At 40.8% G+C, this 576,716-nt stretch overlaps 4 protein-coding genes, 1 long non-coding RNA gene and 1 pseudogene across 17 annotated transcripts; 1 reads left to right on the top strand and 5 right to left on the bottom strand.

Moving 5' to 3' along the window:
• Positions 1-360: 360 nt before the first annotated feature.
• On the bottom strand, positions 361-46,152 carry srms (src-related kinase lacking C-terminal regulatory tyrosine and N-terminal myristylation sites). 2 transcript variants are annotated; one of them, XM_016993477.2, is made up of 9 exons: positions 44,381-46,152; positions 27,428-27,549; positions 21,748-21,914; positions 19,105-19,161; positions 16,518-16,659; positions 15,009-15,164; positions 7,565-7,746; positions 5,552-5,708; positions 361-925 (listed from the first exon to the last, which is right to left on the bottom strand). In XM_016993477.2, the coding sequence occupies exons 1-9, from the start codon at positions 44,737-44,739 to the stop codon at positions 732-734; spliced, it is 1,536 nt and encodes a 511-aa protein (XP_016848966.2). In that variant the 5' UTR covers positions 44,740-46,152; the 3' UTR covers positions 361-731. The 2 variants fall into 2 exon arrangements, with proteins under 2 accessions (XP_016848966.2, XP_003220759.2); XM_003220711.4 differs by lacking the exon at positions 19,105-19,161.
• A 5,370-nt stretch (positions 46,153-51,522) lies between these two features.
• LOC100555993 (peroxidasin homolog) lies at positions 51,523-126,741 on the bottom strand. The gene is made up of 23 exons (XM_008110203.3): positions 126,510-126,741; positions 111,856-111,927; positions 104,263-104,334; positions 101,509-101,580; positions 94,212-94,283; positions 92,509-92,580; positions 91,089-91,258; positions 89,969-90,086; positions 88,594-88,763; positions 84,315-84,587; positions 83,145-83,261; positions 79,741-79,899; positions 79,362-79,474; positions 69,582-69,738; positions 68,421-68,529; positions 67,077-67,234; positions 64,024-65,527; positions 62,084-62,218; positions 60,869-61,077; positions 59,219-59,333; positions 57,937-58,030; positions 55,634-55,745; positions 51,523-54,321 (listed from the first exon to the last, which is right to left on the bottom strand). The coding sequence occupies exons 1-22, from the start codon at positions 126,671-126,673 to the stop codon at positions 55,647-55,649; spliced, it is 4,224 nt and encodes a 1,407-aa protein (XP_008108410.1). The 5' UTR covers positions 126,674-126,741; the 3' UTR covers positions 51,523-54,321; positions 55,634-55,646.
• LOC134299065 (U5 spliceosomal RNA) lies at positions 108,729-108,827 on the top strand (annotated as a pseudogene).
• Positions 126,742-142,157: 15,416 nt separating the features above from the next.
• pcmtd2 (protein-L-isoaspartate (D-aspartate) O-methyltransferase domain containing 2) lies at positions 142,158-166,259 on the bottom strand. Its single transcript, XM_003220712.3, has 6 exons — positions 166,130-166,259; positions 152,338-152,687; positions 149,375-149,477; positions 147,494-147,665; positions 146,258-146,381; positions 142,158-145,607 (listed from the first exon to the last, which is right to left on the bottom strand). Exons 2-6 carry the CDS (start codon positions 152,642-152,644, stop codon positions 145,228-145,230), a joined length of 1,086 nt encoding a protein of 361 aa, XP_003220760.1. The 5' UTR covers positions 152,645-152,687; positions 166,130-166,259; the 3' UTR covers positions 142,158-145,227.
• A 15,864-nt stretch (positions 166,260-182,123) lies between these two features.
• Positions 182,124-350,333, bottom strand: myt1 (myelin transcription factor 1). 10 transcript variants are annotated; one of them, XM_008110205.3, is made up of 24 exons: positions 350,217-350,332; positions 270,851-270,951; positions 260,298-260,352; positions 255,217-255,247; positions 251,827-251,889; positions 250,364-250,614; positions 245,752-246,573; positions 244,357-244,491; positions 241,078-241,168; positions 239,123-239,236; positions 236,271-236,485; positions 231,989-232,113; positions 230,227-230,496; positions 228,975-229,129; positions 225,777-225,821; positions 220,000-220,062; positions 219,766-219,834; positions 213,661-213,723; positions 208,787-208,870; positions 196,851-197,072; positions 192,362-192,453; positions 189,995-190,098; positions 188,981-189,124; positions 182,124-187,197 (listed from the first exon to the last, which is right to left on the bottom strand). In XM_008110205.3, the coding sequence occupies exons 1-24, from the start codon at positions 350,239-350,241 to the stop codon at positions 187,057-187,059; spliced, it is 3,480 nt and encodes a 1,159-aa protein (XP_008108412.2). In that variant the 5' UTR covers positions 350,242-350,332; the 3' UTR covers positions 182,124-187,056. The 10 variants fall into 10 exon arrangements, with proteins under 10 accessions (XP_008108412.2, XP_008108411.2, XP_062835133.1 ...); XM_008110204.3 differs by having other exon boundaries at positions 231,989-232,194; positions 350,217-350,331; XM_062979063.1 differs by lacking the exon at positions 350,217-350,332 and adding an exon at positions 329,690-330,461 and having other exon boundaries at positions 231,989-232,194.
• A 180,034-nt stretch (positions 350,334-530,367) lies between these two features.
• Positions 530,368-550,869, bottom strand: LOC103278792 (uncharacterized). 3 transcript variants are annotated; one of them, XR_010005658.1, is made up of 8 exons: positions 550,660-550,869; positions 550,359-550,496; positions 546,014-546,202; positions 545,742-545,801; positions 544,032-544,370; positions 541,686-541,761; positions 539,194-539,271; positions 530,368-533,155 (listed from the first exon to the last, which is right to left on the bottom strand). It is a non-coding gene; the product is annotated as an uncharacterized LOC103278792 (long non-coding RNA). The 3 variants fall into 3 exon arrangements; XR_010005657.1 differs by having other exon boundaries at positions 550,348-550,496; positions 550,660-550,868; XR_506334.3 differs by lacking the exon at positions 539,194-539,271 and having other exon boundaries at positions 550,348-550,496.
• Between the last annotated feature and the right edge of the window lie 25,847 nt (positions 550,870-576,716).

Genomic DNA, 576,716 nt, shown 5'->3' on the forward strand with positions numbered 1-576,716 from the left:
CAAAAATAAATGTAAAGGGGAGAAGAGGGATTATAAACCTTTCCTTCCCAGTTGGCTCAGGCAAAAGGAAACTGCTGTAGCCTCTCATCACTTGTCTATACAGATACTTTTTGTAATCTGAACCATTGGTTGGCCACATATGCCCTAACTTTCACATGTGAAACATTGGAGAGAATGTAATTTGCTCTCCTTTTGCAACAGACCAAATGTGCTGTCTGAGGCAGTTGCCTCACTCTGCAAAACAGCAAAACTGTCTCTGATAACCCCAATTATTACCTGTCTCACAAAACTGCTAATGAGACAAAACATCATTCCTTGTACGTTGCAACACACAGAGAATAACATCACCTCCAAGGTCGGTTTATTTTGTACGTGTTTTTATTGAATAATTAAATCCTACTGGCGCCCACAGCAAGGGAAGCAGTCCACAGCTGTCCAAAGAGGAGGAAACTGCTTTTTCTGTTTCTCGTCACAATAACATCTTGGCCGCAGGCAGCATCAATAGTGGATTATCTTCTGGGAAACGCAGCCAGCAAAGCCAAAACGGGACTCATCGCAAGGCAGAAGGAAAGAGTAAGGTCTTCTTCACCCATTCCAGCTTCAAAAGCACAAAGGTTCTTGGAGGCCAAGGCTCACTCGAGCTGGTTATTCCAGGCAATGAGTTGCCTATTCCTAGCAGCTAATCCCAGAGAGGAGATAAAACTCACAGTCTGTGTATGCAGTCTCCCCATTCAAGAAAACGGGTGATGTCCCCATTTGTAAATAGAGAAGAGGGACTCCCTCAAGGTGAGAAAGCTGGGCCTGTCTTCCGGGTGGCTCTTCCAGCACTCCAGCATCACGCTGTAAATCTCCGGAGAGCAGCTGTTCGGACGAGGAAGGCGGTAACCCCGCGTAATCTGCTGGATGGTTTCTTGGTTGGTCATCCCTGGAAAAGAAACAGATAAGCAATCAATTTAATGGGGGGAAAGCTCTCCAAATGGAATGTATGAATACAACAGACCCTTGGCATCTGCTGGGGTTTGGTTCCAGGGCCTCTCATAAATACCGAAACTCTTGGATGCTCAAGTCCTGTGTCATGCAGTGGCACAGTGAAATGGTGCACCTTGTATAAAACGACAAAACTGAGATTTATTTTTAGAATTTTTGTCTTCTATGTGAATATTTTTAAACTACTGGATAAACACAGATGTCTATTCTAAACAATGTAATGAGCTATACAAAACACAATAATGGTTCAAAACAGGGGTCCCCAAACTAAGGCCCGGGGGCTGGATATGGTCCATCGAAGCCATTTATCCGGCCCCCATGGCACAAGGGCAGAAGAGAGTTGGGCTAAATGACCCAAGGGGTCTCTTCTTCTCTTACAACCATTATCATTATCATTATTATTAACATTGAGGCTGATTGGCCATCTGTCAGGGATGCTTTGCTTGTGCTTTTGGTGCACAAAGGCAGAAAGGGGTTGGACTAAATGGCCCAAGGGGTCGTCTTCCAACCCTCTTTATTATTATTATTATTATTATTATTATTATTATTATTATTATTATTATTATTAACATTGAGGCTGGGTGGCCATCTGTCAGGGGTGCTTTGTTTGTGCTTTCAGTGCACAAAGGCAGAAGGGGATTGGACTCAACGGCCCAAAGGGTCTTTCCAACCCTCTTTTTTATTATTGTTGTTGTTGTTATTATTAATTATTAATTATTATTATTATTATTATTGCTTGGTAGCCAACTATAGTTCGGCCCTCCAACGGTCCGAAGGATCGTGAACTGGCCCCCTGTTTAAAAAGTTTGGGGACCCCTGGTTCAAAACATAAGTAGTACACAATATGTATATTAGAGCATCATATACATATTACATTCACAAAATCAATGCTCAGTTCTATCGTATATTGCACCACAAAATCCACAACAGCATACTGATACTGCAAACATAATACCTGAAGCAGAGGCATCAATAAAGAAATTATAAAACATTTGCCGCTTACCAGAAGAAAGGTTACCGAAACTGGGATAAAACCCGGAAACCAGTTGTAAACGGCTATATTACCACCTACTCCAGTCAATAACCAGCTACTCAGGATCTACATCAGCATTGATTCTGTCTCCTTGGCTTTACTATTGATTCTAAACCTGTGGAGTCCTGAGGAATCCTTCCAGAACTGCAGACTCTGAATCGGTTTGCCTTTAAGCCAATCAAATCCTTTTAGGACTGCAGAGACTTATATCATCTTGTTTGATTTATAATACTGAGTTAGATATTTTTGTGTTGTATACCATAGGACTGAGCATTGATTTTGTAAGTGTAATATGTATATGATGCTCTAATATACATATTGTGTACTACTTATGTGTAATACAAACCATTATTGTGTTTTGTATAGCTCATTACATTGAATATTTTTAAACCCTGGATGACTGAATCTTTGGAGATGGAGGGATTATATAGCTCCAATGAATATAGAGTTCCATTAAACCAGTGGTTCCCAACTTTTTTTGACCAGAGATCACTTGACCAGGGACCACTTTGACCGGGGACCACTTTGACCAGGGACTACAACAACATCAACAACAATAACAACAACAACAATAACAATAACTTTATTTTTGTATCCTGCCTCCATCTCCCCGCAGGGACTCGGGGCGGCTAAAATGGGGCCAAGCCCAGATAATCACAATAAAACAAAATAAAATGCATGCATAAACACAACATCATTAAACAAATAATATTAAGACAGAGCAAAACATATGTGTACACAATAGCATAATAATGAGATAAAAGGCCACCATTTACAAGCAGAACTAAGATTAACCTAAAAACAAACAAACTGGGCCAAAAGTGCAAGGAGTGTACATTGTAAACCTGAAGGGTGAGAAAGCGTGCAGTATTTAATGGAAGGATTGGAGGTGGGAAAAGCAGTGAAATTACTGATCTGTTACCCTCCTGATGGGAAGCTTCTCTCATGTCTCCACAAGCTAGAGCTGATAGATGGGAGCTCACCCCATCCCTTGGATTCAAACTGGCAACCTTCAGGCTAGCAACCCAACCTTCAGGTCAGCATTCCAGTTGGCACAAGGGTTTAACCATTGTGCCACAGTGGATCTATGTAACATAAAATATCAGTTTTTGGTCAATTTTAGATTTGGTTAGGTTATTTGGGGTGCCGATTCAGAAAATTGCTTTGGATAGACCAAATCAGCTCTAGTTTCTGATACAGAGCATATGCCATCGAGTAGTTGTCATCTGCTCGCCCACAGAAAATCATATTTAATAATCCAATTTTTCCTTCTCTCACACACACTCCTCCAACAGCAGCATGCACTCCCGGTGCATGCGTAGTTGCAATTTTCCCCGCATGTCTTGCAGACCTTTTTTTAGGTCTCGCAGCCCACGGGTTGGGAACAACTGCATTAAACTCATGGATACAGAGGGCCAACTCTGTAATTCCACTGAATACAGTTCAACTCAGATTTTTCCAATCTATTAGCAGAAATATGAAAAAAGATCATGGTTTCATGACACACTATACACATTATTATATGAATCCTCACAACTAGATATGTTAACAAAAGGAATCTCTTAAGAGACGATTTCAAAGCTAGAGGAAATGATGTTTGCTTGGCAGACTTATGAATGTCACAAACAAATCCAGACTGTCTCTTATTCCAAATGCTTGGGACCAAAAGTGTTCTGGATTTTGGAATACTATAAACTTAAATGTGCTGCTGGATTCCTTCCTCTCTTCCCCTTTTCCCCCTTTTTATGCTTTAGCAGATTAACACAACAACTCCTGTGAAAAACATTATTTTCCTTAGTTACGATTGTTTTCCGAACCTCAAGGAGTGTCAAATTCAATTGAGAGGCATTTTCAACATTTGTCACTTCCTGCAAAGGGCGTGCATGACTCACATTCCTTTTCAAAAGTGCAAATTCTGTGCAGATGTTCAGTTTTGGAAAATGTCTATTTAGGAAAGCATTTGTAGATAGTCATTGGAAAAATGGACCTGAGCATTTTTGGCCACTTGACATATAATGGCACATAGTTTCCACAGTTGAAAACGGTCTTTGGATCTGAGAGGGGAAAAAATCCCACTTTTAGGGCTTTCCTCTCTTGGTAGTAAAAAATGCTGTAAAACTCTAATAAATCATGAATAATTATTGGGATTTTTAAAATTGCACAACGGCCCTTTGTTCCAGGAAATATCCAAGCATCAATATTATACCACTATTTTCCCCACCTCCACAGAACAGATGGATTTTTTTGTACTTGTATGAAAGGGGAAATTTAGATTGAGACACTGGTATTTGGGGTTGGGGAGATCAAACATCCCCAAACTGTGCCATTTGGAAGAGCAAATCAACATTCCCCTGCATTTGTGTATGTTTTGGGCATTCATACAAAATCCCACTTCTAAGGCATTCCTCTCCGAATAGTTTGGACAAAATACCATTTCAGGGTCCAAAGTACTGGAGGCAATAATAGTTGTAAATATTAGATTGAACCAATGGAGAAAAACAAGCAGAAAGTCAGGTAGACCAAATTGTCTTTCCCCACCTTGTCTAGCTAAGCAACTTTAATAGGCTGCAATTCTTAGTTTTTGGATTCTACTCCAAAATAAGTTGGATGTTCTTGGGGTTATTTGTGGGTAAAATCCGTCTCTGTTCATTAAAAAAGAGAAAGTTCTAGAAAATAAAACAATTGTGAAAGTGTCACTGTGAGTTTTCCGGGCTGTATGGCCATGTGCCAGAAGCATTCTCTCCTGACCTTTCACCCACATCTATGTCAGGCATCCTCAGAGGTTGCGAGGTCTGCTGGAAAGTAGGCAAGCGAGGTTTATATATCTGTTGAATGTCCACGGTAAGAGAAAGAACTCTTGTCTGTTTGAGGCAAGTGTGAATGTTGCAATTAGCCACCTTGATTAGCATTGAATGGCATTGCAGCTTCAAAGCCTGGCTGCTTCCTGCCCTGGGGGGATCCTTTGTTGGGTGATTCTGGCCATGAAAGCCTTCGACAATACAGTTGTAAATGTGGCTCTTAACTTAGGATGACCTATATCTCAGTATCTGATCCCAGATTATTTACTTTGAACTGGATTATATGAGTCTACGCTGCCAGATAATCTGGGATAAGAAGATAATCTGGGATCAGATCCTGGGATATAGAGCAGTGTAGATCTTTCAACTCTCCAGAGAATGACATCTAAAGTCATATCAAAATCCATAATATTGACCTGCCCTCAACCTATACATGAGGTCAAGTTATACTCAAGTATGTACAGTACATCCCCAAAGGATACTTGTTAACCTAGGACCGGGCTGTGGCGCAGGCTGGAAAGCAAGCCAGCTGCAACAAATCAACAAATCACTCTGACCAAGAGGTCATGAGTTCGAGGTCAGCCCGGTGCCTGCGTCTTGTCGCTGTCTCTGTTCTATGTCATGGCATTGAATGTTTGCCTTTATGTGGGCAATGTGATCCACCCTGAGTCCCCTTCGGGGTGAGAAGGGCGGAATATAAATGCTGTAAATAAATAAATAAATAATACCGTACCTTCGTAGGGACACTGCCCATATGTGAAAACCTCATAGAGAAGAATCCCATAAGACCAGACATCTGATTTGGGGGAATAGGTCTGGTAGATGGCTGCTTCGGGTGCTGTCCATTTCACGGGAATCATCGTGTTGCTGCTGGTGGAGTAAATATCATCCTGGAATGAAACATGAATTTGGCTTTAAGCAAAAGGCATTTAGCTACTTCCATCTTATTTTCCAAGTGGCTTACAACTGTGGTTGATGAATCATTTAGGGCAGATCTTCACAACCTGTGGCTTTCCAGCTGTTTTGGACTTTCAATTCCCAGAACTCCAGTCCATTGGACAAGTTGGCTAATACTTCTAGGAATTGGAGTCCCAAATACCTGGAAGACCACAGGTTGAACGGACCTGATTTAGGAATTTGTTCAGATGTCCTTTGATGTTCTTTGGGCAATACAATACAACTCATATCTGTGGGAGATATGTTTCCAGACTTTGCATAGATGGATATGCAAAAAATGTGGATAATAGCAATCCCAATTGAAATTAAGGACTTCTGGACCAGGAATATGGTACAACCATGCTAGATGACCTAGATGACGTATTTTGTCTGACATGGATAAATGATGGTGTGGGAATAATAATAATAATAATAATAATAATAATAATAATAATAATAATATTTGCCAACTGCAATGGGATGGTGCACATCATCCGAAAATACATCATACAGTCCTAGACACTTGGGAAGTGTTCGACTTGTGATTTTGTTATACGAAATCCAGCATATCTATATTGTTTGCTATGTCATACAACAACAACAACAACAACAACAATAATAATAATAATAATAATAGCAACAACTTTATTTTTATATCCCGCCACCATCTCCCTGTGGGGACTCGAGGTGGCTTACATGGGGTCAAGCCTGACAACACAATTAAAATAGAGTAAACAAAAACATGACGCACAATTCACAGCATAAAATAGAAAATAAAAAATAAAAACATGGGAAAAGTACAACAATACATATTTCACATGGGAAAAGCACTGAGCAGAATACAAAATTATTGGGGGAACAGGTACCATTATGGACTATAGTTCTGTGGCATGGCACATGCTTTGAATAGAGATGTTCCCAGCTTCATTTCGCTAGCATTTCATGCTAAACGATCAAGCAGCATGAAACCTGCTTGTTAAGCTAGACTGTGGGTCCTTTCACACTACAAAGTTATAACACTATGATTCCACTTTAACTGTCATGGCTGAATTTTGTGGGATCCCAGGAGACATTAGAGCTCTCTGGTAGAGAAACCTAAATGTTCCTCTTTAAACTGTATATCCTGTGATTTTATAGGCTGGAATCATAGCAGTTAAAGTGGAATCATAGCACTATAATTGTGTAGCATAAAGAGGCTCCAGGAGGAGAGAAAGTGAAAGCTTGGAGTTTAATGTGGCTCTAAGGCTGTTTTCATGGCTCTTGGTCTCCATATACTCTCTAAATTGCCCATTTCATTGAGCTTCTTTTGGAAGAAGACTTCAAATATTTTTGCTCATTTATGCAAGGTTTACCTGTTTTATTTTACATCCACACATTGGATTTTTTTGGGGAAAACATGTTGAATTAATCCTCTTTTTTGGTGGTATGGGAACTCATCTTTCTTTTTCCCTGTTATTTCTGCTTCTGCTATCAAATTTTTGGTTAAAGAAGTAACTCCCAGCAACACATCTAATTTGTTGAGTGAAATATACCTGTGCAGCACTGGTTCCCAACCTGTGCTCCAGGTGTTTTGGACTTCAACTCCCAGAAATCCCAGCTGTTAGGAGTTGTTGGAGCTGAAGTCCAAAACACCTGGAGACCCAAAGGCTGGGAACCACTGCTGTACAGGATAGAAAAGGAACAGGCTAAGGATTATTTCACATATACATGAAAAAGATTGTATTCTATGACTTCTGCAAAAAGAGATTTAGATGGTAAGGAAAGAGAGATGAGTAGATTAGACATGGCTCAGAAGCATCCCTAAACAAACCTTTAGGAGCCTGGCGAGGCCGAAATCAGCTATTTTACAGGCAAGGTCATCTCCCACCAGGATGTTTCTGGCAGCTAAATCTCGATGGACAACGTGCTGCTCCTCCAGGTAGGTCATCCCATCAGCCACTTGGCAAGAAATGCTGAGCAGGTGATGGGTTGTCAGTTCCTTCCCTGCAACAGCTGGGAAAAAACAGAAGGGAAATAGAGAAAGATTCAGTTAGTCTAGAAAATCTCCAAGCTTCTCCAAGCTGACACATTTTCACTGTGGTGCCGGGGCCTTTTGAGTGGTCCACATTGATCCCAAGGACTATAGTGGGGATGTTTTATACTACATGATTATAGATTCCACTTGAATGGTCATGCCTGGTACATCCTATGGCTTCCTGAGATTTGTAGTTTGTGAAGGCACTTGAGGGCCAATATGGATATTCGATTACAACTCTGGAGATCAGGATTTGAATTCATGCTTTGCCTCTGAATGAAAGTGTCCAAGAAAACGGCAGGATAGATTGGCTTTAGGGTTGTTGTAAGTGAGCCCCGGTGGTGAAGTGCGTTAAAGCGCTGAGCTACTGAACTTGCAGACCGAAAGGTCCCAGGTTCAAATCGTGGGAGCGGCTTGAGTGCCCAGCTCCTGCCAACCTAGCAGTTCGAAAACATGCAAATGTGAGTAGATCAATAGGTACCGCTCCGGCGGGAAGGTAACGGCGCTCCATGCAGTCATGCCGGCCACATGACCTTGGAGGTGTCTACGGACAACGCCAGCTCTTCGGCTTAGAAATTGAGATGAGCACCAACCCCCAGAGTCAGACATGACTGGACTTAACGTCAGGAGAAACCTTTACCTTTTACTGTTGTAAGTCAGAAACACCCGTAAGGATACACCTCTTTAGAAAAGTGGCCAAGAAAACCTGCTTTAAGGTTGCCATAAGTCAGTTTTTTTTTTGTTTAAAGACAGATTTGAGAAACTGCAAGTTGCTTCTGATGTGAGAGAACTGGCTGTCTGCAAGGACATTGCCCAGGGGATGCCCAGATGTTTTGATGTTTTACCATCCTTGTGGGAGGCTTCACATGTCTCCACATGGAGCTGGAGCTGACAGAGGGAGCTCATCATTGGATTCGAACTGGCAACCTTCAGGTCAGCAACCCAACCTTCAAGTCAGCAGTCTGCCGGCACAAGGATTTAACCCACTGCCCCACCAGGGGCTCCATAAGTCAGAAATAACTAAAAAGTACACCTCTGAACAAAAAATGATCAAGAAAACCTCATGATAGATTTGCCTCAAAGTTGCCAGAAGTTGGAAATGACTGGAAGGCACACATCACCTTTGTCTTCAGCTTATTTCAATTGTTGCAAAATGAGTTGAAAGTTCAAAAGTGTTTTAGCAAGACCTGCGTATGGGAGGGGGACAGGATCTTGCCCTTCCTTGCATATTCACACAAAAGCAAACTGCTGCATCTTCTCCTAGCTGATTAAGATCTTCCTCATTAACAACTTTTGTCATCTTGGCCACCCACTGATGCTGTGAGGCCACCCATGCCCTGCTTTTCAACTGGGAGATACTGGGGAGCATGCTAACATTGTCATTCAACACAAGGGTATAACTTCTTCCCATTGTGTAAATTCTTACCACACAACTCTCATGTAGGGTCTTGACCTTGACAGAGAATTTACATAGCTCTGACTTCTCCTTTTCCTTTGTTTGGACTAAAACCTCTTCTGTGCCAAATCTATTGTCATTATAAGTTAGTTACTTCTTATACTGCTGAGAATATGATACGTCATCTCTACGTGCAAGTGTGTGCGTGAGCTTATATATGCATTGCATATTCATATGTGTGCATTGAAAATGAATTTTAACAGGGAGAAAGGTATAGTAATTTACTTAGGCATTAGAAATGAAATGCACAGATATAGGATGGGTGAAGCTTGTCTTGAAAACAGTACATCTGAAAGGGATATAGGAGACCACAAGCTGCATATGTGCCAACGGTGTGATGCGGCAGCTGAAAAAGCCAATGTGATTGTAAGCTTCATTAACAGGAGTATAATGCCTAGTTCAAGGGAAGTCCCTCTCTATTAGTGTCTATTAGATAATCTGTATTCAGATATCATCTGGAATAACACTGTGTCCAGTTCTGTGTCCAGTTCTGGGCAACATGATTCAAGAAGGATATTGATAAGCTAGAATGTGGTGATGCAGTGGGTTAAACCTTTGTGCCAGCTGGACTGCTGACCTGAAGGCTGGGTTGCTGATCTGAAGGTTGCCGGTTTGAATCTGTGAGATGGGGGTGAGCTCCCATCTGTTAGCTCTAGCTTTCAGGGACATGAGAGAAGCCTCCCAGGAGGATGGTAACACATCCGGGCATCCTTTGGGCAATGTCTTTGTAGACAGCTAATTCTCTCACACCAGAAGCGACTTGCAGCATGTTCTCAAGTCGCTTCTGACACGATTTAAAAAGTTGGAACATGTTCAGAGAAAGGCGAATCAAAGAATCAAAGGTCTGGAAGCCAAGCCCTACTAGGAACAGATTAGGGAGTTGGTTAACTTTAGCTTGGAAAAAGAGAAGTTGAGAGGGGACATGATAGCCATGTTTCAATACAGTGGAGTCTCACTTATCCAACATAAACAGGCCAGCAGAACGTTGGATAGGCGAAAACGTTGGATAATAAGGAGGGATTAAGGAAAAACGTATTAAACATCAAATTACAGTATGATTTTACAAATTAAGCACCAAAACATTATGCTTTACGACAAATCGACAGAAAAAGCAGTTCAATACACGGTAACATTATGTGGCAATCTACTGTATTTACAAATTTAGCACCAAAACATCGCAATGTATTCAAAACATTGGCTAGAAAAACATTGGCTACTAAGAAATTGACTACAAATAAAGATAGAATTGCATAAAATGAAGGTACAGTAACAACATTGTCGGAAGTTAAATCCGTAAAAAGTTCAGTCCCTGCTGCCTAGAAAAAGAGCTGTGGATCTGGACGGGAGGCAAATTGCGTTGGATAATCCAGAACGTTGGATAAGCAAAGGTTGGATAAGTGAGACTCTACTGTATTTGAAAAGATGCCACATTGAAGAGGGGGCAAGTTTGCTTTCTGCTGCTCTGGAGCCTAGGACACAGAACAATGGATTCAATTTGCAGAGAAAGAGATTCCACCTGAATATTAGGAAGCACCTCCTGAAAATATTATCTGTTGGACGGTGGAATAGGAAGTCTTAGAGTTGGCTCTTGGGGTTTCTTCCAACTTTCTATGATTCTATGTCAGGGGTCCTCAAACTTTTAAAGTGGAGGGCCGGTTCATGGTCCCTCAGATTATTGCGGGGCCGAATTATCATTTGAAAAAAAAACAAAAAACGAACAAATTCCTATGCACACTGCACATCTTATTTGTAGTGCAAAAAACCCCCCAACAACAATTATTTATGTATTTATTTACTACATTTATACCCCACCCTCTCTCAGAGCGGCTTACAAGTTGTATGCACATACAATATATTATATTATATTATCAGCATAGCACAATATTAGCATTATATATTACTACTAGCTGTGCCCGGCCACGCGTTGCTGTGGCAAAGTGGTGGTGGTATTGGTTAAAAATTGTTGTGTAATTTTTATTTGACGTTATTTGCAATTTTTTATTAATTTTATTGTAAGTTATATTTTTTATTTATTATATTTTATTATTTTCTTGTATTATTTTTAGTTATTTTCTGTTATTATAGTATTTTATTGTATTAATTTTAAGTGTTTTTTATTATTATTATTTTTGGGTTGCTAGGAGACCAAGTTGGAGGAGCTTAGCCTTCTAACTGGCAGCAGTTGGATAAAAGCAATTATTCTTCTCTCTCTAATTAGGACTTTATTTTTCTTTTCTTTTTGTTGTATCAACCTAGAGGCGTGGTTGATGGGTTGTGTTGTCAAATTTTGAGGTTGGGGGGCCTGTAGTTTTGTTGTTTTGTGGGTTGCCATGATGCCATCACTCTTTTATATATATAGATATTGTACTATACCACTATACTGTAATATTTTTAGTAATAATATATAATTAATATTATTATATTGTATTATTATTATTATATTGTATTACATTATAATATTAGTATCAATATTATATGTATACACAATATATTATATTATTACCATCACACAATATTAGTAAATGAAAGAACAATTACAATATTTAAAACTAAAAACAATTTTAACCAACATAAACCTATCAGGATTTCAATGGGAAGTGTGGGCCTGCTTTTGACCAATGAGATAGTCAAGTAGGATTGTTGTTGTTGTGTGCCTTCAAGTCATTTCAGACTTTGGGCAAGCCCAAGTCTAAAACTGAGGGCGGGGGCCAGGTAAATGGCCTTGGAGGGCCGCATCCGGACCCTGGGCCTTAGTTTGGGGACCCCTGTTCTATGTAGATATGTACATGAGTTTTCTCATGAAGAAGATAGAAGGCTACGTTCTATTTTAAAAACAAAGCAATAATCCCGACCTCCCTGTTCTGGATGACATAATGCCATAAGGAAACTCATTATCCGACAAAAGTAATGTTTAGCAGTCATTTGCCAAGACGTCTAGCTGCTCTCTCATCAGTGTGGCTCCAGACCTGTTCTCCCTGGGAGTTGTCCCTTCTTCGGTGGCCAAATGCACCCCAAAAGCAGGTCAGGTTGCTTGCCACGGGGCACCTCTCACGAAAGGATGCCCTACTTGGAACCTGGAAGCTGTCTGACTGCTTGCCTTGGATGAATATTTCTCAAGTAGACATGAAACCTGGAAGAATTCAATGTGTTTGCCACCCCGACTACTGAAATGAGAATTGTCCCTGGAATGAGAGTCAGGGAATTTTGAGGTTCAAGTACACATTTTCTGAGAGAACCCACGAGTTGCTCATGTTGCAGAACAAGTTTAGGGAGCCATGCTGGATGCTTTCGTAGGTATGCCTTAGGAAACAAAGGAAGGTATAGGCAAGTGCATTCCTGAGCACAAGCCAGCCAACCAGGTGTCTTAAGTGCCTGAGCACTTCATGCCAAGAGAAATCAGGAAGTCCTCCTACGCAGATGTATGTGTTCACAATGCCTCCATTGATTGCCCAGGAACAGGGTGTGTGATTGTGTGCTTCAAAGCACAGTGACCCATAAAGTGTGCATGTCTATTTTGCACTTTCTTTGTCATTCTTATACACCTTCAAGTTGACTTTGAGATATGGCAGGGGTGGGCTATATGAACATCTGAGTTATTTATTGGGGGGATGTGGCATTGCATATACAATAGAGTCTCACTTATCCAACCTAAATGGGCTGGCAGAATGTTGGATAAGCGAATATGTTGGATAATAAGGAGAGATTAAGGAGAAGCCTATTAAACATCAATTTAGGTTATGATTTTACAAATTAAGCACCCAAACATCATGTTATACAACAAATTTGATAGAAAAAGTAGTTCAATAGGCAGGAATGCTACATAGTAATTACTGTATTTACGAATTTAGCACCAAAATATCACGATGTATTGAAAACATTGACTACAAAAATGCGTTGGATAATCCAGAATGTTGGATAAGCGAGTGTTGGATAAGTGAGACTCTACTGTACATTAGTTTATTGATGTATAGCTCCATATCTGTGGGCTACATATCCACAAATTCAAGCAACTGCAACCTGAAAATACAAGTAGCAAACAAATGAGATGTGTGGCTTGAGGCCCCTTCCACACAGCTATATAAAATCCACATTGAACTGGATTATATGGCAGTGTGGACTTAGATAACCCAGTTCAAAGCAAATATTGTGGATTCTCTATCTTGATATTCTGGGTTATATAGGTAAAGGTAAAGGTTTCTCCTAACGTTAAGTCCAGTTGTGTCCAACTCTGGGGGTTGGTGCTCATCTCAATTTCTAAGCCGAAGAGCCGGCGTTGTCCGTAGACACCTCCAAGGTCATGTAGCCGGCATGACTGCATGGAGCGCCGTTACCTTCCCGCTGGAGCGGTACCTATTGATCTACTCACATTTGCATGTTTTCAAACTGCTAGGTTGGCAGAAGCTGGAGCTAACAGCGGGTGCTCAGTCCGCTCCCCGGATTCGAACCTGCAATCTTTCGGTCTGCAAGTTCAGCAGCTCAGCGCTTTAACACACTGCACCACCGGGGGCTGTATGGAACGGCCTTGAGATGGGAATTTATGAATGATTAAGTCTTGAACAAGGCCAGACATATTTTCAGCCTCTCTCCAATGTGTTGTTCAATGCTTGATCATTCCTGGATTTTGGTGTCAATGGGAATGATTTTGGTGTCAATGGGAATGATTTTGGTGTCAATGGGGAGTCCTGGAACCAGTCCACTGTGGGTATGGAGGACTGACTGTATTGATACAAACTACTGAATATATTTTCAAAATTATTATTGTAGGCATGATCTCAAGGCCAGATTTTAGCAACTCTGGAGGACTGTAAAATATCATCATTGTGGCTGTAATCTTGAGGGAATCGAAAGCATAATACAACACTTCTGTTGGGCCATTGGGGGTGTATTATGTTTTTTCTCTCTTTTGCAATGAAGAGTTCCTTAATCATCCCATACATAGGCAGTCTTTAAATATGTTTTTTAAAACAGTGAGACCACTTTTTGGTTGAAATGTTTTGAGCAGGATGTCAGGATCTTTGAAGGGTTAGTGCAGGTCCCCAGGATGATTCTGGATGGCTCTATAGGGGAATTGTCAGCTATATGACTCCTATCAAGCCTATAGTATCCCTATCCTCTTTCCTCTAATTTTGTTGTCATAGTGTGATAATCCAAATGGAAATTAAACAGGGATGACTTAATATATTTTACTGCCTGAGTCACAGCAGCAAATGGCACCCTCATGTATCCAAGTTAAGCAACAAAAGCCAGCCGAGTTACTTTGGAACAAACGTGAAAACAGCCAGCCAAGTTACTCTTCCCTTCTTACCCAACTGACAATCACAATAACAACAAAATAAATAAATACCAAATAACACTCCAAGGTTGTTGCTCCCTGAGATGATTTCCTTAGCCTAATTAGGCCAGCCCTATATTTGAATATTTAAGTGACTCTTTATTTGTGGGCAAAGATCTATAGAGAATGATAAATCTCCAAATTACAAATCCTAGTATTTTTTTAAGATGTTGTCATATCAGTTAAAGTGGTTTCAACGTGCTATTATCATTCAGTACAAAAACTGGGATCATCCATGCTATGGCATTTCCATTTTTTTGGTAAAGTTGTGCAAGCTGGACAGTGAAGAATACCGATAGGAAGAAAATATCAGTATAGATCCAGATTCAAACCTTTCAGTGAATGGAATTTAAAATAATATGTTGGCTCTTAGAGGAGAGGAATTTGTGGACCAAGAACCATACCATCAGGCATGGGAACTACAAAAAGAAAGAGGCTGAGGTGATACTAACAGTTGAGGTAGCTGTGTAAGTTGCCCTTCCTCATCAGCTCGGTAACGATGTAGACCGGTTCGCCCACGGAGCAGATCGCGAGGAGTTTGATGAGCCTCGTGTGCTTTAGGCTTTTCAAGTTCTGGATCTCTTTGGCAAAGTCATCTCTCATGTCCGCTGTCATGAAGAAGAAAAAAGAAAGAGACCCCAAACACAGGGTTAAAAGGGTTTTCAAAAATCAATCCATTCCAGAAGTAGTTATTTCGTTCTTTAGCAATTTATGTGCTCTATGAGTCTCTGCATTAGAGGATAAATGGACATAAGTTGGGTATTATGGCTTCAAACTACAGGAAAGGGGATTCCACCTGAACATCAGGAAGAACTTCCTCACTGTGAGAGCTGTTCGACAGTGGAACTCTCTCCCCGGGGCCGTGGTGGAGGCTCCTTCCTTGGAGGCTTTTAAGCAGAGGCTGGATGGCCATCTGTCGGGGGTGCTTTGAATGCGATTTCCTGCTTCTTAGCAGGGGGTTGGACTAGATGGCCCATGTGGTCTCTTCCAACTCTACTATTCTATGATTCTATTATTCTATTAGGAATGGAACTACCATAAGATCCCTGTAACCCGTATCTGCAGAAATGGTCTATTTGCTAGGTCTTCCAGGTGATTTCATGAAGTTCTCATAGAACTGCATTGGAAGACCCAGCAGTGGAATTCCAGGTGATTTCATGAAGTTCTCATAGAACTGCATTGGAAGACCTAGCAATGCAATTCCAGGTAATTTCATGAAGTTCTCATAGAACTGCATTGGAAGACCTAGCAATGCAATTCCAGGTGATTTCATGAAGTTCTCATAGAACTGCATTGGAAGACCTGGTAATGCAATTCCAGGTAATTTCATGAAGTTCTCATAGAACTGCATTGAAATACCTTGCAATGCAATTCCAGGCGATTTCATGAAGTTATCACACAAATGCATTAGAAGACCTAGCAATGCAATTCCAGGTGATTTCATGAAGTTCTCATAGAACTGCACTGGGAGACCTAGCAAAGCAATTCCAGGTGATTTCATGAAGTTCTCATAGAACTGCATTGGACCTAGCAATGAAATTATTAGGTCCTCCAACACAACTGTATGGTATACTAGGGCTGAAAGTAACGCATTTCAATGGCATTTGGTCATATCTGTGGTTCCACATAACTGGGGTCTGTCTGGAAGCTAATCCCTTGCAGCTATGGGGATCTTATTGTGTGCAAAGAACAGTTGTAGAGCATCTCATCCTTCCTGGGCACCCCAGTTCAGACCTCCAAATGGCAGTCTTTGAACAAAATATAGAACCAATTTGTATTTGCTAAATCCAAGTCTCTAACCATTACGTCACATTGGCCTGATTCAACGAGACCCTTCTCACTTAACTTGAAGAGCACAATTTGGGTGGAGGATTTGAGTCACCTGTTAAGAAATAGGAAAGCCAGAGGCTGAATGGGAAAAGAATGTCACCAAAGAACAACCGATGGTGCTCCCCACCAACCTTGCTTCATGATTTTGATGGCCACTGGCACTGTGTTCTTCCACATTCCTTCCCACACCTCTCCAAAGCATCCTTCTCCCATCTTCCGCCAGAGCTGGAATTCAGAACGAGGCCGCTCCCATTGGTCTGTCTCTGGAGTCCGCTGTAAAAAGACAGACACACATACTATAAAAGTCACAAGGCAGACCTGAACAAGGAGACGGACAGGTAGATCAATCTGTCAGCAGGAATACACCTGTCGATATGACACCAGAAGTGAAACTAGAATAGGGCACACCTTTCAGGAGTTCAAGGTGAAAACAGGGAGATGTAGGGCCAAGCAAGTCCAGAGTGTGGTCAAAATGGCAAAAGTTATCAGTTGGGAAGAACACACACGCTAGAATAAAAGGTAAAGGTAAAAGTTTCCCCTGATGTTAAGTCCACTGGGGGTTGGTGCTCATCTCCAGTTCTAAGCCGAAGAGCCGGCGTTGTCCGTAGACACCTCCAAGGTCATGTGGCCGGCATGACTGCATGGAACGCCATTACCTTCCCGCCGAAGTGGTACCTATTGATCTACTCACGTTGGCATGTTTTCGAACTGCTAGGTTGGCAGGAGCTGGGGCTAACAGCGGGCGCTCATTCCGCTCCCGGGATTTGAACCTGGGACCTTTCGGTCTGCCAGTTCAGCAGCTCAGTGCTTTAACACACTTCGCCACCGGGGCATCCACATGCTAGAATAGGCTGCAAGTATTTGTTTTTGCATGAGTTTACTAAGAAGGATGGCATTGTGCTTCCTAAAAAAAAAAAATTAAAGCCACTTTTTTCTCCTGACACCAATGGATTTCTCTTCCTGCTCCCACCACTGTGGCACATCCACACAACAAAGTGCTCTAGGCCAGTGTAGTGGATTGTTATAACATAACATTGCAACTGAATTCCAATTGGTATTCAGTTGACATTCGTAATGTGGCCATCGGAAAACATCCCCCACCTATTCTAAGGGTTCAGCTACAGAATTAGTGCAGTATGACAGCACTGTTAGTCTTGGCTCAAAATTATGGAATCCTGGGATATGTAGTTTGGTGAAGCACCAGCACTCTTAGGTAGAGAAGGCTAAAGAACTTATACAACCGCAACTCCCATGATTCCATTGCATTGAGCCATGGCAGTGAAAATGCAATAACTATGTAGTGTAGATGCACCTTTAGCCATAAGACTAGCACAGTGTACTCTAGGCAGTCCATATGGGACCCACAAGTCTATCGTGGATGATGGCAAGGAGGGAACAGGAAGAGGAGGATTAATTGGGACCAAACTAGGATGGTTGGAGTTTTATATTCCAAGGTCCCATTCCTATTGACCTTGGAATATAATAGGTGGAATAAAACTGGAGGGGATGGTGGAGGAAGGCAATAATTTTTCTTTTGAACTGTTTGACATTATAGTTCACAGCTATTCAAATTGGTGGGCCATAGACTGATGTGGATTTGTGAATCTTTGGTCTACGGCAAGGTTCCAGGTGGAAAAGTCATTTGAAGCCAATGGGCACAGATATGGCACTAGACCCTAGCACATTAGAGGGTGAAAAACTGCACATTTCTCACATCAGATTTCTTGAGAAATAAAAATTCTGGAAGGGATAATGAAGGCTAAATCTTCTTCACTTCACTTCACTTTATTTCTTAATTAGTCGTTCTCCACCAGAGTGCTCCGAGTGACTTACAATTTAAAATATCATTCCACAATATAAAAACATTCAACATAAAAACATTCAACAGTGACTAAATCTTGTTCAAAAGAGAGTAAAAACACTGAATCAATTACTAAACGGTAAGCTAAAGTATGTGCTTTTTGCATTACTAGTAGTCCGATTTGTATTTATATGCAAACCTCATAGAATCATAGAATTGGAAGAGACCTTATGGGCCATCCAGTCCAACCCCCTGCCAAGAAGCAGGAAAATAACATTCAAAGCACCCTCGACAGATGGCCATCCATCCTCTGCTTAAAAGCCTCCAAAGAAGGAGCCTCCACCACACTCTGGGGCAAAGAGTTCCACTGCTGAACAGCTCTCTCAAAGTTAGGAAGTTCTTGCTAATGTTCAGGTGGAATCTCCTTTCCTGTGGTTTGGTGCCGTTGGTCTGTGTCCTAGTCTCCAGGGCAGCAGAAAACAAGCTCGGTCCCTTCGCCCTCTGACTTCTTCTCACATACATGGCCATCATAGCTCCTCTCAGCTTTCTCTTCTGCAGACTAAACATGCCCAGTTCTTTAATCCGCTCCTCATAGGGCTTGTTCTCCAGACCCTTGATCCTTTTAGTCACCCTCCTTTGGACAAATTCCAGCTTGTCAACATCTCCCTTCAATTGCGGTGCCCAGAACTGGACACAGTGTGATTCCAGGTGTGGTCTGACCAAGGCAGAATAGAAGGATAGCATGACTTCCCTGGATCTAGATTCTATACTCCTATTTATGCTGGTCAAAATCCCATTGGCTTTTTTTGCCACCATATCATATTGTTGGCTCATGTTTAACTTGTTGTCCACGAGGACTCCAAGTTCTTTTTCATATGTACTACTGCAGTCGAATCAGCATTACATTCTGGACTTACCAGCATTACATTACCAGCATTACATTCTGGACTTTTTGGATTACAATTCTGAAATCTCTGGAAGGGGTATTCCAAAAGCAAAGAAAAGGTATTTTTACAAACTGGTAAGTGCATGCATAAGCATTTTTAATAAAAACAATTTGTAGTGAAAAAAATTTCACGCCCATTCTCACCAATTAGGGTGTACCTAACCTATGTTTAAAGTTGCATCTATATTGTAGAGTTAATGCACTTTGACACTGCCCTAACTTCCATGGCTCAATCCTATGGAATCATGTGAGCTGTTGTTTTACAAGGTCTAGGCTTCACCAAATTACAGCTCCTAGGATTCCATAACATTGAGCCATGGAAGTTAGGGTAGTGTTAAAGTGCCTTAATCTATATATATAAAAGGGTAATGAAATTTCGGCCTAGGACAAAACAACAAAACTACACATCCCAGAAACACTAAACTTGGCAGCACAACCCCTCATCCATTCCTCTACGTTCATACAACAAAAAGAAAAGAAAAATAAAGTCCTAATTAGAGGGAGAGGAATAATTGTTTTTATCCAATTGCTGCCAGTTAGAAGGCTAAGCTCCGCCAACTTGGTCTCCTAGCAACCCACTCAGCCCAGGGGACAGGCAGAGTTAGGCCTCACTTAGGCCTCTTCCACACTGCCTATAAAATACAAATTATCTGATTTTAACTGGTTTATATGACAGTGTAGACACAAGGCCCTTCCACACAACTACATAACCCATTTATAATGGACTTAATGTCAGGGGAAAACCTTTACCCTTTACCTTAACTACCACCAATTCCTCAATACTTTATTTCTCATTCCACCATACTTCGCCACAGCAATGCGTGGCCGGGCACAGCTAGTGCTTCTATATAGATGTACCCTTATACATAAGTTAGACATGTAACAATCTATGATTTCTTATTTTTGCATAGGAATACACTGCAGTCTTCAAATGGTTTTTAATTCTAAGAGGTTGCTTACAATTGTCAACATGATCAGGAATTTGAACTGCAACTGAGGAACGAGCTTTAGCTCTTGTTGTTGTTTTTCCTAGCTGGATCAGAACCAAATGCAGAAAGAAAGAAAAATATTTTGTCTTGTTTGAGCAGGGGTAATTGGGTGGGTGAAAATAAACAAGAGAGATAAACAGGTTTCTAGGTGAGGCTTGGCCAGGGACCAGAAAAGGATGACAGTGTTCACAGCTGGCTGGGTGGAGCCCCATCTCCAGCAGGGAGACTGTGTGGGTGAATGGGAACGAAAGCAGGGTGTCGGTGTTCTTTTTTTAGCCATTCCCAATAAGGCTCAGATAATTTTAATTTTAAGGTGGAGATAGGAGTGATGTGGTCCTTCCAATGTTGTTGGACTACAACTTTCATCACATTTCTTTGCTACCATGATGGACATTGCAATACAACATCTGAAGGGTTGCACAATTGCAAACCTAGTGATGGGGAGGAACAAGGAAGACATTACTTTTGTTGGGTTGCTGTGAATTTTCTGGGTTGTATGGCCATGTTCCAGAAGCATTCTCTCCTGATGTTTCACCCACATCTATGGCAGGCATCCTCAGAGGTTGTGAAGTCTGTTGGAAACGGGGAAGGTAGGGTTTATATATCTGTGGAATAATGTCCAGGGTGGGAGAAAGAACTCTTGTCTGTTTGGAGGCAAGTGTGAATGTTGCAATTGGCCAGCTTGATTAGCATTGAATAGCACAGCAGCTTCAAAGCTTAGCTGCTTCCTACTTTTGTTGTTTGTTTGTTTTGGAGAGGGGGCAGACTAATATTCTGTTCAGGCTGACTAAGACACTATGTAAGTTGTGGTCCAATTAAATAACCTTTCCATCATTTGGAAATGGAAAACACTTTTTCCTGCTGGATCATAGGTAAAGGTAAAGGTTTCCCCTGACATTAAGTCCAGTCATGTCTGACTCTGAGGATTGGTGCTCATCTCCATTTCTAAGCCAAAGAGCCAGTGTTGTCCGTAGACACCTCCAAGGTCATGTGGCCGGCATGACTGCATGGAGCACTGGGTCATAGTTTTGTTGAAATTAGAAATTCGGTGTGTTTCTCTTTTCCTTTGTTTTTGTCCATGTTAAAATTGCATATCTTCCAACATGTCATAGATGAAAACTGAGATACGTACATCCAGTCAAAACCACATTATGCCTAAAAGTTATTAAAGAGGAGGAATAGACAAGTTAGGAGAGCAGTTTACTTAAGCCTGAGCAAGCTTAAGCAAAACTTCTCCCCTCTCCTTCCTGTTGAGTTTTGTGTACAAACTACTTTTGTATTTTGCTCTGTTTGAAACAAATGAACCAAGCTGAGGACAAAGAGGGGAAATGGGAGGAGGATTGAGGAACTAGGACATTTTAAAAGCAGCTGAAAGAGTGGGACAGCATAAGATTTATCAGGACTGTCCCCACAAAACCAGGGCAGTATGAAAATGAATTAAAATCTTTGAAATGTGTGAGTACGGCGGGGGGAGAAACAGGGGCCCAAAGACCCTTTTCAGCTATACCTTCTCAAATATGGCTTCAAAGCTTCAAGATTCATAGGACATTGTGCATTTTGAGTGGTTCTTGATTTTAAAATCTGGACCACAAAATGCCCAAGGGTCACAGATTTCAAATACTAACCTTTTGGGTGCAGGGCTGAAGCAGAGGGCTCTGTATGACCTTCCAGTTGACTGTGTAATAGGAAAGGAGCTGTGCCAGAGTGGGAAACGTGTGCCCCTTTTCTAAGTAAAATCCTCCTCCGGGGTCCTTGTAGATCCTGAAGTGCCGCACTTTGGAATGATTCCGAACTGAAACCAAAGGACAGGAGAGAATAACAAAATATCTGTCAACACCCATGCTCCATCCTCATGTATCCTAGCTCTTTTACTTTTTTAAAATTGTGTCAGAAGCAACTTGAGAACATACTGCAAGTTGCTTCTGGTGTGAGAGAATTGGCTGTCTACAGAGATGTTGCCAGGGGATGCCCAGATGTGTTACCATCCCACTGGGAAGCTTTTCTCATGTCCCCGCAAGCTAGAGCTGACAGACGGGAGCTCACCCCATCTCACAGATTCAAACCACCAACCTTCAGATCAGCAACCCGACCTTCAGGTGAGCAGTTCAGCCGGCACAAAGGTTTAACTCATTGCGCCACCACGGCTCCAGTTCCTTTACTAAGAAGCTATTTTTTTAAACGCGCATCCATATGGTTCACATCTGTGATAGAATGAAACTCCATTTTTGTGGCTCATTTCCAGGTGGGAGATAAGGGCTTGAATTCCCAAGTTTGACAAAATGTATTCAATCTATGCGTTTTCTAGGTCCTCCAGCATGACTCTATAGGTGGGAAATCCTTTATTTCAATAGGGTTGTCTGGGAGCAAACCTTCCATGGATACGGGGCTCATATTGGGCAACAGGACTCATGTTCTATTCTGCTCTGCATTCATCCTTTGTCTCAAAGCAAGTGGACTAGGGGTGCGTCTGCACTGTAGAATTAATGCAATTTGACATGACTTTAATGGCTCAATGTTATGGACTCATGGGAGTTGTAGGTCTTTAGCTTTCTCTGTCAAATAGTGCTGGTACCACACCAAACTGCAACTCCAGGTTTCCATTGCTTTGAGCCATAGCGGTTAAAGTGGTGACAAAGTGCATTAATCCTACAGTGTAATTTCACTCTGGGTGAAATATTTCATCTCCCAAAATCGGTCAGAAGGAATAATCTCGGCATTTCATTTTGACTTGAGAGGAGCTCCTTTAGCTAAGACTTTTGTATTGATTCCTAAATAGGAAAATACATTCTCATTCTCTCTCTCTCTCTCTCTCTCTCTCTCTCTCTCTCTCTCTCTCTCTCTCTCTCTCTCTCTCTCTCTCTCTCTCTCTGCATGTGTGCGAATGACAGTTTGGTCATTCACACACAAATGATAGCAAGTGTGGCTGGCACTGAATGGCATCACCAGAGACCATTCCTAATCTCAGGTTTGGGGTTGGAAACATCAAGGCTTGGGACAGTTGTGTCCTGGCAACCCTAATTTTCAACAAATGTGGAAAGGGATGATTTTTTTCATGGTGGGAACCATGAAAAACAATGCCAATAATGTCATGTATCACTTGCAAGTCTTCTGATCCATACCAGTGTTAGTGAAACTCTACAGAAGAGATTCCAGTTTATCTTGTACCAGAAGAAAGAAATCTGGTATCCTACAGGGTTTGAGTTTTTCAGAAAGGTTCCATCAAGTTCCATCTCAATTCTCAGGCCAACTCTAGGCATTTTGTGAACCAAAGCAGACATGTTGCCCTACCTATCTCCAATTCCATTTCCTCCATGTTCATGGTTTAATCTTACAGTGGCAATAGGTCACAATTTCTCACTATATACCAGAATTTAAGGGTAACTTAGGGGACACTGGGGAGTCCAGGAGACACTACTGGATGATAAGCCAGTCCTTGCTGGGAATTTATGAGGAACAAGGGACCATTGTTTTTGCTTTTATGTGCCTTCATGTTGACTTCAACTCATATTGACCCAACTCAACCCTATCCTAGAGTTTTCGAAATGTATTCAGAGGAGACCTTCCATCATCTTCCTCTAAAGGTGAGAAAATATGACTTGCCCAAGGTCCCTCAGTGAGTTTCCATTGATTCAAAACCTGTCCTTCTGGGTCCTTGTCCAACACTCAAACTTTCTTGGCTTCTCAAATGACCATGGGGCTCTGGAAAGCAATAGGATTGATCCAACTGTTAAGTAGAGTAAGGTGGATGCCACAGGCAGGAGATGGAACTGCTCTTTACCTTTCCCTGGGAAGTTCAACCAATAAAAAAACGTGACATGTGTCACGTTTTTTAAAGCAGTGGTTGATGCTGTTCCATGCACTCCCCATGATTGCCTTGGAAGAAGAAACCACAAACCCTGAAGGGCATATATGCCTGAGGAACCAGCATGGTATAGTAGTTTGAACATTAGATTATGACTCTGGAGACTAGAGTCTGAGTCCCCATTGAGCTATGAAACTCATGGGATGACTTTGGGCAAATCACACTCTCCCAACTTCAGAGAGCGCCTTTTCTGAACAAAACTTACCAAAAGAAAGTTTGCCTTAGGATGGCTGTAGGTCAAAAATGACTTGAAGGAACACAACAAGATATGTCTGAAGAATACGCAACCTATCACATAACCAGGTATGACTTGCTCACATGAAAAAACCTGAAGGATCTATCCCCAAAGATGGGCTTTGACACAAGTGTGCATGAGCAAGACATTGGAGGTGGGGGGGGGGGGGGGAGTAGAAGTTCCTTGTTTGTTCAGTTACTGAGATTGCCATCGACATGAGTCAATAGTGTGGAGTCAATTGATGTGAGTCAATAGTAGGCAATTTGCTGGAGATCCAGTCGTGATCATGGGGTGGCCAAACGACTATGTCTGGTCTAAGGGCTGAAGGTTGCCAGCCACTGCTGATGGTGCCTAATTATCGCTTAGCTCCAGGCTGGTTCATCCCTTGCTCCATATGAGCAGTGTGGGAAGGATACCAGTGTTTATTGCAATATTGAGCATAATTACATGTGAGAGAGGGAATGAATGCGTAGCCTAGTAATGAACATTTATATCGTGTAAGATATCATTGACTAAAAACCCGCTGGAATGAGCTCATCACACAATCTGGAGGTGGATTTTCACATGGCCTCGTAATTCAAGATGACTTGTCTTTAGGATGGTTCTAAGCTGATGGCATGCCAAACCAACAAAGAGAAGGAGAAAAAAAAGTGCAGAGAAAGTATATCCATTTTGTGTCACTGTTTGCTCTAGCAGAAGTGAACATCTTTAGTCTTTTATGGTCTGTGCCAGATTGGTCTGAAAATTATTCACCTAAAGGTGGTTTGGGCAAAATGAGACTCCTATGTTAGTTTTGGGCCCCATAGGGATAAAAAACAATTGGGTGGGAGGGAATCTATGTTTGTTTCTTGCCTTGAAATACCCAATTTCAGATGTGCAATGCCTATACATGACATCCTTTACCCCTCCAGACCAATTTAGAGCCAAGACCAACCTTTTAAGAAACAGAAAACGTAAGTAAATACAGTAGAGTCTCACTTATCCAACACTCACTTATCCTGGATTATCCAACGCATTTTTGTTGTCAATGTTTTCAATACATCATGATATTTTGGTGCTAAATTCATAAATACAGTAATTACTACATAGCATTACTGCATATTGAACTACCTTTTCTGTCAGATTTGTTGTATAACATGTTTTGGTGCTTAATTTGTAAAATCATAACCTAATTTGATGTTTAATAGGCTTCTCAATCTCTCCTTATTATCCAACATATTCGCTTATCCAACGTACGGCCGGCCCGTTTATGTTGGATAAGTGAGACTCTACTGTACAGCTCTACTATGCCTAGATCCAAAAGCAGATGAAAGGCCCTTCATCTATCCCAACTGCCATTGCCCTGTCCTTGGAGGAAAAGAAAAAGAAGCAGGCACAGCTCCACCATGCTTAAGCCAGGAGACAGAAAAGATATTCCCCAAAGTGAGCTAATAGTCCTCGTGTTGATGGCTAGCAATTAGAAGAAGACGGGTCTAACACTAGGCTACCATTAAGGAGCTGTACTGTCTATTAAAATATTTTTAGATGCTGTCATCAGAATTTAAAATTAAATTAAATTCATTTTAAAAATTCCTATACTTTTCAACATGTACTTTGTAATTTTTAGAGATATTGAACCCTTGGTTCTTGCAGATTTATGTTCTTAATTTGAAATAGAATACTGCACACACACAAAAATCACTTCTAACACCTTTGTCCCATATTTGAGATAGTCATAAAGAAGGACTATTTTTCTGATCTTCTGCAAAACCAACATCTGCTCTGATACGCCATATACTTCTAGAGTGATTTCAAAACACTTGTTATCTCTCCTTTCTAATGCAAAAAAAGAAGATAGATACCACTGTTAAATCATATCGATTTGTCTCTATTCAAGAAGGAAAGCCCATATTTTCTAGCACTTGGCCATGGCAGAAAGTTTTCTCTAATCTGTATATTTTTTATTTTTTAGGTGAATTGGTAAAGGGGAGTAAATTAACATGCTCTTCTCTAGATAAATACAACCTATAGTAGGTGGAGTTTTAACTCACGTCGAAGCAAAGGACAGTTAAATCATGCTGCTCATTGTATTATTACAGAGAATACTTTTGGTTCAAAAATATTTTTTCTGTTAAAAATCCTAATGGAAATATTATGAGAATCTTTGCAGTTCCAGATTTATTCTGCACAAAATTTGTATATCACTAATTTGCATAAAAACATACTTTTATGAATAAAAAAATATTTCTGCACAGAATTTGCATATCATTGATTTGCATAGAAAACATACTTTTCTGTGCGAAAAAATAATATTTCTGTACAGAAGTATTTTTGTAAATAAATTTGCTGTTTCTTGCACAGAAAATTCCAATTTTTGAGCAAAACAACCACATTCAAATTGTGTGCAGAATAAACCCTGAATTATGAATAGTTTTTGATGACTTCTTGAAGCCAGAAGAAAATGGCAAAAATTATACATTGCTTTCTTTGAAAACAAAATCAGTAACTACAAGTGTATTAAACATTAGGCTTGTGCAATTCAGCGGGAGGGCAATCCATTTTGGTATTCAAATTTAGATGATTGGCTGCTACGTGGCCCTGTTATGGACCAAAAAACCTGATGGCTGAGCCCTTACTATTGCAGCCATCCAAACAAGCTGGATTGGCCGAAGGGAACAAACCAAACCAAATCTGTGCACAAGACTATTAACATTTCCTGTTTTCATCTGTAGAATGACAAATTCTGTGTCTATGGTTCTATAAAAGTAACAATTCTATAGTAAGTAACCTGAATAGTATGCATAGTAGAGCACATGGGCACATAGATAGTCCCTGGTGATTTACGTTCTTTTTATTTCTAGAAGCATTTATGTCTATATGCACATGAAGAAGTAAACCTAAGCCTATGAACACTTATATGCCACAAAATCTATTTTCATATCGATCCAGACTGACGCAGCCATGACTTTGGATTCATTTGAGGATCAAAGATCTTCCAAGAAGGAGAATCCATCACACTTTGAGGCAGTTTATTCCACTATCAAACTGTTCCTATACCAAAGATGTTCTTCCAAATATTTAGGTGGCAAAGCTGACTTGAAAGTTCTGGAAATTGTAATCCATAAAGATAGGAGTTTGAAGAAGAATTCTGACACAGAACTATGTCTCCCATATTTCTCTGGTATCTTAAGCTTGCTTGAAATCACAATCCAGGCAATATGGATGTTACCTGAGAGGGAATGTTCCCCTTTGTTGCTCTCGCTGTCCCGAATGAGGAAGGAGCCATGACGATTAGGAGGAGAGAGAAGAAGGAGGCTGGCTTTGTTCCGACTGATGCCACTTAGGTACCAACTGAAAGGAAAGTGGCAGATGTGAAATAAGTCCTCAGGATAGGGTAAACATTTTGCATATCTTCAGAAATGGGACAACTTCAGTTTTTGGGTAAAATATCCATGGAGGATCCTGCTCCCCAAAACTGGATCCATTTAAAAACATTTCAAATCATAGGTAACCTGCCACTGACATTTTACAGGTGAAAAATGCCCAAGCGATAGTTGAGTGTGGTCGTTACTGAGAAAGAACTCATAAGCTGGGAAATTTTGCAGCAGTTTGATTTTGCCCAAGTTTACTGGGAAGGGCTGATGTATCATGAATCAACTCCTTCTCCATTTTGAACTCATCTTGAACTGAAATAAGTGGCGGACAAAGAGGGAGCATGAGAGAGGATGCATCTACTCTGTAGAAATAATGCAGTTTGACACCAGTTTAACTGCCATGGTTCAATGCTATAGAATCCTAGGAATAGTAGTTTGGTAAAGTACCAGCGCTCTTTGGCAGAGAAGGTTCAAGATCTTGTAAAACTATCACTCCCGTGATTCCATGTCATTGAGTTGTGGCAGTTAAAGTGGTGTCAAACTGCATTAATTCTACAGTGTAGATGCATTGAGAGAAACGGGGACATTTTAAAAGCAAGTTGAAAAGATGAGAGGAAATCCAAAAGGATTTTAATGTACCTACTGGTATTTTAAAGTGTAGTAGCTATTTTCAACTGAGGCACCTACCTTGGAACTCTTCCAATTTGGCAGGAACATTCTCACTTAATTCTCTGTTGTACCGCCTTTTTAGCTGCTTTTAAAATGCTCTGGTTTATCTTTCTCTACCACACACTTTTGTCCTTTATCTTCATCTTACTTCAGTGACTGCAAACTGAGTGCAAAGTGCAAAAATAACTTGTTTTCATTGAACTCGGCTGGAAGGTAGTAGAATGGAGGAGGCAAAAACCATGCCCTTCCCAGTAGACCCAGGCAAAAGCAAACTGCTGCAGCCTCTTTTAACTTATATGTCCTTCCTGAACAGTAACAACTTTTGCTTTCTTGATTGTATTATGATGCCGCTTGGACACAAAGTGTTACTCTTTTGGGTTGCTGTGAGTTTTCTGGGCTGTATGGCCATGTTCCAAAAGCATTTACTCCTGATGTTTCTATGGCAGGCATCCTCAGAGGTTTCATCTCTTAAATGCTGTATATAAAAGTATAATTTTATGTTTATATGTGGTTTATTAGATGTTTTAATACAACATAAAGTGGTTCTTATTACTTTCTTGGGAGAAAGGCAGGAAACAAATAAAATCATAAATTTTATACACAAGCCCACAAATATTGTTTGATGCCAGGAAATGGGGAGCAGCCTCTTTGTGTGATTTTCCGCCTCAAGAGTAAAAATAGGGAGACTCATTCAAAATAATATGCAGCTTGATTGGTGTACGTGCCTGTATCTATCTGTTGCTTTACTTTAGGCACAAAAGCACCTTGATTTGGCCTTGATCTTTAATATGACTCGACAATGGTGGTTTTACTAGCATAATTCTACTGTTAATTTGGGAGCTTGTAAGAAAAAATAATAATGTCGTTGTGTGCCTTCGAGTCATTTCCAAGTTATAGTGACTCTAAGGCAATCCTGTCATGGGGTTTTCTTGGCAAGAGTTCTGCAAAATTTACCTTTCTCTGAGGCTGAGATATTCTGACTTGCCTGAGGTCACCCAGTGGGTTTTCTGTAGGGACCTACTAGGTGACCTCAAGTGTCCTCTGCTGAATATTATGCAATGCCCAAGGTCACCCAGTGAGTTTCAGTGGCTGAATGAGGATTCGAACCCTGGTCTCCAGAGTCATAGTCCAACACTCTATTCATTCCATAGATTGGAAATTGGAGATGGCGCCTGTGTTTTTAATGGTTGTGGAGAAGTTGGCATTTCAACATTTATTGCTTGTGACTTGGATGAGTGACAAGCAATACCTGCGGAAATCCCTCTTTTACACGCCAATTAAAAGAACAAGAGCCATATCGACTTTTCAATCTGACAAGCCGGGTTTCTAGGATCTAAGAGAGAGCCAGGCAGTGGTTTGATGGGGCCAAGTCTTTCAGAGCTGAGGCGCCAGGTTTAACTATGGCTCCACCTTACAAACCCCCAGGCCTCCCTTTCTGCTCTGATTTCGCCTGCAATCTGCATAGTGATTCGGAGCATCAGAGGACAAGGATTCTCCCAGTAAACAAGTCTGGAATGCAAAGTATTTACTTTTCTTGTCAATGACTTCTGAATGAGAAATGTTCTCATTCTCAACTGGCCTGCTCAGGTTGGGCAAAGTCAGGGCTTTGGCTTCTTTGATTGCAGGAGCATCTACACCCGGGGTCCTCAAACTTTTGAAGCAGAGGGCCGGTCCACAATCCTTCAGACTTTTGTGGGGTCAAATTATCATTTGAAAAAAAAATACAAATTCCTATGCATACTGCACATGTCTTATTTGTAGTGAAACAACAACAATAACAACGAAAGAACAATACAATATTTAAAAATGAAAACAATTTTAACCAACATAAACCTATCAGGATTTCAATGGAAAGTGTGGGCCTGCTACTGGCCAATGAAATAGTCAAGTTAATTAGGATTGTTGTTGTTGTGTGACTTCAAGTAATTTCAGACTTTGGCCGAGCCTAAGTCTAAAATTAATTATTTATTTACTGCATTTATTTACTACATTTATATCCCACCCTTCTCACACTGAAGGGGACTCAGAGCAGCTATATGTACATACAATATATTATATTATTAGCATAGCACAATATTAGCATTATATAATTCTATATTGAACTATATCACTATACTATTATATGTTATGTAATATATAACATTTAATTAATATTATTATATGGTATTATTATTAGTATTATATTGTATAACATAATATTATTATCAATATTATATGTATATACAATATATTATATTATTAAAACTAATACAAAAATATTATATTATAAAACTGAGGGCGGGGGCCAGGTAAATGACCTTGGAGGGCCGCATCTGGCCCCCAGGCCTTAGTTTGGGGACCCCTGATCTACACTGTAGAATTAATGCAGTTTGACACCACTTTGACTACCATGGCCCAATGCAATGGAATCACAGGAGGTTGCTTTGCAAAGTCTTTTGCCTTCCCTATCAAAGAGAACGGATGCCTCACCAAACTACAGAGCCCATGATTCCATACCACTAAGCAATGGCAATTAAAGCGGTACCAAAACACATTCATACTACAGTGCAGATGCACCACACCCTGAATCTATCCACTTAGATTGGGATCTTCCTCTTTACCTATTGTCCTCCACTTTAACAAGTATTATTATTATTATTATTATTATTATTATTATTAAATGGGTCATTACTTCTTATGATATGGTCGTAGGGAGAGAATGGATGAAAAGTATGGCGATATGGAGGGAGAAATGTGGTTCCGTGTGATAGATTAACAAGGAGAGCATGAAATGACTAATATTCCCTAAAAACATACAGACTGCACTCAATGCATATACAGTAGAGTCTTGCTTATCCAACATAAATGGGCCGGCGGAATGTTGGATAAGCGAAAATGTTGGATAATAAGGAGGGATTAAGGAAAAGCCTATTAAACATCAAATTACATTATGATTTTACAAATTAGGCAACAAAGCATCATGTTTTACAACAAACGACAGAAAAAGCAGTTCGATACACGGTAACGTTACTGTATTTACAAATTTAGCACCAAAACATCGCAATGTATTGAAAACATTGACTACAAAAACACTCACTACTAAAAGGCAGGCTGCGTTGGATAGTACAGAATGTTGGATAAGTTAGACTCTATATATCTTTACACATAAATGTTTGGAGTTTTTTAATACCGTCTCAAAAGGAATGGACCACTAAATGAACACAACTGGAGAAAAGTGACTAAGAATTATTTCTTCCCAATGTGCTGCTATAGGAGTGGATTTTGCATGGCAATCCTGTTCTACTGCTAAATGTATGTAAATATTCTGGTTGTTAAGATTGCGATTTTTCCCTCTGCCATCTGTCTTTAACAGCATGTTAATCTGTAAACATTAACAGGCGATGATGCTTCTTTTCCTGCCTCACATACTGATTCCAAATGTCAATATGCTGCTGAAAGGCAGAGGAGCCTATTTTTACTATGACCAACTGGCAAACTTACCTACTTATTTAACATTTTCTTCAAATTTAGCTCCTTGTAGGTACAGTAGAGTCTCACTTATCCAACACTCGCTTATCCAACGTTCTGGATTATCCAACGCATTTTTGTAGTCGATGTTTTCAATAAATCATGATATTTTGGTGCTAAATTCATAAATATAGTAATTACTACATAGCATTATTATAAACCATTATTCCTTTGATTCCAGAGCATTGAGCCATGGCAGTTAAAGTTGTGTCGAACTGCATTAATTCTGAAGTGTAGATGCTTCCGAGAAAATGAGGTCCTTAACATACAAAACACACAGAATTCAGCAATACAGCTTTGTTCTCATACAGATGTATATGTTTTCTGGCTATATCCCTACAAGACACCATTACTAATGGACCACAATTCGATTAAGTAACTTTAGGTGCTCAACATAATATTTCAGAACTGACTGCTCTTTTTTAGCCACTGAAATATCCTAAAGGCACTCAATTCTGTCTTTGAAATGAAGCAGGGTCGGCTATTTCGTACTTTAATGGGAAACTGCTTATAATGAACAGCAGGTGCTGTCGGCTACAACTCAAAGGAAGGAACTAGAAGCACCTCTGTCTATTCCTTGCCTAAGAAAACCCTATGAAATTTGCGGGATTGTCATAAGTCACCAATTGACTTGAAGGCAGGAACAAATTCACCCCCCCTCCTTTTAAACAGTAATATGTATTCAAGGTTGAATATCCCTTTTCCAGAAATCCGAACTCCAAAATTGCTCACACAGGTGGCTGATATAGCAACACCATCGCTTTCTGATTATTCAATGTATGCAAACTTTGTTCTATACACAGAATTATTGAAAAATATTCAGTAAATTACCGAGATAAGAAATCTAAGGCTGGATCACACTGGCCTATATCCCAGGATCTGATCCCAGATTATCTGCTTTAAACTGCATTTATTTATTTACAGTATTTATATAATACAATGATCAGTCTTTCTCACCCTGAAGGGGACTCAGGACGGATCATAGAACATACATATATGGCTAAAATTCAATGCCATTTATACACTGACAAGACAGACAATTATACATAGATAGAGGTAGTAAAGGTAAAGATTTCCCCTGACGTTAAGTCCAGTCGTGACCAACTCTGGGGGTTGGAGCTCATCTCCATTTCTAAGTCATAGAGCCGGCATTGTCCATAGACACCTCCAAGGTCATGTGGCCGGCATGACTACATGGAGCACCGTTACCTTCCCGCCGGAGCGGTACCTATTGATCTACTCACATTTGCATGTTTTTGAACTGCTAGGTTGGCAGAAGCTGGGGCTAACAGCGGGCACTCATTCCGCTCCCGGGATTTGAACCTGGGACCTTTCGGTTTGCAAGTTCAGCAGCTCAGCGCTTTAACACACTTCACCACCGGGGTTCCCATAGATAGAGGTATATATAGGCATTTCTCATCTTCGGCATCTTAGAGGCCTTTTTCTAGCATTTCCTTATGGGTGCCTAAATACTTCCCTGCATTTAAGTGGTACCTATTTATCTATTTTGCTTTCAATCTGTTAGGTAGACAGAAACTGGGCTAAAGGTCAGGAGCTTAATCTGACCCGGGCTTCGAACTGTCAATCTTCGACTGACAAAATTTACTGCAGCTGGTAGTGTAACCTGCTGTGCTAAAGCCCAATGAATCTACATTGCCAGATAATCTGGGATAAAGGGATAATCTGGGATCAGATCCTGGGATATAAGGCCTTAGCCTGCTGTACCTCATGTGCTGATTCAGCCCCAGGGATTTTGCAATTACTTGAAGCTATGAATTAGTGTCAGGCCGATGGGAATTATAACCCTTGAAGTCGAGGTGAGCTGTCCCAAATTTCTGTGAATTCCCTATTTTCTACATTTGAAAAGTGTTCAAAATGATAAGAAATAACACCTTGAAAGAGCCAATTTCACAAAGCAACAACAAAGAGAGTTTGGGGAAAATGAGGTAACTGCTTTGCTGTCTCCTTTTACTAATGCAGCATTGGTTGATTGTTGAGAATATAAGATTCCTAAGAGGCATAGCTTTGTTTGTTAGCTGGGGTCACCCATCTTTTGTTTTTGGAGCACCTAATTTTGCAATTGTTTTAAATAAAGGTTTTGTTGCCCTTTAAGGACTCTATTCCACATAGGGGTGGGAGAATATCAATATAATATCAATATCAATATTACCATGGTGTTATGCCCCATAGCGTTATAAAGAACATCCTTCTGTTTCTCACTCCTCTTCACATGTTGTCTTTTCTTGCCAGTTTTACCAAAATTATCCGTATTCAGATTTATCCCACGAGCTAGTGTAGTCGCCACCGACTCCATTATTAAAAGAAAAAACCTTGGGGAAAAAAAGCTAATGGCATACTTGGCTTTCCTCTCTAATCCTGCTACTCTAGAGTAGACCCAAGCAGCTGATCTTAAATATGATTAAAAATTACTATGCCAGGCTCATGAAACAGGATTTGGGGAGAGAAATATCGCTTGGTAGCAGATTGCCCATAGGAACACCCCTTACTCAATGTCACTGAAGCCATTGAACCCAGGTAAATTTGACAGCTCCCATATCATGTGTCTTTGGGTGTTTTCTCCTGATATCCTGGGCCGGGCTGTGGCGCAGCTGGTTAGTAGCCAGCTGCAATATGAGTAAATCACTACTGACCAAGAGATCATGAGTTCAAAGCCAGCCCGGGTCAGATTGAGTGCCCAACCATTAAATAGCCTAGCTCATTGTTGTCCTAAGCCACCTGAAAGAAAGTTGCATCTGTCGAGTAGGAAATTTAGGTACCGCTTTATGCGGGGAGGCTAAGTTAACTAATTTACGACACCATAAAAATGTCCAGCAGCATGCGGAAGAATGAGGGAGTACTCCATCAAGGACTCGGTGTTACAAGTGGACAGTGAAGCGGCAGCTCCCCCTGTGGCCAGAATCGAGCATACCCTCATGAAGCCAGAAGCTGGAAAATGTTAAATTGCCTCTGTGTCTCTGTCTGTATGTTGTATGTCTAATGGCATTGAATGTTTGCTATATATATATAAATTGTGATCCGCCCTGAGTCCTCTTTGGGGTGAGAAGGGCAGAATATAAATACTGTAAATAAATAAATAAATAAGTAATTCCTGAATCCAGAAGACCATTTCTGACTGTTTTCTCCCTCCTCCCTTTTTTTTGGACTATTCCAGACATTTACCCAATGAAGCATGATGGACACTGACAGGAAGTTCCCCTGCATCATGGGAAGAGCTCCATCACAAATCGTTCCCTCAATGGATTCTAAAATATCTGGGTAATTGCACAACGATCGTGCTAATACATTCTATTTTAATTCTTATATATTTTTAGGTTTAAAATGGTTTTCCATTTGGTTTTACTGTAAGCTACTTTGAGTCTTGTTTGTAGAGAGAGAAAGTAAGGTATAAATACACATCATCATCATGTACTCAAGAGGAGGTGCTCCATCTTCAAGTCTACATAACCCTTGCCTCCCCTGCATGCAGAGATGATTCAGATGTGTGTTCACATACACATGCGCTCACCCCTGTTTCTGTGTCTGGTTTCGTCCTTGTTGCCTTTTGCTCCTAATGCTTCCTGGCAGTGCAACTGTACTGACGACGGAGCAAGAACTGCAGCAGCAGAGTGCAAAGCAGGGAAAGAGCAAGGCAGCTCCCGAGCTGGCCAAGTCCTGCCATCCATCTGGAATAAGTAATCCCCTTATTGCATGCACGGGCAAACTTTGGCCCTCTGGGTGTTTTGGACTTCAACTCCCACAACTGTGCGTGTTGAAGTCCAAAACACCTGGAGGGCCAAAGTTTGCCCATGCCCAGAGGCGGTCCAACCATAAGGCGAACTAGGCATTTGCCTGTGGCGCCATCGTCCCGGGGGCACCATCGTCCTGGGAGGAGGGCACCACTCTCCACCTCCTTCTCTTTCGGGCCTTCCGGCCAGCGCAGACCCACCTTCGCACCACGCAAGCCCACCTTTGGGGCCTTCAGAGATTGTGGGGTCTGTAGGAACTTGGAAGCTAGGTATGTGGGGTTTATATATCTGTAGAAGGTCCAGGGTGGGAGAAAGAACTTTTCTTTGAAGCAGGTGTGAATGTTGTAATTAATCACCTTGATTAGCATTTAATGGCCCTGTGGCTTCAAGGCCTGGCTTCTTCTTGCCTGGGAGAATCTTTCTTTGGGAGGATTTAGCTATCCCTGATTGTTTACTGTCTGGATTTCTTCTGTTTTCAGAGTGTTGTTCTTTATTTATTGTCCTGATTTTAGAGGTTTTTTTTTAATACTGAGGGCTATCTGGGTTATCTAAGTCCACACTGCCCTATATTCCTGTTCAATGTTTAGTGCTAAATTTGCAAATATAGTAATTCCTACATAACATTACCATGTATTGAACTGCTTTTTCTATTGATTTGTTGTAAAACATGATGTTTTGGTGCTTAATTTTTAAAATCATAATGTAATTTGATGTTTTATAGGCTTTTCCTTTATACTTCCTTATTATCCAACATTTTCGCTTATCCAACGCTTTTATTTTTCAGTGATTGGTTTGGGGGGGCGACAAAATTCTGTTCGCCTACACTTGAAAAATACCTAGGGCCGGCTCTGCCCATGCCTGCCTTAGCGGCATTGTGGATAGTGCTGCCTTCCTTCAGATCTTTCTCTGCAACTGAGAACTTATTTAACGGAGAACTGAGAACTTAAATAACTCTCCCATCCACCATGGGGAGCCCCCAATGGTGCAGTGGATTAAACCACTGAGCTGCTGAATTTTCTGACTGAAAGGTCGGTGGTTCGAATCCGGTGAGTGGGGTGAGCTCCCACTATTAGCCCCAGCTTCTGCCAACCTAGCAGTTCGGAAACATGCAAATGTGAGTAGATCAATAGATACCACTCCGGTGGGAAGGTAATGGCGCTCCATGCAGTCATGCCGACCACATGACTTTGGAGGTGTCTACGGACAATGCCAGCTCTTTGGCTTAGAAATGGAGATAAGCACCAATCCCCAGAGTCGGACACGACTAGACATCAGGGGAAAGGCTTCACCTTTACTATCCACCATGATTGGTGTCAACTCTTTGATGGAGTCACCTGGGGCAACCCACACTGACCACATCAGCTAGTGATAACACTATTTAGGATTCTGAGCCAAAGTGCTCTACTGCCTTACCAAACTACAAAGCTTATGATTCGATAGGAGCATCTGAAAAAGTGTGATGGCTGCTTGCCAAAGCAGCAATGGCCTTTCTGGAGTAAAGCAGTATAAATGCCCCTATCCTGCTAATTTGCACTCTCTGCTTAACATGTCAGTAAGAATTAACTCTGTGAATGGTATGCAATGTTGAACCCAGAATTACAGTTTGATAAAATGTATGACTTGAATTCTGGTTCATAATGCCTGCCTTTGCTTTGCAGGGTGGCTTAAGATGGGAGAGCTTTGTTTGAATTTTGGACTATTGAGGCATGTGCCCAGACAAACCAGGATTATAAATCAGGTTTAAACCAGTGTTTGTTGTTGGCTGGTGGATCCTGCATTCTTACTTAACCATAATCCTGGGTTCTTTCTTGATTGTTTACTTACTGGTGTAACAGAGAAGGTAAACAGACAACACAAACCATGAAGCATTTACATAGTTGCTTATGAAGTCCTACTTTGGGGCTTGAAATGCTGTGCCGTGATGAAAAGGCAACCTCAGTCCATGCATTTACAAAACAGTTTCTCATCTAGCAGGTTCGGGAAGTCACCCAAAGGCCTAGATTTGAACTGGTCACAAAAGCAATGGCTCATAGTCTATTCAAACTATGAGCCATTGAAACTGGCACGTCACAACCACATCACCCACAAGCCTTTACTCTTGTGGCTCTGGGTGGGTTTTGATTCAATACGGAAATGTGGCTGTTTAGCATATGTTTTTTTGTTTGCTGTACATAAGATGTATTTATTTCCTCTTCACTGTCGTTGTACCCTACAATTAGCAAGAGAGAAGGAATTTAAATGCCACTGTAGATGGAATTTATTAGGTCTGAAATTCATATTGTGAAGACAATTCCTACCTCATACATTCTTCACGTTGTTCATGGGAACATATTTACTAAATTCCCATGTTTCCAAAACACATGTGGGTTTCTAAACCTCTCACTTGAAATATGGAGTGTTAAAGATTTAAAAAAATAGATTTTAAATTCTAAATTTGGATATAGTTGATTGTTTCAGTCTGCGGTTGTAGGTTTTTGTATGTATTTATGTAGAAGAATCAAGTGTCTTTTACACATTAATGTAGATCATTTGGGTCCAAACTTAATTTGGGGAGGGATAGTTTAGGATTTCAAACTAGATCTTACATGAATTGAAAGGGGAAGGGAATAAATTATGATTGAATTTTCCTGTGGAAATCCTAATTTTGGGATCTCTGTTTCAAACATGAGAATGTTATACGTTTAGGATTTGTAAAAAGCAAGTTTGCAGTAGTTAAGTACTGTAAAATCAGTGAATAAACATTTTGCAGAGCGTCCACGACCTTTTCTATTTCCATTGTTCTTCCATACGTCTCCTGTTCCCATTGCTCTGGAAGGTAGTGCTACAGTAGAGTCTCACTTATCCAACGTTCTGGATTATCCAACACATTTTTGTAGTCAATGTTTTCAATACATCATGATATTTTGGTGTTAAATTCATAAATACAGTAATTACTACATATCATTAATGCATATTAAACTACTTTTTCTGTCAAATTTGTTGTATAACATGATGTTTGGGTGCTTAATTTGTAAAATCACAACCTAATTTGATGTTTAAAAGGCTTTTCCTTAATGCCTCCTTATTATCCAACATATTCGCTTATCCAATGTTCTGCCGGCCCGTTTATGTTGGATAAGTGAGACTCTACTGTATTTTTATTTTCAAAGCAATGGAGTAAAGATTTCTGTGGGGTACACAGTATGGTCACATAGCTTGAGTATCCTTTATCTGGTACTGAATTTTGTATTTATAATCACAATACCATTTCCAAGATATCTCATGGCCTATATGCAAATATTCCAAAATCTGAAAAAAAAATCCAGAATTGAAAACAGCTTCTCTTATCCAGAATTCCGAAATAAAAAATATTCCAAAATCCAAAATTGCCCACATGGGTGGCTGAGACAACAACTTCATGCAATAACTTCATGCAATGTACATAAAATATACATGAAATAGAAATGACTTGTATATTTAGACTTGAGTTCCACCTCCAGATTATCTCATTCTGTACATATGGTGTAAGCCAATACTGGTATTGCAAAATCCAGGCGGGGAAACCAAAATCCGAAGTACTTCTGATTCCAATCATTTCGGATGAGGGATGCCCAACCTGTACAATTTGAAAATAGAAATGACTGTGGACCATTTCACTTTCCTTCCTTCCATTCTACATTGAATACTGGCAGGAAAGGGATGTCCATACCTTCAGAAAAAGATTAGCGTTTGCATAAAAGGAATCTCTTTGCCCTTCACTTGACCTAGCCATGAGGCCCTGGGCAAGGTATCTGCCTGTGCTTTGAGCAACTTCCACTTTGTTAATCAGAACAGGGCACACATTGACTTTACACTTAACATATTTATACAGAATTGATTCGGGACCTTATTCCCTTCGGTTTTAAAACAGTTCTAAGCCACTGAGGCAAAGAAAAGTGACAGAGCCCATCCTTCGATGCAGAGGAAATCGTGTCTGTGCCTGTCAGGATTCAATAGTCAAACATCACAAACAACCCAAAAAAGGAAGAAGGGAGAAGATGGTTTGAGATTGTCTTCTGGACTCAGGTACCAGGATGTTCCGTTTCAAATGTACAAAAACACATGGGATAAAAGCTGTCAGAAAGCAGCAAATTCATATGACATGTCATAAATAATGAATAACAGAATATAGAGATTTGCAACACTACAGGACTAAAAGCCACGATTACATGATGCTACCCACTCACATGGGATAAGGTCCTCGGTTGCAAGGGAAATTCATAGTATACTCAACAGTGTGCTTTAATTGATTATTACTTCTCATGTAACTGATGCCCTCACTGTGGAAGAACATGCAGGTCAAGATTAGAGCTCCACAGTCACCTACGTATCCATAGCGAAGATGGAGGACCATCATCCTCGAACTACAAGGCATCGCCTAACAAAACAACATGTATCAATTGCCAAGATACCACACTTGGAAGGCCATCACACTTGGGGATCACCTAAGTAAGTAAATTTGCATGCACCATGTTTCTGTCTTAGCATACAGTAACCTCACTGATAAGTGCACACATGAGATGTAAGAATTCCAGTGTTATGGAAGTTGTAGTTTTTTCATTAGTTTTTTTCTGCCCCAAAGTGCTGGTGTTTGCCAAACTACATCACCCAGGATTCCGTTTCATTGAGCGATAGCAGTTAAATTGCATCAATTCTATAGTATAATGTACAGTAGAGTCTCACTTATCCAACATAAATGGGCCGGCAGAAGGTTGGATAAGCGGATATGTTGGATAATAAGGAGGGATTAAGGAAAAGCCTATTAAACATCAAAGTAGGTTATGATTTTACAAATTAAGCACCAAAACATCATGTTATACAACCAATTGGACAGAAAAAGTAGTTCAGTACGCAGTAATGTATTTACGAATTTAGCACCAAAATATCACGATGTATTGAAAACATTGACTACAAAAATGTGTTGGATAATCCAGAACGTTGGATAAGCGAGTGTTGGATAAGTGAGACTCTACTGTACCTACAATATATATTTTTCAGGTTGTCAGCCTTGAAAACATTAGAAATTGTTCTTGCATATTTTATTATTGTATCTTTAACAGCAATGTCTGAAATGAAGAAGATAATTGACTGGTACTTAAGATTCATTTTTGATCAATGTTTGTGTAAAATAGATTGAAAACTGTAATATTTAGGAGGTGGGCAAAATTTTCTGATTGGGTCGAAGCTGACATGAAAATATTCAAGAAGATAACCCAACTATAAGTATACCATGCTAAGTCAAAATTTGGTTCATAAAGACATTTTCCACAGCAAAACAAACAAACAATAGAATTGCAAAATAATTACAGAAGTAGTGGACTTTCATCTTAATGTGTGCATGGTTTTTTAACTGTATGCATTTTTATTTCCGTTTTCTTTTTTGTACACCCCTTTGATTCAAAGTCTGGGAGAATTTACTTCCCTCCTCCCGTGCAGCTGGCCATGGGGAGAATTTTGTCACCTCCGCCGAGAGAGAGGCAGAGCTACTTTCTGGGGGCAGGAGCTACGTGAGTGGCATCCGCCGCTCAAGATCACTCTGGACCTTGAAGCTGACCCGCCCTCCCATCCATTAACAGTATAATTAATTGGTCGCCTTCGGTGCCTGGTAGGAATCCCCCCCTCTATGTTCTTGGAGTTTTTCCGCCTACCCTATACTGTTCCGCCTACCCTATACTGTAGAGTGGTACCTATTGAGCTACTCCCATTTGCATGTTTTCGAACTGCTAGGTTGGCAGAAGCTGGAGCTAACAGCAGGAGCTCACCCCGATCCCCGGATTAGAACTGCCGACCTTTCAGTCAGCAAGTTCAGGAGCTCAGCGGTTTAATCCACTGCACCATTGGGGGCTCCTAAAGTTCCATTAGGTAACATTAATAAAAGTTGGTCATAGTTTAACCCAGGGGTCCCCAAACTAAGGCCCGGGGGCCACATGCGGCCCATCGAAGCCATTTATCCGGCCCCCGATGCGGCGGCAATGGCTCCCTCCTCTTCCATTGAGGAAGGCGCATGCGGCGCAAGGGAGCAGGGAAAGGCATGCATCTTTCCCACCTCCTCCCTCGCCTGGTGCGCGCCTTCCAAAGCTTTGCTTGTTTAGAATGGTATTTTAATTATTATTTAATTAATAATTAATTATTCAGGGGTGCTTTGCTAGTGCTTTTGGTTATGGTTATGATGATGCTTATTATTATCATCATCATCATTATTAACATTGAGGCTGGGTAGCCATCTGTCAGGGGTGCTTTGCTTGTGCTTTTGGTGCACAAAGACAGAAGGGGGTTGGAATAAATGGCCCAAGGGGACTCTTCCAACCCTCTTTATTATTGCTGTTGTTGTTGACACAAAGACACAGTATGACACAGCAAACAAGATATATATGCAGGATTTTGTATCACAAAATCACAAGTTGAACACTTCCCAAGTGTTTAGGACTGTGTGATGGATGATGATGATGATGATGATGATGATGATGATGATGATGAACAACATTGAGGCTGGGTGGCCATCTGTCAGGGGTGCTTTGCTTGTGCTTTTGGTGCACAAAGGCAGAAGAGGGTTGGACTAAATGACCCAAGGGGTCTCTTCCAACCCTCTTTATTATTATTATTATTATTATTATTATTATTATTATTATTATTATTATTATTATTATTATTATCATTGAGGCTGTATTTGTTCCTGTTTGTTTTTGTTTTTTACTTCAAAATAAGAGATGTACAGTGTGCATAGGAATTTGTTTATTGTCTTTATAGTCTTTTTTTCAACTATAGTCCGGCCCTCCAAGGGTCTGAGGGACGGTGAACTGGCCCCCAGTTTAAAAAGTTTGGGGACCCCTGGTTTAACCCATACTTGTTGTAGGGTCTCTTTATTTTGGAGGTTGGCTGGCAAGGGTGCAATATAAATAAAATGATTGATGGAGCATCCAAAACCTTACTAAATTTATCATTTTGGTCGCATTAGATAGCTTGCCAAGTCTGGCACTTCTACGATCAAGCATGTGACGCAAGCAAAACAGATTAAATCATAGGATAGGTGTCTTGCAATGTGTGTCCCTTAGGCTTTCTGACACCCTCAGAAAAATAAATGGGAAGGGAGAGGAAGTTAAAAGATTATGCCTAAGATCCGAAGATTCTGGAGCTATTTCTTAGGATAAAAAGGCTTCCAAATAATGCACAGAGTAACACTACTAACTAGCTATTTCTTGGGATAAAGAAGCTTCCAAAAATGCACATAGTAACTTCCTCTAATTTATGGGACATCAAAGTATTTTTTGACAGTACTTAGACATTACTAAGTAAGTAATTTTTGACATTAGCTCAATCAAATCCCATCTTCAGCTCAGACCTATTTGGAGATGAAGCAACTCTAAACATGTCACAAAAGGTCAAGGGACAAAGCTTGCCCTCTTTTATAGATTAAAAAGAAAGAGTCAAGACTGAAAACTGTTAATAGCTTTACCCACATTGCAGAATTACAGCAGTTTTACACCACTTTAACTGTCATGGTTCAATGGTATACAAATTTGGGATTGGAAGTTTGGTGAGACATTTAGCCGCCTTCTTCAGAGGGCTCTGGTGCCAAATGACAAATGACAAAGCTCATAGCATTGTATTATGGCAGATAAAGTGGTATCAAGATGTTATAATTTTTCATCCTGGCTACATCCAGTGAAAGGTGATCCACAACTGATCAGTACAGCTTTCACTTGACATATTCCCACCATTTGGTTTTATTGGGCTACTTATAATAATGATGTTTGTTCCTGGATGCCTCCATGCCAACATATGAAGACAATCAGGCCATCAGTAATAAAGGAATGTAGCCTCTCCCCTTTTCCTGGCATGGCCCCTTTACTTATAAATCAAATCTGGTATATTAATCTCTGCAATACTGTCTGAATTATTAATTATTTAAATCAGTAATTGCTAATAAATTGCTTGGTGCACTTCACAATGCTCTTCGGAAAATGTTATGCAAGTCCCAATAAAACGTCCTTTTGGAAGCTTTCGCTCTCAGCCCTTCCCCTTGAAGTCTTGCACAGAATAGAGGTATTTTAGAAGTACAGTAGAGTCTCACTTATCCAACATAAATGGGCCGGCAGAATGTTGGAGAAGCAAAAATGTTGGATAATAAGGAGGGATTAAGGAAAAGCCTACTAAACGTCAAATTACATTATGATTTTACAAATTAAGCACCAAAACCATCATGTTTTACAAGAAATCGACAGAAAAAGCAGTTCAATACTCCGTAACGTTATGTAGTAATTACTGTATTTATGAATTTAGCACCAAAACATCGCAATATATTGAAAACATTGACTATAAAAACATTGGCACAGTGCGTTAAAGCACTGAGCTGCTGAACTTGCGGACCAAAAGGTCCCAGGTTCAAATCCCGGGAGCGGAATGAGTGCCCGCTGTTAGCCTCAGCTCCTGCCAACCTAGCAGTTCGAAAACATGTAAATGTGAGTAGATCAATAGGTACTGCTCTGGCGGGAAGATAACGGCGCTCCATGCAGTCATGCTGGCCACATGACTTTGGAGGTGTCTACGGACAACGCCGGCTCTTTGGCTTAGAAATGGAGATGAGCACCAACCCCCAGAGTCGGTCACGACTGGACTTAAAGTCAGGGGAAAACCTTTACCTACTAAAGATAGAATTGCATAAAATAAACTTACAGTAGCAACATTGTCGGAAATCAAATCCATAAAAAGTTCAGTCCTTGCTGCCTAGAGAAACAGCTGTGGAGGCAAACTGTGCTGGATAATCCAGAACTTTGGACAAGCAAATGTTGGCTAAGTGAGACTCTGCTGTATAGTTCGGAATACCAGGTATCTAATGATCCTTTCCAAGTAAAAGATTCAGATACTTACGGCTGTTGGGCAGCACTTTCCCGGCAGATCTTGCTGATATAATTTGCCGGGACATAGCCCACGAGTGGATCTCCAGAAAGCCGCCGGGCCAAGACATATCCTCCTTCTTCTTTGAGGACACAAAGCTTCTCTCCTCGGTTGACACTCAGCTCCTCTGTGCTTCTGGCGGTGAAGTCGTAGAGGACGTCAAAGAGGGAGAAAGGCGGCTCTGCAGGGTCGGGGTCCAGAGTGGGGTGCAGGGATTCTTCCGGGATGGGCTCCCAAAAATCCAAGGAGTGGTTATTGGGAGAGGCATTGGGCAAACATTTGTTCCAGAAGGTATGGAGGAAAGTCAAGTGTTTCCGGATGAATTGGTCCATCCCTTTTTATATGGAGAGGGGGAGAAAGAGAGAATGTATCAAAGAGGATTCAGCTGTGTTATTCCATAGGTCTTCTTGAAGAAAAGATGAACAATGGTGGAGTTTTCATTGCCGGGTTCCTCATCAGCTATATATCCAAGCGCTGGTGTCTTCTCCAAACCAACAGAAGTGGAATGAGATGCTACTCACAGTCCCAGGATCTGTGCTGATAGTTGTCTACTGGCAACTCCCAAGTTTCCAAAAGTGAGACTGGACAATCAGGTGCAACTAGTTTGCTGCAGGCTAAACTCACAAGTACAGGCCTGCCAACATATCCGCCACAGCTGGGGTTGGCTTAATTATCAGATTTGTTCGTGTTCGGAGCTGCGCCCAAATTAGCAGTCATTTCCACTCTGTTGCTTGCAGCGTGTGTGAATTCACTACGCTTTGGAAGGGTGCCAGTTGCCTCATTTGCAGTCCACTTAACATGCATGCTAAAAACAGAATCTGGGAAGCAATGGTTGGGTTCTGCTTAAAAGAATAACATTCCCCATCTGATCATCTGAGAAATTTGATTTGGCCACATTGTGGTGGTTTTTAAAAATTATTTTTATTCATAAATAGAGAAAGAAAATAAAAATATAGAAAATAGAAACAATAGAAGACAATACAATACAAAACTATAACAAACAACACAACTACAGTAGAGTCTCGCTTATCCAACATAAACAGGCTGGCAGAATGTTGGATAAGTGACTATGTTGGATAAGGAGAGATCAAGGAAACGCCTATTAAACATTAAATTAGGTTATGATTTTACAAATTAAGCACCAAAACATCATGTTATACAACAAATTTGACAGAAAAAGTAGTTCAATACACAGTAATGCTATTTTGTAATTACTGTATTTACGAATTTAGCACCAAAATATCACGATGTATTGAAAATATTGACTACAAAAATGCGTTTGATAATCCAGAACATTGGATAAGTGAGTGTTGGATAAGTGAGATTCTACTGTATATCTAAGACAATCACCCTAACATAAAACAAATCTATGCTAATAAACACATCCTAGACGCACAACTACTAGAACTATTATCTGAATCTCACATCTATTTCCTGTTGATTTTTATTTCTTGTTGTCCTTTTCCCTTTAGATGACACTATACATTCATACTTCGACTTTGATAACACTCCCTTAAACCATAAATCCAATAATTGAAGCTTGTCCCCATCTATGCTGTAAAAAAATGATAAATAAGCCTGAGTCTTTCTTAAAGTGATATTTTCTCAAACTGAACCTTTTTTAAAAAAACTTATCTATGTTGCTTTTATCTCATTTTTGTCAGTTCCAAATTTGCATAGTTTTTCAGATTATATAACTTCCCTCATCCAACAATCTTGGAAATATGATCCAGCCAAAGTGGATCATTGTGGTATTTTCACAAATTGCTTCTTTTTAAAAATTTCATCTATGTGGCTTTTGTCTGGTGTCTGTTAGTTGAACATCTGCATACCTTTTCAGAGTCAGGTATAAAACACAGGATGCTGCAAGATTACAAGTAAAGTACACACAGACATATACAGTCATCCTTCCACATTTGCTGTGGTTAAAGGCATAGAACCCCATGAAAGTGAAAATTGTGAATAAAGAAATAGTGGCATATATTACCCAAGCAATTTCTAGATCTTCCTGTATGACTCTGTTGTTAACTTTTGCTGGAAGTCAACCATATACAGTAGAGTCTCACTTATCCAACATTAGTTTATGCAACGTTCTGGATTATCCAACGCATTTTTGTAGTCAATGTTTTCAATACATCGTGATATTTTGGTGCTAAATTCGTAAATACAGTAATTACTACATAGCATTACTGCATTTTGAACTACCCTTTTCTGTCCAATTGGTTGTATAACATGACGTTTTGGTGCTTAATTTGTAAAATCATAACCTAATTTGATGTTTAATAGACTTTTCCTTGATCCCTCCTTATTATCCAACATATTCGCTTATCCAACGTTCTGCCGGCCCGTTTATGTTGGATAAGTGAGACTCTACTATAACTGCATCGGAGGACCTAGAGGTGTTCCCTTTAAAAATATTTAGTCCCTATAGCATGATCCAAAGACTTAGAGAATCCTAGAGAGAACATTTAAAATCAAAATGGCAAATAATCAAATTTGCAAAAGTCAAAATCGCAAATGTGGAGGGATGACGGTGTAAAGAAGTATGATGTTTTAATTTATGGATGACATGTTTATTTGATTTTGTTTAAACAGTCAGGTTTGGCTAAGTTTAAAATGGTAAGTATTAGAGTTGATAATATGTAGGGGAAGGTAGCCATCTTAGCATTCTAAGGCAGGTTACCCTAGCAACGGGGGCGGAGCTAACCGCTGTTTGAAGGAAAAAGGAGGGAACGTTTTAAAACCCAGTCAGTCAGTGAGAGTCTGTAATGGTGAAATTACAGTGAGGACTGATTCTCAAGTGGAGGATCAGGGTGGCTCAAATGAGGGAATTTGAGTCAATTCTAAAATAAGGTGACTTATTTTAGGGAGTCTGTGATTTCCAGTCACAGGGAAAGGACTGGTTCCTAGTTTAAGGAGACCAGGGAAGTTTAAATCTCAGTCTGTGATTTCTAGTCACAGGGAACAGACTGGTTTCAGATAAGGAAACCAGGGAGGCAGACCTCTAGTAGGCCAGACTAAGCAAGTTAGGTGACTTGTTTAGGGTTATTTATAGAGGCTGTGGATTAGGGGAAGTTAATCCCAGTGGATCCAAGAGGATCAGGTTCTAGTTAGTTTTGGAGAAAGAAGTATTTTGAAAGTTGTAACACCTCACAACTATTTGTAACCGTTAATCTAAGTGCCTTTAAGAAGTTATTGAAACCACTAAGCTCTGTACATGCAATAAACTTGTTTTGATTTTTAAATCCATCTAAGTCTCTGTCATAATCATATCCTGAGCTAAGCAACATCACCATCTGAAGTAAATAAAGAAAGCTTAAAAAAGAATAAGTGCCATCTGCCTGACATCTCCTCCATTGGTGGCAGCGAAGATAATTAAATATATAATAATATAATTAACATCATCGTCAAGACATCTTTATAATTGGTGGTAACTGTGTGTGGTGGGATCAAAAGGATTCCATCCCTGTCACAGTTCTTTACAGACGGTATTATACAAATTCCAGAAATTCCCATGTTTGCATACTTTGAGCACAATCACACAGCACCATGCTGAATACTCCAAAACTTATGATGCAGTGCTATCACATTAAAAGATGCACAATACAGTAAAGTCTCACTTATCCAACATAAACGGGCCGGCAGAATGTTGGATAACCGAATATGTTGGATAATAAGGAGAGATTAAGAAAAAGCCTATTAAACATTAAAATAGGTTATGATTTTACAAATTAAGCACCAAAACATCATGTTATACAACAAATTTGACAGAAAAAGTAGTTCAATACGCAGTAATATTATGTTGTAATTACTGTATTTACAAATTTAGCACCAAAATATCATGATATATTGAAAACATTGACTACAAAAATGCGTTGGATAATCCAGAACGTTGGATAAGCGAGGCTTGGATAAGTGAGACTCTACTGTATGTATTGTGGAGACCAGGTTATTTGTGCTTAGATCATACTTCCAAATAGAACCACCCAGCCTTGCATGCTTTCTATGTGCTAGCAAATTTTGTTGCACAGGAGCATTTAAACAAGCACTGTAATTAATTACCTGATTTTTGGGGGATAAGAGTAGTGGAAGAGTACTGGAAGTGATTGCAGACTATTGCAAGTGAATGAAGCGGCTGACTTTTATATAATGTAAAGATATTATTCTTGGATGCAGAGAAGTAGTTAAAGAAATATACAAGCTTCCTCTGCAATTGGATGCTTCACTTTCTGACGCCTTGCTGTTTTAACGCTTGCAAATTACAGGCAAGTTCCATTAATTTGATGAGAGTTTTGCTCGTTTATCAGTTCATATTGCTTATGAGGCTCGCTTGCACACACAATAAAATATACTGTACTATGTTATTTTCAGCAGCCCAATTAGATTTGCAAACTAAAAATACTTGAGTTTCACTTTTCAACCAGTTTCACTCAGACCTGTCAGATAAGTTGGAACTTTCTTCATTGTAAGATGTATGTAGAAATTGCCATTCCGCTCTTTAAAATGTACATTAGTGGATTTTTAGTGGCCTATTTCTGCCTGTACTGTTATAAAAAGTTCCATGGCAGTGCCATTTTATGTATGTTTACTCAGAAGTCTATCACACTGTTTAATGATATTTTCTCCCTGTGAAGTGTGAAGAATTGCAAAGTAGTAGAACTGTCTTCTTAACTAATAGGGCTCTAGTCTCAGGACATCTAAGTTCTTCCATGTCCTGCCACATTTATGCTGTCAGAGTGAGAGTAGAATGGCATTTCCTTTCTTCCTCCTACCACCATGTTTTTGTTTTAAATGTACCAATTTCTAGTAAGCTTCAAAGCTGATGTAGATTGAGATATGCATACCAACATGTCCAGTGCTCTCCCAACATGTTCTTCTCTCTCCAATGGTGGGCTACAAGTCCATGTTAGGTATTACATTATCTGACATACATTAGTTAATGTAAATATGGTGTGCAATGCTTGTATTGGAGCAGAGGCATTGCTATATCTATTGTAGAAACAGAACCAGCAATATGCTAATTGCACAATGATGAGTATCCAGATGGGCAAGCATGACATGTGGGGCTTCAGGACATGTTGTGCAATTAGTTCCCACATTGCATAATAGGATATCTTGCTCTGCGGTGTGTCACCGCAGTTCACTAATGTGATTGAATATCATGTCTGTGACAGTGACGTAATTCTATCATTAGACAGTTCACATCATTGCCCCAGATTCAAAATCTCCACCTTTATTTACATTATCATGCATGGAAAATGTATAGATGTATTTGGTATTTATATTATACTTATATTAACGGCGCTCCATGCAGTCATGCCGGCCACATGACCTTGGAGGTGTCTATGGACAATGCCTGCTCTTCGGCTTAGAAATGGAGATGAGCACCAACCCCCAGAGTCGGTCATGACTGGACTTAACGTCAGGGGAAATCCTTTACCTACCTATTAAGATGGCATGGTAGTGGGTTGAGGATTGGACTATGACGCTGGAGATGAGTGTTTGAATCAATGGGAACTTACTTGGTGACCTTGGGCAAGTCATATTCTCTTAGCCTTAGAGGAAGGCAAATCTTGCCAAAGAAAACCCCATAAGAGGCTCTTCATAAGTTGGAAATGACTCGAAGGCACACTGCAATAAATACTAAGCAGAGCACAGTGGGTTTAGTGCAATTTGAGATAGAAAAAGGAATCATAGAATCATAAAATTGGAAGAGACCTCATGGGACGTCCATTCCAACCCCCTCCCAAGAAGCAGGAAAATCGCATTCAAAGCACCCCCGACAGATGGCCATCTAGCCTCTGCTTAAAAGCCTCCAAAGAAAGATCCTCCACCACACCGCAGAGAGTTTCACTGCTGAACAGCTCTCACAGTTAGGAAGTACTTCCTAGTGTTGAGATGGAATCTCCTTTCCTGTAGTTTGAAGCTGTTGTTCTGCGTCCTAGTCTCCAGGGCAGCAGAAAACAAGCTTGCTCCCTCCTCCCTATGACTTCCCCTCACATATTTAACATGGCCCTTATCATGTCTTCTCTCAGCCTTGGCTTCTGCAGGCTAAACATGTTTGGCTCTTTAAGCCACTCCTCATCAGGCTTGTTCTCCAGACCCTTGATCATGTTAGTCGCCTTCCTCTGGACACATTCCAGCTTGTCAATGTCTCCCTTCAATTGTGGTGCCCAAAACTGGACACAGTGTGATTCCAGGTGTGGTCTGACCAAGGCAGAATAGAGGAGCAGCATGACTTCCCTGGATCTAGACAATATATTCCTACTGATGCAGGCCAAAATCCCATTGCTTTTTTTTTTTTTTTTTGCTGTTGAATGACATTGTTGGCTCATGTTCACCTTCTTCCCCATGAGGACTCCAAGATCTTTTACAAACGTCAAGCCAGATGTCCCCCATTCTGTATCTTTGCACTTCATTTTTTAATGCCTAAGTCAGTGGTTCTAAACCTGTGGATACCCAGGTGTTTTGGCCTACAACTCCCAGAAATCCCAGCCAGTTTACCACCATCTCTTTAATCCAGTGGTTCTCAATCTTTGGGCCTCCAGGTGTTTTGGATTACAAACATTTGGTAGTTCAGCCTTCATTGCAATTTTAGCTAGTAATAGAATCATGGAAGAAGATTTGATCAGACATTGATATGGCTCATGCAGGCATGAAACACGAGGATCAACTGATATGTTGCAAATTCTGGCGCTAAATTCTTCATAAGACAACTGTAGCGATTGCAAGGTGTTAGGTAAAGTCTCACTTATCCAACATAAACGGGCCGGCAGAATGTTGGATAAGTGAATATGTTGGATAATAAGGAGGGATTAAGGAAAAGCCTATTAAACATCAAATTAGGTTATGATTTTACCAATTAAGCACCAAAACATCATGTTATATAGCAAATTTGACAGAAACAGTAGTTCAATACGCAGTAATGCTATGTAGTAATTACTGTATTTACGAATTTAGTACCAAAATATCACAATGTATTGAAAACATTGACTACAAAAATGCGTTGGATAAGCTAGAACGTTGGATAAGCGAGTGTCGGATAAGTGAGATTCTACTGTATTAAACTGAAGGATTTGCAAATGCACCAAAGGCGCAAACACAGACACATCACATGATTTTTTTAAAAATGTTTTATTTCTAACAATATTGAAACTAAGAAATTGATTTTTTTTTGTCAGCTGCCAGCATCCCTCCCTTTCTTTTAAGGTATTTGAACACAATTTCCGACAGAAATGGCGTCAATGACGAGCTGTAGAAATGAGTCCCAAAAGTTACATTACAGGCTCTTGAGCAAAACCCTATACTAAACAAAAATCCCAATGTGCGTAACAACAAATAATTATGTGCAAACAGAGTAGAACAGGGTGGGAATTGTGAATCCCATAGGTTATATGTGGTCCATGTGTGGAAATCCTATTGGCACCCCCCATTTTTTTGGTCCTGGTCATATATCCTCTCAAACTCTGTATTGACAAAGTGTGTGGAAAGAGACTTCTCCCTTTTTCTTTATTCTTATTTCTTCTGCAGTGGCTGTGGGTCAGTTCTTGTATTCAAAATCGGGCCCTGTTCCATAATGCTCCTCTGCAAAGTGAATTAACACCTTCCTTCCTTCACCTTCAGTACCTGTTGTCCCTTTCAGCAAGGCAGAAATGTAACTGATAAACATCCTCATCTACTCATTAATTAAGTGCTATATCGTACAAAGGGGAGCTTTAATTAACATGTTCTCTCCTTTTTAATTTCCAAATCACGTTATTTTGCTCAGTGTGGAACAGGAAGCTACTAATTATAGACACAGGGTCTCTTAAGCCTCAGTAATATCATGCTGGGTCATGTTTTTCAGTCTGCACTGCTATTTACGTTATTTTCCTTGCTTCCACATATAATCTCACCACAAATCAAGTCTGAAAAATAAAACAGGACAGCAAGGATGGGAATGTCATGGGTTTGCTACAATATGGCCTATGTTCTCCATAAAAAGTGGAATTTCTGCTACTGGCTAGTTTGCAAGCAACTGAAGAATCAGTTGACAACATTGCCTAAAATTGGCAAAATGCCCACTTTATCCATTAGTAGAACCAAGTGTTGTTGGTGAACAAAAGAAAAACCACCTTTCTCTTCCATTACAGGAAAAGGTACACGGGAAGAATGTGTATGTTGGGTAGGAAAGGAAAAATGGATAATTAATTAGCAAATGTAAGAAAATTAGCACCTACATTTCAAATTCCCTTATATCAAGAATCAAAGGCAATGGCACACAAGAATTATTTGGATCATAATAAACTGGCATGAGATACAACATAGCACCATTATTCCTAATTTCTTTTAAAAGCACCTCAAAATAAAAAGAGCACCATAAATGACACCCAAATAGTGGGGGTAAGAAATACAGAGGATTGCCAAATATAGACTGACATAATTAAGTCTGGTTCAAGGACAGCAAGGCATGGCCTGCCCTTGAAGTAATATCTATGCTATAGAAACAATAACCATTTGTTATAGTTATGAGCTTCCCCACAACATTCATAAAAACTAATTTTGAAGTTATGTTTGAGAACCACAGCTCCTTGCAGAACTATCATTCTCAGGGTTCCTTTTTGCAAACCACTATTCAGTAGTTCTCAACCTGTGGGTCCCCAGGTGTTTTGACCTACAACTCCCAGAAATCCCAGCCAGTTTACCAGCTGTTAGGATTTTTGAGAGTTGAAGGCCAAAACATCTGGGGACCCACAGCTTGAGAACCACTGCACTACAGCTTCAAGATTTCAGTCCGTTTCTGTAAGTCACATTGGATGTGTTACTATAGGAGCTTCCTATCCTTGCACTTTGGCTATGACTGCAATATGGAAGAAGCTAACCTTCTCCAATGGGAGAAAGGAAACCTCTGTCTTTAAATGCTTTCCCCTTTGGCTTTCTAATCAATTTGCATGCAAGTAGGCCAAGGCAAGGGAAACTAGTTGGACCTAAACATTGGTCCAAACTTGATTTGTGTTTCCAAGAACAGCCTGTGACGGTGTTCCTTAACAGGAATCTTGCTCATTATCCAGTGGTTCATTGCAACAGGTATTGTGTTTTCCATGTATCATGTTCTTAAAAGTGGCCTAGAATCATAGCGGTGGAAAATATCTACTGTGGAAAGAACAGAAGCAACTTGGAAAGCACAGCTTCAAGGAGAAGATAAGGTCACCATCAGCTCAAGGTAGCAACAAATGGGTCCACCCAGCCAGGTGTTTGTTTCAAGTTTCCTGTAGCTTTAGAACGATGACTGGTGAAGCGCAGTGGCCTAAGGGAAAGTACAGTCAATCTTCATTTCTGGCTTTGTTTTCCAAGACAGGCATTTGCACACTAGGTATGGCAGGGGCTGGTTCCAACAGATGTGCCCTCCTTCTTATATGCCACAGCCAAAGGCTCTTGGCCTGCAGACTTGTACATTTTTGCTGATTTGGAAGTTTGCTGAGATGCAGCTGGGTTTGCTTGGATCTCAGGTGGGTGTTTGGCTTTCAGAGATGATGGTACTGTTCAACAGGGTCTGCTGAGTTGCCAAGTTTGCTTGCAAAAGGCGGTGATGATGAAGGAAGCCTTCTAGAAGTATGACAGGCTTATTCTGAAGTAGTGGCTACTGTTCTGAAACCAGTGCTGTGGGTAGACTGGCCTCTTTTTCAGGGAAGATCATGGGTGGGAAATAAATCACTATGCAAAGCAGGACAGTGTAGGGTGCAGAGTAAACCATTCGTAGAAGTCTGAGACATTTGTGGAGGGTTCGTAGAAATGCAGTCGCCTACAAAAGGCATACCCAGGATTCAGTGGAGCCTGGATGGTGATGCTTGTTGCTTCTGGCTTCCCTTGGAGTGAAACAGGCTTTGCTTGGTAGGAAACATCAAATGCAGCCTGCTGGCGATTGCCTGAAATAGCTTGATGAGAATGAAACAGAGAACAGGCACATTATAAAATGAAAAAAGAGCTTCTCAGATCAGACCAGTTTGTGCAGAATTGTCTAGCAAGGTCCCAATTATAGCCACCATGGAGAAAATTAATAAAACTGGGCATAGTGTAGCTGTAGCAAAGCCCATAAACAAAAAAAAAAAAGCCACAGTAGAGAAAGCAAAGGTCATGCTGGAAGCCTAAATTCCAGTCCTACCTGTCTCTAGGTTTCAGTTAAATTTATGGAGTAGGGAAAGAACGTCCAGTGTATTAAATTAGGTTACGTGCCTTCAGCTCAACTCTGGCTTGTGGTTGACCCTATCATGGGATTTTCTGTACAAGATTTATTTAGAGGAGGTTTGCAATTGCCTTCCTTTGATGCTGAGATTGTGTGGCTTGCCCAAGATTACCCAGTGGGCTTCCCTATCTGAGTGAGGATTTGAACTCTGGTCTTCCAGGCTCCTTTCTGCAACACTCAGAATACTACAATTCCTCAGCTCCTTACACACTATAAATTACTAAGCCTTGAACTGCCTTGTAGGCCTCATGCTACATGTTAGGTATCAAACTCCAAGCCAGGTCTCAATATATAAATCAAGCTTCATACTATAAATGTTGTTGTCAAGTTGACTTGAAGAAGGAAGTTCGGAGGAGGTTTGTCATTGTCTTCTATTACCTGCCCAAGGCAACATTATAGGTTTCCATAAGTAAGTAGAGATTTGAACACAGTCCTTCCCGAATCCAACTCCAGTATCAAACCACAACCCTACACTAGTTCATTCACTAATATACTCATTTAATTTGGATTTTAATGTATTTGTCCATTATTTTATTTTGTGTATTGTTGAAATGTTTTAATTTTATGTTAAATATGTTGTTGTTGTTCGGGCTTGTCCCTGTTGTGAGCCGCCCTGAGTCCCTTCGGGGAGATGGGGCAGGATATAAAAATAAAGTTTATTATTATTATTATTTAATTTGTTTCTGGGTCATTGTTGGCTATGCTTGTCATAGGTAAGGTTACTGCATTGTATAGTTGAGCCTCATCCCCTCAACATTTTGACACCAGATACCATTACTTCCAATTTTTATCTTCAATGCACCTAAATAATTCTTTTCTCTTTTTGAAAATACAAACTTTTTGTATTTTGAAGTGCTGATAACAGGGTGACTTGGAGGTCTCTCATTCATTGGGTCACCATACGTAGAACAATTAACAATTGACAATAACCCTTGAATGTACAGCCTGCTGTAAGGAATGCTCCAAAACCATGTACGATCTTTCAGTGCGGATTGTCCCCATACCATGCAGAATGGGTCATCTTTTGCTCCACTTTTCTCCGTTCTTCTGCTGATCACCATACTTGGCTGCAGTCCTTCTCTGTTGCTTTCTCATTTCTCTTTCCAAGCCACTGACCTGGCAGCAAAGGGAACAAGAGGGTCATTCATGGATGGACACTGCACCTGAGGACAAGATACAACTGAGGTTTCATCTAGAAAAAGAACCTGACATCCTATTAGAGTTAGGTTCAAGTTAGAATTATGGAATCTTAAGAGCTGGAAAGCACCTCAGGGACATCGAGTTCAATCTCCTCATGAAGGAGTACAAGACTAAAGCTCCCAAGATGGAGAACATTCAATTTCCACCTGCACGTCATTGCTTAATTGATTAGAGGGTAGACTTATCTACCAACCTCAAGTAATCATGATCAACTGCAACCTTTCATGTGCTCACCCCCTGCCAACATGGCCACTTACTAGCCTGTGGACAGTAGGAACAACTGAAAAGTATCTAGCTATAGTCCTACAGGTAGAAGTACAGAAATGATGTCTTCCTCCAAGCCCCGTGGAAGAACCCTTTGATACATTGGAGGATGTGTGTTCAATAATAAGAACCTAGTCAGATGCTTCTCTGTTGCCTCCCATTCTCCACTGGCCAGTTGATAGTCATATTGGAGGTCCTGCAGCAGGTAAAAGCGGGTTGGGGTGAGAATTGTAGTGCACATCCATGTGGTAGATGTTTCCCTGATGTTGGCTTTCAGCCAGAGACTTACAAGAAGGATGATGTTTTAAGAAGGTAAGCTTTCTGGAACAAAGTAGATGTGATGGTGAGAATGGGATGAAATTTTTACAGTAGAAGGACCTTTCTGGAGAGAAGAGCTGAATCTTCCCAATGATTGCCTCATGGTCATGGACACTGTGTATTGCATATTAGTGATTTTGGTGTCCAGTGGGGTCCCTTTTGGTCCAAGCATTAAATGGTCTATCCATAGTTACCAAGTCTCTCCTTTTGGCACTCTGGATAGCTCATTTATATCCTGATAAATCCTGAAGTGGGTGCACCACCCCACATCTATCAAGATCTACCAACTTCCACTGCACATATTTCCCTTTGGGTACCACTTTTAATAATTGTGCTGGTAAAGCTGTACCAGAAGCTCCAACTTTATTTTCTTTCTGCTAATGTTTGCAGTCATAGGGCAGGCCGCCTGTCCATCATCATTAAGTTTGGTTCCGCCCCTTGTTCAGGGCTCTGGGAGGGAAGGAGCCATTTTTAAGTCAGTCTCACTTAAGGAAGCTAAGCTATAGGACGTAGACCAGCTCGTCCCATAGAAAAGCTTCATATCTCAAGAACATCCGGGGATATAGAACATCCGGGGATATAGAACATCTGAGGAATCAGAAACAGAAATTCCAGGGGAAAGGTCCCAAAGGTTCTGGCTAAGAGCTCACAGCCTCTCAGCCTCACAGCTCCTGAGGGAAACAGCCCTAAAGTTTCCAAAGAAACCTCGGAGAGGGAACAGCACCACAGATCCATGGAACCCCAGCTGAAACATCTGCAAGCCTTGGTTGGTAGGTCCACTCGATACCCAGACGCATTTGGAATTGGTAGTGGGTCCCACATCAGCTAGGCCCATATAATAGACAGCCTGGGAGAGGCTATAAGAGGGTTTTCTCCTTATAGAGAAAGCACAGTTATCCAAAGCCAATTGCCTGTCCCCTTGGGACAAGAATGAAAAGGCCAACAGTTTATTAAGGAAACCTTGAAGTGTTATTTGACTCCTTGAAGATTTATTATTTATTCAATAATAAAGACTTTGTTATCTCATTAAAGACTCAAAGGACTATCCTTTTCAGGAAAATCCTCAAGAGCCTCTCTTTGAGGCGCCCTGGCTTCCAGCTGGGCATAAAGTATATGTCCTACACAAAGACAATAGCTACAGGCCCAGCGCGTGACAGAACACGAAGAGACATCAGGACTTCCTACTTCCACCTTCCACCTTCCTCTCTGTCACTGCATTTCTGGTCTTGTTACTTATGGTTTCCCCCGCAATTTGCAATACTTAATTTCTCTACATACAGCTTATAAGTTGTTTTTGAACTGCTTAGGTAAACAGTGAGCTGGGCTTAATGGTCGGGTGCTCACCCCAACCAGGCTTTGAACTGGCCACCTTTCGGTTGGTAGATCTTATTACTGCTGACAGAACAATAATAATAAAGTGTAGATTAGATTTAGACTCAGGGCATAAAGATCTTGCAAACTTGAGCTTAGAAAATGCTACACTCTGATCTCAGATCCTTCCCTCCCTCCCAGACAGAAAATCTACCTGCTTCCGAAGAGAAGATATGATTTTTCCTAGTTCCTTCACCAAATCCTCAACATCCTCTTCTGGGGGGTGATTCTGAGATAGTACTTCCATCCTGAAATTTTTAAAAAGGGAATCATTTGAGCAGTCTTTTGTGCATATGGTTTATCTGCTGGAAAACAAGACCAAGGAGTGCAGTCGCTGTGTAGAAATATGGATTGCATTTGAATTTTAAACATTTATCAAAAGATGATCCAAATATCTTTTCCCCCAGAGAATGTAGGCATGTATTATTTGTTTTGTTCGGTGGCCCAAAACACATATAAAATAAAAAATGCAGCATGAATATTTACCTACTTTTCAAATGATCTACATGCAGTTTTACAGATGCAGAGTTAGTAAAGTAAATGAAACCCTTGCTTATTTCATTTTTATGTGTGAGAAGAAGAAACTCACAAGGTTTTCTTGTTCTCACCTATAAGATGGCCGGGCACTTTCTTTCAAGGCTGGGCATTTTCTTTCAGTGTTGAAGAGAATTTTTGGATTTTTACAAATTGGAAACACTGGGTGGAGCTATTTGCATGGAGAGAGCAAGCCAACTGGCGGGAGAGCAAGCCAACTGCAATTAACTGCAATGAATCACTCTGACCAGGAGGTCATGAGTTTGAGGCCGCTCGGAGCATATGTTTGTTTGTCTTTGTTCTATGTTAAAAGGCATTGAATGTTTGCCAATATGTGTAATGTGATCCGCCCTGAGTCCCCTTCGGGGTGAGAAGGGCAAAATATAAATGCTGTAAATAAATAAATAAATAAACAAATCTCCATCAACCAGGCAGCTCTTCTTTTCACTCCTTTGATGACTGAGTACTTTGCATCACAAAGGATTGATTGGCTTTGCACAAAAACTTTCCAGAAATGTATGAACCATAAGGAGGAAAACCCCATGTTCCTTATCAAAGGAGGATGCCCATGTGAATAGCCACTTCTTCTAATCGAAAATGAAGTCCCTTTCTCACCACACAATTATAGGACTTTGATCCCACTTCCACTGCCGTGGCAGCACCCTATGAAAGATTAAGATTTGCAGTTTGCTGAAAATCCTCTGTCAAAGACTTCTAGTTCCCCACAAACTACATATTCGGAGATTCCACAGAATGGAGCCCTAGAAATCAGATTAAGAATGAAGTCTTATATTGTGTAATGTGAAAGAATTGAGAGATTTGGAGAATATTCTTTACATCTCTAGTGTAACAGCATTTTTTTATTTAGTGGAAAGAAAATGAGATTGATTTAGAGATGGTACCTTGGATCACCAGGCTTGGAGTTGGAAGGGTTTTCTTCTGGATAGCTGAAGCCGGACGATCGCTTGTTTCGGAAATGCTGCGAGAGAGCCCTGAATTGCCCCCTTGTCCTGCAGTCTGGGAAGAAGGGAGAAGAAAGCATAGTGTTGGGAGAAGAATCTCTCAAACATATATTTTAATTGTTATCATATTAGCTCTCCATTTGGCTACAAAATCCAGGATTCCATAAGATGGACCTATTAGAGTCAAAGTGAGATTGAACAGGTATAATTGTGCAGTGGTGGATACGCAGTACATTGTGCTCCACAGCTTTCACATAGAAAATATAAATTTACTGTTTTCTGAGTGACATGGTCTTTGAATGCAGCTGACCTTTCATCACATCTCAAGGTCAGGGATCCCTTATCCAAAATGCTTGGGACAAGACGTGTGTTTCGTATTTTTATCCTGGGTTTTGTTATACCTGTATTAGCATATACATGCGTAACAACTAGATATCTTGGATTGCTGCTTCATACTTATAACCTGAAGAGCATTGTATACACAATATTTTAATCATTTGTGCATGAAACAAAATTTGACCACTGACCTATCAGAAAGCAAAGGGGTCACTATTTCTGATTCCCAGGTTTTTTGGATTTTGGAGTGTAATTGATTTTGGAATTCTGGATAAAGAGGGCCCTGTATTTAAAAGCCAATGGAATTTTGCTACATTATAAAAAGCCACATCAGGTCTGGGGGACAGAGTGGTTATGATTTTAGGAACAAATGGTTTTAGTTACTGGAAACTATCGTCTAGTTGTTATCTTGTTGCTTTCCATTTGCAGAAGACAAGCTTTCTCCCATTCTTTCAAATATTTAAACATGGCTACCATGTCCCCTTTTCACCTTCTCTTCTCAAGGCTAAACATGCCCAGCTCCTAAGCTGCTCCTTATAGGGCACATTTCTCAGATCTTTTGCCATTTTGGTCACCTGATTCTGCTTATTGAATTGGAAACCTAAAACATTTCTAGATTCTTATGTTTTGAGTATGCTACTGAGTACACACGCCCAATATGGAATACATTGCACAATGTTAAGACAGTGGATGTGGTTCTTAATGAGACATGCCACTTATCACAGGATGACTATGCCCTACACCACTGGATAAATTATACTGATTAGTCAGTATTGCATCACTTGATATCTGCCAGGAAGTAGCAGCCAGCAATGAAAGGACCAAAGCATTGACATCTCTGAGCCATCCTCTGTTCAGATATCAGCCAGCATGCCAATGCCTTAAATCAAGAAACAGCTTTTAAAACATCTACAGAGATAATTGCAGGAACACCACAGCAAGCAAGAGTTCAAAAGTGGCAGAGTAAAACCTGGAACCTCAATCCATGGCTGATAACAAATGAGAAACTACCTCCTGGGCACACAGAAGACTGGGCAACTTGGAAGGCGCTGAACAGACTGCGCTCTGGCACCACGAGATACAGAGCCAATCTTAGGAAATGGGGCTATGAAGTGGAGTCCATGACATGCAAATGTGGAGAAGAGCAAACCACAGACCACTTACTACAATGCAGTCTGAGTCTTGCCACATGCACAGTGGAGGACCTTCTCACAGCAACACCAGAGGCAATCCAATCCTCATCACTGCCATTACCTTCACAGCAGTCCTGCCACATGCGTAGATCCACTTCTGGTATATCATCACAGCTCACCATGCCCTGTGGATAGGAGGCAACCCGGAACACATCCTTTGGAAGCTGCTGGATGTGGTCGCTGTTGTCACAGATGATGCGGGCCACGGATGTCTGCCTTATCTGAGTAAGTTGGGCCGGGGTGAACATGCCTGGATTCTCATACCAAAACCTGAAATTTGCAAGCAAGTACATGAGCAGCTGGCCAATGAGCAGCAAACAAGAGATGAAAGGCCTCTGAGATTGCCCAACAGCTGACTTTTGCTTGACAGTGTGTAAGACATGAAAAAATATAATGTTCAGCCAATAAAACAAGGACCTAAGACGCTATGTGTTAAGGCCAAGATAAAACCAGAAGCAAAGGATAAAAAGAAACACTATAGCAAGTAAACTCAAAAGAAAAAGCAAGAGTAGAAAGATCTAAAAGCACTCAAAGCAGGTTAAAAATCCCTTGAAGAATAAACAAAATCTTAATCAGGTGCCACAATAACCTGGGGAAGGAACTCTAGAGATGGGTTGCCCCTATTGAGAAGCCTTCATTTCAGCCTCAAGACATTAGGTTTTGGATACAGGACAATCTGCCCCAAAATACTGTGTTTTAGCACTGCAAATGACCCCCATGTATCCAGGCACCATAGGGAGATGTCCAACCTTCCGTGTCTTCTCAGACCTTCCCAACTTTCCTTATAAATGATTTTTATTAATGCTTTTCTAATATACGACAGTAAAATAATCTAAAGGAAAGAAGGGGGAAGGATAGTCAGAAGGATAGGTAGGAAAGGGTTTTTGTTTAGGAGGAGAAGGGAAGGGGGTTTGGATAGTGGGATTAGGGGATTATGGGAGTTGGTTAGGGTAGTTTCAGGGAAGGTAAAGGAAGGAAAAGGGATCTGGCTAAATGCCAGGGAAAGTGACTAAAATCGGGGGGGGGGGGGGGGAGACGACTTCCATTCTTCCTTCTTCCAATTTTCCCTCTTCTTTCTCTAGTTGTAGTTTTCTTTCAAGTATTCTTCAAAAGCTGCCCAGTCCGTTTCTTTCATAGTGTTACCAGTATTTTTCTTGATTAAAAATGTTAATTTGTCCATGTTATTTATCACCTTAACCTAAGGAACACCTTTTTTGAATGGAAGAAGAGAGAGCTTTGGAAAGCTTTGATTATGTGAGCCAAAATCCGGAGTTACCTGTCTCCATCTCGGAGTCTTCTAAACTGGGTCACTAGCAAACACATGAGAGTTGGCCCAACTCTGGTCCCAGGAACAAGGTCTTCCACCATAAGTGCAGGAAAGAGGTCAATGTTTTTTGTAATTCCATATAAACTGCAAGGAAAAGGAAAACGAGATCAGCCAGTGGAATGGGATTTGCTGTGTTTCATCTATCAAGGGGCACTGTCTGATTTGTGGTTTTAAACTCTGCAAGGAATAGTGATTCTATGGTGACGCCTGATGGTTTTGAGAATTCAGAAGCTCCAGTTTGCAAGAGTCTTTACAGCTGTCTCAGAGCTGAAATAATAGACCCATGGATTCAATTTGATGCAAGGAGTAACACTCCATACAAATTGGAGGGTTTAACTATCTCTTCCTCAAATCCCACCCTGCATTTTATTCCTAATGTAAATCCTCTAAATGCTATAGAAATGTTAAAAACAATGTTCCCATTGTCCTGAAAATCTACAAGCCTTCTTTCACTTCCTGATTTATCTTCCCAATAAATCCTGATAAAGTCCTACACAAATTTATTTGAAGGGATTCCTAATTACTTCGTGAACAAGATGGGGAATTAGGTCTTCTAGAAATTTGGGAGACCAGTTTCCAGAAGTCTCAGCCAGTATGGTTAATGGTAAAAGATGATAGGAAGGCCCAGCACCTTATATGCACTCCATTTAATAGAGGAAGGGGAATACAGATCCAGAAAGCCACCACTTGTTTAATGGGTTAGGAACTGGACCCCCATCAGAAAACGGGGTTGGTTGAAAAGTGAAACCCAGGGATCATTTACTTTGCAAGCAAAGACTTAACATCAGATGGCATAAAGTTGCCTGTTTTGATTTAAACTAAATAAATGATATGTGCAGAGTTCCTAGAAACTCTTCCACCAGAATTACTGCTCTGATTAGAATTGGTGGTCTTCCACAAATGATTTTAAAATGTCTCCCATTTTGGCACTTTCCGTGAGAAAAAAGCAAATATTTACAGTGAGCTTTCAGAATGGGCATTTAAAGTACAGTAGAGTCTTGCTTATCCAACCTTCACTCATCCAACATTCTGTATTATCCAATGCAGCCTGCTTTCACAGGACTGAACTTTTTATGGATTTAACTTCTGACAATGTTGTTACGGTAAGCTCATTTTATGCAATTCTATCTTTTATTTGTAGTCAATTTTTTAGTAGTCAATGTTTTTGTAGTCAATGTTTTCAATACACTGTGATGTTTTGGTACTAAATTTGTAAATATAGTAATTACTATATAACATTACAGTGTATTGAACTGCTTTTGCTGTCAGTTTGTTGTAAAACATGACGTTTTGGTGCTTAATTTGTAAAATCATAAAGTAATTTGATGTTTAATAAGCTTTTCCTTAATCCCTGCTCATTATCCAACATTTTTGCTTATCCAACATTCTGCCGGCCCGTTTATGTTGCATAAGTGAGACTCTACTGTAATCCTCAAAAGTATTTAGTGTATTTAAATGTGGTGGTCCCTCAAATAGTAAAAGATATCCATTTGTCATGGCACATCATGCTCTCATGTCTGTATATGGCAAATGAGTTCAAGAAATAGTTCGGCTGAAAATAGGGAAGCGGAATTTAAAAAATCAGCAAGTGCTGTATGTGTCAGATTGAAAAATGCAAAAATGCAAAACTGGGAGATGGAATGGAATGGTTGGAGATCTAAATGGTGGCATTTTGTATTGCAACATTTTATTTCAATTCCGATTTACAAGCCCAGCTGCTGGTAACAGAAGTAAATAGGTTCATGAAGGTGTGTGTGGGGGGACTACTATGTTGGAGAGGTGGTGAATCCATCCCTGGCTTAAATCCAGACATTTGAGATAATATCAAAGATGCTGAGTCTACTTTGGAAATAAAGCTTGGAATCCAAGCTTTGACAAGGCTCCCCTACCTCCTGAGCTTTTCCCTGATCTCCAGGTTCTTAATCTCATTCTTGAGGTCATCGAACTCCTGCGCAGACGTGAGGTTGCAGAATACTCGGAAATCGTTGTAAGGCGGGATGCCATGATCACGTCCCCGCTGGATGTTGATGGCCGCCAAGTCCAGTGAGACAGAGTGGGCCATGGAGAAGAGCTTCTCTGTCAGCTCCATGTTCAAGAGTTCAGACGGTACCCGCATTTTCCCAGGGACCCCAAAGAGCCCCCGGAGAAGAGGGTCAATGCCCCCCTCTTGTATGATCCTGAAAGGTGAGAAGAAGGCTTTATGGAGTGGGACATGTCCTTGTCGGATGGGCTGGAATGTTTCATTGAGCCGGTAGAGAAGAGGATTGATGAGGGTGTGGCCGAAACGGAAAGCGGCAGTAGCAAAGGCATTCAGGATGCCCGGGTTGGTGTTGGGTTCATAGCCTCTATACTCTCCTAAGATCTTCATGCCAGCTTCCCCAAGTATCTTGGGTAGCCAATGGGAGTAGGTGATGTGCTGCATCTGGGCCCCCACAAATTTGCGTGCTTCGTGGTAGACGGTGTCCCCATCCCAGTGTGGATTCAGAACCAGGAGCTTTCTGGCCACACGGTTGTGCTCACGAAACCACAGCGTGTGCATGGAGGTCAGGGCCAGCTGCTCGTTGGCCCGGTGGTCACCTGCTAGGAAGCATGGCACAGGGCTCTCGCTCTCATCCCGCATGCATTCAGTTGGGGGGCCCACCGCAAAGGGAAGGAGGGGTTTACCAGAACTTGGAACCACTTGGCCTTCCTTCAGGAGACCCTTCTGGTTGCTGAGGTCCCTGAGTTCCAATGACTCGTGTTCTGTGCTGCCGTAGACATTGGAGGCATCGATGAAGGAGGTGAGGTGGTTGATTTGCTCTCGGGCATAGACGGAGTTCATCAGCAGGGAGGTCATCCCACTGCCACACACAGGGCTGGAACGGACAAAGAACATGCAGCGCCCGTTCCTCACCCGTGGGTCGTTCTCTGGGATCATGATGGAGAAGCAAGGAGGGTCATTGGTGCACACCTGGCTGCAAGACTCTCCATCGGAGAACCGGGCCATGCTGATGGCGGCCACAGTCTGGTCAAGGTCATGGTCCAGGAACTGGCCCCACTGCATCAGCATGTGAGTGAACTGGTCGTCGGGTGTAATGATCTCCGTCCCGATCATAGCAGTGGAGACCAAGCGAGGCAGAGGAAGGGGGAGCTCTCCGGACTCTTCCACCAAAGAGAAGCCTCTGGGAAGGTTGAAGCCGTTCTGGTAGGCTGGCTTGAGCAGACGCTGGAACGCCGTGAGGGACGCCCCCCACATGGGGTGCTGGAGGTTATTACATGAGCCGTCGTGGGTCCGGTACTTCTTGTGAAAGCAGATATTGGAGCAGTTGGGTGTGCGGCGATGGGCGGAACAGCCGGACAGGTTGGCAATCATGTTGAGGTAGTGAGGGGAGACCAGATCGTTGTAGCGGTAACCTGCAAGATGACTCCCCAAGTATTATTACTGGTGTATTAGAGTCAAAATAAACATTCAATATGTAATTCAATATATTCAATGTACAATCATCTCCCTTCCACTCCCCAGATGTCATACTTCAGTGAAATTATTAACTGCTGATGTTTTATGGGTTTCATAGTTGCCTATAACATATTAGTGTTTAATGTGTTGTCAAAGGCTTTCATGGCCGGGATCACAGGGTTGTTGTATGTCTTTCGGGCTGTATGGCCATGTTCTAGAAGTATTCTCTCCTGATGTTTCGCCCACATCTATGGCAGGCATCCTTACAGGACACAACCTCTGAGGATGCCTGCCATAGATGTGGGCGAAATGTCGGGAGAGAATAATTCTAGAATATGGCCATACAGCCCGGAAAACATACAACAACCCTATATTAGTGTTTGTCTTAAAAGCTCAATGTTGAGGCAAAAAATTGACATTTCAAAAGATTTTTAGACATACAGTAGAGCATCGCTTATTCAACCTTCGCTTAGCCAACTTTCTGGATTATCCAACGCAGCCTGCCTTTCAGTAGTCAATATTTTTGTAGTCAATGTTTTCAATACATTGCAATATTTTGGTGCTAAATTCGTAAATACAGTAATTGCTACATAACGTTACCATGTACTGAACTGCTTTTTCTGTTGATTTGTTTTAAAACATGGTGTTCTTGGTGCTTAACATAATTTGACGTTTAATAGGCTTTTCCTTAACCCCTCCTTATTATCCAACATTTTCGCTTATCCAACATTCTGCTGGCCTGTTTATGTTGGATAAGTGAGACACTACTGTATTTCTACTTAATATGTAACTAGGTAATATATTAAAATACTTCATACTCTATTGCAAACTAGCAATCAAAGACTAGTACCAGGATGACAAGAACTATGGGATCATTTCTGGAGTCCTCAGACACTTTTTAGTTACTTTGAGGAAGAACAGAAGTGGGTGTGAGTAATATCTTTTTAAGACAAAACAAATGAGTACATTGAGTCTGACTGACATATCTACAATCAGGGTATGTAATCCACTACTTTGTTTAACTCACAGTTTCTTCCTTCCTTAGTCTCTTGTGTTTTATGGGTTTCATTATGTGCCCAGAACACGTAATGAATTCTAAAGGAAATACATCTATATTTATAATCAATATCACAAATAGACACATACATTCTGTTTGAATATTTTCTTCAGATAAATTTGCAGAAGCAGAAAAGACAAATCTAATACCAAAGTATTTCTCACTCGAATATTTTGTCAGATAGACTTTGCTCACTTTACTTCTCCAGAAAAAGGTGGCAAGCTTATTTATGAAATTTATTAGTTACATCAATATCCTACTTTTCCTCGAATGTCAAAGTACTGCAGATAACCTCTCCACTTTGGGCAAGAATTCTATTAAGTAGGAGTGAGTAATCTAAATTAGCCCTATGCATTTTCTGTCTCGGTGGGAATTAGAACCTGGATCTCTCGTCCAGTACCCAACAGTAGATCTCAAAATGCGACTAGCTCTGTGCTGTTGTTTTATACCTGTTCCATTCATGTCCACTACCAACCCCTGCTGCACATGCTCCTGAATCAGCTGCAAGGTCCTCTCAAAGATCTCTCCGGCCCGAGCTGTTTCGATCGTGTATGGGTCCCGTGGATAACGGAAAAGGGCCAGCAATTCATTAGGAGTTTTGGGCCGCCTGTTTGGAAAAGGTAAAAAGTGAGGTTTCCAATGGTGTCAAAGTTTTCCAAATCTTACTACAGCAGGCTCTCTGCTTTTGCAGGAGTTAGGAACGCAGGAGCTCATGAAAGTGGAAAATCTCTGATTATTCAGAGGATGGAGTTAGTCTAATGGTTTGAAGTTACAGGACAGTTTTTGACTGAATACTAGAAGGAACCGCTTGACAGTGAGAGTGATTTATCAATGAGACCAATTGCCTAGAGAGGTGGTGGGTTTCCTTTTCTAGATGCCTTCAAAAACAGTCTTGATAGCTGCCTCCTAAGGATACTGTATCTGCGGTTCCTGCATTGAATTCGGGGCTGGACTAGATTGACCCAATTCTAGGATTCAATCATTCTGTGATATGATTCTATGAATGGGTCTTAATTCTATGAAAAATCAAGCTTGGAATCTCACTAGAAACAAAGATACCATATATACTCAAGTATAAGTCGACCCGAATATAAGCCGAGGCACCTAATTTTACCACAAAAGCTGGGAAAACTTTTTGACTCGAGTTTAAGATGAGGGTGGGAAATGCAGCAGGTACGGGTCAATTTCAAAAATAAAAATAGATATTAATAAAACTGCATTATTTGAGGCATCAGTAGGTTAAATGTTTCTGAATATTTATATAAAACTGTAATTTAAGATAATAATAAGAATTTAATAAGATAAGACTGTCCAACTCTGAATACCTATATACTCAAGTATAAGCCGACCTTAATAGAAGCCGGCCAGGACCCTCACTCGAGTATAAGCCGAGGGGAGCTTTTTCAACCCTAAAAAAGGGCTGAAAAACTAGGCTTATACTCAAGTATATACACGTCATAATGGGCCTGCCAAATTAGCAGGTCTAGTATTTATGGTTTTGATTATTTGTGGATCCAGAGACATTGATGCTTTAAGTCACTATCTACTCCTTATTGAAGTCTGCTGCTTTGCAAGATATGTGTGTAAAATGGACGTTAGCAGGAAAAAAGGAAGGCTGTCTTACAGGTGTACAGGCTCAGTCAAGGAAGCCATGGCCCTCAGTTTGCAAAACCTCAGTGGGGCCATTGGTACACACGTCATAAAAAGGCAAGTCTTACAAGAGACTTGGATGTCTCTCGTTCATCGAGTTGCCATAAGTTGAAGTCATTACCATCAACAACAAGCAAACTTACTTGCTGAACAGTTCAGTGCGCGTAGAATTGATTGCGTGGTCCACGCTGCTGATGGCTTCCTGGATCGAGGTGGCTACAAATGTATCACCACTTCTGCCAATATTTGTGGCTTTATTTTATCCATTGAGGGGGAAAACAACAGACAGAAAGAACAACAAATTAGAATTAATGGCTCTGATTTCACTTTCATCCACTTTGAAACAGCATATAGACAAAGCCTGGTTTTATCTTTATACACTAATAATACGTATTTAGATGTCCTGAGCATATACATTTCATTGGCTCAAAATGAAAGAATTTTAAGAATTAAACGTTGTTTGTTTTGACCTCTGAATTGTTATCCTGTGCACCATACTGTAACTTCTATGGGATAGTGATTTGATCTAGAAGGTGGGAAAGCTTAAGGAAAAGACTGTACTTTTGCAAGTGTTTGGGGCGCAGGGCTCACAATAAAAACACAACAGGCTTTCATGGCCGGGATCACAGGGTTGTTGTATGTTTTCCGGGTTGTATGGCCATGTTCCAGATGTCTTCTCTCCTGACGTTTCGCCCACATCTATGGCAGGCATCCTCAGCGGTTGTGGGGCCCGGAAAACTCACAGAAAACTTCCACAGATCAATAAACCCCATTTGTCTAGTTTCCAACATACCTCACAACTTCTGAGGATGCCTGCCATAGATGTGGGCGAAACGTCAGGAGAGAAGACTTCTGGAACATGGCCATACAGCCCAAAAAAACATACAACAACACAACAGGTTTTTACCTGAAATAACACTTCTCTAGGAATCTAGGTTCTCCAACATAACCTTATGGTTAACTTTCATTTTGGATGTTTGTTTAGCTTCCCGAAAGACCCAAAGATCAAAAAACTACTAGTTTCTTGCTTCCCGATTAAGAACATTGGTACAGCACAATGATGGCTGTTTCCACACTGCAGAATTGCAGCAGTTTGACATCACATTAACAGTCATGGCTCAATGCTATGGAATCCTGGAGTTTGTAGCTTGGTGAGATGTTTACTCTTCTACATCAACAACAAAATGCAAATCCCAGGATTCTAGTGACGGCAGTTAAAGTGACATCAAACTGCAACAATCCTGCAGTGTGAATGGTCTTTGCATCAAAGCTACAAAACAAATGGCAAAGGAGAATTTTCTTACCAATGACTGTCAGCTGCATGGTGCTGGAAGTGAACCCAAAGGTATTCCTGGCTACACATTCATATTTCCCTTGATCAGCTGTTCCCAGGTCTCTGACAGACAGGGTCCCTTCTTGGCTGATGTGAAATTTCCCACTTTCTGTGATCTGAATGCCTTCCTGTTAGATTAAGAAAATCTGTTTCAGTTTGGACATACTCTTTTCTGCTTGCATATAGAGGCCTCATCTGCATATGTACCAAGATGAGATGTTGCATACACTCCAGTTTTTAACAGATGAAAATTGGGACATGTGTGGTCAGGTAACCACATTGTAGAACTAATCTTGTTTGACACCATTTTACCTGTGATGGCTCAATGTTATGAAATCCTGGGGTTTGTAATTTGGTGAGGCAACACTCTTTGGCAGAGAAAGCTAAAGTCCTTATCAAACTTCAGCTCCCATGATTTCATAGAATTGAGTCATGGCAGTTAAAGTTACATTAATTCTGCAAATTAGAGAAGATAGATGCATTTCTGAAAACTGGCTGTTTTTGCATTTCATGCATGTGACCACCAGATGGCAGTAATAACACTGCAGAATTCAGGAAGCAAACAAGGGAAAGTCTATTAAGACTATATATAGAATATATTAGCTGATCCGCAGGATGGTTTATTTAATATTTCTTCATGCATATTCTTAATAGGTATGTAATTTCATTCTGTTTATTTCTTCTTGCATGCAAGAAGAAACCATTCCAAAAAAAAATCTCCATGCTGCATAGGATTACAAGGAATTCTGTGGACTTTTTTGTGCATTTTTCAATGATGTATTTCACTTTGACACTTTTGAAATATTACACAAAAACTGTGCGACTGATACGATTCCATAGTACTGAGTGATGGCAGCTAATGTGGTGTCAAACTGCATTAATTCTACAGTGCAGATGCATCCTTAGGTGTGTAACTATAATTTATTTCTCTGTTGCTGACACATGCCATTTCTTTAAGACTTTCCCTTCCTATATATATATATATATATATATATATATATATATATATATATATATGAATGAATGAATGAATGAATTTAAAGCAACTATTTTCTATACAAAGCCAGGCTCAAGAGGTGATCTTAAAGACTGTGATGGAAGACAAGTGGAAGAGGCAACTTTTATTTAGAATTTATAGGGGCCCCAAACCCTTAAGTTTTGTATAGATGAGGTGGGTAAAGTGTATCCTTTTCTGCATCCCCTTCAATGCTTATGGGCCACTGAAGCCCTAGACCTTCTAATTGAAACAAACAAACAAACATTAAAAGCACAGTCAAACTACTATAAAATCACAGTGACTTGACTCTTTGGCCCTATGTAAATCGCCAGATCATTTCACAGATGAGGGCTGTGGGATGACTCTGACACCTTCCAACTGTCCCACTTTGGCAGCAACACTCCCAATTAATCCTCTGTTATCCCACTTTTTCCATTGTTTTTAAACTGTCCAGGTTTCTCTCTTTTCCTTCCACATTTGTCCTCAGCTTACTGTTGCACCCCTAGGCTGCGTAGGCACCTCAAAACCACACTGGAGCCCCAGAATATAAGCAAACAAGCTGTTTATTGAAGGTTTTAAGTAAGCACAAACAAATAAAGTTCAGAGTCAATAAAATGGGTTTAAATCCACAAGAGGAGTGTACTTAAAAATCCTAAAGCAAGAGTCTAGGAACGTCACTCAAAGAACATACTCCAAACCAGATATCTAACTCAGTCCCACGAAAAGCATCAAGAATAGTCCAAACAAGATTCAATTCCAAGACATGAAACAAACTGGAACCACAGGAAACAAGACTAGAATGCAGGACCAAACTCCCAAGTAATTCAAGGTAATAGAAATCCAAACTGCAAAGTTACTGGAACATTCAACTGGATAATAATAATAATAATAATAATAATAATAATAATAATAATAATAATAATAATAATAATAATAATAATAATAATAATTTTATTCTTATACCCCGCCCCATCTCCCCGAAGGGACTCGGGGCAGCTTACATGGGGCCAAGCCCGAACAGAACAATATAAAAACAAAACAATAAAACCAATCAATCAGACTGTGATGACTCATGGGCCTTGTAGTCCTGCTCATGACATTGTAATGCCTGATGAAGAAGAAAACTTGGGTTTTTTACCTTCCCAGTCAGAACTGGAATCTTCTCAGCCAGATCTTTCCCAGGCGGATTTGGGAACCTTGCACCTGCAAGAAAGTTGTGTCCCAGAAGTATGTCAAACAAACCCTGAGCCTACATCTCCCGTGTTCTCTCGCCATGAGTTTTGTAAACAACAGAGGAGTTTAGAAGCAGCTTCGCGCAGGAGTGCGAGGATAGCAGCTAAGAATGTGCCCAATTAAGTCTGCTTTTCGTGAGAATCTTTAAGGAGTCAGACATCTGGTCTCAGAGTTTAGCTTTCGTTTCTGGTTCCCAGAGAACTGCTCCGGCGGGAAAGTTAGACTCTATATAGGTGTTTTACCCGCGTAGTAACTTCGCGGAGTCAATTCGTCAGCCTCCGGAGCGAGTTGTGTTTGGACAGCGCGCTCCGATTCAAGCCTCGTTCCTGCTCAAGCTTGCCTTGTTTCCAGCCTTCGCTCCTGAATTCCAGCCTTTGTTTACCTACGGATCTTGCCTTGTTCCCAGGACTAACCCTTGCCTTGTTTCACGGATTTTACCAAGTTATTCCACGGACCTTGTTCTTGTTCCTCGTTACCTTGTTCCACGTTTCAAGCCTTGTTCAAGTATCAAGTTATTTCCTAGCCTTGCTCAAGTTCATGGACTAAAAGACCTTGTCATCTCCCCTCACTTTGCCTGGCAAAGTGAGTGTTTCGGTTATTGGATTACAACTTTGGACCTTAATATTTCATATTGGACATTGTTTCTTTGGACTAATTTTGACCTTTTCCGAAAGGTCTGCTTCTGGACTAACTTTTACATTTGCTTTTACTAACTTTATATATTTTCTTAATAAAGATATTAGATAGAATCTGGCCTCTGCGTATGGTTATTGGTGCTCTGTAGCCTGGGTCGTGACAGTTTGACTCCGCCACCCTAAGCACCAATTAACCTCGGCCAGAATGTCTACCGGAACCGTACCTGGGCCGAGCGGCCAGCCGATTACCTACACCATTGACAAGGATGAGGTGGACCGAATCCGTGATAAGCTCAATGCACAGGATGGGGAAATAAAGGGTTTGAAGGAACGCGGAATCCGTCTTCCGGCCATGGCGTTGCCAACCAAGTTTACTGGAGAAGCTTCTAAGGTTCATGTTTTCCGTCGCCAATGCCAAGCTTATCTAGAGGCCCGTGATGCCGAGTTTCCCCAGGAAGACATCAAGGTGGCGTGGATTTACAGTCTCCTAGACGGGCCAGCGGCTAACTGGGCGACGGCTCTGTTCGACCAAGCCTCCCCACATCTAAGGTCAGCGCAACATTTCTTGGACCACCTTAAGGCGACCTGGGGAATCGAGGACAATTTGGAGGCCGCCGGGCACAAACTCCGCCGCCTCTTCCAAGGAGACAGACCCATGTCTCAGTACATAGCCGAGTTCCGAGTGCTGGCCCACAACACCGGCTGGAACGATGTTGCCCTCAGAGGACAATTTCGGGAGGGTCTCAACATTGAAATGCTGGAGGAAATCTCCAAGGTGGATCCTCCCCAAACGCTGGAAGCACTCATCGATCAATGTTTACGGGCTGAAGTCATGATTGCCAACAGAAAACAGTGGGTCCGAGGTCAGAGCGGTAGAGCTGGGGCAAAATCCCCCGCTCCCGCCAGCGTTCAGCCGCGTCCAGTGTGGAGACCCCCACCACCATCTCCATACCCCAGAGGGAGCGAGGAGGTGCCGATGCAGTTGGGCAATGTGCGTCCCAGATTAGATGCCGCCGAGAAGGCCCGCCGCCAACGCCTAAATCTCTGCTGGTATTGCGGGAATGGGGGCCACTTCGCCAGAGAGTGCCCAGCCAAAGGGAAGCCCGCCGCCCGTCTTGCGGCGGCGTCCTCCACGGAGACGAAGACGTCTGAGGCGGCTGGCACACAGCCGGCGGGGGAAGCCAACGACCGGGCGTAGAAAGGCTCGCCAACCCGGTCAAGAAACCCGTTCAAGAGCCGCCAACCGGGGTCCTGTTCCTTCTAGTGGTCACCTTATGGTCAGCAAAAAAGGGACCCGTCATGATCCACGCCATGATAGACTCAGGAGCTACCAACAATTTCATTGATAGAGAGTATGCCGACTCTCTGGGATTACAATATCATGACTTCAAGAATGCCCGTGTGGTGCAAGCCATTGATGGCCGCCCTCTCAAGACGGGCCCCGTAAGCCAGTGGTCGGAACCCACCAGGATGTGGATAAGGGAACATATGGAAGAGATTTCCTTCTTTGTTACCGAGGTTCCCCATTTCCCTGTGATTTTGGGGATTCCATGGCTGACACTTCACGACCCAAGCATCTCCTGGTCCAACAGAGAACTGCAGTTTGCTTCAAAGTACTGCCAAAATCATTGCCTCGTAGCCAAGGTCTGCCATGCCACAGACACCGAGCCCATTATCACCTTGCCAAAGAAGTACTCCGAGTATTGGGATGTATTCAATGAAAAAGAAGCCGAAAGGTTACCCCCACATAGACCTTATGACTGTGCCATTGACTTGGTGGAGGGGGCCCCGATCCCGCGAGGGCATCTCTACTCCCTGACTGAACCAGAGCAAGAAGCTCTCAGGGAATTCATAGAGACAAACCTTCGCAAGGGATTCATCAGACCCTCTCAATCCCCAGCCGCCTCCCCAGTGATGTTTGTGAAGAAGAAGTCAGGGGAATTACGCTTGGTGGTGGACTACAGAGCATTGAATAATATCACCAAGCGGAACAGCTATCCCCTGCCCTTAATCTCGGATCTACTAGACCGACTTCGAGGAGCCAAGGTTTACACCAAGCTGGATCTTCGGGGAGCTTACAACTTAGTTCGCATCAGAGAAGGGGACGAGTGGAAGACCGCCTTCCAGACTAAATTCGGATTATTCGAGTCCCGAGTTATGAATTATGGGTTATGCGGAGCTCCCGCAACGTTCCAGCATTTTGTCAATGACATTTTCCAGGACTATCTAGATAGGTTCTTGATAATCTACCTGGACGATTTTTTGGTGTTTTCTAGATCACAATCAGAACATGAGAACCACGTCAAAATGGTGTTACAACGATTGCGGGATCATGGGCTTTATGCCAAGCTGGAAAAATGCGCTTTTGATCTACAAGAGGTAGATTTCCTTGGATACCGTATCTCGCCTCTAGGGCTCTCCATGGATCCAGCCAAGGTTTCAGCAGTATTGGAATGGCGGGCGCCAACTAACAAGAAGGAGGTGCAGCGATTCTTGGGGTTCGCGAACTATTACCGTAAGTTCATTCCAGATTTTGCCCGCTGGTCTGACCCAATCACTAGCTGCATCCGTGGAAAACAGCCCTTCCGCTGGACTGATCAAGCAGAGAAAGGGTTCCAGCAACTAAAGAAATTATTCACATCCCAGCCAATCCTTCAACATCCAGATCCTGAAACCCTTTTTGTGGTGCAAGCGGACGCCTCTGATGTGGCAATTGGGGCTGTGCTCCTACAACCGGTGGGAGATCACCTTCATCCTTGTGCTTATTATTCTCGTCAACTAACCGCACCAGAGAGGAACTATACCATTTGGGAAAAAGAACTATTAGCCATAAAGGCAGCTTTTGAAACTTGGAGACATTGGCTAGAAGGGGCCAAATTTCCCATTGAAGTCCACACTGATCATCGGAATCTAGAACATCTAAGAACTGCCCGCAAGCTAAATCAAAGGCAGCAACGTTGGGCTTTATTCTTTGAACGTTTCAACTTCCAGATTCATTATGTGACCCCAGCCCAAACCAAGCAAGCAGACGCCCTGTCACGTAAACCGGAATACGCTGCAGGACGCAAGGAGACTTTTGAATCCCAACTACTACAACCCGAGAACTTTGCCACGCTCACAGTGGGGAACACCAAATCCACTCCCATTGATTCAACTCCCCCTAATCCAGGGCCCATCTGTGCTCAAGAAATCAGGGCTAGTCAGCAAGCAGATGCCTGGGCGCAGGACCAACTTCGTCAAGGTCTGCACTTTCCCTTTTCGCTTAAAGATGGACTGCTTTGCTATAGAAATCATGTTTATATCCCACCCGGACCGGGCAGGGAAAAAGTACTTCGTCTGTGTCATGACTGCAAACCAGCAGGGCATTTCGGACTATTTAAAACCATGCATTTGATCCTAAGAGATTTCTGGTGGCCCAAGATCCGCAAGGATGTGGAAAAATATGTCAACACCTGCCCAGTATGCCAGCGCTCCAAGATAAGAAGGGAGAAGCCCTCAGGGCTTCTACACCCCCTTCCTAACCCATCTCGCCCATGGGAAATAATTTCTGCGGATTTTATCACTGACTTACCACCTTCCTGTGGATTCACCACGATCCTAGTGGTGGTGGACCTTTTCACCAAGTTAGCCCATTTCATTCCCTGTGAAGGTCTTCCCACGGCCCAAGAGACTGCAGATTTATTCCTCCAACATGTTTTCAGACTACATGGATTGCCCAAGAGTTTGGTCACAGACCGTGGATCCCAATTCACCTCTCGTTTCTGGAAGGCACTACAAAAACTATTGGGCATAGACTCTCGTTTATCTTCAGCTCATCACCCCCAAACGGATGGGCAAACGGAGCGCACCAATGCCACTTTGGAACAGTACCTTCGCTGTTATGTAAACTACCAACAGGACAATTGGGCTTCTCTGTTACCACTGTCGGAATTTGCCTACAACAATGGAGTCCAGGCTTCTACAAAAGAAACGCCGTTCTTTGCAAACTACGGCTTCCATCCACGTTTCTTTCCCCCTGTCATTGAAACTTCAGAAGTTCCCGCAGCAGAAGATTGGCTGCAGGAACTCACAGCGGTGCAACAACTTTTGCTCCAGCAACTGGAACAAGCCAAGGAGGACTATAAACGTCACGCGGACAAACATCGCCAGCCGGGCCCCGAAATCAAGGTAGGAGATCGGGTTTTTCTGTCCACTCGCTTTTTGCCCTCCCACCGCCCTTGCCGGAAGTTAGATGCCCGTTTCATTGGCCCCTATCCAGTGGTGGCGCAATTAAACCCCGTGACTTTCAAACTCCAACTTCCACGTTCAATGCGCATTCACCCAGTGTTTCACCGCTCCCTGCTCCTTCCGGCGGATGGTGTGCGGCCAGATGTAGACCGGCCGGCCCCCGTCCCTATTTTGGTGGATGGGGAGGACGAGTTCGAGGTTCAGGACATTTTAGATTCTCGCTTTCACCGCCGCCGCCTGCAATATCTCATTGACTGGGTGGGTTTTGGCCCTGAGGAACGCTCTTGGGAAGACGCCTCCACAGTCCATGCTCCTGATCTAACCCGTCGCTTTCATCAAACCTATCCCGCCAAGCCACGACCTCGCGCCTCGGGGAGAGAGTCCCAGTTTGGGAGGGGCCTTGAGGAGGGGGATAGTGTGATGACTCATGGGCCTTGTAGTCCTGCTCATGACATTGTAATGCCTGATGAAGAAGAAAACTTGGGTTTTTTACCTTCCCAGTCAGAACTGGAATCTTCTCAGCCAGATCTTTCCCAGGCGGATTTGGGAACCTTGCACCTGCAAGAAAGTTGTGTCCCAGAAGTATGTCAAACAAACCCTGAGCCTACATCTCCCGTGTTCTCTCGCCATGAGTTTTGTAAACAACAGAGGAGTTTAGAAGCAGCTTCGCGCAGGAGTGCGAGGATAGCAGCTAAGAATGTGCCCAATTAAGTCTGCTTTTCGTGAGAATCTTTAAGGAGTCAGACATCTGGTCTCAGAGTTTAGCTTTCGTTTCTGGTTCCCAGAGAACTGCTCCGGCGGGAAAGTTAGACTCTATATAGGTGTTTTACCCGCGTAGTAACTTCGCGGAGTCAATTCGTCAGCCTCCGGAGCGAGTTGTGTTTGGACAGCGCGCTCCGATTCAAGCCTCGTTCCTGCTCAAGCTTGCCTTGTTTCCAGCCTTCGCTCCTGAATTCCAGCCTTTGTTTACCTACGGATCTTGCCTTGTTCCCAGGACTAACCCTTGCCTTGTTTCACGGATTTTACCAAGTTATTCCACGGACCTTGTTCTTGTTCCTCGTTACCTTGTTCCACGTTTCAAGCCTTGTTCAAGTATCAAGTTATTTCCTAGCCTTGCTCAAGTTCATGGACTAAAAGACCTTGTCATCTCCCCTCACTTTGCCTGGCAAAGTGAGTGTTTCGGTTATTGGATTACAACTTTGGACCTTAATATTTCATATTGGACATTGTTTCTTTGGACTAATTTTGACCTTTTCCGAAAGGTCTGCTTCTGGACTAACTTTTACATTTGCTTTTACTAACTTTATATATTTTCTTAATAAAGATATTAGATAGAATCTGGCCTCTGCGTATGGTTATTGGTGCTCTGTAGCCTGGGTCGTGACACAGACAATAAAAGCAAGTCATAAAAAACCACATACAAGATAAAGAGTTAAAATCATGGCTTGGATTCAAAGGATCTAGGCCAAAGTGCTAAAAGTGCAAATATATCATGTCATCAGGGAAGGGTGGCCACTCAGCTATGATGGCTATAAAGTGCCATTATAAAGGCAAAACAAGGCTGGAACTTGAAGCAAAATCCACAGCTGCAAGAATATACAGGAACACAGAGCAAAGATCTTTCTCTCTTGAATTGCAATGTTGCCACCTCTGCTATAGCAGAGAAAAACCAGGCATTTAAGGAAAAACCAAGGTCTTTCTTTCATGAGAAAACTCTTTCTCTCATGAGAAAACTATTCATTAGAGCGCTTCAAAAGCAGTAGTTGCTGCTATAGCAGAGAAGAACCAGGCATTTAAGGAAAAACCAAGGTCTTTCTTTCATGAGAAAACTCTTTCTCTCATGAGAAAACTATTCATTAGAGCGCTTCAAAAGCAGTAGTTGCTGCTATAGCAGAGAAGAACCAGGCATTTAAGGAAAAACCAAGGTCTTTCTTTCATGAGAAAACTCTCTCATGAGAAAACTATTCATTAGAGCGCTTCAAAAGCAGTAGATGCTGCTATAGCAGAGAAGAACCAGACATTTAAGGGAAAACCAAGGTCTTTCTTTCATGAGAAAACTTTCTCTCATGAGAAAACTATTCATTAGAGCGCTTCAAAAGCAGTTGTTTACTTCTCTGTAAACATTCTCGTTCCCTCCTTCAGTGAGTTATTGCCTGATCCTATCAAACTCATTATCCTCTTCTAAACTAGAATGTCCATCTGGCACCTGGTGAACTGGCCTTGACTGTGGAGAAGAATGTGGTTCAAAATGCCTGCTTGCAAGCATTCTGTCTCTGGTCCCAGAATCTATTGGAACAGACTCTGGCTGCATGTCAGGTCCAAACCCAGAGTCCTCTGACAAAGCAGGTGCAGGGACGATGACTGGCTGAATGGGCCCAATCTCAGGCTCAGGCTAAGCTACAACACTTACTTCCATTGTTGCAAACCAAGTTTTAACTACAAAACTCTATGAGGAAAGAGGACAGGGGCAGAATCTTGCCTTCCCAGGATACTCAGACACAAGCAAACTGCTGCAGCTTTTCTATTTCTCGTCATTAATAACATTTGCCACTTTGACCACAAGCTGGTGTTGCTTAGCCACTTCTACCCTGGTTTCCATCTGTGAAATGTTAGAAGGTATTCAACCAGAAGTTAGGTAGTAAATGTTCATACTTCATACCTTGGCCCATGTGATGATGGGCTGTGGATCTCCCTGGGCAGCACATGGGATCTCAATGTCTTGCCCAGTCTCTGCTGCCATATCTTGTGGAGGATGGAGAAACACCGGAATCACTGTTTAGGATTGAACAAGAAATAGAGTGGGACATGGACATGCTGGAGACAACGAAGGCTGGGAGAAGGTTTCAAGAGACAAGAGATCCAAGGGAATGATGGAACAATCTAAGTCAGGCATGTTCAAACTTTGGCCCTCCAGGTGTTTTGGACTTCAACTCCCACAAGTCCTAACAGCCGGTAGGCTGTTAGGACTTGTGGGAGTTGAAGTCCAAAACACCTGGAGGGTCGAAGTTTGACCATGCTTGATCTATATTCATACGTACCTCGCGGAGTCACCCAGAGCTGGACTGGGACGCTTTGGACACCGATTGCGCTGATGGCATGGCACTCGTACTGGCCTTGGTTGTGAAGGGCAACCCGGACTATCCTTAAGGTACCCGTGGCAAGGATGCTGTGTCTCCGATCACTTGGCAATGGGCCACCTAAACAAAAAAAGGTAGCAAGTTAATGGGGTAGCATTCAAATAGTGTTTTTGGCTTCTTGAGGATTTTGTGATGAGATTCCAGAGGGACGAGGCACCTCTTCTTTGAAGGAAAATTTGGCCACATCCTGGGAGTTGGTGAGACACAAGCACTCTTTAAAGGAGAAGGCTGAAAACTTTGAAAAAGTCAAACTCCCATGACTCCAGAATATTAAGCCATGGAGCTTATGGCTTCTTATGGTCATATCAAGCTGCAGCAGAACTTTCCAAACTGAGTATTGCAACACATTATTGTGTTGGATGCAGTGTGTAGGTATGTTGTGCAAACATAACAAGAAATGACAAAAATCTTGAAAATGTATGTTATATTTTTGCAAATCTCTATATATAAAAGGGTAATGAAATTTCGGCCTAGGACAAAACAACAAAGCTACACATCCCAGAAACACTAAACTTGGCAGCACAACCCCTCATCCATACCTCTACGTTCATACAACAAACAGCTCCAGCTACTCCAGAAAACGGCCAGGCTTTGAGACTGCAAAGCTATTCACTGCTACTCCACCTGGCCAACAAAGGATTCTCATAAGCCACAGCAACGCGTGGCCGGGCAAAGCTAGTTTTATACACACACAAATGAAAGGTTTTCATGAGCTATGTTGTGTCCCCATACATTTCATTATTATATTTTATGTACATGTCTGCATCTCTTATAAGAGGTTGGTTTAACCTTTGGTTTGCTAGGAAAACTTAATTACTGTGTCACAAAATGATGCATGTCGAAAAAAAATGTGTCAACAATGTGAAATGTTTGGTAATCTGAACTACAGGGATGCTCTTATAAAAAGTAATACATTTCGGCTGAAACACTACAAAAATATTTATTGTGTTACCAGCTATGGTTTGTGCCCTCCACAACTCACTAATGATACCATTGGCTTGAAGCTCTTCTTGCCAATAACTGGGCCATTCCAGAAAAAGGAGAGGAAACAAAGCCTAAGAGCCAGGATTGCATATTGATTTATTGGACTAGGATAGTGGGAGGCTAGGGTCTGAATCCCAGTTCAGCGATGGGAACTTACTGGGTGTCTTTGTGCAAATCACTCTCTCAGCTTCATAGGAAAGCAATTGCAATTCCCCTCTGAATAAATAAATCTTGCCTAGAAATCCCTGTCACTCAGGGAGGTCTGTTCAGGGCTTCAAAAGACTAGTAGGAACATTGGTTTGGCAGGAAAGTATTCCAAGGGTAAATTGGGGTAAGAATAAGACTCCAGGAAAACAATGGAAAGCCTAAGTCCTGCATAAGGCTTCTTGTACAAACACCACTGTGCCACAAAGAGATGATTAAACCCTTAATCCTGTATTCATTCAGGTGTGAACAAGCAAGCTTTCCATGGTGGTGTCAAAGCCAAGAAACTGAAACAGGAGGATGTCAAGTATTGCAAAGCCTTTCTGGGTGTCAGTGATTCCTTAGCCGGCTTTGAGAGTTTGGGATTTTCAGAACTTTGTTGCACCATTCCTTTAACCCCAATTCAGATCTTCTGTAGGCTTAAATCCAAATGCTAATCCCTCCAAAGCAGTCCAGGAAAAAGAAAATAAAGAAAATAAACACTAATTAAGTTTCAAGAGCCACTTCGGTATTTACAGTCTGAGGCGTCTGAGTTACCCTTCTTGCATTATTAATCCAGAAGAAAAAAATCTGTATGTTGTCAAGTGCCTTCAAGTCATTTTCAACTTATCACATGGTTTTCTGGGGCTGAGAGAGTGTGACATGTCCAAGATTATCCAGCCAAGTAGGGATTTGAAGCTTGCTCTTCACAGTCATAGCCCAACACATGAAATTTCCTTTTTTCTTCTGCAGGAGGGCAAGGCATTCTGAATGATGGCTAAAATCTCAACGAAACAATGTTATTGATCCATAGTGGGAGCAGCTGTAAAGGACATTTTGGACAACAATCCTGTGTCCCCCAAATCAACTTTTCTGAGCTCTGAACAGCTGTAATGAGAGAACAGTTATAGTCACACTATAAATATGAAAATGTATTTGGCCAGATGTACAGTAGAGTCTCACTTATCCAAGCTAAACGGGCCGACAGAAGCTTGGATAAGCGAATATCTTGGATAATAAGGAGAGATTAAGGAAAAGCCTATTAAAATCAAATTAGGTTATGGTTTTACAAATTAAGCACCAAAACATCATGTTTTACAACAAATTTGACAGAAAAAGCAGTTCAATATGCAGTAATGTTATGTTGTAATTACTGTATTTACGAATTTAGCACCAAAATATCACGATATATTGAAAACATTGACTACAAAAATGGCTTGGATAATCCAGAAACTTGGATAAATGAGGCTTGGATAAGTGAGACTCTACTGTACCAGGTAAAAGTAAAGGTAAAGGTTTTCTAACTGTACAAGTAAAAACCAAAATGCATAAAGAAACAGAGATGTCTTATTGCAACTCTCTCCATGATGTGTCTGAGGCATGCTATACTATAGCTTCTTTGATCATGTATTTATCAATTCTTGGTTATTTATTTGTGTTTTCACTCCTGTGGGATCAACGTAGTGGTCCTTGCTTCCACGTTATCCTCAACAATCCCCTTGTCCTAATCCCAGCAGCAGCACAAAGTGGTTTGTTCAAATAATCAGCAAACAGCAGCCTAACCCATTTTCCACTGTCCCTCAAGGTTCAGATAAAACAAGTTGCCAGAAAGTAGATGTATGAGCTGAACCAAAGAGTATGAGCTGAACACAGTCCATTTGGTGTGATCCAGAAGGGTAAAAATAGTAGGTCTGAGGTCAAACAGACCAAGACATGAATAGAGCAGATCAGATCAGTTGTCTGCAACAGGAATGTTTCATGCAACTTCTGAATTTACGTCCAAGTTCAACTTCTCAGTTGCTTTTTTATTAATGAGCAATTCTCATAAAGGCAAGGAGACCTCCCAAGCACCTCTTGGAAGGAGGACCGAAGTTTGCCCATGCCTGTTATATACAGTATGATTCCCATATCGACAGAGGATGGATACCATTCTGGATACCTGAAACCACAGATAATAGCGAATCCTGCATTTTGGATATACGTGAGCTGTATGTCTGGCATCAGAAGCACACCACACCATCGCACTGGAGGACTGAAGGCCCACAAACACTTCCAGGAGAGAATATATTTTGCGTGTGGGGAAGTGAAATTGTGGGCACCAAATTTATGGACAGAAGAAGCTAATACACTCAAAATACCTGCTCTTGTCCAGGCAATTACGGGCAGAGGATGACCTTCAGCAGAACATGGGAAGTCCACGCTTTGACCTTCTGTGACAGTCTGATCTGTAGGCATGACCAAAAACTTTGGAGTATCTGAGGATGGAAAGAAACAAGATGGAGAAGAATGGAAGATAAATCAGACTGATCGAAAATGGCAAATTTCATTTCTCTAGACACCATTCTTATTAGGATATGTCAAAATAGTAGCACTTCATTTCAACATAACCCAAACCCATCCTTTTCCAGATGGTAACACTTTGGAGCAAACAGGATTAAATTCTTCCCTGTTACAATCATCTTTAGCTGTATTGCGCTGATCTTTATCACTCTGCTCCTGTTTTAATTTTTAAAAAATGGCTTTGGTAGTTTGCATATCTGAAAAGCAGCATGTATTTTTTTTTTAAAAAAATACACCAATCAAAGTAATTTATGCCACAACTGAGTTGCACATTCAACCCATATTGAACTGAGGATGCAGAAGTGAAATATTTTGATGTACAGCTATTTGAGAGAAGGAAAGTACTGACAGAGCCTACCCTCACTGGAAAGGACCGTTATTCTGCAATTATAGGACTTTTGGAATATGCTCTTTTAAAGCAGCAGGCATGCCTATTTAGGTCTCCAAAATCAATAGAAAGCAAAGACATTTTGGCACCCATGGTGTATAGAAATATGAATGTTTATTAACCACATTGCCTTCCTAAACCTCCCTCCCCTCCCTGTTGGCTAGAGAGGCCCATGTGGATTATATATGCTTTCCCAGGAAATCCCACATAATAAATAAAGATTTCTGTTATGAGAGATTTCACATTTTTGCAATACAGTAAGTAACACTGAACAGATGGCAGGGACGTCTAAGTATGTTTTGGGTTTGCAAGAATCTTCCTATTTATGAAGCTTCTATTCTGAACTGCCCACCCTTCCCTTTGAGTATTACTGAGTTAGCCGAGTGCAAACTACTCTTGCTCTTTGAACTCAGCTTGCAGAAATTGAAGCATGGTGAGGATGAAGGGTGAAAGCAGAAAGAGGGGAGAGAAACAGGTCATTTTTAAAACAGCTGAAAAAGAAGGCCTGCAAAGGATTAATTGGGGTTGTCCGTGTCAAATAGGAACAAGTTGGAGATTATGTTAAAACACATTGAGTCACCTTGCACTATAACGTTTGCTGTGGCCTGGATGGAGCCTTCGCTGTTACTGGCATTGCAGCTGTATTGCCCCTGGTCAGAGAAGGTGACGTTTTGGATGTAGAGGCCTCCGGAGCCGGTGATGGTGAAGCGCGAATCCTGCGGCAAAGGAGACCCCGAGCTCAGCACCCAAATAACACGAGGAGGAGGGTTCCCAGAGACACCGCATTCTAGGGTCACACTTCCTCCAACCAGGACCTCTGTATTCTGAGGCTGGATCACAAAGCTTGGCTTGGCTGGAAGCAAAAACAACCACACTTAGAGTACATCTCCACTATACAGGTGTAGCAATTTGATTCCATTTTAACTGTCATGGCTGCTAACTATAGAATTGTATGTAATGACAGGATTAGAGTGACATTAAAGTGATAAGATGTCTAAGGAATCCCAGGATTCAAGTTTGGGGAAGTACCTACTTAGAATTTTTAGGAACATTATCTATAACCCTGTCCCCAAAACTTCCAGGCCTCTCACCAAACTACAAATTCCAGTATTCTATAGGCACATTGTCTGTTATGGTTGAGCCTTCTGGCTCCGGTACTGGGAGACGGGGTCGTAAGACTCCTCGAGAGTCAGACTCTTTTGAGAAGCGTGAAAGGAAACGGCTCCGGGACTTATTTGCAGAACCAACAGATGAAGACTCATTTGAGGGTTTTACTGAGGGAATGGAGGAAGAGATGGTTAGCTCAGAGGAGGATGACATGGAGTGGACTCGTGTGAGGGAGGATTTGGGTGTCACCGGCAATGATAGCATGGGAGGCGATTGGCGGGTTGCAGGATCAGACCCATGGACGGGCTGGAGGGATGGAGCGGGATCCGCAGCTGGGGATGCTGTGGGGTGTAGTCAAAGGTGTTTTAGCTCTGATGAGGATGATGATGATGAGGCACCTGGACTTAGGATAGCAGCTGACAGCGATGAGGAGTTATGAACTGGGATAAAATGGGGTTTAGGATCAATGGCTAATTGCGTTGGGCAAGGTAATCTGGACGAACGCTTGGGCTCTTGTTTGGGAACTTCCTGAAGACGGGTGTGATTCGTTGCTGGATACGTAAGTTACCAAGGACACTGGGCAGAGATGGCGGGAGGAACTGTGTGGGGTTTTTCTGTGCAACTTGTGTTTAATCTTGATAGCTTGGACCTCCGTCGTCTTTTTGACGGACATTATTTACCTACTCTGGATTGACGCTGGACTGACTGACTGACTACGACCTTGGACTATCCCTTCTGTGGCTATCGGTGGAACTCGTGAAACTCTAGACACCCGCACTTGGCTTTCGACCTCGGACCGGACTGGGACCCCGCTGACCGCCGTGATCCTGATTGATGTGCCTGGACCCGGATTTCGCTCGTTGCACGGAGGAGTAACAGCCTGAGTTACTCATCTGTAGCTTTTTGGTAGCAGAGAGGAATCTGCTGCCAGCTTTTGATGTACATTTTGACCTTTGTTTACCAACTTTTGTTTGTTTAAACTGCCAGGCTGAAGTAAGCACTTTTGAGTTAATCCGGATTAAACTCCTGTTTAATCCGGTTTATTCCTTCGAACCGTTTTAGTTCAAACAGAGCTGTTTTTGTTACTTTTCACACTGAAGACAAGTGTTTGCCTAGTCCTTTGTTTTCTATGGGCATTTTGTGTTATGTAACTTTAATAAACTGTGTTGTACTCTATTTGGCGGCGTTCTGTCTATGACATTGTCACTATAATCTAGAGCAGGGGTCCTCAAACTTTTAAAGCCAAGGGCCGGTCCACAATCCTTCAGACTGTGGAGGGGCCGAATTATCATTTGGAAAAAAAAACGAACAAATTCTTATGCACACTGCACATGTCTTATTTGTAGTGCAAAACAACAACAACTATGAAAGAGCAATACAATAAAATATTTTAAAATAAAAACAATTGTAACCCAACATAAACCTATCAGGATTTCAATGGGAAGTGTGGGCCTGCTTCTGGCCAATGAGATAGTCAAGTTAATTAGGATTGTTGTTGTTGTTGTTGTTGTTGTGTGCCTTCAAGTCATTTCAGACTTTGGGCGAGCCTGTCTAAAATTATTTATTTATTCATTTACTACATTTATTTATTACATTTATATCCCGCCCTTCTCACCCTGAAGGGGACTCAGAGCAGCTGTATGTACATACAATATATTATATTAGTAGCATAGCAAAATATTAGCATTATATATTACTATATTGAACTATACCACTATACTGTAATATTATATGTAAATAATATTATATCGTATAACATTATAATATTATTATCAATATTATATGTATATACAATATATTATATTATTTAAAATGATATAAAATATTATATTATAAAACTGAGGGCGGGGGCCAGGTAAATGACCTTGGAGGGCTGCATTAGTTTGGGGACCCCTGATCTAGAGGCTGTTGTGTACCGTATATACTCGAGTATAAGCCGACCCAAATATAAGCTGAGGCACCTAATTTTACCACAAAAAACTGGGGTAACTTATTGACTCGAGTATAAGCCGAGGGTGGGAAATGCAGCAGCTACGAGTAAATTTCAAAATAAAAATAGATGCCAATAAAATTTCATTAATCGAGGCATCAGTAGGTTAAATGTTTTTGAATATTTACCATATTTCAAAGAAAAACAATAAACTAGCTGTATAAGTGGAAAAGTAGGGGCAACAAAAACAATATGGTATCAACAATAACCTAATAATAATAATAATAATAATAATAATAATAATAATAATAAACTTCATTTGGATCCCATCCTATCTCCCCATGGAGACTCAGGCTAGCTTCCAACATAGTAACAGGCAAACATTCGATGCTTATATAAACAATGCAGAGCTAGATATAGATCTATAATTATAGATACTAATTTCACATATGTATTTCCCCCTGAAACATTTGCAAATCCCCTGTGTGTGTGTGTGCATGCGCATATTTCCCCTACAATATTTGCAAACCCAATACACACACATCTATCTAGACATGTCTATACCCTGTTTCCCCGAAAATAAGACATCCCCGAAAAATAAGACCTAGTAGAAGTTTTGCTGAATTGCTAAATATAAGACCACCCCCGAAAGCAAAGTTTTTGTTTGGAAGCATGCCCAGCGCCTGCCAAACAGACCACCAGAGCATACCGGATTGGTAAATGTACATACCAGTTGTACATGGAAATATTGGTAGTAACAAGAAATTCTTGATAGGATTCACAGTTTGTCTGGTTATGCTGGTTTGTGATGACAACTACTGTACAGTATATAATAAATGTTCATTTTTTTTCCTTCAACAATAAATATGAATTGTTCTTCATGGAAAAATAAGACATCCCCTGAAAATAAGACCTAGCACATCTTTGGGAGCAAAAATTAATATAAGACACTGTCTTATTTTCGGGGAAACACGGTATATATTTGTATGTTCATTTCCCCCCTGTAATATTTGCAAGCCCTATATATAGGTAGGTAAGAATATATTCAAATCTATCCAGACATCTCTCTTTATATACATATTTGCAGAGACTAGCAAACATATGAGGATAAATTCATATATAAAATTAATGTATATAGATAGATACACATATAAAGGTACATAGAGATGGCAAAAGCTTGCAAGGGGTTAATGCCTATATATCTGTAGGAGAGTTTAACAAATATTTCAGGGGAAAATGCTTTCATAAGATTAATGAATATATATTTCTTCTTCCTGACTTGCAAGGGTGTCTTTCTCTTTTCAAAACATTCCCTTGATTAAGAGCAAGGGAGGCTTTGCAAAAGTAAACACACTGATAAGGGAGAAGAGAGAAATAGATCACATATTGCAAGCAACAGCCTGCAGGCTATGTTGCTGGCCTTGACCTGATTATAAGCTGGGGGAGACTTTTTCAGCTCATAAATCAGGGCTGAAAAACTCGGCTTGTCTTCGAGTATATACGGTATTTTCAAGCCATTTCTGAGTTATGGTAACCCTATTATTGGGTTTTCTATGACTGTCCAAAGGCTACTCAATTGTGTTTCCATGGCTGAGCAGAGAAATTGAACCCTGAGCTACAGTTATCCTCCACTGTTCAAATCACTCTATTACACTGGGTCAGTTAAAGCAGAATCAAACTATTGTTAATCCTAAATTAAAGTAGAATGAAGCTATTATAATATGCACCCTCTTACTGAAAAAAAAGGGGATTGAATTATCCAGACTCAGAGACACATTAGCAAAGCCTTAACTTTCAGGGGACTTTCAGGATCAACACATACATGGGTTTCCATAATAGCGTAGGACAACTTCCTGAGTCTTGGCTTCGCCTGCAATATTCTTGGCCATGCACTGATAGATGCCTTTGTCTGACTCCCTGGTGTCTTGGATCATTAAGGTTCCATCCTGTAGCAGGTTCAGCCGTCCGTCCTCCCTCATGTCAATTTCATTGCTGAGAAACAGGAAAAAAGAAGCAGTAAATCAGGAGCGGGAATCATATAAACCTACAGGTTATGGTAAGCTGCAATTCCCAGCACTCTGAGCTAGAGTGGCTGGGAGCTACAGTATGCCTCCTGTCTCCTACACTCACACATAGGCACTCACTTGGTCCTTAAAATCATTAAGGTCCCTTCTATCATTTAAGATGAGTAGACAGCTTGTAAGAAGAGTAATAATAATAATAATAACTTTATTTTTGTATGCCGCCTCCATCTCCCCAACGGGGACTCGGAGCAGCTCACATGGGGACAAGCCCAATCATTAACATCATAAATCAACAGTAAAACAACAAGCATAATAATAAAACAATTTAAACAGGCCATAATTTAAATAAACGTTATTAAAACACAAAATATTAACAGCAAAATATGAGTCAACAATGTGATGCGGCAGTCAAAAAAGCCAATGTAATTCTAGGCTGCATAAATTATTTATTTGTTTATTTCTAGTATTTATATTCCACCTTTCTCACCCCAAAGGGGACTCAGGGCAGATTATAATGCACATATACATAGCAAATGTTCAATGCCATTATCAGACATATGATATATACAGAAAACAAACAGAGACTATTTAACATTTTCCAGCTTCCGGCTTCATGAGGGTATGCTCGATTCTGGCCACAGGGGGAGCTGCCACTTCATCATCCAAGTACTGTGACACCGAGTTCTTTTGATGGTAGTACTTCCTCATGATCTTCGCACACTGTCGGCAGTTTTATGGTGTCATTAATTAAGTTAAATTAGCCTCCCCACATTAAGCAGTAGCTAGAAGTTTCTACTTGCAAGCACATCTGCTTTCGGGCTGCTTAAGTCAACAGCAAGCTAAGCTATTAACGGTCGGGAACTTTAACCCTCGACCACGGTCAGTGGTCATTTATTGCTCCTGGCTACTAACCAGCTGCACCACAACTCAGCCCAGTAGGAGTGTATTGTTCAGAACAAGAGAAATATTAGTACCATTATATTCTGCATTGCTCAGACTTCACCTGCAATGACACTGTGTCCAGTTCTGGGCACTACGATTCAAGAAAGATATTCACAAGTTGAAGCAGGTCCAGTGACCATATCAAAATCCACAATTTTGTCCCCCAAACCTGCCCTCGGCTTAATCATGTGATTGATATGTACATGAGTATATATGATATTCGAGACTTACTTGTTGTGGAGCCAGATGATCTTGGGTTTTGGGTTACCTTCTGCCCGGCAGATGAAATAGACGGTGTTGCCCAGTGTGACATCCACATTCTGAGGCTCCGTTGTGATGCGAGGGCTCTCTGAAACATGCCATAAATAATGTTTCACTTAAGAGCAGAAGGCGCTCTTAGGACCTGTAAGATCATCTGCCTTGATATTCTGGGTTACATGACTGTGTGGAAAGCCTTTAAGGCAGCTGAAAAAGTGGGATTAAACAGAACTGTCCTTGCTCAATCAGTTAGAGGGTATGGCATACCTATGCAGGTGTGTTCATTATAAAGCTGCATCTTGAAATTGCAAACTAGACCTTGCTAAATCTTAGTAAAGGTAAGTTCCCAAAGGGAGCTGAATCACAACACATATTTGTATTTTGGCCACCAAATGTTCACAATGCTAAGGGAAGGTCTTTTTTTGGATGACCACTCCCAGAATTCCCAGCCAGCGTAACCACTGGCACTGAGCTGAAGAGTCAAAGTCTAGGAAGTTCTCAGTTGCAATTTTCCAATTTCTGATTATTCAGAAAAACTAAATCGGAAAGGAGTGGTGTGGGAGTCAGACTTAGGGCTCTTCCACATAGCCATATAACCCAGAATATCAAGTCAGATAATCCACAATATATGCTTTGAACTGGGTTATATGAGTCTACACTGCCATATAATCCAGTTCAATGTGGATTTTATACAGCTGTGTGGAAGGGGCTTATGATGTTCCAGTTTGTTTCTTTTCCTCCCATTTCCCCCTTTGTCCTCAACTTACTTCCATTGCTACAAACGAGTTGAAAGTGCAAAAGATGTTTGTGTTTAAATGCTGGCAGCAAGTGGAACAGGAAAGATAAAGCCTTGCCCTTCCCAGTTGGTGCAGACAAAAGAAAATTGTTGTAGTTTTTCCTAGCTTGTGTGTCCTTCCTTAGTAATAACATTTGCCACCTAGGCCACCCTGTGATTGGTGGCCACAAGCATCCTGGTTTTCATCTGTGAAATGTTGGAAGTTTGGAGTTGCTTTGCAACTGCAATGTGACAACCACACAGGATATCATAAAATTACAACATTTTGTTTTAGGGTCTTATTGTCAGGTGGCTTACCACAGTGAAATTCTTGTGTGGTCAAGCTGACAATGGAACGACCTTGCAGCTCCTTTGGGTTCTCACAGGTGACAGCAGTCTGGGCATTGCCCTGGATGGCGTATTTATTCAGCAGCTCCGCCAGCCACATCAGGTCACAGTCGCACAGCAGCGCATTGGAATCCAGTCGCCTTATAAAGTGAATAAAGGAGATATGTTATGTTTGCTTCAACGCTCCCAGATAGAGATGTAGAAACAGTAAGAAAACAGTACATGTGAAAGAGCTAGAATCATAGAATAATAGAGTTGGAAGAGACACCAGTCTAACCCCCTGCCTAGAAGCAGGAAAATCGCATCCAAAGCACCCCCAACAGATGGCCATCCAGCTTCTGCTTAAAAGCCTCCAAAGAAGGAGCCTCCACCACACTCCGGGGCAGAGAGTTCCACTGCTAAAAAGCCAACGTGATACTAAGTTACATCAACAGAAATCTTGTGTCTAGATAGAAGGAAGTAATAGTCCCACTCTATTCTGCTCATCTGGAATACAGTGTCCAGGTCTTAGCATCATAATTCAAGAAGGATATTAGTAAGTAGAGCAGTAAACTAGATTAGTAAGTCCAGAGATGGGCACCTAAAATGATCAAATGCCTGGAAACCATGAGTCCTTATAAAGAACAGCTTAGGGAGCAGGGTATGTTTACTTTGGAGAGAAGTCCAAGAGGTGACATGACGGTCACTTGTCTGGATCAGTTGCTGCTTCGGAATAGAGTATGGCCCCATATCCACAGGAGGTACACTGTGTGGCTATGTGAAATTTTGGATAATAGCGAAACCTATTGATTCAAAAATACCATAAAGACACACTAGAGATCTAAGAAAGTGCTTAGGAAGGACATATTTAGTTGGATGTAAATAAATGAAAACCATGAATGCAGTCCTGTGGATATGGGAGTGATACTGTATTCACTAATAATTGGCCCTTTAGAAACCAGAAAGAGGAATCCTAGTTCTGTTGATCATGATCCAGGAGATCTATAGAGGCAGGAAATTGAAACGGGGACATCCCGCCACTGCTTGGGAAAGTTACCTTTTTGTACGACAACTCCCACAATTTTCCAAACAGAATGGTTAGTGCAAAGATCAGGCATAATGAAATATAATATTGAAAAGGGCATGCTTTACCGCTTCTTCAGCTAAAAACTGGAGGGTACTAGAGCCCCTCCTCTCCCAAGAAGGAAGAAATCTGCACGGGTGGCTGAAGCCTACTGATGTGGTTGCCATAGAAGAAAAGGCCTGCCACATGTGGGGTCTCAAGGCTATCAAAGCACCACAGGTACAGCTAAGCACTTGCTGCAACTGGATCTGCTTTTGCCGTCATTCCGGACAGTTGATGGAGGATGCAATAATTAGCCGTTCTTTGCAACAGCTGCTTTCCACTTACAGACGTTTCAGAGATTCCAGTCGGGCGATGGCTCCTGGCTGGATCCTGGAAATCCGATTGTTGTGCAAGAAGCTGCATTGGGGATAATGAAGGATGCCAGAGCATTACTTAGAATTTGTTAAGGTCATCTTCCAAGAAACACACAAAAAAGAAGCCATATTTAAAGGTGAAGCTTTAAAACTGTAATGAAGTCTGTGAGCCATATGTGGTTCCTATCTCCATCTAAATCCTGATTTAATCATTTCTTGTGGGGCTGAGATTGCACACCAAAGATACAGTTGCTTATTTGGAATTTCCTATAGTCTTGTGATCCAGTTTCCCAAGGCTATTGAAAAAGTTAGTAGCAAAACAGAGTGACAGAGGTCTAATCTACTACAAATAACATCTCACAATACCTTGATTACTAGCAAAACAGACCTCAGTCACTAAAATAGGTGGAGGGGAGTACTCATAATCACAACAATAGCACTACAATCTTAAACCTGAATACTGATCTGTAAATCTGGTTAATGCATTCACAACTGCTCAACAGGATGCCAAACCATTGTTAATTTGTGTATTAGTAGTCTTTAAATGAAATTTGTGTCTGGCATGTATTGCATACAGGTTGCATCATCCAGAGTATGCTATAGTCTGTAAAGAGTTGATGACTGAGAAGCTGTGTTGACCTTGATGTGTGGCTGGAATCTTGGGAGTATCCAGACTCAAGTGTGTTTGTACATTACTGATTGCAATGTACAATCGTCAGTTGAGATCTTGTTCTGTTCTGAGTTTGTGTCTGCCTAGAGTGAAAGCCAAGCCTGTGTTCATCTGCATGTCTGTTTGTCTTGTAAAGTAAAGCTTTGTATATATTTTTTAACATCGTTTCTGACGTCTCTTCATTCTGCGCTCCATTGACAACATACAACTGCTGCTACGGTGCAAATTACTCTGACAATCATGAGGTTTTTTTTCTGGCCTAAAACAAGAGTAAAGGGACTGTAGTAACATTTAAATGCTAAATTGTGCAGGGTGCAATTATTTTCCAAAATGTGTAAATGTAAGTGAGAATTAGAGGAGTTGCATGCCGACTCTCAGGCTTCATCTGGCTAATGTTTGCAGATTTGTATATTTTAAATTATGTGGTCATACTTTTAATTGTAAGCCATTTTGAGTCTCCTTTTGAAGAGATAAAGCGAGATATAAATAAACATAATAATAATAATATCTCAAACACAGTCTACTTTTTATTTTCCAAGCAGACAGCATCCCACCCTTATTCTCCCAAGGCTCCCAGTAGGCACTAATTTGAGTGTAATCATATTTTGGGCCACTGCAACTCCCAGCAGCCAGTGTATCCAATGGTGCAGAATGCTGGGAACTATGACACAATCACACTGAGAGGCTGAATGCTTCCCATCACTGTCCCTAGAAGATAGATTGCACCCAAATGTTGTCAAGTGGATCCATTATGGGATTTTAAAGAGAAAATGAGAAGACACGGCACTTCAATGAAAAACAGTAGGCACTGGAATGGTTCAGTGCAATGAAACTGCCTACTCACAAACTTTGCAACATTTTGATGCTGTGCTTGTGACTTGGAAGTCTCTCCACCAGCTGATCCTTGCTCTACTCTCCCAATGAGACCTCCCTGTTAGGACTCTAAAGCAAAGCATACAGGCCAATGGTAGACAATCCCTTGACAGCCATCAGTCAGGACTTACAGTCGTTCCAGCTTGGGCAGGTCACTAAAAGTATCTGGATCCAAGGCGTCAAGGTTGTTAAAATGCAGATAACTGAAAGAGAAAATGACACATATGAGCACATGCTTAGATTTCTCGACCATATGTTGGTACATCTTAATGTACCACAGGAAAACATCATACCAATTTCTAAAATCTGATTTCCATTTGTCTAAAGCAAGGCAAGATGGATTGCATTTATGCAGCAAATCAAATCCCAGATACTTGGGGGTGCAATTTTTAATTTTGGGAAAGCTTTGTTTTCCGGAGGAAGGTTTCTGTGGGCAGTGGTGGTTGGTTCTCATGTCACTGGTGCAGTGAATCAATTTCAGGGACAGCCTTTTCTTAACATGGAGGTATCTCAGGTTTTGGATAGCTTTCAAGGAGCTATCCAAGGTTCTGAACCTGTTGAGAAATAGGTTTCGGCATATTCTAGAGCTGGAGCAGAATCTGAATTCATCAGGTGCCTCTGGTAAAGGGTATTGTGAGGTTGGCCAAGGTCTAGAAGAGGACAAAAATAGCCCTCTATAGAGGAGAACTTTGGTGTGTGGCTCATTTATTTTATTCATTTTTAACCCATTGTTTCCCACTAATGGCACTCAAGGCAAATAACATACTAACACCTTTCTTCCCATCTGTCCTTGTACCACTCACTCACTTCTGGTAGAGACAGGACAGAATTATTTATCATTTCAGGAGGGTATCTGTTATAGTTTTAAACGAGTCATTCACAGTATGCATGATCAATAGTTATATCTAGATCAGAGACTGAAGCTGAAATCTGTCAACGAGTTCCTCTGATAACTGGTGATTTCATTTATCATATACAGTAGAGTCTCACTTATCCAAGATAAATGGGCCAGCAGAACACTGGATAAGAGAAAAGTTTGGATAGTAAGGAGGTATTAAGAAAAAAGTCTATTAAACATAAAATTACATTATGATTTTACAAATTAAGCACCAAAACATCATGTTTCACAAGAAATTGACAGAAAAAGGCAGTTCAATACACAGTAATGTTATGTAGTAATTATTGTATTTACGAATTTAGCACCAAAATATTGCAACATTTACTACAAAAACAATGACTACTAAAAGGCAGACTGCCTTGGATGATACAGAACCTTGGATGAGTGAAGCTTGGATAAGTGAGACTCTACTGTAATATTAATTCGAGCTTGTTCTTGCTACTGTACAACCTCAAAGTAAACTTTCTGTGGTGTAAGAGTGAAATACACCTTTAGTTAGACAAGTTAAACATCCCTTATTCAGAACACCAAAATACTCCAAACTTGTCCACGAGGGTGGCTGAGATAATGAGACCCTTGCTTTCTGATGGTTCATTGTCCTCAAATTTTGTTTCGTGCATAAGATTATTACAAATTTTGTGCATAAAATTAGCTTTAGGCTGTGTGTATATGGAACATTAATTAATTTAATGTTTAGGCTTGGGTCCCATCTCCCAAACATCTCATTAGATATGGCTATGGAAATATAGGTACTACAAGATCTGGAAAAAAAATCCAAAATCCAAAATGTTTCTGGTCCCAAGTATATTAGATAAGGGAGAGTCAACTTATAACTCTTAAACAGATTGTATCTCAACGATCAGGAATTCAGAAAGATTTAGCATTGGATGGTGTGTGAAAAGTCCACTTTGTTAGCTGCAAAACTGACAGGAATTCAATAGGAAAGCTATTCCCCCAATAGAGCATCTCATATAGAGGAAGATAAATTGATTGAATTATTCACTGCCAGTGTCTTGCTAAAATAAAGAAGAATATACAGTAGAGTCCCACTTATCCAACATTCATTTATCCAATGTTCTGGATTATCCAACACAGTCTGCCTTTTAGTAGTCAATGTTTTCAATACAGTGTGACATTTTGGTACTAAATTCGTAAATACAGGAATTACTATGTAGCGTTATTGCATATTGAACTACTTTTTCTGTCAAATTTGTTTGACAGATGTTTTTGTGCTTAATTTGTAAAATCATAACCTAATTTGATGTTTAATAGGCTTTCCCTTAATCCCTCCTTTTTATCCAATATATTCGCTTATCCAACGTTCTGCCGGCCCATTTATGTTGGATAAGTGAGACTCTACTGTAATGTGTTTTTAAAACTTGCAGTAAAGGTTTTAAAAATACATTCTAGGACTCTTATGCCACTTCTTTACATCAGATTCTCTTGGAGGCTTATAATTTCTTTTGTTTCTTCTCTTTTCCCATCTTACTGCCCCCATTTGTGACCACCACCCAAATAACATCTGCTATGTAATTTCTTCAGCCAGGAAAATAACAGAAGAGCATCAGTTTCAGTCTCAATAGATCTGTTGAATTGCAACTCCGAGTGAAAAATGCCTGCCTGGGAATTATTATTTATGACTCCCAAAGAGATCAGAATCCGGACTCATAGTGGAGTGCAACTGAGAATGACAATTGCATTCATAAAAACATATGGAGCTGGTGGCTAACATGAGCTATTGTAAAACTAGGCAAATACAGCATTACAAATGGGACCAGCTGAAATCTGAATCAACAGGTGTTTTTTGCCTAGAAATTCATAACTTGGGCCTGGGAAAAGTCTGGCCTTCAAGGCAGATTTCCTCATTTGGTTTACATATGCTCCCCAGACACAGCAGGTTGTTATCTGTATATATGATGAGGCATGGCAGATTCATCGTGACCAAATGCAGTGCCCGTGCAATAAGTGCTGACTTTAAGGCATAAAAAGTGAGCTATATAAAATGGCCCATGCTTCTGTGGGAAAATGAAGGGAACGAGGGGTGGGATGGAGAAAGAAGTTAAAGGAATAAAATAATGTATGTGCAACCCCAGCATGGCACATCTTCACATCTGATGCTATATATCAATCTGCTTGGAATGTAAATCTGTTTTAGCACCAAAAGCAGATGGATCATGGAAACACACACAGCTTTTTTATGAACAGTAATTTAAAGTAACTCCTAGCCACTATGGCCAAGAGATACCAGGAATTGTTGTCAAAAAAGTAATGCATATCCTATAGCTGTCCTTACTTGGCTGGGACAGTCCTGACTTAATCCTTTGACATCTCACTTTTAAGGCTCTTTTTAAAATGACCCAGTTTCTCTCTCTTCCTCTCACTTGTTCTCAAATTACTACAATTGCAAACTGAGGTCAAGTGCAAAGGCAATTCAGCTGGAGGAAAGGAAGCAGAATCTTGTTCTTTAGGCAAAAGCAAACTGCGGCAGCCCTTCCTACCTTGGCTAGCTTTCCTCATTAATAACTTTTGCCACGTTAACCACATTTTCAGGTTGCTTGATCACATATGCCCCACTGTTCATTTGTGAAACACTAGAGATTATGGGGATGTTTCCAAGGCCTGCTTTATTTCCTTTTGATGCCAAATCTATTAAAGCAGGAGGAACGAACTAAATAAAACTAAAACCAGAGCTATAAGCCCAAATGCACACAACAATTCCTAACATCCTTCACCATTCCTGCTGCTGGGCATTGAAGTTTGGTACATTCCTGGAATGGCATCAAGAGGGCATTGTATCCCCAAACAAGACTTCATTCCTCCCATATTTTTTTCCTTTTGGTCTGGAAATTTCTACCATTTCAGGCAGTGAGAACTGAAAATTCTGCACATCTAGAATCTATTTACTTCATTTGCATTCCTTTGGTGACTTTCTTACCCCTTTCCTTTGCATGGTTATGTGACATTTCTAAATGCCAAATGGAAGTTTTGGGTTACTGCCATGCTAGAAATTTGGGGAATTAAGAAAGAAATCATGGGTAGGGCAGTGCTCTTACTGGGACAGCAATATTTTCAATTTCCTTTTCCATAGCTCCTTGAGTCTCCTTGTGGAGAAAAAAATGTGGAGTATAAATAGTAGTAGTAGTAGTAGTAGTAGTAGTAGTAGTAGTAATAATAATAATAATTGTGCGGTTTTCTGGCATTATATATTTCTGCCGCTTCTGTGACTGTTCATTTGTATTTTGATTCCATAGCCCACTTGTCGATGGATGTCCAGAATCAGCAGCATCCACCGCGGTCCTTTTTATCCTGGGCGACGACCGAGCCAGTATAGACTTCGTTTTGGTTTGATTCTCCATAATGCTAATGGGTTAGGTGCTCTTAGTTCTGCTCCTCAGCTGAGGCTTCTCTGGCTTGGTTGGACCTGCCAGTAGTTACACTACCGCCAGCACAGCCCTCAGTCATCATTGGAGTAGTTAAGCCTCCCCCCCCACCTGCTTTGATTGAAGTCAAAAATCAGAAACTCCTCAAAGCACAGCAGACAAAAAACCAGTACAAGAAAACCGCACTACAAACTAGAGCTGACAACTGGCACAACAAAACATTGCATGGAAAGTTCCTTGACAAAATTGAAGAAAAAGCTAATAAGGAGAAGACCTGGCTATGGCTCACGAATGGGACCCTGAAGAAGGAGACAGAAGGCCTGATCCTTGCAGCCCAGGAGCAAGCCATCAGAACAAATGCAATTAAGGCCAAGATTGAAAAATCAGCTGATGACCCAAAATGCAGACTCTGCAAGGAAACCAACAAAACCATTGATCATATCCTCAGCTGCTGTAAGAAAATCACACAGACTACAAACAGAGGCACAACTATGTGGCCCAAATGATTCATTGGTACTTATGCCTCAAGTACCAGCAGCAAAGAACTGGTGGGATCACAAACCTGCAAAAGTATTGGAAAATGAGCATGCAAAGATAACTGTGGGACTTCCGAATCCAGACTGACAAAGTTCTGGAACACAACACACCAGACATCACAGTTGTGGAAAAGAAAAAGGGTTGTATCATTGATGTTGCCATCCCAGGTGACAGTCGCATTGACGAAAAACAACAGGAAAAACTCAACCGCTATCAGGACCTCAAGATTGAACTTCAAAGACTCTGGCAGAAACCAGTGCAGGTGGTCCAGGAGGTGATTGGCATACTGGGTGCTGTGCAAAAAGATCTCAGCCAGCATTTGGAAACAATAGGCATTGACAAAATTATGATCTGCCAACTGCAAAAGGCCACCCTGCTGGGATCTGCACGCATCATCCGAAAATACATCACACAGTCCTAGACACTTGGGAAGTGTTCGACTTGTGATTTTGTGATGCGAAATCCAGCATATCTATCTTGTTTGCTGTGTCATACAATAAAATAATAATAATAGCGGTTCAGTAATTGGGGATTGCTATCATTGTGATATGGGTACAGCCAGGAGTGTTCAAACTACAGTAAAGGAGAATCCACCTATACATTGGGGAAAGCTTCCAGACAGTGATAGCTGTTTGACAGCAGCATATTCAGCCTGGGAGTCTGGTGGAGTCTCCTTTTCTGGAGGTTTTTAAACAGAGGCTGGATGGCAATCTGTCAGGAGGGCTTTGGTTGTGTCTTCCTGTGTGGCAGGATGGGATTGGGCTGAATGGCCCTTGGGGTTCTTCCAACTCAAACTCTTTAAATATTGGCATGCTTAGAAACCTTGTTCTGCATTGTTTAAACCAAATAACACCTCGGGTGTCTTATTCCTTGGCCTCTGGCATTTATTTCCAAAAACATAGCACTCGAAATGAAGGGGGGGGGGGTTGTGGAATTGTTGGGCCATTCCTTCCTCATACATCACCAGCAAAGCCACTGATTATGTACGCTCGCAAGCGATTAGATCTTGGCTACAGTGCTGAATGAGCTCATTTCTGAAGAAGCGCATACTTTCCTAAATCGCCGGGACCAGAAAGGAACTCTTTATTTTGTCTAGGAGCATGGCTCTCGCGCCCTTTATGGTAGCAATTGTGTCACCTCAATGGACTTTCCACAATGCAGAAAACACGACTCTCTGTTTAGCTGTTGCTTCATCCTGCACCGAAAAGGTCAGAAACACTGAAAAACAAAGCCCAGAAACAGCTCGAACATCACTTCCACTTTTTGGCTTCTAGAAATTGGGAAGGAGCCTCAAGCTGGTCACTATCACCTCCATGCTGAGGAAACACTGCAAAAACCACTTATGTATACCAATAGTAACCCCCATTCTCAGAGGAATTTGGTTTGCATCTGGCATCATAGCAGAGACCAACTACAACCTAGAGAAGACACAGGCAAACTAAGGCCTAGGGGCCGGATGCGGCTCACTGGACACTTACTTCAGGCCCTCCTTTTCCCCTGTTCTCTTGGCATAAGGACGTGGTGGCCCACCACATCCTTATGTAGAAAGGACAGGGGAGGAAAGCATGCAGCAACTGAGAGCCCTCTGAATGGCTCTCAGCTACCGAATGTCTTGCTCTCCTCCCAGCATAAGGACAGTGTAAACAACCCCATCCTTATGCTAGGAGGATGGTCCAAGAAGACAAATAGCGATTGAAAGCCCTCCAGAGTGCTCTCAGATGTTACATGTCTCAGCTGTTCTCTTGGCAAAATGCTGAGAGGACAGCCGGAAGGTTGGCAGAGGAAGATCAGGGCAGTCAACACATGTCTCGTTTTCCTCCCGGCATAAGGATGGGGCAAGCAGCTCCATCCTTATGTCAGGAGGACAACATGGGAATGCCCCGGTGTCCTGTTTTGTCTTTCAATATCAGCCTTAAAACAATGTGGCAAGTAAATGAAATTTACTTTACTTCAGGAAAGCATAAAGAATAGCACACTCAGTGATATAATGCAAAAGAAAGCAAAGTCTTAGGACAAACGCAGTTCTTAAGTCTCTAATCAATTTCCAAATCAAGTAGCAGTCTTACTTCAGACAAAGAAACAGCAATAAATCCTTAGGAGTAGTTTCCCAGATGCAGACTCGAAGCAGGCACAAGAGGAGCGAAGGCTTAGGCTTTAGAGTCAATTTGTTACCACCAAAAGCTGACTGCACCTGCTTCTGATTTATAGCCCTGAATTCCCCCACAGATGCTAGGGCGGTTCCCAATTACTCAGCTGCCTTTCTGGCAGCTATTCTAGCTGAACAAGGCCTCTGCTCTGTTTCCTTTCGCCTCTCCTGAAAAGTGGGTACTTGCAAAGTCTCCTCCTCAGATTCCAACTGCCCCTTTGACTCATGAACACTTCCCTGCTCCCCTTCCTCTTCTGAAGAAGAGGAATCCCTAACACCTGGGCCCTCCCCCCTCCCATGCCCATTCCACCCAGTGTGTGCCCAGCTGCCCTACTGGCCCGCCCAGCCCTCTCAGCTGAACCCACAATCCTGCCCCAAAGCAAAAAAGCTTGCCCATGCCTGACCTAGAGGCTAAAATGTTGCCTGTCTTTCTGTGCTTTTCCCAACACAAAATTCGGCCAACTTACAGCTGTTCCAGGGAACTGAGTCCCTTGAAGGCATTTTGCTGGATGCTTTGTATTTCATTCTTGTAAAGGTAGCTATGAAAAGAGGGAGAAAGGAACAGATTATTATTATTTTTTTAAAAATGATGTCCGGTGGGTTTATATATAAGATAATGACATAAGGGAAACATCTTGTAAAATGGAAATACCAATCACAAGAAATCCACCTGTCTCTCCAGTGTTAACTGCTATCCAGTTTTTTTAATATCCTCATTGCTTTACTAATGCCAGAATATCCAGGTTTAACCAATTATGTCTACAGCACGGTTCACAATGAGAAATCTACTGCTATACTACTACTATTACATGATACCGGATGCAAGAACTGGGCTAAGTGCCCACACACTTTTTTTCTTACTCTAGTTTCTTCTAACCATCTTTAGAAAATAAGGATTGACATATGGTCATTAATTAATACATCTTTTTCCACAAATTTAAGGGTCGAAGAGAGGCTCTTCCTAACTGGACCTTTCTCTGTCTCTGACTGGCCCTAGCAGTTTTACAGACAAGCCTATATCCCTTCACCCCATAGCAGAGGTCAGTTGGCTCTAGCAAGATTTGAAATTGCAAAGATGTAATTTTAACCCTGTATGCAGACCGAAAGGTCCCAGGTTCAAATCCCAGGAGCGGAGTGAGCGCCCACTGTTGCTCCAGCTTCTGCCAACCTAGCAGTTCGAAAACATGCCAATGTGAGTAGATCAATAGGTACCGCTCCGGTGGGAAGGTAACTGCACTCCATGCAGTCATGCCGGCCACATGACCTTGGAGGTGTCTACGGACAACGCCGGCTTTTTGGCTTAGAAATGGAGATGAGCACCAACCCCCAGAGTCAGACATGACTGGACTTAACGTCAGGGGAAACCTTTACCTTTTTTATAATTTGCTTTTGTTTTCCACAATAGATATATTTTTCACCAAGGAACTGCGGTGCCGCAATAGGTTAAAATCTTGTGCTGGCTGAACTGCTGACCTGAAGGTTGGTTTGCTGCCCTGAAGGTTGTTGGTTTGAATCCACAAGATGGGGTGAGCTCCCATCTGTCAGCTGTAGCTTGCAGTGACATGAGAGTAGCCTCACAGATAACACATCCAGACGTCCCCTGGGTAATGTCTCTGTAGACAGCCAATTCTCTCACACCAGAAGCGACTTGCAGTATGTTCTCAAGTCGCTTCTGATATGATAAAAAAAAATCTTTCCTACCAACGTTTTCCTCTATATAGTCAGTCCTACACATTAATGGGTTTGACTTTTTCTGGATTTGATTACTTGGGGTTTGATATATAAAATTCATTTGCAGGTATTCCATTTTCACTTCAATGAATGTGGAGAGCTGACTCAGTGTAAAAGCAACAGATCCCTCTTGACCTTGAAAGCTAGCCAGGGTCAGCTCTGGTTATGATTTGGATGGGAGACCACTGACGAATCCTAAGTGCTGTAGGTTATATTTCAGAAGAAAGAACTGGCAACATCATCTGTGAGGATTCTTTGCCTCATCATGAAATCCCTGGAGTCATCATAAGTCCTTAGATGAAATGATGGCATATGCATATGTATTTGTATACAGTAGAGTCTCGCTTATCCAACCTTCGACTATCCAACATTCTGTATTATCCAACACAGTCTGCCTTTTAGGAGTCAGTGTTTTTGTAGTCAATGTTTTCAATACATTGCAATGCTTTGGTGCTAAATTTGTAAATACAGTAATTACTACATAATGTTACCATGTATTGAACTGCTTTTTCTGTTGATTTGTTGTAAAACATGATGTTTTTGTGCCTAATTTGTAAAATCATAACGTAATTTGACGTTTAATAGGCTTTTCCTTAATCCTTTCTTATTATCCAATATTTTTGCTTATCCAACGTTCTGCTGGCCCGTTTATGTTGGATAAGCGAGACTCTACTGTATATACAGTAGAGTCTCACTTATCCAAGCTTCACTTATCCAAGGTTCTGTATTATCCAAGGCAGTCTGCCTTTTAGTAGTCATTGTTTTTGTAGTAAATGTTGCAATGTTTTGGTGCCAAATTCGTAAATACAGTAATTACTACATAACATTACTGTGTATTGAACTGCTTTTTCTGTCAATTTCTTGTAAAACATGATGTTTTGGTGTTTAATTTGTAAAATCATAATGTAATTTTATGTTTAATAGACTTTTTTTTATTAATCCCTCCTTATTATCCAAGATTTTTGCTCATCCAAGGTTCTGCCAGCCCGTTTATCTTGGATAAGTGAGACTCTACTGTGTATATATATATATTTCAGGGGAAAAAAATCACAAACTACAGAAATACTTTTAAATATGTGTGATTTGATATTGTATTCCAGCAACATGGTTGTAAGCTTTTATTAAGTGATAACATATTAAATACAGTAGAGTCTCACTTATCCAACTCTCGCTTATCCAACATTCTGGATTATCCAACGCATTTTTGTAGTCAATGTTTTCAATACATCATGATATTTTGGTGCTAAATTAGTAAATACAGTAATTACTTCATAGCATTACTGCGCTTTGAACTACTTTTTCTGTCAAATTTGTTGTATAACATGATGTTTTGGTGCTTAATTTTTAAAACCATAACCTAATTTGATGTTTAATAGGCTTTTCCTTAATGCCTCCTTATTATCCAACATATTTGCTTATCCAACATTCTGCCGGCCGGTTTATTTTGGATCAGTGAGACTCTACTGTATCAAGAGAAAAAAGTTACTCACAGGTATTTCAGGTTCTCAAGTTCTTCAAACGACCCTCGGGCAATGTGCTTTATTTGGTTGTTGTTCAAAAGTCTGTTGGGGGAAAAAGAGAAAATAAAGGAAATAAATAGATAGAGACGACGGAGGATGAATCAGGATTGTCCCTGTCAAGCTGGGACAATTGGAAGAGATGCAATGAAAGAGGGGAGCGAATTCAAACTAGACAGGGGAGTGGAGACTTCAACTCTCTCCCAGCATAGTAGCAGATTGAAAAGGATTAGACAAGATGGTCTTTGGGATCCCTGCAGTGTTGTCATTATTCCCATGCCCTGTTTTGAAACAAGACTTCTTGTAATGACTTTGTCCTTAGAAAAATGGCAAACCCACAGACATTTGGAAGACATATCTCCCTGTTGTCTCATCTAGTTGGGTCCTTAGCCTAATCCGTGTGTTTAGCTTCTTTCCAAAAGCAGGCCATCTGCTCCAGAAATGTTATTTGGAAAGTATTTTCCTTTCTAGGGGTGGAGCACAACCATGGCTGAAAGATCAAAAAGCTCAGTTCAGAGGGAATCATCACAACACTGCTTCCCAAAAACGAATTGTGTGTCCCCAATGAAATTGCCCTTCAGCCCCCATTTTTTCTAGCATTGCCAAGAGGGAGACATCAAAAAAGTTTTACAACCAGAATTCTTCTATTCGCCATATTAACCTTTAGACATTACATGCTTTTGTAATGTCTAAATAATTTTTAGAATTGTTTAACCTGAGTTAATGGGAAGCCTCCCAGAAACCTTCCAGTTCAGGACAAGATATAATAAATAAAGGAATAATAAAATCTTGTGTGGAGTTGCTAAACCACCGTAGGTTCAACCCTCAACGAGGTGACTTCGAAAATGATTGAGAACATCGTGGTCCGGTTCAAAACAAGCAAGGGTTTTTATTTGCCAAGGGTTTAAAAATAATGCCAAAAGATTAGCAAGGAATCCACTGCCTGAAGGCTTTTTCTCAAGAGCTGTGGGACTGGAAGGGAATATTATGACAACGAACATGAAAACAGGGCTGAAATCTTGCTGGATCTGTCCTGACCATTCCTGCACCATTTGCCTTCATTTGGATCCTTGACAGGAATGTACCTATGGGAGACGGGTTAAATAAGGTAATTGCTCCCCAGATAAGAACGTTGCTCTTCCTCATGAAATGTTCCTTCAATCCCCCAGTTTCTAGCATTATAGTAGATTAGGATTTCAGCACTAAAATTACTAAAGCCAATGACAAGAGGCTGGCGAGATGATCGAAGAATAAGACAAGCTGGCCAGTTCTAGGCATCACAATTCAAGAAGAATACTGACAAGCTATCCAAAATTGTCAAAGGTCTGAACACTATGAATCCTTATGAGAAACAGCTTGGAGAAGAGATGGCTGAATGGGCACATGATGATCATGTTTAAATATTTGAAAGGAAGTCATCTCGGAGATGGCGTAATCTTGTTTTCTGTTGCTTCAGAGACACAATGGATTCAAACTACAGGAAAACTACATAAATATTAGGAAGAACTTTCTGACAGTTTTCTTGCCTGGAAGACATGGGGTAAAATGGGGTCTTTATCATAGAATCATCTATATATATAAAAGAGTGATGGCATCAGGGCAGCGGACAAAACAACAAAACTACAGGCCCCCCAACCTTGAAATTTGACAACACAACCCATCATCCATGGCTCTAGGTTGATACAACAAAAAGAAAAGAAAAACAAAGTCCTAATTAGAGGGAGAGGAATAATTGTTTTTATCCAATTGCTGCCAGTTACAAAGCTAAGTTCCACCCACTTGGTTTCCTAGCAACCCACTCAGCCCAGGGGACAGGCACAAGGGTTTGGAGAGTCCCCTAAGGGCCATCCAGCCCAGGAGGACACAATCCAAGCATTCACATCACATGGACAACATATAAATACTATACAATACTACACAGGGACATAGACCCCCTCTACCCTCACCACTTTCACAGTACACAAACAACCAAATGCATACTCAACATAAGGACAACCATACAACAGACATTCAATACCACCACTACCTCAACAAGTTCTCACCAACACCACCAGACAACGCCACAGCAACGCGTGGCCGGGCATAGCTAGTAAAATATAGAGTTGTAAGAGACCACATGGGCCATCTAGTCCAACCCCCTGCCATGCAGGAAAAGCACAATCAAATCACCCCTGACATAATTTTATCACTATTGATTCTATTATTCTAATCATGTACCATGCAGGAATACACAACTAAAGCACTTTAAAAATGCCCATCCACCTGTTTAAAGGCCTCTCAAAGATGGAGAGCAACCAACTTGCCAAGATAGAATCATAGAATCATAGAGCTGGAAGAGACATCATGGGCCATCCAGTCCAACCCTCTGCCAAGAAGCAGGAAAGCACATTCAAAGCACTTCCGACAGATGGTCCTCCAGCCTCTCTTTAAAAGCCTCCAAAGAAGGAGCCTCTACCACACTCCAGGGCAGAGAGTTCCACTGCTGAACAGCTCTCACAGTTAGGAAGTTCTTCCTAATGTTCAGGTGGAATCTCCTTTCCTGTAGTTTAAAGCCATTGTTCCGCATCCTAGTCTCCAAGGCAGCAGAAAACAAGCTTGCTTCCTCCTCCCTATGACTTCCCCTCACATATTTATACATGGCTATCGTGTCTCCTCTCAGCCTTCTCTTCTGCAGGCTAAACATGCCCAGTTCTTTAAGCCGCTCCTCATGGGGCTTTTTCTCCAGGCCCTTAATCATTTTAGTTGCCCTCCTTTGGACACATTCCAGCTTGTCAACATCTCCCTTAAATTGCGGTGCCCAGAATTGGACACAGTGTGATTCCAGGTGTGGTTTAACCAAGGCAGAATAGAGGGGGAGAATGACTTCCCTGGATCTAGACACTAGACTCCTATTGATGCAGGCCAGAATCCCATTGGCTTTTTAAGCTGCCGCATCACATTGTTGAATCATGTTTAACTTGTTGTCCACGAGGACTCCAAGATCTTTTTCACACGTACTCTAGGTACTTTATGCCTAGGAGATATTGGGGGCGGGATGATGTCTTTGCCAATGCTTCCTTCTTTGATAAAATAAAATGTGTCCAAGGGCATTTCAGTGCCAAAGTGGGGATTCAATCAAACTCTTGTATTCAAGAGTCCTAATCCAACATTCAGATCACTACACTGAGTTGGCAATGGTATTTAATCAATCAAGGAAATTGGTACAGTTGGAAGAGCACATAGTTTGCTTGCAGGAGGTCCTGCAGGTCCAACCACTAGCCTAGACAGAGAGCTGGTCCAATTAGTGCTGACAAAACTGGGCTGGATGGGTCAGTGGCCCAACCCAATATAAAACTGTTTCCCATATTATGAAGCATGCTTAGGATCACAGCCTGAACCACACTCATTCCTTCCACTGCAGAGATGTGCAGTGAACCTCCAAGGGGAAGACATAGGATGGACTGCCATGACAACTATAAACATAGCAGATCAATGACGTTGAAAAGGGCCAGTCGGGACCTAACATTGTCTGCAATTAGACACTGGCGAGAAGCAATTACCCGCCTATTCCCACACAGAGAGTTTAACAGCCAGTGAAAATTGCAAACCCACCATTGTCATCAACATTTTCATGATGGGATTGTGCAGGCAGAGACAGCGATAACATTCTTGGCTGAACTCAGCAAATGTCCTTGGCACAACCTCCATTCACCCAATCTTTTCTGTTTGCCTGAGGTTTTCTTTAATTATTCTAATCTGACATTTTAAATCTCTGTTCTAATTGCTGTGCTGTTTAGATTGGTTTTACAACTGCTTCTGCCTTACACCTTATTAAAATATGTGTTTGTTGTGTTTGTTCATTTTTCTGAGAAGGGAAATAAACAAAATGTAGCAACTCTGTCAAAGACTTGGGAATGTTTGGTGCAGCTCTGACATGCCAGATAGTTTGGATGACCACTCGGCTCCCTCCAACTCTCTCTCTATTGATCCCCTACCACCTTACTATTTCAACCACTTTTAAAATGACCTGGTTCCCCTCTCTTCATCCTACTTTCCTCTTTTCTACTCAGCTTACTTCAACTGCTGCAAAAATAATTGCAATTAAGAGTAGAGAAATATATATTATATTTATTTCAATAATATTACAATGAAGAGTGGAGAAATACATATTATTCCAGATGAGGTCTGACCACAGCAGAATAGCATGGACTTAATACTTTTCTCCTTATCTAAACTCTATACCCCTATTGATGCAGCCTAAAATCTGAGCAGGGCTTTACCTGCAAAAGGAGAAGGTCCTTTGGGATAAAGTTTAAGGTCTGGTTTAGAAACAAAGTTTGGAAAAAAGTTGAGATATCTTTTTGTCGCCGATTGCTAGAGAGTGTTTGTGCTAAAAGTTGCGGCACCATAACTTGCACAATAGTTGCTGCTGTCTGGGTTCATTTAATAACTTAAAAAGTATACTCTGGTTTTTCTTCAGATCGTATAAATCTTTCCGTGGAGAGGAACATATAGGCGTTTTTATTCAATTTTTTTTGAGGCTGTACTTTGGTAGGGTTGATTTATTACGGTGAAAATTTATTATTAATAAAGATGTTGAATAGAACCGGGCCCAGGATGGAACCCTGCAGCATTCCACTCACCACTTCTTTCCAGGATGAAGAAGATGCATTGGTGAGCACTCATTGGTTAAGCGAATGAACCCAAAGGGTTCACCAATGTTTCCCCTTCATCCTGGAAAGAAGTGACAAGTGGAGTGCCGCAGGATGAAGGGTTAGAAGGCATGATCATCTAGTTTGCAGATGACACCAAACTGGAAGGGATAGCTAACATTCCAGAAGACAGGAGCAGAATTCAAAACGATCTTAACAAATTAGTGAGATGGGCTGAAACTAACAAAATGAAGTTAAACAGGGACAAATGCAAGATACTCCACTTAGGCAGAAAAAATGAAATGCAAAGATACAGAATGGGGGACGCCTGGCTCGACAGCAGTACATGTGAAAATGATCTTGTAGTCCTCGTGGGAAACAAGTTAAACATGAACCAACAATGTGATGCGGCGGCAAAGAAAGCCAACGGGAGTGTCTAAACCCAGTCATGCTCCCCCTCTACTCTGCCTTGGTCAGACCACACTTGGTATCACACTATGTCTAATTCTGGGCACCGCAATTGAAGGGAGATGTTGACAAGCTAGAAAGCGTCCAGAGGAGGGCAACTAAAAGGATAAAAGGTCTGGAGAACAAGCCCAATGAGGAGAGGCTTAAAGAACTGGGCATGTTTAGCCTGCAGAAGAGAAGGCTGAGAGGAGACATGATGAGGGCCATGTATAAATATGTGAGGGGAAGTCATAGGGAGGAGGGAGCAAGCTTGTTTTCTGCTGCTCTCGAGACTAGGACGCAGACCAATGGCTTTAGACTACAGGAAAAGAGATTCCAGCTGAACATCAGGAAGAACTTCCTCACTGTGAGGGCTGTTCAGCAGTGGAACTCCCTGGCCTGGAGTGTCTTTAGAGGCTTTTAAGCAGAGGCTGGATGGCCATCTGTCGGGAGTGCTTTGAATGTGGTTTTTCTGCTTCTTGGCAAGGGGTTGGGCTGGATGGCCCATGAGGTCTCTTCTAACTCTATGATTCTATGATTTTATGAAAAGTAGATCGGCTGCATATGGAGAAGAACACTTTGCAGTTAAGGTGAGTTGACATTGAGTTCGTTGCCACAATTCAATCAGATCTATGCAATTCTGAGAGTTATAGTTTTGCGAGATCTCTAGGCTTGCTTTGATTTTGTTTTGCTGCATGACAGAATGAGGGTGGACTAGATGGCCCTGGGTTCTCTCCAAACTCTGTGAATTGCTCCCTATCTCTCAATGACAGGCATGGGCAAACTTGGGCCTTCCAGGTGTTTTGGACTTCATCTCCCACAATTCCTAACAGCTGGTAGGGCCCAAGCTCGCTCAATAATATCAATTAAATCTCCCTTCTCCCAACAAGTGTTTACCCATCTACTACTGTCCCTTATCCTGAAAAGACCCCAGAATACCAAGTATTAATAGGATCCAACCCATTCTGGAGCCAAGCACATGAGCTTTTAAAAGCTGGGATCCAAATAAAATGCAGATCCGGCCAAAAACAACGGAGCAGGTGATATCGCTTGTGCAGCTAGAGCCAAAAAAACAAATAAAGCTGGCGTGACGAGCATCCAGCAGACTATTTCTGAATCTCCTCGCTGTCCAGGAGCCAAGAGAGTGAGACCATCCTTAGCGGAGTTATTTCTGCCATGTTTGTGGATCACGCAGTGCCCTTTATCCCAAGTAGGTAGGCTGTCAGGAATTGTGGGAGTTGAAGTCCAAAACACCTGGAGGGCCAAAGTTTTCCCAGAGCTGTTTTATTTTAATTGCTTAGGGCCAAAAGTATTTTGGATTTCAGATTTTGGAATACATGTATTTGCATATGAGATATCCTGGAGATGGGACCCACGTCTAAACATGAAATTCACTTATGTTTCATTATCTACCTTATGTACATAACCTGAAGGTAATTTTGTACACAATATTTTTAAATTAATGTTGTGCACAAACCATGTGCATATACTGAACTATCAGGAAGCAAAGTAGTCACTATCTCATCCACCCATTTGGACAATTTTGGATTTTTTTTATTGCAGAATTTTGGATAAGTGATGCTCAACTTGATTTGCATTTACCACATTTTAGGTAAGGCTCTGCATAAAATAAAAGAGCTCAAGAAGTAATTAAGAACAACAAAGGGGTCTTAAATAGCGATCAGTCGGATTCCTGAGTGGATTTTAATCCAATCTGGGAACTGAGGGAAAAATACGACTTATTTTGTATTATTATTTGGACATTTTTTGAAAACCCATCTTTTTATTTATTAATTTAATTTATATAAATAAATAAATAATTATTGAGATACCAGAATGGATTTTAATCCAATTTGGGAACTGATGAAAAAATATGACCTATGTTTTAATTATTATTTGGACATTTTTTTGAAAACCTATTTTTTTATTAATTTAATTTAATTTGATTTGATTTATATAAATAAATAATTATTTGGATTTTTTTTTTTGAAAACCCATCTTTCTAGCGGTCATCATATTCTCAAGGACATCCAGTTATAGTCTTTTGTAGTTTTCATGGGTGCATCTACACTGAAGAATTAATTCAGTTTGACACCACTTTAACTGTCATGGCTCAATGCTATGGAATCCTGGGAGTTGCAGTTTCACAAAAGTCTTTAGGCTTCTCTGTCCAAGAGTCCTGGTGCCTTACCAAACTACAACTCCCACAATACCATAGGCTCGAGCCATGGCAGTTAAACCAGTGCCAAACTGCATTAATTATGTAGTGGAGAGCACCTTGAGATGGCAAATCATCTCATGCTTTCAGTCCAAACTATCCAAAGGGTTGGGACAGCTATATCATTTAGGGGAATGGTAAACAAAACTCTGGCAAAAAATCACCATTCCCAGACTACAGCTCCCACTGGAAGAGGCTGTGGCAGTTTAAGATGCTACCAAACTGGTATAATTGTGCAGTGTGGAACCACCATGCAGAGCACAGACTTACAATGTGTTGAGGTTCTTTAGATTGCGGAAGGATCCAGGCTGGATTTCTCTGATGTGGTTGAAACGCAGGTCCCTGCAAGAGAGAAATAATTCCGTCTGTCAAAGATAGGCGGTTCCATTATTCTATTGGAAGTCCATATAGTAAAGTATATCATCTCCATCATCATATTTACTCTTGCCCTTCTCTCCCCATTCCCGAACTGGGACAACTACAAAGCAGTTGAAAACACACAAAATTAACATTACACGGACCAAAGAGTGCATCTACATGGTCAAATTTATTTATTTAAAGTATTTGTATTCCACCCTTCTCACCGTGAAGGAGAATCACAATGTACACATACATGACAAACATTAAATGCCATTAGACATAGAGACGGAGACACAGAGGAAATTTAACATTTTTTCCAGCTTCCAGGCTTCATGAGGGTATGCTCAATTAATTATTAAATTAATGCAGTTTGACACCACTTTAACTGCTAAGGCTCAATGTTATGGAATTCCAGGATTTGTAGATTTACAAAGGTCTTTAGCCTTCTCTGCCTCACCAAATTACAACTCTCGGGATTCCATTAAAGAGATGTCAAAGTGCATAATTTCCATAGAGTAAATGCACTTTAAAGTTTATATACAATGAACTATCAGAAAAGGTAAAGGCCACTATCTCAGCCAACAAACTTTGGAGTATTTGGAGATTTCAATGTTTATTTGTTTATTTATTATTTATTTATTTACAGTATTTATATTCCGCCCTTCTCACCCCGAAGGGGACTCAGGGCGGATTAGAATGAACACATATATGGCAAACATTCAATGCCAACAGACAAACAACATATATAGACAGACACAGAGGCATTTAACATTTTTCCAGCTTCACGATTCCGGCCACAGGGGGAGCTGTTGCTTCACTGTCCACTAGTGGCTGTACTTCCTCATTCCTTTCCTCGTGTTTTGCTTGCAGTTTTTTATGGTGTTGTAAATTAGTTAAATTAGCCTCCCCGCATAAAGCGTACCTAAATCTCCCTACTTGACAGATGCAACTGTCTTTCGGGGCTTAACCCGACTCGGGCTTTGAACTCATGACCTTTTAGTCAGTAGTGATTTATTGTAGCTGGTTACTAGCCAGCTGCGCCACAGCCTGGCCCTACATTACAGGTTATTTAACCTGTAATGCATGGGAATGCAGCCTAGGATTACATTGCCATTGTTCAAACATTATCCCAATTCTGCCTCTTCTGGAATTTTGGGCTTTATAGTTTTAAGGGCCAAGAGCTCCAATACACCTCCCAAAACCACAAATCGTAGTATTGCACATGATGTTACCATGGCACCTAAGGTGCACCTACACCATAAAAATTAACACAGTTTGACTCCAATTTAATTGCCATGACTTATTGCTACTATGATCCTAGGATGTATAGTTTGGTGAGCCACCAATCATATGTGTTGTCGAAGGCTTTCATGGCTGGAATCACTGGGTTGCTAGGTGATTTTTCTGGGCTGTATGATGTTTCTCCTGACCCACAGGCATCCTCAGAGGTTGTGAGGTCTTTTGGAAACTGGGCAAGTGGGGTTTATATATCTGTGGAAGGTCTGAAATGGGAGAAAGAACTCTTGTCCGCCTGGGGCAAATGTGAAAGTTGCAATTGGCCAGCTTGGTTAGCATTGAATATCCCTGCAGCTTCAAAGCCTGGCTGTCAGTAAATAATGGACAGAAAACGGGAATTACAGGAAGGAAACAATCAGAGTCAGCTAACACCTCCCAACAAAGGATCCCCCAGGCAGGAAGCAGCCAGGCTTTGAAGATATAAGGCTATCCAATGCTAATCAAGGTGGCCAATAGCAACAATCACATTTGTCTGCCTCCAACAAACAAGAGCTCTTTCTCCCACCCTGGACATTATATAAACCCCACCTGCATAGTTTCCAACAGACCTCACAACCTCTGAGGATGCCTGCCATAGATGTGGGTGAAATGTCAGGAGAGAATGCTTCTGGAATATGGCCAGACAGCCGGGAAAACTCACAGCAACTCAATTCAAAATAGTTTGTAGCATCCACAAAAATGAAGTTTCTGGAGTACAACAACTATTTTCAAAGTACAGTAGAGTCTCACTTATCCAAGCCTCGCTTATCCAAGCCTCTGGATAATCCAAGCCATTTTTGTAGTCAATGCTTTCAATATATCGTGATATTTTGGTGCTGAATTCGTAAATACAGTAATCACAACATAACATTACTGCGTATTGAACTACTTTTTCTGTCAAATTTGTTGTATAACATGAAGTTTTGGTGCTTAATTTGTAAAATCCTAACCTATTTTGATGTTTAATAGGCTTTTCCTTAATCCCTCCTTATTATCCAAGATATTCGCTTATCCAAGCTTCTGCTGGCCCGTTTAGCTTGGATAAGTGAGACTCTACTGTAATTGCTGCACAATTAAATAGGAAACAATACTTTCAAACCAGGAACAGATTTTTTTTTCAAATTTTGTTACATAGTGTCATCATCATCATCATCATCGTCATCATCATCATCTTGCTTTTTTTCTCTGAAAAGAGACTCAAAGCGGCTTACAATGTTTAAACAACAAAAATACAACGGTACAATTTAAAACCAAAAACATATGAATATGGAAAGATAATTCAAATAGTGCTACCGTAAAAATAAATTCGTAAAACCATGAAATCATTAAAAATCTATTAAAATGCATTAACACCAATCAGCACCCTGTCTCAGTTTTAAAAGCGTTCTTCTTCAAAAGTCTGCATAAGAAACCTGGCAATGGACCAGAGGAGTTCATGTCCCTCTGTGCCAGTAAATGTCTTGCAAAACCCTCATTTGTAATTATATTTTTCAACTAAGGATTCGAATCCTGAGTCATCGTTCAACTCTTAGGTCTCTATACCACACTGGTTGCTTTACCTGGTATTCATTTGTCGTTGTGTTTTAACAAGTTGGCGTATTTCATGGTTTTTTTTTATCCTTTTCAAAACTATTTACTGCTTTAATCTGGAATAGTTTTACACCGCTTTTAGTGTTTTATTTGCACGCTGCCGTGAGAATCCCAAATAAAAGGCAGGATATAAAGAAAAACATTGAATTGTTTCCAGTAATAGCCAGTTCTTTAAATATATATATATGTATATTTATGTTCCAAAATGGATTTAACAACAGTTTTGATTGCTGAGAAATTTTACATTCAGGATTATCCCAGGATATGAGATTTCAAGAACAGAATCTGAGATTTTGGGTGCATCTACACTGTAAAATAAATGCAGTTTGATGCCACTTTAACTATCATGGTTCAATGCTATAGAAAGCTGGGATTTGTAGTTTGATGAGGCACCAGTTCTCCTTGGCAAAAAAAGGTTTGTGGAACTACAACTCCCAACATAGAGCCTTAGCAGTTAAAGTGGCACCAAAGTGCATTAATTCTGCAGTGTAGATGTACCCTATATCTGTGAAATAGTAAACAAACTTACAATGCATCAATCAGCAAAGGTCTAAATATCCTCAAGGCACCTGATCCTGTTTGATCTTGGCTGCTAAGCAGGGTCATCCCTGGCTAGTACTTGGATGGGAGACCCACAATGAATACCAGAATCTGTAAAATGTATTTCAGAGGAATAGGAGTGGCAAAACCAACTCTGATCATTCCTTGCCAAAGAAAACCTTATAAAATTCATGGGGTCGCCCTAAGTTGACAGGCGGCTTGGAGACACATGAACACAACCCGAATACAAACCCTTCCTAAGTAATGCTAATTTCCCTCCCTGCCTCCCATTCAGTATTTATTTATATCTGGTTTGTTTAACGCTCAGGTTGAACGGCAGGGGAAAGACCTGATTTTAATTTAAAAGATAGTTAAGAGCCAAAGAAATAAAGCCAACAAAGGGTGGGTGGGATAGATTTAATAGGATGGCCCAGTGCCATCTTCCAAGTTCTCTCTGAATCACAGTCATGAATGGAGGACTTCAGATTCAAACTTTCATTTATGCACCACAAAGTCATAAAGAAGGACAAATGAAGGTTGTTAAAATGGAAAGGGCTTTTCTATACCATTTGAATGGAAGATGATTGGCCTGGGGAACTGTGCCATTTACCTTTCCGTAAAATGGGAATGATTTTACAGAATCATTCCAACCTCCATACAACAAAGATACATCTACATTGTAGAATTAATGCTGTTTGACATCACTTAAACTGACATGGCTCAATACTATGGTCTCATGGGATTTGTAGTTTTGTAAGCTCTTTAGCCTTCCCTGTCAAAGAGTGCTGCTGCTAAACTACAATTCCTATTATTCCATAGCATTGAGTGCAATGGGTTAAACCCTTGTGCCGGCTGGACTGCTGACCTAAAGGTTGGGTCGATGATTTGAAGGTTGCCGATTCGAATCTGCGAGACAGGGTGAGCTTCTGTCTCTCAGCTCTAGCTTGCAGGGACATGAAAGAAGACTCCCAGCAGGATGGTAACACATCCGGGCGTCCCCTGGGCAACGTCTCTGTAGATGGCCAATTCTCTCACACCAGAAAAGACTTGCAGTTATGTTCTCAAGTCGCTTCTGACACAATAAAGAAATAGCATTGAGTTATGACAGTTAAAAGTGGTGTCAGACTGCACTAATTCTACAGTGCCAGATGAACTGAACTAGGGTTGCCAGATGAACTGAGAGACAGAGTTCCTATCATTTTAATGCAGAAAAGCAAATTTCTTCAGGTGGTGGCCATCACACACCTGTCAGTCATATGTGAAGCATACCTATCTACCTTATGTGAGATGAAATAGAGTGGTCACAACCAAAACAAGTATATAATGCATTGTAAACAAAATGTAAATTATGATAGGATTTCACCCACTCCACTCTCCCAGGATGAGGATCTGGTATCATCCAATGAAACTGAATTGCAATAGATAGGCATGAAATAAATTAAAGGACTCCTCCATATGAGGCATAATTGAACAGTGGAATTAATTGCCACAAGATGCAGTGATGGCCATCAATTTGGACAGTTTTTAAAGGGGATTAGACACTTTTTGGAGACTAAAACTGCCAGTCACAGCTGTTTTTAAAATAACGACAGTCAAAATTCATAATATTCAGAACTGACAATCAGAAAACAGATAGTAGTTAGGGCAGGACCAAGATCAGGGCCTCCCCAGATGATCTTAATCTTCAAGATGGTTCATAAGGGAAGAGATGCTGGAACTGTTTAGGGCTTTATAGGCTAAAGCCAGTGAAGGAACCATAAGCCAGAAAATAGTAAACTTTTGCCTATGTAGCTTTGCCTCTGCATATACCCCTCCCTTCCTGTGAGCTGGGCTTTTCTCCAGGAAGTTCTAAAGACTTCCTGGGGCCGGGCTGTGGCGCAGGCTGTTGAGCAGCCTGCTGCAATAAATCACTCTGACCATGAGGTCATGAGTTTGAGGCCAGCCCGTGGCGGGGTGAGCATCCGTCAATTAAAAATAAAAAATAGCCCCTGCTCGTTGCTGACCTAGCAACCCGAAAGATAGTTGCATCTATCAAGTAGTAAATAAGGTACCACTTATACAAGTGGGGAGGCAAGTTTAACTAATTTACGACTTGGAATAAGGAAGTGCCGTCAGAGTGGATGATGAAGCAGCTGCTCCCCCCTGTGCCCAGAATCGAACATCCCCTCAGGAGAAGGTTAAATTGCCTCTGTGTCTGTCTGTCTCTGTTTGATGTGTCTATGGGCATTGAATGTTTGCCCTATGTGTGTAAAATGTGATCCGCCCTGAGTCCCCTTCGGGGTGAGAAGGGCGGAATATAAATACTGCAAATAATAAATAAATAAATAAATAAATAAATAAAGAGAGAACAAAGCTCAGAGTAAACAAGTTAGGTCATTGGCATCACTTATGCCAAGTAGGTGTGGAAGGTGAGGAAGACCCTCAGCCATTGGTCAATTTTAGATAAGCCAAAGGTATATATTCTTTGTTTGCTATGCACATCTTGCGGCAGCCATTTGCATGTACAAACCTTTTGGGGTGTACGGCTGTTCTGCCTTCTCACAGCTATGGTGAAAATAAACTTTGCTTTTTGCATCTCTCACGAGACTGAGTTTTCTGCCTTATTTCCCTCCTGAGCCAGGACCCTTTGAAGGTAATTGTCTTACACCAGCACTTTGAATTGTGCTCGGTAGCAGACTGGCAGCCAGTGGAGCTGATGCAACAAGGGAGTTGTGTGCTCCCTGTACGCTGCTCCAGTGATCAGCCTGGCTGACACCCGTTGGACCAACTGAAGCTTCCAAACAGTCTTCAAAGGCAACCCCTTTGCAGTAATCTATACGGGATGTAACAAGAGCATGGACCACCATGGCCAAGTCAGACTTCCCAAGGTACAGGTGTAACTGGCGCACAAGTTTTAATTGTGAGAAAGCTCCCTTGGCCACTGCCGAGACCTGGGGTTCTAGGCTCAGTGATGAATCCAGGATCGTTCCCAAGCTGCGAACCTGCATCTTCAGGGGGAGTGTAACCCCATCCAACACAGGCGGTAACCCCATGCCCTGTTCAGCCTCTCGACTGACCAGGAGGACCTTTCTCTTGTCTGGATTCAGTTTCAATTTGTTTGCCCTCATCCAGACCGACACAGCTGCCAAGCACCAGTTCAAACAATAATAACAAAGCAAAATCAATATAAACAGAACAAATTAAGTTGACAACGAGAAACATCCTCTGGTCTGATCCAGCAGGGATCTTCTTAAATCCTCAAAGACCTTTTGTTTGGGTTGACATTTTTATTGTCTCCAACCTCTGCGTTCATTTGCTGCTCCTTCTTCCAGTTTTCTCCTGGGGAGAGATAATGGTCTCTTTGGGAATTTGTTAGGCTTACCAAGTGATTATATGACATACTTGCCCTGGAGGACACTAGCAGAATCCTTGAGGGTATAACTTTCTAGGAAACTGTAGGTCCAGTATGGTATACTGAAAGCAGAGATGAAGTTATTCAATGTGTTGTCAAAGGCTTTCATGGCCGGGATCACAGGGTTGTTGTATGTTTTCCAGGCTGTATGGGCCATGTTCCAGAAGTATTCTCGTCTGATGTTTCACCCACATCTATGGCAGGCATCCTCAGAGGTTGTGAGGTAAGGAGAAACCTTCCTTGCTTAGTTTCTCCATACCTCACAACCTCTGAGGATGCCTGCCATAGATGTGGGCGATACAGCCCGGAAAACATACAACAACCCTGAAGTTATTCAATTTGTTCAGCTCTGCAGTTTCATGTAAATGCGGTCTGGCTGAGATCGTATCTCCATGGATATGTGTATCTTAATATAGTATGTTTGTAGCAAACACCACAGTCATTTGGTGGAAGGGAATGAATAAAATACTATCTTCATCCCCTTCCACATCTAATATGAGAGAGAAGAAACCGCACAACACAAAAATCGGATCTATCAGTTGCTGCCCAGATCTTGCGGGTGGTTTCCTTTTATCCTTCCTTCTTCCCATGTAGCTTAACACTGAACCTTTAAAAACCCCAAACGTTATATTGTGGAACAAATAGCCAAAACGACCAATTTGGTCCAAGAAGTCACTGAAACAAATAGTCCACAGCTGGAGTCTTTTCTTGAAGTCCATTGGCTCCCTCTTACCAGTTCACATCTGGACTCAGGGGAAGCAGGACAGAGCCAAGATATAATTGCTGTCATCCATCACATAGTATTCTTCAGAGCTGACTTGTCTGTTTGTTTGCCCTCTGCGTCTTCTGTGTTTGGGGGTAAAGTATCACGAGCCAGTGTGCAATTTTGTTGATGAGGATAAATGGGCCATTGGCAATGAGAGTTAGTAGCCTTGGTGTCAGTGAGGAACTGAATCTGCCTGGATTTTATATGTTTCCAGTTATAAAGAGCAGAAATGGAGAAGTTGAGCATACCTTCCAGCATTTCGTGGATGAAAACTGGGATGTGTGTGGCCAAGCAACATCAGAGTGTAGTCAAGATGGCAAAAGTTACTACTATTACTACTACTATTAAGGAAGAGGAGGGAGAGGAAGAAGAATAAACAAGCTAGGAGAAGATACAACAGTTTGCTTTGGTCTAAACCTACTGGGAAGAGCTCTCTTCTCCACTGAGGGCCCTTCCAGACAACACTAAATCATGGGTTTTAAACAGGGGCAAAAAATTCCAGGACTTCAGAAGAGGTCCACATACAGACCTGTTAGTCATGGGATTTCTGCCTCCGTTGTCCAGACTTGCTGCTTTGTTCTGAGATTTAGAGGTTCCCAAGATGGTTGTTGCGGGACTTCCAATGGAAACCTCGGCAGCTTTTTTAAAACAGCCCTGGGATACGGATATGCGGACCTCTGCAAAAGTTCCGTTCTTTGTCTTGCCCAGAAAAACAGGGCCCTCCAGACGTTTCATGAAGTATATGCCACATAAACAAACCTAATGGGATAGGACCACTTTTGCCCAAGTCACAATGAAACGAACACAACTTTCAAGCCAGGAACAGAACGTTGTCATTATTGACACTTTTTAGAGCCTGGCTGCCTGGCCATGTGTCCAGACAGATTTGATTGTGTACTTGTGGCATGAAACAATAGGATTCTGTTCCTGGGTTATACATGGCTGCTTCTATTATCCACCTGCATGGCCTTGACTCTCAGTATTTACATTTTTCTTCAGCACATCCATGTCCCAACATCCAGTAGTAGGTTTTTTCCATTTACGAAACTGTACCCATGTTGTCAGCATACACCCAATGAGGAACCAAAATGTATAACTTGGCAACACCATCCTGTTGTTCCCTGGCACAAGTACAGCATGAAATCTGTCTGTACAGATGGCCATACAACAAAGTCTGACTAATTACAGTAATGATGACATTCTGTTCCTGGTTTGAAAGAGTCTGTTCCTGTTTCATTGTGTACTACTTAATGTGAAAGTACTTGTTGCACTCCAGGAACTTTTTTCTGTCACAAACTTCATTAAACAAGTGAAGGATGAAGTTCCTCTTCCCAGGACAAAGTTTTTGCCTTCTACTCAAGTGTCACCTTCTTTTTAGGAACACACATCTAAAACCCAGGAACAAACCCAGATAAAACGTTCTGTGATTTCCAATTGCAGGGACATATACATGCGAAGATCTGGATATTCAGCTAAATACCGCGATATTCCAGCACCTGGAAATCTTGCAATTTTTGCCTTTTGTAGCAATTGCTTCTGGATTTACAGGGAATAGCATCTGCCCACACTCCTGATTGCTGCGGGAGCTCCTGGGATAAAGGTACTGTCTGGCCGGTCCGTGAGCCAATTGAATGAAAACTGCTTTGACTTTGAACTCAGTTTGCAGCAAGTCCAACTTCCAACAAAGGGGGAAAGTGAGGGAAGGGGAAGAAACCAGGACATTTTAAATGTGACTGAAAAAGCGGGATGGCATTTGATTAATTGGAAGTGTGTGTGCCAAGCCAGGGCAGTTGGAGACGATGCATTGTGTCTGCATTGTATTTTTAAGTCACTGAAAATCCCAGGATCTCAGCTGGATGGAACTAAAAACTGCATGGAATGTAAAACACTGTCGCAGCATTTGTGCCATGCACATGTGGAAGACCGTTTGGTGGACTGAAACGTGCGTTCTCCAGCTGTTTCTGTAACTTGGTTTTGGCAAAGGTCTGACGCCGCCAGACGCCATGGGAGAGGCTTGCCCCTTTGGCTTCCTCCCTACTATACTGTGGGCTTTTTGTTCATTTCCCTGGAAACAAGCACACCTATTTTCCTTCTGTCGGACGCTGGTTGGAGGTAGAAATGTGCTTCTCCCCCCAACTTCCCACTTTGGTTCTTTCATCGTCCGCTTTCACGGTTTTCTCTCTCGGCTCCAGACTGCCAAGGCAACTTCCTTCCCTTCTGTTTTTCTTAGATTCTCCATTGCAAACAGGCATAAACTACCTTCACTTCAGACTGTACCTCCTTTTGCTTCTCTTGGGTGAAATCACAGCCAAGATGGTGTGGATGGTTTAACATTTTGGAGATCGAATTATTATTGTTGTTGTTGTTTGTTTATACCTCAAAGTGAGCCCCCGGTAGCACAGTGTGTTAAAGCGCTGAGCTGCTGAACTTGCGGACCGAAAGGTCTCAGGTTCAAATCTGGGGAGCGGAGTGAGTGCTCACTGTTAGCCCCAGCTTCTGCCAACCTAGCACTTCGAAAACATGCAAATGTGAGTAGATCAATAGGTAGTGCTCCGGTGGGAAGGTAACTGTGCTCCATGCAGTCATGCCGGCCACATGACCTTGGAGGTGTCTATGGACAATGCCGGCTCTTCGGCTTAGAAATGGAGATGAGCACAAACCCCCAGAGTCATACAGGACTGGACTCAACGTCAGGGGAAACCTTTACTTTTACCTATACCTCAAAGTAGGCAGGCATATTTATGTTTCTCTTACAGGTTGGCAATCAGAATGGTTCCCTTTTTACCCCACTCTTCTGCCCAGTCGACCATACAAAACACAGAGGAAACTAGCTGCGCAAACTCCTTTGCAAAGCTCCTTTGTTTCCTTTTGCAAACAGAAATGGTTCTGATTGAACATATAATTTATATAAACACAAAATTGCTAATATCATTCTACACTATCCTCCTCTCTATGCAAAAAAAAACACACACACACACACACACAGAGGCACAAAGAAAGACAGGAAAAGCTCTGGATGTTCTGAATGATCACCTGTTTTGGCCTCCCACTTTGAATCCCAACTGCCAAGTAGAAAAGCGGTTGTTGCCAGCTCATCTCTGACCATAAGCACTTGGAAAGAAACAGAGGAACTGAGGAAGTGAATCTCATAGGAGCACAGAGCTGGAAGATGCCTTGAAGGAACATCTAAGGTGCCTCTACACTAGACATGGATAAACTTCAGCCCTCCAAGTGTTTTGGACTTTGTGCTGTCGAAGGCTTTCATGGCCGGGATCACAGGGTTGTTGTATGTTTTCCAGGCTGTATGGCCATGTTTTAGAAGTATTATCTCCTGAAGTTCAACAGGGACAAATGCAAGATACTTCACTTTGGCAGAAAAAATGGAAATCAAAGATACAGAATGGGGGATGCCTGGCTTGACAGCAGTGTGTGCGAAAAAGACCTTGGAGTCCTTGTGGACAACAAGTTAAACATGAGCCAACAATGTGATGCGGCAGCTAAAAAAGCCAACGGGATTCTGGCCTGCATCAATAGGGGAATAGCGTCTAGATCCAGGGAAGTCCTGCTCCCCCTCTACTCTGCCTTGGTCAGACCACACCTGGAATACTGTGTCCAATTCTGGGCACCACAGTTGAAGGGAGATGTTGACAAGCTGGAATGTGTCCAGAGGAGGGCGACTAAAATGATTAAGGGTCTGGAGAACAAGCCCTATGAGGAGCGGCTTAAAGAACTAGCCATTTTTAGCCTGCAAAAGAGAAGGCTGAGAGGAGACATGATAGCCATGTACAAATATGTGAGGGGAAGTCATAGGGAGGAGGGAGCAAGCTTGTTTTCTGCTGCCCTGGAGACTAGGACACGGAACAATGGCTTCAAACTACAGGAAAGGAGATTCCACCTGAACATCAGGAAGAACTTCCTCACAGTGAGGGCTGTTCGACAGCGGAACTCTCTCCCCCGGACTGTGGTGGAGGCTCCTTCTTTGGAGGCTTTTAAGCAGAGGCTGGATGGCCATCTGTCAGGGGTGCTTTGAATGCGATTTCCTGCTTCTTAGCAGGGGGTTGGACTGGATGGCCCATGAGGTCTCTTCCAACTCTACTATTCTATGATTCTATGATTCTATGATTCTATGATGTTTCGCCCACATCTATGGCAGGCATCCTCAGAGGTTGTGAGGTATGGAGAACCTTCCTTGCTGAGTTTCTCCATACTTCACAACCTCTGAGGATGCCTGCCATAGAAGTGGGTGAAACATGAGGAGAGAATACTTCTAGAACATGGCCATACAGCCTGGAAAACATACAACAACCCTGTTTTGGACTTCAACTCCTACAATTCCTAACAGCCAGTAGGCTGTTAGGAATTGTGGGAGTTGAAGTCCAAAACACCTGGAGGGCCAAAGTTTGCCCATGCCTGCTCTACACAACAGAATTAATGCAGATTGACACCACTAACGGGAATATTTTGATTGTGTTGGACAGGATGGCTCCTGTGATCCCTTCCAACACTATGACTTTAATTGCCATGGCTCAATACTGTGGAACCCTGGGATTTGTAGTTTGGTGAGGTACTAGCACTCTTTGGCAGAGAAGGCTAAAGACATTGCAAAACTACAGCTCCCATATTTCCATAAAATTAAGCCATGACAGTTCAAGTTGTGTCAAACTGCATTAATTCTACCGTTAAGATGAATCCCTAATGCAACCTCTTTCCATGCAGGAATGCACATCTCTTGAGAGATGCCTGGTTAAAAATCTCCAGTGAAGGACAGTCCATCATCCTCTATTGCTTGTGTATTCTTCTTTCAAACAGCTCTTATGGCCAAGAATTTCTCACTAAAATTTAGGAGAAATCCTCTTGTCTTGTAATTTGAATCTATTCGTTTGTGTTCTATTTTCTGGAGCAGGAGAAAACAAACCCACACCATCTTCAACATCACATCCCTTGATATATTTACAGATGACTATCATGTCACCTCTTCTCTTTTCTGATACCCAGAAAACATACCCAGATCCCTTAGGACTTGGTTTTCAAACCTTTTACCATCTTGGTTGCCCTCATCTGGATACATTCTTGAATTTTCGTGCCCAAGTGAGGTCTTGCCAAAGTTCAACAGAGCGTACTATTATTTTCTCGTTCCAGGTCACATTTATAGATTTTTCAGAAGACTTGGCAACCATCTCACATTTTCTTCTTACTTGGCCCAAGTTTTGATATGAAATCTTTTCTTCATTGTTACATATTGACCACCATACAATCTCAAGGCAGGTGACTCTATAAAAGCTTACTATGAAAATGATTTTCCCCCAAAGAAATTCCCCATAATTTTTAATTACCATCAAGTGAACCTCAACTTACACCAAACCTATGAATGAGAGACCCCAAGATAAACTGCTCTGCTCAGGTCTTGGAAATGCAGACCATGGTTTTCTTGACTACCTTTAATACTGTCTTTCTTTTTTCTTACTGATTTGTACTTTACAAAGCATTATTGCTTTTTCTAGAGAGTCATGCCTTCTTATGATATGTCCAAGTATGTCACTACAGGTTGAGTATTGCATATCTAAAATATATGGGGACAGAAATGTTTTGGATTTCAGATTTTGGAATACCCACATTTGCATACACATGCATAATGAGATTTCTTAGGGATAGGACCCAAGTCTGAATACAAAATGTTTCACGTACACCTTAATATATATACTGAAATTAATTATATGCACAAATATTTGAAATAAGTTTGTGCACAAAACAAAAGTTGTATACATTGAACTATCAAAGAGCAAAGGTTCCACTATCTCAGCCACAATTGTGGAGAATTTGGGGATTTTAAGTATTTCAGATTTTTTTCCCCGAAGTCTGGAGCGACTTGAAAACTGCAAGTCGTTTTTGGTATGAGAGAATTGGTTGTCTGCAAGGACGTTGCCCAGGGGACACCCAGAAATTTTATCATTCTGTGGGAGGCTTCTCTCATGTCCCTGCATGGGAAGCTGGAGCTGACAGACAGGAGCTCACCCCGCTCCTCAGATTTGAACCACCAACCTTTCAGTCAGCAATCCCGCTGCCTGCTCCTATTGTGCCACTGGAACTTCTATTTCAGAATTTTAGATAAGGGATGCTCAACATGTATTTAAAAGGTAAATCAGAATTTTGAATACATTTGTAGTGATGACAGCTCTGCAAGGTTTTATTACCATTTTGTCATTGTTGTCATCATTTCTGTCCTACAGATAAAGGGACTAAAGCTGAGAAACAGACATTTCTAGGCAAAGCTTGAACCCAGGCTTTCTGGATTCAAAGCCTGGCTTTCTCGCTACATAGGCTAATTTGCAGTGGTCCACACTGTTTATTCATTTTGCTTTAGCAAATAGACTTTTGGGAAGCCAGGTTTTGGATGGAGCAACTGTGTGGTTAAAGCGATGGACATGCACAGGTTCAGATCCTATGTCTTTTGTGAATTCTTGGGAGACTCGAGAGTCATAGTTATTTGCACATTGGACAAGGATTCTCCAGGATACTTGGTTTGAATCCTGGTTGGCCTTGGAAACCCAAGTCATATTTACTCATCCTCAGAGAGAGCCAATGGGAAATTTCTAAATAAATCTTGCCAAGAAAACCCTAATATAGGTTTGCCTTAGAATCATCGTAAATCCGAAATGACCTGAAGGTACACAACAACAAACAAGTTTTATGATTTTCAGACTTTGGAATGAATAAACCAGCTGCTTGACAGACCTATAACACAATCTCCACCTACTTCTAAATCTTATTATACCCGACCCTCCTTCCACAGCTATCCAGTTGTGCTTTAATACCTGCAGCTTTAATTTTCTATCCACCAGTGCATCCAAAGAAGTAGACTGAAATCCATAAAAGCTCATGCTGAAATCACTCTTAAAGGTTTTGCTAGATCCCTCCTCCTGTTCTGTTTTCGGTTTTTTATGTTGCAACAGGCTTACACACAGATATTTCTTGGCAGAAATCCCAACGAAAGCTGCTACTTACAGGACATTGGTCTGTGGTGGGACCTCAGGAATGGTTTCCAGCCTCAGATGCATGCATCTTACTGTGGTCCTGAAACACAAGCAGCGGCTGGGACAAGAGGCGGCCAAGGCAGGTAAGAGGAGCAGAAGGCAGATGCTTGGAAGGCCTGTGTCTTGTCCCAGCATGGTGTTTGCAGGAATGTGAAGTCCCCCAGATTCGGAGCTGCAAAGAGGCAGACAAAAATTCCCCAGCCTGGAGGGCTGGCGAGGAGGAGGAGGAGGAGGAGGAGGAGGAGGAGGAGGAGGAGGAGGAGGAGGAGGAGGAGGAGGAGGACACACACAGACATGTGTTTCCAATTAAGTTAAGGCAGTTTGACAGGCCAACTCCCACCCTCCCGGCTTACGATGCACATACTAAGTCCGTCCGAGAATCACACTGCGACCCTGGTTGGGCTCAGTTATACGCAGCAGATTTTTTGGAAAGTTAATTCTGTCCTTGGCTCCCTGCCTGATTGGGAAAGGGGGGTGCTTCTTTCTCCCTTGATGGCAAAGGGGAGGATTTGAAAACCCCAGAGGATGGCAAAATCTGCCTGGAGACCCAAGGACTGTTTGGGGAGAGGGTGGATGATGGGACAGCAAAGCCAAAGTTGCCCATGGCATGTACATGCCTTCAAGCCATAGAATCCTAGAGTTGGAAGAGTTGTACACACATCTAGTCCAACCCCTTGCCAGGCAGGAACACACAATCAAAACACTCCTGACAGATGGTCACCCAGCCCCTGCTTAAAAATCTCCAGACTGTTCCAGGCTCCCAGGCAGCAGCATATTGCACTGCCAAAAAGGTCTTTCTGACATGAAGATCTCTTAATGTTTAGGTGTAACTTTTTTCCTTGTAATCTGAATCCATCATTCCATATCCTACCCTCTTTCCCCGAAAGTAAGACATCCCCTGGTGATGGCGCAGTGTGTTAAAGCACTGAGGTGCTGAACTTGCAGACTGAAAGGTCCCAGGTTCAAATCCCAGGAGCGGAGTGAGCGCCTGCTGTTGCTCCAGCTTCTGCCAACCTAGCAGTTCGAACACATGCAAATGTGAGTAGATAAATAGGTAATGCTCCGGCGGGAAGGTAACGGCGCTGCATGCAGTCATGCCAGCCACATGACCTTGGAGGTGTCTATGGACAACGCCGGCTCTTCGGCTTAGAAATGGAGATGAGCACCAACCCCCAGAGTCGGACACGACTGGACTTAACATCAGGAAAACTTTTACCTTTACCTTTTTAAGACATCCCCTGAAAATAAGACCTAGTAGAGGTTTTGCTGAATTGTTAAATATAAGGCCTCCCCCGAAAGTAAGGCCTAGCAAAGTTTTTGTTTGGAAGCATGCCCACCGAACAGAACACCAGAACCTGCAGGATCAGTAAATGTACATAACATAGATTGTTGTACATGGAAATAATGGCAGTAACAATAAATTCTTGATAGGATTCACAGTTTGTCTGGTTATGCTGGTTTGTGATGGCAACTACTGTACTGTATATAATAAATGTTCTCTCTCCCCCCCCCCCCCAACAATACATGTGAATTCTTCTTCATGGAAAAATAAGACATCACCTGAAAATAAGACCTAGTGCATCTTTGGGAGCAAAAATTAATATAAGACACTGTCTCATTTTCGGGGAAACACGGTAGTTCCCAAACAGCACAAAACAAGCTGTCCTCCTCCTCAATGCTGATTTATGGCAACCTCATGAATTTTATAGGATATTCTTTGAAAGTGTTATTTGTCATTTTCTTCCTCTGACGTATGTATAGCTCATAACACCTGGTATCCATTGGTTGCCTCCCATCCATAAACTAACCAGAGCTGATCTTGCTTAGCTTCCAAGATCAGACAGGAACTGATGCCTTTAGGGTACTCTAGTATAGACATGCATTGCCTTTCTCCTTGTCTATAGTCTAACACTTCTGTCAGACCTTTGTCAGACTACTGTTAAAACCTGTCAAACCAATTTACCTGTCTGGAATAAGTAGATGGAGCAATGTATAACCATATGTAGATTTGAACCTCCTCCTGGAGACCCCAGTGGAGTAGTGGGTTAAAGCCTTGTGACTTGAAGGTTTGGTTGCTGACCCGAAAGCTGCCAGGTTTGAATCCCACCTGGGGAGAGCGCGGATGAGCTCCCTCTATCAGCTCCATGCGGGGACATGAGAGAAGCCTCCCACAAGGATGGTAAAACATCAAAACATCCGGGCGTCCCCTTGGCAATGTCCTTGCAGACAGCCAATTCTCTCACTCCAGAAGCAACTTGCAGTTTCTCAAGTCGCTCCTGACAAAAAAAAAAAACCCAAACAAACAAACAAACAAACAAAAAAAACAGTCCTCCTGTGTGATGTAGTGGTGATCTTGGAAGGGTCAAACTTATGCAGAAAAAGGCAAAGGCTCTCTGTAAAAATGTTGCTGGAAAAACTCCATGCCTTTGGATTCATATAAGTTGAAAATACTTGAAGACACACATTAACAAATAAATTTATATTCCATTCCCAACCTGCTTTATGGTGATGTAATATCCTAACTAGAACTGGCATAGTATCGTGGCTTGAGTGTTACACATAGTACTACCGTGTTTCTCCGAAAATAAGACAGTGTCTTATATTAATTTTTGCTCCCAAAGATGCTCTAGGTCTTATTTTCAGGGGATGTCTTATATTTCCATGAAGAAGAATTCACATTTATTGTTGAACGAAAAAAATGAACATTTATTATATACTGTACAGTAGTTGTCATCATAAACGAGCATAACCAGACAAACTGTGAATCCTATCAAGAATTTCTTGTTACTACCAATATTTCCATGTACAACACTTTATGGTACGTACATTTACTGATCCTGCATGCTCTGGTATATGTTCAGCGGGTATGCTTCCAAACAAAAACTTTGCTAGGTCTTACTTTCGGGAGAGGCCTTATATTTAGCAATTCAGCAAAACCTCTATTAGGTCTTATTTTCTGGGGATGTCTTATTTTAGGGGAAACAGGGTAAGAGACCAGAGGTTATATTTCTCTGCAGCCGAAGAAGCCCACTGTGTGACCTTGGAGAAGTCATGCTTCCTCAGTTTTAGGATGCATCTACACCAGTGGTTCCCAACTTTTTTTTTTAACCAGGGACCATCTTAGAGTGCTAGAACAGGTTACCATAGCAACAGGGGCGGAGCCAACCGCCGCCTGGAAAGGAGAAGGGGGAATATTTTAAAACCCAGCAGTTGGTGATTTCCTAGTCACAGAGAAGGATCTGATTCTTGTGTGGAGAATCAGGCTGGCTTAAATAGAGAGATTTGAGTCAGATTTAGGTTAGACCAGACTAGGCAAGTTAGGTGATTTGTCTAGGGTCTTTTATAGAGCCTGTGGATTAGGGAGAATTAATCCCAGGGGATCCAGTAGGATCAGGGTTTAGTGTAACTTAAAGGAAGAAGTATTTTGAAAGTTTAACCGCCTCATAACCGTTTGTAACCATTAAGCGAAATGCCTTTAATAAGTTATCTGAAACCATCAAGCTCTGTACCTGCAATAAACTTGTTTTGATTTTATTCTAATCAAGCCTCTGTCATACTCTCATATTAAATTAAGTAACATCAACACCTGAAGTGGAACAAATAGAGAAAGCTTATAAGAACCAGTACCATCTGCCTGACGTCTCCATTGGTGGCAGCGAAGAAGATAATCAAACAAATCATTAATTAACACCATCTCTCACAAAACATCTTTATTCATTGGTGGTATCTGTGTGTGTGTGTGTGTGTGTGTGTGTGCGTGTGTGGGATCAAAAGGGTTCCATCTCTGACACACATTCCTGTCAGACACCTCACCTCTGTACAATATTGGTGGCAAAGCTGGTGGGATTCTAAAAAGGGATTCCATCCTCTGCCACATCAAGTCCCTACAAGGTCTTTTCCAACTCTATGATTCTATGACCAGGGACCACGTTAACCAAGGATCAATTTGACCCAAGGACCACTCTTCAACATTAGTACCAAAAGGTTTATGAAAAGGGTTTTTGGTCAACTTTAGATTCAGTTTGGTTATTTGGGGTTCTGATTCAGAAAATTGCATTGGATAGACCACATCAGCTTCAGTTTCTGATACAGAACATATGCCATCCATTAGTCGCCATCTAACCACCCACAAAAACCCATATTTAATAGTCTAGAGCTGATGTGATCTATCCAATGTAATCTTCTGAATCAGCACCCCAAATAACCCCAGGAACAGGCCTAAAAATAAATACACCAAGGTGCCCCTGCTTCCAGGAGTCACATGGAACGGCTCCGCTCAGGGGGAGGGAGGAGGAGGAGGAGAAGCAGCAGTCAGGAGGCTTGTTGTCATGCTTTTCATTGGTTGTCAGCCTCTCCCCTCCTGACATAGGTTATCTCGGAGGTCACTCATTTGGTGTTTGTTGTTGTGTCATGGCAATTAAAGTGCTGCCAAAGGGCATTCATTCTACACTGTAAATGCACCCTTAGCCCCATTTAAACCAACAATTCCATGCTGGCTCCTTTTGGAGGAGATCAGAAATCCACTGTATCCTTCCTTAAACAAAGTTGAGTATGTGATGAGTCTTTCTCTTGGCTTTTTCGTCCAATTGCTCTCCCCTATTTCCTTTCTCCATTCTCCTCAGAATGCAGTGACCCAAACCAGACAAATTATTCCTGCGAAGGCCCAACCGATGCCAAGTAGAGCAGCAGCCGTCATGAGTTTTGGGGATTATTCACACTTGGGCAAACATTGGGCATTAATGAACATTAATTGTTGGAGCATAAAGGAACCTCACTGGGCTCATGGCAAAGGCTGGGCATATTTCTCAGGAATATTTTACAGTCTGGTTCTGGTTGGGCATCTCTTATCTAGGAATGCTTGGGACCAGAAGTGTTTGAGGTTTGGGATTTGGGAACACTTACCTATCCATCATGACAAAGCTTGGAGATGGGACCCATTTCTAGGATCAATTTTTATTTATGTTTTATACACACCTTGTATGCAGAGCCGGAAATTACTTCTATATACAACATTTTTAATAGTTTTGTGTGTGAAACAACATTTTTGGGCACTGAACCATCAGAAGCAAAAGTGTCACTATCTCAACCATGCAGACAATTTCAGGATTTAGATAATTTCAGATTTCATAATTCCAAAAAAGGGATGCTCAACCTGAATAGCAACTGACTGTTATTCATATAGTATCGCCAATATACCCTTTATGTTTTAAACAAGCCAAAAGAAAGCTCTGGGGAAATTAGGGGCATACATATACTGTAGAAATAATGCAGTTTGGTATCATTTTAACTGTCACGTCTCAATGTGAGTGAATCATGGGGGTTGTAGTGTTATAAGGACTTTAGCCTTCTCTGGCAAAGAGTTCTGGTGCCTCACCAAACTACAAATTCCAGGATTCTACAGCATTCAGCCATGGCAGTTAAACTGGTATCAAACTGTATTAATTCTACAATGCAGCTGCATAAGAATATGCCATAAGATAATCAGTTGAAGGCAATTCGGCACAGACATAGTTGCCTACTTTTGAACTGGATGGGGATCAATATTTCTTTTGTCAATAGCAAAATTCTTAATGATTCTTAATCTTAATTTTAAATGCTCTATCGCAGTGATTCCTAAAACCTGACCTTGCAGCTGTTTTGGACTTCAGCTCCTAAAAGTCCCAGCTATTTTGTCCAACAGTCAGGAAATCTGGGAGCGAAAGTCCAAAACATCTGGAAGACCAAGGTTTTGGAGACACTGCTCTATGATATATAGTGGCTTGGTTGGACCTCTCCTGGGATAATGTGTATTCTGCTCACCAAAGGTCAAGAAGGATGTTGACAAGGTGGAACATGTCCAGAGACAGGCGACCAAAATGGTTAAAGATCTGGAAACTAAACCTTATTGGGAATTTCTTGAAGAGCTGGATATGTTTAGCTTGGAGAAGAGGAGATAGAGCAGTAATCTGAAGGGATGTTATGTAGAAGATTGAATGTTTTTGGCTGCCGCACAGATTAGAGCATGATTCAAATCTCCAAAGGGACATTCCACCAAAGCACAATGAAGGACATGCTGACAGTCAAGGCTGTTTGACAGTGGAATGGATTGTGTTGGGTTGTAGTGGTGGCTGAACTCTTCTTCTTTGGAAGTCTTTAAACAGAAGTTGGGGGTCAACTTTGGGGAATATTTTAATTGTGTATTCCTGAATGGCAAGCAGTTGGCCCTTTCAGTTCCTTCAAATTTTACTATTCTCTGATTCCATGTCTTTTGAACCTGAACCTGAACCTGATCAATGGGTTGAACTTAAAGGAAGACAATTTGTAGGTTGGTTCAACAATTTTAAAAAGAGATTCAAAAAGTTTTGTTTTTTGAGGGTACTACAACCCGTAAAATTCCAGAGCCAGCATGTCCATGACACTTCTAAGCTTTCAGCAAAGGTGTGGAGTGCATCCACACTGTTAAATAATGCAGCTTTAACTGCTATTGTTCAATATTATGGAATATTGCTCAATGTCATGAAATACAGGGCTGTAGTTTTGCAAGGTCTTTAGCCTTTTCTGCCAAAGAGTGTTAGTGTTTCACCAACAACACCTTCCATGACTCATCACAATTAAAGCCATCACAATTAAAGTGATGTTAAACTGCATTCATTCCACAGTGCACATGAACCTTAAGAAGGTCCCAAACTTCATCATTTTGGGGATTATTTTTAGAACCTGATCCATATTTTTCCATCCCCATTTCATAGAATCATAGAATAGTAGAGTTGGAAGAGACCTCATGGGCCATCCAGTCCAACCCCCTGCCAAGAGGCAGGAAATCACATTCAAAGCACCCCCGACAGATGGCCATCCAGCCTCTGCTTAAAAGCCTCCAAGGAAGGAGCCTCCACCACAGCCCCGGGGAGAGAGTTCCACTGTCGAACAGCTCTCACAGTGAGGAAGTTCTTCCTGATGTTCAGGTGGAATCTCCTTTCCTGTAGTTTGAAGCCATTGTTCCGTGTCCTAGTCTGCAGGGCAGCAGAAAACAAGCTTGCTCCCTCCTCCCTATGGCTTCCCTTCACGTATTTGTACATAGCTATCATGTCTCCTCTCAGCCTTCTCTTCTGCAGGCTAAACATGCCCAGCTCTTTAAGCCGCTCCTCATAGGGCTTGTTCTCCAGACCCTTAATCATTTTAGTCGCCCTCCTCTGGACGCTTTCCAGCTTGTCAACATCTCCCTTCAACTGTGGTGCCCAGAATTGGACACAGTATTCCAGGTGTGGTCTGACCAAGGCAGAATAGAGGGGGAGCAGGACTTCCCTGGATCTAGACGCTATTCCCCTATTGATGCAGGCCAGAATCCCGTTGGCTTTTTTAGCTGCTGCATCACATTGTTGGCTCATGTTTAACTTGTTGTCCACGAGGACTCCAAGGTCTTTTTCGCACACACTGCTGTCAAGCCAGGCGTCCCCCATTCTGTATCTTTGATTTCCATTTTTTCTGCCGAAATGAAGTATCTTGCATTTGTCCCTGTTGAACTTCATTTTGTTAGTTTCGGCCCATCTCTCTAGTCTGTCAAGATCGTTTTGAATTCTGCTCCTGTCTTCTGGAGTGTTAGCTATCCCTCCCAGTTTTGTGTCATCTGCAAACTTGATGATCGTGCCTTCTAACCCTTCGTCTAAGTCGTTAATAAAGATGTTGAACAGAACCGGGCCCAGGACGGAGCCCTGCGGCACTCCACTTGTCACTTCTTTCCATGATGAAGATGACGCATTAGTGAGCACCCTTTGGGTTCGTTCGCTTAGCCAATTGCAGATCTACCTAACCGTAGTTTTGTCTAGCCCACATTTTACTAGTTTATTTGCCAGAAGGTCGTGGGGGACTTTGTCGAAGGCCTTACTGAAATCCAGGTAGGCTACATCCACAGCATTCCCTGTATCGACCCAACTCGTAACTCTATCGAAAAAAGAGATCATAGATGAAATTGCAAAATGCCTGAACTGCCAGAGAAGCCCCCCAAAAGGCTGAAATGAACCAATAAATAAATAAATCTCCAATCCTCTGGAATGCTTTTCAGTGCTCCTTTAGCCACATGATGTAGCCAGGGAGGCTAATTTGGAACAGATCTGGAGAAAATGATTTAAGCCTCTGACAGATGGCCGCATAATTAGTTTGGTTTTCCCCGGATTCATTATATAAAACAGACTAATGTTTGGATCTGTTTGCATTTTGAAAGTGAGCAACATTACAATACTTAGTAGGGGTCTGGTTTTGGTTGAAAGTCAAATACATCATTGAAAATTAGCTGCAATCTCCTGAGGTCAGAAAGGTTTATGTCCCTTTGGTTTCCCGAAAGCAGAAGGGAGTCCCACAGCTAGAGAAAAAATACGAAACGGGGTTCAATAATATTTCCACTGGATGAATCAGCTGATGGATTTGTTCATGTTCAAGAACTGACTCATCACGCTCTTTGGGATTATGGAAGGGATCTTTCCCGGCCAACGCTACAGAAACTAAACACTAGGAAGTGTGTGGTGGTGTGTGGTTTGGCTCACTCACTTGAGTGATACAGCACAGTTGCATACTCTGACATTTCACATTTCACGGGTGAAAGCCAGGACACAACATCCGAATGCGGTCAAGATGTATGTATGTATGTATGTACGTGTGTGTGTGTGTGTGTGTGTGTGTGTGTGTGTGTGTGTGTGTGTATGTATGTATATATATATATATATATATATATATATATATATATATATATATATATATATATCGCCTTTCTCAACCTTGGAGGGGACTCAAAGCAGCCTTACAACAGGCAGCAATTTGATATATATATCAAATAAACAATTACAATTAAAACCAATAATTAAAACATGAATAATTAAAACCTCAATTAAAACCTCAATTAAAATCACACCATCCAAAATATAATGACGGGCCATCCCATATGTCAACACATTGTTTCATAGTTACATACTGCACTGTTCCAATTGCTTGTCAAAAACTTGGTCCCAAAGCCATGTCTCGAGTTTTTTCCTGAAGGTCAGGAGAGAAGAGGCTGATCTGATCTCACTGGGGAGGGAGATCCATAGTCGAGGGGCCAGCATTGAGAAGGCCCTGTCTCTTGTCCCCACAAATCGTGCTTGCGAAGGAGGTGGGACAGAGAGCAGGGCCTCCCCAGACAATCTTAATCTCCAAGGTGGTTCATAAAGGGAAATACATTTGGACAGGTAAGCTGGGCCAGAAATGTTTAGGGTTTTATAGGCTAAAGCACTGGTTCTCAACCTGGAGTCCCCAGATGTTTTTGGCCTACAACTCCGAGAAATCCCAGCCAGTTTACCAGCTGTTGAAGGGCAAAAGTTGAAGGGCAAAAGAATCTGGGGACCCCATGTTGAGAACCACTGGGCTAAAGCCAGCACTTTGAATTGATGGCAAAGTTATGAATGAGGGAAGTATATTTGAACTAGGAGAGGCTGCAGCAATTTGCTTTTGCCTGAGGCTACTGCTGCTGCTCAATCACATAGTCGTTTCCAACTCTTCGTGCCCTCATGGACCAGTCCACGCCAGAGCTCCCTGTCGGCCGTCGCCTCCCCAGTTCCTTCAAGGTCAAGCCAGTCACTTCAAGGATACCATCCATCCATCTTGCTCTTGGTCGGCCCCTCTTCCTTTTTCCTTCCATTTCCCCCAGCATCGTGATCTTTTCCAAGCTTTCCTGTCTCCTCATGATGTGGCCAAAATACTTCATCTTTGCCTCTAGTATCCTTCCCTCCAGTGAGCAGCCGGGCATTATTTCCTGGAGGATGGACTGGTTGGATCTTCTTGCGGTCCAAGGCACTCTCAGGATTTCCCTCCAGCACCAGAGTTCAAAAGCATCTCTATCTTCCTTCACTCAGCCTTCCTTATTGTCCAGCTCTCGCATCCATAGGTTACTATGGGGAATACCATTGCTATAACTATAGGGACCTTCATTGCCAGTGTGATGTCTCTGCTCTTCACTATTTTATCAAGGTTGGCCATTGCTCTCCTCCCAAGGAGTAAAAGTCTTCTGATTTCCTGGCTGCAGTCTGCATCTGCAGTGATCTTTGCACTTAGAAATATAAAGTCTGTCACTGCCTCCACATTTTCTCCTTCTATTTTCCAGTTTTCAATAGGTGTAGTTGCCATGATCTTGGTTTTCTTGATGTTTAACTGCAACCCAGCTTTTGCACTTTCTTCTTCCACCTTGGTGATAAGGCTCTTCAGCTCTTCCTCACTTTCGGCTATCAGAGTGGTATCATCTGCATATCTAAGGTTGTTAATGTTCCTTCCAGCAATTTTAACTCCAGCTTTGGATTCATCAAGCCCCGCATGTCGCATGATGTGTTCTGTGTACAAGTTAAATAGGGAGGGTGAAAGTATACAGCCCTGCTGCACTCCTTTCCCAATCTTGAACCAGTCTGTTGTTCTGTGATCTGTTCTGACTGTGGCCACTTGGTCTTTATACAGATTTCTCAGGAGACAGACAAGGTGACTTGGTATCCCCATACCACCAAGAACATGCCATAGTTTATTATGATCCACACAGTCGAAGGCTTTAGAATAGTCAATAATGCAGAAGTAGATGTTTTTCTGAAACTCCCTGGCTTCCTCCATTATCCATCCTGAGGCTACAGGGAAGGCCAATATTCCATCTCTCTTGCCCTTTCCCCTCTACTGAGTTAATTGATAATTAATGCAGTTTGAAACCACTTTCACCGCTACAGCTCAAGTCTATGGAATTGTGGGAGTTGTTGTTTGGTGAGACATCAGCACTGTTTGCCAGAGCAGGCTAGAGACCCTGTAAAACCACAATCACACATTTACATTATGTTATCAAGAAACTCACTCTCCTCATAATTAAATACAAATGGACAGATGAATTAAAAATGAATTTATTTTATTTTTTTAGTTTTAATCAACTTTACAATATCAAAATACCACTTTTTCTCAATTCCATAAAAGTCCAGCCAGCTATATCTCCCTTGTTTATAAAATCCACCTTTATGAAATTGTATAAATTTTATCAAGTGAAATCGATTTTTGAATCAATCCTGGAACTGCAAACATGTAAAACTATCTCATCCCTTGGGACAGAAAATGGGCTAAAGCTGGCTAATATATGCTAGTCCAATTGTGTTTTAGTCTAGTTGTGTTTTAATTTGGCCTTTGGAATAGTGAAACACACTGGCCTTTGGGTTGTTGTATGTCTTTCGGGCTGTGTGGCCATGTTCCAGAAGTATTCTCTCCTGATGTTTCACCCACATCTATGGCAGGCATCCTCAGAGGTTGTGAGGCATGGATAAACTAGGCAAGGAATACCCCCCCCCCCCCCAATAGTATTAGCAGATAGCTGAAATTACTCAACAATAGGAGTTAAAGTGGTATCAATCTGCATTACCTTGACATTGCAGATGCACCCTAAGAGCAACCTCAATTTACACTCTGAACACAGTTTGCAGCAATTGCTGTAAACTGAGGATGAAAATGCATTATTTGTCCCATTGTAGTGTGTTTTCCAACTACAGTTGTGTTTGTGCCAGTTTGGGGCATGGCGAAAGAGAATGAATGCAGTTTGACACTACTTTAGCTGCTGTGACTCAATGCTATGGAATCTTGGAAATTGTCATTTTACAAAAACAATGTCAGAATGCTTTTCTGTGAAGTTTTAGGGCCTATAGTGCAACTCTATGATCAGCCTATGCAAGAAGTTGACCATGGAGCTGTGCTGGAGGACTTAACAATTCTTAGGGAAACTATATTAATTAAATCAGTGAATAATGAATCCTACAATGGGGTTAGCTGCAGACTCTGCTTACCTTCTGTATTATATGTATTATTATTCTATTGCAGAAAAAAGCAATCCAGAGACCTGCATCACTAACCATTTTTATTTTGCTCATTGCTCTTTATTTTGTTAGATTGCAGTCTACGTTGTAAGAACATAAAACTATTTTTCTGCTGACCATTTTTGGACTTCAACTTACATGCTAGTGGGGGATTCTAGGAAGTGGAGTCCAAAGAAGTGCATTTATCTTGGTTCCTTATTGCTCTCAATTATCCAATGTTTCACAAATGAAAACTGGGACACGTATGTCCAAGAAGCATTAGAATGTGGTCAAGGGAACAAACAGTATTAGAGGAAGAACAGGCAAGCCAAGAGAGGCTGCATGTCCTGTTTTGTCTTTCAAGAACAGCCTTAAAACAGTGTGGTAAGTAAATGAAAACTGCTTTACTTCAGCAAAACATAAAGAACAGTCCACTCAGTGGTATAATGGAAAGGAAGGCAAGGAAGTCTTAGGGCAAACACAGTTCTTAAGTCTCTGATAAATTCCCAAATCAAGTAGCAGTCTTACTTCAGACAAAGAAACAGTAATAAATCCTTAGAAGCACTTTCCCAGATGCAGACTTGAAGCAGGCATAAGGGGAGTGAAGGCTTAGGCATTAGAGTCAGTTTGTTACCAGCAAAAACTGACTGCACCTGCCTCTGATTTATAGCCCTGAATTCCCCCACAGCTTCTAGGGTGGTTCCCAATTACTCGGCTGCATTTCTAGCAGCTATTCTAGCTGAATGATGTCTCTGCTTCCTTTCACCTTTCCTGAAATGTAGGTACTTGCAAAATCTCCACCTCAGATTCCGACAGCCCCTCTGATTCAGGAACACTTTCCTACTCCCCTTCCTCTTCTGAAGAAGAGGAATCCCTAACTCTGCAGCAGTTTGCTTTTGCCCAAATCTTTTGGGAAGGGCAAGTTTATGCTTTCGCCCTTCTACTAAGATACTTGAGTATGAATTAATTTTTCACTCAGGACTCATGTTTACAGCTGTGAAAGCAAGCTGATCACCAAGGGGAAGAAGAGAGAAAATAGGACATTTTAAAAGAAGCTGAAAAAGTGAGACAAAGGAGGGTTAATCAGGACTGTCATATGTTATCCTCCCCTTTGGGGGCAGAAGTATATGAAAGGGGGGATTTGGAAGGGGGAATCAGAAATGTAGTTTCAGAGGGAACAAGGGCAGGAGCCTTTTCTCTGAGAAGGATAGAGAATAGAGATCACTCACATTGATCCCTTGATCCTGTTTAAAAGGAAAAGCTACATGTGCAGTGGTGATTTCCCCCCTTCTCTTCTGCCTGTCACTGTAGATCTTGGAGTGCATAGTTCCATGTTCCAATTCTCAAACAATCTGCTGTTTGTTTTGCTTGGCCCTGATTCAAAACCCAAGGACAAGCTTTGCTGGAAGTCATCCCTTTTTTTTTGAGAATTCCTATTAAAGTTGGGGAAAGGGCACCTTCTAGTGGTTGAAAGAGAGCTTACAACTTTCTTGTAATTTACTCTGAAAAGCATCAAGTCCTGGGAACTGAAATGGTGGCATTTAAGTACAGTAGAGTCTCACTTATCCAAGCCTCACTTATCCAAGCCTCTGGATTATCCAAGCCATTTTTGTAGTCAATGTTTTCAATATATCGTGATATTTTGGTGCTAAATACGTAAATACAGTAATGACAACATAACATTACTGCGTATTGAACTACTTTTTCTATCAAATTTGTTGTATAACATGAAGTTTTGGTGCTTAATTTGTAAAATCATAACCTAATTTGATGTTTAATAGGCTTTTCCTTAATCCCTCCTTATTATCCAAGATATTCGCTTATCCAAGCTTCTGCCTGCCCGTTTAGCTTGGATAAGTGAGACTCTATTGTACTTGCAATGTCTTTTTAAAGGCCCTCTCCAGATTCAGAAAAAACAATGTTTCTTCATAAGACAGGAGGGGAAATGTCAGACGTAATGGCTTCTGTGTGATCAAAAGCACACTGCTCATAGATGGCTTTGCTGAAAGTATAGAGAGGATTTGAATTTCTAGGTTTGAAAAAAAGATTTTTATTATGTCAAAAAAGTGCATTGTGAGATCTGCTGTTATTTAAAAGGTCTGTTGCTATTCCTGGAGACTACATTGCTGAAAAAGAGCAATTCAAATAGGTATGGAGAAACATCTCTTTGGGGAGGTTCTACCCCAATTTTACAGCCATCCTGGTGGGCACTGCATATCAAAAAAGAAATCTCTTTACTTATAATTTGAACCCATTAGTGTATGTTGCAATCCCTGGAGCAAAAGAAAGAAAGCTCAGTCCGTCTTTTATATAACCTTCCTTCAGATATTTACAGATGGTGCCTGGAAATCACCATCACCATGAAGGCATAACCTAGAGTTGGATTTATGGTCCTTACTTATACATAATTGTGGAACAACAGTAGGCCCTCCACTTTCATGGACATTAAAGGCACAGGACCACTGCAAAATTGGAAGAAATGAGACCAAAAAACACATTCATTTATCTTTTACCAGAGATAACGCCTCTCTAGGACATCACATCAGAGTCACACTGGAAGACCTAGTATTTCTTAGAGGAATCATATCAGTCAAATCCATAAAAGTTAAAACTGCAAACGAGAGGGTTGGTTGTATCACCATGAAGTGCTTCAAGCCTATTTTACTAGACAGCAGCTACTGCAAGCAATGGAGGTCTGTTCTCCAATCAACTGGGGTACCATACTGGTATATTGATTGGGATGCATTTTTCTTCCACCAGTGATATTTGTTGTGAATTAGAATCATATTTTAGATTGTCATGCTGGGGATATATGGAAACATCAGAATCCCGTTTGACAGGAAAATCAACCTTTATCACTCACTGGGGCAGCTGCCCAGTGAAGCAGGATGGAGCAGGGCTATTACACCAAAACACTTGATATACGTAAGTAGCTGAATTAGGATCCCGCCTGGTTATCATATCACCTCTCCACCTTCCCACCTCCAAGTTAAACATATCCAGTTCCCTAAGCAATTCCTCACAGTACAATTCCTACCTTGGCACATCTTAGTTGTCCTCCTCCAGATATATCCTTAGTAAACTGTGGTGCCCCAAACTGGACATAGTAGTGAGCCATCCGTATCCACAGATTCAACTATTCATGGCTTTAAAATATATTGCTAACATACCCAAAGCAAACCTCGATTTTGCCATTTTATATAAGGGACACTATTTTACTACACCATTGTACATGACACTTGAACATTCACGGATTTTGGCAGTCATGGGAGAGGTTCCTGGAACCAAACTCCAACAGACACCATGTGTCTTTATGATGGTGATAGAATCATAGAATAGAATTGGAAGAGACCACATGGGCCATCTAGTCCAACCCCCTGCCATACAGGAAAAACACAGATTCTTCCTCTCCTACTCCCTTTATTGGTATCTCTTTCCCCCAGTTTGAATCCATTAATACAACAACACATTTTTCTATGTCAATGTATGTAATGGGAGTTGAGCATCCATGGATTTTAGCATCCACAGAAGGTCATGGAATCAGACCACATCTTCTTCACTAAAGAAGAATAGAAAAGTACTATCTGAACACTGTTAATTCTGTTGATGAAACCCAGAATCGCACTGAATGTTAGGGCCACAGCATTTTCTTCTCTCCTACCCATTTCAGGTCAGTTCTTATTAATAGAAGCGCTGCCACTATCAGCTGTCTGGATTACTAAATCTAACACAATGATAATCACAGCATTAAGAAAACATTTCCTCTACAAAATGCAAAAGCAATATTGACACACACTAAAAACGAGACCATATTTATTGACACAGACCTTTATTTGATAAAATTTGCATTTTAAAATCACTTGCTCCCAACAATTCTCCATGCCTCAGAAAGTACGTTTTCTTCTTCCCGATCTTCATTTCTACAGCTATTTACACCTTGAGCTACAACACAAAAGCATGACCTATGTAGGAAAATGTCTTTCTGCCTGTGTACACCTCGACAAGCTATGAAATAACAACATGAAGCTGAAATGCAAATATATGAAGTTTCTAACAGTAGACAATTGGCTGTTGGGGAGAAATAAAATGTTAGCATCTTTTACCGAAAATGATGTTGGCAGCTACAAGTTAGGTTTACTAAGAACATCAACTGATTGGATTAAAGAGTGTGTAAATGCTGGTGTGTAGGAATACCACACTGACAAATCTCCTTCTGTTACAATGCTACAACCTACATTATTTCACAATTATGCTGCATTTGAACTCTCACACACATTTGCTACCTTTGTGTGTTTTGGTAATATGACAATGGGAAAGCTCATAATTGCTTGAAATGTAAATTTCAACCAAAACAAGGGGAAAGCTCTGTGAGATGCTGTTTTTGGAAAAAAGAAGAGTTCTGCAAAAACCATTTCGAGTATCTTTTTCATAATACCTTTGGGGAGCCAAGTTAACCATAAATACACAATGGGTCAACTTTCTGGCTCAGGATGTTTACATGTGATGTGTCTTCAAGTCCCTGTTGACTTATAACATGTATATGTTTTCTTAGACAACTCAGAAATTGTTTGGCCAGTTCCTTCCTCTGAAATATACCTTACATAACCTGGTATTCAATGGTGGCCTCTCATCCAAGTAGTAACTAGAACTGATCCTGTTTAGGTTCCAAGCTTAGGTGGATGGGTAGCATTACATAGGCTTAGACAACCAAACTGCATCATTTAATAGAATTAATAAAGACAGCTGTATGTGTCACTTTCAGCATTTACTTCACTGAATAGTATGTTTTTAACAGGGTCATGTTCTACAAATTACTTTCTGTTGCCTTAAAAGTGGGGGCAGGAATCATGCAAGCCCTCCAAACATTGGACTGAAATTTACAGTAGTCCCCACACTGGCTATGCTGATTAAGGTTGCTGAGAATTGCAATTCAACAATATCTGGACCTGCTTGATTCTCTGTCTGAAATGGGACATCAAACATGCAACAACTGGGCTGCGTAAGGACCACAAAAGTGAATTATATCAAACTTCTGGTAGACTGTAGTACATCACTGCTGTAATTAATCACAGCTTAGGCTCACCATTTTCACACTACTGAGATGGATTTGAAAGACTCTTGAAATATGATCTAATCCTACATAGAACAATCCTACCTTGTCTCTGAAACTTAAGGAAGACCACTGCAAACCAACATGCATTTCAAGTTTGAATCAAAACAGGCAACTCTAAAGGAATCTGAAAATGGTCTGGAATTTTTTTTAACCTTTTAGGGAATATTTGGTATTTTTCCGCTGGGAAGAAAACCCCAGAATTTCCACAAAATGCACCCCTGCCCCAAATTCCCAAGTTACAGCAAAAATAAAACAAAAACCCTAACAACTTTAGGCAAAGGATTCAATTTGATATCCCGTAGATCAGTGAAACAGGCCGCACTAACATATATCTGTGTCATTAAAGGGAAGTCAACAATAAGAAGAGTTGGGGGCAAGGGTCTTTGCTTGAGTTATAAAGCCCAATTAGAGAAGTTTCTTGCCCTTTTCATGCAGCAGAAGTTTCTACTTGCCGAAGGACAAGACAATGCACCCAGCTTTTTTTTTTTTTACATTTATGAACTGGATGTACCCTATATATACTCATGTGTAAAGCTAGAAACTTTAGTCGAAATTATCTCCAAAAGCCTGGGCTGACTTATCCACAGGTAATTGAAAGCACCGTGGCTTAATTCTTATCAAAAAAGAACCATCCCCTTCTCTGAGAAGAATGGCAAAAGGTAAAAGCTTAGTCCACCCTGGAATAACCTAAAAGATGCACTGACTCCTCTACTCTATCACTGCAAATCCTCTGGCCTTTTCAAATGCCTTGGTAGGAAAATGGTTCTGGCTAGCCCCTAAAGTGATGCTGGAGCTTCCCCTTCTACATGGAATAATCCTTCCTTGATTTATCCACAGGTCCTATGACAATCCATAATTTTGACCCCAAACCTGCCCTTGCCTTATATATGAGATCGGTGGACTTGTACATGAGTATATAATAATAATAATAAAACAGAACTACATAGCAAAAGAATCATATGCTCCTGCCTGTAATTGAAACTGACTATTTACTCACTCTGTATACTTTGTCTGGCAGCCAAAAGTATACAGGATTGTTTCGTGGCTTTTAAAAATAGATGCCTGCATTTCCTTCTCCTACTATTCTTTTCTTTACCATTTCACATTCTTGGAGGAAATGTTACCAACTCCAAAACAGGAAAACTTTCTGCAGTGCAACACCCTGCATTTTGGTTTCTTTCTGCTGGAAACTCCCCAACTCGGATCAAAGAGTGTTTTTGGGAGACCCCCCTGATTCTCTGGAGAAAACAGTATCCTTCTTTTTAAAGAAGAACCTTTTTTTTATAAAACAAAAAAGAAAGAACTTTAACTGGGCATTCAACACAAAAAGTGATCCTATGCCCGTTTGTTGATTCTGTGCTTTTCTGTGGGATTCTACTTACCTTGCTGCTTTTCACTTTTGGGGAAAGTGTCACTTGGCAAAAAGAAAAGGGGAAGGGAATCCACAGATACCTCCGCAAAGCAATTTTTTCTATTTGTACTGACTGAAGCCCTCATTTTCATAAGGTTTTCCTGTCAGCCTGTCCCAACCCCATCCCTCCCCACCAAGGAAGTTCTGCTGCAGGGCAAAACTGGAGCACACAAACCAAGGGAAGGAATCTGAAAGAATGCTATCACGTTTTAAGTACACGGGCAACCACCTTCCCGGACGAGCTCACCACTACCACCACGACGCGTGGCCACATCAACAGGCAAGCAATTGGCATACAGCGGTCAAGCCCTACTGGGTGTTTTTTTTATTGTCCTGCCTACCTCTCTTGCTTTAGGCCTTATTTTTCTCTGTAATACAGCAGGTAATATTTCAGAGGGTCGGGCAGAGGCAGACTTAAGATCTTCTCCCTCAGCAAGTTGACAGGAGGCTCAGGTTTTAGTTCAGGGATGGCTTTCTCCACCTCTTCCCTGCCCTCCTCCTCCAACTCCTCACAATTATTATCGTCAGAGGGGTTTGAGATCCGGCTGGCAAAGACCTCCTTGTCCAAGAAGACGATTGTTTCCATGCGCCGGCGCCGGACGCGACGCCTCTTAAACCGGGGAGGATTCCGTAGGCCGTTCCCATTTCGGCCTGCCATTTCCTGGTGCAGCAGCTTTTTGATGGTGCTGCGGATGGCAATGCGGGCCAGGTCTTGCAAGCTGCGAACCATCACCGGGGCTGAAAAGGTGAAATCAGACATTAGAGCAAGAGTACAGTTGACAAAGGCAGGGAAAAACACATGCTTACTGACCTCTTAATAAATGGATGACAGCTACTCTAAGGACTTTGTCTACACTGGCCTTTAATCCAAAGTGAACCAGAAGTCACTCTTGAATATCTAAACAACATCTGGTAATGTTTAGTCCTGATTGCAGGGCTCTGTTAAACTGGTTTAACTCTATGTTATGTGAAGTTTGTGAACGCTCCGCATTGCAGGATGGACATGGAGTGTGCGGCTGCATCCGGAGCAGTCCAGAGTATTGTTATTCTGTAAGGACCTGGATTTTGTGATATGTGTACATAAGCCCTTGGAGAGAACAATATCTTGTCAGGGTGTCTGACAGGAAAAAGGAGGCCTGCACTTCAGGCAAGTGCAAAGAGTTAATTTCTAAGCTACCTTCCATTTCAAGGCAGCAACATCCACTGTGTAATCAAGGCTTTGTGGCAGACACAACTGAGGTGCTGTCACTGCAGGCAAACTAGCCCTGCAGATGAGAGTAAAAAATGTCTGGGTATGAGGAATGCCTTATTATGGTTCCCATGGATCGTCTCAATGATTACAACAATGAAGTAAACAGAGCAGAGATCTACAGAAGTGGCAAACTTACGCAAGTGAACAAGTTTTGTCTTTCCTGAATCCGCATGGTTGGGCTGAATTAGAGGAGCAAATGAAACAGCCAAGATCTTCTTCGTCTCCCAGGCTGATGGGCCAGTTCGAGTTATCTTAGTCAACTGTGTTCAAGGAACAAAAACAGAACATAAAGTGTTGCATGCCACGGAGGACAGCAGGAATAAGATGATCTACTTTTAGCTTTAATAGGTCAGCCCCTTCCTTTTCTACCACACTTTGGAAATGCAATGGTAACATTAACCTGAGCTCTAACTAAATCTGGAAACAAAAGATCTATTGGTGGGTAGGGCTTGTTCTTGAATGTTGCTGCAAAGCAGCATAAAAGGGAGGGAACAAAGCCTGCAGGTCAGATGCAGTAAAAGGCCAACTCTGCAGAAAATGAAGAGTGCAGACAAAGCCTAAACAAAAAAAAATCAAGAAGGGGGTATCCAATATAGAAATAACCCAATTTTGTAATGACCTTGAGATGCTTGAGACATCTATAATAGGGATAATAAGGCAGGAAAAAAGTACACACTAGGGGAAAAACAGCCTAGTCTATTGTGGTACAAGATTGTATAACACAGAGAATATAATCTGAGCAAGCAAGAGGAGAGAAACCAACTAGCAGGGTATAGCTTATGAATGCTTATGTGCTATTTGAACTTGTTTATTCCAAAATACTTTTTCTGGTAAGAAGTCACACCTATCCACTAAAATAAAAGTTAAAAAATTAAGTACTGTCTGTCCATCCACACTGACCACTTATCAGTTTCAAAGTGGTATTGAAAAAAGTGGTTTTGCTGTGCGGACGATTACATAGGAAAACCTAGAACCAGTTTGGGGCTCAGAATTTTATTACACAAATCACAGAGCACCAACGCACATTAAGTGTTTTCTTTTGGTTTTGTAGGCATTTGTTCTCCAGAGCTACCTTCAAATTACATTACATGGTCAGAGCAGATGAGGCCTAAGACACCATTTTCCATTGAATTTAATTACCTTCCATTTCAGTATATGCAATAGACTATCTTCATTTACAAACCCATTTATACAGTGGATGAACACAGACGTTGCCAATGAAAGTTCTTACACAGGAGATCTGTTGGCCAAGATATCACAGCACTTTTCTTATTTTGTAGTCACAACTGTTTCAACTGTTTATGGAGTTGGCAGAGAACCACAAGAATCAAAGTAAATTTACAAGCAAAGGACCCCCATCCAACCAACTAACCTTCTCCTCCAAAGGCATGACAAGAATCCCACCAACTTTCAACAAATTCTTCATGTAATCTTCATGCTCCTTCTGGACCCCAGCCCCGCAATACACACGGTCATATTGAGAGCAGTCTGGGGAGATCTCTAAGCAGTTTCCCGTGACGAAGGAAGGCTCACAGAATTCAAACCTCAGGGAAAAGAAACAAGGCTGCTTCTGAATAAAACTTCTACATGGCACAAATGTTCAACAGGCTGAGCATTCCCCAAAACAAAAAGGTTATTAAAACACTACACTGTTATAGCGTTATTTCCCACTTTAACTGCCATGGCAACATCCTATGGAATCCTGTGATTTGGAGTTTAAGGAGGAGCATTTAGGATTCTTAAGAAAAAAGCACTTGGATCACACTAAACTACAGACTTCAAAATTTCACATAAGCATGCATCTGCACTATAGAATTAATGCAGTTTGACAAATTAACTGCTTGGAGAGTAGATACATGCACTGTTGCCACAGAAGTTTAAGTGAAATATAGTGGCGTGACACTGTAGTTTCCTTTTCCATTGCACAATTCCAGAGTTATGATTCCACCTTAATTGCTATGGCAACATTCTACAGAATTCTTGGATTTGTAGTTTCAGTGAGGGAATTTAGAGGCTGCGGTGGTGCAGCAGGTTAAACTACTAAGCTGCAGAACTTGCTGACTGGAAGGTCAGCAGTTTGAATCCGCGGGACGGGGCAAGCTCCTACTGTTAGCCTCAGCTTCTGCCAACCTAGCAGTTCAAAAACATGCAAATGTGAGTAGATCAATAGGTACCACTTCGGCAGGAAGGTAACGCCGCTCCATCCAATTATGCCGGCCACATGACCTAGGAGACATCTATGCAATGCCGGCTCTTTGGCTTAGAAATGGAGATGAGCACCCAGAGTCACACTCAACTAGATTTAAGGTTGAGGGGAAGCTTTTACTTTTAATTAGAATCATAGAGGTGGAAGATAACACAAGAGTAATCTAATGCACCTTCTGCCTCTTAGGAAGACACATCTGATGCACTCATTAAATATGCCTATCCAACCTCTATTTAATAAACTCCAAAAATGGAGAGTCCATGACCCTCTGAGGCAGTTCTTTCTGTTGACAAATAGTTCTTATAGTCAATAAGCTCTTTCAAAGGTTTAGACGGAATCTGTCTTTCTTTTATAATTTGATTCCATTGGTTGTGTTCTAGAACCTTTATCAGATGAGGTTGATAAAGTGCAATTATAGCAAACTAAAAGCACCTTTAGTTGGGGGTTATTTCACAATATTGTGTTCATCCTGTAAGTACATTGTGCTTGAATTAGGACTGGATTTTTTCACTGATGAGAAAACTGCATGGATGAATGCAATATCACTGTTGTTCTGCTACTGTCTCTTGTGAAATAGGAGGAGCAAAAAAACGTTAATCCCATTTTTCACATGGCATTCCTTTCATACATTTAAAGGTGGCTACCATGTCATCTTTCAGTTTTTTGTTCAAGTCAAACAGATCCAGTTCTCTAAGTTGTTCCTCATAAGGCTAGGTTTTCAGACTTGAATCATCTTGGCCACCCTTCTTTAGAAAAATTCCAGCTTGTCAATAATTCTCACTAACAAATTCAAGGGTCACCAAACTCCAAATCCCACAATTCCAAAATATGATCCAAGGACAATTCTGGCACTGTAATTGTGCAGAATGAAAGATTCCTAGTCAACAGCGTAACAGCTGAAGAAAATGTATTTGTCTTTCAACTTTCTAGCAGCTAACACCACACATGTAAAACATTTTATGCCACAATTAATAATGACCACCCAAAATGAGAAACCAGTCTTGGAAGTTTGCAGTAATGCAAATAAACCTTGTCTCCCGAGCTTACTTGTCAAAGCTGTCACTTGTTCTGATGAAGAAGTCCAGTTTCTGCTTTGCGTATTCTATAACATCCGAGTGAAGCTCCACACCATGATTAATGCCGAAAGGTCCTGGAGAGTCAAATATGCAAAGGTAATGTTTCAAAGGTAACTAGATAAAGAACGAGTGCAAAAGGTTCATCCCAGCTGGAGAGAGGATCTGAGAAAAGTCATTGCATTTGGTTGCTTCAATGCCCCCATTAAAATGGAGACACCAGGTGGTTCTTTCCAGAGAGATTTACCTAATTGCACAACCACACTAAATGTGAAATAGAACAGGAAGAGGGTGAGATCCATTCTAACAAGGACTCTGGGGAAGGTGTTCCACCTAAAAATAACAAGCAAGGAAGTGAGAAGATTCTACCTAGAGGGAAATTAGGACTCAAGTGTAAGACAGTGGGCCTAACAGATGGCTAATAAGTACAGATATGTGAAAATGCTTTCCCACCATGCTAACAGATGCTGCCAGTGGAGTGAAGATGGTACTCCTTATGATTAATGGATTCAGTGATGGGCATGGATGGCCCAGTCAAGCAAAAAGGTTTGCAAATCTATACACCCTGGGAACTGCTCCAGAAATGTCATGTGAATCCAAAAGTGCTGGCAGCATTGGCACTGTTTTAGATACCTCCGTGCTATTTAACAGTTGAATGCACGGCCACATTTCAATTATGCACAAACAGGAAAATGAATAAGAGCCAACGTACAATAGTGGTGACAATAGTCTTAGGTTGGGGAGACTCAGCTTGAAATTCCTGTTTATTAAAAATGCTTGAAAACCTTTAGTCAGTGTATCTTGATTTCTCTCTCACACACACACGAGTGCTATCATCATGATAGTGGGAGAAGCATCCATAGTCCTAGTGTCTTGGAGAAAGTGTAGGCTAAAATTGAAGTACAGTAGAGTCTCACTTATCCAACATAAACGGGCTGGCAGAACGTTGGATAAGCAAATATGTTGGATAATAAGGAAAGATTAAGGAAAAGCTTATTAAACATCAAATTAGGTTATGATTTTACAAATTAAGCACCAAAACATCATGTTATACAACAAATTTGACAGAAAAAGTAGTTCAATACACAGTAATGCTATGTAATAATTACTGTATTTACGAATTTAGCACCAAAATATCACGATGTATTGAAAACATTGACTACAAAAATGCGTTGGATAATCCAGAACGTTGGATAAGTGAGACTCTACTGTATATATGTAAAACCTTCTATTTAAGTAAAGGGCTGTAAGTCAAGAAGCTTTAAAAAAAGTCTATTGAAGGTTGTTTGGATTGTTGCAATATGCTCTATGTGGGCTTTCCTTTGAAAAATGCTTGGACACTTCAGTTGAGCTAAATAGGGCAGCAGCCAAATTGTTAACTGAGGATGAAAACAGGGAGCATACAACACCATTGGTTGCTGGGTTGTTTCTGATTTCTGATTCCATTCTTGTTGGGAGCGGGAAGAGTTCTGGCTTTGATCTAAAAGTATTTGTATGTAGCTTTTAAAACACATTTAGCGATTGGTGGGATGAAAGACAGGGCCTTCTCAGTGACTGCCCCTCGGCTATGGAACTCCTTCCCTGGTGAGATTAGATTGGTCCCCTCCCTCCTGTCCTTTAGAAAGATGATAAAGACCTGGCTGTGGGACCAAGCCTTTGAGGCAGTGAAAAGAGGCAATAATAAGAAACCTACTCTGCTGACCCGAACCAGGATGGTGTCCTGAACTGGTTTAAACAGCTGATTTTAAAGTAGATATAACTAATTTTAATATTTAATGTTTTAATGTTTAATGTTTGTGTGTATTTAAATTATTTTATGTCCCGGCATGGAATGCTTGCTGTATATATGTCGTGCTCCGCACTGAGTCCCCTTCTGAGTGAGAAGGGTGAAATATAAATATTTATACTTTTGTTCTGATTTTTGTATTGTTTTTAATATGTTGCCAGTTGACTTGAGTCCCATGATCAAGAGACAGGATATAGATGGATAAATTAATAATACTAGTAATTGAAGACTTAATTGCTGATTAAGAAACAATTAATCTTCCACATTCACTGGAGTTAGTGGCATAGGAGCCCCATGTAAGTGAAAACCCACAAATAAAAAACCCCCATTATTTCTGTTTTGCCTGCCAGCATGATTCCATGGTGAACTTCCATCAGAAATTGACCACAGAATCGTACTGGAGAACCAATACATTCCTAAAGAGGTTCTCTCAAAGAATATCTAGGTCTTCTGACGTGGCTCTATGGCCAATCTCTGGTGAAAATTGGCAATGGAGCTGCACTGGAGGAACTAGACATTTCCTGAGATAATGTTTTAATCGATTCATGAATAATCTAACTGGCAAAAGCAAACCCACAAATGTACCAATAATTTATTATATTACTTTTTCTGGTTTCTAGTTAATCGGTTTAAAGTGTGCTGTGAATTTTTCTTTAGGCTGAAAGGAATCATAATCATGATTACTATTCATTCTCTTCCCACTCCCAATAAGAATGGAATCAGAAAGCAGGTTGTGTTCCTGCTGGAGTATTTTTTGGTTTAAACTCTCAAATGAGTCTCAGCCTCTGAAACTACATAATGGTATTGTTATTACAGTTATGGAAAATTGATACTAGGAGAAGTTGTTTTGTTATTACAGTTATAGAAATCTGATGCTTGGAGAAGTTGTTTTCTCAAGCTTTGTCCCAGACACGTAAGCACCCACCATCCATAGAAAGTTGCATTTATTTCAAACCATATGGCTTTTCCATATACACATGCATATTCTTTGATTTGTAGGGTACTGATCACAGTATAGTGTCATGGCTGTGGTGTTTCATAAACTATGAGTAGCCCAGCATAGGCCCAATGTATTATCAACACAGGGAAGTGTATATTTTGCAACCTTTTGATATGCATAGCTAATTTAGCTGATAAGAAGGCTCCCTTACCCAAGATAAGCCCAACCATGGAACTCAGGTAGCCAGTGCCACTTCCCAGGTTCAAGAAAGAAAGCCCCGGCTGCAAATCCAGAGCTTCCATGACTTCCGAGTAGATGCAGGGAGCAGAGAGGTGAATGTTCCCATGCTTCCAAGCCAAGTCTTTGTAAGCGTTGTCCTTGAACTCTTCGAGGTAATAGTCTGCTCGATCCACAGCCCGGAAGGCCTGCTCTACCAGCTCTGTCCGGATGTATTGAGCCTCTTTCAGATTGTCAATTAACTCATCATTGTCCTCTCCGGCGCTCACGGCACCTCCCATGTTTCACACAGATTCTGAAATTAAGTCTGGATAGCTGGAGAAGCTGGGAAAGAGGAAGGAAAAAGAAATTAATCTATATTAAGAGTTCAGAAGACATTCGTTGAATGTATGGCACATTCTATATACAAGAAAAGATGGGGATGAAAATAATTCTCTATCTACAGAGATTGCCAGTCACATTTCATATGTATATTCATTAGGACAATGTAACAACCCTTGAAATAACACACCAATGATCCCTCCTGACAAACATGTTGTATTGCATTGTCAGCTGCTCTCTTCAGATGCTGCTATACATGGAAACACGGATTCCAGTTGAAAGTTATACATTGTATTTTCTGCCATACGCAAAAGCCTGTCCAACTTTGGCTAGCATTCAACGCAAAAAAGCAGCACTTGCTTTGAAACTTTGAAAATATCCCCTTGAACAGGAAGAAAGGAAAATCTGAGGCTCAACAGTCAATAGAGAACAAACCACCTGGTTTCTTGAGGTTCCTCATGTTGTAACTAATGGCTTGCCTTCAGATTACTTTTTGTCTATCACCATTCCCAACCTATTTGTTCTTCTTGTAAGTGCCAATGGGTATCAAAAAGGAGTCTTTTAAGAGACATATATTCTGAATTTGGAAATTAGGAATTTCTAAGCAAGACTTTACAGCCAAGAAAATAAATGATTCTATTTCTGCTAACTGAAGAGAAAAATCAATTCAAACTGGAGAAGAGGAAAAATGATTTTGTTTTCATCTGTATCTTTTGTGTTCTCTTCTGTACTATACCAGCAGAGTTTGATAGATGGAAAACTGTGATTCGAAGCCCCTTAACAAGTGAGATAGTCTCCCACATAAGTCTGCCTTGGCATTTCAGGAGACATTCTTTGAGATAATCAGCATCCAAAATGACTTGACAGACACGTAGGAAGATGCAAGACAGATAGCGATAGTGAAAAAAAATGTGCCAGACTTTGAAGATGTGTATGGATGCACAATTTACAGATATTTATAATTTTTAAATATTATATACAGGCAGCCCTCAAGTCAAAAACCTCTTACTTACAAACAAGTTACAGTTACAAACAGGGGCAAGAAAACAGGAAATGAGAGAAATCTACCTCTCGGAAAAACAACATTAAAATATATCACCATTAAATGCAGTTACAATGAATTAGGCACATAAAAACATATAAAACATCATAAAAACATAAACTCAATAACGATCAGTAACCAGAAGGGAAGGGAAATTCACTCTTGCGAGAGTTATCCTGGGGAAAAGGTGTCTCCACTGAAGCTTTATCTCCAATCCACAACAGCCATTTTTTCAAAATCCAATGGTCACAGGGATAGAAAGGGAGTGAACTCTTCTGAACAGGGCTACAGAGAGCAGAACAGGGGTGTTAACCCTTCCCTATGCTATCAAAGCTAAAGAATGTATATATTTGGCTGGAGTTACATTTTAAAAAGTACCTGTTTTGACAAACCAATTCAACTTAAGAACAAACCTATAGAACCTATCTTGTTCATAGCTTGGGGACTGACCATAGTTCTTAAGTAGTAAGCCAAAACTGACATATGTTTGAAGAAAAAAAAACTTCTCCCATAAGCCCACGGTGTGCTAAAAGAGATCCCTGAATTCCAGTTTTAAAAACAATTGAAAATTCCAGCATTTGATAAGAAAAACAATGGGAAGGTGAGGGTAAATGGAATTTAAGCCTGGCTCTGATATGAAATCTAACATATTGCTATGAAGTTAATATACAGGGAGAGATTATTGCAGTTTTTTGTCTTCAAGTTTTTGTGTGTGTCAGGAGCGACTTGAGAAACTGCAAGTCTCTTCTGATTTGAGAGAATTGGCCGTCTGCAAGGATGTTGCCCAGGGGACGGCCGGATGTTTTGATGTTTTTACCATGCTTGTTGGAGGCTTCTCTTATGTCCCCACATGGGGCTGGAGCTGATAGAGGGAGCTCATCTGCACTCTCCCCGGATGGGATTCGAACCTGGCAGCCTTCAGGTCAGCAACCCAACCTTCAAGTCACAAGGCTTTAACCCACTACGCCACCGGGGACTCCATGTCTTCAAGTCATTTCCAACTAAGGCAAACCTATCAGTGGGGTTTTTTTTGCCAGATTTATTCAGAAGGGGGTTGCCTTTGCCTTCCTCTGAAGCTGAGAGAGTGTGACATGCTCAAAGTCATCCCATGGGCTTCATGGCTGAGCAGAGGTTTGAACCCTTGTCTCCAGGTGTTTCTTCAGTAGTTCAACTCAGAAATCACTACACTGCGACCTCACTGAAACAACTGCTACACAAATATAACACACAACAGTCTTTAAACAAGACCGTTTCTTTTAGAAAAGTCAACTTCAGAGGTCAAGGATTTAGCAATGCCAAAAAGCTATCGGGCTCCTCTGCTAACATCACACATAGGAAGAACACAGAGTGATTAAAAAAATACAGCTTTGCTCTTCTGGCAAAAAGTGCAGAAACAGCAAATTCTGTGTTTGTGCCTGGTTTAGAATGTTCTGCTTCAGCTTCATTGTTGGATACATTCAGCACAAACAAGATCCCACCTTTCCACAGAAAAACCAGATGGTATTGCAAACTCTGAACAAGGGATACATAACTAGCATAAATCTTGAATCATTAGGTTGATACAGTATGTTAGAACTTAACTTGTGATCTTCCTGGCTGTGGTGGTTGATACTACAAAAACCAAATTTCGAACAAAGGCCTGCACTGAATTTTATGTGGCTTAACACGTATATGAAAAATTGCTTTCTTAATTTGCCTAACCTGAAATGAATTTGCACAGGCTTTTTAAATTTGCTTAACCTGAAACTGAATCTAAAAGGAAGAAATGTTTGAGTAACAAGGACAGATAAAAGACATGTAAGGGACTCTACTCCAAGGATAGTTGCCAAGTGCCCCATATCATCATTATCATCTTCCCCCTCTCCTGTTCCTTTCCTCCTTCTTCTCCAAAAATGGGCTAGTTGACAATTATTTCTTATGGCAACTTCATGAATTTCATAGGATTTTCTTAGGGAACGCATATCAGAGGTGGCTTTGTCAATTTCTTCCTCTGAAATAGCTTCTTGGATTTGTTGGTGGTTTCTAACCAATGCTAACCAGGTCTAATCTTACTTAGTTTCCAAGATCAGAAGGCATGTGGTGCCTTTAGGTATTTAGGCCTTGTAGCTAAAAGGAAAATTACCTAGAAAAAACTAGGTTGTTTTTAGGGTTACAGGAACATAAGGAAGAGGGCAACAAATGCACAGCTTGCAGCCTTCCTCTTTCTTTCAGGCGCGACAATCAATCAGTTTGAGCTTTCAGTTTCTGTCAAATAAACACATGGTTAAGGGGACAGTTTGGCCTATGAGTTCTCCTTCAGATCAATCATCTGATCACACTAGTAGTTGATAAATCGGGCCTAATAACAGATTCCTGTAGAGTAAAAAGGACATAAAATAACCCTTCTCTTGCCAGATTAGTCCTCAAGCCCAGCATCTCATGATGTCCAGCCAGATGTGACACTATGACACCCACATGGAGATAACTGGTACTGCATAGCCCATGAGCTCACAAACTTTGAAGATATTAAGAGTTGGCAAAGAATGCCACCCTTAAAACCTACTTTTTCCACAAAGTCTTGGGTTTCTGTATGTGCTAGAATGGATAGCACTTTGAAATCATTCTTGTCATGGTTACATCAATGGAATTTTGGTATCTGTAATTTAAGGAGGTACTCTGAATTCATTAAGTTACAAATCCCAGGATTTCATAGAAGGAATCTCTGGCAATAGAGATGGTTATCCACATTTCACAATAGTGTAGTTGTGCATCCTTTATCTAAAAATCTGAAATGCTCCAAAGTTGTCCATAGGTGTGTGGCTTTCTGGTGGCTCAATGTGCACAAATGTTGTTTCATGCACAATATTATTAAACATTAAAAATGCTGTGCATAACATTTCCCCTTCATGATATGAATGTATGGTGAAAATGAAATTTTGTGATTAGGCTTGGGCCCCATCTCCAAGAGATCTCATTATCAGTATATGAAAATATTCCAAAATCCAAAACACTTCTGCCTTCAAGCATTTCAGATAAGAGAAACTCAACCAGAACAACAGTCTGTTTAGTCTTAATCTCTAAAAGTTTAAAAACATTTTGCTCATGTTAATCTCTTATTTTTCTCTCTGCTTTACAACCTCCCTGTTGTCAGATGATGTTTTAAATTGTTATGTTTTGCTTAACTGAGGAGTGAATATGCAACATGAAGAATCAGTTTCCACACACAAAAAAGCTATGGGCACTTTGAGTTCCTATATCAGGAAAAAGGCAGGATGAAAGTAAAGTAAGTAAGTAAATAATAAATAAAAACAGACAAGCTAAGAGTCTTGAATGTGATTTAAAGCATGAAATCATGACCAGCAATCTTCTTTTCTCGGCCCTTTCATGGGGCTTAAGGCTTATTTTAAGCACACACGCTCAGGAACCCCACTGCTTCATTTTTAAGGGTTTGTTTCCTACTCTTTACAAGCTGCTGCCCAGAGTGCAAAGTCAGAGAGATTCTCCATGCAAGACAGCTGCCCTCTGACCTGGCTGCAGTCCAGTGACAGGACTATTAGCACGCCTTTACTACGTTCGCTGTTGTGCCACAACAAGAGATAATGGGTCGGCGGCCAATTCAGGGCACACTTACAACAAACAGAGCCTCCTGTCTCCAGCACATACAACACAACGGAGCTGTGTCTCACAATGACAATGAATAGCCTTACCACAGCACAAACCAGGACTCACTTTGAAGCCAAGAACTGCACAGGCACCCTTTCGAAATGCACTGACAACCACGCAAAGAAGTATGCTCTCCTTTTCTTCCTTTCTTTACCTCTGGCCTTAATAATTATAATCTTTGGCAACTTTCCATGCCCCATTTGGATCAACAGTAAAAAAATATTAACTGTATGGACTTGAGATCTCTAAACCTTTCCTTATTTCACCCTGGCACATGAGAATGAATAATTTCAAATGTTTTCTCTATGCTGGATGAGATCATTTGCGCTTTGGATTATACTGTTGTTTATTAATGCCTAGAACAAAGGCCATTTGCATACAAACATGTGAGTACAATACGAAAGTGCAACAATATAAAGCAATATAAAAGTACTGTATAAAACACACATGTCAAATGCAAGGCCCATAGGCTGAATCCAACCCGTCATATCATTTTATATGGCCGGCGAAGCTTTCAATACCAAGACAACATAGTTACATCTATACAGTCTTACAATTACCCATGGCCCTTTGAAGGCAACTATAAAGCTGGTGTGAACCTTGGTGAAAATGAGTTTAGCATTCCAGATATAAAACAATTTTCATACAGATCCTGCCTATTAAAATTCGATACAATGTAACACATTAAATACAAACAACTAAAATTCGATACAATGTAACACATTAAATACAAACAACTTATAGTAGAAGTTGATCACAGAGTTGTACTGGAGGACTTGGGACACATCTGCCCTGACTATTTAGCACAGTTTCAAACTGCTGTTGAAGAAAACGATTTTGCTGTGCAGAAGATGATATAGGAAATCCTGGGACCAGTTTGAGGCCTGGATGGTGATTACACAAACCACACAGCACTGATGTGCATTAAGGGCTTTCTTTTGCATGCTTTTACAGGCATTCGCTATCTAGCCACAGCAGTTTGAAACTAGCTTTTAAACTAGATTAAATATTCAGTGTAGATGTGGCTTTTGAAATTGCTAAAGAGAGCATATTTGTTAATCAAGTCTGTGAATAATACAATCCACAAAAGTTAAATTTGCAAATGTAAAAGGCTAGCTGTACTACTCAAAGTGATGGTCTATGAGTTAGTGCTGGTCCTTGAGCCACCTGCTGCTAATTTTGGGAGCATTTACAAGGCAGAAAAGAAAACTGACCTAAAGTGCATAAATACAACCCCTGACACATATTTGATAGCTTGAGAAGCACTCCACTACAACTTTGGAGAAGGAAAGAAGTGAAACAAGTCTTCTTATAACAGAAGATTATTGAACAAATGTTGGGTAAGAAAGGGGTCCCATATCTGCAGCATCAGATGATGTAATTTCAGTTTGTGTGTAGCATTAGATGATAAACGGGTGCACCTACAGTGCAGAATGAATGCAGTTTGAGACAACTTTAACTGCCATGGGACAATGCTATGGAATCTTAGGATTTGTAGTTTGGTGAGGCATGAGTATTCTTTGTTAAAGTAGGATAAAAACCTTGTAAAATTACAGCTCTCAGGATTCCATAGTATTGAGCCATGGCAGTTAAAAGGGAGTCACAGTGCATTAATTCTACAGTACCAGAGGCGGTTCAACCACCAGGCCAACTAGGCAGTTGCCTGTGGCGCCATCTTGTTGGGGGCGCCATCAAGGCAACTCCTGTCTCCTGCAGCCTGCCTCCGCAAAGTATTGAACTGCTTTTTCTCTTGATTTGTTGTAAAACATGATGTTTTAGTACTTAATTTGTAAAATCTTAATGTAATTTGATGTTTAATAGACTTTTCCTTAATCCCTCCTTATTATCAAACATTTTTGCTTATCCAACACTTTTATTTTTCAGCGATTGGTTTGGGGGGAGGGGGCGCCAAAATTCTGTTCGCCTACACTTGAAAAATACCTAGGGCCGGCTCTGTACAGTACAGATGAATCCCTCAAGACACAACTGTCAGCAAAAAATATCTCATTATTGCACACAGAAAGGATACATATTGGGTGACTGCACTACCACAAGGTTGGGAGAGAAAAGGTGAGGCTTTGCCCCCACTGCCCAGGAAATGGGACTGACAGTAGAAAATGTGGGTATTAGAAGAGCCCATGATCACAAGAGAGGGCTTACCAAGGGAAGGGGATTTTGCCTGATGCTTGGCATCTATTGGTGACTGGAGAGGAGAGACAGAAAGAGATGAAATGGAGATTCTCTTCAAGTAAACTTGGGGGATCTCACTATCCTGGGTGAAAGAAGCCAACACTACAAACTTCCACCTCTTAATCTGTGATGTGCCCATGTGCCTTCAAATCACACACTGACTTATGGTGACCCCATTAATTTTAAAGGGTTTTCTTAGCCAAATGATAATCAGAGGTACCTTTTCCAGCTCCTTCCTCTGAAATATAGCCTACAGGACTTGGGATTCACAGGTGGTCTCCCATTCAACACTAACCATGGCTGACTATGCTTAGCTTCCCAGATCAGACAGAATCCAGTCAGTGCCTTGAGAAAGCCTAATAAAAGCTATAGAGGGGAAACTGATAACTGATCTCATGCTCACAAGGTTTGAGAAAGAGACTGGGAAAGCATTGAGGATTATTGGAAGTTGGGAATTCCTAATATATATATGAAAAGAAGTGAGGTTTTATACTCAACATGAAGAAGTTGGGATAGAAGGAGAGAAATTATGGGGCACTGTTATTGTTCTATTTATTTCTATCCCATCTTCTTCTCCGTTGCAACAAATTAAAATATATTGGGAAATATTCAGAAGATATAGAAGTTAAAATGAGATTAAGCCATTAAAACATTAAAACAAGATTAAAACATACATAATTAAATGCGTCCTTGCACACACGCACATACACATTGACTTTATTATTAAAAAAGGGGTGGAATGAGCTTGCCAAGTGGAGCTGAATAGGGAAGTGTTTGGCTTTATGCAAATAATCCTGGAAAATGACGTGGTTGAGGAAGAGAAAAGAAGAAAAAAATACAGGCATTTTATTCATAAGCAGAGGGGAAAGAGAAGCTGGCTCATTCCTATTGTATTCATGAAGACAACTGAAGCTGAAAAAATAGTAAAAATACATTATTAGGATTAGTCTGGAGTGGCAAAATAATGTATGGATTCTAATGTCACTGAGATCTGATACAAAGAAGGGGCTGAATAAGCTTGGAGAAGAAGTGAGATAGGAATGTGGGTGATGCGAGAATGAGATTTTATGACCATTATACATGCAGGATTGGATTGTGAAAAATTTAGTTTGTTGTGGAAACAAGGATTGATGAGAAAGCTTCAGCTGAAACCCATTTTCTCCATGATAAAGCTTTTAGGAAGAAATCCTTCCAAGGGGCAGATTTCTCTAACTTCCTGTTGTCTCTTAACTATAGAATAATAGAGTTGGAAGAGACCTCGTGGGACATCCAGTCCAACCCCCTGCCAAGAAGCACGAAAATCACATTCAAAGCATCCCCAACAGATGGCCATCCAGCCTCTGTTTAAAAGCCTCCACCACAGTCTAGGGCAGAGAGTTCCACAGCTGAACAGCTCTCACAGTTAGGAAGTTCTTCCTAATGTTCAGGTAGAATCTTCTTTCCTTCAGTTTGAAGCCGTTATTCTGTGTCCTAGTCTCCCAGGCAGAAGAAAACAAGCCTGTTCCCTCCTCCCTATGACTTCCCCTCGCATATTTATATATGGCTATCATGTTTCCTCTCAGCCTTCTCTTCTGCAGGCTAAACATGCCCAGTCTTTAAGCCGCTCCTCATAGGGTTTGTTCTCCAGACCATTGATCCTTTTAGTTGCCCTCCTTTGGACACATTCCAGTTTGTCAACATCTCCCTTCAATTGTGGTGCTCAGAATTGGACACAGTGTGATTCCAAGTGTGGTCTGACCAAGGCAGAATAGAGGGGTAGCATGGCATTTCTGGATCTAGACACTAACTCCTATTTATGCAGGCCAAAATCCCATTGACTTTTTTTAGCTGCCTCATGACATTGATGGCTCATGTTCACCTTCCTGTCCACAAGGACTCCAAGATCTTTTTCACACGTACTACTATCGAGCCAGGCGTCCCCCATTCTGTATCTTTGCATTTCATTTTTTATGCGCTGTTTCTAACTCAGATGTTTGTAACTCGGGGACTGCCTGTACTGGGAGAAAAGGAATGAAGAAAAGCATTGCAAAGAAGATTTGAAGTCCTATAAGCAGGGGAAGATTTACTTATCACATTTCTACCTCTTACAGTGAAAACAGTTAAACATGAAACAATTCAGCAAAACAAAGAAAAGCTTCTAAAAGAAAATAACATATGGGTGATAGTGAAAATAAGACTAATATCCCCTCTCCACTCTTTAGTTCATCTTCAATAACTAAAGAAGATGGAAGTGTAAATGTTTTGATCATTTTATATTTTTTTATTTTGGTAACCACTTCAATGACTATATACAGATATCAATGCATAAATATTAGAAACATAGACTAAATACCTGTCTAATCTTGGAAATTAAGCAGAGGGAGGCCTGGCTACTACTTAGATGGGATATCAACAAGGAATGCCAAGTGCTGTATTTCAGAGGCAAAATCACCAGTGATTATTCATTTTTTATTTTAAAAAATCCCTATGATATTTATGGAGTAGCCATAGGTTGACAAGCAATTGAAGGCATACACACACAGAGAGATAAACATACACACACCTGCTCTAGTTAAACAGAAAGATATGAACTCTCTCACACACAACTAATTAAACATACCGATATGAACACACACATACACATTCTCTGTATTTAAATACACAGATAAGAACACACAAACTCAATTTAAACACAAATATGGAAACACCCATTACTTAAAACATTGATATGAAAACTCAGACATACACAAACCACAGATATCAATGCACTTGCATACACTTAAACACTGATAGGAAAACATACACCCACTCTCTACCTAAACACACAGATACAACACACACTTAATTTAAACATACACACTCAAATACACTGATAAGAACACACAAAAACTACTCTAACACAGAGTCAAACACACAGATATCAATACACTCACACACAAACACCTCTATTTGCCAGTTATCAATCAGTCTGGTTGCCACAGTCTTGGTTTTATCGATGTTTAACTGCAACCCAGCTTTTGCACTTTCTTCTTTCATCTTGGTTATAAGGCTCCTCAGCTCCTCACTTTCAGCCATCTAAGTGGTATCATCTGCGTATCTAAGGTTGTTAATGTTTCTCCCACTAATTTTAACTCCAGCCTTGGTGTTAAATATAAATAAATATAATAATAACAATAATATGAAGACACAAGCTCTACTTTGTTTTATCTATTTGTCTTCTACTGTATTTTAATACTCCTGCATTTGATTCTATTTTTATGAACTAGGTTTTAATTTAAACACTGTATGATAATTGTGAGATATAATAATAATAATAATAATAATAATAATAATAATACAACGGCATTATTATATGGCTCCGAGATCATATAATCCAGATTATCACATCAGAAAATCCACTTTATTTATTTATATGGAGACTCAAAGCGGCTCACAATTACAAATATTACAATACACCATTCTGCCCACCATTCTAGTGAAGGCTTTCATACAGGGACTATTTTCTCATAGATTTTATGTATTTCCTTACACCTTTTATCTTCCCACTGGTGTGGAATTTGCATGACCCTGCCCACTGCCTCTTCCATAACCCCTTCCTATTCTTTTCTATGGCACACAGCAAACAGAGGAATTGATCAGCGACTGAACATACTAGAGAGGTTTGGGGAGAATTCACCATGATTAATAAGAGTTGTAGGGACTGGGATGTATAGTTCACCTGCAATTAAAGAGCACTCTGAACCCCACCAATGATGGACCTGGAACTAACTTGGCATGCCCAATATGCCCAAATTTGAATTTGGGTTTTCAGGGGAATTGGCCTGGACATTTTGGAATTTTAGGTACTGGGATTTATAGTTCACCTGCAATCAATGAACACTCTGAACTCCACCAAAGATGGAATTGGACCAAACTTGGTACACAGAGCTCCCATAACCAGCAAAAGGTACTAGAGGTTTTTGGGGGAAATTCACTTTGATTTGGGAGAGTTGTAGTTCACCTACATCCAGAGAGCACTGTGAACCCAAACACCAATGGATCTGGACCAAACTTGGCACACATACTTGATATGCTCAAATTTGATTACTGGGTTTTTTTTTGGGGGGGGGGGGACTGACCTTCCTTTCTGGGAGTTGTAGTCCACCCACAACCAGGGAAACGGTGACTTCCACCGATGATGGACCTGGACCAAATTTGACACACAGAACCCACATGACTGACTCAACCTACTGGAAGGGTTTAAGGGGGCAGACTCACCATAGTGGGAGTTGCAGTTTACCCTCCAGCCAGAAAGCACACTGAACCCCACCAACGATGCATCCAGAGCAAGCTTGTCCATCATAGCAAGTTTTAAGTACTGATGGAGTTGCTCAGGGTTAACCTCGCACGATGTGAATTGTAGTTTACCCACAACCTTATGCATTTTGTACAATTAAAAATGACTTTTTCAAATAACCCGGGCAATGCCGGGTAGCCAAGCTACATAATGAATAAACACATATGTGAAAACGTATGTTCTATTGTATTCTACCTGTCTTCTATTGCTTATCTAAAGGTTTATTTATTTATATCCCACTTTATCTCTCTTTACGGAGGCCCAAAGCGGCTGACAATTAAAAATATTACAATACAACATAAAATTTACTAATATAAAATAAAGCAGTATTATCATCATATATTATTATATATTATCAGCAGAATTATATTTAATATGTTAGCATTATTATATTACAAATATTTTTATATATTATTATATTGCATTATTAGTGTACAGTGTTCCCTCCCTTTTTGCGGATTTGCTGTTTTGCAATTTTTCAATAAACTCTAAAAGGATATTATAAATCATTAAAAAATTCAATTTACAGCCTAAGGAAGGGAGGAAGGAGAAGCCGAAGGGAGAGAAAAGGAGAGAAAGCTCAAGCGGCAATGAGAGAAGGAGGCGATCTATCAACACACGACTTAAAATAGTGTATAACTACTAAAATAATGTATAAATATATAGTGTCCCTACTTCGTGGATTTCCACTTATTGCGGGTGGTACTGGAACCCCCACAATATGTGAGGGAACACTGTATATATTATAAGCACAGCACAATATTAGTATTACATATTATATTGTGCTCTACTATTATACAGCAATATAATTGGTCATATAAATATATAATATATAATATATTATATATTATCATATTGTACTGTATTAGTGGAGCCCCCGATGGCGCAGCAAATTAAACTGCTGAGCTGGTGAACTTGCTGACCAAAAGGTTGGCAGTTCGGATCCAGGGAGTGGGGTGAGTTCCCACTCTTAGCTCCAGCTTCTGCAACTTAGCAGTTCGAAAACAAGCAAATATGAGTAGATCAATAGGTACCGCTTCGGTGGGAAGGTAATGGCGCTCCATGCAGTCATGCCAGCCACATGACATTGGAGGTGTCTACAGAAAAAGCCGGCTCTTCAGCTTTGAAATGGAGATGAGCACCAACCCCCAGAGTCGGACACGACTAGGCTTAATGTCAGGGGAAAACCTTTACCTACCTTTAAAAGTGGTGCTTTTATTAATCTACTATTACAACCTCACTGTTTTTAAATTCTATGTTTTTAATAAGTGTGTTTTTATTCTTTTTGGTTAATGTGCAAATACTACAATTGGTGCATATTATTGTTTATTGATGTATTGTATATTGTTATTGTTTTGTATTTGATATTTCTGTGAGCCGCCCCGAGTCCCCTCCGGGGGAGATGTTGGCGGGATACAAATAAATTTTATTATTATTATTATTATTATTATTATTATTATTATTTACTGTATTATTATACCACAATAACTGTAACATTATAATAATATTATATTATAACAATACCTACCTCACAACCTCTGAGGATGCCTGCCATAGATGTGGAACACGGCCATACATCCCAGAAAACTCACAACAACCCTATTATATTATAATTATATTATCTGCATTGAACTGGATTATATGGGGCCCCGTTGACACTGAACTGGATTATATGGCAGTGTGGACTCAAGGTAAACCAGTTCAAAGCAGATACTGTGGATTATGTACCTTGGCATTCTGGGTTATATGGCTGTGTGAAAGGGCCTTGAGTCTACACTGCCATACAATCCAGTTCAAATAAGACAATCTGGATTTGATAGGCAGTGTAGAAGAGGCCTAAGGGCCCTTTCACACAGCCCTATATCCCTTAATATCAAGGCAGAAAACCCCACATTATCTGCTTTGAACTGGAATATATGGCAGTGTGGACTCAGATAACCCAGCTCAAAGCAGATATTGTGGGATGTCCTGCCTTGATGTTCTGGGTTATATAGATGTGTGGAAGGGCCCAAAGTGAGAACTGCCTATGCGCCCCCCCACGCCATTTTGGCCAAGAAGGTTGCTATGACACGGAATAGGTGGGGCCTAAAGGGGGCGGGGCCTGCTCTTTTGACAGACAGCCAGGGAAAGAACGGCTGTTCCTCATCCTCCCTCCCCTTCCCCCCGCTTTCTAATGGGAAGTCTATGTGTCCCTGTGTGTGCAAGGAGGGAGGGAAGCTCCTCCAAAAAGAACAGCCCCGACGGCGGGCTCTTTACCTGCTCTTCTCCACGCGTCGGGCTCCCCGTCAGTTGTAAACACAGTCGCCCCCCTCAGGGCAAGTGCCTACTGCGCCTGCGCGGCGCAGGGCGGAGAGTAAAGGGAAAAGAGGGGAGCGTACCATTCGGGCCAAAAGGGAAGGGGGAAAATGAATAATAGATATCGGCCAATCAGGGGAGGAGTGTACCATCTCTAGGAAAGGGGGGGAGCAAAAGGAAAGTTATTGTGTTTTGACCCCACTTTTGCTGGTGCCACGCCAAACTACAATTCCCAGGATTCCTAGGATTGAGCCAAAGCAGTTAAAGTGGCATAGTATCATGCTGCATTGATTCTACACAGTGCATGTGCATCCTTATTTATTATTATTGCTGCACTACCTTTTCTACCATACCATTTGGAATATAAAAATATAATTTGGAAGGTATATTAATGATTACATAATGGCATAATATTGACTCCAGAATTATATATATATATATACAGTAGAGTCTCACTTATCCAACGTTCTGGATTATCCAACGCATTTTTGTAGTCAATGTTTTCAATGCATTGTGATATTTTGGTGCTAAATTTGTAAATACAGTAATTACTACATAGCATTAATGTGTAATGAACTACCTTTTCTGTCAAATTTGTTGTATAATGTGATGTTTTGGTGCTTAATTTGTAAAATCATAACCTAATTTGATGTTTAATAGGCATTTTCTTAATCTCTCCTTATTATCCAACATATTCGCTTATCCAACGTTCTGCTGGCCCGTTTATGTTGGATATGTGAGACTCTACTGTATATATATATATATATATATATATATATATACCATATATATATTTACATATATACAGTAGAGTCTCACTTATCCAAGCTAAACGGGCTGGCAGAACATTGGATAAGTGAATATCTTGGATAATATGGAGGGATTAAAGAAAAGCCTATTAAATATCAAATTAGGTTATAATTTTACAAATTAAGCACCAAAATATGTTATAGAACAAATTTGACAGAAAAAGTAGTTCAATACGCAGTAATGTTATGTAGTAATTACTGTATTTACGAATTTAGCACCAAAATATCATGATATATTGAAAACATTGACTACAAAAATGCGTTGGATAATTCAGAACCTTGGATAAGCAAGTCTTGGATAAGGGAAACTCTACTGTATTTAGAAGAAACATAATTCTAACATTCCACTTCAGTATTGTTTGCGGTATAGAACATGAAGGTGTTGGTTAAAATGGTAAAAAATAATAATTAAAAAAGGGAAATTTTGAGTATCTGGGATTATCTGGGATTCCTAAATATTCCAAAATCCAAAAACATTGACAGGGCCAGCAAACACCTCCCAACAAAGGATCCAATCAGGCAGGAAGCAGCCAGGTTTTGAAGCTGCAAGGCTATTCTATTCTAATCAAGATGGCCAATTGCAACATTCACACTTGCAAAAAACAGACAAGAGTTCTTTCTCCTAGTCTGGATTTTCCACAGATATATAAACCGCACTTTCCTCGTTTCCAACAGATCTCACAACCTCTGGGGATGCCTGCCTTAGATGTGGACAAAATGTCAGGAAATAATGCTTTTGGAACATGCCCATACGGCCCAGAAAACTCACAGCAACCCAATGATTCCAGAAACAAACTTTGTTTCAAGCACATAATTATTTTTTTAGAAAAATATAAAATTACCTTCAGGCTATAAGGGACATATAAACATAAATTATTTTTATGTTTAGACTACCATGTCCAAGGTGTCTGTTTATGTATGTATATTCAAATACAGGCACACCAAAAACTGAAATAAAATAACATACTTTTGATTCCAAGCATTTTGGATCAGCTCTTGGCCTAGTCCCACCTTTGTGTTTTTAATTTGTTCATCATTGCCAATTTGTCAATTTTCGCTATTCAAAAAACGTCTGCAATCCAGTCTTCTATCGTCAGAAGGTGTGACGTCTTCCAATGTTGTGCATATAGCATCCATGCTGCAATTATCATGCAGTGTAGGACTTTTAAATCTGTATTTATCATTTTCATATATATGAAATCCATTGTTCTCCTTCTCTAATTTATAAAAAAAATTCTTCCATTGAAACTGATAATGAGGTTTTGAGACATAATTTATTTTTCTCCTTATTCCATATCCTTAGTATGACTCGTCTTATAACGTGATAATGAAAGTCTACATGTACTTTTGCTTTTTGATACCATACATAGACGAGACATCCAAAACATAGATCATGGTCTTCTAATTTTAACAATCTCTCATTTCCTCAGGTTATCCAATATTTCATCCAAACTAATGTACATTCTTCAAAATACAATCTTAGGTCTGGTCTTCTGCAAATGATTTTAATGCGTTTTAAAGTGATAATATTAGTGTCTGTTCTGGTTGTGTGACTTCAAGTCATTTCCACCTTATGTTGGCTCTAAGGGTTTTCTTTGGCAAAAATTGCCCTCTGCCATACTCTGAGGCTGAGAGAGTGTGACTTGCCCTATGCCACGATTTGAAATCTGGTATCCAGAATCATACTTCAACCAGTCAAGAAGCCACAATGTTTTGTTGTTTGAGCAGGAACACTACACTGTCTGGGCCACACAGTGTCACTATTGCACAGGCTTTCAGCTCAAAGCACTCATATATGAAATACCCTAGTTTTCTTGGAGTGATAGGTAGAAATAGTTCAGCCTTTCTCTGAGGGTGTACCTACCTACACTGTAAAATAAATGCAGCTTGATACCACTTTAATTGCCATGGCTCAAGGCTCCTTTCCAGCTCTATGATTTCATAATTGTATTGCAACAGCTATACAACAGACTCCCAGTTATCCAGAACTCAAGTAATTAGACCTCTCAAAACAACTGGCAAAATTGAAGAAACTATCTATCAACAACAACTCTTTATTGATTAGTCAGTTTTGACCATATCAAAACATGTAAAACATACAAAATGTACACCCTTACCCATACATACAGTAAAATCATGTAAAACAGTAAAACCATGTATAAACAAGGCATCCTGGCCTACTAGCCTACCAACCCACTCCTTGGTAGTTGTGCAAGTACAGAATAAAAAGATTAAAATTAAGATTAATTATTCTCTTAAGGTAAGGTTTAAGCGGGGACAAGGATAAGTAAAACTAGTGGCTTGTCCATAGTAAAATTTTAAATTTGGAAAACTATCTATCTATCTACATATCTATCCCTGATGTCACAGTTGGTTAAACTGCTGAACTGCTGAACTTGCTGACCAAAAGCTAAGCGATTTGAATCCGGGGAGGGGGTGAGCGCCTGCTGTTAGCCCCAGCTTCTGCCAACCTAGTAGTTTGAAAACATGCAAATGTGAGTAGATCAATAGGTACAGCTGTAGCAGGAAGGTAATGGTGCTCCATGCAGTCTTGCTGGCCACATGACCTTGGTGGTGTCTACGAATAATGACAGCTCTTCGGCTTAGAAATGGAGATGAGCATCACCCCCCAGAGTCGGACACGACCGGACTTAACGTCAGGGGAAAACCTTTACCTATCTATATATACATGAATCAAATTATGTGTTATTTGTTGAATGCTTTCATGGGCGGAATCACTGGGTTGCTGTGAGTTTTCCAGACTGTATGGCCATGTTCCAGAAGCATTCTCTCTTAAAGTTTCACCCACATCTATGGCAGGCATCCTCAAAGGCTGTGAGGTTTGTTGGAAACTAAGCAAGTGGAAGGTCCAGGATGGAAGAAAGAACTCTTGTCTGTTGGAGGAAAGTGTGACTTAATCACCTTGATTAGCATTGAAAAGCCTTGCAGCTTCAAAGCCTGGCTGATTCCTGCCTGGGGAATCAGCCAGGCAAGAATCTTCACTATTTGGAGCCATGGAGAAAAATAATTCAACAAGTTCCTGGACCACCTCAACAGCATCCACCCAAACATGCAATTCACCATGGAAAAAGAAAATGAAGGAAAACTGCCATTTCTAAATGTCCTGGTCATTTGCAAACCCAATCAACAATTGGGCCACACAGTTTACAGAAAACCTACACACACGGATAGATAGATATCTACATAAAAACTCCAACCATTACCCAAGTCAAAAAAGGAGCACAATCAAAGCCCGGGAAGACTGTGCAAAAATAATCTGTGAACCCACCTCCTCCAAGATGAACTGAACCACCTCAACTGGGCTCTACAGGCCAATGGATACTCCACCATGGACATTAGAAGAGAGTAAAGACAATATCCACCCAGAGGAAAAGTGTTCTGCCCATACACCAAGGGAACCACTGACCGCAGAGGGAAGCTGATGAAGAAACACAAACTATCTACAAACCCACTAAGAAAATCCAACAAATGTTACATTCAGCAAAAGATAAGAGGGATCCTCTCGCCTCTGCAGGAGTCTACCGTATACCATGCAGCTGTGGACAAGTCTACATAAGGACCACCAAACGCAGCAATGCCCAAACATGAATCAAGGAACATGAAAGGCACTGCAGATTAATTCAACCATAGCAGAGCACTTGATGAACCAACCTGGACACAGAATATTATTTGAAAACACAGAAAAGCTGGACCACTCTCACAACTATCATATCAGACTACACAGAGAAGCTATTGAAATCCACAAGCATGTGGACAATTTCAGCAGAAAGGAGGAAAGCACAAAAATGATCAACATTTGGCTACCAGTATTTTAAAAACTCTAAAATCAGAACAGTAAATAAAGAACAACATTCTGAAAACAGGGGAATTCTAGACATGAATCAATCAGGGCCAGCTAACACCTCCCAATAAAGGATTCCCCCAGGCAGGAATTAGCCAGACTTTGAAGCTGCAAGGCTTTTCAATGCTAATTAAGCTGGCCAATCGCAACATTCACATATGCCTCAAACAGACAGGAGTTCTTTCTCCAACCCTGGACCTCCCACAGATATATAAACCTCTAGAATGCTTCCAGAACATGGCCATACAGCCTGGAAAACTCACAGCAACCCTGTGTATGTTTGTTTGTTTGCACCATAAAGGCTCCTACATGGCTTGATGCATCTGGGCCAAATTTGACACACATATTCGTCATTAACCAACTTAAAAATAAATGAGGGGTTAATGCATTTTGGGGTAGGCCCCAAAAAGTATACAATAAATGGCAGTAGAATGCAACACAGATATGTATGTATGCAGTGCTCAGATGTAACCACAAGGGGAAGTAAATAGATTTAGACTGTGATTTCCAGGAATCATGGAATCATGTGGATTGTACTCTTAAAGATCTTTAACCTTCTCTGTCAAAGAGTGCTGATTCCCCACCAAACTACAAATTCCAGGATTCTATAAGCATCGAGCCATGAAAAATAATGTGGTGTCGAACTGCATTCATTCTACAATGTAGATGCAACCCACGTTTTCACCTGGGGCATTTTGAGGTCACTCTATTTCCAATTAAACTTCCAAGGGGCCATGCAGTTGTTTCAATTACAATTGTGTGTGTGCGCGCATTCATGCATATCCAAACATCTCTGTCCTTGTGGTATAGTCCCTGGAGGACTGTATCACATGCTCTTTCCCAGACATTTGAGCTCAGAGAAAAATTTGTTTAATGACTCTGATGTTCAGTTGGCAGCTGTTTCCATATGTAACTATTGGTTTTAAAATCCCATTCGTCGATGCTTGTCTCGGCAATAACAGGTTAATGATGATTAGAGAGTATATGGGATGATACTTAGGACACGATCCATCTTTTGTGTCTTTGGAGGAGAAATAGTTTGTCTTTGAAGATGTTTCCTCCCAAAAGGAGATTGGAACAGAACTAAAGAGCTCTCCAAAGCAGACGTGATGCCTCCTTATACTGATTCAATTCCCTTCCGTACGATAAAGGAAGCCGGTTCCAAGTTGAGAGCGTTGTGCAAGAATAGCTCCCACGGCTGCCATCTGAAACACAACATCAGCGTTCAATTATTCAGCTCATTCAGCCAATTTGTTAAGAAAGGACAAGTTACATTGATCACCCCTGGGGCCATAGTAGCATACCACAAAATATATCAACGCAATGCAATTTAAAAAAATATATGTTGGAAATAAGTATGCAGATAGGGATGAACCGCAGTGTCTGAAGATAGATATGGTTCGTGAGGTGGAATGAAATATTTCTTTTAATACTTCTTTCTTTATATATTGTTTATACTTATGGTTTCCCCCCATTCTTTACTGCGTGGGTGCCATTTGTTGTGTGCAGAATTTCTGCTTCCTGGCTTAGGAGAAGAATTTGGATTACCATCTCCCAGGAAGGCATTTACTTGTGCATTTTTTATGACAGTGGGTTAGACTAGATTGCCTCTTTGGTCCCTTCCGACTTTAAAATTCCTTGATTCTATTAAACTAGATACTCCTCCCTAAACTGCAAATCCCAATGTCTAAATATCAGTAGGGATGCCAAAGGCTTTCATGGACGGAATGACTGGGTTGCTGTGAGTTTTTGGGGCTGTATGGCTATGTTCCAATAGCATTCTTTCCTGAAGTTTCGCCTGCATCCATGGCCGGCATCTTCGGAGGTCTGTTGGAAGTGAGGCAAGTGAAGTGTATATATATCTGGAATGTCTAGGATGAGAGAAAGAACCCTTGCCTGTATGAAGTAATTAGCAAGCTTGATTAGCACTGAGTAGCCTTGCAGTTGCAAAGTCAATCAGTGAGAGGTAGCCTGGCTGTTGTTTGCCTGGAGGCAGCCTTTGTTTGGGAGGTGTTAACTGGCACTTGATTGTTTGCTGTCTGGTATTCCCCTGCTTCTGAGTGGTGCTCTTTATACCGTCTTGATTTTGGTGTTTTATTTTAATACTGGTAGCCAGATGTTCATTTTCATGGTTTCCTCCTTTCTGCTGAAATTGTCCACATGTTTGTGGATGTCAATGGCTTCTCTGTGTAGTCTGACATGATGGTTGTCAGAGTGGTCCAGTGTTCTCATATAATATTCTGTGTCCTACTATATCTGACTTCTCTAGTCTTTCGTGTTCTTTGATTCGTGTCTCGGCATTGCTGCATTTGGTGGTTCCCTGGACATTCCAGTTATATATATACACTCCACTGGCCTCATTTCCAACAGACCTCTGAAGATGCCGGTCAGAGATGATGATGATGATGATGATGATGGTGATGATGATTAATTTCTATCCCGCTTTCTCTCGTGGGTGGGATTCAAAATGGTGTACAACGTATAAATTTCAAACAAATACATCCAACCGCAATACATAATCAGATTATGATGTCAAACCGCATTGGTTATGCAGTGTAAATGTACCCCTAATCTCTGGACCAGCAGAAAAACAAGCTTGCTTCGTCTTGGGTTGCTGTGAGTTTTTCGGGCTGTATGGGCATTTCCTGTAGCATTCTCTCCTGACGTTTCACCTGCATCTATGGCAGACATCCTCAGAGGTTGTGAGGTCTGTTGGAAACTAGGCAAATGGGGTTTATCTCTGGAAGGTTCAGGGTGGGAGAAAGAACTCTTGTCTTTGGAGTCAGGTGTGACTGTTGTAATTAATCACTTTGATTAGCATTTAATGGCCCTGTGGTTTACAAGGCTGGCTTCTTCCTGCCTGGGAGAAATCTTTTGTTCGGAGGTGTTAGCTGTCCCTGATTGTTTCATGTCTGCAATTCCTCTGTTTTCAGAGTGTTGTTCTTTATTTACTGTCCTGATTCTAGAGTTTTTAATACTGGTAGCCAGATTGTGTTCATATTCATGGTTTCCTCCTTTTTGTTGAAATTGCCCACATGCTTGTGGATTTCAATGGCTTCTCTGTGTAGTCTGATGTGGTAGTTGTTAGAGTGGTCCAACAGTTCCGTGTTCTCAAATAATATGCTGTGTCCAGGTTGGTTCATCAAGTGCTCTGCTATGGCTGACTTCTCTAGTAGAAATAATCTGCAGTGTTCTTTCTCCCACCCTGGATCTTCCACAGATATATAAACCTCCCTTGCCTAGTTTCCAAGAAACCTCACAACCTCTGTGGTAAGGATACCTGCCATAGATGTGGGTGAAACGTCAGGAGAGAATGCTTCTGGAACATAGCCATACAGCCTGGAAAACACACAGCAACCCATTCTTATAAGTGTTTTCAATCCAATTGAAATGCCCACCTCTCTGCCAATTTGCTACAAGTATTTAAGCAAAATAAGTGCCCCCTTCTAAGCCTTGGATCTCTTCTAAAAACAACAGCAAAGAAAGAAGAAATAATAATAAAAAACTCCATAGTCATAAATGTGTTCGGCTTTTTTATTGATGCCAGTAAAAACCACACACAACCCCCTGCAGCCTTCTTTTCATCAGAAGCTTCCACTGAAGAGCACTAAAGAGAGTCTCTCCCAGGAATCACCATTATTCAGTGAATTGCTCCACACTGGCACGAGGTGGGGTTCACTGAAAGGATAAGGACATTTAAAAATCATAACGAGCAAACGGTGTAAAGCTTCTCGAACAAAAGGCTCTGTTGTTTTGTATTTATGCCCTGCTTTCTGGAGAGAGGAGTGTTTTTAAAAACCCGTCCTTGTCCTTGTAGTATTTTGATTCCGCAGACCCAGAGACAAATATTTTTTAAACTCTGTAGAGTCTCAAAAGCTGTTTTGTTTTTCCCCAAAGCAGTTGAGAACTCAGGGCAGTTTAGATGGAAAAATATTCTGTTGTTGTGAAGGGCCGTGGGCAGCTTGACATTCGTTACACAAACTGCCATCTTCCTCCTGTTGCTTTTGATGGAGATGCGTAGCTTTGGGGTGAAGGAGTAAAGGGACCTTATTACACAGAGGTGGTGATCTGGCACACAAACAAGATCATGACATTGGTAATGTTGTACGGTACCAGTGGCCAGACCACCACTTCCCCACAATGAAGTAGTCAGAGGCTATTGATGGGTATTTATTTATCGTGTCAGAAGCGAAATGAGATTACAAGTTGTAATGTATTTGAGAACACAAACAAAGTTTAAAAACTTGGCATTATACTCAATGTCCTTTGACCAATAGCTGGCCACTTGGAGTGCCTCTGGTGTTACTATAAAAGCTCCTCCATTGTGCATGTGGCAGGGCTCAGACTGCATTGTAGTAAGTGGTCTGTGGTTTGCTCTTCTCCACACTCGCATGTCATGGACTCCACTTTGTGGCCCCATTTCTTAAGATTGACTCTACATCTTGTAGTGCCAGAGCACAGTCTGTTCAGCACCCAGTCTTCTGTGTGCCCAGGAGGGAGTCTCTCATCCAGTGTAAGCCACTGATTGAGGTTCTGGTTTTAGCCTGCCACTTTTGGACTCTCGCTTGCTTAGGTGTTCCTACAAGTATCTCTGTAGATCTTAGAAAACTATTTCTTGATTTAAGGTGTTGGCGGGCTGTCTGATATCCGAACAGAGGATAGCCCAGAGATGTCAATGCCTTGGTCCTTTCATTGCTAGCTGCTACTTCCCGGCGGATTCAGGTGATGCAATGCCGGCTAAACAGTATAATTTCTCCAGTGGTGTGGGGTGTAGACATCCTGTGAGAATAAGGCATGTCTCATTAAGAGCCACATCCGCTGTTTTAGCATGGTGGGATTTCTTCCATTCTGGACATGCGTATTCAGCAGCAGAGTAGCAAAGCGCAAGGGCAGATGTCTTCACTGTGTCTGGTTGTAATGCCCAGGTTGTGCCAGTCAGCTTTTGTACAATGTTATTTCTAGCACCCACTTTTTGCTTGATAGTCAAACAGTGCTTCAAACAATTAGTCAGAGCACGGTCCAGGGTAACTCCCAAGTATTTTGGTGTGCTGCAATGCTCCAGTGGGATTCCTTCCCAGGTAATCCTCAGAACCATCCTTTAGATGGATTAGTGATCAGATGGTTTTCCCTGTAATAGGCAGTAAGAGCACCTACAGCTTCAGAGAGCTTCTGTTCAACCATTTCAAAGCTCCTTACTTGGGCGGTGATAGCACGATCGTCAGCATAGATGAAACTCTCTGTCCCTTTTGGTCATTTGTGTAAATGTTAAACAAAGATGGAGCAAGCATGCTCCCCTGAGGCAGGCCGTTCTTCTGTTTCGCAACCAGAAATGACTTGCAAAATATTGATGAGTAAAGTCCATCAATAATCCCTGATCACGTCACAGTCCCAGGACTTTCCTTGTGAAATAGGTCCTATGGCTTCTGTAGTGGCATACACTCGTGTATTTTTAATTTTTTACGGCAAAGCACTTTGCAATTGCTGAGTTACACTGCCCACCCAGAAGTATGGCTTTGCACTTTCAAAGCATTGCAATTGCTCTACAACAGTGGTTGTACAAGTTATTTCTATTGCACATTGTAGGAACACTGTGGGATAGTGACTCACGTCGTAATGATAGGTTGGATGCTGAGAAATCTTTTGGAAAAGGGCAGAGCATTAATATTTCCATAAATAAACATGAAATGATGAGTTAGACATCCGGGATGAGCAAGTGCCATTAGATAAAGTGTAGCACTCATTGAAAAGTGGCTGTGACCACAAGCCTCTAGTTCAGAGCTTTCCAAACTGTGTGTCACAACCTGTCAAGTTCCTTCTACACTGCCATATAAAATCCAGATTATCTGCTTTGAATTGGATTATATGGCAGTGTAGACTCATATAATACAGTTCAAAGCAGATAATGTGGATTATCAATTTTGATAACCTGGATTATATGGTAGTGTAGAAGGGGCCTCAGTGTGTCCGCCACAGTATGTTGCCCGAACATAAGAAGAAATGACAACAATTGTGGAAATTTATGTTATTATCTTTCCAATCTTATATTTTAAAAAATATAAATAAAAGGCTTTCATGAGATACGTTGTGGCCCCTTACAGTTCATTATTACAAAGTTTGTGTGTATGTGTCTGTATCTATTAGGCCCTTTCCACACAGCTGTATAAAATCCACATTGAACTGGATTATATGGCAGTGTGGACTCAGATAATCCATTCAAAGCAGATATTGTGGACTATCTACCTTGATATTCTGGGTGATATTGCTGTATGGAAGAGTCCTTATAAAGGGTTGGTTTAACCTCCAGTTTGCTAGGAAAACTGAATTACTGTGTTGTGAAATGATGCATGTCTAAAGAGTGTGCCACCAACATGAAATGATTGCAAAGTTCTCTTCTAGTCTGTGTCATGGATATTGGACTATTGGATTATGACCTGTTAGGATCACAACCTAATGGGGATTATGACCCGTTAGGATTATAACCTATTGGGTAGCACTTTTCAACATGTTCCTTTAGTACGGGTAATGGAAGATCACTGGGCACATAAATATCTTGTTTCTATTCGATGCTGTCAGCAGACAAAGATTCAAGTAGACTTCTTTAAAATAATGTGTTCGTTTTACTCATAACTTCATGTATTTAAATATACAGATACATTTCTTGTCAGGCTAAACTTTAAAATGTTTAGGTGTGTATCTTTAATTTATAGTCTTTAACAGTCTCTTCAAAACTATATTGCTCTGTACAACACTTTCATAACAGTCTACTTCCAAGGGACTCACGCCTCAACTGTCTTCTAACACCTAACTCTAGCTTTTGTACTCAGACCCAAGCCTCAACTGTCTTTTGATACCTAACACTAGCTTCTGTACACAGACTCCAGCCTCAACTGTCATTCCTCAGCTGTCATCCTTTTAAAAAGCATTCTAAACAGTCACAAGATCTGCAGACCCTCCCACTGCTTCAAGTACCTAGAGCTAAGAAAACTGCAAACCAAAGAAGACATATACTTCAGGAAATAAACCAACACATTATAAAACAGACAAAACATCAAATAGAGGAGGCTTGAGAAGGATGCTGTCTCCAACAATGGACAACTCCTTGTCTGTCTGAACACAAGTCCTTTGTCTAAAGAAAGAAAAGTTATTTAAGCTAAGGAAAAACAGCCAAACACCTGGCAAGAAACGTGCTGATCTGACATATAGGCCCCATCTACACTGCCATATAATCCAGTTTCAACTGCATTATAATGGTCAGTGTAGACTCATATAATTCAGGTTGAACAACATTGAATAGGATTATATGAGTCTACACTACTGTGATGTCTCAGGGACCCTCGAGTCATGACCCCGCAGTCATTATGGATCAGACTGAAGAGGATATGGTGTTTGTGCCAACTCAGCAAGATTCTGCTCCCTTCCAGATGTCCCCTGTTGACAGTTTTAGCCCACAGTTAATTACAAAAGCCCTTGAAACAGAGCCTGGTTCCCCGGAGAGTGCTCCTTTTGATAGGAGATTGTTTTTGGAAACATTCTGCTCTGAGAAGCAGAATAGGAGGAAAAGCGCAAGATTAGCGGAGAGAGCAAACGCTAATTAAACCGATTTCCTCGAGAGTTTCCAGGGAGGTTTGCATCTGGCAAGTTGTTGTCTTCAGTCTGTTTCCCTTGGGAAAAAGTGTTCAGGCACCTGGTTTGAGAGGAGATTTGAAGTCCCTTAAAAGTTCTGCGTGCAGGCTGGCCATTGCGGTGTCAGTGTGTCAGTTGGGAATCCAACATCGTCTCTAGTTTCTGCGGCGCGCTACTCTCGAGTAGACCGGGCATTGCATCTCGTCTCCCTGTCAAGTCTGGACTGCGATTCAGTTCCACCACGACCAACTTTGCCTTGCCTTGTTATCCTAGCCTCGGACATTGAACCTGGGACTCTTGAAAGACCTTGCTCATTTCCCCACTCAAACTGCTTGGAAGTTTGAGTGTGTCTCGGTAATTGGATTTAAAACTTTGAACTCTAATACTGGACATCTAACTACATATTATTGGACTATATTTGACCTTTCCTAAAAGGACTATTGCTGGACTATATACTCTGCTTATTTTTGCTTGACTCTTTTATTTCTTTAATAAAGATATTAGATTGTTTATTGGCCTCCGTGTCTGGTTCCCAGTGCTCTCGCAGCTTAGAGTCCTCACAACTACCATATAATCCAGTTCAATGCCGTAAATCTGCATTCTGAAATTGGATTATATAGCAATATTGATGGGACCGTAGAAAACCACACACATATGTTTAGGATGTAGGACAATAGCCTGTTATATGCATGTAAGATAGAGGGCAAGAACTTGACAAAAGTATTACAAAATCCTACAACAACAACAACAACAACAACAACAACAACAACGATTTGGTAAGACTCATTGGCCTCATGTGACTCCTCTTTGCAAAAATAAAATAAAGTTCTTTTTTTGTCCTTGCTAAACTATTTCTTTTTTGGCTTGGTAGATTGGGGCAGCTTTAGGATATCAAGGATTCAGATGACAGTAATGCCCAAGAGTTCAGCGAACTTGGTTTAGTTGGAACATTTCCTTATATTTATTTTTCTTTTTAAAAATCACATAAACCCCAGAAATATATTAGGACTATAAACTGTGGCTCATGCCATGCTAGTAACATGCCCTGACATTAGTCTACCTTATGTTTGTATATTGCAGAAATTGTTATAGTCTTCCACCTACACAATTTCATTTTCTCCTGCATTTGGGGACCACAATAGGGTATCCATTCCTCCAATTGAAAAGGTCCTGACTTTCAGAGTGGGCCAGGTGCTTGAAATGGATCCATACCTACTTCCCTCTTGTTTCCATCATGGTCGGTTCACATACATGCATGCAATCTATATATTTTCCTCTCCTCAAAAAACAAATAGGTGGTATTAACCCTTCCTTCCCTGCACAGGTTGCGGGAAAAATTGTTCTTGAATTTTTAATGGCAGATGACTTATGTTTTCAATTTCAATTGAGTATGGTTTATGAATCCAACTCAGTATTTTTTTGAGCCAAAATATAAAGGGAAGTATTTCTGAAACTGAAAAAAGATGGTCATTAAGCAAAAACAGCATTTATAAGGCTTGCTAAATAAGGCAGGCTGACTCTTCTTTTTAAAATGGAGTACAGCTGAAACATTTGCTGCATGTTGTTGCTAACAGATTCATGTCAATTTCTGAAGCAGCCACTAGGTGGCAAGGTACACAAAAGGACCGCAAATGGGGTTTTGTGACCCACAGTTTAAGAAGTTTTGCTTCAGAGAACCCTAATGGATGTCTGTAGATGATATTACTGCTCTGTTTCTGGTTATGGGAATGTAGCTTTGCTATCCCCTTTCACTTCCCAGGAGTCACTGATGGCCATAGCAGACCCTGCCGTGGCTAAACAATGAGTCCAGGGTGGAGATTTTGAGTGCAACGATGGAGCATCGTTCCACCTAAAGAACTATTGTACAGACAGCTGGTTTTTAAATCCCAGTTCTTCCTCTGGTCGATTTAGTTTAACAGTTATTGAATATATAGGACGGCAGAAGTTCCTACCTTGATGGCACAAGTTGGGCCAAAGGAAAACCTTCAGTCTTGGGTACATCTACACTGCAAAATTAATGCATGTCAACACCACTTTAACTGCCATGGGAGGTGTTGTTTCATTTCTCCATGTCAAGGAGCCTGTTGCCCATGAATACCTTCCCGATCTGATTTCTCCGCATGTTTTTCAGGGTGCCTTTTACCTCCCTGCCAAAGTGGTACCTGTGTTGCTGTGAGTTTTCCGGGCTGTACTTATTTATCTACTCACATTGTTTTTTTTGAACTGCTAGGTAAGCAGAAGCTGGGGTTGACTGTGAGTGCTCACCCCAACCCGCAGCTTGAACTGCCACCTTCTCGTCAGCAAGATCTTCTGTAACTGGTGGTTTAATCCGCTATGCTAGATGTATATGAGGCATAAATGAACTTCACATTTAGACTTGGGTCCCATCTCCAAGATATCTATCTCATCATCTATTCCAGTGGTTCTCAACCTTCCTAATGCTGTGACCCCTTAATACAGTTCCTCATGTTGTGGTGACCTCCAACCATAAAATTATTTTCATTGCTACTTCATAACTGTAATTTTGCTACTGTTATGAATTGTAATGTAAATATCTGATATGCAGGATGTATCTTCATTCACTGGACCAAATTTGGATAAATACCTGATAATGCTCAAATGTGAATATTTATGGGGTTGAGAGGGAGATTTATTTTTGTCATTTGGGAGTTGTAGTTGCTGGGATTTATAGTTCATCTACAATCAAAGAGCATTCTTAACTACACCAATGATGAAATGGAACCAAACATGGCACACATAACTTCCACGACCAACAGAAAATACTGGAAGAGTTTGGTGGGCATTGACTTTGAGTTTGGGAGTTGTAGTTCACCTACATCCAGAAAGCACAGTGGACTAAAACAATGATGAATCTGGACCAAACTTTGCGCAAATACTCAATATGCCCAAATGTGAACACTGGTGGAGTTTTGGGGAAAATAGATCTTGACATTTGGAAGTTGTAGTTGCTGGGACTTATAGTTCACCTACAACCAAAGAGCCCCTTGAACCCCACCAATGATAGAATTGGGCCAAACTTCCCACACAGAGCCCCCATGCCCAACAGAAAATACTGGAGACATTTGGGAGGAATTGACATTGATTTAGGGGAGATGTAGTTCACCTACCTCTGGGAAGCACTGTGAATTAATATGTTTTCTGATGGTATTTGGCGACTCTGCCGACACTCCCTTGGGACCCCCCCCAGGGGTCCCGATCCTCAGATTGAGAAATGCTGATCTACATGGAAATATTTTTTAAATCCGGAAAAAACCTCCATAATATTTTTAATTCCACGTATTTTAGGTAAGGGACACTCACCCCATATTGTAGAAGAACACATAGCCAAAGGTACTCTCTTTTTTCCAATGTGATTCTTTATTATTTAAATATGAACAGTATTCCTTCACATAAACAATTACTCAGTCATCACATAACTGACACACAAACATGACAAAATAAATATACAACAAGAGCACAGATCATTTTTATGTTTAATTTAAATATTAAATAAATAATAAATTACAGGTTTTCTTTTTTTTAACCATTATCAGTGCCTGAAACAATAAGAACGCCGAGAAAACAAAAGAAACAAACAAAGAAAAGGAACCAATCTCTCTCTCTCTCTCTCTCTCTCTCTCTCTCTCTCTCTCTCTCTCTCTTCTCCCTTTCTGCATTTTGCCCCCACCCGAAACAAAAGCAAACAAAAAACATTATTTTTTTTTCATTTAAAAAAGCACTTCAGTTATAAAATATCTTTAAAAAAATTCCCATTGGTAAAAGAATAAATAACAAAAATATATAAAAAATAACTTGGTTGCATCAAAACTACACGCGTGAGTTAGATTTTTTATTTCCTTTCTTTCCTTCTTTAGAGGGATTATTAATGCTTTATTGATCAAAAATTTCCTATTACTTTTGGGATTTTTTTTGTCTCCTTTCCTATCTCATGATGTGATGTGTCCAGTTTTTAAACAGAAATATAAATTTAATAAATAAAACAAGATTCAATAAATAGGTAAAGAAACCGAAACGTAAGGTGTGGCGAATATAAATTACATACATTTTCCCCCAATTAGGGTGTGCACGCACAGAAAGAGGACTCACTGTGTTTCCCCCACAAAATTCTTTCCAGTGCTTTTAAATAGGTTGTGAACCTGAACCAAATGCTTATTGGCTTTCCATGTTGATCTACTTGGATTTTTTTGGTCATTTGATCTGTGTTTGAATAGGAAAAAGAAAAGGCACCCCATTTGTTGAAAGTTGGAAAACTGCTTTGGGGAATTAAATTTGTGTCGGTACAGATTCTGGGTCTATTTTGCCAAAGGGAAGAGACTGCTTTCCCCTTAGCTTGATTGATCCTGGGGAAAAGACTGTGCGGACAGAGAAAAAACACAGTGAGTGCATTTCTATAGCGGTTCCACCACGCAAAAGTATGTGCATTTGAATGCACCCTCAAATAATTTACAGGATAATTCAGCTAACTACTCCCCCCCACGACCCTTCTTTTTCTTTTAAGGAAGTGCAATTTCTCTACTCTTAAATACTAACTGATCTGCAATTATCACCAAGTTGGACTCTATTTACACATTGAAAGCATTTCATTTTTAAATACTTCGTTTCAATCTTTTCTCCCCCTTCCTTTGCTTTCTTCTTTGCACTTTCCACAGGTTGTATCTATCTGCCAAGCCAAAGAGCCCATCATTTTCATCATTTTGGGCACACAAACCTGTTTACTCCAATGAGTAGTGCTGTGGTTTTTATATCTACCACAGAACTAGGCATTTGAGTAAAGTCACCCATGTGCTTCATTTGCCCCCTCACTTGCTCCTTACTTGTTGGGCCCTTTCCATTGACTTCCAAAACCTTTCCTCCCATTTATAGCCTAAGTATATGCAGGATTAGGCTTTTAAGGCATTTTTTTTCACATGGAGGCTCTCTATGGTTGTTGCTTCAGGCAAGGTTTTCACATGAATATAAAACTCCCATTGGCCAGAAAATTCATTCTACATTTCTCACTCCTCTCTTCTGGCTGTAAAAATGAGGAAACAGAACAAGAGAGGATCAAAAGTTGACACATTTTAAAACAAAGCCTCAGGATGAAACCCTTCTGAGAAACCCAACATTTCAACTTCAAATACAATCTCAGTGTGCAATCTTCCTTTCCTTAGACCAAGGTTTCTTAACTTTCCACTGTAAGCCCCTTGTATTGCCCCAAAAGACATTTGTGATGATGGAGAAACCCAGTGAGAAAAATCTAGTCATTCACAAACATGAGCCAATACTGTGATGAAGTGGCTGAAAAAGCCAATGGAATTCTAGGCTGTATCAATGGGAGCGTAGTTTCTAGATCAAGAAAAGCCACTCTAATCAGCTTTGGTCAGACATCACCTTGGATTTTGTGTCCAGCTCTGGGCAAAACAGTTCATGAAAGATATTGCCAAGGCAGAACATATCCAAAGGAGTGGAAATCCCTATGAAGAATGGCTTAGGACCTGGGGTATCTCCAGCTTGGAGAAGAGAAGTTGAAAGGTGATGTGATAGCCATCTTTAAAATCTGAAGGGATGCCATGGAGAAGATGGAGCAAACTTGTTCTCTACTTCTCCAGAGACTAGACCATGAACCAATGGGTTCAAATTACAAGAAAAGAGATCCTACCTAAACTTTAGGAAGAATACCTTGCTTGTAAGAACTGTTTGGGAATGGAAGAGACTGTCTCGGAGGGTGATGGACTCTCATATTTTTCAACCAAAGTTGGATAACCGTCTTTTGGGAGTGCTTTAGTTGTGTGTTTGGCAGTGGGTTGGATTCAATGGCCCTTTCAGTCATTTCTAACTCTGCCATTTTTATGTGAAGAGCAACATCTTGAAGGGTATAAGTGGCACATTCAGTGCACAAAGTTGCGCACAAGGGGCTCTTGGGCGCTTGTTCCCACAGAATCAACAAGTTTTATTAATTTTCAGTGAAACCAAGGCTCCATGTTGTGTTTACAGGGCAAAACCTGACCTGACCAACTATCCTAACCTGGCTAGAAAAAACATTTACACATTTTCTTTTATTTTCATGGAAGGAAGTCCCATTGAGTTAAGTGGGCCATATCCCCATGTGAAATGAGCATCAGGTTGCAACCTCAGAATTTGTCAGGGGGGTTAGTTTGTAAACCAAATTATTGCCATAAGAAATGACCTTTCAGCACCAAAAATATATATTTTAAGAACCCTTGCAGAATATTTAATACTTTTTCCACTTGAATTTTATCAAACACTTCTTCCGGCTCTAAGATTTGCTGGAATAACAGGTGTGAAGGAGGTATGAACATGTGGAAAGCGGAAGGGAGAGACACGAGGTCTCTTTTCTGATACTTCATGGCTATATTTTCATACTTTTCTCTCTCTTGATCATCACTGTAGTAAAGACATCCCATGCCAGGATACTGCGAATCAGCTCCATTCATAGTGTAGAATTAAAGTGCTATAATTCCACTTTAACTGTCATGTTGCCATCCTATGCAATCCTGGGGGTTTGGTAGGGAGGAGCATTTAGTCAGGGTAATCCACAGGCTCATCAAAGTATAAATTCCAAGATTCCATAGGATTTTGCCATAGAAGTTAAAATGGAATAATAGCACTATACAGGCAGTCACCAAGTTACAAATATCCGACTTACAAATGACTCCCGAAAGAGCTATCATAGGGGAAAGGTGTCTCCACTGAAGCTTTAGCACCAATCCTTGTTTCCACAACAAGTCAAATTTTCTCAAAATCCAATTATCACAGAGACAGAAAGTGAGGTGAAATCTTCAGAATTGGGACACAGGCAGCAAAACAAACACCGCAGGGGTGTTAACCCTTCCCCTTGCAATCCAAAGGTTAAAAAAAGGTTGGTGTTACATTTAAAAAACATACCTGTTCCAACTTCCAATTTCAACTTAAGAACAAACTTACAGACCCTATCTTGCTCGTAACCTGGGGACTGCCTGTAAATCTGTAGCGTTAATGGGCCTTAGGTTTTACTACAAGGAGCAATCCAAAGTCCTGAACCCATGCCCAAAATAGGTCCAGTGCCTGGGGTACCTCTTGTAAAGTTCAAACTATCACTCACATTGGATTCACCACCCATTTGAGATGGGTGCCTCCAGCCATCACTGCCACCAACCATTTCCCTTAGCTCAGTGTTAAACCTATGTCCTGCATTTAGCCTCAGCATGGTAGTGACAAGCTTCAAAATAGTTGATTTTCTTTAAGTTTAGAGGTGGTTTCCTAGAACAATTTGATGACCCAGAGGCAGAATCAATATTTATATCATCCTCCTGCCCCTCTAACCTCCTTTTACACATCCAGCAAATGTGTTTGTGGGTAAAGGTGGTGCTGAAGAAATTCATTTTAAAGAGACATTCACTTCACTGTGGTTCTTTTAAGTGCACAGCGGACTACATATACTGAAGGGTTAACAAAACATACATACAAACAACCGAAACTAAAAGCAAGTGGTTCTTTGGAAGATCTATACCCAACTGTTCCTTTTGTAGAATGATGATCACTCAGTTTTGTGAAACATTAACGAAAACGTAGAAAAGAAAGCTGAGAACCCAAAACCATGTACGTATCAGCCAAAGGTCCATAGCGAAGAGCAAATGACCCTTCCTAGACACCTTTTTGTTCCTAATCACACTTTAAACGTGTCTCGCGCAATAACGCCTTGCCAGGCTTTGCGGCTACTCAACGATGACCACAACGACAAACAGAACCAGAACGGTCAGCAAAAGGACTTTCCAAAACTCATGTACACTGGACCATGACACACTTAGAATTCTTCCATACAAAATGTTCCAATGTTGGTCTGTTCATTAATAGCTATTATCAATTTTTTTCAAAGACGGACAAAGGAATACTGTAGTTGCAAACTCCAAAAAAGCTTCCCTGAGAACCTTTTGTAATTATTTTTTTCCATTGCGCTTTCCACTGGAGATCCAGAGCTGCTCTTTTGGAAAATAAAAAATAATGCTACTCTATAATACTTGTAAGAGTTTTTATGTCCAGTACGTGTCAGAATCCTTGGTGGGGTAAGAATCCCAGTCCAGGCCGGGATGGACACATAGTCTGCAGCTCCAGCTTCACACGAACAATACAAGTCGCATAATGCATGTGTTATCTGAGGACATGACCAGAGGCAACATAGCGTTGTAGAGTCTGTTGTGATACAGATGAAAGCTTTGAATGCGCTAAACCTTGGACTAATTCAACCATGGAGCCTTTCGGCTTGTGAAGATCCTTGATCCTCATATGCATCCAAGACCCACTTTGAACACCTATCTTGTAGAACGGGACAAAAAGTTGTAAGAAAGCCCCTTCCATCTGCCAAAGGGATGCCACCAAGTAAACAAAAACATATTGAGTTCGTTCTTCTTGTGAATGGCCTCTTGGTTACGGTTTGGTCCTTTGATTCATTCATTCGACAAGTTTTGTCACTTGTAAACCTGAAAATGCAGGGTGAAGGTCCTCTATATTCTTCCAGTAATTTGAATTTCTATTTCTTTTACCATCCCCCTTTTTTTCTTCTGGTTTTCTTCCCACTTTTTTAAATCTCCCTGGACTTAGACCTGAATTCCTTTAATGGCCTGTTTAATACTTTCCAGCAGGTCCTTGTTCTCGGGATTCTGGTAGCATTCTTGGTTTGTGTACATGTCAGTAAGGGTGTTGACGTATGCATCAAAGTTCTGCTCACTGATTGGCTCCTGGGTGCAAAAGAAAACATGGGAAAAGAAGAAAACAATAAGCAAAACAACTCACGTGATTCCTAAACGGACTCAGAGACACAAATAGAAATGCACCCAATTCAGGGCTCAGTTCAGATTAGACCTATTGCGCATACTCATGTATAAGTCGGAATTCAGAGTTTGAGTCCCCATTTGGCCATGGAAACGCACTTGGTGCCTTTGGGCAAGTCATACTCTCTCAGCCTCAGAGAAAGATCATGAATCTTAATGTGTCTGAACAAATCTTGCCTAGAAAATTGCCGGAAATGACTTGAAGGCATGCATCAAGAACAACATATGCTCAAGTGAAGTAGATTGATTGCCAGATTTACCTTGATCTCAAGCATTTAAAAATATTTTCAAACAGTCTAGTTCTGCTCTAATGTTTCATGTTTAAGAGGTCTTAGTTATTAATTAATATGTTGTAAGTCTGAAATATTGTGGTGGTTCCTTCCAAAGGCAATTTCTAAGGTTAAATCAACTTTATTTTAAATTGACTGCCCATGTGAATTTGAAGCCACCAAGAGCTGGAATGCATCTTTGATTTATTTTCTTCTGAATTCTCTGATACATTAAGAAATATTCATATACAGCACTTGGACACATAAACAAATGCAAGAGATATTTTTAGCGTCAATAATTATAACATTATTATTGTGTTGCTTACTAGGACATAAGTTTCACTGAAGTGAATGAGACCTAGTTCAAAGCAAATGTATTTTGGAACAAGGCATTTTTTGGATCAAGCTGCTAGTTTCTATGCTCCATTATTGTCTGTCTGGCTGTGTTGTTGCACAATACAAGCTTAATGTGTTTAACTGGTGATAATGTGCCATAGAACTCAATTAACTTCTCAACAACAGAAAGGAGGTAATTAATATCTCCTTTCAGCTGTTCTATTTCAGTGCAGCAGTCTCGCCACCCCTAATTCCACAGCAATACTGTGGCTGCATGCTGGGCCCTGCTAGACCTTGTTATGTTAAATATAATATACTCTCTTCATGGTTGAGATTGTTCAGCTGACAGCTTTTCGGAACAAAACAGAAGCTCCGTGAGTTATAATCGGATCTGAAATATCTTTTTGATGCTAAAATCCAATCCTGTCCTATCTGCACTCATGCTGTCTTAACTTTAAAAAGGCCACATGGATTCTTGATAAAGGCCCTTTTATTATTTTCTCACCTACTTAGGCTATGAGGTGTGATGCACCAACAAAAAAAACGCAAAAGAGATTAGTGCGCAATGATAGCAAAGGGAGAGTCATAACATAGTTTCCAGAAATCTGGTAGAAGGCTTAGGTGCCACTCAATAGGTAGAATTCTGATTTTTCTTTTACTTGTAGATCAGGGGTAAGGGGAAACTGGCTGGCATGTGGTCTCACTGAGCCATGGCAATCAAAATGGTGTCAAGCTGCATTAATTTTGCAATGTAGATGCACCCAAGGTATCCAAAATATTCATACGTTTTACATGCAAAACAAAAAATTATGATCATGAAACTGTAATTGAATGAGAATGGTGCCAAGTGAGCAAGAAACACCTCAAGACCAAAACAGATTTTTACATACCTAACTTACATAGATATTTTTCCTCTCTACTGAAAATTATAAAATTTTATAAAAAGTAGACAGAATTGATGGCTTTATGCTATTTCTCCTCCTCTTCTATGTAATATGCAAAGTCTTCCCTCCCCCAAAATGCTTTCTGAAATAGGTTCTTTGTCACACGGATAAAGACTAAGCTCATGTAATAGTGCTGCTCACCATGTGTGGAAGGCGGATATTGGCAAGACTTTGGATAAGAGTCTGGCTCAGCCCTGAGAGCTCAAGGAAGAGGGCTTCATTCTGCTCCTCAATGATCTTGTTCTCCTCCTCAATGTTCTTGAGGTTCTTCTCCATGCTTGAGATCTGCAGGAAGGAACAGTGTGGCTTAGAATGGAAATGATCTGAATGTGCCAAAGTTTTAAGTACAAGGTGATGATCCTACCTTGAACCACTATTTTACAAGTCTCCTTGTTCCATAGTTGGGTACAACCAATGGTGGTATAAATACACATACATGACCTCTTTGCCTAATTATGTCTACTTTTGGTTGCTGCAGAGGATGGCATTCCTTTCCTCCCTCTAAACTGAGCAAAACTCCCCACTCACAGCCATTTGTACTTGAAGGAGAGCCAAGAGGGGGTAAATGAGAGGAATATCAGGCTATGCCTTCATAGCCAAATAAAAAAAATAGTTATATAATAACAATAATAATAACTTTATATCATCTATTGAGAACTCCAGAATTGCCCAGAAGAATTCAGAAAACAATATCATTTCTTCATGTTTGGTTACAGGGACACAGTCAGATGCTTCTGTTATTGTCCCTGGTCTTCTCCAGTCATGAATGGTTGTGGGTGGGAAACTTTATGTGTTCTGTAGTTGGTCTGAAAGTGGTAATAAATGGCTTAATGTGGTATAATTCCATATGGAGAATCCTTCTGATATGCTGAACCATGCAGGATTGTAGCCAAAGGTATACAAACACTTTCTCATAGACACACAGAGTCACACTCTTCTCAATATACAGCTGTCACCAAGATATTTAATATATCTCCTTTCACTATTATAGGTATAGGTTGATGCCAGAAGACCCTGGAGGGTATATTACACTCTGTCCAACAAATAAAGAAGATCTTAAAAAACTATGGGGTGATTCCATTGATCTCCATTGGTCTAATTTTGGCACATGAGCATAGGGTGACTATGGAGGCACATAGATATGAATGCACATACCTGTGACTGCAGCTTCACCATCGCTGCTTCCATCTCAGTGTTGGATTCATTCAGCTCACTAATTTCTTTGTTTAACTGCTTAATTTCTTCATCATTTTCTAGAACTGCAAGAATTAAAGGCAGAAACTCAATGGAAACATCGACTTTTCCCCCACAATAGGGAAATAGGGCATGCAAGGACAAAATAGTCAAATATTTACATTGCTGTTGTATAGTCATGGTTGAGAAATGATGGGTCTTCCACACTGAAATATTCTATAAATCACATATGACCAGAAAGCAGGGGATATTTTTAAAATTACTATAGTGGTAGTACATTAGTACATTTCTAGTTTTTCAAAGCTATGTTAGCTATATATGCAAGAATTGCATTGTCTAAATATTTTAAATGACGTATTGCGAACTTAAACAGGCTTTGTGTGTTCAGGGTTATGGGAGATTGTCAATGGGCAAGAAATATTGGACATCAGAGCATTCTTAAAGCACACAAATTAAGAAAGGCTAATTTAATTTGAGAACCATCATGGCGTAGTGGCTTGAGCATTGGTCTAGTAATCTGAAGCCCAGGGTTTGGATCCCTGCTCAGCCATGGAAATCCATTGGATGACTTTAGGCAAGTCACACCTTCTTGACCTCAGAGGAAAGCAAAAGAAAACTTGCCAAGAAAATTCTGTGATAGGTTTATTTAAGGTCCCTATAAATTGGAAGTGACTTGATGGCATACAATAACAAAAAAAATTCCAATTGGATTGTCTAGTAATACAATTCATGATGTGGGAATGCACAGATTGTTCGATCCTGCTGTTGGTATGTGTAATTCACATTGACCTGTGGGGTCCCGCAAGGGTCTATCCTATCCCCCATGCTATTTAACATCTACATGAAACCGCTGGGAGAGGTCATCCGGAGTTTTGGAGGGTGTTGCCATCTCTACGCAGATGACACGCAAATCCACTACTCGTTTCCATCTAACTCCAAGGAAGCCCCCCGGATGCTGAACCAGTGCCTGGCCGCTGTGGCGGACTGGATGAGGAGGAACAAGCTGAGGATCAATCCTGACAAGACAGAGGCCCTCCTGGTCAGTCGCTCGTCTGATCGGGGTATCGGGTGGCAACCTGTGCTGGACGGGGTTGCACTCCCCTTGAAATCACAGGTCCGCAGTTTGGGGGTCCTCCTGGATTCAGCGTTGATGCTTGAGGCTCAGGTGTCGGCGGTGGCCGGGAGGGCTTTCGCACAACTCAAACTTGTGCGCCAACTGCGACCATACCTCGTGAAGTCTGACTTGACCACGGTGGTCCATGCCCTAGTTACCTCTAGACTGGACTACTGTAATGCGCTCTACGTGGGGCTTCCCTTGAAGACGGCTCGGAAATTACAACTGGTCCAACGCTCGGCTGCCAGATTAATAACGGGGGCGAGTTACAGGGAGAGATCTACTCCCCTGTTTAAGGAGTTCCACTGGCTACCATTCATTTTCCGATCCCAGTTCAAGGTGCAGACCATCATATATAAAGCCCTAAACGGTTTGGGACCCACCTACCTTCGTGACCGTATCTCCTACCATAAACCTGCCCGATCTCTCCGTTCATCAGGGGAGGCCCTCCTGTCGCCACTGCCTGTATCCCAGACCCGCCTTGTGGGAACAAGAGAGAGGGCCTTTTCTGCTGTGGCCCCCCATTTGTGGAACTCATTGCCCATTGAAATCAGGCAAGCCCCCACTCTTTTAGCCTTTAGGAAAGATTTAAAAACATGGCTCTTCCGGTGTGCTTTCGGAGAGTAACTGTTACACACTTTTTTGTTACTCCCCCCATCATCTATCCTCTAGACTGTTTGCTATCTTATGTCTCTGTTCCCCGTGGTTTTATTCTTATCTTTTTCTCACCCCAAGTTTTAACTGAGTGTTCATGCGGCCCGCCCTGTTATATTGCTTTTTTTGATTTTGTGTTGTACTGTACATGATTATTTATTGTATTGTTGTAATTGTATTATGATATGTTGTTTTTATATTTTGCTATATTGTATTGTCCTGGGCATGGCCCCATGTAAGCCGCCCCAAGTCCCCGTTGGGGAGATGGTGGTGGGGTATAAATAAAGTTTTTTTATTATTATTATTATTATTATTATTATTATTATTATTATTAATTCCCTGTCTCCCACACCAGCTTCCCTGAACTCTTTGAAAATGGCTGATAGGTTCCTGTGGAATGCGGTGAACAATTGGGATAGAGAAGGATCCTCTCAAATTTAGAAAAACGATCTCCTGACCTTTGGAAGTGAGATCCCAAATCCAACCGGGATGTAAATTTATTAAATTATTTTGCACAGAGATTGCACAACATAGCCCGGTGATAAATGACATTCACTTACCATCGCTGGTCTTGAATTTAGTGTTGAGAATTTCATCCCCTGAGATTTTCCCTTTTTTCCCAGCAAAAGTAGCTCTTGGACACCCTGAAAGGCTAAAGGACCAACAGAATAGGATTTGGTCAGGAATCCATTTGAACCAAAAAATAAAACCTGAACCAAAATTACATGCCACTTTTTTTTAGTAACTATGTACAGCCATTCCTTGCAATATGAGATTCAACATTGCTTGAAAAAAAAAGTCAGTCCATGCATTGACTTTGTCCTCATTGGCCTCACTCACTTGCCCTCTTTAATTTCTCAGGTTCTGTCTACACTGGCCCTGGATTGACTATGATGCAAACTCTGGAGCATCTCCAAGGTGAAAAATTGCAATCTTGATGGAAGTTGTCATGCATCATAAAGACTCCTAGCATCAATTTTGGAATGAGTACTTAAAAAAAACATATGTAGACTTGGCCTCAATGTCATTATTGTGTAGCTGAGACTGAATTGCTGTTTAAGTCCACAGGACTTTAGTTCTGATCCTGATATCAGGAGATGTTGAATTCGATGCGATCTTGCAACGTTCTTTACAGGATCTTTGATAGAACAAGAGTGGATTAATGATTATTTCCAAGTAGCAGTGGTCATATGAAAGAAGAATATAGATTGGATTGGAGGTGAATTATGTTTTTCTATTATGTGTTTTTTGTCTGTATGTGTTAATGTACTTTTCTGGAAGGAGTCCTGCATTGCTGCAGCAATGTGTTCTGATCCAGAAACTGAAACCAGCAAATCTTGAAAAAGAAATGTTCTTGAAAGTTGTCCCACTTTTTTTGACTTGAATGTTTGCATAAGTTTTGAAAACCAAGTGAAAAGTGTGTTTTCCTTTTCCAGAAGAAGAATAAAAAGCCACTATTTCTCTAATTTCTGTTTTTTTTATTATTGTTTCCTCAATTCTTTCTAAGAGGGAGAAAATGACAAAAAGATAACATCTATTTTATGATCATTGTAAAATCGTTTCCCTGAGGCAGCTTTTTCACTGGATTCTCTAAGCAGTATTTTTTTTATACATCCATCAGGAATTTGCCATCATTCAGACAAGCTTGTGTTTGAATAGTTCAAAAACAGAAATGACACTCATCTGAAAGAAAGAAATTCCCTTGCAGGTTGCCCCATAAAAGATTCAGCTATAAAATGCAGATTTTAATCAAAGTGCATATTTTATGTCCCATAAACCTGAAGTGATCTGAATCCTGAAAATTGCTATATGGGAAGATAGCCTGTTCTACTGTTCAGATAACTTGTCCAACCTCCCAATAGTGTAGCTAGTGGGGGCGAGGAAATTATGAACCTTGCCCTCCCTATATGAATTCTGTCCTCCAAAATGAAACATTCTTCCTTTACGTTTCTAGCATTCCAGAGAGAGAGAACTGAAAATCATTGACATTAGAGCACTTGTATTTATTATTTTTCCATTTCCTTTATAACTTTGCTTGTTGTTGTTATTATTGTTTGCCTTCAAGTTATTTCCAACTGGTGATCTAAAAAAGGCAAATATATCAAGCATTTTCTTATAACTCCAGCATAGATTAACTTTAGGTTCACAAGTTGGGCATGATTTGAAGGCACACAACAATACCAACATATCCATGAAGTGTTGATGCACATTTGGTCCCTAGCACAATACATTCCAAATAAGATGGTTGTATGCACTCCATACAATCATGCTGGCCACATGGCTTTGGAGGTGTCTACAGACAATGCTGGCTCTTTGGCTTAGAAATGGAGATGAACACCAACCTCCAGAGTTGGACATGACTGGTCTTAAACCTTTACCTTTACCCTATACTCGTTGTATATGCTGGCAGTATTCTGTACAATCAGGCTCTGTATTTGCATGTTTCCAGAGACTAGGAATATAAACTACATTGGCCAAAGCAAATGGTCCACAACACACTCTATGGGATACAAGGGCAAACCATCATGTATTGTCTGTGACAACCAGAAAATCTTCTCAATCTTCACCATCCATGATTTGATTAAGAGCAAACACAGATATTGCCCTCTCACCAGTTCCTATAATGCTGAGACTGAATGTGGCTCTTAGAACATTTTGCCTAAATTGGAAAACAGAGTGAATTTTCAGCATCCAGAAATTAGAAGCCAATGATCTTTCTCTGTCCTTGGAGTCACACCAGCTGTGTTTACACTTTTGAAGGAAGCAGCTAATTAACTCACTCTCCATATCATTAAAACATCCATAATAAGAAGGAGCTTAGTTTAGGCGATTTAGAAGGGATTCGGGCCATAATCTTGCTGGATTCCTATGCCAGAGCAACTCAGAGGTAGCAGCCAGGGGCTTTGCTGGAATCTTGTATCTTGTACCTCTTGGGTCCTCTCCAGATTTCCAAATCCTCTTTTCTCTGAGTGGTTTGCTTAGCAGTGCAATGAAGCCGTATATGTTGACTTATACTTGCATTGGAAACATACTACTGAATAGCACTGGAGAACCTAAACAAGCACATATTTTTGAAGGGTGGGGATAAGTGAAGCTGTGGATATTGAATCTGTGGGTAAAGGGGTTGTACTATAGAGGCTGGACAGCTCCTTGCTGGGGATTCTTTAGTTGAGAATCCTGCTGTGAGCAATGTGTTGAATTTTATGGCCCTTGAACAATTCTGTGATTCTAATTTTTCTTCAAATCCAGCTCTGTAATTGGTTTCCTTAGAAATGAAATGGCATTGGGGGCTGTGCGGTGGTGGTTGGAGTCTGGAGGGATAGGTATGTTGTTATTGTGATGAGTGCTGGAGAAAGCATTTAATTTTGTTGTGCAATGTACAATATAATTATTTTATTCTATTTTCACACTGTGGAATTTGAGATCATGTGTTCTATTTACTGCTTCCTACACAGTGAGAAGAAGTGAATTGTCAAACAAGGAGGTATTGCTAACACCCTGTTAGTGACATTCATGCATATATCCCTTTTCAGATGTGCAGGAAGAGAGCTTTTCTCTTGCATTTATATTGCATCCCAAAAACTTTACTCCAGATGCTGGCGGGAACAACTGCTGTTCATTCTTACTAGTAGAGAGAAAAAGGAAGGGAAAGGCAATTCAGATCTTCCTCCTGTGGGATGCAAAAGGAGCTGTACTCCATCTGTGATCATACACTTGTTTCTTTTCCCTATCCTGCTGCTGCTACTCAGTCATTTAGTCGTCTCTGACTCTTCGTGACCTCATGAACCAGTCCACGCCAGAGTTCCCTGTCGGCCGTCACCGCCCCCAGTTCCTTCAAGGTCAACCCAGTCACTTCAAGGATACTGTCCATCCATCTTGCCCTTGGTCGGCCTCTCTTCCTTTTTCCTTCCATTTTCGCCAGCATCGTGATCTTTTCCAAGTTTTCCTGTCTCCTCATGATGTGGCCAAAATACTTCAGCTTTGCCTCTAATATCCTTCCCTCCAGTGAGCAGCCATTGGGCATTATTTCCTGGAGGATGGACTGGTTGGATCTTCTTGTGGTCCAAGGCACTCTCAGGATTTTCCTCCAGCACCAGAGTTCAAAAGCGTCTATCCTCCTTCGCTCAGCCTTCCTTATGGTCCAGCTCTCACATCCATAGGTTACTACGGGGAATACCTTTGCTTTGACTATGCGGACCTTCGTTGCCAGTGTGATGTCTCTGCTCTTCAATATTTTGTCAAGGTTGGCCATTGCTCTCCTCCCAAGAAGTAAACGTCTTCTGATTTCCTGGCTGCAGTCTGCATCTGCAGTGATCTTTGCACCTAGAAATATAAAGTCTGTCCCTGCCTCCACGTTTTCTCCTTCTATTTGCCAGTTATCAATAGGTGTAGTTGCCATGATCTTGGTTTTCTTGATGTTTAACTGCAACCCAGCTTTTGCACTTTCTTCTTTCACCTTGGTGATAAGGCTCCTCAGCTCCTCCTCGCTTTCAGCCATCAGAGTGGTATCATCTGCATAGCTAAGGTTGTTAATGTTTTTTCCAGCAACTTTAACTCCGACCTTGGATTCCTCAAGCCCCGCACATCGCATGATGTATTCTCCGTACAAGTTGAATAGGGAGGGTGAAAGTATGCAGCCCTGCCGCACTCCTTTCCCAATCTTGATCCAGTCTGTTGTTCCGTGATCTGTTCTTACTGTAGCTACTTGGTCTTTATACAGATTTCTCAGGAGACAGACAAGGTGACTTGGTATCCCCATACCAGCTGAGCCTATCTATTACTTAATGGTCTGAAATATTTTCCCCATACCAACAGGAAGTTGCAACAGCCCTTCTTGTGGCTGAGTAACTGCCAGAAAATAGGAAAACTGTGTCAATAGTGCAATGGCTAGCATTTGCAATATGAAAAAGCAACTTTTCCAGATGTGCCATAGGTACAGTATAATCAGGAAGAAATATAGAATCTGATAAGTTTGTTAGACTGTCAAGAAGGCTTTCAACAGCAATCTCACTGCTGTGTTTTGCATAAGACTGTATGCACAATGCTTACCTTCTGTGGGTGAGGAAACTTCCATTTGCATGACCTGAGCCATCACAACCTGGGGTTGGACAGGTTGGGCCCTCATTCTTGAGCGACTTCCACGAAAAGGAGGAGCCATTGAGAGACCCTTCTTTCTGTCTCCGGGCTGCGAGGGGGCACCCCGAGGCACTGCGATGGGAGGCATATTTACCACTGATGTGTCCGAGCCCAACACAGCCAGGAACAGGGCACCTAGCAGGTAGAAATACAAAGAGACGTAAGGATGGAAAGTCTGAACAAAAGGTCCCAACCTTCCAAAACGACACAGCGGATTAATGATGAAACAAGTGATCACAGAAAGTGATAGTATGTGTGGGACAGTCCTAGTAACATGGGGCCATTTCCTCTTCCTTCTATTACTTCAACTATTTGGTTTCAAAAATTTGCATCTCTGCCACAAGTCATAGAATCATAGAGTTGGAAGAGACAACAAGGGTCATCCAGTTCAACCTTCTGCCATGCAGGAAAACACAATCAAAGCACTCCTGACAGATGGCCATCCAGCCTCTGCTTAAAAACCTCAAGAGGAGGAGACATCACTGAATGCAGCATATTCCACAGCTGACCAGCTCTTGTCATCAAGAAGTTTAGGTGGATTTTTCCCCTTCAATTTGAACCCATTGCCCCTCTTAGTCAAATCAAATCAAATCAACTGCATTTGATCACAGGAATAACTGAATCTTAGAGTTAAAAGCACCATCTAGTTTACACTCTTGGAAGAATACACAACAACCCTGAAAGATGTCAATTCGACCTCCAATGAAAGATCTCCAAAAAAGAGAGAGACTGGGTTTATCTTTTGTTACCTCTTTCATTTCTCCTTTCTTTTGAGGTTTCCATAAAATATTACACATTTCTTACACTGGAGGAGTCGGGTAATGTAACTTAAGCAATACCCTCCCTCTGGAAATCCAATAGGTGACAATGTGTTATTCTGATACTTGATCAAACAGGACTTTTTATTAACATCTTCAAGCTCTAATTGATTTTATCCTACTTGCACATCTGCTGCGGTTGGCATTATTTAAATTGGTTTTCTAATAGTTTATTTGAGGATACTTTACATTTAAAATAAAGACTGAGTCCCTCTGGGGAGAGAGGGTGATCTAGAAATAAAGTTTTATTCTTATTATTATTATCTTCTCCTTATTCTATTGCTCTGGGCTGTCAGGGAATATAAGGGGCAGGGCTTCTAACCCCTTTATGGTTGTGTAGAAGGAGGGATTTCAGCTGGCATTGCTTGTACAGTGAGCAACACTTCCTCAAATCCTCTCTTCTCCACAACCATTAAAGGGACAGAAACCGTCCCTTATTTCACTTGTGTGGATTGGAACGGCATGCAAGCTAGGGGATTTGACAAACCCTTTCTAGGACTGCTAAGTCAGGACTACTCCAGAGTCAAAACCTGGGTGTAAATCATGGTTATCAAGAGGAGACTACAATAATGACATCAAGCAGGGTATGTGAATTATCAACCACAATAGAGGAAAAAATTACCCTGTATCCACATAACTGATATACGTGGTTCCACTTATCTACAGTTTCAGTTGCTCATGTATGTTCCGCTGTATAAGCTACACTCTTTTCTTGGTACTTCCATAGTTTGTCCTATTAAAAGCAATGGGATCATGATTATCTGAAGTTTCACATATCTGTGCAAAGTCTGGGAATGTATCCCCATAGATATGGGGGCTGTACAGTACATACAATTCAAATAAAAAACATCAAAGCTGAGTGAGAGCTAACACACACTGTTGTGGCTCAGCCATCATGGCCCAGGTTACATCAAGAGTTGGAGTCAGAAACAGATGAGGAGGCGGAATTCGAAGACATTCCTGTTCAGAATTCAGGCCCCATGGCCTTGAAGGTGCCGGATACTCTAATTGGCAAACATTCTGAATTCTCTCCAGCGTTAACCACACCAGATGATACAGACTTGGGGGAGAATGGAAGTTTTAATCAGAGAGATTTTGTTACCCAAGATAGAAGTAGAAAACAAGGACTGAGAAGAAGTCAAAGACTCGCTCTCAAACTAGATAATGATTAGTTTTCCCATGAGAACTTTCATGGGCCCTGTACTCCCTAATTCTTACAGACTTGGGATTCTGTTAAAAGTACTCTGCACTGTATTTTCATTGCGGTGTCAACTTTGCCTTTCCTCGGAAGAGTTTCCAGTTTACAGCTCCTTGCCTTGTCTTCTGAATCTGAGCCGAGTTTCCAGTTTCAGGAGAGCCGTGCTGAGCCGCTATTCCCGAGTAGACCTTGCCTTGTTACCGCGACTTCCTTGTTCCTGGATCGAGATTGACTCCGCTTTGTTTACCATGCTTCTTTGACTTCGCTATGGGACTTTTCCAGCGGATTTGCAGTGCTTTGTTTTCCGCTATTGTTTCATGGACAAACTTTGATATCTAAGAGAAGCTATCGAGCTTCACTTGTGGATTACAAATTGGACATTGATAAACTCTTTCTGAATTGCATTAGAAAGTCTTACTTTGACTTTCTACCTTAAATGTGCATAGACCTATATATTTACTCTGCTTCAATAAACAGCTTGTGTGTTATATTGGTTCCTGCCTGGTTTTCGAGTGCTCGCGCTGCCTTGGGGTACAACACACACACACACACACACACATATATGCACAAAATTTTCAAGTCAGCACTCTTGCACTGAGATTCCTCCCACTTCCTCTGAGAACTGGAGAAGAGGCCCACAATTTGAGATCTGGCAACCCTAACACTTTTGCATAGAGGCTAAGACCTCAGCAGTTGTTTATCTTTTTCCTGCCATTGTTTGCAATAGTGTAAACAGTTATGTCAATTATAGACATATCTAAAAGTTTGTTAGTGCTCAAAGCTGTAAAACAAACAAACAAACAAACAAAAGAGTCAATGGGAAACCACAGAGCCAACTGTTAAAGCGAGGCGGCAATTAAGAATGTCAAAAGATGGCTGTCAAAACAAGTGCCGGTCTGTGCTTGACATTCACAGCCTACATTTCATTGTTATCATCATTATTTTATTATCCTTCCATTAAAAAAATCCCCAACAACAACAACAGAGGAGTTGACAGTCAGGGCTGCACCACGATTATTTCATCCCCCTTTGGAGGTAATTTGAAAAAACGCTGATCCTGTTTTTAATCATCTGCAAATGCGGCACAATTCACTTATTGTACCGCTGCCAGCAGGATGCACACTAAATTCATAACGGCGTCACTGTTTATATGATCGCAAGCAAATTATTGAAACCTCAGGAGAAAAAGCGAACGAGAGGGAAAGAGAGATTGGGGAGAGAGGAAAGGGGGGCTGGAAAGACAACGATTAGCATGCGGCGTTTATGGCCTGGCCGTTACATATTTTACGCTGTTAATTTAACTTTCATTACACTTTTATTGTAAAAAATAAACCAGAGCCTTATTGTAGCAAACAGCTGGCTTGGGATGTGGGGTGTGCATGTGTGAACATATTTTTAAAATTTATTATTGCTGTTTAATTGATGCCGTAGGAATGGTTGGCCCACTGAATACCTACCACCCTGAATTGTCTCCCCCCCCCCCCCCTCGAAGAAAGAAGAGAAAGGAACCAAGGGGATATGATGAAGTGTCAATCTCTTCTTGGAGCACTACTACCTACTTAGGGGCAGGACTCATGCCCTTCCATGTACGCCACGTGGTAAATGGTGTGAAGAAAGAGCAATAAGGCACTGGGGAGGGTATTAGTTTCTTCTCAGTGACAGCGCTCGGATCTCGGACCGCAGCCAAGTCGCTGTCTGCCACACAGATGGAGACATGGAATTACTATTGAGCCTCTTTAATGCAAACCTGCAGGGACCTCCGAGTGAGAGGAATACCTTGTTAGAGAAGACAAAACGCCGCTTTCCAAAGACTAGAAGAGTTTGGCCACGGGGAATTGAAAGCTCGTCTCACTTTATCATTTCTCTGGGTGCATCACTGCTGTAGAATTGATGCAGTTAGACACCACTTTAACTGTTATGGCTCAATCTATGACATCATAGAGTTGGAAGAGATTACAAGGGCCATCCAATACAACCTCCCTCTGCCATACAAGAACACCCAACCAAAGCCTTCCTGACATATGGCCATCCAACCTTTATGTTAAGAGCCTCCAGTGGCCTAGGGGATAAAAGCCTTGTGACTTGAATGTTGGGTTGCTGACCTGAAGGCTGCCAGGTTCGAATCCCACCTGGGGAGAGCGCGGATGAGCTCCCTCTATCAGCTCCAGCTCCATCCGGGGACATGAGAGAAGCCTCCCACAAGGATGGTAAAACATCAAAACATCCGGGCGTCCCCTGGGCAACATCCTTGCAGACGGCCAGTTCTCTCACTCCAGAAGCAACTCCAGTTGCTCCTGACATGAAAAAAAAACCCCTCTATGTTGTCGAAGGCTTTCATGGCCAGGATCACAGGGTTGTTGTGTGTTTTCTGGGCTGTATGGCCATGTTCCAGAAGTATTCTCTCCCGACGTTCGGCCCACATCTATGGCAGGCATCCTTGGAGGTTGGTGAAATGTCAGGAGTGAATACTTCTGGAACATGGCCATACAGCCAGGAAAAAAATACAACAACCGCATCCAATCTCTGCTTAAAAACTTCAAGGGAAAGAGATTCCGCCAGACTCGCAAGCAACATGGTCAAGCAGCTCTTACCATCAGGAAGATCTTCATAATGTTTTCCTGAAATTTGAATCTATTGCTCTGTATCTTATTCTCTAGATTCATACCCCCATAACTATGAGGGATGACTTCTAGTCCACATGGACTAAAACAGTGGCAGGAAATATCACTACACTAGGTTTCTCCCAAGAACAATGACTAAGCATGGGATGGGACCAAGCCAAGGATCTCATCAAGCAACGAATCCTGGTCATAGAGCGCCAATTGGATGTAGCCTTTATCATTAGTGAAGCTAATAGATACCTCACCACCTCCATGGCTTATCTAACAGACCTAGAGGTGCCTAAACACCGAAGGGCTTTTACTCTGGAAAGATGCCATGCCCTCTCATCGGCTGTATTGGAGGGGAGGTACTGGAAGACCCCCTTCAAAGAGAGATTATGCCCCTGTGAGTCCGGACACATAGAAAGAACTGAGCACATGCTCCTTCAATGCACATTCTACAGAGACCTTAGAACTAATCTCATTACACTGTGGCTACTTTTAGTCTACCCACCCATGAAGATGACAGAAACTGTGTCTGGTTGTCGGTTGATATTATTATTTATTGTTACAATATTGCTGTTTTAATTCTATTTTTATATTGTGAATTGCTTTTAATGTATTTTTATTTTTATTGTGTTGTCGGGCCTTGCCCTATGTAAGCCACTCCGAGTCCCCTTGGGGAGATGGTGGCGGGATATAAAAATAAAGTTATTATTATTATTATTATTATTAGGCCCCTGGTGGCAAAGTGTGTTAAAGCACTGAGCTGCTGAACTTGTGGACCAAAAGGTGCCAGGTTCAAATCCCGGGAGCAGAATGAGCACCCGCTGTTAGCCCCAGCTCCTGCCAATCTAGCACTTCAATAACATGCCAATGTGAGTAGATCAATAGGTACCGCTCCGGCAGGAAGGTAACGGCGCTCCATGCAGTCATGCCAGCCACATGACCTTGGAGGTGTCTACAGACAACCCTGGCTCTTCGGCTTAGAAATGGAGATGAGCTCCAACCCCCAGAGTCAGACACGACTGGACTTAACGTCAGGGGAAAACCTTATCCTAATAATAATAATAATAATAATAATAATAATAATTATTATTGTTATTATTATTATTGACGAAAAACAACAGGAAAAACTCAGCCGCTATCAGGACCTCAAGATTGAACTGCAAAGACTCTGGCAGAAACCAGTGCAGGTGGTCCCGGTGGTGATGGGCACACTGGGTGCCGTGCCAAAAGATCAGTCGGCATTTGGAAACAACAGACATTGACAAAATCACAATCTGCCAACTGCAAAAGGCCACCCTGCTGGGATCTGCACGCATCATCCGAAAATACATCACACAGTCCTAGACACTTGGGAAGTGTTCGACTTGTGATTTTGTGATACGAAATCCAGCATGTCTATCTTGTTTGCTGTGTCATACAATAAAATAATAATAATAAAATATCCAGGGCGTAGTGAAAAATATTACTCCACACTGCTGCTCTCGGACTCTAGCACTACAATAACTTACAGTGTTGCTAAGTTTTGTGCTGCAGCAATTAAAATTAGACGGAGGGTGATCGACCCCGCAAGGCAACACCCCGACGGGAATGTAGCTAGAGCAACTAGTTACAGCTGAAATGCCACTAGACTTGTAATGCACCCCTTCTGTCCCCTTTAGTGCCTCTCCCTAGTGCTTTGACCCCTCCTATCAGACCCCTCCCCTTGGTTCCATACCTGCTACATTAAATTGTAATTTCAAACTGTTTTCTAATCTGTTCTTTTATAACTGCTTAATAGGGAACTGCGTTTCTCCATCCCAGGGCGTTTCTGCCCCACTTTGTGCTGGTCATGGATCGTAATAAATAAAGATTGATAGAGAAGACTATCATGGAGTATAGTGCCGGTGCCTCACCAAATAACTCTCATTGGTTCAGAGAGCATCCTATTTCTTTCAAGTCTGTTGCCTACAGAAGGGGCACCGATAACATGTTTTCCGTTTTATTTATGCATTGCTATACAAATACAAAGGGTGCTTGGAACCCATTGGGATTTGGTTGCAGGGTCCTCAGACCAGTATGGAGTGTTGCTATGTGTGGACGAGCCTTCTGAGCTTTTTATTTAGGCACACTTGTAGGATTTACAACTTGCACTCCTTTTTGGCTCAATCCTTTTACCTGTTAGTTTGTGTTTGGACCCACCTGCTGAGAGAACAGCACTCTTCTAAATCAAGAATTGGCAAGCTTAAGTAACATGTGGACATGTTTACAGGCGGCATCGATCCTGCTATAATTCTCCAGAAACCAAACAGAGGGGAAGTCAATGCCGTCCTGTTAGTTGCCCTGATGGGCTATAAACTGCACAACGCAGCACTTAACTTTGTCAGTGTGATCCATTTCCATTCTCTTTTTTCTCTCTCTTCTCACAATATCTTTGGACCGTAGAATGGCCTTATGGATTATGCATGGTTCCACCTGCCTGTGTGATTTAGAATACAATGCTCAAAAAAAGTGAAGTTTTTTTTTTTCTTCCCTTCGGCAGTTTGGAAAATTGGGGTTGCTCAATCTTTAATAAACTCTGCTTACTCCTGCTAATTGTGACATGGCTCATTGAATGCAAATGCTCTCCTTCCTGGGGATGGAAGGCAGAACAGATGGCTCCCAACGTCATCTGGTTCTTACAAAGACCTTTGGATCACTTACAGCATCACGGTTTGCAGCGGATGCTTAAGTGCACAGAATCCTTGCCATGCTGTTCCCTTTGCTCCTGAACTAAAACAGGAAAATCCAAGGGCAGTAAGAAAACAAGGTAGGAGGAAGGATCTGAGCTGGAAGAACCTTCACAGTATGTGGTACAGATGAAAAAACTTATTAATGAGGAAGAACATATAAGTGAAGGGAGGCTGCAGCGGTTTGCCTTTGCCCCTCTTTCTCTCCACTCAGATAATTGAGTGCTTTTAATTTGACTCTTGTATTGTTTTTACTTGTTTTAAATATGTTGTTAGCTGCCTTGAATCCCATTATCAGGGTAAGGAGGGATGATGATGATGATACTACTACTACTACTACTACTACTACTACTACTACTACTAATAATAATAATAATATAGTTTTTTTGTGTCAGGAGCAACTGGAGTTGCTTCTTGAGTGAGAGAATTGGCCATCTGCAAGGACGTTGCCTAGGGGACGCCGGGATGTTTTGATGTTTTACCATCCTTGTGGGCGGCTTCTCTCATGTCCCTGCATGGAGCTGGAGCTGATAGAGGGAGCTCATCCACGCTCTCTCCGGGTGGGATTCGAACCTGGCAGCCTTCAGGTCAGCAACCCAACCTTCAAGTCACAAGGCTTTTATCCCCTAAGCCACCGGAGGCTCCTAATGATATAGTAATAATAGGGAAGAGGAGGTGGTGAAACCAAGATAGCAAAAATTATGAAGAACACACAAGCTGAGATCACAGCCTGTGTTGGATGGGGTCACATTCCCCTTAAGGCACAGGTCTGCAGTCTGGGGGTCCTGGAGTCATTGCAGTGGTCAAGAGCACTTCCGCACAGTTAAAATTTGTGTGCCAACTGCACCCGTAGCTTGAGATGGCAGACTTGGCCATGGTAGTCCATGTCCTAGTCACATCCTCTGCTCTCTATGTGGGGCTGCCTTTGAAGATAGATCAGAAGCTTCAACTGGTACAGAGACTTGCAGCCAGATTACTAACTGGAGTGTCGTACAGGGAGCGTACAACTCCTATGTTACAGCAGCTCCACTGGCTGCTGGTCGGCATCCAGGCTAAATACTAGTTATTAGTGCTGGTTATTACCTATAAAGTGCTGGTTATTATCTATAAATCTAATAACCAGCTAAGTACTTGAATAACCGCATCTCAGTGTACAAACCAGCTCGAGTGCTGCGGTCTGTGGAGGAGACCCTTCTCTCGGTCGCACATTCATCTCTAGTGCGTCCGGTGGGAACGAGTGAGAGGGCCTTCTCTGTGATCGCTCCCTGGCTCTGGAACTCCTTCCCTACAGAATTAAAAATATCCCCCTCTCTCCTCTCCTTTAAAAAGCTTTTAAAAACACATTATGCACTTCAGCGTATGGACAGCCTGCCTTGTTGTTGAACACCTATCTCTGTTAATCTGCTGTATACCATCTTAACCCAATTATTTTAGTTGGATTTTAAGAGTTTTTAATTGATTTAATATGTTAAATGCATTAAATGTATTATGCCATATTTATTTAAGCTGTTTTTGGATTTGTTTTACATTTCACTGGTATTGAATGTTTGCCATTGTGTTTTATATTGTTGTGAGCCACCCAGAGTCCCCTTGAGGAGATAGGGTGGGCTATAAATAAGGATTATTATTATTAAAATAAAAATAGCCTCTGCTCATTGTTGATCTAAGCAACCGAAAGATAGTTGCATTTATCAAGTAGGAATTTAGGTACCGCTTTGTGGGGAGACAAATTTAACTAATTTACGACACCATAAGAAATTGTCCAGCTACTGTTTGGAATGAGGAAGTATCCATCAAGATGCCACAGTGGATGATGAAGCAGCTGCTCCCCGTGGCCAGAATCGAACATCTCCTCAGGAGAAGGTTAAATTGCCTCTGCGTCTGTCTCTGTCTCGGTTCTATGTGTATATAGGCATTGAATGTTTGCCCTATATGTATATAATGTGATCCACCCTGAGTCCCCTTTGGGGTGAGAAGGGAGGAATATAAATACTGTAAATAAATACTGTAAATAAATATTATTATTAGGAGAGGCTGCAGTGTTTTGCTTTTGCCAGAGCCTATTGGGAAAGGCATGTTTGTTCTTTCACCCTTTTGAATTAACAGAATGCCAACTAATATTGTACTTTCAACTCAGTTTGCAGAAAATGATAAAACAGGAATGTGGCAGAAAAAAAGAGGGAAACATATATTTTTAAAACAGTTGGAAAAAAGTGGGATGTCAGATGATTAACTGATACTTCCTTTGCCAAATTGGAATAGTTGGGGGGGGGGGGTATGCCTTCACAGTTAGTGTTTTCTTTGTTTGCATTGATTTGGTTTATCTACAACAAATGGGATCCAGAATTTCTTAGAATAAAACAGCACTAACATAATTAAAAAGCAACTGGGTAAAGCACACGGCATTTAAAACACAATTTAGAAACATGCCAACAAAAGAAAATACAGTCTTCATCCAGTTAAAAGCCTATTCCTGAGTGAGTTGAGTTGCCAAACGCCTGCATGAATATAAAGGTCTCTGTTTGCTGACACACAAACAAAGAGACGGGAAATTCTACCCTCCCACTCATTCAACATTAGTCTTATAAAAGGGTAAATGAACCAAGAGCAGGGAGGGTTTCCTGGAAACAGGAGAAGTGTTGTTGTTGGTATTTGCTCTCAAGTTGTCTTCAACTTATGGTAACCCTAGAAACAAGAACTTTCCAAAATTATTCCTAGTCATCAATGGCCCGGCTCTGATCTTGTAAACACAGGGCAGCCATGACTTTCTTGACAAAAACAATCCACCTGTAGGACTGCAATCTCTCTTTCTCCCCTAATGCCCTCTACAGTATCTTACTATATCTTCCAATTGTTCCAATTGGGCAGGGACAGGCCAGATTACCATATATACTCGAGTATAAGCCGACCCGAATATAAGCCGAGGCACCTAATTTTACCACAAAAAACTGGGAAAACATTGACTCCACTATGAGCCGAGGGTGGTAAATTTCAGAAATAAAAATAGATACCAATAAAATCACATTAATTGAGGCATCAGTAGATTAAATGTTTTTGAATATTTACAAAAAGCTCAAATTTAAGATAAGACTGTCCAACTCTGATCCAATCATTCTTCCCATCTTCTTCAATGTAAATGTGCTTATGTATCCTTTTAATAATAATAGAGTAAAATAATACATGTAATAATAATAATAAATACGGGAAAATAATACAAGTAGCAATAAATAGAGTAAAATAAAAATGCAATAATAAAAATAATAAGATCAGAGTGAAATAATAAATGTATTATTAATAATAAAAATAGAGTAAAATAAATGTAATAGTAGCAACAATAATAGAGAAAAATAATACATGTAGTAATACCAATAATAATAGAGAAAAATAATAAATTTACCATATATTCTCGAGTATAAGCTGACCCAAATATAAGCCAACCAGGACCCTCACCCGAGTATAAGTCGAGGGGGGGCTTTTTCAGTCTTAAAAAAAGGCTGAAAAACTAGGTTTATACTCGAGTATATACAGTAATTCTGTTTTCTCATCATTTGGAACAAAAATATAGCACTCTATCAATGTTTCCATTACATAACACAATTAACACAGTATGTATTATATTTACAAGCCTGGAGAGAGAATGACAGTCTATGAAATGGCAGGAATTCTATCAGGCTGAACAATATACTTGGATTCCCATCATTTCACAGACGCTCGGTCTCTCTCCAATTGCATGTCTTTCTCCAGCGTCATAAAGACAGTACATATACTATACTACTCGTGTTGCGAATTGTGTAAGGAGACTGAGGATCTGAGAAATAGTAAGAATCCAAGCATAATGCATAGCTATACCTCCTGCCATTTCACAAATCCTCAGTCTTCCACATTGTGTCTTTCCAACTTCACATCCTTCTCCAGTATATATCATTTTACATGATACGACTTGATCATTCATGGATTTCAGTATACATGTGGAGTCATGGAACCACTCCCCTATGGATACAAATGGATAACTGCATTTGGCTGTTGCCTCATGGTACCATGATTGTTGCTAGCATCAGTTGGATGACAGTTCTGAGACTGATGTTCTAGTACAATGTATATTTTGTTCTGCTGCTCTGGAGACCAAGACTTGGAGCAGTGGATTCAAATGACAAAAATGAGAGAGAGATTATATCTAAACATTGGGAAAAACATCCTGATAGTAAAAGCTGTTCAAAAGAAAAATATGCTTCCTGGGCATCCGGCGGAGTCTCCTTCTCTGAAGGTTTTTAAGTGGATGGATGGTCATCTTTTGAGGGTGCTTTGATTGTGTATTTTTACATGGCAGGGGGCTGGACAGGAAGGCAATGGAGGTATTTTCGAACTCTATGATTCTTTGACAGTTTTAGTCCATTGTGTTCTAAGAGTTTTGTGTAAGTACATTAAGTTGTATGCATTGTTTCTTCATATCTACGTTTTGTGTAAGGCATTCAGAATAGGATAATTTAAGAGACCTGCTCAGAAAAATTCTGCTACTTACTTCATCAGCTCTGGATCCTCTTTGTCATCCTTTGTGGGGGTAATCTTGATTCCACTTTTCTTGGCACGAGGGCAGCCTGATAGACTATTTTTTTTCAAAAGAGAAGAAGAAAGAGCATCATATTTGCAGCTTGTCCAGCAGCACATATGTTGGCACCAAGCCTCAGTCACCACCCTGCCCCCTTGATTTTGATTAATGGCTTGTCTTATCTAATGAACACACAATAGGAATAAGCAAGCTGCCTGCCCCAAAGGCACATATTCAGAATTAGATTAGGAGTGCAGGATAAGCTAAATTTTTGGGGAGTGAAATGAAGAACGAGGGAACGGAAAATATAAAGTTCTGGATTTTGTGCAAGGAATTTTCCACAGTCTATAACAACAGAATCAAATGTGAATGGCAGCCACCAACAGTTATAGGCAACACCGTGATGCATAGAAATCTAAGGTTGACAATAAAGTTTGAATATTTTTTAAAATCTGGAAGTCCAAAATTTGGGATATTCAAAAATCCAGAATGTATTTGTTATTTTCCTTGTTTAATGAGTATGTTTTAAAATTGATTTTTTGCTTTTCATGAGCCTGTGATGAAACTCTTATTTCAACATTGTTACTATTTTAAATACATTTTAAGGTTCTGAACTTGAAAAAACAAAACAAAACCACAATCACCATGCACAGTTCTTTCTCAAGTTCATTTTTAATTTCAGTGTTCTCAGTCCACATCTTACAACATGGAAACGTCAAGGCAAGTTGTGAAAGAACTACATGATGGAGCACATCTCAGATCATTTTGGGGTTTGGGATGCCAAATTCATCCCAAAAAATTCATATTTTGAATTGCATTGTTCTCTCTAGGTCCTCCAGTGTCCAGTGGAAGTTGGAGGACCTAGAGATTTCTAGAGAGAATCTTTTAACCAAATTTCACAAAGGTCAAAGCCAGAAATGTGGAGGGTCGATTGTGTTTTGGTTTCCAGAATTCCTGACAATCTGTACTAGAAAACAACTGTGGTCTCAGTGATGATACATGCTTTGAGAAGATCTCTAAACAAGCTGACAAACCATCTGAGTGAAATCACCATAGGACCACAATAGCACTATTCCAAAAATAAATAAATAAAATGCACTACTTGATAAAGACCATATTGTCTGATGACACCTAACTGAGGTTTTGATTCAGATAGAATTTGAATCACCATTCAAAAGCTCTTCGGTAACATGTGACAGATTGGGAAACTGAGATTAATTAGTGGTAGAGATATACCACTGAAGAGTGTGGGTTATTTAGCCACTGACCATCACAGTTGGAGAAACTGGACACAGTATATCTACACTGAAGCATTAATGCAGATCGACACCACTTTATCTGCCATGGTTCAATGCCATTGTATCATTGGAGTTGTCATGTGACAAGGTCTTTAGCCTTCTCTGCCAAACAGAGCTTGTGCCTCATCAAACCACAATACCTTAATATTGAGTTAAAGTGGGGCCAAACTGCATTAATTCTATAGTATAGACGCACCTTAAGGAAGCAGTGATTGTAAATGTGATATCCAAGGAATCCTGGAACTCTTACTTTTTGTGACATAAAAAGAAGGCCTGTGCCTTGTTAAAGCCCATGGATGAGCAGATAATCGAACCTTTGCATATTTCTCTATTGCATAGAACCACCACCTTTCTGCAAATCCCTCCCTCACCTCAACTGAACAACCAGCAAAAAGGAACAATTTCTGCCTTTGATTCCTCCTGTATGTGCTTTGATCTTGATAATTCTGTTTCCCACACCTCACAAGGGGGGACATGGTGGTGAAAATTAAGAAGAAAAAGAAAGGAAGCTGTTCACTTTGAAGGGGAAATACTTTGCAATTAATAGTGCCTAGATAAGAAGGCATTTGCTAGCAGGCAGCAGCTGTTAATGGAACTGCTCAAATGGGAGACTGTGAGGTCCCCATTAATGTTCACGAAAGATAATAGAAGTCATAAATAGGCAATGTTATTAACAGGAATTATGTGTCAGCTAAAATCTGATCCCTTTGTCTTTTATTTTGCTGAAGAAAGAGCTTCTAATCTGATTCTGGGAAATGTTTTTCTTTAAAAAAATCAGATTAGAGAGATGAAAGCAAGGCTCACTTGTTTCTAACTTTGGAACACTCTGGAAATATGTCCATTGTGTTTGAGGAAATAGAAATGTCTGTGGGATTGGAATGATGATTTATAAAATACGCATACTGTATATGCATCTCTTTTAATACATAGCAAACATTCTGTAAAAGATCCAAGGAAGACAATGTGGGAGAAATAGACACAAAAATAATATGTTAACATGGACATGGGCAAACTTCGGCCTTCCAGGTGTTTTGGACTTCAACTCCCACAATTCCTAACAGCCTACCAGCTGTTAGGAATTGTAGGAGTTGAAGTCCAAAACATCTGGAGGGCCGAAGTTTGCCCATGCCTGTGTTAACAGGTTTGTTTTGTAGGTTCTTCTGGCTAAGTCAATCATAGAGCAGGTAATGTTATTTCTGAATTATAACATTACATACGGATAAAGCTGATTCTGGATCTGTACAGATTTCTTAAATCAGTGCTTCTTCATCTATCTGATATAGAGGACCAGCAAGCTTTCCCCACTATGTGTCTTGGAACAATTTCTCCCCATAGAGATGCTCAATGTATTGTTGAAGGCTTTCATGGCTGCAATCACTGGGTTGCTGTGAGTTTTCCAGGCTGTATGGCCATGTTACAGAAGCATTCTCTCTTGACGTTTCACGCACATCTATGGCAGGTGTCCTCAGAGACCACACAACCTCTGAGGATGCCTGCCATACATGTGGAAAACGTCAGGAGAGAATGCTTCTGGAACATGGCCATACTGCCCAGAAAACTCACAACAACCCAGTTTTCCCACTATATTTATGTCCATTGGCTAAAACTGTTTCTTTCCTAGACATTTTCAGTAGGGTAGCAGCCAATGGCTCATAGGCTAGCACTGGCTGGCAGGGCATGACTTCAAATATTACCATAGGTAATTGTTGTTATTTGCCATCAAATGGAGTTGGACTCATGGTGATCCTATGAATGGGAGACTTTCTATTATTCACAGTTCTACTTGGACCTTGAAAACTGACTTCTCCAATGGAGTAAATTCATCAGTAATGCAGTCTTCCTCTTTTCCTGTTGCGTTCTACTTTTTTTGGGCATTGTTGCCTTTTCCAATGAGTCACATCATCTTGTGATATGCCCAAAGCATGAAAGCCTCAGTTTTGTTACTTTGGCTTCTAAGAAGATCTAGGCAATTGCTTATCACTAAGTACATATCTCCAGCATTGCCCAAAAAAGGTAGTTTCATAGAAGAGACTGTGATATATTCTGGGCAAAAGCTAATAAATAAATAATAATTTGGATGAAAATGTCCCCAACCAGCTGGTGATGGCTGGGCTGCTTGAGTACTTTCGCCCCAATTACTCTTCCCATAATCTTATCTTGATGCCCAAGTTTTTGGGATGGGTCTCTGAAATGGAAAGGCGTATAGACACACAACTTTGTGTGCACAGATGTTTCCCTGGTAGCTAGAACTCTGCAATCACAGTTAGACCATGGAGGGTGCCTGTGGGGATGGAGATCAACTGACATGGCATTTTACCTCTGCATATATTTATACTTAAATCATGGTTTGGGGAGTAGTGTGATAGAAATTGCACAAACTTTGAGGTGCGGCTAGCAGTCATTGTGTAAAGTGTAGTGGTGACCAATGCCTTCCAAATCAGTGGAATAGTAAATCTGGGTTTTAAATGACTCATCTGAGGTCTAACCTTTAAAGGACCTATCCAAGGTGCTGAATGTGTTTGAAGAACAGACATTTTGCTAAGCAGCATTCTTTTAATAGCCCTTTAATGTATTTTCTGCTCCAACTGCAGTTGTATCTTTTGTATGTGTTTCAGCATGTCTTACACCTTACATATTCCTCCCAGACTGGTGATGCCCTGCCTCATTAAAAAGGTCTGTCATTCTAGTTTTGCACAGAATAGGTCACCTTCCTGGACAACATGTGCATGCAAAGGCTATCCCTCGCATAAAAAAACCACCATGTGACAGAAGGTGCAAGATGACATAAGCTCCATTAAACTCAATGGGGCTTGCTCCTGAGTAAACATTTATGAGATTGGAATAGTTCAGAGGAAGGAACTGATAAAACCACTTCTAAGGATTCAGTGCATTATAGAATTCCGTGAAATTCATGGGGTTACCATAAGTCAACACTTTACTTGAGTGCACACATAGAAATAGACACGCCACAAAATGTTTGAAAATGCCATGAGTTATTGGGAAATAAGCGTCTTTCCACCTTCCTTTCACCCATTTTCTGCACTATTTCCTTTTGTGGAAAGCTCTTGACTTGGGAGTTTTGCATACATATGTGGCAACATCACACACATGTTTGCATATGAAAAGGATCGCAATATTTTAAGAAATATTTGGTCATTTTTATCCTGTGGATACTTTTGAAAGTGCATTTTCTCTTCTTGTATCAAGTCACCTTTCCTGTTTTTGCTCTGTGTTCTGTGACTGCTCTTTCGTTGCCTCACAATTGTAAAGTTATCGGAAGGACACTCCATTACTTCATTTTTACTGCTGACGCCTTTACTTTTTTGCCTCACTCTTTGCCTGATTATTATTCATTTGGAATGCTTTTCCAGACCTTGAATCCCCCTATTGTTGCCTACAACAAGGGATGAAAAAGCCTACTGGAAATGCCATCTACTGCCTTTTCCCATTTCCCTACATTAGCACCATCCAAAGCACCATCAACACATCTTGCAATTCTGGATGATCCCCCAGTCTTCACTAATATGTCCATTCACTCATCCAACATACCTCCTATGTGATGCATAATTTCCTGTTATATGACCGGAGCCATCACAGCCGGGAGTTGGGCACCTGGGTGATGACAAAAGAAGGAAAAGTAGTAAGGATTGCAGGCCAAAATCTTTCTTAATATTTGGATAATCTTATTTAGGACAAAAGTCAATACAGCTACACTTTGGTTTCCACAACCAGGTAAATGTAAATTAGCAAATGATTTCACAGACAATTGTTACACCATAGATATTTGCTAGCCAGTTTTCTGTCCTTTGTGTAATATCCTTAATAATTTCTCACTGAAGATGTTGCAGACTTAATTTGGATTTTGAAATATCATTTTGGATATCCAGCTGATAAAAAAAAACACCCACCAAAGCAAATGTGGATAACATTCCTGTTTCCATCACCAGCGAATGAAGATGAAAAGTGAGGCACAAGCAAAGACTGCAAATGGCTGGAATGAAAAATTCAACAGTTTTGCCGCATTCACTGTTACTGTTGCAGACTTGAATGTGCGTAAACAACCCTTATTCAGCTGTATTTAAAAAGTCTTGGATGAGAAGACTCTGTTCAAAGAAAACCATCAAAGAATTTGACATTGGTGATTGAATGCTTCACTCAACTGCTTCCCTCTTTAGATGCCCTCTTGTTCCAGAGGTTACATTTTTGGAAAGTAAAATTAATCTTTCATGCTAAACTACTTTGTATTTTCCCATTTTTCCTGTGTGACTTTAACATACATTTCCAGTAATACTTCGGATTTGTTGCTTCCTTTTGCTCTTAGAGATGTTATTATTTCATGTGTGCTTTCTTTTATTTTCAATGAATGTTGATGCTGATGCAGAAGGTAAAATCTACCCTGAAGAAGCTACATTGTCACTTTTCCCATGGATAATAATACATTCTTGATTGATTGAAGCATGGCTTTTATGATCTGTGGCTAGGTCTCAAAGGCCAAGTCACCATAAATACTGGGAAAGTGTTTTGCATGATCATCTACTCTAGGACAATGCAACATCTAAACTCACTTCTGAGCTTGATTTGACATTGATGCATCCTGCCAGACCTTTACCACTGAGCTTGATCATGATACACCAATACCACATTGGACCACTGACACAAAAGCCACTTGCCCACATTAGTTACATATATTGATAAAATCCAAGATTCATTCAGAAGTATACTCCATTTTCTGTGGCTTTTCACTATGTCTTACTACTAGTGGGCTGGCAGGTTTTTCTAGGCTGGTCCTGATACGAGTTAGCAAAAGATATTTCACAGCATCCCAATGCTTCACAAAAATGCAGCATGAAGCCCTTGTCCACAGGTTTAATATCCATGGTCTCACTTACCCAAGCTGCAAAAATTATTCCCTTCAGAACTGTTTGTGAGGCTCTCTAGATCCTCCAGTCTAATTCCATTGCACACTTCCAGCCCAAGTATAGTTTTTTTTTAAAGGGTTTGAAATTATTCATAATTTCAGGAACCCATGGGTTCTTGGAATGTACCCTCATGGATACAAGGGTCATACCGTACATGCCCAGACAGAAAACACATTGAAGGAAAGTCAGTTTTGAGGAGAAAGCAAAACACCAAACTTTATCAATTTTCCATGGATAAGTGGTTTTTTTTAACAGGGGCATGTAGCTTATGAACTATTTAAGAGTAACAGAGGTGAGACCCACAGAACTAGTTTCTTCAAATGTGTAATAAAAATACTTCATCAAGTGTTTATTTATTTTACACATCAAGATTGTTATAGAATTTTATCGACTGTCTTGTAGATAAGTGTGATTTACCCTAGCTAGATATGAGAGGGTAATAATACTGTGGTCACAATCAACAACAACAAAACAACCAATATTAGCAATGTCAAAGGCATGGTGTTAGTAAAAATGGGAAGAATATTTTTAAAAAATCAAAAATATTTGAAAAACATGTTTTTCAGATGTTAGGAAATTCTGACAAGATGAATTCCGTGGAGATTAGAATCTTTGCAGATTAGGAGTTATTCTACACAAAATTGCCACCTTATTATTTTGCTCAGAAAACAGTTTTCTGTGTGCGAGGAAAATTTTCTGCATAGAAAATAATATTTTTGTGTTGAACTTCAAAAACAAGAATCATGAAGAAAATGGATAAAGTAACTTGCTATTTGCTTTGAGAAGAAAATTAGCAATAAATTACATTTCTGTGTGTCAGTTTGCTTCTACATAAAGTGAAAAAGTAAGGAAAATGAATAAATTAAGCAGCACTCTTGAAGATGCATCTACACTGTAGAATTAATGCAGTTTGATACGACTTTACCTTCCATGGCTCAATGGTATGAAATACTGGGAGCTGTAGTATGATGAAACACCAACACCTTTAGGCAGAGAACACTAAAGACCTTGTAAAACTTCAAATCCTGTGATTCCATTGCATTGAATCAGGGCAGCTAATGTTGCATAAAACAGTATAGATGCACCCTAAGTGAAGTGCATCTGACAAAATGAGTTCTGTCTGATGCCCTAATCTTTCTTCCCATTACCATTTTATAATAATAAATGTTAAAATATACATTATTATACATTCGCACACAGAGATGAAACTATTATTATCATGACTGGATTCCTGCATCACAGTTGTGAATGCACAACCTGGAGTTGCACACTTGTGATAGCTATGTATTGACAGTCCCTACATAGCCCCTAGTTTAGGAGCTACTTAGGGACGGTAAAGGTTCACCAATCTCCACTTTCCTGACAGCAGCTACTGCCATTAGTGGGAATCTGTTCCCACTTTTCCCCCAATGCCAGTCATCTCCAAAATGAAATGGAATTGTGACAGAGACCCCATTTCTGCCTGTTATAATGGGAAGCAGCTCAGTGGGGATAGAAACAGTAGCCAACTCCTTCCTCAGTGATAGGGGAACAGATATCTGTCAATCGCAACAACTGCTTCCTTGAAAATGTGGATGGGGAGGGTCATGCTGGGGTTCAGTGCACAACACTGCTACTGTGTTGCGTGCACATGTAGAAGGACCATAATGTATTAACAACAACATTATGGGGTTTTCTTGGCAAGTTTTTTTTTTCAGAAGGAGTTTTCCATCATCTTCCTTTGAATACAATGACTTGCCCAACGTCACCCAGTGGGTTTCCATGGCTGAGTGGGTTTTTGAACTCTGGTCTCCAGAGTCCTAGTCCACAACACCACAATAGCTGTTAACAACAACCTAGCAACAAATAATAATTTGTTTATACATCAATCCATACTCTGCTTCTTCCACAGCAGCCATTGAAACTTCTATAACAACCATTAATATCCCCTCAAGCTTCATTAACTTCTCATTAAGACATATTGCACTTCCCAGGGCAATGATCTGAGTTTAGCACTTTGTCCCACGTGCTAGTAAATAAACACAATGCAAGTACATCGTTTTGATTTCTCCAACTTTTGATTATTTGGTAGCTGAATGAACCAGCTGACACCGCTCAAAAAGCACTAAGTGATGGTGATATGAAAGTTCTACCTGAAGTGTTAGATCTGATCATACACTCACACATGCAAGTCACTAATGCTGCAATGGAGAATCTTAAGGAAAGTCACAAGCAGAGCTTTTATGAACAAACTCTAATTAACATAACATTGTGATCCCCTCTGCATTTTTCTCACTCGTCAAAAATAACCCATCAGACATCTGTGAAGGGTAAAAGAACTTTTTGGACTATAAAGAACTTACCTTTCTGGGGAAGTCAGTTGTTTATAACATGAAATTCTGCTATTAAAATATGTGAAAAAACCCCAACAATACTGGACTGATTGAGGCTTTCAGTTGCCACAAACTGCATGGCATGTCCAAAGTCAGAGTATGGAAAAATTATTTTTGGATTACAACTCCTAGAATTCCCCAGCTAACATGGTGGTTGTGCTGTCTTAGGGATTCTGTGTGCTAGGAATCAAAATATCATTTTCAAGCCCTGACTAAGGCACACTGAATATTCTGTTTGGTAGCCTTGAAGAGTTCAAATGAGATGTTAGATGTGGCTTTGCGATCACAGCTTATGTCCAATTGAGCAAGGTTAATGGATCTCTTTGGTAATTATCCAGAACCAGGGACTTCTTTTTTTTCTAACATTTAAATCCTTTACATGAATAAATTAGAATTATCCATTATTTTTCCTGTGAAATATATTTTGAAAGCTGCATTTCCAAGCAGAATTACAATAGGCCTTCCACCTCTGCAAGGGTTAGGGGTGCAGGACCCCTGTAGAAGTGGAAAACCTGCAAATAAAAAGAACCTTTAACCTGAAATAACACCTCTTTAGGTATCTCAAAATACTTCAATGTGACTCAGTGGTCAACTTCTGCCAGAAGTTGTCCATAGAGTTGTGCTGGAGGTTCTGCAGTGGTTCTCAACCTTTGGTCCTCCAGGTGTTTTGAACTTCAGCTCTCAGAAATCCCAGCCAGCTGACCAGCTGTTAGGAAATGTGGGAACCACTGCTCTAGGAATGTCTAGAGAAGTGTTATCCTTAGGAATCTTTAGGTTCTCCAGCATACTTTGTGGCAGAAGTTGACCATGGAGTCACACTAGAAGAATATTTTGTACAGATGGTTTTTATCGGAACAATAGAACATCAGGCAGATCTATGTTAGGGAAAAGGCTGGATGATTGTTGCAGCCAATTTAATATTCTGCCCAGGTTGAACAAGAAAGCAAACTCAGCATCATAACAGTTGGAAAATGTCAAAAAAATAAACATGTAAACTCAGAACCACCAAGAACAAGAATTAAAGCAAGCTTCAAGCATAAATATGAGAACTGGTCTGGCAAAGGAACAATCGCAATTGCCTATACATGAGGGTTAGATAGATGTGTGATTTCAAAATTATCAAGTTTTCAGTTTGTCCTCCCCTCCCTCCTTCAATTTACCATTAATATTATTTTTCAGCAACTGGGACTTCATGTTAACATACAACTCAAATGCAAGTGACTTGATTCTGGGACAGTGTTGAAATAAACTGGATTCAGAGAAATAGAACCACTGAAAAATATGCAGAAAGAGGCTGCACTGTCATCCATTTATTGTCTACAGAAATGTGTAAAATATGGGATGTATGTTCTCCACCTGACAAAAATGGTGTTGCTTTATTATGCAAGAAAAATACCGGTGATGTTGCAATCTCTAGAAGATCAAGAAGGAAGACGTGGGAGGAAAAGAGGATAGCATATTTCCAAGAGAGCCAATAAAAATCTGCCTGTGGTTCAGAGGAACTCATGCACAAATGACATCAAATCATAGATTTGGAAAGGACTAAAAGGGCCACCTAGCCAATTCCCTAGCCAGGCAGGAATACACAACTTAGAGACGTCTAACCATTTTTTGTTTAAAGACTTCCAAAGAAAGTCTCCATCCTCCAAGACAGTCCAATCAAAATCAATTTGGTTTTTTTTTAATACTCTTCAACAGGGGTGGATAAAATCAGGCCTATGGGCCTCACAGGAGGTAATTTTCTTTGCATATCAGATTTGTTTTTCTCTAAAATGCCCACAAAACACAACTAGAAGGTGAAGAGGGCATTTCCCACTGCATTGGAAGTTCCCTGGGTATCTTGTATGCCAAACAAAGATTTTACAATTTTTTTCAAAAGCATTTTGGCTCCAAATGCCTTCTGGGGTTGTGGGGGACATGCCCGCCACATTTTGGCATTTCTGTTTAGCATTTTTGTTTTAAACTTTTTTGGAACATAAAGCAAATAGGAAGTGATGTCCATTCACTCCCTGTTGTTTATAAAAGGTTTTCTCTTGGTCTCAAGAACAACTTGAAGGTTTTCCCAAGGATCCCTAGAGGATCTTCGATGGCATTTGGGGCAAAAAAAGGTATGTTTTTCATGAGGCTCATGGTGTCCTTCATCTTCCAGAATTTGCCCTCCTACAACATGATGCTTTCTCTTCTATTACAGAAATGTCTATTGGCCAGATTAGGATAGATCTGATTCACAGGCAGGTTTCCGATTGGTTTTTTTCTAAAGGAAAAGTGCAAGGAAAGGAGGAAGAAGCGAGAGCCGAGAGCCATAGCAAAAGGGAGAGAGAAAGAGAAGAGGGAAGAGAGATTCCAGTTTAGCGCAAACATACTTGAGGTCAGCAGAGTGGGCAGCCATGAGATTTCTGAGGCTCTTGTCAGCAAGAGGGCAACCAGAAAGGCTGAAAAAGAAGAGATGGAATATTTGGGTAAGCTAAAAAAAAAAAAAAAAGGAAGGGAGGTAAAAGAAAGGGGGGAATAGAACCAAAGCATCCACTTTTTTTTTTAAAGAGATCTTTAAGAGACTGTCAGAACCTGAAAGAATAGGGTAGGTAAGGTCAACTAACCTGCGGTGAGAAGCATAATTCCCCGTGATGTGTCCGCTGCCATCACAGCCTGGGGTTGGGCAACTGAACAAAAATAATTATGGGGAAAAAAATGTGAGTGGCAAAAAAAATTTAAATAAATCAGTAAGATTCATGCATATGTAAAAAAATTTAAAAATATAAAAAAGGAGAAGAAAATTCTTCTTCTGTAGAACTTGGGTGGAAGGGAAGTTACCGAAGACCTTGCAAGGAAGCCCATATGTGGTCTTGAAATGAGGCCATTTCACTCCGTAACTGTACAACCCATACTCGTGATTTCACTTACCCACACCCAGGTGAAAATGATCTCTCTAGGAATTTGCTAGATCCTCCAGGCAATTATATGGTATGCTCCCATAGAATTGCATTGGTGGATCTAGCAAATTCCCCAAGAGGGTACCTCTTGAGGAATTTCTGCATCCTCCAATGCAGCTCTATGATATGCCAGGACCAGAATTCATGCATTTGATTGTGTCTACAATTTCAGATAATCTCAGTCTGGCTGGCACCTATCCCCTGTGGATATAGAGGCCTTACCATATTATGCTTTCTTTCATTTTACATAGTCCTCTCATTCATCTTCTTAAGTGGGTGACTCAGTTAATCATAAGGGTATTCTATTCTCCAGCAAAAATAAAACTTTATTTTGGCGGCATATGACCAGGTCATATGGTCACATGCCACCATAACATTGGTGGCATATGATCAGGGTACTTGAAGGACTGCCTGCTTCCATCCATATCCACCTATAAGTTAGGATCTTCTTTTTGAAAGGATGTTCCAAGATAAGATGGGATTTCCAGAGAAACTATCAACATAAGCGGCTTCTCAGTGGTGATGGCCCAATTTTAGAATGCTTTCCACAGAAAGGTTCACCTACAATAATGTAGCTGAATGTTTAATTCCAGGCGTATCTATATCTATATCTATAGCTATAGCTATATCTATCTGATTATGCTTTGGGAATCTGAAGTCCTGATGATTTTTAATTTTTATTATTACTGTCATTCTGCGTTGCTTTTTACATAAGTCATATTAGGAATTAGGACTGAAAGGTGGAGAATGAATGCACCTAAATACTTAGGTAATACACAGGGAGATTGGGTAGGGTCCTTCTAAGAGCCTATCCAGACAGGCCCAAAACGCAGGACCTGTTTGGCTTTTACTGTTTGGCTTTTACAACACCTCTGGTAAAAATGAATTAATTTGGAATAACTTAAGTTATTTCAAATTAATTAAATACCTCATCAGACTTCCTGAAAAGTCCATTTCTAATCTGGTATTGGGCCTTTGGGGATTCACTTCTGGGTAGTCTAGACCTGGGACTACCTGTGAGTGAGTCTCCATTTGCCATCCCAAATCTGTTGGGTTCCTGAAGCCCAAAAGTGCGGGATGATGCCCACCCCCTTCCCCCAAGCTCCCAAAAAACCCCCTAAAAATAAAGTTAAACTTACCTGGCTACCATAATGTTTCTCCTCACACCCTTCTGGCGAGAGGAGGAATGTTATGGTGGCCAGGTAAGTTTAACATTACTTTTAACAGGGAAATGGGAGGAGGACTGCATGGCTGCATGCCATCCCAATTGTAATTAGAATGGTGTGTAGACATATCCCTGGGAAAGCCTGGGGTTTTTGGTCCATGTGGGGATTTCCAAAGCTTTTAAAATCCGCTTTGGCATGGATTTGGGGCCTGTCTGGAAGTGCCCTTAGTATTTGATCCTTGATAATAGAAGTCAATTTCTCATAAAGCTACTGGATACAGGATTCCTACTTGCTATACAGCAGAAATCCTGTATCCAGTGGGGATATATTTTAAGACTTCCCATGAATACCTGAAACCATAGATAATAGCAAACTCTATCTTTTGACTCTACTTGTGCATAGAATCACACTGGAGGACATAGAGAGGCCTACAAACACTTCCTGGGGTGAAAATTGTTTTTTGGAGCATGGGTAAGTGAAACCGTGGAGATGTCATATTGTACTTCCATCAACAAATGAAAACTTTTCAATTCCAACAGGCTTTTTAAAGAACAGCTGTAGTGCACTGTTTTAAAAATGACTTTTCACCTTCTTTTAATGGACTTTTGAAAATGACTTTTACCTTTTGTCTTTTTGATTTAATTATTTTCAATGGTTTTAACTGCATAGATAGTTTCATGGCAGTCCATGTGCCAATGGACCTAGTTTATGTGATTTGTGGCACAGTGGCTGCGCCTTGCCTATTTTTCTGGACAAAACGTGGATGGCTTATAAATATCTGTCCTGGTATGTGGAAATAGAGCATGTGTAGGGAAAGAGATTGTCACAGGATGCAGGTCGGTTCATCGTTGTATCTATCCCCTCTATCTTTAATCTGTAAGTAGAGCTGGGAGAATGATATTTGGTTTTCCTCTAAGGATGGATCTACACTGTAGAATGAATGCAGTTTGACACTATTTTAACTGTTTTGACTCAATGCTATGGATTTGCAGTTTGGTGGGGCACCAGCACACTTTGGCAGAGAAGATGAAAAACCTTGTAAGACAATTCTCATGTTTTCATACCATTGAGCCATGGTAGTTAAACTGAATTAATTCTACAGTGTAGATATGTCCTAAATCATTATCTGGCTTATGGCCTTAGCCAGCCATATCCTTATGCAGAGCAGGAGAATGAAAGTATCCTCAAAGCTGGGGAAATGTGAACATTTTTGGACTGCCACTCCCAGCATGCTGGCTTGGTGATTCTGGGAACTGTGGTTCAAAACATTTCCAAAGCTTTGATGGTATCCTCCTATTTTTGTCTTTGCACCTGCTGCCTTTGGACCTGGAAGTTATCTTTTCTTGACATGATTGACAGGAGGGGTTTGGGAATAGGGTAGGGAGGAGCAGATTTGGATTGAGTTGCGGGAAAGTGGGGTAGAGGTAGCTTGAAAGGAGTAATGAAGCTTGAGGGAAGCTAAATGCATAAGCACATCCAGCCTTTGTGCAAGAGAAGCATCTTCAATTGTATAATCCAGATTCTACCTTGATTGTGTTTTTATAGATGCAAAAAACTCCCCTTCTTTCTGAGATGCCACTGGGGTTCCACTACACTGTAGGGTTAATGCATTTTGACTTTACTTTAACTGTCATGGCTCAATGCTGTGGAATCCTGAGATTTGATGAGGCATTAATACTCTTGGCAGAGAAGGTCAAAGATCTTGTAAAATGACAACACCCATGACTCTGTAGAATATAGCCATGGCAGTTAAAGTAGTGTCCAACTGTATTAATTCTAAAGTGTAGATTCACCCTGGAAATTGGAAGTTGTACATTGCACTCTAGTAGAGATAGCTGATCTGTGTGAGGATAAGGATCAAAAAGCATGCTTCTTTAAAAATATTAAATCCATGCTTGCACAGTGGTGGTATGAAATGGTGGGCCATATCTTTAGTTATATAGAAAAGGGTAGTAGCTAAAGCCAACTGATGTGAGTGGCCTGTCTTGATACAACAAAGCAGATTAAGGACCCCTTATCCAGAATTCTAAAATTGTCCAATATTGTCTATATCAAGTATGGACAAACTTTGGCTTTCCAGGTGTTTTGGACTTCAGCTCCCACAATTCGTAACAGCCTACCGCCTAACTATCTAACTAACCTATCATGTATTAAACTACTTTAATGTGTAAATATAAAACACAAATGAAATTTGGATTTAAACTCGGCTTCTATATCTAAGATATCTCATTATGCATATGTAAGTATTCAAAAATATGAACAAAATCTGAAATATGGAACAATTCTGATTTTTGGCATTTTGGATAAGGGATACTTGACTTTCAGATAGCCAATCATTTTTTTTTAATAAAAGAATTCTGCTGGCGCTTTTGGAATCTACCAAAAAGGTTTGCTTTTCCTCCTCTTTTTGGATTTCCAGAAGCAATCTCCAAAAGCTACTCAATCCTATGATGCCCCTACCCTGAGAAATTACAAATAAATCAACAACCTTTACAACAAATATTCAAATAAGAAAATTAGCACCATTATGCACAGGTTATTATATATATATTTGGATCTCATTTTCCAGCCACCTTTTAGAACATTAAGTGGATTACAGCAATACATCAATACATTCTGAAAGCTACGAATGGAGACAGTAAAAACCTTTAAAAATTCACTGAAGCAAAATTGTCTATTCTAGCAATACCACTAATATACAAGACCTTTAATTTGTTTACAGTATATAGATTTAAACCTTTTATTATACAGAAACTCCAGGGCAAAAGTAGAAAAACATAGTGAGTAATCTCTTTGGAAACAATGATATCTGCCTTTTGGAATTGATTTTGAATGTTTTCCAGCCATGGATAGTTGAATTGATGAATACGGAAGCTGTGGATACAGAAGGCTGATTGTACCCATTGCCCAGGATGATGAAATCTGGAGCATTTGGATGCTCTATGATTGATGTCAGAATACATGACAGAAGTGCATTTCTTTGAACAATGCTGGATCCTTGACATCCCAAGCCCAGTCTTCTAATATCTCCTGAAATTACTGGGAAAGGAAATTCCTTTTCAAGGGCTAGGGCATTTGACTTGCATGTAGAAGTCTTTGGACTCAATTTCCCATACCCCTGTTTCCATACAATATTGTCTTAGGAAGGAAGGTTGGAAAGATTTCCAGCTGGCTTGGAAATCAGAATTCAAACCAGAATTCAAACTGGACAGGCTAGTGGTCTGATGCGATATGAGATAACATTTGTATACATGCCTGAGTGAACTCAGCTTTGCTTTTCCATCTGAATTGGACCTTTGCTAAAAAAATAAATAAATTAGAGGTTCCTTCCCTTCTTTGTGTGGGTTACTACTGGCCATGGGATCACATAGAAAAGGAATCTGATTTCAGCAACTCTGATGGGATTGGAAAAATGTGTTCAGGTAATATGTGATCTGAGTTAAATAGAATGAAATGGAGGCTGATGGCTCTGATGGAAGTGGAGCAGTGTATTTGCTCCAGAGCTTGGTCTAAATGTTAAAGGACATATCCAAGATGTCAGAGTCCCAGACTAAACTTAGGTTCAGCACTTCGTCTGGCTCCAAAATTTTAAAGGTATTGTGGATTCATCTGTCTACTGATATGGATACCACCAGCTATCAATGGTGTGTGGGACTGTGTGATTTGGATCAAGACCATGGTGCTTGCCTTCTGCTCTGTTTCCCTGATGATAATCATCTACCTGCAAATGGCCTTCTTTCTCTCTTCTCCTACTGTGGAGAACTGTTGAGATCACTCATTCATAGACATCCCTGCCAATTTGATTTCTTGGGGTTTGAGAAGGTCCTGATTACTATTGGGAGAAGTCAACAGGCTTCTTTAAGAAGCCAACCTGCTATCTGGAAAGAATCCCATCTAAACATTGGGAAGTACTTGCTACATTAGAGAGTGGTGAAGTTTCCTCACCAGAAGGCTTTAAACAGAGACCATGGTTATCTGTCAGAAGTGCTTTGATTCCTGCATGGCAAAGGGTTGGACTGCATGACGCTATAATTTCAACTCTATAATTTCATGACTCACTAAAGCATTCAGCTGAAAAGGGCTGGCTACCTCTTTCCTGGGCCTCAATTAGCAGGTGAAGACCTTTGTATTCCTGGAAACACACTGTTTTGCAAGGAAAGGGCTTTTCTTAGTGTGATCCTGAAGTTAGGATGATCCATGCCATTGTATTCCCCATTTCCATGTATTGCTGTGAAAGGTGGACAGTGAATAAAGTTGGTAGGAAGAAAATCAACTCACTTGAGATGTGGTGCTGGAGAAGAGTTCTGCTGATAACGTGGAGTGCTAGACAGACAAATAAATGGGTCTTAAAGGAAATCATGCCTGAAGTTTGCTTGAAGCCAAGATGGCTAAACTGAGACTGTCATACTTTCTTTGGCCATATCATGAGAAGACATGGCTCACTAGAAAAGACAATAATGCTTGGTAAGGCAGAAGGCAATAGGAAAAGAGGACGACCACATTCCAGAAGGATAGACTAAACCAGAGAAGCAGTGAACCTGATTCTGCAAGACGTGAGCAGGGCTGCTGGGGATATGGTGACCTGGAGATTTCCCATGTATAGGGGCTGTCAGAAGTTGAAGTGTACTTGAAGGCAATTAACAACAAAACTGAAAACTTCTGTGATTTTGTCTACTCTCTGAAAAGCAGAGAGGCCTTGTTGGGTGGGTGGGGGGTACTTCAGATGTGTTCTAAGGGAGTGGTGTGTGGCCCAGATGAGCATAGGTCCGCATGTGAACCTACTACATTATGTTGACCCCTACTAGATTGCAGCCAGTCTGCATTCTCCATTGGGATATTAGCCAGATAGTGCTGCCAATTAGCAACTATGTCAGTGTAGATTTATCCTATGTAAATACTGAAAGATCTCAGCGTGTTGGTTTTTTTTTTTTTTTTTTTTTTGCAGAAAAGTATGTTTTGCAAACACAATGATTATACTGTAAATTGTTCAGAGATCTTACAGTATGCAGTTGGGTAGAAAAAATATATGTGTGTGCATATCCCAAGAAGTGAAAAATAATTAAAAATGCATCAACACTTGCATAATCCCATTGTGTAGGGGCAGTTGACAACAAGGATAAAACATTTTCATTTTTTTGTTTTTACATCTGAAAATGAAATAAGTCAAAATGTACATTTCTACTAGATACCAATACACACCTTACTAGTAGCAGTGCCACTGTTGTACTACAAGTTTACATTCATTTATAGATACTGCATCTTTGCACTGCAGAATTATGGCACTTTGATACCACTTTAGCTGCCATGGCTCAGTGCTATAGAGTTCTGAGATTTGCAGTATTATGAAATATTTATCTTTATCTGTCAGAGAGCTCTGGTGTCACAACAAACTACAAATCCTAGGATTCCATAGGGTGAAGCTTGAACAGTTAAAAGGATGCCAAAGTGCTATAATTCTGCAGTGTGGATATAGTCAGTGGGTTTCCATGACTGAACAAGCAACAAACACCTATTCTCCAGAGTTGCAGTCCGATGCTCAAACCACATCATGCAGTCTTAGTGTTAGTTTACATGAATGTCTGTCTACTTTAAGAGCCAGCCACCGGATTAGACAAAGGAGATCCATTCAGCTGGTGAAAACTGGAGAAGGCCCTTATATTTTATAATGGTTGTATAGATGAACAAATTCAGTAGTTATTACTTGTCATGCAACCAGGTAACAAGAAACACCTGCTGAGATTTCCTCCTCTACACAACCATTGAGGATACATTATTAGAGCTTCCAGATATCAGATTCTGGTTCTGAGATTCCAGTTTTCATGGACCATCTCCCGATTAGACATAAGGGTGCAAATCTTCTAGTTTTGGTGAGCCCAGATTCTGACCCCTCGCCTAGCAGAGTATCAGTTTGCTACAATTTGCAAATTGTTTTGTTGTTCCAACTGGCTTACTTAGTTAGCTTTCCATTTCACTCCCAGTAATTGTGACACTAAGGTCCACCCTTCATTTTGCTTTCCATCCGTCTTTTGATTAGAAACAAGGATATTAAATTAAATATTTCTTTTTCTTCCTCCGTACGAAGGGCAAGCCCTACTGTAGAATTAATGCTGTTTAACCATCATGGCTCAATGATAGGGAATTCTCAGATTTTTAGTTTGCTGTGGCACCAGCACTTTGTGGCAGAGCAGGCTAAAAGACAAAGCAAAACTACAACTCCCCTGATTCCATAACACTAGCCATGGCAGTTAAGGTGCATTAATTCTACAGAGCACCTTAAATGTGAAGGAAAAACTCCTTATTTCACCTTCATCGGAGAACAACTCCTTTAGCTAGGATTTCCATTTTAATTTCCCAACAGGAAAATATATTTTTCTCTCCCCTTCCCTGAGATAGTGTTTGAATGACAAGCTGTAACAGCTGTGATTGACACTGAATGAGTAATATTTATTAATAAAACATCAGGGGCAATCAACAGGTCTTAGGTTTTGGCCCAGAAATGTCACCATCTGACATGATATTGAACTGGCAACTCAGTACAGGAGTGATCTACAGTTCAAAATCAGGAACTGAAAGCCATTGCTGGGGTTTGCCAGTCCTGGGATGTTGGTTAGCGGGATGCATAACAGGAAACATTTTAAAAGGGTCTAGGGAATACCATTACAAGAAATGTCTGAGAACTTTATTGTTAATTCCATATCAGAATAGACCCATTGTATCAATGAGATTTACCTATGTTTGATTCACTAATCAAACACGGACTTAATAAGTATACTATAGTTGGGAGTACGCTATAGGATTCTGACCATAATATTTACGGAAGCTCTTTGCCATTACAATGCTTCATTGGAAAAACTGTCCTAATCATAAAAACACTTAAGGGGAAAGTTATCCTTTTTACATTTATAATCAGATTAATGAATCCTAAGATTCTGGTACTTCAGTGGAGTATTTCCTCCTCCACAAGATAATTAATGGTATTGGAGACCACAAGAAGCAACATTTCATCTTAAAAATCAGGAATATTTAGAACATCAGGTTACCTTTTAAAGTTTTTTCATTCAAGTGTTTAGATCAAACAAGACTCTTGAAGTATGAAACATCAACAAACTTTAAAAAAGAGAAACACCCAATTTATCAACCGGCTATTTTTTTTAATACACTACATAATTATAGCACTTTAATGCCACTTAAATTTGTGTGGCTCCATCGTAAACAATCCTGGGATTTGAAGTTTAGTGAAGGATACTTAGAAACTCCTGCCCAAGGGTTTCAGTGCACCATCAAACTACATATCTCAGGGTTCCACAGGATGCAGTCACAGCAGTTATAATGTCATAACTGTGTAGTGTCATATATAAAGTCATATAAAGTGTCATAACTGTGTAGTGTGCAGAGCCCTAATTGCCCCTTTCTTTTAGTCCCGTCCAATGTATGTTCCTTCCTATATGGCTTCATAGCCCAGGTGGCAAAACTCACGTAAGCAGCTCTTTCTTGATCTCCTTGGAAAGGAATTTAAGCTTGAAATTGGTTAAGGTGATTTCCCCAGGATACTTCCTTTCTTCAAAATTTTCTTCAGGGAGTTCCTGGTCATCTGCTTCAGAAGAGGCGAAAGAACGCATTGCAGGCTCTGACTGGAAGAAACCAGCAAAGGATTGTGTAGCACATGGGAATGGCTGAGACAGGAATACAGTCATTCCTCTATATTTGTGGTTATGACTTTTGTGAATTTGATTAGTCACAGATTTGTTATAGAAGGCTTTCATGGCCAAAATCACTGGGTTGCTGTGAGTTTTCTGGGCTGTATGGCCATGTTCCAGAAGCATTCTCTCTTGACGTTGAACCCACATCTGTGGCAGGCATCCTCAGAGGTTGTGCCCGGGGCTGTGGCGCAGACGGGAGAGCAAACCAGTGCAATTAACTGCAATGAATCACTGACCAGGAGGTGATAAGTTCGAGGCCCGCTCAGAGCTATGTTGTTGTTTGTCTTTGTCCTATGTTAAAAAAGGCATTGAATGTTTGCCTAATATGTGTAATGTGATCCGCCCTGAGTCCCCTTCGGGGTGAGAAGGGCGGAATATAAATGCTGTAAATAAATAAATAAATAAATAAATTGTGAGGTCTGCTGGAAACTAGACAAGTGGGGTTTATATATCTGTGAAAGGTCCAGGGTGGGAGAAAGAAATCTTGTCTGTTTGAGGCAAGTGTGAATGTTGCAATTGGCCACCTTGATTGGAATTGAATGGCTTTGCAGCTTCTAAGTCTGGCTGCTTCCTGCCTGGGGGAATGTTGCCAATTGCAACATTTACACTTGTCTCAAACAGACAAGAGTTCTTTCTCACACCCTGGACATTGTTCCACAGATATATAAACCCCACTTGCCTAGTTTCCAATATACCCCACAACCTCTGAGGATGCCTGCCACGGATGTGGGTGAAACATCAGGAGATAATGCTTCTGGATCATGGCCATATGGCCTGGAAAACTCACAGCAACCCAGTCATGGATTTGATTGGAAATATTCTTTCTAGGATCCTCTAGGACGGTCCTCCATTGTGACTCTATGTTTAACTTCCACCAATCATGCTGAAGGATCTAGATATTTCTGAAGAGAATGTTTTTCTAGAAACCTCCAGTGCATTATTGCAGCCTGATAACATCTAGGGAGCAACACATCCCCTTATTCCAAGCAATGTGAGAGTTGTGCAGTTTTTCCCCTGTTGTTATTTACCTCTTCAGGCTCCTCTTCCCGCTGCCGGTTTGGTTTGGTGTAGTCAATGGGGCCGTCCCATTCATCCTGCCGGGATGTGTGGCTGGACTGGGGTGAGGTCATGGTGCTGCTTGTGGCACTGGTGCTGTTTTGGCGTTGGGACACATCTGGGGATTTGATGCTGGGGCTACTGCTGCAGCTGCTGCTGCTGGGGAAGGCGCTCTCACGTTTGCGGTGCTTGTTCATGCTTAAGTCCAAAGTCCCGTTTTCATCCACTTCAATGTCCATTGACTGAAACATTCAAAAGAGCAACCTTGATTACACATTGGCAATTAACTCCTTCGGTGACCCTGCATCTTGACACCATAATTCAAGAAACATATGTTTAAACAGAGGCTGGATTGCCATCTGTTGAGAGTGGGGGTTGGACTGGGGGGCCCTTACACTGTCTTCCTATAATTCTACTAGCTGTGCCCGGCCACGCATTGCTGTGGTAAAGTGTGGTGGTATGGGAAATAAAGTATTGAAGAATTTAGTATATGTTATTTCCTAAAGCTTGTGAATACAGTGTTCCCTCACTTATCGCTGGGGTTAGGTGCCAGGACCACCCGCAATAAGTGAAAATCCGCAAAGTAGTGACACTATATTTATTTTAATATTTATACATTATTTTAGTACTTATACACTATTTTAAGTCTTTATCAACCAATCGTGTGTTGATAAATTGCCTCCTTCTCCTTCCGTTGCCGCTTGGGCTCCTTTTCTCTCCCTTCAGCTTCTCCTTCCTCCCTTCCTTAGTCTGTAAATTGTAATTTTATATGATTTATAATAATCTTTTAGCGTTTATTGAAAAACCGCAAAACAGCGAATCCGCTAAAAGTGAACCACGAAGTAATGAGGGAACACTGTATACAATATTTCTGGTTGTTCCTTTTTTTGTCTGTTGGAGACAAATATGAATGCTGCAATTAGCCAGAATGATTAACATTTAATGGCATTTTAGTTTCAAAGCCTGGCTGCTTCCTCCCTGGGGGAATCTTTTGTTGGAAGGCGTTAACTGGCTCTGATTGTTTCCTGTCTGGAATTCCCCTATTTTCAGAGTGTTGTCCTTTATTTACTGTCCTGTCTGGAATTCCCCTATTTTCAGAGTGTTGTCCTTTATTTACTGTCCTGATTTTAGAGATTATATTGTTCTGTTTTATTATACCACAGTAATTTTATATATTATATCTATAATCTTATATTATTTGCTTTGAATAGTATTGTATGAGGCCTCTTTTACACAACTGTACAAAATACACACTGAACTGGATTATATGGCTTTGAGGACTCAAGATAATCCAGTTCAAAGCAGATACTGTGGATTATCTGCCTTAGTATTCTGAGTTATATAGCTGTGTGGTCTTTGAGTTTACACTGCCATATAATCCCGTTCAAATCAGATAATCTGTATTTTGTAGGCAGTGTGGAAGAGGCCTAAGTGAACCCTGGCTGTTCCCCAGCGCCATTGTGTGCTAGGACCTGAAGGGGGTGGGGCCTACCCTTCTAACTGGAAGCCAGGGGAAGCATGGCTCTTCCTCGCCCTCTGTAATTTGCACTTTATTTTTCTGTTTATTTTAAAAATTGAAATACATAGATTGGATGACTGCATATAATAACAGGACTTCAGTTGTGATAGCTATCAAGGACACTTTAAACATAGATCACAGCAATGATGGGGAATTGGATCAGATGGCCCTTGGGGTACATTGCAGTCCTATTATCCCCTGATTCATGTGCTTACCTTGCTAGGCAGATCTTGCTGCTTGGTGCTGAGATTCTCAGGCATCTCCCAACATCGAGTGGAGAGGTTCAAAATGGCAGTGGCAGCCATATGCGCAGCTTCGGCATCGTGGGAGTAGTCGAAGCCTGTGGATGAAGACGAAGTGCTCTTCACGTAACTGCTGGAGGGACTGTGGCCAGGGGAAGAGGCCTTTGGAAAAGGTTTGGCTGTAAAAAGGGAGTAACACAGGGCGGGTGATGTATGATGGTTGCCATTTGCAAGTAACTCAATCCAGTACAGTTGGCTTCAAGGTCAGGGGACTCTTTTTGTTCTAGTTACATGTGCATGTTTTGGGTGGGGAGAGGGACTGGAGGCAGAGGAAACTGGGGCATAAGCTCACAGCTAATGAAATGCACATTTTGGAAGGAGGGATGACTACTTTGGGGATCAATAGTGGCCATAAGGTTTCTCCAGAATATCTACATGACATCCAGAGATTTCTGATCCTTATTGGAGGTCAACTGGGTTAAACTGATTTTGCCACAAGCTAAGGAAAGGTCCCAGGTTCAAATCCCGGGAGCGGAATGAGCGCCCGCTGTTAGCCCCAGCTCCTGCCAACCTAGCAGTTCGAAAACATGCAAATGTGAGTAGATCAATAGGTACCACTCCAGCAGGAAGGTAACGGCGCTTCATGCAGTCATGCCGGCCACATGACCTTGGAGATGTCTATGGACAACGCTGGCTCTTCGGCTTAGAAATGGAGATGAGCACCAACCCCCAGAGTCGGTCACGACTGGACTTAACTTCAGGGGAAACCTTTACCTTTACTAAGGAAAGCTGAAGAATGCTCCAGAGTTTGGGTAAAACTCCAGAGCAGCCCTATACTTTGGACACAGTGTGGACAGTACGATTGTGTCCAATGCAGACCATTAGAACTACAGTGAGATCCAAACCTCTGGACTGCCTTCGATACCTGCTGCAAACTTTGATCCCAATTTAACTGCCATAACTTCATCCTATGCAACTCTGGGATAGTTAGTTAGACACCAGAGCTCTCAGACAAAGAGGGGTAGCAGTCATGGCATTCAATGTTATGTTAAACTTTTATAATTCTGCAGTGTGGATACAGCACTGGTCTGGGGCTCATGTGGATGGCTACCAGATCCATTGGAACTGCTTAGTTTAAAAGGAGAATAGCATGTATCCATGTAGGATAGTTCGTAGCAGATACCTAAAGTGGTTGTATAAACATCTGTACCACTGTGTCAGGAGTGACTTGAGCAACTGCAAGTCATTTCTGGTGTGAAAGAATTGACCGTCTACAAGGACATTGCCCAGGGGAGGCCTGGATGTTTTTGAATGTTTTATCATCCTTGTGAGAGGCTTCTTTCATGTCCCCATGTGGGGATCTGGAGCTGACAGAGGGAGCTCATCTGTGTTCTCCCTGGATTTGAACCGGCAATCTTCAGGTCAGCAACCCAACCATCAGGTCAGCAGTCCTGCGGGCACAAAGGTTTAACTCTTTGCACCACTGGGGACTCTATATCTGGACCACTGCATATCAGTAGCTGAAAAGAGGGCAATACTATCATGAGATGCTTGTGGGACTTCCTAGAGGCATGTGTTTGGCTACTGTGAAAAAGAGCACATGTTTAAATTGACCTGTTGGGCTAATCCAGCAAGCTTGGAAATTATCATGTAAGCTGATGGGAGAAGGAGCTGAACTGCTGGAGAGTAGGGGTGGAGGGAGAGAAGGAGATTTATGAGCAGGTCTATACGGAGGTGAAAGGTCTACCCGCTAACTGAGTGGACCATCAAGTTCCCAGAACACTATAATCTTCTCCATTAAAACTGTATTGCTGTATGCCTCTGAGAATTCAAAGGGCTGTGGGGAAATGATATCTTCACTGCTTTGTTCTTTTTCCTTTCCACATTCATCGGAATGTGTCTGGCAGGATGAAAACATGTAGATTTCAAACTGATGTTTGCCTCGAGGGAAACAAAATGCACCCCCCACCCCACATACACACCTTGAACACACATTTGGAAAGCATTGTGTTTGCTTTCCATCAATAGAGCAGGGGGAAATAAGGGCATTGCCTCCCAATAATTTCTCCTGGTGAAATTTCCCAAATTTCCAGCATTGTAGGCATCAAATGAGCATTTAGAAATGCAGGTGAGTCATCTAAAGAAACGGGGGATGCCAAAGTTGACCAAGGGTTTGCTAAACATAACACATACAAATTATAGATGGGAATGATGTTCATTCTCTTCAATGGTAGAAATTTGGCGACTGAAGGGAAGTGTCAAATCTAGACATGTGTGCAAGTGTGTGTGTGGGACTCATTGCTTAGATTTTTAGCTTGTTTTTGTAAGCCACTCCGAGCCCTGGGGGAGTGTTTTTAAGATGTTTTTAAAAAGATATTTTAAAGATGTTTTTAAATTGTTAGATTTTAGCCTGTTCTTGTAAGCCGCCCCGAGCCCTAGGGGAGTGGCGGCATATAAGTTTAAATAATAAATAAATAAATAAATAAATAAATACATTCCCACTGCCCACCCCTGTTTCACATGGGCATCTTTTTGCAAAATCTCTGCCCAATATTCTATCACATTCTCATCTGATAAAAAACCAGAGCTCAAGATGGGCCTGCAAAGACAACGAGGCTTGACTTTCAAACCCAAGGGTCCAAAGCTGCCCTTCCAAACTTTGGTTTCAGACTTTGTGATGCCTGTAGGGACAGGGCAGGTATCTAGAATTTAGAGTGGATATTGACAGGACAAGGATTGCTTCTTTTCCATCTCTGTCTCTCTTCTTTCCTAACAGCTCTGCCATTTGATACAATCTTTCCCTTAAACGGTTTTATCAGGATAATAAAACTACAAAAGGATAACAGGCTGTCTGCTTATCTGTCATTTATAGAATCATAAAATCATAGAGTTGGAAGAAACCACATGGGCCATCCAATCGAACCCGTATGTATGCTATACAGGTGGACATACCTGATCACAGGTACATTCAAATTACTGTATTATCTGATAGGATCTAAGAAAAACCATAGCAAAATTTTGAATCTCAATCTCTGAAAAAAAATGATACTAAAATTTTACCAGTGGTGCAACTGGTTAAATTGCTGAACTGTTGAATTTGCTGACTTAAATGTTTGCAGTTTGAAGCCATGAGTCAAGGTTAGCCCTAGCTCCTGCCAACCTAGCTGTTAAAAAACATGCAAATGTGAGTAAGTCATTAGCTACTGCTTTGGCAGGAAGGTAATAAGGTGCCTATGCAGCCAATGCCGGCAACACAACCAGGGGGTGTCTGTGGAAAACAGACTTGGAACAAGAGTCCCTCCTGATGGCCAGAGTTGAGCACCATCTCCAGAAAGCCGGAGATGAAAGGAGAAGCCTTAACCTTTGTTCAGAATATGTGTATGTTATTGTTATTCCACTGTATTAAGGACATTGAATGTTTGCCTATCTGTTTATGGGCTGGTCTGAAAGTAGTGGGTTACCACAGAAATTATCTGTTTATGTTGTAATCCGCTCTGAGTCCCCTGGGGGAGATAGACTGGAATATAAAGTGGTTACTACTACTACTACTACTACTACTACTACTACTACTACTATTATTTGTTATCCTACTCAAGTAGAGGTCCCAAATATGGAAGTTAAGAGTTGACTGTCAATTTTTGTCTTTCTTCTTTTGGAATATTCCTGTGTTGGTGTTGGTAAAGCTTGCATGTGACTTCATGTGAAAAAATTGCTTAGGATGATAGTGCTACCAAGTTGAACTTTGGCTTAACTCAGTATCAGTTTGGGCAAGGTCAGAGAAATTTCCTGGATATACATATTTTGCAGGCAACATCTAATCTGTTCCTTATAGTACTAGAATGTAGGGTTTCAATTAAGTTGATTAACAGGAGATGTAGTTGGCAAACAAAGGTAGTTCTTCAGATAATAGTTAACTCATGGGATTTAATGCATACAGTTGAGTTTTTTTTTTTAAGGATTGCAATTTCATGGAAGATGAGCCTGTTGATCAAGGACTGCTAAACAAGACAGCCCAATAGGAAGAGGCAGCGTGCCTCTAATTCTACAAATTTGAGATAAACAATGTGGGAAGGCTGAAGGCTGTTCATTTGCTTCTGCACCTCCCTGAAATATTCAGTGAGCCCTTGCTAGAAACTTGCTCTAATGGGCAATTGGACCAATCCAAACAGGTAACACTTAATGCCACATCCACAAGAAACAACAACACACCCTTCAGGGTCTCCCAAACTGCCGTCCATGACCAGCCCCAACTTACATTTAAAGGCTTTAGGTGAGGTTTCGCTAGTCTGAATCTTTGGGGCAAGCATGCGTTTGCCAAAAACCTGAGCATCAAAACTTGCATAATCGAAGGTGACCTTGGAGTACTTCTCCAGCTCCTTGGCCAAGTTGGCCCTTGGCGTGGTGGGAACCATATGGGGCCGGTAGCTCCCATACTGAGGCACCTCCAGTTGCTTCACAAAGCACATCGGCCTGAGGAAGGGGAAGAGAAAATGCACGTTTATGTCAATCTGCTTCCATTCATGGCAAAATCCTTCTGGAGGAAAGTCTTCGGTAGAATTATTCTGTGGGCAGGTTGATCCGTGTTTTGAAAGACAAGTGAGTTCTCAATTTTGAAAAGTTTTGTTAGAAGCAAAATAATTTACAGAGGGCTTTCTGGAACTGCTTGGTACAGATCTGCAAATACAACCAAATGTGGATTGCCACTCCCAATATTATTAAATGGTTTGGATTCCAACATGGCAGGGTGTTGAACTAGATCAGGCATGGGCAACCTTCGGCCCTCTGGGTGTTTTGGACTTCAACTCTCACAATATCTAACAGCCGGTAGGCTGTTAGATATTGTGGGAGTTGAAGTCCAAAACACCTGGAAGGCCAAAGTTTGCCCATGCCTGAACTAGATGTAAAGATGGTCCCTTCCAAATAAGTTAGGAGACCTGATCATGCATCTTCATTGTATGGTGCAGTTTTGCTTTTAAAAACAAACATGAAATTCCCAGTTATGATGTGGATGAAATGGGGGGAAATGATTAGCACTGTGCCTTCTTACTTTTGCATAAGAAACAAGGTGAATTATTCTACACTGTGTTCATAATAGAAGCATGGACATTTGATGTAGGAACTGCTATCACATTTGGAAGACCAGGTGAGGACTTTCCATGGCCTTTGGGACTGAATACCTTGTTCCAACTCTTATGGAGATTACATTCCATATTTATGATAGATGGATGTTATTCCTTGTATTCTGATGGACTTGCACTCTAACTATATCATTATATCATGGCCCTATTGGTTATAATTGTATATTTCAGTTAAATGCGGCATTCAACTTTGTATTGTAATTGTGTTCAGGTTATTATTATTATTATTTGAAACATAACAAGTTGAGTTCACAGCAGACACTTTGCTGGCTTTTGTACTGGATCACATGTCGGACACTTCCCAAGTGTCTAGGACTGTGTGATGTATTGGCGAATAATGTGTGCAGATCCCAGAAAGGTGGCCTTCTGCAGCTGGCAGGTGGTAATTTTGTCAGCGCCAATTGTGTTTAAGTGCAGGCCAAGGTTTTTAGGCACTGCACCCAGTGTGCCGATCACCACTGGGACCACCTTGACTGGCTTGTGCCAGAGTCTTTGCAATTTGATCTTTAAATCCTCATATTGTGTTATTATGATTATGATGATTATTATTATCACCGTCATATATTTTTGATTGAATATATTGGTTTAATTAGATCACTCTCTCCTTTTATAAAATCTATGTGATAAAAGTTCATTGTTCTATACATTTTATATCCATTTATTATATGTTGTAAAATACATTATACAATCATTTACATTTAACAACATTAAGGAAATAATTGCATACATATGTACTATGTTTGTACCAGACTTTTATATTAGTCCCTTAGCATATTCTAGTGTTGCCAGATTTTCAAAACATCAATGAAAGATTTTCAAAATTCATGCAGGGTTGAACATTAGGAAGTGGCAATTAGTGAGTTTGTGCTCTATCAAAATACCAATTGAAGGTATGGACTTCAGTAGACTTATTGCTTATTGTTCTGTACACTCAGCATGTTGTCCACATTAATGAATAACATGACGCACACATTTGGGGCCTTTTGAAATATGGGATTTTTGGCCTGTATAAAAGGAAAAAGTTTCCAATCTTCAAATGTGCGACCCCTTGTAATAAGGATACCCACCAGCGATATAAGAGAGAAACTTTCTGGTTCTTGAATAAAGGACACACTTTTAATTAAGGAACCTGTATTCTCAATTTTTTGTTTCTCATTGACCTCATATATAACCCACAGATTATGATAATGATGGGCAGGCACAAAGAGAAAGTACAGTAAAACCTCTGTATCCATGTGTGAGAAGGTATATTCTAATACCCTCTGTGGATATCGAAACCATAGATAATACTGAACCTTATATTTTTACTATACTTGTGCCAGAGGCATACCATAGAATTGCACTGGAGAATCTTGAGGGGCCCACAAACACTTCTGGGGAGATTTTTTTTTTGGAGTGTGGTTGCGTGATACTGTGGATATCAGATCCAGGGATAACAAACTTGTACTGCATGTTAAACCATCATACTATTAATCCAGGCCGTGTCTCACCCCTGAAGGCAGACAGTGTAAGAAGCACAAAGGGCAGAGCACTTTGGGTTATGGTGAACCAGAAAGAGAAGCATTTGATGGTGTCTCTCTAGCCCCGCTGCCTTACAATGTCAATATAATAGCTGCAATTGTCTGGCAGATTGCATTGCAATGTAATCAGTATGGATGCTGTTCGGTGCACTGTTAAAAACCCTTTGGCCTGTTGTTTCAACATTAATTGATGCTCCAGAAGCCGTTCCCTGTCCTGAGCGCCCTAATGAGAAGCATCAATTAAATTCTTACCGTCTGTTTTTCTAACATTAGGCAATAAGGAAAGCATTCGCAGGGACAAGACATGCTGGTACTGGAATAAGGAGGGAAACTATTTCTGCTTTGAGAACTAATTATATTATCATCAGTGGGAGTCCGTGTTGGTGGGGGAAAATGGAAGAAGAAAACTAGCAGTTTGGGATGCATGTTGTCCAACCTCAGTGACCAACCTGAGTATCCGATCAGAATTGGAGTTATTCTTTGAAGGGTCACCCGTCAAGGGTTGCTGCTTTTCGTGGGATTTGGCAAGCTTTTCAGCAGCTGCAATAGGGCACCCGGATAAGCTGTTGGTTGGAACGAAAGAAAGGAAGGATAGAAAAATGAAGTGAGAAAGGTAGATACAAAAGAAGCAAGCAAGGAAGTTAATACAGCAAGACAACATGTAGTACATTCTACTACATATACATATACACTGAGAGCCCCCGGTGGCGTAGCGTATTAAAGTGCTGAGCTGCTGAATTTGTGGATTGAAAGGTCAGTGGTTCGAATCCGGTGAGCGGGGTGAGTTCCCGCTGTTAGCCCCAGCTTCTGCTAACCTAGCAGTTTGAAAACATGCAAATGTGAGTAGATCAATAGGTACTGCTCAGGCGGGAAGCTAACGGCACTCCATGCAGTCATGCCACCCACATGACCTTGGAGGTGTCTACGGACAATGCCGGCTCTTCAGCTTAGAAATGGAGATGAGCACCAACCCACAGAGTTGGACACAACTGGACTTAATGTCAGGGGAAAGCATTTACCTTACATATACTGCATTAAATTTTGGACCATCTGCTATCCAAGAATCTAGAAATTAGTGAGATAGCATCAGATAACACAATCCAAAAACAACAAAAATTGGTGTCTTGGTTTTGAGTCCCGTTAGGTTTTTTGGGGGGCACTGATTCAGAAAATTGCATTAGATAGACCACACCAGCTCTGGATTCTTGGATATGGTGTGTTGAATAGCTAGAAAGCTTTTTATCATAATTCTGTGCTTTTGGTATGAAATAAGTAGTTTTTCATGTAGTACAGTTTTTTTTTAATTTTTAATATGTTTCCTTCATGCATAAGAGGTATTAATTTAAACACTACATTAAAACACCCTGATCCTTTTATGGACGAGCAGAGTGAAGAGTGGTATATGTCACATTTTCTGTATCTCAAAAACTAGAAGAAAACCAGTGCAATTTTTGGAATCAGCAGGTCAAATAGACCCAGAAACAGGTCTAACATTTGAGGCACCGAAATATGTATTGGCCACATAATGTGGCATGGACCAAGCAGTGGCCCTTTTTGAAATTGTGCTGTTAGGATCCTATTTATGGCATTTTGATGCATTGCTGGCTTATTTGGGATTGTTCTCAGAGTACCTACCACAACAAGAGTCACAGATTGGGTTACTGTGAATTTTCTGGGCTGTATGATCATATTCCAGAAGCATTCTCTCCTGATGTTTCATCCACATCTATGGCAGGCATCCTCAGAGATTGTGAAGTCTGTTGGAAACTAGGCAAGTGAGTTTTTATATATCTGTGGAATGTCCAGGGTTGGAGAAAGAACTTTTGTCTGTTTGAGGCAAATGTGATTGTTGGCCAGCTTGATTAGAATTGAATAGCCTTGCAGCTTCAAAGCTTGGCTGCTTCCTGCCTGGGGAAATTCTTTTTTGGGAGGTGTTAGCTGGCCTCTGAGGATGCCTGCTATAGATATGGGCAAAACATCAGGAGATAATGCTTCTGGACCATAGCCATACAGCCTGGAAAACTCATGGCAACCCAATGATTCTGGTCATGAAAGCCTTCAGCAGCGCAGGGTCATAGATATTTTCTATTCCCAGAAGTGCTGAATTTCGATTTGTAGGTCTCAATGTTTCATAATCTTTTCCATCTCTTTTGTTTTTAATCCTGTAGGCCACACCTTAACCACAAGATAGCCATTTCTCAAGGTTTCTATTTATTTTTGTCCCAATGGAGATAGTGTCTAGAGTTGACCAAGAAATCGGTGGGTTTTACCAAAGTATTTACTCACTATTCCACAACTGAAGCCATGGGTTTACTTTGTTTGGGATTAAAATGAATTTATATTGGTTCTATACAACCTGCACTTTTGCGATGTCGGCATGAAGCAGCCATTCTGAATCACATACCTTCGGTGAGTATTGCGGTTACTGTTCACATGGCCTTGTCCGGTGCACCCAGGGGTTGGACATTTTAATACATTCTCATGCATGGCCAGGACTTTGCAATGCAGAAAGAAAAGAGAAAAAATGTGAAAAATTAGCATGTTTTTTTTTATAAAGGAAAGAAAACATATTTCATGTTCTCAGCATTACAATTTTACCTCCTTCCATAGGTTCAGAATTTTGTGGCTCATAACTTTCAAGCATTTCAGTTTGGCAGACATGATCCTAATACATCTCCCACTGTCCCACTTGTACAATTGCTTCTGAAACGTAACTCACTGTAGACAGGCATGGTGCATCTACACTGTAGAATTAATGCAGTTTGACACCACTGTAACTGCCATGGCTCAATGCTATGAAACCACGAGAGTTGTAATTTTGCAAGGTCTTTAGTCTTCTCAGCCAAAAAATTGCTGGTGCCTCACCAAATGACAATTCCTAGGATTCCAAAGCATTGAACCACGGCAGTTAAAATGGCATCAAACTGCATTAATTTTACAGTGTAGATGCACCCATAGTCAATTGCTTATAGATCCATCAACCACTATTTTAAAGAGCACAGTCCTTGCTAAGTAGCAACATTGGCCTTTAAGTCAATGAGGTATTTCTACCATTGAAGTTCAGGTGATTCAACGGAGAACATTAGCTGGATATGAGCTGTTCTGATATCCTTGTAGAAAGAGAGAATACATATGTTTATTTTGAAGGGATCTTTCAAAATGCATCTTCCCCTTTGCAACTTCATTACATTTCTCCTGCCCATCTCTTTCAGGTACTTTTAAGTGATTGGAATTGAATTTGCTTTTATCCATAGACTTTGATGATTTTTTATTTTAGAAAAATGATTTTAATCTTACTGCCTCCTGTGGTGATGACCTTAAAACCAAAGAAAATAATTTGTTTAACTGCTTCTCAGAAAGCACATGGCTAGCATTTTTATTTGATTTGATTAGACTCTTAAAAAAAAAACATACCGCACATGAGAGAAAATAACAAGATGCCCCCTTGTCTTGTGGTTTCTCTCAGTTCTGCCCCCTTTGAAATGAACTGATAAGGCAGCATTTTGCATTATTGGCATAAGCACACACAGCAAATCTTGTGATGCCATTTAAAATTTATTACTAAGCCATAAGTACCTATGTTTAATTGTTGGGGGCAGACTAGTATGGACTGTTCCAGTTTGATTCTAAAAAGTGTGATTTTTTTTGGCATGAGATAGTGATGATGGCTGGAATTCTGGAACAACTATTTTGTTTCTTGTTGTCAGCTACCTTCAAGTCAGCTTTGACTTATGGCAACCTTATGAATAAAAGACCTCCAAGGGTTCCAGACAGGGCCTATATCCCAAAATCTGATTTTCTGCTTTAGACTGGGTTATATGAGTCTGCACTGCAAGATAATCTGGGATAATCAGAAAACCTGGGCTCATATCCTGGGATATAGGGCCTGTTTGGAAGGGCCCCAAGTCTACCCATCCTCAATAGCCTCTGATCAAGTCTTGCAGACTCAAGGCCATGATGTCCTTGATATTCACATATTAATTTACTTTTCTATTGGGCTTAGCATAGCGTGTTAAACCGCTAAGCTGCAGAAAATCCTGCCAAGCGAAAGGTTGGCAGTTCAAGCCCAGGTCTGGGTGAGCACCCGCCGTCAGCCCCAGCTCCCTGCCCACTCAGGAGACAGAAAACAGAAATGTGAGTAGGTAAATAGGTACTGCTTTAAGCAGGGAGGTAATAAAAGGCGCCTGGGATGCATATCCTCTCCTTAGTGATGCCTGCAGAAACCTTCAGGCAAGGGAGTAATTGTTGGCTATCCCTCAGCTGCCAACATCAAATATGTGAGGCACTTCTAACTTGTTGCGTAGTAGAAGAGTCTCTTTACTTATCTATCCCATCAAAAATGAAAAACAGTCAGGAAGAGGCCAGGTTATTCGCTTACGCGAATATACCACCAAAGAAGTAAATGGTTGTTTAATCCTTCTTCCACCTTTTGTGATTTCTTGAATTATATTTAGGATAGTGAGCAAGAATCTTTATTTAAAGAGAAACAGTCACTTAGTTTATGTATAGCGTTCTTGTGGCAAAAGCATAATGGTTACAAAGGTATAAATGCTTAGTAGTTAAGAAACAATGTTTCAGTACAACTCTCCTCCAATCTTTTTCTTCATAAAAAGGAATGCGTAAATGCAGATTTTCGATTATTTTTAATTTATTCTTCTAACTATTTCTCCAACTACCTCTTACTCACTAACAAACTATCATGACTCTCCAGCTAACTTCCTCACTTACTGACTTCAACTCCCATAGAATGTTTATGTATTGCCTGTCCATGTTAACTGTATAACAGCATTGAATGTTTGCCGTTTATGTGTTCTGCCATCCACCCTGAGTCCTCTTGGGGAGATAGAGCGGAATATAAAGTTTATTATTATTATTATTATTATTATTATTATTATTATTATTATTATTATTATTATTATTATTATCTACTTCTCAACCAGATGACTCCTCAGATCCCTGGGACAGTCTCAAGACAAGTGTTTCTATCAAACTATATGGCCTCCTTGGTCTGCTGAACTGGCTGCTTTCCTCCTTTTCTTCACTTTCACATGTATCATGCTTTACCTGGAATGTACCATTTCCATGAGTATTTGAGCTCCAAATCTTTGTCATTGATGTATCCCTTCAAGTTGTTTCTGTGTTATATGGTGGCCGTAAGGCAACCCTATGATGGTTGGCAAGATATGTCCAGAGGTGTTTGTGATTGCTATCCAGTGAGTTGATATGGCTAGGTGGGGAATTGAATCCCCTTCTCCAAATCGCTTGTCCAACACTCACATCATGACACCAAACTGGCTGAAAATCTACCAACAAAATATTGGCCAAGATCCTATCTTCGGGCTGTGTAGTGTAAAACTCTTTATTTGGGATGACAGACTGATTGTGCTATGCAACCCTTAGGGTGAATGGTAACATTGTGCAACGGAACACTCATCCAGATGCACCATGCTATGCAACTAAATGTGCAGCTTAATACATAGCTGAAAAAGTTCCTATGTCACTTTGAGCAGGGACAGATAGAAATGCATTGGGTGAGAATGCCATGGCTTATGAAAACTACAACTCCCATGATTCCATAGCATTGGATGTTAATGTGGTGTCAAACTGCATTCAGTCTACAATGTAGATGCGCCCTTAGCAGCCTAGTTGTGTTGTGTGAGTTGTGCCACCAAACCCTGCTTACTCTCTGGAGGGATCCTGTCTTTGTGCGGACAGCCGGACAAACTGCGATGGTGAGGGTAGAGCCCTGTCACATGGCCTGTTCCATCACAGCCTGGAGTTGGGCATTTGATCTCACGCTTCTCTGGTCTCGATGGATCTGGAGAGAAGTGGAGAAGATGATGCAGAATGAAAACCATGGGCCAAGCAGAGGCAAGCACTATTTCACCAGAGATATTCAACAAATTGAAATCCTCCTTGTTTCCCTGCAAACTCCTCACCAAGATCATCTCTGGGGAAGATCCAATACATTGAATTGGTTTGTTTTTTTAAATGGCATCCCATTAGCCAGTTTCCTAGAGACTCATTGAGTTTTCTAGGGGAACAGGATAGGCACATTTTGGACTAAAAGAGGATGGAAAAAGTTTCAATTCCTTGAAACAGCTGCATTCACCCAAGTGACAACTAAGCAGAAACAAACAAACAACCCCCCCCCCCTGCATTTTATGGACCCAAACACGAGGGCTTGGAACTAATGCTATTCAGTGCTTATTGAAATAATGATATTTCTTTTGTATATGCGGAGCAGCATTGCAGACTTCCTTATATAAATTATTCTTGCCATAGTGCAGAACTGAGTTACATGTAATTTTATTAATAATGCAATATTAAAAATATTACATGTAACATTACTAATAATATTGCAGTATATTCGTATAGTACAATATAGTAATATATAATACTGATATTGTGCTATGCTAATAATATAATATATTATATATACATATAATACTGATATTACTATAATGTAATACAATATAACACTAATAATACAATATAATAATATATTATAATAATATTGTAATATAGTAATAATAATATATTAAATATCATCACTACTGATAATATATATGATATGCTGTTTTATTATTGTATATCTGTATATTTTAAGTTGTAATGTTTTTGATTGTGAGCCGCTTTGAGTCTCCGTATGAAGAGATAAGCCAGGATATAGATAAATAAATAAATGATACAAGAAGACTGACTGATGTTCCAGATGGATGCTAGTTAGGTGATTGAGCTCATCTCCCATTTTTGACTATTCTGATGTTTGGGGGCTTTTCCAAAGTATATGAAGCTCTTGGGAAATTGTAGAGGCCAAACTTCTGCATTTTGGAAATTAATTAAACCTACAAAATGGTAGGCTGTTGTAGCTCTACTAGCTGAGCAGGTGATTACTACACACCCCTTTCCATTTTTTCTGAAGCTGAACCCCCAGCATTGGAGAATTTGCAGCCCAGAGATGTTCCCTGAAAACTGAAGATTCAGGTTCATGCCCTGAGATTTGGCAACTATCCATAGAGCTGTGGCTCCCAGCCCCTTCCTACTCTCAGGTACTTAGGACAAAGTCCTCACTCACCTTTGCTATAGTAGCTCTTCCTGATGGAGTCCAGGGTTTTGTTCTGTTTCTCCTCAACCTGGTAATGCTTCACATGCTCCCCTGTCAGCTGCTGGCCAGGCTCCTTCACCACCTTCACTTGTTCCGCTTTCAGCGCAATGGCCTGTTCCAAGAGCCCCAGGTTTCCCCGGGTCATCATGTCGTACATCTCAGATTCGTCCGTCACAGTGGATTTCTGGGAGTGAGAATCATCGTCCTTGTCGTCGTCTGACCTCACTTCCACAATTACAGAATACTCTGGCTTGGGACTGACCGTCGGTCCTTCACAGTGCATTTTGGGGGAGTCCTGAGATGTGTGAGGAACTTCTTCAGATACCATTTCAGTTGCACTTTCCTCCTCCTCCTCTTCGTCCTCCTCATCTTCATAATCTTCCTCCTCCTCCTCTTCCTCCTCCTCTTCTTCATGTTCCTCTTCATGTTCCTCTTCCTCCTCTTCTTCCTCCTCTTCATCTTCATCTTCCTCCTCCTCCTCCTCCTCCTCTTTTTGCAGTTTTAATGATTCCTCACAGCTCACTTCATCATCTCGATGTTCCAGGCACAAATCACTGCTCCGTTCACTGGTCAGCTCAATGACTTCCTCGGCATCTTCTGTCTGAATGATGATCTCCTTCTCGCATTCCTCTTCCCCTGCTTCTTCCTCTTCTTCCTCCTCCTCCTCCTCTTCTTCTTCCTCCTCTGTTGCCCCTTCATGAAGCGAATCCACCTTTTCGCTAACACTGGAGACCTGTCCTTCGCTTTCAGATCTCTCTTCCTTGGCTGCCAGATTTTCTTCTTCGACTTGGTCTAGAATGAAAAGAGAGGGAGTATCTTCTTATTTCATAGGAACACAGAAAGCTGCCTCATACTGAGTGAGACCATTGCACCTTCTAAATCAGTACTATTACATTTGAAATATCCTCCAACTGGATCAATTTGACAGGGATGGTCTTGATTCATTTTCTGTTATACCACTTTTTGAGCTGCTTTAAAAATTGTACCAGTTTTTTTCTTCTCCTCCCACCTTCCCCATTTATCCAGAGAGTACTTCTATTTCTGCAGACTAAGTTCAAAGCACACAAATAGTTTGCACTTAATTTACTTATCAGGTAGAGAGGAGGAGAAGGGGCGGGATCTTGCTCTTCCCAGTAGGCCCAGGCAAAAGCAAACTACTGCAGCAAGTCCTAGTGTATATTTATTCTTCCTCATTAATAATTTTTGCCACTTTAAGCACACTCTGATTTTGGCTGGCTGCTTTTGCCTTGGTTTTAATCTGTGAAATATTGGTGGGTATTTTCTGACTGGCAGCAATAGGTCTCCAAAATTTCAGGTGATCACACTTGAAGATTCCTGGTTTTCTCTGAGCTCATTCTTGACAGTAAAAGCTGTTTGACATTGGCATACACTGTCGTGAAGGATGGTGGATTCTCCATCTTTGGAGGTTTGATAAAAGGGTCTGGATGACCTTCCATCAGGAGTACCTTGATTGTGAACTCCTACATGGCATAATGGGGTTGGACTGGATGGACCATGACAAAACAGGGTTGGATGGATCTCTCCTAATTCTATGATTCTAACCAGGGCTAGACCTGCTTCCAAAATCAGATAAGAATGAGCTCGGTACAATATTTCAATTCTCATTGGTCTTGAGCTGGCCAGAAGTAAAAGTAACTACACTTTAGCCATATGATTCGGCCTCTGGGAGCATAAATCTGAAACAGAGATGGCAAGAGGTACATATGGCTTAGGTCCAGACTGTATGACAGATCACATGAGCCTGACACATGAGCCTATATGACAGATAATATGAGCCTGCCAAGGCCATTGAGGTCCACAGGAGAGGTTCTTTTCTAAGTCCTATCACATTGACAGGTAGAGTTGATGGGAAATGAAGGAAATCTTTTTCAGTGGCTACCCCTGGATTCTGGAACTCCTTTCCTAGAAAGCTCGAAAAACTCCCTCCTTGTATCCTTCCATCAGCAACTGAAAATGTTTCATTTGAGCAGGCTGTTAGAACTGAAGGCTTTGTCAGAAAGGCCTTAAAGATCTGCATTATTTTAAATGGTATCTAGCTTTTTAGAATCTTATTTTAATATGTACAGTTGGAATTCAGTATTGGACTTGTGTCTTCTATGTAAGTGGACTTACACCTGCTGGGAATTGAACGGAGCAGTTCTGAAATGAGCATATTCAGCCAGGAGCCTTCATGACATTCCCAGATAGAGAAGCCAGTGAGGTGACCACTGCACATGGGGAATCGATGCATACGTGGTCAATGCACAATTGGAGCCATTGTATATATGGAGCTCCTTATTCCCATCTGGACAATGTTTAAGAATCGCCAGTTTGCCTGAATAGAGCCCAATGCACATCAAGAAACCAGCTAGGGAGTGCAGATGTGAATTGGTAGAACCCAGTGCACATTGAGGGAAGTCATAGGGAGGAGGGAGCAAGATTGTTTTCTGCTGCCCTGCAGACTAGGACACGGAACAATGGCTTCAAACTACAGGAAAGGAGATTCTACCTGAACATCAGGAAGAACTTCCTCACTGTAAGAGCTGTTCGACAGTGGAACTCTCTCCCCGGGGCCGTGGTGGAGGCTCCTTCTTTGGAGGCTTTTAAGCAGAGGCTGGATGGCCATCTGTCGGGGGTGCTTTGAATGCGATTTCCTGCTTCTTAGCAGGGGGTTGGACTGGATGGCCCATGTGGTCTCTTCCAACTCTACTATTCTATGATTCTATGATTCTATGATTCTACGTTTGCATCTTTGCCTTTCCCGGGGATGATTTGGTTGCACCACTACTACATAGCAAAGTATGTGTACATTTACTCAACATAGACTCAACGGCTTATGTTTTTAATATGGTTAATAGTTTAATTCAGTTTTAATGTTAACTTCTTGTATGTTTAATTGCAGCCTTTTAAATGTGTAAACCTCCTTGAACCCCAGGCTTAGAAAAAGGGCAAGATTTAAATTATCGTATGTCAATCATCATCATAGTCTTATAAACAGCTAAATAGTCAATTTCAAAAATTTAATTGAAACCCACATCTAGCTATGAGAGCGTGGTTGCATTTGTGCATATAGTATTCAGGAATGGCAGGTAAATGGGTAGTTTTCTCTCCAAAAATTGCTCCCTCCGATGAAATGAATGTCAACGGTTGACATTTATTTTCCCCAGGATGCGGCCAGGAGCCATCAGCTAGACAGTTGTGTGCTTTGTCTTGTGTTTTTCTAGAACAATGTTTATGTGCTGGAAACATTAGGCAGAAGGTTAACGCCAACTAAGGCATTCATCATTAGCTACGTTTACACAGAGAGAGCATTGAGGCTAGGTTCCCGAAGCTACACAAGCAGCAGATGGGGTGCGAGTGAATAGAATATTTCTTTTTGGAGTATGTTTGGGATGTGGCTGAATCCTAAACTAAACTAGGATGATTTTGGACGGATTTGGAAGATGTCCAAATGGAGATAGGGTTCTTCCAAAATAGGCTGAATCCAAACGTGGATTTGCCCAGAGCTTTCTTCATGATTTACATTAGAAGGAATGAATACTGAGAATGGAAGTCTACAAAATGTGATAGCATTTCTTAGCAAGGTCTTTATGTAAAGAAGGTGCAAGTAAAGGGACATAAGGGAAGTAATTGCGATTGACAGCTTTATCTTCTCATCACAATGAACGATTTTAGAGTTTAACGACTTAGATGAAAGCATGATCATCAAATTTGATGATGACACCAAATTAGGAGGGATAACCAATACTCCAGAAGACAGGACCAGAATTCAAAACGATCTTAACAGATTACAGAGATGGGCCAAAACTAACAAAATGAACTTCAACAGGGACAAATGCAAGATACTCCATTTAGGCAGAAAAAATGAAATGCAAAGATACAGAATGGGGGAAGTCTGGCTCAACAGCAGGACGTGTGAAAAAGATCTTGGAGTCCTCGTGGACAACAAGTTAAACATGAGCCAACAAAGTCATATGGCAGCTAAACAAAGCCAATAGGATTTTGGCCTGCATAAATAAGAGTCTAGTGTCTAGATCTAGGGAAGTCATGCTATCCCTCTATTCTGCTATCCCCTGGACTGTGGTGGAGGCTCCTTCTTTGGAAGCTTTTAAACTGAGGCTGGATGGCCATCTGTCGGGGGTGCTTTGAATGCAATTTTCCTGCTTCTTGGCAGCGGGTTGGAGTGGATGGCCCATGAGGTTTCTTCCAACTTTATGATTCTATGAAGCAATATACTACAGGACTATTTCAATGCCAGGTTTTATTTCATAGGTGTCTTTCCCAAGAGGAGTAATGTCAGAAGAGTTTTTCAGAACTCCATGAGACCCAAAAGAATGTATTCTTGGATTCTTACTTGGAAAATGGTAGGTTTTCAGATTCTTTCCAAAGTTTTGGGAATTTTAGTTTGACATTATTTTGTAGTCTTGCATATTTTAACTACATAGGTTGGCAACAACCTGAAGGCACACAACAACAAACTTTTCCTGTATCACTTAAAGTGTAACTCTTGATCATTGATTCATTCTGTCCAATTCTCAATAACAATAAAAAAAATCCTGTGTTCACTAAATGAATGAGATACCTTCTTGTGGCAGAGGGCTGCTGTAGGCCTCCTCTTGGTCTATCGTCTCAGCCTCTTCCTCCTCCAGGGTGCCTTCCGAATCATCCGTCACAGAGTCCTCTTTCACCCCAGCCTCGTCACTTCCATCGCTGTCCACGTTGTAGCCTTCGTCCAGGGCTATTTTAAGGGGGTGGGATTTCCTTTTGGATGCTGGATGGTCTGCGTCTGCATGTTCAAGCTTCCTCTTCTTCGCAAGTGGGCAACTTTGTAAACTAGAAGATGATTGGAAAGGAGGCAGGAAGTATATAGGGAAGAGAAGCAGGTGTCATTGGAAAGGATAGTCTATACACTTCAAAAACAAATCAGGGTTAGGATGAAAGCAATGTGAGACCAGTGAACTTTAAACCGCAGATAACTTGTCTATACTTGTAACAAAAAACCCCACAACAACAACCCCAGGCTCACACTGAATGGGAGGTTGGCTGCATTTATGAAGTACAGCAAGTTCTGGTCAGTACTTCATGGATTTTTGTTTTAAACTTCCTTTTGCCAGCTTTAGCCAAAATTGCGGAAAACTCTGGGGTATCCTGCTGCTTCAATACAGGGAAATAGAATGGCTCATGACTATCATTGCTATTCCTGGCTGGCTACAGAGCTCAGTGTGAGCTTCTGGTCATCATAGGCTGACCTCTTCTTTCCTTTTGATGTCAGCAGAGGTCTCCACGATGACCAGGATCTTTCATGGAGCTTCATGGCTAGCTAGGAACAGCAGCAGTGGTGACACAGAGGTGGTGAGCGGTGTCCTTCTCCAGCAGGATAGATGTGCTACTGGACTGTCTGAAAAGCATCTTGCTTGATTGTGCTAAATCCAGGGCTACTTTGGTACAGATTTACACCTGGCTAAATGGTCCCGTGTAGATGAGCCCATAGCCGCTAGGAACTGCAGCAGCAGTAAATATTTCCCGAGTCAATGGGATGGCGATCCATTCCATTGTTTAGCTTGAATCCTAAGGCACTCTCCAAGGTACTGAACTGATGCAATTCTATAGTACATTTCTGTCCCAGTCTAAATATAACTCATGGTTTCAGATATCCATGGTGTGTGTATTGGAATGTATTCTCCATGGTTATGAGGATCAAACTATATATTGGTTATGAAGGATTACTTGTTGAAAAGTAATTTATACATTGCCACCCTATAAATGTAGTGCCATCATGCATGGGCATGCATTGCACATGGATGTGCATGGCGCAATCTTGTGCGCTGATGTAGAATGCTCATTATTTGTACTATGCCACAATTATTTACTGAGAAGGTGTACAACTTCTGTGTGATTTCAAGGGTGATGTAGATTCTCTAAAACTGTCACAAATGTGGAATCTTTATATACACAGTGATCTGTCTTTTTTTGGGATGGATGCAATTGATTTCAATGAGGACATGGACAGTGGCAGAGGAGCTGTCAATGGGCATGGTAACTCACCTCCTATGTCTTGCATACTTTCCCCGGATGTGTCCTGATCCGTTGCATCCTGGAGTAGGGCAGCTATGTTAGAAGGGTAACATAACCAAGAAATAGAAAAAGGCTTAACTTCAAGGGCAGAAAAAGAATAATTTACAGATCAAAGATCTCAATTATGGAGGGATGTTTTTGAACCAACCCGACAAATCCTATGAAACCGAAAGAAGCCACCTAAACACCCTGTGCACGAAAGGATAATTCCCTTTCAAGAGTTCATCTCTTCCCTTTGAATTCCACCAGAGAAGGGCAACGCAACGGCTTTGCAGTTTGCTAAAAATTAATGAAATGACTCACCCCATTTAATTAAATGAACGGTTCATTATAGTTTTATGAGTATGTTTAATTAAAGATTTGCATGTGTTAGAGCAAGGCTTTTAAAGCCAAACAACTCCCACATCCACCTCATAGGGATGAGGCTTTTATTTTGTTTATACATTCCTTACTGACATGCATGTGCATGTGTGTGTAGTACACAGCCCAATGTGGACTTTCCAAACAATTGTATGACTCGCAGAGAGTGCTGAACCCCAAAAAATCCAAGATAGTGATCTGACAGTACTTCCTACTAATTTTAGTAGGTTCACATTACCGTAAGATTTGTGGTGGGCTTGCAATTCTCATAATCATATTATTCAATATTGGCACCTCAGCCTGTTGCTGTCATTTGCTGTCAAGTCTGCTTTGACTTATGGAGGCCCTATGAATGAGGGGCCTCTGATATCTCTGGTCATCAACTGCTCTGCTCAGGTCTTGCAAACTCAGGACTTTGGTTTCCTTGATAGAATTAGCACACCCTTAGAGCAGTCTTCCTACTACCTTCCACTTTCCCCAGCATGATCATCTTTGCTATTGAGATGCATCATCTCATGATATGTCCAAAGTACAATAGCCCCACCTTCACTTGTAATGAGATTTCAGGCTTTGTTTGCTCTAAGATGCATCTATCTGCCCTTTTAGCAGTGCTTAGCAGTGCATCCCCAAACGTCTTCTCCAGCACCACATCTCAGTTGCATGAGTTTTCTGTATCTAAGCTTTCTTCTCTGTCACGTTTTCATATCAAACATAGAAAATCTTAGTCATTTTCATTCTCTCCAAAATGAACCAAGTCTGGGACATTTATTCCAAGGTGTAATCACACTACCCAATTGTAACATTTTAACTGATATACTCCCTCCTATATAGTCTTGGGATCTGGAGTTTGATGAGCTACTTAGGTTGTCACAACACTTTGAAAACACCAGATACTGTATGATCTTGGAAATTATTCATGGTCAGGTCTAGTCAGTTCTTGGACGGGAAACAGCCAAAGAATATCAGGTGCTAAAGGCCATATCTCAGAGGAGGGCAAAGGCAAAGTAATCTCTGGTAATTAGTGGCCTAAGACTATGAAATTCATGGGATTGCCATGTTGGGTCCAGTGAGTATTCAAGGCCAGATAAGATTTGAACCCTGTTCCCCCAGGGTCTTAGTCCAACACTTAAATCATGACATCACATGGGCTGTTTCTGAGCAGCAGTCCAAATGAGTTATCCAAGGTGCTGAACTATATTTTCCCACAGCAACAGGGGCCAGTTGCCACCATTATTACTATTATGTGCTCTTAAGTCTACTCCAAATTATAGCTACATTCTCAGCCTTTTCTTCATCTTCCTCTGAGGCTGAGAAAGTACGACTTGCCCAAGGCCACCTAGTAAATTTCAAGACTGAACTGGAATTTGAAGTCTTTGGAGTCCTATTCCAGCATCCAAGCTACTATGCCACACAGGCTCTTACAGGTTGCTACTTTAATATTATTGTTTAAATTTATTTTATAGTCTTGGGGAAGGCTGCATAATAGTATTTGAGTAAACTCAGCAATACCTGTTCCTTGTGCTGCTTGTGCAGAGAGGACCATAGGCAGTTTACTCCTTGTCCTTGGGCTGAATGCTAAGGAAGTTGCAGTTTAGCAAGGTCTTTAGCCTTCTCTGCCAAAGGGTGCTGGTGCCTCCCCAAACTAGAAATCCCAGGATCCCATATCACTGAGCCTTGGAAGTGAAAGTGGTGTCTAATTGCATTCATTCTACAGTGTCCCGCCAGTGTAGATCCATGCTCCCTACTCAACAGTCAAGACTCCAATGCTCCCTTTGACTGCACTAATATCTTTTTTTAAACAAACCATGGCCTCCATGCATTTTGTCACACTCAGAAATAGCCCAGACTTCAATTAGTCGATTAATCGTCCAGTTAATCAGGCAATTAGTGGCCGGCTGCAGCATTGGCTGTGTGCAGCCCTGCGAGCTGCCCCCTGAAATATGTCACCGGCTTCAATTACTACCACCTCCGCTCATGTGCTCAGCTATAAAACGGAGGCAAGTGGAGCACCTGCCGCTCTCTCTAAATGGGTACCTCAAGAGGAAACAGCAGGCGCTCGGAAGAGAAACACCTTCGGTAGCTGGGTCACGCGAGGTCCAATTGCATTTGATGCAGGGGGCCTTTCTTAATCAAAAGGGAAGGGAGAGACAACCCCTTTCATTTGCACCATACTATGAATTCCTTCTTGCTGGAGTATTCTCTGTGATTTGAACAGTGCTTGCACGTTTCCTGAGCATATAATTGATACCTACTGGTGAGCTTACAGTCTACAAGGTTTCCTTCTGTTTTTCTAAACTCTAACTTAGTGTGGAGGAGGAGAGGGTCAGGTTAAGGACTGTCAGATGTCTGCAGAACATCCTAGTCTTTATGCTGAGGAAAGCAAAGGAAATAAAATCTGAAACTGTCCCCCAAATGGTTGAAAAATGTCAAGAAACTCTGATGGGAAGATTCTAGGATTATCCAGAAAGTTCTTATATGTAGAGATATAATTTTCTAAATATTTATATACAAAGATATATTCTAAAAAAGGTGTTTGCAATGCAGAAAATGCTGTACTCAGAGACTTAGGCTGCATCTACACTGTGGAATTAATGCAGTTTGACAGCACTTTAACTACCATGGTCCAGTGCTACGGAATCATAGGCATTGTAGTTTTGCAAGGTCTTTTATCTTCTCTGCTGAAGAGGGCTTTGCCTTTCCAAATAATTCTCAAGATCCTATAGCACTGAGCCACAGCAGTTAAAGTGATCTCAAAATATATCAATTGTACAGATGCACTCATTGAGTTTGTCCTGATACAATCAAATATTATCAGATGAGTATGTAAAGGACCCATTCTAGATCAAAGACCACAAAGTTTCTGTATCAGGAAACACCACCCAAGATGTAATAATTCTCAGTTGGGACAATACACATGCTTTACTGAGCATTTATTGGGGAAGCATCACTGAAATGGATGTGTGATCTTTTTGGGAATGAAAAAAAAGTTTTTTTTCTTACCTCACCTCCTGACCGATGAGTTCTGTAGGTACTGCAGAGAGTGATGGATGAGGAGAAAGAAGCAAAACAGACAGAAAAAGAGGCCATGAGTAAAACTAGAAAGCTCAATATTAGTAATTTTGGAAAGGTAGAACCAGGTTTTTCACTTGGCAAGCATTTGCCAATGAAAACTGCTCCCTAAGCATATTATTTCAGAGCTGTATTGCTGTGAACCAGTTCACTGGCCATCGATCATCATCGTCATCGGTGAATTTTTCATGGAAACACTGTTTTCCGGGTGTGTGTGGATTCTATTTGTTACTCATTACTGGAATAGGGATGGGGAAGTTAGTATGCTGACTCAAACTGGCAAATAGCAGGAAAGGATGAATTATTATATTGGGGCATTGTGCATCTGGGAAACATTGCTTTGCAATGTTTATTGTAATGTCTTTTGCATTCTTCACAGAATTTCCAACATGCAGTATCTGAACTGGACACTTGGGGGTATTGGAGAGCACTTTCCTATATTCTCCAATGGCACAATGGTCTTAATGAGATATCCTTCTGGACTGTAGTAACAACAATTACTAGCAACCTACTGGATTATTATTATTATTATTATTATTATTATTATTATTATTAGGTAAGTAGTTTCTTTTAAAAAGAAAACCACCAAGACCAACTTAAAGAGGAAAGTTTAGCCTAGGGATGCTGAATACACTAGCAGTTGTGTGTCAAGCACAATAGTTACATCCCCAGTAACATGCCTTGCTTTCAAGGAGCACTGCTAGCATGAGCTATTTTGCAATTACGGAGAATTTTTCTGGCAGAATATTTCAAGATCAAAAGATAAGTAGTAGACTAGAAAACACAGATGGCCTATGACAAGCCAGTGTATTAAGTGTTATAAGATTTCAAAGCATGCTGAGATATTCTGTTTTCCTAGGTGTTCAGACTGATTGGGGTGCTTTTATAAGATCTGGATTTCAAGCAGTTTTCTTTCATGGAGCATATTTTACTGAGCTAAAGAAGCTAAATTCTTTGAGCTCCATCCAGCACCTCCAGATCTCATTAGATGCAGTAGGAGGGATTCAAATGCACACTTAATTCTACCATTGTAATCAAAACACTCTGCTTTAATTAAGTCACGCTCTTCAATTTTTTTTGAATTTTTTTGTTGGTGGAAATAGAGCACATGTTTTGTTTCTTGTTGTTGTTGAATATCTTCAAGTAATTTCCAGTTAATGGCAGCCCAAAGATGAGACCCAAAGATGAGATTTGTTTGTAGGTTGGTGGGCTTGACACTACCTTCCTCTGAGGCTGAGAGTTTGTGACTTGCTTAAGGTCATCCACTGGGTTTCCATGACTGAGCAGAGATTTGAACTCTGGTTTCCTGAAGTTCTAGTTTAATCCTCAAATCACTGCACTACACTGGCTGCTATGAATGTGTTTTCCCCACAAATGAATGTTTAGACCAAATAGATATGCATGAGAAAACAGAGTGATTAAATGTGGTGGGTGGAAGAAGGGTGGGAGGAGATACAACTTTATCTTTGAAACAGTTTTTCCTGTGAAAGATGGGGCAAGCTTGCTTTTCTTCTTGGAGGTTTGGCAGGGGACATTCCTTGTAATGGCTCTTCCAAGGGCACCTGAACATTCCCTGAGGACAAGCTCTGTTGCACTTCCTTTGTTCTGCATCATCACTGATGCTGGAGGGAACTTCGAATTGATTCTGTAGCTCCAAACTCACAGAATGATTCCTGGTCCTATGTGTAACATAATCTCCAAGTAGCTACCTCAGAGAGATGAGAAGCATAGATTCATAGAGTTGGGCCATCTAGTCTAACTCCCTGCCATGAAGCAAAAACACAATCAAAGCACAAATGCTGGATATATTTAGCCTGCAGAAGAATTGCTTGAGAGGAGACATGAGAGTCATGCCCCCACAAATGGCTATCCAACCTCTGTTTAAAAACCTCCAGGGAAGGAGCTTCCATTGCACTTTGGGGTACAGAGTTCCACTGTTGAACAGCTCTCCTGGTCAGGGAGTTCTTCCTAATGTTCAGGTGGAATCTCCTTTTCTGACATCTGAATCCATTGTCCAAGTCCTAGTCTCCAGGGCAGCAGAAAACAAGCCTGCTCTCTTTCCTATGACATCCTTTCACAAATTTATACATGGCTCTCATGTCTCCTCTCAACCTTCTCTTCTGCAGACTAAATATATCCAGCTCTTTTAGATGGTCTTCAGAGAGATTCGTGGTCTCCAGACTTGATCAATTTATCTGCCCTTCTTTGGACACATTCAAGCTTGTCAATATCCCTCTTAATTTGTGGTGCTCAGACACAATTTTATCCCAGGTAAGGTCTGAATAGAGGGGCACCCTTACTTTCCTCGATCTAGACCCTCTATTTCTTTGGATGCAGCCCAAAATCCCATTGGCTTTTTAAGCTGCTGCATCACACTGTTGGCTCATGTTCAGATTGTTGTCCACTAAGACTCCTTGAGTGAGACTCCTGCATGACCTTCTGTTCGGCTGAGTCCAAGGCAACCTCTTTCTCCCTAATAGGAGGATCACTAACTTTCACTTTTTGCAAGTATAGCTCTTCAGGCAAGAACACAAACATCCCACATCTATTGCAAGTGACTACATGAGCTCCTCACCATTTATTTTAGCAGAGTTAAGTAAAAAATGGAACATAAATCTGGGTCTCCCCTGCAAACACCCCTGATGATCATCTTGCCTGTTCGTTTCACTCCTTGCGCTGTTTTCAGCTACTACCTGAAAATGGTGCATTTGACTTGCTTTATTCAACTATTATATGCACACACAGATCTCAAACCCAATTTTCCTCACTCTCTTGTGTACCAGAAACAATTCAATCAAAAGAGAGGAAGCCAGATTTAAACATCATCATTTAGATCTCAGATGTTGAGAATCATTTAAAAAAATGTTCAAGGTGAGAATCTGGCATCCCGGTCTGATATGTCAGGCTTCCTTCCTTCTGCCAGGTGGGAAGCGCAGAGGCATTTTGCTTTCAAAGTCAGAAAATAAATAGCAATCAAGCTTTGAATTAACAAGTCATTTGTCTTCAAACCCTTTCCCTGAGACAGCCTTGTTTGCTTCGGCAACATGCACAGCCTCTGTCTGGCTCCCTCAGATGTATGACTTCAAAGCTTTGGGCCAAGCGCATGCGATAAAAGTGATCTGAAGCTATCAAGATTCCTATGAAGCAGAGTATGCAAGGCTGCCTTTTCAAGAGGGAGAAGGGGTGGGGTGCAAGAGGGAAGAATCAGAAGGTGGGTTGGGAAAGTACAGTGCTGGAGTGTCCAAGTGTCTGGCAAGATGAACAGATTCTCTGGTAAGGTTGGGGAGGATTTGTATATGTATGTGTGTGTATACATCAAGGTGATCTAAGCATGATCTGTGGGCTACAAGTGGCTCCAGTAACGTTTTTTTTTTTTTTTAGTTTTGAGCCACTGGGTCTTCATGAAGAGAGAAAAGTGGGATATTACTATTACTACTACTAAGTCGAGGGCTTCCGGTGGCACAGTGTGTTAAAGCAGTGAGCTGCTGATCTTGCAGACCAAAAGTCACAGGTTCGAATCTGGGGAGCGGAATGAGCGCCCGCTGTTAGCCCCAGCTTCTGCTAACCTAGCAGTTCGAAAACATGCAAATGTGAGTAGATCAATAGGTACCACTCCGGTGGGAAGGTAATGGCGCTCCATGCAGTCATGCCGGCCACATGACCTTGGAGGTGTCTACGGACAACGGCAGCTCTTCGGCTTAGAAATGGAGATGAGCACCAACCCCCAGAGTCGAACACGACTGGACTTAACGTCAGGGGAAACCTTTACCTTTTTACAACTAAGTTCCTCCAGGAGAATGTCAACTTTTTTTTTAGTGCTCATTTTGAAATCACGTTTGCTTCGCAGTGGCCCCAAATGCCTTGTCATAGAATGGTGTCGCAATGGGTTAAACCCTTGTGCTGGCTGGACTACTGACCTAAAGGTTGGGTTGCTGGCCTGAAGATTGCCAGTTCAAATCAGCAAGACAGGGTTACCTCCCATCTGTCAGCTCTAGCTTGCAGGGACATGAGAGAAACTTCCCAGCAGGATGGTAACACATCTGGGCATCCCTGGGCAACGTCTCTGTAGACTGCCAATTCTCTCACAGTAGAAGCGACTTGTCTAGTCTGACATGATAAAAAAAAACAACCTATGGCTATGAAGGTGGTGCGTCATAGAGAAGGATCTATGGATTCTATGGATCTCAGGGGACTGCACAGACTCATATGGGGAGCTGATCTCTAATCTGTGTTTCACATTTCCAGAGTGAAACTCTAATGCCTGCACATCATGGATAAAGTATGGATACTTTTACACCTGGACAGCTGAAGGCCAGCTAGAACGACTCCCAAGAAACACTGCTCCATTTTGAACCCAATCTTGTCTGATTTTGGAAACAGGGCTAGGCCTGGTTAGAATCCGAGGGTTGGAAGGGACATCAAAGACCAACCAGTTCACCATCATTCTGCCATACAAGAACACATAATCCAAGCATTCCTGACAGATGGCCAGACAGACAAAGATGGAAATGTCACTTTGAAGACCTGTGCTTTAAAGGTAATCTTTGATGTGTGTCTCTGTGTGAGAGAGAGTATCCATCTATTCATTCATCTATCCATCCATATATATCCATTTATTCATTCCCAGGAGAACCCTTTAAAAAATACGTAAAGGTGAAGTTACTTCCATCATTCACTTCCTCTTGTTAAAAAATGAAAGGTTTTTGTGGCCTTTATATGACCCAGGGAGGCTGAAAAATACATGGCAATGCCTCATATGCTCTAGAGCGCATTTGAATACAAAGAACTTTGGGTAGCAGTATTTGGGCATCCAAGTTCTAGCAAGCATTTTATACTCCTGGTATACAGCATTTAAACACAAACATGCACATGTTCAGAGGCACATGTATGAAAACTGAAAACCTTTGGCCTTGGAGATAAATTGCTTTAGATAGCTCACACTGAGACCCATTGCTAGGGTTGATTTGCTTCCATACATATTTCCACATGAGGAAAAATAACAAAGTGCTCACCTCTGATTGCCTTTGATCGTGTGCGTGCTCGCTTGTCGTCATTCTCTAAACTCATCTGGAATCAAAACAACAGAATTAACATTTTAGTTAATGAAATCCATTTGCAATCAAAGCTAATGGGCCCCCGGAAACCACGAGCCAGGGGTGCACAAAAGAGATGGGAAAGATCTAAGCCATGAGTCACCTGAGAAATAGCTTCAATGCAGGGCTAGTAAACAAGAAGACCATTTTGTTGGTACAATTTCATATGGGGTTGGCAGCGACTTAGTTTGCCACTTGACACCCTGATGTGCAGAGGTAACTCTACCTGGCAAACCACTTGGGTGAACAGTCTTGTTTTGAAGATCTGTTTGTCTACATTTTAGTGTCCTAAAACAAACCTTTCCCATACAAAATATACATTGTTTAGGACAATTTTTTTTAAACTTTCCACATCTGAGATATATTAGTTGACTACTAAGGCAGTAGTCCTGAACTTCTGATGCTTCAGACTTCAGCTCCACCTAAACTCTGAGAACTGGTCATGTTGGCTAATGCTTCTGGGAGTTGTAGTCCAAAACATCTGGCAGAACAAAGATTGTGGAACCTTGAATCTACTAAGAAGTTCTGAAAATGTTCCAAGCTTGGTGGGAGGCTGTATTTTTCCATGATCATCTTTGTTTTTCTCTAGAACCGTGGACTCTGTCGGCCAAAGAATGGAGTAAATTTGGAATAAATTTGGAGTGATGGATGCAGGCCTAATGCAGGGCAGAATCCTCTGGAACATTTTATACAAAATGAGAAATTTCTCTTGGAAATGCTTTCACTAAACTCTGAAATAGGCTTGAAATGCAGAACCGTCATGGAAATAAATGGGTGATTATTTACTCTCCCCCAAAGAACACCTTGTACCGAAGAACTCCTGACAACTAAAACTGAAGTGGAGCTAGTCTCTAAATATGGCAATGTTTGCGGAATCCTGCCCAAATATTTGACACATGCCTTTGACACCTGAGATTTAATTTCAATACTACATGTTTGGCTTCCATATTTGATTTCAATATTTGATATTTGACAGTATAAGATAACAGGCATGTAATGCAGTTCTGTATTTGACAGCTGACAGCTGAAGAGATTTTATGTTCTGTATCTGAAAAATAAACTGTTTTTAAGGAGGCCCTGAATGTTTAATTTTGACAAATGATTTTGCCATTGAAAAGAATTCTGCACTTGGAATTTTAGGGTATTTTAGGGAATTTTAAGCTCAATATCTAGAAAGAAAATGTGATCTATTTGGGAATGTACATTTCACTTCCATTGCCTATTCTTCTAAAAATGCCTTAACAAAAATGAGTCTGGAGCCTGGGACTCATTTAGTTGTTTATATGGGGAAAAATCAAGGTCATGTTATTTTCTTGGGCATTGAGCAAAAAGTTATCTGCTACTTGCTTGTTCAGTGATGTTTTTCTGCTGCACAATAGAAGCTAGATGGTTACAAAGTACTTCCTTTCAGTAAATGTATGGCTATTGGAATTGATGGAAATGTACCACAGTGGCCATTGCTCAGTTGGATCAAAGAGCCCAACTTTTATCCTTTTGCCTTGTCACCAGGACTTTCAGCAGACCCAGGAAGGCAGGCAGACCTATTGTTTGTTGCTGTTCTGTGCTTGTGTGGCAACTCCAACGTATGGCAGCTCTATAGCAGGGTTTTCTTGTCAAGACTTATTCAGAGGATGTCGCTCATTGCTTTGATCTGGAATGTATCTAGAGGAGATGGAAAATGACCAAAATGGTAAACCCTCAGGAACTCAAGCCCTATGAGGAGTGACTTAGGGAGTTGAAAATGCTTAGCTTGGAGAAGAGAAAGCTGAGAGCAGATATGATAGCCGTGCTTAAGGAAGTCATATTAATGAGGGAATTTCCTTCTCTGGAAATTTTGAAAAAGAGTCTGAATGGTCATCTGCCAGGAGTGCTTGCATTATGCATTCCTGCATGGCAGACTGGGGTTGGACCCCAGGGCTACATTTTGCCCATCTTGGTTTATTTCTCAATGTCATGTCCTGCCCCCTTAAGGTAGGAACCGTCTTATGCTGTGTGTAGAAATTGAGCTTTTACTTGCTGGCTGCTGGTACCAGTTCAAACCAGGCTATTTGGTGGAAAAGAAAGTTCAGGGTCCATTTTGTTAGATCAGAAAGAAGATGAGTTCACCTGAAGGTTTGGAAAACATTGCTTTCTGGTATGAGGTTTACCATATCTAATCAGGAAAGGAAAAGCACACACATAAAAGGAAGACATGAAACCCTAAAACAGTCATTCTATGAAGAAAGACTCCTATTTAATCAATAGGATTTAGCTATGTGCCATTTCATTGATTTCTGTGCAGATCATTGATTTTTGTGCTGATTCTTTTGCTTCAGTAGGTCCTCTCCATTTGGGATGCAGCAACAGGACTTGGACTCACATCTCTGGCATGATGATCCCAGGCTCAGTGTCCCACTAAACAGTGTCCAGCAGTTCCTGTATGCTGATAGAATTCCCTCATGTGATAGATGTGCATAAAAATGACATTGTGGAATGAAATGCAGGGAAAGGGGAGGAGGGAAAAGGGAGGTGGCGAGGGGGAAATGGTCAAGCCAAGGGCAGCAGCTGGAATGCAAGCCTCATGGAATGGCACGCGCTGCTTCCCCTCGCTGTCTCTTTGTTGGCAGAGCATCTTAATAAAAACAATGTGTATTGCTGTCCTATTGGCACCGAGTCATGACTCAGTGCCAGCTGCCAGCCATGTGATCTGTTGTTCTTCAATGAAGTGGAGGAAGGGGGAGGAGAGGGAAAGAGAGACTATTTTGACATGATGATTCTCAACATATTCACAACACAAAGTCATCTGGGCTTTCTTCCCTCCCTTTGGGCACCCCTGTGAGCTGAGAGCCTCCAAAGAAGGCAAAGACCTTCACTAGAGTTTCTCAGAATTAACAGCAGGTGGAAGGGATGCAGTTTTACACTTCAGGTGCTAAAGGAGCTGTTCCAAGTGCTGAACTGATTTGGGGAATTAGGGTTCATCACCTTGGAGAGCTCATTTAAAGTCTAGAATCACCTAGAGTTGTTTCACCGCAACTCAGTGCCTTTCCACACAGCCATATAACCCAGAATATCAAGGCAGATAATCCACAATATCTGCTTTGAACTGGGTTATCTGAGTCCACGCTGCCATATAATCCAGTTCAATATGGATTTTATACAGCTGTGTGGAAGGGGCCTCAGATATGTTAGTGTCTATGTTTAACTAGAATTTTTGGGAATTCTAGTTAAACTCTTTTAGTTAATAAAATTAATAAAAGTTTTCTCAAACATGTTCAGAGGAGGGTGACAAAAATGATAGACGATCTGGAAATTATTCCTCTTAGGAAAGTATTATCATGTTATATCTTATAATCAGACCAAAGGACAACCAAAAAGGTCCAAATGCCAAGCCTCATGAGTACTGGCTTAGGGAGCTGGCTATGTCTAGCTAGAGAAGAGAAGGTTGAAAGGGGGTGTGATAACCATTTTGAAACATTAGAAAATATTTTATATTGAGGAGGGGGCAATCTGTTTTTCTGCTGCTTCAGAGACTGAGAGATGGAGCAACACATTCAAATGGCAGGAAAAGAGATTCCAACTAAACATTAGGAAGAACTTTTTGGAGGCAAGAATGGTTCAATAGTTGAATATGCTGCCTCCAAGTGTGGTGGAGTCTGAGGTTTTGGTTAGATGTTTTGATTGGCAGAATGGAGTTGGATTTGATGGTTCTTGGGGTCTCTCCCAACATTACGATTTTATAAGTCTATGATTCCCTCCTGTCCACATTCCTCTCTCTTTTTTAGCACCGGGTTGCTGAACCTTCTGCTCCCCTTTTCTCCAGCATTTCACAACAGGAAAGCGGGTGGAGTTTTCAGGAGCTGTTTTGTCTCCAGCAATGATGGATGACAAAGAACCTCAAGAGTGTTGCCTGTGAACCTATGTCTCAGATGGAATTTCCATGCATAATATCCCCCTCGCTGTAATGTGAGCACTAACACCAAATGATTTATCCTGTGTGATTTGCGTGTGAGGCCTTTGGAGAGGGGGAGGGGAATGGAATAAAAAACAGGGGTAATTTATGCATCCTGTCAGCCCCGGTCTTGCCATGCCATTGCCTTACGAGCCCCGCGTTTATTACAACCTTCCCAATAACCCAAGAAGACAATTACTATAATTTCTATTTTTAAAGCCTCCATTCCCACCGGACTGATGGCTCACGTTTAAAATGTGGAGAGGAGCAGGTGTCAAAAGGACTTCATTACATTTACGAGCCTTTCAAATATGCCATTCCTGGTGTTAGCCCGAGTTAATGCCTTCCGATGCACGCCTCACAATAGAATTAATATTTTTGATTGCTGGATGGCTAAGTTTTTTTTCATCCCCCTGCATAATGAAATCTAGGATGGCTTTCTTTTCTTTTTTCTTTATTTTGTCTGTTTTACCAGAGAAATTGGCAAACATACTCCTGGTTTTTCAAGCATGCCTTGACAATTGAGTTCATGCAGAAAATGATATTTTTAAAAACAAATGGAACAAATAAAGAGAACAGAAAAGGTCTGAAAAAAAATATAATGGTTCAACATGAAGTCTGCTATCTCCTTTGGATGGATGTCAACAGCTGTGGCTTTCTCTTTTTTCAGCATCCTCTTTCACCATTTGTAATTGAGAAGCATAAAAAGCAAATGGAGAGTGTGATTCTTCTTTCAGAAGAAAAGGAAAGGCATAGCGAGCGAGGGGAATGGATTTAGATTTCCAGTAGCAACACTTTCGGATGGTACGAAAAACACTGAACCTTCTGTGTCATCAACTAGTTGAGATGCTTCCACCCTTTCTGAACCATCCCCAGTTTTTAAAAGGAACCTAAAAGTCTTCCCTATGGGACACACTTTTAATTTTATTTAGAAAAATATAAAATTTATGTTTATAGAAAATGTGAAGCTTGATTATATTTTAAACTTGTGTGTGATGTAATTTTAAAAGCAGTTATCTATTTTCTCAGCCATATAAACCTAATGGGTAACGTTGGTGAAGTCACACTCTCTCAGCCACAGAGGAAGGTCATGGCAAACCCCTTCTGCACAAATCTTGGTTGCAGTGGTGGCTGGTGGCTCCCATGCCATTTAGGATCCAAATTAGTAGTTCTCAACCTGTTGGTCCCCAGATGTTTTGGTCTTCAACTCCCAGAAATCCTAACAGCTGGTAAACTGGCTGGGATTTCTGGGAGTTATAGGGCAAAACACCTGGGGGATCCACAGGTTGAGAACCATTGCTCTAAATCCATCCAGGTTAAAAGAGCTATCCGATGTCCTGAATGTCACTTACAGAAAATATTCAGGATCTTGGATAAGATATTTAAGGTTGGTACTAAAACTCAGTTATACTTATACTGGCATGTAAATCACTTGCTGCCACTGAAAGGCTGTTTTATACGAGGGTTGAATGAAAAATAATGCCTCCACTTTCTTAACTCCTCAATATATGGCAGTACTGGTATGCGGCAGGTACTGGCTTGTTCACTAGATTCTCCTCTACAGTTCCATTTGGCGGGAAGCCTTAGCATTGAACAGTTGTGTTGTTAAAGTGCAAAGTATGAAACCCTGTGCAGACGGTCGGTCAATGCGACTTAAGCAATGTGCAGTCATTGAATTCTTGATAGCAGAAGTTGTCACCCCAAAGGAGATTCATCAGAGAATGCAAGCTGTTTATGGGGATTGTGTTGATGTGAGTCCTGTGCGTCATTGGGCGAGTAAGTTTAAAGATGTTGAGGTGGGAACATCTGACTTGTGTGACAAACAAAGAGTTGGATAGCCTGTGACAGCAACCACTGAGTTTCACAAGCAAAAGGTTGACAGATTGATTCAGGACAATTGTCGTATCACTCAGAGAGAAATTTCAAGTATAATTGGCATGTCATAAGAACGTGTGGGTCACATTATTGCTTTGTTGGGCTATTGGAAGATCTGTGCATGATGGGTACCCAGGATGTTGACACCTGAAATGAAAGCGCACAGACTTGAAATTTGCCAGGAACTTATCTTGCGTTACGAGAATGAAGGTGATGCCTTTCTCCTTTGGGGGTGACACCTTCCGCTGTCAAGAATTCAATGACTGCACATTGCTTAAATCGCACTAAGTGCACAGGGTTCGCACTTTAACAACACAACCATTCAATGCTAAGGCTTCCCACCAAGTGGAACTGTAGAGGAGAGTCTACTGAACAAGCCAGTACCTGCAGTATACCAGTACTGCCATCTGTTGAGGAGTTACAAAGGTGGAGGCATTACTTTTCATTCAACTCTCATAGTCAGAAAAAGGGGTGGCACCTCCCACTGCCATCCCATTGACCACTCATTAGTTGAATAGGAATAGACATACATTGAATGACCAAAAGAAATGGCAGATGTGGCTTCTTCTAGTGGTTGCATGTTCCCTCCCCCTTGGCTATTCCTTCCGGAAGGGAACCAAACCAAGACCCATCATGCATGGAAGAAAAAGAGCTGTGAAAGAGAAGGGAGGAAGATCCTTACAATCTGAACTGGGTTCCGCAAAGAAACCCAGAGGGAGGACATGGGACTGTGCCCTAGCAAAAGGGAAGAGATTTTGCCCGTAGCTGTAGCATGCTTGACTTTTAAGGAGGCAGGTTTAGTTTTATGAACCTGCGTGGAATGACATTGCTATTGCACATCCGTTTTGTACCTCCGAGCCATTGTCGCATAGATATCTTCTGAATTTACTCCCCCTCCTCCCCCTGCTTTTTTCCTTTAGGGTCTTCCCAGCTGCTTGATCTAAGTTTTCCTGACACCTCACCTCTTCTGAGTCTCATTCACAGCTGAATTAATGGGAAGTTTGCTGTTTTAATCCTTCCCCGACCTTAACTGTTGTTGGAAAAAGACTCTGTCGATGTGGCATGTGTGTAGCATTGACCAGCTTTGCATCCCGGGAGCATGTTTCCTGACATTTTCTCTCCCCCCACTTTTTTGTGGCCTACCAGGGGATGCAGTTCACCCCTCCTAAGGCTTCAAATTAGAAATTACTGCTGTGTAATAAACAAACCTAACGAAGTTGGCTTGTCAGTTTCCATTTGCAGAAACGAAGGGCGCAAATGAAACATTTAACTACATGCAATTGAGAGAGAGCTTCCTTCCGTGAGAGAGGAGTGGATTGGAAGAGCTGCTACAAGACATTGCAATGGTTTTGCACCTCAGTTGCAGAGTTGACACTTAAGAAGGAGGGCAGTGTAGCAGAATAACATGCAGTCTTCTGGTCTGCACAGAGCTCCAAACTGAGGCAGTTGGCAAATTAATACAACAAGGAATCCACACCAGGTACATGCTAAAGGTAAATGTTTCCCCTGACGTTAAGTCCAGTCGTGACCGACTCTGGGGGTTGGTGCTCATCTCCATTTCTAAGCCGAAGAGCTGGCGTTGTCCATAGACATCTCCAAGATCATGTGGCTGGCATGACCGCATGGAGCGCCGTTACCTTCCCGCCAGAGCGGTACCTACTGATCTACTCACATTTGCATGTTTTCGAACTGCTAGGTTGGCAGGAGCTGGGGCTAACAGTGGGCGCTCATTTTGCTCCTGAGATTTGAACCTGTGACTATTGGTCTACAAGTTCAGCAGTTCAGTGCTTTAACACACTGTGCCACCAGGTTTTACTTATGCTTTAATGAACCTCTCCAAGATATTGAACCTATATGCAAAGAACAGTCAACTTTCCACTTTCATGGGAGTATGAGGTGAAGGACTCCTATGAAAATGGAAAAAAACTGTGCATAAAACCTTCTACTTTTTATCTGAGGAAACTAAGATTTCTAGGTTCCCCAGCATGACTTTTTGCCAAGCTTCCATCATAGAAACATGCTGGAAACCTAAAGATTTTAAGAGAGAATGTATTAATACATCTGTAAACATATCTGCAACAATTAGACGTGGATAGGTCCTTTAACATTTAGATTAACATCTAGAGCAGGTTTGCCACTGCATTAGGATGGAAACAACTAGTTGTTGAGGTTGCTCAAAGAAAGGAGGCTTTTTTTTTTAGTGATCCCAACAAAATTCTCTTACATCAAAATGATTCCTCTTTGGGTTTTCAGCATTGTTAAAATTCCCTGGTTGCAATGGAGTGAGTGGCTCTGTGCTTTGAGAGCTGTGCCAAAATGAAAATTCCCCTAGGTGCTGCTTCTCCTGTCAATGCCACACTTGGGTGCCAAAAACCACACCTGGCAAAACTCTATGGCCGGGACCTTTCAGGGTTTGGATCAAGCCGGTTGAAGAGAAGCCGTGTTTGGGCTGTTGCCATTCTCTAACTGCCAGGCAGTCTTTGGACAGAGGCTGTCTCAGCTGCCTTAAACAGAGACCACCCCTTCCATCATAAGATGGGTCCTTGTTACCCGGGGGACACAGGGCACCGTGTTTCGGCAGGACCAAGATAAGGCCGGAAGCTCTCTCTCCACAAAAGCCTCCCCTGATCTCCCGGCAAGAGAATTCAGCCTGAACTTTTGACAGTTCCGTCTTTCCTTTCCTTTTCGAAAAGTTGCAGCTGGATCCCTTTCCTTAAATACCCTCCTGTGTCCAAACAACAGCGCCCACTTTCTTTTCCCAACTTACTTCCCTCTCACTAGGACTTTTAATTAGGCCTTCATTCATCATGAATGGAGTTCATTCAACACACTACAGCATCTCTGGCTTTCACCTGTCCCGTCAGGAGCATCTTCTTCTTCCGAGAAGCCTCTGTCTTTGGGAGCAAAGGAAGCCTTTTGTGAACTAATTCCTCAATTCAGAGCTTGTCTTCTTGGGATTTATTGTGCCTCTTTATGGGGTGGGGGAAGCAAAAGCTCTTTGGTGAGGACCCTAGGGATTTTCCAAGCAACATCATAGTGACTTGGTGACTAGGGAGAAGAAAAGCAGTGTGTGATAAACCCATGCTGGGTTTTGATCCAAAATTTTAAATGCATGCTAAAGAAGTAGACATTTACTTACAATAATGTTCAGCACTTTGAATAGCACCTTTAAAGTTCAGACTAAAATCCGGAAAGAGTTTACATCCTCTTAAAATACAGAAGGAACCAAACACACTATTTTCCTCCCCTTTTCTTTCTATAACCATAGAATCACAGAGTTGGAAGGAGCTTAATGTCCAGATCAGGATTTTCAGCCAAAACATCTCTTGCAGGTAACATTTTTAAAGGCATCTGGAGCAGGCAACCACATCACCCCTCTAAGTCAATAGTTCCATTGTTCTTTTTTCAAGATGCTCCTTTTGATGTTCAGTTGAAATGTACCCTTCTGTAGGTCCTGTGAGGCCCAGGTGCCTAGGCCCAAAGCCTGCAGCCATAGGCCCGGGAGCTTTGGGCCTACAAGAGCAGGCTTTGGGCCTAGGCACCTGGGCCTCGCAGGGCCTGCAGCTGATTGCAGAGTAAGGAGTGATCTTTACTCGGCAAGCAGTTGGGCCTTGCGGGGCCTGCAGCCGATTGCTGAATAAAGATTGCTCCTTACTCTGCAATCATCTGTAGGTCCTCTGAGGCCCAGGTGCCTAAGGCCCAAAGCCTGCAGCCATAGGCCCGGGCGCTTTGGGCCTACAGGAGCAGGCTTTGGGCCTAGGCACCTGGGCCTTGCAGGGCCTACAGACGATTGCAGAGTAAGGAGCGATCCTTACTATAGGCCCTGCGAGGCCCGGCCCAAAGCCTGCACCCATAGGCCCAGAAAACTCACAGCAATCCATTGATTCCGGCTATCAAAGCCTTTGACAACACAAGAAACAGTTTCCAAGCTGAGGAAAGAAATAGCCCTACTATATTCTGTGTTGGTCGGGCCTAATCTGGAATACTGTGGTCAGTTCTGGATGACAGACAATTGGAGGCACATTCATAAGAGGTATGAGAACAAAAGCTGTGGTGAGAGATTGATGGCGCTGGGGTTGTTCAGTTTGGTGAAGAATAGACTGAGGGGTAACATGCGAACCCTATTGAAATACCTCACGGTTGTAGCCTATGAAAAGATTGAGTGTTTTTTGAAACAGTGATTATGTGTGAATGTGCAGGCTATGTGTGAAAATGACAATTAGACACAGAATCATGTAAGGTTCACTTGGGGTGCATCTACACCAGGCATTGGTCTAAAACTATTTAGCTGCTTGTGATTTCCCCTTTTTCATCATTTTAAAATGTATTTGTTATGCAATGGTTTTGACACGAAATAAATACACCAGGCATGGGCAAACTTTGGCCCTCCAGGTGTTTTGGGCTTCAACTCCCACAATTCCTAACAGCCGGTAGGCTGTTAGGAATTGTGGGAGTTGAAGTCCAAAACACCTGGAGGGCCAAAGTTTGCCCATGCTTGATCTACACTGTAGAATTAATGCAATTTGAAGTCACTTTAACTGCCATGGCCCTTTCTAAACCACCCAATTGCTCTTGCTCTGTCTATTGGTCATGTGAGGGAGTATTGCTTGTATTACGACATTCTCAAATTCTCTCATTTTAACCGCTGCTTCCCTTTGAGCCTTCTCACCTTGATGTGCCTGCTGTGGAGGCTTTTTGCTGTCTCGCAACTGCTGATCTTTTCTCCGCGGGTCCACTTTTGACTCAGCAGTTTGCCTCGGAACTCATTTTCTGAGGAGAGAAGAGAAATATAACACATCAGCAATGCAGGTGGGGCAGGAAGCCTATGAGCAAGACCCAAGCAAAGGACTTTTTGGGGTGGTACAGGTCAAGATCCAGTATAGATGTCCACTGCTTTTTGAAGACCTGCCTTTTAGGCCAGTTTGAACTACAGTAAAGTCTCACTTATCCAAGCTAAACGGGCTGGCAGAAGCTTGGATAAGCGAATATGTTGGATAATAAGGAGGGATTAAGGAAAAGCCTATTAAACATCAAATTAGGTTATGATTTTACAAATTAAGCACCAAAACATCATGTTATACAACAAATTTGACAGAAAAAGTAGTTCAATACGTAGTCATGTTATGTTGTAATTACTGTATTTACAAATTTAGCACCAAAATATCACGACATATTGAAAATATTGACTACAAAAATGGCTTGGATAATCCAGAGGCTTGAATGAGCGAGGCTTGGATAAGTGAGACTCTACTGTATTCCCCAAGTTGTATGTTCAATGCATGGTTCACTGTTTCAACATTTATTAGCATAAATCTGAATTAAAATTCAACCGATTTAAAATGCAACTGGATTAAACCAAATGAAAATTCAACAGAACTGAAATGCAACCAAATTATGATTAAAACCACATTAAAATGAAAACATAACATATGGCTTCATATTACAATCATGTCAATCATGTAGAATAATTGGGTGGAATTTGTACTGTGTGTAAATTTGCACATGTGGAGTAATGCATGGATTGTGATTTTTAAAAACCCCTTAAATTCTAAAATAATGTCATGGAACTGAACGACACAACTAAGGCTGGATCTCAGTATCTGATCCCAGCTTATCTATTTATCCCAGATTATCTGATAGTGTAGACTCATATAATCCAGCTCAAAGAAGATGATCAAGATCAGATCCTGGGATATAAAACAGTGTAGTAAAGACTTTTGTCGAAGGCTTTCATGGCCGGGATCACAGGGTTGTTGTATGTCTTCCGGGCTGTATGGCCATGTTCTAGAAGTATTCTCTCCTGACGTTTCGCCCACATCTATGGCAGGCATCCTCAGAGGTTGTGAGGTATATATTTCAGGTTTCAATATTAATGTCAAAAATATGTAGTATACATAGGATTTGTGCTATATTAGAACAGTAAAGACAAATATCACTTAAGTAAAATAAACATTAAATATTAAATAACCAAAAAAAAGGTGTAAACACTAAACTAATCTGAGAATCTGCTATTGCAACACATCCAATGAAATGGTTTAAAACCAGTATAAAAAAAGATTAGGATTAAGTACGTTCCAGTCTACTTGGAATACACGAAGCTCATTCCAGAAGCGTGTTTAAGAATTGGTCCAAGAGCCTTAAATACACAACCTATCCATGTACAATGTATGATCTATGTATCTGTCTGTCTGTCTATCTATAAAGCTATCATCTATCCATCTATTCATCCATCATCTATTGCATTTCCCTAACACTTCTCATTCCACTATAAAACATTTCATGCACAAATAAAAACATTTTAAACACAATAAGACTACTCCTTGAAAAGCATTTAACAAACCATGCATAATTCAAACAGGCTGAATAATAATCACATCAGGTTGTGATCCTAGGTAAGGAGTGCACATGAGTAAAGGTTCAGAGAAGACATGTTTCAATACTGGAAAGGCTGTCACATTGAAGATGGATCCAAATGGTTTCTGCTGCTCTAGAGACTAGATCACAATGGAGCAATGGATTCAAACTGCAGGAAAAGAGATTCCATGAGCCCTTTCACATTACACAATTGCAACATTATGTAACTGTAACTCTGTAACACCTACAGGATCCTGAAGTTTGAAATTTAGAGAGGGGGCAAAATACCCCAAAGCAGTGTTTCTCAACCTGGGGGTCAGGACCCCTGGGGGGCTCACGAGGGGGTGCCAGAAGGGTCGCCAAAGACCATCGGAAAACACATATTTCCAGAGCCGGTCCAACAATTAGGCAAATTAAGCGGTCGCTTGGGGCGCAAAACATATGGGGGCTCAGTTGAGACTGCTTTTTCTGTTGATTTGTTGTAAAACATGATGTTTTGGTGCTTAATTTGTAAAATCTTAATGTAATTTGATGTTTAATAGGCTTTTCCTTAATCCCTCCTTATTATCCAACATTTTCACTTATCCAACGCTTTTATTTTTTAGTGATTGGTTTGGGGAGGGGTGCCAAAATTCTGTTCGCCTACACTTGAAAAATACATAGGACCGGCTCTGCATATTTCTGATGATCTTAGGAACCCCTTTGACAGAGAAGGCTGAAGATTTCTCTGCCTGTTTAGCCCAATTCTATCACTAGTGGGGTTCAAGGGGCTCTTTGATTGTAAGTGAACTATAAATCCTAGCGATTACAACTCCCAAATGTCAAGGTCTATTTTCCCCAAACTCTACCGTTGTTCACATTTGGGCATATTGAGTATTCGTGCCAAGTTTGATCCAGATCCATCATTGTTTGAGTCCGCAGTGCTCTCTGGATGTAGGTGAACTACAACTCCAAAACTCAAGGTCAATGCCCACCAAACTTTTCCAGTATTTTCTGTTGGTTATGAGAGTTCTGTGTGCCAAGTTTGGTTCAATTCCATCATTGGTGGAGATAAGAATGCTCTTTGATTGTAGGTGAACTACAAATCCCAGCAACTACAACTCCCAAATGACAAAATCAATCCCCCCAACCCCACCAGTCTTCAAATGTGGGTGTGTCTGTGACAAATTTGGTCCAGTGAATGAAAATACGTCCTGCATATCAGATATTTACATTATGATTCATAACAGTGGCAAAATTACAGTTATGAAGTAACAATGAAAATAATGTTATGGTTGGGGGTCACCACAACATGAGGAACTGTATTAAGGGGTCATGGCATTAGGAAGGTTGAGAACCACTGTCTTAAAGCCACCAGATCCTGTCTGATCTTGGAAGCTTGGCTTAGTTAGTACTTGGATGGGAGACCACCAATGAATACCAGATGCTTATATTTCAGAGGACGAAACTGACAAAACCACCTCTGAGTATTCCTTTCCTAAGAAAACCCTTTGAAATTAAAGGGATTATTATTAGTCACACACACGCACACACATTTTGATTTCTCAGCTAGAGAAGTCTAATCCCTCCTTAAACTACAAACCCCAGGATTCTCTAGGCTGCAGCCATGGCAGATAAAGGGAAATTGTAGTGTTTCAAGTGTGCCCTAGGAATAAGGTTGAAATAAGTGCAGAATGCTGTCATTCTTTCTTGTAAGTTGCACAAGAATGCTGTCCTAGAGGCCATCCCTACTACAGGAGTGTAGCAATCTGACACTACTTCAATTGCTATAGCTTCATTTTATAGAATTCTGGGATTTATAGTTTGCGGTGGCACCAGAGTTATCTGACAGAGAAGGGTAAATATTTCACAAAAGTAGAAATCCAGAGCAAATCTGTAATTCCATAGCTTTGAGCTATGGCAGTTAATGCCATGGCAAACTGCTACAACTCTGCGATGTGGATTCATCTAGATGGCAGAGCCGGCCCTAGGTATTTTTCAAGTGTAGGCGAACAGAATTTTGCCCCCCCCCCCCCCCAAACCAATCACTGAAAAATAAAAGCATTGGATAAGTGAAAATGTTGGATAATAAGGAGGGATTAAGGAAAAGCTTATTAAACATCAAATTACATTAAGATTTTACAAATTAAGCACCAAAACATCATGTTTTACAACAAATCAACAGAAAAAGCAGTCTTGACTGCGCCCCCGTATGTTTTGCGCCCGAAGCGACCGCTTAATTCACCTCATTGTTGGACCGGCTCTGCTAGATGGTCAACAGATGAGTATGAGGCACTGCAAGTACCTAAGCTGATCAGCTGTGTGATGATCAATGCAAAATACAACTCTGGCATAGCATAACTCTGGTGCAGCATTCCACCAAACTACCAAGGAGGATTTGAGTCAAAAACATGCATTCTCTTGCTCCTGGGTTTTTTGGAGAAGGGGAAGAGGTCTTCCTATTCAACCCATGCAAGCGATCTATTTCCATAATTTCAGATTTACTAGAGTCAGGTTTTATAAAATTCTAATGCATGATTGCTAGGAGACAGCCAGATCCTCCTTCTCTGGACTGGCTCAAGGTGTTTTGCAGCCTTAGGCACGGAGTTTGGCAGCACGGCTCTGAAAACTGCCATCGTGTCCCAAAGCTCTCTGAATTCTGGGAATGCTCTCTAATTAGAAAAGAGATCACCAACCCACAAAATCCTGAAGCAGCAGGCAGTCTTGGGCTGATACACTAATTTCTTCATTTGCTTATGACATTTACACTTTCCCTTCCATGTGGAACTCAAGGCAGCACACACAAGCCTTTCCAAGTAGTGTCTCATCTTGGCATTGCCTCAGACCCAGAGCTTCTTAGCTTTAGCAACAGCAGTAAAAAGTAATGGCTCTGATATCATTGAGATGGTGAATCCACTCTAGTTTTTTTTTTTTTACTATGCAGTCATCATTTCACATCTGTGGGTATAACTTTTGCAAATTTGATTGAGAAATTAATATGTTATCTCTAGAAATCTCTAGATCCTTCAGCACGACTGTATAGAAGTCTACCTCATCAGCTGCCATATATATATATATATATATATATATATATATATATATATATATATATGTGCCATTCTAGTGGTATCCAAGTACCTTACCGCAATTTTACAATTATACCTGGATCCTTCCTGCTTTGCCATACAATGATACCAGATGCGGTGCCTGGATGCCATTACAAAATGATGCTAGTTCCAACCTTCTCACATGTCAAATGTCACCATGGAATGGGAACTTTTAATACATTTCAACATAAAAACACCTAATTCTCTTCCCCTACTTTGGAAAAAGGTTATATTTCTAAAGGAAGACATGTTCACAAGCAGAAAGTTAATGAAGATGTTGAAGGCAAAGGAGGGATATGTATGTATTGCCAAAAGCTTTCCTGACTGGAATCACTGGGTTGCTGTGAGTTTTTCGGGTTGTATGACCATGTTCCAGCAGCATTCTCTCCTAATGTTTCACTACCATCTGTGGCTGGCATCTTCAGAGGTTCTTCTGGCAGTGAGGCAAGTGGAGTGTATATACACTGTATATATACTGTGAAATGTCCAGGGTGGGAGAAAGAACCCTTGTTACAGTTAACACTTCCTAAAGAGAGGATGCCTCCAAGCAACAAAGGCCAGGCTACCTCTATGCAGATACCCTCACTGATTGACTGTGCAGCTTCATGGCTACTCAATGCTTATTCAAGCTTGCTAATTGCAACATTCACACTTCCTCCCACTCTGGACACTCTGCAGGGATATACACTCCACTTGCCTCACTGCCAACAGTACCTCTGAAGATGCCAGCCACAGATGCAGGTGAAACATTAGGAGAGAATGCTTCTGGAACATGGCCATACATCCCGAAAAACTCACAGCAACTGAGGGATAGATGTTTTGACTTAACAAGACCAAATATAAAAGAACATACTTTCATTCACAACTTATTAGTTCCATTCTATTTCAGAATCAGTGGCATGGATTGTAGTTTTCTTACACTACTCATAAAGACACATTTAAAGGGTGGCTACAGAATTCCTTTGTAATGATCCAGGTTGACCTTTTGACATGGTGAATTGGGGTGATAGTTTCATCTAGCAGTGTAGGGTGCCTTTCATGCCAGGAAAGCAGTGACTTCACCCCACGGTTTAACCCTAATTTAAAAGAAATTATTTAATGTACTGAACTTGTTTTGAGGCTAGGATTCATTATCTTGACTAGCTCTCTATATTTTGGAGCAGATTTGGTTCCCCACTACCAGTGGTTTCAATCTTATTCCATATTCAAAGAAATGAATATCTAGCACTTTTGAATACTCTAAAGTGCTAGATATATTATTTCTTATTATTTCTTTCCATACATTAGATAGCTGCATATAAACTAAATGCCTCTCATTGTTCTGATCCTGAATAGTTGAACTGCCATAGCACATCATTTGAATTGGCTTCCATAAAAATCATATTATAATAATAACACTTTATTTATATTCTTCCCTATCTCCCCAAGGGAACTCAGGGTGGATCACAATACACATACACCACAAACATTCAGTGCCATTTGTACAGACAGGACAGAACAAAGGAGGTATGTTGTGTCAACGTCCAACTTTGACTCCTTGAAGGTTGTGCTCAAATCCAGCCATGGGCTGCTGTCGCTCCATCCTCTATGATGAAGAGCCATCAGGACTTCCTCCTTCCTTTTGGTTGCTGGGCATTTTCTGGTCTTTTTCTTTTATGGTGTCATAAATACCTCCCCCATTTTTTAGCGGTACCTAATTTCTCGACTTACAGCTCTAAATTGTTTTTGGACTGCTTAGGTAAACAGTCAGCTGGGCTGACAGTCAGGTGCTCACTCCGACCCAAGATTTGAACTGACAATCTTTCGGTTGGTAGATCTTGTTGCTGTTGGTGATTTACCAGCTGTGCTAAAGCCTGACCCTCTAAAAAAAGCTGATTTGTGCTTCATGTGAAGCAGGACTTTGACAGTTGACAAGTCCTTTTGCCTACTAAAATAAACACTGCCTTGTTCATATCTACATAATCTATACCTATATTTATATCAGTATCAGCATCTACTTATAACTCACTGATATCATCTTACTTTACTAAATGCATCATTATTCTGGTGGTATCCACATACTTTGTGCCAATCTTACAGAAATACCCTTGAGATATTCATTTGTCTTCCTTTAATGTAGATATATAAGACCTATTAAATGTTAACAAGGAGTTCACAAGAGAAGGAAGACAAAGAAAATTCTCTTGACTGCCCTTCACTACTCACAAGGGACTCTTCTCAGCAGGGAAAGATCTAGGTACCCTGAAAACATGGGTCAGTGAAGCTCCACTTCCTTGTTTAACAAAAGGTACAGAAATTCCCAGCTGTGTAAGGGGTGAAGTGCTTAAGAAATGCTTATGTGTCCCTTGATATTTCATTTCCACATGAAATATCAAGTGCAGAATGCATACATTGATATATGTTCTAAGGATATATAAAAGTTTTGCCTGTAGGATTATACGATTTGGGATGACTGTATATCAGGCATCGCTTGATGTTATGTTCACTGGATGGTGGGAAAAGGGGAGCATATTTGCTTGTAAGCTTGGTGAGAGTGTGCTCAGTAACTCGCAGAAAATGTGTTCATTATCTCAGTGGAAAAACTCTGGGTACAAGTCATAATTCACTGTTGAAATCAGTAGCTGCATCAGAGTTGTGTAGTATAAAATGTTGCATGTAAATTTATGCAGAGGGCCACTGATATCCATTAGGGATTGGTTCCAGGGCTGTGGATGCCAAAATCCATGGATGTTTCAGTTCAGTTATATACAATGGCACAGAAAAAATGTATTCCTCATATATAATGGCAAAATCAAAGTTTGCTTTTTGGAATGTTTTATAGGGGACTATTTTCAAACCATGGGTGTATTACCATTGATTTCTGCAGGGGCAGACACATTAACATTGGCAAACAGCATGCACCTGTGTATGCAACTGCACTGTTTGTGTAATTCCATTTCCATGACCTTGAACTGAATGCAGACATTTCACACTGTGCGAAAGTTTCCACCCACTTCAGCAAGGAATGCATGCTTGCTTGTATTAGGTGCCAGCAGGACTCTGGCCACCATGTGAGGATCATCATGCATATCTGAATGCTCTCCTGCAGAGTCTGATGCTACAGCTCCAGTGAACAATCTTCAGACACTACCAACATTTCAGTTCACTATCTTAAGATGCTCTGACTTGATTACAGCAATGTTCTCCTTGTGGGTTTCCTTGCTTTTGTTCTCCACACTGCCTTAAAGGCTGTTATTATAGGGTTAAAAGTTCAGTAGCATCCCATTCCTTGAGTTACAGAACCCAAATATCTGAAATCCTGGATCCTTATGACAGAGTGGGCCATTGCAATGTCATGGGGATGGTCCTTGTGATGTCATAAGGCTTGCAAGGATTGGGAGGGGGAATGAAAATAGTACTGGTTCAGCTGGGATGGGGGAATATACGGATACACTGCATTTGGTAACACGGCAAATCAGACCTAAGAGAAGGGCCATGTTTGACACCTGGACAGCATGGGAGGCTTTTCCAGGCCTTGTGCTGCTTGCACAACAGTTACAATAAGAAAGCCCGTAGCAGTGCACCAGTGTTTGCCTGACTCAAAATAGCATGTAAGGCCCAAATAGATGTATCATCTCTCTTTGCTCCGCACTGTTTCATGGGCCAACATAATTGGAGCCCAAAACACATGCAAATAGCTCCATGCTGAGTGAGCCCTGGTGTCAGCTGGGAATGAGTAGAGATGAGTGCTCAGATTTTAATGCCACTTTACTCAACTCACAAAAAATGTTTTTCAGCACTAATGTCCTCCCCCTGAAAACTTGGTGTTAGAATGCTATCATGTTGTGCTGTTCTACCTTTGGTTGAATGACCCAACTATCCTTAAGGCATCAAATTCTAATTGATCTTGGATACAAAGCAAGTACTTTGATGGTCTCCCAATGAATGGGAGAGCACAACAATTTCTGGAGACTTCAGGCAATAGTCTGAGGGCAGGCAACTTATTACTAAAAACACACATCATATTCTTCATCAGCTACTTAGTTAAGTAACTATGTCATGATGTTGCCTTTCACCTATTTTAAGAGGTCAGACACATAATTATGTAATTATGGATAAACTATTTTTATTAATTCCTGGATGAGTTTGAGGTTGGGGAAGGAGCAACATCATCTGGGTCAAGACCAAGGGACAGATATTAACCAGTGACCAACTCCTCAGTCCATGCTTAGGCAAAACACCAGATCTGCCAGGCAATACATCTCCATGGGGTGCTCATCCTGGCCATCACAGGGACATGGTGGAAAACTCTTTTTTATTCCAGGAAGCCACCCATTTGGAAATTTGATTTAAAATCTAGCCATTGAAATTTGAATGATAAGCAAAAACATTTGGATGTGCTTGTCTACCACAACCTTTGATGAATGGTGGGTTTAACTGTAAGAACGGAGTTTCCCCCTAAACATTAGAAAGAACCTTCTGACAATAAGCCTCAGAGAGAGAAAACAAGAGACAGAAAACAAGATGGGGTAACCCCACATACAGGAGGAGGGGACTTCTACCCAATCCCCTCATTCACTCATATTATATAGTGGGTAGGAGGGTAGGTTGCTAAATGAAAGGAGCAAGCAACCAGAGGAGGCTCACCTCCTTAAATGGTGTTAGCCACAGCCCCTCCCATACGCTGAGGTCAGTGCAAAGTGCCTGACCACATTTCATGAGGGGTCCAAAGTTCCTCCTATTGCCAAAGCAGCAATGTCCCTTGGCATCATGGCAGCATCACATAGTCTTACAGAAAAACTATATAGGCATAGTTAATACACTGAACAATACAGAATGCCAGCTGCAAATTGTAATGTTCTACCTTTGACTGGATGGCCCAAATGCGACCATATCCTGCCTGATTTTGGAAGCAAAGCAAATATTTGAACGGGAGACCATCAATAAATACCTGGTGCTATAGGCTATATTTCAGATGAAGCAACAGGGAATCACTTTAGTATTTCTGTCAAAGAAAATCATATGAAATGCATGCTGTCACCATAAGTTGACAGGCTACTTGAAGGCACACAGACACACAAATACACATATGCCCTGTTGTCCCACTCTCTTTGATAGCTGTCTTCTCGATCCCATCTTCATTTTAAGCTTCTTGTTCTTCTAAACATCTTTGTGTTCATTTCTTACACTGAACATGGTAAGGAGGTAAATCCTCAATTATTCTGTCCTTGCATAGAAGGACAAATAATCACTCAATTTTTCTACTCACTGGGGGATATAGAATGAGTATTTCTGTAAAATGTTCTCTCAGTATTCGGTGGATTGTTTTCGGCATTTTTTTTACACAATAAGTATGTTTCTTGTTCAGAAAACACTGTTTGCATACAGGAAACATACTTGTGTGTTGCTCTTGGCAGAAAAATCCCCTAGGATGTTTGAGACTGGGAGAAATATGTACAAAGATATCGCTGCTTTATCATTCTTTGTAAAGAAGTTTCTTAAATGCCAAGAAATATATTTTTTGAATTGGAAATGAAGTGTATTTTCCCATGCCTGTGATAACATGTACACTTGTTCAGATGACTATAGGAATCTGCACGTCTAAATTAGCAATCTGTGTAGATCAGCGGTTCCCAACCTTTTGGCCTCCAGGTGTTTTGAACTTCAACTCCCAGAAATCCAAGTCAACTTGCCAGCTGTTAGGAATTGTGGAAACTGAAGTCCAGACCACCTGGAGGCCCAAAGGTTGGGAACCACTGGTAGATATTTTCATAGAGTACAAGAAGGTTATTGACAAACTGGAACTTGTCTAAAGGGCGACTGAGATGAACAAAGCTCTGAAAATGAAGCCTGGGAAGGGTCAACTTAGGGAGATGGGCAATGTGGGCATGTTTACCTAGGAGAAGAGAAGACAGAGTTGACATTAAATATCTGAAGGGACATTTTGTGGAAAGTGAATGAGGTCATTTTTTACTGCTCTGGAGCCCAGAACATAAATCAATGGGTTCAACTGTAAGAACAGAGTTTCTACTTAAACATTAGAAAGAACCTCCTGACAATAAGAGTTTGAAAGAAGGCTAGTGGTGGATTCTCCTTCTTTGGAGGTCTTTAACTAGAAGTTGCATGGCCATTTCTCAGGAGTGCTTTAGTTGTATGGACTTGTATGACAGAGAGTTGGAGCAGACTACCCTCTCAGATTCTTCTAAATTAATGACTCTATAATACACATAATAATAATAATAATAATAATAATAATAATAATAATAATAATAATAATAATGGCGAAAAACAACAGGAAAAACTCAGCCGCTATCAGGACCTCAAGATTGAACTTCAAAGACTCTGGCAGAAACCAGTGCAGGTGGTCCCGGTGGTGATGGGCACATTGGGTGCCGTGCCAAAAGATCTCAGCCGGCATTTGGAAACAATAGACATTGACAAAATTACGATCTGCCAGCTGCAAAAGGCCACCCTGCTGGGATCTGCGCGCATCATCTGAAAATACATCACACAGTCCTAGACACTTGGGAAGTGTTCGACTTGTGATTTTGTGATATGAAATCCAGCATATCTATCTTGTTTGCTGTGTCATAATAAAATATATTTAATAATATATAATAATATATATTATTATATTATTATATTATAATTTCATATTATAATAATACAAAATCCAGCATATCTATCTTGTTTGCTGTGTCATAATAAAATAATAATAATAAGAAGAATTACTTTATTCTTGTATCCCACCCGATCTCCCTGAGGGGACTTGGGGCGGCTCACATGGGGATGTGAATGTAATGCTTAACCATCCCCTTGTTGGGTTAATCTTCTCAATCCTTTTCTAACTTTTATCTTAAAGATTACCTCAGTTTATCCTTTCTGTTCCTCGCTTGACTTTATCACTTGCAATCTCCTTTCAACTTGACATCTGATGTTATTCTATCATTGTCTTCTATGTGTAATGACTTCCTTAAGCTTACTGGCAGTTATTGGCTTCCACAAACCATTTTTGGGGATGTTTGTAGCATCTTAGACAGTTTCATTAAAGTCTGGACTAAAACTCAGAGAGGATTCACAAATCACTGCCTGAAAAATAAAGCTCCTCATTCCAGCTCTTCCTTAATCTCACTTCCTTTCCCCACAGATATGTAGTCATCATTAAGCATCTAAACACTGCGTGTTTGGATAGTACCAAACTTTAATTGGCAAACCACATAAAAAGAATGAAGGTAATAGGAAGAAGACATCGGACAAATTTTCTAACTAACCATATTGAAAGTCTCATCAACCCTGGTCTATCAGGGAAAGTGAAATCCATGATTATAAAACGTTATTTCTGAAGCAGCTTAAGCTGTTCTCTGCCCAGCAGCCTTTGTCTTTGTATTCTCCAAGCGGAGGTTGTGGCCACTTTTTGGGATTGCATTTTCACATTATTGCTGGATGTTATCATAATCTCTTTGGAACATTAGCATGATAGTCTTAATGTCTGGCGGATCTCTTTAACTCCATTCTCTGCCAGCTTTCAGCTGGGCATCCAGCCCTGGAGTAGATGGCCCACAGCAATGCCAGATCTCTTTCCTAGAAGAGGATGTACGCACACTGATATGGCATGCACATGGACCCTCATGCCCAGGTAATGGCAAAGTACATTGTAGTATAGTTAGTGAAATGTTCAACAGCAGATTGTGAATCTGCTTTGAGCTTTAACTTGAACTGTAAAGGATCTATGCAACTTACTGAACCTTTTTCGGAGATAGGGTTCATGTCCTTTGAAGCCTAATCTAAAATCTGTAATGGCACCACTAGTTCCCAGTTAAAATGAATGTGGGAGAAGGGAAGTAAAAGAGTTACACTGAGTTCCAGGGAATCCTTTTATCTTTGCACAATTATGAACTAGGACCAGTTGTCGTTCAGTGACTCTATCAATGGCTCTATCTAATGATAGGGCTGATCTTGTATGGACATCAGCAGGTGCTTGTTAAAGTCACCCCATGGAATCATGTACAATATGATCCCTGTGCCTATAGAACCAGTATTCAGTTTCACCTACCTGTATTTGGCAAAATAGTCCTCTTTAGGAATTTTCTAGATCCTCCAGGTGATTCTATGATATGCTTCTGCCAGCATAGAATTTAGCTGGAGACTGAGCCAATTCCTACAGAGGATGCCACTTTAGGGATTTTCCAATTTCTGGCAGAAGTAGTTCATTTCACTGGAAATTATCCAGAAACATGATGGGAAAGGAGAGGATAAGAAGTAAAATGGGAAAATGGAAGTCACACTCTTGGTTTTCAAAAATGTATCTGAGTTTGTATTTTTAGCAGTGGCACCTGATTGCTTTCATGCCAGTGCGGTACTTAATCTGATCCAGGTTTTAGTCCAGATTTGAAAGGTGCACTCCAAAGTATTGAATCTATTTTGGGGATATAGTTCAGCACCACAGATAGCAATTTTAAAGTACATCTTAAAGGCTGGAATGAACTCGCCACCAATTGATTTAGGAAGCCAGCAGCTACCACTTTTTGTTAACAGCTTCTTCTCACGAAATTATGTGTAATTCTCCCCCTTATTTCTAGAGAGTGGCTGCTATCGCTTTTACCCTGGCCAGATATTACATCATATTTACTAACGGAGTGAGCATGCTGTATCTCTATTACACAGTTGTTAAACCTCAATTAATAGGCTTTAATGATTAGCCATTAGTGGTGCAATATACAGTTTAACATTCTGTATTAGGATTTAAATTAAATGCATGCTTCAAGGGCTAAATTTTCCAGGCATCGCTCAGTGCGTCGCTTAAGTAAATAATATTCACAAGGGACAGAAACTATAGATGTGGAGCTTCTTTCTGAAGGAATAGGAAAAAATGGATTCAACAAACAGCAATTAGGCCTTGCAGCTTTTCACAACAGAAAACACACAAGAAAAGGGAAACTCTGTATTAGGAGTATGAGTCCTGTTCCGTTTTATTTTCTGTTTTTGTTTTTAAATGTAGGATGCTTGGATTGGCAATGTATTATAGGCACTGGAAGGTGTGTCTTACCATGCATTTAACTATGCTTGCATTTCTTGCATATTAGGAATGATGGGGAATATGCTTGGACATATTCATTTTCAGCTGGTAGATTTAAGACCAGCTGCAGAGGTAGTTTATAACCACCAGAAATTGCAAAGTTGTTTTCATGAGAATCTTAGTATGAAGTGGGGAGGAGACATACTCCTGGGATGTTTGGGTTAATGGACAAATGATGGGAAGACTCATGTTTTGCTCATTGACAAATGAGTTGGGAGCCTGCAAGAAAAGCTGAATTTCTTTACCTATAAATGTACTGTGTAGTTATTCACCCTTCAGACTTAACAACAAATGTTGTACTGTAATCAACTCTCTTTTCTTAAGTAAAGTTTCTAGATCTTTGTGAACTTTTCTGAATGGTAGTTTGCTGGTACATGGCACCCAACAATTGCACATTATGAAATATCTCGCAGGAAGGGCAAGCCACTTTTTTGGCCATGCTAGCTGCAGATTCTGGAAATTAGAGTTCCTCCAACAACTTCTACAAATTCTTTTTTTAACGGTGTGTGTGATTTTCAGAAGTTATAATCCCCAAACTAGAGCTCCACTAAACAGGGCTAAAGAATCCAATTCTACATATGGGTCAAAGGTTAGCAATATTGCATCACCCCTGCCACCTTCATCATTGTATCATCTGTTTCAACTCTTAAAAAAGGGAGTTAAAGCTACTCCATCAACAGACTAATCCTAATAGGCTTGATACTATTTTGACTGGATACAGAATCTCATGTATGCCTATACAGAAACTCTAAGGTTGTTGGTTCAAATCTAACCCGGAGAGAGTGCAGATGAGCTCCCTCTATCAGCTCCAGCTCCATGCGGAGACAAGAGAGAAGCCTCCCACAAAGATGGTAAAAACATCAAAACATCCTGGCATCCCCTGGGCAACATCCTTGCAGATGGCCAATTCTCTCACACCAGAAGCAACTTGCAGTTTCTCAGGTTGCTTCTGACATGAAAGAAACTCTGCCACTCCTCTCTTGGAGGAAGGAGAAAAATGATAAGAGGTCAAACCAGTGTGGAGATAAAGGTAAAAAGGTAAATGTTCCCCCTTGATATTAAGTCTAGTTGAGCCTGACTCTGGGGGTTGGTGCTCATCTTCCTTTCTAAGCCAAAGAGCCTGCGTTGTCTGTAGATGCCTCCTGCGTCATGTGGCCAGCATGATTGCATGGAGCACCATTACCTTCCCACCAAAGCAGTACCTATTGAGCTACTTACATTTGCATGTTTTTGAACTGCTAGGTTGGCAGAAGCTGGGGCTAACAACTGGAGCTCACACCGTTCCATGGATTCAAACCACTGACCTTCCAGTCAGCAAGTTCTGCAGCTTAGTGGTTTAACCTGCTGCACCAAGGCGACCCCAGTTTGGACATATCTTTCTTGAATTACATTCTAGTGAGGCTTTTGGACAGGCTTTTTTAGTCGCTGCATGACATTGTTGACTCAGGGTTAGCTTGTGGTTTATTAAGACCACAAGATCTTTTCACACATACTGCTTTGATGCCAGGTGTCACCCATCTTCTACTTGTACATTTCCTTCTCTGTGCTTAGATGTGGCAACTGACATTTATCCCTGTTTATTTACATTATGCTCTTTTCTCCCCCATCCTTCAAGCAGGGCTGTAATAGCTGAAGCTTTTCCATGTCACATTAGGGACTCTCTCCCCCCCCCCCCCCCCCCAATATTCTTCTCATTCCTAATTGACATAAGAAAGAGGGGGAGGGGCGAAGCTGCTGATTCAGACAGGTCAGATCTGGTGTGACTTCGCTCTAGAGCGGATGTTCCCGGCTCAGCAGAAACACGCCTCCGAGGTGTTTTCCGCTGACAGCTGAGCATAATCTAGTTCAAATCTGCTGGCACTGGGTGAAGGAGGAGGGAGAGGGAGGGTAGGAAGACAGCACAAGGTCTTCTTTCAGGGCACATCAAGGGGAAATAAAAGCTCATTCTCTACCTCTCAGCTGCTCTTTTAGCATCAGTAAGGCCTTCCCTGTGATTTATGCATGCCTAAACAGAGCACTCCCCTCTCTGCATGATCAAATAGGACAGAGAAGTTGCATTCAGTCAGATACTGTTCTAAGAAGCAACACACTTATTATGGTTAAATATCTTTTAAGTCTATCTATCATTTTATGTCTATTACCTACTCACCCACCAGAATGCTAAATTCGATTTCTCGTCGCAAATTGAGGTACAGACTACACTAACTGGCACCCTGCAGATGAAGATGCAGATTGGCATTAGATCATGGACACATTACTATTGAATGCTATTTTCCAGAATTACCATGACTATATTGGTCTGGTCTTGCTGGTTTGAGGGATCCTGAGCTGTAGTCTACAAAGTGACGTTTCAAGCTACTGGAATTCAGACTACAAGAACTGGACTTTGATTATTCACTGATTTTCACATGCTTTCCGTAAATGCTCCTAGCTGCTTCACTTATATTTGCCTAACACTGTAAACAATATTTTTATGTTATTCATTGCCTTGGGAGTTCTGGCAGGTTGACAGATGATGCAATCAGTAAGTCAATCAAATATATATTATTTCAATTATTTATACCCCGCCCTTCTCTGAGACGAAGCCTTTGGAGACCAGAGTTCGAATCCCCACTCAGTCATGGAAACTCACTGGGTGACCTTGGGCAAGCCATACTGTCTTGGTCACAGAGGAAGGCAGGGGCAAATCTCACCAAGAAAACCTCATGATCAATTCATCCTAGTGTCACCATATGTCTGAAATAATTTGAAGGTACACAACAATACAGTGTTTTCATGGATATTGATGGTTCTAATTCCATAAACTATTTAATTCTCTTTTCAGTAACTTTTATATTGATACTTCTTACAGAACTTTCTGTACAATTTAAATTGGCATTGTTTGTAGCGTGTTATAAGCTGCCTTGAGTGCCATTAGTAGGAAAAAGGTTGGGATATATATAAAAAACCCTAACCCAATAAAATAAATAATTAACAGCAAATTATACATCTGATTTGTTCAATGCCAATTTGCAGATGTGTCATTAAATGTGGGTTGTGCTATTCCACACTTCTACTGAATACAGACCTTGTCCAGCTAACTATATGTGATTCCGAATAGTTCCACTTGTTTCTGGGAAAGCACAGTGTCTGTTTCTGCAATCCTAGTGAATCAAGTGATACACCAAAGGCACAGAAAGGTAGCTATGTAACATCCAAGAATATATGATGACAGGTGCAACTGCTGCACTTTCAGAAATCCTCTTAATGAGTGTGAACTGAATACAGACATTGCGCCATGGCCAAAGAAGTACAGCTGCATGTATAAGTGCAGAAAACATTGACAGGATACCAGCTAGTCTTGCCAACTCAGGATCATTCCAGGCTTTGAGATTTCTAGGTCAAAACAAGATAGTTCCTTCTGATACTATACATTATCCACTAAGTCCCAACTACAGTTGGTCACAGCTTGTCATTCAAACACACCCACGTATGCACCCACACAGAGAAAAACATGTTTTCTTGTTTGGAAATTAAAATAGACATTGGTGTTAAAATATTGTTCTTAGCTCAAGGTGAAATGAGGGAATAATTTCCTTGTGGTTATTTTGAGATATAAGATAGGGAACTTTTAGGGAAATTACAACTAGTACAGCGTTCGGCAGCCAGGCTCCTAACCGGAGCGAATTACAGGGCACGCTCAACGCCTCTGTTTAAGGAGCTCCACTGGCTGCCATTTATTTCCCGGGCCCAATTCAAGGTGCAGGTTATCACCTACAAAGCCCTAAACGGTTTGGGACCCACCTACCTTAGAGACCGCATCTCCCCCTACGAATCCGCATGTTCTCTTCGCTCATCGGGGGAGGCCCTTCTCTCGCTCCCACCACCCTCGCAGTCGCGGTTGGTGGGGACGAGAGAGAGGGCCTTCTCCGTTGTGGCCCCCCGGCTTTGGAATTCTCTCCCTAGAGAGATCAGGCAGGCCCCTACCCTCCTCTCCTTCCGGAGGAGCTTAAAAACCTGGCTCTTTCAAAAGGCCTTTGACACTTAATTTGGTGTCAGACTGATCTGTCTGCCCATTTTATAATAGCCCCATTCTCGAGGTGTTGCCAATGCTATATTGCACTTTGTCCACTTCAACTGTGAAATTACCTTCCCCATTTCGGCCCATTTCGGCACATGTTGCACTTTTCCTGGGTTCTATGAATTAGTCTCCAGTGTTAATATTGTATGTTTTATGTTGATTTTAACGATTGTTTTTATTGCAATTGATGTTTTTATTGGATAACTGTTTTATTGCTGTGTTTTGATATTTGATTGTTTTATCGGGCAAGGCCCCATGTAAGCCGCCCCGAGTCCCTTTGGGGAGATGGGGCGGAGTATAAAAATAAAGTTGTTATTATTATTATTATTATTATTATTATTATTATTATTATTATTATTATTATTAACTTTCAAGCTAGATCACTTGCAGAGTAGGGTGGAGGGTGAGTCCTGGCAATCAAATGTCTGGGTAGGAAGGAGAAAGCTAACTAAGTACTACAGAGACTACCTGGAGAGTCCTTGCTAAGTTGCAGTAACAAATTAATTAAGCCTGGCAAAATTGTAGCAAACTGCTGCTCTACCCAATGAGCTGGAGATTTGCACACAATCTTTCCCTCTTACCTGGAGCAGAGTCCATCAAAACGAGAATTTACACCCTCATCCTCCACCTGGAGAGGGGCCAGGCCCTGAGATTTGACATCACTAATGGCAGCCCTCAAAATTAAAAATGGAGAACAGACCTTCACATTCATCACATTCACACATAATTACAACAATCAGTATTTTGTGCCAGCTTTTCCAGTGGAGGTATGCCCTCATCTATGGATTGGAGACCTTCTGGTCCTCAGGCTCTCCATGCTCTGCATCACCTCCACAATTCCCAATTTTGCACCAAATCTGTCACTTTTGGATTTGGGCTGTGAAAGTAAATTATTAGTAAGGTGCAGTTTAGCAGTTGTTTTTCCAGCGCCGGTAAGGTTAAAAGACATAATAGTAGTAATAATACCACACGAAAGCCTCAGCCGGAGCAACTGGCAGAAACATGCCATTTGCATTTTTAAGGAAATACTTCTTTGAGACAGCCTGGGTGAAAGGTCGGCATTTGCATATAAATGGAAAAGAAAGTGTATGATGCTGGAAGTTACATCTATATCATTTTCTCAGCGGTGAGCTGCTGTTTTGGAGATTAAGGGACACGCTTTGCATCTCGCCTTTTATTGAAGACAGAAGGTGGTAGGAGAGTCAAATGGGGATGAAATCACATGGAGAGGGAAGCTGCGGTGAGCCCCGGCATTTCTCCCCTCTCCTCCCATGCCCACAGATGTTGCAGAGGGCCAATTCACACTTGACTTTTAGAAATTCGGCAATGAAAATCATCCTAGTTGAAGAGGTCAGAGTCGGGGTTGTGCTTTGTGATGGGCCAGTTTTCCTGCATTTCATTTAGAAGTGGCTCCAAACTCTGGCCATTTTATAAAGATAAACCATGGCTGCATCCAAGATACAGATTTTCAAATATTGGTTCTTTCCAATGGTGATTTAGCTGGCAAAGTCCATGCCAGGATGCTGTGCCTCAGCTTTGAGGTTGATTTCTATCTTTGAAGGAACTAGCCTAAGAGGTCCAGCACCATGGACAGTCTAAAAGGGGATCCATGACACCACTGCTTTAGAAGTCAATGACTGCCTTAGGGACCTTCTACACTATCATATAATCCAGATTATCAAAGCAGATAACCCATATTGTCTGCTTCCCAAATTCTGTTTAAAAAAAAAACAGGGAATTCTTCAGAGCAAAATATGGAAGCCTGCAGTCCCAAACCAAGAGCATTTTCTGCATGGATCTTTCTGCTTTCTTGCTACATCTGTCATGAAAACTTAAAATATAAACAGAGGCCAGGAGCAAAGAAAAATGTTAGCTCACTACGAAGGCTCTGTTGCCACTGCCAGCTTGTCGTCCCAATATTGAGTCCCCTCTTCCTTCTGTCAAATGAGAAGTGAAAACTTGACACAGAATGTGTATCACACGGAGTCAAAGAGACAGAAGCAATAAGGCGTAATGAGGAGGCAAAATCGCTCTGAAATCAGCCAGCCCCCCCCCCCCCCCCTTGGGGTGGTTTCACACTTCCCAGTGCCCTTTGACAAGAAAGACGATTTCTTGGATGGCAGGAATAGACACGCTGACAAACACACACAAAGGCACACATTGCAAACACGGCATAGTTTTATTTGCCATCCACCTTATAACAATCCACTCTTTCACATTCTCTCAGACCAATGGGAATGTGATTCCACCAAAACCCAACCAAACACAGAAAGATGATGAAGTGTATCTTCTAAGTAGAGGCAGCCCCCGAGTTACTAACATCTGACTTACAAATGGCTCATAGTTACAAATGGAGATGAGACAACAGGAAGTGAGAGAAAATCTACCCCCTAGGAAGGGAAATTCACTCCTCTGAGAGTTACCTTGGGGAAAATGTGTCTCAACTAAAGCTTTATCACCAATCCTTGTTTCCACAACAAGCCATTAAAAAAAACCCAGTTATCACAGGGACAGAGAATGAAGTGAAATCTTCTGAAGAGGGCACAGAGAGCAAAACAAACACCACAGGGGTGTTAAACCTTCCCTATGCTATCCAAAGCATGCATGCATGTACACAGATATAGATAGATATAGATGTAGCTATAGATAGATAGCACTTGTGCATGTACATGCAAACAAAGTCAGTTTTGCTCCTTAAAGACTGTGAGAATTGTCATGCTCAGTTAGGACAATTCTGTAGTAGCTTATAGAAACCTAACTAGGAATAAATGTTTTAAAAGAGACAGTGTGGTGTAGTAGTTTGAAAGTTGATCTAAAACTCAGAGAACTAAGGATTGAATCCCTGTTTGGCCATACTCTGTTTCCCCGAAAATAAGACATCCCCAAAAATAAGACCTAGCAGAGGTTTTGCTGAATTGCTAAATATAAGGCCTCCCCTGAAAGTAAGACCTAGCAAAGTTTTTGTTTGGAAGCATGCTCGGCGCCCGCCAAACAAAACACCATAGCATGCAGGATTGGTAAATGTACATATGAGTTGTACATGGAAATAATGGTAATAACAAGAAATTCTTGACAGGAGTCACAGTTTGTCTGGTTTGGTTATGTTGGTTTGTGATGAAAACTACTGTACAGTATATAATAAATGTTCATTTTTTTTGTTCAACAATAAATGTGAATTCTTCTTCATGGAAAAACAAGACATCCCCTGAAAATAAGACCTAGCACATCCTTGGGAGCAAAATATAATATAAGACACTGTCTTATTTTTGGGGAAACACGGTAGAAACTATGTGGATGACCTTGGGCAAGCCATACTATCTCAACTTTAGAGGAAGGATTATTTTTAGCTGAGAAAACATCTCTCAAGGAAATTCTAGGTACTCCAGTGTGTCTCCATGGAGGAGGTGAGCATAGATAACCTAGACATTCCTGGAGAGATCTTATATGGAGCTCTATGGAGAAGACTTTTCTAGGTATCTGTAGGTTATACAGCACAACTATGGCCAGTCTGAAAGCTCTGTGAGCATTTTGAACTGCCATCATGAAGACATCAATAGAGGAGGCACCACAACAAGTCATAGATATAGCAGTCAAAATACTAAATATGACTGAGTTCATTTTTCTCTAATCTAGCTGTCCAGATGGCTTAGACTATAATTCCCATTGGCCACACATGCTGCAGGTTGTAGTCCAACACTTGGGGAAAAGGAATAGCTCATTTAGAGTATGAGATGAGATGATAATGATTGCTGTTGCAAAAGCAGGGAAGACAAAGGCACAGTCCTCCAAGAGCACATAGCCCATAGCATTCTGTTGGCAAAGTCAGAGGCAGCCAGGATGCCTTTGGCTTGCTGTAGGGAATCACTCTGAAGGGGCTTAGAGAGATCCATTTAGTCCTGAAAGCATTCAGATGACAGAAGCACTTTGTTTTTGGGAGGGAACGGATAAAATCAGAGAGCAAACACAAAATGGTGGTTGTTTAAAGAGATATTGGCTGAGATCTGACCCCACAGTCTACTTTTTGGAATTTACATAGCCAAAGTTATGTTGCAGAAATGCAACCAAACCCTGTGTGGAATTCAGGGTGGGACTTATGTCTTTGTAAGTGGACTAATAGTAATAAGAACTGAGTCTTTTCATGATGTCTATATTCAGTTAGAAGTTGCTGTGATGTTACTACAGGTGGACATCTGTTGCTTAATAGTTAGTAGAGTGACTGATGTAACATGGCTCAATGTCCAATGGGCACAAATGTAAACGTGGGTGGTCATTCAGAGAGAAGGTCCTGGAGCACAACAGGAGTACCTGTTGAAAGTTGGAGGTGCTCAATGTACATCATAAGAGCCCAATGCACATGAGAAGTGTCTAAGGCTCATCAGACATACCCAATACCACACCAGATGGCTAATACACATCTTCACAATTCACTAACAATGTAGGTAAGGCTTTGTAGTAACATAGGCTGTTATGTAGAATCACTGCACCTTTCACTTGTGAAAATGTGCATTTGGGCAAGATGCTTCAATTCAGTTGAGGCATTTTTAATGTAGATCAGACTATCCACTTGGCACTTTCTAGCTCATACTTGATGCCCATTGTACATCGGGCCATTGCACTTCAGGTCGTGGTGCATTAGTTACTCCACGATTACACAATGGTAGCACCATTGCAGAAAACCCTAGGCAAATACAGAAGTTGAAAAACTGCTGTATTTTGTGTGCCCATCAGGACATTTGGAAACATGGTAGAATGGCAGCAGCCACCATCTCTAGAGAATAATCAAACCAGGGAAAAGGTGGTACATTTATTGAAAATGTTCATGCTCCCTTAGCTCTTTTTTTGTGATTGTGATGGCAGCATTCAAAAGCATGGAAATCTCTTTTAAGACGAGATCATGAAGTGTACTTACTTAGTGTAAATCTAATCTATGCTCATGTAGTTAAGTGGTGACTGAGTGACATCTTCCTTTGGCTGAATACCAGAATTGTGCGACCAATTGTCTATCTATGAATCTGCTTGCTTTTACTGCAATCCCAATAGATCAAGTGGCACATTGAAGACCTTGACAAACAGTGACATACCATCTGAGAATGCACCCTTGAATGTAAAACAGTTACATTTATAGAACTCTGCTTTTGTGATTGGGAATGAAATACATGTGTTGCATCCTGGCCAAAAAATAAGTACTTTCATATGCATAAAGGAATTTGTGTGCATCTAAAACACAAAGAAGGTGCCAAAGTTGATTTCTCTCTCTTTCTTATATATTCTGTCTGTGTATGCAGATATATTCACACACACAAAGGACAAGCTTTGGAATAAGAGTAGCAAGCAATGGGCAGAATTCGCTATGAGGATCTATGTTGCATAACTCAGATGCATCTACATTGTAGAATGAATGCAGTTTGCCACCACTTTAACTGCTATGGCTCAATGCTCTGGAATCAGCTGGCGAAGAAGACTCTATATTTGAGTTGACATAAATTGGAGAAGATTTGAAGGCACATACCAACAGCATGAAGATGTGACATACTAGGACCCAAAATTTTACATTTATACCCAACTTCCACTGAAAATAATGTTCAAAGTGGTTTACTAAATCACTGACGAAATAACCAATGAAAATTATTGTGACCACAGGTTGTTATTGTTGTCGTTTATTTGTCAGTAAATATTGTGGGAGGATGGAATTATTGCCCAGTATATTGAATGGCTAATAGGGATTCTGTATTGCCAGTTTTCAAGCACTTTGACTGCTTAGAGGAGCACCAATGTGCCCTTGGTCAGCTTGGATTACTCACTCGAAGAAGTATTGCCACATACGGATGGCTTAATTTCCCCCCGGAAACTCCCAACATGCTCCCTGATTGGTTGGGATCATTCAATGAATGCACTCAGAAGGAGGGAAATGGCAGTGAAATAGGAACAAGCCAGGAAATTATGATGATCTGGAAAAACAAGGGCTTTTCAGGGAAAAAATGGCTCCCCCAAGAACACAATGTGCATCTTGAAAATATTCATGATTGAACATTTGGCAGAGACCTACGTGTTGATATTTTCTTTCCTGAGACGGGCTGGATGACCAGAATGGTACACAGTGTTCCAAATGTGGACGGAGCATATATTAATATCATACTTAAAATTCTATATTTGTTTCCTTTCTTGGTAATTCTAAATACAAATTTTGCCTTTGAAGCCATTTGAAAACAGCACGTAGGTGTTGCGCAGGGAGGAAAATATTTTGACAAGAAAACTTAGCAGGCTGCAACGCGAGAGAATCGGAAAGCCATGCAAACGGAATACAAGAATTCAAAAGCAAAAATCTTGCTTTTGAGGAATTCTTGTTTCTTGTAGCAACCCCTTTTTTTCATCAAATCAAAAAGCCCCTCCTGGGTTCACCTGCAGATTAAGCCAATGGTACTTCTGGATTTAAGTGCTGTATGTATGCAGCCACCTCCAGAGATATCTTGTGTACCTTGCAATAACATTCACTGTGGGAGGATTGTAATGCTGCCTTACAAATCCGTATGTGCCCAATAAACCCGACTTTCTTCTTAAACCAGCAGCGAGCACTTAGATATACAGGGCTCGGGCCTCCAGGGGCAAAAAGAGATGATTCACTCTCATTTCATCAGCCCATGCAGCTCTGAGCTGAAAGGATATGTGAAGTAATACAAGAACATAGGTTTTTTTGTTGCTGTTATTATTAATGTCATCTAGTTGACTTTGACCGTGTGAACGAGAGAACTCCAGGTCATTCTATATCACCAACATCCCTGCTTAGGTCTTGCAAACTTAATTGAATCTCTCAATTTGCCACGGGGTCTTCCCATTTTCCTATTGCTTTTTTCAATTTCAGGGTGGAATATGGCCTGTGAGACATCCATGGCATGACATCCTATATGAGCCAATTAAAGTGGACTGAGGGTTGTTGCATGTTTCCCGGGCTGTATGGCCATGTTCCAGAAGCGTTCTCTCCTGACGTTTCGCCCATATCTATGGCCTCACAACCTCTGAGGATGCCTGCCATAGATGTGGGCAAAACGTCAGGAGAGAATACTTCTGGAACATGGCCATACAGCCCGGAAAACATGCAACAACCCGTTGATTCCGGCCATGAAAGCCTTTGACAACACAAAGTGGACTGACCTTGCAAGTGCTGTGGGGAGTCCGCATGATGCACAGCTGGTTTTGCATCAGATGCACTGCTTCTGGTTCTTGATTTACAACAAAGAGAATCAGAATTGGCTGGAATTAATCCCAGTGTTTCTGAAGCATAGATGGATTAGGTTGGATCTGGTCTAACCCAGTGTCCACATGTCAACATATTCACTATTGTGCCATGGGCTAGAAGTTGCTCCACAGCAGAACCTTGGTGGTGGTGTTGCTTCTGCTGTTCATATGACTGGACACCCAGTTGTGACTTCAATTGTCAGCAAGGCTCTGCCAGGCTCTGTTTGGATCAGCAAAAGAGCAGTGGTGGCCCCAATGCACCCTCAGCCTGGCTGCCATCTGGATGACAAAGGGTTCTGGGAATGCTCTGGTGCTGCATCCATATCAAGATATGGAAAATAGTCGGTATTCCTGGTATTATTTTTGTGTTGGTCCAAATACAAAATTTTGGAGTGTTTAAAATCTCATTGTAGTGTTTACCCCCAGCCTCAAATAGGCTTTCTCTGCCAAACTGTTATGGGGGCACTGAGTCCTTTGGGCATCCCAGGAGGTACACTGGAGCAATCCGAGAGTCACATTTCTATGCTGCCCTAGAATAATGTGAGAGATACAGCAAGGGAGAGCCAATAAACCAAGTTTTCCTTCACTAAATACAGGTGTAAGATCCTGGCACTAAAACAGAAGTTGATCTGCCTGTGATAGATATGTATTTTTCTAGGATTTTGAAAGGGAAGATAGAAGGGAATGATGGAATTTACTTCTTCCACAAAGGAATGGGGGCATATAAAAGTGGTGCAGAAATCTAATCAATCAATCAATCAATCAATCAATCAATCAATTAAATAATGTATCACTTTTTATCCTGCCAGGGCCACTAGAGTAGTATATAATGAATTATTAAAACTTTCCTTTGCTTTTTTTCAATTGAATAACACATATACACAGTTCCTTCCCAGCTGGATCCAAGTTGAATTACTCTGTTTCATTTTTCTGTATCATCTCGCCTATATCCAATTCTAGTCCCAAACAGAGTAAGCCAACTGAATCAATGGGATTTACATAAATATTGATTTACCATTCAGCAATTGATTCGAGCAATTGGATTTAGGTTTTCCTCACTGTGTGATTTTAGAGTGTTAGGTCCTGTTTCTGATTTTGCTCCCAAGCTTCTTTAAAGTACCATGCAACTTTCATGCATCCTTGTTCCTGTATGTGTCACATTCTATGTGTTGCATATAATGAACTACACAAGAACAGCAATTTTAAAGTATTCCCCAACTGTCCTGATTGTTGACAGGGACTTTCCTAATTAATCTTCTGTTGTCCCACTTTTTCAGCTTCCCTGTTTCTATCTCTTACTCCCAACTTTAACCTTTGTCCATTGCAGCAAACTGTGCTCTAAGTTAACTCAGCAGGTGGAAAAGAGAGAAGAAGACATTCATTCTTGCCCTTCCCAGTTGGCTCAGACAAAAGCAAACTGCTGCAGCCTCTCGAGTTTATGAGTTAATTCCCATTAATAACATTTTCTAGCTTGATCACACTGATGTTGTTTGGTCCCATATGTCCAGTTTTCATCTCTAAAATGTTGGAAGATATAGGTCTAACTACCCTGAAGGCACCAGGTTCCATCTTAAAAGCTAAGCAGGGTCAGTCCTTGTTAGTACTTGGATGGAATACTGTGTACTGTATGCTATATTTCAGAGGAATGAATTGGCAAACCATCCCTTGCCTATGAAAAACTTAGGAAATTAATGGTACAGTAGAGTCTCACTTATCCAACATTCACTTATCCAACATTCTGGATTATCCAACGCAGTCTGCCTCCCGCCCTGATCCACTTGCTGTTTCTCACAGCAGCAAGGACTGAATTTTTTTACGGATTTAATTTCCGACACTGTTGTTACTGTAAGTTCATTTTATGCAATTCTATCTTTATTTGTAGTCAATTTGTTCGTAGCCAATGTTTTTTATAGTCAATGTTTTCAATACATTGTGATGTTTTGGTGCTAAATTCATAAATACAGTAATTACTACATAATGTCACAATGTATTGAACTGCTTTTTCTGTCTATTTGTTGTAAAACATGGTGTTTAATTTGTAAAATCATAATGTAATTTGACATTTAATAGGCTTTTCTTTAATCCCTCCTTATTATCCAACATTTTCGCTTATCCAACGTTCTGCCAGCCTGTTTATGTTGGATAAGTGAGACTCTACTGTACCACCAAAAGTCAACTTGAAAGCACATGTGTAGTTTACAAAGTGGGCTTAAGGCTCCTTTCTGATCTTAGGTTCTAAGTAGGGCCAAGCCTGATTAGTATTTGGATGAAGGGTCACCAAAGAATATCAATGTACTCTATGCTATATTTTGAAGCAATGGGAAATCTTTAAGAAAACTCCATGAAATTTGCAAAGTTGACAGGTGACTTTGGGGCTCATAGACACATTTAACAATGCTATTTCTTTGAAACATCTAAACATCTATCAAGACACAGAATCAGTACAACCAAATATCACTGAATCTAACAAATATATTACAGTCAGCACTTTACATTTGATGAGGTTAGAGGAATGCAACCCCTATTCACTTGGGAAAACTATAAAGAAAAAAACCTCACACTTTTTACAGCCTCTAGGACTCACTATGTTTTTCAGCAAAACTCTTAGTCCATAGAATCACAGAATAATAGAGTTGGAAGAGACCACATGGGCCATCTAGTCCAACCCCTTGCCATGCAGGAAAAGCACAATCAAAGCATCCTCAGAGATGGCAATTCAACCTCTGTTTAAAAGCCTCCAAGGAAGGATCTGTCCATCAAAATTGTTTGAGAACCTACAAATGTCTAGAGAACAAGTGTTCTTTCTAAGACTCTCTAGGTTCTCCAATGTGATTATTTGATCAATTAACTCTAAGGATCTTCTGGAGGACCTAGAGACTCTTAGAGAGACCAAATCAATAAAACCCATGAATAGCCAATGCTACAAAAGTGAAATCCACAAATGTATTAAAGTAAGTCAATTAAAATTTTTAAATCTCCCAACAAAAGGTGGTTGCTTCGTTTCACTGCCTTCTCCTCTTGGCCTTGGTGAAATTCCATCCATGAAGTCAAAGCATCCAAACTGGCAGATGCCTGCAGTGTTTTGAATTTTTATTCCTCTGAAAGGAGAAGGAGAAAAAAATACCCTCTGTGTTTGGGAACCTGCCAGTGCGTTGGCACCATCTGCCTCTCCCCTGCTGCTCTTCTTTTTTGCACCATAACCTTGCCTTCCTAGGCTGGCATTAATATTTTACTCAGCATGCCCAAACAAGATGCAAAGAATGTGTTCGACGGCAACCTTTCTCTCCAAAAGGTATAGCCCTGTTAATAATGAAAGCTGTTTCTCTCTGCATACAATATATTGCACACGTGGCTCTTTCCAGGAAAGGAGGGGGGTCTGAACCATGCTGGTTGTTTCCTCTGTGTTATTATCCCCACAAAACATGCGTACAAATCAAGGTCATTTTCCAGTTCCCTCTCTCCTTGCTAGTCAACAGCTATGGTGCAACCCTTCAATTAGGCTCCGTGGGGGATTCACATCCACTGCCTTGGCCAACTAGGGATTAAATGAGACACGCACAACCCGCATACACAGCCAAGGTTAGTCTGGCTCCTGGCCAAGCTCAGAGCCAAAGGCCAAGACCAACCTCCCAACACAGAGTTTCAAAAGATCCCGAGTTCATACAAGGTCTAATAGTAAATGTTTCCATAGTAGAGGCAAAACACAACAGAATGAGGTGTAATAACAGACACATGGATTGGAATCTCATTTGTGTGTATGTTTCTCTAGAGAAGTGTTTGGACATTTTTGCCTGAAGTTGTTCTGTGGCTTCAAATGTGTTTACCAACAGCTCCTCATGATCCTGGAGAGAAGTGGCTAGTGGGGGCCATAAAGAGGGCTCTCTCCTGGGCTATTCATGGCTATTCAACATCTTTATCAATGACTTGGACAACATGTTTATCAAATTTTCAGATGGTGCCAAATTGGGAGGGTTCGCTCCAGAGGACAGGATCACTATCCAAAATTACCTTAACAAACTAGACAACTAAACCAAAACTAACATAATTAATTCTAAGCAGGGAAAAAATAGTTAAAGGGTTGGAAACCAAACCTTATGATGAGTGGTTTAGAGAGCTATGTATGTTTAAGCTTAGAGGAAAAAAAGGGCTAAGATTGGACATGATAGGCTTGTTTAAATATTTGAAATGATCTCACATAGAGGAGGGGGCAAGCTTATTTTCTGCTGTTCTTGAGATTACAGCATGGAGCAATAGATTCAAATTTCAGGAAAAGAGATCCCATCTAAATACTAGGAAAAGGTTCCTGATGGCAAGAGCTGTTCGACTGTAGAATATGCTGCATCAAAATATGGTGGAGTCTCCTTCTCTGGAGATTTTTAAACAGAGGCTGGATGGCCATCTGTTAGGAATGCTTTGATTCTGTGTTCCTGCATGACAAAGGGTTGGAGTGGATGGCCCTTGTGGTCTCTTCATCTCTGTGATTCTATGGGTTTCTAATTCTATTATTCAAAGTTATTTCTGACTTACGGTGAACCTAAGATGTCTCTATCACTATGTTTTCTTGATAAGAATGGTTCAGAGGGACGTTGTCTTTGCCTTCCTCTGAGTGTGATTTACCTAATGTCAAGTAGTGAGTTTTTATAGCTAAAGAGGCAAACAAAGCATTATCCATTGCCCAAGCCATTACACCACGTTGGCTCTTATTTGTCTGACGCCCATAGTTGTATTTGGTTAAATGTTCAGAAGCAGAACTGGCATGCAATGCATTTACTAGATTATGCATTTGGTTGTGCAATATCATTTCCGAATCATGGCAACCCTAAGATGACCATATTCCAGGGTATTCCTGGCAAGAATTGTTCCAAAGAGCTTTGCATGAAAAACAAAACAGAGAGAAAAGTGGAGAGCACATAAGCCCATCTCACCAACAACCTCAAGCATGTTAAGTAAGTAAGTAAGTAAGTAAGTAAGTAACTTTATTTTTATACCCTGCCTCCATCTCCCCAAAGGGACTTGGGGGCGGCTAACATGAGGCCAAGCCCAGATAATCACAATAAAACATGTTAAAACAAGTAAATGCATAGATCTATACATCTGTCCACTAAAATGAATCATGAAATAATGGGAGACCGATTAAAGGAAAAGTTAACTCCCTGGATGCTTTTTGGAAAAGCCCTTCAAGAAGGTTCAAATTCTAGAAGACTGATTTTGATTACTTATGCAAGGCTTGACTGACCAGTTTGTTCCATTGCACATGTTCAGATAGATGACATATTTTGAAAAGAGCTCAGAAACTTCTGCTGGTCCAGAGAGCTAGAGCCAGGCTCCTAAGTGTAGCTGGCCACAAGGGTGTATCTACATTGTAGAATTAATGTAGTTTGACACTACCTTAACAACCATAGCTCAATTCTATGGAACTATGGGAATTGCAGCTTTACAAAGTCTTTAGATTTCTCTGCCAAAGGCTCTAGTGCCTCACCAAACTAGAATCATGGCAGTTAAAGTGATGTCAAACTGCATTAATTCTACAGTGTAGATGAACTCAGTGAGCGTATCACTGCCAGTCTGTTTCTGGGCTCAATTCAAAGTGCTGTTTTTGACCTATATAGCTCTATGGTTTGGGTTCAGGTTATTTTAAGGACTGTATCTCTCTTTATGAGCCAATTACAGCTTTAAGGACACATGTTTTAACATATATTGTTCTTAATACATTTTAGCTGCCTTGAGTCTCTTTATTGAGAGAAAAATGAGATATAAATGAATAAAATAAAGTAGAGCATGCTTTCTTTCTTTCTGAATAAAAATCTCCTATTTTCACCCACTATGGCAATAGCATTTCCCATCAATCCAAAGCTTTTACGCTGGTTCAGCAGCCACCATTGCATCACGGTTCATCAAGTCCCATAAATTAATTTTCTTGTGCATGAAGGATTTCCTTGTGCCTTTTCCAAACATATAGGCTGATATCCAACATTGGGGTCACATAGCATAAACCTTCCCATGTGGAGTTACGTATTAGTTATGCTGGGCAACCTTTGTGTTGAATGGCGGCAGTGCACAATTGAACCAGTACACTGAATATGCATCTGAACCCACAACCAAGTGGGGATACAAATCCATGTGCAATGTGCACCACTGCCAAGTCCACAAAATGTGTGGCTTTAGTTCCATATATTAGAACTGAATGCAATTGTTCACCATTTCACAAAAAATGGAACTTAATGCATGACATATAGCAGCATTCTGCCCACAGATAATTCCCAGAATGACTCCAATTCCCCATATTTCGGTGAGAGAAAGAGGGGAGGGAATGAATTTCCTCTCGGTATCATTCATAATGTTATGAATTTCCATCTCACCTCCCTCTCCCACTTAGCTGTCTTTGCTCTAACTAAAATTCCTCAACCTCCTTGGTTTCTCGGCAAAGAGAGAGCGATTCAGGCCTTTGATCATTTGAGTTCCTTCCCCCTTTCATTCTTTTCCCTTCTCGGCGCTGTGATATCTGTCTTTGAACTGTGGCAATTGCAAATGTACAAAGCATTCCAAACAGAATTATATAATGGTACAGCAATACTATTTGATTTTTCAGCCCCTTCCTTACAAGGGAGAAGGAGGGGATATGGGGATAAAGTTGAACCACCAATCCATAAGCAGTAGTGGTTATGCCAAAATTGCAAAAGGTGGGGTCAAGTTATAAGAAAGGATGTCAACTGGGAAATAAGATAGCAAAATCAGAGTTTGGAAAAGTTACTTGCAACGAGAAGGATTCCCTCTCAAAACTTGTGCAGTCATTGGTCACATGGAACTGGGAATTGTAGGAACTGTAACTATGTTCCCAGTAACTTTTCTTCAAGTTCTGCCTTCCTTGGACCAACTATGTTAAGTTGAGAAAATATAGTTTCTCCTACTTATTCTGAGAACAAACCCAGCTTTATTCCCCTATAAAAAGAATATCATGGTTTCTTTATGACACATTGTAATCATAATCACAACTAATGTTTATTATGCAAAGTGATATGCATATTTTACATTCGTGATATAGATAGATGACACACATAATGTGTAAGGTGCTATAGTTCCTGCTTTACATTCTCCTACTGTCTTAAATTGGCAGGAACAGTCTTGATGATTACTCCTTTGTCATCCCAGTGTTTCAGCTGCATTTAAAACAACCCAGTTTTGATCTACTTGGGTTCAGCTTATTACACTTGCTACAAACAAAGTGTGAAGCATTTTGCACTCACTTAACTCAATGTTTTGGAGAATAGAGGACACAATTTTGTCCTTCATACAGATTCAAAAGCAAACTTGTATATCCTGCCTCATTAATACTTTTTTCCATCTTGACCACACTTTGATGTTATTTGGCCTCCTGTGTCTTGGTTATTATCTGTGAAATGTTGGAAGTTATCCTCCTTGCAATATTACAACTGCAATTTCTCCATTCTAAGCCTTATCCATATTCAAAGTGCAGCTTGAAGCAAAGAAATGAGAACCAAAGCAAGTGATTGTAGTGAGGGTTTTAGACATATCAGTTGTACCTTTCTTGGTTGTGTGTGAGTGAAGAATGGAGCTCTTAAATGTTAGACTAACATGACTAAGGTGCCAGATCTCATCTGATCTTGAAATGTAAGCAAGAATAGCCCTGGCTAGTATTTGGATGGGAGTCTACAAATGGATACTGGATGCAGCAGGCAATATTTCAGAAGAAGGAACTGGCAATCCCACTCCTGAGCACTCATTGACTAGAAAAACTCTATGAAATTCATGGGGTCACCATAAATCAGTGGGTGAAGTTTAGGCACACACATACACAAACTGTGGGTCAGTTGTAGCCCATTTACCAGATGAAGCCCCCAAGGACATTATTATGATCTATAGGTGTTTTGTTGCCTTCAACATCTTCCATCAAACTTTTGGGGAGAAACCTTTATCAAGAAGGAGGAAGAGTAGAAGCAGAAGTGAAAGTAGAGCCAAAAGTAGAAGCAATAGAAGTTAAGTAAAGATAGGCAAGACAAGATGTGAGCTGAAGAGAAAATCAATTCTGGTCCTGATTATTCTTTTTTTTCTATTTCTCTAATTGAAAAGTCACTTGGGACTTCTTCAGTGGCCCATGCTTATGGTAGATTCCAGTTGAAGAGGACAACTTTTTGGTTGATTGGAAATAGGGAAGAAAGATATTTTCCTAGTGCCTACCAGTTCTGCAGTCATGATGGCCACATGACCTTGGAGGTGTCTACGGACAATGCTGGCTCTTCGGCTTAGAAATGGAGATGAGCACCAACCCCCAGAGTCAGACATGACTGGACTTAACGTCAGGGGAAACCTTTACCTTTACCTTACCAGTTCTTGACTTGTCAAGCAGGGGGTTTATGGATCTCCTTGTCAGTCACCACTGGAAGGTCGAAGCAATGGAATCAACCTGCATGTGGACTTGCCATTGCCTAATTGATTCTATATGTCTAATTGGAATAAATTAGTCAGATTCAGGCTGGAGTTGTTTGTGGGGCGAGGGAGTGGGCTTCTAATGCTGACTGTAAAAGACAGGTCCCAATATCTATATCCTGAGTTCCCTTTCAAAGTAGTATAGAAGGAGTAGATGGGGAAGGACAAAATCTGAGCTCCATCTTGTTCAGGGGCCCCTAGAAAGGGACCCAACACAGACTAGTGGGATAGAGATAGGAAGATGTTGCATTACAATTTGCACCAAAACATACTGCAGATGACATATAACTTGGAGGGCTGCTTGCCCAACTTTAGAAGGAAACCATGCATGGACAATTATTTGAGATAGGAGGTGCTTTGGCCCCAGAGGCAGACTCAGGAGACATTAGAACCACAGGACTTCTAGAAATAAAAGATTTTTCTACTCCAAATGCTTCCTAGTTTGTAGGAAGAGGCACCTTCACTACCTTTCATGCCATCTCTGGGGCATATTAGGCTATGAAAGAGCTTTTATAGAGTTGGAATTATAGAGTTGGAAAAGACCTCTGGTGTTATAAAGTCCAGGAATGTACAATCCAAGCCATCCTGACCAATGGTCATCAAATCTTGGTTGAAAAACCTTCAAAGATGGAAACTCCATCACACTTCGAGTATTCCATTGCTGAACAGCTCTTACTGTCACATGCTTCCTCTTAATGTTCCCTTTCCTATAGTATGAATCTGTTCTCATTTGTCCTAGACTCTGGAGCAGCAGAAAACAAGCATGCTCCATACTACAATATGTCATCCTTTCACATATTTAAGCATGACTATCACGTCCCATCTCAACCTTCTCTTCTGCAAGTCAAACAAACCCAACTCCTTCAGCCATTCCTCATAGGGCTTGATTTTTAGACCTCTGACAATTTTAGTTGGCCTTCTCTAGACACCTTCCAACACGTGATGTCATATCAACTTTAAGTCAATTGGAAATCAACTTCTAGGGTGTGTCTACACCAGGCATGGTCAAAGCTTGGCCTTGCAGGTGTTTTGGACTTCAACTCTCACAATTCCTAACAGCCTACTGTAGGCTGTTAGGAATTGTGGGAGCTGAAGTCCAGAACACCTGGAGGGCTAAAGTTTGCCCATGCCTGGTCTATACGGTAGAACTAATTCAGGTTGATATCACTTTAACTGCCATGGATGAATGCCGTGAAATCTTTAACTGTCTACTAATATTAGAGCTAGCCATCAAATAGGCTGTTAGGAATTGTGGGACCTGAAGTCCAAAACACCTGGAGGGCCAAGCTTTGCCCATGCTTGGTCTACAAGGTAGAATTAATTCAGGTTGGCATCACTTTAACTGCCATGGATGAATGCTGTGAAATCTTTAACTGCCTACTAATATTAGGGCTATTGCCTAAATGTTTTATTTATATATTTACATTTCTAATTTTGTTATTTTTGAGTTGTTCGATAAGTACACATGATGTTGTTTATTTTATTGTTTATGATTTGACCTCTTTGTTATTTTTTTCACATGTATGTTTGGCATTGAATTTTGCAGTTTTGCTCAGGGGTAACAAAAGCGGTATATAAATGCAGTAAATAAATAATAAATAAATTGGAATCATCACCCTGGCAGAGAAGGTTAAAGACCTTGTAAAACTTTAACACCCATGACTCCATTGCATGGTGCCATGGAAGTTTAAATGGGTGTCAAACTATAGCAATTCTACAGTGTAGATCAGGCATGGGCAAACTTCAGCCCTCCAGGTGTTTTGGACTTCAACTCCCACAATTCCTAACAGCCTACAAGCTGTTAGGAATTGTGGGAGTTGAAGTCCAAAACACCTGGAGGGTTGAGATTTGCTCATGCCTGGTGTGGATGTACCCATAGGCAAGAGGTATCCTGGACGCCAATGTTTTGTTCACTGTTTTGGAAAGAATGGGTTCCCTTGGGTTGAAGTGGATATTTGGGTATATTTTAAAAACATTTTAAAGAAATTTGGGTCTTGAGGGGCTGTGAAAAAAAAATGATGGATGGAGCGGGGCTTTATGAGACCCTGCGGCTGCATTTTCTCCACCCGTTCCATTAAGAAATGATCCCAATTGTTCCATTTGGAAGATCTGTGGGTTGTTTTTGTTGTTGACAAGGCCTGTGTGTAATATTCTTAAAAACTAGAGCTAACAGATGTCTTAGGCCTTTCCACTCTTATTAATGAGAATATCGCAAGAATGGAAACGAGGTCAGCACAATGCTCAATACTTTGTTTTAAAAGTCTCGGGCTCCTTAAAAGAGTTCTACTAATCCCAAACATGACAGATGTATGAGGCAGTTTTGCTTCGGGGGGAGATTAAAATCCCTTCTTTCTGATTTGCTCTTTCATTCAGCCTGATTAAAATAACATGGCAAAAAAGAAAAATGTTGCGTTGTTTTTGTTTTTTATCATCTGCCGGCTTCAAAATGAGCAGAAAACAAAAGAGAGAGAGAGAGAGAAGCAGAACTTTTGTCGGACAAATAAAATAAAATAGAAATCTAAAATTACCAGGAAAGGTCAGGATGATTATAAAAAGATTGATTCTTTTTTCATTTCTTAGTAACATTAAAAAAAACGGCAAGACAAAAGGGAAAAGTGGATGGAACACCACAGACAGGTTAGCAACAAAGCTGGCTGCTTAAAAAAAAAGATAAAACGAAACCCTTTTCTCCAACAATATTTTTCCATTTGAAAGTGTTTATTAATCTATTCTCTCTGAAGCAAAAAAGGGAGAAAAAAAGTTCAATGAAATACAAAGATCAAAGATACTTTAATTCAGGTGAAAATGATTATTTTTTTCCCTCCCTCCCTCTGGGTTTTTGATTTTTTCGCCCCTTTTTAGAAAAAAGAGAAAATGGTAAGAGAGTACTGCCGTTTCATTATTCTCTTTTTAAAAGGATTCTGTCAGCTGCCACCAATATTGCACAGCGCCGATTTCCCCCTCCCCAAATGTAACTTTCATACAAACCAGCAAGAAACCAATGCGGATATATCTACATTCCACAAGGATGCGGAACAATGGCTTCCAATTACAGGAAAGGAGATTCCACCTGAACATCAAGAAGAACTTCTTCACTGTGAGAGCTGTTCAGCAGTGAACTCTCTGCCTCAGAGTGTGGTGGAGGCTCCTTCTTTGGAGGCTTTTAAACAGAGGTTGGATGGCTGTCTTTCAGGGATGCTTTCAATGTGATTTCCTGCTTCTTGGCAGGGGATTGGACTGGATGGCTCATGAAGTCTCTTCCAACTCCAGGATTCTATGTTTGCATAATGCTTATACTACTTCACTTGCAATGGCTCTGTCCTACATTTGGGACTTGTAGTTCCATGAAGTACTAGAGTGCCAGACAATTCTAGTACTTTAAAGTCAACCTAACTCTTACCTGGAGCCCCTGGTGTCGTAGCAGGTTAAACTGCTGAGCTGCTGAACTTGGACCAAAAGGTTGGCAATTCAAATCCAGGGAGCGGCGTGAGCTCCTGCTGTTAGCCCCAGCTTCTGCCAACCTAGCAGTTTGAAAACATGCAAATGTGAGTAGTTTGATAGGCACCATTCTGGTGGGAAGGTAATGGCACTCCTTGCAGACATGCCAGCCACATGACCTTGGAGGTGTCTATGGACAATGTCGACTCTTCGGCTTAGAAATGGAAATGAGCATCAACTCCTAGAGTCAGACATGACTAGAATTAATATCAGGGGTAAACCTTTACCTTTAACTCTTACCCTAACCTGTTAGCTGAAGTCAAAAGAACATGGAAAAACATACAAACATATATGTACACACACACATATACGCAACTGCTACAATGGTGTGTGGATGAACCTTCGGTCAACATAAGAAAGATGTAGGCCACGCACGGGCAAACTTCAGCCCTCCAGATGTTTTGGACTTCAACTCCCACAATTTCTAACACTTAAGTAGCTAGGTGGGGGAAAGGAAGGGACCTGAGGCTGTTAGGGATTGTGGGAGTTGAAGTCCAAAACACCTGGAGGGCCCAAGTTTGCCCATGGCTGCTGTAGACTCTTTCATATCTCCTAAGAATTTTGATGATTCCTGCATGACGGAGATATTCCTCTGGAAGACAGAGTGCATCTACGCTATTGAATTAATGCATTTTGACACCACTTGAACTGCCATGGCTCAATGCTATGGAATCATGGGAGTTGTGGTTTGGTGGGGCACCTGCACTCTTTGGCAGAGAAGGCTCAAAACTTTGGAAAACTACAACTCTCAGAATTCCATATCACCGAGTCAAGACAATTTGTGGTGTCAATCTGCATTAAATTGACATTATAGATACAGTGGAATTTACCAGACTTTGGGACCACAACACAGAGTGTTAACACAGTTACCAACAACAACATCAATTTTTTTAATAACAAGTATTTCACAATGTTCCATTTCAATAATGATTCAACAAGTGGGAACAAAGTTGTTGCAAGGGGTCATTGCCTATTGTTACTTTGTAACACCATACATTGGGCAATATACTTTATAACACCATACATTGGGCAAGATACTTTATAATACCATACAAAGGAGCCGTGGTGGCACAATGGATTAAACCATTGAACTATTGCATCTGCTGACCTAAGGTTTGGCAGTTCAAAGCCGTAGGTCGGGGTAAGCTCCTGCTGCTAGCCCTAGCTCCTGCCAACCTAGCAGTTCGAAAACATTCAAATGTGAGTAGATCAATAGGTACCTCTTTGGTGGGAAGGCAATAAAGGCGCCCATGCAGCCATGCTGGCAACACAACCAGGAGGTGTTTATGGACAACAGGCTCCTCGGCTTGGAAATGGAACAAGAGCACCTCCCCATTTGAGCACCACTGGTAAACTGTTAGGAATTATGGGAGTTGAAGTCCAAAACACCTGGAGGGGCCAAGTTTGTCCATGCTTGAAGTAGACCCACTAAATCAGAATCCTTATTGAATCAGTTGACTTTCTCTCCATGTTGACCCACCATTCAAGAAGTGACACAAGACTGATTGGTTTGCTGGGATCAACCAACGGGATTCCAGCATAGTTATTTTTTAAAGACACCTTTTGAGAGACATTTCTTAAGGTTTATTATATTCTGAAAGGTCTCTTCCTAATTCTCCACACACAGCCCAAAGTATGGGGAAAGTAACTATCACAGCATACACACACACCCTTTTGACATTACAATGAAGTGAGTGGCTTTGAAGAGAGTGGGATAATGGATCTATTCAAGGTTTAGACTAACTTTAAAGGTGCTATTCAGTGGTGAGCCTTCTTCCTCACAGATTGATAGAGTTGGAAATGACATCCAGTCTGTTGTACAGGAATACACAATCCAAGCATTCCCAGCAGATGGCCATCCAGACTCTCCTTAGAAATCTCCAGATAAAGAGACATCACCACATTGCAAGGCAGCATATTCCACTGCTGAACAGCTCTTTCCATTAGGAGGTACTTCCTAACATTCAAGAAGAAACTCTTTTCCTGCAATTTGAATCCACTGCTCTTTCTTTGGATACATTCCAATGTGTTAATTTGGAGTGTGGCAAAGTCGCCTTATGTGGGAGATTTCAAACAGGGGGTGGATTACCATCTACTGAGAGTGCTTTGTATATTGGGGTTGGACTGGATAACTGCTGTAGTGTCTTCCAACTCTACAATGCTATGTTTCTCTGCCATTTTCAAATTATTAGTACATAATAATCTGCCTTTTCCATTCCTCCCCTTCCTGAGCCATAAGCTATTTCAGGATGAACTTTGCACACAGTCACATTCTGTGTGCTGCCTGTGATGCATTGCTGAGCTGCAAATTCACAGGTTGAGCAGGTGGGAAGCAAACACATTTCAGGCCCTACTAGTTCAGGCTATATTTGTTCCTGAGCGATAGCCATATGCAGTACCTTCAGTACCTTGGCAAGCAACCAAAACCCTCTTACCCACTGATTCCAGATGAATTTAAACTCACACTAATATTTTTCTCTCTTTCCTGAGCTTCAAAAACAGCCTCCCTTGACACCGACTGCACAGTTGGGTGTGTAATACATGCATTTAAGTGCATGGAACATCCATATCCCAGTCATCAAAGGCTGTTAACCATCACCAACCCTGAAATTCCAAATTGTACAAGCAGGATGGTTAGTGGTAGTACATTAGTGTAAATGTTTGCCAGTAGCCTTTGATACCACTTTACTTTCCTAGGGTTTGATATAATCCACCCCAACACTTCTCTCCTTTGCTTGCTACAACTGGAAATCTTTTTCTTTTGCCTTTCCCCATCCAGCCTTTCCTCCCAGTAATTAACCCAAACCTCTCACTTTACATCCCTGAGTAATGGGAGGCTCATTTTCCCTCTGTTGATTTCACAGCTTCTGGGAAGCCGTTTTGTTTATCAGGATGAGTTCATCTATTTCCCACATTTCTGGAAAGGTTTTCTTTTTCTTTCGGTTACTGTAATTTGACTGGGCAAAGTAATGCCACGTGTCCTTGCCGGCTTATTATCCGGGAGCACTGAAATCCAAGAGATAGCCCTTGTGACCAGAAGTGGGTAAATACATTCTGGCCAACGGGAAGTAAAAGGAACTCAATTATTTCTCTTTTCGACAACTCCCAAAGCTAATGCTGCAGAATTTTCTTTTCTCATTTCCATAAAAATGAGTTTTATTTCTCCTAGGAAACAAATAGTCACAATAATGTGTTTAAAGAATGGAGGGGAGGGTGGTGTGTGTTTTAGATCACATCCCTCCATGATCCAGTCCTAGGGGCCATGATCTCAGCAGAAATTGGTGGCTTCCATATCATTGGATTATAGAAACACAGAGTTGGAAGAGACTCCAAGAGTCATCCAGTCCAACCACATTCTGCCAGGCAGCAATGCACAGTCAAGGCACTCCAGACAGATGGCCATCCAACCTGTTTTTCAAAACTTTTGAAAGAAACTCCCTCACCCTCTAAGGCAGTGCATTCCAATATCAAACCGCTCTTATCATCAAGATGTTCTTACTAAAGTTTAGGTGGAATCTCTTTTCCTGCAATTTGAATGCATTGCTCTGCGTCCTAGTCTCTGGAGCAGAAGAAAACAAACAAATTCCATCTTCAATATGATCTGCATTCAGATATTGAAATATGGCTAACATAATCCCTCTTAACTGTCTCTTCTCCAAGCTAAACATACACATTTCCCTAAATCTAACAGTGGTCTTCACTAACAGTTATTGGTAAGAAAATGCTTCTTTCTCAAGACACTTTTACTGTGGAGCAAAAAGTCCTGTAATCTGGGCAAAAACACTCTTTCCCACATATAAGATGGATATAAAATCTGCACAGTCAAAATTTGTACTTCTGTTTGGATAGACACAGTTTTGCTTCTATAACTCAGCTTCTTTAATTCAAACATCAGTATGTGCAGAAAGGTGCTAAAAGTCTCAGCAACCTAAATAGGCTTTCTAAATTTACGTTGCCATTATGTTGGCATGTCTACTCAACTCTAAAGTTCCATCAGATTAATATCTATTTATTATCCTGTTTTTCAGGCTGGAATGTGTCCAGTGAAAAATGAACAAGATGTACTTTGGCCTGCAAGCCAAGCTTTACAAGGAATGACTTGGAGAGCTGGGGATTCTAAACTTGGAGGAGGGAAGAGTATTGCTGACATGATAACTAGCTACCTTTCAATATCTGAAGAGATAGCTGGCAGAAGAGGGAGTGAGTTTGTTTTCTGTTGTTCCAGACAAGCACACAAACCAATCACTTGGAGGCTCTTAAACTGAGGCTGGATGGTCATCTGTTGGGGATACTTTGTGCTTTTCCTGCATGGCAGGGGGTTGGACTAGATGGCCCATGTAGTCTCTTCCAAATCTATGATTCTATGAGTCTGTTATTTCAAATTGCAAGCAAACAAGTTTTACCAAAACTTTAGGAATAACCTCTTGCCTGTAAGAACTATTTGGCAGTGGAATTGGATGGGATACTATTTATAGTTATTACCCCTTCCAAGGCAGAGGGTCAGACTAGATGGACCTTGTAGTCCCTTCTAGTCCTTAAGATGCTATAATGTGCCTGATACAAGATGACTTGTTGTGTGTCTTCAAGTCATTTCCAATCTTTCACAGCCCTAAAGTGACCCTATCCCAGAGTTTCCTTGGTAAGATTTGTTAGAAGGGATTCATCATCATCTTCCTCTGAGGCTGAGAGAGTGTGACTTGCCTAAGGTCACCCAGTGGATTTACAATGCTGAGTAGGGATTCAAACCCTGCTATCCAGATTTATAGTCTAATACTGAAAACACTCCACTAAGGTGTCTTCCCCAGGCACATTCTAACTGGGATAAAGCAAGAAAGAATTAAAAACCATTTTAAAATGAGTGAAATTATATTTAGATAATTACAAAATGCCCAATTTAAAGAGTCAAGAGAGCTTTGTGGAGTTTGGGTGCGTGTAACGTGGCACAGCAGGTTAAACTCCCGAACTGCTGAATTTGCTGACTGATTCGAGTCTAGGAAAGGGGTGAGCTCCCGCTGTTAGCCCCAGCGTCTGCCAACCTAGCAGTTTGAAAACATGCAACTGCGAACCACATTCATTCCACAGCAGGCATGGGCTGACTTGGGCCCTTCAGGTGTTTTGGACTTCAATCGGCTGTTAGAATCGTGGCTGTTAGGAATTGTGGGAGTTGAAGTCTAAAACACCTGGAGGGCTCAAGTTTGCCCAGGCCTGTTCTACAGCATAGATGATCTTCAAGACTTCTTGGTTCTCCCTCTCGGCTCCTTTTCTTTTTACTCTGGCACCGCAGATGCATGATTGCCCCTCCCGTCTGCATGATAAACCATGGCTCATTCTGGGCTCTGAGTTTTATGTAGTCCCGGCGCTGCAGAACCACTCGCCCCAGCTGGTTTATTTGCCACCATAATCGTTTTCTGATTCTTCCCAGCAGGAAATCACCTGCTTCTCCTCCCCTTCATTTCACGGAGCTCCCTCCACCTGCCTTGGCTGCTTTCAGCCCCACAAACCCCATTATTCCCTTCGAATGTTCAAAGTATAGGAAAGAGAGGGATAAAAAGGAAGAGGGGGAAAAGTAGAATCTTCTGGCACCTTTATACCATAGATGAATTGATTTTTTTTTTTGGTATTAATGTGTGAGGTTTACAATCCAAGCTAATTTGTATGTGTAGCTTGAGCATCCCTTTATCGGAAATGCTTGGGATCAGAAGTTCTGTGGATTTTGGAATGCTTGTATTTGCATCTATGTATGTATACAATGGAGTATACAGTAGAGTCTCACTTATCCAAGCTAAACGGGCCGGCAGAAGCTTGGATAAGCGAATATCTTGGATAATAAGGAGAGATTCAGGAAAAGCCTATTCAACATCAAATTAGCTTATGATCTTACAAATGTAGCACCAAAACATCATATTTAACAACAAATTCGACAGAAAAAGTAGTTCAATATGCAGTGATGTTATGTAGTAATTACTGTATTTACGAATTTAGCACCAAAATATCATGATATATTGAAAACATTGACTACAAAAATGGCTTGGATAATCCAGAGGCTTGGATAAGCAAGGCTTGGATAAGTGAGACTCTACTGTATTTGTTGGAGATGGGGCCCAAGTCTAAACATGAAATGCATCAATGTTTTTTTATACAATAGCTTGAAGATAATGCAATAAGCAATGAGTATTGTGCACGAAACAAAGTTTGTATACCTACTAGAACTATCACAAAGTAAACGTGTCACTATTGCATTTCCATGTGGAAAATGTTGGATTTTGGAATATTTTGCAATCCAAAGAAGGGATGCTCAGCAGTCAGCCCTGCACACTTGTGGGTTTGGTGAAGTCTGCTGGAGTCTCCTTCTTTGGAAGTTTTTTTAACAGAGGTTGGATGGCCATCTCTTGGGGGGCTTTGATTGTGCCTTTACAGCATGGAAGAAGGGGGTTGGATTGGGTGTCCTTTGGAGTCTCTTCCAACTCTACAATTCTATGAGTTTTGTGGATTTGATTCATGGATTTGGTTAAAACCTCTCTAGGAATCTCTAGGTTCTTCAATGTGACCACAACGCCATGCCAGAATACTTACAGATTCCTAAAGAGGTGTTCTTTCAAATTAAAAACAATACCATTTTTAATCATTTTTTAAAATTTTCACAGGGGTCCTGATGCACCGCTCACTTCAGTGAATGTAGAGAGCTAACTGTATAGTCAGCCCACTCTTTCAGATGCAATGAAAGAGCTCTCCAAGGTGCTGAATCTAAACTGCAGGAGACAAGGTTTAAATCCCCAGCCAACCACGGAAGCCCACTGGATGACCTTGAGCAAGTCACACTCTCTCAGCCTTCAAGGAAGGAAAAGGCAAAACCCCCTCTGAATGAAGCATGGCAAAAAGAGACCCCATGATAGATTAACCTTAAGATTACTATAAGGCAGGCTTGGGCAAACTTCAGCCCTCCAGGTGTTTTGGACTTCAACTCCCACAATTCCTAACAGCCGGTAGGCTGTTAGGAATTGTGGGAGTTGAAGTCCAAAACACCTGGAGGGCCAAAGTTTGCCCATGCCTGCTATAACGCAACAATGACAAATTATCTCTTGTTTTATCAGTTTCCTACTCTGAGAATTCAAGGTTGGATACAAACATTTAGATAGACATACATCTGGTACAAATGCAGCTGTTTTTACTTGAATGGAAGATGATAGTGTTTCATGATTTCATAACATCCATTCCTCAAGTTCCTTTCCAACCTTCTTTGCCCTGAATCCAGAAAAGAAACAAACCAAAACCCAGTATGTTAGAAACAGTTGATGAGTTTATTGGGGAAAGTTACATTTTAAAGTTATAATGGCGCCACTCTCCTTATCAAAAGTGATACAGTTCAGTCTCCTTCACCTTATTCTGCTTGGCATTTAGATCCTGCTTTGTTCAAACTGCACCTAGATGTTTGGGTTTTATTCTGGACACTGCAGTTCAAGAAGAATGTGGACAAAGTGGGTCGTTTCCAGAGGAAGGTGAACAATATGATCAAAGGCCTAGAAGACAAGTCCTATGAGGAATTACTAAATGAGTTGGGAATGTTTTGCCCGGAGAAAAGAAGTTTGAGAATATATGACAACAGTATTTAAATACTTGAAAGGATGCAATGTACAAGATGGAGGAAACTTGTTTCCTGTTACTCCAGAGACCATGAACTAATTGATTAAAATGACAAGAAAAGAGATTCCCCCAAATATTAGCAAAACACTCTTTGCTTATAATAACTGTTTGAGAATGGAAAGGATTGCCTTGGAGAATAGTAAACTCACATTCTTTGGAGGTTTTGTTTGTCTTTCAAGAAGGATATTATCAAATTGGAACACATCCAGAGAAGGACACTAAAGCAGTGGTTCTCAACCTTCCTCATGTTGTGGTGACCAACGATAATATTATTTTCGTTGCTACTTCATAACTGTAATTTTGCTGTCATGAATTGTAAATATCTGATATGCAGGATGTATTTTCATTCACTGGACCGAATTTGGCACAAATACCCGATAAGCCCAAATTTGAATACTGGTGGGGTTTTGTCATTTGGGAGTTGTAGTTGCTGGAATTTGTAATTCACCTACAATCAAAGAGCATTCTGAACTCCACTAACAATGGAACTGAAATGTAGTTCACCTACCTCTGGAGAGCACTGTGAACCCAAACAACTATGGATCTGGACCAAATTTGGAAAAAATACCTGATATGCCCAAATTCAAATACCGGTGGGGTTGGGGGATTGATTTTTTCATTTGGGAGTTTTAGTTGTTGGGATTTATAGTTAAACTACAATCAAAGAGCACTCTGAACCCAGCCCACAATGGATCAGCACCAAACTTGGCACACTACCTAGATGGCCAACATTGAATATTGGTGCGGTTAGCAGAGGCTATTTTTGAATTTTGGGAGTTGTAGTTCACCATCACTCAGAGAGCACCATGTACCAAATTGGTGATGGAACTAGTAAACCTGCCACACGCACCCAACATGCCAAACTCTGAATACTGATGGGGTTTCAAGGAGACTGACCTCAGAGGTTGGAAGTTATAGTTCACCTACATTGACAGAGCAATGGGCACCTAACTGAAAGATCTGAACCAAACTTTTTATGGAAATATCTGTTTTCTGTTGTTCTTTGGCAACCCCACTCACAACCTCCCATGACCCACCTCCCCCCAGGGGTCCCGATCTCCAGGTTGAGAAATGCTGGACTAAAGGATTTGGAAACCAAGTCTTCTGAGGAACAATCCAAGAGCTGGGGATGTTTAACTTGGAAAAGAGAAGACTGAGAGGTGACATGATATCTGTCTTTAAATACCAGAAGGAATGTCACATAAAAGACTGAGCAAACTTGTTTTCTAGAACATGAACCAATGGATTCCAATTACAAGAAAAGTGATTCCACCTAAACAAAAATCCTAACTCATTGACAGTAAAAGCTAGATTGTCTCAGATGGTAGTGGGCTTTTTTTTGGAGGTTTTAGACAGTGCTTGGATGAGCACCTTTCATGAGTGCATTAGTTGTGCACTTCTGCATTACAGGAGTTTGGGATAGATGTCCCTTCAAATTGTATGATTCTATAATTTTGTGCATGCATCTACAATATTGATAAAATGCAATTTGACACCACTTTAACTGCCATGGTTCAGTGCTATGGAATACTGGCATTTGCAGTTTGGTGAGGCTCTTGGCAGAGAAAGCTCCCATTATTCCATAGCATAGAGCTGTGACAGTTGAGGTGATGCCAAACTGCATTAATTCTATAGTGTAGATGCACCCTGTGCCTCAAATTCTCATACCCAGTTTGTACATGCAGCAGGATGCAATAGTCAAAGTGAAATGGATGCTCTTTCAGTGACTATGTTTTGTGTCACATCACTATGAAAATTAAACTCTTTGCCTATTGAGCCTGCAATGAATAGTCTATATCTAAGCAACCCATGTCTGCAAGTGGAAGTTATGAAAACTTTCCATTACAAAGTAAGACACTTAAGGGAAGGAGGCAGGAGAAATCTACATGCCCCATCCTTCCCACACACCAAAAGCCTCAGTTTGAACTCCATCATTTCCAGAGAGGTGCTGAAAGATGAGTGTTGTATAGGCAAGTACACTACTTAGTAGCCAGGGATAAATAATATTTTATTGGGGTAGTGTGTTTTCCAAATGGCCGCCCATATTTTTTAAATGGATTGTTCCATACTTGCTGTTTTTATGTAGTAATCATGTTTTTTATAAGGTTGTAACCCACTGTGGGTCTATGGATAAAGTGAATTATCAGTGTAATGAATACAGATAAATTCAGGATTTGGTAGCTTTCCTTTTTTATGTTGCGTCATATTCTTGTGACCTTATGCAGAGGAAAAAATACCCTCCTCTGCAGTGTTTACACATTGTGAGGAGTTTCATGGTCCAATTTTGACAAATTATTTAAAAGCACAAGAGGAGAGTGATCATTTTTTGCAAGCATACTACATTATTATAACAATCATAGCTATTATAACTATAGTGTATTATAATAAAAGAATCATAATATTTTAACTGCCATGACTTCATCCTGTAGAAACCTGGGATTTGTAGCTTGGTAAAAGACTAGATGTTTCTGGCAGAAAATCCTAAAGAACGGATCAAACTACAGTTCACAGGATTCTATGAGATAAAGCTATAGCTGTTAAAGTGAGATGAAACTTTGTTGCTTTGTGTCTTCAAGTGGTTTCCAATTTATGGTGAACCCTATCACAAATTTTTCTGTGACTAAAGTCCCTTCTACACTGCCATATAATCCAGATTATCAAAGTAGATACTGTATATACTCTAGTATAAGACGACCCGAATATAAGCCGAGGCACCTAATTTTACCACCAAAAAACCTGGGAAAACATTGACTCCAGTATAGGCCGAGGGTGGTAAATTTCAGAAATAAAAATAGATACCAATAAAATTACATTAATTGAGGCATCAGTAGGTTAAATATTTTTGAATATTTACATAAAGCTCAAATTTAAGATAAGACTGTCCAACTCTGATCAAATCATTATTCTCATCTTCTTCAATGTAAATGTGCTTATGTATCCTTTTAATAATAATAATAGAGTAAAATAATACATATAATAATAATAATAATAAATAATACAGGAAATAATACAAGCAATAATAGAGTAAAATAATAAATGCAATAATAATAATAATAATAATAATAATAATAATAATAATAATAATATCAGAGTGAAACAATAAATGTAATAATAATAAAAAAATAGAGTAAAATAAGTGTAATAGTAGCAACAATAATAAAATAATAAATGTAAGAATACCAATAATAAAAGAGAAAAATAAAAAACGTACCATATATTCTCTAGTGTAAGCTGACCCAAACATAAGCCAACCAGGACCCTCACCCGAGTATAAGCTGAGGGGGGCTTTTTCAGTCTTAAAAAAAGGGCTGGAAAACTAGGCATATACTCGAGTATATACAGTAATTTGGATTTTATATGGCAGTGTAGATGAAGCTATTCCAAATATTTTGAGACTAAGTGAGGGGAAGAAATGAATTTAATTACTCTTGTGGGAAATTCTTCTAATCTTGTCAGACTCAGTTTGGCATTCTTTAAGCTAGTTTTCTGTAGGGAAGGAGGAGTAGGAGAATGGTAACTCCCACTTGAATCTTTTAAATCTGCAGTTTGCAGAAGCTTTTATGGTGCTCTTCTATTGCCAAAATAGGTGAAGTACTTAGGATAACTCCTTTTAAATTTGGATTAGAACAGAGAAGATTTGTTTCCACAGTGATAGGAAAACTACCAGTCACTAGTTGAAAGGATTAAGGAGGAGGAAGAGGAGGAGCAATTCTAAAATGCTGAGCAAAGGTTCCTCAATGAAGAAGTTGCAAATGAAATTGCCAATGTTTCCAACATGAGAACGCTGGGGATGTTTTGGAATGCATTACAAGAAAGAAGTCTATCATATCTGTGCATCTTGAATTGAGTATGCAGCTTAGACGGCTACCCAGGTTTTTCATCTCAGAAGATGGATACCACTGTGGTAGACATGAATGAATTTGCCAACAGACATGTCAACATGAGAATGGCTCATTTCTGGACATCTCCTTCCCTAGAACTTGGAATGTGTTTTGACTTGCAGACACAAGTCATCTCAGAGGAACAGACCATAGTTCAGTGCATCAAAGTTTGAAATGACCATGATAGATTGGGGAGCTTGGCCCAAGACTAACAAAACCAATTTCAATAGTGATAATTGCAAGAAAATTGAAATGCACAAATTTAGATTGGTGATACCTGGCTTGAAAAGATCTAGGAATCTTTGCACACCACAAGCTAAAGATGAATTAACAGTAAGATACAGCAGCAAAAAACCAAAAACAAAAAACAAAACAAAAAACAAAACCCCAAAACAAAACAAAACCAAAAAAACCCCAAAACCTCACAACAACCCCGATATAATTCTGGATTGCATCAATAGGAGCATAATAACTGTATTCTGCTGGGAGCTGCTGTCATGTTGCAAACGATAGGTGTCTGTTATGCAGTAGTAACCACTGGAGTGACTGGTGCACCATTGACCGATGTGATGAGCATTGATGCATATTGGAGCACTCCCTGATGCATATCAGGACACTACCTAAGAAATACCAAACCACAATGCAAGGACTAAATGCACATTAGAAATTATACCCAATGCACATCATAGCAGTCTTGCTTGGATATTAAGCATCTTTGCAATTCAGTAATAGGACTTTGTTGTAAGTCTGAAAAGTAACTACAGATTCATAAAGTTATAAGATGTAGATGGTGATGCAGGATACCAGCCAACAACAGCATTCATTTAGGTCGTCAGTCTACATTCCAGTGATGGGACATAATTCTCTGCTTGTGTTGGTTTTGATGTACCGCCCTTGTGTTGAATGACAGTGTTGCACAACTTAAGCACCTATCTAGTGGTCAACCAAATAGACAATGAAATGTGTCTCCACAAGTATCGTCATGCACAATGGCACCACATGTATAATTCAACTTCTGAATGAGCATTCTGCATTGGACAAAAATGCCCAACTCCTTTCTTAGGGGACCATACAGGTGCATAAAATAATAGCAGGTAATAAAACCAAGTTCTAAGTTAAAAGATTGTTTAAAAAGCATAACAAGAAGGGAAAAGGGAAAGTACAACTTCTTCCAAGAAAGACTTTTCCACAGCAATCACTTGACAGTCAAATGCCCATCTGAATAAAGAGGTCTTTGACTGCCAATTGAAGGAGAATAGAGAGAGAACCAAAACTAGCCACCAAGAAAGCTTTGCCATGCATCTTCATCAAACAAATGAGTGAGGATGAGGTGAGGGAAAGTCTTCATTTGAAAACAATAGCATCTACTATTAAACCTTATAAAGGTAGCATTATATAGTGTTTTAGCATTGGACTATGATTCGTGTCCGACTCTGGGGGTTAGTGCTCATCTCCATTTCTAAGCCGAAGAGCTGGCATTGTCCATAGACACTTCCAAGGTCATGTGGCCAGCATGACTGCATGGAGCGCCATTACCTTCCCGCTGGAGCAGTACCTATTGATCTACTCACATTTGCATGTTTTTGAACTGCTAGGTTGGCAGGAGCTGGAGCTAACAGCGGGCGCTCACTCCGCTCCCCGAATTTGAACCTGGGACCTTTCGGTCTGCAAGTTCAGCAGCTCAGCTCTTTAACACACTGAGCCACTGGCACCGGCACTGGTCTCAAAGCCATGTAAAATCCATTCAGCCATGTAAAATCCATTAGTTGATCTTGGACCAGTCACAGCCTCTGACACAGACAAGGGAAAATACCTTCTGGACAAACTTTGCCAAGAAAACCCATGCCATGGCCTTAGAATTACCATAATTTAGAAACAAGTTGAAGGTACACAACAACAACAACAACACAACAACAAGACCTTATGAAGGGGGATGGGGTTGAGCTAACCTTGCAGCTGCTGCTTTGGGACCAGCCTTGTATTTAGGCTAATATCTAGTCCATCCCTACTCCTCCTTTCCCGCTTTCAAGCAACTCTGTACTCAGCCTCAGCCATTTAGAAGATAATAACAACAGCCTACCTTAAGAGTTGCTGCAGGGCTTGCTGAGATAATGTATGTGAAGCCCTTTGAAAATTTGACATTGAATCTATAAACGCTGAGCATTGTTAGCTGCACTATGGATCACATGCCACTTGGGCAAGGAAGCCATTACATTTAATAGCTTTAGAATCATTCTTTCGAAGGAAATCCCATTGGAAGTTTAGAAAGAGAGACCATCCTTTTCTGGGTTCTCCTAAGCCATTAAGAAAAGGAGGACTTCTTCGTTGTCTTCCCCTTTCAAAGCATCTCTCCCCAGGGGGATAAAAGACATTTCTTCTGCACGGCAGGATCAAATATGAGCGCTGTGCTGGCAAAGCTGCATTTCTGATTACTCTCCATAATGCTTTGGTCCAGTTTTCCTAGCAGTTAAAAAGGTTACTAAAGAACCTTCAAAGGAGATTAGAGCGTGGTCAAACAACAACAGCAATTGCGGAATGAACTTGGATGCGTATCTACTGGGGGCATATTTTGCATTTGTGTGCATTTTGGGGGAAGGGGGAAAGCAAAGTCAGAGTTGATTGCTTTGAAGAAGGAAGAATGCTTCTAAGGAGGTTCGGAAGCTACTCAGTCAAGAGAGAGAGAGAGAAAAATGAACCTTTCAGCCTGATCCGTGACCTGATTAAGCTGAAGTCCTTGCATTTAAGCTGATCTCATCCCTCTTTTATCACATCTCATAACATTATTCATCATTATAATGCTAAGGGCTGCTTCCAGGATGCATGCTGGTGGCTTGATTTCTTGACTTTTCATTCGAGGAGGGATTTGGGTGGTCTGGATCACACCTGCTCTACCATTTCTTTGAACACTGCTGGCTAAAGTGATCCTTGGTGTATACAAACAGATCTATCTACCCAGAAGGAAGAGAGAAATCCACGGGGTTTTTATTATATTTATTTATTTATTACAATATTTATATCCCGCCCTTCTCACCCAACAGGGGACTCAGGGCGGCTTACAATAAAACAGACATATAAAAACAGTACAATACACTATAAATTAGTTAAAAAATTAACTTACATATAACATTCATAAAATGCATTTATAAAATATAGATAGGCGTGTACAAGTTTAAAAGACTGGGTCTGTCAATTGAGTTCCAGTATACATAATAGTAATTAATGCTGCTGATTCTTATTCGAAAGCCTGGCCCCACAACCAAGTTTTTACCTTCCTACGGAAGGATAGGAGGGAGGGAGCCTGCCTGACTTCAATGGGGAGGGCGTTCCATAGGCGGGGAGCCACTACTGAAAAGGCCCTGTCTCTCGTCCCCGCCAGCCGCACCTGTGAGGCTGACGGGACCGCGAGCAGGGCCTCATCCGACGATCTTAAGCTTCGAGGTGGGTCATAGCGGGAGACACGTTTGGATAGATAAGCTGGGCCGGAACCGTTTAGAGCTTTATAGGCTAAAGCCAGCACCTTGAATTGTGCTGGCATTGTTTTCATAGAATAACTTCCCAATACATTTTTGTTTTCATAGAATAACTTCCCAATACATTTTTCTAGTGTGTTTATTCTTTCTAATCTAATCTATGCTTTGTGCTGCTTTGTCTTTTGATTTATCTTTTAATTATTTTGATAATTTTATTGTGAATTCGTAATTGTTTTGGAAGCTGCCTTGATTCCTGCTCTGGGAGAAATGTGGCATATAAATGCAAGAAATAAAACAAACAAACAAACAAGGTAGGAATCTAAGGGGAACTAAGTATACTTGCTATAAAACATCTGGTCACTGTGACTTGAAGTTAGGTGCTGTTTTACGCATGTGTAAGCCCAGCATATTATAGGGATTTGAGGGCTGGACTATGACTCTGATAACAAGGATTTGAATCTCTGCTTGGTCATGATAACCCATTGCAGGGACCTTGGGCAAGTCACACACCCTCAGCTCCAGAAAAATGCATGAAAATTTTGCCTTAAATATAAGGCATTGACATCAAATATAGTTGTGCCTGACTCTGGGGGTTGGTGCTCATCTCCATTTCTAAGCAGAAGAGCCAGCGTGTCAATACCTTTCCTCTGGAGCGGTACCTATTGATTTATTCACATTTGCATGTTTTCGAACTGCTAGGTTGGCAGAAGCTGGGGCTAACAGCAGGAGCTCCCCCTGCTCCCCAGAGTCTAACTGTCGACCTTTCGGTCAGCAAGTTCATCAGCTCAGCGGTTTAATCCACTGCACCACCAGGGTCTCCAAGTTTGCCTTAGGGTCTCCATAATTTGGAAATGACTTGAAAGCACACAATGATAGCAACAAAAGCCCACCTAAAAGCCCACCTAAAAGTCCATCCAAGCAGTTGGATGTTTTGGTCTGATGTGGAATGTCTGCATGCAGTCAAAAGAATACAGCAATAGTTGTGCATGTGGTGCAGGAACATTTGACTGTGCATTAGGCAGCGCATTTGACATGTAGTTTTCATTCAACAACAATGTGGCAGTCCATGCTGTGTAACTGACATAATGTTGGAGACATAGGAAAAGGGAATGATAGTCATGTGAGTGTGCTTTGTTTTGTTATATTATAGGACATCATATAAATGAACAAAATGAATTCTCTTTCACACAGAGACTCTTCATTGATACTAACAGAAATTGGGCAATGTATTGGGCTTCCACCAACCCAGTTTTTTTTGTTCTAGTCCTCTCAATCCTGTAAACCTTATGGCCACTTTTTCAGACAAGAATCAATCAGAAATATGAGCTGGAAGTAATTTCATGGGTTTTCACTTGATCTCGGCTACTTTGGATTTTGTAGAGTGGGTAAGTCGTATGAAATAGAAAATGACAAACGAGTTTTGGATGGTTGTGGTGTCATTTGAGGTAGATTGTCAGGTGATTTTTTTCCAGCAGCTCAAGGTTTGGAAAGGCAGTTGGAGAGGCTTTAGAGGTTGTATTTTTTCATGCCTATTCTGTTGTTGTGTGGTTTCAAAGTAATATCCAACATGTTGTAGTTTTTGTTTGTTTGTTTTGGGCTGTACTCCAGGTAAGGCTGGATGCCACTGCTAAATCCCACTTAAGACCACACTTTTCAACCAAAATGTGGTCATTAGTGAGATTTGGCAGTGGCATCTGTTGGTGACTGTCTCCAGCCTGACTTGGAGAACAGCCCAAAACAAACAACCCTACCTCCCAAAAAACAGCCCCTTTCTCCTTCTGTTTCTGCCAGCAGATCCTGGATTATATTCAGTGCCCTCCCTCCCCAAGTCTTCTGCAGTTTGCAACTAAGTAATATCAGCCAATTTGAACAAGAGCAGTGATGCGGCTGCCAATTGCCCGCTTCTACCTTTAAGATGGTGGCTATGGCTCTCCTGTTCATTCATTTGGCAAGATAGAAATGTAAAATAGCAGGAGATATGGATTTCCACCATTTCACAAGGACTTACATCCCTCTCCAACTACCCCTCTTTCCTTTCTTGCATCTACAGTTCAGGTACATAAGTGGTGTAGTTCCAAAAGTTTTGGATTTTGAAGCAATTTTAGACAAGGGCTTGTCAACCTGTATTCCATAGTTGCATTCATACATGGTACTTTCAGCATACAGGTGTCTCTTATTGCATTTGAACTTATCTTTTACCCCAGCCCTGTGGCTCACAATGAATACAGTCCACCCTCCACATTCATTGAAGTTAGTGGTGCAAACCCCCCCCCCCCAATAGTGGGGAAACCAAGAATACCAAAGGACTATGTTTTTACCTGGGAGAACATCTATCCATAGAATCACAATGGAGGACCTACAACTGCTTAGAGAAGCATTGGTTTTGTGTTGAATTGTGCCTTGCTGTGAGCCTCCCTGAGTTCCCATTGAAGTGAGGAGAGTGGGATATAAATGAAGTAAATGAATACAGTAGAGTCTCACTTATCCAACATAAACTGGCTGGCAGAACGTTGGATAAGCGAATATGTTGGATAATAAGGAGGGATTAAGGAAAAGCCTATTAAACATCAAATTAGGTTATGATTTTACAGATTAAGCACCAAAACATCATGTTTAACAACAAATTTGACAGAAAAAGAATCTCAAGTTCCCTCACCACAACTTTATAGTGAAACTTTATGTTGGAGATCTTAGAGATTCCTAGAGAGAGAAAAAATCCATAAATAATCAAATCTGTAAAAGTGAAGCCCACTAATGTGGATGAACAACTGTATGTATATTGGGCCTACTATGGCTGACTGGCTCTTAATATGAATGTATGTTGCTGTAAAAAACTCTCAAATCTCAATGGTATTGAAATATGGATTTTCTGCCATTTCCAATTTTGCTTTTCAGGGGAAGTTTAGGGAACATCAAAGGGAGTATTGTTGCCTCAGCTATGTTACAGTGACAAATTGTTGGGAAGATGGGGACTCAAATAGAAAGGGATCAGCTTTAAATCCAAAGTCCCGGCCACTGAACGTGTGTTTGGGACGCTATGAAACCTGGAGGAACTAGAAAAAGTGCCATTTTAACCTCTTTAACAACTCCACAAAGGAACCCAATCTTACTAAAGTTTCTTGCAAGGGAAAGTTGTATTTTGTCCTACTAGGAGCGAGAGCTAAAGAGAAAAATTAAAGCACGTGATTCCATCTCCGAGTTCGGAGGGAGAAACAAACCCTTCTCGCTTTCTTCCAAGTTGAAGCATCCTAGATTCTTGTGTGGTATGCTATTTATACCAGTCTAAATATAGATCTAGAGTTGATTAGCAAACCTTCTGATTTTTTTAAAACTTCCCAGGGTTCTCCTGGGGTGAACAAGCTGGCCTGCTTTCAAGACTCTGAGACTTTGCCTCTCAAGCCAAGGGCTGACTTTCAGATATTTATCTTTTTCTCTTCCATGTACATGAAGAAAACTCAGAAAAAGGCCAGAGAAGGGGGAATGACATTGCTAAATGCATTAAAAGCATTTTGTGTATCACTCTCCTCATATTTCCTGCTCACTGTCTCATATTCTTCTCTCTTTATAGATCCCAGATCAAGAGAAAAACAATGTTGTTTTCCCTGCTGCCTCCCAGCGAACACATCACCCTCCGACTAATGGCCTGCCTTCGGAGCAAGACGTACGTCATCACAAAAGGACGGACAAAACAAGCCCCCGACAATCTTTGTTTTGAGTCTTCAATGGACTCCCCCCTTTTGCATCCCAGCCAAAGCCACTCTTAAACTTTAATCCTGACAACTACCTCCTTCTCTCGCCTTCTTCTTCTTTTGTCTGCCATTAATTAAAGTGGACATATGGAAGAAGCTGATAATAAGGACAGATGAGCCAATGAGAGAATGAGAGAGAGAGAGAGAAATAGAGAGAGGCTGTTTGTAATTACTGGAGGGGAGAACTTCAACCAAAGTGGATCTCCAGGAAACCGTAAGCAAAAGAGTATGTGTGTTTGTGCACACAAAGCAGTAAGGCACAACTGGGAGAGCCGTGTTGTCAGTCGGCTGAGTCATAAAGATGCCCTTTAGTTCTTTCCTTTTCAAACGTAGGAAATGGCTGTCATGAACAACTCAAAAGGAGGCCTCAGCTGGCCCAGCTCTGAGATAAAATAATAATAATAATTGGGAACTGGGATAAATGGAAGAGTCAACAATTCCTCTCTGGTTCAACAAAGGAGGCTCCCCCAGGCAAATGAATGGACGGCTCACAAAATACTCAAAGGCTTGCTGTACACATTTCATAAAATACTTTGCTCTTCTGTTCAATACTTGAAAGTAACACATCGGCAGCCAGAGAAACCTCAGTCAAATTCTCTCTCACAGACACTGCAATAGCAAGAGACTGAAATGGACTCAACAACCCTAAAATCCTTTTCTTAAACATTTTTATTTCCAGACTGATAATTTTTGAGAGAGAAGATGATGGTGACAAAACAACCAACCCATCCAAGCAGTCACAACAGTATACATGAGAGTGTATTTAGAAGTACACAAAAGATCAGATGCAACCAAAATTATAAATCTTGCAACACGTTTAGAAGGAACAGGATCAAAAACAATCCCTTCTGGATAGTACCTGGCCATTTTAGATGTTAGGGAATTTAAATAAGACAAAAAGTAGAATGAGCTTAAATCAGCGTGTCCAGGCTCCCTTCCTACAAATCCATGCTGTCAAGTAACTTACTTCAAAGATGTCTGCCACTTTTTAAAATGCCCTTTTACTTTTAAGCTTTGCCTCCTTCCTCTAAATACAAAAACAGTGAAGGATCACCCAACTCTGCTTGACTCAAGGAACGAACAGGCAAAGAGAGACACGTGGAAAATAGTCTTTCCTTTGAACCGATTTCCCTTTGTCACTGTTTGCTTTCTTTCTAATTCTCATCAATGAGCAAGAAATAATATTTAATCTTCCACAAAACTACTCATGCTACCAGGAGGAGTAATACATTTTAGTGTCCCTTATCCAGAATTTCAAAACCTGAAATACTCCGAAATTATCCACATGAATCGGTGAAAGATTGACACTTTTGCTTTCTGATAGTTCAGTGTACACAAACTTTGGTGCACAAAATGGTAAAAAAAATATTGTGTACAAGATTATGTGTAGAAGGTACACATGGAACATAAATAGGACTGGGTCTCATTTCCAGGACATCTTATTATGGTCATAGAAGTATTCTAAAATCTCTGAAATCCCAAAATCCAATACACTCCAAAACTGTGGGTCCTCAGCAGAGTTACACTTTTGCCTGCTCTCAGGGGATGAAACATAAATGAATTTTGTGTTTAGATTAAGTTCCCAATCTCCAAGATATGGTTCAATGTAGACAGACTTTGGTTTACAAAACTCTTCAAAACATGGTCTACTAGCTTGCTCTCAGGGAATGAAACATAAATGAATTTTGTGCTTAGATTAAGTTCCCAATCTCCAAGATATGGGTCAATGTAGACAGACTTTGGTTCACAAAATTCTTCCAAACATGGTCTACTAGCTTGCTCTCAGGGAATGAAACATAAATGAATTTTGTGTTTAGATCAAATTCCCAATCTCCAAGATATGGTTCAATGTAGACAGATTTTGGTTTACAAAACTCTTCCAAACATGGTGTACTAGCTTGCTCTCAGGGAATGAAACATAAATGAATTTTGTGTTTAGATCAAGTTCCCAATCTCCAAGATATGGTTCAATGTAGACAGACTTTGGTTCACAAAACTCTTCCAAACATGGTGTACTAGCTTGCTCTCAGGGAATGAAACATAAATGAATTTTGTGTTTAGATCAAGTTCCCAATCTCCAAGATATGGTTCAATGTAGACAGACTTTGGTTCACAAAACTCTTCCAAACATGGTGTACTAGCTTGCTCTCAGGGGATGAAACATAAATGAATTTCGTGTTCAGACTAAGTTCCCAATCTCCAGGATATCTCATTAAGGGCATGTAAGTAGTTTACAATCCATGGGAAAAAATGCCCCAAAACTTCAGTCCCCAAGCTTTAGGGATAAGGGATATTCCACCTGTAAGGATGCTGAAAAGGCGAAGAGAGGAGCCTGAAAACTTCCTCCGAAAAGCTGGACCTTTCAGCACCAAGGACAGCTCTGGCTTCCCAAGCAAAGTGAATGGAGAGGCAGCAGCAAGTACTATTGAAAAACCGAGCGCTCCCTCGCCTTCTCTCACCCCCTAAAGAAACACCTTCCTCTCTTTACCATGAATGAAAAACCAGGCAGGAATATAACTCAACTCCATTGATGCAATATATATGTTTTTCAAGGAATAAACGCTGGCAAACTTTCCAGTTGGCTCAGACCGCGAACCCGAAGGTTTTTGCCCATCCTTCCCTACCATCCAGTCCTCCTACCTTTCCTCTTTCCTCCTCTCTTTCTCTTCTGGACATCTTTCTACTCTCGAAAAATAAAAACTCCACGTCTCCGATCCGGTGGAAGGGAAACAACCGAGGAGACAAGCAAGGAGGCGAGAAATAAACAACAAAAGGTCTGCTCTCTCTCCAGAGAGACGCAACCTCTTCCGGACAGGCAGATCTATCCGGATATAGTCATATATTACACACACACACACTCACACACACACAGGGAGCCTTCATCTCTCTTTCTCTCTCCACTACACTTCTCTTTCAACCTTTCCATCAGCTGATTATTTTTTTCCTGCTATTAAAATATTTAAAAATGCAGTCAGAAATATTCACCAGCTGCCTTTTGTCCCTGCAGGTAAACAAATAAACATAGCATTGACTTACCTTGTTGTTGTTGTTGTTGTTGTTGTGGTTTTTTTTGGTCCCCCCCTTTCAAAAGCCCAGCCTATTGTCCGTCCCTTTTCAAAATGACATCACGGAAAGCGATGGTGAAATTTACATGGGGGGGGGGGCTGAAGAGGAGGAGGAGGAGGAAGAGGAGGAGAGGCTGAGATGGGAAGGGGGGAGTGTGAAAAGGGGCGAGGAGGAGGAGAAGAAGGAGAAGGAGAGCAAGCCAAGGCCCCCTCCCTCCCTCCCTTCCTTTCCCCCTCTGCTCTCCCCACACTTCCTTACAAGGGGGACATGCGTGGAAAGCCGGCTTGGTGGCTTTCAATTAAATCGCTGAGAAGTCTTTTTAGTGGCTGAACTCTGGAAAGGCAGCGACTCACTTAATGATCGCTCTCATTAATGGGGATGGCTTTGGGGGAGGAGGAGGAAGAAGAGGAAGAGGTGGATGCCAAAGAAGAGGGGGGTCTTTCTCTTTTTTTTCCTCCTTCCCTTTGTAAATACACTACCCATCAACCCTTTGGGCTTGGACTAGATCTGTTTACTCTCCGAGGTGAAATAAATCTACAGGAGGGGAGGCAGAAGAGGGGGGAGAAGAGGAGGAGGAGGAGGAGAGAGAGGCAAGGAGGTGCTGACTTTTATTCTTTTTTGGAGGGAACAGATCCCTTCCCCTTCCCGATTTGACAGGAGAGGTAAATCCCACTCATTAGAAACCCAATCTATAATTAATATCTAGCTTGGCTGATGGGGCGGAGGGGGGGAAAAAAGGCAAAGGAGACAAAAGGGAGGCAGGAAGGTTACAACTGTCAACTTCATCCCCCCTCCGCCTTTCCTGCGGATGGTACAGTCCCATAATTTCTAATAGCAACAAGCAAAGGAGTGACAGATGCCCTGGCTTAGGCGAGCGGCAGCGAAAGTCCTTTGCAAGGTGGTCTAATAGGGAGGAAAAATGACCCAGAGTCATCAATAACTCTGGGTTGTTGTTGGGCTTGGGGTTTTCCCCCCTCTGTATGTGTTGGGTTAGTGGGAGATGGGAATCTTGCAATCGAAAGAGTGCATCATCATTAATAATAATAATAATAATAATAATAATAATAATAATAACAATAATAATAATAATGCCAACCATAAATCAACAGCAAGGAGCCAGCTACAGGTGTGGTACAACACACAGTTTCCATACTGATAGGAAACTCTCCTGGAGTTGCAAAGTAACTTTGGAAAGTTGCTTTTCCAATTCCACAGAAGGAGGGAAGTTAACTGAAAGCCCTTGGCAACACAGTTAATTGTTATTTGGCGTTGCTTCCACTAAGTTGCCAGAAAGACTCAAACTTTCTTTTCAACATGCTTCCCAACTCTTTCCCTCTACTGGAGATGGTATAATCAATAACAACAACAACAACAACAACAACAACGCCAACCATAAATCAACAGCAAGGAGCAAACTACAGGTGTGGTATAACACACAATTTCCATACTGATAGGAAACTCTGCTGGAGTTGCAAAGTAACTTTGGAAAGTTGCTTTTCCAATTTCACAGAAGGAGAGAAGTTAACTGAAAGCCTTCCACAACACAGTTAATTGTTTCTTGGGGTTCCTATCAGTATGGAAACACTTGGCATTGTGTCAATAATAATAATAATAACAATAACAACAACAACAATAATGCCAGCCATAAATCAACAACAAAGAGCAAGCTACAGGTGTGGTACAACACACAAAAGATACCCTAGTGTGTTTCCATACTGATAGGAAACTCTCCTGGAGTTGCAAAGTAACTTTGGAAAGTTGCTTTTCCAATTCCACCGAAGGAGGTAAGTTAACTGAAAGCCCTTGACAACATAGTTAATTGTTACTTGGTGTTGCTTCCACTAAGTTGCAAGAAAGACTCAAACTTTCTTTTCAACATGCTTCCCAACTCTTTCCCTCTACTGGGGATTGTATAATCAATAATAATAATAATAATAATAATAATAATAATAATAATAACAACAACAATAATAACTGGTTAATAACTGGAGCGGCGTTCAGGGAGCGTACTACTCCTCTGTTACGTCAGCTCCACTGGCTGCCGATTAGCTACCGAGCACAATTCAAGGTGCTGGCTTTAGCCTATAAAGCTCTAAACGGTTCCGGCCCAGCTTATCTATCCAAACGTGTCTCCCGCTATGACCCACCTCGAAGCTTAAGATCGTCGGATGAGGCCCTGCTCGCGGTCCCGTCAGCCTCACAGGTGCGGCTGGCGGGGACGAGAGACAGGGCCTTTTCAGTAGTGGCTCCCCGCCTATGGAACGCCCTCCCCATTGAAGTCAGGCAGGCTCCCTCCCTCCTATCCTTCCGTAGGAAGGTAAAAACTTGGTTGTGGGGCCAGGCTTTCGAATAAGAATCAGCAGCATTAATTACTATTATGTATACTGGAACTCAATTGACAGACCCAGTCTTTTAAACTTGTACACGCCTACCTATATTTTATAAATGCATTTTATGAATGTTATATGTAAGTTAATTTTTTAACTGATTTATAGTGTATTGTACTGTTTTTATATGTCTGTTTTATTGTAAGCCGCCCTGAGTCCCCTGTTGGGTGAGAAGGGCGGGATATAAATATTGTAATAAATAAAATAAATAAATAAACAACAACAACAATAATGCCAACCATAAATCAACAGCAAGGAGCAAGCTACAGGTGTGGTACAACACACAATTTCTATACTGATAGGAAACTCTCCTGGAATTGCAAAGTAACTTTGGAAAGTTGTTTTTCCAATTCCACAGAAGGAGAGAAGTTAACTGAAAGCCCTTGACAATACAATTAATAGTTTCTTGGTGTTGCTTCCACTAAGTTGCCAGAAAGACTCTAGCTTTCTTTTCAACATGCTTCTCAACTCTTTCCCTCTACTGGAGATTGCATCACCAGAATTATTATTATTATTATTATTATTATTATTATTATTATTAACAACAACAACAACAACAACAATGGGAGATGGGAATCTTGCAATCGAAAGAGTGCACCATCATAAATAATAACAACAACAATAATGCCAACCATAAATCAACTGCAAGGAATAAGCTACAGGTGTGGTATAACACACAAAAGATACCCTAGAGTGTTTCCATACTGATAGGAAACTCTCCTGGAGTTGCAAAGTAACTTTGTAAAGTTGCTTTTGCAATTCCACAGAAGGAGAGAAGTTAACTGTTTCTTGGCGTTCCTTCGATTAAGTTGCCAGAGAGACTCAAACTTTCTTTTCAGCGCAATTCCCAACTCTTTCCCTCTACTGGAGATGGAGGGAGCTCTCCTCATGCTGAAATGACTGCTTCAGGAATTTGCTACAACTCCTGCTTGGGAGAGAAGAGGCGCTGTCCATCAAGACCGAATCCACCCAAATATGCCCCTGAGACACTGCCTTCTGCGGATGGAGAGGAAGTTTTATGCTTGAGAAGTGAATTAGTGATTTTTGATGCATTGATGCTGAAAGGGCAACCAAATATAGCATATATGTGTGCACCCACATGTGAAGCGCTTTTAGTCTCCTTGTAGAGAGAAAAGTGGAGTATACATGATGATGATAATGATGATGACGACAATGTTTTCATGCATAAAGGCATCAATAGTGCTTCTGCAACCATGCACTTAATGTCGCAAATTCTGCATTGGACTAAGATATAACAACAACAACAACAACAACAACAACAACAACAACAACAACAACAGACAAGTCACCTGCCTCTACTCAAGGCTTTAAGGCTGACACAGCTGCAAGGTACCAACAATTTCATAGAACCATGTAGTTGGAAGAGATCCCAAGAGCCATTCAGCCCAACCCCATCGTGTCAGGCAGGAATACACAATCCAAGTTCTCCTGATAGGTGACCGCCCAGCCTCTATTTAAAAGCCTCCAGAGAAGGAGGCAGCACATCAATCATCTCTTATCTTTGGGAAATGTTCCCTATTGTTTAGGTGCAATCCTTTTTTCCTGAAATTTTAATCAATTGCTCCATATTGTAGTCAACACAAGCTTGCCCCTATCTGCAGTATGCCAACCTTTCAGACATTTAAGCATGGCTTTTATGTCACCTCTTAACCTTCTGTTCTCTGGGCTAAATATAGAGCTTGACTTCCAGAGCTTTGACCATTTGGCTGCCCTCCAAGCACTTTCCAGCTTCCTTTTTGAATTGTGGCACCTAGAACTGGTCACAGGTTTGTTCCAGGTGAGGTCTGAGCAAAGCACAGTCGTTGGAGTGTTGCTTCCTTTGATCTAGACACTTTACTCCTTGTTGATGTAGACTAGAATCACATTGGCTTGTTTCGGTTACTTGCCACAGTTTAGCTTGTGGTTCCTATTGCATTTTCCATTGTTTCCAGGGAGTATGCTTCCCAGGGATTATGGGAGCTGTCATCCAATACATTTGGGGGGTTTTATGCTGGGAGGGCTGTACACTACTTATTTGTAAGAAATGTATTACAGGCATTTGTGTGTGAGAGAGAGAATTACTAAAAATATGAATCTGATATAATGTTTGGGAAATTCAGCCCACTACTGTTGATTTCATCATTGTATGGGAGAAAAAGCAATTCCATCTTTTCATCAGAAAAAGTTCTGGTGAGACTCATTAAAAAGAAACCATTATATGAATACTGCAGTGAGATCACTGTGTGGAATTTCTAAACAATTCTGGAATGCCTGTGCTTAGTGATTTATACAAAATCCAGCTCAAAGAATGGGTGAGTCACAGGTGTTGTACTGAGTTTTAATCCTTTTTCTTCCATAAACTGAATAACTTAGCCCTGGGCAGGTCAGTAAGCCCTAGCATGATTTTTCAGGATTTTGAGAATGCTCAAAATATAAGCCCTACTTCAAAAATAAGCCTAGTTACATTTCATGAAAATATCAATTTGGAAAAAAAATACATTCCCTGAAAATAAGCTCTAACACATCTTCTGGAGCAAAAATTAATATAAGACCCTGTCTTATTTTCAGGGAAACAGGGTATGATGCAATGGGCAGTTGGTATCGTACAATTAATGACTCAGACTTTGAATTTCACTCTCAGATTCCAAATTGCCTAATCAAATAAATTATCTATACTATATAATCATATAATTATAGAGATGGAAGGGATCACAAAGGTTATCTAGTCCAATCCCAGCCATGCAGGAGTATACAACTAAAGCACTCCTGAAAGGTGGGCATCCAACCTCTGTTTAAAGACATTTAATGATAAAGAGTTCTCCATCCTCAGAGGCAGCCTGTTCCATTCTGGAATGGCTCTTACAATCAAGAAGTTCTTCCTAATGTTTAGGTGGAATCTCTTTTCCTGTCATTTGAATTCATTGTCTTATGTTCTAATCTCTGGAACAGCAAAAATCAAGCTCGCTCAATTCTGACATTTCTCCAGGTGGCTATCTGACATTTCTCCAGGTAGAATGTAAGTAGCTATCACATTCAGGTTTATCAATATCCTGCTTGAATTATGGTGCTCAGAGTTGCCCTGAGTTGGGCATAGTATTCCAGGTGAGGTGTGACCAAAGTAAAACAGAACAGCACTGCCATGCCATACTCCTGCTGATATCACCCAGAATTGAATTGGGCTTTATGGCTGGTGTATCACAGCTTCAACTCAGGGTGCATTAATATGCCTACAGATGATGCATTCATCATAATCCAGAGCAATGCAATGGTAGCCGCTCTGTTCTCTCAGGGAGGTGGGGTGGGGTATAAATAAAGTTATTATTATTATTATTATTATTATTATTATTATTATTATTATTGACACGACGACATTGTATGACACAGCAAACAAGATAGATATGCTGGATTTCATATCACAAAATCACAAGTCGAACACTTCCCAAGTGTTTAGGACTGTGTAATGTATTTCGGATGATGCATGCAGATCCCAGTAGGGTGGCCTTTTGCAGTTGGCAGATTGTAATTTTGTCAATGCCTATTGTTTCCAAATGCCAGCTGAGATCTTTTGGCACGGCACCCAATGTGCCCATCACCACCGGGACCACCTGTACTGGTTTCTGCCAGAGTCTTTGTAGTTCAATCTTGAGGTCCTGATAGCAGCTGAGTTTTTCCTGTTGTTTTTTGTCAATGTGACTGTCACATGGGATGGCAACATCAATGATCCAAACCTCTTTCTTTTGTCTAGTGTGTTGTGTTCCAGAATTTTGTCAGTCTGGATTCGGAAGTCCCACAGTATCTTTGCGTGTTCATTTTCCAATACTTTTGTAGGTTTGTGATCCCACCAGTTCTTTGCTGCTGGGAGATGATACTTGAGGCATAAGTTCCAATGAATCATTTGGGTCACATAGTTGTGCCTCTGTTTGTCTGTGCGATTTTCTTACAGCAGCTAAGGATATGATCAATGGTTTCGTTGGTTTTCTTGCACAGTCTGCATTATTATTATTATTATTATTATTATTATTATTATTATTATTATTATTATTGAGGCTGGAAAGATCAGGCTACAAATTCCTACTCTGCCTTAATACTCTCTGGGTAAATGTGGAGTAGCCATTATTTCTCGTAGCCTAATCCACCTCACAGGTTTGCTGTGATAGTAAAAGAGAGGGAGATAACTCCATGCTGTAATGGCAGGGTGAAATCATACAAGACCCAACATTCCCTCCCTTATTAAAAGAAAGCATTGAGATTATTGACCTTGTCCTAGGGCTTCTTTATAGAATGTTGACTGACTGTACACAAAGTGCTTCCAAAACCTGGCTAAGACGTCATTGGTTGACACCTAATTTCTTCACATTCAGAGACCTGCATGAATGTCATGTGAACACTAGTTCACCACTAATTTAGTGGTTTGAATATTAGGCTAGGACTCTGGAAGACTGGGGGTTTTGGTTGCGTATTTAGTTGCAGAAGGAGTATCTTGGTCCAGTTGCATGAAATTATGTATTGTGTAGCAGCATTAATGCATAACTCTATATCTGGAGATTTAAACTATGCAACTTTGATGTAGGGTCTTGGCTAGCATGGTTCCAATAAGTCAATTCCATATATCCCTTGATTTGAATACCTTTAATTGCTCATGAACTTTTGCATCTATGATTGGCTGATGGATCATTGCGTCTTCTTTTTTGAAGTTCAGGCCATTATTAGCCACTCACCTGATTCATTTGGTCTAGTTAGAACCACCTAATTAGAACCACCTAATAGCAAATTTCTAGATTCTTTTCCCTCCCCATAGACCTTGCCATGAATGGCAGCCAAGAGCATAGAGGCAAATGAGATATTAAAACATTATGTGTGTGTGTCATAGCAAATGACATTTACAGACTTGTTTGGCAGGTTTTGTTACTTGTTTTCCTTACACTGATGGAAATGGGAAACAACAGATTCTCACTCAGTTCAAATCAACTAGCCTGTCACATTGTTTCAAGTTCTCCATTGACTTTTTTTGTAAGTATTTAAAGCTTTTTAGAACACCCCCGCAAAGTCTTGCAATGGCCCATTTCAATTGTGGCTCCCCTCCTCCCTTTCTTGCAAGCTCAGCCATTAACATAAAAGGATGTGTTCAGCAGAGAGTACTCCTAAAAAAATTCTATCTCCTTTGACCATGCTGCGAAGACAGGGATATTTTACATCCTAAACCTCTGGCATTCAGAAATTCTATTAAAGCCTTATCATCAGGCAGCAGGCTTGGTGCTTTAACTGCATTTCATTGTTCTGCATTCAAGATAGGATCAAAGGGAGGAGAAAGACGGGATCAACTTTATCCCATGAACAATGCCTGATGGTCCCATTGACTGCTATTTAATTCAGATCTGTAATGCGCCAACTTGGAAAAACAAAAGCAAAATATTGTGGAAAATAAGAGGGGTACCAGAGGGTCTATGTGTGCAGACATAGACGAAGTCATGCATTTCCAATTATAAACACACAGGACCAGAAGACAGGCACTCTTGCAAATACAGTCACATTATTGTTTCTCAAGGAGAACTCCAAAGCAGAGCTGTATTTTGCTGCTGATGCTGTTGTTACTGCTGTTGTTATTGTTGTTGTTGTTGTTGTTGTTGTTGTTGTTGTTGTATCTTTGGACAGTTACATGCTATGAAACACAAGTTGGTCGAAAGTGTGCATTATATTAAAGTACTTGGGACTATCTTGATAACAGAATTAATAGTAGGATTCATTGGCCTGTGGAGCCAAGCTACAAAACGGTAATATTTGCCATGTTGTTTCACAATTTCTTCACATCATTTTGGGATGTGGCTGTTGTGAGACATCATAGGCATATGCATCATATGTACATGCGTGACAGTGTAATTCTATAGACAGCTACTCAATACAAAACAACTTAGAAACATCTGTTTTCTGGGATTGTTTTCTGTCTTTGATTGTGCATATTTTCAAGTCTTTGATTGTGCATATTTTCTATTTATGGTAAGGAATTTCTTAGTAAAGGAATAATTAGAGGTGGTTGCCATTAGATTTTTTCTGAATATAGCTTACAGACCTGTTATTTCCTTGGGGCTGTGGTTACCACAGTGTGTTAAACCACCAGCTACAGTGAATCTTACCGACTGGAAGGTCAGCAGTTCAAGACGTGGATTGGGGTGAGCTCCCACCATCAGCCCCAGCTTCTGCTTACCTAGCAGTTCAAAAACAGCAATATAAGTAGATTAAAAGCTTCCACTTTGGCAGGGAGGTAAACGGCACCCCTGAAGACATGCTGGCAATTCGATCAGGAAGGTGTCCATGGACAACATGCTCCTCGGCGAGGCAAAATGGAACAACAGCACCTCTCCATGGCTGAGTCAAGCATGGCCTCCAGATGGTGGAGATGAAAAAAGAGGGAAGCCTTGCCTCTGTCTCTGTACTGTCTGTCTCTATTGTTAATTGTATAATGGCATTGAATGTCGTATATGTATTCTGTAATGAGCTCTGAGCCCCCTTGGGGGGATAGAGTGAAACATAAATAAAGATTATTATTATTATTATTATTATTATTATTATTATTATTATTATTATTATTATTATTCTCTTTCCAAGTACTTACCAGGCCTGATTCAACTTAGCTGTGAAGATCAGACAGAATCTGGTCTTTTTAGGATATGGAGGCTCTCTTGAGAAATGGAGGCAAGATTGCAACCTAAATTTTGCCACTGAAAATATTTGAAATAAAAGAATACTCTTATGGATCACAATATTGTTGCTGCTGTTGTTGCTGCTGTTGTGTGCTTTCAAGTAATTTCTGGCCTATGGCAAACTTAAGATGAGCCTGATGTAGTGTTTTATGGGGCTGAGAGTGTGTGACTTGCCCAAAGTTACCAAATGGTTTCCATGATTATGATTTTGTCTAGTTTTTCAGTACAGAAAATATCTGCCTTGGTACTTGTGACAGTAGCACTAATATAAATCCATGTTGCCCAAATGAATAATTCATTCCCTTGTTCTCTTCTACTGATGGAAAAAGTTTCACGGAGCTTACAAGTAATGCATTGCCCTAAGTTAAGTTACAAGTGACTTTGGGAACTAACATTCTCCTTTCTCCCCATGTTTTAACATTTAAGCTGATACATTATTTCAAGCATCGGGGGGTGAAACAGGAAAGTACTATTTGAAAGTAACAATACCTTAAAATGATGGGTTTTAATTGGTCATTTTGGTGGGAGTTTGGCCATTCTTCTATTTTTGTTAAGGCGGAAAAAATAACATGTTAGTGACACATCGCTTGTGAAATAATGAGTACCATCAGCACTAATGTGTTGCATTTTTTCAAAAGTAGAAAGGAATGACAGCATGTCAGAGACTTTTGAATAAGGTTCCCAGCTGTGCCATTTTGTCCACGAAACAACTCCAAAGGATCTTGGCAAATAATGCCATCCAAATTATGACTGGACCAATTATGGTCCGGTTTCAATTCTGAGTTGAAAAGTCACAATTTCAATGAAAACGTCAGTCATGAGAATAGTCGTTTTTGGGGGATACTGATTTATGAATAGGTGTGAAATCCAGGCAGTGGAGAAATTCAAAGGGAAGTGAGTCAACACATGTGGTGCTGGGGGAGGTCTATGGAAAACGTGGTCTTCTAGAAGGAAACATGAATGGGGCTTTGAGCAAATCAAGCCTGCTCTCTCATTAGAACTGGAGATGACTAAGCTGAGACTGTTGTACTTTGGGCACATTATGAAATGATGTGACCCATTGGAAAATTGGATAATGTTTGGCATGAAAAGAGAAAGATCTCACTACCAGAAGAATGAATCAGTCAAGGAATCCATAGCACTGAATTTACAAGACCTGAGCAGGGCAGTTGATGACCCTGAATCTTCTCACTATGTCTGAAAAATCATGTTATAAGAAAGCCAATTCTCTGAATTTCCTAGCCAAGTTAGAGGTGGGATGGGGTTCTGGGCACTGAAATCCAAAAAAGGATTTTTGCCACTGCTTTACAACTTTATTTGAAGCTAATGCTACATGTTTTCAGTGGTGAATACTAAGTATTAGCTGCAAGTGGGTCTTTATATATTTGAATTTTATAAACCTACCTAATGTGAGAATCTTCTTGAATACAGAAATGTATCATTCCAAGGAGAAGTCAATATTCCAATGTCTGAGAATGATGCACTGGTTTGCATTATTTATATTTAGAGTTCATTTCAAGATTAAAGTTTCACATACTTTCAGAATTTGAAACTGTTTCATTGTGCATTTTACGATTCCAAGAAATGTACATGCTAGTCTTGTGGAAGGTACACATAAGAGATAATCATGGTCATGTCTTGGTAGGTTTCAGCACCATCATATCAAATGGTAAGATTATGTGTAACATTTTTTTCTGCCTGTAGAAATTGCACTAAAAAACCTTTATGCAGAAGGACAACATCCTGCAGTTGAACCACAACCTCATATATGCCACTAGGTACACATGCACCTCCAGGAACAATGTGCAATGTACATCCATAGGTACTAGCACCACACGTGGCAACTCAATTTCTACCATCTTGATCTCATTGTGGACATTCTCCATCTCCAATTTCTTTCATAGGCAAAAACAAACACACATATGGCATCAACAGAATTTGGACCATGATATCCATAGAGCATCAACATCACAAAAACGTGGTCACGTGATAGCACTATGTCTACAACAGCTGTGGTCGTACAGTGGGTTAAACCCTTGTGCTGGCTGAACTGCTGACCTGAAGGTTGGGTTGCTGACCTGAAGGCTGCTGGTTTGAATCAGTGAGATTTATTTATTTATTTATTTACAGTATTTATATTCCGCCCTTCTCACCCCAAAGGGGACTCAGGGCGGATCACATTACACATATAAGGCAAACATTCAATGCCTTAACATAGAACAAAGACAAAGACAAACACGGGGCTCCAAGCTGGCCTCGAACTCATGACCTCTTGGTCAGAGTGATTTGTTGCACTGGCTGCAGCTGGTTGCTCAACAGCCTGCGCCATAGCCCGGGCCGTGAGATGGGGTGAGCTCCCATCTGTCAGCTTGTCACGACCCAGGCTGCAGAGCACCAATAACCATACACAGAGGCCAGAATCTATCTAATATCTTTATTGTAGGAATATATAAAGTTAATAAAAACAAGTGTAGAAAATAGTCCAGAATTAGACCTTCCAGGAAAGGTCAGAATTAGTCCAAAAAAGCAATGTCCAATAAGAAATATTAAGGTCCAAAGTTGTAATCCAATAACCGAAACACTCACTTTGCCAAGCAAAGTGAGGGGAGATGACAAGGTCCTTTAGTCCATGAAACTTGAGCGAGGCTAGGAAATAACTTGATACTTGAAACAAGGCTTGAACGTGGAACAAGGTAACTAAGAACAAGAACAAGGTCCGTGGAATAACTTGATAAATCCGTGGAACAAGGCAAGGATTGATCCTGGGAAACAAGGCAAAGTCCGTAGATAAACAAAGGCTGGGAAGCAAGGCGAAGGCTGGATAGCAAGGCAAGGCTTGAGCAGGAGCGAGGCTTGAACCGGAGCGCGCTGTCCAGACACAACTCGCTCCGTAGGCTGACGAATTGACTCTGCGAAGTTACTGCGCGGGTAAAACACCTAAATAGAGTCTAGCTTCCCGCCGAAGCAGTTCTCTGGGAATCAGAACCGAAAGCTAACTCTGAGACCAGATGTGAGACTCCCCAAAGATTCTCACGAGAAGCAGTCTTAATTGGCCACATTCTTAGCTGCAATCCTCGCACTCCTGCGCGAAGCTGAATCCAAACTTCTCTGTTGTTTACAAAACTCCCGGCGCAAGAATACGGGAGAAGTAGGCTCTGGGCTTGTTTGACATACTTCTGGGAGACAACTTTCTTGCAGGTGCAAGGTTCCCAGATCTGCCTGGGAAAGATCTGGCAGAGAGGAATCCAGTTCAGACTGGGAAGGTAAAAAACCCAAGTTTTCATCTTCATCAGGAATTACAATGTCCTGAGCAGGACTACAAGGCCCATGGGTCATCACACTATCCCCCTCCTCAAGGCCCCTCCCAAACTGGGGCCCTCTCCCCGAGGCGCGAGGTCGCGGTTTGGTGGGATAGGTCTGATGAAAGCGACGGGTTAGATCAGGAGCATGGACTGTGGAGGCGTCTTCCCAGGAGCGTTCCTCAGGGCCAAAACCCACCCAGTCAATGAGATATTGTAGGCGGCGGCGGTGAAAGCGAGAATCCAAAATGTCCTCAACCTCGAACTCCTCCTCCCCATTCATCAAAACAGGAGGGGGGGCCGGTTGGTCTGTATCAGGACGCACACCATCCGCCGGAAGGAGCAGGGAACGGTGAAACACTGGGTGAATGCGCATTGAACGCGGAAGTTGGAGTTTGAAAGTCACGGGGTTTAATTGCGCCACCACTGGATAGGGGCCAATGAAACGGGCATCTAACTTCCGGCAAGGGCGGTGGGAGGGCAGAAAGCGAGTGGACAGGAAAACCCGATCTCCTACCTTGATTTCGGGGCCCGGCTGGCGATGTTTGTCAGCGTGGCGTTTATAGTCCTCCTTGGCTTGGTCCAGTTGCTGGAGCAAAAGTTGTTGCACCGCTGTGAGTTCCTGCAGCCAATCCTCTGCTGCGGGAACCTCTGAAGTTTCAATGACAGGGGGAAAGAAACGTGGATGGAAGCCGTAGTTTGCAAAGAACGGCGTTTCTTTTGTAGAAGCTTGAACTCCATTGTTGTAGGCAAACTCAGACAGTGGTAACAGAGAAGCCCAATTGTCCTGTTGATAGTTTACATAACAGCGAAGATACTGCTCCAAAGTGGCATTGGTGCGCTCCGTTTGCCCATCTGTTTGGGGATGATGAGCTGAAGATAAGCGAGAGTCTATGCCCAATAGTTTTTGTAGTGCCTTCCAAAAACGAGAGGTGAATTGAGATCCACGGTCTGTGACTAAACTCTTGGGCAATCCATGTAGTCTGAAGACATGTTGAAGAAATAGATCCGCAGTTTCCTTGGCCGTGGGGAGGCCTTCGCAGGGAATGAAATGGGCTAACTTGGTGAATAGGTCCACCACCACTAAGATCGTGGTGAATCCACAGGAAGGTGGTAGGTCAGTGATGAAATCCGCGGAAATTATTTCCCATGGGCGAGATGGGGTAGGAAGGGGGTGTAAAAGCCCTGAGGGCTTCTCCCTTCGTATCTTGGAGCGCTGGCATACTGGGCAGGTGTTGACATATTTTTCCACATCCTTGCGGATCTTGGGCCACCAAAAATCCCTTAGGATCAAATGCATAGTTTTAAATAGTCCGAAGTGTCCTGCTGGTTTGCAGTCATGACACAGACGAAGCGCTTTTTCCCTGCCCGGTCCGGGTGGGATATAGACATGATTTCTATAGCAGAGCAGCCCATCTTTAAGCGAAAAGGGGAAATGCAGACCTTGGCGAAGTTGGTCCTGCGCCCAGGCATCTGCTTGCTGACTAGCCCTGATTTCTTGAGCACAGATGGGTCCTGGAGTAGGGGAAGTTGAACCAATGGGAATGGATTTGGTGTTCCCCACCGTGAGCGTGGCAAAGTTCTCAGGTTGTAGCAGTTGGGATTCAAAGGTCTCCTTGCGTCCTGCAGCGTATTCCGGTTTACGTGACAGGGCGTCTGCTTGCTTGGTTTGGGCTGGGGTCACATAATGGATCTGGAAGTTGAAACGTTCAAAGAATAAAGCCCAACGTTGCTGCCTCTGATTTAGTTTGCGGGCAGTTCTTAGATGTTCTAGATTACGATGATCAGTGTGGACTTCAATGGGAAATTTGGCCCCTTCTAGCCAATGTCTCCAAGTTTCAAAGGCTGCCTTTATGGCCAGTAGTTCTTTTTCCCAAATGGTGTAATTCCTCTCTGGTGTGGTTAGTTGACGAGAATAAAAGGCACAGGGGTGGAGGTGATCTCCCACCGGTTGTAAGAGTACAGCCCCAATTGCCACATCAGAGGCGTCCGCTTGCACCACAAAAGGGGTTCCAGGATTTGGGTGCTGTAGAATTGGCTGGGAGGTGAATAGTTTCTTTAGTTGCTGGAACCCTTTCTCTGCTTGATCAGTCCAGCGGAAAGGCTGCTTTCCACGGATGCAGCTAGTGATGGGGTCGGACCAGCGGGCAAAATCTGGAATGAACTTGCGGTAGTAGTTCGCGAACCCCAAGAAACGCTGCACCTCTTTCTTGTTAGTTGGCGCCCGCCATTCCAATACTGCTGAAACTTTGGCTGGATCCATGGAAAGCCCTAGAGGCGAGATGCGGTAACCGAGGAAATCTACCTCTTGTAGATCAAAAGCGCATTTTTCCAGCTTGGCATAAAGTCCATGATCCCGCAATCGTTGTAACACCATTTTGACGTGGTTCTCATGTTCTGATTGCGATCTGGAAAACACCAAAAAATCGTCCAGGTAGATTATCAAGAACCTGTCTAGATAGTCCTGAAAAATGTCATTGACAAAATGCTGGAACGTTGCGGGGGCTCCGCATAAACCGAAATTCATAACTCGGGACTCAAATAATCCGAATTTGGTCTGGAAGGCGGTCTTCCACTCGTCCCCTTCCCTGATGCGAACTAAGTTGTAAGCCCCCCGAAGATCCAGCTTGGTGTAAACCTTGGCTCCTCGAAGCCGATCCAGTAGATCCGAGATTAAAGGCAGGGGATAGCTGTTCCGCTTGGTGATATTGTTCAATGCTCTGTAGTCCACCACCAAGCGTAGTTCCCCTGACTTCTTCTTCACAAACATCACTGGGGAGGCGGCTGGGGATTGAGAGGGTCTGATGAATCCCTTGCGAAGGTTTGTCTCTAGGAATTCCCTGAGAGCTTCTTGCTCTGGTTCAGTCAGGGAGTAGAGATGCCCTCGCGGGATCGGGGCCCCCTCCACCAAGTCAATGGCACAGTCATAAGGTCTATGTGGGGGTAATTTTTCGGCTTCTTTCTCATTGAATACATCCCAATACTCGGAGTACTTCTTTGGCAAGGTGATGATGGGCTCGGTGTCTGTGGCATGGCATACCTTGGCTACGAGGCAATGGTTTTGGCAGTACGGTGAAGCAAACTGCAGTTCTCTGTTGGACCAGGAGATGTTAGGGTCGTGGAGAGTCAGCCATGGAATTCCCAAAATCACAGGGAAATGGGGGACCTCGGTAACAAAGAAGGAAATCTCTTCCATATGTTCCCTTATCCACATCCTGGTGGGTTCCGACCACTGACTTACGGGGCCCGTCTTGAGGGGACGGCCGTCTATGGCTTGCACCACACGGGCATTCTTGAAATCATGATATTGTAATCCCAGAGAGTCGGCATACTCTCTATCGATGAAATTGTTGGTAGCTCCAGAGTCTATCATGGCGTGGATCATGACGGGTCCCCTTTTTGCTGACCATAATGTGACCACGAGAAGGAACAGGACCCCGGTTGGCGGCTCTTGGATGGATTTTTTGACCGGGTTGGCGAGCCCCTCTACACCCGGTCGTTGGCTTCCCCCGCCGGCTGTGTGCCAGTCGGCTCAGACGCCTTCGTCTCCGTGGAGGACGCCGCCGCAAGACGGGCGGTAGGCTTCCCTTTGGCTGGGCACTCTCTGGCGAAGTGGCCCCCGTTCCCGCAGTACCAGCAGAGGTTTAAGCGTTGACGACGGGCCTTCTCGGCGGCATCTAGTCTGGGACGCACATTGCCCAACTGCATCGGCACCTCCTCGCCTCCTCTGGGGTATGGGGTTGGCGGTGGGGGTCTCCACACCGGACGTGGCTGAACGCTGGCGGGAGCGGGGGGTTTTGCCCCGGCTCTACTGCCCTGGCCTCGAACCCACTGTTTCCTGTTGGCAATCATGACTTCAGCCCGTAAACATTGATCAATGAGTGCCTCGAGGGTCTGGGGAGGATCCACCTTGGAGATTTCCTCCAGCATTTCAATGTTGAGACCCTCCCGGAATTGTCCCCTGAGGGCTACATCGTTCCAGCCGGTGTTGTGGGCCAGCACTCGGAACTCGGCTATATACTGAGACATAGGTCTGTCTCCTTGGAAAAGGCGACGGAGTTTGTGACCGGCTGCCTCCAAATTGTCCTCGATTCCCCAAGTCTCCTTGAGGTGGTCCAAGAAGTGTTGCGCTGATCTTAGGTGTGGAGAGGCTTGGTCGAACAGTGCCGTCGCCCAGCTGGCCGCTGGCCCGTCTAGAAGACTGTAAACCCATGCCACCTTGATGTCTTCTTGGGGAAACTCGGCAGCACGGGCCTCCAGATAAGCTTGACATTGGCGACGGAAGACATGAACCTTAGAAGCTTCTCCAGTAAACTTGGTTGGCAACGCCATGGCCGGAAGACGAACTCCGCGTTCCTTCAAACCCCTTATTTCTCCATCCTGTGCATTGAGCTTATCACGGATTCGGTCCACCTCTTCCTTGTCGATGGTGTAGGTAATCGGCTGGCCGCTCGGCCCAGGTACGGTTCCGGTAGACATTCTGGCCGAGGTTAATTGGTGCTTAGGGGGGCGGAGTCAAACTGTCACGACCCAGGCTGCAGAGCACCAATAACCATACACAGAGGCCAGAATCTATCTAATATCTTTATTGTAGGAATATATAAAGTTAATAAAAACAAGTGTAGAAAATAGTCCAGAATTAGACCTTCCAGGAAAGGTCAGAATTAGTCCAAAAAAGCAATGTCCAATAAGAAATATTAAGGTCCAAAGTTGTAATCCAATAACCGAAACACTCACTTTGCCAAGCAAAGTGAGGGGAGATGACAAGGTCCTTTAGTCCATGAAACTTGAGCGAGGCTAGGAAATAACTTGATACTTGAAACAAGGCTTGAACGTGGAACAAGGTAACTAAGAACAAGAACAAGGTCCGTGGAATAACTTGATAAATCCGTGGAACAAGGCAAGGATTGATCCTGGGAAACAAGGCAAAGTCCGTAGATAAACAAAGGCTGGGAAGCAAGGCGAAGGCTGGATAGCAAGGCAAGGCTTGAGCAGGAGCGAGGCTTGAACCGGAGCGCGCTGTCCAGACACAACTCGCTCCGTAGGCTGACGAATTGACTCCGCGAAGTTACTGCGCGGGTAAAACACCTAAATAGAGTCTAGCTTCCCGCCGAAGCAGTTCTCTGGGAATCAGAACCGAAAGCTAACTCTGAGACCAGATGTGAGACTCCCCAAAGATTCTCACGAGAAGCAGTCTTAATTGGCCACATTCTTAGCTGCAATCCTCGCACTCCTGCGCGAAGCTGAATCCAAACTTCTCTGTTGTTTACAAAACTCCCGGCGCAAGAATACGGGAGAAGTAGGCTCTGGGCTTGTTTGACATACTTCTGGGAGACAACTTTCTTGCAGGTGCAAGGTTCCCAGATCTGCCTGGGAAAGATCTGGCAGAGAGGAATCCAGTTCAGACTGGGAAGGTAAAAAACCCAAGTTTTCATCTTCATCAGGAATTACAATGTCCTGAGCAGGACTACAAGGCCCATGGGTCATCACACAGCTCTAGCTTGTGTAGATCCTCACAGCAGGATGGTAACACATCTGGGTGTCCCCTGGGCAATGTCTCTGTAGACAGCCAATTATCTTACACCACAAGCGACTTGCAGGATGTTCTCAAGTCACTTCTGGCATGATTAAAAAAAAACTATGCCTACAGCATGGGTTTAACTTGTAAGCAATGCTCAAGTGAGCCATAGTTCAGGAAACAGTAGCCCATATGGTAAGCCCTTGCCTGGAAATGAGTGATAGGAACGTGTGACTTACCAATGTGCTGTCATGAGGTCTACAACCCGGAGTAATCACTCCATTCTGAATTGAACAGAGGAATGAGCAGTTCAGCACTAAGAGAAGGACAGCTCCACACAGCTCTCCTGAAATTAGCTGTTTCGCATCAAAAGGGTGAAATAAAACTCTTGACGGGACAACTATTCTCTAACTCTCTTTCAGAAAATTTCATAATCCTTTCCAGGAGTTCCTGGATATTTTCCTGTCATTTCTTTTTTTAAAAAAGAAAACAATGGTGGCAAGAAAACTTTGCAACTCCCCCCTCTCCTTCTTGAAGTTCATTTCCTTTCTATGTTAGCCATTCGGGAAAAAACAACACATCCCATAGTCCATATTTCAAACATAATATTTTGAAATGAGCCAGAAAACATCTTTGGGGACATGTGCACACTTATTCATAAGGAACAAATGCAAAGTATTTTTTTAAAAAACTAATCATTCAAAAAAAAAGTGAGCATTTTTCAAATGAAATATTTTGAAATGAGAGTGGTTCATACTCACATCTATAGCTGAAAGAGGAATTCAAGGACTGGGAGAGTCATTTTTAAAAAACCCAACACTTACACACACACACCACTCCCGTCACCCCCTGAAATAAATGTTTTGGGCTTTGTGCAGATCACTGTAATTAAAAGAACAATGACTTTCCCCAAAGCCAGACGTACAACTGTGAAGCTGTTTTGATGCCTCTCAGAAACTCCTTTGTCATTTAGGCCTCAAACTTAATGCATTTGAAATTGGGTACCAACTTCGCTGCTTGCCAGCTGGAAGAATGGAGGAGAGAGAGAGAGAGGAATGGGGAGAGGAGAAGGGGGGCTGAGGTGGGAAAAAGGTGGAGGGAGAAAGAGGCGAAAAAGAGAGAAAGAAGGAGAGAGAGAAAGAGAGAGGAAAGATCTCCCCCTTCTTTTCCCCCCTCCTCATTTCTTTGTGGAAAAGAAAACCTCTCCGTGCAGATGGGGAGACTTGCCTTAATGCCTCAGACGACAATTAAGAATCTTATGCCAGGAGGAAATAGCCCTGCATTAATATTGTATATGGAACAGCTGAAGGGCTAGAATACATTCTGCCCAGGCTAGGCCCCTAGCAGATGGAACAACAAGAGGGGAGTAAGGGGGAAGGGAGGGGGGGAGGAGGGGAAAAGGCCCATTTAATAACCCCCTTCTCCCTGAGATTTATACAATCGCCCCTCGGGAATAAAAATGTCCTTTGTCTACATGAAATTTACAGTTGGAAGTTGATCTATTTAATCAGATGATTTCCCTCCCCCATTCCCAAAGCTGGCGACTTCCCCCCCACTTTCGAATGATATTACAGTAATTCCGCCGCTTCTGTTGTATGACTGATGTCCTCTCAGTCTCCTCCCCACTTTCCTCAATCCCAAGCCCCCAACATTTCTCTTTTTTAAAAAAGAGCTCAATCAGGTTAGGGTTGTGGAACCATCATCCAGTTTACATTTGATAATTTCATAATCTGGACCTAGAAGGAAAGAAACAAAAAGGATAGCCAAGAGGAAAGAAGGAAAGAAGGAAGGCAAGGAGGAAGGAAGGGAAGTGGAGAGAAAGAAAACTGAAAAGTATGTCCACATTTTCTTCATTTATTTCCAAACAGAGCCTAATTTGATCCACTGCAATTTGGAACCATCATCCAGTTTACATTTGATAATTTCATAATCTGGACCTAGAAGGAAAAGAAACAAAAAGGAAGCCAAGAGGAAAGAAGGAAGGCAGGAAGGAAGGGAAGTGGAAAGAAAGAAAACTGAAAAGTATGTCAACATTGTCTCAATTTCTTTACATAAGCAACATTTCCAAACAGAGCCTAATTTGATCCACTGCAATTCAAAATGCATTTAACTTCTTCATTTTGTGTTTTAAACCCTTCCAAGTTAAGCATCTTATCAGTTGCAAAGTACCCTTTCTCTTACATCCATCAGAAAAGGGATGGATGCAATTAAGACTTTGCAGGCTGCATTTAAAAAGGGGGGGAAATCTCATAACACACTTCTTTCTCGCCCCTCACAAAACAAACATTGGATCTGATTTTTAATTTGGCTTTTTTGATCTTCCCATCTAATTGGCATTTTGATGATCCCTATGCAGAGGCAGATTAACCCCCCCCCCCCCCCCACACACACACACACACAGCTCAAGGACACAAAAGCCAGTAATTCCCAGTTGTTATGTGGCATCTTTTTCATGACATGCAACAGATCAACCAATGAATGGTAGTAAGTAACCTATAAAGCAGAACAAGCAAGTAGCAACAGCAGAAATAAAAAAACAACAAGGAAAGTTAGAGAGGAAAGTTCAGTTTGTTTTGGTTTACAGAAAGCACGCACCTAGGAATGTTCCACAGAGCTTCATCTTTGCTTGCCTTTGGCTTCCCCCCCTGAGCAACTTGGGACAACAACCGGCAAAACTCAAACAGAACAGTTCAAGTCACTCAAGAGATTTCATTTCAGGAAAAGTTAACAGTCCAGAGCAAAAACTTATGCAGGCAAGAGGCCCACTGAGGAAGATGCTCCGGCCAATGGGAGCTTCCCAAGCTGATAATTGCAAACCGAGGCGGCCAACGGCACAGCCAATGAGAGGCCTTGCAGTTCCTGAGCACACATAACCCAACTGCTATTGAGATAGGAGACAATGGGACGGAGCTGAATGAAACAGAAAGGGAAAACATATGAGTGCACGGGGAGAGCAATGCATGGCCCACTCCAGGAAACGCTTGGCGGCTGGGATTTATGCAGCATATCTGCTCCTCTTCCAGCAGAGTGCTGCAGGTTGGATGGGCATTCTGCTATCCCAATATATTCATAGATCAGCACAACAGAAACAAATAATAAAATCATAAGAGTCGGAAGAGACCACAAGGGAGTCAGGTAAAATATCAAAAGCTCGAATCCACTAGCTGCACTGGAGTAATCATAGAGTCATAGAGTTGGAAGAGACCCCAAGGACCATCCAGACCAACCCTTTTTTCTTGCAGGAATAGGCAACTAATAATAATAATAATAATAATAATAATAATAATAATAATAATAATAATAATGGATGACCTGAAGCTGTATGGAAAAACAGAAACTTAATTCCAGTCTCTGACTAACACTGTCCGAATTTTTAGCACTGATATCAGCATGGAGTTTGGCTTGGACAAATGTTCGACAGTGGCATTGAAGAAGGGAAAAATCATTGAAAGTGAGGGCATAAATATGCCCAATGGCCAAACAATAAAGTGTCACCAGCCAGAGGCCTATAAATATCTGGGCATATTACAGCTGGACAACATCAAGCATGAACATGTGAAGACTGTGGTCAGTAAAGAATACACACAAAGGGTCAGAAAAATTCTCAAAAGCAAGCTCAGTGGAGGCAACACCATCAAAGCCATAAACACCTGGGCCATACCTGTCATAAGTTATACTGCTGGCATCATAAACTGGACACAGGTGGAACTGGACAATTTGGACAGAAAAACAATAAAACTCATGACTATTCATCATTCCCTGCACCCTCGCAGTGATGTTGACCGGCTATATCTGCCTAGAAGATCAGGGGGCAGAGGACTCTTACAAGTAAAACAAGCAGTCAAAGACGAAGAACATGCCCTGGCAGAATATGTAAAACAAAGTGAAGAACCTGCTTTGATTGAAGTCCAAAATCAGAAACTCCTCAAAGAACAGCAGACAAAAAACCAGTACAAGAAAACCACACTACAAACTAGAGCTGACAGCTGGCACAACAAAACATTGCATGGAAAGTTCCTTGATAAAATTGAAGGAAAAGCTGATAAGGAGAAGACCTGGCTATGGCTCACGAATGGGACTCTGAAGAAGGAGACAGAAGGCCTGATCCTTGCAGCCCAGGAGCAAGCCATCAGGAGAAAGGCAATTAAGGCCAAGATCGAAAAATCAGCTGATGACCCAAAATGCATGACAGTCGCATTGACGAAAAACAACAGGAAAAACTCAGCCGCTATCAGGACCTCAAGATTGAACTGCAAAGACTCTGGAGAAACCAGTACAGGTGGTCCCGGTGGTAATGGCACATTGGGTGCCGTGCCAAAAGATCTCAGCCAGCATTTGGAAACAATAGACATTGACAAAATCACGATCTGCCAACTGCAAAAGGCCACCCTACTGGGATCTGCACACATCATCCGAAAATACATCACACAGTCCTAGACACTTTGGAAGTGTTCGACTTGTGATTTTGTGTTACGAGATCCAGCATATCTATCTTGTTTGCTGTGTCATAATAAAATAATAATAATAACAATACTTAATTTTTCTATTCCGCCACCATCTCCCCGAAGGGACTCGGGGCGGCTAAGATGGGGCCAAGCCCAAAGCAGAAACAAAATATGACAAGTTAAAACCAATATAAACAATATCATCATAACATTCAGATATAATAAACAAATTAAAAACACAAAATACAAAAACCATAGTAACCAGATAAGGAAGGTAATAAAAACGAACATCACCATCAATGGATAAAATGGGGGGATAAAATGGATAAAACCAAAGCACTCCTGACAGATGATCATCCCACTCCATTGGACACCCAGGCAGCATATGCCACTGCTGAACAGCTCTTATCATCAGGAAACTTTTCCTGCAGTTTGAATCAATTTATTTGTATCCTAATCTCTAGAGCAGCAGAAAACAAACTTACTCTCTCCTCAAAATTACATCAATTCAAATATTTAAACACAGCTATCATGCTGCCCTTCATCTTCTCTTCTCCAAGCTAACATACCCAACTCCCCAAGTACTTGTTTTCCGGATCTTTAACCATTGTGGTTGTCTTCCTCTGAAAAGTTCATGTTTGTCAATATCCTTCTTGAATTGTGGTGCCCAGAACTAGATACATAGTTATTCCATTTGAAATCTTACCAATATATAATAGAGTGGTACTATTACTTTTCGTGAGCTAGGCACTAGACTTTTGTTGATGCAGCCTAGAAGTGTATCACCTTTTTTAGCTGCCTCCTCACACTGTTGACTCATGTTCAGCTTGTAGTCTACTAAGACTATAGAATAATAGCTGTAGAATAGAATAGTAATAAAGCTATAGAATAGTAGCTGCTTTTTCTGCTATAGCATGAGGCATTTACTACCTGCTTCTGGGACAATTTGTTTTGGCTGTGTGATAGATGTTGAAATGTACCTCAATGCAGCTGCATCCCACATCACTCCAAGGAGTCACTTACTGGGCAGTGAAGCACATGGCCATCTGTCAGGAATGCTTTGATTGTGCTTTTCCTGCATGGTCGGGGTTGGACTGGATGGCCCATGTGGTGGCTTCCAACTCTATGATTCTATGATATGTACACTAGTGAATCCTTTTCACTTTTTCCAACATGATCTCAGCTAACATAAAAAAGAGAAATCTTTCTTCCTCCATTTCAGCTGCATAGTTAGGTCTCCTGATGATATGACATAGCATAAAATAATGTAATTATTTTCTCTCTTTTTTTTATAAAGCGAGTTTGTTAATCACTATGAAAACTCATTTTGTTTAACCCAGAGATCGTATGAAGCTGATTGCTTCTACTTCCAATATCTGGCTGCAATAATCCTATCAGCAAGCAGTCAATTGTCATGGCGTATTGAGTGAACTCTGTCTCAATTATTTTTGTTTGCTGGCTTGCATGTTTGGTCGCATGTATTTATACCCCACTGTTCAACCCTGAAAGATTCACAGAGTGACTAAAAATGAAAACAGATAAAAAAACCTATCAACCAATCATTGCATTAAAGCAGCAGCACAGATATTATGGAATGTTAAAGCCCCATGAAACCAGCAGTAGTAAGATTATAACACATCACAAACAGCCTCCAAGCAATCTGAAAAATACACACACACAGATGAAGATGGATATTTGATTAATGGTGTGTAGAGTAGTAGCATTTAATTTTTGGACATGCAGATCTTTCAAACTTTATCTCACAGAAAAGCCAAGAATTCTCAGAAACATGCCTGATGATCAGGGATTTTGTGATCTCCGAATGACTGAAGGACTAAAATATTGAGAACAATTGTTCTAAGTGTGTGCTCATGTTGAAATGCTACCACCAAAAAGGTTCTATCTCATCTTATTATTGCAGAGAGGTGCAGAATAGCTTCTGAGGATAATTTTGCAGGACTGAATAGTTTTATGTGAGAGTATCAACCTATTCAGCTGCACTTCCAAAACAAGTCAAAGTGCAAATCCTGCAGATTGAATTGACCTTCAGAGGAGCAATGGTAAATTCATAACTCAGCAACTCATGAGTTGTTCAAATCTAAAGTACCAAAGAACATCACAACTATGTCTAACTATCTAAGAGGCATTGGATGTGTGCATTTTAGCTTTCTACATGGCTTACTGCTCTCCTTTTGTGTCTCAAGGGTCATTCCAAAGAAGTTATAGGATGAGGTTTGCTAGTTCTTTTCAAAATGAGGAGTTGGGTAGGGAACTGGGTATGCTTCTCCTGGAAAACAGAAGGGAAAGAGTTGACATGATAGCCATGTTTAAATATTTGACAGGATGTCACATTGAGCATGGGGCAAAGTCCTTCAGAGATTAAGATGTGGAACAATGGATTCAAATTTCAGAAAAAGAGATTACATCTGATTGTTAAGAAGAAATTCCTTATAGTAAGAGCTGTTTGACAGTAGAATACACTGAGTCCATGCTCATGACACAGAATTTATTTTGGGTTGTGGCACACTGATTGTCTAATGCTTTTTTTTTTTTTGGAGGTCCGAGTTTCAACTCATGAGTGAACTCTGGTGCATTAGAAGTAGGATCCTTATCACGGTTCGTCTTTGCACTGGAGACTGCTCACAGGAGAGGGGCGGGAGTGTCAGGAGAACTGATTTCCATAATTTGCAGCAGCTACTGCTGACCAAGGAAGCAGGATGGGAGAAGGGGTTGAGCCAAAAAATGCCATTCAATTCATTTTTGTTGTGTATCTTCAGGTTTGAGACTTTCAAGTGAACCTATTATGGGCTTTTGGGGGACTGAGAATGTGTGACTTGCTTAAGATCAAGCAGAGGTTTTCCATAGTTAAGCAGGTAATCGAATCTTGGTCTTCAAAGTCGAAGTCCAAAACTCAAATCACTAAGCCATTGTCACGTTTGCTATGCAACAAGATACCACAAAATCCAAAATGCACCAAGCAGTGATACCTTTATTAGCCAACCAAAATTGCATGAAATATATCATGCAAGCTTTGAAAGCATCACTCGCTTTGGGCGGTGGCGCAGGCTGGTTAGCAGCCAGCTGCAACAAATCACTCTGACCAAGAGGTCATGAATTCGAGGCCAGCCCATGCCTGCGTCTGTCTCTGTCTCTGTCTCTGTTCTATGTTATGACATTGAATGTTTGCCTTATATGTGTGCAATGTGATCCGCTCTGAGTCCCCTTCAGGGTGAGAAGGGCAGAATATAAATGCTGCAAATAAATAAATAAATAAATTCATCAGGCAAAGATGTTAAAATCATGCAGGAGAAGAAAAGTGACAATGTTATAGTCACAGGCTTACATGTGGTCTCAGATGTCACTTCTATTGTAGGTTAAGATGGTCGGTTGTGATATAAATGCAGGCAGAAGGGGCTGACCTTCTGGATCATGTAGAGACCCAGAACAAAGGATAATAAAACACAGGAAATAATATTTCAAATCCATTAGCAACAGAAAACTTCTACTGAGATCCATGCTAACTGTCCGATGTGAGGCTGATTGTGCCCTCTTTGGGCAGAGAATACCAAGTTACTTAAGAAATCACTATACAGTTACATCTGGAAAAAACGTTATGCATTTTGTATGTAAAACTTGCAAATTGTAGTCCAGTTGAAAGCATTTTACTTTTGCTGGAGAAAGAAACTTGAAAAAGTTAACTCTCAGTCCCTTAGCCCCCTCTTGTTAAAGGTTCCTGTGTGTGTGTGTGTTTTTTTTTTTAAAAAAAAATATATTTATGATTTTAAATATACATAAAAGTGGTGGAACAATGTTTGAAAATAGATGAAGAAAAGAAAAAGAAAAGAGAGGAGGAGGAGAAAAGGAAAAAGAAAAAGAAAAACCCCCACCAAAACTGTTGCTCTCTTCCAGCTCCTAACCTAAATAGGTCTTCTAACCTAAATATTTGCCTACGATACAACTGTATACCTCTAAAAGCCAAGGATTACTTATTAACGAGTATCACACAAGTTCTATGTTCCTTCCTTTCAGGTATTGTCTCAACTTATTCTAATCTGTCTTTTGTCTTGGTGAGATACTCTGTGATATTGTTTGTGTTAATGTATCCATATTTTTGATATCTAATAGTCTTAGTGTCCATTGTTCTAATGAGGGAATTTCTTGCATTTTCCATAACTTCGCTATGCATATCCTGGCTGCCGTTGCCATATATATGAAAAGCTTTTCAGTATTTAGATCCATCGGAAAGTCTGTAATTCCTAAAAGGAAGTACTCCGGTTTTAGTTCAAACTTATTTTGGAGTATTGTCTCCATTTCTTTCTGAATTATCCGCCAGAACCCTTTTATGTTAAAGGTTCCTGTGTTGTGACTAAATTTGTTATCCTCAGATCAAGGAAAACATATTCATTCAATAATTTATTCACTCAATTTGTGTCCAATGTTCTCCTGGAATAAGGCCCAAGGTGGTTTTGTGAAATAAATTTTTTAAAAATTAAAAGCAGTGTCAATTTTTTTAAAATGGTGAAAGATAGGGCATCTGCCTTTTAGCTCTGGAACTAAGGAAGTGAGAATGGCTATCTCCTTGCTGCCCTTTGCAGGGATTACAATTCAGATAATCTATCAGCCAGTAAGGCCAGCAGCCACACAAGTTTTGGGAATGGAAGGATCATGAGAGTTAGCCCAAAGAGCAAAGGTTTCCATGTTCAGTCCAAAAGGCCCACAGCTCAGCTTCTAGCACCTCTGTATGCACACACACACATTTCAGAAAAGATCTCAGGTCAAAAAGGAAGATTCAGGGACTCTGAAACATCAGTGCCACTCTGGATTAGTCAGTCCCAGGCTAAATGGAGCAATGGTCTGATTTGCAATAACGGAGCTCAGTCTGGTCCTTGAAGTATTTCTTGGAAAGGGAAGTTCCCTTCTGTGGCCTGTGTAGGCTGCGCGCAACTGTTCAGCACATCCCAGCCCTCTGGCAGAATAAGGCATTTCAATGTGAGGCTTTGTTCTCGGTGGAGGGGCACCTATTGTGGCTTCAGAAAAGAAAAAAAGGAAAGTGAAGGGCAACTCCAAATCTCAAAAGACAGATGGCAACCATGAACTCCAGCTGAAAGGAGAAACTGGCGGTGGGCCAGCAAAGCAGCAAAAGGACCTATAAATATATTCCTTTAGAGAAAGAGAGAAATTTGGTTCATTCATATAACCAAGGGTGGATCTTAGGCCTTTGGTTTATATCAATGGAAACGAGAGTTTGGGGTTGTCAAGGGAACAAGATGCTGGAATTCCACAAACTGTAATCCACATGAGAAGCAAAAACCAAAGAATCATGGAATCGAGGTTAGCAAGGCAAGGTATACTCGAGAGTCACAAGGCACAAACACGGCTTGGAATTCCTGAAACAAGGCTCGGGAACAAGGTAAGGAACAAGATACTGGAACATGGAGTCCTCTTCCAAGGATGGCAAAGTTGACACCGCAACAAGAGCAGGGAGTGAGGCACCTTTAAGGAGTTCTCAAGGCTACAAGTCAATGAGAGTTGGGACACGCAGAACTTCACATGGGAAAGTTAGTCATTAGTGAGCCTGAGAGCCAAGCGCCGTCTCCGTCTCACACCCTCCCTTTGACTCCTTTCCTTTGCAAAAGATTCCCTCTGATTAAAAGCAGGATCCTCCCCTGTGTCCACAACATTGGGCTTTAATCCAAGTCCTAGATGGGGCCAAAATCCGAGTCAGACTCTGAATCAAACTCCATCTCCTGCTGAAGAGCAGGCCGTGATGGCTGAGTTACAACAAGCTGTGTGGAAGGGGCCTTAGTTGGCCAATTTGTCTTGAGAATAACAAAATCTCAGAATCTCACTGGTGTTGTGTCCATGTGTAGGTTCCTCTACTCAAGTGGCTGGGCTATCTCTGCTAGGGACCCTTAACGTGAAGAAGCAAGGATAAATATTTAGCAACTTTCTTCTGACTTCAGAGAAAAATATTTGAAAACTGTGCCATTTCCAAAGTGGATCTGAAATGTGGGACCTATTCTGTACTAAACATGCACCCAAAGCTTTTGTGCAGACTTCTGTGCAGAAGACAGTAACAACAACTATTACAACAATACATAAAAAACTGGGGCTCCTTCCACACAGCTGAATAAAATCCCACATTTTCTGCTTTGAACTGGAATATATGGCAGTGTGGACTCAGATAACCCAGTTCAAAGCAGATATTGTGGGATTTTCTGCCTTGATATTTTGGGTAATATGGCTGTGAGGAAGGGTCCCGAGACTCAAAGTGGTTTGTACATTACATAGAGTACAAAATTATAGAAAAGGCAACATCAAAACTAATTTAAGCTACTAAGCATATTAAAACATATATTGTAAAAAGATGTTGAAAAGTAAAGCAATATAATTCAAAACAATAGAGCTTGTACAGATCTTTCTTTAAAAAACACCAGTTCCAAAAGAATAAAAAAGTGTTTTCCTACCAACAGAAAGGCAACAAACAGGGGGCTATTCTAGCTGTACTACAAAGGGAATTCCAAAGTCTTGGCAGTGAGTTAGAAAAAAAAACACAATGTTTTCTACACTGGAAATACTGTTTTCTGCTCCCCCTCTCCACCCAACCCCCCCATATGTACAGAATAAACTCTGAACTGTGACAATTCTCACCAATCAGATTTCCTAATACTCAAGAAATACTTTTTCCATATCCTCTGTCCCAACCCTACTGAGTTTGAGGTTGCAGAAGCAAAGTTCTGCATATGCTGTCATTGTACATGAAGTTTGTGCATTGCACACAGACAGGCACCACATATTGCATAGGCAGATGTACAGACACATTTTACATTGCAATTCATGAAGTGGCTTTGCACACCACTGTGTAACTCCATGAGCATAAAAAGATGCTCCATTTTCTGTTACATTGGGTCTGTATTCTCATTACACAAAGCCCAGTTGCAAAATGCCTTCTGTGCAGCCAGTGAATTGGCTTTGCTTTATGTGGAGGTTTATGCACCACCCACACCCCTCTATCCAAATGCTCTGGATAATTTGAGTGAGTGTAGGAAAAAAAGGGAATCAAATGTACAATTTGAGGGACAGGTGGTAAGTGTAATAAGAGCCAGACACAAAGCTGATATTTACTAAAGAGGAGTTTAGAGCAATTTAGCCCAGCAGGGATTGACTATGCTCTGTGTTTTCTTTGGCTTGGGTTGGGAAGAAAGGACAGAGAGAGAGAAAAGGAAAGAGGGAAAGTGGAGACATCTCATCTTCTTTATCCAGATCTCTTTGCCAAATTGGTGTTTAAGATGAACATGGCTCTTCTGAGGTTATTATAAGATCTTTAGGAAAACTCTGTACTGTTGTATGGTCCCCTCTGAGCCAAGAAAGATGAAAACTGAACAAAAATCCACAATGCCTTGGGTGACATACAATAAGGATTTTAGGATCAGTCTTGCAAGCTTCAGCATTGCCAGGATACAAGGCGGGCCTAGAAGCCGTGAGAAGATGCCAGGAGATGTCTCAACAGGAGCCAATGTGGTACAGCAGCTAGAAAAGAAACAAAGGAAGCTCAGCAAGATCACCCAAGAGATGGCTGCCCTGATGAAGTCAATGAATGCTTCTGGAATGACAACCCATTCTGCAAAAATATACTTGAATGATATCATTTGCACCCTCTATGCCTCCACATTTATCTCCAAACTCCTAATGACAGAGACTAGAAAAATCAAATTTTAAATTACAGCACCGCTCATGGTGGTCTGAAGTTAGAATCTTAAAATGCACACACATAAACATTAGTTTACATGTGGGGCCACAGCTCTTGTCAGTAATAAACACTTAATGGCAGAGCTCACAGAAAAAATTAAAGGTGTATCTGCAGTGTAAAAGGAATGCGATTTGATACCACTTTAACTTACTTACTTACTTACTTAGGGTATCCCTTGTAGACCGAGGATGATGGTCCTCCAGGTGTAGTGTCTTGGCAGTGGATGCATAGTTGGCTGAAGAGACCAAAGACCAGAACTCCTACCTCGGAGCTCACAAGACAGATGACTTGACCTATAAAATCTAACGTTGATCTCATGACAAGCTCAAATCGCTTAAGAATTCTAACTCTTCCCAATGACATCTTTTTCTCACACCTGGGTTCCCTTTGCTTATGTTTCAGCCTCTGGGAACAATGAATTCATCTCTGCTTTGCGCTGTCTTTTCTGAACTCTAAACATTGGGTTATAGACAACACTTCTGTCTCCTCCACCATTATTTCAGAGCCAATACCTGGCAGATTCTCATGATAACCACTTTCTGATTCCGACAATAGAACTACCCAAAACATTTCCATCATCCTGAGGAAGACTTTCATTTCTCCTCACAGAAGTAATAGGTTCAGAAGTAAAAACCGTAGACTCCATCAAAAAGTCCCTCTCATCCTCAGAGGCTTCACAGGCCTCAACACCAGTTGAGATTCTCTATTCACAGAAGAACAACTAATTGCAGAACCCAGTAGAAATAGAAAGATGGTGGAATAGTAACATATTCATTCATGGAAGACAATTTTAAGATGAACCTCCAATTTCAGAGCGTTTGGAAACACAAGTCACCATGTGTCATACAAGAGAGCTGCCTCAAGCTACCGGACCAAATCTACTCTAGTTCTAATTAAAATTTGTCAACAAATATAGAGAACAAAACAATGCCTCCAGAGATTGTAAACATTTTCCAGGTCTTGGGAGAGTAGCTATAAAGTAATTAAACAAGATCCTGAGGTGTTAAGACATAATGTTGTTTACTAAAGTTAGGTTTGTTCATAGCATTGTATTTCTAATTTCTGCTTGTAGTTGTGAAAGCTGGACAGTGGAGAAAGCTGACAAGAAGAAAATAAACTTATTTGAAGGATGGTGCTGGAAAAAAAGATGTGTGGATACTTTGGATTGCTGAGTCAAATAAACAAGTCCTAAAGCAAATCATGCTCAAACTTTCCCTAGAAGCCAAGTTGACTAAATGGAGAGTCTCATATTTTGGCCCTATCATGAGAAGAGATGACTCACTAGAAAAGACAATGATGCTTGGTAAAGCAGAAAGAGCAGAAAAAGAGCAAAAGAATTCCAGGTAAATAGATTCAGTCAAAAAGCCATGGTCCTGAGTCTGATGTTGAGGATATAGTGACTTGGAGGTCTCTCAGCCAGAGAGTTGCCATAAGTCAAAGTTAACTTGACGGCAGTTTACAAAAAACAAGAGACCTAAGCAATGTATATTGAGCTTCATCCTGTGGGATAAGCCTTGTGTTCAATAAAGTTGTAGCCTTTTCAAATTGAACAAAATATTAATCTTGCTAAATGTACTGGCTGTTGGGTCTGTAAGGGGTATTCAATTCAATGAGGTTGTTTTCTGCTGATGGAAAGTCACCATTGGACACAACCCCAAAACACCAGAGTAAGAAAAGTTCAACACTATTCATTTCTTTGATTGATAGATTAATGTTTTAAAGATCTATCACATTTCAATTTCAATCTTAAAAGAGCCAAACAATTGAATTTTTTAGCCATTTTAAATTTAGGGTCATGGTTGAAGTCATGCTCCAGCTCAGCTTTAGTACAGATGGTCAAATCAAACCTGATGTAAATACACTAAAATGTTGGCTTCTGGTGGTAGATAATTTTATTCAGTTCTAAAAATATCTTTAAAGTATATATTTGAGCAATTGTTAATTCTTATCTCCAATACCAGTGGAAACTCAAAGCGGAAAAAAGTGATCATTGTTCTGTGCTCTTCTTCTGAAAATGAGAGGTGACATTGTTAACAGCTCAATGCCTGGAAAATGACTATAACAATTATATTGCTGGCAATTGGAAACTTTTGTTCTTCTCCTGTCTTTAGCCTCCTGGGGCTTTAATGGAAGAGACCTAAGTAAGTAGCTCTTCACTTTTCTCTGTTCCTGCATCAACAGTGACCAGCCTTTCTGCAAGATCACTTCACACCTCCATTTAGAGCATGTTTTTCATGCATGGCGGAGATTGCAAACTGACATTCTTCAGGAGAAACTCACAGGAATGGAGTTGTTTTTTCAAAAACATTTTTAAAAGAAAAGTCTTTTATGGCTTTTACAAAACAAAGCATGTTTATGGAGCAGAGAGGGGACAGAATACTCTCAAAACACTCAGTGATATTGGAGACCAAGGTAGAGGGCAATGGAGAAAGCTGCATCCAACCACTGGGAGAACTGCTACCCTGTTTCCCTGAAAATAAGACATCCCCATAAAATAAGACCTTGTAGAGATTTTGCTGAATTGCTAAATATAAGGCCTCCCCGAAAGTAAGACCTAGTAAAGTTATTGTTTGGAAGCATGCCCGCCAAACAGAACACCAGAGCATGTAGGATCGGTAAAGGTACATATCGTAAATTGTTGTACATGGAAATAATGGTAGTAACAAGAAATTATTGATAGGATTCTGGTTATGCTGGTTTGTGATGACAACTACTGTACAGTATATAATAAATGTTCATTTTTTGTTTAACAATAAATGTAAATTTGTCTTCATGGAAAAATAAGACATCCCGTGAAAATAAGACCTAGCACACCTTTGGGAGCAAAAATTAATATAAGACACTGTCTTATTTTCGGGGAAACAGGGTAAGTATCTTCCTTCAGTATGCTTTTGAGTGATCTTCTTCATTACCTTCGCCTTCCTAGTGGGCTGATCTGGGTCAATTTCTCTGTCTTGATGGTTTTCCGTGGGCTGAAAGGAAGAGTAGCATTCAAAAGCAACCCAGAAAACTGCTCTAAACTTGAGCTGCTCAAGTTTAGAGCAGTCTGTTTGTTTTGGAAACAAGGAAGGAGGCTGTTGAAAAGACCCTAATTTTTGTGTTCCACTGTAATGCCTTCCTCCAACTACAGACATAGCTAAAATTGGCTTCCATTTTTAATTTTTTTCCTATTCACTTTTTTGAGCATTTCATCATTAGTAGAGGAGGCACAGGCCCATTAGCGACCACAAAGCAGTCTCATGTGAAGAGGGAAAGGGAAATGAAGAGTGGATGCAGAGGGCACAAGAGCCCAACGCTGATGGAGAGTTAGTTATGACAACAATCACATTAGAATCAGAGAGTTAGAAGGGACTTCAAGGGTTATCCAATCCAACCCCATTCTGCCATGCAGGAACGCACAATCAAAGCACTCCCAACAGATGGCAATCCAGCCTCCTTTTAAAAGCCTCCAGAGAAGGAGACTCCACCATGTTGCCAAGTGGCATATTTCAATACCAAATAGTCCTAATGTTTAGGTGGAATCTCTTTTCCTGCAGCTTCATAAATGAAATATTTAAATTCATATGTGAAAAACAGTTTCTCTCAGCAGGCCTATTCAGATTATTTTTCAATTATGAATTTTAAATTGTGATTTCTAAACTGTGGTCCAACTGTTTTAATATGTATTGGAGTGCATATTTGCTGTAGAATTAATGCAATGTAAATTCACTTTCAATCTATAGAATCCTGGGAGTTGTAATTTGGGTGGTCCAAGCACTTCTTGGCCGAGAGTGTACATCCACAAAAGAGACTCTAAAACTATGATGCCGTGATAGCATTGAGCCATGGCAGTTAAAATGGTATCAAACTGTATTGATTTTATAGTGTAGATATCCCTTGGTCTTATATGTTCGTTTAAACTTATGTTATGTGATACATTTTAATGTGTGGTTCCCTGTCTCAATCCATAGGGAAAATATGGTGGCAAATTATTATTATTATTATTATTATTATTATTATTATTATTATTATTATTATTATTATTATTATTTTATTATGACACAGCAAACAAGATAGATATGCTGGATTTCATATCACAAAATCACAAGTCGAACACTTCCCAAGTGTCTAGGACTGTGTGATGTATTTTCAGATGATGCGCGCAGATCCCAGCAGGGTGGCCTTTTGCAGCTGGCAGATCGTAATTTTGTCAATGTCTATTGTTTCCAAATGCTGGCTGAGATCTTTTGGCATGGCACCCAATGTGCCCATCACCACTGGGACCACCTGCACTGGTTTCTGCCAGAGTCTTTGAAGTTCAATCTTGAGGTCCTGATAGCGGCTGAGTTTTTCCTGTTGTTTTTCGTCAATGCGACTGTCACCTGGGATGGCGACATCAATGATCCAAACCTTTTTCTTTTCCACAACTGTGATGTCTGGTGTGTTGTGTTCCAGAACTTTGTCAGTCTGGATTCGGAAGTCCCACAGTATCTTTGCATGCTCATTTTCCAATACTTTTGCAGGTTTCTGATCTCACCAGTTCTTTGCTGCTGGCAGGTGGTACTTGAGGCATAAGTTCCAATGAATCATTTGGGCCACATAGTTGTGCCTCAGTTTGTAGTCTGTCTGTGCAATTTTCTTACAGTAGCTGAGGATATGATCAATGGTTTTGTCGGTTTCCTTGCACAGTCTGCATTTTGGGTCATCAGCTGATTTTTCGATCTTGGCCTTGATTGCATTTGTTCTGATGGCTTGCTCCTGGGCTGCAAGAATCAGGCCTTCTGTCTCCTTCTTCAGGGTCCCATTTGTGAGCCAGAGCCAGGTCTTCTCCTTATCAGCTTTTCCTTCAATTTTGTCAAGGAACTTTCCATGCAATGTTTTGTTGTGCCGGCTGTCAGCTCTAGTTTGTAGTGTGGCTTTCTTGTACTGGTTTTTTGTCTGCTGTGCTTTGAGGAGTTTCTGATTTTTGACTTCAATCAAAGCAGGTTCTTCACTTTGCTTTACATAATCTGCCAGGGCATGTTCTTCTTCTTTGACTGCTTGTTTTACTTGTAAGAGTCCTCTGCCCCCTGATCTTCTAGGCAGATAGAGCCGGTCAACATCACTGCGAGGGTGCAGGGAATGATGAATGGTCATGAGTTTTCTTGTTTTTCTGTCCAAATTGTCCAGTTCTATCTGTGTCCAGTTTATGATGCCAGCAGTATATCTTATGACAGGTATGGCCCAGGTGTTTATGGCCTTGATGGTGTTGCCTCCATTGAGCTTGCTTTTGAGAATTTTTCTGACCCTTTGTGTGTATTCTTTGCTGACCACAGTTTTCACATGTTCATGCTTGTCAGACCCCTGGCTGCTGGGCACCAATAACCGTACATGGAGGCCAATCTCTATCTAATATCTTTATTAAGGAAATATTAAAAAGCAATAAAAACAAGTGAAGAATATAGTTCAGGAGCAGACCTTTCAAATGAGGTCAAATATAGTCCAAAAATGTATTGTCCAATAAATGATATTAGAGTTCAAAGTTTTAATCCACTTGACCGAAACACACACTTTTGCCAAGCAATAGTGTGGGGAAATATCAGAGTCTTAGAGTCCAATGAAGCTTGACAACAAGGCTGGAAATAAACTTGGTTCTTGGCTAGGTTCGTGACTAGAAACAAGGCAAAACGTGAAGCGTGGAGCAGGGTCCGTGGTTACACAGCAAGGCAAGGCAAAGGCTTGAAAGCTTGATCCGGGAAGCAAGGAACTGGGGTTACGAAGTCCACACACAATCTCACTCCTGAAGCTGATCAATTGACTCCGCAAAGAATCTCCCGCGCCAAACACCTATATTGGGTCTCGTTTTCCCGCCAACAAATCTCTTTCCCTAGAGAACGAGAAGCGAAACCCAACTCTGTCCAGATGCAAGACTCCTTAGAATTTCCCAAGGGAAGCAGGCCTAATCAGCCTGTTGTTTGGCAGCGATCCGTAAACTCCTCCGTTGGGCCTCTCTAACTCCTCTGTCTCTAGAATAAGATTCCTTCCTGGGAAACGGAGGGGAGTTCTGCCCAAGGCCTGTTTTACTGAATTCTTGAGGGCAAACATCAACATCCGGCAGGTGAAGAGACTCCGGCTCTTGTTGACCCGGCGAAAACCCCATGTTTTCATCTTCATCTGCCACAATAATACTAGGAACAGGACTACAAGGCCCATGAGGCATCACAATGCTTGATGTTGTCCAGCTGTAATATGCCCAGATATTTATAGGCCTCTGGCTGGTGACACTTTATTGTTTGGCCATTGGGCATATTTATGCCCTCACTTTCAATGATTTTTCCCTTCTTCAATGCCACTGTCGAACATTTGTCCAAGCCAAACTCCATGCTGATATCAGTGCTAAAGATTCAGACAGTGTTAGTCAGAGACTGGATTTCAGTTTCCGTTTTTCCATACAGCTTCAGGTCATCCATGTACATCAGGTGCGAAATTTTGTGAGAATTCTTAGATGTTTGATAGCCGAGATTTGTTTTTTGTAAGATTGTTGACAGAGGGATCATGGCAATAATGAAAAGCAGAGGGGACAATGAGTCTCCCTGGAAAATTCCTCTCCTGATGTTGACAAGTCCATAGCTTTCATTTCCAATAAACAGTTCAGTTTTCCAGTGCTCCATCATGTTTTCAATGAAGGTGCCAACGTTTTTACTAATCCCGATGGCGTCCAGGCACTTGATGATCCAGCTGTGTGGGAGTGAGTCAAAGGCCTTTTTGTAGTCAATCCACGTCATGTGAAGATTAGCTTTTCGGCTTTTACAGTTCTCCAGAATCATTTTGTCAATCAATAACTGGTCTTTTGTGCCCCTGCTTTTCCGTTTGTTGCCTTTCTGTTCATCTGGCAAGATGTTTTTTTCTTCAAGATAGTCTTGAATTCTGTCAGCTATGATGCCAGTCAGTAGTTTAAACATAGTGGGCAGACATGTTATTGGCCTGTAGTTTCCTGGTGCTGCTCCTTTTGCTGGATCCTTTTGTATCAGGTATGTTCTTCCAGTTGTTAGCCATTCACTGATACTTCCTTTCTGCATCATCTCATTGAATTGTTGGGCCATTTTTCCATGTAAACTAATCAGATGTTTGAGCCAAAATCCCTGAAGTTGATCACTACCAGGCGATGCCCAGTTCTTGACTTTTTGCACTCGTTTGGTGATCATTTCAGTTGTTATTTCCATCTGTTCCATTTTGTTCTGTGAGAATTTTCCTTCAAACTCCTTTATCCACCCAGCGTTTTTGTTGTAGTTCTTATTATTTTTCCAAAGCTCTTTCCAGAACTTTGTTGTTGCAGTTTTCTCTGGCTTTATGGTTACTGTGTCTGTTGTTTGGTTCAGGCTCTGGTAGAACCGTCTTTGGTCTGATTGAAACAGATGATTTTGTCTGTACTGGATGATTCTGGCTTCATATCTTTCAATTTTTCTGGCTGTTGCTGTAATTTGTTCTTTCACAATTTCCAAAGGTTCTTCAATTTTTCTGGTGTTCAGCCAGTACTTTCTGATCAGGTATTGCTTGATTTTGTCATTCTTCAATTTCTTCTCTTTCATATTTTTCAGGTTACTTGCATCTGATCTAAGTTTCTTGATTTTCAACTCTAGCCTGACCTTCCACTTTGGTTTTCCAGTCGATTTTCTTTGGGGCTGCCTTGGTTGTAGGAGCCCAAGCTCTTCTGTTACTATCACTGCTGTACTGTAGGCATACTGGTTTGTTTGTTCAATTGATGTTATCTGGACAGTGGAGAGTGCTGCATTCACATCTTTCATGAGAGGCGTCAGGTGTCTCTTGGGCACTGTTTTTAGAGTTGGGAGCCGCTGTCTTATTGCATTTGCTGCAGCATGAGCCATGATCTTATCCTTGAGCTCTTGTTGTCTTGCTGTCAAGATTCCTGGTGGTTCAACAGGTGTTTCAAGTGCTGGTTCATGAAATTCTTGTAAAAGCTCGACGTGGTGGGAGGGGCTTAGCCATTCCGAGGATGCTGAGGGCTGTGCTGGTGGTAGTGTAACTACCGGCAGGTCCAACCAAGCCAGAGAGGCCTCAGCGGAGGAATGCAACCAAGTGCACCTAAACCATTAGCATTATGGAGAATCAAACCAAAACGAAGTCTATACTGGCTCGGTCGTCGCCCAGGATAAAAAGGACCACTGCTGATTCTGGACATCCATCGACAAGTGGGCTACGGAATCATCAAAACCCAAATGAACAGTCACAGAAGCGGCAGAAATATACAATGCCAGAAAACCGCACAATTATTATTATTATTATTATTATTATTATTATTATTATTATTATTATTAATAATAATACAAAATGTCAATTGAAAGCTCTTATAGCCCTTTCAAAGAGATGTTGAAGAGGCAGGTTTCAGTTTCTTTACTTCTTTTGGGAGCACCGCCCGGAGTCTCCATGACAGCAGGAGTGTGGGACCAAAATGAGCTCATTGTTCTCACTATGCGAGCGCTGTTTCAATTGTTTTAATTTTTAAATGTGAGCTGTAGGAAGGGTTATGAACACAGCAAAAGATCATAGCCTGATTAATTCAGCTGTAGCAATGAATATTTTGTCTGGGATTCATATGCGGTAATGTTGATCTTTAGATTTCTCCCATTTTCAGCAGAAATGAACTATGACAAAAAAACCCTGTTCTGGTACTACTTACAAGATCCTTATTTCTCTATTATCTCTATCTATCTAGCTATCTATCATCTATCTATCTATCTATCTATCTATCTATCTATCTATCTATCTATCATAATCATCTATCTATATCTATATCTATCCCTATCGATCTCCATCTCAATTTCAGTATCTATCCCTATTTATATAGTATTTATCTACATATCTGTCTGTCTGCACACACACACATGCACACACTGTCATTATTAAAATTAATAGCCTGAATCCTATTCATTAGTTCAAAATAGAATAAATGCATTGAACTGATTTTTGAATTGTAGTTCAACACGTACACCTGTGTAAGGGATTCCACCTCAACATCACAAGAACTTCTTGGATGGAATGGACAGCCTTTTAGGATGGTGGACTTTCCTTCTTATTTATTTATTTATTTATTTATTTATTTATTTATTTATTTATTTACAGTATTTATATTCCGCCCTTCTCACTCCGAAAGGGACTCAGGGCAGATCACATTGTACACATATAAGGCAAATATTCAATGCCATATAACATAGAACAGAGACAGACAGACGCAGAGGCAATTTAAACCTTCTCCAGCTTCCAGCTTCCTGAGGGTATGCTTGATTCCAGCCACAGGGGGAGCAGTTGCTTCATCATCCACTGTGACGGCAACTTCCTCATTCCAACGGCAGCTGGATGATTTTTATGGTGTCATAAATTTGCCTCACCACATATAAGTGGAACCTAAATTTCCTACTTGATAGATGCAACTATCTTTCAGGTTGCTTAGGTTAGCAACGAGCAGGGGCTATATTTTATTTTTAATTGTCGGGTGCTCACCCCGACACGGGCTGGCTTTGAACTCATGACCTCTTGGTCAGAGTGATTTATTGCAGCTGGCTGCTAACCAGCCTGTGCCACAGCCTGGCATCTTGGGAGGCATTTGAATACTGGTTGAATGGTCCTCTCTTGAGGATGCTTTAGCTATGTTTTGCTGCATGAAAAGGGGTTGAACTGAGTGGCCCTTGCAGTCCCTTCCAATTCAATGACCTTTTGAAATTAAATTGGGGCAGCTATCTAGGTAAGTATATTGCTTTTCATTTTATTGACTTTACTTTAATAATATGTGGCATTTTATGCATTCGAATGGTACCTACTTTTAAGAAAGTGGCAAAATCTTACACCAAGGCCAAGTAGTGTAAACATCCCTACTTGTGCAGTTATACTCTAAGACTTTATTTTTTGGCACTTTATTTTTTGGTTTGTTTTAATACGAGTGCTTATTTTTTTTTTACCCATGTATACGTTGAATTGTGTTTTTGGGGTTTATTTTTAATACTAAAGCAAGAAATGGTGTAAGAGAGAAGTAAAAGAAATGTTAGCCATGTTTCTCCCCAAAGCAGTGCTGTCAAAAGCAGAGTTTCATGAGACTACTGAGTCCAATGTCTACAACTGTCTCCTGTGCCAGTCCACATAAGTTTTCCAATGAGTATGGCTGTAACTCTTAAAACAAACGGTCCACCCATTCCACCCATTTCCAGGCACTTTCAGCCAACAGCTTCCAGGAACACTGAGACATCATTCAGCTATCAGACTTTCCAGCTACTATAGATCATCCTGTGAGCAATCCATTAAAATGATGTGAGCAGGTAGGTAGCTTGAACATGGTGTCCAGAATGGAAAGAACAGCACTCCAAGGGAAAAAAATTGCACAATCATTTGTTCCTGTTTCTCAAAGCAATTTCCTTTCTTTCTACAAAAGAACAAACAGAGAAAATGGCCAGTTTTGTGATTCGTAGTTTTCTAAAGCAAAGAGCAGGACTGCTTGCTGCTTGCTTGGGATTGGAAACTGAACCTAAATGAGGAAACCATGCAGACCATGGTAGGGTGGAGTGAACTATGACAGACTTTAGAAAAATTATAATTTTGGACCAGTTGAAGTGTGTGAACACACTTCTAGACCAGCCCGATATAGAGCACATTATAATAATTGAAAAGGCACCAAAGCCAGATTAAATATCTCCAGAAATAGTTGCAGTTTGTACACTAGCTTTAAGTGTCCAAATGCATGGCTGAACACTTACACACCTGCTCCTTCAAAGAAGGATTAACTCATCTAAAGTATGACTTGAATCCCCATTTCTCAGTTGACTTATGACTGACCAAGAGGAGTGCTATGAAGTCTATATTTTGCTTCAGTTTGTTCACTTTTCGCCAGTGACAACTCCATATTACTGATTTATTGTTGTGCGTCTTCAAGTTGCCTCTGAGTTATAGCAACCACAAGGCAACCCTATCATAGGTTTTCTTGGCAAGATTTGTTCAGAAGGGGGTTTTGTCTTTGCCTTCCTCTGAGGTCAAGACAATGGACTTGTTCAAAGGTTTCTATGTCTGAATGTGAATTTGAATCCTGGTCTCCAGAGTCATAGTCCAATGCTCAAACCACAACTCCAAACTGGCTTTCTGGCATAGAAGTGAAATTGGCTTGCTGGATTTAGATAGAAAAAAGGAATAGGATCAAGTGCTATTAGTATAGTGATGCCACAAAATACTAAATCTCTGGGAATTGATCATTTAAAATGTTTTATATAGTTACATTTAAATTAAAAAGTATTGAGGAAATGTTGGGGGAATATAACAGAAAAGTGAAGTACGGGCCAATGTCCAAGGCAGTGAACAAGAATCCCTCAGTGCCATCTATGAATCCATCCCTCCAAGAAGACCAAAGACACAACAAAACAGTATCATGAAGTCCCATCTCTGAAAGACCACTAAATGCTCCAGAACATTTTCTAAGAATGGGATATTGGAAACTGTTCAGTCATTAGATTAGTCCAGTTGAGTTGGATTCAGGGTAAAAGTTTTTCAGCAGCAGTTTCCAGAACAGCCCTAAAAACTCACAGTTGAAGAGAAATATTCAGAATTCAATTTACCCAAACAGCCATTGCCCCTATCAGGAGCATTTAACACTGGAAGTACAGGGTGGATCTCAACCCTCCAAAGTTCTCATCCAAATGCTCAATTTTATTGAAGTACCATCTCACTTGGCTTCAAATAACATGTGTCACAGCCACATAGTGCTTTTTAAATTTAAACCAACACTTTGTTCTCAAAGATGAACCAGTAGACAGCAGAGTTGTTGTAAATAGAGAGTTGTGTGCTCCCAGTAAACAACTTGGCCACTGACTCTGGTTCAAGGAATGCTAGAACTCTTGGTTCTTGAAAGCTCTAGTACGATAGCTCAAGGGAGTGGACCAGAGTTCTCCAATCCAGAATTGTAATACATCTACCCAAACTACAGATCCTAATATTCCATAGAATGGAGTCATGGTGGTTAAAGTTGTACCAAACCAATCTAAATCTATTGGAGATATATTCTAAGAGGGTATCTTTAGTATCACGCTTGTACCATCATACTCTAAAAATATATCTTTAGTTATACCCTGTGGTGCCCTAGATTTTAGGATTCTGATGCAAATCAAAACAGAACTTGTAAGCCTAACATCTGCCCACTTGATTTACAAATGCTATTTGGGAACAATGATGTGTTTCATTGTCATAGTCACACTTTTTTTAAACTCACCTTCTCCCTCTTCCCTGCCTTGCTCTAGTTCATTGCTGGATGGCAGCCAAATTGCCCATTAGTGATCATTGTCCCTTGTCAATTACCAAGAGACATGAAGCCTGGGGACAGAAAGAAACATTTCTTAACTGTGCTCTCACATTTCAGAAGCATGATTCACATCAGTTTTCTACAACTTTTCCAGAACATGACATGTGGCATTTGCTTCCTGCCAGGAGTGGTGACCAAATCAAGAGCTGGAAGGAATTTTCAAAGGTAGAGAAGGAAAAAGATATATTGGATTGAGTGGTGATCTGGCATCTGAATCTCTATTTAGCCACAAATTGTAGCATTGGAAGATACCCCAAAGTGTTGAAGGCTTTCATGGCTGGGATCACAGGGTTGTTGTATGTTTTCTGGGCTGTATGGCCATGTTCCAGAAGTATTTTCTCCTGACGTTTCACCCACATCTATGGCAGGCATCCTCTGAGGATGCCTGCCATAGATGTGGCCTAAACGTCAGGAGAGAATACTTCTGGAACATGGCCATACAGCCCAGAAAACATACAACAACCCTGATACCCCAAAGGTCATCTAGTCCAATTCCTTCCTGCCATGCATACTCCACCATACTCCCAGGCAACATATTCCACTCTTATTGTCAAAAAGTTCTTCCTAATGTTTATGTGGAATCTCCTTTCCTGTAGTTTGAATATATTACCCTGTGTCTAGAACAGCAAAAATATAAGCTTCCCTCCCTCCTTAATGTGTCATTCTTTCAAATATTTTAACATAGTTATCATGTCCTGCTCTCAGTTTTCTTTTCTCCAGGACAAATATACCCAGCTTCCTAAACTGCTTCTCATAGGAAATCGTAGTGTCCAGATCTTTGATCATTTTGGTGTCCCTTCTCTGGAGACAGCTTGACAATATCCTTCCTGAATCGTGGCATAGAATTCCAAGGGACCTTCCAGACATGCCATATATCCCAGGATCTAATCCCAGGTTTTCTGTTCATCCCAGATTATTTGACAGCGGAGACTCATATAATCCAGTTTAAAGTGGAAAATCTGGAATCAGTTCCTGGAATATAGGGCCTGTCTAGAAGGGCTTCAAGTGTCCCATGGGAGAAGGGATCTCCAAATGTTGGGTTTTCCAACTGGAAAAAAATATCTAGCATAATGAATTTTGACGATTGTATAACAAAAAGACCCATGCTTTCCCCTTATTTTTGCTCATAAATTATGTAGAAACCATGGGTTGTTGGAATGCAACTACTGTGATTTCTTATTAATGGCTATACCAACTATGGTTGATGGAACTTGCAATGTAAGGACAATATGATCTCCACCATAAAGATCAGTCTTTAATGTCCCTGTCAGCAAGAGGACTAGCCATTATTGGTTGCCATTACTGCTGCTCTGTAAGTCAGAAAAAGATCCTACTTGAATACTTAACTGGGAGTACATCTACACTGTAGAATTAATGCAATTTGACACCACTTTAACTGCCAAGGCCCAATGCCATGGAGTCGTGAGATTTGTAGTTTTATGACAGAATTTTCAAGCTTATACGCCAAGTATGAAATAAGCAAAGATATGGATCTGTGTTCTATGCAGCAGAATATTTAATCCTTCTAGACCTGTGCAGGAAGTGATGTAACAGAAATACAACTTTGCACAGACAGAGTAGGGGCACTTTCTTTTCCAGAAAGGTCTTCTTTTCTACCTTTTTTTCTTCAAGCTGATTATTAAATCATCACCCTTTCTCACATTTTTGGAATTGCTTTATGTTAAGAATACAGAGCAGTAACAAGGCTGGGTTGTTGAGTTCCACCTGATAGGCACTGTCAGAGCTGTCAAAGGGTGGTGACAATAAACATTTCAGCTGTCTATCAATTTTGCTGCAATAAAAAAGTCTTGACCCTGAAAAAATCAGGTTCTTCTATAATGAATGCTTTGTCTCAAAATATTTGCATTTTAGCTGACAAGGTTTGCTTTCTGTTGTGTGTGTTTTTCTGAAATATAGTCATAAACAATCTGCCTGAAAAAGAAAACCTAGACTACTAGGAACTCACAGTAGGAGTTGATTTTTTCTTCCTCAGCAACTTTGCATCTGACTTTCTCTCCGTGAGCCTTCTCCTGCAATTTATTTTGATACATATGACATGGGGAACCTTTGCCATGTGTCCACTGTTCATCTTTGCATGTAATTATGGAAAGAGGCTCTCTACTCAGTTTATATAGACATTTATTTCTCCAGCAATGATTTGCCTAGATCAAGATGGAAAAAGTGTAGGCTCTGGACCTCTTATTCAGATGATCTTTTGGTTTCTGAAGTCACACTTGAAACATTTTGGGAAAGGGTTGAATGGGAGAGGTGGTTCTTTATATGTGATTAAAAAAAAGGGAAAAATGCATCATAAAAAAGGCACACAAGAAGTTGCAGAGTGATTTAAACACAATTGGTATAATAAAGATAGAAACTGTATACATATTTGTGTGGTTATAGTGGGGAGAAATCCCCTTTCTCTGTGAGTTTGTTCCTCAATAAGCCATCCAGGTGTCAACTGTAAATGGGGAAACTTCAAAGCCTATGATGTTTTCTTTGTTAGGTCCAGTGGAAGTTGATGTTTCTCAGTCAGTGTTGAAAGGGAGTTGTCCAAGGTACTTAAATCTACATTGTGTGGAATATGGATTTTAGCACTTTGGACAACTGCTTCATCATCTAGATTAGGAGGACTCCCCTTCTAGAGCAAAACACCCTAAACTCAAGTCCTCAAGGATTATGGACTCCAACTCCCAGAAACATTTGGCCAATGATCAGAGATTCTTGATACAAGTCCAAAATACCTTGAAGATAAGAGTTTGGAAAACACTGTCCTAGATCCTTCAGCATATTGTCTGCCTAGAACAATAGTAGGATTCATTCATACGATATCATTGGACTGTAGTTTCCAGCATTCTCTCCCACTGGCTATGCTAGCTAAGGTTGATAGAAATCCAAGAACACATAGCATGCCCCATGATTTTCAATCTTGACCTAGAGGCTGTGTATTATAACTGATCAAACATGCCTATGTGCTCATATTCACTGAAAACTATTCCATCTCTGAAGCTGCCCTGTGTATGCAGGGGCCAAGCCTGGCCTATATATAAAGGAGCAGAAGAAAGGATTGCAACAGGGCCCTTGAAGTTGTCTATTAAGAATTGAGATCAGGGCTCAGACTGAGAAGGTGCATATGATGGAAAAAATGTGATATAACAACAAAACAAAAGTAGGGACATAATGAACAAGATTAATCAGGACCATGTGCTCACATAGAAAAACCTAAAGTCACTGCCAGAGGAAAATGTCATTTTTTCCTGGTGTTGTCACCTTTTCTCCCCATCTTCTAAACACCAAAACCTTTAGATTTTTTGTGTCTGTCTTCCTCATACCCACTGTATGGCATGATGCATTAGGACTGTTCTCTTATCCATCCCCAAAGATGCCTCTGCCATCACTTTAGGTTCTGTCTCTATTTTATACTTGGAACCCACCCCTATTGAACTGGGGGCGACCAGCTCCTGCCAACCTAGCAGTTCGAAAACATGCCAATGTGAGTAGAACAATAGGTACCGCTCCGGCGGGAAGGTAACGGCGCTCCATGCAGTCATGCCAACCACATGACCTTGGAGGTGTCTACGGACAACGCTGGCCCTTCGGCTTAGAAATGGAGATGAGCACCAACCCCCAGAGTCAGTCACGACTGGACTTAACGTCAGGGGAAACCTTTACCTTTACCTTTTATGTTATAAAACAAATACCCATCCTTATTTTTCCCCTCACTCCAAAACATTTCCAAAAGCCCAACTATCACAGTTAGAAGAAATTTCTAGTTATGGTTTTCAGGCAATTTTCACTTCCAATGTAGTCTTTCATGGGAACATGGGGGTGACAATTGACCCTCATTTTCTCTACATTTGTGTACATCAAGGAAAAAGTAAGCAGTCACAGACTTATCTATCTCAGTCCTCTTCATTGATACCTCTGTGGGCAATGTTCTCTCAAAAGCTTCCATCTTGGCTTGAATCAATGGCCAGTGATGTTAAAATTCATACAGGATCTGCATTCTAATGACTGTAGGGATAAATGTGTGGGGGAAGATGTTCTATTCACAGTTTTTGTTCCCTTCTTTTGCTCTCTCCCTCAAGGGGCAGATTCAATGGCAGAAAATTATCACTTGGCCGCGAAGAAATTCACAATGTTGGCCAGTGGGTGGATTTCACAGTTTTCTTCTCCAAAAAAGCTGTGTTCTCTGGCAAACGTGAGGGAATAAATATCTCCCCCCCACTGGCACATAGCCATGAAAGCTTAGGAAAATATCACACTTTGTGCATGTGCCAGGAGAGGATGTTGTTATCAAAGTCACAGAAAGATCTGTTTGCTCACCTCTGTTTGGATGAGGATTAAAAAATATCAGGAAGAGCCAATCAGGGCAAGGACAGAAAAGTGGTGTGGAGAACTGCTTCTGAACAAAAGCAAAGAGAAAACTCACATTGCTGTTTCTTCTTTTAAGTCAATGGCAAAATGACATTTCCCTTAAAGGTTGGCGTGTTCTGAAGCAATGAACAGTTAAGTAAGTAACGGAAGATGCCAAATAGCTCTGGGTGAGTCAGGGCCAAGACGTAAGCCTTGTTTACCAAAAAGCAGAGGGTAGTGTGTCATGCTAGTTTGAACTCATTCTCCTCTGGGAAAGGATGACTCATGGACCACTTTTAGCTTTATTCTAGAAGGATGGGAACTTCAACAAGGTGGCTCTTCTCCTTTCTGCTAGGACTAGGTGAGAAGACATTGGCCCTGTGGTAAGAGGCCAGAACTTAGACATTACTTTCCAAAAGTAAGTAGGCATTGTTACAGCTCCAACTGGGAAGAGGGGAGTAGCATTCCTTATTTAACAAAAAATGATTGAATATGCTGGAATTTGAATCAGCATTTTTAAGAGCCAAGTATAGAATGATCTCCATATTCACAGGATTGGTACCCACAATTTCATTTACATGCACTTGGTGAAATGTGTTGCCTCTTCCAAGCAATTCCATGGTATGCTTCCACCAGATATCGACTTAAGAATTGCAATGGAAAACCAAGTGATGCCAAAAGTGGTGTACTCTCTAGCTATCTTCCAGTATGACTCTAGGGTATGCCTCCATCAAAAAACATTCATTCAGTTGGGTTTAGTCATGCATTTATTTATTTATTTATTATTTGCAATATTTCTATCCTGCCTTTTTCTACCCCGAAGGGGACTCAAGCTGGCTTTACATAGAAGGCAGCTATTCAATGCCTTGACAACAATAAAAGGCATTTTAAAATATCATAAAATTCCAATAAAACAATTAAAACATTTAAATCACAATCATAATTTATCACATGATCCACAAGCAGAAACCAGGCTGTTCCTATAGTCATAACATATCGATCCATATCTGTTTGTTCATTGCACAGGTTCTCTAAAGGCTTGGTCACAGAGCCACGTTTTTACTTTCTTGTGGAAGATCAAATTTAATATTCCTGGGGAGGGAGTTCTAAAGCCGAGGGGCCTCCACTGAGAAGGCCCTGTTTCTCATCCCCACCAGTCATGCCTGCAAGAAAGGTGGGACTGAGAGCAGGGGCTCCCCAGATGATTTATTTATTTATTTATTTACAGTATTTATGTTCCACCCTTCTCACCCCGAAGGGGACTCAGGGCATACACATATAAGGCAAACATTCAATGCCATATAACATAGAACAGAGACAGAGACAGACACAGAGGCAATTTAAACCTTCTCCATCTTCCAGCTTCCTGAGGGTATGCTTGATTCCGGCCACAGGGGGAGCAGCTGCTTCATCATCCACCGTTACAGCAACTTCCTCATTCCAACGGCGGTTGGGTGATTTTTATGGTGTCATAAATTAGACTCCCCACATATAAGTGGTACCTAAATTTCCTACTTTCGGGTTGCTTAGGTCAACAACGAGCAGGGGCTATTTTTTTATTTTTAATGGTTGGGTGCTCACCCCGACACGGGCTGGCCTCGAACTCATGACCTCTTGGTCAGAGTGATTTATTGCAGCTGGCTGCTAACCAGCCTGTGCCACAGCCCGGCCCCTATGATCTTATACTACAAGATGGTTCGTAGACGGAGATACGTTCAGACAGGTAATCTGGGCCAGAACCGTATCCTTGAGATGTCCTGAAACATATCCCTTGTGGATACAGGGATCATACTGTATGTAAGTAATTGTTCAGGGTGTATGCAACTCACATCTGGTTCCTCTTCCATCTTCATTTTTTAAATCTCAATTTCTTTTTGTTCCAAATATGAAGCAATGCAGGAACACGAGCAGTATTCTTGCAAGCAATTGGGGCTTGAGTGGAGAGGCACTCAATCAATCCGATGGCTCGCAACCGGCAAGCCTTAGGCAGTGTCAGCTTTTGCCCCACAGAGACTCTCTCGGCTGCAGCCCTTCCTGAGTGGGCTAATAGCTCCACTTCTCTCGCAGGACTAGCATGCCTTGCACTGGTTTGCGCTGCCATCAAAACCACGCAGTTTGCACTTGCTGTGAACCCTGCAGGGAAACCCAAAGAGTACTAGCGAGAGATAATTACCAGTCTCAGGAGGGGGCGGTTAATTAATACTCAAGTAAAAAGCACTTTTGGTATGTCAAGGGATGCTGCGCGAACCACGGAAAGCAGTAGAAGCTCCTCATATCATGAATTTGGTCTCTAATCAGTTCCAGGAAAGAAAGAAACATGATAGCAAATAGGAACTATTTATAGGGAGCAAGTTACAGGGAGCATATAATTCCCTTATTAAACCAACTTCACAGGATACTGGTATATTTCCATGTACAATTTAAAGTTCTGGTCATGACCTATAAAGCTTCATACAGATTGGGTCAGACAACAACAACAACAATCCTGGTTTCTTTTTTTCTTTCCAGTATTTAGATGCAAAATGGCTAAAAAACCAATACAGTAGAGTCTCACTTATCCAAGACTCGCTTATTCAATGTTCTGGATTATCCAATGCATTTTTGTAGTCAATGTTTTCAATACATAGAGATATTTTGGGCTGGGCTGTGGCGCAGGCTGGTGAGCAGCCAGCTGCCAGCTGCAACAAATCACTCTGACCAAGAGGTCATGAGTTTGAGGCCAGCTCGGAGCCTGCGTCTTGTCTCTGTCTCTGTTCTATGTTCTATGTTCTATGTTAAGGCATTGAATGTTTGCCTTATATGTGTAATGTGATCTGCCCTGAGTCCCCTTCGGGGTGAGAAGGGCGGAATATAAATACTGTAAATAAATAAATAAATACATTCATAAATACAGTAATTACTACATAGCATTACTGTGTATTGAACTACTTTTTCTGTCAAATTTGTTGTATAACATAATGTTTTGGTGCTTAATTTGTAAAATCATAACCTAAATTTATGTTTAGTAGGCTTTTCCTTAATCTCTCCTTATTATCCAATATAGTAACTTATCCAATGTTCTGCCGGCCCATTTACGTTGGATAAGCGAGACTCTACTGTATAATAAAAATATACAAAAGCTAAATATTAAATGGACTCAGATAACTTTAGCTATCTTGACCAGAGCATGTTACAACAAGGCCTCTCATTTGAAAGTTTGAACTGAAAAGTATTGACTACGTCTTGAGTAACAACCAAGAATATGGTGCCAAATTTTAAATGATGATGATGATGATGATGATGATGATGATGATGATGATGATATAACAACACTTACACAGTGGTTTTCTCTTAGAAAGTTCTTCTTTCAAATTTCAACTTTTCAGCTTAAATGAGGTCTCTGATTTTTACCCTGCCTTTTTCTATCCCTGAAGGGGACTCAAGATGGCTTACATATGGTGATTATTCAATGCCTTAAACACATACAATGCCTTAAAACACATGAATAAGGATTGCCCACTCATTTTTTAAATTTGCACCAACCTCATCCTCTCCCCAGTTTTGAATTTCAGCCTGGAACTTGGCACTGCAGCTTGGATGACAACCAAAAACACTCTGATTTGAAGCCATTAATGTCTTGATTAGTTATGGCTGCCAGAGACAGATACAGACACATGCAGATGTGTTATTTTATTATTATAGTTCTTCTGTTATTATGGTTTTAAAATTTACTTATTACCCACTTTTCACTAAACAGCTCAGGACAAGATAGGTGGCTCTTAGAGATTCCTAGAGATGTGTTCTCTTGGGTAAAATAAAATTGTGGGTTTTTTATTTGTGTTTTTTTCCACTTTCATGGAAATCTTGGGCCCAAAACCCAGTAAATGCAAAAGGTCGATTGTATTCATGCATAATAAAAAAGAATTTCCAAGCTCCTCCTGAGTCATAAGAACAGCTTGTAAGGTGAAAAGCAGGTGGGACTCAACAGCACTGGGGGAAAAACGATCTTGACTGTTTGCCAAAATACTCAAAGACAAAGGCATTTCTATGGCAACTGGGCCACTCCTAGATTGAAACTGGATAGTCAAACAAAGCAAATAACTGCCTACATGACCTGATTGTGTATCCTCCAGGTGATTCCTGCAAGTGTCAATTTTTAACCTCGGCTCCAGATGGTTTGGGTCTAGACCAGACTTTCTGACATTTTTCATCCTGGAATAGGCCTCAAGGAACTCCCACATAAAAATCATTTACAGTGAGACCCTGATCTCTCATAGAAACCCAAGGTTATAGAGAATCTTGGTTGAGAAACCCAAATCTAGGCTATCTGTAAGAACAGATCTCTATATATGTGCATTATGGGCTGTGGCGCAGGCTGGTTAGTAGCCAGCTGCAATAAATCACTATGACCAAGAGGCCAGCCCATGTCAGAGTGAGCACCCAACAATTAAAATAAAAAAATAGCCCCTGCTCATTGTTGACCTAAGCAACCCGAAAGATAGTTGCATCTATCAAGTAGGAAATTTAGGTACCACTCTGTGGGGAGGCTAATTTAACTAAAATTTACAACATCATAAAACTATCACCAGCATGCAGAAAGAAATGAAGAAGTCGGCATCACAGTGGATAATGAAGCAGCTGCTCCTCCTGTGGCTGGAATTGAGTATACCCTCAGGAAGCTGGAAGCTGGAGAAGGTTAAATTGCCTCTGTGTCTGTCTCTGCCTCTGTCTCTATGTTCATATGGCATTGAATGTTTGCGTTGTATGTGCACAATGTGATCCGCCCTGAGTCCCCTTCAGGGCGAGAAGGGCGGAATATAAATACTGCAAATAAATAAATAAATAAATAAATTATTTTTCCCCCACCATTGTCGCAGGTATGAATGTATGGTGAGGACATAGGAGAGAGCTGGTTGCTTCCACGCTGTGAAACTTTCTCTTGTAGGAGGCTAGATTGGCCCATTCTGTGATCACTTTTTTGCACACAAAATCTTTTTATTCAGTCAGGACTTCAACCTTTAATGAAACATGGCACAATGGGATATGCTGTACCTTGATTTTACACCTTTAACCGCAGAACCCATTCTTCGTGGTTTCATTATTCATGAGGAAAATGGTCTCTGTAGGCACTTTATAAGACATCCTTGCAATTCCTTGGTATCCTTTCCCTGAAAATTACCATGGAGTGGCACTGGATGACCTAGAAAAAACATTAGGAAGAACTTTTTGACAGCAAAGGTATTCAACAATGGAATATACTGCCTGGGAGTGCAGTGGAGTCTCTTTCTCCGGAGGTTTTGAAACAAAGTTTGGGTGGCCATCTGCCAGGAATGCTTTCATTATGTGTTCCTGCATGGCAGAAGGAGGTTGGACTAGATGGTCCTGAGGCTGTCTTTCAGCTCTATAATTCTGTGATTCTATGCTGAAAAAGACTCACATAAGTATCTCTTTGAAAACAACTAAATTGAATGGGAGCCATGTCGAATCAGGTGGTCTCTGAACCAGTCCAAGCTCAATCAAGATGTTTTTTGAACTGTTGAAATAGAAATTAAACCAGATCTTATGATCCTTGTAGGGCCTTGTTGCTTTAGAGAGTTGTTTGTGTGTGTGCCTTTAAGCCACCTGCTAACCTATGGCGGTGTCCCCATTAATTTCATAGGTTTTTCTCAGGCAGAGTTCTTTCCTCTGAAGTATAGCCCTATAGCACCCAGTATTCACTGGCGGTCACCCATCCAATGGTGTTGACCCAACTTAGCTTCCAGGATTAGAATGGATCTGGTGTTTTGTCTTTACACCTCAATACATCTACATACTGGCAATGCCTATTCAGCTCTTGATTCTTTCATCAATTTATTTTTGGTACGGTGAGACAGACCATGCTCAAAACATAAAGAATATTCACAACCCTGGTTTCTATTAATGATCAAGAGCATTTTCTTTTCAAATAATAGATTTCTGGAAGGGTAGCTCTTGTAAACAGTGAGTAATTCATTGCAATTACCTCTCAACAGCAGAGCCTTAGTAGAACAATTGAGCAGTAAGGAGATGGCCCCATAGATCTCTTTGTCTCTGCATATTTGGTACCACAACATAAGTGGGCCACATTATTCACTGTTGTAAACACATATGATGAGGCCCCATGATTGCAAGCCATTTCATCTGTAATCCAATGGCGGGCAAAGACTAGAGCTGAAATTAAAAGTAGACACTCTGTTATTCAGTAGAATAACTGAATAACAGAGTTGGAACAGACTGCATGGGCCATCCAGCCCAACCCCTTCTGCCACATAGGAAAAGCACAATAAAAGCACCCCTGACAGATGGCCATCCAGACTCTGTTTAAAAGCCTCCAAATAAGGACCTTCACCACACTCTGAGGCAATGAGTTCCACTGTTGAACAGCTCTCACAGTCAAGAAGTTCTTCCTAATGTACAGGTGGAATCTCCTTCCCTGTCTGAGTCCTAGTCTCCAGAACAGCAGAAAGCAAGCCTGTTCCCTCTTCCTTATGGCATCCTATCATGTCTCCTCTCAACCTTCTCTTCTTCGAGCTAAACATGCCCAGCTCTTGAAGCCGCTCCTCATAAGACTTGTTCTCCAGACCCTCGATCATTTTAGTCACTCTCCTCTGGACACCTTCCAGCTTGTCACTATCCTTTCTTGAATTGTGGTGCCCAGAACTGGTCTTGAAGTAAGTATTTATTTATTTATGTATTTATTTACAGCATTTATATTCCGCCCTTCTCACCCCGAAGGGGACTCAGGGCGGATCACATTACATATATAGGCAAACATTCAATGCCTTTTTAACATGGAACAAAGACAAACAAACATAGGCTCCGAGCAGGCCTCGAACTCATGACCTCCTGGTCAGAGTGATTCATTGCAGTTAATTGCAGCTGGCATGCTCTCCCGCCTGTGCCACAGCCCGGGCCCATCAAAAGTACCATCAAAAGTCAGTGAAGGGCTTTTTTTCCAACAAGACAAACAAAGAATTTCTCTATGAAGACCTGACACTCAAGATGTAGTGCTTCATAACCAACAGGCTTCGCATCATAAACACTTTGTTTCAAGTAATTCAGAAGGAGCAGCCGATTCAAGGGATAAGTGAAAATAAAATATGATATCATCACATTGGATGTTAAGTTTGTATTCTAGGCAAACCTTGAAAAAATACTTCAGGGATTACAATACCTAGAATATCTTGGTCATTATGGAAACTGTCATCCAAAACTGTAATTCTTTAAAAATCTGGCTTGCCAGGCAGTGTCCCACCCACATAGTTGGTGCAGTATGATGCCACTTCAATGTTCGTGACTCCAGCATGTGGAACATTGGTTTATGTAGTTTGGTTCGGGAGAACTCTAATCCACTGCCTTGAACTACCATACTAGAGCTCTCTAAAAGGGAGAATTCTCAGTTCTTCTGCAGACTACAAACACAGGCCAGACCAGGCATGGGCAAACTTTAGCCCTCCAGGTGTTTTGGACTGCAACTCCCACAATTCCTAACAGCCGGAGTTGCAGTCCAAAACACCTGGAGGGCTGAAGTTTGCCCAGGCCTGAGCTAGACCTATGGTAGTTAAAGGGGTGTGTGTGTGTAAAATTTCTGTAACTGAGATTAATTTTGCAGACATAAATACAGTAATCCTCAATATTCCATAGCATTAATCCATGGCAGTTAAAGTGGCGTCAAACTACATTCATAATACAGTGTAGATGCAGCCTTAATTTCCTTTTTGTTTGCCACAATTCGCTCCACTTAAGGGCTAACACCTTGTCAGTTTCTGAATTGTTTGTAACATTTTCTTTGCAAAATAACACGTCCCCCAAAATATTATGTTTGCACAGAATACTGCATTTGTGAGTGTATTTTTAAAATAAGGCCCCTCCTCACCCACAAATCCTTCCTTTTCACGCATCTAACAGGTGTTGTTTTTATTCTCTTATCTATGTTGCTATGGTGCATGTGCCAATGTTGCTGCCATAATTTGGTTCATCCACAGCACACTTTGAAAAACAGGGAATCAGTTGTGTCCTTATCTTATCAGCAAATCACACTGAAAGTATGGATAACCTGGTACATTTCCATTGCACTAGGATCCTTTAGAACTGTTTTCAAAACCTCATATATCTATATCTTTTGAAACACTGGGTTATAATGCAAACAGAGCATTAAAAGTTATCTTTTTAATCTTTATTTTTATCAAACTTTTCTTAGCTTTTGTACAGTTAGAAATAACAGAAGTGGTATTGTTAGAAGGGGCCGGGCTGTGGCGCAGGCTGGTAAACAGCTGCCGCAATAAATCACTCTGACCATGAGGTCATGAGTTCGAGGCTAGCCTGTGGCAGGGTGAGCACCCATCAATTAAAAATAAAATATAGCCCCTGCTCGTTGCTGACCTAGCAACCCGAAAGATAGTTGCATCTATCAAGTAGGAAATAAGGTACCACTTATAAAAAGTGGGGAGGCAAGTTTAACTAATTTACAACGTTGGAATGAGGAAGTGAGGAAGTGCCGTCAGAGTGGATGATGAAGCAGCTGCTCCCCCCTGTGGCCAGAATCGAACATCCCCTCAGGAGAAGGTTAAATTGCCTCTGCCTCTGTCTGTCTGTTGTCTCTGTCTCGGTTCGATGTGTTTATGGGCATTGAATGTTTGCTCTATATGTACATAATGTGATCTGCCCTGAGTCCCCTTCGGGGTGAGAAGGGCGGAATATAAATACTATAAATAAATAAATAAATAAATAAATATTGTTACCTTTTATTTGGAAAATAAAAGGTAACAATAAAAGGTAACAATATATTAGTGAAAATGATAGGCAGCTAACAATGCATCTATACTGTAGAATGAGTGCAATTTGAGACCACTTTTCCTGTTCAATACTATAGAATCCTGGGATCCCTTATTAATTCTATCTCCCAGTATAATCAACTTTGCAAAGTCAGAGGTGCACATCCTTGCTTGCCATATAATGTCTGGGTGATTGTTCTTATTTAAGTATACGTTATGCTATGTTTTGCCTACTTATTTGGGTTGGTCTGGCCATGCAGGAGAGCACAAGAGTTCTGCAAGGCACCAAAAGCACACCTCAGTCCTTGCAAATCTTGTTTATTGCCTCTCTTGGCTTCTGAGATGTCAGCAGGCATTGCCTACCATTTAACTTTCAGGCATGTTTTATCATTCTTTATCTGAGAATTTAACACCATTCTTTCCAATCTGCTGTTCAAGGACTCTTTGGAGTGGCTGGCAAGAAAAAGAAGAAGAAAATACATTTAAATGAGCGATAAACTATAAGACCAATAAACACATGAAATAACAAAGTGTGCAATGTTTTGTTGTTTAAAAACTGACGAAGCAACCAACAAAATGGACTTAAATCTGTCAAATATAAAATCCTGGTGCAAATACAAATAGAATGATAGAATCATAGTGTTGGAAGAGATCTCGTGGGCCATCCAGTCCAACCCCATTCTGCCAAGAAGTAGGAAAATCGCATTCAAAGCACCCCTGACAGATGGCCATCCAGGCTCTGCTTAAAAGCCTCCAGAGAAGGAGCTTCCATCACACTCCAGGGCAGAGAAAGATAGTTCCACTGCTGAACAACTCTCACAGTTAGGACATTCCTCCTAATGTTCAGGTGGAATTTCTTTTCTTGAAGTTTGAAGGGATTGTTCACATCTTAGTCTCCAGGGCAGCAGGAAACAAGCTTGCTCCCTCCTCCCTATGACTTCCCCTATATATTTATAATAATAAATAGAGTAAAATAATAAATGCAATAATAATAATAATAATAATAATCATCATCATCATCATCATCATCATCTTCGTTGGTCAGCCAGTCGGGGTTCTGTTATCTGTGAGTCAGGGTACTCTTGTTTCCATAGCTGATGCATCCTTTTTTGGTAGCCACGCCTTTGAGGTTCAGATTTGTAGTAGCATTTCATAATTGTGTGGTTTTCTGGCATTGTATATTTTTGCCGCTTCTGTGACTGTTCATTTGGGTTTTGATGATTCCGTAGCCCACTTGTCGATGGATGTCCAGAATCAGCAGCATCCACCGCGGTCCTTTTTATCCTGGGCGACGACCGAGCCAGTATAGACTTCGTTTGGGTTTGATTCTCCATAATGCTAATGGGTTAGGTGCTCTTGGTTGTGCTCCTCAGCTGAGGCCTCTCTGGCTTGGTTGGACCTGCCGGTAGTTACACTACCGCCAGCACAGCCCTCAGTCATCATTGGAGCAGCTAAGCCCCCCCACCACGTCAAGGTGGCACCTACGGGGGGGTGCCACCTTGACAGAACCCCGACTGGCTGACCAACGAAAATTCATAATCAGAAACAAAGTGTTCAGTGAAGTTGAACTCGAAGAAATCCAGAAAATTTGCAAAGTAAATTACCATCAGACCACAGCACAGACAGCAGCAGAGACTCCAGCAACACTTGGAATGGTGGAACAGATTGAACCAGAAGAAAGTGTGGCGCTTTTGCAAGAATTTGAGGAACCAGCACTTGAAACATCTGTTGAACCACCAGGAACCTTGACAGCAAGACAACAAGAGCTCAAGGATAAGATCATGGCTCATGCTGCAGCAAATGCAATAAGACAGCGGCTCCCAACTCTAAAAACAGTGCCCAAGAGACACCTGGCGCCTCTCATGAAAGATGTGAATGCAGCACTCTCCACTGTCCAAATAACATCAATTGAACAAACAAACCAGTTTGCCTACATTGCAGCAGTGATAGTAACAGAAGAACTTGGGCTCCTACAACCAAGGCAGCCCCAAAGAAAATCGACTGGAAAACCAAAGTGGAAGGTCAGGCTAGGGTTGAAAATCAAGAAACTTAGATCAGATGCAAGTAACCTGAAAAATATGAAAGAGAGGAAACTGAAGAATGACAAAATCAAGCAATACCTGATCCGAAAGTACTGGCTGAACACCAGAAAAATTGAAGAAGCTTTGGAAATCGTGAAAGAACAAATTACAGCAACAGCCAGAAAAATTGAAAGGTATGAAGCCAGAATCATCCAGTACAGACAAAATCAACTGTTTCAATCAGACCAAAGACGGTTCTACCAGAGTCTGAACCAAACAACAGACACAGTAACCATAAAGCCAGAGAAAACTGCAACAACAAAGTTCTGGAAAGAACTTTGGGAAAATAATAAAAACTACAACAAAAACGCTGGGTGGATAAAGGAGTTTGAAGGAAAATTCTCACAGAACAAAATGGAACTGATGGAAATAACAACTGAAATGATCAGCAAACAAGTGCAAAAAGTCAAAAACTGGACATCGCCTGGTAGTGATCAACTTCATGGATTTTGGCTCAAACATCTGATTAGTTTACATGGAAAAATGGCCCAACAATTCAATGAGATGCTGCAGAAAGGAAGTATCAGTGAATGGCTAACAACTGGAAGAACATACCTGATACAAAAGGATCCAGCAAAAGGAGCAGCACCAGGAAACTACAGGCCAATAACATGTCTGCCCACTATGTTTAAACTACTGACTGGCATCATAGCTGACAGAATTCAAGACTATCTTGAAGAAAAAAAACATCTTGCCAGATGAACAGAAAGGCAACAAACGGAAAAGCAGGGGCACAAAAGACCAGTTATTGATTGACAAAATGATTCTGGAGAACTGTAAGAGCCGAAAAGCTAATCTTCACATGACGTGGATTGACTTCAAAAAGGCCTTTGACTCACTCCCACACAGCTGGATCATCAAGTGCCTGGACGCCATTGGGATTTGTAAAACCGTTGGCACCTTCATTGAAAACATGATGGAGCACTGGAAAACTGAACTGTTTGTTGGAAATGAAAGCTATGGACTTGTCAACATCAGGAGAGGAATTTTCCAGGGAGATTCATTGTCCCCTCTGCTTTTCATTATTGCCATGATCCCTCTGTCAACAATCTTACAAAAAACAAATTTCGGCTATCAAAAATCTAAGAATTCTCACAAAATTTCACATTTGATGTACATGGATGACCTGAAGCTATATGGGAAAACGGAAACTGAAATCCAGTCTCTGACCAACACTGTCCGAATTTTTAGCACTGATATCAACATGGAGTTTGGTTTGGACAAATGTTCGACAGTGGCATTGAAGAAGGGAAAAATCATTGAAAGTGAGGGCATAAATATGCCCAATGGCCAAACAATAAAGTGTCACCAGCCAGAGGCCTATAAATATCTGGGCATACTACAGCTGGACAACATCAAGCATGAACATGTGAAAACTGTGGTCAGCAAAGAATACACACAAAGGGTCAGAAAAATTCTCAAAAGCAAGCTCAATGGAGGCAACACCATCAAGGCCATAAACACCTGGGCCATACCTGTCATAAGATATACTGCTGGCATTATAAATTGGACACAGGTGGAACTGGACAATTTGGACAGAAAAACAAGAAAACTCATGACCATTCATCATTCCCTGCACCCTCGCAGTGATGTTGACCGGCTCTATCTGCCTAGAAGATCAGGGGGCAGAGGACTCTTACAAGTAAAGCAAGCAGTCAAAGAAGAAGAACATGCCCTGGCAGAATATGTCAAGCAAAGTGAAGAACCTGCTTTGATTGAAGTCAAAAATCAGAAACTCCTCAAAACACAGCAGACAAAAAACCAGTACAAGAAAACCGCACTACAAACTAGAGCTGACAGCTGGCACAACAAAACACTGCATGGAAAGTTCCTTGACAAAATTGAAGGAAAAGCTGATAAGGAGAAGACCTGGCTCTGGCTCACGAATGGGACCCTGAAGAAGGAGACAGAAGGCCTGATCCTTGCAGCCCAGGAGCAAGCCATCAGAACAAATGCAATTAAGGCCAAGATTGAAAAATCAGCTGATGACCCAAAATGCAGACTGTGCAAGGAAACCGACGAAACCATTGATCATATCCTCAGCTGCTGTAAGAAAATCGCACAGATAGACTACAAACAGAGGCACAACTATGTGGCCCAAATGATTCATTGGAACTTATGCCTCAAGTACCACCTGCCAGCAGCAAAGAACTGGTGGGATCACAAACCTGCAAAAGTATTGGAAAATGAGCACGCAAAGATACTGTGGGACTTCCGAATCCAGACTGACAAAGTTCTGGAACACAACACACCAGACATCACAGTTGTGGAAAAGAACAAGGTTTGGATCATTGATGTCGCCATCCCAGGTGACAGTCGCATAGATGAAAAACAACAGGAAAAACTCAGCCGCTATCAGGACCTCAAGATTGAACTTCAAAGACTCTGGCAGAAACCAGTACAGGTGGTCCCGGTGGTGATGGGCACACTGGGTGCTGTGCCAAAAGATCTCAGCCGGCATTTGGAAACAATAGACATTGACAAAATCACCATCTGCCAACTGCAAAAGGCCACCCTACTGGGATCTGCACACATCATCAGAAAATACATCACACAGTCCTAGACACTTGGGAAGTGTTCGACTTGGGGTTTTGCGAAACGAAATCCAGCATATCTATCTTGTTTGCTGTGCCATACAACGTCGTTGTGTTGATAATAATAATAATAATAATAATAATAATAATAATAATAATAATAATAATAATAAGATCAGAGTGGATTTTGTATCACAAAATCACAAGTCGAACACTTCCCTAGACACTTGGGAAGTGTTTGACTTGTGATTTTGTGATATGAAATCCAGCATATCTATCTTGTTTGCTGTGTCATAAAATAAAATAAGATCAGAGTGAAATAATAAATGTATTATTATTAATAATAATAAAAATAGAGTAAAATAAATGTAATAGTAGCAACAACAATAGAGAAAAATAATAAATGTAATAATACCAATAATAATAGAGAAAAATAATAAATGTACCATATATTCTCAAGTATAAGCTGACCCGAATATAAGCTAACCAGGACCCTCACCTGAGTATAAGCTGAGGGGGGCTTTTTCAGTCTTAAAAAAACTAAGCTTATACTCGAGTGTATACAATAAGTCCATTTGTGCCTGCAGATTTCTGCAGTCTTGTTTCTGATCTCTAGCTAGAAATGGCAGGGTCAGAATTCTAGATCTTATGAAGTGGATGTTCAGTTTTCTGCCCTAAATGTGGCCATATTTTTCATTTTCAAGTCTTATCAGCATAGCAAATAGTGAGGAGTGCTGGGTGTCGCAGTCCAACAGCTTCCAGAATGCACTTTAGCAATGTACAGTCACTCTTGTTTAGCAATGGATTCTGTATCCATGGGTTCAACCACCCACAGCATGAAAACATTGTTAAAACTCCAAAAAGCAAACCTTGATTTTGCCTTTTTATATAAGATCTACCATTTTACATCATTGTATATAATGGGATGAGTATCCATAGATTTTGGTATCCACAGTGAGTTCTTGAACCAAACCCCGGAAGATGCTAAGGGCCCACTATAAATCCTATTGCTAGCCTTAATTAGAGTAGATCTATTGAATCAAAGGCAGAATGGTAAGTGCCCACTTATTGTAACTCCTATTGTTTCGATAGTCCTTTGCTGTTTGGGGCTAGCAGTTGGGTTCAGGTCTTTAGATGTAAAACTAGCAAAGCCAGATGACTGAATATACCCTGGGAATGGCAGCTGGGAAATCCTGGATTCAAATCTAATCACAAGCAGATGGTCTTGAACAAGCTGTTCTTCATTGCTTCGGCCTCCAACCTGCTCTCACCTTCCAGCTACATCTGAATAATAGCATTGTTCGACTTTGCAAGGTTGTTCTAACTTTAAATCAAGTACGATGCATACTGGCAGAGCAGCAGATAGACACTGGAACAGCACTTAGTACATGTTATGATTAGTATTGCCACTACAATCTTCTTCTATTTATCCTCCTTTTTTTGCTGCATTCTGATGGGTCTTGAAATCATGTGTGCGCATTTGTGTTATATGTGTTGGAGAGGAAGCTTAAGCACGAGAGAATGAACCAGCATCTCAGGTTGAACGAACGTCATATTTCAGACCAGCTCTATTTAAATGAGTTTGGAATTGTAGTTTCCCTGCAGCAGATGGCTTTGGAAATAATGAAGGCTAAGCAATGCAAGGCGCCCCTTCTCTCCTCCATGCATCAAGCCCCCTCCCCTTCCTCCCCAAACCACACACCCGTTCCAGTGCTCTCTTGTTGCCATGGCAGACCATGAGGCTGAAATGGATTCCGCTTATTAAATTTGCGAGCTCTTGTATACTCAGAATGAATGGCGCTCAGTCATAAAGAGGCCCAGCCTCCTCATCACGACACTGGGGTAGTTTTTTTTTATCTTAGAAAACCAGGCATTGGCACAAAAGCAGGCGAAGGTCTCATTAACCTATTAACAGCGACCTCGGAGAGTTCAACCGCGGGGGCTTTTTAAAGCTGAGTGCAAGGTGTTTTCTAGGAATGCTAATAAAAGCCAACACTCCTGTTGAGAGGCGCTAATAAATGGTTGTTTATTGGCTCGTGGAGCATATAGATGTATATGCATGCATTTATGTGCTGGGTGATTGGAGCACCACCATCTTCTCTCTGTGTGCTTGCAATGTATTGTGATCTATGTCCTTTTCTAGGAGCAGCCTAGAAGAGGACAGGGTGGATGGGTTGAGTTATAAAGGCCCATCATGGTTTTGGGTCTGGGCAGGATATTTGGAGCCTACTTTTCTTGTGCAAGATTGTAAAAACAAATAGTAAAAGGTAAAGGTTTCCCCTGACGTTAAGTCCAGTCGTGTCCGACTCTGGGGGTTGGTGCTCATCTCCATTTCTAAGCTGAAGAGCCGGCATTGTCCGTAAACACCTCCAAGGTCATGCGGCCAGCATGACTGCACAGAGCGCCGTTACTTTCACGCTGGAGCGGTACCTATTGATCTACTCACACTGGCATGTTTTCAAACTGCTAGGTTGACAGAAGCTGGAGCTAACAGCGGGCGCACACTCTGCTCCCGGGACCTTTCAGTCTGAAAGTTCAGCAGCTCAGTGCTTTAACTCACTGAGTCACCCGAGGCTCCAAAATAATACACTAAATCAGGTGTCATCTTTAATGGTTACCCAACAAGCCCTTCTGCTGCCTGAGGCACATCCTTGAGAGGTGGGCCAGAGTGATGGAAAGAGAAGGACAGGTGCCACAATGTGCAATTGTTAGAGTACTTGATTGAAAGGTCTAGCTTTAAATCACCACTGAGCTTCATTGTCTCTGAGGTGCATCTACAATGTGGACCCCAATTAAACCTCCATGGCTCAATGCTGTGGAATCATGGGAGTTGTAGTTTTACAAGGTCTTTCACCTTCTCTATGGATTATACCAGCGCCCCAGTGGTGAAGTGTGTTAAAGCGCTGAGCTGCTGAACTTGCAGACCAAAAGGTCTCAGGTTCAAATTCCGGGAGCGGAGTGAGCGCCCACTGTTGCTCCAGCTTCTGCCAACCTAGCAGTTCGAAAACATGCCAATGTGGGTAGATAAATAGCAGGTAGATAAATGGCAGGAAGGTAACGGCGCTCCATGCAGTCATGCCGGCCACATGACCTTGGAGGTGTCTACGGACAATGCCGGCTCTTTGGCTTAAAAATGGAGATGAGCACCAACCCTAAGAGTCAGACATGACTGGACTTAACAACAGGGGAAACCTTTACCTTTACCTATGGATTACATTACTAAACAAAAGCTCTAATAGACATATAGATGATAGATAGATAATAAAATACAGTATAACACCGGTACCCTTCAGACCCACAATTTCACCTATCCACACCTAACAAATTATGTTCTCATTTTCTATGTTTTCCAAGGCAACTGTAAGGTAATTTCTAGCAGAAGGCTTGTTATTAGCCACAGTTTCCTATTTCCACATTAAGTTAAGGAATGTATCCCCTATGTACTGTACATAGAAAGATAAACAAGAATATGTGAAGGTGGAGACATAGATGGATGACGAATATATACAGTAGAGCAGGGGTCCCCAAACTAAGGCCCGGGGGCCGGATGCGGCCCTCCAAGGTCATTTACCTGGCCCCCGCCCTCATTTATAATATAATATTTTTATATCCGTTTTAATAATATAATATATTGTATATACATATAATATTGATAATATTATCATTTTATACAATACAATACTAACAATAATATATAATAATATTAATTATATGTTATATATTACATATAATATTACAGTATAGTATAGTTCAATATAGTATAATGCTAATATTGTGCTATGCTAATAATATAATATATTGTATGTACATACAGCTGCTCTGAGTTCCCTTCGGGGTGAGAAGGGAGGGATATAAATGTAGTAAATAAATAATGAATAAATAAATAATTTTGGACTTAGGCTTGCCCAAATCTGAAATGACTTGAAGACACACAACAACAACAACAACAACAACAATCCTAATTAACCTGACTATCTCATTGGCCAGAAGCAGGCCCACACTTCCTATTGAAATCCTGATAAGTTTATGTTGGTTAAAATTATTTTCATTTTTAAATATTGTATTGTTCTTTCATTGTTGTTGTTGTTTTGCACTACAAATAAGATATGTGCAGTGTGCATAGGAATTTGTTCGGGTTTTTTTCCCAAATGATAATTCGGCCCCTCAAGGATTGTGGACCGGCCCTCTGCTTTAAAAGTTTGAGGACCCCTGCAGTAGAGTCTCACTTATCCAACACTCTCTTATCCAACGTTCTGGATTATCCAACGCATTTTTGTAGTCAATGTTTTCAATACATCATGATATTTTGGTGCTAAATTAGTAAATACAGTAATTACTACATAGCAGTACTGCGTATTGAACTACTTTTTCTGTCAAATTGGTTGTATAACATGATGTTTTGGTGCTTAATTTGTAAAATCATAATTTGATGTTTAATAGGCTTTTCCTTAATGCCTCCTTATTATCCGACATATTCGCTTATCCAAAATTCTGCCCGCCCGTTTATGTTGGATAAGTGAGACTCTACTGTATGTGTGTGTGTGTGTGTGTATATATATCTATATCTATCTATCTATCTATCTATATATATATATATATATATATATATATATATATATATATATAGAGAGAGAGAGAGAGAGAGAGAGAGAGAGAGAGTATGTAGAAAGATGGATAGACATGAAGTCATGTAGGTAGATAGATAGATATGTTGGTATGAAGATAAATAGTCAGAATGGGTAGATGTACAGAATCATTGACATCGCCCTGCTTTTGTCCTCTGAGCAAATTACAAGGCCTTGCTGTCAGAAGCGTAGTGGCTGATGGCACCATTCCATAAACTCCAAACTCGATTAGAATAACAAAGGCCGCTGCCACACTTCTGGGAGGAGAGACCCCCCCCTCAGCCCTGCCAGACTGCCGGCATCATTAAATAAGTGGGCACAGCTAATGGGCTTTAGAGACTCAAAGGCTCAGCTTTGCTAAGCCCAGCTGTCATTGAAAGGAGTGTGAGTACTGTGCGTGCATGTGTGCGGCTTTTAAAAAATATATATAACTAAAAAGTGTCCAGACCTAGCAATTCTACTTTGTCTCTTTCTCTCACCCTGCAATCTCCCTCCTCCCTTTAAATGTTTGAAAAGAGAGGGAGGGGGGGTCAGGAGTCAGTCTGTGTGAAGTACAGAGCAATCACTGTGAAACAAAAGGAAACAAATCCACAGGGCCAATTATATGGGGGTATAAATCCAAATAAGAGGAGTTGGAGAGAATGGTGGTGGAGGGGGTAGGAGTAGTGAAGAGGGGGTGTCCATGGGGCTAAAGAAAATGCTCAGTTGGTACACGACACATATGCATAAATTTCTTCCCCCAAGATAAAGGAGCCAAGAAGTAGTGGGAGGTTTTTGGGAATGTCCCCAAGTGAGTCATTCTTTGGACGTCTGTCTGTTTGGAGCCGGCCCCAATCGCTGGGTTTCCTCCTCCACCGCAAGCTACTTTTCTCCCTCTTTTCATTGAAGCCTTGAGTGCAAATGGAGAGCCAGAAGAGATGGAATTCTACTGTTCTTTCTTGGTACTCAGTGGGAAGAACTGCAAGAATTGCTTTGGGTTTAGGTCCTTCAGGTTTTGCGAACTATGAACAAAGTAGCACCTAAAGCAGTGGTTCCCAACCTTTTTCTGACCAAGCAACACTTGACCAGGGACCAGTTTGACCAGGAGCCACTCTCCAACATTAGTACCAAAAGGGTTACCTTTGGTTTGGTTATTTGGGGTGCTGATTCAGAAAATTGCATTGGATAGACCACATCAGCCCTGGTTTCTGATACAGAACATATGCCATCCAGTAGTTGCCACCTGCTTCCCCACATGAAACCATATTTCATAATCTAATCTAATCTAATCTAGAGCTGATGTGGCCTATCCAATGCAATGGTCAGCTCTGCAGAAAGTAGCGGAAATAAAATAAATAAAATAAAATAAATAAAGAGGAAGGAGGTTTGGAGACCAGGTTTTTGTCCTCGCAGTCCACTGCTGGGCAGTGGTCCGCAGGTTGAGAATCATGAGTTTAGAGGAATTTGTTTATTCTTTATGTTTCTATAGCTCAATAGGGAATTTTTCCTCTCATTTTAGGATCTAATTTTAAACTCTAACAAAATAAACATTCTTGTTTTTTTATATTAGATTAGTAAACATTTTGAGATGCTATTATTGCTGTGGCTTGCAGTTATTGGTTGTCTACCACATTCCTAAAGCCTTACCACCTTACTGAAAAGATACTGTATATACTTGAGTATAAGCCTAGTTTTTCAGCCCTTTTTTAAGACTGAAAAAGCCCCCCTCCGCTTATACTCGGGTGAGGGTCCTGGTTGGCTTATATTTGGGTCAGCTTATACTCGAGAATATATGGTACATTTATTATTTTTCTCTATTATTATTGGTATTATTACATTTGTTTTTTCCTCTATTATTGTTGCTATTATTACATTTATTTTACTCTATTTTTATTATTATTAATAATATTTTTATTATTTCACTCTGATCTATTATTATTATTATTATTATTATTATTGCATCTATTATTTTACTCTATTTATTATTACTTGTATTATTTTACTCTATTTATTATTATTATTATTACATGTATTATTTTACTCTATTATTATTAAAAGGATACATAAACACATTTACATTGAAGAAGATGAGAATAATGATTGGATCAGAGTTGGACAGTCTTATCTTAAATTTGAGCTTGATGTAAATATTCAAAAACATTTAAGCTACTGATGCCTCAATTAATGTAATTTTATTGGTATCTATTTTTATTTCTGAAATGTACCACTCTCGGCTTATACTGGAGTCAATGTTTTCCCAGTCTTTTTTGTGGTAAAATTAGGTGCCTCAGCTTATATTAGAGTCGGCTTATACTCGAGTATATATGGTAATTCATTTATGGAAATAAAAGTTTAGGGCTGCCTTGGAAGAAACAATCTTCTTACAAATAAAGACATCTGGCACCTGGAGATAGCAAAAAACTTACTGGGGAGGTAATAAGTGCCCTATCAGAAAGGACTTTTTGTACTGTTTCACCTATCCTTGTGAAAATTACCCTATTGTTTTGTGAGAGAAGAAAGTGGATTTGGAGTGGATTTACCACTCCATTAGCTTTGGAGTAGTTTTAGTTATTGTTAGAATCACAGAATCATAGATTTGGAAGTTAATGCAATTACCACTGAGTCCAACCCCATACCATGGAAGAATATTTATTTATTAATTTACCGTATATATATTTTGCCCTTCTCACCCCAAAGGGGACTCAGGGCGGATCACAAAACACATATTTGGCAAACATTCAATGCTGATTATACAATGACAAGGCAGACAACAGAATACTGGAATACTGAATTAAAGCATTCCTAAGAGATAGCAGTTCGAAAACATGCAAATATGAGTAGATCAATAGGTACCGCTCTGGTGGGAAGGTAATGGTGCTCCATGCAGTCATGCTGGTCACATGACCTTGGAGGTGTCTACGAACAACGCCGGCTCTTCGGCTTAGAAATGGAGATGAGCACCAACCCCCAGAGTCAGTCACGACTGGACTTAACGTCAGGGGAAAACCTTTACCTTTAAGAGATAGAAATGCAATTTATAAACAGAAAGAAGAGTCTGTTGCTCTCCCCAAAAGCCTATTCTTCTCTCCAATAGCTCTTTCTGTTCTTAATATTTAAGTGGAAACTCTTTCCTTCTCATTTGAACCCATTGCTTTGAGTTCTAGTCTACGTAACAGCAGAAAACAAGCTGGATCCATCTTCCACATAACAGTGCAGATTTCAGTTGGTCACTTCATCTGATTGACAATATTAGAAACAGATGGTGGAAAAGGCCTTGCCTACCTTGAATTGGACAATAGTCCAGAATATTGGGAAGGATATACTGGTTGTTGCAATTAAATAGATTATACAAGAACATATAGTGCAAAAAACATATAGTGCATTGGCTTTGTTTAGGTAAAAGGATAATTTTAAAATTCAGCAAATTGTGGCCCACTTTATACCCAATCATGCAAGTCTGCTTCTTCTTTCCAAGTGGTTGTACAACCAAGTGGTCAGCGTATTACACACTCTTGAAGGGTCCATGTGGCAAAGAAAGAGCATCAACTTTTTCCCTGTGCTCTGCTTTTGAGAAGAAAATAGAGCTCCCTCAAATTTACTGGAATAACTCCCTAAAAAACAAACAAATGACATCAATAACAATCCCAGTGGTAGATACAGTTAGCCCTTCATATCCATGAATTCTGTATCAATTGTTTCCATCATTCACCACTTATAATTTAAAACAGATATCCAAAAAAGTAAACATTGATTTTGCAATTTTATAGAGGGGGCACCATTTTGCTATGTTATTTTATACATCCATAGACTTCAGAGGGTTGAGGGGGTGGGCTGTCCCTGGAACCAAATCCTAAGAGATATCAAGGTCCCACTTTATATTTCCTGCCTCTTGTTTAGAAAAATAATTAAAAAGAAATTAAACAAGTAAAGAATAAGGGGTGGTGTGCCTGTTTTCCTCCGCTCGTACTTTTCTGTTCATAATTAATACGCATTTCTCCCATTCTTTTCTAGACATACAATTACGGCAATGTTGGAGAGATGGAGTCAATGCTAGGCGGTCATGGGGCTTGCTCTACTTGGATTGAGATTTTAATTAATACAACAAAGGCAGAGTGCACTACAGAGAAGAGAACCCGCATATTTCAGGAGTGGATGTGAAATCGTGTCTCTACAATGCAAAGGCCAAATGTGACATCAAATCTGTGCTTCAGGGGTGCCGTCCTTTCCTCTCCGGTACGAGTGCTTCCAAATAGACTGCTGGAGTTCTGTATGTGAGCTCCATGTTTGTGAAGCCCAGCACTTGAAACAGAGAGAGCATGTATCTGTTTTACATGGAAATAACCTTTCCATTTCCAATGAGGGAGAGCTTCCATTGTTTCCCAAGGCCATGCTTTTGGAAAGACCATAGTGTTTCAAGAAAAGATCTGAAATAAGTGCAAACAGGAACAACATTGTTTATGGATGCTTTCATAATCAAGTGGAATGTTTGTCAAAACCATGCCATTTAATTATTTGGTTGTAATCATCAATCAGACAGAGCAAATGGAAGAAGTGGATATCGAACCATATTTTGGACATGGAGCAAAAAATGGGCTGCTCAACCCAACACAGCGAGAAGTTCTGGCAACTGAATTACCCAAGGGCTAGCAATTTGGGTACCTGGCAAGGTGGTGGTGTAATGTTTGAAGCAGATCCATTAGTTGATCTATTTGTTGGAATATCCTGCCCTAGGTAAAGATAGTCCACTTCATTTAAATGTGATTTCCTGCTTCTTGGCAGGGGGTTGGACTGGATGGCCCATGAGGTCTCTTCCAACTCTACTATTCTATGATTCTATGTTTTACCCTGTTTCCCCTAAAATACGACGTCCCCAGAAAATAAGACCTAGTAGAGGTTTTGCTGAATTGCTAAATATAAGGCCTCCCCTGAAAGTAAGACCTAGCAAAGTTTTTGTTTGGAAGCATGCCCAACGAACAGAACATGAGAGCATGCAGGATCGGTAAATATAGGTACCATAGAGTGTTGTACATGGAAATAATGGTAGCAACAATAAATTCTTGATAGGATTCACAGTTTATCTAGTTATGCTGGTTTGTGATGACAACTACTGTACAGTATATAATAAATATTTATTTTTTTGTTCAACAATAAATGTGAATTCTTCTTCATGGAAAAATAAGACATCCCCTGAAAATAAGACCTAGAGCATCTTTGGAAGCAAAAATCAATATAAGACACTGTCTTATTTTCGGGGAAACACGGTATTTTGTGACCATGTTTCCCCGACAGCTGACCTGCAGCCTTGGACAGGAATGAAACTAATAAAGTCTGCTTCTTCTTATATCAGAAGAGCCTATAGTCTTATTTCTGAGAATTCAGGCCTCCAAATACAACAGGCAGCTGCTGCCAATCCCATAGCCTTGATGCATTCCTTTCTCTTTTTTCTTTCTTTCTGCTTTTGGCCTATGGACTGAGCATATTTGAAATTGCTTGCATGGTATTTTGCAAGTAACTAGTAGGCAGGGGAAGCCAATCCAGATGAGGAATTGTACGCATAAATCTAAATTGTTTCCTGAGTCTGTGGCCCTGAGTTTGTGGAAACTGCTCCCATTGACATCAGCGCAATCCTTTAGAATTTGAGACTGATGGAACAGTATCACTGGAGCACTGGATCTTCTCTTGGTTTCAGGATGAATTTGGATGGAACTATCCAAGGTTCTGAATTTATTTTAGCTTTATTATTTCATAAATTGAACTGCTCTTTTTAAATTTGGAATAATAGCCAATGTAGATTCCCAACCCCAGGAAAGTGGAGGCTACCAGCTGTGATTCATCCAGCATAAAACACCTTTAGATAAGGTGGGGGTGTGCTCGATAAAATAGTGAAGACTAGAGGCATCACACTGGCAACAAAGGTCCACATAGTTAAAGCAATGGTATTCCCCGTAGAGATACCAAGGTGCTTGTTTATAAAGCCATTGTCCTCACAACCCTGCTCTACGCCTGCTAAATGTGGACGGTCTACAGACATCACACCCAACTCCTGGAGCGTTTCCATCAGCATTGCCTCAGGAAAATCCTGCAAATCTCTTGGGAAGACAGGCGGACAAATGTTAGTGTGCTTGAGGAAGCAAAGACCACCAGCATTGAAGCGATGCTCCTACGCCATCAACTTCACTGGAGTGGTCATGTTGTCCGAATGCCCGATCACTGTCTCCCAAAGCAGCTACTCTACTCCGAACTCAAGAACGGGAAATGTAATGTTGGTGGGCAGGAAAAGAGATTTAAAGATGGGCTTAAAGCCAACCTCAAAAACTGTGGCATAGACACTGAGAACTGGGAAGCCCTGGCCCTTGAGCGCTCTAATTGGAGGTCAGCTGTGACCAGCACTGCTGCGGAGTTTGAAGAGGCACGAATGGAGGGCTTAAGGGAGAAACGTGCCAAGAGGAAGGCCCATCAAGCCAACCCTGACCGGGACCGCCTTCCACCTGGAAACCGATGTCCTCACTGCGGGAGAACATGCAGATCAAGAATAGGTCTCTTCAGCCATCTACGGATCTATCCCCAAGATAGCAAAGACGGAAGACCATCATCTTCAAACTATGAGGGATCACCTAAGTAAGTAATTCCCAGTAGTAATCTACGGATGCGATAGATGGACGATAAGGGAGGCTAAGCGAAAGAAGATAGTCGCTTTTGAACAGTGGTGTTGGAGGAAAATTCTGAGAGTGCCTTGGACCGCAAGAAGATCCAACCAGTTTATACTCTAGGAAATAATGTGCAGCAGCTCACTGGGGGGAAGGATATTAGAGGCAAGATTAAATACTTTGGCCACGTAATGAGAGGACAGGAAAGCTTGGAGAAGAGAATAATGCTGGGGAAAATGGAAGGAAAAAGGAAGAGAGGCCAACCAATGGCAAGATGGATGGATGGTATCCTTGAAGTGACTGGCTTGACCTTGAAGGAGCTTGGAGTGGCCATGGCAGACAAGGAGCTCTGGCATGAGCTGGTCCATGAGGTCACAAGGAGTCAGAAGCGACTGAACAAATAAAAAAACAACAGCAAAAGAGTGCTCATTGCTGAAAGCAATATAGGGAACTGAGAGGATGGATCTTGGCTAATTTGGACCAATGGGCCATGATCAGTAACTATAACATTACTGATCCATGGTTCTTAACATTTTATTTGCATTTGTCACGACCCAGGCTACAGAGCACCAATAACCATACGCAGAGGCCAGATTCTATCTAATATCTTTATTAAGGAAATATATAAAGTTAATAAAAGCAAATGTAAAAGTTAGTCCAGAAGCAGACCTTTCAGGAAAGGTCAAAATTAGTCCAAAGAAACAATGTCCAATATGAAATATTAAGGTCCAAAGTTGTAATCCAATAACCGAAACACTCACTTTGCCAGGCAAAGTGAGGGGAGATGACAAGGTCCTTTAGTCCATGAACTTGAGCAAGGCTAGGAATTAACTTGATACTTGAAAACAAGACTTGAATCGTGGCACAAGGTAACAAGGAACAAGAACAAGATCCGTGGAATTACTTGATAAAATCCGTGAAACAAGGCAAGGTTTAGTCCTGAAAGGCGAGGCAAGGTCCGTAGGTAAACAAGGCTGGGAAACAGGAGCGAAGGCTTGAAAACAAGAACAAGGCTTGAACAGGAACGAGGCTTGGATCGGAGCGCGCTGTCCAGACACCACTCGCTCCGGAGGCTGACGAATTGACTCCGCAAAGTTACTCCGCGGGTAAAACACCTATATAGAGTCTAACTTTCCCGCCGAGAGCAGTTCTCTGGGAACCAGAAACGAAAGCTAATCTCTGAGACCAGATGTTTGACTCCTTAAAGATTCTCATGGAAAGCAGGCTTAATTGGCTAAATTCTTAGCAATTATTCTAGCACTCCTGCGCGAGGCCGCTTCCAAACCTCTCTGTTGTTTACAAAACTCATGGCGAGAAAACACAGGAGATGTAGCCTCAGTGTTTGTTTGACATACTTCTGGAACATAACCCTCTTGCAGGTGCAAGGTTCCCAGATCTGGCTGGGAAGAATCTGTCTGGGAAGAATCCAGTTCTGACTGGGAAGGTAAAAAACCCAAGTTTTCTTCTTCATCAGGCATCACAATGTCATGAGCAGGACTACAAGGCCCATGGGTCATCACAGCATTTAAATTTCATGTTTAAATGTTACACATATAACTTTTCATGCTGCGTTGGATTCCATATTGTGAGTTATGTGCGACGTAAATTAATGGAATGAATTGGACTGGCTTGACAACAGCCCATGTGAAAAAAATCTTGGAGTCTTCACGGACAACAAGTTGAACATGAGACAACAGTGTGATGCAACAGATAAAAAGCCAATGGGATTTTGGGCTGCATCAAAAGGAGTCTAGTGTCTAGATCAAGGGAAGTCATGGTGCCTTTGTATTCTGCTTTGGTTAGACCTCACCTGGAAAACTGTGTCCAATTCAGGGCACCACAGTTTAAAAAAGATATTGACAAGCTGGAAGGTGTCCAACCTTCCAGCAACTGGAAGGAGCAACTAAAATTATCAAAGATCTGGAGACCATTAATCCCTATGAAGGGCATCTTAATGAACTGGGTATGTTTAGCCTGCAGAAAAGAAGGTTGAGAGGAGACATGATAGCCATGTATAAATATGTGAAAGGATGTCATAAGGAAGAGGGAACAGGCTTGTTTTCTCTGCCCTTGAAACCAGGACTCAGAACAATGGGTTCAAACTACAGGAAACGAGATTCTACCTGAACATCAGGAAGAACTTCCTGACTGTAGGAGCTGTTCAACAGTGAAACGCTCTGCCTCTGAGTGTGGTGGAACCTTCATTGGAATGTTTTAAGCAGAAGCTGGATGGTCATCTGTCAGGGGTACTTTGATTGTGCTTTCCTGCATGGCAGGGGGTTGGACTAGATGGCCCATGTGGTCTCTTCCAAATCGATTATTCTATGATTCTGTGAATGACGATGGAAGAAAGGAAGGAAGGAAAGCAAGGGGAACCCTATAAAACCAGAATTGAGGACCACATGTTGCCCCTGGAGCACACTCTACCCTTGCATGTGAATATAGATCTTTTTTTCCTTTGAGTAGGAAGAGATATTCTTTTTTTTTACAACATCTGAGATCACAGCATTATTGTCACCAACTATATGCATAAGCATTTCTTTGATTTCCTCCCTCCTTTGGGATAATTGGTATTTGATGATTTAACTGGTTTCCCGCTGTTTAATATTGTTTCTGGATTTGTACTTTTGATTTTATTTATTTTTAACTTTCTTTAAAAAAATTATGGCAGCTTTAATGAATTATTTATGCTGCCTTTATTACCAAAGCTTTGCTGAGACGGAGTCATTAGACAGAACAAAATTTCCCAATTACCCCTTTTTGAAAATGTTAGGGAAATAAAGATCAGCAAAGAGAGTATACAGAGATGGTGTGGTACAGTGGTCTGAGTAGGACGCTGAGAGACTTAGGGTGCATTTGCACTTTAACTGCGATAACTCAATTCTGTGGAATTATGGGATTTGTAGTTCTATATCATGAGGTTTGGAGCCTTCTCTGCCAAAGAGAGCTGGTACTTTATCAAACAACAATTCCTAGAATCCTATAGCATTGAGTCATGGTGGCTAAAGTGCTGTCAAACTGCATCTGTTCTACAGTGTAGATGCACCCTAGAAGACAGGGTTCAATTCTCTGCTTAATCATGGAAACCCGCTGTTTCCATAGCTGAGCAAATTTACACACTCTCAATCCCAGAAAACCCCTTATTTTCCCCATAGATTGGAAATTATTTGAAGGCACACAACAACAACAACAACAACAACAACAACATAAACTAGAGCACCAAAACTGAGATAATCAAAGAGAAGATTTATTTCGTGTCAAAAGCATTGCATAATAAATAAATTAAAAAGTGATGAAATAAAGGAAATCACAAGCAGCTAAATAGTTTTAGACCAAAAGTGGGCAACAGCAACCGCATTGTCCGTAGCTTTAAGCAACTCCTCCTCTGTACATGAGGCAGGACATTGTGGGCAAGCATACATATGCGGAGTTGTTTGTTCTGCTCCAGTCACACAAGGTGGAGGATTCCTCCAGGTAGTGCCACCTTGCCAAGTTGTCTTTTAATCTTCCCACTCCACTTCTGAGTCTGTTCAGGGACTTCCAAGTTGCCCATTCTTGGTTTGCCCCGGGATGAAGACCGTCGTGGGGGGCCACCCAGTTGGAATTGCCAGGTTTAGCTGCCCAGAGGGATACTCTTGCTGTTGCTGGAGGAACATCAAGAGGAGTGGTGGTTCTCATGAAGCCCTTCCTTGATTTGAGTCTGGTGGGAGGAGGCTGTTAGTCATGCAGTGGATGGCTTTCACAGTGTTCAACCTTATTTCTCTAACTGCTAACGGTGAGAGAAAAAAGGTCGAACATTGTGAAAGCCACCCACTGCATGGCTATCACCCTCCTCCCACCAGACTCAAATCAAGGAAGGGCTTCATGAGAACCACCACTCCTCTTGATGTCCCTCTGGGCAGCTAAACCTGGCAATTCTAACTGGATGGCCCCCCAAGAGGGTCTTCCTCCAGGGGCAAACCAAGAATGGGCAACTTGGAAGTCCCTGAACAGACTCAGAAGCGGAGTGGGCAGATCAAAAGACAACTTGGCAAGGTGGCACTACCTGGAGGAATCCTCCACCTTGTCTGACTGTGGAGCTGAACAAACAACTCAGCATATGTATGCTTGCCCACAATGCCCTGCCTCATGTACGGAGGAGGAGTTGTTTAAAGCTACAGACAATGCAGGTGCTGTTGCCCGCTTTTGGTCCAAAACTATTTAGTTGCTTGTGATTTCTTTTTTTTTCTTTTTTAAATTTTATTTTTATTTCCATTATTTGAAATGTACAATGCTTTTGACACGAAATAAATAAACCTTATTTCTCTCACAGTTAGCAGCAACTTCCCGTCGCACGTCAGGAGGGGCAATGCCAGCTAACTTGTAGAGTTTATTAACAGGTGTAGGTTGAAGGCGATTATTCTGCATGTATCATTCAGTGCTATGTCCACCTGCTTCGCATGTGCAGACTTTTGCCAGACAGGACAGGCATACTCAGCAGTTGAGAAAGACAAGGCCAAGGCTGATGTTCTTATTACTTGTGGGTCTGCACCCAATGAGCTGCCAGTCAGTTTCTGCAGGATGTTGTTGTGCGCAGCTACTTTGTGCTTAGTGTTCATGTAGTGTTTCCTATATGTTCGTGTTCGATCTAAGGTGACACCAAGGTATTTAGGATGGAAACAGTGTTTGAGCTCTTGGCCTTCCCAAGTAACTTTCAGTTTCCTGTTGGCTTCGCGGTTACGTAGGTAGAAAGCACACACTTGTGTCTTGGCAGGGTTAGGCTTCAGGTGGTTCTCTTTGTAGTAGCTGGAGAGATCTTTCAAGGCATTAGTGCGTTGCTTTTCAACTGTTTCAAAATCTTTTGTTTGTGTTGTTAGGCCAAGGTCATCAGCATATATAAAACTCTTTGTGAGTGGTGGTTGTGGCTGATCGTTCGTGAAGATGTTAAATAAGGTCGGTGCAAGAATGCTGCCTTGGGGTAAACCATTCTTTTGCCTCCTCCATCTACTTTTCTGGCCCTGAAACTCCACATAGAAGCTGAGGTTTTCCAGGAGAGTCTGGACAGTTTTTGTAAAGTCAAAGTCCGGGTGATATGGTAGACTTTATGCAGCATTTTTCTATGTTGCACCGTGTCATAGGCTGCTGTAAGGTCCACAAAAACTGTCCCCGTAATGCAGCCTTTCTCATAGCCTTCCTCGATATTCTCAACGTTTCTTGTTAACGGCTAATCTTTCCAACCCAAAAGCATTGCTTTTAAACTTTTAAAAAGAAGATTGGGTATGCTTTTGCAAATGCACAGGAAATGCACGGGAGCTGAATTGTCAAAGGTTCCCATCTTTCTGGCACAAAGCATAAGGAGTTAGGGACATGCTCTTGAGTCTGGCTAAAAGTGAAGGGTGGGTGGGGGGGAACATACCATGTGTTTCTCCAAAAGTGCATGGCATTAATTTTGCTCTTCCAGCAAAAGTGGGGATATTTGGACCTCTAGAGAGTATAATAGCCCTTTTGAATAATCATTGTCTGGCCACCTGGACTCTGGGAGCCAGCAGATTTCTCTGCATCTACCAGGCACACATGCTGGAAGTAGCCTGGCCAGACTTCCTTTCTTCTACCCCCCTTCCCATCCCAGGCCACATTTCCAGCAAGCTGCCCCTGCAGTGGTTGCTGCTATGGATGTGTGGAAGCATCTGTATGCAAATCTCATGTCATCAGCGTGAAAGGAAGAGGAACAGACAGTGCAAGATTTCATTTAGAAATTAACTGTGGATCTCGAAGATGGCTGTGTTTGTCATAACTCATTTGAAATAGTTTGCAGCCTAAAACAGGAAAAAGGAGAGAAGGCAGATGGTTAGGAATCACCCAAATTTTAAAGTTCAGAGAACAATTCAGAAAACAAGACTTTGTATTATATATTCCATCTCAGACCCACTGTAGACAACTGGTAGAATTTACAGGGTGAGATAAAATATAATGTTTGCAATGTTGGACTTTAAGCAACAAGACTAAGATTTTTTAACTGCAAAGTTCAATGTGAGACTCTGGACTCACCAAACTCATGACATTGCTGTGAGAACAAAATGTGTGTGGGACAGTCATGTGCTTTGCTTTCAGGTCTTTGTAAGATAGGCAGAAAAATAAATGTAATCACTAGCAATTAAAGAAAAATAACATTTTACTGAATTGTGTTTGCCATGGCTCAATGCTATGGTATATGAGGATTTGTAGTTTGGTGAGGCAGTCTTTGGCAGATTAGGCCAAAGACCTTGTAAAACCATAATTCTCGTGATTCCATAACTTCAAGACATGGAAGTAAGTAGTGCCAACTGTAGGTGAATCCTTAGTGGCTGCTGAGCTCTGTCCAGAGTCACAAACGGATATTTCATTTCACAATCTAACTCTACAGTCATATAATCAGTTTCACAGTGGTAAGGTTTAACCATACTTAGGTTGACTATTATACAACTGAACGCATCTCCACCAATGTGTATGGGAATTTACACAGGCACATGACACCAACAGAAAACAAGTCTGGGCTTTAGTCTGAACTTTAAAAGGGCTATTCAAAATAAGCTGGAGCTCTTTTGGGGAGATGCTTCAGCACCATGGATAAAGCCATTAAGGTTCAGACTAAAACTTAAGAGTAGATTCACAGCCTCATTGATGTAAGAGGCACCAGCTGTGACTGAAAGATAAGTAGTTAAACAAGCTCATAAGGTAAAGGTAAAGGTTTTCCCCTGACATTAAGTCTAGTCATGTCTGACTCTGGGGGTTGGTGCTCATCTCCATTTCTAAGTCAAAGAGACGGCATTGTCCATAGATGCCCCCAAGGTCATGTGGCCAGCATGACTGCATGGAGTGCCATTACCTTCCTGCCTGAGTGGTACCTATTGATCTACTCACATTTGCATGTTTTTGAACTGCTAGATTGGCAGAAGCTGGGGCTAACAGCAGGAGCTCACCCTGTTCTCCAGATTTGAACCATCAACCTTTCAGTCAGCAAGTTCAGCAGCTCAGCAGTTTAGTCCGCTGTGCCATCTGGGGCTCCTAAAGAAACATAAATAAAAAGCTCATAAATAAACATAAATCTTTTTGGGAAAGAAAGTCAAAAGCTACAGTCTTGGAACAATCTACTGAGGAACAAATTCTTCTGGGATGGAAATGTGGGTGGAAGGGGTTGTTGAGGATCCTTTCCTTTGTCTCTTTTTCTTTTGTTCACTCTTTTCTTTTTCTGCCATTCTATTGCCCATTTTCAAAATTCTCTCTATTTAGTAGCCTGCCTTCAGGGGGACAAATCACTCTTGCTGAGATTTGGACTGATTGCCTGTAAAGGGCTTTTGAAATTAGACTCATGGTGTAATTCATTTTTTCCTTGATTAATTACACTATGCAACATATTTTTGTTCCTGGGTTATAAATGTCATTTTCTAATTGGTTCTATCATAAAAACATGGAAAAAGTTTAATAAAACTTTGTTGCGGTCTGCACATTGAAAGGTTAAAAATGGCATATTTTCGTTAAGGGAAATTACAAAGTGTCTACAGTCTAGACTGAAGGAAATAATAGTACTACCCTCGCCCACAAAAATGAAGTTTCTGAAGTGTAACAACTACTTTCAAAGTAAGTACCACATAATCAGGAAACAACACTTTCAACCCAGGAACAGAAAATATTTCAAATTTTGTTACATAGTGTTATTGCACAGCATGGAGGATTATATTAGGAGGAGTATGCTGGGTACTGTTTACCTCTGAAATATCTATTGGAGAGAAGAAACTGTACTTTGGCACCAGGAGGGGATTGATTGAGTCATAAACAGTGGCTACTGGGCAGTGAATCTGCTCCAAGCTTTAGTCCAAAATGTAAAGGAGAGACCCAAAGTGCTGAACCCCATCCTCCTAATAGATATATAGTGAGTCCCTTGGCTAAGCCTCAGAGTGGATTCATTTTCTCACCAACTTGGGATTCCCCAGTGACCTCGAGATTTAAGCTACACCCAGAGGATGGAGACAATGGCCTAGATACTAAATCAGCGACTAAAAAAATATTTACATAAGAAATGTTTCCTGTTCCCCTCTCCCCAATTCTGGTTTACTGTGAATAAGCTGCTGTGAGCAACATGTTGGTCAAGATACACCTCACTGATGTTCCCATTCCCTTTTTATAACTCACCTTCTGAAGGCAAAAGATTCAAATAGAGAGCAGGAGGCACTAGCCAGGAATCAAATGTCCTGAGAATGAGTTTGCAGAACCAAAGGCTGAGACTGACTTCATTCATCAAGTAACCAAGAGACAAAAAGAAATTGCATCATTTCTGGTGGTTATTAAGTAGGAGACGGTGACTCAGTTAGGCACCTGGGGTGTGGAGACAGCTGAATATAAATCTCCTAGCCACTCCCTGGCAGCTTTGTTGCTTTCAACCATCTGTCTTGGTGACTAGTAGTGGTTTTGGACAATCTGATATTTATGTTTTTCAATTTTGGACTGGCTATGAATTATGACTCTGTTTTATTTTATTTTTTGTTCGGTTTGTATATCTAGATTTCTGAATTCAGACTGACTTGCTGAATGACTTCTGAGCCACTCTACCATTTCTCCTTCCACCCTGATGAATAATCTATGGCAGTCCTGGACTGAATTCACTCTTTGAAAGGTCTTAACAATCCAACCACCTGGTTCCTGGTTCACCTGCTGATTGAAGTATAGAATTGCCTTCCTGTGTGATTCCTTAGAATCCTTGTTGCAATGCTTCCTTAAATTAGAGATCGCTCATCAGAGAGGCTGGAAATACCAGTCTGTCTTAACTTGATGAACAGGAGGATGATATCCATTGCTCACAGTAGTTCATGGTGAGGATTGGAAGAGCTTTTACATCCCTGCCTATTTCTTGCAATACTGATTATGTACAGATTGTGAATATGAATCAGTTACCAATGCAACTCTAGGCTACACATTTATAACTGTGATTTTGAAATTCACTCAACACTCACACAGAGGTCAAACAACAATGGAAGAAGGAAGAATCATAGAATCATAGAATCATAGAATAGTAGAGTTGGAAGAGACCTCATGGGCCATTCAGTCCAACCCCCCGCTAAGAAGCAGGAAATCTCATTCAAAGCACCCCTGACAGATGGCCATCCAGCCTCTGCTTAAAAGCCTCCAAAGAAGGAGCCTCCACCACAGTCCAGAGGAGAGAGTTCCACTGTCGAACAGCCCTCACTGTGAGGAAGTTCTTCCTGATGTTCAGGTGGAATCTTTTTTCCTGTAGTTTGAAGCCATTGTTCTGCGTCCTAGTCTCCAGGGCAGCAGAAAACAAGCTTGCTCCCTCCTCCCTATGACTTCCCCTCACATTTGTACATGGCTATCATGTCTCCTCTCAGCCTTCTCTTCTGCAGGCTAAACATGCCCAGCTCTTTAAGCCGCTCCTCATAGTGTTTGTTCTCCAGACCCTTAATCATTTTAGTCACCCTCCTCTGGACGATTTCCAGCTTGTCAACATCTCCCTTCAACTGCGGTGCCCAAAATTGGACACAGTATTCCAGGTGTGGTCTGACCAAGGCAGAATGGGGCTGAAGTATCTATACAGACCCAATGTCAAGGTCAGATGCCAGCCAATGGATGGAAATACAGTTTATTGCATAAACAACTCAAAAAAGCTCATAAAACAAACACAGGAGCTTGCAACATTTAAACTTCAGTGTGAAAAAGACATTTAAACTGAAAAAACTCCAAAAAAACCAAACTGGAGTATAATCCGGATTAAAACAAAACTGCTTAGATTCAGCTCAAAATCGCAGGATGACTTGAAGAAGGCAAAGCAAACTCCGGGCCGAATTCCCAAGGGTCCAAAATAAACAGAATCCCAACTGGATTACAAAATAGAGTCTTAAGGTTCTAAACAAACAATGTCCCAAACCGGGCCAAACTTTACCGCCGGAAACAGCGCAAACAAACCAGTACCATTTCAAGCCCATCCTCCCCTTCAAAACCCTCAAATGAATCCTCATCTGTTGATTCCTCAAATATCTCTCTAATCCTCTTTCTCTGTAAATCCTCAAATGATTCTTGTTCCCGAGGAGTCTTTCTTCTCTTCTTGCTACTATCAGTAGTATCATTGACCCCAGAAGGCTCATTCACAACACCCAAAGCAGAGCCATTAACCACAAAAAGGTTATGCTACCTTTCAAACCACGTAGTATTTGTCTAATTAAGTTTTTATGGAAGGGGGGGGGTCCCTCTGATCTTGATTAAGACCTAACTGAATAGAACTGAATTTACTAATAAACTCCAGGCCAATCATTTTATATTGTAGCCTACTTTTCATGCTGAATACTGACAACTCTGAGATTCTATGCATCAGTGCATGGGAACGTATGCATTCATTATGCAATGAATTAATATTACTCATGGCTGAATAGCTGCATTTCTCTTTTTGTTTTTGCATATGTTCAAATGATTTGGGGAAGGGGAGCGTGGACATTTTGTTTCAAAAATGTTAGCCATCTGAGGTGTTCATTTTTTGCATTTCCTCATTAGATTCACTTATAAGTGATTGTATAAGTTTGCCAGATTGCCATAAGCATATGAACGTGGAGTGATGATTTATGGAATCAATAATTACAGATTGCAATTTGGAGAAAATGTGCCATTTTAGCCAAGTTAAAAAAAACCCTCAAGTTCTGTAATATTGGAAATTATGGGTGTGGTTAGATATTAAATGTATTGGTGGTATAGCATAACGACTGCTCCCAACTTTAAAAACATATTTAGGAATATGTCTCCCTCTTGTCATCATTAAACAATGCCTATATTAACCTAATAACTAAACCTTGCAAGAATCAAACTTGCTGTGCTGACAACTGCCCTGTATCTTACTCATTGTTAATATCAAAATATTGGCTGCTATTTCAGCTAATAGATTGCATGGAGAAGCAAAGAAACATGGAGCTGATAATATTCAATTGGTTGTGGACTTGATTACTTTAACCTTGGATAGAACTAATCAGCCATCTGTTATTTTTTTTAGATGCTAAGAAGGCCTTTGATAAACCTGAGTTTCTTATGCTCAGTTTCAATGTTTAAATTGGATTTTAAAAAAGCTCTTGGTGCTAAATATATTGGGGTATGATCAATGCTTTTAAAAAATCTTTTAAAATATTGAAGGTTCTGGGTTTTAGTGACTGTAGCATGTTATAAGTATGGCAACTTCAATATCCCCCAAATTCTATTAACCATTTGGGTATAATTACCTAGGGACTTAGATGATTAATCTTAATGTCGGTAAGCTGATAAAAGATATTGCACAAGATTTGGAGAGATGGGGAAGGCTTAAAGATTAGTCCCTGGGGTAAAGTAAACATGATTAAAATGAATGTTATATCTAGCATTCCTCTTCTTATACCTTGCAAGTATTGATAAAAAATAAATGATCTTAAAGGAAGTTTTGAGGGGGGCTTTTCTCATCATAGATTTTTAATGAAAATTATGTCAGTTCCAATAAAAGAGGTAAAGTTCAGTCTTCCAGATCTTTTAATAGAAGGGGTAGGCCAGTGTGGGATTGTTTCTTCAAATCAGACACCTGGTGTTGATGATGCATTTTTGCCTTTTTCAATTTTACAGATGTAGTGTAAACTACCTCTATCAGCTAAATGTCAATATTTACAAACAAAACATTTGTTATAATACAGACTTGGCTCTTCAGCTTTAAGTGCATCTAAGCTTCCATTAATATTAGAGATTATTAATTAATTGAGGCCAAGCAAATAACCAAACCAACTCTGTATCTATATCTGTTCTCTGTAAATAATTATGACATATGAGATTTATAGCAAGAATGAAATAGAGAATAGGAATATCCAATTCTGACTAATCAATGGCCATTGGTTTTACCATCTATAATGACTATGGTTATAGATCTCTTGTTATATCTTATCCAGAAGAAATGACTGTTTCAGGTATATTGGTTGCCACAATGTTTAATCAAGAAAGAGCCATCCGAATCAGCAAATTGTTGGAGATGTAATACTGCTAATACTTCTTTAATGCATATGTTTGGGAATATATTTTTGGGTGGAGATGGTAATCACACAAGTCAATTTGGTTTTGGAAAGTTCTTTGATATTCAAGGATCTACTTGTTCTTTTGAGTATTTACCTGTTTCTTAGAATGTAACCTGATTCTATCCACTCTTTTGACTGCTAAAAGATCAAAACTTTATTATTGCAAATATAATTTTTGTTGACTTGTGACATAATAGACAGAAGATCCAAAAATACATACAACATTTGAAAAAATTATGTATAGACTTTTAAAAAAAAATGCACATATTTGGCATGCTCCTTCCACATTTTTATTTCCTGCTTTTCTCATATTGGAAGATAATTGTATGTAATCAAGATTATTTTTATCTGTAAATAAACTAAAGTATTGAAAAACTGTCTTCAAGTCAACTTCAACTTATAGCAATCCTATGAATGAGAGATCTCCAGTCAACAGTTCTGCTCAGGTCATCCAGATGCAGGGCGGCTTCTTCTCTGACTGAGTCAACCTTTTTGGTATATCATCTTCCTCTTTTCCTGTTGCCCTATACTTTATCAATCACTACCGTCATTTCTAGATAATCATCTCTTCATATGATATGTCCAAAATATGACAGCCTGACTCTAGTCATCTTGGCTTTTAGGGAGGGTTATAGTCTGATCTGAGTTAGGCCGATTTATTTGTCTTTTTACCAATAAACAGTATTCGCAGAATTCTTTTTTAGCATCATATCTCAGTTTTCTTCATATCAGTTTTTTCACTGTTCAGCTTTCACAGCCATACATAGAAATGGGGAATGTGACGGCATGCTATTCAGAGATATTTCTTTACACTTGAAGATTTTGTCTGGTTTTTTCATAGCTGATCTTCCAAGGTCTACTTTTCTTCTGGTTTCTTGACTGCAGTCTCCACATATTAGTTTGTGATTTCTCATAACTTGGCTCAGTCATTAATCAGGTTGAGCCAAGTTATGAGAATTCACAAACTATTTCATTGTCTGGCTTGTTTACATTAAAGTTATGTACATTGTCCATGGTCATTCAATTAGACCAAAGTGTTGAATAGTTAAGTCAATATCTAGGTAAAATCCCATGATTTCAGTAAATTAACTCCAGTGAGGACTAGCAATAAGATTCAGACTAATGTTTTCAATAGGTATATAAGAAAATATCTGTCAGCCAGGGGATCTGTTGAGTTGAAGCATCTGATTTTATCAAGATGGATAGCTAGTTATGGTGGAGTTACTGGGTGGTATGCTGCACATTCTCTTATTATGCAGGAGTTGACAACTTCTCCATCCATTTCTAAAGACCCACATTACATAATGTCCTCAACACTACAACCAGTTCTGCAAAGGCACAACCTCTCTTGGAAAACTGAATTCTTCTTTCTTTGCAGAGTTATGTGACCACTTCTTAGGGATTCTTAGTAGGATATTTCTAACCATCCAAGGCAGGGGTCCCCAAACTTTTTAAACAGGGGGCCAGTTCATGATCCTTCGGACTGTTGGAGGGCCGGACTATAGTTGGCCACCGAGTAATAATAATAATAATAATAATAATAATAATAATAATAATAATAATAATAATAATAAAGAGGTTTGGATGAGACCCTTTGGGCCATTGAGTCCAATCCCCTTCTGCCTTGTGCACTGAAAGCACAAGCAAAGCACCCTTGACAGATGACCACCCAGCCTTAATGTTAATAATAATAATATAATAATAAGTGTTGTAAGAGAAGAAGAGACCCCTTGGGTCATTTAGCCCAACCCCCTTCTGCCCTTGTGCTGTGGGGGCCGGAGAAATGACTTTGATGGGCCGCATCCGGCCCCCGGGCCTTAGTTTGGGGACCCCTGATCCAAGGGTTGCATTAGATTGTTGTCCCCAAACTAAGGCCTGTGGGCAGGATGAAGCCCTCCAAGGTCATTTACTTGGCTCCCACCCTAAACTTATGCTTAGGGTCATTCTAAGTCTGAATTGACTTGAAGGCACACAACAACAGCTATCCTAATTAACTTGACAATTTCATCAGCCAAAGGCAGGCCCACACTTTCCATTGAAATACTGGTAAGTTTATGTTGGGTCAGATTGTTCTTCATTTTAAATACTGTATTATTCTTTCATGTTTTTGCACTACAAATAAGATATGTGCAGTGTGCATAGGAATGTATTCATGTTTTTTTCCCCTCAAATTAGTTCAGACCACCAATAGTCTGAGGGACTGTGAACCATCCTTCGGCTTAAAAAGTCTGAGGACCCCTGTATTTGATGTGTTTGGGAGATTCCAATGCTATACTTCTAGTCACAATCCTGCTTTGGTTTGAATAGGCCCTGCTCTCGGTCCCACCTACCTCACAAGTGCGGCTGGTGGGAATGAGGGACAGAGCCTTCTCGGTGGTGGCTCCCCGGCTGTGGAACACCCTCCCCAAAGATATTCAACAAGTCCCAACCCTTTTGGGCTTCAGAAGAGCCCTAAAAACATGGCTATGTGTCCAGGCTTTCAAGGAATAAATGATAAAGATGACACGGATGGACCTATGGATACAGCATGAGGTTTTTTGGATGAACGGATCTCATCAAATGTTTTAAATTTATATATTGTAATTGTATATTGTATTTAATAGTCTTAATTTATTTTATGTATTGTTTGATATTGTTTTTGTGTGGGCATTCAATTGTTGCCATTGTTGTAAGCCACCCTGAGTCCCTTCAGGTGAGAAGGGCGGGATATAAATGTTGGAAATAAATAATTAAATAAATAAAATAATAGTATTCATTTTCATGTGAGGAGTTAAGTGTTGCTATGCTGTTCCACCTTAGTTCTGAATGGCTGCATGGACAACTGAATGCACAATCCAATGTGTATCCAAGCACACAGTGGGCCCGGGCTGTGGCGCAGGCGGGAGGGCAAGCCAGCTGCAATTAACTGCAATGAATCACTATGACCAGGAGGTCATGAGTTCGAGGCCGCTCGGAGCCTATGTTTGTTTGTCTTTGTTCTATGTTAAAAGGCATTGAATGTTTGCCTATATGTGTAATGTGATCCGCCCTGAGTCCCCTTCGGGGTGAGAAGGGTGGAATATAAATGCTGTAAATAAATAAATAAATAAATAATGTGCAATCAAATGTGCAACAGAATGCTCATCCATGAGTGCAACACCACCACATGCACAACTCTAATCTACAACATTGAAGCTGATCTACAACACTGAAGTAAATGCATATGTTGCATATGGGACAAAAATGTCAAGCCACGTCCATAGGGGGACTTATATATTCATAAGACATCAACAGGATTCAAATTTATATAACTAAGCCAGCATTAGAGTTTGTGCAACTCTGAACAGAATAGCTTGTGCAACAACTAAGAAAGTGAAACTGCTACTAGAAAAGCATTTACATAGGGAGAAACCACAGCAGAACCCTATCCTTTAATTGCAATTGGATTTACAACCTGTTATTTTCCTTTAAACTGCTCCAAAGACACTCTGTTGATGACCTCAACCTTTGGCCTCATCAGGATTTCTTTCAACAGAAGATAGAAATGAAGGCCACCCATCCAGATGAATCAAAGCTCTTTCCAATTTTCAGAATCGTCTGGCACAAGTACAAGAAGAGGTGGAGTTCTGCCAGAGCTTCAGAAGTCACTTTTGTGATCTGAACTCAGAATAATGTTTGCCTTTATTGGCTCGCTATTCAAGAAGCCAACAATGTCCTGCAATGGCAAGGCCAGGGGTGAAAGGTCAGCTCCTCATTCATGGGGGTCTTACCCTTGTTTACTCCCACACTCTCCTTTGCTATTGACCTTTGTATCTGCTGCACCATGAACTGGTATTCTTCTTTTTTTTTTTTAAAGGCCCTTTAAATGGAAAGTTCAGTCTGAGTGAATAGAAGGACACCTTCCGGGGAATATAATTTACAGTATATAACATCTGCTAGATTGTGAAGACCAATTTGTACTCAGTTTTTAAACTACCTAAGCATTAAAAAAAATAAGCCTGAAAAAGCTCAGCTTGCTTTTGTAAAAAGAGACTCTTTCAAAAGTTCAAGTGATACTACTAAAATATCCAGACTAAAAATAAGTTGAAAGCCAAAGGCAAAAAAGCAGAATTTACAATTTCAGATTCAGACACAGAATTTGTTCAAACAAACCCACTGACTGGCAAAATCCTAATTTGGGTGCCATGTTTTCCTGACAGGATTTCATGTCCAATTGAGTTGTCTGATACCTTAAACACTAGCTGGGTTTATTTGACATAATCCCAAATACTTTGACATAATATGGAGCCTCCGGTGGCCTAGGGGATAAAAGCCTTGTGACTTGAAGGTTGGGTTGCTGCCCTGAAAGCTGCCAGGTTCGAATCCCACCCGGGGGGAGTCTGGATGAGCTCCCTCTATCAGCTCCAGCTCCATGTGGGGACATGAGAGAAACCTCCCACAAGGATGGTAAAACATCAAAACATCCAGGTGTCCCCTGGGCAACGTCCTTGCAGACAGCCAATTCTCTCACTCCAGAAGCAACTCCGGTTGCTCCTGACAGGAAAAAAATTTTTTTTTGACATAATATATGCTTTTGTGAGCTGCAGCTCCCTTTTTCAGATCCAAATAGGCTGCAATCCAGAAGAGGTTATGCTGTCGTATTTTTTTTTTGGTGTAACAGATTAGCATGGCTTTGTTGTTGTTATTTTCCATCAAGCTGACTTTGAGTTATGCCAACCCTATGAATGAGAGACCTCCAAGACCATTTGTCTTCAAGAGCACAGCGCTTGCAAATTCAGGATTATAGGAAGTGACCCTAAGGGCCAACTAGTTCAACTGCATACTGACAGGCAGAAAAACGCAATCCAAGCCCTCCCGACAGATGGCTATCCCGCATCTGTTCTAAAACCTCTAGAGAAGACGACTACATCCCACTTCAAGGCAGTATATTACACTGTAAAATAGTTCTTCTTACTATCAAGACCTCATCACACTGAGAGGGAAAAGCATGTGTGACTGTACCTTTAATAGTAGAGAATTGCCCCACTTATATCGTTAGCAGTCCTGTTTTGTGTTCTGCCTTCCCATCACACTTACATGTGGAAAGTTAAGAGCTGGCAATACATTCATCTTATATTCATCACAAAGGTCAGTATTACTTTTTTGTTTTTAATTAGGAAAACAATATCCAAAAATGAAGAGATCCCTTACCCTACCCAAAGCCCCTTACATTAAAGGAGACTGACACCAGCTTAAAACCATTGCTTTCAATGGTAAAAAGGTAAAGGTAAGGGTTTTCCCCTAATGTTAAGTCCAGTCATGTCTAACTCTGGGGGTTGGTGCTCATCTCCATTTCTAAGCCGAAGAGACGGCGTTGTCCATAGACACCTCCAAGCTCATGTGGCTGGATGACTGCATGGAGCGCCGTTACCTTCCCGCCAGAGCGGTACCTATTGATCTACTCACATTTGCATGTTTTCGAACTGCTAGGTTGGCAGAAGCTGGAGCAACAGCGGGCACTCATTCCACTTTGATTTGAATTTGAACCTGGGACCTTTTGGTCTGCAAGTTCAGCAGCTCAGCGCTTTAACACACTGTGCCACCACCAGGGCCCCAGCTTTCAATGGTATCCTATGGTTTTTCATCAAAAAGCCCATATGATACAGGAAACAGTGATCCAGGTTAAAACAATTGCTTTCCATGGGATTCTATGGTTCTGCATCAAAGCCCATAGGATACAAGAGACAGTGATCCAGGTTAAAACCATTGCTGACTATTGGGTGATGAAACAGGATGGAAAACTGTGATAGTTCCCATTGCAGCTGTTTTTCAGTTGTAAACATGGGAGTAAAGTGTGATAAGAGATAGGAGCTATGAACAAGATTGCTGGCCCTTGTTCAGACTTCCTTCCTTTTATGACATCTCTGCCTCTTTTCAACCCTGGAACATGTGATGACTTTTGTGCCTCTCCACAAAAAGGCTGAAGTGTTTTGTGATGGGGAAATTTCTCGATGTGATGGGGTCGATTGCCGGCATTCCCTCCTTTCAGGACACTTCAACCATGGAGGGCTATGCATGACGAACAGAAGTAGTGGAACTCATGTGATGAGCTCCATGCCTCTCCATGCTTGAAAAGAGGCTGAAGTGTCCTACGACTGGGAAATTTTTCAATGTGATAAGATGGTAAGTTCAACCTACTGTTTTCCTGTAAGTTGTATCCACTGCTCTGTGTCCTTGAGCAGCAGAAAACAAACTGGCTCCATCTTCAGCATGACATTCTTCCAAATATTTAAACATGGTTATCATGTCACGTCTCAGTCTTCTCTTCTTTATAGCCATCTGCTGGGAGTGTTTTGCTTGATTCCTGCATGGCCAAATGGGGTTGAACTAAATGGCCTTGTGGTCTCTTCCAACAGGTTAAGCATACCCCACTGCTTTCCTGGCTTGTGCTTCAGCCTCAGTGATTGAATCAAACCAGTTATAATATAGTCCTCCTCTTTTCTTTCTGCTTTGTGCTTCATTCACCGTTATTGTCTTTCCCTTGCTTTGACAATTCATGAGTATCCACCTTGTGTTGGAAACGATGACTGATTCAAGGTCATCCAGTAAGGAGCAAATTGAAACGGAGTCTCCCTGGCGTAAATGCAATACTCCGTAATCAGCGCATCATGCTAATTTTAATTTAAATGACAAATTACAGTCTGGTAACATGATGCAATCCAATGCAGCACCAAAACCACAGAAGTTGGAGAAAATGTATTGGAACTGGAAAATACCATATGCATCAAAATGGAATTTTATGGGATGAGTTCTGAAATTTCATAGCAAATCTCTGATTTGGTTTCTTCATTCTTATCAAGTATTCTTAGTGTAATACTGAATTAGTTTCAAGGAACAATCTCACTGAGTAACTCTTTCCCAGTATACAAGGCTGAGATCTTATGATAGGATTCTGAATATTTGCATCATACTAAGATTGAAGGTATAACTTTACTTCTATAACCTCAAATTGAAGGCAAATGTTCCCAAACAGACAAAAATGACTAATTGCTTCTGTAAGTCACAAAGGGTATTTTTGATACTGATAAGGTATTCTTCACTACATTTCTTCACAAAGGAAGCAATGAGTGATTTTAGGTATTTTCTTCCCTGTAGGAAAGTCTGTAAAAAACCACACAATTTCTGAATTCTATTCACAAAATGCACATGTAGCAATAATAATAATAATAATAATAATAATAATAATAATAATAATAATAATACAGACTGTGCAAGGGAGCCGACAAAACCATTGATCATATCCTGCTGTAAGAAAATCACACAGACAGACTACAAACAGAGGCACAACTATGTGGCCCAAATGATTCATTGGAACTTGTGCCTCAAGTACCACCTCCCAGCAGCAAGGAACTGGTGAGATCACAAACCTGCAAAGATACTGTGGAAAATGAACATGCAAAGATACTATGGGACTTCCAAATCCAGACTGACACAGTTCTGGAACACAACACAACAGACCTCACAGTTGTGGAAAAGAAAAAGGTTTGGATCATTGATGTCGCCATCCCTGGTGACAGTTGCATTGACGAAAAACAACAGGAAAAACTCAGCCGCTATCAGGACCTCAAGATTGAACTTCAAAGACTTTGGCAGAAACCAGTGCAGATGGTCCCGGTGGTGATGGGTACACTGGGTACTGTGCCAAAAGATCTCAGCCGGCATTTGGGAACAATAGACATTGACAAAATTACGATCTGCCAACTGCAAAAGGCCACCCTACTGGGATCTGCACGTATCATCCAAAAATACATCACACAGTCCTAGACACTTGGGAAGTGTTCGACTTGTGATTTTGTGATACGAAATCCAGCATATCTATCTTGTTTGCTGTGTCATAATAAAATAATAATACACTTTATTTATATTTGGCTCTACCTCCCCAGAGGGACCCAGAGCAGATTACAGAACACATATGATGCAAACAGTCAATGCCTTTTACACAATGACATACAATACACAGAGAGCGGTAAAAGTCCTCCCCCCTTTTCATTTCTGGCATCTGGAGGCGATACTCAACTTCCAGCCATGGGGAGGTGCTCTTGTTCCATTTTTTCCATGCCTAGGAGCGTGTTGTCTGTAGTTATCTCAGATCTGTTGCCGGCATGTTTTGAATTTCTGCATAGGGAATCCTTTTACCTTCCTGCTGAGGTGGTACCTACTGATATACTTGCACTGTATGCTTTCAAACTGCTAGGTTGGCAGAAGCTAGGGCTGACAGTCGGGAGATCAGCTCAACTCTCAGTTTTGAACTGCCAACCCTCTGGTCAACAGATTTCCTGCAGCTAGTGATTATCCCACTGTGCTACCATGGCCCCTTAGTAAAAAGAACAGAATGGCAGGAAAATTCTTTGAGTTTTGCAAAGTCTTCTGGGGAATTAATTCTATGAAGAAATATATGTGATTTTTTTTCTGTATACACATCCCATGGATCTTGCATTTAAAAAGTTTTCCTTGGTTAGGAAATAGTGTATTCTGTGCAGAAAACCATCAGAAGTGGCCTTGAGTCCCAAACTGGGACAAAGGCAGGGTATAGTCCAATTAATTAATATAATCATCATAACCCAAGGCTATTTCTACTGTTTGCTCACCCAATGTAACACCAGAAACAAGGGTGGAAAAAGGGACCAAGGATCTGGAAGACTATATCTGTATTCTTCTAGATCAGGGGTCCCCAAACATTTTAAGCCGAGGGCCGGTCCACAATCCTTCAGACTGTTGAGGGGCCGGATTGTCATTTGGAAAAAAAAATACAAACAAATTCCGATGCACACTGCATATGTCTTATTTGTAGTGCAAAAACAACAACAACAACAACGAAAGAACAATACAATATTTTTTTTAAAAAAACAATTTTAACCAACATACATTTATCAGGATTTCAATGGGAAGTGTGGCCCTGCTTCTGGCCAGTGAGATAGTCAAGTTAATTAGGGTTGTTGTTGTTGTTGTTGTTGTTGCTGTTGTTGTTGTTGTTGTGTGCCTTCAAGTCATTTCAGACTTTGGGTGAGCCGAAGTCTAAAATTTATTTATTTATTTATTTATTTATTATTTACTGCATTTATTTATTACATTTGTATCACACCCTTCTCACCCCAAAGGGGACTCAGAGTGGCTTACAAGTTATATGTACATACAATATATTATATTATTAGCATAGCACAATATTAGCTTTATATATTACTATATTGAACTATACCACTATACTGTAATATTATTAGTAATATTATATGTAATATAGAATATATAATTAATATTATTATATGGTGTTATTATTCGTGTTATATTGAATTACATTATAATATTATTATCAATATTATTTGTATTATATGTATATACAATATATTATATTATAAAACTGAGGGCGGGGGCCAGGTAAATGACCTCGGAGGGCCGCATCCGGCCCCCGGGCCTTAGTTTGGGGACCCCTGTTCTAGATCCTTGGCTGTCTTTCCTGATCCCATTCCTGCCTCTGTTGCCACTGGGGACACACCAATTCAAAAACTGCAGACTTTTCCTAAGTCATCCAGCTGCAGGGAGAACAAAAATGAGTACATTATCCATTCTCCCTTGTGTGAATGAATAATTTAACACAGCATATTCCTAATACTGAGTCAGAAGGTCCTTCTCCAGCTGATATCTGTTCTGGTTGACAATGGCTATCCATGGTTTCAGGGTGGAACATTTACCAGCATTACTTGGAGCTATGGGGGACTGAATGCCATTCAAAGCTTCTACTGAATAATAACCCTTCCAAGATTCCCAGGAAAGTGAACTGGGCTCCCCAGTGTCACACCCATCATACGGTTTCCGATGTCACATCACTGTAGAATCATGCTATAGAGTGTAATAAGTCAATATACTCCCCATAGGGAAAGTATGAGATTAATACTTTACATTGTATATTCTCTCTGCGAGTTTGTATGTACAGCTGTGCATGCATGCTTAATACTTTCCCTTTTGCCTTAAGCTTATGTGTATGAATGAGCCAAATCAATCAATAGCAGGGTTGGTGGAATACCAAGTGCAGACGTCCATCTCTGGTTCTCTAATGGACTTTCAGGTGCAGGGCTGTTATTTGTCTGTAATGGTGCGTGTTTTATTCTGCACACTTTCCTTCATTCCTTGCTTCTTCTTTTATAATGCACATTGTCTGTCTTTGGGGGGGGGGGAGGTTGCGATGGAGGTTTGTTGCCGTGGAAATCGCAGCAATCACAAAGCCTCAAATATTAACCACATCTGGGTCCTTGTTTTTCATATGAGCAGATTTCCTCTCCCCTCTCCCTGGTGAAACAATTACTGTTAATAATTTGCTCAGAGAAACTGACCACTAAAAGCACTCCAGAAATGCAATTTAGAGTCTTTCACTCATTCACCCCTCCGCTCCCAGGAGACAGGGCCCTCCAAGGAATGCACTGAAAAGCATCAGTTTATATCTCTTGACTGGGCTCAACTAAATGATTGTGATTTACTCAGGACAGAGGAATTGCTTTTTGAACTACAACTCCCAGAATCCCCTAGTTTTTATGATGCAGAGAGAGGTCCACCCTAGAAAAGAGTGAACTAAACTCAGATTTATTTCCCATCTGCTATGGAAACTTTTGTTTTGCACCACTTGCCCTTCCAGTGCCAGGGAAAGCAAATCTTGGAATTAATTCAATATAATTAATTACACATGATCCACTGTAATTTTAAACTATGATTTCAAAAGTCATTATTTCAATCAATTTAGTGTTTAATGGTTTGAGTAATGATTAATGTTTCCTGCTATTTATTTATTTTTTTACTTTCAGGGTAAGATTAGGGAGGTTGGACATTTTGAACCAATATTACTAATTTTAATTGCATTTTCCTCAAAATGAAAAGCACTACCAGTAATCTTACTAATGATTAGTAAAACCATCATTTCTAAACAATTATTTTGCAAAAAAGTAATAAGATTGATGTCTTTCACACTAATGCTTCCAAGATGGGGAGCCACAGCACTAGAAGAAGCAAAAAGGGATGGATTGGAAGCATCAAGAGTAGAAAAATAGGTTTAGATTCACAGGGTTGCAAACTTTTCTGGTTGTCAAACATGCTTAGTCATGAGTGAAGGCTGTATGCTTGCCATAGAGTTGACATATATAGGCTGAGACCCTACATGATGAAACATAGTACAGGTTGAACATCCTTTATCCAGAATGTTCAAGTCCAGAAGATTCCAACATTGTCCACATCTGTGACTGAAACAGTGACATCTTTGCTTTTAGATGATTCAATGTACCAATAAATTAATTTCATTATTTAGATTGGGTCCTGTCTCCAAAATTTCTCATTATGTATATATGTGTAAATAAATAGAGGTATTCCAAAATCTGGGGGGAAAATCCAATATCCAATATCTGTCTGGTCCCAAGCATTTCAGAAAAAGGCTACACAACCTGTCTAAGGATCTCATATGTGGAATTCCACTACATGTTTCCTATTACTACCCCCAAGATTCATCCAAATCCACCTTAAATGGCAGGCACTACACCAACCAAAAGAGTTGAAGGTGGATTTTAGGCAGTATTTGTGATTATGGCAATGGTGTCATGATTGTAAATGTGAAGAATGAGATTTATGAAGTGATACATTTAAGCTTGGAGCCTCCAGTGGCTCAGTGTGTTAAAGTGCTGAACTGCTGAACTTGCAGACCGAAAGGTCCCAGGTTCAAACCTGGGGAGCGGAGTGAGTTCCCACTGTTAGCTCCAGCTTCTGCCAACCTAGCAGTTCGAAAACATGTGAATGTGAATAGATCAATAGGTACCGCTCCGGCGGGAAGGTAACAGCGTTCCATGCAGTCATGCCGGCCACATGACCTTGGAGGTGTCTACGGACAACGCCGGCTCTTCAGCTTAGAAATGGAGATGAGCACCAACCCCCAGAGTCGGACACGACTGGACTTAACATCAGGGGAAACCTTTGCCTTTACCTTACATTTAGGCTTATGAGGTCAAAACATCTGAACAAGGTGCCAGACAGAGTTTCAGTACCAAGCTTCCATTTTCCAGTGGCCCTATAGGGAAAATGAAACTACTTTCCCATTACATCTTATCTCACACACAACCTCTATTCTGAGTATCTTGTTTCAATATCATTTTCGGCATTAAGCAATCTGGTGCTTTGGCAACTAAGATGGAGAACGTGATTAGGTTCAAGCATGACAAGAGGATCCTTCCTTGCATCCCCTTTCATAGAGTAGAAAGGCTGAGACAGATCTATGTCTCTATCATTGAGGTGCTCTCCAACTTCTCTTGAATCCAAATTCACAACTGAATCAGTTATTTATTAGTGGAAGGGAACTTTACATGCTCAATGTTGGCACTAATTTACAGGGGCTTTCTTGGACCTGCTGCTGATAAAGCCATAGACAATTTTTTATATATAAGAATTCAGTTTCCATCCCATGAGTATGTCAGTTCAGTATGCAAGTGCTGCAATGAATGCAAGTGTTGCCAGTGCAAGTGTTGCCAATGAATAGGCCCAGGCTGTGGTGCAGGCTGGTGAGCAGCCAGCTGCAACCAGCTGCAACAAATCACTCTGACCAGGAGGTCATGAGTTCGAGGCCAGCTCGGAGCCTGTGTTTGTCTCTGTCTTTGTTCTATGTTAAGGCATTGAATGTTTGCCTTATATGTGTAATATGATCCGCCCTGAGTCCTCTTTGGGGTGAGAAGGGCGGAATATAAATACTGTAAATAATAAATAAATAAATAAATTCTGTCCCAAAGGTTCAGTCTTGCCAGTGACGAAACTCCAGAAAATTCTTTAGTATCCCCCAACTTTGCCAAAAATGAGGTAAAGTTGGTTTAAACTGGAAAAACTGCATTACTTGCTGGAAGCTGTTGTGCATTGTGGAGATAGCTAGCTAGCGGTCTATTTGTGGGTATTTTTATCGTGTGAGCAGTAGAGGTGTGTGAGAAATTTTTTCCTTCATTTCCTTAGTGCTGTCGTTTTGTTTCAACCGTTTGTTTACACAAAACAAATGGTGAAATTTTCGTAAGATATAAGGAAACGATATGAAAATCAAAGCCGCAGCTATTGGGCTTGCTTTCATTTTCTTTTCATACTGACAGAGGGCTGCTGCTTTCCCACAACAGCTGATGTGTACCAATGGGTATTAATCATTTGCATTGCTGGACTTATAAAACAAGGGTCATTGCGGCTTTTCATGGCACTGCAGGGGGGTTCTTTTTCCCAGAAGTCCCCTGTGTGGTGGGAAATTCTGCCACTGACTGGCCTCCTGGCCAATCGTCAGTGGGCTGGCCCAGGTGGCCCCATTGAAGGCCTCCTGGAGGGTCAGAGCAGGCATCGGGCCTGCTTTTCATTGTTGGGACAGCAGCGGCAAGGATAGCGGCGGTGGTGGACCCAAGCAGTGGTGAACCCGAGCGGCGGCAGCTCCAGTGCAATATTTCTGTGGCTCTGGGAGGGTGCTTTGGCTTTCCGGGGCCTTGCTCAGGCCTTTTTCCTTTTTCTTTCTTTAAGCCACTTTGGGCCCACCACCCCTCCTCCTGGTAAAGGAAGGAGGACCACTTGGGCCTTCCCGGGCCTTGCATGCCAGGCGCTCCTTCCAATTACAGACCCCATCTGTGGACAGCTCCAATGTTTCCTTAATTGGGAGAGATACTGATAACATTACTCCTGTGGTAGAACCTGATGTCCCAAGTCCCCCAGAGAATGTATCCTTTAACAGAAGGGAGTTTTTGCATCAACAGAGATCTCAAAAACAGCAGTTTCGAAGGAGTCAACGATTGGCATCTAGAGGGGATACTGGATAGCAGATTGTCTTGGGAACCTTTGAGGAGTTGGTTTCCCTTCGTTGTTATTAGATCCAAGTTCTATAAAAGTGTCTTGCACTGTGAACTACTATGGTGTCAACGTAGCGACTTCTGAGAACACTTCACCGTTTCCAGTTCCCTGATTTCACCAAGCCGAGTCTCCTGTTCCTGGCGGCCAAGCCGAGCCGCGACTCCCAATTTAATCCGGGGTAAATTCACGTCCTTGCCTTGTTCCTGAATCCAGATTGCTTTTAGCTTCATCTTCTGCCTGCCTTGAAACCCAAGACTTCCTAGTGACTTTGGACCTTGTTATTCACTCCTGCTTTCTTGTTGTTTTCCCCGCTCAAGAACTTATCAACAGTTTTGAGCATGTTTCGGTTTCTGGACGTTGGACAATAATATTGGACATATCTCTTCAACTATTTGGACTAATTCATACCATTCCTTAAAGGACTATTGCTCACTCATCCTTTCCACTTATTCTTTCCTGAATTTATTATTGTATTAATAAAGATATTATATGATTATTGGTCTCTGTTTGTTTTCCAGTGCTCATGCTCCCTTGGGGTGCAACACTTGGCTTGGATCAAAATGCCCTCCATGTGTGGTGATTTTCACCCCTCTAGCCCAAAAACTGAGCGAGGGTGAGCCTCAGAAGCCCTCCCATTGCAGCCAGTGGTCTGAAAATTTACATTTTTTTCTTTAGCCAGACAAAAAATTGTGTCATGTAGGGGCCCATTTTTCGTTAGCAGGACACGAATACGAAAATGAGACAACATGAATGAAACTACACAAAACGAACAGCAATTCCACACGAATGCACAACTCTAGTCAGGAGTGACTTGAGAACATACTGCAAGTTATTTCTAGTGTGAGAGAATTGGCCATCTACAGAGATGTTGCACACGGGACTCCCAGATGTGATTCCATCCTGTTGGGAGACTTTTCTCATGTCCTGTCTATTTGCGGTGACTCTGTTTCCTGGGTTTTGGACTCATATAGTCTTGGGGAGGTTTAGACTAAGGGAGAGCTGGAATTGTCATCAGTTCCATCTCTGAACATTCCTTTGGTATTTGCCAGCTAAATTTCCTATAAAAGTGAACACTTTTTTTATATCAAAGCCTTGTGCGACTTCCTTCTGACATGGATGGCCTTTTGTGTAACTTAAAAGCTCTGCATTTCTAGTTTGTCTCTGAGCAAAAAGCCCATACAGGATGCTGAAGTGTGAATTTGTATGAATAGAAAGGATCCTATTGTCTCTTCTATCAAAGCTACAGTTACCGTATGCTAAGAGAGATTATTTCAGCTCTTCATTTTACCCAAATGATGCTTCTGTGAAAAAGTGAAAAGCTTTTCTTAGGTCATCACCACATATTGATCAAGGGTATATTTGGGAACGGCGTTCTGAAAGTTCTGCCGTTCCTCCCAAACTGGTTTTAGTTGAAAAAATGAAGAGTCTTTAACAACTTCTGAGAATCCATGCATGAAAATGCTGGTCGGCAGAATGCATTGTTCGGTCTTCTTGTTCAAGAAATAGGCCGTTTCTTTGCTCTGTGTGACCAGGTTGTTTCCTGAAGCTTCCAGGAAAGAATCAATCAAAAGAAAATTGAATTAAGGTAAAGGTTTCCTTATTTTAACATGTGAACCTGCAGAAAGATCTCTACACTTGTTCATAATTGGTTTCTTTCAGTTTTATGTATGCAATTTCAAAATACTAACCTGTGAAGTTTTGTAAAAAAAGAAGAAGAAATAGGCTACAGATGTAGTTGGGAGGCCCTCCTTCATTTGATTTTGTGAAATAAAATCGTCTGAATATGATCACTTGAGACTGGTGGGTTCCAGATAAGTGGAGTGGGGAATCTCACCAAGTTTTTTTTTGTTAAAGAGGTTTAGAAGAGCTATCCAAAGTCCTGATCCCAGTTTGAGAAATAATAATAATAATAATAATAATAATAATAATAATAATAACAACAACAACAACAACAACAACAACAACAACAACGTATTTTATTTATATTCTGCTTTACCTCCCCAGCACTCAGAGCAAATTACAGAATACATGTATAAGGCCAATATTAAATGCCTTTTACACAGTGAACATCGACATACAATACACAGGCAAAGGTAAACGTCTCCCCCCTTTTCATCTCCAATGTTTGAAGGCAATGCTCAACTCCGGCCATGGGGAGATGCTCTTTTTCCACGCCTAGGAGCCTGTTGTCCATAGACATCTCCAATCACGTTGCCAGCATGTCTGTATATCTGCATAGGACACTTTTTTACCTTCCCACCGAGTCAGTACCTATTGATCTACTCGCATTCCATGCTTTTGAACTGCTAGGTTGGCAGAAGCTAGGCCTGACAGTTGGGAGTTAACCCTGATTCGTGGCTTTGAACTGCCAACACTCTGGTTGGCAGATTTCCTGCAGCTAATGGTTTAACTGAGGTCACGAAGAGTTGGAAACGACTAAACAACTGAGCATCAGCAATGGTTTAACCTGCTGTGCTATCCCCCCCCCCCCCCACAGAAAAAGATTCAGGATTCTAGAGAACATTTTAAAAAAATAATGTTTGGACTAAAACCCAAAGCAAATTCATCAGCCCCAGTGACATTGAAACTGTCAGCATTCACTGAAATTAGTCTCTGCACTTTTGGGCAAAGTTATTGTTGCCAGTTTTCCTTCTTGCTCAGTTTCAGAGCTCCTCCCTGAAATGTGACACAACTAATCTCTAGGACACATTTCTCGGCTGTTGCAAGTAAATAGGTGTGGTTGTGTGTGTGTGTGTGTGTGTTGTGACACATGCAAGTATGCAGCTAGGTCTTTCTTTACTTCCATGTGATCACTGGATATGCCAGAAAGGCAGCTGTTTGGAAGAGGGCCCGTCTGCTATGGAACGAGGGCAAGAGGGCAGGGAATAATTTATTTACTCTTCACAATGCACTGTTTGAACAGACTCCTAAACAAAATAATGGAGGAAGCTGATTTGGAGCAGGGAATATTAGAAGAGGTGGTGGAGGATGAGATGGGATGGGGAGAAGAGTCACTAAATGGATTAGATGTGGACCCTCCGACCGTCTGGCTTTTAACTGATGTGTGAGAGAGGGTGAGCAAAAGCAGTGAAATATCTCTCTAATTATATTGCAGATGGCCTTATTGGGTTAATTAAAACTTTGCCTTCCTTCCTTTTACCTTCCCTCTCTCCCTCCCTTTTCCTTCCTTCCTTCCTTCCTTCCTTCCTTCCTTCCTTCCTTCCTTCCTTCCTTCCTTCCTTCCTTCCTTCTCCAGAAGGAAATGTCATGAAATTTCATGCTATGTAGAAAATTAAGGTTGAAGTCATTTGATTTTTGTCCTTTCAAATGGTTATGTGCCGTACCTCTTCCGCTGCCTCTCTTTTTCAAAGTTGCCTCTTCTTTAGTCTGTTTCCTCCTGCAGTGTCCCCCTGGGAAGCTCTGTTTCAAATGCACAAATGTCCTAATTGGTTTTTTAAATTGCACACCCGCACAAGTGGAAAAAGCAAACACAGGCCTCCGACTCTGAAAGAATGCTAACAAGAGTGTCCATCTTCCTTTTTAATTCCGTTTCTAAATGGCCCCTTTCGCTTTAGCACGACATCACCATCTGAAGGGCAAACTTCCAATTTGAATTGAGATGTTGTGATGACTTTCAATACTTTCCATTAGAGACGGGCGTAGCAATCAACCGAGCCAGTGTTGCATCTGGCGCCTTTTGAAAGATGAGAATCTTTTCCATGGCGGCAGGGGCTAGATGGGAAGGGGAGACTAATGCCTACAAACTATCCTCTTCTTCCTAAATATGTGCTTAGTAATTATATCAGAGGGAATAGATAAGGGCATATTATTTACCTGTGAACAGAATATAGGGCTAGTGGTCACCTATAGTATTTCAGATAGCAGCCATCCTGAGATTTGAGTTTGGCATACATAAGTGACACTGGGCACTTTTAAAATTATTAGATAATAATTTTGCTGTTAGATGTAACTGGATTCACTTACCTGAGCCCCCTTTAATATGGGATGTTGGCATAGATAGAGATGCAGGCTTTGTGTGGAAGTTGTTTCCGGGATTTCTGTTACACACCTTCAAGTTGACTATGACTTTTGGTGATCCACTAATAATATTTTCTTGGCAAGATTTACTCAGAATATCTTTCCCACTCCATTCCTCTGAGGTTAAAAGAATCTGACTCAGCAAAGGTGGCAGAAGTGAAGTTCTGCATATGGTGCCATTGTTCATGTTCATGAATTGTGCATCGATCTTGGTTGGGGGAAGGGGCAAGAGTCCACTGGCTCTCTCTATAGCTGTAGTCCCAGGCCTTGGAGTTTGGTGAACAGAAGCTTGCCTGACAGGGAAGGCCAATGGGGTGTTTTACCTGGGTGTGGCGTGAGAGAGAGAGAGAGAGAGAGAGAGACAGAGAGAGAGAGAGAGAGAGAGAATAAAGTGAAATTGTTTCATGTGTTCTCGAAGGCTTTCATTGTTTCCAGTGGATTAAACATTTTAAATTCTCTTTTGGGAGTGTATGTTGGGTTAAGACGGTGGTGTCTGTTAGGGTAAGGATATTTGTTTGTGTGAGCTGAGTGGATGTGAACTTTTGAGCCCATTAATGTTCTATTGTGCTAGAAAGAACAGGAAAACATTAGATAGAACCTCCTGATGATAAGAGCTGTTCGACAGTGTAATATGTTGCTTGGGGGTGTGGCGGGTTTATCTTTGAGATTTTTTGAAATCAGATGACACAATTTTATTTTGTATAAAGGATGTGAGAATCTATATATTTTGGTATCCACAGGATGTCCTAGACCAAACCCCAGCAATCACCAAAGGTCCACTTTACCAGAGTTTGGCCATTGTTTTGCTACAAAATTCCAAAATTGAGATAGAAACATAACAGCTCAGAGTTTCTATGTGAAACAAATTGGACATGGGTAGAAATTTGAGGTTGCCTATGTCCTGTTTTGTCTTTCAAGAACAGCCTTAAAACAGTGTGGTAAGTAAATGAAAACTGCTTTACTTCAGCAAAACATAAAGTACAGCACACTCAGTGGAATAATGCAAAATGAAGCAAGGAAGTCTTAGGGCAAGCACAGTTCTTAGTCTCTGATAAATTCCCAAGTCAAGTAGCAGTCTTGCTTCAGACAAAGAAACAGCAATAGCAGTTTCCCAGATTCAGACTTGAAGCAGGCACAAGGAGAGCAAAGAGTCAGTTTGTTACCAGCAAGAGCTGGCTGCACCTGCTTCTGCTTTATAACCCTGAGTCCTCTCACAGCTGCTAGGGCAGTTCCTAATTACTAATCTGCATTTCTGGCAGCTCTTCTAGCTGAACAAGGTCTCTACTCTGTTTCCTTTTGCCTCTCCATAAAAGTAGGTACTTGCAAAATCTCCTCCTCAGATTCCAACTGCCCTTCTGATTCATGAACACTTTCCTGCTTCCCTTCCTCTTCTGAAGAAGAGGAATCCCTAACAAACTAGTACCTTGTTTTGAAATGTCCATCACAACTTATAAAACATTTTCAAAACTTAGGCACAAGTTTGGAGTGAATCAGACAATATTTCTTAGGTGTTTATTGGAACTCTACATTTATGTGACTATACCTCAGTTTTGGGGATGTTGGAAAACCCAGGGGATTCTTGCAAAACAACTGCAAAGCATTGGCTCAGGTTTGGTGGCAATTCCAAATTATTTCACAATTTTTAGATGGGGCTGTCAATGATCTATGTATATCAAAGCCCGAACAGTTCTTTTTTCTTCGTTTTGTCTTCTTTCCAGCCCACAATATTATCTTTCCAACAGAGAATTTTCTTCAGTGTTGTGGGGTGCTGCCAAACAGATGGCACATTCTTCCACAAAGGGAGCCAAAGGATGCTACATGGCAAATTTTGGAGGCTCACAAATGATTTCAGCACACCGTGGGAGGCCGACGTGAGGCCTTCGAAAGGACACAGACGTTCTGCAACAGATTAGCAAGGGAAACGGAAAAGGCTGCCAAGTACCGGCAGGGTTATGGATCCCTGTGTTGTATTGCCATGCCAAAACGGCATCACCACGGAAGTTGACTACAATCCTGTGACATCAGCCAATAAATATAAGTGGGCTTGATTTGCATAATACACTGAGATTCCTAGTCATGGATTATTGTGTGAGCATATATGTTAGCTTCAAAAATAATTAAATACTGACAGCTTTGTTTCAAATTTAATTGGGCTCAAATATATCCTTTGAAGCCCTTCTGTTAATCTGCATTGTGTTTTCAACATAAACAGAGACCTATATTTAATTTTAAATGTGAAGTTGCATTGTGGCTATTTAGTCTGTGAAGGAAACAAAAGCCAATGAACACTCAATACAATCTACAGAAGAAACTGGAGAAATGTTTCAAAGACCTTCGGGAGCATATAGAGAACAACACATTGTGAAGCATTTGAAACAATGTTATGTGAGTTGCTGTGAGTTTTCTGGGCTGTATGGCCATGTTCCAGAAGCATTCTCTCCTGATGTTTCACCCACATCTATGGCAGGCATCCTCAGAGGTTGTGAGGTATATTGGAAATGAGGCAAGTGGGGTATTTATTTATTTATTTATTTATTTACAGTATTTATATTCTGCTCACCCCGAAGGGGACTCAGGGTGGATCACATTACACATATAAGGCAAACATTCAATGCCATAACATAGAACAGAGACAGACGCAGGCACTGGCCTGGCCCCGAACTCATGACCTCTTGGTCAGAATGATTTGTTGCAGCATTATTTGTGGAATAATGTCCAAGGTGGGAAAAAGAATTCTGTTTGAGGCAAGTGTGAATGTTGCAACTGATCACCTTGATTAGCATTGAACAGCCTTGCAGCTTCAAAGCTTGCCTGCTTCCTGCCTGGGGGAATCCTTTGTTAGGGGGTGATTAGCTGGCCCTGATTGTTTCTTGTCATGGCCAGCTCCCAACAAGGGTTGTTGCACTTAAACTGGAATTATATCCAAAAGCTTGAAAGAATGAATATGACCAAAGGAGTGAAACTTGAAACAAGTTTTGTAATCCAAACAGGAGGCAAAGCTTGAAGGCATGACCATGACCATAGCCCATAGACTTGAAACAAGAGTTGTAATCCAAACAGGAGGCATGGAACTTAATCAAGAGGACAAGATACAGACCCAAGAACAGGACTCCTGATTTGGAGCCCCCAAGATGTTGTTTGTTGTTTATTCCTTTAGTCACTTCTGACTCTTTGTGACCTCATGGACCTGCCCATGCCAGAGCTTCCTGTTGGCCGTGGCCACTCCAGCTCCTTCAAGGGCAAGCCAGTCACTTCAAGGATAACATCCATCCACCTTGCCCTTGGTTGGCTTCTCTTTCTCTTTCCTTTATTCTCTTTTCCCCAGCATCATGATCTTCTCCAAGCTTTCCTATCTTCCCATTATGTGGCCAAAGTACTTCATCTTTGCCTCTAATATCCTTCCTTCCAGTGAGCAGCCTGGCATTATTTCCTGGAGTATGAACTGGTTGGATCTTCTTGCGGTCCAAGGCACTCTCAGGATTTTTCTCCAAAACCACAGTTCAAAAGCGTCCCTCTTCCTTTGCTCAGCCTTCCTTATAGTCCAGCTCTCACATCCGTAGGTTACTACAGGGAATACCATTGCTTTCACTAGGCGGACCTTCGTTGCCAGTGTGATGTCTCTTCTTTTCACTATTTTGTTGAGGTTGGCCATTGCTCTCCTCCCAAGAAGTAAACGTCTCCTGATTTCCTGGTTGCAGTCTGCATTCTGCCTGCCACTGCCTCCATGTTTTCTCCCTCTGTTTGCCAGTTATCAACCAGTTTGGTTGCCATAATCTTGGTTTTCTTGATATTTAACTGCAACCCAGCTTTTGCACTTTCTTCTTTCACCTTGGTGATATGGCTCCTCAACAATTTCTCACTTTCGGCCATCAGAGTGGTATAATCTGCATACCTAAGGTTGTTAATGTTTCTTCGGGCAATTTTAACTCCAGCCTTGGATTCCTCAAGCCCCGCACGTCGCATGATGTGTTCTGCGTACAAGTTGAATAGGGAGGGTGAGAGTATGCAGCCCTGCCGCACTCCTTTCCCAATCTTGAACCAGTCTGTTGTTCTGTGGCTACGTGGTCTTTATACAGATTTCTCAGGAGACAGACAAGGTAACTTGGTATCCCCATACCACCAAGAACTTGCCACGATTTATTATGATCCACACAGTCGAAGGCTTTAGAATAGTCATTAAAACAGAAATAGATGTTTTTCTGAAACTCCCTAGCTTCCTCCATTATCCAGCGGATATTGGCAATTTGGTCTCCCGTTCCTCTGCCCTTTCAGAACCCAGTTTGAACATCTGGCAACTCTCGCTCCATGTATTGCTGGAGTCTGCCTTGCAGGATCTTGAGCATTACCTTGCTGGCATGGGAAATAAGTGCCGCTGTACGGAAGTTTGAGCATTCTTTAGCATTTCCCTTTTTTGATAAGGTAAAGGTAAAGGCTTCCCCTTACATTAAGTCCAGTCATGTCTGACTCTGGGGGTTGGTGCTTATCTCCATTTCTAAGCCGAAGAGCTGGCGTTGTCCGTAGACACCTCCAAGGTCATGTGGCTGGCATGACTGCATGGAGCGCCGTTACCTTCCTGCTGAAGCGGTACCTATTGATCTACTCACATTGACATGTTTTCAAACTGCTAGGTTGGCAGAAGCTGGAGCTAACAGCAGCCGCTCCCGCCGCTCCCAAGGTTTGAACCTGGGACCTTTCAGTCTGCAAGTTCAGCAGCTCAGTGCTTTAACACACTTCGCCACTGGGGATCCTCCCTTTTTTGATATGTGGATATACATTGATTTTTTTCCAATCTGATGGCCATTCTTGGGTTTTCCATGTTTGCTGGCATATGGCATGCATCACCTTGATGGCATCATCTTTCAAGATTTTAAACAAATCATCTGGGATCCCGTCATCTCCTGCTGCCTTGTTATTAGCAATGCTTCTCAAGTCCCATCCAACCTAACTCCTCAGGATGTTTGGTTCCAATTCACTCACCACACTGTCAAAGCTATCCTTGATATTGTTATCATTCCTATACAGTTGCCCCCAAGATAGGCAACTTGAATAATGAAAATCCAATGCAGATCCCCCCACTAAATTGACTCCAATTTCTTAAGAATACTCCCTCTTGCCCATGACATCTCTTTCTCACACCTGTGTTCCCTTTGTTTATCTTTCAGTCTCTAGGAACACCTGATTTGTCTCTGTTTCACACAATTTCACATGATCTGTAAACGCTGGGCTGCTGAAGCAAAAAACAGAATTTTGCCCGTCTGAAATTGGGAAGCTCCTGAAAAATGGATTTTTTTTGTGTGTGTGTGGGGGGGATATCCAGACACCAAAAATGGCACAGATTTTAACCAAATTGCACACACCTATTTAAAAAGCATCAAAGTGCTGTAATTGTGCAGCACAAAATGTTCATTAAAGAAAATGCCACCGATCTGTTTTTTATTGTTCACCCAGCAGGTATTTGTACTGACAAAAATATTTCAAGCAAGAATGTGAATGGGAGAGGATGTTGTAAATATCCAGATTTTCATGGATTAGAAATCCTTTCATCTATCTCCCTGTGCAGTGCTTTCTGTCTTACTCAACCGGGTTCATTTCTGCTTGCTATTGCCATCCACCAGTCCAGGAACCATTCTTCTTTCTCCACACAGGCTGATTCAATTTCTCTTCCAGGCAGTGAAGTACTTGAATCATGAACTACCCAAAGAATCATGGAATCATAGAGTCAAAAGGTATTATGAGGCCATGTAGTACATCTCAATGAGTATTTTTTCCCATTCTGGGGCTTTTTTTTTTTTTTTTTACTTTTCCTCATCATATCTTTTCCCCAATTCTTCCTTTTTCCTTTCTCATCTATGATCTTTCTCTCCCTTCTCCATGGTCTTTGTGTTCAGCCTTGTGTACTAACATGAATGGGAAGTTGTCATCTATAAAGACCATCTTAACTTGATCAGATTACTTCTTAGGGAGCTGAATCACATTGAGTGTGTGTACCTGAGTCTGAAAACCAGGGATAGACTGGGGATTCTGTTACTGTCATCCACTCCACTGCCTAACAGACTCCCTAGCTGAACTCACAGAACTGGTCTTGGAGGTCTTATTGGAGTCGCCCAGGCTTTTTTTCTGGGTGACTTCAACATACCACTGGTATGTTGTCAGGTGCAGCTCAGGAGTTCATGACTAACATGGGCCTATTCCAATTGGTTTCTCGACTGATGAATTCAGCATGTCATACCCTTGATGTGATATCAGCTCAGAACATACGGATCTGTGGGCAAAGCTGATCTATACCTCTAAAGGTCCACCCTTTAAGGCTAATGGATCTGTTGAGATTCCCGGGAGTATGTTGGCTGGCATCACCGATGATCCTGTTGAATCCCTGATCAATAAATGGAATCAGAATCTAACCAGGGTTATTGACACGATCGCTATGAAACATCCTCTCTGACCTGTTACAAATCAGGCTCCCCGGGGTACAGAGACCTTCAGGGAAATGAAACAGGAGCAACAATGGCTAGAGTGCAGATGGCAGAAAACTCAACTTTTATGTGACAAGGTACGGTATAGAGTGCACCTCTGCTCCTAAAAGGTGGAACGACAAAGAAAGCATTATTCTCTAAACACATTGTGTCTACAGATTCATGTCCAGTGTGCTGTTCAGAGTGTTGAGAGGCTTAACCGAGATGCTCTCCCTTCCAAGATGCCCTGCCCAACTTACCAGTCAGGTAGGTTGTGGCAGGTGATGCACATCACCTACCATCCTCTTTTCAGGGTTCTCCTTCCCAGGTGCCCTTGCACCATGTGCTTTTTGGCATGCTTGGTCAGACACCCAATTGGGTTAGCTCCAGGCTGGATTAGCTCCAAACACATTATTAGAACCTTCAGTAACTCACTGTGATGCTTTTAACAAATATTTTGCTGAAAAAATCTCTTGCATGGATGATTTACGGCCATTCTACACTGCCATATAATCCAGAATATCTAGGCTAATAATCCACATTATCTGCTTTGAACTGGATTATCTGAATCTACACTGTCATATGATCTAGTTCAAAGCAGATAATCTGGATTTTATATAGCTGTGTAGAAGGGCCCTTAGATGAAGTCATTGGAGTAGAAGCTAACAACGAGGTGTCCAGCAACTCTGTGAGTGGGATTATACTGGTTCAATATAACTGATGAGTAATATTGATTTGGACAAGCTGCTGGGACTAGTAAGGAGGCCTACCTGCTTTCTTCAACCTTGTCCCTTTTGGCTGGTTGTCAAGGGGGAAGATGCAATTTGATCTCAAATGCAATAAATTATAAATGTGTCTCTCAGGAAGGGGAGCTTTCCATCCTGTTTGAAAGAAGCAGTAAGACCACTGCTGAAATAGCGTTCTCCACCTTTTCAGCAGTGGTCTTATTGCTTCTTTTAAACAGAATGGAAAGTTCCCCTCCTTGAGAGACACATTAATAATTTATTGTATTTGAGATCAAACCTTAATAATTACAGACCAGTTTCTAACTTTCTTTTTTGGGCAAGGTGATTGAGAAGACAGTTGCCCTTCAACTCTAGGCGGTCTTGATCCATTTCAAACCGGCTTCTGAACAGGATATGGAGTTGAGACTGCTATGGTTGCCTTAGTGGATGATCTCCATCTCAAGACCGACAAGGGGAGTGTGTCCCTGTTGGTGCTTCTAGACCTCTCAGCAGCCTTTGATACCATTTACCATGGTATCCTTCTGAAATGCCTGGAGGGGCTGGGCATCAGAGGCACAGTGCTGCAGTAGTTCCGGTTGTGCCTCTCAAGCAGGTCCCAGATGGTGGTGCTTGGGGACAGCTGCTCCTAAAAAAACAGCTGTTTTGTGATGTCCCACAAGGTGACCTTCTATCCCCAATGCTCTTTAATATTTACATCAAGCTGCTGGGAGAGATAATCCATAGGCACGGGGCAGGGTGTTATCAGTATACTGATGACACCCAAATATATTTCTCCTTGCTTTCCGAAATAGCTCTAGCTAAGGATAGCATGTCTCCTCTGAATGAATTCCTGGAGGAGGTAATGGGCTGGATGAAGAAAAACAAATTGAAACTGAATCCAGACAAAACAGAGGTGTTTGCCACCAAGGATCCTAATCTGGGGATGGAAGTGTGTGAACCAGTCCTAGATAGAGTTACACTCCCCATGAAAGACTGTGTTCACGACTTGGGAGAGATTCTGATTCCATTTTTCTAAATACCAGTCCAGGTAGATGTGACGGTCAGGAGTGCTTACTACCAGATTTGGCTGATACACAAATTGTGGTCTTCCCAGATTTGGAGAATTTAAAGATGGTAGTGCACGCACTGCTAACCTCAAGGTTGGACTTCTGCAATGAACTTTTCATTGGGCTACTTTTGTACCAAGTTCAGAAACTCCAGTTGGTTCAAAATAAGGCAGCCAGATTTGTTACAGGAACATCCAGGAGAGAACATATTACACTATCCTAAAGTCACTCCACTGGCTGCCAATCAGCTTGACCTTTAAAACTCTACATGGTTTGGGTCCAGGTTACCTCCAGGATCATCTTCTCCTGTACAATCTGCCTCAAAGACTTAGGTCTTCTGGGGGGCAGCTACTCCAATTAACCAGACTCCGACTGGTAATATGTGTATTTATAATGCTTTTAGATAATTGTGTGTTTTTAGCAATGTTGTAACCCACCTTGAGCCACGAGGAGAGGCAGGTAAGAAATAATAATAATAATGATAATAATAATAATAAATTTACCGTTATTATTCCTACTATCATGGAACACTGGTTTTTGTTTCCACTGCAATATAATGTAGCTGTGGATAATTTGTCTGGAATTACAAATCAGGGCCCTTTTTGCAGAAAACATTGTCAAAGCTACTTCGCATCTTCTCCTCTGTATCGCTTCTAATTACTTTCTCAATCACTCTCTCGCACGTTCCCCTGCCCAACTTCCAGATCCATGCATTCATTCCCTGTCCTCCCTAAGGACTGTGGTTAAGCTCCCCTTGTCTGCCTTTAATACAAACACGGCTCCCTTTTGCAGCAGAGGCCGAGTTCTTCTTAAGCTGATCTAATTAAAGGAGCAACTTTTCTTCCACAGGGACTCAGCCGATTATCAGTAGGCCATATGGCCCAAGAGACAAGGTGGCGGGTCAGGGGTGGAGGCTTACGGGATGCTCCAAACTTCTGTCTTTGCCTCTATTTTCACCCAGGGAGGCTGGTAATCTTGTTGTCTGCCGCAGCAATGCCGAAGGCCATGAATAAACTTTCTTCGGCAACCTCTTTTGAAATGGAAAGGTTCACAGATGAACCACCTCCCCTTTGCCCTTCCACAGTGGTCCACTTTTGGGGTGTTTAACTGGCTCACCAGAGAACCTTTTGCCATCTGCACTGAGCCCTTAAAAGTGATCTTGAATGTGCTCCGTGGCTTAATGCAGGCAACAGTTCATTTCCATTTTAATTGGCTGATTGATTCAAGGCAAGGATGGGGAGAAAAAATGGGAGGGGTGCAGTAGAGTAAAAGGTTGTGCTTTTGCAGTGGAACTCAGTAAAGTTTATTTTTTTAGACCAAACTCAGGGGTATCTTGTGGACTCCATATATGTAGGACAGTAAACCCACTGTAGATATTAATCTGAATCCAAGACATCCAAGATGTAGAATTCTGTCTCACATAGAGGTCTGCTGTATTTGATCACTTATTTTAAATTTGGACTCAAGCCTACAGTGAATTCCATTCCCTATTAATGGCATCAGATCCATTGCTAAAATTCCCAGAACCTGAATTATTGTGTTCAGGACACCATCTTGCAGAGAAAGCATTAATAAGTTGGACTATATCCAGAGAAGGGCAACCAAGATGGCGAAATGTCTGGATAGGATACCGTAAATCCCTGTGAGGAGTGGCTCAGGGAGCTGGGTATGTTTAGCTTGGAAAAGAGGAGATTAAGAGGTGACATGATAGCCATGTTTAAGTATTTGAAAGGATATCATATTGAAGAGGGAACAAGCTTATTTTCTGCTGCTGCAGAGATTAGGATATGGAGCAGTAGATTCAAATTTCAGGGAAAGAAATTTTACCAACTTCCAGTTGGTTAGAGCTGTTTGGCCATGGAATATGCTGCCCCGAAATGTGGTTGAGTCTACTTCTTTGGTGGGTTTTAAGTAGAGGCTGTATGGGCATCTGTTGGGAGTGTTTTCCTGCATGGCAGTATGGGGTTAGACTGCTTGGCTCTTATGGTCTCTTTCAACTCTGTGATTCTATTACTTTAACCCAGTGGTTCTCAACCTGTGGGTCCCCAGGTGTTTTGATCCCCAGAAATCCCAGCCAGTTTACCAGCAGTTAGGATTTTTGGGAGTTGAAGGTCAAAACATCTGGAGATCCACAGGTTGAGAACCACTGTTTTAACCCCTTAGCAAGGACGACTAGTGACAATAATGGCTGTTGAGATTCTGGGAGCTAGAGTGCAAAGAAACAGCTTTACACACTCTTACAGTTTTGTAGTGAGTGATGCCAGAAATTTGAATTTTATGCAGCCCAAAAGTAAAACAATATCTTTTTTCATTCTATAAATCCAAAACCCCAACATCCTTGCTGAAATTATTTATCATGTGGGATTATTGCTTTCACCATGAGAAAAATGAAGGGCCCTCTGAAAAAAATGATAGGAAGAAAATCACCTCATCTGAGATGAGATACTGAAGAAGGGTTCTGCAGGTATTTTGGATTTTTAAAATGACAAATCAGAGAAAGAGCAAATTAGATCCCAGAAGGCAGGATAAATAAACTAAGGCTGCTATACTTTGGTCATATGCTGCAGTGGTTCTCAACCTGTGGGTCCCCAGATGTTTTGGCCTCCAACTCCCAGAAATCCTAACAGCTGGTAAAGTGGCTGGGATTTCTGGGAATTGTAGGTCAAAACACCTGGGGACCCACAGGTTGAGAACCACTGATATATTGAGATGACTCACTAGAAAGGACAACAATGCCTCATAAAATTGAAAAGAGGAAAGAGGAAGACAACATTTCAAATGAATAGATTAAATTAGTGAAGCCATGGCCCTGAGTCTGCAAGGGCTGACTCTGTTGAGGACAGGGTAATTTGGAGGTCTTTCATTCATATGATTGCCAAGGAGCCCCAGTGGCACAGTGGGTTAAATCCTTGTGCCGGTAGGACTGATGACTTGAAGGTTAGTTTGCAGACCTGAAGGTTGCTGGTTCGAATCCAACCTGGAGAGAGTGTGGATGAGCTCCCTCTGTCAGCTCCAGCTCCCCATGTGGGGACATGAGAAGTTGATTTGGGGTACTGGATGGTAAAACATCAAAACATCCGGGCGTTCCCTGGGCAACGTCCTTGCAGATGGCCAATTCTCTCACACCAGAAGCAACTTGCAGTTTCTCAAGTCACTCCTGGCACACACACACACACACACACAGGGTCGCCAGAAATCAAACCGACTTGAAGGCATTAGCAATAAATAGTGGTTCATGTTCATTAGAACCATTAGGCTATTATTATAACAACTATGTTTCTCGGCTTTTTGCCATTCTCTCAAGGTGTTTGCAGTGTCTTGTGTTGGTCATGTGTTTCATGTTTGTATCACCCCACTTGGCCCTTTGTGGGATGCAAGGTGAAGGTTCTTTCTTTGCTGCTGCTAAATAGTCTTTTCTTGAGCTTACCACGTAAAGAGGCTAAGATCCTTTAAAGTGGGGGAGCAGCTTGTTGAGCTTAGCAAAGTTTACCTTAATTAACTTTCAGAACTGAACTTTTGCATTGAAAAGGAGGAATAAGATTTTGGAAAAGCATAGTTTCTAAATGATACTACACAGGATGTAAGGACTTTTTGTATCTCCAGCTCTGAGTTTGCACAGTGAATTGAATCATACGTATATGGAAATAACCATGGCACTACAGATAGAAGCAACAAAATTAAAAATGATTTCAGAGTCATTGCTGCAAATAGCCTCAAAAGAGGGACATTGTCTAGTCTGTCTGAAAAGTAAAAATGGGCAAAAGTGGAATAATTACCATAGTCTGCAAAAGGAAAAGTAATCTGGGGTTTATAATGTAACCAGCAACCAGTCTTCAAAACGTAGTTGGTGAAATTATGAGAAATTATGTCAACATAGTGGTAACAGAATATAAAAGAATAAGGCTGAATCGTTTTCCTGTACCAGAGATATGAATGAACAAGAAAATCATTACCAAATATTAGCAATGAGGTGGACGAGAGCTGCCCTGATAAAGCAATTTGAGTGTTGGACTACGATTCTACAGACAAAAGTTTGAATCGCTGCTCAGCCATGGAAACCCACTGTGTGACTTTGAGCTAATCACACTCTCTCAACCTCAGAGGAAGGCAAAGACAAACTCCATCTGAACTCATCTTGCCAAGGAAGCCTCACAATATGGTCCTTTTAGCATTGCCAGAAATGACTTACAGCAACAATAACAAATGAGGAAGACAATGAATCTTTTGAAGAAGGGGTTTTAAATATTGGGTGCCATATTGGGCGCCCTGTTATATATATATATATATATATATATATATATATATATATATATATATATTGTGTTGCAGTGTATATGATTATTTATTGTATTGTTTAATTGTATTGTGATATGTTGTTTTATATTTTGCTATATTGTACTGTTCTGGGCATGGCCCCATGTAAGCCGCCCCGAGTCCCCGTTGGGGAGATGGTGGCGGGATATAAATAAAGTATTATTATTATTATTATTATTATTATTATTATTATTATTATAAGAAGGCCTGACTTCCAACAATACCTCCATTAGTGGTAGAACATTGGTGGAACAAGTTTTTCCACAGAAGTAGAAGCAGGAGGAAAGGAGAATAAGGAAGATTATCCTTTCAATCTGATGTGAGGGGAGAGGCTGACTACCCACAAAAGGCATGACAACAAGCCTCCTGACTGCTGCTTCTCTCTCCTCCCCACCCCAAAGCAGAATCATTCCATGTGGTGCCTGGAAGCAGTGTTTTTAGGTGTATTCTTGCGGTTATTTGAGGTGTTTATTTAGAAAATTGCATCCCACAGACCACATCAACTCTAAATAATTAAATATAGTGAGCAGATGACGACTACTGGACGGCCTATGTTCTGTATCAGAAACTACAGCCGATGTGGTGTATCCAATGCAATTTTTTGAATCAGCACCCCAAATAACCAAACCGAATCTAAAGTTGACCAAAAACTGATTCATAAATCTTTTGATATTAATGTTGGTTCCCTGGTCAAAGTGGTCCCTTGTGACGCCTCAGGGCAGCGTGAGCACTGGGAACCAGACACGGAGGCCAATAAACAATCTAATATCTTTATTAAAGAAATAAAGGAGACAACCAAAAATAAGCAGAGTATATAGTCCAGCAATAGACCTTTCAGAAAAGGTCAAATATAGTCCAGTAATGTGAAAGTAGATGTCCAGTATTAGAGTTCAAAGTTTTAAATCCGATAACCGAAACACACTCAAACTTCTAGGCTGTGAGTGGGGATTACAGCAAGGTCTGTCCAAGAGTTCCAGGTTTCCAATCCGAGGCTAGGATACAAGGCAAGGCAAAGTTAGTCGTGGTAAAGCTGAATCGCTGTCCAGGCTTGGCAGGGAGACGGGATGCAACGCCCGGTCTACTCAAGAGTAGCGCGTTGCAGAACTAGAGTCGATGTGAATTCCTCAACTGACACGTTGAACACCGGAAAGGTCAGTTGGTGCCCAGAACTTTTATGGGACTACAATCTCCCCTCCAGCCAGGTGTCTGAACACTCTTTCCCAAGGGAAAGTGGACTAAAGTCAACAACTTGCCAGATGCAATCCTCCCGGGAAACTCTCAAGGGAACTGGCTTAATTAACGCTTGCTCTCTCCGCTAATCTAGCGCTTTTTCTCTGACTCTGCTTCTCCAAGCGGGATGTTTCCCAAAACAATCTTCGGTCAAAAGGAGCGCTCTCTGGAGAACCGGGCTCTGGCTCAAGGGCCTTTTTAATTAACTGTGGGCGAAAACTGTCAACAGGGGACATCTGGAAGGGAGCAGAATCTTGCGGAGTCAGCACAAACCCCATAGCTTCTTCGGCCTGATCCATAATGGTGACGGGGTCATGACTCGAGGGTCTCTGAGACATTACATCCCTGGTCAAAAATGGTTGGCAACCACTTATGTAGATCATGGTAGAGGATTCTGGCCTGCACTTACACTATCAAAGGAGTGAAGGAATCATAATGTGAAGACTTTGATTACTGTACTAGTAACTAATTACTTCCAGATTCTGAGTACAGGATCTTTTGAGAGAACCAACTTTGGTCCCTATGTATCTGGAATATGTCCTCTCTAAAAGAGCTCAAGAAGCAGCCTTATATACTATTGGTTTATCTACTCCAGTTTTGTTAGTTCAGATAGAGACATTGGGCTTCCTTTGGATGATCAGGAGGTTCCTGCTATTCTATTCTGGTGTGCTCTCACTTAACCTTAACTTAAACAAACTTGGTTCTACTAAGTTTTTAAAATAAGGCAATTTCAGATATGTTCAGGGTGATAACGGTATTACTACTCCACCCCCACTTTTAAACCTGCTTCCCTTATGGCAACTTCCATATAGGTGGCAAATTCGAATGATGAAACTCCAAAGGAGCCTGTTAAGATGTTGGACGCTATCCTGAATCAAGTTCAGCACCTTTAAGATTCAGACCAAAATCCAGAGCAGATGCATTATCCCACTGACATAGCAGCCACCAGACTCCACTCTTTTCTTTGATGCCCACAGTCAACCTATCATTGAAATATCCAACTTTGGTCCATTCTTCCTTCCCATCTATCCCCTTGGACATGGTGCACCATGTTCTAGAGAGTCCTCGAAATCTTTAGAGAAGCTATTTTTTTTTTTGGTTTTCTTATTTTGCAACCTATTTCTAATTCCTCTTTTTTTGTAAAATTGTTCTAATAGTACTTAAAGAAAAAAATAAGAGGAGAGGAGGAGGAGGAAAAGGAGGAAGAAGTCTTTATTCTAGTCAACAGACCATGAGGCAACACATTAATATATATTAGAACAAAATAAAGAAATCATCTTAAACACAAGTACCATTAGAACAATTTAAAATAATATAAAACATATGTTATTTCTGGTATCACAGTTTGTTGTGGAGTCACAGGCCATTAACATGCCAATGTGGGTATAATTCAAAAGTATTATTTAATGTCTATAAAAACAGTATGAAAGATCTATTATATTTTAAACTGGAGAACAGATCCAAATGCTATTAATGTAACATAGTCTTATGGGTTTTAACAGCAGAAAAGAAGTTTGCAACTGCTTCCATTCTCAGAAGCCACCAATTTCTGCAAAAGGACAGAAGAATGAAGAGCTTGGATTACTCTCTGCAAGAAGTCCAGATCCAACCCAAAGTTAACTGTTATATGGATAAAGTAGGAAGATATTGGACAAACTGATTTTAAGCATATGTTTTATGTTTTATATTTTATACTGTATTTAATTGGTTGTAATACATTTTTATATGTTGTTGTTTTTAATGATGTGTCAGCATCGAATTGTTGCCAATTGTATGCCGCCCTGAGTCCCTTCGGGTGAGAAGGGCGGGATAGAAATATTGGAAATAAATAAATAAATAAATAAATAAATAATTGCTCAGGTATTCTAAAACTGGTCTGTAAACCTGTTTGGAGCACCATTTCTTGTGGGAAAGCAAATGACAAATGACTGATTTTCATTGTGGAGGAATTTTTTTTGTAAGGGCAAGCATTCCTTTATATGAGCCCAAAATGTGATAAAATAGTCCAGATATATACCCCACAGGGTTATCGTGACAAATAGACTGTAGAGGACATTCTCCTTACAGATGGCCCTATTTTCCAACACAAATGCTGCTTACCAGACACTAAACTGATTGGAATAATCTAGAATATGCCTTGTTTTCAATGAGGAATCCCAACCTAGCAAATGCAACAATATGTTATCAACGTTTCCTGTGATGCTTCAAAGTGTAGATGACCAAACACAGCCAGGTATCGGCAGGCGGCCCCTTTAATTTCCATTCCACCTAAGTCACGGAGACTACAAAAACAACATTTTAATTTAAAATTCAATTTCTGACTCTGCATCCTTTCGCTGGCACTGCCACAGAGCGGGTATTTCATTAAAGGGTTTAATAGATTTTATAAGAGTTGTCAGATCCAAAAAGGTTATGGAGCAAATGCATTCTCTCTGCTTCCAGGATTCAGACAACAGTCCGGTAAACAAATTTACCATGAAAATGGAAGCAGGATGCTGAAAAGGGGGAGGACGGACACCCCCATGCATATGATTATGTATGGAGGGGGGCAGACCCATAAGAACATGCAAAAGACCTTGAGGTGAGATGCCAAAACATGTCTTCTTTGAGCTTGGAATAGTTACTTTCCTGAACTATTATTCCTCAGGTAGCATGTTCAGTGTCCATAGTATTGTGAAAGTGATTGGAGGCTACAGTTGGAATTCAGTATGTAACTTGCATCATTGAAAGTGGACTAAGAACTGAGTAGTTTTGCAATGTTGCATTCATTTAATGGTGACTGTGATATTAAAGCACTGGTAACCACCACTAGTAGAGAAATTGATGTGTCATACCCCAATGTGCCATGAGCATTGATCCGCATTGGGAACTTCAAGGGCACATCCAGACATTTGTTAGGATATGCCCAATGTCCACCAGAAATGCTTGAAGCTCATCAGGACTGCCTGGTACACAAATCTTCCCAATTCACTGACATTTTCATTGCATTTGTGCCATATAATTATGGATACATAAAGTTACAGATACAAAAAATTGGCATACATTTTAAACATGAATTCATTTCAGTATAGATATTTTTAATTGTGATTTTTATTTTTGGTTTTATGATATCCAGTATGGAATTTGGTAATGTCTTCCTTCTCCTCCTGTTTATTTGTATCCCATTTTCCTCCCAGAGAAGATCCTCTCTTGTGTCTTGGTCAACTGTGCTTGTGAAGGCAATGGAACTGAGTGAAGGGCCTCTTCAGCTTTCACCTGAATTATATAGGGCTTCATAGGTCATAACCAGCACTTCGAATTGTGCCTGGAACAGTTTTAACAAGGCAGTAGTATAGTCCATGCCATGTAACCTCCCCCAATTAGCAGTCTGGCTGCAGATTTTTGAATTAGCTGAAGTTTCTGAACACTTTTCAAAGGCAATCCCACACAGAATGTGTTACAGTAGTCCAAATGAGATGCAACTAAGCCACAATTGACAGATCCAACATCTCAAGTTGCTGTACAAGACCTGCATCCTCTCTAAAAGTGCTTCTCTCTCTCTCTCTCTCTCTCTCTCTCTCTCTCTCTCTCTCTCTCTCTCTCTCTCTATATATATATATATATATATATATATATATATATATATATATATAATTCAAACCCCTCAAATCCTTCCCAACATGGTGACTGGACATGACTTCCAATTGCCATTTTGAGAAGTACTCCAATAAGGTTATTTGGTGGTTCTGAGGCATTTTCTCTGGGATGCTATAGTATTTTTTGAATATTTTGGGGCCTGTCTGTGTGCTTTCAGCTCAAACAGTAAAAAAATAAATAAAATAGAAAGTCCCTTTCCTTCCCAAAGCAGCTTTGGTTTAGTTATACAGTAGAGTCTCACTTATCCAATATAAACGGGCCGGCAGAACGTTGGATAAGCAAATATGTTGGATAATAAGGAGAGATTAAGAAAAAGCCTATTAAACATCAAAATAGGTTATGATTTTACAAATTATGCACCAAAACATCATGTTATACAACAAATTTGACAGACAAAGTAGTTCATTACAAATTAATGCTATGTAGCAGGGGTCTTCAAACTTTTTAAGTCGAGGGCCGGTCCACAATCCTTCAGACTGTTGAAGGGCTGGATTATCATTTGAAAAAAAAAAATACAAACAAATTCCGATGCACACTGCATATGTCTTATTCGTAGTGCAAAAACAACAGCAGCAGCAGCAGCAACAACAACGAAAGAACAATACAATATTTTAAAATAAAAACAATTTTTACCAACATACATTTATCAGGATTTCAATGGGAAGTGTGGTCCTGCTTCTGGCCAATGAGATAGTCAAGTTAATTTGTTGTTGTTGTTGTTGTTGTTGTTGTTGTTGTTGTTGTGTGCCTTCAAGTCATTTCAGACTATTTATTTATTTATTATTTACTGCATTTATTTACTACATTTGTATCACACCCTTCTCACCCCAAAGGGGACTCAGAGTGGCTTACAAATTATATGTACATACAATATATTATATTATTAGCACAGCACAATATTAGCATTATATATTACTATATTGAACTATACCACTATACTGTAATATTATTAGTAATATTATATGTGATATAGAATATATAATTAATATTATTATATGGTATTATTATTAGTGTTATATTGTACTACATTATAATATTATTATCAATATTATATGTATATACAACATATATTATAAAACTGAGGGCGGGGGCCAGGTAAATGACCTCGGAGGGCCGCATCCGGCCCCCGGGCCTTAGTTTGGGGACCCCTGCTATGTAGTAATTACTGTATTTACTAATTTAGCACCAAAATATCACAATGCATTGAAAACATTGACTACAAAAATGTGTTGGATAATCCAGAATGTTGGATAAGTGAGACTCTACTGTACTAGGAAACTGGCAGGGAGCTTGACTGCAATAGAAGTGGGGTCCAGGAAACACATATGTGGTCCACAGGTGGCATTTTCCTCACCTGTGGCATAAATGTAAACAGAAGAACACCTCTGGAACCTTTCAGACTTAGATGCAATTCCAAGCTTTTAACAAGTACAGGATGACATCGTATCTTAAATTAAAAATAAATACATTTAAAAAATAAATTCTGGACCAAGCAAAAGGAAACCCTACGTCCTTCACAGCCCTCTACACTGGCAACAGGATGCATAAAACACCTCTGAGAAAGATCATTCCTCTTTTGTCAATTCTTTTTATTTTCCCATCCGATTTCCAGATGTTTTGCCTGAGGAGGAATGTCCAAATTAACTTTGCTTTCTCCGGAGACAACATTTCAGTGTCAATTGTAATGTCTGATTTTCCTGTCATTCTAGGTCTCTGTCCTAGAGCTGCTGCAGGTTTTGGTGGGGGAAAACAAATGCATAATATTGAGAAGAGATCTCAGCAAGAGCCTTAGCTGAAATGACTTCTTTCCACTGCTGACATCTACTGTTGAGAAAGTATAAATGTAGCCAGAAAAGAAAACATTCAAATCATTCCAGTCTAGAGGTGGCGAACAAAAAGGTCCTCTGAGTGATAGTTGCAAGTTGATTTCTGTGTGGTTGAAGTAAATGCCTCCAAGAGAACATGAGTGTATGGGGTGGATTATACAGAAGAAGGTGATCCTACAGGAAATCTGGACTCAAATCAAGGTAATAACCAGCAATTTGTACTTTGCCCAAAAACCAACTGGCAACCAGTGGAGTGATTTTAATGTAAGTGTGATATAACCATTCCTAGATGTACCTGTAACCAATCTAGCTACTGTATTTTGGACTAAATGGAGTTTCCAAACTTAGTACAGAGGTAGCCCAACGTGCAGCACATTGCAGAAGTCCAACCTTGAGGTTACCAGCACATGCACTACCATCTTCAGCTCTTCCATTTCTAGGAAGTTCCAATTATATGATGTGGGTTGATCTTAAAAGGAATTGTATTGCAATTCCTTCCTGGATTCCATACCTTGGATAGATCTTTCAAAATTAAGATTAAAACCAACAGCAAATTCACCACTTCAGAGACCTGGGATCCACCAATGAACTGAAGACTTTCCTCTGTGTACAGAACATTATTTCCAGTGAAAGACATATCCTGGATCAACTCCCCTATTTCTATACATATCTCTATGGGAAATAGGGACAAAAGCCATTGTAAATAGGGAAGGGGGAAGCTGGCATGTTAGTGTGGATGATAAATGGATCAGATCTCAACATCTCTCAGTTTTTCAGGGGAGGAAGGTCAAAAACAAAGAAATCACCCAGTTACCGAAAAAGAAACAGAAATAAATTTATTGTTACAGATAATCTGATATCTTTACTACTGATTGCTCCAACTGGTTTCATGACCAGGCCCACAGAAGGAAAGTTACACTTCTGAGTACACTGGTATCTCCAAAGAAGATAAATGAGGCTTTCAATTTAATGAAAAAGTACAAATGCAATTTAGTTCATTTGCATGCAGCAGGAAATAAAACACATTATTATCAGGTCGCACAGTATTGTAAGGCTGGAAAGATAAGATGCAGTCAGAAGATTGGGGTTATTTTATGACAGGGATTCAGTTCTAGATATTTTTTCCCCAGAACAGAGGTTAGGTCTTGTAACTTATGACATAAAAAGAAAATATATGCTCCTGAGCATATGCAGGCCACCTTCATTGCCACCACAGAGTTATTATAGTCTGTTCCCCAAAACCTAGGGTTCATTCAGTGGTTGGCCTTCATCTGGGTTAAAGCATTTTGTAATGCAACTAAGAGAGAGCTCTCTCCTGCATTTAAAACAAAACATATTTCTTGTACATGGAAATATAATGTATTAGGGGGAAGAATTCCAACCTTATTTTAGGTTATATTCTTGTCAAATGAAATGTTAATTTGGAATACCTGATGTCATACACAAGTGTATATTCCCTCATGTGTGAAATTGTGTGTTTTGGGCTATTGTGAAATGCAAATGCAACTACAGTAGAATCTCACGTATCTAACATTTGCTTATCCAACATTCTGGATTATCCAACGCATTTTTGTAGTCAATGTTTTCAATACATTGTGATATTTTGGTGCTAAATTCATAAATACAGTAATTATTACATAGGATTACTGAGTATTGAACTACTTTTTCTGACAAATTTGTTGTATAACATGACGTTTTGGTGCTTAATTTGTAAAATCATAACCTAATTTGATGTTTAATAGGCTTTTCCTTAATCCCTCCTTATTATCCAACATATTCACTTATCCAACTTTCTGCTGGCCCGTTTATGTTGGATAAGTGAGACTGTACTGTATTTCACATACAGTGTTGCATTCTTGGATGGTGGAGAACAATCTGCCTATTATAATTGCTGTTGTTGTTGACATATATCTCCTTTCTACCAATAATTTATTATTATTATTTTATTTACAGTATTTATATTCCGCCCTTCTCACACCGAAGGGGACTCAGGGCAGATCACATTATACACACATAGGGCAAACATTCAATGCCCATAAACACATCAAACAGAGACAGACAGACGCAGAGGCAATTTAACCTTCCACTGAGGGGATGTTCGATTCTGGCCACAGGGGGGAGTAGCTGCTTCATCACCCACTCTGATGGCACTTCCTCATTCCAAGTCGTAAATTAATTAAACTTGCCTCCCCACTTTTATAAGTGGTACCTTATTTCCTACTTGATAGATGCAACTATCTTTCGGGTTGCTAGGTCAGCAACGAACAGGGGCTATTTTTTATTTTTAATTGATGGGTGCTCACCCCGCCACGGGCTGGCCTCAAACTCATGACCTCATGGTCAGAGTGATTTATTGCAGCTGCTCAACAGCCTGCGCCACAGCCCGGCCCCTAATGGGACTCAAGGCAGCCAACAATATGTATTAAAACAATAAGCATTAAAACAACACAAAGCTGTAACTACAAAACCCCAAAAGCAAACAATTTTGAAGTTATAAACATTAAAATATATTTAAATGCATTAAAAGCGCACATGTCATTGTATGCCTTTTAGGTCATTTCTGATCTATGGTGACTTTAAAGGTGAGCCGATCACAGAGTTTTCTTGGCAAACTTCATTCAGAATAGGTTTGCCAGTGCTTTCTTCAGAGGCTGAGAGAGTGTGACTTTCTCAAGGTGACCCAGTGGGTTTCATGGCTGAGTGGGGACTTGAACCTGTACTCCAGAGTCATACAGCAACTGTACAGAGTCAAAATTATTACACCATCGTGGCTTCCTCATAAACCTTTTAAAAAAGCAGGCTTTACACCCCTCACAAGACTGTAGGCCTACATAGGGCTTTCTTGGCACCTTCTTCCAAGCAGTGGAACTTCCTTCCAAGAACATTGGATTTCCTGTTGACTAGCCATCAGCTATAAATATTTATTCAGACTGTCTTTGGTCAACTGGCTCTGAAGGAATGGAGTTTTAATGTGTAGGTGCTCTATTATTGTTGTTTTAAGAAATTAATGTGTTTTCACGTTGCTTTTAGTGTAAGCCTAAACCACAAAATGAGCTCAAGACTGACAGAGAGATTAAAAACAATAAAATGGGGTTCTTTGGTTATGTTGGTAGTAAAAAGAAGAACAAGAAAATGGTAGGGCCTTTGCATGGAAAGGACAGTGAAATGCTGACAGGGGAGAGGAAAAAGGCAAAATTACTCAACACCTTCTTTGCCTCAGTCTTCTCCCAAAAAGAAATCAGTATTCAACCTGAGTAATATGGGACGGATGAGACAATAGGGGATATGCAACCCAAAATAGGTAAAGAAGTAGTCAGGTAATACCTGGCTACTCTAAACAAATTCAAGTCTCCAGAGCCAGATGAACTCCATGAGTATTGGAGGAACTAGCAGAAGTCATTTCAGAACCACTGACAATAATCTTTGAGAATTCTTAGAGAACAGCAGAAGTCCCAGCAGACTGGAGGAGAGCCAATGTTGTCCCTATCTTCAAGAAGGGGAAAAGAAGGACCCAAACTATTTCAGTGCAGGCAGCCTGATGTCAATACCAGGAAAGATTCTGGAGCAGATCATTAAAGAGGCAGTTTGCAATCACTGTGATCACTAAAATTCAACAGGGAAAACAAGGAATGCCAGACTAATCTTATCTGCAGGAGAGAAGTTTGAGAAGGGACATGATAGTCATGTATAAATATTTGAAAGGATAAGAAAGAGGAAGGAGGCTTATTTTCTCCTGCCCTGGAGACTAGAACCTGGAGAAATTCTCCTGCCCTGGAGACTAGAACCTGGAGACTAGAACCTGGAGAAATTACAGAAAGGAGATTCCACTTGATCATTAGGAAGAACTTTCTGACTGTAAGAGCTGCTCAACAGTGGAACTCACTGACTCTAAGTGTGGTGGAAGTTTCTTCTTGGAGGCTTTTAAACAGAGGCTGGATGGCCATCTGTCAGGGATACTTTGTGCTTTTCCTGCATGGCAGAGGGTTGGACTATTTGGCCCATGAGGTCTCTTCCAACTGTTCTTACAGATAATCTAGGTCTAAGTTGACTTCTCCTTCATAGGGTTGCATTAAGTTGAAGTCATAGGAAATTAACCATTTAGGGTCAATTTAGGACAGTGATTCTGAATCATGTGATGGTATGCAAACATCTACCAAGTGGAACTTTGAGTCTTCCTCCCTTCCCTCAGGACCAACCTCTCCTCCAGCTACCCCACACAGCCATCCTGTGGGGTAAGGGCAGAGGACAGGCAGGCTGCATACAACAATAACCCTATACTGGATGCACAATGGTAACATCATCCCCTGGGAACTTCTGAGGCTCCCTTTCCATTGTTTGTTTTTCAGCTTTGTAGCCATGTGTGTGTGAAGTCTGTCATGGTTTGCAAAGGCACTGTGCTGTGTGTATTAACTAGAAAATGAAGTGCATGAAGCCGATTGGCTGATCCTGCAAAGACCTGGGGATTCATTTGATACTGTTTCTGTTCTGCTGCTGCAGAACAAGTTTGGACAAGTTTTTCAGTGCTGAGTACTGTTGGTGAAGAGAGCAGTGTACTCAGAGAGGCCTTGCTATTTTGAGGCCTTCTTGCTGCCGAGAAACAGGACTGTATTCTTCTCTGAAGCAGATTTGTGGACCGAGAAAGAACTGTTTATGACTGTAGACTTTTGTAAGTGATCACAGGGACCATTGTAAATACTGTTTTTTTGATCTCTTGGAATTAGTAAAGTTCCTGTATTTTGTGTTCTACAAACCTGAGTGGCATGTTATTGTTCTGCGGGGGACTCTGGATTGCGGGCACACGTAAGAGCTTCCATTTATCATCATCAATCCGTAATAAAGTCTGCAGTATTTGTATCTTTCTCTCTTACCTTCCACTTTACTTTGGGAGCCTTCTGCCCTTCCCTTTGCTGAATCATTAAAAGCAGATTAGGAAAGTATAAATAGCATTAGAAAAAACCCAGCTTGACTGGCTAGAAAGAAGCTGCATCATGCTACAGTTTAGCTGGGGACATGGCATTCCCTCTTAGGTTAAAGCAGTAATGACAACCCTTTTCGCTGTCATGAATCAGCACCAACAGGCAAGGTGGGAATGAAGCTGACAAAAAACCTTAAGATGTTCCTTTGCTCTGGTGGTAACTTTCTTGCAGCTTTTGGCTTTTAGCAGAAAGTATTAAAATACTGACAACAAATCAGCATTTTTTCAATTCTGGCTTACTAGGGTGATAGGTTTCAGAAAACATTCTGTCACCATCATCACCATCATGCTCAGCTCATGCCTCCAATCAGCTTTTGTACAATAAAGTGAAGACTCTCCAAGCCTACTGCTTTTCAGTCTAAGAGATAGGGCACAAATGGATAGGGTGGAAAGAGGGAGAGAAAACTTGTCATCAGGGTTGGTCTAAATGCCCATGCTCGCCACCCTACCTTTCTTCATTGCAGCCTGTTGGATAGAAGAAGAATTGGTGAGCAAATTACTGCTCCCTCAAGTAGTAAGAACTCAGCTGTTTTTCATAGCAGGTGCTGGACCTTACATGCATCTAGGATGCTTTGTTTTGCCATTGACCCTTGAAAGATATAATGATTTGCTGAGATATGAGTCTGATTATGGAGATGCACATTTCCTATTATTGGAGGGAAAACATGTTATGGACAGAAATATCAATTTCCCTTGTATGTAGACTTTTGTCATCATTGTGGGGGAACCAACTACTTTCCTCATGCAGTATCCCACTGATCGCTTAACACACCTGTGGCTGGGCAAGCGTGGGATAATAGCTAAACTACATTTGACTGTGTTCCTATGCCAGATCCAGATCATTGGGACCTCCAGTGTACCATCAAAAGTTTCCAGAGGATGAAGCCATCATTGTGCATCTAGTATAAGAACATAGTTGTGCAGTATATGCCTACCCCTGCCCTTACCAGTGAATCAAGAGAATGTAAGTGAACCAATGGATCAAGAATCTGTCAAAATCAGATGAGAATTAAATCTGAAAGATGACGCTCATTTTTTATGGTTATATATATGTCTTTGGATACAGATCCTAGTAGGAGCCCCCAGTGGCGCAGCGAATTAAATCACTGAGCTGCTGAACTTGCTGACTGAAAGGTCAGCGGTTTGAATCCGGTGAGTGAGGTGACCTCCCGCTGTTAGCTCCAGCTCCTGCCAACCTAGCAGTTCAAGCACATGGAAATGTGAGTAGATCAATAGGTACCGCTGCAGCAGGAAGGTAACGGCACTCCATGCAGTCATGTTGGCCACATGACCTAGGAGGTGTCTATGGACAATGCCGGCTCTTCGGCTTAGAAATGGAGATGAGTACCAACCCCCAGAATCGGACACAACTAGGCTTAATGTCAGGGGAAAACCTTTATGTTTACCTTATGGATCCTAGTAGCTAAAGTCTGTCTGTCTATCTGTCTGTCATCTGTCTATTTCTATCTATCATCTAACTATCTAATTGAAATACTTGCATCTATGCTTTGAATGCAACTTTCCTGCTTCTTGGCAGGGGGTTGGACTGGAGCCCACGAAATTTCTTCCAACTCTTTGATTCTATGATTCTATGCAGACATGCAAATACAGAGTTTCATCAAAGTATGATTTCCTTGTAACGGAGAAAACATCAACTATACCCCAAACTTATATTTCAGATGTCAGTATTTGGACACAAAACATGTGTCCAAAATTGCTTTCAAAAGTATTTCTGTGTTTGTGGGTCGGCAAAGACACAAGGATTTCAGCTTCCCTCTCTCCTTATTTATTCTCTTCTGCACCAGAATCTGCATCATCCCAGACACAATCATATAATCATGGAGAATGATGGTCAGCTTTCAGATTTTGGAACAATTCTTATTTGAATGTGTCAGATTCTGTGTTTGAGATTAAAAGTCTTGTTTGTGTCTATTAATCTGTTGCCTAACTTTCCTTTTCTTTGTGTTCTACAATAGTGTCCTCTGGTGTTCAACAAAATATCAGCACAGAGTTCAATTTAAAAAGAAAAACAGGTTGAAAACTGGAATGAAGCAATGTAAATGAACCAATGTATTTCATCCTTTTCTCAGCATTGATACCCTGGAAGACCCCTTGAAATAATACTCAGGTCTCAAGAGAACCTCTGAATAAAAACTGGATGAAATTAAAGGGTTGTTTACAGCCCTTCCACTAAGAAAAAGGCTTTGTCCCACTCCCACACCACGCCAAGCTCTAGGCCCTGTGTAGTTGCCCACCCCAGATTTACAAAAAGAATGCAATGGATTCTAATAATAATGGTAGAAACCATACTGATATTAATCATAAATAACCATAGTGATATTATGACTTATAGGCACAGTTATGAATGATAATACTCATTGTTGTGAAAAATGTGGTATCGGAAACAAGAGTAGTTGTATTAAAAGTATCAGCAGTAGGCAAAGCATTATAACTCTCCTAATAGGGTTTGTATGACAAATAGTAATCACTATGGTAGAAGGAGGATGTTGGCTGGAAGCTCAGCCACCGACACTTAGCTAAGAAAGAGATGATAGCATTTGGCCTTCTGTTGCCCCCTGCTATCCCTGGTGTGTAAGTAAAGTGGAGACATCTATCTCTCGTAAGGTTCAAAGATGAGCCGATGAAGGCTGTGATGATTTAGAATCCATGGCATCTGGTGAGCTTGCAGCTACAAATGGTCTCCAATAAATAAGAGTACTAAATCAAGGCATGCAAGGGTGAACGAGGAACAACCATGTACATGTCCCACATCGCCATGCAACTCAATTATACCAGTCCCCAAAGAGCTGTTCAAGCAGTCATGAACACATGGTCAAGCAAATTAACTGCTCATTAATTAATATCAACAACCTTCTTTGGCTCTTGTCCTATTTTTAATATGAACTGCTGAGTGGCAAATACCCTCCTTTTCAGGTCACAGACATGTCCATGAGACATCACTCAGTGGATCCAGGGAATTGTCGAGCCAGAAGAATTCATTTGGGGGACTAAGGGTGCACTGTAGAATGAATGTGGTTTGACACCACTTTAACTGTAATGACTCACTGTCATGGTATCACGGGAGCTGTAGTTTGACAAGGTCTTCATTCTTCTTTGCCAAAGAGTGCTATGGCTTCATCAAAGTACAGCTTCCATGATTGCATAGTACAGAGTCATGACAGTTAAAAGTTGTGTCAAACTGCATTCATTCTACAGTGTAGATTGTTATGGGTTTGTGAAAAAACAAACTGTGTGCAGTCCTGTGCAGACTTATCCAGCCCACAATGAGCAAATACAAGCCAAGAAAATGGGAAAAACCAAAGTTTACTCTTAAGTAGCAGAGTCAAGGAGAAAATTAAACAAGCAGCTTCAAAAACACAAAACCTCCAGCTTCAAAATAACTCAGTCCATCTGGAGCAACAAACTCACATGAAGTTCTTTGCATTAAATTCATGCATCTTCTTTGGAGATTTCTTCTTCAATGGTGCAAGGAGACAAGCATAATAGGCTCTCAGCCAGGAACTTATTCCGAGTAAGTGCTGAAGCAAGTGATTCAGTAAGTCTCAAAAAGCATTACAAACATTCCCCAAGTTATACCCCATTCAGGGAGTGGTTCAAGCTTGTTATCCTTGATTGTTCTAATTACCCAACTATGAATTGTGATTGACCAGGTGTTTTTCCCTTAACACACACATACACACAAGTGGCAATCCCACAAAAACTTAGTCAAATACATGCATATACAGCAATATAGATGCATTCTAAAATGCCAAAACTTGCAGCCAGGATAGCTAATGCCAATGAATATTGGGAGGTATAGTCCAAAAGTATTAACTTCCCCAGGCTCTCTATGGAACTGAGAGTGAGCCTAGAGCTCAGGAACACAACAAGGGTGTGCAAATGGACACTTCTGCATTTCCAAGCTAGATTGAAAGTCAAATTCATTTGCCATGTCTAGACATGGCATGGAGTATTAAGTCATCACCCTTGCCACAAGTTATGTATTTATACACTAGTATATGCCTTTAGGTTGTTCATTTTCAACAAGACCGAACAGCCCTGAAATATCTCTGAAACACTGATGGATCTGGACCACACTTGGCGCACATACCTGACATGCCAAAATTTGGAGAAAACTGACCTTCCTTTCTGAGAGTTGTAGTTCAACCAGAACCAGGGAAACTGTTATCTCAACCGATGATGGACCTGGCCTAAACCTGGCATTCAGAACCCCCATGACTAACTCAACCTAACGTAATGGAGGGATTTGAGGGGACCGACTCACCATAGTGGGAGTTGAAGTTTACCCTGAAACCAGAGAGCACACAGAACCCCTTCGATGATGCATTTAGACTAGTGGTTCTCAACCTGTGGGTCCCCAGATATTTTGGCCTTCAACTCCCAGAAATCCTAGCAGCTGGTTGGGAATTGTGGCCAAAACACCTGGGGACCCACAGGTTGAGAACCACTGATCTATAGCAAATGTGCCCAACATATCAAACTAAGTCATGATGGAGTTTCTTGAGGTTAATCTGGCATGCTGTGAGTTTATTTATTTATTTATTACAATATTTATATCCCACCCTTCTCACCCAACAGGGGACTCAGGGCGGCTTATAATAAAACACATATATAAAAGTTGTACAATGCACTGTAAAACAGTTAAAATTATTAACTTACATCGGACATTCATAAAACACATTCTAAAATACAGATAGGCGTGTTCAATTTTAAAAGACTGGGTCTGTCGATTGAGTTCCAGCGTACATAATAATAATTAGCGCTGCTAATTGTTATTCGAAAGCCAGTCCCCACAACTAAGTTTTAACCTTCTTACGGAAGAATAGGAGGGAGGGAGCCTGCCTGACTTCACTGGGGAGGGCGTTCCATAGGAGGGGAGCCACTACTGAAAAAGCCCTGTCTCTCGTCCCCGCCAGCTGCACCTGTGAGGCTGATGGGACTGCGAGCAGAGCCTCATCTGATGATCTTAAGCTTCGAGGTGGGTCATAGCGGAAGACACGTTTGGACAGATAAGCTGGGCCAGAACCGTTTCGAGCTTTATAGGCTAAAGCCAGCACCTTGAATTGTGCTCGGTAGCTAATCGGCAGCCAGTGGAGCTGGCGTAACAGAGGAGTGGTACGCTCCCTGTACGCCGCCCCAGTTATTAACCTGGCAGCCTCCCGTTGGACTAATTGAAGCTTCCGAATAGTCTTCAAAGGCAGCCCCACGTAGAGTGTGTTGCAGTAGTCTAAACGGGATGTAACGAGAGCGCGGACCACCGTGGCCAAGTCTGGCTTCCCAAGGTACGGGAGCAGCTGGCGCACATGTGTTAGCTGTGCAAAGGCTCCCCTAGCCACCGCTGAGACCTGGGGCTCCAGGCAGTTCAAGCCATGGGTTGGGATGAGCTCTCACCATCAGCCCCAACTTCTGCTTACCTAGCAGTTCAAAAAACAGCAATGTGAGTAGATAAATAGGTAGACATGTTGGCAATTTGATCAGGAAAGCATTCATGAACAACAGGCTCCTCAGCATGAAAAAATGGAACAACAGCACCTCCCCATGGCTGAGTCGAGCACAGCCTCCAGATGCCAGAGATGAAAAAAGAGGGAAACCTTGCCTCTGTCTATGTACTGTCTGTGTTTGTTGTTAATAGTATAACAGCATTGAATGTTTGCTGTATATGTATATCTAATCCACTCTGAGTCCCCTTGGGGAGCTAGAGCGGAATATAAATAAAGTATATTATTATTATTATTATTATTATTATTATTATTATTATTATTACAGTAGAGTCTCACTTATCCAAGCTAAATGGGCCAGCAGAACCTTGGATAAGCGAATATCTTGGATAATAAGGAGGGATTAAGGAAAAGTCTATTAAACATCCAATTAGGTTATGATTTTACAAATTAAGCACCAAAACATCATGTTATACAACAAATTTGACAGAAAAAGTAGTTCAATACGCAGTAATGTTATGTTGTAATTACTGTATTTATGAAATTAGCACCAAAATATCATGATATATTGAAAACATTGACTACAAAAATGCATTGGATAATCCAGAACCTTGGATAAGCGAGTCTTGGATAAGTGAGACTCTACTGTATTATTATTTTGTATGCTGTGGATTTTAGCTATCTTTGTTGTATGCTATCTTGAGTCCCAAAATGGGGAAAAGTTTAGATTCAACATATCCTCTAATGTTTCATGGGGTGGGCAAAGGGGTCTCATCAGTTGGATTGCTGGTAATAAAGTAGGATGTCAATCAGCCTAGTTTAGAACAAGAATGCCTGGACAATGATTTTCCCTATGTCTTTCAAGAAAAAAAATTGTGTCCATTAGCAGCCTTTTTAGATGGTGGTTGATATATTTCCTTTGAGCTTCATCTCCATTAGAGTCCAAGGTGGCATTAGACATACTTTTGCAATAATAACATGGTTATTGCCCAAACTACACAAAGAGGAAAAGAAACCCCTTGTGGGAGAAATTGCCTCTTCTCTTGTTTAATGCTTTGTTGTTTGATGGTTTTCTGCCTACTTTCATCAAAGTAAAATAGCTGGTGGGAGGGGAGTGAAAATAAAAAAAAACCTGGTTTGTGATGTGTTAGAACAAAGTTATGGAGTGAGTAGCAACACATCAATTTATAACCGGATAAGCATTGACCTGTGATTTAACATAACACACCCACACACAATCCTTCTTTTAAAATAGTTCTAAAACCCATTCTGGATATGGATGTGTCAAAGTAAAAACTGTGAAACAATGTTTATTTATTAGTGACTGCACATAAAGGTCTGCCAGGATATTTACACAGGATGTGGGAGGTCAAAAGAGAGAGGGCAATGCTGCAATGAAGTTTTCCCTGAGGACTTACCACCACCATTCAATGGCCAGACGAATCAGAAGCCTTGGGCCTCTGGACCTTTCAGCTGCTATTGTGAAGACTGGAAGAAACATTTGCCTCCAAGGATAATGATCCTTGTGCAGCAGTTGAGAAAGTGCTTAGGCTGGGATTCTACATCACACTTCCTTAATGTAAAATTTGCACACATGAAGTGAAGCAGTGGCTGTAGTACTCCATTGAGTTTTAAAGGCCACTTAAGTGCATTTATTTTATTTTAATTCTGTTTTACCGTACTGTTCTATTTAATTGTTTTTTAACTTTTGTATTGCACTTGTTAAACTTGTCTAGAGCCCTCATAGGAAGAAAAGTGGGGTATCCATAAAGTTAGTAATAACAATAACAATGACAATAACACTACAAACAGGGTTCTATTCATTGTCTCAATTCTTAGTTGCACCAGCATAAAAGACCAAGGGGATTCCCAGCCCATGTTAACTGGTGATCCCCCAGGTATCATTTAGTGCAGTGGTTTTCAACCTGTGGGTCTCCAGATGTTTTGGCCTTCAACTCCCAGAAATCCTATTTCTCTGAGTTTCTCTTAAACATACCTGCATTTTCCTCCCATCCTTATTTTGGTTATGAAACTTTCTGTTTTCTTCCTGCATCGAAATACACACTTTTTAAAAAGCCTTAAAACATTTGCAAATTTATTTGCATAATTCACCTAATACATAAAACTTTTCTTCACTGAGTATTTTTGTAAAATTACAATTATTTCAGCCATTGACATGTATCCTATTGGTTCGTTTCACCTAGAATTCATCCATGTAATCAATTAAAAATAATGAACCAATGGAAGACTAGATCACATGCATTTAATGGGTCCACTTACTTTAGAACTTTGGATTTGTGTTCACTGTATTTCTCAGAAAAACCTAGTTAGCTCTGTAAATGTGTGAATGCTCAAGGCGAGAGGAACATTTTCTTGCAACAAATCCCAAGAGTTGCAAAAAAGCTGGCTTTTTAACATGGTAAAATCCTCCCAAATTTCTTTCTTTTTTAAAGTGAAAGCTCTGGCCAAAGCAATTAAAAAAAGATTGGGGAATCCTGTGGCAACAAATATCAAGTGTTCAGATCAGGCAATACATAGGGCAGTTCCCAACACGGACCTTCATCTAGGAGACATGCTAACTTAGCAACTGTTTGTTTCAGTGAATAATGAAACAATGAGAATCACCCTAGCAGTACCCAATCTTCATCTCTAAACTGGTTGCAGTGAATCTTCTCTGGGTTTGAGTACAGAACTTTTCTGTGATGATCAATCTTGTTCTCAAAATAGATTTAGCCTTAAATCTCCATAAAGATCAGACTAACACAGAAAGCATATTCAATTCTCACTACTGCTGAAATTAGCATTCACCTGTGAATATGAATAAGATTTGACCTGGTCTCTCTTTTGACTTGTATTCTGGCTTGTTGTCCAGTATAGTCACCTTTTGTTTCTTCTGCGAGTACTGTTACTGCTATGGAGCCCTTGGTGGTGCAGCACATTAAACCACTGAGCTGCTGAACTTGCTGACTGAAAGGTCAGCAGTTCGAATCTGGGGAGCGGGGTGAGCTCCCGCTGTTAGCCCCAGCTTCTGCCAACCTAGCAGTTCGAAAACATGTAAATGTGAGTAGATCAATAGGTACTGCTCCATGCAATCATGCCAGCCATATACCTTGGAGGTATCTTTGGACATGTCGGCTCTTCAGATTAGAAATGGAGATGAGCACCAACCTTCAGAGTCAGACACAACTAGATTTAATGTTAGGGGAAAACCTTTTCCTTTACCTACTGTTACTGAGTTTCTCACTTTATAGGGTTGTCATGTGAAAACTGTTGTGACTATATATATCAGCACCCCCACACTCCTGCTTGAAGGTTTTTAGTTCGCAAAGTCTGTAAACTTCTTGCTAGTCTTTGGTTTTGGAGGTCCCATATCTTCTTCACTATTAGTTCTCCTGACAATCAGACAGAGACAATCAGACATAAATATCCTCTGCCTCAGATTCATTCTCTGGAGAGTCAAATTCATTCCAAAGTCTGCAACCAGTCCACACTGTACAACAACCCAAATAAATGTTTTATTGACAGAATGAGGAGGAAGAAGTGGAAGAGGAGAAAGGGGAAAGAAAGTGCTTGCACCTTTCTAAAAAAGATCCAGATGAACAATTATTGAGGTGTTTTAAGACATCACTGTACTATTATATCCTAGTGCCACAAGATGGCAGAGATGTTCCATGGAGAAAACACCTCCCTTCAAATGTCAGCACTTGGAAGAGTAGTATTGTGCAAAATATATTCAGTACCTTGGACAGCTCCTTTATAGTTCTTTAACTAAAATCCAGAACGGATTCAATAACTTCCATCACCAGCTTCCAGTGATCACAATACAGGAATCTGAAAAAATGTGGAGTCCCATGCTTTGATTTTTTAAAAAAAAAAAAATTGACCCTGCTGTCTAATAAGACCAATAAATTGTTGTTTTTCTTTCTCTTCTTTATGTAGCATTTCAGGGGGGAATTGAGATTCTTAAGTGGGGGTGGGCAATAGTGATGGGTTCGGGGGCAGAGTTTCTAATGTCTAATGCCTAATGCCTAAATGTCTAATGTCTAATGCCAAAAAATCCCAACCACCTCCCAAAAGAACAGCCTCCCAAAAGTGTGAAATGTCCATCATAGCCACTTGACCAGTACCCATGTTTCATTTACCCACTTGCAACAAAGCATGTATTTTTAACCATTTTCTAGGTCCTCTAGTGTGGTTTTGTAGTATGTTTTCATCAGCACCTACCATAGAGTCACACTGAGGGATCTAGAAAATGCTTCTATCTATTAGATTAGATTAATCTATCTATTAGATTAGATCTATTAGTAAACATGTCCTAAATGATTGATTTATATATTTAAATTTCTATTTTTGTTATTTTTGAGTTGTTTGATAAGTACACTTGATGTTGCTCATTTTATTGTTTATGATGTGATCAGTCTGTTATGTTTTCTAATGTATGGTTGGCATTTTGCCATTATGTTGTAAACCGCTTTGAGTCCCCCCAGTGGTGAGAAAAGCAGTATATAAATGCAGTAAATAAATAAATAAATAAATAAGTAATAGAAAATGCCTAGGAAGGACACTTCTTTAGACATTTTCTAGGTCCTCGAGTATGGTTCTATGGTAACTTGTGGTAGAAGTCACCAGCTAACTTCCAGTGGATGTCATTCATTTCAAGGGGTTTTCCTATTATCTGAGGTTTCTCATTTCTGGGAGAACTTCAGGCATGCATTCCTTGTAGATACTGGGGTTGTGTTGTATGTGTGCAGCCCCTTGAAATGTATTTGAAAGATGAATTACTACTTCTAAAAGAGATAGACATCCTTGGGGGAACAGGAAAGTCTGGAAGGGTCAAAGGCCATAGAAACAGCCCTGGAGACCAAGTGTGACTCAGGATCATCCTTTGCCTATTATTGTTTACAATCAAAATGAATGAAGCCAAAAGAGCATGGCAACTGCTCTTGGAATCTTGTAGGTGTATGTCATTTGAGTTTGATTGTGTGTTTCTGCATGGCAGGGCATTGGATTGGATGGCATACCAGTACCCAGGTTTGCTTGTCCTAGTACTTACACTCAAAGTTCAGTGGTAGAATAGTTGGATGCACAACTTTGGAGAGGAGTCTTTCATGCCTTCATTAAGTACAAAAGGCTCACCATTATTGGATTGTTTAGGTTTGCAGGATCCATGTGAAAGTAGAGAAATGATGAATTGCTTTTTAACTCAAGAGAATGTTTTTCTAAGGCTTTCTATGCCTTCCATCATGACTCTATGGTGAATCTGCAGTGTGAAAATTGACCATAGAATTGCACTTGGAAATTAGAGATTCCTGGAGAGAACATATTAATAAAATCTGTGAATGTTGAAATCCCCCAAATTTAACCCACCAAATGTGGAGGACCAAGTGTAGATTCATTTCTGATTTTTTAAAATATATGTTCAGTATCTCAAGGGTCATGCCAAAGATTCCAACCACTTTGTCACAGCCAAAGTAGAATTTTGCTTAAAGTATTGGAATGCATACGAAGAAATAGCCAAGATAGCCATTAAAAACTTTGACTCAGTCTTTTGTTCCCAGCTTGATCTATTTCACAGGGTAGTTGTGACAAGAAATGTTGAGCTCATTGGAGGAAAGATGGGATAAAAATATAATAATAATACTCATTTTGTAGAAATAGAATTTCCAGTCAAGAATAGCATTGATTTAATCCTAATGAGTTAAGATCCCGGGGGGGGGGGGGATATCAGGAGGTTAAAACCTCAACTAGCAGAATCCAACTGAAGAGCAAGAACTTCTCTGCCATGAAAGGCAACCAGAGGCCTTGTTAAGTTACACAATTATAGCACTATGGTCCCACTTTAATTCCAGTGGTAATCCTGGGAATTGTAGTTTCGGGAGATAGAGATAGTGTGGTGTTTTGATTGTTGGACTTCAGCTCTGGAGACCAGGGTTTGAATCCCTGCTCAGCCATGAAGCTCACTGTGTAAACTTGGACAGGCCACACTCTCAAATCTCAGAGGAAAGCAATGGCAAACTACCTCTGAACAAATCTTCCCAAAAAAAACCCTTGTAGTAGATTTACTATAGTGTTGCCATAGGTCAATAGGTCAAAAACAACTTGAAGGCACAAAACAAAATGATAATTCTTAATAAGAACATGCTTTTGCCTCATCAAATAGCAAACCTCATGATTCCATAGGGTGCCGTCATGGCAGTGAAAGTGGAATAATAATTGCCGAAGGCTGAAGATGCCAGCCACAGATGCAGGCAAAACGTCAGGAGAAAATGCTGCTAGAACACAGCCATACGGCCCAGAAACCACACCCCACCTCACTGGAATAATAATGCTACAACTGTGTATTTTGAATGCCTTGAGTGGCATCATATCACAATTGGTTTTCAAAGAGCATATTTACACTGTGAAATGAATACAGCGTGACACCGATTCAAATGCCATGGTTCAAGGCTATGGAATCATGGGAGTTGTCATTTTACAAAGTCTTCAGCCTTCTCTGCCAAAGTGAGCTACATTTCCTGGGATTTTATAATATTGAGCCATGCAGTTAAAATGGTGTCAAACTACATTATTTCTGCAGTGTAGAGGAATCCAAAACCTTCATGATGTTCTTCCATTGAATTTGGAAGGGGACCTTTTCTTCTCTCCAAGGATAAAATCCTGCCTCCCTTTAAATCCAAGCAAGGCTTTTCCTAACTTCATGGACATTTAGCCTAAGATGGAAACCAAGGATTTGACCTCAGCGATGGCGTCAACTTTGTGGCATTGATGGCCAGGCTGTTTCTGCCAGGATGCTCCTTGGAAAGATCAGACAAGCGAAGCCAATTAATTTGGCCTTTTGCAGGCATGATGGTGCCAAGAAGAAGAAAAAAATCAGAGAACCAAAAGGCATCTGATTGCTGTCATCTTTTCTTTTCTTTTCTTCTCCCCAGCAAAGAAAAATTGCGAAGAAGAACAACAAAGCAGGGGAGACAAGAAGACAAGACATAGGAATGACATAATGACTAGTATCCAGGAAACAAAGCCACAAGGATGAATTGCTCTTATTCTGACAGACACTGGCTGAAATCTCTAAGTCATGGCAACAAAGTCAGCCTGCTGTGAATGGAGAACGCAGTACTAAAATGCAGTGAGTGCTCTGGAGGGCCAAAGAAAAGTGCTCTGAAATTAGTCAGGAGCTGCTGTCTGATGTGATGTTGGTGATGTCGAGCCATTGGATTAAGTAGAGAGCCATCGTCCCTTTCCGTGAAATGGACAGGAACCCCTGTCTATGTTTCTCAGAAAAGCATTAAGTGGAGAGGCATAGTCTCCTTTTCACAAAATAGATTAAAATCCTGATTATTTGTTGAACAAAAAATGGCGGTCGATGAAGTGGCTTCATTCACATTGTCCAATCGCGCTTTTTTTTTTTTTTTTTGACATGGCGAATATTTCTGTTTTAAAAGCTATTGCCTGTGTATCTTTCCTTGCTTTTAACCAGACCAAGACAGAACACCATTTCTGTGCTGGAGCATAGCAAAGGCCTCTCTGGTCTGCATTATGCTCTCATTGTGGCCAAGCTAATGTATCTACAAAGCCATCAATAGGACACGAATGCAACTAAACCTTTCTAGCCATGTCCTCAGAAACTGGCATGAATACATTTTGCTTTTCATGTGTTTTCCATATTGTAGAGGTTCAACTATACTTCAGAAATTAGTACTGAGTTAAAAGGGAACAAAACAGGTAGCAGATATGTTGAGATGTCTAATCCATTCCTATCCATTTACATCACTTTCAAAAATATATTTATAGCAGTTTATTGAATAATCCTGCAGACAAGCTGGCAGTAAGCCAACATACACTTTTATACTTATAACATTTTTGAAAGTTATTCCAGCAACAGCAAATAACAATATACACCCAAGCATGTGACTATTTTAGCCAAGCATCACATAGCAGTCATCATGCCGTAATGGAACATTATTAAACAACCTCTAAGTGAAAACTGTTCATGTTGAACTTTACCTTTATTTTTGTATCATTAAAAGTAAAATTGCCAATTAGTTCACAGTATGGTCAGTATGACCTTTAAATGCTTAATTTCGTTTTCCTTGGGCTTTATAATAACTTAATAATTCTGCAGCTTTTAAAATTTTCCCCGGTTGAGGACATGTTTTCTTCATATAATCAGAGCTGAAAGAGGTAACATGGGCCATCTAGTTCAACCCAACCATGCAGGAAAAGCACAATTAAATCACCCCAACAGATGGCCACGCAGCCTCTGTTTAAAAGCCTCAAAGGAAGGCACTTCTACCACACTCCGAGGCAAAGAGTTCCACTGCTGAACAGCTCTTCTTACAGTCTAGGAAGAACTTTTTAACTGTAAGAAAGTGTTTAGGTGGAATCTCCTTTCCTGTAATTTGAACCCATTTCTCCAAGTCTTTAGAACTGCATAAAAGAAGCCTTCTCCCTCTTCCTTATCATGTTGGTCATGTCTCTTCTCAACCTTCTCTTCTGCAGCCTAAACATACCCAGCTCTTGAAGCTGCTCCTCAGAGGGATTTATAGTATCCAGATCTTTCATCATTTTAGCTGCTCTCCTCTGGATACCTTCCAGCTTAGAGTCAATATCCCTCTTGAATTGTTGTGTCCAGAAATGGACACAGTATTCCAGGAGAAATCTAACCAAAGCAGAACAGAGAGGCACCATGACTTTCCTTGGTTTTTATTTGAGCTTGGCTTTTGGGATGCCCTTTGACTTCCTACAATTGCTATCAGTATTTATGGTTTTTGTAGACTTTGATTTATGGACACCCTAAGAATGAGAAACCAAATCCAACCTTTGTCCTTCCATAGGTTATAGCAATAGAGTGATGAGTCTGTTCCAGGCTTCAACTCATAAAGAGTTATCCAAAGGTCCTGAACTGACTTTGGGGATTGAATTCAGCATCATAGGGTGCACAGGCCCTCTAGAATTAGTAATAGGGCTTTATGAAATGACAACTCCCAGGATTCAGGTTAAAGTAGATAAATAAGGAGCAACACTCTGAAAACAGAAGAATTCCAGACATGAGTCAATCAGGGGCAGCTAACGACTCTGAACAAGGGATTCTCCCAGGCCAGGAGGTGAAGCTGGGAAGGCCATTTAATGCTAATTATGACACAGGCTGGTTAGCAGCCAACTGCAATAAATCACTCTGACCAAGAGGTCATGAGTTCGAGGCCAGCCCATGTTGGGGTGAGCACCCGACAATTAAAAATAAAATATAGCCCCTGCTCGTTGCTGACCTAAGCAACCCGAAAGATAGTTGCATCTATCAAGTAGGAAATTTAGGTACCACTTATATGTGGGGAGGCTAATTTACGACACCATAAAAATCATTCAGCCACCACTGGAATGAGGAAGGAGGAAGTGCCGTCACAGTAGATGATGAAGCAGCTGCTCCCCCTGTGGGAAGCTGGAAGCTGGAGAAGGTTTAAATTGCCTCTGCGCCTGTCTCTGTTCTTTGTTATATGGCATCGAATGTTTGCCTTATATGTGTACAATGTGATCCGCCCTGAGTCCCCTTTGGGGTGAGAAGGGCGGAATATAAATACTGTAAATAAATAAACATTCACACTGGCCTCCAACAGACAAGAGTTCTTTTCCTCACCCAGGACCTTCCACAGATATATAAACCTTCTTTGCTTAGTTTCTCCATACCTCACAACCTCTGAGGATGCCTGCAATAGATGTGGGCGAAACGTCAGGAGAGAATACTTCTGGAAGATGGCCATACAGCTCAGAAAACACACAACAACCCTAAAGTAGATTCATCATGCCACTGCCATCAAAGTCACTACCCACCACTGCTCATGTCTGCATCAGGCAGAAGATGATAAATCTGATAACTGCCAGGCTGGAGGAGACTTCCATTGTCCAAGGTCATGAAATTTTCTGTATATTTATACAGAAAACAGTATTTTCTGGACTGGAAACTGTATTTTTCACTCAAAAGAAAATATATCAATTTCTGTGGATATATTATTTTCTGAACAGAAGATTTTGTGTTCTGAACAGAAAATGCTATCTTGTGCACACACGCACGCACACACACACACACACAAAATAATGCATGCAAATTCTGTGCAGAATTTTGTTTTTGTTTGCCTTCAAGACCTTTCTTCTGACTAATGGCAACCCTGAAGCAAAGTATCAAGAAGTTTTCTTACAGAATTTGTTCAGTGGGATTTGCCTTTGCCTTTCTCTGATGCTGAGAGAGTGTGACTTGCCCAAGGCCACCAAATGGGTTTCCATAAATGAGCAGTGATTCAGACCCTAATTTCTCAGAGTCCTAGTCTAGCATTCAAATCACTGCATAATTGCCAAACTGGAAATAATCTTTTAAAAATAAACAACTTTCAAAGACGTCACCAAAAAAACTTGCTTCATCCTCTGAGTAAATTAGCAAAGGACTACATCCGTAATGCACAACCCATTTTGAAGGTACTCAAATTTCCCCTCATGGGCTTCTGTATCATTTCTGGTTCTTTGTTTAACAGAATATTCCTCCTGTCTTCAAAATATGACAAATGGGTTTGCATTATAAATATAATACAAAAGGAGAGACAGTGTATGTCACCATGTTGACTGTTCACTTCCAATTAAACTGAAAGGCACACATTAAAACCCTTTTTATGTATCCTCATCTGAAGATGCTTTGCATTTAAGTGGGGAATAAAGCCATTGATGGTACAGATGGCATTTGAAAGAATGCTCACCATTTTTAAGGGCAAAACGTACCTCTTATTGTGAGGAACATGGGAAACCTGGCAATTCTTTGAAGAAAGAGGGAGAAACAACTGTTGTCTTAGCAACCTGGGAGCAGAAAACTTGCTTCCATCCTATTTGATATAGAAATCAATCTTTGTTCCATAGCCAATGCCATTTTATTTTTTCATATATTCAGCCAATACCATTTTCTTCACAAAGGTTTCCAAACCTTTGAGAAACTTTTTTCCAACTTTTTTTTTGGAGAAATATTTTAAAATGTCATTTCCATCTTCACTTTGGAAGTCATCAGAAAAAAGGTATCTGGTAGTGTTTTATACACCCTTTCCTTGCCTGCTCTCTAAACTGCTAGAACTTCCTTACTTGCACTGTTTTTGCTTCTGTATTCCTTAAAGGGGGGCGAGAGTCTTATTTGCAGCTCGAATCCTGTTGATAACTCACACTTTTGGGAATTAGAATTGAGAAGTTCCATAATATTCATATCCTGAAAGAGGCTACTGTTATATTCCTATGTGGAGGAGCTTGCAGAGTGACCGATGTGCACTGGAACCAATGCAGAATTGCAACTGATGCACCATGGGATCAATGCACATTGGTCCTGTTGTGCACCAAACATAATCTAGGCTAGGGAATGCTAATTGTCATTGATGCTGGGATAGGGAGTTAAATCAATTATTCGCCACCCTGACTGATTTGATGAGTCAGTTCTCTCAGTCTGCTCACCCGAAGGACCACTTGAAGCAGCAGCAAAAGTGGCACCAACAAAACGACAGCTCAGTCGTTGTTTTACTGCTGATCCCAGCAGGTCTAATTACTTTATTTACAAGTTATTTACAATTACTCAAAGCCATAACTCTCCGGACACATGGCGGGTCTTCTCCGCTCACCAAGGCTGTTATCAGTACAAGCAGGCACCTCCTGCATTCCTCAGTTCATGATGAAAGTTCCGGTCAGACAGTTCAAACAGAAGCCCTGACCTATTGGTCCTGTGGGCAATCAATCAAGCTGGCTTGTGCTTAACCCATGCACTACTGGAATGCTCTGCCGGAAACACCCAACAGCATCACTTAATATAACATTTCACTCTAACAACAGAACACACTAACACTAATACATCTTGGTAAAGCCCAATGAACATCAAGACACTCTTGCACTACATCTTTGCAGTTCACTAACAGGGTTTCTTAGTGCCTCTGCATAGTATGCAATCCCAAGGCCATGCTGAAAGTCTATTTGGGGAAAGGAAGTCAATTGAAGGCTTCTGAAAATGAGGACAGAGTACCCATGTGGGAACAGGCTTCAGCACGTGGAGTATTTGAAATAGTCTGCCCCCCTTTAGAGACCCCTTTTGACATTTTCCGGCAACCCACACTCTCATTTTCAGTGTAATACAAGTACAGCTAATTGTGTCAAAGCTGGGTTGGAATCTTTTCCCCTTTGCAGAGAGAATGTACAAACAGCACACTACATATAGATTTGTATGAAATTGGAATTTGCCATTGGATGGTATTCATAACCTATGTTGTCACTGGTATGGAGGGGGAATATAAAAGCTGATGTGCACTTTGGCAACACCCTCCCCTTTGGAATGAAGGGTGGGCCTCTGGAGCGGTTTCTCTAGGTTTTGGAGCTTGAGATGCTGTGAAGAAGAGGAACCATAAATTTGGATTGCTCTGAGATCAGGTGTTTCACCCAAAGATGGGCTGAGGAGGTGATCTCGATACCTTTCCCTTGGCTAAGGTTGGAAGAGACCCCAACTGCCATCCAGTCCAACTATATTCTGCTATGCAGGAACACATAAACAAAGCACCCCCAACAGATGGCCATCTAGCTTCTGTTTGAAAACCTCTAGAGAAGGCGATTCCACCACAGACCAAGGCAACATATCCCACTGTCAAACAGCTTTCTAATTTTTAGGTGGAGTCTCTTTTTCTAGGAGCCTCCGGTGGCTCAGTGTGTTTAAGTACTGAGCTGCTGAACTTGCAGACGGAAAGATCACAGGTTCAAATCCGGGGAGCGGAGTGAGTGCCCGCTGTTAGCTCCAGCTTCTGCCAACCTAGTTTGAAAACAGGCACATGTGAGTAGATCAATAGGTACCGCTCCAGCGGGAAGGTAACGGCGTTCCATGCAGTCATGCCGGCCACATGACCTTGGAGGTATCTATGGACAATGCTGGCTCTTCGGCTTAGAAATGGAGATGAGCACCAACCCCCAGAGTCAAACACGACTGGACTTAACATCAGGGGAAACCTTTACCTTTACTACCCTATTTTTCTGCAGTTTGAATCCATTGCTCCATGACCTATCTAGAGCAGCAGAAAAATGCTTGCCTCCTCCTCAAAGGGAGGTTGTTCCCCTCTCCCACACACACTTCTGTATTTATCAATAAAATATTTGATGGAAATGTCTCTTTCTTGTTTCATTATTTCATGCTTGGACTTCAATGCAACGTAGACCACGATGGAGAAGTCAAACCTATATTCTTCAATAAGACAATATGACAATTTAAAAAGGTTTTCACAGTTGTAATGGAAAGGACTTCCTCTTTCCCTGGCTCCATTTGTATGTCACACACACTTGTGTTATGAAATAATCTTACATTTTTTTGATAAGGGACCAAAGACAGAAATTGTTTTCAGGCAACTTATTTTGCCTTCTCCGTTTTGTTTGGTCTACCCATTTTTCTTCCCCTTCAGCTCTTGGAAATGTGATGTCGTTGAAAAGCTGCACACTTCTGTATTAAACACAAGCAAAATCATATTTGTTAAAGGTCAAACATCCAAGTCAACATCTAAAATTTAGAACCCAACATTTCTCTACATTTTTGCATTTTCTGGAGGTGTCTGTGTTTAGCCTCTGAGCAAAACATTAGGAATTGAACACTGAGTCATTACTGAGGCTGTTGGATCAATGCACCTCACCTAAAGTGCCTGCTTATTTCCTCCTACTGTGTTCTGCTGCTTCTGAGAATTTTGCTAGCAAAGGACGTGGCAAACTCTTACAGGTTTGCATTACAAAACAAGGGAGCAAAGATTATTAGAATTTCCTTTTATTGGCATTAATTATTCGGAAGAGCTTTGTTCAGAAACGGTAATCTTCGAAACCCATAAAGCCTAGCTCTTCCTGATACATGTAATTGCAGCTGATTTGTTTGGAGGAAATCAACATTGGTTTTTATTAAAGACAAAACATTAAAGACAAAGCCTTGTTTATCACCCTGCGAATTTGCTAAACAAACCAGGAAAATGTATTACAAATGTGCAGAAGTAATGGAATAAAATCGATGGCACTGCTCATTTTTTCAGAGGTTTTAAATGACTGATTATTGCAAACACCTCACAATAGCATGCACCTTCCTTAGAACAGAAAACAAACCCTTTTTTTCAGTGTACCAAGCAGGGTTAATTTTCAATATAGGAATACCAGAATGGGTTTGCTGGTGCATATTTCCAATTTTTAGAAGTTTTTATAAGATGTGATGATGATGATGATATGATAATGCCATGCCTTTCTTGCACAATCAAGATTAAAAGCAGGGCATAATACAGCTAAAAACATAACATTTCAGCTGTTGAATATATAATCAGAAATTCATAGAGCTGGAAGACACCACAAGGGGCATTCAATTCAGCCCATTTCTGCTATGCAGGAACACACAGCTAAAGCATTCCCAACAGATGGCCACTCAGGGCCATTCCAGACAGGCCCCATATACCAGCATCTGATCCCAGGTTTTCTGTTTATCCCAGATTATCTGGCAGTGGAGACTCATATAATCCAGGTTAAAACAAAAAACTTGGCATCAGAATCTAGGATATAGAGCATGTCTAGAAAGGCCCTCTCAGTCTTTTTTAAAAACCTCCAAACAAGGAGAGTCCACCACTCTTTCAGGCAGCATATTCCACTGTTGAACAGCTCTTACCATCAGGAAATTCCTTCCAATGTTTAAGAGGAATATCTTATCTTGCACTTTGACTCCATTGCTCCATTGCTCCAGAGCAGCAGATAACAAGTTGGCTCATTCTCCAAAATAACATCCTTTCAGATATTTAAACATAGCTATTGTGTCCCCTCTTACCCTTATCTGATCCAAGCAAAACACAAGCAGCTGCCTCATAGGGCTTGGCTTCCAGACCTTTGACAATTTTGGTCAGCCTTCTCTGAACACGTTCTTTTCTGAACTGTGGTGGCCAAAACTGTTATTCCACGTGGATTCTGACCAAAGACAAATAGAGGATATTATTACTTCCCTCAATCTAGACAGTAGTTCTATTGATGCAGTCTAGAACAGTGGTTCTCAATTTGTGGGTCCCCAGGTGTTTTGGCCTCCCAGAAATCCCAACCAGTTTACCAGCTGTTAGGATTTCTAGGAGTTGAAGGTCAAAACATCTGGAGATCCACAGGTTGAGAACCACTGGTTTAGAAGGTCTCTTATTGCCATAAATTGAAGCTGACTTGATGGCAGTTACCAGCAATTCAACTGTTTCTGCTCATGCCTTCTCTGAATGTTATCAAGAATGTTTTGAAAATAGACTCCGACATGCACAGTTTGAGTTTTTCCTTTGTCTAAGGATGGAAAACAATTCTATAGTGTGCTGTGTTTTACTTTTATGTTATAGAATGGTGTGAAAAGTATCTTTATTGGTACTATTGTGTTATGCAATGGTTCTTGTATTCCTGAAATAGGACAGCCAGCATTATGTAGTGGTTTGAGTGTTGGACTATGACCCTGTAGCGCAGGGTTTGAATCACCTCTAGATCATAGAAACCCATTGGGTTGAGCTTGGGGAACTCACACTCTCTAGATCATAGAAACCCATTGGGTTGAGCTTGGGGAACTCACACTCTCTCAGCCTCAGAAGGAGGGAAGGGCAACCCCAATAAGTTATTAGCCTGGAATACTGTGTCCAGTTTTAGGTTGACCCAGAAAGTCAGAGCAGTGGAAAATGTTGGATGCATTTAACTTTGAAAAGAGAAGGTAATATGACAGATACCCTTAAATATCTGGGATAGTATTTCAATAATTATTTGGTTGTTTATTAAATTGAATTCAATATGGTTAGAGGATAGAACATGATCGGTTTTGATGCTCCAGAGGATAGGAACCAAATCAATAGGTTCACATTAGAAGGTTCGGAATAAACCTTAGGAAAAACTCCCAGATGGCAAGAACTGTGCAATAGTAGACCTGTCTTGGAATGTGGTGGATATTCCTTCATTGAGGTCTTCAAAGAGAAAGTGGATGACCACATCTCAGGGATACTTTAGCAGTGGATCATAAAGTTGGAAAACACCACATGGGCCATCCAGTCAAACCTGCTGCCATGCAGGAAAAGCATGATGAAAGTATTCCTGACAGATGGCCACACAGCCTCTGTTGAAAAGCCTCCAAAGAATGAGCATCAACCACACTCTGGGGCACAGAGTTCCACTGTTGAACTACTCTTGCAGTCAGGAATTCATTCCTAATGTTCAGGTGGAATCACCTTTCCTGTAATTTTCCTTTGGGGCCCAGCATTTATGCCTCTTCCTTTGTCCTAATAGGAGCACCAAACCCATTCTAAGATGGGACTGGCTTAGCCCAGCAGTCTAACCGCAGTGCTGCAGAAAATCTTGCTGATTAAAAGGCCAGCAGTTTGAGCTCAGGTCAGGGCTGAGCACCCGCCTTTAGCTCATCTGCCCACCCAGCAGATCGAAACAGAAATGTATGTAGATAAATAGGTACCACTTTTAAGCGGGGAAGTATTAAAGGCTCCCTTAAAAGGACATTGATCAGAGGAAGCTCCTTGACATGGAAGATGGAACAACAGCACCTCCCCCCCCCCCCCCCAAGACAGAGTCAAGTACAGCCTCCAAGATGCTGGAAATAAGATGGAAAAAACTGCCTTTACCTCTGTTGTGTTCTCTGCACTTGTCTGTCCTTTTTAATGGTATAATTGTATAATTGGTATTGAATGTTTGCTGTATGTGTGTTGTGTGAGCTGCTCTGAGTCCCCTTCGGGTTGAGAAGGGTGGGGTATAAATACCGTAAATAAATAATTGGAACCCATTGCTTTGGTTCTCTAGGGCCACAGAAAAGAAGCCTGGTCTCTCTTCCTTATGGCAGACTTTCAAATATTTAAGCATGGCAATCATGTCTCTTCTCAACCTTCTATTCTGCAGGCTTAACATACCCAATTCTTGAAGCCGCTCCTCATAGGGCATGGTCTCCAGACCTTTGACCATTTTAGTCACCTTCCTCCGGACACGTTCCACTTGTCAATATTTCTCTTGAATTTGGTGCTCCAAATTGGACACAGTATTTCAGGTGAGGTCTGACCAAAGCAGAATAGAGAGGCATCATGACTTGATCTGACACTAGACACCTTTTGATGCAGCCCAAAATCCCATAGGCTTTTTAAGCTCCTGCAGTACATTATTGGCTCATGTTCAACTTATTGTCCATGAAGACTCCAAGATCTTTTCCACATATAACTCTGTTGTCAAGTCAGGCATCATCCACCCTTATCTGTGCATTTTATTTTGTCTGCCTGAGTGAAGTATCCTACATTTCTCCCTGTTGAAATCCATTTTGTTAGTTTTGTCCCAGGTCTCTAATCTGTTCATCTGCTTATCAGGTTTGCAGATGATACCAAATTGAGAGGGATAGCAAATACTCTAAGAGCCAGAGCCAGAATTCAAGAGTATTTGCTATCCCTTTCAATTTGGTTGTGATGTCTCAGGGGCCTTTGGCCCATGACCCCGCAGCCATCATAGGTTTAGAGAGTGTGCTTATCAGGTTTGCAGATGACACCAATGTAACACCCCTAGACTGCGTGAGCACTGGAAACCAACACGGAGGCCAATAAACAATCTAATATCTTTATTAATGCAATAAAAGAATAAAACAAAAGTATGCAGAGTATATAGTCAAGCAATTGTCCTTTTAGGAAAGATCAAAAATAGTCCAAATAAATGAAGTTATATGTCCAGTGTTAGAGTCCAAAGTCTACAATCCAATAACCGAAACACACTCAAGCCCTTTGGAAGTTTGAGTGGGGAAAGAGCAAGGATTCACTGGGAGATTCTTGAAGTAAAGTCCAGACAAGGATTCAAGGCTAGGCAAGGTAATTCGTGGTGGATCTGAAACGCAGTCCAAACTTGAACAGGAGTGAAAATGCAACTCCCGGTCTACTCGTGAGTAAGCGCACCAAAGGGCCGCTTAGGAGCTCGGAAACAAGGGACGATGTTCTTCTTTGATTAGTCACGTTGACACCACGATAGGGAGAGCTCAGTGCAGAACTTTTATGGAAGTTCAAGAGCTTCCCCCAACAGGTGTTTAACTCCCCAATTGTTCCCAGAGAAAGTAGCTGTTTCAACATGCCTGCCTCCCCAAAACTTCCCAAGGGAAACGGTTTAATTACAATAGTCTATCTCCGCTAATCTCGCACTTCGTCTCAGAAACTGCTTATGGGAGTGACGTGTTTTGAGAAAGGCCTTCCTATCAAACCCAACACTTTCCGGGGAACCAGACTCTGTTTCAAGGGCGTCCGTAATTGGTGTTGGCACGAAAATGTCAACAGGGGACATCTGGAATGGAACAGAATCTTGCTGAGATGGGAAAAAACCCATATCCTCTTCAGTTCCCCACTTCAGTTCCCCACTCAAACTTCCAAAATAAATTACCCAATAAATTACTCAAGGTGTTGAATAGCACTGGACCCAGAACAGAGCCCTGCCACAGGGAGGTGGGCTTGAAAGTGCTTATGTCTCCTCCAACTCTATGTTTTGTTATCCTATACCTATTAAAATAAGATGGTTCATACTACACAAATTGAGATATTGTTCCATTATCTGGGTAGAGGCTACAAGGGGGTGATAGAGGGAGAAGGAGAGCCCATTTTATGGGGAAGGAGGTGGGTGAAGGAGTTAAGCCATTTCCCCTTGTGTTCCAGTTATTCCCCCCACCCAAGTTCCTGTAATGGAAACAACCCTTGTTTATGAAATGAGAAAGTGGGGAAGGGGAATAACCAGCAAAAACAGGGGAAATGTTTTCTCTCCTTCAGTTCCCCCCTCCCCAGTAAAATGGATCATCCTTCTCTGTCTAGGATCCCTTTTGGAGTCTGCCTGGATAATGGTACAGTATCCAACTTTATATGGAACAGTTTAAATCTTCTCAATAAAACTAAAACATGAAAAGGCTTGCTTGTCCATTTACACCTTTTGTCCGTATCTGGCAGTCTAGTTGCTCAAGGTCAGCCTGAATAGAGAGGCATTTGCTTACAGGCAGAGAGACAATAAGGAAGATGAAAAACAGAGGTTTGCTGCTCTATAATTGCTGGTTGTAACATTACGAAATGTTAGGAGATGTCATTTTTTTTCCTTTTTCTCATTACTGAACTGAGCCTTTGTCCTGGGTGTAATGGTACACCATCCATTCTTCTATACATTTCTATAGGATTCCATCACAGAAACAAATGGAGTCAGAAATGTTCAATCATGAGAAAACAGATCATTATTGGAAGGATGCATGATGTCAGCAGAGAGTGAATACCCAACTTACTTGTGATATTGCAACGGTGTGGCAAGAACATTTGAACAAAAATTGATTTTTCAGTGAAGAGGCACTCAGTGCAGATCATCCTGGTCCCCAAGGAATGTTTCCTTAACAGAAGAATTGCAGGGAAATTGATTCTGGAGTATTTAGGGCTCCATGTTATAAATAAAAAAGGCATGACTAGCCAACTCCTACTAGTGAACAAAATGTTCAGCTGTATGTATCATTTCAAAAGATTGCACATCCTGTTTAGTTCAGAACAGCAGCAGAGTATGGGAAAGCTATTTTTGAACTGCAAATCCTAGAGTTTCCCATCAGCATGTCCTATGGTTAAATGGACTGGGGAATAGTGTGATCACTAGAAAATGAAATGTACAGGGCTAAACACACACACACACACACACACACACACACACACATACACAAACACATATACAAACACACATATACATACATACACACACAGACAATCCCCCACATTTTGGAGTTTGATTTTTGTAGATTTGATTACAATATTCTCTCTTAAAATCTCTAGATCCTCCAGTGTGACCCTATGGTCAACTTCCAATAAAAGGACCTAGACATTCCTAGATAAGTGTTCCCTCAGGTTAAAAAAATGATTTTTTAATTTGTGTTTTTTTTTTCACTTTCATGGCAGTCTCAAATGTGGAGATCTGACCATATACTCCCAAGATCATATAATTCTGGATTTTTTGTTTTTTTTTCATTTTTCAAACCAACACACACCCCTTTAACAGGATAAAAAATAATAATAGAATAGAAGTGTTTCAAACTTACAAGAAAAACTTGAATTAAAGTTTACAACTTTGACAATGAAACAAGACAACTTTTCTAACCAAACAAACCTGAATTTTGTTGTCAAAGGATTTCATGGCTGGAATCATTGGGTTGCTGTGAGTTTTACAGGCTGTGTGGTCATGTTCCAAAAGCATTCTTTCCTGACGTTTAGCCCACATCTATGGAAGGCATCCTCAGAGGTTGTGAGGTCTGTTGAAACTAGGCAAGTGGGGTCCAAGTGGAAAGTCCAGGTTGGGAGAAAGAACTCTTCTCTGTTTGAGGCAAGTGTGAATGTTGCAATTGACCACCTTGATTAGCATTAAATAGCCTTACAACTCCAAAGCCTGACTGATATTCAATGCTAATCAAACATCAGCTTTGGAACATGGTCATAGAGCCTGGAAAACTCACAGCATCCCACTGAATTTTGTTCTTCTTATATATTGTTCCCATGTTACACATGCTTACTAATCTACTGCTCTTCTATACAGTGTTTCAAAATGATGGACCCAATTTCAAGGAAGTATATTTTGTAATAAGGGCCTGCCTTTTTGAAACAATTTGTATACATTAAAAAAAAAGGACAAGCAAGATTGATACACAGAACATTCTTGATGGACAAGAGCTTTTAACACCCTAATTTTTGCACCACCAATGCTTTCAATAGAAGGAAATTGCTTTTCCATAAATGTATTGTGCACTGTTTGACTTCTGGAGGGTCTTACATAGTCTGATATTTTTTATGAACAAATATCCCAGAGTCTTGACATTAAAAAAAAGAGTTGGCTTTTACAATGGAGAATTATCTATTGGAGGAATATTATCTATCATGGGACTGCAACACAGTCCTAACTGTAATCTCAAACAAAATTGCTTGAAATTGTAAATGCAATGGTAGCCTTTAATTGCATCCACTGACTTATCAAGCTAATAGAAAAGATATGTGCAGCGGTCAGAGTCTGAACCTTATTCATTTGCTTCAAGCCAGCAAATCCATCATATGATTATCTTTTACCTTGGAAACCAAGAGAGAATGTTCGGTTAGGGAAATGAAAGGAAGAGGCTGAATCTCCAGCAAACACTACTAGGACAGTCAATTAGGAAAAGAGTATTATTTATTTATTTATGTATTTACAGCATTTATATTCCACCCTTCTCACCCCGAAGGGGACTCAGGGTGGATCACATTACACATATAGGCAAACATTCAATGCCTTTTAACATAGGACAAAGAGAAACAACATAGCTCTGAGCGGGCCTCGAACTAATGACCTCCTGGTCAGTGATTCATTGCAGTTAATTGCACTGGCTTGCTCTCCTGTCTGCGCCACAGCCCCTGAGTACTATCAGATATGCCCATGTTGAGGGTCTCCTTGGCTCTCCTCAGCGCCCAAGTAGATCATTTTCTTCTCTCAGTCAGGTAAAATAGCAAATCTCTAGTTTGCTGTTGAATGCAAAAAGAATTGTCCAAGACAATTTGGAGTGAAGTTCACTTGATTCGATTAGCAAGTGCGTATGCGTAGTGCTGCCAGTGCCTGTTGTGTCTCATGCATGCACTCCACAGGAATTGGATGGAATGAGATAAAAAGCTTGTCTTCTGAAATAGCCTGAGGTGCCTGTGAAAATTATTTTCAACCTTATGTCAGAAAAAAGTTTCAAGTTTCATTAACTTCTATAAAGCCTGGGGCTACTATCCATGAGTTAGTCCCAGTTAACTTACTTTTTTACTTAGGTGATTCCTCATAAGTTGAGGATGATGGTCCTCCATTTCTGGTGTCTTGGGGGTGGGTTCTTAGGTGGCTGAAGAGACCTATTCTTGATCCGCATGTTCTCCCACAATGAGGACATCGGTTTCCAGGTGGAAGGCGGTCTCGGTCAGGGTTGGCTTGATGCTCCTTCCTCTTGGCACGTTTCTCCCTTTTGTGCCTCTTTGAACTCCGCAACACTGCTATTCACAGCTGACCTCCAGTTAGAGCATTCAAGGGCCAGGGCTTCCCAGTGCTCAGTATCTATGCCACAGTTTTTAAGGTTGGCTTTGAGCCCATCTTTAAATCTCTTTTCCTGCCCACCAACATTCCGTTTCCCGTTCTTGAGTTGGGAGTATAGTAACTACTTTGGGAGACGGTGATCGGGCATTCAGACAACGTGGCCAGTCCAGTGGAGTTGATGGCGTAGGAGCATCACTTCAATGCTGGTGGTCTTTGCTTCTTCCAGCACGCTGACATTTGTCTGCCTGTCTTCCCAAGAGATTTGCAGGATTTTCCTGAGGCAACACTGATGGAAACACTCTAGGAGTTGAGTGTGACGTCTGTAGACCGTCCACGTTTCGCAGGCGTAGAGCAGGGTTGGGAGGACAATGGCTTTGTAAACAAGCATCTTGGTATCCCTACGGATCATCAAACACTCTCTGCTTCATTTGGAAAAATGCTGCACTCGTAGAGCTCAGGCGGTGTTGTATTTCGGTGTCGATGTTGACTTTTGTGGAGAGGTGGCTGCCAAGGTAGTGGAAATGGTCAACATTTTCTAATGTTACATCATTAAGCTGTATTCCTGGCTTTGCAGAGGAATTGGCTGGTGACTGCTGGAAGAGCACTTTGGTTTTCTCAATGTTCTATGAGAGTCTGAGCTTCTCGTACGCTTCTGCGAAGGTGTTTAGAGTGGCTTGTAGGTCTTCTTCTGAATGCGCACAGACTACCTTGTCATCGGCATATTGGAGTTCTATGATAGATGTTGTGGTGAACTTGGTTTTGGCTTTCAGTCTGCTGAGGTTAAATAGCTTGCCATCTGTCTGATAGATGATTTCCACACCGGTGGGAAGCTTCTCATCAACAAGGTGAAGTATCATAGTGATGAAGATGGAAAATAAGGTAGGGGCAATAACACATCCCTGCTTGACACCTGATTCCACTTTAAATGGGTCACTTTGGGAGCCGTTGCTGTCCAAGACTGTTGCCATCATGATAACCATGTATAAATATGTGAAAGGATGTTAAAAGGAGGAGAGAGTAGGCTCATTTTTATTACCTAGAAACTAGGACTTGGAGCTGTGGGTTCAAATGACAGGAAAGGAGATTCTACCTTAACAGAACTTCCCGGCTGTAATAGCTATTCAGCTGTGGAACTCTCTGCCTTGGAGTCCGGTAGAGGTTCCTTCCTTGGAGGCTTTTAACCAGAGGCTGGATGGCCATCTGTCAGAAATACTTTGATTATACAGGCAGGGGGTTGGACTAGATGGCTCATGTGGTATCTTCCAACTCTATGATTCAATGTCTGAGTAATTATCTTTGATGATATCTGAATTTCTTACATCTTTGGAATTAGCTTCAAAAGAAAAAAATTACATAACTTTAAATTTGATTATTTTGGTTTATAGTAAAGGAAGAGTCTCTCAAGTGAATTTCCGTTTTTGTATCTTCTCTTCCCAATTCCCTTTTATTTTTTGTTTGTTTGATGGATTGTTTCATATCCTTCCTTTCTCCCAAAATGGAACTCCAAACAGCTCCTTCCTTTCCGTGATACTTTTGATTTCTCCAGATGCTCGGAAAGTTAGCCTAGCATGATTCAAATAGCAATCTGATCATAATTTGTTCTATTGCTGCCAACTTTCTGTGGTGCAATGAGCAAATTGTTGCTGTGACTCTTTATTGTGAAGGCAGTGGTAAAGATCATCAGCATTGTTATTTCAATGTCTGTATTGTGTTTCTTTTGACTTTATTATCCATACTTACTTGCATGAGAAACATAACAAATAAAATGCGGACAGAAAGAAGATTTAATCTTTATATATGTGAACATGAAAGCAATAATTAGAGGTTTCAAATTACTTGAAAAATATAGCATATAATCATAAAAATTGTAGAGTTGGAAGGAACCTCAAGGGCCATCTAACCCAGCTGCTAGTACAGACATCTGTTGCTACAGCTACGAGTGTCCTTCTGCTATTGAAAGAGGGATGCATCTGATAGCAAAAGGCTGTTGAATTTGTGTTGCAGATGGCAATATAAAAGACAAACAAGAAAGATGAAAGGCAGACTCCAGTTCCAAAGTAATACAAGAGACATTATTGCATGAGGACAATTTATTATTTGAGCTCACTATGAAAAATGCATGGTCTTTTGAGATGACAAGATCTTTCAACAGAGGCCTGTGGAGCGTATGCAGTTTTAAGAAGAATACATGCTGTAAACAAATGAATTTGTAAAAAAAAAACCCACTGATCCATGAGAGATGCAAAGCAAAAAGAACCAGGGTTGGATAGGGTAACAAGTGCGAAGAGGGCCAATATAGTAAAACCCCCATATCTATGAGACCTGCATCTGCCATTTCACCTGTATTGAATACTATACATATTTATACACAGTTATTAATAAATGTATAAATATAAGAGTGGTTTAAAAAGAAATTACACCTTATATAACTAAACTACTGAGCATTACAAACATTAAAATTCATTAAAGGACCATATAGGAGCCTTTAAGAACAGCACTGCACAGACGTTAAGCTCTCCTCTTGGGCTGGGTTTTTGGATCAACAATGCACAAGGAAAACCATTACAAGATATTTAGTTGAGAACACCATCAAACCTAGTACATCCTGAAATTCTCATTGTAATGGGATTGTAATTACAACCCCAGATGCAGATGATGATGGGGCAGGTTGCATTCAGCTATTCATTTTTACAGCCTCACAGACGTTAAGATCAAATCAGATAAAAATGTCATCATACAAACTTGAGAACCAAAGAAGATAGAGTCTATGTCCTTTGGGTGAAATACGTGACTATTCGAAATTGTGCTCAGGGTTCTAAGTAAAGTCAGGATCATTTTAGTGTTGTGTTTTTTTTAAAAAAAAATATTGCCATTATTGCATATAGTTATTTGAATAATTCAACTCTTTTCAAAACCACTAAAACATAAATTGGAATCTACTTATCTACAGTGATGCGTAAGGGTACAGAATGTGATGTCCTGATTTTCAACCTGCTGTTCTTCCATTATGTACCTTATTGAAATTCGGTCTAAAGCTGGTCTGTCCCTCCAGGGCTGTAAAGAGACAAATGTGAGCCACTGTCATAAGGATGAGCATGCTGATTTCTTTCATCTTCTTGTATTCCAGCATGGTGCTCTTTCCATGTGCTATATATGATGCTGCATTGTTAACTACATCACCAGTATGTATGTGTGTGTGAGAGAGGTGGTAGGCAACTGAAACATCATTCGACTGTTATTGACCCACTGGGACCCCAAGAGGACCCCAAAAGCCCATAGCCACGAAGAGGCCTCGATAAAAAAAGTCCAAGGTGACCTTTCACACCGGAATCTAATTCAGGCTAACTCTCACATGTGACTTTTAGTTTGGAGAAAGCATGTACACATTCACTGGAGGAACATAGGAAAATTCCATCATCCTTTGGGCTACAGGCATAATCCCCTAACAATACCTCTGCAACCTACCCAACAATGGAACCAAACCAGAGGTTGCGGAGGTTATCCAACACCCTTCTAGACCCATTAACATTAACTAGCACTCATAAACTCGTACCCTACCCATATTCCTTTCCCCATGCTGCCATGAGAGGCAGACCAAGAACGAGCCACAAAACTTTAAAATGAGCAATGACACTTTATTAACATTCCCACCAGACTCCGAAACCAATCAGCGACAGCAGCAAATGGCGCATCTCAATCAGCCAGCATGCAGATCATAGCCAGGTCCCACCTAAACCAAATTCCTATAAATGTTTCTGCATGTTTTCATTACAGTATGACAGTTTTGGGAGCGCAGACTCTGCTAGCATCTACTTTGGCTGAAGTGAATAAAAGCTCTGTTTTTGTTTTTGTTTGTTTTTTGCCTTTAGCCCATCTATGTTTCATTTGATCTTTAGAGTTTGTCACACCAGGCCTTTGAACCCAAAGTTCCTTTGTTGTTTATTTGTTCACTTGCTTCCGATTCTTCATGACCTCATGGAACAGCCCACTCCAGAGCTCCCTGTCAGCTGTCATCGTCCCCAGCTAACTTAAAGTTCAAGCCAGTCACCTCGAGGATACCATCCATCCACCTTGCCCTTGGTCGGCCTCTCTTCCTTTTTCCTTCCATTTGCCCCAGCATCATTGTCTTCTCCAAGCTTTCCTGTTTTCTCATGATGTGGTCAAAGTACTTAATCTTTGCCTCTAATATCCTTCCCTCCAGTGAGCGGCCAGGCATTATTTCCTGGAGGATGGACTGGTTGGATCTTCTTGCGGTCCAAGGCACTCTCAGAATTTTCCTCCAGCACCAACCTTCAAAAGTGTCTCTCTTCCTTTGAGCAGCTTTCCTTATGGTCCAGCTCTTGCATCCATAGGTTACTATGGTGAATACCACTGCTTTAGCTATGCGGACCTTTGTTGCCAGTGTGATGTCTCTACTCTTCACTATTTTATCGAGATTGATCATTGCTCTCCTCCCAAGAAGTAAATGTCTTCTGATTTCCTGGGTGCAGTTTGCATCTGCAGTGATCTTCGCACTTAGGAATACAAAGTCTGTCACTGCCTCCACTCAGTCCAGGCCAGAGTTCCCTGTCAGCTTGTCGTCACCCACAGCTCCTTCAAGGTCAAGCCAGTCACTTCAAGGATACCATCCATCCACCTTGCCCTTGGTCGGCGTCTCTTCCTTTCTCCTTCCATTTTCCCCAGCATCATTGTCTTCTCCAAGCTTTCCTGTCTTCTCATGATGTGGCCAAAGTGCTTCATCTTTGCCTCTAATATCCTTCTCTCCAGTGAGCAGCCATTGGGCATTATTTCCTGGAGGATGGATGGTTCCTGCAGTAGCTAAAATCAATCAACAATATTAGCTTCATGGGAAATGTGAATGCTCTGTGCAGCTTCCCAGCAAATCACAAATTTTAAACTTGCATCTTATGTTTAATCTTTGTTCTGTGTATTTTAATATGTATTCTGTAGAAATGTGTTTTATTATGTGTATGTTTTAGATGATTGTGTGTTTTTAGCTGTGTTGTAACCTGCTTCGAGTCATGAGGAGAGGCGGGTAAGAATTATTATTATTATTAGTATTATTAGTATTATTATTATTACCCAAACCTATTTAAAGCTTTACTGGAATTTTGAAATCTTCCTTCACTTTCAGCCAATGTTATCCTGAAGATGAATTTTGTTCATGTTTGTGATCTGGAGTGCATGTACACTGCTGAATTGACACCACTTTAGGTGCCTTGGCTCAATGCTAAGAAAGCATGGGAGTTGTAGGATTCAAATCCCTGCTCAGTCATGAAGCCCACTGTATGACACATTTTCAGCTTAATTAAACCCCACATTAAGCACATAAGACAGAAACAACTTGAAGGTATACAACAACAACAACAACAACAACAATAACAATTAGACTACACTAAGACAAAAACACAAGATGAATAAACTAAACTAGAGCAAGTACTAAATGCTGACTTGGAGAACATCTACACCAACCACTTAGCTAGGTTTCAGGCTGGATTAACTCCATTGTGGCGAAAAACCACACGGAGCTGATCTGGGACAATGCAGGGGCAAGGCCATCTTAATACGGCCATGTCCCATGTTAATGAAATCCAAATTCTCATCTAGATTTCAGACTTTTCCCTGACTTTAGACCTTGCATTGCCCCCCAGGATGTTGGGGTCAGTGTACAACCAGCTTATATAACACACTATGGGGCACTGACACTCAATACAAACTGTCATGAAAGAAATCCAAAAAGGGGAAATATACTAGTCTACCATTACAGATCTACATAGATCACCCTAGTAGGACTATAATACTCATGACCATAAATTATGCCACTATTACCATTCTTATTGCCTGGTTTGCTACTCTTAGTCCAGTAATCAAACCACTAAACAACAAAACATAATTTTCAGCCATTGGTGACGTGTATAAACTCTTGTTGAAAGACACTGCCTAAAATATAATAAGTGTACCTTATTTGGGTTGCTATTTTCTCAAGCCAAACAAAAGGCAAGCTAGCTTCATTTGTTTGGATTCACTCTGTTTTAACCATCTGCAGCATGTTCTTGTTTTTCCCCCAAATTGGTTTGAAAGAACAAATTAAATCAGCATCTTTCATCCACTGACTTCCTGAGAGGATACAAGTGGTGTTTATTAGCTGTCGTATTTTAGTATCCATGGTAGCCTTAATTTCAAGAGTAGAGATGTCTGTGTGCATTTGTTTGTGGGTCTATAGGGGGAGATGAGAGGTTGCAAGTCATGGAACCATAGCAATGGATGCTGACAACATGTGATTCCTTTCTTTATTTTTGCTAAATGTCCTTGTCCGGTCTCTTTGAAGGCAACTAAATAACACTAAATTAACGAACTGAATACACACAAAGATACAATAAGAAAAGGTTGGATATATGTGCATAATTACAGAAAAGATATTCGTAAGTTAGTCTTTGATAGATTTGTAGTCATTCATATAGTATGTATGTTTTTTTTTCATTTCTTTGTGTATGTTTTCCTCTTCACTAAATGCCGTTACACAATTGACAAAGACAGACAGTACATAAGCAGTGACAAGGCTTCTCTCTTTTTTCATCTCCGGCATTTGGAGGCTGTGCTTGACTTGGGCATGAGGAGATGCTGTTGTTCCATTCTTCCATGCCGAGGAATCTGTCGTCCATGGATGCCTTCCTGATTAAACTGCCAACATGTTTCCTCCCTGCCAGAGCTATACTTATTTATCTACTCACGTTGCTGTTTTCGAACTGCCAGGTAGGCAGAAGCTAGGCTGAGGGCGGGAGCTCACCCCACCCATGGCTTGAATTGCCAATCGGAAGATTTTCTATAGCTGGTACACTGTGGTAGTTGTGGCCCTTGAAGGGCATTGTCTATTTGAAAAATGATTCAGTGCAAGTTTTAAGAACCTTAAAAACCTTAAAAAGCAACCAGAACAGTAGCTTTTATATTTGGAAGAGTATGCCACCTTCAGTGGAAGAAAAGCAGGATATGAACAAAGTGATAGATGGATGGAGATATCAACTAGGAGACAGCTTCTATCTTATTTTATGTATTAAAATGTTGCTTCCTGCATAGAACATTCTGTTTTCTATCCAAAATATCCACATGCACATTTTGTGCAGGAGTCCCAAATAGTGAATAGGCTTTGAAAATGGCAAGTTAAAATACATTAGTTTCTTTGAAAAGAAATCTAGTGAAGAATTTCATCCCCATCTCCCAGGTACTCAGAGCAGCCACATTTATAGACAGAATGAAAAGACCAATGAAATATGTGTAGTAAAGGTAAAGGTTTCTCCTGACGTTAAGTCCAGTAATGCCTGACTCTGGGGTTGGTGCTCATCTCCATTTCCAAGCAGAAGAGCCAGCGTTGTCCATAGACACCTCCAAGGTCATGTGACCGGCATGACTGCATGGAATGCCGTTACCTTCCCGCTGGAGCGGTACCTATTGATCTACTCATATTTGCATGTTTTCGAACTGCTACGTTGGCAGAAGCTGGAGCTAACAGTGGGCGCTCACTCCGCTCCATGGATTCGAATCTGTGACCTTTCACACGCTGCGCCACCAGGGGTGCACAGGTGCATATATTTACACACCTGAGAGAGATCCATTGTGCAAGCATCCTTGGTTATTACTAAACTAGGTTCTAGTCCTCATTTGTCCTAGAAACCATAACTGGCCATTCAAGTTGTGATTGGGGAAGTCTGAGACTTTTAGTCTAAACAACTGAATGCTCCAAGGCATTCAATTCCACCACTTGAGACAGAACAAATTATCACACTCAGTAAACAGTCATAACAGGACATGTTAATTTGATAATTGGAAAGCAAGCAAGTGGGCTTTCAAATGAAGAAACAAAAGGCTATTTTTATATTAATGTCATTAAGCTGAAAGCCATTGCTTTTTTGAATTTTGTATGAAGTATATGTATTGAATGTTTACTATGTGTAAACTGCTCTGAGTCCCTATGGGAGATAGAGCGGTATATAAATAAAGGTTGTTGTTGTTGTTGTTGTTGTTGTTGTTGTTGTTGCTATTGTTGCTATCCTAGTTTCTTTTCAATCCTGTATTTTAAGTTCTATACACAACTATGCCCCTTTGAGAGTTGTTAATCAATTTCTAATGAGATGACAAAATCATTTCTTTATTTATCCACAGCTAGAAGTGAATCAAGATTTCCCAAAGATGGATGTGCAGTTCGATATGATTCTTCCTCACCTCAAATCCTTGATGTAACTTGCTCATTGTACTACTGGCTATTGGTTTTTGTTGACCATGGTTTTGACTGAGTTACAACACTGTTGTTTAATATTTTTATTATTTATTTTAAATTGTGCTTTTATCTGGATTGTTGTATTTCACTATGTTCTTATGTTAGTTGTGCGTTGCTTTAATGGATTGTTTTGTTTTTATGTCTTGTGGGCATTTTGTCCCATTTGTAAGCCATCCCGAGTCCCTTCAGGGAGATGGTGGTGGGGTATAAGAATAAAATTGTTGTTGTTGTTGTTGTTGTTGTTGTTGTTGTTATTATTATTATTATTATTATTATTATTATTATTATTATTATTATTATTATAAAAGCTTTTATGAGCATACATGAAAAGGCAAGGGTTATACTTTTCAAAAAGAGTTAAGTATTTGAACTATTCAGTTTAGAAATTAAAGTAAATGAAGAGATTTAATCACTTTCCAAGACCACAATTAAAAAATAGAATGGTGGAGGGCAAAGGCTGTCCTCATCTTCAAAAAAGGGGAGAGGGAAGAGGACCAAAACAATTACTGCCCAGTTGGCCTGACATCAATACTCTGAAAGATTATAGAACAAATAATTGAACATAGGATGCATCTATATTGTATAGTCAATGCAATTTGACACCACTCTGTATGCAAGATGAAAGCAACAGAGGAGAATGCTCAATACACAAGTAGTTCACCCTCAAACTCTCTTCTTTTCAAGTACCGTATATACTCGAGTATAAGCCGATCCGAATATAAGCCGAGGCACCTAATTTTACCACAAAAAACTGGGATAACTTATTGACTCGAGTATAAGCCGAGAGTGGGAAATGCAGTAGCTATGGGTAAATTTCAAAATAAAAATAGATACCAATAAAATTTCATTAGTCGAGGCATCGGTAGGTTAAATGTTTTTGAAGATTTACCATATTTCAAAGAAAAACAATAACTAGCTCTATAAGTGGAAAAGTAGGGGCAACAAAAACAATATGGTATCAACAATAACCTAATAATAATAATAATAATAATAATAATAATAATAATAATAACTTCATTTGGATCCCACCCTATCTCCCCATGGGGACTCAGGCCGGCTTCCAACATAGTAGCAGGCAAACATTCAATGCTTAGATAAACAATGCAGAGCTAGATATAGATCTATAATCATAGATACTAATTTCACATATGCATTTCCCCCTGAAACGTTTGCAAATCCCCTCTGTGTGTGTGTGTGTGTGTGTGTGTGTGTGTGCAATTCCCCTACAATATTTGTAAGCCCTATACATATATATCTAGACATGTCTATATATATTTCTGTGTTCATTTCCCCCCTGTAATATTTGCAAGCCCTATATAGGTTAGAATATATTCATATCTATCGAGACATCTGTCAGGACCCAGGCTGCAGAGCACCAATAACCATGCGCAGAGACCAGAATCTATCTAATATCTTTATTAAAGGAATATATAAAGTCAATAAAAACAAGTGAAGAATAAAGTTCAGAATTAGACCTTTCAGGAAAGGTCAAATATAGTCCAGGAAAATAATGTCCAGAAGGTGATATTAAGGTCCAAAGTTATAATCCAATAACCGAAACACACACTTTGCCGAGCAAAGTGTGGGGAAATGACAAGGTCTTTCAGTCCATTGGAGCTTGGCAACAAGGCTGGAAAACAAACTAGATTCTTGGCAAACAAGACTTGATACGTGGCAACAAGAAGCAAGAACAAGGTCCGTGGCGAGGTCCGGGGAACAAGGCAGGCTTGGAACTTGGTCCTGGAAACAAGGAACTGGAGTAGCGTAGTCCACACACGATCTCACTCCTCAAGCTGACGAGTTGACTCCGCAAGGTTCCCCTTGCGGCAAAACACCTATATAGGATCTTGTTTTCCCGCCAAGGAACACTTTCCCTGGAGAACAAGAAGTGAAACCCAAGGGAAGCAGACCTAATTAGCTAATTGTTTGGCTGCGATTCTGGTGCTCCGGCGATTCGCCTCCCTAGTTCCTCTATCTCTATTATAATTGTCCCGACGAGAAAACGGGGGAGAATTCTGCCCAAGGCTTGTTTGGCTGACTTCTTGAGGGCAAACATCCTCCAGGTGCAGAGGCTCCGATTCTGGCTGAACCGGTGGAAATCCCATGTTTTCCTCCTCATCTGCCACAATAGTACTAGGAACGGGACTACAAGGCCCATGAGACATCACAACATCTCTCTTTATATAGATATTTGCAGAGATTTGCAAACATATGAGGGTAAATTCATATATAAAAATAATGTATATGTATGGCTACAGATACACAGGTACATGGATCTGTATGCATAAAGGATTTGCAAAGACCTGCAAACATATGAGGGGAAATTCATATATAAAATTAATGCATATAGATAGATACAAATATAAAGGTACATAGAGATTGCAAAAGCTTGCAAGGGGTTAAGGCTGTTGCTACTATTGTTGAATAACTGCAGAATAGATGGCCCATTTAGGACTTTATTATTTGGAGCCCCTATCCTGTGGCATTTGTCCAACTAGAAATAATGGCAAACTACCAGGATGATCATCGCACTTCTTCAAAGTTGCACAACTGTGACAACTTGCTGTTCCATGGTCCTGTAGCCATACATTCCATCTTCACATAGTTGTGCTGCTCCATTAAGGTTTTAAAAGTAATTTTATAAAAGCAAATTTACAATGCCTGTCAAGGTTAATGAAAAAAAATGAAAAATCACTACATCGGGGAATCGGGGAGAGGAGGAGAGAAAGACAATCAAATCCCTTGAAGTTACTACTGTGCTGGTATTCTGGCTGAAAAGCAGATTGAGCTCATCACCATCATCGTCATAAGGGTAAGTGATGAAACCAGGGCACAATCAGGGGCTGCTGACTGGTTTTCCCATCAATAATGGGTTTGTTCCAGGGAGATGGCATATCTGCAAAGGCATATCTGCTTGGCACTGTGTGATAGGAACCATGACCAAAGGTGAATTTCTTGCTTCAGTGCCTGTTTTCCATTTTTGTGCGATAAAGTACTTACACTATACAGTTATAGATTGTACTATATGATTGCACTTTGGGTTGTTGTATGTCTTTCGGGCTGTGTGGCCATGTTCCAGAAGTATTTTCTCCTGACGTTTCGCCCACATCTATGGCAGGCATCCTCAGAGGTTGTGAGGTATGGATAAATTAAGTAAGGAAAGGAAATAATATATATCTGTGTAGAGTCCAAGGTGTGGCAAGAGTTCTTTGTCACTGGGAGCCAGCATTAATGTTTCAGTTAATCACCCTAATTGGCACTGGAAATGTTTTGTCCCTTGCCTGGGGGCATCCTTTGTTCAGTCAAGTCCTTATTGTGTTGGTTCCCATCTACTGTTTTGATTTTGGAGTTTTGTAATACTGGTAGCCAGATTTTGTTCGACAACACATTGATTGCACTTTAATTGTCCATGCAATATTCTTTGAAAACCTGGTGCTTGAAGTTTGATGAGGCACTGCTCAATAATTCCCCACACTTCTATCTAAACTACAGATGGACTTAGTCCTATAATTGCATAATATTAAATCTTTCTGTAGTTCAAAAAGATAACTTTGCAAAACTCTGAGTTGATCTGCAGCAAATTATCCATTGATCTACCAGTTGGCAGGTAGGTACTGCTTCACTTTAATCCAGCAGTTCAAATGTATTACTATAGCTTTAGCAAGCAGGTAAAAAAATAGCTGGGCTCTTTTTATTGCTTTTAGAAAGAATACTTTTTTACTGTTCTTTTTTAAAAGTGTTTTTTTTTGATGTTGAGATTTAGTGGCTGTAGTTTTGATGTCATTATGAAAGATCTTATTGTACTCTGCTATCTATTTCAATTTTGTTGGGTTTTTATTTTGTTTACCATTTCTTTTGTTTGTTGCTATTCACATTTTAATGGTGGTTTCTGTCATTGGTAGACCACTTCAAAAGCTCTCTTTTAAGGCAGGATAAACACACACTGAACAAAATCAGAATAGGACAAGATGGTTCCTAAAACAAACCACAAAGGTATCCCTAGCAGGATTCATGTAGATGTGTAGGGTGTAGTGGATGTATTACCTACAAAGATTCAGTTGCACAAGTATGAGATGCTGTGGTGGTTGTGTAGACACAATTATACTGACTCGAATCTTGTTATTAGTTCAATATATAAAATAGATCCACTGGATCGATGATAATTTCTCTTTTGCTAGATGCTTTATTATCATCATCAGTGATCACTCGTGGCCGAGTATGATTGGCTTCCAATAATAGAGTCTTGGCAGTGGGTCCATAAGTGACTGTGGAGACCTATTCTGGATCCACATGCTCTTTCACAATGAGGACATAGATTTCCAGATGAAGGTGGTCCCAACAAGCGTTTGCTTGAAGAGCCCTCTTCCACTTGACATGTTCTGTTGTGACGCAGCAGCAGTTCCAGAGTGAAGAAGATGAGGAAGGGGATTTTGGATTACAGATGCAGGTGTCAGATGATGGGATTCAAGATGAGTTTCAAGATGATGCTATGGGGAATTATGGGATTCAGACACAGGCTGATTCAGAAGTGCAACCTGTTGATGAGCTCCAGATGCAGCCTGTCATGGATGAGAACCAAGGAAACATTCCCATGGGAAATAATGAGCTTGATCTGTCTCAGGCTCAAGTTCAGGTGCGAGATAATGGTAATGAGGAGTTTGGCCTTGATGGTCAGGGCGAGTCTGAAGGCCCGTTGCTCTTTCGGGCTGATAGTTTACAATGGAAGGGAATGCCACGGCGAAGTCTTAGATTAGCTGGGAAAAGGGAGGCCAGTAAGGGAAAAAGAATGCATTTTTGGGTTGCTTTTAAAACAGTGTGTTGAAGGGCAAATCTTTGTCAAAGCAAATTATCGCTTCATCAGGGTGGATGGTCTATGTCTTCATACTACTTCTGCTTTGGATATACTCTTGTTCGTGAATCCTTGTGACCTTTGGATTTTTGTATCTTTGGGAATGGACTATTGCTTCTTGTCTATGGATTATTGGATTTACTGACTCTATTTTGCAACTACTTTTGGCACTATATTTCTGCCTGCTTTGATACTATATATATTCTGCTTTTGCTCAATAAAATTACAAAAGACTATCTACTGTGTGCTGTCTGGTGTCTACAGCAAGGTGAACTAGTCTGAGGTGCAACATGTTCCTCCTTTTCACCCTCTATGGCTTCCTAGTTCTTGGTGTTTATATCACATTTTTAAGGTTAGCTTTAAGTCCATCTTTAAATCTCTTTTGCTGTCCACCGACATTCTTTTCCCCATTCTTGAGATGAACAAAATGTAACTGCTTTGTAGTAGATGCCACATATTTGATATAGAATCATAGAAACCTAGTTGGAAGAAGAGGGCCACCCAGTACAATTCCCTGCCATGCAGGAAAATACAGTCAAGCATTGTCATAATGAATGATCATAGTTTGTTTAAAAATCACAAAGATGGAGACTCCACCGCCCTCTGGGTCAGCAATTCCCACCATTAAACAGCCTCCTTGAAAACTGTGAATCTTTCTTCATTGAAATGTTATTCAACTGCATAAGGTTGCTGTAAGAATTACAACAAAATAAAATTGAACACTCAAAGCTACAATCCAGTAATCTCTAGGGAAGTGAAGGAGGTCTGTGAATAGAGAAGGAAATTTACCTTCACAACTTTTCTTGAGCATCAGAAGCATCAGGTGCTCTTAAAAGCACCCATTACTGCAAAAAAGAAACATTATAGAAGCTTTGAGTGCATTGCATTGTCAAAGACTTTTATGGCCAAAATCACTGGGGCATTGTGTGGTTTCTGGTCTGTATGGCCGTGTTATAGCATCATTTTCTCCTGACGTTTTTCCCGCATCTCTGGTTGGCATCTTCAGAGAGTCACTTCTGTTGCACTGAATTTTGAATCTTCCCATTTCCACAACACAATAAAAACCCAACAAAAATGATGTAGAGATGGTTGCAGTAAGAATTATAAATATATACTGGTACAAATTACAAAGTATGCAAGTTCAGGAGTGGCATCTTTATTTTTCCCTTCATTGCTGGTAGAGGCCTTTGGATTTGTTACTCCATCAGAGATTCTCCTCATTAATGACTTCTGGCAGGGCTAGCTATCATGATTACTTCCTTGCCAACGTGGCAGAAATATATAACCATAAAAATTGTGGAGAAGGTTTTTTTTAAAATGTAATGAATGCCTTGGAGAGTCTCCAAGTGTATTTTCCTTACATACTTTTAGAAATTCCATTTTAGACTTTGCAAAGAAAGGCAAAAGAAAGATATCTAAGGAATCCTATGGGTAAAAACTTTTATTAGCAGGTTTGAAATATTGCCTTTGCTATATTTGCTAAAATTCAAGCAGGGATGATCCTGCCATGTTTCTTCCAGACCTGTTAAGTGATTGCGCTTTTTTCTCCATCTATATAAAGAAAGAATGCAGAGAGGCACTTCCTCAAATTCAGAAAGCAAATCCAATGCCACTGGAGACCCAGTAAATTTATTTACACTCATAGAAAAGAATCACTGAAAATTCTGTTTGGAGTGAATCAATAGTAGTAAAAGAAAAGATTTCAAGCACTAGACACTGCTTGGATTGATTTTTGAAAGCCAGTGTTTGGTTAAAAAAAGGTTTTTCGTGTAGAGAGGAAATTGTTTAAAATACCAATGATATTTAATTCTGTTGTAATGTTTATATATTTGTAGATTTTGAATTGTATTGAAATGCTTTTAATTTAAGCTACTTTGAGTCTCCTTGTGGAAAGAAACAGCGGGGTATAAATAATAATAATAATAATAATAATAATCATCATCATCATCATCATCATCATTGTCTTTCTGAGTTTTCTGCATGTTTTATACAACGGCAGGAACAATTGGACATTTTGCGTTATGCAGAAAGCACAAAGCCAGTATTATGCTTGCAGATCTCCAGGAAATGGTATCTTCTGCACATAAATATTTCCTGTTCAAATATACTACTACATAAAATACTACATGCCACTCAACCAGGAGCCACTCTCTGATATTAGTACCAAAAGGGTTATGAATTAGTTTTTGGTCAACTTTAGATTTGGTTTGGTTATTTGGGGTGCTGATTTAGAAAATTGCATTGGATAGACCACATAGAATCATAGAATCATAAAGTTGGAAGAGACCTCACAGACCATTCAGTCCACCCCCCTGCCAAGAAGCGGGAAAATCTAATTCAAAGCACCCCTGACAGATGGCCATCCAGCCTTTGCTTAAAAGCCTCCAAAGATGGAGCCTCCACCACACTTTGAGGCAGAGAGTTCCACTGCCAAACAGATCTCACAGTGAGGAAGTTCTTCCTAATACTCAGATGGAGTCTCCTTTCCTGAAGTTTGAAGCCATTGTTCCACGTCCTATTCTCCAGGGCAGCACAAAACAAGCTTGCTCCCTCCTCCCTATGACTTCACCTCACATATTTATATATGGTTATCATGTCTCCTCTCAGCAGGCTAAACATGCCCAGCTCTTTAAGCCGCTCCTCATAGGGCTTGTTTTCCAGACTCTTAATCATTTTCAGTTGCCCTCCTCTGGACGCTTTCCAGCTTGTCAACATCATCATTAGTTTCTGAAACAAAACATATGCCATTCAGTAGTCGCCATCTGCTCACCCACAGAAAACCATATTTCATAATCTAGAGCTGATGCGGTCTATCCAATGCAATGGTCAGCTCTGCGGAAAAGAGCGGAAATAAAATTAATAAATAAATAAAGAGGAAGGAGATTTTCGTTCTCGTAGCCCACTGCTGGGTCACGGCCCACAGGTTGAGAACCACTGTTTTAGTGGTTCTCAACTAATACTCTAAAATAATACTCTACTGGATTCCCTGAAGAATCTTCTGTATCCTGTTAGATCTTTCTGTTCATCTATGCCTATGATGCATTTCCCTTTAAACTGAAGCACTCTCCTATTTTGGCTCAAAGGTTTTTCAGATTATGATAGAAACCTCTCTGCACAGTGGCTCTCTTCAGATGTCTCTGGTGTCTGCATTACCCCACCTGTGAATATCTTTTTTTAAAAGATAGAGATTAAAGAAAGAATTTGAGAATCTGAATACCAGAGTTAAAGAAACTCAGGCGTGTTTATTCAGGTAGATGGTTTGGAGTGGTTGGCTCTTAAGAGTCTGGCTCTGAATTCCGGTGTATTCATTTATGTTTCGAGTGGTGAGGCATCAATCAAACATAATCTGCCCCTGTGTGTTCCAGCAATGCAGCTGCTCTTGTCCCTCCTGTCATCGTACCATCCTCATATTCCAATTTTTTCCCATTACAGCAGATTGTGGGTGGAAAATAATATACAAAGTGATAGGCATTTTTTTTCCTATGAAGTCAGCTAATGCAAAACGTTTTCAGTGCCTTTGTATATGTGGAAGTGTGTCTCTTCCTTCCTTGCTTTCACTTGCATCTCTTTCATCATCATCCATCACTTTCAAATATACTTTGATATTTGCAACAGGCAAATATAATTTATAGTGCAGCTGATTGTTTCTGAGAAGCCACAGATTTCATTAAGACAAAGAGCTTTGCTTCATGAGAATGTCAGCCCATCAATATGGGGAAAATTCTGTATTAGAGATCCCGTGGCACCTCTACAATTCCCAAACTCAAAGTGAATGCCCAACAAACCCTTCCAGTATTTTCTGTTGCTCATGGGAGTTCTGTGTGACAAGCTTGGTTCAATTCCATCTTTGGTGGATTTCAGAATGCTCTGTGATTGTAGGTAAACTATAAATCACAGCAACTACAACTCCCAAATGACAAAATCAATTCATCCCCAACCCCACGAGTATTCAAATTTGGGTGTATCGGGTATTTGTGCCAGATTTGGTCCAGTGAATGAGAATACATCCTGCATATCAGATCTTTACATTGTGATTCATAGCAGTAGCAAAATGACAGTAATGAAGTAACCACGAAAATTATTTTATGGTTACCACAACATGAAGAACTGCATGAAGGGACTGCGGCATTAGGAAGGTTGAGAACCACTGGTCTAATATGAACTAAAATGCATGAACCCAAAAGAACACTAAGCCTCACTACTCGGATTTGTATCAGGCTGGCTTAAATAGGATTCTCAGCAGACTTAATAGTACTCAGCCTCATACTTCTTGAGAGACTAGCAAAAGCAGAGATTGATGCTGGGGAGGAATAATGACGACTAATCCTTCTGTTACTGCTTTTCAAATGTTCCAACTCCCATTGCTGATAACCAGACCGTAACTTGGCCCGTATAAGTGCCATTGGGAAAAATCCGGAACAATCTAGCCAGCCCTAAAAATGAAAGAAAGCACTTCTGATATGGCCTCCATCTGACCATATTATTCAAATCTCCTGTAAAAAATACCCTATCCTCGCCCCTGGATTTCATTGGCATCCGTTGAATAGCTGTTTAAATAATTATGGGTTGGTTTGTTTTTCTCTAAAAGGAACAGGGTCGAAGCACTGGAATTGGAACTATTCTTGCTTTGGACAATCAGAAATGTGTATTCTGTAATCCTCCTGGTTTGTTTTTTAACTCCTGCAAAAGTAATGGGCTGAACTAATTTTGATATATTAAATTTCATTTTTTTTTCAAAAAACATGGCCATGATCTTATATCATACTCTATTCTGTTTTGGTCGGACCTGAAATACTGTGTCCAGTTCTGGACACAAACTTGAATATGTCCGGAGAAGGGCACCCAAAATGGTCAATGGTCTGGAAGGCAAGCCTTCTGAGGAACAGCTTAGGGAGCTGAGTATGTTTGGCCTGGAGAAAGTAAAGCTAAGAGGAGATGTGCCATATATTTCCACTTTGGGGCATAATCAAGCAACTATAATCACATATTGCAAGATTTGTCTGTCTTTCCCTTCCAAGCTGATCATCTAACAACTCCAGCAAATACCATGCTGGTGAAACTACGCATTTCAATTTTTTTGAGCACAACAAGACTTTTACAAAGACGTCTGTCCCAAGAAGAATGCCAGCCTCATTTTTCTCCCTACATCATTTTATTACTTGACCCACCCCTCCGTGTCTGAACAATGTGCCTCCCATCTACTGACTGCTGAGATGAGACTTTAACAATAGATGGTAAAAAATAGTGGATACATTAAAAGTATCTCTGAGCCAAGAGACAGTCTCTGTTCTGGGAGTTTATTGCCCTTGGTTTCTGAGGCTGTTTTATTCATCATGTGGCTATAAAAGACTTCATCTCTGCATGAGATCTTCTCCTATTATAGTTCATTAATTCAATGTACGATGGCCAGACTGCCGTAAACCACAGAATGAACAAGTCGTTATAATGCGGTCTGCCCATGAGTCCTGGCAGCTCTTGTGCTCTTGTTCTACCCATGAGTCCTTTTGCAGCAATTCATCAAATTCTGCAATATATCAGAGAGGATTTATGAGCCAGGATCCATGAGGGGCATTATGCTTATATAGTCTCCCACACCATAGTCTCTAGAAATGTTCAAACTGAGAGCTCCTTGTCAAAACCTACATTCACTCTTCCTATCCCACATAGCTATCATGAAAGAGAACCTTAAGCATGAATTACTACTATGTATCTGATCAGGAAAGCTTCTCATCAAGTTATCAGTTTGGAAATATCCACCCATCTACACAACAAGTGGATTTTAATTAGATATTTGTTATACTTTGTATGTTGGTACATATAAGCACTCAGCTCCGCATGCACTTGTTCTTCAGCTGTTATGATGTAGTTGCACAATATTGCCTTTCATGCACATGATGGTTGTACTGCAGATTTTGAAAACAGTCAGCTCTTCTGCCCCCAAGAGCATATGGTTGGATCATTGGCATGTGAGAGAAGCATCTGAATCAGCAGCAGCAAGAGGAACCACTGGCTGTCGTTTCATGGAAGATAGGAAAAGATGGCTAGATAAGAGATTAGTGAGAAATTTTGCATACTATGCTGGTCATGTTCTCAATATTGTCAACCGTGTCTTCTGCTATAGGAGAGAAATGAGGCTACCAGGAGTATATCCATATTACCAAACTGGAGCAACTTGATCCCACTGGAACTGGCTTCATCTCATGGGGACCTCATAGTTTCCCAAGGCCGTTGGACCTCTGTATTTAAGTACTCTGCATCCATGGATTCAACTATCCATGGCATGAAAATATATTTTTAAAAATTCAAAAAGCAGGCCTTTTGTCATTTTATGCAAAAGACACCATGTTACTGCACCACTGTATACAATGGGACTTAAGCATCCGTGGACTTTGGTGTCTATGGAAGGTCCTGGAATCAATCCCCAGCGGATATCAAGGGACCCCTTTATTTCCAATTTTCTACAGTTGTAGAGAATACAATAGAGAATCTTAAGTGTTCCTCAGACATAGCCATGGCAATTAAAATGATGTCAAACTGCTATAATTATGTGGAGTGGATACACTCCAGCTGGCTGCTGACTGTACCTGTGACAGGAACCATACTATTAAATATCGCCTATCCTAAATTATGAAAAAATCTCACATCTGCTCTCTTGTTCTGAGGCATTATCTTATTACTAATGGTGATATCTAAATGGATGGGGAGAAAGAGGACCCGGTAGTCAAGCCTTCCTTTCTCATCTCTCACCGAGGATGGGAAATTTTGACAAGTATACTTTACATCCATGATATTAACTATATCTCCTTTCTTTTACAAAAACCAATTAAGCATGACTGCTTTTCTACCAATATGTTGAATCTTTCATCTTTTTCAGGCAATCCAACATAATGGATTAACAATGCCATTATAGACTGAGTCAGATTCCACACTTTATCTAGCCACCTAGATATCCCAGGTAATGACTGGGATTGTTATTGTGTCTTAGGGCATGTCCATACAGGCTGAAAACCCCAAAGTGGGACAAAAATACCACTGGGGATCTACTTTGTAAACACCTGATCCACTTTAATAGATTAGTTTCTCAATAGCATAATGTGGGGTCAAACTACATTTCACAGTGTGAAATGTAGTCTGATTTTGGAGACCAAGGCTGAATACTTTGGATTTCAGAAATCCAGCTAAGGAATTCACAATGAGTATAAAGGATGTAATTATAAGTCTTATATAGACTGAGCATCCTGCATATGGAACTGCAAAATACACCGGTATCCAAAATTGTTCAGATGGGTGACTGAGATAGTGACACCTTTGCTTCCTGATGATTCAATATACACCAATGTTGTCTCATGCACAAAATTATTAAAACTATTGAACTATCTCCAAGATATACAAGTATTCTGAAATCCCAAAAAATTTCCAAAATAGGAAAAACTTCTGTTCCAAAGCATTTTTGATAAGGCATATTCAACATGTATTGCAAAGTCTGTCCTGGCTTGCTGAAGCTGTAGAACTTGTTGGCAGTCAAGTATTTTTTGCTAAATAAATATGCAAGACCTTGCTCAGAGTAAATACAACAGTGTTTGACAAGCAGAGTTTGTTTGGAAAAGGTCTCCTTCCACCTCAGGTTAGAGCCAGGAGTTGTTTGACCAGCAGTGGTGAGACAGGGAGCAGGGAAGCTTGTTGTTTAATTCAGAGCCTGTTAGAAAACATTTCAATTAAATCACAGATAATCAAGGAGGCAGCTGGGCAGAAGGAGCTAGGGATGAACAAAAAAGCCTGCTAGGAGATTTTCCATCCTGTTGCAAGGTGCTGAACTTGGAGACATTGTTTGGGAGGAGAGGAAGCCAATTGCAAGGTTTTTCACTGAGTGGAGCATAAAGTTATCATTGGCAGGATGGAGTTTTTTCATTTGTCGATGATATTCTGTACAACGATTAATTTGGATGGCATTGCTAGTGATAGATGAATCAAGAGTGTGTTTGGCAGCAGTAATTCTGGCACAGTCTCCATTCCTAGTGGGTAAAAAGTGCTTTATTGGCACATGAATGGAAACCTCTTGTTACTCATGGCTCTTTGCTTCCATGCCACTGCATTGATGAGTTTGCTCCAGAACAGGTCAGAAATGTAAAGTGCTGAATATAGTAAGATATACATTCTCAGCTAGGCCATAATTACGTGAAGCCACACATACAACCAAACACTATGAAATAAACTCACTTCTGGTTACAGCAGAACACAAAAGTGTGTTCTCCAATGCAACTCCACATTAATTTCCAGGAAAGGTATTCAATAGTATCAGTTGAGTGAGTGGGGCGTGTCTAGAAAATGCTTAGAGATACCATTTTCCTCTGGACACATGTAAGTGATACGGGTTCTGCAATTATGAAGTTCCTAATGCATTGTTCTTTTGAAAATAGATTTTTGGCTCTTTGGATAGTTTATGTCAGAACCCTGGCTGCTGGGCACCAAAAACCATACACGGAGGCCAATCTCTATCTAATATCTTTATTAAGGAAATATATAAAAGCAATAAAAACAAGTGAAGAATATAGTTCAGAAGCAGACCTTTCAAATGAGGTCAAATATAGTCCAAAAATGTATTGTCCAATAATTGATAGAGTTTTAATCAAAGTTTTAATCCACTTGACCGAAACACACACTTTGCCAAGCAATAGTGTGGGGAAATGTCAGAGTCTTAGAGTCCAAAGAAGCTTGACAACAAGGCTGGAAATAAACTTGGTTCTTGGCTAGGTCCGTGACTGGAGACAAGGCAAAACATGAAGCGTGGAGCAGGGTCCGTGGTTAAACAGCAAGGCGAGGCAAGGGCTTGAAGCTTGATCCGGGAAGCAAGGAACTGGGGTTACGAAGTCCACACACGATCTCTCTCCTGAAGCTGATCAATTGACTCCGCAAAGAATCTCTCGCGCCAAACCCCTATATTGGGTCTCGTTTTCCCGCCAACAAACTCTTTCCCTAGAGAACGAGAAGCGAAACCCACTCTGTCCAGATGCATTACTCCTTAGAATTTCCCAAGGGAGGCAGACCTAATCAGCCCGTTGTTTGGCAGCGATTCTCAGGCTTCTCCGATTAGCTTCTCTAACTCCCCTATCTCTAGAATAAGATTCCTTCCTGGGAAACGGAGGGGAGTACTGCCCAAGGCCTGGTTTACTGAATTCTTGAGGGCAAACGTCAACATCCGGCAGGTGAAGAGACTCCGGCTCTTGTTGCACCGGCGAAAACCCCATGTTTTCATCTTCATCTGCCACAATAGTACTAGGAACAGGACTACAGGGCCCATGAGGCATCACACTATCCCCTCTCCCAAGGCCCACTCATTCAGGGCCCGTCCCCGAGAGTTGCGGGGCCGCGGCTTGGAAGGGTAGGCCTGATGGAAGCGGCGGACCAAATCAGGGGCATGGACTGTGGAAGCGTCTTCCCAGGAGCGTTCTTCGGGGCCAAAACCCACCCAGTCAATGAGATACTGAAGGCGGCGGCGATGAAAGCGAGAATCCAAAATGTCCTGAACCTCGAACTCCTCCTCTCCATCCACTAGAACAGGGACGGGGGGCGGCCGGGTCGCGTCGGGGCGAACACCATCTGCCGGAAGGAGCAGGGAACGGTGGAACACCGGATGAATGCGCATGGAGCGCGGAAGTTGGAGTTTGAAAGTCACGGGGTTAAGTTGCGCCACCACTGGGTAGGGACCAATGAAACGGGCATCTAACTTCTGGCAGGGACGGTGGGAGGGCAAAAAACGAGTGGACAGCAGAACCCGATCTCCTACCTTGATCTTGGGGCCCGGCTGGCGATGGCTGTCAGCGTGGCGTTTGTAGTCCTCCTTGGCTTGATCCAGTTGCTGGTGCAAGAGTTCTTGTACTGCTGTGAGTTCCTGCAGCCAATCCTCCCCTGCAGGGACTTCTGAAGTTTCAATGACAAAAGGAAAGAAACGTGGATGGAAACCGTAGTTTGCAAAGAACGGGGTTTCTTTAGTTGAATTCTGGACACCATTGTTGTAAGCAAACTCTGATAGAGGCAATAGTGAAGCCCAATTGTCCTGTTGGTAGTTTACATGTTCCAAAGTGGCGTTGGTGCGCTCAGTTTGCCCATCCGTTTGGGGATGGTGAGCTGAAGATAAACGAGAGTCTATGCCCAATAGTTTTTGTAGTGCTTTCCAGAATAGTACTAGGAACAGGACTACAGGGCCCATGAGGCATCACAGTTTAGGAGTTCACACTCAATCTCAGAGTTGATCTACCACCCAACTGATATAAAAGCTATCAGCCACCAGCTGTGTTTTCTTTGGATTAGAAGAAGTGACTATTGATTAATTAGCACCATATTGCAGCTTCAGGAACATTGGTCCATCCTTGCAATTCTTTGCAGATGTGCTGCATCACCATTCTCATCACCTCCAAACAACAGCCATCATTGGCTTTGCTGCCCTGGAATGATGGAAGTTGTGGTCCAACACATCAAGAGGCATCAAATTGAGGAAGGTGGGATCTAAATTGCATGCAGGGTTCCTCCTGAATCTGAAACCAACAGAGGCATTTTGAAGGAAGTAAGAAAAATTGTAATATGAGTGTGATTTCTGAAAGAATCAAACACATATTCCCAGTTACGTGTGATTTTTAGAATAGGTTGAAGGAAAGGAGAATATCAATACCACAAAGGTGTTGGGTCCATTGGCATGTACTAAATACATTTTCACTGTGTCAAGGAGGCAGATCATGTTCCTTCTGCTCATTAGGAATGCAGAGACAGGTGAGTGAGTGCATTAATCTATTTTCCCCAAAACGAGGCTGGATTAGCCAAGGATATCACAACTTTGCAGTAAATTGGTTCATATAATCATCAGAATATCCACTAGAGTGTTGATAATTACAATAATAATCAAACATGGAGAGACGAGATAGTCAGTTTGCCAAAATTGGTTCCTCATCAGTGGACAGACTTTGAAAGCTGAAGACACCCACAGGGACAGAAGAAACCTTCGAAAAGCCATTAGTCCTGAAGGGATGCAGAAGACTGGAAGCACATCAACCATTAATATCTGGAAGAAGCAGAAGATGGAGTTTGCAGATGGAAATCCAGGAATAGAAAAGTGAGGCATCTTTTGGTTTAACTCTAGAAATCTAGTGAGCTACCCAGGGGCCCCTGGTGGCACAGTGTGTCAAAGCGCTGAGCTGCTGAACTTGCGGACCAAAAGGTCCCAGGTTCAAATCCCAGGAGCGGAATGAGCGTCTGCTGTTAGCCCCAGCTCCTGCCAACCTAGCAGTTCGAAAACATGCAAATGTGAGTAGATCAATAGGTACCACTCCGGTGGGAAGGTAACGGTGCTCTATACAGTCATGCTGGCCACATGGCCTTGGAGATGTCTATGGACAACGCTGGCTCTTTGGGTTAGAAATGGAGATGAGCACCAACCCCCAGAGTCAGTCATGACTGGACTTAACGTCAGGGGAAACCTTTACCTTTTACTACCTAAAGGTTATGAGCATGTAGGATGAAGAAACAATTTTGGCAAACTTACAGCGGACCTCAAATGTTATGGCTAAAACCTGAAATGGAGAGATGACCCCTTGAGATGTTATAGAAAAGGTGTAAAGGTAATGTTATGTGGAACAGCTTCTGTTTATTATGTTGAACGCAATACTTGAAACACGATGATGATTGCAGAGGGGGACTACGTTACCAAGCGGGGGACTATAAGCTGAACATGAGTCAACAATATGATGCATCAGCTTAAAAACATGATGCTTCAGCTTTTAAACAGGCTGGATGGTCATCTGTCAGGGTGCTTTGATTGTGCTTTTTCTGCCTGGCAGTAGGTTGGACTAGATAACCCATGTGGTCTTTCCAAACTCTATTTTTTTTATTCTATGCCAAAAGTAAAGGATAAAGGTATAGGTTGTCCCCTGACATTAAGTTCAGTCATGTCTGACTCTGGGGGTTGGTGCTCAACTCCATTTCTAAGCCAAAGATAGCTGGCATTATCCATAGACACCTTCAAAGACATGGGTGTGGCATGACTGCATGCAGCACCATTACCTTCCTGCTGGAGAGGTACCTATCGATCTACTCACATTTACATGTTTTTGAACTGCTAGGTTGGTAGAAGCTGGAGCTAATAGTGGGCGCTCACCCCACTCCCTGCTGCACTACCAGGCATCAATAGAGGTATCATGTCTAAATAAAGGGAAGTCATAGTCCCATCGAGTTTTGTTTCATCAGACCACATCTGGAATATTGTGTCCAGTTCTCAGCAACTCAATTCAAGAAGAATATTGACAAGTTGCAATGTGTCCAGAGAAAGGTGACCAAAAAAAATGATCAAAGGTTTGGAAGCCTAGTTCTATGAGGAGCAGTTTAGGTTTAGCCTGGAGATGAGAGGGCTAAGAGTTTATTCAAGCTAAACACTTTTCTGAAGGCAACATTTTCCATAAGGACTTAGCTGCCTGGTAGATGGAAAAGGAGGAAGCACGGCCAGTAATGATCTTTGGATGCTCTGAAGGCATGATCCAAGGCCCGTAAATCACTCTGAAAAAGGCAGAGGCAGACTGCACTAATGTCCTCACTAGATAGCTGTGAGAACACTTATGCAAAGGTTCAAAATGTTCTCTTCTTTGCACTTTAAATGACACTGTAAAACTCCTTTGGGATAATCTCAAGGCAAGACTGAAAGCATACACTTGCCTAGGCTTTTAAGCAAACCCCTTCAGAGACTTCTCCAGCGTGGATTTGAATCTGCGATTTTGTCACCAAAAGCAAATGATCTAATAAGTTTGTTTCTGCTGCTAATTGCCCTTTTCAGAGAAGAAAATCACATATATGACCCAGCGTTTTCTGATTTCTTTTCCCAGGATGCTTTAGATGAAAATGCAATTTTCTTCATTTGTCCCCGGCAGAAGAACATATTCATTTTTCCTTTCCCCAAAATTAAATGTAGTAATATTTTCTTAATTCTAGTTTGCCAACTGCAATTACATTAAGTTAGGGCCTGAAGATCACAGAACTATTGTTTGTACAGCTATGTCTGGTTTTCTCTGATAAGATAAAACATAAGTTGAAATGGGAGCTATGTAATGAATCATTGTAAATGCAGTTTGGCCATCAATCAAAGCAGGAAATGAATAAAATAATCCTGGAGGGGACTCCAATAAAGCTAAACTGAAAGGAAGAAGCATTATTTCAGATCTGAAACTGGAAGATTCTCATTAGTCCTGACTTCTTCTCAAGAGAGCCCTTAAACAGTTGGGGGAAAAAAATCTTTTGACATTTTTTTCAAATATTTTCACAAATTATTTCCATCTCTAATCTCAGTTGCCAGAAATGTGCTGATGTTCTTGCTCCCATTGTTATTTTACATGCTTTCAAGTTGACTTTTAGCACATCTAGATTACAGAATTAATGCAGTTTGATACCACTTTAACTGGCATAATTCAATTCTGGGATTTTTAGTTGATGAGGCATCATCCCGAATTGTAAAATTGCAATTGCCATGATTCTATAGTATTGAGCCATGACACTTAAAGTGGTGTCAAACTGCATGAATTCGACAATGTAGATGCACACCCTGTGATTTAATGGCAACCTTATCTTATGGTTTTCTTGGCAAGATTTATTTAGGAGACATGTGCCTTTGCCTTCCTCTAATTCTGAGAAGGACTAATTTGTCCAAGGCCACCCAAAGATAAGAATTGGAATCCTGACCTTCACCCAAACTTCAGCCTTGGGTTGCATCAAATATTTTAAAACATTCTATTGTCCCTAATCTTAATCCCCCTGTATTGTTGTTGTTGTTGCTCTCATTGTTGTTATTTGCCTTCAATTTGACTTGGTTGGTCTGCATCAACACTGTAGGATTAATGCATTTTGACATCATTTTAACTGCCATGGCTCAATACCATGTAATCATGGGAGCTGTAATTTCACAATGTCTTTTAGCCTTCTCTGCCATAGAGTGCTTCTCTACCAAACTACAAGTCCCATCATCCAATGCCATTGAACCATGGCAGTTAAAGTGGTGTCAAACTGCATTAATTCTACGGTGTAGCTACAATATTATCAATATTATCCCAAACTTTCTACTACCACAACAAACTCATAGGAATGAAAAAAAGTTTTAATGATGGATCTATGCAGTTGTCATCATTGCACTTCACAGTCCTTGACCTCTGTAATCTATACATATTGTAAACTGGGTTCCATTATTTGCAGTAATGAGTTTTGTTGGAATGGCACTTATACATGTTTGTGAATATTACCTGCCTACCTATCTAGCTTGGTTTAGACACAAAGTAGGTACTTGTGCTTGCCCTTAAAGCATATTGTCTTGCCCTCAAGTGTCAGATATAATAAGTGATATTCGCTACCATCTCAGTGTCATGTTCAGGATTAAAACAAATAGATTTGGAAAAGGCAAGCTGGGAATTAAAAATACCATAATAATGTTCTGCACTTAGATGATTCATCCCCTTAATATGGAGTATTCTTAAGCTTCCCACTGTTCACATTGAAAAATAAATGACTATAAACAACCATCCCGAAACCCAATGCACAACAAAAACAAGCTGGTGGTTATACACAGAAGAATGGAGGAAATGGGTTGTTTGGGAGGAAGGACACTTAGATAAAAGAAATTCTTGGAAGTGATTGAGGAAGTGCTTTGCTCATACCTTACCAGGAATACTGTGCCCAGTTCTGGGCATCACAATTCAAGATAGATACTGATAAGCTGGAATGTGTACAGAAAAGGAAGACTGAGATGATGAAAGTTATAGATACCATGGCTCCCTATATTGAACAGCTTATGGATCTGGGCATGTTTAGCGTGAAGAAGAGAAGGTTAAGAGGCCATGATAGAAGGTTAAACATGATAGCTATGTTTAAATATTTGAAAGAAAGCCATATTGAAGATGTTGCAAGCTTGTTTTTTGCTACTTCAGATACTAGGATATGGAGCAATGTATTAAAACTATTGGAAAAGAGATTCCACTTAAACATTAGGAGAAACATCCTGATAATAAGAGCTGTTTAATACCAGAACACATTATCTCTGAATGTGGTATAGTCTCCTATTTTTGGAAGGTTTTAAACCAAGGCTGGATGGTCATCTTTTGGGAGTGCTTTGATCATGTATTCCTGTATTGCAGAATAGGATGGGATAGTCTAGTCTCTTCCAACCCTATGATTCTATGAAATTGCTTTTGGGAGAAATGGTGCTGTTTTCCAAGGGCAACATCTGTAATTGCTTTCTGGAGGAACAACATGGTTACCATACATGTCCATCTGTTTACCCTTCAACAAGTCTGACAATAAGTATTGATATAAATGTTCTGAATAACCTTCCTTGTTTGCCCATGTCTCTTGGGCCTGGATCAGATGGTCCATAAGGAAATGTGTGAGGTAGATGCAAAATTGTCAAGTGGACTGCATCACTGGGAAGTAATTTTCAGAATTTCATTAGATCAACAAGTAGCTGTACAGAGAAAACCAACTGCCAGAGATTTTCTACAGGGTAGGGTTGTTGTACTAATTGTAGTATTATCTAAGGCTGGAGTACCCTGCTGAGGTCCTTCAAAGCTTTTTGCATTAAAGTTCCCAAAGCCTTCACTAGCAGCATAGACCAGGGTGATTACTATGGTAGGCTGAAATCTTCTGGAGAATGATAATTGCCCATCACAGCCAATAAATAATGGTTTTACAGATATGATTATTCAGAAGATGAATGAATACTTGTCTGCACCTTCTGGTAAGTCAGATGGAACAGGCCACACAAATCATGGAATTACAAACCTGGAAGGCATCAAAAGATCAATTAGTAATACACAACTAAAGTGCTTTGTAATGATGGGCATCCACTCTCAGTTTAAAGATCTCCTAAGAAAGATGAGATCTTTCTGATGCAGTATATTCCCTTATCAAACAGCAAGGAAAATCTTAATGTTCAACCGTGCAGAAGTTTTTAATATTTAGATGGTATCTCTAAATATTGAAAGTGGATTGGTTCACATTCTTCTTTCCAGAGCAGCAGAAAACAAGCTCATCCCATCTTCTACATTCCATTAAATATGACTATCATGATATCTGTCAATTTTTCTTTTCCAGGCTAAACATACACAGATCCCTGTGCTGTTCCTCATAAGTTTGGTTTCAAGATTCCTTATCATCTTGATTAATGCCTTCTTCCAGCTTACCAATATCTTTCTTGAATGTGGTGCTCAGAAATGAACAAAACATTCCAAGTAAGATCTGACCAAAGTAGAATACATTGTTATTATTGCTTCCCTTGATCTGAACACAATGCACCTGTTCATACAGTCTAGAATTTATATTGGGTTTTGTTTTTTGTTTTGGCTGCTCCGTCATACTGTTGACTCATGTTTTGCTTGTGATCTACTAATAGTTCATCTACACAAGTTTTGTTATCAAACCAGATGTTACTTATCCTATATTGGTCCATTTTGTTTTATTCTGCCTACGTGAGGTATATTATATTTATCTGTGTTGTGTTAGTTTTGATTACATTTCCAATCAAACTTTTTCAATACCAACCCTATTCACTGGCATGTGCTCTACCTCCTCCCCGTCCCCTTTTCACTATTCCCAATCTGCCTGTTTTCTGTTGATTTTATATTTTATAGTTATATTTGCCTTTTTTGTATTTCAAAGGTGAAATTGCTCTCATATATATATATATATATATATATATATATATATATATATATATATATAATTTACAGAATGGGAGATGTGCAAGAAGGCAGGGTTATGAGAGTATGCAGAAGTTTGGGAGAATGAATGGCTGAATTGGTGCAATTCTGCAAATGAGGAGAATTGAGATATTTAAGGTTATCACTCCAATATGTATCATCTATTACTGTAATATGGGTGCAGTGGAATAGCAAAATTGTGCAGTAAAATCCATCTTGACTTACTGCACATCATTTAGATTGTTCTTGACAGGGTCCCATGAAGCAAACCCATGAAGCAAATATATTTTTCTTTTAAGCCTTTGTTTTTGGTTACATTCCACTTTCTTTTGACACACACTTCCCACGACAACTTTAATAAGTGCTTCAACTTCAGCTATAAAAAATGTTCTCCGTCCACAACTTACTTATTTCTACACTGAACAATAAAAAATCATTGATTTTTTCTGTCCAGCTGTCCCTTGGGAACACCTTTAATCTACTAAGGTTGATTTTCAAAACATTTATTTCCTGAATGATGTAGTTTGCACAGCCAACTTCCCCAACCTTCTGAATGGGACCTTTTAGTTGGTCACAGTCACCTTACCATCTCATTTCCTGTCCAATTCTATGTTTGGAAGAGTAGAAATAAAGTTACAGGTTATAGGATATGAAGTCTTATGTGGGAAACTGTGTGAGGGTTTGGGAAGGACATTGGAATTGTTTTTGTTTATCAGTGATAAGAAAAAGGTGAGGAAGGTTTTCAATATGAGAAGTATCAGGTATTAAGGGAAGGAGAGTCCAAAGACTATGGTTGAAATCCTTTTTGATTATTTTTGTCAACGTAACACTATTTTAAATTGGCATTTTTTTCTCATATACTGATGTAATGCTTTTGTGTGTTGAGAAAACACACTTATTCCAGTAAGAACCTAGTAACTGTAGAATCCATATCAGTTTCATGTCCGGGGGGAAATGGTCTGTAGGTGACTCTATGGTATACTTCCCACAGAGGTCCCATAGAGTTACATTGAAAGACCTAGCAAATTCCTATCTCCCTAGAACAGTGATTCTCAACCTGGTGTTTTGGCCTACAATTCTCAGAAATCCCAAGCAGTTTACTAGCTGTTAGGATTTCTGGGCGTTGAAGGCCAAAACATCTGGGGACCCACAGGTTGAGAACCACTGCTCTAGAAACATCTCGGTCTTCCAATGCAACTTTATTGTATGCTGAGACTGGAAATGAGGTATTTAATGATGTTTTCCCATAATCATGGGAATGTATCTCTTATGCCAGCATAACATTCTCCTATGTCACATTACAGAGGAATAACTTCTTCTTACACTCTCTTAATCCTCTCTTACAATGCTGCACCACTCTCTTACAGTAGTACAGTACTTGCTTGTGTCCACATAAGATAGTATTATGTGGACACAAGTAAGTACTGTACTTCTGTAAGAGAGTGTTGCACCATTGTAAGAGAGGATTAAGAGAGTGTAAGAGGAAGTAATTCTACTGTAATGAGACATAGGAGAATGTTATGCTGGCATAAGAAATACGTTCCCAGCTGGACCATGATTATGGGAAAACATCATTAAAATTTATTTTTACTTATTTATTTACAGTATTTATATTCCGCCCTTCTCATCCCGAAGGGGACTCAGGGCGGATTACAATGAACACATATATGGCAAACATTCAATGCCAACAGACAAACAACATATATAGACAGACACAGAGGCATTTAACATTTTTTACCAGCTTCACGATTCCGGCCACAGGGGGAGCTGTTGCTTCACTGTCCACTAGTGGCTGTACTTCCTCATTCCTTTCCTCGTGTTTTGCTGGCAGTTTTATGATGTTGTAAATTAGTTAAATTAGCCTCCCGCATAAATCGTATCTAAATTTCCCTACTTGACAGATGCAACTGTCTTTCGAGGCTGCATAGGTCAACAGCAAGCAGGGCTATTTAATGGTAGGGGGCTTAACCCAACCCGGGCTTCAAATTCATGACCTCTCGGTCAGTACTGATTTATTGCAGCTGGTTACTAGCCAGCTGCGCCACAGCCCGGTCCCAATTCCAATGCCTCAATTCCAGTCCCAGCATACAATAAAGTTGCATTGGAAGACCTAGAGATTGGTCAAAGCCAAATCATCCCATTTATGTTGATGTCACCCACCAGAACATACTGTGTGTTGGTGGGGGGGGGGGGGGGCGCATAGAGTGGCCCTAAAAGTGAAAAGTGGGGTATTTATCACTTAGTAAGATTAGAGAAAAGATGTCTAAACTTAGACTGTTGTACACTGAACACATGATGAGACAACATTACTCCTTACAGAGAGTCATAAAACCTAGTAAAGGGGAAGGCAGTAAAAAAAGAGGAAGGTATCAGTGCAGGTGGATTGCTTCAATCAAAGAAACCACAACCCAGTGGTGAATGATGGAGGCTCTTAGATGTCCCTCATTCTTAGGGTTTCCAGAAGTCAAGGTCAACTTGATAGCAAAAAAAGGACAAGAACAACCAGGATGTGTCTCCATGAAATACTCTTTGCAAATTCAAAACTCTGTGGAAGCTCAAATAACCAATTAGTTTGCTTTGTGACTAATTCATGAATTGCACTCATCCTCATAATTTATTCCATGTACACTTTTTGAGCTTCTTTGGCACTGAATGAAAAATATCAACAATATTTTCCTAACTTCTTCCATACAGAAGACCCAGCAGTCTCTAAAGTGAGTTTGCTTCCAACCCAGCTTCTTCCCAGGAAAAAAGTGTCAACAAAACACTTGCAACCTATGAATGTCAGAGCAATCCAGCCCACAAAATCCCAAAGGTTTTGAGCCCATTAGCCATAGAACTGCTTGTTTATTAACTGCATTGCATCTCACCATGTAATGAAGAGTGAGTCATCCTAAATGTTTTGATTGTTGCATTACTTTTTTTCCAAGTGTAAGCAAACAGCTGAATAAAATCCCACATTATCTGCTTTGAGCCAGAATGTATGGCAGTGTGGACACAGATAACCAAATTCAAAGCAGATATTGTGGGATTTTCTGCCTTGATATTCTGGGTTATATGGCTGTGTAGAAGGGCCCTAAGATACCTGTTAGTGGCTCATGTGGGTAAGGATACTTGGAAAATACCCCATCCATGGCATCAGATGACATCTATTGTCCAAGCATGTTTTTGTGATCAAGCGACTGGGCAAGAACTATTTAAACAATTATGTTTTCTGGGTTCTTAGTGTGGGCATTTTGTTTGCAAATTATTTCATCAAGCCTCCAAATGAATACTTCAGTGGTGATCATCAGTGTCTTATAGTTAAAATAACAAAGAGTCTTGTGGAACATGAAAGACTGCTAGGTTTGATTTGCAATCTGTGTAGTTTTCAACAGACTTGTATGTAGTTGCAGCTGAACAGCTATTTTGTCCACAAAAGCACATGATAAATAAAACAATCTCCATTCTCATCATACTTTAGATGGTTCAGCTGAAATCATAAAATCATGGGTATATAGAGTTGAAAGATATTTCAGATATCATCCAGTCCAATGCTCTGCCATGTAGGTATGCACAATAAAAGCACCCCCAACAGATGGCCATCCAGCCTCTGTCTAAAATCCTCCAAAGGAGCCCACACCACACTCCCAAGCAGCATATTCCACTGCTGAACAACTCTTCTTCCTAATGTTTAGGTAGGTAGAATCTCATTTTCTGCAGTTCGAATCCATTGCTCTGTATGCTAAGGTAAAGGTAAAGGTTGCCCCTGACGTTAAGTCCAGTCGTTTCTGACTCTGAGGGTTTGTGCTCATCTCCATTTCTAAGCTGAAGAGCTGGCGTTGTCCATAGACACCTCCAAGGTCCTGCGGCTGGCATGACTGCATGGAACGCCGTTACCTTCCTGCCGGAGCGGTACCTATTGATCTACTCACATTGGCATGTTTTTGAACTGCTAGGTTGGCAGAAGCTGGGCCTAACAGCGGGCACTCATTCCACTCCCTGGATTTGAACCTGCGACCTTTTGGTCTGCAAGTTCAGCAGCTCAGAGCTTTAACACGCTGTGCCATCATGGGTCCCCTTCTGTATGCTAGGGTGTAGAATTAATTCAGCTTGACACCACTTTAATTGTCATGGCTTAGTGCTGTTTTCATAGTTTTACAAAGTATTTTAGTTTTTTCTGCCAAAGAGTAACCAAGCTGCAACTCCTAGGATTCCAGAGCATTGAACCATAGCTGTTAATGTAGTGTCAAACTGCATTCTTTCTGCAGTGTAGATTCACCCCTTGTCTCGAGCTGCAGAAAAATGTGCTCCAGTGTCAATATGACCTCATTTCAAATACTGCATTTAAACATGGCTATCTTGTCACCTCTTAACATTCTCTTCTCCAAGTCAAACATCTCCAGCTCCCTAAGCTACTTCTCAGAGGGATTCACAGTTTCCAGACCCGTGACCATTTTAGTTGTCCTTCTCTGTCAATATCATTCTTGAATTACGGTGCCCAGAACTAGACCCAAGTGCTAACCATGGCTGATCATGCTCAGTTTCTAAGACCAGATGGGATCTGGTGCCTTCGGGATATTTAGGGCCTTCTTTAATCCTAACTAAAACACCCAAGGTAATTTTTCCCACTTGTTACTTACCTTTGAAATTGAGCATCATTACATCTTCATTATCAGAAATTATAATTGACTAGGCCATAGCTCTAGATCCCACATTCCTAAAAGATGTAAAGTTAAACAATAATTGCATTCCTATGTACACAATCCCTTTAAAGAAAGCTCTTCTATGAATAGAGAAATTTGGTTTTATATTTCATATTTCAAAAACAAAGGTGCATTCAGGTCATGCGCTCCCTGACTATTTTCCATCAAAAGTGCAGGGGAGGATTGAAATTGAGTGATTATTAAATAACTTGAAATAACACTCAGTCTCCCTCCACACATACAAACACAAAGATTCCTTCAGCAAAACCTAAGGGAGAGCTAAGCATTGTAAGCAGTGTTCTATGATGTGATCTAATAAATTGATGCTGTGTGTCCTGAAATGCTTCACAGAAACATTGTAATGACTCTGCTTACCAGTGTTTTGTACTGTTTGTGAATCTGTTGGAGAATGGAAAGTGAGACCAAGAAAAATGGATCACTGATCATTCATGTCAGTCCAACTTCACGACATGTTTCCCATTTGAATTACAGGACGGGTGGCAAGAGCTCCAGAAACTACTGTAATTCTTAAAACATTATGTGAATGGAATATTGATGGTACATGTTCTCTGAGGGAACTGTTTGTCTCTGAATATTATCCATGCTGCCAGAACTTAACATCTCAAGATCAAATATTGACAACAAAGGTCAAAATTTGATAGTTTCTGAAAGTTGCTTACAGGCATTAGACCTTTTCTAATGGACTTTGCAATTGAGATGTCTGCACATGTGACGGTTTTATCAACAAACACTTTATTTTAAACCTTCTGTTCTCCCCAAATTGGATGAAGAACACAGCTGTCTCATTGCTGGACTTTTTTGTTCACTGTTTTCAGGAGAACCTGTTAATTTTGAATTCCTTTAGAGCAGAGTTTATCAAACTGTGCTCCTCCAGATATTTTGGACTTCAGCTCCCACAATTCCTAACATCTGGGAAGCTTGCTTGGATTTCTGGTAGCTGAATCCAAAACACCTGGAGGAGCACCGTTTGAGAAACCCTGTTTTACAGCATTGGAGAACCACAGCCATACAATCATGGCAATCATTTTAGATAAACAGACATGATTTTTATGTCACTCCTGACCATACCCTTTGGGCTGGCTTGAAACTACATATTTACATATAACAAAATCTTTTAAAGCCATCTGGACTTCAAACTCCTTTTTAGCAAAAAGTATAAACACATGCTGAACCTTGAGGAAGTCCATATGGGTCCTAAGGACATCACTGGACCCCTCAATAGCCAAATGCAGCCTAGAAGCCAACAATTTACCATCCCTTCTACGCTGCCATATAATCCAGATTATCAAACTGGATTATCTGTGTCTTCACTGTCATATGATCCAGTTCAAAGTAGATAATCTGGATTTTATATGGTGGTGTAAAAAGGGCCTCAGTAGTAGTTTTGTCAGTTCTTTCCTCTGGAAAAATTGTTTCCAGCACCTGGTATTCATTGGTGGTCTGCTATCTATGACCTGACCAGGGTTGACCCATCTTAACATCAAAATCAGTCAGGAGATGGTGCCTTTTGGGTATTTAGACCCACTAATGGCTTTACTGAAAAGTAATTCTATGACATATTTCCATTCATTTGGAGCCAAAGCATTTGGGTTCTATAAACAAAGAAGGTTGGGACTTCTTCGGTTAGTTTTTTTTCTCTTGAAAGTGAGATTTCAGGAATCAGTCTAATAATCTCTGACCAAAGAATCATAGAACTGGAAAAACCCAAAAACCCCAGAAAAATACAGCTAAAACATGTCTGAAAAATGCCCATGTAATGCCAGTTCAGACCCTCTGATAAAGTCAGCCCATCCCTTTCCACAATCAAATGGTTCACAATGTGAGAATGGTCTTCCTAATGTCTAGTCAGAATATATTTTTCCCTGGATTAAATCTGCTGCTTCAGGTCCTATGTCCCAGGGCAGAAGAAATCAAACTCTGTCCTTCATGTCAGCCCTTCAGAAATTTAATGATAGCTGTCATATCACCTTTCAGTCATGTCCAAACTAAAAACTCAACTCTCTTTGCTATTCCTCAAAGGACTTGGTTTTCAGAAACTTTACCACCTCTGTCATCTTCCTCAAAATACAGTCCAGCTCATCAATATTCGTACTTTCTACTCACTTTGACATCACATAACATCTTTCATCAGGTAGTTAAAATTGAACTGGTCACTGAAGTTGTCCCCATGTTTCGCATTTCTGTGCCATTCACATAGACAACCTGCTCATTCATAGCCATGAAGAGTTCTTTTTAGGCACTTCATCCAATACTTCTGGTGAAGTACACTTAAGTCTACAAATGCTACAAATTTCATTCTCTCAGTTAGTCTCAGAGGTGCTACAAGAGCCCTTTATCATTTTTTTATTTGTGCATCTAATTTTTCCAGTGTAGAGTTAGTATTTTACATCCATCCCTATTGAAATGCATTTAGTTACTTTTGTCTAGCTCTCCAATCCATTAAGTTCACTTGGCTATTGATTCTGTCTATGAGGTATTAGTTCCCTCTGCCAATTTGGCGCTATCTGCAGATTTAATTAGCATGGCATCTGTTCCATCATCCAATTCATTTATGGATATGTTGAACAAAACTGAGTCCAGGGCAGAACTATGAGACACCACTTCTTCAGAAAGAAGATGAACCATTAATGAACATTGTTTGGTTAATTGCATAAACCAACCACATATTCACATAACAGTTGTATTGTCTTGGTCACTAGTTTGCATGCGAGAATGTCATGGAGGACTTTGTCAAAAGCACCTTAGCTGGGAAAGTTGAGACAGAGGACACCAGAAAATGCCTCTCTAATGATGAATATTCTTCAGACCCTTCTATTCCAATAAGGGACTTCTCTTTCAAGAGATAAGGCGACCCTTCTTATACTAAGGAAATGAATATAACATTCAGTATTTCTGACTATGATTGCTAGATCTGGTACATCCCAGGCCCAAGAAGGAAGGACAGCCACTGGCGATATCACTGGGATTAGCATTAACTAAGGCAGTAGCTAAGAATGTGTCATTAAAATAAACACCAATATTAACACATAAGTAGGAAGGGGAGATCTCTCAACAGCCTAGATCAGCTTCTCCAAAACAGACATAGGGAACCAAAAACCTACCACCACAGACCTCCGCCTCTCAGTGTGGATAGCTGGGTTTTAAGTAGGGTTTTGGGGGCACTTACAATTTTCCCAATAGTACCATGGTCACAAGGATGTCACTCCATATGCCAAGAATATATAACTAGCCTTGGTTAAACTAGATGGTCCATCCTTGAAGAAGTAAGAAGTACTAATATCTTCAAAGTACCAAATTCTTTCTAATCACAGAAACTGAACAGTTGCCAGGCCTGGTTAGTACTTGAATCAGAGAGCATCATGAAATATTAGGTGCTGTAGGCCTATGAAATTTATGGATTTGCCACAAGTCAACAAGCAGTTTAAAGGCAAATACTGTCCTGTGCCCATGGCCAGCAAGCATCCAAAGTGACAGATTATCCTAAAAGAAGCAACTACAGGAAACTCAATACAGTTCAAGATATGCATAGGAAATCCAAGAAGATAAAGAAAGATGCAGGGGCAAGGTCACAGTCAGACCAGAAACTATCGCACAAAGTCAATGATCCAGATAGACAAAGAGGTACGACAAGGAATAATTAAACATAACCAGTGTAAAGATTAAGAATTCCAGAAAACAACAAACACCAAAAGCGTTGTCAAAGTCCGAATTGTTGTCACCACTGAGGACTCTCAGCAGTTTCTGGAATTGATAGACAGCTCCCTCTAGGTACCAGGTGGGTCAGTTAAGGTTTTTTTTTTGTTTTTTTTTTTTGTTTGTTTGTTTTTACTGAACAGCCCCTGAATGCACCAAAGCTTCTCTCTAAAAAGTGTCAATAATGACAGAGTTCTGTTCCTGGCTTGAAAGTGTGTGTTACTGTTTCATTGTGCACTGCTGACTTGGGCAGAAGTGGTCCTAACCTATTAGGTTTGTTTGTATGGCAGATACTTCATGAAACATCTGGGGAGCAGTTTTTCTGACCAGGACAAAGAACAAAACTCTTGCAGAGATCCGCATATCTGTATATTCCTATCCAGGGCCTTTTTTAAAAAATTTTAAAAAAATTTAAAAAAAATTCAGATGGAAATACTATGACGGCTATCTTGGGAGCCTAAAAATCTCGGAACAAAACAGCAAGTCTGGACAACGGAGGCAGAAATCCTAGGACTAACAGGTCTGTATGTGGACCTCTTCTGAAGTCCTCGGATTTTTGCCCCTGTTTAAAACCCATGATTTAGTGCTGTCTGGAAGTGCCCTGAGATTCAGGTCTGGTCCTGAGGAATGGAAACTTTATTCTCAGACTTCACTGATCATGCTGGAACCAATGGGATTTGGGACTGGTGGGAGAGGAAATCCAAACATGCAGATAGCATACTAGTTGTTGGTGTCACTGAAGATGATTTTGCCATCTTAAGGAGACTGTAAACTCCAGCGTCTTCCACTGAATGTTTGAACATTAGTTAACAATGTACACTAATTACTTTTCTCTGTTTTAGATTATACAAATAAATGGGCTGGCTTGTCCTTAAAACCCACAATATTTCTGGCTCCAGCCTTCCCCCAGAAATAGAATGCACAGCCATGATTCCCTGATTTGCTGCCAAAGATGGTGCCTGCCATTGATTAGGACAAAATTTTAATCCAAAATGTCAGGATAATTTCTTCACACCTGCAAACCCTTTTTCTGTTGATTCTGTCAGGGGATAGAACATGTAATTGCTTTAAAGACCAAGGATAATGAATGTTTATATGTCTGTGACAGGTTATAAAAATGCATTAGCAGAGATTCTGAAATACAAGGTGAAAGTTTTAAAAATTATAAGGTACCTTCCCTGCATTGTGCATGAAGTAAATTATATCTGTTATTTAATACAGTGTGATTTTTATCCATGGATTCAACACCCACAGTTTCACTTTCTGACAATTCAAATAAAAGATCCCCCTGCTTGTGTTTGTGGGCCTTTCTAGGTCATCCAGTACAATTCTATGGCATGCTTCCAGCCCAAGTATAGTCAAAATATAGGGTCTATTATTATCCATGGTTTCAGGTATCCACAAGGGATCTTGGAATACAGATATGAGAGTCTTACCGCATTTGTGATTGAGACTCAGGTGCCCTCTACACTGCCAGATAATCCAGGTTATCAAAGCAAAAAATCCACATTATCTGATTTGAACTGGATTATTTTAGGGCCCTTCCAGACAGGCCCTATATCCCAGGATCTGATCGCAGGTTTTCATCTTTAAACTGGATGATATGAGCCTACACTGCCAGATAATCTGGGATAAACAGAAAACCTAGGATCAGATCCTGGGGTATAGGGCTTGTCTGGAAGGGCCCTTAGTCTATATTGCCATATAATCCAGTTCAAAGCAGATAATGTAGATTTTATTCAGCTGTATAGAAGGGTCCTCAAATGTGTGTTAGGGTTGCTGAATATCATGCCAAACAATGTGGAATCTGGCAGTTTATGTAGTGTGAGGAACTCATCAGACACAGAAACTACCTCCTCCCATTTCTATACACTTTCAAAACAGTTGAAAGATGGAGTCTCACAGAGCCCATCATGCAACACAAAACTACTTCTGGACATTTTCTGTGGGTCTCCATCTGTGATTAAAATGTGTAGAGAATGAGGTTTTAGAAGTCATGTAACAATTCTCTTCAGAGCTCCTGATTCACACATAAAAGGGTAAAGGCATTTACCTACATGTAGGATGGGAACTCTTCCCCATGTTAGATCATTTCAGTAAAATTTAAGAGTGGACATTCCAGGGGGCCTTGATGCTCCTTTTCCTCTTGCATTAAACTTTTATGGTAATTAAAAATATTCTTCAGGAATTGCAGAATTTTGATATATCACCACTTTGCTGTGGTTATATTTCCCTCCTTTTTAAAACCTAGATTTCAGACTTCCGCAATTGTAAAGTGTCCCTCTTTTTTTTAAAAAAAAAAAGAAGAAGAAGAAGAAGAAGAAGAAAAGAATGAGGACTACATTCATCCATGTGATATTTCAGGAAGAGAATTACAGTAGAAACTACAGTAGAAACTACTGAGGCCGGGCTGTGGCGCAAGCTGGTAAGCAGCTGCTGCAATAAATAACTCTGACCATGAGGGCATGAGTTCGAGGCCAGCCAGTTCGAGGCGGGGTGAGCACCCGTCAATTAAAAATAAAATATAGCCCCTGCTCGTTGCTGACCTAGCAACCCGAAAGATAGTTGCATCTATCAAGTAGGAAATAAGGTACCACTTATAAAAGTGGAGAGGCAAGTTTAACTAATTTACGACTTGGAATGAGGAAGTGAGGAAGTGCCATCAGAGTGGATGATGAAGCAGCTGCTCCCCCCTGTGGCCAGAATCGAACATCCCCTCAGGAAAAGGTTAAATTGCCTCTACGTCCGTCTGTCTGTCTGTCTGTCTCTGTTCGATGTGTTTATGGGCATTGAATGTTTGCCTTATATGTACATAATGTGATCTGCCCTGAGTCCCCTTCGGGGTGAGAAGGGCAGAATATAAATACTGTAGATAAATAAATAAATAATCAAACAAACTATCAAAATGCATTGCTTGTGATGGTGCTAAAATATCAATTTTCCTTAAAATGCTAAGAAGATGATTCTCTCTGCCCTTTCATGGGTCACTCCCTGAAATTTGACCCCATTATGGATATTCAATGGCTGGCAGAAGTGTCTGGTTGTGTCTTTAGATAATTGTATCATCTTCAGGTGTCTTCTAGGAGAATTCAGTAAAGTCCATCTAATGATGGCATTGCTCTGCATTGCAACATGGGGACAAAGACATAAGTTTCTCTGACATGGTCTACACCATTCATTCCCAAAGGAATCAATCAGTAATTTTAGCTGTTTCCTTACAATAATGAGAAACTATTCAAAACCCATATTCAGAGTCCAGGATTTATGCAGCAAAAATTCCAAGTGAGGCTAGTGTGTGTTTGTGTGCACAAAACAGTACTTACTGCTGAGAAATATTTTGTTTTGCATAGCAAAGGCTGCTTTCAGACCAAAAAGAGCCAATGTTGGGCAATGTAATTTCCAAAATACACAACGTTCTGTACAGAAAATACTGTTTTATGTGAAATATGAAATTCTATATGTGACCCCTATCCCCTACACCCACTCTGTAAGAATAACTCCTAAACAGTTAAGATTTTTTTCAGTTTAGGTTTTTCCTTAACAAAGTTCCATAACAGGTCTTGGTAGTAGGTGACTCCCTCCTTAGAGGAACGGAAGCCATCATTTCCAGACCGGATGGGATGGCTCGAGAAACATGCTGCCTCCCGGGGGCAAAAATACACCATATCACTCAGAGGCTCAGCAGGCTCCTAAAGCCCCATCACCCTCCCCACCTTATGTTGATTCATGTAGGTACCAATGACACCGCTAGGCATACTTTTCAAAAGATCACAAATGATTTTCGAGCTCTGGGAACAAAGCTAAAACTGTATAATGTACATGTGATCTTTTCATCCCTCCTCCCCGTTGTAGGACATGGCTCTACAAGGGCCAGAAAAATAGTACAGGTCAATAACTGGCTCAGAAAATGGTGTCAAGAGGAGCATTTTGGCTTCCTTGACCATGGTCTACTCTTCCAAGAGGATGGACTACTGGCAAGCGATGGGGTGCATCTCACACAAGTAGGAAAACATCTTTTTGCACACAGACTCACAAACCTCATCAGGCGCACTTTAAACTAAATCCACTGGGGGAGGGGAACAACAGCCTGGCGAACACTATATTACCCACGACCACAGGGAACCGCCGTAAGGCTAAACGGAGGGCTGCACAAACACAGCAAGGACCAAGTACAGAGAGCACAATAATCCCAAATAAACAGTTCGAGGGGAGGTCACAGGGGCTTACATGTCTTTACACTAATGCTCAGAGCATGGGAAATAAGCAAGACGAACTCCAACTCCTAGCACAGCACCACACATACGATGTCATAGGCATCACTGAAACCTGGTGGGATGACTCCCATCACTGGAATTTAACCATTGAGGGCTATAACCTCTTTCACATAAATAGAACAAAGGGGAGAGGAGGGGGAGTAGCTTTATATGTCAAAAACAGTTACGTTGCAGAAGAAATGCAAGACTGTAATCCGGGAAACCAGCTTGAAAGCATCTGGATAAGAATCAAGGGAACCGGGACTCAAAAAGATCTTGTCGTGGGTGTCTACTACAGACCTCCGAGTCAGGATGAAGGACTTGATGAAGCCTTCTGTCAACAGCTGACCAAACAGGCACAAAGAAGAGATATAGTAGTCATGGGCGATTTCAATTATCCCGATATCTGCTGGAAAACAAACTCAGCCAAGAGTACAAAGTCCAACAAATTCCTCACTTGCCTTGCAGATAATTTTATGGTCCAGAAGGTAGAAGAGGCAACAAGGGGATCAGCAACTCTTGATCTAATCTTAACAAATGTGGAAGACCTGATCAATACAGTTGAAGTGGTTGGATCCTTAGGGGCAAGTGACCATGTGCTCCTGCAGTTTGCAATACAAAGGAATGCTGAAACTAAGACAAGTCAAACACGCATTCTGGACTTTAAGAGAGCTGACTTCCAAAAAATGAAGGAATTACTGAGCGGCATTCCATGGACGCCGATATTAAAAAACAAGGGAGTTAAGGATGGATGGGAGTTTTTCAAAAGTGAAATACTCAAGGCGCAAATGCAAACAGTGCCAACAAAGAAGAAAAATAAGACAAGTGCAAAGAAGCCAGAATGGATGTCCAAAGAACTTCTAACTGAGCTAAAGCTCAAAAGTGACATGCACAAGAAGTGGAAAAGGGGAGAAATCACCGAAGAAGAATTCAAACGTATAGCCAACTCCTGTAGGGAAAAGGTTCGCAAGGCTAAAGCGCAAAATGAGCTCAGGCTTACCAGGGACATAAAAAACAACAAAAAAGGTTTTTTTTGCTTATGTTGGTAGAAAAAGGAAGAAAAAGGAGGCGATAGGGCCACTGCAAGGAGTAGATGGGGTGATGGTGACAGGGGATAGGGAAAAGGCAGAACTGCTTAATGCCTTCTTTGCCTCGGTCTTCTCACAAAAAGAAAGCCATCTTCAACCTCAGCAACATGGAATGGACGAAGGATTGGGGGAAATCCAACCCCAAATAGGGAAACAAGTTGTCCAGGAACACCTGGCCACTCTAAACGAATTCAAGTCCCCAGGGCCAGATCAGCTACATCCAAGAGTATTGAAGGAACTAGCGGAAGTTATTTCAGAACCACTGGCAATCATCTTCGAGAGTTCTTGGAGAACAGGAGAAGTCCCAGCAGATTGGAGGAGGGCGAATGTGGTCCCTATCTTCAAGAAGGGAAAAAAGAACGACCCAAACAATTACCGTCCGGTCAGCCTCACATCAATACCAGGCAAGATTCTGGAAAAGATCATTAAGGAAGTGGTCTGCAAACACTTAGAAACAAATGCGGTCATTGCTAATAGTCAACACGGATTTACCAAAAACAAGTCATGCCAGACTAATCTGATCTCTTTTTTCGATAGAGTTACGAGTTGGGTCGATACAGGGAATGCTGTGGATGTAGCGTACCTGGATTTCAGTAAGGCCTTCGACAAAGTCCCCCACGACCTTCTGGCAAACAAACTAGTAAAATGTGGGCTAGACAAAACTACGGTTAGGTGGATCTGTAATTGGCTAAGCGAACGAACCCAAAGGGTGCTCACCAATGCGTCGTCTTCATCATGGAAAGAAGTGACAAGTGGAGTGCCGCAGGGCTCCGTCCTGGGCCCGGTTCTGTTCAACATCTTTATTAACGACTTAGACGAAGGGTTAGAAGGCACGATCATCAAGTTTGCAGATGACACCAAACTCGGAGGGATAGCTAACACTCCAGAAGACAGGAGCAGAATTCAAAACGATCTTGACAGACTAGAGAGATGGGCCGAAACTAACAAAATGAAGTTCAACAGGGACAAATGCAAGATACTTCACTTCGGCAGAAAAAATGGAAATCAAAGATACAGAATGGGGGACGCCTGGCTTGACAGCAGTGTGTGCGAAAAAGATCTTGGAGTCCTCGTGGACAACAAGTTAAACATGAGCCTACAATGTGATGCGGCAGCTAAAAAAGCCAATGGGATTTTGGCCTGCATCAATAGGGGAATAACGTCTAGATCCAGGGAAGTCATGCTCCCCCTCTATTCTGCCTTGGTCAGACCACACCTGGAATACTGTGTCCAGTTTTGGGCACCGCAGATGAAGGGAGATGCTGACAAGCTGGAAAGCGTCCAGAGGAGGGCAACTAAAATGATTAAGGGTCTGGAGAACAAGCCCTATGAGGAGAGGCTTAAAGAGCTGGGCATGTTTAGCCTGCAGAAGAGAAGGCTGAGAGGAGACATGATAGCCATGTACAAATATGTGAGGGGAAGTCATAGGGAGGAGGGAGCAAGCTTATTTTCTGCTGCCCTGCAGACTAGGACACGGAACAATGGCTTCAAACTACAGGAAAGGAGATTCCACCTGAACATCAGGAAGAACTTCCTCACTGTGAGAGCTGTTCGACAGTGGAACTCTCTCCCCCGGGCCGTGGTGGAGGCTCCTTCTTTGGAGGCTTTTAAGCAGAGGCTGGATGGCCATCTGTCGGGGGTGCTTTGAATGCGATTTCCTGCTTCTTAGCGGGGGGTTGGACTAGATGGCCCTTGAGGTCTCTTCCAACTCTACTATTCTATGATTCTATGATTCTATGAACACTAGAAACACATTTTGCACTTATTTTAAAAAATATTTTGAATATTCTTTCCATCTCTACTTTGCAACCAAAGTATTCCTCATCATATTTCTAGGACTAGATCCCTGGAAGTATAAACAGAGCCCAGGGGTCAATTCAGCTGCAAAAGAAATATACTAAGATATGCTGTTGTAACATATGCATGTTGATGTGCATTGCTTAAAATAAAATTAATTAAAATTGCTTAAGAGACCCTAACTGGTCTCTTTCCAGAAAATGTTATAATGGAACTAAAGTGACATTGCAAAGAAAGAAACAGCTGTGATTAATTACCATATCTTCAATCAAAATACAAACATTGCTAGACAGAGAATTAGAAGGTTCTGATGAGCACATCTGTTATCTACAGCCACAAAGAGAAAATCTGAAGAGAGATCAGTTTCTACCAGTGAAAAATTGATTAAATGCTTGGTAGTCAAAGTATGTACCATTAACTCTGAGATGTACAATCCTGAAAGATGAAAAATGAAGTTGCACAATTTTTCATCGGCTACTATTCACCTTCTTAAAAGTGGAACCAAAATCTAACCAGGGCTATGATCACTCTGAAATGTCCTCTCCGACTAGTGACAAAATAGGCTCCCTCATGGAAATTTATGTATTTATTTACAGTATTTATATTCCACCTTTCTCACCCCAAAGGGGACTCAGGGCGGATCACAATGTACATATACATGGCAAACATTCAACACCATCAGACATATGACACACAGAGACAGAGACACAGAGGCTATTTAATATTCCCAACTTCTGGCTTTATGAGGGTATGCTCAATTCCGGCCACAGGGGGAGCTGCTGCTTCATCATCCACTGTGATGCCAAGTCCATGATGGAGTACTTCTTCATCTTACGGCACGCATACTGCTGGACTTTTTTATAGTGACGTAAATTAGTTAAATCAGCCTCTCCGCATAAGCGGTCCCTAAATTTCCTATTTGACAGATGCAACTGTCTTTCAGGTTGCTTAGGTAAACAACGAGCTGGTGCTATTTAATGGCTATTTAATGGTCGGGCAATCAATCCAACCTGGGCTTTGAACTCATGACCTCTTGGTCAGTAGTGATTTATTGCAGCTAGCTACTAACCAGCTGCGCCACAGCCCAGAAATGAAATGGGTAGGACGACAACTAGAGCACAGATGGTGGAAAACTTGACTTTTATGCAACAATACATAGTATAGAGGGCACCTTTGCTCTTATAAGGTGGCAATACTTGCAGCGAATAAAGTTTTCCTCTCTGCAAGCATTGTGTCTGCAGATTCACATCCAGCTGAGCTGTTCAGAGTGGTGAGAGGTTTAACCCAGGTGCCCTCCATCCAAATCCTTTGCTAGAACCTTCAGTAACTCACTGTGATGCTTTTTACAACCATTTTGCAGAAAAAAATCTCTCACATAAGAGCTGACTTAGATGCTGTCATTGGAACAAAGGTCAATTATGCACTCCTCGCATTTTTGCCCAGTCCTCCTATATTAATTGTGGTTTTCACTCTTACAAAGTGTTTTATTTAATTACTACATTGCTATTTAATATGGCGTTTTACTCTGTTTAACTTGCTTTTTTTGATGATGATGCTTGTTTTGTTCTGTATGTATTTTATTCTATTTTTATTGTGGATACCTGGGCTTGGTCCCATGTTAGCTGCTCCGAGTCCCTGTGGGGAGATGGAGGCGGGATATATATAAAAAGTTATTATTATATTATTATTCATTCAAATAGAGTTTGTATTTCATGTTCTGTGAGGCTGAAAGAACGTGACTTTCCCAAAGTCACCCAATGGGTCTCCACGCCTGTACGGAGATTTAAACTCTTGCTTCCAAGTGTCTTATGCTAACAGTCAAACCATTTTACCACACACACACACCATGCAATGTAGTTGTGGTAGCTCAATTCTCTAAAAGTTCACCCGATGTCCTTTTAAAGTAATCTGTGTTGGCATCTGTCACCTCATCTTGCTGGCATCCATCACTCCAAATTCCTCAGTTTAACTATGCACTCTGTGTAGAAGAATGCCTTGCCTGTTCTGAATCTCTAATCATTCAGATTCAATGAGGGACATTGAGTTTAGCTACGTCTTCCCTCTTACATAGTATGAGCTTTTCAATAAGTCCTTCACATCTCTAAATAGTCTTACGCAGCTGTATAAAAGCATACTTATTGTAAAATACACAACCAGGGGTAGTCATATTGTGCAGACAATAAGATATAATAACATCAAAAATCCACAAAACAGCCACACATTTATTAAGCCAGGCAAAAATATGTACCACTCATCCAGATTTAAATGTCATGGTGTACACTTCTGCTGCCATGAAGTGTTCTTTCTGAAGGGTTCTCTAGCCCTTTGTGGAGAAGAGTAAATTGTACTTGAGATCCATTAGGCAAAATGAAGGACATCATTAAATAAAGAAAAAAATTGTAGTATTTGCTGAGGTTTACCACCATCTGGTTGGGAGATAGAATCTTCTTGCTCCCTTCTTGTTGCTTGAGTCAAAGCTCACCAAGTAATAGTTGATTGAGTCCTGATCAACTGAGTCAAGAGCCTACATCAGGCTTAATGAACATAACACTCCACCTGGACACATATCTTGTAGGTTTCAAGTCCTGGGAGGCTTGATACTGCTTACTGGTGGGGACTGAGGATTTAAATGGAAAGACACATTTGTCTCATCTCAGAGGGAGAAGAAATAAGGATGCACTCCCAGAGAGAGCCCACAACCTCATTTTCCTTCCACTCGGACTCTCTTGTTTTCTATGTAAACGCAGAGCTATGCCTAATGTAAATAATATATGAACTATTTTAACAGAAAAAGAGAGTGTGACATAGCTCAAAATGATGTATATGTAGAAGAACATAATGGCAACAGGTTATACCAATTAACATAGAGCAGAATCCTCTGTCATTATCAGAGTCCTGCCCTGCTTGTCTCTGTAAAGCAGCTGAGCACACAAGCTTAGTCCAGGGGAAGTCTGAGGTCAACACAGTAATCAATCGGTCAAGAAAGGATGAGACAAGAGAGTAAGCCATAAGTCCATTCCGATATTCTAAAGCCAAGTTATTTCATCAACACAATTTCCAGGAATAATCCACAATCCAAGGTATAGCCTGTCTTTCAAAGGTTCAAGGCACAAAGCACAATTATCAAGGCTGCAGCTCAAAAACCAACGTTGCCACCAGCAACTATTCCAGACTTCAGCTATGTATACAGATTTCTCAAGTTCTCCCACCTGCTGGCCCTCTTTTCAGCCAAATGACTAGATCTCTACACTTGAATCCCATCTGTCCTTAATTGTAGCCAGTCTGGAATATTTAACCCCTGGTCTCCTAGTTTAAGGTCCCAATCCTGCCCTTGCTGTGAGCCCAAAGGAGTGGTAAGTTTTTCATTGTCCACTTGGTGTGGCTGTTGTTCCTGTTCAGAAGTGGTGGCCTCTTCAGTGTCTGTCTGGCTGCACCTGCTCTTGCTCTGTATTTGAGCCCAACTAGAAGACCGGGAGAAGTCATCCTTCCTCCATCTCCTCATGCTGGCATTAGCCATGACAATCATAGTCTATATTACATAATTTTATCCATCTGTAGCTACATGGCCAAGCTGCTAGAAATCCCTGCTACTGAACTGCAAAGATGTGGAAGAGGACCACAGCAAGCGTTTCTCCTGATGTTCATTGGTACTGTCTATTTTGTGTCCTGATGTACAATGGACAAATGCACATTAATTGAGCATCATTCCCAATGCATATTTGCTGTATTTGCTGACTCCCTTATGTAGAAAAACAACCATTTTCCCTTACTAGATATAAATATTATGAAATTGTCCAATTCTAATTTCCAAAGTCACAAGGACATTTATGAAGACATAAATCACCAATAGGATTCCACACAGTGAAAAAACAAAGTTTGGAAACATTCATCTGGAGAACAACTTCCCAAATTCTTGGATCTGTGATATATAACTTCCCATGCCATAAAATAAAATGTGCAGGAATATGCTGCTTTTAAGTGTACTGCTAAAATATAAAGCTTCATATTACTCATTGAGACAATTAGTTTGTTTTCTTCAATGCTTTCAACTTTGACTAGCAGCAACTCTCTGCGTCACTTACTACCTAGCCCTTGCCAGAAGAAGCAAAGACTAGAGCTCCACAGGGTAGCAAGAAACTTGTATTCTCACTTACAGTGCATCAGCTATTCACAAACAATATTTTAAAAGGAGGTTCACATGTGGAATAACTTTCTATTTTTTATACTGAATTATAGTTCTATGATTCTACTTTAACTGCCATGGCAACATTCTATGGGATTCTTGGATTTGTAGTATAGAAGACATTGGAACATTGTGGGAGAGAGTTCTCAATATTCATCTTCTAAATGCAAATTTCATGAATCTATAGGATGTTGACATGGAGTTTAAAGTGGAATCATAGTGCCATACTTCCATATGTGAAAGAGTGGATGATAGGAAATATTTAGGATGATATCAACTCAATAGAAAATCCAAAGTAATTATATTTTAAAGCTTTATCCTTGTATGCAGGTGGGATATGCCTGGTTACTGGAGAATCAGAGACATTCAGTCTTAAATTTCTGCCTCAATGCTTTCTGCACATTTTGGATCTTCTCAGTGATCACTGTATCACTCAGATGGTCCCCAAACTTCTGCTTCAGCAACACTCGGATTATTTTGATGCACCTCTCATCCATCATGGGCTTAGCTTCCCGGAATGTATTGCCTCTCCTCCCGGTGATGGAATGACTTTGGATGTAATCTGATGTGAAGAGCTTGTAGAGGAGAGTTTTGCAAGCGGTGCTGATTTTTTGGTCAAACCGGATGGCCTCTTTGAGTTGGTCCCTTGTGTATCCATTGAATAGTTCAGAGACCTCACACGGTTGGCATGGAGGTTTCTGCTCCTGAAAAGAGGCACCTTCAAGGTGCTGCACCTTCTGCTTCAAGGAGAGGACTTCTCGCTGGAGACCCAAGACCATTCGCTCCAATTGTTCAATCTTCTCCTCTCTGAGGGTCAAACAAGAACATGCCATTAAATCTGGGACTACTTTGGTAAGAGAGTGAGAAAGAAACCTTTCTATTAGTATTCCTTTCCAAAGAAGAAGAAATAAATGAATAAAAACTAAATGCAATATCATTATAAACTTCAATAACTCATCATCAACTCACATGACATTTCATCAATCAAAAATTACCATAACTGTCTTCTTGTCTTTCATTCTTAATCCCTCCTCCCATGTGGCAACATCCTAGCTATTTATTTTAATATCCATTACCTTTCATGAGGAAGATCATTTTAATTGTATCTTTAGTTTCTTGTTCCCATCTATTCCATTTACATAATCAACCTGTTTTCTCAGATTATAATCCATACATTATCATTTATCTGATCATTACATGTAATCCCTATTTTCCATATAAAATTAAGCATCATATAATCTGATACATATTGTTTCCATTTACATAAATCTCATTTTGTGCCTCTTTTCAACCATATGCTTTACTTCTTAATTAATCCCAAATTTTCTTCAGATGTGCTTGTGATGCTGGTGGAACCAAGAGGAAGCCTTCCCCAAAGACGGTAAAATTCACACAGGTTCATATAAAGAGAGGCACACTTTGAGATAGCCTGACTCTTAGTAGTATAGGGCTTTAAAGGTGCACAGAGTCAGTATCAGAGCCACAGATATATAGTTTTGGTTGATGAACTAGTCATGGCAATTATGATTGTTGCTGTTGTGTGCCTTCAAGTCATTTCAGACTTAGAGCGACCCTAAGCCTAGGGCCAAAGACTTTGGAGGTCCTCATCCAATCCACAAGCCTTAGTTTAGGGATCTCTGATTTCAATGGTCCCATCATAGCTATGAAGATCCCGAAGAATGCTGCTATAAGATGTAGAAAAAAGTGGATGTTCTGTATGTAGTAGAGAGGAGTTTAGTGATTTGCCCCTTGCTTATTTCATTCTTTCGTGCAAAAATGTAGATTTATAAACAGCCAGCTTCTAGCTACACTTTCCCTAAGCTGCACTCTTATTGAGTATCTCTTATTCAAGAGTGTGTACCTCTTGAGTATCTCTTATTCAAAATGCTTAGAACAAAAAGGTTTCAGGGTTTTTTTTTTCAGATTTCAGAATACCTTTATTTTCATGTATGAACATAATGAGATATCTTCTAGATTGGAGCCAAGTCTAATGTGAAATTAATCAATGTTTCACACACAACTGAAGGTCATTTGATATGCCAATGTTTTTAATAATTGTGAGCATGAAGCTTCATTTGTGTATCATCAGAAAGCACTAACTCAGCCACCCATGCAAACAATTTCAGATTTTGGAGTATTTCAGATTTCAGAATTCTGGATAAAGGATGTAACATTATCAGCATCATGGAGAGTTCTACCTTTAATGACTGTTGCAGGAAGGCTTCCTTTCGCATCCTGTTTCCCTTGCTATCTGGTTTTGTGAGCAATTCTGCAAATACTGCTGTCATGGAAATCAGAAAATGTGTGATATCCTTCAAGCTCCACCACCAATGAATCCTCAAGAGCTTTGGGTTGAAATTGTTGTTTTTTTCTGTGCTTTAAAGCAGTGGTGGAAGTTCTGTAGTCCCCCAGAAGTTCAACTACATTTCCCAGCATTTTTCAATATTCACTTTGCTGGTTACAACTTCTGGGACTTAACAATCCACCAAAACCTGGAGACTCACCCGAGTCTCACCATTGCTTTAAAGAATTCAGCAGAAGTTGCTGTCAATTATTGTCTTGGAGTTTCAGTTTCCACTTGCACTGGTGCAGAACGCTCACAGATGGTAAAAACTTCAGAATGTTTGTCTCCAGAGACTAAGATTCAGATGGAAATATTATTTCTACAAAATTATGACTCTCAGAGTATGGATCTGGCTGCTTAGATAGGCACTGACAGTTGTCGTCTGATTGGTGAAATATTGTGTTGAATGTCTGAGTGCAATAAACAGGTGATGAAAATCAATGCATATGTGTGGGATAAGATTATGTAGCAGATGAAGTTAACTTTTTCTGTCACCTGTAGCCAAATAGACTGTCTCTGTATCTCTGCTCACACCTAGATACTGAACAGAGGTATCTGGAGATTTCAACGTCAGTTGATCCATTTCCCATTTTAGTTTACTTCCAATGAACTATTCAAGGTGGTGAACTTATTTGGGAAGCTGTGTTAAGCAGCTTGGATAATTTGTTTCATGTATAGACCAGTGGTTCTCAACCTGGGGTCCCCAGATATTTTTGGCCTACAACTCCCAGAAATCCCAGCCAGTTTACCAGCTGTTAGGATTTCTGGAAGTTGAGAGCCAAAATCATCTGGGGATCCCAGGTTGAGAACCACTGGTATAGACCCACTGATATTGACCCTGAGCTGGGAAAATATTAATTTCATACTACAATCCTCAGAACCCCCAGCCACTGTTACGAATTCTGAGAATTGTAGTACCAAAATACAACCTTTCTGAACAGTTGCACCAGTGTCAATCCAAATGGAACCACTAATTCCATAGAGGGCCGATCCTTTATATTTCGTTATTTTCATGTCAAGTAATTTCTGACTAAGGATCATAAAATGAACTCATCAAGGGATCTCTATGATAAGGAATTGTTAGATGGAGTTTTTCATTGCCTTCCTCTGAGGCCAAGGTCATCCACAGGCTGTGGTGCAGGCTGGAAAGCAGCCTGCTGCAATAAATCAATCTGACAATGAGGTCATGAGTTCGAGGCCAGCCTGTGGTGCGGTGAGCACCTGTCAATTAAAAATAAAAAATAGCCCCTGCTCGTTGCTGACCTAGCAACCCAAAAGATAGTTGCATCTATCAAGTAGGAAATAAAGTACCACTTGTAAAAGTGGGGAGGCAAGTTTAACTAATTTATGACATTGGAATGAGGAAGTGCCGTCAGAGTGGATGATGAAGCAGCTGCTCCCCCCTGTGGCCAGAATCGAACATCCTCTCAGGAGAAGGTTAAATTGCCTCTGCGTCTGTCTGCCTCTGTCTCGGTTTGATGTGTTTGTGGGCATTGAATGTTTGCCCTATATGTATATAATGTGATCCGCCCTGAGTCCCTTTCGGGGTGAGAAGGGCGGAATATAAATACTGTAAGTAAATAAATAAATAAATAAATAAAGATTCAAACCCTGGTCTCCTGACCCTACACCCAGACCACTATAGCACACTGGCTTTCACCTTGTGTAGAATCAGCATCTGAATATTTGTTAACTTCTTGATCAGTGGTTCTCAACCTGTGGGTCCCCAGTTGTTTTGCCCTACAAATCCCAGGAAACCCAGCCAGTTTACCAGCTGTTAGGATTCATGGGAGAAGTCCAAAACATCTGGGGACCCACAGATTGAGAATCACTGTTCTAGACTTTTCACATTCCTGTGCTTAATACATCCCACATGTACATTTCAGAAGTCTGGGTTAGCTTGTAGACGTGATACTGGGAAAGCTTAAAAGATTGTCTTGCATCCATGAACTGAGCTCCAGCAGTATCTACTTGGTTACTAAGACTTTGAAGTAATATATTATATTACAATGTCTATAATCTTTTATCCTTGGACAACATTAAAAGAAGTAAATTAGGATATGAGTTTTTCATTCTTTCATGATGGAGTAAAAACCTGCAAAGATTGTTATCCCTAATGCCAGAGTGGTGTGCATATTGTATCGTTTTCTAGTTGCTTCTGACATATGCCAGCCCTAAATCAAATTTATTCTGGGTTTTCTTGGAAAGATTTGATCAGAGAGGGTTGGCCCTTGTCTTCTTCTGAGAGTGCAACTTGCCCATTTCTGACTGTGGATTCAACTCTGGTCTCCAGAGTTGTAATTCAATGTTCAAACTATTGCATCTAGTTATCTCCCAGTCTCAGTGGAAACCTCCAGGGATCTCCAGGTAGGTTTAAGAAAGAATTCGGCATGATAATTTCATGGATAACCTATCAGAGTTGACAGTACTTTGTTACTATTAGTTATTCAGGTTGCTGTGAGTTTTTTGGGCTGTATGGCCATGTTTCAGCAGCATTCTTTCCTGACATTTTACCTGCATTTGTGACTGGCATCTTCAGAGGTTCTGTTGGCAGTGTATGTATATATCTGTGGAATGTCCAGGGCTTAAAGCAAGTGTGAATGTTGCAATTAGCAAGCTTGAATAGCATTGAGTAGCCATGAAGCTGCAAAGCCAATCTGTATCTGAATAGAGGTAGCCTGGCCTCTGTTTCCTGGAGGCATCCTCTGTTTGGGAGGTTTTAACTGGCACTTGATTGTTTGCTGATTGGTTTAGTTGCTTTGTGGCTACTCAATGCCAACAGAACCTCTGAACATGCCAGCCACAGATGCAGGTGAAACATCAGGTGAGAATGATGCTGGAACATGGTCATACAGCCCAAAATACTCACAGCAACCCAGTAATTCTGGCCATGAACGCCTTTGACAACATATTAGTTTTCTCTCTTTTAATATTTAGTCTCATTTATAAATGTCATCATGGTTAGTTTTGCTTTCACAACCCTTGGTTGTTGCCAAGTATGTAGATCAAGAGGGAAGACATGGTTCTACTCTTAGTTTCATCTTACTGAGAGGAAAGGTTGATGTCTTCCAGAAGCATAACTCTTGTAGCCCTAGTTCTATGTAATTCCCTTACAAAGTAGGTGGACAATATTTCCATGCTAAGTTATGGCAAACACATAAAAACCCATCTATTCCGGTTATCCAATAAGCTTATTTTCTGCTGCTCCATAGACCAGAACACACACCAAAATAAAAAAATGCTACCTTATCACTAGGAAGAACCTCTTTACCATCTCTTACAGCCTCTTGTGGATTCCTCCAGTTTGAGGTCATTTAAACATCTTTCAGAAGTACTTTACTTGTGTATTTGTGCATGGAAGAATGTCCTGGGTGTGTGTGTGTGTGTGTATGTGTATGTATGTGTGTGTGTGTGTGTGTGTATATATGTATATGTGTGTATGTATGTGTGTGTGTGTATGTATATATATATATATATATATATATATATGTATGTATGTATGTATATATATACACATAGATAGATAGATAGATAGATAGATAGATAGATAGATAGATAGATAGATAGATAGATAGATAGATAGATAGATAGATAGCTTCTGGGAGTTGCAGGGGATTGGGCTAGATGGTCTTTGCAGTCCCTTCCAGTTCTATGATTTTACCAAAAAGAAAAGAAAAAAAAAAAGAAAAGATTTGCCTGCTGTAGTTAATAATTTGTTGGGAGCTCTTCTGTGTTTTCTCCCCACCCCATTCATACCACCAAATTCTAGAATTATGATATCACTTTAATTGTCCTAATTGCATTCTATGGAATCCTGGTGTTTGTTGCATGGTGATGCACTAAAGCTCTTTGTCTCAAAAAGCTAAACTGCAAGTTTTGAGATTCCCTAGGATGCCACCATCCTAGGGAAAGTGCTATCACAGTGCTATATCAATTATTATTATTATTATTAACTTCATTTCTATCCCGTTCTTCTCACCCCGTAGGGGACTCATCAATGTCACATGAAAGGGCACTCTGTGTGTGGACTTTAATAAAAAAGCATTATCTTTTTACCAGTAGCATCTAGCATCTCCTGTGTTTGCTACTGGAAGCCATCAGCTGCCACTATTTATTTGTTCTGTACCCATTTTGTAAGTTGCAGTGATGTATTTTGTGAACAGGAATGTATAGCATATTTTAAGCCATAACATAGGCATGTATGTCTAAATATGGAAAAATCAATACAGGGATGCTATGGTGGGGGGAGTGCAAGCTTGTGAGTATCCAAAGTACTCGTGACTCTGAAATATTTCTGTATTTAGATCCCAGGACCAATGTATGACCATTTGGAACTAAAACAGGTTCCAACTAGAAATGTATTCAGTGGTAAATCTGCTTATATTACGGGCATGAAAACTGTGATTAGGTTTTCAGGCATGTCTAATCAAAATCCCATTATCGTCTTGCAAGATGCTGGAAATGCAATTAAAGCCAGATGGCCTCTTCATGGCCAAATTACCTTTCCTTTTCAATAGCTTTCCGAACAAGCTCCAAACCATCAATTTCCAGGGAATTGGTGCCCTTTGACTCATCAAAGCTAGAGAAACAAACAAACCAGCAATGAAGCAGGACATTCTTTATTTTAATTTATCTTTTAATTTATCATCCACAAGAGGATTATGATTTTTTTCTGTGCAACAACACATTCAATTTTCTTTGGCACAGAGATCCTTCCAAAATCATCTGAAGTAGAGTATTTGCCCAGATATTGTAACAATAAAGTTCAAACTATACCACAAGCCAGAGATAGAAGAAAGTACTTAATCTTTTTTGGTTAAAAACATACAGATTTGGATTTACATATTTCTAAAGCTCTCACTTTCTTGCCAAGTAAAATCAAAGATGCCCCATGGTACGTGATGGTTTTCATGTCCATTTATTCTGTGTTCTAATATGAACATTAAAAAGTCCATCTAAAGTACTGAACCCTATAACCAAATTCGCTTCACCATGTTGGACAAGTGCCTGAATATCCAGACTAAAATTTAAAACAAACTAGACTGTTCCACTTACAAAGAAACCATCAGCCACTACGGAAGATGCTCTTGAGCATAGGTACTGTCCACTTTTTCATTCTCCAGTTTCATGTATAAGATTCCCTTGAATTTAGTGTGACCTTCACTGCACACACTTGTAGGCATCTCAGCTACCACAAAAAGTTGGATATTTTTGTCCGCCTTCCCTCCCTGCAAAAAGAGCAATCTCCAGGTGTCCCTTGCAGATGGCCAATTCTCTCACACCCGAAGCGACTTGCAGTTTCCCAAGTTGTTCATGACACACAAAAAATCTCTGTTACCCTTTGCCTTTAGTAGGAGCCTATAGCCTACATGGGAGTCTGCTCTGGATTCTAGTCCAAATTTTAAAAGATATAGCCATCCTTTAAATCCTTGAAACAGGTTTGGCATCTTAGGGAGCTCTTTCAAAATTTGGACTAAAGCCTACTAAGGGCATTAGACAACAGAGATAAAATTTTGTATCCTATTTATGTGAAAGTAGGAATTGAAAGAGTTATTTTTTCAGTATTGACAACTGTTGAAGAGAAGAACCTTGGACTGACAAAACGCTTAATATTGGAGGATTTACTCTGCTCCAAAATTGCATATAGCTGTTTGCACAGAAAACAGCTTTTTTTTGCTCAGAAAAGGCTGTCTGGAAGTCTCTCTTATAGAATACATTACATTCACACACACTTAGCTACATAAGAAACAACATATTGCAAAAATATGTAAGAGGACACCCACAAGAGTAGCCCTGACTGGAGTCCCAATTCACAAAAGCACTGATGCATAATGGGGTGGATGCACATCAATCGCATAGTATATCAGTTCCAATGTGCATTGGTCACTTTGTTGGCTCTCTTAGGTACTAATATAGCAGCAACCCCTTGCTGGATATAGGTATTATGGAACTGTAAAATTTTAATTCCCACTTATGTGTGTCTACTTATGTAAGGCATACACTCCCAAAAACAAGATATTTGGTAAATGAACATCATCTTTTTATCAGAAAATGTCAAAGAGGAGCTGCAATTGAATGAGATGCTGTTCTTGCAGAGTCAGAAAGTGAACTTTTGGGCTAAAACTGCCAGAATTTCTTAGCTACTGTGGCCACTGGAAGAAATGGGAGTTGTACCCCTAGAAGTAACTTTCGTAAACCCTGGAACATACACTTATAGACTAGCTGGAATATAAAATTATGCTCTTATCTTTCTAACTAATTGACACCCATTATGTTTATATATATTAGATGTAGTTCTTTAGAGTCTTTAATATAACATAACATGTAAACTAGTGATTCCCAGCCTTTGGTCCTACAGGTGTTTTGGGCTTTAGTTCCAGAAATCCCAGCCATTTTACTTGGAGGACCAAAGGTTAGAAACCACTGATGTGAATGATTAATTTTGAAATACAGTATGACTTGCATATATGTGGGGAATATGTATCTGGAGTTTGCATGGCTATGTGAAAGCACAGATAATGGTGAACCCAAGAATATCATATTGGTCCCAGGAGGTTTTAGAAAATGCCTACAGAGTTGTCTTAGAAAACGCCGGTTAATAAAGAAAAAACACCAACAAGATGCCAGATAAAATAGTATGTTATACGTGGACCATTCGAGCCAATTAGTATATAGCCATCATTTACAGATATACTCAGCAATAATAAAATTCAAGAATGTTTTATAACCCAGATGAAGCTTGGAAAGGTTACTTTCTCAAACTCCCATAATCCTGCAGCCAGAATGAGTTTTCAAAGAAATCCTTTCCAAGCTATGAATTGAATAAAATACAATTTCAACAATGGAGTGTATATCTAAGTGGTTTTCTATATGGATTTTATTTGCTTCCAAAATTGCACATTGAAATGTAAGCAGGAGATCAATACTGGACTTGTTTTAACATCATGAGGCACATCTTGCATTTGTACAGTTTGTTCCTTGGGGCTATATTACCTGTTTATACAGATCCGCTTCTGACATTGTTCTACAGGATCATCCATTTTTCTCCTTGTTATTATGGTCGAGTAATCTTTAAAAACAAAACAATTCCAGGAAAGATTATGTATCATTTGCATGACTATGAAGCCCATTTATTGCTTCTAGAGGAAGACTGTTTTATGATAGGAGTCTCATGGCTTCATCACATTAAAAGCATAAGAAGATTCCTGCTGGATCTAAGTGTAAACTAGAATCACTTCCCCCATGGCAGTTGGCTATACATTGATGATCTCCTGTTTATAAATTTTGCAAACCTCGCTTTTCTCAACATGCTATGGAATCACGAGAGCCTGCAGTTTTATAAGGTCTTAAGCCTTTTCTGCCAAAGAGCTCTGGTGCCTTGTCAAACAGAAAAATCCTAGGATTTCATAACATTCAGCCATGGCAGCTAAAGTGGTGTCAAATTCCATTACTTCTGCATTGCCTTAATTACAAGTAGGCAATGTTGAATACAACAAAAGAGAGATAAAATTTTGACAAGCATTTTGATGAGGGGTAAGTGATTTCCATATGCAGGGGAGGTGTGTCCATCCTAGCAAATCAGGGCCGCATACTAATAAAATCAAGCAAACAGTTTGAAACCATTTAAAAATTTAAATATAAATAATTTAAAATAGAGTAAAAGAATATTCAACAATTTAAAGTATTAAATTAAAATATTTTAAAAAAACTAAGCCCCGAAGACATTCCCAAAAAGTTATGTTTTATTTGGCAGAAATGAAACCAGACTTGTCACCAATTGAGTGTCGAGAGGCTTTATGTTCTGTAATTGAGGGCCATGGTCTTATGACACTGTACTGGCCTCACTGGTGGGACACTGATGGGGGCTTCCCTCAGCAGACCTCAATCTTTGAGATGTTGCATATAGGAAGAGATACTCTCACAAGCCAGCAGAGGGGTCCAGAGCTTGCACATGCTAAAATGTGTATTAACTATATAAATACTTAATTTCCTCTCTTTAATCTTCCGACATTCAGTCTCTATGGAAATCCCCGGTTTTTGTATTATGGGGTCCCAGAAAGACCTTGTTTTACTTATGACCTCATCACAGGAGCCAATTTGTCCATCATACGTTACTTCATCTCCCTTTACAGCATGGAGCTTTTCACATAACATAAAGGGGCTTCCAGCTGGGCTCCCTGCCGCCATTGCCACAACATGGAAGCCTTCCTGTGTTGCTTTCCCTTGAGTGGAGGAAGCCAGGCAGCAACATTTCCCCCATTGGATGAGAAGGAAGGTAAGGTGGGCGATATGGGGCATGAAGTAGCAGCATCTCCATGCCTCCACCAGTAGCCCATGGATTCACCTCAATGCGGGGCAAATCTATGGGCCTTTATAATAAGGTAGTTACTTTCTATGGATTTTATAACATTGAGGTCAAAATTGTGGGTGATAGCGGGGAGATTCACCATGCATTGTGGCAAATAGGCCCGGGCTGTGGTGCAGGCTGGTGAGCAGCCAGCCAGCTGCAGCCAGCTGCAACAAATCACTCTGACCAAGAGGTCATGAGTTCGAGGCCAGCTTGAAGCCTATGTTTGTCTTGTCTTTGTTCTATGTTAAATGCATTGAATGTTTGCCTTATATGTGTAATGTGATCTGCCCTGAGTCCCCTTCGGGGTGAGAAGGGTGGAATATAAATAGTTTAAATAAATACATATGGCGGACAGTATGGGCAACCCTTTGCTCCACACCCCACATCATCCACATTCCCCTTTACCTATTCCAAGGGAGAGAAGTGTCACCGTTCAGCTTCCTGTGTTCTTCTTGTTCCCTCTTATGACACTTTCACCTCAGTTCAGGGACAGGGACCCCTGGAAGTATATCTGATGGGATCCAGCAGGCTAAGTCTCTGAACTGAGAGGAAAGTGTCATAGGACAGGCAATTTTGCCCATGTGAGGAGGTCGTGTGTGTCATTTCTCAATCATGTTTCTCTTTTACTTTTTTTTTTTTTACAATATACAGGCTCAATAGTAATAATAGTTATAACCTTGCGTCACAAGGTTGTCTATTTTTGCAAACTTGGCATGGAAACCACTTGAAGACATAATCCAATGATGTCTGATGGCTCCAATCCCATCCACTCCAGTTTTAAAACTTTAAAGGATCTGACCAAGACTTTGAATCCTAGCCCTACAATAAGTTTGTTGCCTTAGTTAGCTCTTTTAATTGTTAGACTTTAACCCATCACAGATTCTCCAAGGCACTACTATCAGAGACACCAATCACCCCTGGTGTAGCCATTTATGCCTGGAAAATATCTTCTGCATTTTGATGTTTTGTTCAGACATCGCTCATCTTACCTCGGCTTCCTCGGTTCACTCTTGTTCCACTTCTTTGAGATATTCCACTGGCAGATAAAGATAGGAAAGAAGATGATGTCTGAAAAGGACCCGGAGACTGGGAAATCACTGACTCAGGGGAATAGCTCTTCATCATGGCACTATGGCTGTATCCCTCGTGTAGACCAGAAGATGGAGGAGGTTCTTGTTGGAAATGAGCTTTTGCAGCTTCCTCCACCATCCTGAAGGATTTATCCTTGCTACATTTCCTCAAACCAGATCCCGGATTCCATTTGGGAAAGAATTTCCTTGACTTTTTGGGTTGGGTGGGCCCCCAATTTGCTATGTTTGGCTGCTCTTCTGAAACAAGAAAGGAGTATGGAGTTGCATTACAGAATGAGCAGAACATGTAATAGTCACTAAGGAAGTCCCCTCAGTAGCATGACAGCTGCCTATGATAGCTGTGGTCTTCTGTTTCTGTTGACTGCAGCTTAAACCTGAAGGACTATCTTGAGATTGTCTTGCTTTACTGATGTAAAAGCCACTAATGCTGGAATATGCTGCCTCAGATTGTAGTAGAGCAGTGGTTCTCAACCTGTGGGTTCCCAAATGTTTTGCCCTTCAACTCCCAGAAATCCTAACAGCTGGTAAACTGGATGGGATTTCTGGGAGTTGTAGACCAAAACACCCACAGGTTGAGAACCACTGTAGTAGAGTCTCCTTCTTTGAAGTTTTTCAATCAGAAACTGGGTAGCCATCTGCTGGAAGAGCTTTGATTATGTCTTCTTGCATAGAAGGACTAGATCAGTAGTTCTCAACCTCAGGTCTCCAGATGTTTTTGGCCTACAACTCTCAGAAATCCCAGCCAGTTTACCAGCTGTGAGGATTTCTGGGAGTTGAAGGCCAGAAACATCTGGGGAGCCTAGGTTGAGAAGCACTGGACTAGATGGTTCTTGGGTCTCTTCCAACTCCATGATTCCTTAATTCAAACCACCATGGTTCCAAATCTATCCCTCTGAGGCCCCTTCCACACAGCTGAATAAAATCGCACATTATCTGCTTGGAACTGGAATACGAGGGCTATCCACAAAGTAAATTACGTTTTGGAATTAAAAATTAACAACGTATAGGAATAAATATTTATTATATACATTTGAAAGCCACACTGCAATAGTATTTTTAAATATAGTCCCCATTCAAAATTAGGCACGTTTCATAACTATTGGTGATTTTTGAAAGTTATTACCCCCAGCGCTTTCCCGTCGCCGTCCTGAAGAGTGTGGAACCCGCGCTATTGCAATGCGGAAGCTCAGCCAGCTGAAGAATGAATGCAAAAAGAAGGGAGGAGCAAGCCAGAACCCCGCTCTCTCTCTTCTTTTGCAAGATCGCAAGAGAGAATCAAAAGTTTCTGGCATCCCTTTCCCTTCCCTTCCTGCCAGCTCTCTTGCCTCCCGAGAAGAAGCAGCCAGGATCGGCCAAGGCTTCTTGGCAGCTTCTCTTCCGGAGGCAATGCTGATCTCCTCCAGACTGCTTGGCTGATCCTGGCAGCTTTTCCTCGGGAAGGGGAAGGGAAAGGGACAGCAGAAACTTTTGATTTCTAGTTCTTTTGATGCACTATAATAAACACCAATGGAACATTTCCAGAACATTTAGGATATTATTTGAATTTCATCTTTTATTCAATAAAGAATCCACCTCTTCAGGAAAAATACTTCCAAGGTCTCTGCTTACCCAACATCTCTAGGAGTTCTTTATCTTCTTGTAGCTTTCGCTCCAGAACATATTTATTCTCTGTTGAAAGAAAAGGATTTTAAATTGTTAGTTTTATAAGAATGCATGTGAACATTTAAGTACAAAGTAAGGATAATCTTAAAATATTGTAAGTTGCTTGCAATCTCAACTTCAGTATATAAATATATTCAACAAATAAATTTATAAATTCATGATATAATGTAAGTTCAATAAATAAATTAAAAGATAACGTAAGGGCCACTTGTACTTACCACTGATCCCTTCGACAATCCCCCAGTACAAACCACTGAAGCCTGGACATCGGGCCAAAACCTGCTCACCAACTCTGTACAAGTGGAAGGACTTTCGTGGCTCCTTGATGTTTTCAATGTTGATGACACGGCTCCCATCTGGCCAGCTGACAAGAACATAAAGTTTGGCAGCCATTGGCAGGTGGGATGCTTAAGGTAGAAAAAAAAAACCAAAAGTAAGAGACAAAGTGAAATAATTAAGTAATACTTTTCTTGAGGTGCTGTTCATAAATCTTGTTAGAGTTTCAAGCATATGTTATTTTTCCTATAGAAGTGAATGAACATGGAATGGAAAGTCCACTAGCAGTAGCGTGCTTTGGTGATACTTCAACTGCCATGCCCTCATTATATTGAATTCTGGGATATGTAGTTTTGTGAAATGCTTTATTGTCTGCTGGAGAGGTCAAGTCTCAATCCATAAATCCCAGAATTCCATAGGAGGCAGGTCATGTCATAGCATAGCATAGCATAGCATAGGGGCAGGGCTGTGGCGCAGGCTGGTTAGTAGCCAGCTGCAATAAATCACTATGACCAAGAGGTCATGAGTTCGAGGCCAGCCCGTGTTGGAGTGAGCACCCGACCATTAAAATAAAACAAATAACCCTGCTCGTTGTTGACCTAAGCAACCCAAAAGATAGTTGCATCTATCAAGTAGGAAATTTAGGTACCACTTATGTGGGGAGGCTAATTTAACTAATTTACAACACCATAAAAACTATCCAGCAGCGTTTGGAATGAGGAAGTATCCAAGGACTTGGAGTCACAGTGGATAATGAAGCAGCTGCGGCCGGAATGAAGCCCTGTGGCCGGAATCGAGCTTACCCTCAGGAAGCTGGAAGCTGGAGAAGGTTAAATTGCCTCTGTGTCTCTGTATTTGTCTCTGTCTCTATGTTCATATGCCATTGAATGTTTGCCGTGTATGTGTACATTGCGATCCACCCTGAGTCCCCTTCAGGGTGAGAAGGGCGGAATATAAATACTGTAAATAATAATAATAATAATAATAATAATAATAATAATAATAATAATAATAATGTGGTATCAAAGTGCCACAATTATGTAATATAAGAGTTCTTTCTAATAATAGGGCCAGCTCTGCATCTATACTATAGAATTAATGCATCACTCAATGATATGGAATCATAGGCAGTTAGGCACTGTAGTATTACAAGTTTTCTCTGCCAAAGAGTACTGGTATTTCACTAAACTACAAATTCCAGGATTCCATAACATTGAGCCATGGCTGTTAAAATGATGTTAAGCTGGATTAATTTACAGTGTAGATGCACTTATAGTGCCTCCAAATACTACTGTGGCCATGGCACCAGTAATGGGAGCAAACAAATACTACCCACAATATGACAGCTGTTTTAACACCCATTTCCCTCCTTCCTTCTTTCAGGCTTGGGATCAGACAACCCTACAAGCTCAGGGACTCAGAGGCAGAGACTCTGGGAAAGGATTAGAACTTATGCAACATCACTAACAGTAGCTGCGTATTGAGCAAATCCATTTCAACTTCCCTTTCGTACTTGAATACATTGTGTTCAAGCTACCCGCTGAGAGTTTTATGAGAGCAATGCACGTATTTCAATTGATCCCTGGATGCCACATTGAAGTAGGAATTTCACTGTTAAGTTTGCAGATTTATATAATGTGTGTGCTTCTATTGATACAGAGATTATCTTTGCATTCTTTTAAGAATAAAGCACCATGGAACAGGAAAATGACCTTTATAGAACTGAAATTCTATTTAAAAAAGGGTTTCTTTTTGTTGTTGTTGTTAAGCAGAATTTCAGGACAAGCCCTACGAACTGGAATCATAGTTTATGGCTATGAACAAAAGGATTTTGTGTGGAAAAGCTGTCAACAAGTGAGTTTTAAAGCCGGAGTGAGAATCATACAGCCCTATAGATGTTGGACTACAATTCCCAGCATTCTTCGTTACTATCTAGGCCTCACAGTAATGTGCTATTCAACGGAAGCTGACAGCCTGTTGTTGTTTGTATAGACACAGTGGTAAGTTTTTAGCCATGGAATTGTGTCTTTATGGGGTACAAAGTTGGATGAGCAGAGTTCCTCTTGTATAATTGATGCATATGGAGTTGTACCGTCATACTGCATAATTACCCATTGGTGTCTTCAGTAAACGACTTGGGATGAAATAATAAAAATAACAACAACAACAACAACAACCATGTTGATTTCTACCCCATCTTCTCTTAAATGAGACACAAAGTGACATTAATGAGAATGTGTATAGAAGGCAAGTAACTCCTTTTATCTTCTTTGGGGATACATGCTTCATAAATTTGACTTGCAAAATAGCTCTAGGGTTCAGTCGACAATCACTAAACCCAGTTTGCTAAATGCAAGATATGAAGCTGAGAACCAGTATGAGCTATAACAAACAGACATCTTTTTACACATATCATCTAAGCAAGGAAAAATTTAAGAACTTTGAACTTTCTGAGTTCTTAAATCCCTGACTCTTGGATAAGCTGAATCAAGCTGCTGGGAGTTGAAGTTAAGAACAACTGGATAATCAACATTTTGAAATAAGTAGTCTAGACTCCAATATGTCCCCAGGCAAGAGGTAGATAAGGGTATAGAAGTGATCCAGAACTACAAAGTCATCAAATCTCTGACTGGAGCTTCTTCTTTTTTTAAACTAGATTTATCCACATTATTGATTCTCCTAGATATACCTTGTCATTAAAAACTGATGTTCCAGAATGCATGGAAAAATTTAAAAAATGCATATAAAATGTTTAATTTCTGGATCACATCCTTCAAACACCGGCTATGCTTTCTTAATGGTCTAAGGGAGAGGAAAATTGCAGCGATAATTTCTAAATAACCACCTCTTGCAGTTGGTGTTTTATTCAGTTCACAGATATTTTCTGTATGATAAGTTACCTGTAGTTTTGGGTTGTCTACCTAATTAGTGGCAAACTATCAATTCCTCATCATAACACTTAGCATCTGGTAACCATAGACCAAGACACAGAAACAATATATTCTGAACCAATGACTTGCCAGTTGGTTTTTACACAGTCTTTACAACAGTATACATTCTAAAGCATCCCCTTGATTCATATAGGTAGCATTACAGACTGCCCAGCTATATTCATAAAGTATTATTCATTCCTGGGACAAATACAAGGAGGAAGGACCAAGGGCTATACTGATATGGTCCCAGCATCACACATACATATGCTTCCATGTCAGGGAGTCCCAATCATTACAGCTATGAAAATTGAGGGGCCAACACAGAGCTGGCCACACTAGTTGGAAATTCTGGGAGTTGTAAGTGAAATAATATGTTTCCCAAGCTCTGAATTAGCAGCATGTAATGCACTCTCCCCATATAATGCCTAACAGCTATATAGACATGGGGTGATGGTTAGGTTCCTTGTGGAGTTTCTTTATCTCCTAAATCTTTACTAATAAGGTTTTTACTGATCAAGAATCTGGGGATTAGTCCATTAATTGCTATTAGCCACAACAGTAAACTGTACCCTCATATTCAGAGGAAGTGTGCCATGGAATATCAAGTCCTGCAAAAAGGAAAGGTGACACAGAGGAATTCTTGATTTATGGATTGCTTGTGGGTTTCCTTAAAACTTCTCCACAGGGCTTTTTTGAACAGGATTTTGCAATAGATAAAGACATTGGTCCAACCCAAGATAGTTCCTATGCCAATCCTGTAAATATTACTTTGTAGGACTGCAAGCCCCATAATTTTTCATCCAGCTCTGCCCAGGAAGTTTCCCAAGCAATGTGTCTGCACAGTTTGCTCTCCCGTTTAGCTTTTCCATTAAGCTTCAAGAGAATCTTGGAGGCAATTTTGGAACATGGAAAAAAATGCTTCCTTGGGCTTCACATTACCCTTAGGGCAAAAATTCAGAGCTTTCCTGCTGACTGTTTTATCAACCCAACAGCAAGGGAGCCCTGGAGAATAGTTGACTATGTAGCCAATCATTTCTCCCTGTGCTCAGCATTTGGGACTGGGGAAAATACTTTGGGGACAAAATTAAAGTATGAGTCCTTATGGGCTTAGATCCCCTTCATTTAGGAACTGGAGAGGACCATTTACGGAAACACTCCATGATAACATCAGGTGGTCTTCTCTTCTAATCCCACTCTACTTATTTCCTCTCCCTCCCCAATTTTTAGTTTTAGGGTAAGAGAAGCCAACTAAATCATGCATCTAGAACTGAGGGGTATGGGATAGGAGAAGGGAGAAAAAAAAAAGATTAAAGTCCCATAATAAGAAAAGTAAGGAGTCATACATAGTTCTTGCCTGTTTCACTTTGGAGTCTTCTTACAAAATGTCTTCTGGCTATTCAGTATTCAGCTGCTGGTTGCAGAAGAGGAGATTGTCTTGTGTTTCTTTTGCTGTCGTTCTTCATCATCACAGATCCTTTATGGCTTTCATTTTCTTTGGGGGGAAAAAGCAATGCACAAGCAGTCATACGCTAATGTATATATGTTACCCACATTACCAATCCCCCCCATACACACACACACACACACACACACACACACAAACACCAAGAAAATCTGCACAAAACAGTCAAATCCTTGGCTTTGGGAAATCTAACCTGAGAAGCCTGTGTCAACATCACGCCTTTACAGAAGGGGACAACAGAAAAATAAATACAAGCAAGGATTTTTATCAAAAAGGGGGGGGGGCAGGAAAGAAAGAACGAAAAAAATCTTGAGAAGGGGCCCTTCTCCCCCTATCCCCCAGTTCTCCTCCCTTTTCCAAGAGCATGAATAAACCTTGCATTTCCATGAATAATTCATGAATAATTCATGGGGGAGAAATGCATGATTAATTCAGGTTCATGAATTATTCAGGAATAATTCTCGAACATTCGTGGCTAATTCATGTTTGCAGAGAAAAGGGGTGAGTCAGGCTGCTGGCTCTTTCCTCCCAGACAAAAAGAAAGGGGGAGAGATGGGGTGCCCCATGCCTTGCAGTGGTCCCCAGAAATAGCCCATAGAATCTTTCAAAATAATGGAATCTATAAGGTTATTTTCTGTCCCTTCTGAAACTTGAAGGTAGGAAAACACCACAGGTCAAATAGACAAGGGGGAGGAGAAGCTTGAGAGACATAGACTGACATCCTGCTGGTAACATATTCATGCATTGATCATATTATATGTAAAGGGCAACTTTCTCCCTATACCATTCTGCTGAGAACAATGGAAGTGGACTTCCACAGAAAGCAATATTGGGTAATGTGGCTGTGCATGGCACACTGTTGTGCATTGCACAATGGAACCCAGTCATTGGCATGTGCTGCACAATTTTGCTATTCTGCCTGAAAATTGCATAGCACTTTCATAACACACCTTGGCAAGTGGATATTTATACTATTATGAGAGAATGTTTATGCTATGATTTTTTTTAGTGTGTCAGGAGCGACTTGAGAAACTGCAAGTCACTTCTGGTATGAGAGAACTGGCTGTTTGCAAGGATTTTGCCCAGGGGGTTCCTGGATGTTTGATGTTTTGCCATCTTGTGGGAGGCTTCTCTCATGTCCCTGCATGGAGAGCTAGAGCTGACAGACAGGAGCTCACCCCACTCCCCAAATTTGATCTGCTGACCTTTTGGTCAGCAGTCCTGCTGGCACAAGGGTTTAACCCAGGGGTCTCCAAACTAAGGCCCGCGGGCATTTACCTGGCCCCTGTCCAAAACTTTAGACTTAAGGTTGGCCTAAGTCTCTCTGGTCTTTGGAGGTCTCTTTGCTTACCTATAGTCCTATAAGACCATCTAGATGGCCTTTGAGGATCCCTTTCCTTATCTATGGTCTTCTGATGGCCTGATGAGATCATTTAGATGTCCTTTGAGGGTCTCTTTCCTTACTTATGGTCTTATGAGACCATCTAGATGGTCTTTGGAGGTCTCTTTGCTTACCTATAATCTTATGAGGTCGTCTAGATCAGGGGTCCCCAAACTATGGCCCTCCAAGGTCATTGATCTGGCTCCTGTCCTAAACTTTAGACTTAGGGTTCACCTAAGTCTGACATGACATGAAGGCACACAACAACAATCCTAATTTTGGACTATTTCATCATATTCCACCCCCCCCCCCCAACAGTCTGAGTGACTGTGAATCAGCCCTCCACTTAAAAAGTTTGAGGACCCCTGGTTTAACCCATTGCACCACTGGAGGCTCCATATGCTAGACTGAATTAGAGGGCTAGGGACTCACATATTCCTTAAGCGGGGAGCAGCAGTTCAGCCCTAATAGGGGACCTTTTGTAATTAGAGCTGGTGTCTTCCATATTGATGGATTGGTAAAGGCAATCTGAATTTTAGTTTAATTTTTACAAAAGCTATTGAGCTGCTGAGTCGGATTCTCATACATTCAGCACCTTACCTTATTTAAAGTATGTAGAATAGAAGGTTAAGAGGTAACATGATAGCTATGTTTAAATATTTGAAAGAATGTCATATTGGAGATAGCTGTTCTAGAGACTAGGATGTGGAGCAATGCTTTCCTGTCACTCGAAAAATGTAGATATGGAGCAATGGAGTCAACCTACAGAAAAATAGATTTCCCTCTAAACAATAGAAATTGAACCTTGGTCTCCAGAGTTGTAGTCCAATGCTCAGCCACTATGTCATGCTGTTTCTATCACTGCTTATTACCTTGGCCTTGAAAATCCAAGATCCCTTCCTTGATTAATTGACAGATGATACTTCACAAGGTGATACATATTTCAAAAGCCCATTCTATATTATTTATTGTTTTTTAAATGTATGGTTTGGCTTCCTCTCAGAATGGGATCCAAGGAAGCTACAGAGGGAGAAGTTGGGGATACATTTTCATGCCTCCTTTCTCCTGCTGGAGGAAAAACTTTACAGCTGCCGCAAAGTAGAATGGCCTCATTAATAAGCAGAATCGTTGTGATGCCAGAAGCATAAAACGTCATGAAGTTCACTACCACAGTGCAGGAAAATATAGAGGCTGAGACTGGGGCTATATAGGGAAAGTCCTTGCTTGTGGAGATAGGTATTCGATGAGCTATGTGTATGTGACCTTTATGTTGGAATGACAGCATTCTGCAAATGATTGAAGAACAGAATATTCATGTATATTATTTATTATTTATTTATTTACAGTATTTATATTCCGCCCTTCTCACCCCAAAGGGGACTCAGGGCGGATCACATTACACATATAGGCAAACATTCAATGCCTTTTAACATAGAACAAAGACAAGACAAACATAGGCTCCGAGCGGGCCTCGAACTCATGACCTCCTGGTCAGAGTGATTCATTGCAGCTGGTTGCAGCTGGCTTGCTCTCCAGCCTGCACCACATGTGTCTCTAAAATGGACAATGGCACCACATGCACCACATGTATGACTCTGACTCCAGAGTCTTGAACTTTGCAAATATGTTTCCTATTGTTTTCTGTGAAGAAAATATTTTCAGCTCTAAACAATCATTTAACAATTTTGTGCACAGAATTTTCTACATACTGGATTCTCAACAGTCCGGGATTATTGTTGTCTGAATTCAGAGCACTCAAAAGTACAGCTCCCAAGATTGCAAAGCATTGATCCATGATAACTGAAGTGGTGTCAAACTGCATTAAGTCTTCAATGTAGATGCATTGTTAGTGTTGTTTGTGATGTGATTACTGCATGAGGAGAAAGAGGTACATTCTCCTAACCATTGAAACATGGGTGAATTATGTTTCTATCATTTCACAAAGAGTAAGGAAATTAGAAGTTGCTTAGTATACTTAACTAGTGTACAATACTGACTCGTACCACTGGTATAGAAGTGGGTTCAAAGTTTCAAAGTTGTCGAAACTGAAAAAGACAGGTTTCCACCTTATGAAGAAAGAAGGCTATTTAGAACGTCTTTTTTCCCTTCATTTCATAGGGAAATGGCAACATTTTAAAAAGAAAACATAGCAGCCTCTTGTTTTTTTTTCTCATCTATTTCAGCAAGGACGTTATTTCATTTCAGTGCCTGCATTTTAAAAGCAGCGTTTTCTTATATGACATTTGAGAAGAATTCCAGGCCGTGGATGGGGGGAGAGCAAGTCTGAAGGCTGCTATATATACTTTGTACTTTAATATTAAAGAAAATGTCAGACATGGAACACATTAACAGACTTCAAATGGAACACATTTTGCAATCTAGAAGGACATGATTTTAATGGGGAGCTGGATTCTATGAAGCCATATGGAAATGAAGCCTTAAGGAGAAGGGAGGACAATTGCCTGAGAGTAATGCATTAGAGTCCAGGTACATTCACTGCTTTGGGAACACTTACCTGAATATATGAATACCTTTTGGGGAGCATTTGTCATCTCCTAGACACTCAAGCAGAGATTGCAGAGTGATTTTTCTGGTAGCAAGCAAGTTCTGCTCTTTGAACGTGTAGTTTTAAAGATATATTACACAACAGCAATGATGTTTATTTGTGGCAGCTTCTCTCTCTCTCTCTCTTTCTCTCTCTCTCTCTCTCTCTCTCTCACACACACACACACACACACACACACACACATATCTCAAAGGATTAGGACATCAGACTCAGCCATACTTCCAGTAAAATTATTGATATCAATAGGGCTACATCTACACTTTAGAAGGAATGCAGTTTGAGATAACTTTAGCTGTCATGGCTCAACGATATGGAAACATGGGAGTTATAGTTTGATGAGGCACTAGCACTCTTTGCAAAGAAGGCTAAAGACCTCATAAAACTAAAGCTTCCTCCTCTTCTCCTTCTGTTTAATCCCACTTTACCTCTCTAAAAAGAGACCCAATGCAGATTTTTAGATTGGTGAGGCATCAATTCAGACTTCTGATTATAAAGCTAAAAACAATTATCAAACAGACTATGGTTGACTCTATGCTGCAAAATTAATGTGGTTTGACACTTTTTGAATGCTCATGGCTCAACACTATGGAATCCTGGGATTTGTGGTTTCGTGGGGCACCATCACTCTTTGGAAGAAAATAAAATCTGTGCCAATCTTTGATTAATGTGGGATCAAACCAGTTCAGTCTAGTTTACTCCATGTTTACTCCAGGGCTGGGCTGTGGCACAGCTGGCTAGTACCCAGCTGTAATAAATCACTACTGACCGAGAGGTCATGAGTTCGAAGCCCGGGTAGGGTTAAGCCCCCGACCATTAAATAGCCCAGCTTGCTGTTGACTTATGCAGCCCCGAAAGACAGCTGCATTTGTCAAGTAGGGAAATTTAGGTACACTTTATGCGGGAGGCTAATTTAACTAATTTACAACATCATAAAAACTGCCAACAAAACACGAGGAAAGGAATGAGGAAGTACAGCCACTAGTGGACAGTGAAGCAACAGTTCCCCCTGTGGCCGGAATCGTGAAGCTGAAAAAAAATGTTAAATGCCTCTGTGTCTGTCTATATATGTTGCTGTTTGTCTGTTCGCATTGAATGTTTGCCATATATGTGTTCATTGTAATCTGCCCTGAGTCCCCTTCGGGGTGAGAAGGGCGGAATAGAAATACTGTAAATAAATAAATAAATAAATAAATAAATAAATAAATAAATAAATGTTAAGGATCAGAAGTCAGCAGATGTTATTGAACATCCAGGAACAACATCTAGCCCCTTTCTGGTTATTGTGCTAGTGTAGATAAGCTCTTGGATGCAAATTGATTACTTTTGGGGGTTTTGACATCTGTGATTACAATACCTGTTGGCTTGCAAATGCTAACTCTCAACTAAGAAAACTTACCAGAAATTCTAAGCAATTTGTCTAGATGGGACACAAAAACTGAGTCATCAGTAAATTTCTGTAATGAAAAGGGACCTCCTGGTGACATTCTTCAGTTCTTGTTTTTTTAAAAAAAAATAAAAAATAAAGACACACAGAGCTTCCATTTAGACTCCTGCTGATAGAAAAACAACAAAGTATTACTTGGAATAAAGAATTGTGAAAGCTTTTAAATTAATACAATTAGTGGGGTTCCAGGGAATGTATCTATTGTCAACATATCCACCACAGGAGCTCACTCCAACCTCAGAACTGTCCTATTCTGAGAAGCCTTTGGAAACAATATCTGTTTGTCCCCATTCTTTGCTGTGATTTAGCTAGTAACAGAGGACCCTTCTACACAGGTGCTAAATTCCAGTTCGAAATCAGCTTGAGGTCAAGGTGTCCACAAAATGCACCCCCCAATGTATGCTGCACTATAAATCCAGCCAGAAACAGCATATTAAAAACTCAGTGGAAATTCTGGATCACACCATAAAATCTGCTGAAGCCAATCAGTTTATATTTCATGCAGAGCTGAAAACCGAGACCAAAATACAAAACACTTGTGAGGCAGGGCTAGTGCTGAAGAATTTGGGGGAAGAAATTGGATATATAGCTCAGCCAGAAGGGAAATAAACATCTCCCCCTAGAGAGGAAACAACAGCATTCTCATAGGAACATTTGTTATCCTTTTCTTGTTTTTGCATTGCTTTTGTCTAGCACTGATCCTCACCAGACAGGCTGTTTCTTATTGGTGCATCTCCTTGGACAAGGAAGGGAAAAATATTCCTTGTATTGAATTTATCTTCAATCAGTGGATCTTTGTGGCCACTGTCCCAACCTTCAGCTGGTTCCTGGGGTGCTTGTGTAGGTGCTCCAGAGAAAACCATGTCTCTTTAATCTCCATCCTGTCTAGAAGGTGCCTAGATACAAATACAGCCTGCCCTTCTAACAAGGTTGCAATTAAGGAGGGAAACACCCAAGCTGAGGATCCTGAGTGGAGCCTGGAAAAGCACGGTGGGGTAGAAAGGGTGAATATGGAACAAGTGAAGAAGAGAACATAGAGCCATGGAAAGGGCTTGATAAGGGAAAACACTGAGAAGAGCTGGGAGGAAGGTGGGAGAATGGAGAGGGAAGACTTGAAGGACAAGTCGCCCTAGGGGAGTGGCAGCATATAAGTTTGAAAAATAAATAAATAAATACATACATAAAAAAGGAATTGTTGAGAGAAAAACTGTTGAAGGGAAGAAGTCAATGGAAACTTCTTCAACTTTATAGCTTTTGGGCTTATTGTGGTGACAGATAAATAACAGCTTAATGTAAATATAATCTGACCTAAAGCTGAATGCTTTGGATAGGCAGTTAGCCAAGATTAGGATGAACATTGGCTCCTTCTAGTGGGTCATGGGCTATAATTGAATTGTGTAGAATAGTGCCAAAATGAAGACTTTTTTCTTCTTCTTTGCGTTATTGGATTCTGTGCCTTCTGAGCATGTAGGACAATGGTTTCAAGGCTCTATTTACTATGTAGGAAGGCTAGCCTGCAACAGCCCTCCATACTAGAATAATAAAATCCTAGGGTTGGAAGATATCACAAGGGCTATCCAGTCCAATCCCATTTTGCCTTGCCCTCTTGGACACACTAAGTGCCCTACCCTTCTGTATTCAATTCTTTTTCACTTGAATATTACAAAAGCTGAAGGATTCTTTTCCCTCTCCCTCCCACATTGCAAAAACAGAAATAAAGTCATTTCCTTATTCATCTCTGCTGCCCATTTTCTTTAAGCAGGTCAGTGGAGTGGTGAATTTGCATTGGGTTTGAGTCCAAACATCAAGGGAAATGTGTTGTCGAAGGCTTTCATGGCCGGGATCACAGGGTTGTTGTATGTTTTCCGGGCTGTATGGCCATGTTCCAGAAGTATTGTCTCCTGACGTTTCGCCCACATCTATGGCCGGCATACCTCACAACCTCTGAGGATGCCTGCCATAGATGTGGGTGAAACATCAGGAGACAATACTTCTGGAACATGGCCATACAGCCCAGAAAACATACAACAACCCCAACCATCAAGGGAAATGTTCAAGGTGCTGATGCTAGGTCTGCGAAATAAAACTTGGCATGTCGTACTGGCATTGATGGACCCACCTTCTTTGTTTTTAGCACTTCTTTTTGTTCAGGCTGAAAAGTGAGAGAATGATAATATGTCTTAGCTTGCAACTTCCAAGTTTGGCTGAACACTGACCTTCACTTTGCTCTTTGCCAAACACAAAAAAATCATCCCTGAAACCAACTACAACTTACAATAGGGCAAGATATTCCATTTCTTATGCCGCATGGTAAGACCTTGATTGCAAAGTGCATCAGATCATCTTCCTCAGAGACTGAACAAAGAACAAGTCCTTTGATTATGCTTTTGGGCTGTTCATGTCCATAGCTGAGGCACCCTAAAGCTTTATTCTTTCTGTTTACATTTCTGATGGAATGAGAAATGGTGCATTCAAAAAGGTGGGAAGAATTGCTGCTAAAAGAAGAGAAAAACCAAAAATGGCATGAAAGAAGGAGTTAAAAATGGGCAAATGTGCTTTATATCTGTCAGAATATTCTGATTTAATTTGCTCATTTTTTCTTTTTCTTTCATGACTCTTTAGCTAGCATCTTATTGATGTTTTACACAGAATTAATTTGCCTGACACATGCAGGTGTACATCTTTGGCTATGGTATAACACCTGTATTCATATCACCATTGTGCAATCAGAATTTCACAAGTGTGAATTCTCAGCTTGTGCATAATTACTCATCAGAGTTTTCAACATACTAACTGAAGAGAATTCAAAAGATTTTGAGAAATTAAAACAATAGAATGAAATTCAAACCATATGAAAAATTTCACATTTGGGCCACAAAACACACATAAGTGAGGGATACTAATTTTAGCACAAATACGAGGGTTGAATGAAAAGTACCTTCGTAACTCCTCAACAGATGGCAGTACTGGGATGCGGCAGGTACTGGCTTGTTCAGTAGACTCTCCTCTATAGTTCCATTTGGAGGGAAGCCTTAGCATTCAACGGTTGTGTTGTTAAAGTGCGAAGTATGGAACCCTGTGCAGACGGTCAGTCAATGTGACTTAAGCAATGTGCAGTCATTGAACTCTTGACAGCAGAAGGTGTCATCCCAAAGGAGATTCATCAGAGAATGCAAGCTGTTTATGGGGATTGTGTTGATGTGAGTATTGTGCATCGTTGGGCAAGTAAGTTTAAAGATGTTGAGGTGGGAACATCTGACTTGTATTACAAAGAAAAAGTTGGACGTCCTGTGACAACAACCACCAAGTTTCACAAGCCAAAGGTTGTCAGACTGATTCAGGACGATCGTCATATCACTCAAAGAGAAATTTCAAGCATAATCAGCATTTCACAAGAATGTGTGGGTCACATTATTGCTTTGCTTGGCTATCGGAAGATCTGTGCAAGATGGGTACCCAGGATGCTGACGCCTGAAATGAAAGCGCACAGACTTGAAATTTGCCAGGAACTCCTCTCACGTTACGAGAATGAAGGTGACGCTTTCTCCTTTGGGGTGACACCTTCTGCTGTCAAGAATTCAATGACTGCACATTGCTTAAGTCGCATTGACTGACAGTCTGTGCAGGGTTCCATACTTTGCACTTTAACAACACAACCATTCAATGCTAAGGCTTCCCTCCAAATGGAACTGTAGAGGAGAGTCTACTGAACAAGCCAGTACCTGCCGCAGACCAGTACAGCCATCTGTTGAGGAGTTACGAAGGTGGAGGCATTACTTTTCACTCAACCCTTGTACATGAGAAAAAGACATTGGGATCACTGTTGGTCATAACTTGAACATGGCCCCTGGTACAATGCTTCAGTGAAGAAGACAAACAATATTAAATACCATTTTAATCTGTTCAAGTAGAACCATAGTTTTCAATTCATGTTCTATGGTTCTATGATCTACTGAGACTGTGTAGACAGCAGGCATATTTAAACACATACATTAAATTGTACAATATTATTAGTAAAATAGTGATGTAATGCAAATACCACTTAACTATGTGAATGTAAATTTATACTAGAGGTTAGAAGACTATTTGACAATATTCAAAAAGTGTTTTTTTTAAAAAAAAAAAACCAGGCAAAACTCAGAAAACCCAGACAAAAAGAAAAATAAACCAAAAAGAATCTTTACAGTTCAAAACATATGTTATGTAAAAAAAATGTGCAAGTTTTCTTTTGCACAGAAAACAGCATGTTCTGTGCCAGAAACAGTTTTCTGCACATACAAAACACATGCAAATAGTGCATAGAATAAATCATAAACCATAAAAAAGTGCTGTGACTTTCTTGCTAGGCCAAATAAGCCAGTGGGTTAAATTCATTGGTGTACTAGGAGTGTGTCCAAAGGAGTGGTGTTTGGCAATTGTTATTCTAATTATATAAAGGTTGATCTAGAACAGACCCAGGATGTTATAGACCTATAAACCTCTTGGATGTGATTAGCAAATTCTACCACAAACAGCCCCTTCCAAGTCCTCTTCTTCTGATTTCTTGACTGCCATTTCAATTCTGATTAATCTGAGTCAAAATACGGAACACCTGGAACAATTTCAGTGTCTTGACTGACTAATTTAAAGTGACGTCATTCATCTGTATTCAGAGTAGCACTGGAGTCCTAGTCTTTTCCTGATTTCTTGACTCCAGATTCCACTCTAATTAATGACATGGTGCAATGGCTATACCCCAATCCCTGAAGCCAGATTTAATGCTCAGGCTGCTCTACTGAGGAATGGAGTTCTGTGACCCTGATGAATAGGATGTTGAAAGATGATATGGGTGGCTTCCTGCTGACAATGAGCATTAGTGCACTCAGCAAGAAGATGGTATCTTTGCAGGGTCAGAACTTCTCATTATACCAATGCCTGTTTGCAGGAAGGGATTGAGGGCATCATGCTTCAGTCCACAATCATCATAAATGCCTAACGTGTTGTTAGCCATTTTTAACAACAACTCCTAAAGTTGGCATGGGCAATTGGTATGCTTCGTAAAAGATTCTAAGAGTTGTCTTTGATCATACAAGTTCTGAAAGCTGGTGCTCAGAAAAGTAACCTTTCCAAGCTCTCATACCAATCTTTCATCAAGCCTTGAAGACTAATCTTTGACCTTGGATGATAACTGAGAGTTTGAGTGCTCTTGTGTACTGTAGATGGTATGAGCAGGTTTCAAAGCTTAATTTGATGTTATTTTCTTATTATGGTTTCCTCACTGTTTATGGTTGTTTTATGATTTTAATTTTGTACAATGCCTGGGGAGTGTTGCCCTTAAGAGCTGACTATAAATTTTATAAAGATGCCTTCTTTTCCTAATCTCAGGAAGTCATAGAAACAGCATGTTTGGGAGTCAATAGCAATGGGAGATCTATACAAAGAAAGAGAAAGAAAGAAAGACCAGATAGATACTGTTATGTAGCTGATGATGCAATTAAGCCATTTGTGAATATTATGTTCAGCAGTCATTTGGGTTTACATTTTCTTGTCTGGAAAGATATCTGTTCTCTTGAATGGAGCCTATAATGTGCAATTAAATCCACTTTATCTAATAGGAGGCATGCAGTGTATGCATATGATTAATACATGTGTGATTAATATATCTGCACTGCAGAAACCCCATATTCATTTTAGAAGATATATGCCGCACCTCACCACACCGCAAAAGTGATACAGTGTAGTGGTTTGAGCATTGGACTAAGATCCTGTGACAAGAGTTCAAATCCCCATTCAGACATAGAAACCTGCCAGATGGCATAGGGCAAGTCAAGAAAATCCCCTGATAATTTCACCTTAGACTCACCATGAAGGAACACAACAACAATTGTGGAGTGGTAAAACGTATTCACAAAAAACAACCAGGAACAGTTTTTTTTTACTTCCATGACAATACTACACAACTTCATATTGTGTAGTATTTTCTCCAAAACACAAGTGAATGAAGAGACAAATTGTTAAGAACTAATTTATACCCCATCCACACTGCAAAGTTATAGTAGCTTGACATCTCTTTAACTGTCATTGCAATATCCTATGAAATCTTGGGACTTGCCGTTTGTTGTGGCATCAGAGATCTCTGACAGAGAAGGTTAAGCATTTCACCATATTACAGATCCTGGGATTAACTGAGCCAGGCAGTTAATGTGGTGTCAAATTATTCAAATTCTACAACCTTAGTGAAGCACTACACACCCAAAGTAGAAGAAATCAAGATTTCTTCTACTTTACTGTACCTGTAGCTGTGATAATGAGAAACACACATCTACTCAAGATAATAAAACTAGTGTTGATCTTGGAAAAGCGTCTCGTTAGCTGCATCCATACTGTGCAATTAACACAGTTTAATACCACTTTGACTGGTGTGGCTCAAGGCCACACAAGTCAAAGTTTGTGGTGTGTTGAGCATCCTTTAGCAGAGACTACAGACCTTGTAAAATGGCAACTTTTGTGTTATCTTGCATTAAGCCATGGCAGCTAAAGTAGTGTCAAACAGCATTAATTTACCCATTGAGTTCCCAACTAGAAACCAGATGTTATGCAAAATGTGTCTCTTTTATGTTGTCCAAAATGTTTCAGAAATGCAAATGGTAACTACAGGGTTCCTTTTCTCTTCTGTCTATATTCGATCAGGAATTCTCTATCCCAACAGCTTCTCTTTGAGGTAGAAATGGAAGAACATGTGTGGTTGACTTTTGGGCTTCTTCTGAGCAGCGGTCCTTTGCAAACTTTTGGAAAAGCTGAGGCTGAGTATTTGCCTGGCATAGTGAGATAAGTAAAAAAAAACCCAACAGAAACTGATTGCTTATCATTTTAAACTGGTGGTTAAGGAGTGCAGCATTCAAACAAAGAGTTTTCTCTGCAAAAAGTGACAAGAGTTTTCTTATGCACAAAAGACACAAACTGAAACATTTCTCATTGTGGGAGAATTCTCATCAAGGTTTTGTTAAACTTAAGAAATATGTTTTTGTCAGTATTGCCTATAAGTGACCTTTCCATCACTTCATGGAGTCTACAAGGCCATTCTGTCCTATGCATGCTTTCAATACATAGTTGGGAGATTTCTGTGTTTATGAATCTCATTATTGCTGGTAAGAAATATCCTCCCCCTCCCCCATCATTTTGTTTTATAATTTGGTGACTAATATCCTCAAACTTTTCCCCTTTCAAAAATAAATAACTTGTAGACATCCCAAAAGCATTTGGTTTACATTCACAGAAGGCAGAAGCACTTTTCTAATTGCCCATACAGTATGCAGCTTGTAAGGAAGTATTTCTTTTTGGTAAAATGTTGTAGGTGGGCAAGATTACTAATTATCAGAACCACTGACTTTGCTGTAAGTGCTGTTTTCAGAACTAACTGCTATGCAAAACAAGTCACTTTTCAATATTTGCTTCTGCTTGTGTGAGTGTCTCAGTTAAGTGCTTGGTCACATCACATTAAGAGACTGGGAATTTCAGTAGGTGGGGAATATGTCACAAATGTCTACAAGAAAAATGCATACTGAGGTTTGTAATTATATCTTTCAAGCACAGGTGGATTAACCTGTTTCCAGTATGTGCTAGTTGTAGGTATGTACACTGGACACATTCAAAGCCAGAGCAGAAATAGGCATTTTTGGATTAATACTGATACTTCTTTGGGGCTTCCTGCAAAAAACAAAAACAAAACCTCCCCAAACTGCTGTTAAGTCCTGTTCATGGTGTGTATTTTGATTCATCTAGAACTAAAAGTGTAGCACAACATATAATTCAACCCCATTCTGCCATGTAGGAAGACTCGTGCCAAGCACTCCTGACAGATGGCCATCCATCTTCTGATGAAACATCAGAAAAGGAAAGTCCACTACTCTCCAAGGAGGTGGCACATCCTCTATCAAACAGGAATTACCACATGTCCTTTAGGCTAGGGACAAGGCCCAATGGGGTATAGCATCATGGACTATAATGGCCTCATGGCATAGGTCCATGAAAGTACTATGCCATGAAAGTCCTTGGCTTGGACATGTGCATGAGAAATTAAGTGTATGAGATACTATAATTGGCCACTTCGTCTCCCTTTGCAAAACAATTAAAAAAAAAGAAAGGGGAAAAACAGTGAGATTGGAAAATGCCAAAGTGGCACAAATTAGCACTCTAAGAGACTAATTGCCTGTTTTAAGATTCTGCTCATTAGGCCATTTATTAGCAGCTTTTCCTGGCAACATGCAAGACAAACAGCAGTAATTGCCAATTTCCTAGGGCAAATGTATTTAGTACCCTCAGCCCATTCACAGTCTGAAACCTTTACAGGGTGCATTTAGAAAGTCTGAAGTATGTTCATTTTGGGGTCATCATAGGCTATCACTTGTGACCAGGGGTGATTTTCTTTCAAGTGTAGAGTGTTGGTGGTGGGTCTGCAAAAGATAGCAGAGACCTATTCTGGTTTGTGTGTGTCAGAAGAGACTTGCGAAACTGCAAGTCACTCCTGGTGTGAGAGAATCAGCCGTCTGCAAGGACGTTGCCCAGGGAATGCTCAGATGTTTTACCATCCTTGTGGGAGACTTCTCTCATGTCCCCGCATGGGGAGCTGGAGCTGACAGAGGGAGCTCACCCATTCTCCCTGGATTCGAACTGCCAACCTGCCAGTCAGCAGTCCTCTTGGCACAGGGGAGGCTCCTTATACCTATTCTGGTTCCACATGGTCTTTCTCTGTAACGACATACATTTCCAGATGGAAGGCAGTCCCGACAAGAGTTTGAGTTAGCACCTTCCTCTTGGAACATTTCTCTCTATCACCTTCTATTTGTGACTCCTCAAAATCACAGCATTGTTGGTCACAGATGACCTCCAGTTTCAATGCTCAAGGGCCAGGGCTTCCCAGTTCTCTGTGTTTATGCCACATTTGATGTGTTTTATGCCACATTTTGGGGTAGGAACACTCCTATCACTTCACTAGGCAAGCCAGATGCTAGACCAATCCTACTACTTTATAACGTTTCACTGTATCTATCCAATTACTCACTTCCAAATTAAAAGACAAAAGAAGGTACAGATTTGCCTATGCTAACGTACATGTAAAATTGCAAAATGTATGGTTTAACTAGAAACAGGTCCATTTCACTATGATTTTGATATTTTGCATGCATGGCTGTTCAGTCATTTCTCCTGCTACGAACACTTTACAGGCAGCTCCACATCTGATGGTTAATTTATCCTTAAATCAGCTTGAGTCTGGATTTCCTTTGGGATAGAGGACTACTGTCTGCTATGTTGGTTTCATTGTCATCTATACTCTAGTGCAGGCATGGGCAAACTTGGGCCCTCCGGGTGTTTTGGACTTCAACTCCCACCATTCCTAACAGCCGATAGGCTGTTAGGAATGGTGGGAGTTGAAGTCCAAAACACCCGGAGGGCCCAAGTTTGCCCATGCCTGCACTAGAGTGTATAAAAAAAGAGCAAGAGCTCCATTAGTTATTGACCCATGTTGTTAATGTGGGATTTGTGTATTGACAGTGTTTAAATGCAATTTGTGCCATGCTTGTATTGCAACTGATTGCATCATCCAGAATGTACCATAGTGTGGAAAGAGTTAATTGCCAAGAAGCTATGATGACCTAGATGTGTGGCTGGAACTAGGGAGTATCCAGACACAAGTGTTTGTGCATAACGATTGCATCAGTTCTGTTGAGTTATGTCTGCCTAGAGTTCGAGTCAAGTTCTGTTGGAGAACAGAACAGTCCTGTGTTCATCTGTCATCTGCAAGTCTGTTTGTGTTGATTACTGCTGCATACAGTAAAACTTTGTAAATAGTTTTACCAACGTCTCTGAGTGTCTCTTCGTTCTGTGTTCCATTGCTTCCATCCAACTACTGCTGCGCTGCAAATACTCTGACACATGTTGCCTTTTACCCTAGCACTCAAGACATGGCTCTTTACTAGAGCTTTTAATCTATTTTAATATTTTTTAATCAATATTTGTATGCATGTATTTTTATCCTTTACAATTTTATCTTGTAAATCGCCTAGAGCATCGTGGATGGAGGGCGATTAATAAGTAATTAAATGATGATGATGATGATGATGATGATGATGATGATGATATAGTAGTGTCCATATTAACGGGGTAGTTAATCCCTCACCCATAGTATTCAAATATATATAATTACATATGAGTAGCATTTTTGAGATCAAGTAGGAAGAACATTGCATTTTGGCCATATCATTTGGGGAGATGACTCAGAAGAAGAGCTGATAAAGCTTGCCAAAGTGGGAGGCAGTAAGAAAAGAAGAAGAATGTGTGAAGGGAGGTGATAGCCTGACCCCATTGAGTCCCCATGGGGAAAATTCAATCCCTTCCCTGCCCTATCTATCTTCTTGCTTGTGTACTCTGTCCTGCACATTCCATTGCTACCAATGAGCCGGATCTTCCTGGAGCGAAAACTGAACTTCCGGCTGACGGATCAAAAAATAGCATTTTGCCTCCCTGAATTTGGGAAGTTCCCATACAAATGGAATGGGAGCAGCCAAAAATGGGACACCGAAAATGGCACGTGGTTTACCCGAATTGCACACCCCTAGTAGAAACCAACTATGTGCCAATCCTGTGCAGAATCAGTCCAAAATTGCAAACAGGTTTTATACGAAAAGTCAACTGGTGTAATATGGAAACAGAGGTTTTTAAGAAAATAATTTACATATAAGTATTCACACTACCTTATGCCTTATATGTATTTATGATTCTATTAATGTGAAAAGAAAACATAGGTATCTTGTTTGTACAATGTCCTGACAGGTACTCACTTTTATAGCAACATCAATTATAACAAATACACACTGGTATAAGTCACACAAGAACATATATACATATTTACTTATATGTAAATTATTTTCTTTAAAACCTGTTTCCGTATTACACCAGTTGACTTTTCATAGACACCTGTACATATCTAAACAGGCTTTATAAACATGAAGACTTTCTTGTGGTGGAAAGAAAATGACTAAAAATATTTGTTCTCTTTGAGAATAAATTTTATGAAGAATCGCATCCTTAGACCAAGCGAGTGCCATCTATAAAGAAGGTTTTACTGCTTTCTTTCACTGCTATGGTAGATTTGAACGGACTGATTATAGGGAGCAGAACAAGCTGAAGAAAAATGAGACTCTTGCTGTAAGATGCCTTCAACAGTTACTTTGCAATTAGTTCAAACTGTACTTTAAAGGCCACTGATGATCCATTGATCACAGCAAGGAGTTCTGCTAGCGTTTAGCTAGGTAATTTAAAAAACCAATTCCATAACGATTCATTTTTCTGTTCTTTCTAAGCTTCTCTCTGAAGATACAAAGCTGTGTCATTTCTTAAATTCACTCCATGAAACAGACGACTTTTACTACCTTCATTTTTCAGACAGCCACAAAAAGCCACTTTCCCTTTCCCATTCTCCTCCCATAGAAAGCCTATCTATTTCACAAATAGAGTTACATGAAATATATCTCATTAATATCCTCTAATATCCCATATTAGATTACCTGTCCTGGAATCAACTGAATCATAATATTATAGAAATGAGGCTTCCAATGCCTATCCATTCAACCCCTTTCTGTTATGTAGGAATACACAATTAAAAGCCCTCCTAATAGATGGTCATCCCACTTCTGTTTAAAAACCTTCTCCTAATAATAATAATAATAATAATAATAATAATAATAATAATAGCCTTTCAGCTTCAAAGTCTGGCTGCTTCCTGCCTGGGGAATCTTTTGTTGGGAGGTGTTAGCTGGCCCTGATTGTTTCATGCCTGGAATTCCCCTGTTTTCTGGGGTGTTGTTCTTTATTTCCTATCCTGATTTTTTATAATAATATTAATAATAACAATTGCTATATTTATTTATTCAGCACCTTTTCTCTCCACAAGGAGACTCAAAGTAGCTACAAGAAGACTTGAGTGGTAGATTGTAATCTATTCTACTGTCAAACAGCTCTTACAATCAGGACATTTTTCCTAATGTTTAGGTAGAATCTCTATTCCCGTAGCTTGAATCCTTTACTCCATGTCTAAGGCTCTGGAGCAACAGAAAATAGACTTGCTACTTCCTCAATGTGATATTTTTTCAAATATTTAAATGTGACTATCAGGCCACCTCTTAACCTTCCCCCCCCCCCCCCCCAGCTAAACATACTTAGCTCCCCAAGCCATCCTTCATAGGGCTTGGCTTCCAGATCTTTGACTATGATGGACTTCCTCCTCAAGACCCTTGCCAACATTCTTCATGAATTGTGGTGTCCAGAACTGGACATAGGATTTCAGCTGAAGTGTGACCAATACAGAATACAGTAGTATTACAGTCTCTCAATCTGGGCACTACAGCAATTTCTCCACATTTATGATTTTGACTATTGTGGATTTTGGTATTTATGGATTATTATTATTTTTGCAATGTTACATCTTGCAATCTCTAGGTCCTCCAATGTGACTCTATCATCAACTTTCTCCAGCTTTGCTGGAGGATGAGGGATTTCTTGAGATAATAGCTCTCTAGGAATCTCTAGATTCTCCAAGACAATTCTGAGCACAGCTTTTAGTGGAAGATGATCGGAGAGTTGTGCTGGAAGATCAAGAAATTCCTTTGTCTCCCAAAAACTTTACTGCAAAATCAAGAAATTCCCTGAGCAGTGTTCTCTCAGGTAATAACATTGCAATTTCTTTCTTGGTAGTTCTGTGCCCCTAACCTCAGCTTGTGCTAAGACCTAAAAAACAGTAGAGGAGGAGTTGAGTCTATTCAGGGCCATACGCAAGGGATCCAGAAGAACACATAAGTGGTCAAAGCAGTCCAGCCAGGAAATAACCAAAAAAGAAGACATGAACAAACAGACCAAGGTTCAGGATAACAAAGATCAAAGGCTATTCTAGTACTGAAAATACTGGAGCTGCTCTTTTGCAGCACAGATACAGACTTGGGGCCTATACAGTCAGTCCCAAAATGTGGGACCTGTCTGGGTTTTTTACCAAACGATGCCTCTGGTAAAAACAAATTAATTTGGAATGACCTTAGTTGTCCTGAATTAATCAAATACCCCGTTTGATTTAGGTTTTCTTGAAAGGTCCAGGTCTAATGGGGTATTGTCAGGGTCTGCAATACATAGTCTTGGATATTTTGGTGAGGGCATTTGAAATGGACTATTGACTATGACTTCTGAATTATCCCTGCATAGTTTGTTGTTTGATATCTGCATTGTCATGCATGTCACCGAAAGGTCCCAGGTTCAAACCCCGTGAGCAGCGTGAGCGGCTGCTGTTAGCTCCAGCTCCTGCCAACCTAGCAGTTTGAAAACATGCCAATGTGAGTAGATCAATAGGTACCGCTCCGGCGGGAAGGTAACAGCACTCCATGCAGTCATGCCGGCCACATGACCTTGGAGGTGTCTACAGACAATGCCGGCTCTTCGGCTTAGAAATGGAGATGAGCACCAACCCCCAGAGTCAGACATGACTGGACTTAACGTCAGGGGAAACCTTTACTTTTTTACCTACATGCATTCTGGACTGGCTGATGATGAGAATAGTGAGTGGCTGCTTATACTAAGAGATGCTGTGTAGGGTTCCGACATATATTGGGCCTGTGGGGACTCACTATTGGGTAGCCCCAAGTCTACCTGGGAGTGAGTCCTCATTTTCCATGCTGAACCTTTTCGGTTTCTGGAGCCCAAAGACAGACAGAGAGAGACCGAGAGCTGTGAGTTAGTTCCCAGTCAAATGCAAATCAATGAGGATGTTTCCATTGTCAGGCCAAGAGACATATTTGCTTCCTAATCTGAATTCAGATAAGAAAAAAAAATCCCAATTAGTGTTTGGAGTATATTTAGTTCTCTTTGCTCATCAAGTATTTATTTACTACATGCAGATGTACTGCAGATGTCATCTGATTTGCCTGGGTATTGGTCCATAAATGATGCTTAGAACAAATCTCTTGAAGTTAACAAGAAAACTAATGATGGTTAGTCAAGTGGTGCCATTGACATTTCTATGGAACACTAACAGAAGTGACACTGATGAACTGCAGAAACATTGGAATAATCATTACCCATGTTCTGTGATGCTTCGTTTATTACACATTTGGTCTGGTTTTTTTAAAAAAAAATTGTTCATACAATGGGACAAATTTGAAGATTAAATCTTATGCTTGGCATTAACTACTGGCCCAGCTGGTGAAGATGGTAGCCATAGATGATGTGAAAAAGACTGCTTTCATGGATCTCCCACCCAAACCTCAGAATTATAGCACTTTTACATCACTTTGACTGCCATAGGTCCATTCTATAGAATCCTGATACATATAGTTGGCTGTGGCACCAAATCTCTGATTGGGAAGGGTAAATTTCTCACAAAACTACAAGCCCCAGATTTCCACAGCATTGAGCAATGGGACTTAATGTGGTGTTGAACTGCTATAATTCTCTAGTGTGGATACAACCTAAGTGTCAGCCACAAGATAACCACTAACTTACAGAATCATAGACTCAGAGTTGGAAGAGACCTTGTGTGCCATCCAGTCCAGCCCTCTGCCAAGAAGCAAGAAAGTCGCATTCAAAGCACCCCCAACAGATGGCCATCCAGCCTCTGTTTAAAAGCTCCCACCACACTCCGAGGCAAAGAGTTCCACTGCCAAACAGCTCTCACAGTGAGAAAATTCTTCCTAATGTTGAGGTGGAATCTCCTTTCCTGTAATTTGAAGCCATTGTTCCACATGCTAGTCTCCCTCCTCCCTATGACTTCCCCTCACATATTTATACATGACCCTAATCATGTCTCCTCTCAGCCTTCACATCTACACATTCAGTTGAACCAAATTTGAGGGAAACAAACATGCATACCCATGTAGATATGGAAAAAATATTCAAAAATATCCAATGCATAATAGAAAAACATGTTATTTGGGTATCCAAAAAAACCAAGAAGAATCACGGATTGAGAAAGTCTTTGCAATGTAGGGCTTATTCTCCTCAAAATTCAAATGTGGGTGATTTGCCTAGAAAAAAGCCTTTTCTGCACAGAAAACAATACTTGTATGCAGAAACTAGCCACCTCATCACACAAGGGAAATTGGTGCCTTGCTCCTCTTCAGGTGCAAAGCCTGCCAAGCACCACCTCAATATGGCATTGCTCATTGACACCCTTTTCCCCATCTGATGTGGACAGAATCAGGGTGCCAGCACACTTTGTCCCAATGTTCCCCTGTGATGGGGGCAGGCAGAAGGGTAAGCAGGTCACCGCGAGGCACTGTGCGTGTCATCCGTTCCCAGTGAAACGGAACTGTGGGGGCATCAAAATGATTTTTCCATGGAAGTCACTCATTGGCAAAATTTGCACAGAATAATTCTCATTGCTTTAAAGACAAATTTGCTCTGAATTAATCTGCCAGAAAAAAATGCTGTTGACTTAAGACTGAGGGCAACTAGGGGAGGCGGAGAGAGCAACTGGGATATTTTAAAAGCAGCTGAAAAAGCGAGACAACAGGATTAATTAATTGGGAATGTCTGTGTCAAATCGAAACAGTTGGAGGCTATGAGAGAGACATTCTACTTGCTGTAAGGCTTCACATCACATCGTAATTGCAGGTGCACATGTTTGGGGTTATTAAAATCAATGGATGTATTTTTAGAGACAGGAAATAAATTGCCTAGATCTTGGTGAACATTTGACAGTTCATCACCTGCAATTAACTTTAGCAATGGGATCTGAGATTTGATTAGACCCAATTGCATTAGACACTGTATTAAAACACACACACACATACACATCCCCAAACTCCACAATGCATTTTTATCATATCTTTATTGAAGTAACAGAAATATCTGCTGAAAGAAAAAAAACCCCAGGGTTAATGCCTGAATGGTTAATTCTTAGTGCTGCATTTTATCAGCTGCCCATTAATTTTTCCTTTATCATTTTACTCTTGCAATGTAAATGTTCATCAAGCTGATGCACAGAAGGCTGAACCAAAACATACTGCATTTCCCATTGCAAGCAAAAGGCAAACACTGATATCCATTGTGTTGAAATTAAAGAAGTATTCTATGGATCCAAGGCATTCAAATGATTGCCAATCTTTTATTTGCATGGCACAGGTATCCCTTGCTTTTTTGATGACATTCTCTTTTGGCCAGTTTAAATTTTACCCAGAATCCATATATTTGACACATAGTCTGCTCTTTTGGCATATTTTCACAATGTCTTTGAGACCACATGCTGATTTTTCCCCTCAATCAACTTGGCATCATTTTGTGGACAGTACCATATGCTGTAGATGTCATTTGTGGTATGTCTCTTGTCTTATAAATATTTTTGCTTATAAGACTTATATTTGAAATTACAATATAGTATTTGTGCTTATAAGATATGCTCCCGTATTTCAACAATTTCCACTTTTTTTCAGTGGAAACGAGTTTCCAGCAAACTGAAAAATAACAACCAATTTTCCTTGAAACAGAACAAAGCCAATTTAATATCTGAAAACCCGCAATATTTATCAGAAGTGGACAAATATCTTGGAAACACACAGAAAGTATTTTGGTACAAGTCTCGGTTTTCTTGCCCATATAGACTCGCTTCAGTAATGGGTAGCACAATGAAATTGTAGCTCCACGTAGAAAAATGTATGCCAGTACACAACCTCAATGTTGGATCTCAGCTGGTAGGAAGCAGACAAAACAAGTAACAATTTATTTCTCTTGATGGCAGCCCAGATATTCTGCCTGAGACTATAGCTGCAGTCTGCCTAATGAGAGGCCCAGCCTTTTGGATCTCTGTTACTAACTGTATTTGCAGCATCAGCCTCCGGCCATCTCCTGTATGCAAAGTTTTTTCGCTCAGCCATCCTCTGTGGCTACCACCCTTGTTGAGAAAATGTTATTAAGTGATATTAAAATGTCATCTCCTGGTAGCAGCACTTTTACCCTCGAGGCTGAACCTTTTATATAAAGAATCAAATATGACTGCTCTGTTTTATATTCAGTTCAATAAAGTCATAGGAAAGAGAGAGACCTGAAACTCAAGAATCAGAATTTAGGCAAGTTACTTCTCTGGACTGCCATAATCTCTAGCCAAACATTCAACAATATTCAGGAGAAGGATATTATAGCCTAGTGTAAGTGCAATCAACGTATCAACCATCTAGGAGGGTATCTACACTGTAGACTTAATGCAATTTTTTGGCATGAAGGACACCACTTCAACTGCCAATACTCCATGCTATGGAGTCCTGGGATTTGTAGTTAATGAGGCATAACACTGAATCATGGTAATTAAAGTGGTGTCAAACTGTGTTACTTCTGAATGCACAATATGAACCCACACACAAACATCCCACATGTGCTATTCTTCTTCCACCATTTTGTACTGAATCTATCCATTCCATCTCAGACACAAGTGGCCAACATTTTCTTCAAGGGAATCTATGGATGTGTCAGATACCAATAGGATTTCAGACAGTGCAGCTATAGAACAAATTCCACATGAGCAGTTTGGATAAGGGAAAGAAAGCTAATCAACTGCAATTTTTAAGAATTAGTATTTTCTGATTTGTTGTGAAGAGGGTCAGATTTTGAGTAGAGTTTCATGGGAAGCATGAGTTGAGAAGAGGCATTAAAATCAATAGCCTGTCATAAATAAATTTCAGATCTTCAGAATCTTATTTATTTACAGTATTTATATTCCGCTTTCTCACCCCAAAGGGGACTCAGGGCAGATCACAATGTACACATACATGGCAAACATTCAGTGCCATATGAACATAGAGACAGAGACAAAGACAGACACAGAGGAAATTTAACCTTCTCCAGCTTCCTAAGGGTATGCTCGAGTCCGGTCACAGGGGGAGCAGCTACTTCATTATCCACTGTGAAGCTGAGTCCTTGGATACTTCCTCATTCCAAATGCTGCTGGATGTCAGGACCCAGGCTGCAAAGGCACCAATAACCAAACACAGAGGCCAGAATCTATCTAATATCTTTATTGAAGGAATATATAAAGTTAATAAAAGCAAGTATATGAAATAGTCCAAAAGCAGACCTTTCAGGAAAGGCCTAAATTAGTCCAAAAAAGCGATGTCCAATATAAAATATTAAGGTTCAAAGTTGTAATCCAATAACCGAAACACTCACTTTGCCAGGCAAAGTGAGGGGAGATGACAAGGTCCTTTAGTCCATAAACTTGAGCAAGGCTAGGAAATAACTTGATACTTGAAACAAGGCTCAAAACGTGGAACAAGGTAACAAGGAACAAGAACAAGGTCCGTGGAAAAACTTGGTAAAATCCGTGATACAAGGCAATGTTTAGTCCTGGGAAACAAGCAAGGTCCGTAGGTAATCAAAGGCAGAAACAGGAGCGAAGGCTGGAAAGCAGGGCAAGGCTTGAGCAGGAGCGAGGCTTGAAACGGAGCGCGCTGTCCAGACACAACTCGCTCCGGAGGTTGACGAATTGACTCCGCGAAGTTACTTCGCGGGTAAATCACCTATATAGAGTCTAACTTTCCCGCCGAAGCAGTTCTCTGGGAACCAGAAACGAAAGCTAATCTTTGAGACCAGATGTTTGACTCCTTAAGGATTCTCACGAAAAAGCAGACTTAATTGGCTGAATTCTTGGCTGCTATCCTCGCACTCCTGCGCGAAGCAGCTTCCAAACCTCTCTGTTGTTTACAAAACTCATGGCGGGAGAACACAGGGGAAGTGGGCTCCGGATTTGTTTGACATACTTCTGGGTCACAACTCTCTTGCAGGTGCAAGGTTCCCAGATCTGCCTGGGAAAGATCTGGCTGGGAAGATTCCAGTTCAGACTGGGAAGGTAAAAAACCCAAGTTTTCTTCATCATCAGGCATTACAGTGTCATAAGCAGGACTACAAGGCCCATGAGTCATCACACTGGATGATTTTTATGGTGTCATAAATTAGTTAAATTAGCCTCCCCACATAAGTGGTACTTACATTTCTTACTTGATAGATGCAACTATCTTTCAGGTTGCTTAGGTCAACAACGAGCAGGGCTATTTTTTTACTTTAATGGTTGGGTGCTCACTCCAACACGGGCTGGCCTTGAACTCATGACCTCTTGGTCATAGTGATTTTTTGCAGCTGGCTACTAACCAGCCTGAATCATAACAGTAATACAGATTTAGCTTTTTGCGGGTGTTCGTTAACTGCATCGAAATCATACAGTTTAAAGCATTTGCTTGTTTACACACAATGTTCAGATTAACTGTGCTTCTGTTTCCCTCCTTCCTGTTGATTCTTATGACTATTAAAATCACAATGTGCTAAGTTACTGATCTGGAAAGAAGTATGCATTTTGCTCTTATTGTGTTGTGCTCATGAATACTCTTCACTCTTCAGGGATACCTGCTCATTTAAGGACCTGCCCACATGCAGAATGAAACCCAGATGGTGGCTGCTTGATCAGCAGCTTGAATAATGAAAGAAGATCTCACTGGAAAAGGTTTGACTAATGATATGCATGGACAGAATTGCCTTTCACTACAATGACAAGTTTCCCAAGGGTTCATCTTGTTCTTGCAGATGAGCATTTAACACCAAATCATCCTTATTCGTATGAGACCAGTATACAGTGCTCACTACATACTGCAAAGAACCTCTGCAGGTCCATTACTTCCTTACTCTAAGGTCACAAGGACAGATAGTGGTGGACTGGCTAGAAGCCAGCTTGCCCAAATGCAAGTGGGGCCGCTAAAACATTAGACAACATGTTTAAAATGTTAATAACCTTTTAGTAGCTTGAAAATATAAAAAGTCCCAATATTATTATTGAATACAGCTAAAATTTATGTTGTACTGCTATTTCAATTTTTAAAATTGACAAAATCATGTGCACACAGTTGGTCAAGTCCAATATGAGAGGACATTTTCATAGCTAAGAATCATAAAGAAGAAATTCAGTGTCTAAGGAGAACCTGGAATCATACCTGTTGCTATCCATTGGAAAGGAATTGTTAGAAGAATTGCTGAATCAACCGTGACAATCAATGGGGTGACAGATTTCGCAAACAGATTGTCTTGACATCCTCTGATTTCTCTTCAGATCATACATCAAGGGAACCACTGACCCGCATAGGGAAGCTGATGAAGAAACACAACCTACAAAACTATCTACAGACCCACCAAGAAAATCCAACAAATGCTATATTCAGCAAAGGACAAGAGGGATCCTCTCACCTCTGCAGGAGTCCACCATATGCATTGCAGCTGTGGACAAATCTTCACAGGGACCACCAAACTCAGTGATGCACAAACATAAATCAAGGAACATGAAAAGCACTGCAGACTAACTCAGCCAGAGAAGTCAGCCATAGCAGAGCATTTGATGAACCAGCCTGGACACAGTATATTATTTGAGAACACAGAAATGCTGGACTGCTCAAACAACCACCATGTCAGACTACACAGGGAAGCCATTGAAATCCACAGATATGTGGACAATTTCCACAGAAATGTGGACACCATGCAGAGGAACAAAATCTGGCTATCAGTATTAAATATTCTAAAATCAGGACAGTAAATAAAGAACAACATTCTGAAAACAGAGGAATTCCAGAAACAATCAGGGCCATCTAAAACCTGCCAACAAAGGATTCCCCCAGGCAAGAAGCAGCCAGGCCTTGAAACTGCAAGGCCATTAAATGCTAATCAAGGTGTCGAATTTGCACCATCCACACTTTCATCAAACAGATAAGAGTTCTTTCTCCCACCCTGGATATTATTCCACAGATATATATAAACCTCACTAGACTAGTTTACACCCAACCCCACAACCTCTGAGGATGCCTGCCATAGTTACGG

The sequence above is a fragment of the Anolis carolinensis genome, chromosome 4 (genome assembly GCF_035594765.1).
Source record: "Anolis carolinensis isolate JA03-04 chromosome 4, rAnoCar3.1.pri, whole genome shotgun sequence".
Classification (NCBI taxonomy): Eukaryota; Metazoa; Chordata; class Lepidosauria; order Squamata; family Dactyloidae; genus Anolis; species Anolis carolinensis.

Bases quoted from the DNA above. Each gene is read 5' to 3' on its own strand.
- srms (XM_016993477.2), bottom strand. From the start codon at position 44,739: ATGGACCAATTCATCCGGAAACACTTGACTTTCCTCCATACCTTCTGG. The intron at 19,162-21,747 runs GTTAGTATTTGA...TACCCCTTCCAG, and splicing joins TTCAGCCCTGCACCCAAAAG to AGATTTCAGAATTGTAATCC. The intron at 5,709-7,564 runs GTTTGTTTAGGG...GTTTCATTCCAG, and splicing joins GCCTCGCCAGGCTCCTAAAG to GATGATATTTACTCCACCAG.
- LOC100555993 (XM_008110203.3), bottom strand. From the start codon at position 126,673: ATGCTGGGACAAGACACAGGCCTTCCAAGCATCTGCCTTCTGCTCCTC. The intron at 111,928-126,509 runs GTAAGTAGCAGC...TCTCTCTTGCAG, and splicing joins CCACCACAGACCAATGTCCT to GGACCTGCGTTTCAACCACA. The intron at 67,235-68,420 runs GTAAGTTTGCTT...TTTTCCAAACAG, and splicing joins CGCACTGAACTGTTCAGCAA to GCGGCCCAAAACTCCTAATG.
- pcmtd2 (XM_003220712.3), bottom strand. From the start codon at position 152,644: ATGGGAGGTGCCGTGAGCGCCGGAGAGGACAATGATGAGTTAATTGAC. The intron at 146,382-147,493 runs GTTAGTTGGTTG...CCTTGAACACAG, and splicing joins TCATGCCTTTGGAGGAGAAG to TTGACTAAGATAACTCGAAC. The intron at 145,608-146,257 runs GTAAGTTTGCCA...TCACCTTTTCAG, and splicing joins GACAAAACTTGTTCACTTGC to CCCCGGTGATGGTTCGCAGC.
- myt1 (XM_008110204.3), bottom strand. From the start codon at position 350,241: ATGAAGCTCTGTGGAACATTCCTAG. The intron at 260,353-270,850 runs GTGAGAAGGCTC...TTTTGATTCCAG, and splicing joins TCCACAGCAGGCACATCAAG to ATGAGTTTAGAGAATGACGA. The intron at 225,822-228,974 runs GTGAGTTTTGCC...TTGTCTGTCTAG, and splicing joins ATCAAGAAAGAGCTGCTTAC to CACTCCACGTTATCAGCAGA.